The 471,535-nt window shown below is 37.4% G+C and overlaps 18 protein-coding genes across 39 annotated transcripts; 9 read left to right on the top strand and 9 right to left on the bottom strand.

Annotated features, from left to right (window-relative positions):
* Positions 1-18,352: 18,352 nt before the first annotated feature.
* On the bottom strand, positions 18,353-67,535 carry pth2ra (parathyroid hormone 2 receptor a). Its single transcript, XM_079882458.1, has 13 exons — positions 67,335-67,535; positions 64,093-64,192; positions 61,031-61,141; positions 60,151-60,266; positions 59,969-60,066; positions 56,084-56,270; positions 42,635-42,788; positions 34,830-34,890; positions 31,905-31,971; positions 28,290-28,384; positions 25,566-25,704; positions 23,384-23,425; positions 18,353-20,785 (listed from the first exon to the last, which is right to left on the bottom strand). The coding sequence occupies exons 1-13, from the start codon at positions 67,485-67,487 to the stop codon at positions 20,396-20,398; spliced, it is 1,713 nt and encodes a 570-aa protein (XP_079738584.1). The 5' UTR covers positions 67,488-67,535; the 3' UTR covers positions 18,353-20,395.
* Positions 67,536-88,917: 21,382 nt separating this feature from the next.
* On the top strand, positions 88,918-90,602 carry LOC307164928 (2-oxoglutarate receptor 1; the record flags this gene model as incomplete). Of its 2 annotated transcripts, none has more annotated exons than XM_079882147.1 (2): positions 88,918-88,980; positions 89,607-90,602. In XM_079882147.1, exons 1-2 carry the CDS (start codon positions 88,978-88,980, stop codon positions 90,600-90,602), a joined length of 999 nt encoding a protein of 332 aa, XP_079738273.1. In that variant the 5' UTR covers positions 88,918-88,977. The 2 variants fall into 2 exon arrangements, with proteins under 2 accessions (XP_079738273.1, XP_079738272.1); XM_079882146.1 differs by having other exon boundaries at positions 89,601-90,602.
* Positions 90,603-92,622: 2,020 nt separating this feature from the next.
* hs6st3b (heparan sulfate 6-O-sulfotransferase 3b) lies at positions 92,623-158,535 on the bottom strand. Of its 2 annotated transcripts, none has more exons than XR_013822279.1 (3): positions 157,497-158,535; positions 96,966-97,737; positions 92,623-94,588 (listed from the first exon to the last, which is right to left on the bottom strand). XR_013822279.1 is itself a non-coding variant. In XM_079881267.1 (3 exons), the coding sequence occupies exons 1-3, from the start codon at positions 158,039-158,041 to the stop codon at positions 94,514-94,516; spliced, it is 1,323 nt and encodes a 440-aa protein (XP_079737393.1). In that variant the 5' UTR covers positions 158,042-158,520; the 3' UTR covers positions 92,623-94,513. The 2 variants fall into 2 exon arrangements, 1 of the variants encoding a protein (XP_079737393.1); XM_079881267.1 differs by having other exon boundaries at positions 97,035-97,737; positions 157,497-158,520.
* A 2,063-nt stretch (positions 158,536-160,598) lies between these two features.
* On the top strand, positions 160,599-195,658 carry uggt2 (UDP-glucose glycoprotein glucosyltransferase 2). 3 transcript variants are annotated; one of them, XM_079881169.1, is made up of 41 exons: positions 160,599-160,682; positions 161,469-161,602; positions 162,757-162,839; positions 162,968-163,098; positions 163,296-163,408; positions 163,538-163,715; positions 163,887-163,983; positions 164,555-164,627; positions 164,778-164,878; positions 166,303-166,402; positions 167,606-167,666; positions 168,096-168,187; positions 168,330-168,483; positions 168,775-168,894; positions 169,117-169,202; positions 169,593-169,728; positions 170,031-170,162; positions 170,430-170,594; positions 170,756-170,879; positions 171,078-171,176; positions 171,499-171,590; positions 172,272-172,481; positions 174,789-174,920; positions 176,165-176,292; positions 176,394-176,489; positions 176,867-176,969; positions 178,537-178,616; positions 182,814-183,003; positions 183,318-183,476; positions 183,691-183,776; positions 186,410-186,494; positions 186,616-186,698; positions 187,604-187,627; positions 189,243-189,341; positions 189,430-189,514; positions 190,232-190,414; positions 191,182-191,342; positions 191,508-191,622; positions 191,719-191,835; positions 194,616-194,772; positions 194,863-195,658. In XM_079881169.1, the coding sequence occupies exons 2-41, from the start codon at positions 161,481-161,483 to the stop codon at positions 194,883-194,885; spliced, it is 4,575 nt and encodes a 1,524-aa protein (XP_079737295.1). In that variant the 5' UTR covers positions 160,599-160,682; positions 161,469-161,480; the 3' UTR covers positions 194,886-195,658. The 3 variants fall into 3 exon arrangements, with proteins under 3 accessions (XP_079737295.1, XP_079737297.1, XP_079737296.1); XM_079881170.1 differs by having other exon boundaries at positions 160,619-160,682; positions 161,472-161,602; XM_079881171.1 differs by lacking the exon at positions 187,604-187,627.
* On the bottom strand, positions 194,391-201,404 carry dnajc3a (DnaJ (Hsp40) homolog, subfamily C, member 3a). The gene is made up of 12 exons (XM_079881174.1): positions 201,196-201,404; positions 200,438-200,548; positions 200,165-200,289; positions 199,982-200,056; positions 199,106-199,258; positions 198,359-198,540; positions 197,999-198,118; positions 197,346-197,451; positions 197,117-197,237; positions 196,551-196,683; positions 196,296-196,444; positions 194,391-196,207 (listed from the first exon to the last, which is right to left on the bottom strand). Exons 1-12 carry the CDS (start codon positions 201,275-201,277, stop codon positions 196,047-196,049), a joined length of 1,518 nt encoding a protein of 505 aa, XP_079737300.1. The 5' UTR covers positions 201,278-201,404; the 3' UTR covers positions 194,391-196,046.
* A 9,673-nt stretch (positions 201,405-211,077) lies between these two features.
* Positions 211,078-218,322, top strand: fdx1 (ferredoxin 1). The gene is made up of 4 exons (XM_079882447.1): positions 211,078-211,367; positions 213,973-214,097; positions 216,911-217,040; positions 217,878-218,322. Exons 1-4 carry the CDS (start codon positions 211,213-211,215, stop codon positions 218,005-218,007), a joined length of 540 nt encoding a protein of 179 aa, XP_079738573.1. The 5' UTR covers positions 211,078-211,212; the 3' UTR covers positions 218,008-218,322.
* Positions 218,323-218,561: 239 nt separating this feature from the next.
* arhgap20 (Rho GTPase activating protein 20) lies at positions 218,562-228,054 on the bottom strand. Its single transcript, XM_079881534.1, has 15 exons — positions 227,527-228,054; positions 225,613-225,689; positions 224,849-225,016; positions 224,053-224,202; positions 223,880-223,921; positions 223,663-223,747; positions 223,499-223,576; positions 223,328-223,394; positions 223,054-223,212; positions 222,477-222,658; positions 221,983-222,147; positions 221,682-221,812; positions 221,310-221,490; positions 221,065-221,176; positions 218,562-220,341 (listed from the first exon to the last, which is right to left on the bottom strand). Exons 1-15 carry the CDS (start codon positions 227,599-227,601, stop codon positions 219,212-219,214), a joined length of 2,802 nt encoding a protein of 933 aa, XP_079737660.1. The 5' UTR covers positions 227,602-228,054; the 3' UTR covers positions 218,562-219,211.
* Positions 228,055-237,204: 9,150 nt separating this feature from the next.
* rnf17 (ring finger protein 17) lies at positions 237,205-278,877 on the top strand. 2 transcript variants are annotated; one of them, XM_079881591.1, is made up of 37 exons: positions 237,205-237,301; positions 237,529-237,644; positions 242,439-242,536; positions 242,714-242,798; positions 242,940-243,020; positions 243,309-243,412; positions 243,527-243,695; positions 245,470-245,546; positions 245,691-245,765; positions 247,406-247,590; positions 247,705-247,809; positions 247,931-248,089; positions 253,934-254,105; positions 260,453-260,579; positions 260,862-261,028; positions 266,537-266,669; positions 266,759-266,912; positions 267,022-267,137; positions 268,707-268,821; positions 270,307-270,418; positions 270,575-270,799; positions 270,885-271,029; positions 271,108-271,220; positions 271,741-271,831; positions 271,928-272,040; positions 272,127-272,365; positions 273,781-273,944; positions 274,088-274,207; positions 274,815-274,895; positions 275,033-275,155; positions 275,234-275,290; positions 275,419-275,526; positions 275,938-276,061; positions 276,284-276,422; positions 277,878-278,064; positions 278,407-278,504; positions 278,575-278,877. In XM_079881591.1, exons 1-36 carry the CDS (start codon positions 237,247-237,249, stop codon positions 278,500-278,502), a joined length of 4,530 nt encoding a protein of 1,509 aa, XP_079737717.1. In that variant the 5' UTR covers positions 237,205-237,246; the 3' UTR covers positions 278,503-278,504; positions 278,575-278,877. The 2 variants fall into 2 exon arrangements, with proteins under 2 accessions (XP_079737717.1, XP_079737716.1); XM_079881590.1 differs by having other exon boundaries at positions 242,711-242,798.
* A 2,249-nt stretch (positions 278,878-281,126) lies between these two features.
* Positions 281,127-289,541, bottom strand: cpap (centrosome assembly and centriole elongation protein). 2 transcript variants are annotated; one of them, XM_079881451.1, is made up of 15 exons: positions 289,369-289,541; positions 287,947-288,336; positions 287,521-287,635; positions 287,150-287,297; positions 286,971-287,052; positions 285,290-286,604; positions 284,671-284,794; positions 284,347-284,512; positions 283,977-284,231; positions 283,746-283,821; positions 282,592-282,773; positions 282,260-282,400; positions 281,995-282,079; positions 281,778-281,898; positions 281,127-281,682 (listed from the first exon to the last, which is right to left on the bottom strand). In XM_079881451.1, the coding sequence occupies exons 1-15, from the start codon at positions 289,504-289,506 to the stop codon at positions 281,490-281,492; spliced, it is 3,531 nt and encodes a 1,176-aa protein (XP_079737577.1). In that variant the 5' UTR covers positions 289,507-289,541; the 3' UTR covers positions 281,127-281,489. The 2 variants fall into 2 exon arrangements, with proteins under 2 accessions (XP_079737577.1, XP_079737578.1); XM_079881452.1 differs by lacking the exon at positions 289,369-289,541 and adding an exon at positions 288,596-288,671.
* Positions 289,542-290,713: 1,172 nt separating this feature from the next.
* On the top strand, positions 290,714-314,990 carry mcf2lb (mcf.2 cell line derived transforming sequence-like b). Of its 4 annotated transcripts, none has more exons than XM_079881454.1 (30): positions 290,737-290,909; positions 300,814-300,897; positions 303,046-303,160; positions 303,238-303,328; positions 303,530-303,643; positions 303,742-303,858; positions 304,541-304,690; positions 304,799-304,923; positions 305,927-306,041; positions 306,152-306,271; positions 306,424-306,615; positions 306,881-307,072; positions 307,271-307,415; positions 307,586-307,650; positions 308,841-308,920; positions 309,036-309,102; positions 309,383-309,498; positions 309,694-309,763; positions 309,884-309,976; positions 310,246-310,338; positions 311,084-311,209; positions 311,322-311,543; positions 312,017-312,109; positions 312,200-312,278; positions 312,380-312,437; positions 312,514-312,635; positions 312,753-312,818; positions 313,101-313,175; positions 313,797-313,906; positions 313,990-314,988. In XM_079881454.1, the coding sequence occupies exons 1-30, from the start codon at positions 290,828-290,830 to the stop codon at positions 314,065-314,067; spliced, it is 3,255 nt and encodes a 1,084-aa protein (XP_079737580.1). In that variant the 5' UTR covers positions 290,737-290,827; the 3' UTR covers positions 314,068-314,988. The 4 variants fall into 4 exon arrangements, with proteins under 4 accessions (XP_079737582.1, XP_079737580.1, XP_079737579.1 ...); XM_079881453.1 differs by having other exon boundaries at positions 313,101-313,196; positions 313,990-314,982; XM_079881456.1 differs by lacking the exon at positions 313,101-313,175 and having other exon boundaries at positions 290,714-290,909; positions 313,990-314,990.
* Positions 314,991-316,573: 1,583 nt separating this feature from the next.
* phf11 (PHD finger protein 11) lies at positions 316,574-326,668 on the top strand. 4 transcript variants are annotated; one of them, XM_079881322.1, is made up of 21 exons: positions 316,574-316,978; positions 317,121-317,225; positions 317,602-317,735; positions 317,817-317,857; positions 317,988-318,079; positions 318,275-318,297; positions 318,414-318,448; positions 318,675-318,748; positions 318,931-318,959; positions 319,087-319,121; positions 319,288-319,364; positions 321,223-321,245; positions 321,334-321,386; positions 321,511-321,596; positions 322,518-322,546; positions 322,730-322,761; positions 322,838-322,869; positions 324,420-324,510; positions 324,610-325,089; positions 325,635-325,706; positions 325,895-326,668. In XM_079881322.1, the coding sequence occupies exons 1-21, from the start codon at positions 316,826-316,828 to the stop codon at positions 325,972-325,974; spliced, it is 1,776 nt and encodes a 591-aa protein (XP_079737448.1). In that variant the 5' UTR covers positions 316,574-316,825; the 3' UTR covers positions 325,975-326,668. The 4 variants fall into 4 exon arrangements, with proteins under 4 accessions (XP_079737448.1, XP_079737449.1, XP_079737446.1 ...); XM_079881323.1 differs by having other exon boundaries at positions 316,766-316,978; positions 318,708-318,748; XM_079881320.1 differs by having other exon boundaries at positions 316,766-316,978; positions 319,090-319,121.
* A 2,576-nt stretch (positions 326,669-329,244) lies between these two features.
* On the bottom strand, positions 329,245-332,577 carry spryd7b (SPRY domain containing 7b). Its single transcript, XM_079880230.1, has 5 exons — positions 332,380-332,577; positions 331,858-331,974; positions 331,227-331,393; positions 330,999-331,101; positions 329,245-330,677 (listed from the first exon to the last, which is right to left on the bottom strand). The coding sequence occupies exons 1-5, from the start codon at positions 332,519-332,521 to the stop codon at positions 330,580-330,582; spliced, it is 627 nt and encodes a 208-aa protein (XP_079736356.1). The 5' UTR covers positions 332,522-332,577; the 3' UTR covers positions 329,245-330,579.
* On the top strand, positions 331,946-341,528 carry trim13 (tripartite motif containing 13). Of its 8 annotated transcripts, none has more exons than XR_013822170.1 (4): positions 331,946-332,025; positions 334,604-335,845; positions 340,247-340,538; positions 341,049-341,522. XR_013822170.1 is itself a non-coding variant. In XM_079880223.1 (3 exons), the coding sequence occupies exons 1-2, from the start codon at positions 332,002-332,004 to the stop codon at positions 335,822-335,824; spliced, it is 1,245 nt and encodes a 414-aa protein (XP_079736349.1). In that variant the 5' UTR covers positions 331,946-332,001; the 3' UTR covers positions 335,825-335,845; positions 340,247-341,526. The 8 variants fall into 8 exon arrangements, 6 of the variants coding, with proteins under 6 accessions (XP_079736349.1, XP_079736350.1, XP_079736352.1 ...); XR_013822171.1 differs by having other exon boundaries at positions 341,026-341,522; XM_079880223.1 differs by having other exon boundaries at positions 340,247-341,526.
* A 15,109-nt stretch (positions 341,529-356,637) lies between these two features.
* On the top strand, positions 356,638-361,022 carry rnaseh2b (ribonuclease H2, subunit B). Its single transcript, XM_079881586.1, has 11 exons — positions 356,638-357,028; positions 357,298-357,369; positions 357,505-357,612; positions 358,042-358,118; positions 358,215-358,329; positions 358,432-358,496; positions 359,370-359,472; positions 359,556-359,637; positions 359,780-359,825; positions 360,126-360,203; positions 360,424-361,022. Exons 1-11 carry the CDS (start codon positions 356,965-356,967, stop codon positions 360,532-360,534), a joined length of 921 nt encoding a protein of 306 aa, XP_079737712.1. The 5' UTR covers positions 356,638-356,964; the 3' UTR covers positions 360,535-361,022.
* Positions 360,473-370,042, top strand: LOC307164593 (TLR adapter interacting with SLC15A4 on the lysosome). Of its 2 annotated transcripts, none has more exons than XM_079881588.1 (2): positions 360,473-360,542; positions 368,373-370,036. In XM_079881588.1, exon 2 carries the CDS (start codon positions 368,373-368,375, stop codon positions 369,201-369,203), a length of 831 nt encoding a protein of 276 aa, XP_079737714.1. In that variant the 5' UTR covers positions 360,473-360,542; the 3' UTR covers positions 369,204-370,036. The 2 variants fall into 2 exon arrangements, with proteins under 2 accessions (XP_079737714.1, XP_079737713.1); XM_079881587.1 differs by lacking the exon at positions 360,473-360,542 and adding an exon at positions 367,465-367,586 and having other exon boundaries at positions 368,373-370,042.
* On the bottom strand, positions 362,008-363,756 carry c9h13orf42 (chromosome 9 C13orf42 homolog). Its single transcript, XM_079881589.1, has 3 exons — positions 363,295-363,756; positions 362,609-362,753; positions 362,008-362,329 (listed from the first exon to the last, which is right to left on the bottom strand). The coding sequence occupies exons 1-3, from the start codon at positions 363,706-363,708 to the stop codon at positions 362,079-362,081; spliced, it is 810 nt and encodes a 269-aa protein (XP_079737715.1). The 5' UTR covers positions 363,709-363,756; the 3' UTR covers positions 362,008-362,078.
* Positions 370,034-373,588, bottom strand: LOC307164591 (E3 ubiquitin-protein ligase TRIM35-like). The gene is made up of 6 exons (XM_079881585.1): positions 373,098-373,588; positions 371,640-371,735; positions 371,298-371,528; positions 371,182-371,204; positions 370,976-371,097; positions 370,034-370,888 (listed from the first exon to the last, which is right to left on the bottom strand). The coding sequence occupies exons 1-6, from the start codon at positions 373,548-373,550 to the stop codon at positions 370,347-370,349; spliced, it is 1,467 nt and encodes a 488-aa protein (XP_079737711.1). The 5' UTR covers positions 373,551-373,588; the 3' UTR covers positions 370,034-370,346.
* Positions 373,589-389,792: 16,204 nt separating this feature from the next.
* il1rapl1a (interleukin 1 receptor accessory protein-like 1a) lies at positions 389,793-469,300 on the bottom strand. Of its 2 annotated transcripts, XM_079881044.1 has the most exons (12): positions 468,821-469,300; positions 456,234-456,331; positions 429,950-430,235; positions 426,316-426,502; positions 425,504-425,657; positions 414,054-414,128; positions 397,459-397,591; positions 396,338-396,483; positions 393,353-393,499; positions 393,014-393,184; positions 392,325-392,369; positions 389,793-392,155 (listed from the first exon to the last, which is right to left on the bottom strand). In XM_079881044.1, the coding sequence occupies exons 2-12, from the start codon at positions 456,316-456,318 to the stop codon at positions 391,434-391,436; spliced, it is 2,151 nt and encodes a 716-aa protein (XP_079737170.1). In that variant the 5' UTR covers positions 456,319-456,331; positions 468,821-469,300; the 3' UTR covers positions 389,793-391,433. The 2 variants fall into 2 exon arrangements, with proteins under 2 accessions (XP_079737170.1, XP_079737171.1); XM_079881045.1 differs by lacking the exon at positions 392,325-392,369 and having other exon boundaries at positions 468,821-469,211.
* Positions 469,301-471,535: the final 2,235 nt, after the last annotated feature.

Raw genomic sequence — 471,535 nt, 5'->3', positions numbered from 1 at the left:
TGATGTCATAAACTGGTGTATTAGACACTAGATCAGAGTTCATACCAATGTTATGTATGATATGATAGATCCGGACAAGGTTTGTCAAGCATTAATCATTGTCTGCATGCACTGCTTGTAAATGAGTTGTTTTGCATCCAGAGGTCATCATGGGTCTAATGGGCTTTTCGTACTGTGAAAAAAAAAAAAAATTATTTGTGAATGAATGGAAAGATTGTTTATTGCATTACTTGATACTTGTTTTACAATGCCATAACTATTTAATCAGTTGTCATCTCTAAACATCTCTACCATAATGAACAGAACATTTGTTTAATCAGAGAAGCATGTCAGGTTTCATATTGTTGTGCAACAGCTCTTTTTTTTTTTTTTTTCTCACCCTGATAAGATTTGAAAGTGTTTCAATGTACAAGTCATTGTCAAAAAGCTGCTCAAAAGAAAATGACATTTTAATTTGCCTTGGATAAGAAAGTAAAGCTATTATGATGGATTGTTAGTGATGGGGTTTTAAATAAATAATTCTTTATACACAATGTAGCCAAGCATAGATTTTTACAAGAAGATGACTTGCTTTTAAATGTAAATATTTGTATTAGGTCAGTACGCTGTATCTTTACATCTGTAGTAAATGCTTAACGATTTCTTTTTTAATTTATGGATATTAGGCACTGAATGTATATCTGAAACAAAAAGACACCAGGATACGCTTGCATTTACCATTAGGTGGCAGTAAAGTACAGACATTTGTATTGATCTGATTGAAAGTTTCATTCGTATCCTACAACAGCGATCAAAATGATCAATTTCTTCTTGAAAAACTAAAAAGCTGAGGTCTGTAAGAACAATAATAACGTGATAATATACAACACAACCATAATAATATATTCTTTATTTTAATGCTGAATTGAAATCATTTATTTGACATTTGCCAGTGATAGACAGAACATGAAAATATAGATTTAGATCTATGATCTTATACCTATAAGAGGGGGGAACCCTCTTCAAATAGCCTATTGTGTAGCCTATATTTTAGCAGACTCGTTATTAGTATTTGACTATTTTATATGCTCTGTCTTTTTCCTGTGAATTACAAATGAGTCAGTTCTGCTTAATATTGAATTCTGCCTATTCATTTGAGTATTTTTAAGTTACAGTGAATTAATTTTGTATCTTATCTCATTCTCTCGCAGAAAAACGAGGCTTCAAAGCAACTCTCTCTTTTTTTTCTTTTTTTTAGCTTTTTAACACAGTTCCTTAGAGGATTCACTCTGTTCTCTGAGTCTGGCTCTAATATCCATCATAAAATGCTGAGTGCTAGCAAAATATAGATTATGCAATAAAATGTGGATTTTTAAAGAGCTCAGCATTTGATTATTGCTTAAATGAAGCTCTGAGATAACTCGATTCCGTAAGTTTGTAGACTCAACATGTACAATCACCAGAATCTGCTAATTAGGAAAAGGTTCAAATATAATTGGTTTGTCTGATGCTTTCCTTGCAAAGCTGCATGAACGATGCACTCAGCATTATTTTTTTTTATGTTGAACTAACTGCTAAGACTGTGACCTTAAGAGCCACGTGAAAGGAAATTCAGAATGTCTTAATGTCTTCTTCTATCCCTTTTTATTGCGTGGACCTTGAAAACTTACACAGACTAACGTTCACCTCCTACTGTTCTACAGATGCTTTGAGAGCAAATACAACCAATATGTCAGAGTCTTTCAGAAGCAGCTCCTTATGAGCGCTTTTTTTTTTCTCTCCATGAATTATCAAGAATTTTGAAGATTTTATAACCCTCACGTATAGTCCTCTTCTCATCTTGAATACCTTGACATCTGCTCCATTCAAAATTCATGCTGTGAATGGACACTAAATATTTATTTCCAGTAATGCTTGTAAAAGCCATTTACATTCACTTCTGCATATTTTATTTTTACAGAGCTGCTGACATTTGACTCTTATGTACTTGATAACAATACTTTTGAGTAGGACTATCAGTTAAATTCTAAGGAATAAAATATAGTCCATTCAAGGCCACAGTCATCCTGCGGAAGTATCCATCTACTAAATAAATAAATGGTATAATGTGTGCAGATGTGAATTTTTGGTATTGTGTTAGATCATGAAAAGGTTGGATATGACTTGAACTCACTAACAGTTAATAATTAGCTACTAGTCAATTCACTGTGACCTTAAGTTTTCTCAATGATCAAACACTGAGAAAGTTTGGTAGTGCCATCTAATTAAAAATCAATAACATTACTTTAAACCTTACTTCACTGCTGGTTGCGAAGGGGTTCGAGTGTAGAAATAGCGGTTGGCGCTCTAGGGCCCAAGATTCTGATGCTGCAAGATTTTACCTGGTGCCCCTTGAATCGAAGCCAATTCCACCACTGATCATTGTGTTCATATAATCACACTGCATTATTAAGCAAAATAATATGTAATTTACAAAAGGTTCTGACAAAATGTTGATTGCTGCAGTCTATTTCAAAAATATTGAATTAATTGGAATTTATTTTTTTAAATGATCTGTTTGAATGAATGATTCAACGACTCGCTTATAAAGACTTCACTTGTTCCATTACTGGAACTGAATCAGTGCTTTTGAACGAATCTCTTAAATGAAGGATTCTATGACAAATCATTTTTTTAAGTATCTTGTCGCCACCTACTGGTGTAACGATATAATTGATACAATCACAATTTGATGCTTTGTTACTTTCAAAAGATGATTTACTCTATTTTAATCCCTACTAGACATCAGTGTTTATATTTTCGAACTATAAACTTTTATCCCATGTATTCTGTGATAATTTTAATTATTGCTCTGCCTCTACAAAGCAGCAACGAACACCAAATGCACTGAATTGTTCTTCTTTAGACCGTTGACTTGTCACCATCTGAACAAGCCCGGCAAAGAAACTCCTTACCATAGAAAAGCACCTCTTCAGCAGAAGGCATCACAAGCTTGCTATTGTGAATGCGCCACTCCACTGCCGTCCGGCCAGAAGATATAAAAGCTGCTCGTGAGGTGCTGTACAAATAAATGTGAATTGAACTGAACTGAATTGAATGATTGAAACTATCAACGAGTGAAACTATTGCGGGTGTTTTTCTTTGCACGTTTTCCAATTTAAAAAATCTTTCCATTTTTATAATTTTTAGTGAAATTATTTGGTAGTCAGAGCAGAGGTAGGTGTGTGTGGGGGTTTGACATTCATCAGTTTGACAACACAGGTGCTGCAACGCAACCAAATACAGAAACACGCTTCAAGTACTCACTCACAATACACATACGATCTGGATGTTAAAATAAACAAAAAAACTAACTGTAATTGGCATCACATGACATATTAGTAGTCTACTCTAGGACACATATCCAGCTGTGACGGATGATTTTATGATTTTTTGTATACTCTAGTACTCTTGAGCTGTTGACATTGCAGGTTAAGCTGGATTGCCTCAAGGGACTGATAACGGACAGGATCTGCTGAAGAAAGGAGGGGACTGTTTTTCTCCTACTTGGCTTTCTGTGTGCATTGTCAAGCTCCCAAACAACACCATTACTATAGCGCTCTACACCACAAGCATTATTAATGACGTGTCAGTCAAGGCAAGTGTCAGTTCGCTACGAACATGAAAGTCACGTGCTTCCAAAGTCCCTGGTGGAAAAAAATCTGCTTACCTCTGCAGCAACTTTACCCCTTATCATATGAATTGGATCTAATCACAGAGAGCTACAGTGGGGAGAACAAGTATTTGATACACTGCCGATTTTGCAGGTTTTCCCACTTACAAAGCATGTAGAAGTCTGTAATTTTTAGGTACTCTTCAACTGTGAGTGATGGAATCTAAAACAAAAATCCAGAAAATCACATTGTATGATTTTTAAGTAATTAATTTGCATTTTATTGCATGACATAAATATTTGATACATCAGAAAAGCAGAACTTAATATTTGGTACAGAAACCTTTGTTTGCAATTACAGAGATCATACGTTTCCTGTAGTTCTTGACCAGGTTTGCACACACTGCAGCAGGGATTTTGGCCCACTCCTCCATACAGACCTTCTCCAGATCCTCCAGGTTTCGGGGCTGTCACTGGGCAATACGGACTTTCAGCTCCCTCCAAAGATTTTCTATTGGGTTCAGGTCTGGAGACTGGCTAGGCCACTCCGGACCTTGAGATGCTTCTTACGGAGCCACTCCTTAGTTGCCCTGGCTGTGTGTTTCGGGTCGTTGTCATTCTGGAAGACCCAGCCACGACCCATCTTCAGTGCTCTTACTGAGGGAAGGAGGTTGTTGGCCAAGATTTTCTTTGAGACTGTGGTCCCAGCGCTCTTCAGGTCATTGACCAGGTCCTGCCGTGTAGTTTTGGGCTGATCCCTCACCTTCCTCATGATCATTGATGCCCCACGAGGTGAGATCTTGCATGGTTCCCCAGACCGAGGGAGATTGACCGTCATCTTGAACTTCTTCCATTTTCTAATAATTGCGCCAACAGTTGTTGCCTTCTGACCAAGCTGCTTGCCTATTGTCCTGTAGCCCATCCCAGCCTTGTGCAGGTCTACAATTTTATCCCTGATGTCCTTACACAGCTCTCTGGTCTTGGCCATTGTGGAGAGGTTGGAGTCTGTTTGATTGAGTGTGTGGACAGGTGTCTTTTATACAGGTAACGAGTTCAAACAGGTGCAGTTAATACAGGTAATGAGTGGAGAACAGGAGGGCTTCTTAAAGAAAAACTAACAGGTCTGTGAGAGCCAGAATTCTTACTGGTTGGTAGGTGATCAAATACTTATGTCATGCAATAAAATGCAAATTAATTATTTAAAAATCATACAATGTGATTTTTGTTTTAGATTCCGTCTCTCACAGTTGAAGAGTACCTATGATAAAAATTACAGACCTCTACATGCTTTGTAAGCGGTGTATCAAATACTTGTTCTCCCCTCTGTAATTGATGCATCAGTTTTAAATTTTCTGGCATATTAATAGTGTCATGTGTTTAAAAAACAACATTTTCACTGAACAATTTTTTTTTTCTTGACAATCATGTGTGATAACTGTCTTCAAAACATTGTTAAGTAATGGAAGAAATGTTACATCTTCTGAAGAAACTAATGCTAGAGTGTTGTGGATGGTCGCCAGGACTCTGCTACAACATTGCCAATAATGTGTTTCTAAAGCATTCTGAGAGGTTTGAGTGAGTTACAATTGCAGACATCCCACCCTGCAAAAACTCATTTCCGGGAGATGGCACAACCCCACATCCATCACTTCATCACTAGTGACCGAATAACTGAAAATGCATCTTAATTCCAGGTGTAAACAGGCTTTCTCTCTCGCTCGCTCGGTTTCTGGGATATTGTATAGCCTATAATTTGCTGGCGTCAAGGAGACACTATTAATTTAAAGGAGACTCCTGGACCTTCTGGGAGAGTTGGGATGTCTGTAATGTGGTCGCTAGGGTGTTCTGTGTGGATTTCAGGACATTGCTAAGCCATTTCTAAGACTTTCTGAGGGGATTGTGTGAGATGCCATGCGGTCGCAAGGGTGTTCTGGGTGAAGAAGGACCATTGCTAGAGTTGCTAGGTGGTTGGTGGGGTGTTGTAGGTGATTTGTAAAGAGCTGTAATGGGTTTATAGGGTATTCAGGTTGGTTGCTGGGGAATTTAGATAGTTGCTAGGGTGTTCTGATAGAGTGTTCTGGGTGGGTTGCTTGAGTTGCTAAGTGGTAGGGTGTTGTGAAAGTGGTTCAATGCTGTATTAGTGAAATCATTTTTGAAATTATACATTAATGAACATCACTGTGTACATGCTAAATTGCCCTTTGAGAGTAGTGAAAGGCTTCCTGTGGAGACGGTTATGTCTGCCAAAGGCTCCATCTAAACCCATTCTCTAGTAATTGTCGGGCACATTCTTGTTTACTTTGCAGCTATGTGATTTATCAGGATTGCACTGCTAAATGTAAAATGAATCAGAGATGAGGGCTCAGTTCCAAATCTATTTCCATCTGAAAGCCTTTCAAACCCATTTAAACATAATTAAACTTGTGTACTCTTGAGTAGTAAAAGTACATTCACTTTTGTATAACAAGCAGCGATTGCTTAACTGCAATGGTATTGTGTCTGACACGCACTCTGCATAAAAAATCTCTTCCATGACCACTTAACCTCATAAAAAATTTAAAAAATATTTCCTTTTCCTTTAATCCTCTCTTGTCTGGCTTATGCTACTCTGAGCAATGCCTGAACTTTGTATTTTGAACACTTCTTGCATTGTGTTTGCCTCTTCACAATGACTCACTTAATTAAGTCCTCATTTGTAAGTCACTTTGGACAAAGGCTTCTGCTAAATGATTAAACGTAAATGTAAATATGATAACTCAGAATACTCTTGTGATGTGAGATATATACTGTATATATATATATAATATATTTCCTATTTTAGGAAGGTGTGCTTATTTATTTTTTGCTTAAAAAAAAAGAGAGATTCCAATAATGACAGGCTGAAACTGCTGTTTCGTGCTGTCCTTGTCACTTCCTGCCATTTTGGTCCATGCAGTTGTTCACAGCAGCTTATAAGATAACCAAAAAACAAAAGTACTTTGCATTAATACTAAAATCTAGAGTGCCACTTTATATTAGGTGTCTTTAACTGACATTTAAATCAATAATTTGATACAATACTCTTCTTGTGTTCATACATGTTTTACATTGTACATTATTATAATGACCTGTAATTACATTTATAATTCCACTGTTGATCCTTCCCTTCCCTTTTAACCCATCATCAACACAAGCACATTGTACTTATTTTTTTTATGTAAGTACATAGGGCCTAGTTAAAGTCACCTAATATAAAGTGTGACCAAATCTAGCTTTTGTTAGATAATTAACATGTTTGTGCTTGTGATAGAAATATTTTATGTAATGGGTATTTTCAACATTAAATGTACAGAGAAACGCAGACTAAGGATGCTCAGGTCAAAGGCCATTATATACTTAACCAAAAAGTGCTTAACACAGTAGAACTAACAGTCATATGACTAGAACAAATCACAGTGAAGAAGACTTGAGTGACATTGATTTTTACTCAACTGTATGATATAAATGTACATGTATCTTTCTATTCAGGAGACTCACTTGGTTGTTGTGGCCAGTGATCTCCCGGCCGTGAATAAAACTTTTCTACAAAGAGCAGCTTGGGAGTCGTGTCAGGTATATGCTGCGCAGCTGAGAAACAGATCCTAAGCTCAAAAGAAAACAAAAGAACATCTACAGGTATGTGTGATTGAGGTAGTATTAGAAGTACTAAAGATTAGAGACAGTGATAGTGTTGGAAGGCTATAGAGTCGCCCTCGGGGTGAGGCTGTAATACTCTGAGTTAGTATTAATGATCCTGTGTCGGACCAGCCTGAGAAGGACGGTGAGAGTGTATAGATGCTAAAGACCTGTGTACTCATGTGTGATTGAGGTAGTGATAGTAGCTTCTTGACGGGACGCCGTCACCTTACTTCAGGGAAGTATTGTATTGTACTGTAAGTATTCAGGGAATTACCTTGAGATGCTGTAGTTATTATTTTCAACAACTGCAAGTTGTTTAAATTGTCCGTGGTGAAGAAGTCAGATTAAGTAGGTTGTATTCGTATTAAGAATTTCCAGACATGCTCAACCAACTAACTTTTGGGCTTGTAATAAACTTTTAATAAAAGAAAACTTGCCCTGGCTTATATACCAGTCCATCTGAATATACTCGATACTGCTGAATGCACAGTCAGTTTAATCACCATTCTACATTAATGTGCTGTTTTCAGTATCCAGGTTTCCATCCAAGGAATTTACTTTTGCGAAAAAAGTTTTAGCGGATCAAAATATTTACTGACATAGCTGATAGAAATTCTTAATTATTGATCAAATTTTTCAAATGTCGACAATCTTTTTTCGTTTGACTTTAGAGCATAAATTCTTGATACTTAAAATGTCACGAAAAACTAGTTTGGAAACAATTGTCGAGAAAAAGGGCTTTAACCTGAACATTTCACTGAACCAATCTTTTTATGCACCCTAAAATACCGCATACTGTACACGAGCTGCCCTGTGTGCAAACCCATGGGCTTTGTCACATAAAGGCATTTACATGGACTGTCAAATAATGTCCCACTTCTCCAGGATCTTCTGATTTCCTAATATATCCTAATTTAATAATAGGCCTATAATTCATGAAAATTGTAAGCAGTAAACTGGCGAATTTCAATTGTCTCGTTACTTTCCGCATTTTACAAAAATTTGGGATGCAAAAAATGACAATATAATTTGCGATATACGAAATTATGTATGGAAACGACAAACGACTTGAGGACTTTTAGCCATACAACAAAACTTATGCAACAGTGCAGTTTATTTATTTAGGAATGACGTCATTATGCACAATTTTAACGGTAAAAGGCCAATTAGATGTAAACTAGCTGGAGACAGCAAATTTCACAAACTTTTTTTTTACGCATATTTACTTTGTAACAAAAAAGCATAAAAAGTGGATGGAAACTTGTCTATTGAAGCGCACACACATCACTCGCACACATGCAAGTGATGCAAGAGCAGAGAACATGCTGCACACACACATAAACATTCATCAGCACAGAAACTTATCAACGCTGCCCCATGACTTTTATTAATAGCTACTGAATCGCTTTATTATATTTCTCAGCAACGTGGGGGTAAAATTGCTGGTTTTGAAGTAATTAAACTCACAGCTTCACATACACAGAATGCTAGATTTAACGAGCCATAACTGACAAAAAATAACCGTTATTTTTAGCTTTCCGGTCCACTTCGCGTTGGGTGGTTCTTTGCCTCCACGTTGTGCATTCAAATCATCTAATGCACAGCTTGTCACGGGGTTGTGAGGTGAGAGACAAAACGCACAAAGAAGATAATGAAGGTTACACAGTATATATATATATATATATATATATATATGTGTGTGTGTGTGTGTGTGTGTGTGTGTGTGTGTCTGTAGAGGTATACAAGTACAACTACTCAAATAAATTACAAAGACTTCTTGTATTGAAACAAGAAACATTCAGAAGCTTAGAAATGCGCCTATAACCAATGCCATCATTATGTTTTGCAACAATTAGGTTGCGAAGGTCTTGAGACAGCTCTTTGCTTTTACCCATCATGAGATGTGTCTTGTGTGACACCTTGGCAATGAGACCTTTTTGTAGGCCATCAGTTGGGACTGAACCAGCTGATATTAATTTGCACTGACAGGGGGCTGGATTGCTTTTTAATTACTGATAGTTTTCAGCTGTTGTCTTGGCTTTCCATGCCTTTTTGCACCTCCCTTTCTTCATGTGTTCAATACTTTTTCCCTGTGTCATTTCACATTATTACACATATAGTAATTTCTGAACTTATTTGTATTGGTTTCTTTGTGTGTATGGATTACTTGGGTTGTTACCAACATCTGGTGAAAATTTCATGTCAATAGCACCTTTGGAAAATATATTTACTGAGAAAAATGGTGACGTGTTCAATACTTATTTCACCCGCTGTGTATATCAATATTGTTTTCCTGTGGTGTAAAAATGTCTCCCAGGATCGATCAAATTATCTGAAATTCCAAATAGATTCTTATTTGTGAAACATGAGGCTTTCGGTCTGTAAAGCATTGCACCATTGGTGATGCAATGTTGTTGTTTTTTTTAACAAAACAGGTCAACTTATTGCAGAATGTTTTTGAAAACTAATTGTAAGTCATTTTCGTTCCTCCAGTTTATATCACAAGAATGGCTTTAAGGCATGAAGTATTTTGTTCTGCTTGACTTCATAAATGTTGAGCACACACACTAGATCCTGCTGTTACTGCAGTGAGGACTCATTCATTCCCACAATAATTCTAGCAGGTTCACGCAATCAGTGGGCAGGATAAAGTCCTTAGGGAATAGAAGAGACACGTCTGATCGCTCGAAGTTAAACCCAGGAGAACCAATCCTGACAAGCTGTCTCTATGCTAGCAGAGGTTTCTTGAAAACCTGAAGACATTTCCTGAGAAATCCTTGATATGATGTGACTTCTTGTAATAAACACAATGAGGCCCAGACTAACAATTCATTGGTTCTATCCTTAAGATATTTCATTTTTATTTGATTGCTGATTTTTTTTTTTTTTCCTTTAATTGATATTTAAAGCATCTAGGCTATATTTACTGGCATAAAACATTCTTTTCTAGAAGTTACTGCTGAAAAGGTATTCACATAATTAGTACTGTAAACGCTTTCTAACAGTTTAAAGACTTTAAATGATGTCTAAAAACTCTGTCACTTTTGGCAATCTAGAGCGATAAGGATTCATATTACTCTGTCCCATGTAGATATGGTTTGTGCTACTTGTGGGAGTGAATCTAATACCCATTTCTTTCTGAGTAATCACTTATGTACTTCCTCATTAGCAAGTAATTTTTTTTTAAAATGTTCTAAATCAATCATTTTAATATTGCAATGCTTTTGTATTGTATTGTATTGTAATTCGATTGTAAATCCCCACAGAATCTTGTATTGGGAAATTTGTATCATTACAGTTTTTCTGCAGTCATTTTTGTTATCAAATTGATTTGCATTTCCTCTACATATGCCAGGCAATTTGAGGATTTGGAGTGATTTGCAATGGGCCAGTGGGGCGGCTGTTATGGAGACAAGCTACAGAAAAAAAAAGCAGCTTTTTACTGAAGAAAATGTGAGTGGTGCAAAAATACCATGATACTGTGGGTGATTGCTGAGGGGTTGCTTACATTTTCTTTGAATTGCATAAATGTTTCCTAGGGCATACTGATATTCTGGCTCCTTAAAAAATGTCTTGGTTTCCTCTATCAATTCAAGTCTATGGGATTTTTGGCAAAAAAAAATGAAGTGGTTTTAAAATATTTTTGGTTGCTAGGAGTTTGCTTGGCAGCTTGTTTGTTTGGATGTTGCAAGGATGCTTTTGAATGGTTGCTAGAGTGTTGCTATACAAATGATACAGGTTTTAATGCATTGCTAGTTTCATATAGTTAGTTTTTAGTGATAGATACTGTAAACAACATAATGAAGTTTAACTACCATCAATACATAATCAGCTATTTGTGTTCCACATTGCTACAAGCTGTAAATTTGTGCACTGGTGAGATTTTTGCAACACAAGAGGAAGAGATTATAGCTGTTCATAGCAAAGAAAAAATCATGCAACATTAACAGAAAACAAAAGTATGTCAAATATATCAAGTTGAAATATTAAAAGTTTTAATGGAAAAACTTGCCTTTGCCAACAAAACAATATTCACATGTAAATATAGGCTATATAGGAGTGATACTGATTTTAATCAGTGCTGCTACTCCACATTACTTTCCGCTGACTGAGCTACTCATTTGAGCAGATTAATCACATCCATAAATGCTTAAAGCTGGTCTGGAAGAACCAGTGCGCACACACGCACACACACACATGTACATGCTACTGTATATATAGCCTGTGGACAAGCATATAAAGTTCTCCAACTTGGGTGTCAGACTCAGAACCCATTCCAGTGTACATATGCAATCTGTTTAAGAGTACACCATAGTATAATGATTTTCAGCATTTCCAAAAAACGAATAAAATAAAATAAAAAATAACAACCCATGGCCTTCTTCAGATTACAGTGCACATGGTAGACCAAACAATGGCATTACCACATAACTAGGCTCAAGAGGGCTTGTTATATCATATCATAGTACACTGACAGTAATGGTATATATGCATACATTCATTTGTCTTGGGCTAAAGTATGCCAGAGGTTTAAATATTTATAAAGTGTTTCCAGCTTGTACAAGTGGTTTAGATCAGAATGCACATTTTTATATGGAGAAAACACACTTATATGATCTTTTTCTCCATGCCCATTTCTATAAGTAGAAACTAATGAAATGGGTCATTTTAAAACATTGACTCTCAGACTATCAATGAGACGTTTGTGCAAGGCATGCAAGGAGTATTTTGTCATAACTTGAGTTGTTTTCTATGTGAAGCTGTAGTAAAATGGTAAATCATTTCCTTTCATAAAAGCATGTTTCAGCTGACAAGGCAATTACTTGGCGTGTTCCTGCCACTGTTTTTCTATAATATATGATGAAATTAAACGAATATAGGCTGAAGTCTCTATCACTCAGTGGCGCATAAGCCAACACCGGGCCGTTATGCAGGATTATCAAGGTGGGCCCCCCTACCACAGCACGTGATGATGCAATGTCCACGAGTAGGCTACCATGAATAGGACCGTTTACACTGCAGGTCTTGATGCCCAATTCTGATTTGTTACCTTTATCCGTTTTTTTCGATCGTTCGTTTACACGTTCTTTCAATTGTGACCCATATCCGATTCATGTGTTTACACTTGCCACACATGCTTAAAGAGGGGTTCTTGCACAGATGGACGTGAAATGTGCTTGATGCAAGCTTTGCGATATAGCCTATGCGAAGTTCGGCAAACATCACCATGATTTTGAGGTGGAGGAGGACGAAAAGGGCCATGCGCATATGCTTCAGTTATTGTGTGCGAGAGAGATCTCAGGACTGGTGGGAGCATATTGTGGCGGGCTTTAAGAGCAGTGGGTCCTAAATTTTAGGATGAGCAAGCCAACCTTTGATATGTTGTGTCAACGTTTGTCCATGTTTCGTCGGGCCATCCGTCCCTTTGCAGATGCGCGTCGGGGTTGCTCTCGTCATTAAACCGTAGCCTATTAGACGTTGCCTAATGCCTCAGAAAATCCGATCTGCCTGTTTACATGACAGTCGCATTGGCACATATCTGAAACCGATCTTGAAATATCCGAATGCATGCGCTTTTTTCCTGTTTACGCTGTCATAGAACACATCCGATCTGTGTCACATGTGAGCGAAAAATCGGAATTGGGTCACATTTCACTGACAGGACACAGCATAGGCTGCGTTTACACTTGGCATTAACATGCGTCCTGTATCCGGATGTTGTCCACATACACATTGAAAAGACAAGTGTAAACGCACTTCTGATCGGAATGTTATCCAATCAGCGTGTCCAGGTTCAGAGGTAGTCGAGGACGCATTGTGATCAGATCTCAGTGTAGGCTAATGTAAACGCAATCCAGCATTCACAGGTGGACGTCACACAAAACCCCGCCCACTGTCATTATTCCCCCTCCTCTCTCCAGGAATTGCTGCACGTAGCTTTGTTGTTTTGCGATACGCAGTCGACTGCGAAGTAGGCCTACATCGCAAATATACTGAAATGTTTTCCTTCGCACCCGAAAGTTGCAGAACCATTCATTTTCTGTAAAGAACGCATTTTTCCCACCACAGCTGGCAACGTTCTCGGACCCATACGTTTCTCTGTACCGTTTCCATAACGGTATCCAGGGGACCAATGTTTTGGAAAAAACTGAAGCTTCCCCGGGCACCGCCATTGATTAGCAGATCATCACCTGCTGTTAGCATTCCATTGACTCCCATTCATTTTGGCGTCACTTTGACAGTGAATAACTTTACATCTGAGGTGTTTAAAGTAGAGATGCGCGGATGGGCTATTATTTCAACCGCAACCGCATCACAAAACTCATCATCCATCCGCCATCCATCCGCACCACGTTTTTGACCAATTTTCAAAACCGCACCCGCCCGCCATCCGCTGAATGTATACATATATTTTTCATTTGTTTGGTTCATTTGATTGGTTCAACCGCCCGCCACCCGTCCGAATTTAATTAAAATATTATGTTTCGTCACGTCATTCGCCCGATCCGCGGTTTATCCGCAGCTGTAACCGCCAACCGTGCATCTCTAGTTTAAAGACTCCATTTGTCCATTATTTATTTCTAAAGAAACACGAAAATGTATAAAAGGCTCCATTACCTTGTATATTACATTATGGCCCCGTAGAAGCAGTTTTTGTAAAAATAGGCTAATGATTGCGTCATACCCACGCGACTCTCTGTCGCACAGTAGAGAATTACCGTATGTACAGGAGGAGAAGCTCGCGGGCAATCGGGGGGACGTGGAGGCAAAATGACAAAATAATTAATCAGAATACTTGGCAAAAGTTTCTCCTGCTCCTATTTCATGGACACCTCCTACTCACACTCTCCGTCTCTTCAAGTTTTGGAAGGGAATGATTCAGATTTCTCTTGGCACAGCTACTAGAAGACAGACAGGTTGCTTACGTCACATCTACGTCGTCAAGCTCAGTTTGAGTCTGCGCAGTACGGTCAGCCATCAGGAAGTGAGTGCTTCCAATTGACTTCACTTTTCTCCGTTGAATCCAATGGGGTCGCTGTGTCCATTTCTTTTACTGTCTATGTATCTATCCACATTATTAGTACTTGCTAATTATTAATTACTTGCACATTATTAGTACGTCATCCTCCTCATTTTGCGGGATTTGTAAAATGTCCCCCGACTGAAAACTGTTTTTAAAACCATCAGGTCGACTTTGCACCGGAGCCGTCCTTTTTTTTTTTTCTTTTTTTTTTTTCCGCGGGAATGCGAGATCCGATCTGTTATCCAGATACAGAAGCCACTTAATGTAGACAGGTGTAAACGCACCGTGTCCTGATTGGCTTATGATCCGACATCTGCTTGATCAGATCAAGTTGATCGCATGTTAATGCCAAGTGTAAACGCAGCCTAAGAGATGAGATGACTGACAAAATCAGGAGTAGCTGACGTGCACCACAACAACAAAAAAACACTGGTGAATGCACACCATAACACATGAAAAAACACTGCTGGTGACAGCGCACCATAACACATTGTTACTGCTATGACTACACTTTTGTGTTTGTAATTTGACGACTCCATATCGATATTGTCCGTCTCAAGTTCAACGTTTTTACTGTTTTGTTCACTTACCATATCAGGGATTCGAATTGGGACCCGGGAATTCCCCAGTCCCAATTCGAAAAACAAATTATGCCAAAATCCATCAATGTTCATTTCAAACATGTATTTGATCAGTAAAATATGTTGTTGTCATTATTTATTCAAATAAATTTGCGATAAAGTAAAATGCGATCAGACTAAACGTAGTAAAATGCGATAGGGGGCCCCGGCTGTCAATCAATATCTTCCAGTCACGCGGGCCCGATTGGTCCGGCCCATAAGCAACCGCATACCCTGCTTACCGATAGTTACGCCTGTGCTATCACTGTTTTTAGCCTTGTAGATTTGGCTTGCAAAAATATTGTAATTTTCTGTTATGTTTATACTCCATATTTTGAAACATAAACATTTAAACAGTGTCTGTTAAGACAAGTGTTTCATCATGACAGATGAACAAATGTTCACAAATGTTTTAGTGAAGGTTTGTTTATGCATCAACAGAAATCAGCAGACAAGGATCGATCTTGGGATATCAGTTCATCAAAATTAAGATAGATTAAAGTCGATTGTCAAACCCAGGCCAAAATTTTATTGCTATTTGAAGAATTCTAAAAACAGCCTTTTTTTAATACCAATAAATTCTGTTGGAAAAAAAGGATATGAAAAAAAGTCACCCACTTTCCTGTTGCTAAAGGTGCATTCATGCCATACAATAATTACCGTAATTACAAGTAATTCCAACCTGTAAAAAGCACTCACTTCCTCATAGAACTCATAATTGCTTGTAAATTCTGAATTTTTCTGAACAGCAGTTTCCAGACGGATTCCGTTAAATTACAGCAAATGACCATTTCACAAAATTACATGCAAAAACTGTAAAAATACAGAATTGACTTAACAGTCAAAATTAATTAAATGACAGTATATTACTGTTGATAATGGCTCATTAAACTGTGGAAAAACGGATAAATTATGCAAATTACATTAAACTTTCAGGTTAAACTGTAAATTTATGGTTTTATAAAGTTATTTTATAATAATGCTGTCTATCTACAGTAATTTTCTTTTAATATAGTTTTTATGTGTAAAATAAAGTTATGTATAAAATGCAATATTTACAGTATTAGTCATTAAACAAACACTGAACATCAAGATATGTGAATGATAGGAAATACAAGCTTAGAATATAATTTAGAACATGTAAAAATATCCACAATAAAAGGCAATTGCTGTATACCTTTATACTCTCTCTCTCTCTCTCTCTCTCTCTCTCTCTCTCTCTCTCTCTCTCTCTCTCTCTCTCTCTATATATATATATATATATATATATATATACTGTAAAGATCTTTCTGAAGTTGTATAAGGCAAATCAGCAGGATCACACCGCAAGTATGGTTTGGCTGAAACCATAAACAGTTCTGTCTTGGCAAGGTTGAGTTGAAGGTGAAGGTCATTCATCCAGCAGGAATTTTCCATCAGGTAGGCTGATGCGAGCAGCAACCGTCAGATCCTCTGGCTGGAATGAAAGGTAGAGATGTGTCATTAAGATAGTAGTGATAGTAAAAGCCATGTTTCTAAATGACAGAGCCTAATTACAATACAAGAAAAAATAGATGGGTGGAATCAAACACAATCATGGTCTTACTGTAGCAAAATCAAACCTTGTGCAGCCACAAGGATCAAATGAACTTTCACATGGGTAAATATAGGCTACTGTATAAAACAAATAATTTTTTGCCACTTTTAGTGCAATCATATGGAATCAGAAGACTCGGCCATTACGATTTTTTTAAGTTACTTCTTCCAATACCTTGTTTGCCATTCTCATCTGCTTTCCACATAACCTGAAATCATAAAAAAAAAAGAAAAGAAAAAAAAGTTTTTTTAAAACTCTGTATTACACATGTCAGAATATGTTCCACTGGGACAATGCAAAACTGACTATGATCTGAAAGCTGAGCAGGAAAGGCTAACGGTGATGTTTTGAGCTGCCATGTGATTTTAGCTACATTAGAAAGTAAATGTAACGTTATATGATTTATTGTGACTTAGTTGCTTCAGTTACACCTAGTAACTGTCCGTTCATCTGGATCAATGCAATTTTCATAACCAATGATTAAGTAGGCTATCCTATGAAAAAGGCTGCCTATGATGACCCCCAGGCCATCCAAAATGTAGAAAACTTAATTTCTTGCAATTCATCAAGCTGTATTCATATTCTAGTTCATGTTCTAGGCTTTCCTGAATCATTATCAACAAGTAAGTTACAGTAGTTTACTGAATTCGATTTCTTAACGGTCTTGATAGAGTTAGCCACGTTAACCATTACGAAAATAAGCCAAGGTTTAACTACAAAGAAAAAAACAAACAAAAAACATGGTAGGCCTATTTGTAGTAAAACTGTGGTAATTAAAATGGTAATAAATCCGACAAAAACGTGGTCACTACAATTTTACCATAATAAAAACAAGGACATTTGTTAAGAGAAGAGTTTTCAGCTTCCAGTGTTTCAAAATGTCCCGCCGTTTAAGAGACTGATTTAGGCCTACTGACTATCATAACGAAGATTTTATACACAATTGAACGGACTTTGATATGAATAACAAGTAATTGTTTTAGGTCTTTGAGATCTTTCTTAAAACAGATTGAAAATTGAAAGACACATGCTGCACTTTTCAGTGTTTTGCCGTCTAACGTTAACTTAGCTCTTGACGCCAGTTATGACTGAACATCATTTAAGAATGCTAACGTTAGGGGAGAATAAGACAAATGATGAAAAATGAGCATCTATTTGCAAGACAAGATTAAAAGACTATAATAATTCAATAGGCCTTCCTAGCCTACTGTACAAATACTTTATTATTTAACCTAAACTCACTTTAACCCCCACATGCTTAGTGATCTTCAAGGAAAACATGTTGAATGACTTCTGATTTCTGCAGTTATCCCTTTGTTTCTTATTATTTCTTATTCTTATTCTTACGTTTGTCATACCTTTTTCTTTGATTTGTTTTCTAATTTCACAGAAAGAATCTGTAAAATATTACTTAATATTTTAAGTAAATTACACATAACTCTGTAAAAATACAAACAATTTTCTTTAAAAAAAAAGCATAACATTTATGTAAAACCAAAATTCAATCAATTACCTGCCAATTTAATAGTGGACCTTTAAATTACAGCAAATATCTGTCAAATAACATTCACTGTATAATGACAAAACGGTAAAATTCTGTAAAAAAAATACAGACCGTTACCTGTAAAATTACACCTTTTTTTACAGTGCAGAGTAGAACTACATGTAGAGGATGGGTTGCCATCCTGTAATTATGGTAATTATGTCATAACATGACCACAGCTAAAGTCCAGCCTGATCTCGAACTAACAGCTGATTGGTCCATATAGTGAAACTTCTGATAAAGTGAAAGTAACTTTTGCATAACATTCAAAAACAAACCCAAGACTGTCAGATTTTCTTTTGCATTTGAAAGCAATTTTATTAAATTATTAAAATGCATCCTCTGGAAAGGAATATAACAGGAAGTACGTAAGACTTACATTTTGTACCGTACAACCCCCACCCCCACCCATACCCATACCCATACCCATACCATAGACCTTAATACAATTATTTATCCTGAGCATTGCTCCACAGTCTACACAATTCATGCTTTTGAATTAAATAAATCATTTGATGACAAATGAAAACCAGTATTCAAAAATAAATTGTTGGTATAGTAATAGAAAATCTAAAAACTCCAACATTCACATTGTCCATTTGGCAGTTTCAGAATTGCATGAGGCAAGCAGAAAATTGTATCCACCAGCATTTCCGGGGCCGTGATGGGTGGAGCTGTCTTGCCATGAACATATCAGTCTATGGCTGTGTTTACACTTGGCATTAACATGCGATCACCATGGTCCGGTCAAGCAGATATCGGATCATAAGCCAATTAGGACATGGTGCGTTTACACCTGTCTACATCAAGTGGCTTCTGTATCTGGATAACAGATCGGATCTCGCATTCCTGCGAGAAAAAACAAAAAAAGGATGGCTCCGATGCAAAGTCGACCTGAAGTGGTGGGTTTTCTTTCAAAAACAGTTTTCAGTCGGGGTACATTTTACAAATCTCGCAAAATGGGGAGGATGAAGAGGCTGCAAGTACTAAAAATGTGGATAGATGCGTAATGGAAACGGTATAGAGTAGGCCTATCCGAGAACGTTGCCAGCTGTGGTGGGAAAAATGCGCGTTCTTTACAGAAAATGAATGGTTACAACTTTAGGGTGCGAAAGTAAACATTTATATCAGTATATTTGCGATGTACTTCGCACTCGACTGTATCGCAAAACCACGCAGCTACGTGCAGCAATTCCTGGAGAGAGGAGGGGGAATAATGACAGTGGGCGGGGTTTTGTGTGACGTCCACCTGTGAATGCAGACACGATGGCTGGATTGCGTTACATTACACTGAGATCCGATCACAATGCGTCCTCGACTACCTCCGAACCTGGACACGCTGATTGGATAACATTCCGATCAGAAGCGCGTTTGCACTTGTCTTTTCAATGTGTTTGTGGACAACATCCGGATACAGGTCGCATGTTAATGTCAAGTGTAAACGCAGCCAATGTCAAAAACTGTCAGTGAAATGTGACCCAATTCCGATTTTTTGCTTATATGTGACACAGATCGGATGTGTTCAATGACCGTGTAAACAGGAAAAAAACGCATGCATTCGGATATTTCGAGATCAGTTTCAGGCCTCATTCATAATGTGGATATTAATCAGATATAAATCAGATATGTGCCAATATGTGCTGTCATGTAAACAGGCAGATCGGATTTTCTGAGGCATTAGGCAACGACTCCGCGGTTTAATGATGAGAGAAACCCCGACGCGCATCTGCAAAGGGACGGATGACCCGGAGGAATGTGGACAAACGTTGAACATATCAAAGGTTGGCTTGCTCATCCTAAAATTTCGGACCCACTGCTCTTAAAGCCCGCCACAATATGCTCCCACCAGTCCTGAGATCTCTCTCGCACACAATAACTGAAGCATATGCGCAGACTGCAATGATTGCACTTTTCGTCCTCCTCCGCCTCAAATCATGGTGATGTTTGGCGAACTTCGCATATATCTCAGAGCTAGCATCAAGCATATTTCGCGTTCGTCCATCTGTGCAAGAGAAGTTAACCCTTTAAACATGCGTGATGTTTCAGATAGTATGGCAAATGTAAGCACATTAATCGGATATTGGTCACAGTTGAAAGAACGTGTAAGCGGACGGTCAAAAAAATCGGATAAAGGTAACAAATCAGAATTGGGCATTGGGCATCAAGACCTGCAGTGTAAACGAGGCCTATGTGTCACAGATTGAGCAGGAAGTGTCCATTGTAGAGGTGCTGTTGCCATTCACAGCAGAGTGTGCAGCAGGTGATGTACTGTCATTTTTTGTTCTTTAACAAATGCCATGTCTGCTATTACACCCAATTTAGCTGACTATCACCGCACCATTCTCTACAGAGTTTCCTCGTCATCCTCCAGGCCACTGCTGGGCCTTGTGGGCAGGGATTCCTTCAGCAGGATGTCATCGACCTGTTTTGCACTGTCCTCCGGCTCCTCAGGTATAGATGGTGGCAAGCTGTCAGCATCCGAATTGAGCACATAGCCTGGCAAGGAGGCGTGTGTGCTGATAGTTGGCCCCCCGTTGCTGCGGTAGACTCGGCTGGAGAAGAGTGTGGTGGAACGGGTGCTTGGGCCTCCGGCAGCAAGCTGGGATTGACTGCTGGTGCTATTGTTGAGGCCAGTTAATACAGAGCCATAGCGGTAGCTCCCGCACACCACCGGGCCCTTCCAGTCGAATGCTAGGTTCCACCGTGTCCATGTCTTCTTGATCTCAGTCTGGACCTGAGGATCAGAGTTAGATGATGAAGAACAGTTAAAGGGGTGTTTGAATATGATTTCACTTTTCTAACTTTAGTTCAAGACAGAATATGCTAATCAATGACTAGAAGATAACTACACATAAGCTTTCACCAACTAACCATTCAGAAATGTTGTCTATGTCACTTCTTCTTGAGTCACTCCATCTTTCTGACTTTGGTTTGAACATAAAAGGCTAAAAGTTTTTTTTAAATTTCCAGTGTATGTCTGTATGAGATAAAAGGACAGGAGCCCTTGTAGCTCCGCCCTCTCTGTGCTGGGAGCAGCAGCTCATTTGCATTTAAAGGAACAGACAAAAATGGTGCGTTTTTGCTCACCTCTCAAAAAGTGACAACTTTAACATGCTATAAAAATATATCTGTGGGGTATTTTGAGCTAAAACTTCACATACACACTCTGGGGACATCAAATGCCTATTTTACATCTTGTGAAAAGGGCATTATACCACCCCTTTAATTCTGAAATGCATGGTGACTTTAAAAAGCATGGCCAAGAGCCTTACTGCTTTATAGTTTTTCTCAGTTGCTTTGGCTCAATTATCGAATGAGAATTTATTTTTTACTCAAAACAGTTAGTTTCTTGTTCGCATCAGATTTTAATTTCTTATTGATTTATGCAAATTTCATATTTTTGGCATGTGTACGAAGAACAATTGTCTACAATTTGCACAATAACTAAACGCACATGGCTTGTTGATCAAAACTGATGAGTTGATTCTCAGTGAAATTATTAAACTCTTCACAACTTCTAAATATTCTTTCATCATGTGAGCCATCACATGCAAAATGATCCATTCAGTGATCAAAATCCTGTCAGACATGCATAAGTATTCCATAAATATCTAACATGGCAAATAGTCTGATATTTTAATGAAATAGGAATCATATATATGGAGTTTCGCCCAGCACAATCACTAACATTTTTGAACATAGAGGAATGTCACAACCCTAAACAGCTACATTTGTGTTATTTTTGTAGAAATGTGTTTCATGTAAACTGAAAATTCACAGTTGCTTGCCATGGAAGAGCAATTGGAATGGGAGGTGATGTTAGGGGAAGACTATAAGTGTGTGTAAAAATAAACAAGGAATTGTGAATTTTCAGTTTACATACACTGTAACAAATTTCTACAAAAATAAAATGTACTGTATAAATACAAAAGTTCATTTTCTTTTGTGTACTACAGTATTGACTTTTCCTAGTACATTTTTTACCTTCTGTTGAAATCCGTATCTAAAAAGCTCAGTGTGATACACAAGAGCATTTAGCTAGACAAAACTGACATTCTTGTGTAGTATAAAAGCAGTTAGTGTCAACAAAAAGTAGAAAAAACATGAAATTTGTATATAACAAATATTTCCATGGTGAAAAGAACATCTAAACATTTTGACCAGATGACATCACATGACATTTTTATTTTGGTTGCATTGGCCAATTTGCTGACACAATAACTAGGTTTTGAAGCATGTATTAAATGTTTTGGGTGAGTTACTACATTTTGCAGGCATGCAATAGAGTTCTGATGTTCCAGTAAAAAGTTGTTACAATTGCACTTACAGTTTAGAGAATATTAAGACTGTTTCGAAAAATGTCAAATTGAACTGAAAGTGCTTTTTAAATTTCAGTTAAATTCCCAAATTGACCTTACAGACAGAAAGAATGATAGAGAGAAGGATGGATGACATTTATTGTCATCTTTCATATGTAATAAATTCATTTTTGTGCAGGGTGAAATAATCTTAATTTCCCAGAATGCATTACCTACATTGAATTGATTTGAATTATAGTTCAGTAAATTCCTCTTCCTGCCATTCCACTGGGTGTGGCCAATTCATATCAAATTCCCACTCAGGAATTGAAAAGGAGATGCTTCTTCAATTATGAAATTTGCACACCACAATTCTGGCATTCAACAACTACTAGACAGAGCAAAACAGATTAAAGAACAATAACCTACCCTGACAGTGGGAATGGTCAACACTTAAAACTCCATGCTTGTTCCACCCACAGCTTTTTCTGACTGTTTAAAACTAACATTTGTTGTGCTAAAGCACTTAACAATTGTAACAGCAGTATGTTTAAATTAATAACAATATGTTACATTGAGAAGAGGCCAAGTGATGCAGCCAATCAGCTTAAAAGGCATGAGTAGGAGGCTATGATGGATGGATGCCAAAGAGCAAATTTGGCCAGGAGACCAGGGTTATACTCCTACTCTTTTTGAGAAGCACCCTGGGATTTCTGATGATCTCAGAGAGTCAAGACCAGTTTAACATCTGTACACTTGTCAGACACACTGCAATGAGTCGCAGGCACCTGGTTTACGATTATTTGTGTAACGTGCACAAAATCACCAGCACAAATCAAGAAACTGATTCTTTAAATGTGACAGGGCAACCATTTTCAGTCTTCAGTGTGCAACTGTCCTAAAAACAATGTTTGGCGCTACAAAAAAATGAGACTGCGTTGGCAAAATTGGCAAAATAGTACAGAATGCAATTGCACATTCTCTCTATATTCCCCTAATTATTGTGATTATAAAGCAGCTTTGCAATTCCTCACCTCTCCATTACAGTAGCAGTAGATGATAGACACAAAGAAGCCCTAAAAACAGAAACAGATGTTAGAAGGGCAACAGCAGGCAGTCTCAACACAGAGCAAATTTCTCAAACAGCTGACTGGGGTAAAAAATAAAAAAAAGTCACAAATTAATCTTACACCTACTTTTTTGTTGTTGAAGAACCTACACTTAATATTTAACTTTATAATTGCTTTATAAGCATATTTCTGCCCTCAGCCATTCGACACCCCCCATGGAAGAGAGGGGTGGGGTGAGCAAAGAGACATGCACTGAAACAGGTCACTGTGAACAAAGCTGTTTTTGAGGAGGTAAAAGGGGTGTTGTTTTACACAACCATTGAGGAATTTTAACCAAAGTATATTACAAACTTTACATGAACACCCTAAAGAATCATACCAACTTGTGGAAAATGGGCACCCGATGACCCCTTTAAACACTGATGAAAACACATCTATAAAGACATTCATTTGTAAGTTTGGTGGCCATTCAGAATCAGATGATATCTTAGGTATTTAATTAATTACAGTTGACACTGGCCACCTGTTTAGTTTATATAAAAATAAATTGCTTTTGCACTTTCCCAGTTCTATCGAAATTCAGTTCTGTGAATGTTTGTGGCTGTGTTTCTGAAGATACTGTGGGCCCTATTTTAACGATCTCTAAGCGCATAGTCTAAAGCGCAGGGCGCAAGTTCACTTAGGGCCTGTCCGAATCCACTTTTGCTACTTTAACGACGGAAAAATGGTCGCTTGTTCTAAAAGGGTTGTTCCGATTCTCATAATGAGTAATGGCTGTGTTTTGGGATTTATGTGCGTTAAACCTATCAGAGTCTCATCTCCCATTCCCTTTAAATGCCAGTTGCGCTCACGCCATGGCAGATTCGCTATTTACATGACGGAATTTGATAGTGGAAAGACCGAAGCCGGATTCCACCATATCTTTATGTACAAAATAATCTTTTACATTGTAATCCTTTTATTTTAAATATTTGGCATGTTTGTGTGCTGCTGTGCGTCCCTGTGTGTTTAATAAGCAGAGTGTAAGCGCATTGTGGACCCGCCTATAGGCGCACATTAGTTCTAACGCGCTCTTTAAATAACAAAAAAAATATGGCGCCATTGACTTTAGACCAGGTTTCAGTTGGTCAATGGCGCAGTCTATTTCTGTTGCCTCAAAATAGCAACACGCCAACAATGCGCCAGAACACACCTTGTTTTCAGACCAGCACGCCCATGGGCACATAAATGAGCGCAAATGCATTTGCTATTTAAACAACATGGAGCAGGACGTGAAAATGATAACTGCGTAGGACTAAAAACTAGCAAAAAACACTTATGTCGCGCTTGGCGCTGCATTGCGCCGGGTGTAAGATAGGGCCCTGTAAGTGGACATGGAAGTGATCTGTTCTTGATGTGAAGGACATGCCTTGAGTCTTGTCATCCAGATCCAGATAAAATACTCTTAACCTAACCAGCACCTGTCATTTAAGACAGCCGAACATCTCAGACAAAATCAATGTGGTGTGTCATGAGATGTCAAGCACATTTAGAGTGCTGTGAATTGGATTGACCTGTCAATTTATTTCTGTCTTAGACATTGCTTGAATGTTTTATTGCTTGCAGTTTGTGCAACAAGTATCTTCGTGTCAGCAAAATTCTCATCAATATCTGTGGGTCCTTGTTACTTTTTAATTATATTTAATAGTAAATTGGTTAAATATCCTTGGTTAAATATCTGAGATTTTCCCAAAGAAACCACCTTTTTCTCCTTTGCTTTGCAATGTGAAAAATTAACAGTTTTTAAGAGAACATTACCATTAATTTCATATTTCATTATATTATGAACATATTTCTTCCTCTGTGATAGTTGTATATTTTAACAGTACAATAAATTATTTAATGCAAAAATAAATAAATAATAAGTTTCATTGCCAGAGCAGTTTTCATCAGTGGCTTGTTTTTCCTTCTTATTTTTTAAGTCTTTCTTCCAAATCAATATGAAATCAAAGCAAAATACATGCACGTCATTTATATAAATTATGCTAAAATACAAATTTGAATTTATGATTTTTGGATTATCAAAAGAAAATCATATGAATCTTTACTTATAGAGATCACTGATTACATTAGCTATTCATGCAATGAAAGCATAGTTTCCAAGTACCTGGAAAGAATTGAAGAACAGCTCACAATACATCCGCACCTCCCAGCCCAGACCGTCGAAGGTGTGTGGCATTCCAACAAACACAATGTAGTGCACCCCAAACACCAACACCAACACAAGCGTGGATTTGGCAAGCTTCCTGGACAAATAGAAATGAAAATGTTCTGTCAGTTAAAGGGAAATATGTTATTTAATGACACCTTACAAACCTGTATGAATTTCTTCTCTCTGTGGAACACAAAAACAGATTTTAAGGTGCAATCACATTTACCTTTGCACTGCAAAATTCAGCGGGTGAAATACTCTCATCTCAATAGCAATCTCCATGATCTGGAATTTCACATTAGGGAAATGAGGCAAAAAAATTCCTCAAGCTAATTCCCATTGGATTCAAGTTTGAACATGCAAATTTGTTTCATTTACTAATATAAATCTGCTTGCTTTGGAAGTGACTCTCGTTCACCCAAAACATTTAATTCTGTCATTAATTACTCACCCTCATGTCGTTCCAAACCCATAAGACTTTCGTTCATCTTCGGAACACATCTTTTTAATGAAATCTGAGAGCTTTCTGTATTCTCCATTGACAGCATACCAAACCTCATTGGTCCTTGCCGAAACTCAAACGTGCTGCCTAACACACAAGAATGAACCTCATTAGTTCTTGCGGAAGCTCAAACGTGCTGTGTAACACAAGAATGAACCTCATTATTTCTTGCGGAAACTCAAACGTGCTGCGTAACACATGAGAATGAACCTCATTGGTTCTTGCAAAAAAAAAAAGCCTCAATTAAATCTGTTCATCATATAGAGCAATCAAGTCTAATTTGGACTAAACCGCTATGGATTATGGATTAGCTTGGATTATCTCTTTATGAACTTTTTGAAGCATCAAAGTGGTAGTTGCATAGCTGTCAATGGAGGAGCAGAAAGTTCTCAAAAAAAAAAAAAAAAAGATCTTCATTTGTGTTCCGAAGATGAACGAAAGTCTTGAGGGTGAGTAATTAATGACAGAATTTAATTTTTTGAGTGAACTATTCCTTTAATGCATCACTATACTATTGACAATGGATCTACTTTACTGCAAAGTTTCGCTAATGTGATCGCATCCTTAGGCAGAATTTTTAGGCTGCTATTTTCCATATTGCGAACGGGGACAGATGTTATTAAACTCCTCAAGACATAAAAGCACCATAAAATAGTCCATATGACTTGTGTGCTACATTTTTAAGTCTTCTGAAAGACGGTAGATTTGTGTCAGGAACCGACTGATACTGAAAACATAATTTGCTGAAAATCAACCAGCCACTGCAAAGTTATACAGCTTCAGATCACTAGGAATATAGGACACAATGGACTTTTATTGTGTGTGTGTTTTTTTTTTTGTCATTTGTGGAGATTGGCAGCATCTGTCCCCTACTCAATTTCATGCGAAAACAGTAAACAATCTAACATCTCCATTTGTGTTCAACAGAAGAAAGAAAGTCATACAGATTTGGAATGACATGAGGGTGAATGATGACAGATATATCGTTTTTGGCTAAACTGCCCTGTTATAAGCTATTAATGCACAGTTTCACTTAACACTTTTTGATCTCTGTGAGATATCTGTGTAGGTTGATGATGCCAAGTACAGCATGAGATGTAGTTGTGATATTATAAATTCAAAAAGTTTGTCTTTAATCCTATTTTATGAACGACACCCCACACGCCTCCGTGTGGCTTTAATCTGAACGAAGACAAGCGCGACATATTAATGGCTACGCCTTGCTTGTCCTGGAAGACAGGTAAAATGTCTTGCAAATAAATCATGAAAAGAATCATGAAAAATAATTGGAAAAGAGCAATGCTAGAAGACCACGAGGTGTAAATCCTCTTTTAATTTAAGCCCGGGTTAGTTTGATCAACCAAAGTGTTCCAGTAAAGGGATTGTCGTACCAAATAAGAGTCAAACGATGTAACATGCGAGCGTACAAGCCAAGGTCATTCGCATTACAGATTTATTTCTATTTCAAATTGTGACAAGGAATCAGCCAGGGCTCTCTTTGGCTTAGCATAACGCACTGTTTGCAAACACGACTTGTCTGTGTCTTCATGTCTGCCTTACCAGCTGTGCAAGCTGACACCTGGGGCTCAGCATACCACTAATTAGCAGGGATACAGCAATGATCAAATTGATTACTGTTATTAGCGGTGCAAAATGACATCCATTGGCATTGTTTTGCTACAAACTGGAATCTTTTAAGGCGCATCCAGAATAACATGTTGACATGCCAAAGCCCAAATGTGCATTTATAGGGTCTAAAAGCATCTATTCAAAGCCAGGTAAAAATGGAAGACAAAAATGTTTCCTTCCACATGTAAGATCAAATATATAATATCCAGTGGCCTTCAAATGCGACACTGATTTCAGTACATGATGGAATTATGGAAAACACAACCTGAATCAAACCGTATAATGAGTAGGCGTAGGAAGGAAAGCTTGTTATCGCATCTCTTAGCCACAGGCAATTCTGCCTCCAAGCTGTGAGATGAAAGATTTTGCCTAAATTACATAAGGAAATAAATAGTTGCTGCAGGGACAGCTTCCACTCACAGCAATCTGATACCAGAGACGATGCCACTGTAATGACACCGACAATTCAGGCAACACTGAATTCACAATTTCAAGGCACTTGAAAAATATGCGTAAAACCATTGCCCAGTGGAAATGGACGCACAAACCTGTACTGTTTCCGAGTATCGTATCTGCCTGCGTTGGTCTCGCGGATCTTGGTTGCGAGCACCCGCACGATATTCACGAACAGGATGAAGTTCAGCTGAAAAAGAGAGTGCAGAGAGAATGAACTGAGTAAAAGGTGACAGCTAATAAAATCCCTTCTGCCACATTAACACGATTCATGCAATTTGTGTAACTGAAAAACTGTAATAAGGACTGATGATGACAAAGGATTTTATGCATTATGGATAACTGGACAATAAAGGCTGTCGCAGGAGGTCACCAGCAGATGACCGTACAAGTGATTTGCATGGCTGGCTTTTCCCAACTGAGCTGGGATGTCATTTGAAAAATGCTCATTTCCGTCTGCTTAATCATAATGAGTGTGATGTCTGTGCATGAGATTTTGCGCTCAGTCCGAAATCAATAAGACAAACAAAAATGCATTCTGGGAGCAGAAAATAAGGTTTAGGGTATAATTCAAGTTATGGTATTTGTAATTCAGCATTTCACAAACAAAAATGACTCCGTTATGGATGCATTATTTGGTGTGTAAAGTTATTCTAATATTAATTTCTTTCGTTGTCTGTTTTGCATAAGCTAAAAATCAGCTAAAAAAAGTGTTTTGAAAGCAAATAAAGCTAAGACTGAGCATGAACAATTAATGAAGAAACATGAGTACACACAAGCATCGGTGTTATTGAACAACATGAATTATGATGCAAACTAATTGATTAATGAACGCTTAAATGCCTCCAAAAGGCTAAAGTACACAAAATTATTTAAAGCTATTACATTTCTTATAGCATTTTAAAATAACATTTCAGTAACCACAAAAGTCAGTCATTATATTGTAGATTTAAATATCAGAGGTAATAAAACTTGCTTATAAATGTTTTGCTGCAGGGGTGGCAAAAGACGATTTGTGCAAGTTAAAGCTCAACAGACTGTGCTGTGAATACCCGTATAAAAATTAAAACTGCACACACACTATACACAAAATAAAATTAAAATGTTCTTTACACAGAGAAAAAATGGTTCTTTTAAAAACTGTTCACTGGCAAACCAGAAACGGTTCTTCTATGGTATCGCTGCGAAAACCACCTTTTGGAACCTTTATTTTTAAGAGTGTAGCAAAAGCATTGAGTACACATATTTATATTCCTTAAAAAAAGATAAATGTTTGCAGAAATATCTCTTTTTGATGAAAACACCACATTCTTCTCGGAGATCTTCTCTGACATGCAACAGGAAAACAATGATGTTAATCCCAATCACGGCAATCACACATTTATCTGACCTCTTCTGCAGAATATTACCCCCATATGTACCATCTGTTCAGTGGGAGTATGGAAAAAAATGGAAATGTGCTTTAACAGTTTGCAACATATGAATCATCATTGGCCAGATTTTACTCTCATTATACATCTGACTTTCCCTTTTTAATTGTTATCCATCCATCCACAACGGCCACAATGGGATTGAATAATAGCGTTACAATATGTGTGTGTGTGTGTGTGTGTGTGTGTGTGTGTGTGTGTGTGTGTGTGTGTGTGTGTGTGTGTGTTGCATCAGAATATGTGTTATCTCAGTATTTTAGAACTGTAAATCAGCAATGAGGAGATTATTCAACGCTTAATTTTTGAGTGTGTGTAAATGTGTGAAATATCATCATCTCAATATCTGAGTAGATCAGCATGAAATGGGGCCAGTCACTGATTTTCGGTCTTATTTCAGGGGCAAAATTGATGTAATTTAAAGTTAGAATCATCTCTTTAAAACCACAAACACCAACTTGTATCGCCTTGTGTGTGAAACTTGTAAAGAGTCCAGCTGTGCTGCCTGGAGCAAGAAATCGTGCTGAGGCATCTTTATCATCCCCATGGAATAATACACTTGCTTGATGTGCACAAAGAGATAAGTGAACAGTTGGATATAGGCCTACACAATTAAATTTCTCTCCAGTATGGAGATTATTTACAACTTTAACCAATGCAAACGAGTCTATTTACATATGCTATTTACATATGTCTATTTATAAAATCCACACATAAACACAACCCTCAAATGTTTGATACTGTGATGCCATAAAAACTGCATGTATAATCCCATATAATACATTAAAATAAAAGATCTATTTAATTAACTTAAATTACATTTACAAATACAATGTTACAAAACCATATGGATATCAAAATGAAAAAAAAATTCACAATGTCAACTTGAGACCTACAACCACAAATTGGAATTCATGTACACAATTTAAGTGAAGAATGAGCGGAATGGTAGAGATGACCTAAAAGGTTCTGTAGCACAAGATTCTTTTTATTTTATTTATTAGTACGATGAGGAATAAAACAAAATTGTGTAATGTAATGTGTTCGATATCTATTCCACCGGCACCACAATTGCAATTACTGCAAGTAGCACTGTTTAATATTACAATAGCTATTTCCAGTAAGTGTAAAAGATGTAAATAGTGGTAGATACTATTTGCTCCAAGTAAAAAATAGTAAAGAAAAAAAAACTATTATTTAAACTATTTGACAGACACTATTCATACAAAGTGTTATCGTTGCCAACAAGGCTGACTATTTGCACTAAATGTTAATCAAGTTAACTACCACATTCACTCAGCTGAATGTGGTAGTTCACCATTAGCTAAACAGTACTGTTTTTGCATGCCTCCCAGAGAACTAAACTATATACAGTTTCAGAATTAATGTGAAACTATTCAATAACTAATGCAGGACAAATTAACGTTTTAAACACAACTTTCATTAACATTTAACCACTTACATAATCATTAAGTAATAATATGCTAATAATATACCTATTGTTAGAATAATGGTAACCCACTAGGTTAGGGTTGGGGAATAAAATGACATGTAGTTGCAAAGCTACTTATAGTCAACAGAATGTCTGGTAGGGACCATTGAAAAAAGTGTACCCTGATTTCAAACACCAACCAAAATCACCTTAAACAGCAAGACAGTAATTTCTGAGAAAAGGTCTCGAGTCGCCACTTGGTTTAATTTTTTTTTTTTTTAAATGACGTAAAAGCATTTATGAATACTTTTTTGGGGCCACTGCACATCACTTGTATGCATGGCTGATATGAACTTGGCAGTTGACTGCTTGAGAAGTTAAACCAGTAGCAGTAAACCATCACTTAAATTTAACAGTTATGAATAAAACCCCTAGTTTTTAAATAAAAAAAAAATCATTTTTAAATGAACAGAATGAACTAGAATGGAGAACTTAGGTTAACGTGGGAACCCCCGCTGAGACACTTCAGTCTCTCTGACTGTGCCCATGTCTGAATCATGTTATCGCCTGAATCCAATAATTGACAAATCTGGAAGAAACACACACGCACACTCACACTGTAATTATGGTAATGTTCTTGCCAGTTCCTCTGACATTTGCCTTCTTTGGCAAAGTTCTTTTCATCTTGCAGTGTTGAATAACAGAAAAGAGAAAAGTTAGGCTGAAGTTAGACAATTTCTCCCTCCTCAGAGTAAATTGCCTCAGTCTTTGAACTGTTTCCCAGGCTGCCGCTTCGTTCTCACGCCGTGTTTATTAAGGGACTGACAGTTTTTCACATCGCTTTTACTCACCCCAATGGCTGTCAGAATGGGGACCTGGTAGATCCATTTGATGTTTCCTGCACTCAGCTCCCAGCATCTGAGCAGATAAAGACAGATTGAATGATAAATGAACTGGCACACATGGATTATGATGCAATGGATATTTTAAAAGGCTTAGATCGAGTGGGAGAAAAGCAGATAGGTTTCCAGTCCCAGAGGCAGTGCTAACACAGTAATGATATACTGTACTTCACAGTACATACTGTATAGATCAGGAGGACATAGTTTAGTATCTAGCTCTTCTTGAAGTCACTGACCCCCTCCTTCGCTTTGAGTAAGCTCAGGCGCTTTATAAAACTCATTTCCATTTGTTTACCACCAATTTGTTACGCCATTCATAATCCAATTAGTAATGCTTACTATGATGTGCAGCTGAATGGATAATATGCCGTGCAGAGGATTTTGTCCATAAATAGGACATACAGTAAATACTCAGAGGGATGCTGAATACATGGCCAGTCTGGAGCAAAACTAAAGAGTCATAATGAACATTTGTTAATAATTATATTCATTATAACTTGAATTGATTTTTTATTATCCTCATTTAAATTACCTTTAGTGCCATAGACAGTTACTAAATATGGGCACTGCAGGCAGAGTATCATGTAATAGTCAACTCTACTTTCATGTAAAAGAACAAAGAAAGGAGTGAAAGGACTAATTAAAATGAGACTGAGTCAATGCTTTTTTATATAACAATAGTAAATAAAAGACTTTGATGCAGAAAGACATCAACAGGGAAACACTGGAGAACACACTTGGCTCTTAAGTTAAGTTTTTTTTCTGAGAATCAGTTATTACACATTGTTTAATGCATCAATTCAAAAAAGCAATTGTCTTGCATTTTACCTTCTTTAAAATGTTTTAGTGAAAAATATGCAGATAAATAACTTCTTATTAATTAGTATTGTTTACATAAATATTGTGTATTCATATAAATAATGAAACAAATTTGTACTGAATTTTACTTCTTGCATTAAACAAGTTTAATCTACTAGGTCAAAATTATGGTAAAAAAAAAAAAAACAGAAAAAAAAAAGAAAAGTACATAAATATTGAGACGCATGTGGAATATCAAACACCCAGACAACATTTGCATTTAATAATTTGGCAGCCAGTGTGTTATGATGCATTCAAGGTACACATTTTATCAGAATGTGTATTCCCTGATGACCTCAGCTTTGTAAGCGCAACCAGTTAAGCTACAGGAATGCAGATCAAGACTTGAGAGTACCTGTAATCTTCTTCACATTTGCTTTTCAGAGTGGAATAACTTATGGTTCTGCAGAAAGCCATTAACCCACCATCACTGAGAAGTGACAAATGTCAAGATGCTTTACAGAGCTCTCACTTCTTGCCTTGCCAAACTGAGCATTTCATTTTTATTTTACTCAAGTGGAATAAAAGATCAGTGAGTCATAAAATATAGCTATTTTTATCTTTAATAAGGAAGTTAATTCAAATAAATTAAAAGTTGGAAAATTCTAATTCATCATACAGTATTGTCAGTCTCAAAAACCATTTAGCATATTAAAAAGCAATCAGTATTATTGCTTTTATTATTGACACAATCTTGATTTACTGTATTTAGTTTATATTAGATTTCTGAAAATACTAGCAATTGTTTTTCAAACATTTGAACCTGACCTGTTGCCATATCCGCTTTACCCACCAAAGCTAATGATCTTCTGAGTGGCTTAGTGGGTGGCATCGGGGCCTTTAGGGACGATGTCGCACTACATACTCTTTCAACCCCCTCATATCAGAATATATGCTCATGTCTAAAGTTAATATCATTCCAATAAACCGTATTGCAAAATATCTATTTCAGAAACTGTGAAATTTTCTAATAATTTTAAATATTGATTTAATATTATACCATATGACCCCCTCTAAACATAACATGCAGTGCGACTTTTTTCTTTTCTTTTTTTTTTTTTTTTTTTAGATACAATAAAGATAAAGAGACAATCTGTGATAAGCTAAACTAGGCCACCTTAACAACACAAGTAACAAAAGAAACACCACAGCTAAAACAAAGCCTTATGTTTATAAAGAGTGTTCTCCCCAGAGAAGCAGCAAGTTGTTGCTTGAAGCCATTCGCTTTTGTACCATGACTAACAGCCTGTAAGCTGCAAGAATACAAATTGTGCTCTCGATGGTAGTGAGACAATGGCATTCAGCAAGTGTTTGAAAATAAAACAGGGAAAAGATCACTCCTCTAATACCCTTAATGGCATAGTCTTACATCAATCTGGCATGAAAACACTACTTCATTTAGATGATCTGGTGATAAATAGCTTGAACATAGAAGTGGCTATTTAACCTAAAAACACAAACATTTACAGATCGAAGAGAAGTACTAACTGATCAAGTTAGTTCACTATAACTAGAAAATGTGCCCTGCGTTGTCACGTCATTAATGAGCCATCAATAAGACCTGAACTAGTTAGGAATATTTATGATATATTCATTAGCCTATGTTGTTGATAATTTAAAACAAAACAATACCATGGCCATTTTAATGCACTTCTTTTACTTAGCTGGTTCAATTTTATTAGACTAGCTTTTTATTTGCTTAATTAAAAAAAAAAAAAAAAAAGATTAATACAATATTTTTTTCCCCTGGCATTAAACTTTTTGAATCTAGCAGGGCTGTTTCAAATGGTGGTAACTCTGATTAAAAAATAATAACTCTAGAGATTTCAAAAAGCTAAAAAAAAAAAGAGATATATAATATATTTTTAGCTCCCTCACCAAGCCTTTTATGTTTTTTACCCATAATATTTTTCATGAACAGTGCCATACGAAGGCCCTAGATGAAATCTGCCATCATTTCTACAAAGATGATTAGGACAAGAGGTCAAGTCTATGAGAAAGAACACATGAAATCACCTTGCATCCGCCAGCGTTGCCCTGACAACTGCCCATGCAGCAACAAAAAGAGCAGGAACACCTGAAATGAAACACAGGGGGGAGGGGGGGGGTGATTTCAAGGAAGGAACTGCTAGCAAACATTTTACTGTTAGTGAAAACGATGGTAAAGCTAGTGGTTATATTATATTTTTTTATAATATTATAAGGTCACAGTCAAAATTTTTCATTATTTGAAAAATATGCTTCTGTTCACCATTTTGCAAATAAATATCTAAAGAGAGTAAACTACGTAAAGTAATTTGAGAACTTATACTTGACTTACATTGCATGCCTTCATATTATGTGGACTATCCAAACAAGAATGCAACAGTACTTTGTTTTCCTAATTTAGCATGCATTGCAGTAAAACTCAATAAATGGCGTGAACAAAATCTAACATCATGTAAATAGATGTTAAAACGTCTTAAGATATTTGGGGAGGCACTGAAGCATGACCCTGATTTAATGCCTTCATTTAATGAGGTTCAGGAGCACCTGTGGAGGCTTGCACGCATAGATGGATATCCTGTAGAGTAATACTGATGAAAAATGCAGCTTGTTTACTTATTGCCAATTGAGTGTTTTTCATTCTGAACACTGGACGGGAAGAGCATCTGTTCTGTCTGGTACGTAGGAAACTTGATTGAATATTTGGTTTCTGACAAAATTGCTATTATTATTTTTTCACTTTGAATGTTTTTTCTCGATTCACAATCAGCCTTTGAAATTGAAAGCTAGTCAATATGTTGGAGGTTTCACACCTATACATGCGTGGCCTGGTGGCCAATCTTCATTGATTTTACATTCCATCAGTAAGAGCAGAGTGTGAAGGTTGAATTAGCAGAGCGATAGCACAGCTGCACATAAAATATTGCAATCCTCACAACATAATGGGAGACATATCAGAGTTGAAAAGAGAACAAATTGTTGGTGTCGCAGAGCTCCACAGGGTCAGTATTCATGGTCGGGCTGCTATAGCCAATCCTTTGGTCACTCGTGCCAATGCCAAATCTACGTTTCATTGGTGCCAACAGTGCAAATCTTGAGCTGTGGACTATGTGAAACATGTATAGTTCTCTGATGAGTCCACCTTCACTGTCTTTCCCACATGGGAGTTACGGTGTGGAGAAGACCCAAAGAGGCTTAACACCCCGGACTGTTTCGTCTAACAACCACGCTGCATGAATTTAAGTCTAAACTCAAAACCCATTTGTTTAAACAGTATTATTAGTCATAACTCTGTATTACAGTCATAATGTTTCCTTAGTCTTTTGCATCTGACCTTCACTTCAACTGCCCACCTTCTATGCTGTCTGTAAATAGTTTTGTTTTTTGTTTCTGTTCCAAATGTAATGCGATATGCAACTGCAGTCGCTCATTTCTTGGACTGGGCAAATGTCTATTGTCCATTTATGTATGAACTGATTGTTTGTTCTTTACTGTTATTGTGAAGCGTCCTTGAGCTTGGGAAAGGCGCTATATAAATTAAACATATTATTATTATTATAAGACAGTATGTAAAATTAAGTAAAAAAAAAAATATTTTATAGGTTACTCAATCAAAAAAGTAAACACACCTACAAGCCAAGTATACTTAATTATACTTTTAAGTATATCTCGAGTACAAGAATAGGCCAAATATACTTAGACTTTTCTGTCAGTATAAGTCAAGTATACTTACTAGCAATTTTAAGTATATTTCTGAAAAGTACATAAAGAATATTTCTGAGAAGTACATAAAACGTAGACTGAAAGTATACTTTCTTATTTTTAGTTTAAAAGAAGGAATGGCACACTTGAATAAACTTCTTTTTTGTAAGAGCAGAGAGAAGCACGGGGGTGGATCAGTGATTGTTTGGCCTGCAATATCGTGGCATTCCCTACGGAACCATTCTGGAGGACCGTGTGCAACTAATGGTTCAAACATTGTCCCAGCATGATAATGCACCGATACACAGCAAGACTTGTGACAGAATGGTTTGATGAACCTGAAAGTGAAGTTGAACATCTCCCATGGCCTGCACAGTCACCAGATCTAAATATTTTGAGCTACTTTCGGTTATTTTGGATGAGCAAGTCAGAAAATGTTTTCCTCCACCAGCATCATATAGTGACCCGGCCACTATTCTGAAAGAGGAATGGCTCAAAATCCCTCTGGCCACAGTGAAGGACTTATATCTGTCATTCCCAAGATTAATTGATGCTGTATTGGCTGCAAAAGGAGACCCTACGCCAAACTAATAAATGATTGTGGTCTAAAACCAAATGTTTCAGATTCATTGTCCAACCCCTGTATTTGTATGAACATAAGAAGATTCAACAACTGAGACATAAACAGAACAAATTTCACAGACATTTGACGAACAGAAATTGACTAATTGGTCCCTGAACAGAGATATCAAAGCTGGCAGTCAGTATGTGGTGTGGCCACCAGCTGCTACTACAGTCAGTGCTTAATTTGAGCCGGAAAATGTTCTTTTGAACATTGAAACACTTTTCAATAAAGATCTCTAAAGTTTATTTGGATTTGACAAAATTAACCTTTGCAGCTCATGTTTTCACATAATTTAATGTTTGAATGTGATGTGAAATAAACAGGAGATATCTAAGTAAGTTGTTTACTTTCTTTTTTATTGGTTTTCCCATTAACACAGACCAATTTGGGGATGCTGAACATGCATGAAAACAAAAGGCAGGATTTATCGTGTGAACAGCGCAATAGCCAATCATAGCGCAATAAAGGCATTACCTCCTCTCACATGACACCCCCCGCCCCGCCCCTCCCACCAACAAACCCACGGCACGCTTACACTTTACTTACTCAAAAAATGTAAGAATATCACAAACACTGTTGAATAAACAGTATAAGGTTAGGCTAATAGCAGTCTAAAATCAGTTTTTCATTGTAGTAAGTGTTTAAAAGTTAGTAAGTTGATATGAGCCACCACAGTCATCAAAAAAAAGTTTATAAAAGTGAAAATAAAGTGTTATTTTAGGTTAAGGTTACGGAAATACACAGTACTAACATAAATGTATCATAAAACATCCTGATGAATAATGAACATCATACCTGCATGCAATCCCTTCCCAGTTAAAAGATGGCAGTGAATTTGTTTGGCTCCGTTTTATGCAAACAATAACAATACAAAAATTAGTCTTTAAAACATTTTTCTGCTTTTGCAAAATCAATAATGATGATGTTATTCAACACATTTTATTTTGAATTTATCTTAACAGCTGTGGTTAATCTTGAGTGGCTCAGCCAATAATCTAAAAAAACGCTGCTTCCCACTGATGGTGAAACCTTGGTGAAACCAGGATCGTATCATGCATATCAAGAAGCAAAACTGCCTGGATCTGAGGGTGAACATGTCAATCGAGGGTGCTCTCCTCTCAGACAGCAGTTCCCATGGTGATGATGGGGTAACTGTGGGAGTCTGGGATTATTTAGTTGATATTATATGTGCCTTGACTCATACTACATTGTCTTTCACACCTTCATACATGACGACTTTGGATATGCTACACAACCTACTTTTCATTAGGACATTTCCTAGTAAATCTGGAAAAAGTAGGTGAGCAGTCAGTCTAAAATAAAACTGCATTTCTAATTGTATGAATATCTATCTATCTATCTATCTATCTATCTATCTATCTATCTATCTATCTATCTATCTATCTATCTATCTATCTATCTATCTATCTATCTATCTATCTATCTATCTATCTATCTATCTATCTATCTATCTATCTACTGAATCCATTCTTAAAGGTACAGTCCACCAAAAATGCAGTTACCATTTACTCACTCTTATGTTGTTTCAGTGATTTTTTTTCATCGGTGGATTTTTTTTGAAGAATATTCATGCAGTTCTTTTTATACATCCAAGCCAGATAGTGACCAGGCGATGTCTATGGGATCAAAATCCCGCCTAAAGTATTGCAGCCACGGATCAAAAAATAATAAGCGGGAATCAAAAATTTAAAAACACATGTAAAAATATATTGCACAAACTGAAAAAAATAATGCAAAATGATCAGAATAGCAAACAACGTGGTCACGGATCAAAATATAATAAGCGTGAATCAAGAAATAACAAGCATGAATAAAAACTTTAAACGCATTAAAAGTTATTTTGCACAAAACTCATATTTTACTCTTTTGTACGCTTGTGCTGTTTTTCTCTTCACTCTTCTTTCTATGTTCTGCGCTTGCTTTCCCAAATGTTGCAGTTCCAGTTTCATGTAAATTAGGGCGGGCTTCAGTGTCACCATTGGTCCACTAGTTCTAGATTGACAGCTACTCCTCTAGCGATTGATTGGCACAAAGTACAGAGTAATAAAACCAAGGAAAACATACTTTTTAAGAAAGCATGACCATAAGTTTAAGTTTTGTGCAAAATAACTTTTAATGTGTTTAAAGTTTTTATTTATGCTTGTTATTTCTTGATTCACGCTTATTATATTTTGATCCGTGACCACGTTGTTTGCTATTCTGATCATTTTGCATTATTTTTTTCAGTTTGTGCAATATATTTTTACATGTTTTTTTACATTTTTGATTCACGCTTATTATTTTTTGATCCGGGCTGCTTTAGGCGGGAAATTGATCCCATAGATGTCAAGCTAAAAAATAAAAAAAACTACATAAAAGTAGTTTTCCATGACTTTTTTAAATTTAATCAATAATAAAATTGATATTTTTATCCAAAAAAATGGCATTTATCTCAAAACTGAATTTATAGTGAATATAAAGTCTGTGATCTATTATTTTGTCAATATTTGACTATGATGTAAATTGTCTCTCTAATTATATTTATTTCATCAGCATATTTTGGAAATAATACAATAATCCAAATTAATCAAATAAATAATCCAAATACATTTAACTGGATCGAATAACCCAGCTTCAGATTCATGATGCATTGTATGGAAATGTGCACACAGCCAACCTGATAAACTCCTTTTCCGTGGGGAAAAAAACATGAACGTGGGTATAAGTAGGCTAATTGACAAAAATGTCCTTTTCTGGCTGAATTATTCCTTTAAATGATTTTGAGACTAAAAATGTCCTTTGCCACAATGAGTATGGCATCACACAGCATGGTTCAATTACCTTTCCTTAGTTTCAGTTTCCTTTCCATCAAATAAATATGAATCCGTTATGTAAGATATCATCATTATGCCATTAGGCATTACAAGATATTTAGGAGCTCAAATCCATTACATCACTCATCCTTTGAAGATTGAAAATTTCCCCTCATTAACATTATTTTAACAGTATCAACATGACATTATTGTGTAGTACTTTCAAAGACTTAACCCTTAGGTCATTAATAAGCCATGCCTAACGCATTCAAGAGAATGTAGTGAGCAGCCGCTCCTAGAACAGGGAATCTGCATATCAAAGGTACCTCAATCTCTGCCCTTCCACTAGGAACACATCAAACAGGAATGACAAATAAATAAAGAACACTTCAACTTGAAACCACTTGAAAAGGAAGCAACCTCTCAAAACAAACTGCAGTGAGCTATCATTGTGCCGTTTCTCCGTGTGGGAGCGGAGGAAAGGGTATGAATACCATTTGCTATAAATAATAGCTAAGTTATTGGTTTCCATGTAGAAATTTCTCAAAGGAGTACATAAGATATATATTCAAAGGCAGGGGCATCTGTATGTTTTATGATGTTGGAAAATAGCACTTCTTTCCTAGATAAACAAGACCTTCACATGAATATACAAATAACAGCCAAGATCCCTGTTGAATTGTCTGCTGCTTTGACCATCATAATGAACTGAATACAGAGAATGGTCCTGCTGTCAACAGTTAAGACAGTTGCTTCTTTAGTTCTTTATATGGTTAGTCATCACGTTCAAATCGGAAGGCTGATGAGAAATGACGTAATGAGACCTTGTTAACGTAGTTCTCAAATATCCCTGTAAGTTATTGCATCTGTGTGGTTTGATGGTGTGAAGGTTTAGCTGGCTGAAACAAGTGATATATTTAGAGCTCATTAAATCTCTCATAAAAAAATAAAAAAAATAAAAAACTTGGTTGATCATTTCTTTAACGTTTTTATCTTTTCAACAAAGGAATGTGTAATGAGAAACATAATTAATGACATAATGATATCAAGAAAATCAGCAGACTTGCCGTATATTTATTTCTACATGCATAAGAATATTTGAGGTCAAATATTTTAATATAAATATTTTAAAAAGGTAAAAGTATTATGAATATACTAATTATAATAAAATCTAAAATATTTTTAGATGCTGTGACTAGTCACAAGTTATTTTTTATTTTAACTTTCGCCACTTTTTATCAACTCTTTAGTTCGTTTGGTATGGTCCACTGTCACACTGCAGACCATAGTATTTCCAACAGTTAACCTCCCATATATATTATCCACTCAATTATAAAGTAGTATAAAGCATTTTTCTCTTATTAACACAAAGTATTTTAATATTATGTGGGGGCATCAGACTGCAGAACTAAATAAAATGAACTTTTAAGTAGCTCCAGATTACAAATTAAATTAGTTTTTCTCAGTCGATTTGATCAAAAGTAAGGTCAATGCCCTTGAAACAATTTACACAGCGATTTAAGCAGACTCTTCATTTAGCCAAACAGTTCAATTTCATTTTATAATGAAGTATTGCATTCTTGTCAGCTAACACATTTATCACCAGCCAGTACTCACATTATAGTGTTCTCTACTGATTACATATTTAGCTATGAACACACAGCTTTACTACTAAAAAAAAACACATTTATCTAAAGTCTATAATGAAGATACATGATTCTGTATACTTCTGAAGATGTACTTATATCAAGCCTCACAATTATGTTTGAGCAAAGAATTTCCTCCACATAATACAATGTTTTCTCAAGCTATAGGTTAAAGAAAAAAGCATTGAATATTGAGTGATGCTCAATATCTCTGCAGGCTATCTCTCGTGCATGGACAAAAATGACTAGCTACATGGAGAGGGAGTGAAGAACTCCATCACTGGATCCAGAAATAGAGAATATAGTAGAGGGAGCACCATGTGATACAAAATACATAATACTGCACAGATAATGATTTGTATGCTTAATTGAGCGGCTCTTTTGTTTTTTTTCCAGCTACTCTATTTACTTCCTCCCTGTGGTTTCCGTCCTCTCTATTAATCTCTTCTCAGTAAACACCTCTTCTTGTTCTACTCGCTCTTTCTCCAGGGTCCTCATTGTTGGTTTGCTCTGGGTTTTCACATGATGACATGTCCATTCATGGAAAAGTCAATTTGGTAAATTGCGTTTCCTGTGTGGTGCATATACTCTAACGTACAATGTGATTTCATTTGTCAACATGCTATAGATCAGAGTACATTTCGTGGAGGGAAATATATTTATTATAAATTCTAAATGTAGTTTTGGTAAGCATAAAACACACACACACACTATATATATATATATATATATATATATATATATATATATATATATATATATATATATATATATATATATATATATACTGTATAAACACATTAGTCATAAAACAGCCAGCTAAGGCAGCCAAAATGAAAATATAAGTGAAAAAAATGATTGGCCTTGTTCTTTAAGGAGAATACAATTACATGTCTGTCCATGAACAAAGCTATAAACCCAGCAGATCAAAACCAATAGCAGCAGCATTTATTTTACTAAGAAATGTTACAAACCCAACAGAAGCAAGAATATAAACAAATTGCCTCTTTTAGGAAATTTACTACCATGACATTCAGTAGACATACTCACCCCAACCAATCAAAGTGAAGCCCCACAGGTATTTCGAGTCAGACAAGAAGGCCATGAAGATGAGACTATGCAGGTACAAGCCCTCCACCAGGATCCAGTAATAGTTTGTAGCCAGGAAATATATGAACAGCAAGACTGTCACTTTACAACCCATCTGAAAAAGAAGAGCGTAGCAAAAAAAGTCAACACCCACACCAAAACATGGCAGTTTCGATTATATTCAGCCAAATGTTTAGTTAATCAGTAAACATACTGGCTGGGAAGCAATACTTCAGCTGTGACAAACTATTTCCTACTCGTGGTTGGAGGCCACCTCAAAAAAGAGTTGAAAATAGTTCTCTGTTGAGGAAAATAGTCCTAAGTTCAGACTGACATAAGAAAGAAGAGCAAAATGAAGTAAGATGCCTTTGTTCTGTTTCTGTTATGGTACAATCAGTATAATCACATGGGCTTCTTTAGATCAAAGCAAAATTCATCTATAAGACTCTCTAATGTGCTCTTATTTGTTTAAACACTGCATCAATCGTGAACACAATTAAAACTTAATTTAGAGTTTCTGCAGAACACTAAAGTAGATATTATGAAGAATGCTTCAAATTTTGAATGTCAAAACACATTTGGCTTTCACTGTATGCCCCCCAAAAAAATCTTTAGTGTTTCACAGAAGAAAGAAAGGGTGAACTGTCAGATTTAAGTCTTCTCTTTTACATTCCGCTGATCTTCATGAATCTTCTTTTAGAATAATTTGCTCACTAACTTCATTTAAGATGACATTGTCAGCGTCAAATGACAGAAACACTCTTTAGGACAGTAGAAGTGTGACAAAATGACAACCTTTCACTACAGTCAGGTGACTGGCTGATGCTGTAGATAGAGAGCTGCACTTTAATGAAGCTATTAGCTCACTGCCATGACAGATCTGTGTGGTTAATGGCCAAGAAGCATTTCCAGACCAATGAACTGAATTAAAAGGGATTTCACATCACAATCATTATCAAAGCTTACAGATGACGGATATTTCTCAGCCTAGACTCTTCCGCACAATCTTGGTATTGTCTCAGGCAACTTCTTGAAGTCATACCAGGAATCTTTTTCAAGGACTCTTGAAAGACTTTCTGTGTATGCTGGGAATAATGATAATTCTGTGGAGATTTTTGTGAGGGAAATCAAAAGAACTGACTCCATTTCTATGGATATTCTCTTTGAATTAACTGATCATGTGATGATTTGACTAGACAATCAGAGAAAAGAATTCTTCTGAACCTTCAAAGTCTTCTGATTTTGATAAAGTGTATAATGTGTTTCAAAAATGTTATATGGAAATTCTGTTATAATAAAATTAATGATTATAATAATAATAATAATTATCATTTTGTTTGTTTGTGGGTTTGTCATAAAGTATTTGAGTGTTCCGTTTTAACAAGAAAGTAAAGTGTCAAAAAATGTACCAAACTAAACTGAAAAACAAATTTTGATTTTACTGTTTTATAGGAATCTAAATATTTACCTTCTTAAAAGAAGAGCAACAGCTAGTCGTAAGATATCAAAGATTCACAAAATGTTCTTGTTGCTGTATTATTTTTGAAAAATATATCTTTATATGGAAACTACTGGCATGAAATAATAGTCTTTTTGTATGCGAGTTTGGCAAGTATTTGAGTGTTTCAGTTTTGGCAAAAAAGGAATGTCAAAAAATGGTTCCTCTGAACTAAAAAAATCTTTCTAATTTTCAAATCATTTTGATTTAAAGAATTCAAACAGTCTGTAATTGTCTCACTGCCATCAAAGATTAGAAATAAGTTTATGTAACGATTGTAAAAAAATCTGTGGTAAAAAAACGTATGAACACATTGGTATTCCAAATATCCCATAAATACATTTCCAGTAGCACCTATATCGTCATGTCCTGTCAGTCATCTCAGTCAAAAGGTGTTGACAATGATATAAGATTACTGTACAGTATCATTGGAAGTCTAATGTGAGCATCAATAAAGTTCAAAAGAGGCTCAGTTAGTAATCCCAGACACAATCAGTCTATTACATTAGCACACAAAAAAACACTGTTAAATGTCATCAATTTAAAGTTAGTAAATGTTGCACTGGGATAAACTGGATTTAGAATTTTTTTTTTTTTTTACAACTGTCTATAAGCTCTTTCATTAAGAGGAAGTGATTGAATCCCAATTGTTTTCTTTTTAAATAAAGCAAGTAGCTTCTGGATTCTAGGGGAGGACATATAACAGTGAAGGGAGCAAAGAGGGGAAAAGTAGCTATAGCACAGGGAGCATCTTAGAAAACATTACCTGTGCTGTGGCACAGTTCAATCTACACTTGAAAAAGATCAGGAGAAGGACTCTTGAACACTTCAAAATGTGAAAATAGATGATCAGTCAAGTTTAAGACTAGGCTCAGTTGGTTTGTCCGGTGTTGTATTTAACCTCAAACCTCTCTAACCTCTGCATCTGTATCTGCAAAAAAGTATGTGTCTGTAGGATTGTTTTGCCCCTTGACATATCACTAAGGATAGACAAATTCACCTGATAGTACAGTATATCTTGATTTGTATTTATGCACTTGAGTTTATACACACTACTGTTCAAAAGTTTAGGGTCAGTAAGAGTTTTTAGAAAGAAATACTTCTATTGTAACGCTGGATGGACAAGATTCAAAAGGTCCAAAACAAAGGTATTTATTAAATAAAACTCAGAAAAATCCACAGGATAAAGCAGAACAACACAGCGTGTAACACATAACAAAACTGAACAAAAGGAGGAACTAAAAAACGGGTATTTTTATAACCGTGACTTTTTTTACGCGGTTTGGCCGTTCGTCCACACGGAAACGCAGTATCAGGTAACTGAAACCGAACATTTTTGAAAACCCCTGCCAGGGTGAGGATTTTCAGAAACGCCGGTTGCAGTGTTGTCGTGTAGACAGTAAAACCGGGGTTTTTGCTTCTGATTCAGGCTTCTTGATTGGCCAACGTGGCTTTACGATTAGGGTTATATCGCCGCCTGCTGGTGTGGCATGCTCTTGACAGCGCTTGATAGCGTGTTTTTGCGTTTTCATGTAGGCGGAGATTTCTTTTAAACCAAGCATGTGTGGACGGGATTTTTTTTTTTAAACGCAGGAGGAAAAACTCCGTGTGTCCGTGTGGACTAGGCCTAAATTGCAGTGATAATGAACTCAAGGGAGAACAGGTGTGCTAACTGAATGAGTGTCCTTGGAAACTAATGACAGGCAGGAAATTAGAACAAAGGAAGCATGTGACTGAAGATAAACAAACTAAAAGCCCATGAAAATTAAACTATCTAAACATAACTGTGACATCTATTTAGGGAGTACACATTAAATTGATCAAAAGTGACAGTAAAGATTGTTATAATGTTACAAAAGATTTATATTTCAAATAAATGATGTTCTTTTCAACTTTCTATTCACCAAAGGATCATGAGAAAATTTACCACTGTTTTCACAAAAATATTAAGCAGCAAATAAGAAATGTTTCGTTTTTTTAGCACCAAATCAGCATATTAGAATGTGGACATGAAGATTGCTGTTTATTACACCCTTTAACAGTTGTGCTGTGAGAGAAATTTTGTTCATCCAGTGCCTTCTGGACATAATCAATAATAATGACTGAGAGGTCAAGATCTTTTGTTTAATGTTTCACATTACTGGGTGCAAAATACATTATATTGCCAAAAGCATTGGGACACCCCTCCAAATCACTGAATTCAGGTGTTCCAATCACTTCCATGGCCACAGATGTATAAAATCAAGCTCCTAGGCATGCAGACTACTACAAACATTTGTGAAAGAATGGGTCGCTCTCAGGAGCTCAGTGAATTCAAGCGTGGTCCCGTGATAGGTTGCCACCTGTGCAATAAGTCCATTCATGAAATTCCTTTACTACTAAATATTCCATAATGACATGAAATCACAGAGCGGGATCAGCGCAGGCTGATGCGCATAGTCAATAGCTACAGACCTCCAAACTTCGTGTGGCCTTCAGATTAGCTCAAGAACAGTGCGTAGAGAGCTTTAATGGAATGGGTTTCCATGGCCGAGTAGCTGCATCCAAGCCTTACATCACCAAGTGCAATGCAAAGTGTCGGATGCAGTGGTGTAAAGCATGCCGCCACTGAAGCAGTGGAGACGTGTTCTCTGGAGTGACGAATCACGCTTCTCTGTCTGGCAATCCGATGGACGAGTCTGGGTTTGGCAGTTGCCAGGAGAATGGTACGTGCCTGACTGCATTGTGCCATGTGTAAAGTTTGGTGGAGGGGGGATTATGGTGTGGGGTTGTTTTTCAGGGGTTGGGCTTGGCCCCTTAGTTCCAGTGAAATGAAACTCTTAATGCTTCAGCATGCCAAGACATTTTGGACAATTTCATGCTACCAGCTTTGTCGGAACAGTTTGGGGATGCCCCCTTCCTGTTCCAACATGACTGTGCACCAGTGCACAAAGCAAGGTCCATAAAGAAATGGATGAGCGAGTTTGGTGTGGAGGAACTTGACTGGCCTGCACAGTGTCCTGACCTCAACCTGATAGAACACCTTTGGGATGAATAAAAGCAGAGACTGCGAGCCAGGCAATTCTCGTCCAACATCAGTGCCTGACCTCACAAATGCGCTTCTACAAGAATGGTCAAAAATTCCCATAAACACACTCCTAAACCTTGTGGAAAGCTGAAGAGTTGAAGCTGTTATAGCTGCAAAGGGTGGGCCAACTCCATATTAAACCCTACGGATCAGGAATGGGATGTCATTAAAGTTCATGTGCATGTAAAGGCAGACATCCCAAAACTTTTGGCAATATAGTGTATATGATTATCATAATGACCCATGGGTTCTTTCTCACTTCGAAGCCCTCTAGGACACATTTTGAAGCAAAGTTTTTGAATCATCTTTAATTCTGTGCCAAAAAAGTGTGTCTGTCTCTTTTGAGAGTAGCATCTAGTTTTAATTGTCTTTTAGATGACTTTTCAATTACTCTCAGCCTTCACTAGCAATTGTATTATAGTTACTGTTAAATTCTCAGTTTGTAAAAAAGCAATTATATTTTGGAATACCGAAATCTGAAAACCTGAAAGAGATTATATTAACATTGGGTGAAGTTAACATTGTTAATGGTGTCAAATTTAAAATGGATTTAAGAGCAACTTTTGACATCATCAGTTAAAACAGTGCCATTTCACAAAAGAGTTGTGCCTCTCTGGTATGTTCTTAACTGGTTTAGATTTCAGTCAGGGATAAAAATTATTTTCTTTTTTTTGCATTTATGCATAGCTATAGCCTTACACAGTTTATGATTTAAAGACATAGGAAACATTGCATTTACAGTACATTTAATTATTTAGCAGAAGCATTTATCCAAAGAGACTTGAGGAGAACAATAGCAATTTTTTTAAATAAATAGAAAAAATAGATAGAATAGAAAGTGATAGTGTTAATGGGTCAAGTGCTGAAGAGAAATAATGTGTTTTTAGCGATTTCTTGAAAATGGACAAAGACTCAGCAGCTCGGGTTGAGTAGGCAGGTCATTCTGCCTGCAGGAAACAGTCAAAGTAAAAGTCTGTGAAAGTGATTTTGTACCTCTTTGGGATGGCGATCATGGCACCACATGTAAGTCTGTGGTGAGTAAGTCTGAAGTAGTAAGTTTAGGTACAGGGGTGCAGAGCAAGTGGTTTTTTCAAACATCAGTGCCTTAAATTTGATTAGCTACATCATTTGCTTTACACCATGTCTAGACACGTAATGTCATCATGTAATGTTACATTTACATTGCTTCAAAAATAATACAGCAACAAACATATTTTGTGTAGCTTTGATTTGTTACGACTGTTCCTCATCCTTTAATACTATTAGTCCAGAAAAAAAAAAACAGAATGTCATGAAGGTTGTAGACATAGAGGTGCAGCTTTAATTTAACAGACCTGAGTGGTCACTCAAAACCGGCTCACTCACAGATAAAACGTTAATTTCGATTCGAACGTGACCAAAAGTGGTGATGTGCGAGTGAATGAGTTGTTTACTTAGTAATTAGTCCATCCATTACCAAGTCTGACCCATTTAGGCTGATTTGAAGAACATCTACAACAGGTGAGCAGATGGACAGCGTAATCAGTCAATCACAGAAGCACTGCCTCCTCGTGACTTCTCTCCAATTTTATTCTGTACAAATCTGCAAAAGCAAATCACGCTTTAAAACATACATTCCCTATCCTCAACCACACGATCAATAAAACAAAAGATCAAACCTTGTCTGTGCTGTGAGCAGGTTTCAGATGCACATGAGAAAACCTCATTGGATTTTGAATCTTTAACCTCCCTGTCTTCTCAGCCACTCATAGACTTTGTGACGAGAATATCTGTCCATCCAAATGTCATTGTATATATAAGGTGGTTGCATACTGGTCCAAAAGAGTCAAAAGTGCCACCCACTATGACATTCTGGTCCCTAGATATGGCTTGGTCCCTTCATTGCAAGTCTATGGGATGTTTAAACTTGATTTATTGCCTAGCAGGTGATAATCATACGTCTGATCACGTAGAAAAGTAATAGAACACCTCTCCTCAACAAGCTGCATATTTTGAGGCATCATTGAACCCAAAAGCTGCAGGATGAGTTATGGACTATAGTTTAATAATATCAGGGATTAGGAGTTTGTTGAAATCCCTAACACCATGTATAATCAATAATAGTGAGGCTTGCAACAGCAACTACTGATCAAATCTTAAGATATGTTTTTAGCTGTGCTTTCACTCCACACTTCTAGTCTGGATATATTGTAGGGTTACAGATATGATTGTTTGATAGAATGTTGCTCTAAGTCCAACAAAGGGCGCTGATCCTGCAATACACTACCCTTGGGGTCCATAAGATTTCATTTTTAAAGCAGTTAATACTTTTATTCAGCAAAAGTGACAGTAAAACCTTTATGTTACAAAATATATATATTTTCAGAATCTGTTTGGACAAGTGTTTTCAACATTGATAATAATAAGAAATGTTTCTGCAAATGCAAATCAGAATATTAGAATGATTTCTGAAGGATCATGTGACACAGAAGACTGGAGTAATGGCTGCTGAAAATTCAGCTTTGCATCACAGGAATAAATTACATTTTAAAATATTTTAAAATAGAAAAAAGTTATTTTAAATTGTAATAACATTTCACATTATTTCTGTATTTACTGTAATTTTGATCAAATAAATGCAAATAAAAGAGACTTAAATTCTAAAACAAATCTTATTTCTGAAAATTTTAGCATAATTTGTGACTTGAGATTTCCTCCAAACTCTAAAAAAGACATACAGTATGCGAGATTAACAAGGTCTACACAGGATTTGTCAGGGAAAAAATGACAGTAACAGACGGATAAAAGTCTCCATTTGCTCTGCATTTAATCTCACGGTTTCTCCTTTAGGATTTTTCTATACAGTTTTATGATCCTCACTCTACTTAGTATTCTGAATACTGAATATTCATAACATAAAAAGGGTATTTAGCCTGATGTTTGAGTTTACATTTACCACAAATATCCATAAATGTAGCGCAACATTTCTTGTCTAATCAAAACACTATCTGTCATAAGTGATTTGAATAAACTATAATTACCGCATATAATGTGCAAAACTAGCTATAATTACAGTGCTTTTTCCAACATGGGCTCTATATTCTGTCCACAGAGAGAGAGAGAGAGAGAGAGAGAGAGAGGTAAACAGCTTATGAATGAGAATGAGATGTTGGGTTTAACCAGTGTTACATTTTTTTCAGTTCTCATTTATTCATCCATACGTCGTTCCAAACCTGTATGACTATCTTCACAAAAGGAAATTTTATAGAATATGATAGCTTTGTTTGAGGAACAAAAGTGAAGTCATTCAGTTTAATTCGTACTTATGCATATGGTGTGGTAACTTTAAATATGTGAATGCTCAAATGAGATTAGAGAGCTACGGTGGAAAGGAAGATATAGGAAGAAATATCGATCTGTTCCTCACAACGCTATTGTATGGCTTTAAAGATTTAGAATATTGAGCATGAGTCATACAGACTATTATGCATATTTACAGTAAGACGTCTTTGCAACTTGGCAACCCCTGTATGCTTTAAAGGTCTGCTTTGCTCAGTGTTTGGATGTACAAATGAACACAAAAGTCTTTTTTTTAGTTCATTCATGTAATAACGGCAGAGGTCTGACTAATATAGTGGCGCTGGTTAGTGTCTACAGCTGATATCATATATATACTGTATATACAGTAGAGATCAAAATTGGAAACACTTGATTATTTTCAGAAATAGTTAATCCTCATTGCTTGAAATTTGAAGGAATATTAGCTGTGGGTATACCATTGTTCTACTAGCATTTTTTACAAAATAACCAAGGTCCTTCAACAAAAACCTTTATTTTGTGGAAAACACAGCGATCAATATTATAGAACAATAACCATTGCAGCACAAAATAAAGCATTACAACTAACATTTGAGGATTACAGTAGTCAAAATTTAGTAGGAAGTGTAGAGGCTCTTGCTTTGAATGACCTGAGCACATCTGCGGCCACAGGACATCACTAGATTCTTACACTGCTCTGGTGTGATCTTGGTCCACTCTTCGTCCAGTCTCTTCCACAGTTCGGTAACTGTAGTGGGTTTCTTAGCCATACCTTTGTCGCCAAGGATTTTCCAAAGATTTTCAATCAGGTTTAGATCAGGACTCTGGGCTGGCCATTTCATTATTTAAATTTCAAGGAAGCTTCAAGGAACTACTTTACACGTTTTGCAGTGTGACAGGGGGCATTGTCTTGCATGAAAATTGCGGGATGATTGGGAGATGCTTGCAGGGAAGGAACCACATGTTGCCGAAGGAGGTTCTGATAAACATTTGCATTCACCATGCCATGTAACTGTATAATAGGCCCAACTCCTGCTGCAGAAAACATCCCCCAAACCATGTGTCACGATCACTGTCACTGTCTATGTCATCATCATCGTCATCGTCACTGTCATCTGTTAGTCTCCGTTTGCACTACAGTTCCCAGCATCCTCCTTGTCCCACACCTGCAAGTCTTTCATCATTACCCGCACCTGCCAGTCATCATCGTCTTCGTCATTGTCTTCAGCTGTTTTCTCTTATCTTCTGTGTATTTAGTTCCTGCTTGTTTTCAGTTCATGGTCAGTGATTGTTTGTGTTAGTTCACACCTTGTATATGAATCATTGTTTGGATTACAGCTTCTTGTTATTTTGTTAACCGTTGCCTCCATCGTCCTCATTTGAGAACCCAGCGTGACACCATGACACTTCCTCCTCCACCTCTGACTGACTTCTTTACGCACTTTGGGTTCAATCTTTCCCCAGTTTGACGCCGAACATAATGTTTCCCATTGGACCGAAATAAATTAAACTTACTTTCATCACTAAAGTGAACTTTTGACCAGTTTTCCTCTGTCCACACGACATGCTCCTCTGCAAAGGTTAGTCTAGCCTTTTGACATCGTCCTGTCCTCTCATGCATTTGTCTTACGTGGACGACCAGTCTTTTTGGAGGACTTGAATGAATGAGTGTCTTTGTAAAGCTTCAACATTCTAGAAATTACAGATTTGGAACGACCAATTTCTGTTGTAATAGCTGAAAGGGTCATCCCTTTGGCCTTCATCTGGACAACCTGGTGTTGTAGGGTTTCAGTCACCTTAGAGCGGCTTGCCATCTTGCAAAGTCAGTTAAAATTGGAAAGTTAGCTGCCAGTTAAATAGGGTGTGCCAGATAATTAAGGAAATTAGCACCAGGTGCCACATTATCACCAATAACTTGGAGCTATATGAAAGAGTTCTCTAATTTTGACCAGAGTTATTTTTTAATTGTCTCGTTTAAGTTTTATATACTGTAGTTCAAAATATATTTAACTTATAAAATATGCTAAAAAAACTGCCCTTCTGCTCCTGTTAGGTTAACTTTAATTAGGACAGTGACCTTGAAATTTAGGAAATTGTATGTTGTTCTTTAATTGTGATCTCTACTGTAAGTATATATGTATATGCTCTACAGAAGCAAGAAAGTAAGGTGGGTTTTGAATGACATGAGGGTGATTAAATGATCACAAACTTTTCATTTTTAGGTTAACTATCACTTTAATGTTCTCTACTGTTCTTACTTTCCCCCAAAGGAGTGCAACAACCCAGTGAAAGGAGCTGCTATTCTGAGTATGGACAATAACAGATGTTATTGTCAAGACACATGAAAGTGCCAGAAACTAAGGGTAACCTTGAGAGCTTCAGTGCTTCTGACAGATGATCAAAGAGGCGCTGGAGGAAAGCAAGGTGCAGATTATGTTGTCAATACACCTGGAGGATCTGAACAGCTCACCTGAATGCCTGAAACTTTTGTTCTGTCTTTTAAAATGTCCTAAAAATGTTTTACTGAAACAGCACTATTGACTGTGTAACTCTCTTCAGATCTCTTGATATCATCATCTTACATCACAAAAAAACTACTGTCCAATTTGGTTTAGAAGTAAATTGACTTCTATTCTTGTTGTATGACGCAGATTCCAATTATTATTAATAATGGAAAATACTGAATGCTACAAGTGCAGCCATTCCTTCAGTTCACACACTACTGAGAAAGGCAAAATGGGTTGAAAATAATCATATTAACCTTGGTCATACAGAGTTAAGTCAAGACAAATAAATGACAAAAATAACTGAAATTATAAAATGATAATGCAATATCCAAAGACTATATGAGTCACTCTAAATCCTCCCACAATACAGTATCATAATTTTGTACCAAGCATACACATTAGCTTGAATAGCGATGTGCGAGACTATTCGACTAGTATGGCAAGCAGTTTAGCTTGAAACGTACCCAGCTTTATTCATCGTAATTGCATTTTTACAAGTAAGAATTAAAGTAGAGAGCTCTCTAACTGTAATTGTTCCAAGTAAGAATTGAATTGAGCTCTCTAATGTAATTCTTACAAGTAAAAATGCAAGCACGACGAGTCAGTACTGCCAATAATAATAATAATAATAATAAATATTATTATTATTATTATTATGCCTTGCATACCTAAATAAAGCTGGCCTGAAAAAATATGAAAACCCAAATGTGAGCCTGGTGTTTACTTTGAGAAGTCCTCACAAAGATCCTTGATATGATGCAGAAAGCATATATACATGAATATCAGTCACGTGACCTCTTACATCATCCGCTCTTTTTCCAGTTGATTGCCGCCATCTTGAGAACCTACCGAGTACTGGTACTGACAAGCATTAACTAGCTAGCTTGCTACTATTTACAGCTTCGTACGGATACAGTAAATGGCTACAAAAGACAACATTTCGCACCTCGACTGACATGAAAAGAAAAGCTACTTTCAAAAAATAATATTGTTAGGGTGTGATCCCTATGCGATACCAGATGCGTACTTCCAGCCTCTGTCCGCTGCTATTTAAATAGTCCAGGGGCAGAAATTTTGCCAAACGTGTCAGAGGTTCTGGGTTCTAATCCACACTCATATAGTTGTTGTTTTTTTCTTATCAAAACCGATTATGTTTATCAGTGGTTGTATATCAGGCAGGGACACGTTTGTGTGCACAAAAATTGTAAGATACAAAAATTGTATCTTTTGTAATTAATTTTGTAAAGTCTCTCCACATTGAAGCGCACGTCCGAGTGAAGACTGTGCGCTAGCCACAAACAAACACAGTATCAGCACCACTGATCGCAGCGGCAACGGGCACTTTGATCACTTGATTTCAGAAACAACACATCTCAGCGCTAGATCGCCTCTTATTTAACAAACAAACGAAATGAATGCTCTGCTAGTTAACTGGAGATGTTTTGTTTATTTGTATTGGTACATTCAGACCGCGAGATGTTTCAAACGTGGTGGGGACATGTTCCACCCGCAAATTACGGCGTCTTTTTTCGTCCTGAGGTAGCCTGTAAAAGGCTTTTGGGGTCTCTTTTTTTGTTGTTGCACCCCACCGCACAACATATTGAAGGCATAGCTAGCTAGTTCCTTTGCGACTGACGTGAATCAGGTACTCAAGATGGCGGCAGACAAGTTTTAGAAGTGAGTGACGTCAGTGAGGAGACGTTGGTGACATCATCTGATATTCATCTATACAGAGCAAATCTTTGACAATAATTGGTTCTACTGCCATACTGGTCCAATAAAGAAAATGGAAGGGCAGGAAATTTCCTGCATGTTCCTTTAAATGAGAAATTTGCCAGAGTAATAGCCACATATTGATGTGAGCATTTTGGCTCACTGACCTATAGAAACACAACACATACAACAAAATGGATCAAAGCAAAGCAGTTGTGCCTTTTAATCTCTGAAGACAGAGTAGCTGCAACGCTTATGTTGTAAACAATGGATGCTAAACAACTGGTCGCAAAATCCTCCCTCAGATGTTGCCTCCATCGTACTTATCTCCTGCAATGCAGCTGTTTGAAGAAAAAGCTGAGGGCGCAGTCATTGAGTCTCCAGTATTGCCCGCAATGGGATACAGTTCGAGTCTGAGCGTAGGTGGGAATGAATAATCATTTCCCACCCAAAAGACAGCAAATGGGGACAAGTGAGTTTTTTTAACCTCTTTGCATGGATTGTTGAGGCTGGCCATGTGGTGGGCGTAGAGTATAATAAAACACTCAGACATGTTGTGTATGAGGTGGAGATTGGAGATAGAATAAAACAAAAGTCCTCTATTTGGAGTATGACACACTGCACAGGATGAGACTGAGCAATTACAGATTCTTGCAATCCAATTACATACTTCTAGCATTGGCATTTCTTCCAAAAAATTCAGTCAAGACAGGTCACAACCTTGCACTAGCATTAAAATATGTATTCTCCACCATAATCAGAATCGAAGTCAAACCTCACTAAGATGTCATTTCATTCAGACTCAACTTGACCCCTTTCAATTTCCGCTCTACTAGGCTTGTTTAACACTTCACTGTGCCTCTGTGCAGTGTTCAAGCTGTTATGGATTACATTCTACAATGATTTATGCTTCTGGTCATTCAAGAGTTACTAATTCAAATGGCACATTTTGCACACAGCATGATACTTACAGTATGTACCTGGAACAGACAGCAGATCATTTAGAAGAGTCCTATCTATCTATCCATCCATCCATCCATCCATCCATCTATATTCAAATTTGTCACAGCTCATGGAATATGTGAAAAGGTTAAATGAATATTCAGGGTTACTTATAAATTAATATTAGAATAAAATCTGAAACTATATATAATTTTAAATATAATTTAAATTTAATAACATAAAATATAATTTTAAACAATATCACCCAGCCCTAATATAATATAAATATTGATTACATAATCTAAAACCTAGCCACATGAGTTACTTGATAAATATTTACTAAAATACTCATGATGCATGAAAGAGTCAGATAGCGTTTGACTCACATACTGTGAAGTGTCCACTGGTGCCACATCCACAGCATTAGTGAAGTTATTCATGAGCACAGCGTCAAATTCCTGCAGCCCGGTACCAGTGTGCACCACGTGATCCTTCACAAAGATGCTGACGGCACGCAGCATGAAGGAAACAAACAGGTGCATGTGAATGTAGTTCCTAGTGCAGTGGAGACGTCTGAGGACACACAGAAATACATATGAGGTTTGTTAGGGCAGAGAATAGAAAATATGGTAGACCTCAGAGCTAATGTGCATTCAGGGAAATGAGGAAAAGGAAAGTTTACATCAAAGGGTTAGTTCACCCAAAAATTAAATTTCTGTCATTAATTACTCACCCTCATGTCATTCCAAACCCGTAAGACCTTCGTCCTAATTGTCCATATGACTAGTACAGTGGTTCAACCTTAAAGGATTAGTTCACTTTCAAAAAAAATTTTGCTGATAATTTACCCCGATGTCATCCAAGATATCCATGTCTTTCTTCAGTCGAAAAGAAAAGTTTTTTGAGGAAAACATTACAGGATTTTTTCTACACCGAATGGACTTCAATTGCAATCAACTATACCAATGTTCAAAGAAGGTTCAAATGTCCGTCTCAATGCAGCTTCAAAGTCTCTACACGATCCCAGCCAAGAAATAAGGGTCTTATCTAGCGAAACGATCGGTCATTTTCTAAAAAAAACACAGATACTTTTTAACCACAAATGCTCGTTGTGTCATCACGTGGGATCGTGTAGAGACTTTGAAGCTGCACTGAGACGGACATTTGAACCTTCTTTGAACATTGGTATAGTTGGTTGCCTTATTGATGTCCATTCTGTGTAGAAAAATCCTGGAATTTTTTCCTCAAAAACCTTCATTTCTTTTCGACTGAAGAAAGAAAGACATGGATATCTTGGATGACATCGGGGTGAGTAAATTATCAGCAAAACATTTTTTGAAAGTGAACTAATCCTTTAATGTTATGAAGCGACGAGAATACTTATTGTGCGCACCAAACTAAAATAACGGCTTTATTCAACAATTTCTTCTTTTCCATATCAGTCTCTGACACAGGTCATGTTGTAAACACAGTGCGGTGCTTCCATGTTCTTCGTCAGAACGCTGGCTTAGCATTGACCGGCTCCTGCGTCAGCATCAAACGCATGCATCGTGGTGCTCACGTGAACAGCGGAAGAGAAGAAATTGTTGAATACATTTTTTTTTTTCACACAAAAAGTATTTTCGTCGCTTCATAACATTAAGGTTGAACTACTGTAGTCACATGGACTATTTTAATCTTTTTAAAATAGATTTTAATCTTTTTAATCTTTACTATCTTTCTGGGCCTTGAAAGTGGCAATAACGTTGCTGTCTATATATATATATATATACAGTATATATATATATATATATATATATATATATATATATATATATATATATATATATATATATATAGTGACAGGGGCTATATATCACTATATACTACACTCTATCACTATATATTGAACCTTCTGTTTCCCAGAAAGACCTGATCCTGATGCAATTCTGTGAAAACTGCACACTGAGAGATACTTTATTACAACACTGGTCTAACAGTTTTTCTCCATTGGTTTGGCTCATTTCTTGAAACAGAAATGACATTCTCAAAACAACATGGACAAACCTCCGAACCACTTGGCAATTGTTCACAACAGAATTGAATTTCTCATTCATTTCATCAAATTGCAAATGTCTAAGTACATGTCTCAATGTCTCAGTACATCTTTGCAAATGATTAAGTACATATATATTACATAAGTACATATTAAGTATATATATATATATATATATATATATATATATATATATATATATATATATAATATACCATATAATATTATTGGCCACCGGGCCACGTTGGATGTCCCAGGCCAGCGAGGGTGCAATATAACTATGTGTGCTGCCATATCTGAGAATGGTGTGGCCACTCACATCCCCAGTCTTGGCCCATACAATACACAGAAGCTCCTCATCTTCTTGGGCCGCCTTCATTTTGATTTGATCCCTGAAAATGAGAGAGACCTCGTAGGGCCTCACCTACCACAATATGTCATTGTATGGGACAATGTGAATTTCCACCGTGGCCTGCTCATCAGGGCCTGGTTCACTACTCATTCAAGGATGGTCATGGTGTTCCTACCACCTTACTCTCCTTTCCTCAATCCTATTGAGGAGTATTTCTCCGCTTGGAGGTGGAGAGTGTATGAGCATCGGGCTCAAGATCAGAGGTCCCTGCTCCATGCAATGGACGCTGTGTTTGAGGATATTACAGGAGATCAGTGTAGGGGATGGTTGCGACATGCACGCCGTTTCTTCCCTCGTTGCATCGCAAGGGAGAATATATGCTGTGATGTGGACGAGAATCTGTGGCCAGACAGACAGCAGCGTGTGGATGGCCAGGAGGGTGAGAACGGTGGCCAGGAAAGGGAGGGTGAGGGCAGCGACCAGTGAAGAACTGTTAGTTGTGAAACTCCAGCTTTATTTACAGCACTGTAGGCTGCATTTCATTTTCATTGTTTTTTGTTTGTGTGTTTATATTACAGTATATTATGCTGTATACATTTTCTTTTTACTCTGATGTATGGAAGTTACTTTATGTGTGTGAATGATAATGGTTACAATTTCCTTGGCAGTATGAGTGCAATGTGTGATGTCAAACCTTGGAGGCTACTCTTACCCTAAAATCCTATTTCTTTTTTTCAGTTTTATACACAATTGTATTCTGTTAGCTAGACAAAAAACAGTACAGTAACCATTGTCAATGAAGGACTGGGCTAAGACTGAAAGGTGTACATGAGGGATATTTCAATGGTCCTCTGCCATAGTGACAAAACATCTAAACATTTTGACTTGCAGTGCTTACACAATGCCAAAGGGACAAAGCATTTTGGGGGCACTGACTGTTTAAATGAGAAGGGAATTTAGTTTTGACACATGAGTGAACTGGTTTGGGAGAGGTATGAACTTTTGCAGGTGAACCATGGTGTTGTGCCGAACAATCCACGTTATTTTGGCAAAAGCACCAAGAGTGTTGAGAACGTCCGGTCTGTTTCAAGAAATGAGCCAAAGCAATTGAGAAGGATCTTTGCCATTTTCGTGGCACTGACTCTTTATATGGGAAACAAATTTAGTTTTGAAGCATGAGTGAACAGTTTTGGGAGAGCTTTTGCAAGTGAGCTATAGTGTTGTGCTGAACTGTAAGACTGTAAAAATGATCTTAGAGTTTTGAGAATGTAATTTCTGTTTTAAGAAATGAGCCAAACCAATGGAGAAAAACTGTAATACACTGGAAATGGCAACAAATAAATGAATGAAAAGGATTATAATGGAGGTAGATAATAATCTACCTGTATAATAATCTCTATGTCATCATGCATATAAACAATCAAGCTAAAGCAAGACCGAGGGAAAAAAAATGCATTTCCCAGATCACACTACATTCATCATCAAAAGTGTAGCTGCAAGCTAGCACTGTCCAGCATAGTTTTGCAATGTTACATTGTGTTCGGAGTTTTGCCGAAAAGTTTAATCTATCAACTAGCTCCGCTGGTGGGAAATCACTCTGGTTGGTTGTAGCGCTATCCTATTGCGTGCAGAGGGAATCTGAAAGACAACCGTTAATCCCGCCCCTCGGATTGAGCCCTGCCAATAGTGTGTTCCCAGACCCAACATCTTGATGTGGGTCTGGCTTGTCAGGCTACTGATTCACATTTGTGCAATAACAGTCTGATAGAAATAGAAATACAGTATTAGGTATAAAAAAAAAACCTATTTAAAGCATCGGTTCAACTGTTTTTCATGCAGTTTATGAGATGAAGTACAAACACACACAGTCAGTCAGTTACTTACCTAAAGTATCCAATAATAAAGATGGCCACTAGAAGAGAGCTGAAGGAAACTGCATAGCCTACTGTGTACATGATGTGCAGCCGTTCAAAAAAGACCTGCTGTGGGGTCAAAGAGGTGGTGCGTCAAGCCACCTATAAAGTGATCTCGGTCCATTGAAGACAACTGATGGTAATGTAGCTTACTCTCTTTTTGTTGGGCTCTGGGGATTTGATGCACTCGGTGTAGTTCACCCAGGTCTTGTTTGAACTCTCTGCAAGCACCCAGGAACCATTAGAGTCACACCTCCTGTAGGCATGTCCTGAAAGATTGACAAAGACTTTACTGGCTATGTTATGTATGCTGCCTATTATTATTATTATTATTATTATTATTATTATTATTATTTAAACAGTATGCGAAACAGTACACATTATACACCAATAAAAATTTAAAACAGTGGTAAATGATAGTATATTAGAATGTCGGTAACCAAACAGTTCATGAGCTCCACTGACTTCCATAGCGTGGAAAAGAAATACTATGGAAGTCAATGGGGCCCATGATCTGTTTTTTCATACTAAGGAAGTCAATGGAGCCCCTCAACGGTTTGGTTACCCATATTCTACAAAATATCTTCTTTTGTGTTCAGCAAAAGACAGAAATTCATACAGATTTGGAACAACTTGATTTTTTTGGTCATATGCAGCGGAAATCTGTCATATAGGCTACATAAAATTATAATGAAAACACTATTGTAAAAGAATGTTGTGTATTATTTGTACACCCATGTTTCAGCACGTTGTTACATGATAAGCACATGGATACACCTTCATGACTATTAGTTCTTTTGTGCATTCGCTGCCTTTTGTTTTGTGCAATTTTAAGTTGTAATATTATGTTTATTTTGATTATATTTATATATCTGATTTATTTATCTTGTATAGGATGTGCTTGGTTAAGGTAATTAACGCGGTAGTAAAGCACTCATCTTTAACTTCAGCACACACGACTCAAACAGCAATGCACGACATTCGTAACTACAAAAAAAAAAACGAAGCAGAGAGAGAGAAAAATGTTTCAAACCTGCATGGTTGAAGTCATAGATGTAAGTTGGGCAGAGGGTCTTGGTCAGAGCTCCAGGGAAGCCTTGCGGCCAACAGACCAGACCATCCCACTCTGGGACACATACACCAACTGAGAATAGAACAGTTTCAGAGCAGAAATGTCAATTCACTGATGTCAGTTCAGATATGACCAGTGAAATTATCCAATCTTGCACCATAACGTGATACCGTATGAAAGTCTTGCACATTTTCATTCTTTCCAAACCATTAAAGTAAGACATTTTCACATATATAAACATGAAATGATCTGTAACACAGTCATACATCCTTTACTGTCACCAAATAAATTATATATGCTTTCCATTAAAAAAAAAAAAATCTGTAAGAAATATCACTCATGGTATCAACTAAATACCTATGGGTGATGTTTTGTGTTGTGTGGATATTGGATTATATCCAACTGGCATGACCTAACATGAGCGCCCACGGGGTAACCCACACTGACACATCATGAAGAGGCAACAAGTGTGCTTGTCCAAGAAATTATGTATGCGTGTATAATAAGTATGTATGTGTGTTTAATTAAATTGTAAATTCTGAACTTGGTCAATGTACTTATATTTTTTGCTAAAACAATTATACAATTTATAACCGTAAGAATGACTGTAATGCTTTCTGTTGAAATAAAAACATGCTGAAGAAAAACAATGCAATTAACGCCAGACAGTTGATGAGTAAAGACGTTCAATAAATCACCGGTGGATTCAACAGAGTCAGTCCAGCAACCACAGATTTCTTATAACATCAGACCACAGAAGCAATGAAGCTTTAAGTTTGAAAACATTAGACCATTGAAGTGCTTTCAAGTCTTGTGCTAGTCATGAAACACTGATTTACTATCCATTCTACTTTAATGTGACATTTCCAAGTGAAACAGGAAACGATGTAGGACTGGACTTAATTTCTCTGGTATTTTCAAACTTGTGTATTTATTTATTTATTTATTTTGTGCTGTTGTTACAGTATAAAGCTGGGATCACATTAGCAAAATTTAATTGCCAAAAAAGGTCTATTGTCAATAGTGTAGCAATGAACAGTATAAAGCACAGCTCACACAAAAGTCACTTTCAAACCAAGCAGCTTTCTCTTGGTCAGTGTACTGACATGGCCAACGTTCCGAAATATGCTTTGGGAAATATTTCGCCCTCAAACGAAATTAATGATCGCATGGATTCTTATTGAAATGATGCAAAAATTCCTACTGAAATTTTTCACCTAAGAAAACAACTGTAAATTTGACCGTACATTAAGCTAATATAATTTAATGAAAGAGATGACAGCTTTGAAACTTGGAAGGATGAGGAGCATGTTAAAACATTATTATTAACAACAAAGGTCTTTATTCATGCCAAAAAAAAAAGAAAAGAAATCCTAGTTTACTGTTTAATCATGTTAAAAATAATGTACTTCCACTCAAAATGGCATAAATTAAAAGATAGATTTTAATTTGTCCCTCTCTTTAGAAAACTGTAAACCAATGAATTGTACCAGACTATATTAAGTATATAAGGTCAGTTTGATTTTATGTTGACTTTTGTTGGCAAAAGTAAGTTCAGGAACCAAAAGAACAATATAAAATCGCAATTTGCTAAACACTTCTCCTACTGAAAATTGGCTGTAATCAACTTCTCGCATGCCAGTTGAAAACTAAATATGCTGCACCCACATCCTTTGCACACCATTTCCTTCTACATAACATAATTGCTTTTTTCTCCCCGAATTACGTAAAACACTATAACCCACGACGTTAACATGAAAGGGAAATGGGAGTGAGCCAAGTTGTATTATTGAGTTGCCAGGTCACTACGATAAAATGGCCAGGAAGGCCATTTTACAATGAGTCATCTCCAACAGAGCTTGTTTTTTCCTCTTCACATGTTCTGCCTTTTCACCTGTGTTAATAATGAAGCCAAATGAAACAGCAAACTGTGCAGTGAGTTTCGCCTAACAAATGTCTTGAAGGAGTCTAATTAGCTGTCTGATTCAGTTTATTTCATTTACCTTTTCATGCTTCATTTAAGTGAGTGAGCTGACTCAACAACTCATACAACATGTTTTGGCAGAAGTGATAATGGTCATTCTTTTGTTTAATTTGTTACTATTTCTAGGTGAAATTGTGTGGTGCACAACAACATTAATGTGGAGAACTGAAAAGGCCACTTAAAGTCACCCTAACATCAAAATTGACAATTCTTGTTTTTTTTTATGGAATATTGCAGTAAACTATTTATTAGTGCACGTCATTATTTTGTTTAAATTCATGTCCCCACGTAATCTTTAGTCAAAATGATTTCCAACAACATATATTCTCTGATGACGTGTTTACTGAAGCTTACTCACAGCAATAGCAAACAACAACCATCCTATCAATTCCCAATGAACAAAATCAAGTCCCGCCCTATATTTTTTCTTGTTTGTAGAGCCGTTTCACTCAGATATACGTCACAATATGGATTAAAAGTTTAACTTAGATATAAGTCACAATAGGGAAAAAAAGTTTCACTCAGATATACAGTACGTCACAATAGGGTGGAAAAAAAGACTATCGCAACTTATGCCATTTCATGCTGACTTAAAGGAGTAGTTCACTTTCAAATGAAAATTAACCCATGATTTACTCACCCTCAAGTCATCCTATAGGTGTATATGACTTTCTACTTTCAAGTTATTGTTTGTTTATCCGGAAGCTAGAATTTTACTTTGTACCGTGTTAAATATGAATATTTTTCTTACACAAACTCATCGTTTTGCTTCAGAAGGCCTTTATTAACCCACAGGAGCTGTTTGGAGTTCTTACATAATGGATGGATGCATGTTTTTGAGCTTCAATCTGTTGGTTGCAATTCACTGCCATTATAACATTTGGTAGAGCCAGGATATTTTATAATATAACTCAGATTGTATTCGTCTGAAAGAAGAAAGCCATATACACCTAGGTTGGCTTGAGGGTGAGTAAATCATGGGCTAATTTTCATAAATTTAAAACTGGGTAAAAAAACGTTCAGCGGGAACAGTGCCTACCTGCTGGGTAGTCTGTGGAGACCTTCAGTAGGCACTGCAGCTTTGCATCCAGTAGCATCTGTACCTGTTCTTCAGCTGTAATCTCACCATCTTCACCAGCCTGTCCAAAAAAGGGCTCATTTTGTTTCTCCATTATATACTAAATCTTCTGAAGCCATCAGATTTTTTGTGTGAGGATGTCATTTACAAATGTCATTTGTATTTTCTGTAACACTTTATTTAGTTGGTCCACTTTAGACATTTTAAACTTTGCAACTACATGTCAACTAACTCTCATTGAGATAAAGGGTTACACTTTATTTTAAGATGTCATTGTTACAGTGTAATTATATATGTACTGAGTAATATTAATTAACAACCTGTACTTACTATGAGGTTATTACTGTTATTACTTTACTATAATAAATAACATGTAACATATGTAACAAGGACACTGTAAAATAGAGTGTTACCAAATAAAGTGTATTTCAAGCATGGCCCATCAAGACACATTTGGGATCAATGATGCAAAATGTATTGATTCACTGTTCCTCTCTCAAAGTTATCGTATTATGCATTTTTGTCATTACCTTTCACTTTTACTACACTTTTAGTATGGAAAAGAAAAGCTCTGACCCTTCGAGATTTAAAAATATATATATATTCCTTATATGTTCCATGGAGGGAAAAAAAGTCATAAGGTTTAGAACGACATGAGAGTAAATGATGGCAGAATTTTAAGTTTAATTAAGTTTAAAGTTTAATTTCCTTTATTTTTCAAAAGAATGGTGCATTATGTAAAACTGAGTGTGTGTGTTGGTGTGATTATCAAAGGGTTAGTGGTGATATTCTCTCTCTGTCTCATTTCTGGTTTCTTATTGAGTCTGCGAGGGAGTGTGAAGAGTTTAACTTCTAAATACCCTGAAGAAATGAAAGAAATTAAAAGATTCACTATCTGTAATGATGAAAGAAACGTTTTCAATTAGTGTAAAAGTGTATCAGAAGGGTATTGGATCTGTCATTTCTGCCTGATATTCTGCCTTAATTAAAGACATTTTCTCAGTCATGCAAAGTACAGATACATGTACAGTTTTGAAAGCTGTAAATTGGGCTTTGTTCAGGAGGATATTAAAATGCAGCATGTAATTTATTATGAAAAATAACGGGGGGGGGGGGGGGGGTGGTACTGAATATAAATACATTTATGAATGTCTTACCTTCTAATTCTTTGCAATAAATACATTTGGAATTGACATTAGTCAAGGTAGATGTCGTATTTAATTTGAAATGCATGAAAGCAAAACTGGCTGTGAGGAAGTGCAGCCTGTTCACTTGGATTGGATTGTCATACATTTTTAGGTTACATCTAAATTCACAATCCAGAACTACAATAACCTTCATGTTTACAGAGTGAACACAACACATTTGCCTCTTACTCCCGATTTCTCTCAACATGGGGACAGGAGAGGTGTCAGTCAATCAATGAGAAAACAAATACTTATTTGAAAAAAGTAACTCAATTTTGTTTTTTGTAAATTTAAAAGTAATGCATTTCTTTACTCATTATTTCCAAAAAAAGTAATCAGATTATGTAACTTGACTTGTAATGCGTTACCACCAACACTGGAGATGACCACGATAACACTACTCCAAACTTTTCTAAGCAATTTCTAAAGTATCTCGTCCACCACTTCCTTCATATCTACTACTTTAAATACTGCACAGATATTATGACTGAAATTAGCATAAAAATTATAGTGGAAGACTTTTAATCATTTGGGCTCAATGTGACTCAATGTGTGGGGAATTATACATGACTACGTTCGTATATCCTATGGCAGCTTAATGAAGTATATGCAAGTGCACTCTCCGGTGGTAATAAAAATTAATAATAGTCATGCAGCACTCTTGACATCATCAGGCGACACTGTGAGACTACTGACAGTGTTCCAGTCAGATGGGCAAATATGCTTGTCCAATTCAAAATACCTAACAGATTCCAAACGTAGCAAAACATTTATGAAAAATGTATGAATGTATGTATGAAAAACATTCTGAGATTGATCCAGAGCCCCAGTTTCTGTAAATAAAAAAGACTGACACAAGCAGATTTGTCATAATTACAGCAGAAATACACAAAAAATATTGTAACATTTCAATATGAAATTTCAAAAGGAGGCATTTCAAAAGGATCAGAACCTCTGAATTAGATGTAATAAATTTAGATGTGCCACATGTAGCACATTTTTAGATGATTCTCACAGGACAAGCACATTTACTCATGCATTCATGATTTACTAATTTGTTATAGTAACTTGCTGACAATGCAGTGGGAATAAGTTTTAGGTATATGAAAGTAACAATTAACATGCAGCACACGACTCAAACCTGCAAGCTGACCCTCATGAAAAAATAAATCTCACAAAGCATTCCCAGTTTAACTGCGATTTGCTGCTTATTACAGAATTGTAAGGTTATACAGTCCATGAATGAGCATAATTTTTTGCTGTTGTGAAGAAAGTGGCAACATATGCATAACCAGGTTTGTATGATATTGTGTATTGTTTTGCTGGATGATTTCTGTTTCCTGCAAACAATTTATTTGGTTTATTAACGCATGAACAAAAGCACAAGCCACTCAAGTTTTATGTCATTTCACCAGCACAGGTAGATCAATGACCACCAATGACAGAACAAAAAGTGAACAATCCGTCAACAACATATAATGGAATGCTAAAAAAAACATGAATGCATATTATTCCTTACTCACATGAGCAATTGTTACCATAAAGGTCTATTTCCACCCAATATGGTCAATTCAGTCATGTTAAATAACATGATGAATGACAAATAAACTAATTGACTTGCTGACTAATACCAATTTAGAAAAAGAATAAAAAATGTTTTGATTTTACAGTGCATGCAGTAGCAACTCTTTATAGTTTAGGAGAGAGGAAAATGGCTGTGAAACATCCAAAGCTTTCATCAACACCTCTACTGTTGTATTTCACGTCTCAGAGGCTGATAATAGACATGGGGATTACAGAATTGATGAAAACACACACACACACACACACACAGCACAAATAAGGCGTTTGTATGAAATGTTGTGTTCGAAATCTCACATAGCCTACAGGTGCTCATTTTCAGGCAAATCGAGACGCAACATAAAGACGCCTAAGGTACCAAGTGAACCTGGACTACCCCAAGTGCCCCCACAAAAGAAAAAAACAAACAGAAGTCATGTAGACCTAAAGTCTTACCTGAGCATCAGCTAATGTCCAAAACAGAATCACTTTGGCGAAGTTCAATAGGAGACAATACCTCATGTTTCTGAGATGATGCTTTTGTCGAGATAACAGGCAGCCTTCTTCCTTTAAGACTTTGTGTATCTCCAGCGACCATGATCTAGTCATGTCGTAAGTGGAAAAACATAATGAAATCCTCCGAAATCTTTTCTTAAGTGTCTAATAAAAAAGCACAGAAGCACGTGACGTCGTTGTTCTACGAAGTTCAAATTCGTTCACATCTCCTTCGCATCGTAAAAACAGCTTGAAAGTTTGCAAGTCTACTCCATGAAGAAATCCCCTCGGCCAGTTCGGCTGACGGACTCAACGTGAGTGATATATGAGTGAGGCGCTTGAATGAATGAGAGACGCTCCTCCCGTGACAAACAGCAAGTGTCTCACTCTCACTATGGGCGGATCGATCTTGAAATATTGATAGTATAGTATTACTGACGGTTTATCGCGAGGAAAGATCCTCCTCACGTCAACAATATTAACACAATGCGTTTTAACTAGTGCTACTTCTACTTCTTCTTCTTCGAAAATGAATACGTATCACGAGCTTTGAAGCGAAGACAGTGAATCATGTTAGCAAATTGTTGTGTAGAATAGGAACTATTTCTTCTTCCGCTCATCTCTCAACGCACATGACTACGGAGGCAGTGATAAGCAGAGCTCACTCGCCTTGTCTTCAAAGAGTTAAGAGAGAAAAAGCAACAACTTCAACTTTCTTTCAAATAAGTTGTTAAATGATTCATCGCGTTCTGAAATGGTTGTTAATAAATGAAAGAAGTCTGATCATTTGCGATTTATTTAATGATAGCCTACTAATGGCCTTCAAATCATATTGTTAAACTGGTATAGCCTACTCAGTTTATCCTGCTAAACTCCATTTAATTTTAATAGTTCTCTCAGAAAAATGAAATATCTGTTATTCCAAACTTGTATGATTTTCTTTCCTCTGTGGAACACAAAAACAGATGTTAGGCAGAACGCTATAGTGACTGACAGCCTCACTTTCATTGCATTCTTTTGCATACAATGAAGGTCAGTTGCGCTCTACTGTAAGTCCTTCAGCCCTTCAGCCAGGGAACAGGTGAGACAAGATTTTGTTTTGTTATGATTTACATGTAAACCAAAGTATAGAATTATCACAATATGTTACTATTAAAAATGACCATAGTTATCCCTAATACTGAACATTTTCAGGGATAATTTATGAGTAAAGCCATTTACAAAAAGTGCTATGCTCAGCTACAGTACCAGATGGCAAGATTAATATAAGGTTCTTTTGAAGAGGCAGGGTACTTCAGAGAACGGCATCCATCTAGAGTCTCTTTTGAGGCACACTGTGGGCTTTACATATGATCAGAGATCTGTAGTAGCCTATAGTGTAATGGATCTGCTTTGGTATCAGAAAGATTGTTCAAACCCCAGGGAGGATAAGCTAAATGACTTGTAAACTATAAGTAAAATCAAAATAAGAGTAAGTTGTGCTGTGGATCTGTCCATGGTGCTGAAAAATCAACTAGCAACTGCAGTTCCTAATTTACTGGTTATCTTATTTTCTTTTAGGGGCCGTTTACACAACACCGTTTTCACCTAAAAACATGGAACTTTTGATGCGTTTTGGCCGTTCATTTACAAGACAACGGCATTTTGGGGGCCTGAAAAAGCAAACTTTTAAAAAACAGGTTTCAAAGTTCAAGTTTTAGAAAACTATACCGTTATTGTCTCCATGCAAACTACAAAAAAGCTAATTTGTGAAAACTGTGACATCATGAGCATGTGTATTACATGTTTAGTCTATAAGCACATAGTTTTTCTTTACAAAGTGACATCGCCCACTACTGGCCTGGCAGCAGAATACAGCATTTTTAATCGTTTTCGCAGACAACGTTGATATCGTTGGCGCTTTTGTGTGAAACACGCAAAGGAAAGACTTTTCGGTTTTTAGTGCATCATTGTTGTGTAAACGCACCCCTATTCAGTTCACTACTACTATTCCAAATTTCACTAAAATGAAGGTGAAAATATCAGCTAACCTCTTACAAGGGGAAAGTATTAATGCATTAAATAAAAGAAACCCTGTGTAGTAAAACATATAGTTAACCAATTAAAAAAAGGAATCCTGCAGAGCAAAACGCCAACACATTTTCTCACACATTACAGTTATTCAGAGGAACCCTGAGGATTCAGCATTACTCTTATCCCTTGGATTCGATCTGTTTAAAGAGGCAGCGACAGGCCACCGCTTAACCATTTCAGAGACTGAGCGAACACACATTCAGTTTTTCTCTTTGCTGTTAAACATGTATTTGACTTGATCCAAAGTTGGCTGAAAATACTTAACGAAAGACATGCAGCCTATCTGTGAAATGTTATGTGAATAAAAGCCACATTAGGGATGATGACAGCTAGGGAACAAATCAGCCTAATTTCTCTGTCAGGTTTGAGAAGACGTTCAATAAAACAATCTCAGTTCAATTACTTAGGGTCTCAGGTGGGGATCATTACTTTATATCATTCACAAACATAAAAAAGAAATATTTAATGCCCCCTGTATCTTGTATTCTTTTGTCCAAATTCATATCAGTCATATCACCATTAATCATCAACACTGTTACATAAACAATAAATGGAGAAAATAGTATTAAGACTCAAGTCAATTTACGTCAATGCTCTGTCCCTTTTTGTTAATAAAAGGCTGCTCAAAGAATGTATTGCTGAATATATTATGTTTTGCATTCATAAAAAATCTAGGAAGAATATCAAGGTCTGCATTTGTTTTACCTTAATTTAATACACACTCTGCTTTCAACTTTCTTTGTGACACTGACGCAATTTTACATTTATTTATTTTAATCTAAAGGATTTACATTTAAATTAGCACAGATAAACAACTCTAACAAATTAAATGACAATCTCATAACCATATTATGTTTCTAATTGAGTGTACATTGAACTATCATTTCCTTTCCATGCAAGTGGAGTAATGAGCTTCACGAGCTTCCCTTGAAATTGTTGGAGTGCAGTCTAGCATTCTTTAAAAATCATAAAAGGTGAGCTGATGCAATATATGTTTTCTGATGAAAACATATACAGAGGGGTAAAAGTCCAAGGGAATGCTGAAAATATGGGATTCAGAACCTAATTTAAACATATAATGTTTAAGGACTTAAAACCGAAGAAACCTTATGATGAAGAAGAAATCATAAAATCAAAAATAAATGTGTCAGACTCAAATCAAATTTTATTCACTTTGAACAAAAGGTTAGAGTTCATGCCTAAGTAAAATGTTAATCACCATTTTTCAATTCTTAAATGTAAATTTTCCAATTAAGCTTCTACTCAAATTGTTATAAAAAAAATATATACTATGCAATGAAAAAAGATTAAACTGGGGGAAAAAAATGGAAAGATTTTCACTAGTGGTCTCAGACTTTGGGCTCCCACTCTTTGAGGTGCAAATAGCTCCAATACAAACCTACTACCAGCAGCACTGCAGCATCTAATCTAACTGGCACAGCGCTACTTCTTACACAGAGTCTTATAAGTTGAAGACTTTGTGTTTGGCTGGTAAAGGCAGCAGTGTTGAGAGAGATTTATGTGTGGAAAATCTCAAGTAGGGGATATGTCATATCTGTCTCTATCCAACTAAATCAGTTTTTACCAAAAAAAAGCCCCACTAGTTTATAGTTGGTCCAATTAATCAAAACGGCTCAGTTTTGCTTGAATTGCTTGAAAATGTCACATACTGTGAAAGGAGTTCAACATTTTCCTTTATTTGCTTTCTGTAATGCTCTTAGTTTGTATTACTTCCTAGCTGAAGCATACATCCATTGCACAAGACAATACCTCATTAGTGCATGTCTTCACAGCAACCTTGCAGCTTCTTTTCCCAAACATTTGACACTGTCTTTTTTATTATATAACAATGTTCATATTCATATTTTCACAGGGTCATTTTGATCAAACGGTCGAGAAGAGGACAATAACAAGCTTGAAAGAACAGGCATTAATTTCATAAATGTTTCGTGCTTTTATAAATGCCGACATGTGTGGCTTTCAATATGCATACATACAAACAAGAACACAAACTGGAAAAAGCGTGCCAAGCAAGTGGGCCACCATCAAAAAAAAAAAAAAAATTCATGTAGCATCCTAAAGCACAAACAGAGACATGCTCCCACTTATAGGGTGAAAAATTAACTAACTAAATAAATATATTAATTAATAAATAAATTATTAATCAACATATGACATATTAATAACCATAATTATTAAAATATAAATATAAAATAATACAAAAAGTATAACTGTTTAGAAGCATAGTCAGACTGCCATTGACTACAGAGCTCTGTATATAAGTATATCTCTATCACAGGTTTATCTCATAGCTGAAAAAAAAGAAAAACATATATATTTCTCTTATTATGTGGAAACTGATATGATAGACTTGCCTTTTTCATTAAATATTGTCAGTATATTTACTCTGACTAGTTCGACATTTCTTAAAGGCTTTCTGATTGATTTATTACTATTTGTTTAGGAATACGGCAGCCCCATCAAATGCCCAGAGGATGTTGTCTCATTTTATTGGCATCATCGGTACAACAGCAATGAAGGAGCTCATTCTCAGATCCAGGGCTGCGTTTCCCAAAAGCATCGTAAGCCTAAGTAGATCGTAGAACCATTGCCACCAATGGTCTCTATGATCAACTTAGCTCGCAAAGCTTTTAGGAAACGCAGCCTGTGTCTAAAATTTAGCCCTGTTGAAATAACAGTCCACCCTTAAATTAAAGCTCTGTGATAATTTACTCACCCGGCCAAATTCCAAACCTCTGTCACACACAAGATTTTAAGAAATGTTGAGAATTCTTTTTTTTTTTTTCATATAATTTAAGTCAGAGGTGTCCAAAACAACACTTGACTCCACTGACTTTCTATGTAGGAAAAGTCAAAAATCCTTTTATTTTTGTGTTTGTTCTAAAAAAAAATAAGTCATACTGGTTTGGAAAGTTTCCATTTTAGCTGAATTATGATGCTGTAAGTGGTATGAATTATGAATAATTACATAAGTGATTTGATTAAAAGTCGTGTCCTCAAGTAAAACTCTATAATTGCTCTATAATGCTAACATATCAACTAAACACATATTTGGCAATAGTTCAGCTGAAATGTCAGTCATGCTCCAGGCTGATGTGTTTTAATGCTGAATTGTTATGTATGGAGGTGAATTGTTTTTGTTATAAGGAAACACTTTCAATCTGTTGAAACTCAATTAAGAACTTTTGCATGATATAAATATATGATAACTCTGGAACTCAATCCCTTTGAGTCTCTGCATCATCTCCTCCATCTGTGCTTTCAAATTACTTCAATAAAAAATAGTACTATTTCTACCACCGACTCTTCTCTCTCTGCTTCTCATGACTGTCAGTAATATCTGCCTCTTAAAAGTTGGCTGATAGCTGATATTGAGCTATAAAGGCATTTAATAAACAAAACATTTTCTATTATTAATGACAGATTATTCAAGACAGACATTAAATTAGCTATGCTGGGATACATTTCTTCATTGTGAGAAATGGTAATAACCTCCTAATTATAATAGCAATCACCTGCTCTAGGAAACTGTGTTGATCTCTTTCTACATGCAAAAGATGAAACATTTGATCTTGCTGGCAAACTCATGAAAGAAAGTGTAAATTCCTAATTTGTCAAATGTCAAAGTAATTGAAAAAGTCTTTATAGCAGTGTGCAAAGCTGCTAGATGCATCCAAATCTGCAATGCATGCTAATTGGTAACTGCAGGGGAGTATTATAATGTCTTTCTATAAATGGATTAGATTGATTGAGTTTCCTCACCAGATGTGATTGCTGTTACTCACGGCCGTGGCAGGGACACACTTCTAATTTACCCATAACCTTCAATGATGAGGGCCAGCCTTTCTGTCTTTGTTAGCATAATTGAATCTGTTCTCCTATGACCTCCAGAGGTTAAGATAGAAGTTTCATTTCAACTCAGAAGCTCCATACATTATTTTAGAATAAATAATATGGAATTAAATGTCAGATTCATCTTTCTCTGAAAGTTATGTTTCAAGATCTGGATACAGTAAAAGCCAATTCCACAAGTGTTAGCAAATGCATAAACTAAAAAAAAAATAAAAAAAACATATTTTGTCATGCTTATAAGTCATAAGTATTTTTATATGGAATCACTCACCCTCATGTCATTCCAAACCAGTCTTTTCGTTCACCTTCGGAACACAAATGAAGATATTTTTTGATGAAATCAGGCACCCGAGAGCTTTCTGTATTCTCCATTGACAGCTACGCAACTACCACTTTGATGCTTCAAAAAGTTCATAAAGAGATCGTAAAACTAATCCATTGAGTAGTCCAAATTTTCTGGAGGGAAAACACGATCGCTTTATATGATGAACAGAATTAATTTAGTCTTTTATTCAAATTTAAACACTGATCAGCGAAAATGGACAGAAACTCCCGAACCTGCTTGACGTGCATTGTTGAAGAAATCAACTAGCAAGTCAAGACTGTTTCCCGAAACCATACTGTCGCAGATTTGTCGTTCAACCACGTTGTTTGATGTCATGCAGGTGGTGGAGTAATAACTTCTTTTAATTAATACATTTTAGATTGATTTAATGCAGATTTTTGCTTTATTTCCAGAGTCAGTCATATGCTCCTCCTTACGCACTAGAGTAGCCTACGCACATGCACACTCTTCAAAAACGGCACTTTAAATCTCTTGAAGGAGTGAATGAAATCGAGTGAGATTCGGACAGCCGCGTGTTGATCGGCTGTATACACTCGTTATTGCGGTGCAATGTGGGATAGAATGAGTGCTCTCGATAATGTCCACTATGGCTTCGGACACCACTACAAATGGCTGTTCCCTCAAATAATGCCCTATTTGAAGGTATATGTGGCGATTTCGGATTCAGCCACTGTTTGAACTGCCCTGTTTCAGGAAACCATAGTGGACATTGTCGAGTGCACTCATTCTATCCCACATTGCACCGCAGTAACGAGTGTGTACAGCCGATCAACGCTCGGCTGTCCGAATATCACTAGTCTTTTCATCTTACTACTGGAGCTGCCAGTTTGCTAAGTTTCAAATGATTATTAACACAAACTAATGTATGCAAAAGTGGCAGCCTTTGAATGAGGGTATAGGGGAAGATTTCGAACACAGCCACAGACTCGTTGAACTAACGGAACTTGCAATCAAAGTTGGTTAACAATGCTTTTGGGAAACGCACCCCAGAGTGACAAGTATAAAGTGGCAAAGCATTTCAAGTTTTTTCACAGCATAATTCCTCTTGTTATTCAAAGCAAAACTATACTCCAAATTATAAATCAAGTCAGCGTTCTTGCACTTTTAACCAAGCTTTATTTTTTTCAACTTTGACATTCTCCCATAAAATAAGCTTGAGAGCTTTCTCAGCTACACTCTGTATTGAGTTATTTTAATCAGATGTGGCCTATCCCCTTCATTATCACACTGTTTTTCTGCTGTGTAGAATTTGTTTTCTTTCACAGTCTTTTAAAAGGCACCCTTGTTTACTTGTCCCATGAAACTTCTTTTTGTTGTCAGCTAGAAAATTATTCTTGGATGAGACTAGTTATTGCCTACCACAAAATATCATAAACTCTGTCCTGTACTTTAAAAAAAATTAACAAAGAAGGCTGGCTGAATAAAGCAAAGCAGATGTGAGAACAGTTTGCAAAGTTTGGCAAGAGGAAAAACAAAGTTTCTAATCTTGGAGAATAAAACAAGCCTTGTCTTCAAACTTCTAAAAAGTAATCCATTGAACACTCTCTTGCTCTCACTCTCTCTATACGCTTGACTAGAGTGAGCAATACTGTTATGACAATTGGACTGCTTCAGCAAGGCTGCATTTAATTGATCAGAAGTCAGAGTAAAGACATTTGATACAAAATCAACATTCATTCATATCAATTCTGTTCTTTTGTACTTTCAGTTTCCACAAAAATGGTCCTATAAGCAGAACAACCGATAATAAAAAATATTACTTAAGCAGCAAATCAGCGTATTAGAAAGATTTCTGAAGGATTATGTGACACTGAATACTGGAGTAACAGTTGCTGAAAATTCAGCTTATTAAAAGTTTATAAAAGGAAAAAAGTTTATTCTTTACATGGTGAAATATTTTTGTATATTTGCACTGCTAATGTGTGTGTGTGTGTGTGTGTGTGTGTGTGTGTGTGTGTGTGTGTGTGTGTGTGTGTGTGTGTGTGTGTGTGTGTGTGTGTGTGTGTGTGTGTGTGTGTGTGTGTGTGTGTGTGTGTGTGTGTGTGTGTGTGTGTGTATTGTATACTGTACGGTTAGGGATAGTGTAAGGGGAACGAATATACAGTTTGTACAGTATAAAAATCATTATGTCCAAAATAGAAAGTCCTCATTAAAAATTAAAACACAAGACATTGCTGCTAAATAATTGGTGAGCCTCAAGTGCTGCTTAACTCAAATATCAAAGCTTTTCTACTTCCTCCAAACGGCTTTGTGGCTTTTACTAAACCAAACAGTTCCTGTGAGCATTAGACCCCATAGTATAATTTGTGCTGACATATATGCTCATTTGTATTCAAATGAATGGGAATGAAACTTCAAAATAACTCAAAGCTTCTCTGAGAGGAAGCATTAACGATTAACACTTATATATGGTAAAGGACAATGTTTATGTTCTACTATTTATCAGAAACTATTTCTGATTTACATGTCTTTAAACTGCACATTCAAACAAAACATTTGTGGTTGGTCACTTAAAATGCCAGGCAGACACTTCCTGTCTTTCACGAGTTCACATCTACATATAATTATTACGGTAAAGGTTATGCGTATTTGGCGTGCTGTCCGGGTGGAGGGCTCCGAGCTCGGAATTTCTGCCCGAACCCAGAGTACTCCCCCCGTTGGTAAGAGTAGATGGAACTAGAAGTGAGGAGATGGAACTAAAAGTGAGGAGATGGGGTGGAGGTGGGATGCTGAATAAACTGTCAAGGAACAGAGGTGGGTTCTGCTGTTATTTATATTGTCCTGAGTTGATTACTGATTGATCTCCACTTGTGCTAATTGGGTTAATTATCTGCACCTGCTCCTCCCAAACCTTGTTAATAAAACATAATAAAGTGGCATTCAGATTGTAAGGACAAAGCAACCAGAAGTCATACATTTCCAATAAGAGTTGATATTTCCGGCATCATGACAATGCAAAGGTTAGTTATACACGATGTGAGAATGTCTGGGATACAACAAAGCTGTTGTATGCAAATGAGCAGCAGCGACCAATGGGAAGAGACAAGTGTGGGCAAGACAGAGAAATGAGTGTTACTGAGAGCCATTTTATTGTTCTATATGATTTGGCTCAGCCCACGTACAATGATATAATAAAAAATGCATGAAGAACATCTCAAACATTGTCAGCATGAGCAAGTTTGATTCTTGCATTGATAATCATTCATCTTGTTCATTACATGATTTGCATTATGTTCTGCTGTAATGTGTATGCAAAGAAATAAATGACAAAAATACAAACTTTAATCTTATTTTTACCTGCTATTTTATAGATTTTCAAAGCTATTGCCAGTTAAGCAACCTAAAAATATTGTTAGGGCTTCCAGCAGAAGGAATGCCTTCTCTAAAAATGCAGAAACCTGGTGACTTCCGATGATCAAATCACTGTGTGGATGTTCTCGGCCAGAATCAGCTGAAATCTGGACCAGGCTTCATGCTGATAGCCAAAAGTCTGGTTATGCAAGGCTACCTCTAATCCAAACATACACATATACAATCAAATGCTACAATGCATCTGGATTGCAGTGGTCATAGACATACTGAGATGTTTATTACTCCTTGCTTATCATCCAAAATTCTGTGCAAAATAATAATAAAAAATGAAATATATTACACACTCACGGACCTCTCTCTCTCTCTCTCTCTCTCTCTCTCTCATCCCCACTGGTGTTTTCAGAGGAAAACCAGTGACAGTCTGCCTTCAGATCAGCCAAGCAGGTAACTGTCAATCAAAGCAGCTAACACATCATGATGAAAGAAACCTTCCTTTTATCTGACTGATCTCGACTTTTCAAAGACTTCCAAAATTATTTTCCCATCCCTGACACACCTACTGAAAAAGAAGCCTGATCATAGCATACATCCATATTTTTGTAGATAGCCGAGATAAGACAAAAAGATTTGGAGAATGAGGAAATGATGTTGTAGATATGATCTGCCAATACTGTTCAGTCCTTTCGTCTTTGCTATGATCTACTGTGAATGTCTCTCTCAGGGTACCTCATTTTTTGTGCGTACGTGTGATTCAGAGAATGAACATATGCACAAAAAGCATGCGTACGCCTCTCTTCCAGATGTGAAATCTATAAATCGCAATTGATCTTGAAATTATGCTCAGCTGAATGGGTTGATCTTGCTGCCTAATTAATGTCATTAATAGAATCAGTCAATGTCCAAACCCTTACTTGAGAATGGCGAGCTGCAAGAATTGCTTAGATTTCCAAAAACCTGCAGTACACCGACTCTCTGCCAGAAGGAACAGTGTGTACGTCTCTGACGTAGCACTAAGCACTTTTCCATGTCAAGACCGTTTTTACATCTGAACGTTGGCGTGGATTTTAGCATACGCACACTCTAAGATCAAATCTGTCGTTTATGCACGTTTTATAAATGAGGCCCAATACGTAATAGGGGTTTTTCCATGACCCTCAAATAGGCCTATTAAAATCAATGCTTGAAATGCCACCTACATAATCTAGTATTTAATTATATAGGTCACACATATTTTAAATGATGTAATAAAGTATCTTTTTAGGTTTAAACATGCACAAACAGCTGAATCTGTGCAAGCTCTTTTCTTAACTGATTTTTATAACATATATAAGATCTCATTCATGATCTTAAAAAAACAGACTTGAGTTTGAGGTTATTTATCAATAATTAAATACCCCAAATAATCAAAAAAATCTGAACTGATTAATTAATTCAAGTGAATGCTGTTGATTAAACATAATTCATTCTCAGCTGGTCTATTTGAAATTGTGGTTGCATATTATACCTGTAAAACCCTACAGTCTATTTGACTGTGACTTTGAATTCAGTAAAAAAAACAAATCTTAATCATTTTTTTATTTTATTTTTTATTCCATAACATTCTCTTTTAAAAAAACATTTATGCATCAAGCTAGATCTATAGTTTTCAGTTGGACGTAACAGTGAGATCATTAGCTGTAGCCATATGGACCCAACTTGGCCTGACAAACATGTTGTGTTCTTGGCGGCTAGTCTCTGAAATTATATGATGTGCGTTTACACTGACAATGACAGAAGGAAAATCAGATAAGAAACAGTTACATAACTTCCTGTGTATTATGTAGGCCTACCTTCAAAAACATTCTCTGTGAGCAGTTTATCTTCCCATCTTAATACTATCATTCAGACACATTTATCAGCCTCTAAATTCTTACTCTTTCCTTAGCATTTTTCTTCTTTTTGAATTTTATTCAGCTGCTATGATGTTAATTTGCCTTCCAGGTACAAGAAATGCAAAATTATAAAGCATTAACTGAATAGGAGCATGTCTTTCACAGCATAAAAGAGAGTACAATACCACAGGATTCAATGTTGAACTATTATTATATTAAAGGGGACCTATTATGCCCCATTTCACAAGATGTAAAATAAGTCTCTGATGTCAGGACACTCTGAAAATGTAAAACTCCCAGTAGCAGTGTTCAGTTCAAACCGGAGTCTGACAATAATGCCTACCGAGCCAGAGAATATTATGCGAACAGGTGAGTAAAATGTGTTTTGATGAAAGTGGCAAGATGAAAACCACTATTTTCTGTTTCAAACTTTCACATAGCATCTTTAAGTTATAATAACATAAAAAATTCAAATCCAGATTTTGTTTTTCAAAGATTTATTATAAAAACTGATTATTTTTTCCCCAAAATTCAATAAATTCATGACACTTTTTTTCAAAATGCAATTAATCCATTGAATCAATATAAAATCAATATTATTTGTCATATTTTAACTGTTGAAAATACACAACAAAGTAAGTTGATCCACATGACAGCCTCTGAACTTGGTCAATACTAATCTCATATACAGGCAATGGACTAAAAATACATTTTTTTGTACAGTTTTTCAAAAGATCCCCTGGGGTCAATTTGTCAGCGTGACAGAAGTTTGATGCTGTCATGTGAGAACAAGCAACAGTAGGCATTTTTCCTCCATTTTCTTAATCTCCTCACGTAAATGATTACATTTCGATGACTTACGTTTCTTCCGCAGAAACCACCACAGGTTCATCAGTGCCGTCAAAATGATTCCGTTTTTTTGTTTGTTTGTTGATCACAAAGTACAAAGTAGATAAGGAAAACTAGGATGCCGGTACACAAAGAAAGAAAAGAAAGAAAGGGAGAAAACATGACAGAATAAAGGTCCTTGCCTTAACACGGCGGATCACATTTTACGTAAAATTAAAAATTGACTTTTCAATACCGACCAGATACAATGCTGATTTTTGCAGGAACTTTTAAAACTTTTAAATGGCATTTATCTAGCCTGACTACATCAGACTTCTTACTTCCGCTCAATTTCATTTCGCTTCTGTACTCAGTATGAGACAGCGTAATAGCTTTCCGTTTTCCTCCGGCCTGAAAACAGCCGGCCAATCAACGAACAGAGGGCGGGCTGAGAGCCGTGACGTAGACACTGATTGTACCGTGGATGCGTAGATTTACTTCACATAATCTGCAAAAGTCGTTCACAGCCATGTTCACTCCGGTATTTCGCTCGATGGTTTTGTTTTCGCATACATGTGTTTACAGTGAAAGTTAGATGCGGCTGAGCATGCGCATAACACACGCCATAACCAAACGTTATGTGATTGGCTTACGGGTAACCAATGATCTTAAACTTCAGACAAGCGCCCCCGCAAGAAAGAAAACGCTTTTCAATTATGCCATGCCAGACTCTGTCTACGAAGCAAAGCGAAGTAGCAGAGTTTGGTATTACCAGGCTAGCGTTTATCGCGTTTTGCAACCAAACTCTTCAGGTATAGTTTAGTTTAATTACAGTGAGCCTATAACTTATGCTGTCATCTTGTCAGTATGCTAATGCATATGGGAAAATACAAAACAGGTTTTGCTAAAAAGTTGTTACTCAGATGGATCAGTAACAACTTATGCTGTCATCCTGTTACATCCAACAACAGAACACGCCTTGCTTACGAGACATTGTTGTCACAACAGCTGATCAATCGCGGAGAAAATGGTGGATAGCGTTCAACTTGCTGAGGGCAGAAACTATGGTAATGCAGGACTGTCAGTCAGCGGCTGTGGGCGGGGCCTGAGCAGTATGATGTCACACTGCTCAGAAAATCAAAACGGAATGGCAACGTTCACACACTGCCAACACACATTTATTTCCAAACACCATGTAAAAGTGGATTTTGCATAATAGGTGCCCTTTAAGTTCATATATATATATATAAATCTATATAAAATTCATAAATATGTTTTGTCAGATAAATTAAAATGTGCTTCATAAAGTAGTAGACCTAATATATAAATTAACTGGTTATTATATCATTATGTTTTCATAATACATCACAAACTCTGTTATCACAAAATATCAAGGTAGAAAGATAACATCTGACTCATGCTCTATTCGATACTTTCAGTTCATTCATCCATAACAACATTTCATAACAGCTGGCACAGTTATTCTTTTATGGATTGAGGTACCTTTTCTTTTTTCCAAACCACTGAACCGAGTCAGGCTAATTTTTAATTCACAAAAACACATTTGGTAATGTATACTGTCGAATGTATGACGTGATAATCACAATTACAACAATTACCACTGGGGAATGTTAAGCTCACACAGCAATTACTGTCAGTGTCACAAAATGACAGCTCAATCACTGCACGGATACTTCAGCTGTACTGTAATTTAACAGGCATCGACTCCATGTATTTATTCATGGACTGAGAAAAAAAAAGCTATTATTTTTCTAATGTTAACAGAACAGTACACGACACGTCCAATACACTGACACAAGTGCAGAAGCCCTTAGAAAGGTAAACGTACTAAGAACAAAGAAATGGACAGAAGCGAAACCAAACAACTTCCTACAAGCAATTTAAAACTTCTAATCCTCATTATGCATCAGCATTCTAAGCAATAACACAAGTTCATACTTTAAACACCTAGTTTGATTTGAACTTTCCTCCTGACTACACAATAATTGCAAGCCACGCTGTGGTGACTCAGTTGCTGTAGCAACACTCCATTAATCGCATGTGCAAGAAGTTGTTTGTTGGTGGAGGAGCTGCCATCTCTCCTCTCTTTTGTGCTTGTTGTTTTTCATTGGTGTTGTTTCTCCTGTAATTAGTATAGAGCTGATTATGATGACATTGATAATGATATGTGGGCCTCGGATCAAGAACAAGGGAGTGGAGATGTTCTTTTGTAAGCACTGTAGTATGCTTTACTACAATTTAATTACAACTAAAATACTTAGTACAAAATGAATTGTTTCAAAATAGCACACTTCAAGTTAACTAATTTTCAGTCTGGATTCAGGCCGCACCATAGCACTGAAACTGCGCTCGTTAAAATCACAAATTATTTGCTTTTAGCTTCTGACCAAGGCTGTATCTCAATACTAGTTTTACTTGATCTTAGTGCTGCGTTCGATACTATAGATCACACAATACTCTTAGATTGACTACAAAATTATACTGGTGTTCAAGGACAAGCATTAAGCTGGTTCAGATCATACTTATCTGACCGCTACCATTTTGTCTATTTAAATGGAGAAAAAACGATCATAACTCCAGTAAACTATGCCGCAAGGATCTGTGTTAGGCCCTCTATTATTCTCAATATATATGCTGCCACTTGGAAATATTATAAGGAAACATGGAATTAGTTTCCATTGTTATGCTGATGACACTCAAATATATATTTCATCACGGCCGGATGAAAACGCTAAATTATCCAAATTGACAGAGTGTGTTAAAGATATAAAATATTGGATGACGTGTAATTTTCTTTTATTAAATCCAGACAAGACAGATGTAGGCTAGGGTGACCACCCGTCCCGCGTAGCGCGTGCGCGCACAGCGTTTGAAGCCCAATTCACGCGTCCCGCAAATTGAGACCGTGTCACGCATAATCTATGCTTGCTCAAAAAAAAGTTGGTCGCTCTATATCCTCGAGCCCCAAGCAGACAAACGAACATTATTTGACATTTCAGCACGCTATTGTTGCCACACAAACCCCTCAGTTGAACTGCTGACTAGGTTGTTGTCAACTTTTTCGTTGTTGTCATGACAGCGCACGCACGCGCATACCAGACACACTGGGAAGGAAGGAACTTTTAGATGCGCGCTTTCCAATTCGAAAAATTCGAGAAAGAGACAGTCTGAGAGGCAACGCCATCATCAATTAAAAAGAGAAGGTGTGGGTACAAGAAAGAATGGGGAAATGAATATTTGTGACTGAAAGGTGTTGAGGGGGATACCCGAGAGGGCTTTTTGTGACCTTTGCAAAACGTCCTTCTCAATCGGACCTGGAGGGGAATACGATGTCAATCGTATTTTTTTTTTTAAATACTTTATTTTTTTACTGTTCCTGTGGTGTTGAGCAACTACAATTCCTGGTAATCCCATAATTTTATATTATAATTTATTTCAAGTAAATAAATTGTAATGAAAAATAAATAAAATTAAATAGTAAATCTTAAGTGGAAGTACATCTGTCAATTCATTGAATGTTCAAAATATTATGAGTCTTTATTTAGAAAAAAAAATACACATTGGTTGGCCTATTCATGAGCATACATCAGCAATTACACATTTAGGGGAATAGGGCATTATTAATATACCATGTAAGGTGGTATGTGCTAGAAATGGGTAAACCACTATCAGTGAGTCTGCCAGTGGGGCACCGCCGCGCCAGGCAATGTCCCACATTGTTCCTCAGAAACATACCCCTTGTCCCCCCTTGGGCTTATTAGCAGGTGGTCACCCTAATGTAGGCTACTACTTATCGGTTCAAAAAAACGCCCACAAAACCTCTCACACTACAACTTTAATATAGTAGGATGTCCTGTTACTTTATCCTCTACAGTAAAAGACCTGGGTGTTATACTAGATTGCAACCTGTCTTTTGAAAATCATATTTCATATGTTACAAGAACAGCCTTTTTCCACCTTAGAAACATTGCTAAGCTACGTAATATGCTATCAGTTTCTGATGCAGAAAAGTTAGTTCATGCATTCATGACCTCGAGACTAGATTACTGTAATGCTTTATTAGCTGGTTGTCCTGCATCCTCAATAAACAAGCTACAGTTAGTCCAAAATGCAGCCGCTAGAGTTCTTACTAGATCAAGAAAATATGATCATATAACACCGATTTTAACATCACTACATTGGTTACCTATAAAGTCCCGTATTAATTACAAGGTATTGCTACTGACTTATAAAGCCCTAAACGGCTTAGCTCCAGTCTATTTAACGGATCTTCTATCGCCCTATAATCCATCGCGCTCTTTAAGATCACTAAATTCAAGGCTTTTGGTCATACCTAGGATATCCAGATCCACCAAAGGAGGGAGAGCATTTTCACATTTAGCTCCAAAACTCTGGAATAGTCTTCCGGATACTGTTCGTTGCTCAGACTCGCTCTCCCAGTTTAAAACTAGATTAAAGACGCATCTCTTTAGCCAGGCATTCATATAATATTTTTAATCTTACAGTCTCTTTAATCTTAAATCCGGTCTCTAGTTCATAAACGCCAGAGGAGAACTGGCCCCCGACTGAGCCTGGGTTCTCCCAAGGTTTTTTTTTCTCCATTAGGTCACCTGATGGAGTTTTTCGGTTCCTTGCCACTGTTGCCTTTGGCTTGCTCAGTTGGGGATATTTTGGGGATATTTAATTTAATTTTATCAATCAATAAATTCCACTAGAAACAAACCTTGTTGTATTATTTTAATTTAATACTGTGAAGCTGCTTTGATACAATCTGTATTGTGAAAAGCGCTATACAAATATACTTGACTTGACTTGACTTGACTTAATTATTAACACACTTAAAGTATACTGATAAGTATACTTAGCATATTTTGTTTTTCACCAGGGTTAAGACAACCAACCAACCTTCAACCAGGTGGTAGTAGCTACTAATAATTGATAACTTAAATGTTTAAAGAACCTATGGAATTATAAGTACAGTTGTTGCTGTTGTTTTACTTTCTACCCTTCTGAAAGAACACAAACATTTAACTGTTCAAGCTGGTCTCCCAGCTTGAACAGTTTAAAAGTGGCTAAAACCAGCCAACAGACCCACATAGCTTAGTTGGTTGGGAGATAATCGGCTTAGGCTGGTTTAAGATGTGTTTTAGTTTGTTTGCAAAGGCATCAATTGTGTGTGGCAACACAAACAAACACAAGCTAAACTATAATTCTTAAGGCGAAATGACTAGCTGGCATCACAACTCAGCTTTGATTGATTGATCCGTGATTTTTTTCTTCTAATATATTTTTTCTATGCATGAATAATGTGAACAGTTTTGTCGGTATTGAATTGTATTGGAAATGTCTGTGTTCTTTCATCTTGATGAAAAAGTGAAAATCATTTAATTATTAGCAACAAAGAACGCAAAAGCGTCTGCTTACGTCAGGGATGTGCAGCTTCGGTCCTGGAGGGCCACTGACACTGTCCTGCAGAGTTTAGCTCCAACCCTGAAAAAAACTCACCTGTCTGTAGCTTTCTAGTAATACCCTGATTAACATGTTCATGTGTGTTTCATTAAGGTTGAAGCTAAACTATGCAGGACAGTGGCCCTCCAAGACCAAAGTTGTACAGTTCATCCCTGGCTTGATCCAATTTGGTTCCTCCCCCTGACCGCAACTGTACATTCTCGTCGACAGACAAGACGACTTTCACCGCCAAGTCACAATGGTGCAAGCCATCAAAGACCCATGTAGACTAACCACCCGGACTAGAGTTGCTCTCCAATACTTCCCACTCCAGCAGCGATACCAAGAACCTGTGCTGCACAACATCTGAAGCATAGCCTACTGTACCTGATTTTCTTACATTATTCACTGTAATTTCTTTTGTCCGTTTTCCTGGAAAAGGACTGTAATTATCATTGTGTGCATATGCTAAATGGAAATGTGTCATTATTATCAGCTAAATGTCATAATTACTCAGCATTCTTTCCATCTATATGTGTATCTATGTCCATTACATTTTTTTTTTTGTAAAATTATTTATTTACTTATCCATTTGTTGTGTCCAAATGGCCTGAAAATGCATGACCATGATTTCCCATGCCATTAGCAGAGCTGCATGTTTGACTGTTCAGGTGATGCTGTGCCCTAAAACACTGCATCTCAGAGCCAGGCTCATGACATGTGCTCCTATGACAATGATGTACAACATCACCCTGGTGAAGAGAAGGGCCATGAAAATGTTTTAGGGAATGCATATATTTCCAGAGGCCTAAATCACCAAGACTTAATCATGCACATGCAGGCTCCCAAAGAGAGAAAAGAGGAAAGGGAAAAATGAACTACAAACAAACAATAAAATAGAAGTGAATGCCTTGACATTCAGTTTTCATCAAAGTAAATGTCGAAGCAACATGCGCAAGCTTATTTTTTGCCAAGGGTTTATTCATGATGTTTCACAATGAATTTCAGATTAATCTGTACACAAATCAGTCCATCCTTTACTTTTAAAAAATAAAAGTAACAAAAGCTTAAAAAAAAAAAAAACCATTGGGAATTTCAATATAAAGACAGTAAGGATAATTACTTAATAATTTAAGCACAGTTAACATCAAAGAACTGTTTTGAAAATATAGGTTGAATTTGGCAATGGTCAGAATAAAAATGTATTTGCTTTTACTTAGTGTATCCTTTAATTTATATTCTAGTCTTGGTCAAGACCCACTGGAGTGCCTCTCAGTGCTCTGATAAGAATCTCACATGAACACCACACTTCAGCATTTTCAGATAATTTGCTAACGGACTCCAGCTTTTGCCTGAGAGAGTGGACACAGAGTAGCTCAGAAACGCACTCTAATCTGTTATCACGTCAACCACACAGCAACTCCTGCTAATGAAGTGTCAGTCCGTTCAGAAAGACCTGACACCAGTCCAGTCAAAATAGACATTGAAAATGTAGTAAATCCTTCTCTACAAGATTTTACTACATAGGGACCAGTCTTGCAGTACCACTGATCAAAGAAGTGAACGGACCCTTTTCTTAGTATGTTTTGGAATAAAAACATCACTGGCTGAAATGAAATGGCTTCAATTTGTCATCCGGGTGCATGATTTCCATAGGAAAGAAAAACAAATGAGATTCCTTTTAAATTTAAATGATTTCTCCAACAGCAATATGATTAAAAAGAGAGCATTTTGCTGCTCACATTTTTTCCTCTGAGAAAAGGTCCCTGCACATCGCATAAGTCTCCTCTGATTCAATAATAAGTTACCAAGATGTCAAAAGTCCAAGAAAGCTAAAGTGTAGTCAGAATGTTGTTGAAATTCTAAAAAAAAATTTTTTCTAAAAACCTAACATATTGATGTATATGCACTGTGACTGGGTCACTGAAATGCAGATAAATAATTAATTAACAAGTCTCTTGAGTAAGAACATGCACACACCAACAGAGATCTTCTATCTATTGTTTTCGATAATTGTTGAATAATTGTATCTATTGTTTATTGTATAGTCTAAAACCCTTGTGCTGCCAAGTGCAAGACATATTACAAATATGGTGTAAGTATGGATGTGATAGGGCTGAAGAATTATGAGAGGAAAAAATCAAACTAGTTAATTAATCACTAATCAAAATCCATTGTATGCTGAGTCTGTATTGAGAGAGTAGACTAATGGACCTGGCTATGCTTTAGGACTGTTGAATAAAATGGAAGTAATCAAACCCCAATGTGCAGCAGATTTATTTTAACTGTATACAGATATACAGTAATTATATTTATTATTATTTTATTAGGCTATTATCCACATTTTGAGTTAAAGTCAGCCTCTCTCCAGGTATTAAGAACAAAATGTATAACTGCCAGATCAGGTACATGTAGGCCTAGTTCTTGAGAACGGATCATGGAAGAGTTGTCTGGAAGTTGGGTTCGGTATGATCTCAGTAATCAGAGTAGATTGCTGGAGTTATTTCACTGGTTCATCCAGAACTTATAAAATGGCATTTGATGGGAAAAGACAACCACATGATTTTTTTTATGTGTGTATGTGATATTTATACAGCTGGCTGGGTTTTCTTTTTTTAAAAATTAATACTGCACGCCATCTAGTGGTAACACTTGATTAGTTATTGGAGCACAGCAAATATTAATGCAAATGTTTGTGTTATTGATGGTCTGTTTGGATGGTCTGTTTGGTTGATGGTTTGTCTTATTAAGGCTATTACTTTTACAGAGGTTTACTTTGACTTGTTTTTACTTATTTTGAAAGGAATTGAAAGAATAAAATATAAAATGTATTTAGCAAGGATGCTTGGAAATGATTAAAAGTGACAGTAAAGGCATTTATAATCTTACAAAAAGATTTCTGTGCAAAAATGCATCACAGTTTATACATTTTGATGAAATAAATTACAAAAAGTCAGTTTGCACTTTTGATGAGCACAAAAACAAACCAATTACTCTCCATTGTAATCATTTTAATTTATCCAGATGGGCCGTGTGTCTAATTTATTTTATCCATTTACTTGATCTCAATACAAATGAGAAAACAAGAGACCTTGAGGAAGAACCTTTGGTTGACTACTGCAAACAGATTTTACAAGCAATGAACAGAAGTTGAAGTCCTTCTGGTTATTTCTTTGTCCTCCTGTTTCCTCATACCAAGGTGTGTTCAAGAACTTCCCGGTTCAATCCATAAAACTTAATCTAATGGTGCTTTATCAATACATGTAGACCTAATACGTATCTTACTTCGTTATTCAGTTTTACAAAGAAAAATACTGCTAGCTGCGAGCAGAAACTGTTAGCTGTATAGTCATCTCCGATCTGAACTTGTGACTTTTGGTATCAGATGTATGTCAAACTCATGCAATAGTAGTTCTTTTCAAACAAGGACTGCACATATTTGTTCACTGGACAAGACATGCAGGTGTATGTCTGTAAGAAATGTTGAGAACTGCAGTTTTGTGAAATGATTAATCACAGACCTTCCACTGCCAGTATATTTGTATGTGGGCTATAAAGACTTTTTCTAATAAAATGTTTCAGGGAATGTGTCTGTATCAGGAAATTATTACAGGAAATGTTAAATAGTAACTCAAGGGATAATGCCCACTGCTGTGGACAAGCTGACTCATTTCACGCGCATGTGTTTCTTGGAAGTGAAGCCAGACAATACAAAAACACAGATGACACTTTATAGACAACCACAAATCACTGAAACTCTGCTGATGACTGTGTGTATTCATGATACTGCATTAAAGATTGAACAACTTGAGGAGAAAGCGAGCATTTCATCATGGTGAGTGAATGCAACATGCCTTATGTTGAAAACATTCAAAATGTATAGGTTAACGGTTTAGACTTACAAAAAAGTACCAGGAAATTACTTTTTTTTTTTTTTTTTTTATGGTACAGTATACAATAATATCATGGTATAAGTTATAAGTTAAGTATCATAGTTTTTGGACAGCTCATCGGCTCGTCTTTCTGTTCGCTGCAAATTTGATTAGGCCTATATGCTAATATTCGGAGAATAGCCTAGTGATTTTGTCCACGACCGAATCTGTATTTAGAACGAATATTTACAAAATTGTTCTGATTCACTTGTAATGATGTTTTTCATTTAGTGTTAAACTTTTTTAAAGTGACTGTTTTCGTGAAAAATAGGCTATTGCAAATTTTGAAAATGTAACTATATATCTCGTTCATTAAGAAACATGTTGTTCAGTTCGTCACGTGAATCGGTTGTGTAAATGATTCACTGAGTAATTTTTAACAAGCAAAAGCCATTCAACTTCGTCGAGTAAGTGAATGAATCTGAACAAATCTTTTTGGTGAATGGATTCAAAAGATTATATCTATACATTTAATACAAGATAATAGAAAAACAGTCACCTCTGTGTATTTGTTTTTGAAAAGCAACAGAAAGCAATGGCAGGCCTGGAACAGAATTCAACTGACTGTCCTCCCATTGATGACTACATAAAGAGTTATTATCTGCCAGTGATGTATAGCATCATTTCTGTATTTGGATTTGTGGGAAACTTCCTGGCAGTCATCATTTACCTGGCAAAGCTCCGACCCTGGAAGAGCAGCAGCATTATAATGGTGAACCTGGCAGTAGCTGATCTGCTGTATGCTTTGAGTTTACCTATGCTGGTCCAATTTTACATTACCGGAAACTGGATCTTAGGGGAGTTCATGTGTCGTTTCATTCGCTTCTGCTTCTACTATAACCTCTACGGAAGCATCCTCTTCCTCACCTGCCTCAGCATCTTCCGTTACGTCGCAGTTGTGCATCCATTGAAGGCTGCTGAGATCCGGAGGAAAAGATGGGGCATCTTGGCTTGTCTGGCTGTCTGGGCCGTTTCGCTGGTAGAGATCGGCCCAATGTTGGAGATGATTACTTTACGGCAAAAAAACAACATGACGCAATGCGTTGACTTCGCCAGTAATGATCCATTGGTGGTATGGTGGTACGGTTGGATACTTACGATGCTTGGATATGTGTTGCCATTGCTGGTGGTGTGCTGGAGCTACATTCACATTGCAGGTGCTCTGGGAAGCAGCATATCCAGAAACAGGCCGAGTCGTTCCCGAGTTCGCATGCTTACCATTCTGATTCTGGTGGTGTTTGTGGTGTGCTTCTTGCCATATCATATCATGCGTGTACTGAGGGTGGATAGCCTGCGCAACGCTGGTGTGTCGTGCATGCAGAGAAGAGGCATCCATGCAGCCTACATCTTGTCACGACCCCTGGCGGGCCTCAACACCTTCTTCAACCTAGCGCTTTATACACTGGCAGGAGACAGGTTTCAACAGGCTCTCTGGAGTTTTGTGCACAGGGAAGGTACGAGCAGCACCATATCTGTGATCCACACACCAAACAACATGTCAAAGACAGACCTCTTGAGGATCTGATACACTGTGTCCTACATATTGTGTGCTATACATTAGGTGTGTATGTGGACTGTATTTACACACACTATACGTTTCAAAAGTTTGGGGTCAGTAATTTCCCATTACGTCTTCACTGTCACATGTTCCTTCAGAAATCATTTTTCTTGCTTAAAAACTCAAAAAAATTTGCTCAAATTTTTTTTGGGTGCTTAAAAACATTTCTTATCATTATCAATGTTGAAAACAGTTGTACGGATTAATATTTTTGTTAAAAGTGTAATGCATTTTTTTTTTCAAAATTCTTTGAAAAAATACAAAGTTCAAAACACCAGTATTTATTTGAAATATATTTTGTAACATAAATGTTTGTTTCTGTCACTTTTGATCAATTCCATCCTTCCTAAAAAAATATTTTTTTATCTTATTGACCCCAAACTTTTGAACAGTAAGTGTATATATGTTTATTAGCATCTTAGTACATAGACTTGAACAACATTTTAAATAGTGGGTAATAGTGTTATAACTGTATTACAGCTGCTTTGTGTATCTTGTGATGTAAATATTAAGAAATGTTTAAATGAACATATACACTGTATATATTACTGTCAAACAATAAGGTAACATGTATGCAAAAACCTATTTATTAAAATTTACACTTTTGGATTTTTTGATTTTTGGTATGAGGTGCAAACTCATCAATATAAGGACACAAAATATGTGAACTATAATACGATAGATACACATAATATAGAAATTATTCTGGGTCATTTGGGTCAGATGCTTTCTATTCATTAAAAAGGTTTCTCCACTCGTCCATGAGCATTCATCCACTCTTGCTGGGAAATCTCCACTGACAAACACCCACATAAACAAAACATCCTTTGAATACCTGAATGACTAATAATCTTCACAGACAAGGAAACACAACAGTATTTATGGGCAGCTATTTGGCTCCCAGAAGTATGTCATGTTCAGTAGGCATGAGATTTGCAATAAGGAACTCTAAGCCTAACATTTCTTTCAGTTCAATCAAAACATTGCTCTCTGTTCTTCAGTTGTGTTGCTCCATTGTGATGTCTATAAGGACTGTCAGAACCAACTCTTAAATTAGCTAAAAATTTTTTTTTCATTTGTCCAATGCCAAATACAGTAGACACCATCAGAACACAGACAGAAGACATCATACTGTAAAAGAACAACTAGTGTGCAGATGTCTAGTACTACTTTCTTTCATAAATAAACATTGTGAATTCGGACATTCTACTTTTTTTCTTACTATTTTTACTATTACTATTTTTTCTTAATAGTAGGAAAGTAAACATATTCGGAAGCAGCCTATCACTTGTAACCCATGCAGAAAGGGCCACTGAACTAAACTTTTATAAAAGATTTGAGTCACAAAGATGAAGAAAATTTGTTCCACTGTTATCACAGTAAATCAAACTAACAAAACAAACCTCTGCACCAAACCTACACACTTACACAAATGCCAGGTGTCATTAAAACTGTCACTAAAAAGACACTTAAAAACCAGTGTTCTGAAAATATATTTCTGACAGTTAGCCTACCTACCTAACAATTAGATGACACCATTTCTGTCTAACATTTTGAAGGCACACACAGGATATGTCACTGCAGATCATGAGAAGAAAAATGGTTTTCAGGTGACCGGTGGATGAATATTGTCTAATAATATGACATCTTTTAATTCTGCCAAATTACATGAAATACGTCATTTCCTAGTGCAGGTGAAAAATCAGGACCTTTCTCTAGGCCCAACTCTTTCTTTTAAAGGTCCACTAATGTTTCTCAGTTGCCGATTTCATTTTAAAAATAGGCCTAAAATTTGTATTGGTCAAAAAAGTTTGCATATTTTAAGTTTATGCAGTGTTAAATTAGATAAACCCACATTTTATGAGTAATCAATGCAGAAATGCACTTTTAAAGGGTTCAAGCACAGTATTCTTCATTATAACATTAGTGGAGCTTCTCTGCCCTCTAGTGGTTGAATCACAAAGACAGAGAATATGGCACCTTTGAGATTTTACACACAGTTGCCCCAACATGTATTTAAATGCCACACTTTCTATAAAACACATTTACATTACAATAGATACAAAATATCAAACAAAATGGCACCAAATTATGCCAGACCTTAAGCAGAGCTAAAACTTCACTGAAAATCTTATTGTGCTTCAGCCCCGGGTCAATATAATTATGCATTTGAGAGAAATATGATATATTTATCTGAGCATCACTGTTAAATAAGGGGTCATAAGGGGTTATTTTTAATATCATATTGCACTTAAGTGAACAAAGCAATTAAAATACATTGCAACACTGATATTTCAGAACACACACACATACACACAAAAACTTGCATTGGTATACAAACCTCTTTTGGCCACACAATAAAGGCTAAGATAATAAAACAAAAAATACAAATAGCAGCACAGATTCAAGTTTTTAAAAAAAATATGGAACAGCACATACAAAGAAAACAAAACATTCCACTTTACAGTCTTTTTCTCTCTTTTTTGGTCTAAAATCATATATTTCTGGTAATGCATTCCAAAACTTTAAATTGTAAATGTAGCATTCCTATGTTCTCCATAACCACAATGAGCAATACAGACAGTTTATTTGCTTTTATGTATAGAAAAATAAAAAAAAATGTGAATGTGTTTACATCTTTTATTCATTTGCACACAGCATCTGTGGATATATTTTTTTAAAGGTGCTACAAAGTACAGACCAGAAAAGGTTTTTTTTTTTTTTTTCTTACTGCCAGTGGTTCAAGGATTTAAAGAGCATTTCATTCCATGTGACTTGGAAGTTCTGGCTTCAGAAATATTCTCCCAGACAGTAAAAGTTTTAATGAGGACTACAGAAATGTGTGAAACAGCACCAGGGACGAAACAAATACTGACCCATTGATTTAATCTTCCTGAAACTCTTTTGCAGCATAATGCAGTTCCATACTGGATTTATCTATTGTACAAACATTCCTAAAATCTTTATATTGTTCCATTCCATGAGCTGAAGTATTATAACCATCATAATTAGACAAGCAATTGAAGTATGAACAAATGGGTGCAATTTTGTGACTTTTTTTTTTTGTGATGTGATTTTTATTTCACCATTAGAGGGCCTACAAATGTGATGTGTTTTCACATTTCATCTGTTCATTCATTATTTGCATGGCCTCTCCTGTTATTAGCATTGTGTTTTTAAGTTATTTTCCCTTTTAACACACAATCTCAATCTCAAAAAGAGTTTTAAAACAATTAATTAATCTGAAAATCATTAAGCTGAAGTCCACTTCTTACAGTTATGGCTTAGGGAACAGGATGGGTTTATTTTGTGCACACTTTTATTTGCAATTATAAAACATGGAGAATACCACTCTCACTGTCTTTTTTTGTATAAAAAAACAGTTGTGCAACTCATTCTCAAATAAATCATGTGACAAGAAAGAAAACAATGAAGGAAAGAATTTAAAAAAAAATATCTTACAGTAGCAACTGCAACATTTCTCTGCTCCTATGTCACAGATGAGGCTCTTGTTGTGGTGGTGTCTGCTAACCCTGAATTGCACAACATATCATTGAGAAACTACCAAAGACTACAGATTCTCAGTACAGACTGTCTCCGTGCTGTAAGTTTGATTCTTAAAAAAAAAGAAACGAACAAAAAAGAGAGCTCAGAGAGTGTCTTCTGAGAATATCTACTGGCAACAGGCCTGGGCATTAAAAAACTTGTCTGCATTTTTTTCCCATTTACTATCTCTAGCTGTTTTTGAATGCTAGAACACAGCTTGAGTGTACACCCCTCACACTGTAGTGTTGTACCTATAATACTCTGTGGTGTAGGGTTTGTTCCTTCACAACAATGTTGCTTGGCGAATAAGCACAGATCCACCTTTTTCAGCTTTAGGATTGCACTCTATACATTGCAGTCTTGATTTCAAATTGCAAAAGAATCTGCCGAAATCTTGAGAAACCACACTGTAAAAAAAAATTCTCAGTCAGTATTTTTGTCATGTTTTACAATAAAAATATTTAGACTCTCAAAACAAGACAAAAATGCAAAAAGTGTTTTGCTTACTGTAATGAATAAATGTAATGTGAAAATGTTAGTTGCTAACAAGCTGCTGCATTTCATTGGCTCTGGGCTTGTACTCTGCACAATGACAATAAGTTGAACCTATAACCTACACTACCGTTGAAAAGTTTGGGGGAAGTACGATTTTGAATTAATTTTTTTAAAGAAACAGACGTTCTGCATTCGTCATCAGAGGACGCGCAGCCGCGCACCGGAAGAGGATTTCGCGGAGACCTAACGGTCACTCTGGGCCGAGGAGTCGTTTGGCCTGGTATCATCGGGCGCGCAACCACGAACGCAAATGAGGACAATTTCCTGGGATTCCTCGTAGTGCAGCTGAGTCACTTATGGTTACCATCTGAATTCAGGTATCCTTTGTGTATATTGTTTTCCCGCTCAGGAGAGTGAAGCGGACAGTTTTATTGTTTCAAAGGCCACCACGTACCCCAGCAACGTCTCAGGCATGCAACCATGCAACGGTGTGTGTGTGGACTAACTGTATGTGTGTGGGCCCACAGTGTTTTGTTATCATCTTTGTCATTCAGTGCACTTAAAACTGTGATTTTTGATCATTTTCATATGCAGTGAAAGTGTGACGGACACATTCATTTAGGCTATTTTGTCATAATAATATATTGCCTTTGGGTGTAATATTGTGTCCTTGTGATTTGAGATAATAGTTGACTGTGAATTACTCGCATATTGTTTTATTTGTTATATTAACTTTTATTTATTTTTATTTTATACAAATTAAATTTGGTTACATTTTGTCACTTTCAAAGACTTTTATTCTTTCAAGAGAGGTTATAGCAGTCCTTTTAAGCACAATTGAGTATAGATAAATATTATAATTTTCTACAAGAGAATTAATTCATTTAGTGACATCAGAGGGGCCTAACTTCAACATCTGTAGGCATAGTTACTGAATCTGGAGCGCTATTGATCCTTCTTAATTACAGGAAAGGCAAGTAGGGGGCGCTACATACATATATATATATATATATATATATATATATATATATACAGTGCAATGCATAAGTGAATACACCCATGCTAAAGTTGACTAAAAAGAGGAATAAAAAATCATATTTTGGAAATTGAACTTAATGCCTTAATTAAAAAAAATAGGAAAAATCCAACCTTTAAGGACACCAATTTTCTTTGTGAATGAATAATGTATCGTAAATAAATAAATGTTCTTCCTTAAAATACATGGTGCATAAGTGAGTACACCCCTATGTTAAATTCCCATAGAGGCAGGCAGATTTTTATTTTTAAGTATTTTTAAAAAAAAATTTTTAGGATACTATGCATCCTGATAAAGTTCCCTTGGCCTCTGGAATTAAAATAGCCCCACATCATCACATAGCCTTCACCATACCTAGAGATTGGCATGGTGTACTTTCCATAAGATCATCTCTCAATGCAAATCAAACTAGCTTTTAGGCTAACTGAAATAAAACCATGCCAATCTCTAGGTATGGTGAAGGCTATGTGATGATGTGGGGCTATTTTAATTCCAGAGGCCAAGGGAACTTTATCAGGATGCATAGTATCCTAAAAAAATTTTTTTTTAAAAATACTTAAAAATAAAAATTTGCCTGCCTCTATGGGAATTTAACATAGGGGTGTACTACTCACTTATGCACCATGTATTTTAAGGAAGAACATTTATTTATTTACGATACATTATTCATTCACAAAGAAAATTGGTGTCCTTAAAGGTTGGATTTTTCCTAATTTTTAAAATTAAGGCATTAAGTTCAATTTCCAAAATATGATTTTTTATTCCTCTTTTTAGTCAACTTTAGCATGGGTGTATTCACTTATGCATTGCACTGTATATAGGCTATATATAAATAAATAAATAAAAGAGACTTCTTTCAAAAACATTAAAAATCTTACCAACCCCAAACTTTTGAATGGCAGATTTAGATTTTTTTTTTTTTTAATTCAGCTGTGCCATCACAGGAATAAATTACATTTTAAAATATATTAAAATAGACAACAATTGCAGGTATGTATCTTCAAATTAAAGTTCTCAACCAATTTTTGCTTTGTCGATTTAAGCATAAATTGTCACTCAATTTTATTTGATTCTATGCTAAAAACTAGAAAAGTGATTAATTCTAAATATATTCTTTAAAAAGAACTCTTTAGATAATATTTACTATATAACACAAGACAAAAATACTGCTCAAGGCAATGATTTTTTGCAGTGCAACAGGCTTCACGACAAAAGAAACTCATTAGAATGCTAATGTTCAAAATGTGACCTACTCTTCCTCAAGTGGTCCATTATGTATTAGCCTATGTAGTGCATGTTTCCAAGAGATATCACCAACGGACCACTTGGCTGGCATAGTCCTCAGTTGTGGTGACCTGAGGTTGGTTTTCCCCACTGGGCTGTTTGCTCTGGTTGACTCGGCGCTCCCTAAGCCAGCGTCTCTCTTCCCGCCTCTTCAATCTCTCCTCCTGCCGCTCACGTTGGCGGATGAACTGGTATCTCTGCAGGAAGAGGTCCTTGGCAAACTCGTACAACTGCATATCCAGGAAATTCAGTTGCTCTATGCGGCTGCGCATGTCGTCGCGCAGCTCCACGTTGGCGGCGCGTGTGCTGTTGATCTGTGTAAAGGCTGAAATGAACCGCAGACGGAAAGTGCGCTCGAACAGGTACTGCGTCTTGCGCTGGAACTCCGTCAGGCCATAGAAGGCCATGTTCTTCAGGTTACTCTTAGCGCTGGCCAAGAGAATGGGGTTCCGTTCGCTCTCGTTCATGGTGGAGAGGTTGTAGCAGCCCACCAGGCTGAGATCGGCCAGCATGCGCACCTGCCGGTTGTTGGCCAGGTTTGAAGGGCAGTCCATGAACTCGTTTAAAGTGACCCCCGACCAGTCGTCTCCGTTATAGCAGGTGGGCAGCTCGTCCTGTGTGGGAGAGCGGCCATCACACATGTGAAGGGAAGTCTTCCAGGTGGCACCTCGCTGCACGTGCTTCCATTCGCTCAGGTAACGTGACACAGGGTCTCGCAGCATGGTGATATAGTAGAAGTTCCTGGAATGATAATCACAACGTTACTTCAATAAAGTTATCATTTTATTTTCTCTTTTACAATTTAAATTTGTAAATAATGTTGTAGAAAATGGCATTAAAGTCTCTGAGTAATGTTAAAGGTGCAGTCTGTAACAATGTCGAAATAGGTACTGCAGTCCAAATTCAAAATATCGCAGATCATTGTTTCTCCCGCCACCTGCTCCTCAGACTCCTCAGACTGGACGGTGCTCACACAGGTTGCCAGTTTGACCACACACAACAGGAATGAGAGCAAATGACAATATCAATTGGCAAATTGGCAACGTGCAGTATCACACAGACCTAAACAAAAACAAACATTCCAGCCTGGAAACGCACATTTCAAAGTAAAATAACTGGCTGTAGAAGTGTTTTTCAGAGAAACGAGTATGTGAACTTATAGCATGTTTCCTCAATATATGTAAACATATTATGGTATTTGTATGCTTTAGAAGAGTGAAAAAAGTTACACACAGCACCTTTAACTTAAAGGGATAGTTCACTTTGAAATTAAATTTTGGTATGTTTTAGCTTACCTCAAGGGCATCCAAGATGTAGGTGTCTTAGTTTCAATTTTGATATGTTTAGGTCAAACCGTTCTTGTCTGTCAGTCATTTCATGCAGGTCTGTGGTCACTGTCTCAAAGAGCATGCACAGAGTCAAATTAAAACAATTCCCCATCGTCCAAATTAAACAATTCCCCATCGTAAGTACACATTGATGGCCTAAGACACAAAACGAGCGGTTTGTGTGAGAAAACGAACAGTATTTATATCGTTTTTACCTCTTGTAAGTTAACACAGCCACGTCCAAGTGATCTGGTGCAGACTGGTGCATAGATATATACACTAGATGTCGCCTTGGCTACGGCAGTTCTTAACGAATGCCGTAGCCAAGGCGACCTCTAGTGTACATATATCTATGCACCAGTCTGCGCACACGTCACACACCAGGATGCGCGCGCGCCCTCAGATCACTTGGACGTGGCTGTGTTACAAGAGGTAAAAACGATATAAATACTGTTCGTTTTCTCACACAAACCGCTCGTTTCGTGTCTTAAGCCATCAATGTGTACTTACGATGGGGAATTGTTTTAATTTCGACTCTGTGCATGCTCTTTGAGACAGTGACCACAGACCTGCATAATATGACTGACAGACAAGAACGGTTTGACCTAAAAATATCAAAATTGAAACTACTGCGGAAAAAAAGACACCTACATCTTGGATGCCCTTGAGGTAAGCTAAAACATACCAAAATTTAATTTCAAAGTGAACTATCCCTTTAACTACAGGTTAGGCCTGCAGGATTTGGAGACAAAATTTCTGATAAAAATTCTGATTGTAATAAAAAAATTAAAAAATCCATATGTGCTGTGCTTTTTTGTTGACCTGATAAACGCTTCTCATAACAAGTATGGGAAGGTTGGTGCATGTCGCATTCCCAAATGCGCGTTAAAGCAAATTTGTCATTTGTTATAGGACAAAACATGAACATCTCGTTGAGTAACATTAACCACAGGTTTCATTTTACTTATAAACTGAAAAGCATTTTAAGTCTGGGACTCAATGGACTAAATTGCTAAATGTAACATAAAAACATACTTTATTAATACATTGCTAAACTACAATTTGTCAGGCGTACACTTGGATCATTGTGGTATTTCAAGTCCTTTTAGCAACTTGCTAGCAATTTAATTAGCGATTTATGTTGTTGAACAAAAGTTTCTTCAAGTACCATAAAAAACAGACTTTGTGTTACTCATTACTGAAAACTAAAATAGAAAAATGAGTATTAAAAAAAACTACTCTAAAAACCCACAGGAAATTCCAGTGGTTATCAATAGAGAATTAGCCATTCTGGTAAGCAAATTAGCATAATGAATAAACAGCTCTATTCTGCAGAGCTTTGTGTGTTATTATTTTTAATGAAAATGATAAAACGTTATCAACCTGTCATCTAACCTCAACATTTCAGTCATGCAATGTAGGCTAATCCGATAGCACTTTCAGCACAGAGCGGCTGCAAAATGGAACATATTCTTTTTACACGCATCACTGCGTCTCTTACAGAGAAAGACCATCTTCTCAATCCTTGTAAGCCAGAGGACAGCCACAGAAGAGTGGAAAAAAATTAAACATGTCTCAATTAATTCATCTTCAGCAGTGCAGCGTGGAGGACATTTGTAGGTTAAATAGTGATATACAGAATAAATTACTTCAAATTTAAGAAAGAAAAACAATGTGAATACACTACTCACACTATTTATACAAAAAGGCATAAGTATGCAAATTAGGACATACATAATAGCTTATCCTACTATTTTAGTATAGCACAAAATATTCCATTCCCAACCCATTTTACGGGGACCACAATAGGCCAGATAGGCAACAACTTAACGGACGTACCCACAACTTATTAATTTGTACCCTTCATTTTAGGAAAATTGTGGCAACGTTGTACTCATTTTAGTTTAGTTAAATCATGGCCACAATTTAAATAAAATGAGGGAGCAAATTAGTACAATGTGGGCACAATTTAACAAGAACAAGGAAACAAATTAATAAAATGTAGCCATGAATACAAAAGTTGAGTGAACATTCTTAATTTGGTTTTCACAGACACATTCTGGGCACAATTGAGACTTATATTACATCTTGTAAAAAGTGGCATAACAGGTGCCCTTTAAAGATTATGAAGACAAATTTCTTTATTTGGAATAACATTCACAGTGAATCATTCACAATACAGCATGAAAGTGCATTAAAAAAGTAAATAGGGTCAATTTTTATTTGTTCGATTTATCTAAATGTAAAAATTTCTATTAAAGGGATACTCCACTTTAAAATGAAAATTCTGTCATCATATACTCACCCTCATGTTGTTTCAAACCTGTATGAATTTCTTTCTTCTGCTGAACAGAAAGGAAGATATTTAGAAGAATGTCAGTAACCAGACAGTTTCTAGTACCATTGACTTCCATAGTAGGAAAAAAAATATACTATGGAAGTCAATGGTACCAGAAACTGTCTGGTTACTGACATTCTTCTAAATATCTTCCTTTCTGTTCAGCAGAAGAAAGAAATTCATACAGGTTTGAAACAACATGAGGGTGAGTATATGATGACAGAATTTTCATTTTAAAGTGGAGTATCCCTTTAACAGAAGTTACAGCTGTATTTGATGCTGTAAAGAACAGACAAAGGTATAGCCAAAGATTCAGTAAATTAGATCACAACTGTTATATTTTGCGCTTACGTTTGAAAAACATGTGAGGGAACAGATGCCACCAAAGTGTTATTAGCAGCAGGCCGATGCGTTAATGAAGAGAGAGGAACTAGGCACAGTCATGGTCTGATGGAGAATGGGACTGAAGCAGGTGGCGACTGCCTCTGTGCTGGGAAGAATAGTGAATGAGGCAGTTCTGATGTTCCCCCAGAGATGACAGACGCCTGGGATAGAGAACGCAGCTTCTCTCTCACCTTCTCTGACTTCTCTGAGCTTTCAAGGGCTTTTGACTGAAGTGTACTTCTGACCAGATAGTTTTTGTTTTCTAGTAATCTGGAACTCATTTAATACCAGTCCATGCAGTCAATGATCTGCAAGATTTATATTACAGTTTAAAAGTGAACATTTGGCCCAATGTTGTTTTAGTATTACTGTATATAGCCTACTATAATACTATATGTACTATTATAGTATTTATAAATATTTTGAATTCACTCCTTATTTTTATATTTTCAGTTTTTGAAATTCTAAATGCTGAAAATGTGTGACAAAATGAGTTGCAATCAGCACATTTTCAAAAATGAGTTACTGTTATTTTCAAAATGATGTATGATTTGTTGGAATCAGACAAAAATGAGCTACACTCTTTTGAAGTCGATAGAGTCAGCAAGTCAATTTTAAGGAAAATCTAGTTTTCTGAAGGTTCCAAAACAAAATCGCAACCATACCTTAAAATCCCTGGTAATAGCACTAAATTTGGCACACATTTGGCACACCAAGTCAAAACCAAATATCTATAGGAAAAATATATTCAACTTTTTTTTCCCCATGATACCACAATTTTTTGATTAACATTAATGAAACAGACCGCCTATATATTAAGACCTACTGTTCCACACGTATATAATATAATGTTATACATCAGATGTTTTCCCCAACAGTTAACCAAACGTTCACTTAAGACATAAAAGATGATGTCTGTGTGAATACTCGCCAGGACAGATCTTTTGAAATACTGTAATTCTGTGTAGGCTGTATGTGTATATCTGGATCGTCAGTTCGGTCAGTCAATTTTGTTTACATCAGCATGAGTTTGAAAATCACATTTCATTGGTTCAGACTCATGCCATCAAGAATGCCACCGGAGCACCAGGTCCATGTGTTCGCAAACCTGGTCTCGAGAGTGAGCTAGGATCAGCCAGTCGTTGAGATAGTTCAGGATGCAAACCCTGTGTTGCCGTAGTGGCACAAGGGCTGCCTCGACGACTTTCGTGAAGACACGAGGAGACAGGGCTAACCCGAATGGGAGAACCGCATACTGATATGCCCGCCCCTCGAAGCAAACCAAAGGAACGGTCTGTGTCGAGGCAGAATGGAGACATGGAAGTAGGCGTCCTTCAGGTCGATCGCTGCAAACCAATCCAAGGGACGAATGCATTCGAAAAGGCGTTTCGCTGTCAACATCCCGAACGGAAGCCTGTGAAGGGATCGGTTCAGGATGCGCAGGTCCAGGGTGGCCGTAACCCACCAGTTTTCTTGGGTACAATGAAGTAGGGGCTGTAGAACCCAGACTTCATTTCGGCTGGAGGGACAGTCTCGATCGCACCCTTCGCCAGTAGGGTGGCGATCTCTGTACGCATGATCTGGCCGTTGGGATGCTCTAGCCAGGCTCCCAAGAACTATACCAGCGGGGTCACCCGAACCCTAACTCCAAGCTGCCCATCTCAGGAGTGCTGCTTAGCCTGGCGTTTGGCCGGCTTAGGGGCGGAGATGGGTGGTGCCACCCTCCTGTGACCTCCTCCTGCTCGGGGCCGGTGAAGGCTCGAGGGGAGGAGCCGCAGGGAGGCGGCCTTGGCGGGAAGCAGACTAAGGAAACCACACGTACGGATGACCGTCGGTGCAGAAGTGCCTCAGTATGCTTCTGGGGGTTCGAAGACTGTTCTTTGGCGCCACTCTATCCGATGCTTTCAGCTGCCCGGGAAAGCATGGCCATTAGCTCTGGATCTGACTCGGCTGACGCTGGCACTCCCGAGAGGAACCAGGCACACACGGAAGCTCCACGGTTTGCGATGTGGAGGGGGGGCGTGGCCCGAGGAATGACTTGTCGGTTATTGTGCCACACCGCCACACCGTGGCCACCAGCCAAAGTATCCCCTCTCGAGGAAGAGATAGATTGGGGTGTGGCAGAGGGGACTCTACCCACACGGAGATCGAGTCTCGATCTAAACACCGCGATGGTCATGTTCCCGGAATAAAAACATGACTCATCCACGAGCGCTGCCGAGCGTGATTAAGCCCAACACGCCAAACAGCGCTCGTGATCGTTAGGCAGATGGATCACGCGCCCACATCCAGAAAACACACGGGTGAACCGTCTTGAAAAAGATGTGCAGCACTTTTAGAGAGAGATAAAAGCTCAGAAGAGTGCTGAAGCTCCCAGGGAGAAGCACACACACTGTCGGCAGATCACTGCACAGATCAGCAGCAGGCAATGTGATCTCACTGGAACGCGCCGTTGCACCAACACAATGGAGAGCAGCTCGTCTCGTAGAGTAAAGATAATTCAGAATGGCTTGTGGGAGAGAAGAAAACTCTTGGCTCCGAAGCGAAAACATAACTACATGTTGCCAGCGTAATTCCTTATATACCCACGAGGTGGGGCGGAGTTACGCTCTGCAAATTCTGCAGACCCATGGCATTTTCTTGCCATTGACTTGTTTTGTATACTCGAAGATGAGAGGCTTTCTAAGCGAAACCCCATTCGTCGTCACGACGTAACTCGTATTGACCACGAAAGGGAACTAACGAACATGAACAAACAATGAACAGCTGTATTTTTATAAACTAATATTAACAAAGATTAATAAATACTGTAACAAATGTATTGCTCATTGTTAGTACATGTTAGGTAATACATTAATGTTAACTAATGAACCTTATTGTAAAGTGTTACCACGATAACAACTGATTTAGCCCATTTGAGGAGTTTAAATGTCTGTGTGAACTGGAAGTTGTGATTTTGCACGAGTATTGTGACGTATTTTAGAATGAAATGCTGAATAGAAGGCGAGCTTGATTTTATGTTCACAAATGTTTTATCGTCAAACTCACATCCAGAGAGGAGCAAATTTTTTGATTTTGACTAAATATTACGAAGACTGTTTTTTTTTCTGTGGATAGATTTTCATGTGGGCTAGTGTTGAAACCAATTTGATTTCATGCAGACTTTATTGGTGAAATATGTCATTTCTTAGCCACCCCTTCTTCCCTGTTTCTTCCTTTGTTCAGACAAACAGGAAAACTCACACCGTTGGCGGAACCAGTTGACATGCCGCACCATGCAAAAAATAAAAAAAGTTCTTATTTGTAAATTAATCTGGATTGGAGAAATTATACTTAAAAGAAAGATATTAGATGCATCAGTTTTAAATTCCTATGTGAGAATACTAAACTACAAAGAATGGTGAGGAAGTATACATAGAAGTGATGCTCGTATTTGTAACTGTATCAGTGGAAAATCAGTATCTAGCATTACATGACGATGATGTTGTTGTGTGGGAGAGATGTGAGATGTGTCAGGGTTTAGCACACACACATACAGTATAGAGAGGTGTCGGGCTTTAGGGAGTGATTAGAACCCTGCCGGCAGCAGCTGTATTCGGCTCGTCTTTCAGAGTGGGTGGAGTGCAGACACTCCCTCATTAGCCTGTCCCAGGGACACAAGCACATGCAGGAAGTGGTGTCAGAACAAGCCGACTGCAAAAAAGGTTATAGTGAGCGCCATCAGTGTCACAGTATATTAGCCTCAAACTGCTCCAGCCTGGCCCTTTACCTCAGCCAATCAAAGCCCAGGCGCAATTGTGGTGAGCCGTGCTTATTACTTTCTGCTCGATAATATGCATTTGAGTCATAGCCCACAAACATTCCACGAAGCACCCATTTCTGCCCACAAAATGTAACTGAATAACTGGGAAATGTATTAGAATATACTGCCTGTCTTTCTTGACTTATAGTAGGAATAATTGGAAAAAAAAAGTGATATTAATTTAAAATTAAATAAATAACTGACACTTATGTTGTCACTGTATTACAGCCAAACAAAATGATCATATTACAGAAATGTTAGGAAAATACTTGTTTAATTCAAATAATTATTAATCATTTAAATGTATATGTATAGCACTTTTCACATTAAACATTAATTAAAATTAAACATTAAAATTAAATCCCCTTGAGATCCTCGGAACCAAGTTTGACCCCCTGCACTAATAGTTTTTAAATCTCCTTTATGAATACATGTTGGATGCATATGGACTCTTTCATTATACACTATACTGTTCAAAAGTTTGTGGTCATTAAGATTGTTCTTTAAGTCCCTATGAAATCAAAATTGATTTTTCTTTTAGCTTTTAGTATGAATATGTTAGTTTTACTGTTATCTATAAGCTAGTGTGCTCAAAAACAATGATAAAATTCACATACTGTATAAAAGATATAAGCATTCAAAACCTACAGTCTCTCACTTCCGCTGATATGGATCAATGATTTTGATGACATCACTCTGCACTTCAGCTTCTCATCAGATTCTCTGTCCAATCAAATGCTCTCTAGATTCTAAAGCATCCCGCCCCCAAACAGACGCTGAAGCTACGGTTAAAATCGGTCACTTGTTCACACATTTACTATTTTCTACATGGTGAAGGGCATAGGGAACGATTCAGACAGTGTAAATGTTTTCTTTACTTTTAAGAAATAAAAGTTTTATTTCTTAAAAATATGTTTAAACAATATGTAAATGTAAAAACAAAAAAAAATCTTGACTTTTCTGGAAGAAACAAAAGTCATTCAGGTTTGGAATTAACATGAGGTTATATAGTTTTGAGTGAATTATTTCTTTAAGGAAAGTTTGCAGCAAACAAGTAAAAATAGCCCAGTCGTTCATCTAAAGTAGACCCAGGCAAATGTGTTTAGAGATTACTTGAGGTTTACCAAATGTCTGAAATCAGAAGCCGAGTGAAGCTCTTTAAATCCAGGGAGAGCAATCGTGGAGTGGAACAATGTGTCTCAATAACACTCGGTTGTCAATTGACTAGAGGCGACCTGCCAAACACATCTCAGCACAGCAGATTTCAGAGTGCAGTAACTACAGGAAGCATGACAACAGGTGAGACTGAAGAGATGAAATGTCACAGAGCATTAATGAGTGACTCCTATGAGGATCTGCAATGTTCAAACTAATGTGGACCCTTGGTTTCAAATGAAAACACCAAAAGTGCTACACATGGGGAAAAAATAACATCATTAATATCTCAATTGTCTCCTATACAGAACTGAGATTAAACCGAGAGCAAATGGAGTGTTTCGCTTACATCTTCTGCCTCTCAGATTGTTTTATGCACCACCATTTTAAAGCTTTATATTGTAATTAAATAACTCAATTAAATCTCCTGAACTATGAAAGAGCAAGTCTTATACTACTCAACTATGTGCAATCAACCGAATAATGTAGCACCAAACAGGAACAAAAAAGTACTTTCTAATAGTATTATGCTAACTGAAACAGTCCAGGGGCCACACAAAGCATTTTATCTTACCACTAGGAGTACTCCTAAATCGCACTAAAAGATTTTAGCTAGGAGTTTTCTCTTAAAAGTTATTCACAACGCCTTTCAGACCTACTCTTAGTAAAGAAAAATGACAACTCCTAAACTAAGAGTGAGTCTTCGTTGCTATGGATGACGTCGTTACTCATGCACGAGCTTGACTGAAGTGACCACCTTGATTGGCTGATGATTGTAACGCGGGAATGATTCCAAACACCTCCCCTACGATGATGAGTGACAGGTGACAGGTCTGAGAATGCGTGCGCTACACAAGTAGTGCGAAGGACGGAAGATGATGAATAACTGAATAAATAGCCTAAATGAATAAAGAGTGAGGCAAAACAAATAGCCTATAGCCTAGTAGCCTAATGAAACATATGGATTGATGCAATATCTTTGCAACATTATTGAATTAATCTGTCACTATATGCCTCTGCCTACGTTTGCAAAAAGAAGAACATTTTAATTTGATTCACAATGAAACGTTACAATTAGTTTACATGCAATGAGTAGCCTAGTTTTGGTTGTTGTTGGTGGCGTTATTGCATCCCTAGTTATGCCTACAATGCAAAATTGTTCCCTCGCGATTGGAAGCTGCAGCCGCATACGTATTTCAAAACATCGCAACGTGAAATTGCCACAAAAAGCGGTTTGTGAATAGGTCTTAGTGAGTTAGGAGTCCTCTCGACTTCTTTTAAGCTGTCCCTGTCACGTGAAACGGATATGAACCCAAATGCAGACAGTAATAAATGAAACATGGATTTATTAAACAGACAGAAAACAAAGACCCTCAAGGGGGCAAATGAACATTGACAGGACTAGACTAATAAACTTGACAACAACATAAGACTAGAACTAACAGGCAGGATACAAACTCTGATCACAGGAATAAACAGCTCACCAAACAGGAGGACAAGATACAAAACGAACAAGCACCGAGTAACAAACACAAGGACCTTAAATAAGAGACATTATCACCAGGGCACAGGTGACACAGATGAACAATCAAGACTAATGAGGAGAACAAGGGGGCGTGGTAAACAACACAAGACAACGCAATCACATGCCCAAAACACAGGCCATGTGTTTGCACACACACACACACCACATGAACAAATCTTGACATAACCCCCGTCTCACGGAGCGGCTACCAGACGCTCCACATGAGACATAACAGACTGTAACTCAAACACAAACCAACAAAACATAACTACTAACAACAATGGCAAACAAGAGTACATAACAGGATTGGGGTGACTCAATAAAAATAACACACAAGGGAGGGGGGTGGGGGAACAAAAGAGTTCATCGGCAGGGGTCCAGAATGGATCGGTGAAGCAACGGTCCAGTGAGTCTAGGACATGGCCGAGGGTTGAGGGCAAGAAAACCGAACAGGTCTGGGTGGAGACACATAAGGTACAGTCTTGGGGAGAACAGATCGGGGTAACACAGTAGCAGGGGTAACCAGGGGAACCACAGGGAACAAAACAGATGACTGTGACCCTGAGACAAACGGTGTAGCTGAAAGTTCTGAAGCTGGGACCGGACTGGGCTCCTTAGCTGGGACAGGGCTGGACATGTTCACCTTCCCATCTACCTCAGCGTGGACAAGCCTGGACTCCTTGGCTGGGACAGTGCTGGACTCAGTCCTTCTCCCATCTAACTCAGCGTAGACAGGACTGGCCACAGCGACCGGGAGAGTCGATATGGGTCCCGGAAAAAACTGGGATGGAGGACATGAAGCTTTCCTCCTTCTCCTCCTTGACCGCGGAGCAGAAACCATATCCGGATTTGTAATCGGTACTGGGACCGTTACAACAAGCGGAGAGACCACCACAGGCAATGCTGACTCAGTAGATGCGGCTTCCGATGCGGACTCCCTCGACACCCCTCCTTCTTGCTTTCCGCGAAGGTTTCCAGCTACAGCGGGTGCTTTGGGAGTCGAGATGAAGGAAACATGGTCCCCAAGCGCTGCGACGGCCAGGACGCGACCTTCCGGGACCACCGGCAATGATGAAGATGTCCTAGTAGGATCCTGTCGCTCTCCCCGACACACACAGTTCACCACTTCACTGAACGGGTGTCGGATCAGCCCCTCTCGTTCACACATAGGAGGAGGTGCATTGAGACCCGCGATGAAAAAGGAGTTTAAGAGGATCTCTGGCATGAATCCCCTCTTCTCATCCACCCTCTGGACATATCTCTCCAGGAACTCCTCTCCTTGGGGAGGAAACGGAGTCCTACCTCTCTTCATATCAGTGGTTAGCGTCAGCCACCATTCTTTGTGGTCCTCCGACTGGCCTCTTGCAGGAAAAGACATTGTCTGCTGGGTTCAAAAAATGGCTTGTTCGTTCTGTCACGTGAAACGGATATGAACCCAAATGCAGACAGTAATAAATGAAACATGGATTTATTAAACAGACAGAAAACAAAGACCCTCAAGGGGGCAAATGAACATTGACAGGACTAGACTAATAAACTTGACAATAACATAAGACTAGAACTAACAGGCAGGATACAAACTCTGATCACAGGAATAAACAGCTCACCAAACAGGAGGACAAGATACAAAACGAACAAGCACCGAGTAACAAACACAAGGACCTTAAATAAGAGACATTATCACCAGGGCACAGGTGACACAGATGAACAATCAAGACTAATGAGGAGAACAAGGGGGCGTGGTAAACAACACAAGACAACGCAATCACATGCCCAAAACACAGGCCATGTGTTTGCACACACACACACCACATGAACAAATCTTGACAGTCCCAGGCTTAGGTGCTACTTTTAGGGCTAAAATGCTTCGTGAATTACTCTTAGTCAAAAAAATTAGGAGTCTTAAAGTTAGGAGTGACACGCCCATTATTTTTAGGAGTTGCTCCTACATTCGCCAGTTAGGAGCTACTTTTAGCCTTAAAATTCTTTGTGAATACAGCCCCAGATAGAGATCTCCATTCTCTAGCTGTGTCAGTTTCAGAACTATGTGTTTTAAAAGCCTGTAATTAGCCACAATGGTGCAATCACGCTCTGCTATTGTCTATCCAATTACATGCCAAAGAGAGCCAAATATATGTAGCCAAACTATATGCTTAATACTAACAGAGGGTTTAACTTTCTCTTTTGACCTGGCAAACGCTTGCTGATGAGGGAAATGGATTGAAAAAGCCCAGTCTTTTGTCTGTTGCTTGAAGTGTTGTGACTTTTTAAGTGGCCATATCAGCTAAGAGAGAGAGAGAGAAACAGACCATTTTCTTTAGTATTCCTTACAGGAGGCATTTCGTAGCTTATTACTTTTTGTATGATACAGCAGTTTGATTCAGCTGCAAAGCACCTGTTTTTCTGCAGTAAAATCTCCTCAAACTCAGATGTGCACATCTTTTTATGTCTGGCCTTGCTGCATCAGATGCAGCAAAGTTCACAGCCGTCACACACATGAACACCAGCAGAACACAAAAATACACACACAAACATCTGTAGGGCCTAAATAGGGTGAGGCTTCAAAGAGCAATGTATCCTACCAAAAAACTCACTATTTTCACTTTTTGTACTGTTGAATTATTGAAAATGCATGTGCACAAAAGGTGGTAATAATATGGTCATGGCTTGGAGCAGACTGGTCATTACACTTTGGGTATAGGAAATTAGCTTAATAATTCAAGGGTCTGTCTTATTCTTTATTAATGTTATGATGAAAACTAATATGTTGGCCAATATCATAAATCAATGTAGTTTTTGTCTGTTTTTGTATAAACATATTCAATGTTTTACATGCTGCAAATCAGACATCAAAATAGTAAAGTACAATGGACAAACACAAAGTTCTGTCATGAAACTCTAGATGGCGCAGGCTGATAGGTCCTTAACTCAATCTGCTTTCAATCACATAATTCTCTATAGGGCACAGCTGATTGGTTCCTGCTGTATCAGTAGGCAATGAACTCATGTGCTCAACTTTCAAATATGGTCAGCGTTTGCTATAGCAGTTTGCAGCACGCTTTCAGAAGCCTTCCCCTGCTCCACCTGTATAGATCTGCTACAGGTATTCATGTATGCTATTGTGCAGCTACAGCATGTCTTGCTCAAAGCAGCGTGTCATGTAAGTCCTGTACTTGCTCAGCAGCAGCATAGCAGATCTATTCCACCAAGACCAAACATATTAACTGGTTATTACCTATTCCACCAAGACCAAACATATTAACTGGTTATTAAATGGAAACCTGCCATAAAAAAAAAATAGTATTAGTGTATATATATATATATATATATATATATATATATATATATATATATACAATGTTTCAAATATGCAGTATTTTGCACAGTCAAAACCTTTGAACACAGTTTGTCCAAAGACTTTTCAGTCGATTGTCTGTTGACAAAAGTATCTGACACATCCGTTGCAATTGTGACAGTAAAGATTTTTGCTTAGGGTGATGTGTCTTCTCCAGTCACCTAGGAAAGCTGATGTTTTTACAGTGCACAGAGACAGCATTATGATTGAGGCTGAGAATGCACTCAGCACCTCTGTTGACTTCTGCCCTTTCCTCATTCAGTTTTCTTCCTGTGTCTCACAGCCATCAGTTATCCCGTGGGACCTCAGACCTTTCCTCTAAAGGTTGCTGGATTAATCACGCCTCTGATTCTGCTGTATTACGCACAAATCTGAACCCCCCCCCCCCCCCCCCCCCCACACTTCTATCTCTTTTTCTCTGCTCTGCATCCATCTATCACTTATTCTGTCACTGTCCCCGTCTCCGGTTCTTTTGCCTTAATTATTGGTATCAGATATGACATTTTGTCTCAGTACAAGGATATTTTCTGTGAAATTATATTGGACCAGAGGATAAACCTACGGATAAGGAGGATCTTTCAGTGCTGTCTGAGGCAAAGAACAGTGGATAATAACTTTGCTGAAAATAAAAATGATTTTCCTTGTAAATAAACTTGAGCTCAGATCTGTATCAGTAATGAAGACAAGGTAGCAGAAAAAGATATGCATTTTCACGACAAAAAAAATAATAATCCGTGTATCCATTTTGTCAGTGATATCTTTCCTGTCTCCTTTTCAGGTTTGAAGACCAAAATCTTAATAGTTTCTGTATTATTGTGTTGGGTTTGTATTCAATAGATATTGAACAATCTATCAATTCTGCAGGTCAGTATGGAAACTCAACATGCAAAAAGTTCTGCAGACTGTTTCAAAATTGGAAGGCCTGCCATTAACAAAGTTCCCTTAAAAGTCTGCATGAAACAGAAATTGTGATAGTCTTTTATTCCCTATTGTGACATATCCGAGTGAAACAGCTTCTCGAACAAGAAAAAAATGTATAGGGCGTGACTTGATATTGTCCATTGAAAATTGATTGGATGGTTGAATGGTTGTGGTTTGTTATTGCTGTGATCTCATGTGACTGACAGGTTATCCCGCCCTCGCGCCAGTAAACATGTCATCAGAGAAGAGATGTCATTGCAAGAGGCTGGGGAAATTATTTTGATCAAAGATTACAAGGAATAAAATAATTTTTAAACATGTGCATGGATAAATTATTCATAATAAATAATGCATTAAAAACAATTCATGGTGACTTTAACCATTCTTTAATTCATATTTTAGCTCAGTTATGTTTTCAGATATCAATAGAGTGTACTGTATCTGTTTATCAAATCAAAGCAAAAAAAAGAGACAAAAAAATCGTTTTCTGTTATCTTTCATATTTCACTACCAACAAAATGGCCCAAAAGCATAAATAATGGGAAATGGGAACACTAAATTATCTTTAAATCATAATATAAACAAATATAGTAAAAATATTTAATAAAATAGTTCTTGTGCACCACCAAGCTACAAACATCCGAAATTTCCCAGGTAACTTAAGATAGCTTCCACAACTGCAAAAAAATTATAATTTCCAGTCCAGTTTGTCACCTATACATCTTTGTGCTTTGCCTTCGTCAAATGGTTTAAGGCTGTTGAATTTTCATTGTTCTTCTAAATGTTGTGTTAAGTAATCAAAAGGTTTTTATTCGGTAGATCTGTGCTTGCCTCTGGTGGATCCTCAGGCCGAACAACAGCTGTAATCCCAATACAGTTCCCTAGCACTCCTTCCCTCCGGCCAGAAACTGCATTACCATCTACAGTACATGCTCAGCGAAGTTCAAATGATGAAGAAAACACAGTCCGAAGCAAACAAGGGCATACAAGGTATAGAGTCAACATAACATGGCCATTGTAACCCATTTGACTTACACAATGTGACATATTTAGTGAAACACGATATACAACAACAAAAAATGACTGCATCATGAAAATTTATATACCGTGGTCAGAGGGGACTGATGACATCAGCCAAAACAGAAAATATTTTAAGAGGAAGAGCAAGTTATATCTAAATAAATATTTTTTACTACAAAACCAGATTTTTTTTCTTTAGCATAACATGCAGCACAATCGCCCTCAACAGAATCAAGACATGAAAATGATTTTTAGACTTAAGTGTAAGGATGATGGATACAAGGGGTAAGGCAAAAGTAATGCATATTAAAGAAGTCATTGCACTTAAGATTTCACATTCTGCAGTGACATTATAATAGACATGCTGCCCTAACAGCAGAAATGACATTCACAATCCTGTCTCAATATCATTAGTGCTCTTTCTGGAACGCAGATACAAAGGGAACCATATAAAAAAGAAAACTGACAGCATTTTTCCTTGCACAATAAAGTTTGTATATATTGTAATGTCTCCTAAAAGCTCCAATTAACAGTTTCAGATGAATGTTAAAGAGAAATCTTGACAAAACGGTTCTTCTTTTAGTGCATTTGAAGGTTATAATATATGGTTACTGCTGAGAGCTTCTGTCAGGTTTTACTGGGATAAAGTGAATATATATACTAAAAGTTTGGGGTAAGTAAGATTTTTTTTAAGAAATTAATCATTTAATTTATCAAGGATGCATTAAATTGGTCAAAAGTGATTTATATTTCAAATAAATGCAGTACTTTTAAACTTTCTATTCATCAAAGTATCCTGAAAAAAAGGCATCACGGATGTATCACAAAAATATTAAGCAGCATAACTGTTTTCAACATTAATAATAATAAGCAGGACCAGATACTGAAGTAATGGCTGCTGAAAAAGACCTGTTTTGCCATCGCAGGGGTAAACATTTAAAAATATATTACACTGTGTTGTTGGGTAAGTTATTCTAAATTACTTTCTCTAAAAAAGTATTGCATTACTTATTACTATATTACTTTCTAAATCCCATATCAACCTGGACCAGTTGAACATTACAAGGATAGACATGAAACTGCTCTTTTAATTCTTCCAAATAAATCATATAAAATTGCATAAATTATTCTTGAACTGATCAAAGTATTTAAAGGAAGAAGGCCACTTTAAAAACATCCATTTTAACATGAAATTACATTTTGATGTTAAATCCACTATTGTTCAAAAAAGAATTGTTCAATCTATACAGTATTTAATGCAATTACATCAGAAGTAACTATATTAAATAACAGAAAAATTAAGAAAATTCCTTACTTTGCTTTTTAACATAGAAAACAGTCATTTTAAATTGTAATATTGCATTAGAGACTTCTATCAAAAACATAAAAAGATAAATAAATAAAAAATCTTACCCCAAGACCCCAGACTTTTGAACATGTAATAATAAATATGTATGTTAGGCAATGATCATATTTTAATCTTTGTGCAAATAATTCTATGAAATCATCCAATTAAGTATGTGAGTTTATGATGAGAGGATCTAATATGAAGGATACCCCTCATCCATCATATTAGATCAGAACTGCATCATGTGTGCATATGTTGCCCAAGATATAGTTCTGGCAGGTCACATTAGTCAGGCTTGCATCAGCTGACTCTCAGCTGATCCACGTCTACATTAGGAATACGTATCACAGCATCCCCATATATATACTGTATATATATATATATATATATATGGTCCATTCAGTATTATCAGTAACAAGTACATTTATCAAAGAAATATTCTTTGTTTTTATTTGAAATATTGTTTTATTAGGCTGCCAACTCACCCCAGTTATCAGGGAATTGTTTATTACACTATTTCAAAAGCAATTTAGCCCTACCATTAAATTCTCATAAATGTCTTGAAAAACCGAATGGTATTTAATAACCAAAAGAGTTTTACATTTTGCTATTAAACTTTCAAACTGACTGAAGGTGTTTTATTTTCTACTCGTACTTATCCTCTTTATTGCAGTTTAAAAAGGCATAACAAATCTAATGAGCCATCTGGCAAACGGAAAATGACACAAACATGAGAAAATATGGAATCTGTGCCCATCTGCAAAATAATGGTTGATCCCATGATGCTGTCCCTAAGTAAAAGTTTCCCAAAATAAAAATATTCTGATAAACTACAGACACTTAAAATATTTTAAGTACAGTAACAAAGTAAAAAATACTTTGTAACTGTTCACCACTGCTAAATATTCAACATTTTAATTAGTCATCTGTACATATTTGCGACTTAAATCATGACACAAGTCAGATGGAACTAACCTGACACATTCAGATCGACTGAATTGTGGATACAAATGTACTCAACATGCGCTCATCAGTTTCTTCTCTATAGTCTTACACTGAAACAGTAATGCGCTGGTTTCTGCTGCTCTGCAATCTTCTCCCGTTGTCGCTCTTGACAGAATGGAGTGAGAGCCTGGAAACATGCATTATTTGTAACGGATATCATTCCCTAATGGTGCCTGTACTCCCTCTGGCAGACCATAATGGACCGTTTTCCAGACTCTCTGAATCTCCTTCTGTCTCTTTGATAGTGACGGAATGGGGACGGCATGCCACCTGGGAAGAAACAAGAGGAACGAGGGGTCCTTCATTTAATTGTCAGGAAGCTGGCATTAAGGTTAGTTGACATGGTGCGCATATTGAAAATGGCACTCGCTGGCAGTTACAATGCAGCAAGAAAAACCTGCCCTTCGGCCCAAGAGCATCATGACAACTGCATCACTGTTCAGAGCACATAAAGGTGGACTGGGTACTCTTCTCCGGCTGAAACAAAAACAACCTAAATATGTCTAAGCTTGCTATTCTTAGCGGATATCCTAGTCTGTTATGGTTTGATGGTTTTTGGGCACTAGACCAGCTGGTTGACCAACTTCCACCAGCCGGACCATCAAGACCACAGCAGGGCTGAAAGTCCATGTTCTTTGACTCATCCTGCCTATTTAAGTCATAATTAAAGAAATAGCTCCATTAAAACATTTAAATTGTGTCATTATTTACTCATCCATGTCATCCCAAACCTATATGACTTTCTTCTTACAAAAGTAGATATTAAAGTAAACAATAAAGTAATGCATACAATAAAAGTAAACAGGGCCCAATCAATGTTGTTTTGAACCCCTGTTTTCATATGTGGGTCATTGATGAATAAGGTTTTTAAAAGTGTAAAAAAATAGAATGGAGATATAACTATATTTGAAACCTTTTTTTTTTTGTTTACTTAGGTGTTAACAATAAGATTTTGTGGTTTGTACAATCAATTAACACTGTTTTTTGTCATTTTTTACAAGATGGAAAAAATGTCACCAAAAAAGTAATTCGGTTTAACCACTGATTTGAAAGTTAAAAACTGATTTGACATTGATGTTGAGATAGTATATAGTGTGAAATATTTTTTTTAAGAAATATTTTTTAAAAATTATCACTGATCTCATAAATGTAATCATTTATTGGACTACTCTAAACACTCCAACATATTCAAGTAAAACATTGCACAGGGAAAGGAGAAAAGGGGAAATGTAAAAAAGAGCCTTATCTGCTTTATATTTGTATTATTGTAGTTCCTTTACTTATTAAAAACAATATTATTCCATTTAAATATTTACTATATCGGTTTTACCGAATTACCTTTTGACACTTCAAAATCTTTCAAATACCTTTATATGTAGTAAAATATAATTAAAACCTTTTGGATTCAGTAAAAGAGATCAAGTTGTACTACCTTACATACTTTGGATGTTATATATTTGTTTTTTTATTATTATTAAGGCCTTTGGACAAAAAAAATGACCCGTCACGTCATTGACCCATGTACAAAAACCTTTGAAATCTTTTTGAGGGAATGACATGATGGTGAGCAAAAAATGCCGTTTTTTTTTATTTTTCGGTAAACTGTCACTTTAAAGTGTCTTTTAAAGCAATTAGGGCTGTACAATATATCGAAATATCGCAAATGCATATATCGCAATATGCATATCGCAACAGCTTGCAATAACTGGGGTCATGAACAAAAGACAAAGAGAAAATCACTCACTGCTCTTGGCTGAATAACTTTTGTAGCTTTAATAAGAATCAGTATATATTTAATTTATACGGCGAAAACTAAGAAGTGTTTTATTTTTACATTTGATTATTCAGTTTCTGTTGTTAAATAAACGTAATGTAGGCCTACCTGAAACCCTAAACCCCGTGGTTTACACTGATGTTAAAATAACACTTCTTATGCTTCAGTAAAACACTGCTGTTCACTTTCAGTTGTAGGGATGGTTTCTTGTCACAAAAATAATGTGAAACACGTATGTAGGTTATATAATTTTAAATACATTTTAAAGATTATTTAAAGGGTTAGTTCACCCAAAAAATGAAAATTCTGTCAGTAATTACTCACCCTCATGTTGTTCCAACCCCGTAAGACCTTCGTTCATCTTCGGAACACAAATTAAGATATTTTTGATGAAATCTGAGAGCTGATCACTCCTCCATAGGCTTCTAAGGGATTGAAACTCGCTGGCCCAGAAAAGTTATTAAAGAGATCGTTAATATAGTCCAAGTGACTCCAGTGGCTCAATCTTAAGTTTATCAAGCGACGAGAATACTTTTTGTCCGCAAAAACAAACAAAAATAACGACTTTATTCCACTATTCATTTCCTTCTCTCTGAGCCTCGAGTTAGTTTACGTAGTGTTTTTGCGTAGCGCGTCTGTGTTGCACGTCACCACGTAGGCTCACTATTGGCCGACGCTGATCATGTGTGTGATGCGTGATGACGTGCAACACAGACGCGCTACGCAAAAACACTACGAGGCTCAGAGAGAAGGAAATGAATAGTGGAATAAAGTCGTTATTTTTGTTTGTTTTTGCGCACAAAAAGTATTCTCGCCGCTTGATAAACTTAAGATTGAGCCACTGGAGTCACTTGGACTATATTAACGATCTCTTTAATAACTTTTCTGGGCCAGCGAGTTTCAATCCCTTAGAAGCCTATGGAGGAGTGATCAGCTCTCAGATTTCATCAAAAATATCTTAATTTGTGTTCCGAAGATGAACGAAGGTCTTACGGGGTTGGAACAACATGAGGGTGAGTAATTACTGACAGAATTTTCATTTTTGGGTGAACTAACCCTTTAAGTTGATTTTACACACTTTAAGCATTATCGTATCGCATATCGAATATCGCATTATTTAATGAGTTATCACATATCGCATTTTTCTTCAATATCGTGCAGGTTCAGGTTTGTATTCTCCAAATCGTAGGAGCACAGAGAAAATAAGACAATGTGAATGCCTTCAGTACATACAGTATTGTGCTCCCTTTGAGAGGAAATAACAAGTCTGCTTTTGTGTGAAACACAGGAAAGCACTCAATATGGTGATGACATACTTTTGGTTCTGGAGGCTCTCAACACCACCAATCCGTTTTTAGAGACTCAAATCATCTCAAGTTTTCAAAAGAACTGGAAATGGATCAGCCATAAATCAAGCCAAGTCAAGTGGGTCCTTGTTTATATTACCATTACCCAATTAGCACATTACATGTTAATCGTGAGGGGTGTCACACCCACTTCCAGTTGTAATAATCCACCAAATCAAGTTCCTTAATCTACTTTGATCCACCATGAATGAAAAACAGGCATTTTTGTCATCACTACTGAGTAGTATAAAATAATTTAGATACAAAAATACTGTGCATATTACTTATAAATGGCGGATTAAGTCCCGCCTTCAAACTAAAAGAGCCAAAGTCATCGCGTCACTGCAGCTGCCGTAAGTCAATGGGTGCTTCTCATTTCTAATGTGTGCATCCTCGTTTCCTTTCCTCGCTTCCTCTCTTTGCGTCTTAGCTCCACCCCCTTAGGATGCGAGGGAAGGCTGCAAGGAAAGAAAATGAAGATGTAGGAATCGAAGGAAAGCTTATTTGTATATTGGAATATTCTAGATCAATCGAGCGTCACTTCATAGCATCATCAGCTGTGCTCAGAGGATCTGCCCTTATGCTGTTACGGTTTGGATTTTTAAGAAATTCTTAATAAATAATAATAACGCAAAATGCCCTGTTGAAATATGGGAGATGTGTGGTTTATTTAAACTGCAAAGGAAAAGCATAAATTAAAATCATTGTGACAGATGTGAAGGGGGAGGAAATTTTATACGTGCATCAGGTTTGTATGTGCGACTTTGATCGGTTTCCGGGTCACAGGCTGGAGGACGGAGGAACAAGGAAGATCAATTTTAGTATTTAGAAGCACCCAGTGTTTTGAAATGCTAGCTTAGGCCTGCACATGCACATTTTGCAAATAGTTCAAATGTATTGTTTTACAATAAATTTTGACATGAATAAAACAAAACATAGTGAAAACACAAAATAAAACAAAAAATAATGCATGAAGCTTTTTTTAAAAGCAGAGGGTCTGTTCTTTCGTTTGATATTTTGCATGTTCAGATATTCATACAACAAAATATTCTGGTGGCCATGAAGTTTTTGTGAAAATGATCAAAAATGCTAGCGGTGGCTAAATTTTTAGGTCTCCCCATTGTTTAGGACATCATTATGACCTTAAATCACAGCTGATATTTGCACATTTTACCAGAAAAGACTGTCCGTTTTAAATGTGTAAATCTGATTAGGGTTGATTTTGTTGAATTTTAGACTAGCATATAGAAAGTAAATAAGCATATTTAGACACCTCAAAGCTAACAGACATGGAACATCCACAAGAATTACAATTTTAATTTCATAGGGTTCTTAATGATGTCTCAAACCCATTCTTTGTTGTGCGGAAACATGAATGTAATGACCTCACTGGTCATAGGTCCACTGAGGTCAAGGCAGGAAAATTAATTTGGCACATTTCACAGAGCAGCAGGTACTTCCTCTGATTAAGTTTAGCTTCTCTCAGCATCACCAAAAAGCCAAGTATTTGCAAGCAATGCATTTGAAGCATTCCTTCTGCGCGAGAATCAATATCTTTGCTTAGAGAGAGAGAGAGAGAGAGAGAGAGAGAGAGAGAGAGAGAGAGAGAGAGAAAAGGATTAAACAGGTTTAATCTGAGATCTGCGGCTCAGCCGCATGTCTCTGTTTCCTGCCAAATCTGTGGAACAGCAGAGCGCATGGAAGGGGCTAATCTCCATCCTACCGTTAGGGAGGGGGTGTCTGTGCGTGTGGCTTTATTATAGCTACAGTTTGGGATTCCTCAGAAGTTGGGTAAATCTGACCAAACCTCTATCTGGGGACATCTTTAAGTGAAAAAAAAATTAAGAAAGAAAGTATGTCACATTGGGTGGCTGTAATGAAAGCGCACGATGATGAAGATATTCAAATAGACTTTTAATCTAAGAATCAAAACAATAAACAGGGGTTGAATTACTCAACCCAACCACGTTCACATTGACATTAAACAATCCCATATAAAAAGAATGTCTAGGTTACCAATGGTGCTTTTCCACTACACAGTACCAGCTCGCCTCGGCTCGACTCGACTCGGCTTTGTTTGGTTTTCCACTGTGTAAAAGTTGTACCTGTACCTGCTTCCAGGTACTTATTTTCGTACCACCTCTGGCGAGGTTCTAAGCGAGCTGGGGCGAGCTGAGGCGATACTAAAATGTGACGTGAAAACACAGCAGACTGCTGATTGGTCAGAGAGAATAGTCACTATTCACTGCGTCATCATTGCACGCGCCAGACGGAGTATCCTGAATAAAAAACAGCAAAAACAAAAACAAAAACATTGAAAAACATCATAAACTCGATTTCCTCCATTGTCCTGTGTGTGTGGGTAGCGGGTGCCTCGCGTAGAAGATTAAGTCACGGCAGTTTCCTGCGGCGGCGCTATGACGACCAGGTACTATTGTGGAGGTACTATCTGCAATGGAAAACGGAGCGAAAAGCGAGCCGAGGCGAGTTGAGCTGGTACTGGAAATGGAAAAGCGCCATAATGTAACCACCGTTCCCTGAAGGAGGGAACAGAGATGTTACATCGGACTGATGTCATGGGGTCATGACACCTATAAGGGGTTACTAAACAAGCCAATGAACATTGGTCAGTGAGATTTGCATGCCGAGTCACACCCACCCGGACATACGGGTATAAATAAGACAGGCAATACTCACTTCATTCATGTTTTGCTGAGGAGCCGAGACAGGATCCCGGCCATTCAGCGGTGGTTCAGGGCTGTGGCAGGGGGGACGTAACGTCTCCGTTCCCTCCTTCATGGAACAGGGGTTACATTAACAACCTAGACCAGGGGTGCCCAATCCTGCTCAATGCCCAATGCAAGTCAATAAGACAGTATGTAAAATTATGTGAAAAAAGTATTTAATAGGCTGCTCAATCAAAAGAGTAAACACAACTTTATGCCAAGTATACTTAGGATACTTAATTATACTTTTAAGTATATCTCGATCAAAAGATTGAGTACAAGAATAGGCCAAATATACATAGACTTTTCTGTCAGTATAAGTCAAGTACTTAATTTTAAGTATATTTCTGAGAAGGACATAAAGTACAGTATATTTCTGAGAAGTACTGTAGACTGAAGTAGTAGTAGTAGAATGAAAGAATACTTTCTTAATTTTAGTTTAATTATACTAATAGCACACTTGAATAAACTTATTTTCCGTAAGGGTGAGCAAACAGATTGATTCCTGAATATAATTTCATTTTATTACACTTTATTCATTGGAAACAGCCTTTAGTGTTAGTGGTGATACTATTGATTACTCTTTGCATCTGATATGATAACCACATACAGTATTTATAATTCATAAGTGCCCATTCTCTGACATGCACACTTTCAGCATTTTATTATAGATGATATGCAGCTCATGTTCTCCAACAAACTCACATTTGTAGTCCAAAGAAAGGTTGAACTGTATGTCCTTCCCAGAAGGAAGCCTCAAGCAAATGTGGTAAAAACCCAACGTTCTCTGCTCATAATTTCAAGTTGCTACCCTCTCTCTGACCCTTATAATTAAATGGGCACTCAGGTAGTTACTTGCATAACCAAAATGTTCTGCACAAAAAATAACAACAACAACAAAAACCCAGGAAAAAACAAATCCACCCAACATAATAATAATTAGCAGAATATAACTTCAGGGCTATAAAAAGAGATGTTCACATGTAGCTGTCAAAACCATGCAGAAAAATAATGTTCCCAACAGTACACACCCACTTCCTCAACCTCCCTGCTGAAAATAACAGCTTAAACCAGCCTAAGATATAGTTAGCTGGTCTCCAAGCCAGGCAAAGCTGGTCTGGCTGGCCCCGTTGGTGGGTTTTAGAGAGGTTTTGAGCAATTGTCAGCTGATCAGGCAGACTATCTTAACCTATCGAACAGATAAACAGAAGAATAACCTTTAGTAGTTACAAAGTAAAAACAACATACATCTCCCATCTGGGCTTAGACTCAAAATTCCTATGGCTAGAAAAAAAATATATACAAAAAAAGAGTTTGTTCCAATGGAAACCATCTCTTTCAACCATTTCTTTTTCACTTAAGACTCTCAAACATCATTAAAAATGTATTAAAGGTTTTATTATATCCATGTGAGAACATTTCTGATGGCAGGACAAATGGATTTGGAATTTGGTATAAAAATTGGTGAGAAAAAATATTTCTGGTGTTTAAACTACAAACAACTAAACATATTTGTGTAGGATACGCCAAAAGTTAAAATGTGTAGTGCCTGTGTTAATGTTGCCGACCCAGCATGAGTGAATTCCAAAAGACCTCAAACAAGTAAAACATTCTCTCACAGATAAAGAGTCCTAGACTGTGGCCCACAACACAAGTCATTGATAATGAGATGCTATGTTAAACACTGCAGTTATTGATGTTGTGTGGAGCTGTTGGGATTCAGGGATAAGCGATTTGTCCCTGCGAGCTTGTCGCCCTGACTGCACAGAATACAAAAGGCATGAGTGGGGCCAAAAATCTGATTGTGACAAATGGAGGCGGTTTCAAGGTGTTCGCTGACATTCCCTTTGGAGCACTCAGATGTGCCCGGGCTGGCCCTTGCTGTATGCTCTCTGAATGGCGATCTGCATCTGTATGGCTGAATTCAAATGAAGAAACAACTTCTTAAATGGCTGAACGGATCTATGGTCACCCTGTTGATTAGATCTCTGTATTAGAGCTGCATGATTCATCTAAATAAGAACAAAACTTGATATGGCTTAGAGTTAGAAATCCCTGTGATTTAATAAATATATGCACTGCATGTTTTAAAGTAAAGCGCAGCACTGTGTTCTTTTACACGCAAGCAGCTCATGATACTGCATTTTCAGTGTCTCAGAGCGTTCACAGTAAATGCTGATTTCTTCATCTAGTTTGGGTTTGCTCAACATGCATTTGCGAACGCAACCGGCAATCATCTTCCCAAATCTGTAATGAGAAGAGCTTATAAATGAGCTGTTGTCTAAGAGAAGCCTTTAAGGGTTATGCGATTTTCCATCAAACTAAAACCTTGATGGTTTAATGTTTGAAAATGAAGAAATGAAGACAGCCATAGATATTAGTAGCATAATTTTACAGTATGTACTGTAAAGTTATATTATTATTTTTTAGTACTCAAATACTTTTTTTATTTTACAGTGAAATATTATTATAGTTATATTTCTTATTTTGTTCAATACTTCCATTTAGTAATAATAAATAATAATATTTTAACAATAATAATTGTAATATTATTTTATTTTACAGTACATTTATTATTATTATTAATATTGTTATTATTATATAGTCTTATTTGATATATAATCACAAAATCTCTGGCCAAATTGTGCAGTCATTGAGACGAGAAAAAAAAAAGTACTAATAAAAAAAAGTTTTTTAATAATACTTTTTTTTGGCAATCACAAATTTGATCAGAAAGCTGATAGCAGATTTTTCCCCAAATCATGCAGTCCTACACTGTATAATGATACATTACATTGTTACAGGATTGATTCATGGTTGAGATATGATTCGATTCTTTGTACAGATCAAATGTTAACAAAACAAAGGGGATTTACTGAATTACTGTAAAAAAAAAAAATCCTAAACCAAGTAATCTATATGCCTGCATCCCCCCCTCCACCCCCACCCACCCACCCACATGACACATGCCAACACACAACCCCTAAAATAAACACGTCTTCCTCACTGTCCTCTCCTCCGTGAGCAGAACTTTCAGTGGCAGCCTGCAGGAGGAAATGATGTCTGTGCTGCTCGACTGTGTCCTTGAGCCATACTGGATCTGACTCCTCTGAGCCTAATTACCTCAGAACATCCCATGCTGCAGAGCACTTCTTTAACCGCCCTCTCCTCTGTCTTTCTCCTATAGCACTCTCTGTTTTGCTTTGCTATTATTTTCTTGTCTTGACTAAGCTATTGTAATCTGTTCCTATGGGAGAGGTAAATGTTGTTTATCACCACTGCGCAAATCCACAGCCGCACAAATGAATGTTTTGTGAAAGGACTTATTTTGTGAAAGTTTACTTATTAATAACCTCCACATCTGAGCTGTCTGTTTATCTTTTGCTTTGTTTCTTTTTGTGTCGTGACTTGTGTGTGTTTCCCGTCTTTTTACTATTTTTAATTAAACAAATGTCCAGATTTCATCGTAGCCTTTCAAAATATGGACATATAAATTTGGCAAAATGTGCAGTATGGAGCAGAGCACATTGCAAGGAATACTGTCTCCCTTAATGCACTGCGCTTAACTTGACCATTTCCAGAGTGAAAAATAAACTAAAGTAACCCACCATGATTTTTACCATTATTCTTCAGGACACATTATGCGATCAGACTGCTAGTTGCAAAGTTTAACATTTATAAAATGTATTTTTTTTTTTAATCCACAATCAGCATCTTCATTTCTGAGATGATAACAGTGCCACTCACAGAAATAAACTAAACGAACAGCTTTTTAAGGTTTTTTTCTTTGTGCAAAACTTTTTTAATGAGAAAAACTTTACTGAGTGCACCTTTATTTAGGAAATGATTGTGTTAAATTAAGGCTCTGGAGACAAATCTTGTGATCCAGTAAACAAAACCCTAGCAGGAACAATGTATATACCCTATTCAGCTGTTAAGTATAATTAAAAACTTTATTAATAGTGGGATTACTGCGGAAGCTTCAGCAGACCTAATTACAATTCTTGTAACCCCAAATGAGTTTATCGTCCCTGACACAATTCAGTACACCGTCAACAGTTCATTCAGGGAGCCAAACATTTACTCCCTGATGCAATGGGAGTTGCTCCTTTTCTTCACAATGATGCAAAACTTCATACAAATTAGCAGCAATGCAGTAACTAACTACCATTTTTGGGTGAACTTTGAAATGGATGTATGACTTTTTTTCTATTTTAATATATTTTAAATGTAATTAATTCCTGCTAAGGCAAAGCTGAATTTTCAGCAGCCATTACTCTGGTCTTCAGTCACATGATTCTTCAGAAATCATTCTAAAATGCTGATTTGGAGCTCAAGAAAAATGTATTATTACTAACTATCAGTGGTTCAAAAGAATAGCATTTATTTGAAATAGACATCTTTTGTAACATTATAAATGTCTTTACTGTCACTTTTGACCAATTTAATGTGTCCTTGATGAATAAAAGTTTTCTTTTTTAAATATATATATATATATATAATTTTTTTAAACAACCCACAACTTTTCAAACAGTACATATAAAAGCTCAAAGCCAAGTGATGTGAGCATCAGACAAGACCAGTTATCTCAGGAAAACCCTACCTGAGCCACAGACACCAGTTTCAGCCCACGCTACCATGTATTAAGAATTAATACGGCTCATCTGTCTATTGATTTGCTGGCCGTGAATTACTGGTCCAGCTTTGATGTCATTCTAATGCCACTGTATGAAAGATTCCAGATAAAATTATGGAAGCTTTGGTACATAAGCTCGTTATTTCAGGGGATTACTGGGGCCGAAGCTGAACGATCGTTTTCATTCTCTGTTGCAAAAACTGGATTACCTCTCTACGATTCTCCCCCCTTCCCCGGCAAAATCTAGAACTCATATTTGATTTCCTATTGCGGTCGTGAACTCTCTTCAGTCTGCAAAAAAGAGAAAGCTGAAGCGTGCGTGTGAGTGAAACTAGGATTTCCCAACTAACAAATAACACTCCCCAAACAACTTCCACATCATAATTAAAAAGTCATGTCAGAATATTTATCACCTGTTCTCATATATCATAGATATGTACTTAGGAAGTGACATTGTTTTCTTGTGAATAATGAAACACCTTCCTCAATCAATGTTGTTGATTTACAAGACGTGGATTTAAAGAGGCTGTCATGAAATTTTTTGTATTCTGGAAAAGATATTGACATGCCCAATTCCACACAATCTAACTCACATTTTTCAGTCCTCTTCCTCTTTCAAAGATCAGCCTTAATGGTTGTCAAAGTATGAATCATTAACTCTAGCCGCCTCACATTTTAATAACTAGTTAGTTCCAATTAATGATGAAACAGCCCAGTCTCACAAGGGAAACTTTGCTGTAGGGATATTTAACTGCAAACCCGTCAAAACGACACTTGTATTTGGATGTATTGGATAAAATTTATTGTATACAAAACATCATTTTACTGTTAATTTCATTTTAGTGTAATAAAAAAAAGTATACTCAAAGTAGGACAAAGCACATAAACTTAGTTGCTCATCATAATTCCAAAACAAAAATCCCTTTTTTGGGAAAAGTTCCAACATTCCATCAAACTCTGAACGTTCACTTTTTAGGAGTCGTTAAAAGGATCAACTTTGCCACTCAGCCGATGTGTTGAAACGCATAAGTGTGAACGCAGAATGCATAAATATACATAATTTGCAGCTCATCTGTATATTTGTGTACAGTGATGACAGAGGATGGTGCGCTGCATGCAAGTAAGGTTTGACGGCCTTGGGCAGTGCAGAGAACTGTGACGCCGATCCCCTCTCCTGTGAGCGGGAGATAATCCTGATGCATGCTGGAGACCTGGATGATTCCACAGCCCTGCAGAGCTGGACCGCAGCCCAAACACAAACTCACGCTCAAACACACCATCAAGAATGCAAATAAATACACAGATAAACTGTACACACAGTTTTTCACCTGCATGCTCACACCAATAAAAAATAAATCACATAAACAAACAAACAAAATGGTCCCACATGCACACAATCTTGCACTTCACTAATCATGCCATAAGGGTAAAATACTCGCCATTTGAGTGGGAATATAACACCGCTGTCTGTGCATCTGCCATGTGTTTCCATTGCCGCCACATGAGGTGTGATTCTCATGAGAGAGATTTGTGTGTGTGGGAAGCCGAGAGCCAACAGTGATGGTTCCTCCTTACCTCATTACACAAAAAAACATCTCAGCTAACAGTCAGCAAGACAACAATGCCACTGCTGATATATTCTCCTATTTTCAGCTCTAACCTGCATCTCTTGTTCCTTCATATATTTATTTCCATTTTATGGCCTAGGTGACATTTACTTTCCAGCTCCTGCCTGGTATGATTGTGATTTGTGTGTAATTATAGAAAATATGTGGGCCGAAATTGGTCTTTTCCACAAAAGTAACTTAAAACGGGAGATCTTTCTCTGATATTAATAGTTTAATCTGATTACTTCCCTCGAATGTTCCGGTAATTGATTTGAAACGTAATATCTCGCATCAAATTGATCCGTGCTCAGTCCCATGATGATGCTCTCCAGAAATTGTGTGTCAGTGCTGTCCTCAAAAAACATAATCAATACCAGAGAGGAATTTAATCCATCGATCTATAAAACATCTTGAGCAGGGCTGGAATCGATAGTCCTTCAGTTGCGTTAGAGGTTATACCACAGAACGGTCCCAAACCGCTAAAATGAACGCCAGTGAACAAGGACCAGAACAATCAACTGCATCAATCAACCAATTAAGTAATCAATCAACCTGTTACATATCCGAGGCAAATGAAATTAAATCGTCACATTGCAACAACCAGGCAAACGATTCGCCAGTGGTCGTGAATGTGATTGTTTCCTCAGGACAAACGTGACTGGATGGATGCAATAAGAAACAGTAACCATAGAAACTGAAGAAATGCTCTGTAAAATGCTAATTACTAACTGGCACCTGGGTTTGGCTGATCTATGATTTATCTCTAATTAACATTGTTCAGAAGTCAAAAAAGTTGGGGCGTCCTATTCAGGAAGTGTCACACTAATTTTCAATTAATTTTCATTTACACGACAACGGCATTTTGGGGGCCTGAAAATGCAAGCTTTTGAAAACGGGTTTCAAAGTGCAAGTTTTAAAAACGATACCGTTATCGTCTGCACGTAAACAAAAACGCAAATTTGTGAAAACGGTGACATGCGCGTGTTTCTTGACAAAGTGACATCCAACTACTAGCCTGGCATGCATAACACTGCATTTTTAGTTGTTTTCGTGGATCCGTGTGAAGGGGGATCGTTTTGACAATGTTGTCGTCTGTACGCAAAAAAGCAGTTACTTTATCGGTGTCGTGTAAACTTACCCTTAGTGTCCCATTTGATAATTTTAGAAACAATCCTCTGGGGAGATTTATTTAAAAAAAATCACACCCACTATTATAGTGATGGGAATATATATTTATTCATGGTGATTGTTTGTAAACCATGTTTGGACTGTTTTTTCAGTTATTATATTTTATTTATTTAATGTATGATGTTTCTATGTATATTGTTATGTTACGTAAATTTACCCTTATAATAAAGTGTTTGAATTGAATTGAATTGGGAAGATCAGATAATTTTCCATGAACAAATCTTTATTCAATTCATTTCTTTAATCAGAATTAAATTACAATGTTACATTTTCAATAGCTCAAATTCCCCAAACAAGTCTATGCATGTCAGCTTTGATCATATTAGGAAATCATGATAATTCCAGCCAAAGACAAAAATATCAATAATTAATTCACGACTCAACTGTGTCTTCTTGTCTGAGTCGTTTGTTCATTTGTCATTTGACAGCCAGATGCATGTACAATGTAGTCAATCGTTCTTTTTATATGTGACAGGTGCATAGGCTCTGATAAGGAGAATGTATTATAAGTTGACCAGAATGTCTTGGAGCTTGTTTTCCTCAACGTGAACTTGCCTTAAAGGGTTAGTTCACCCAAAAATGAAAATTCTGTCAGTAATTACTCACCCTCTTGTTGTTCCAACCCCGTAAGACTTTCGTTCATCTTCGGAACACAAATTAAGATATTTTTGATGAAATCTGAGAGCTGGCTCACTCCATCATAGGCTGCTAGGGAATCGATATCTGCCATCCCAGAAAAGTTAGACATTGTTAAAATAGTCCAAGTGACTACAGTTACTCAACCTTAAGTTTATCAAGCGACGAGAATACTTTTTGTGCGAAAACCCCCCAAAAATAACGACTTTATTCAACTATTCAATTTCTTGGTTGAGCCACTGGTCACTTGGACTATTTTAACGATGTCTTTACTAACTTTTCTGGGCCAGCAGGTGCAATTACATAGCAGCCTATGAAGGAGTGAGACCCAGATTTCATGTGTTCCGAAGATGAACGAAAGTCTTACGGGGTTGGGACAACAAGAGGGTGAGTAATTACTGACAGAATTTTCATTTTTGGGTGAACTATCCCTTTAAAGCAGGACCTAAAAGGCCATAGACAGTAAAATATTATAGCCATCCTTATAATCATTTCTGTTTCCTGTACATAGCCTAATCAATGTTCTAATCAGTTAATTAGTTCACCTCTATTTCGATCAAGAACGAAAGAATGCTGCACATGCATGGTCACAAAAGCAATGACCGAATTGCTCTCTGAGATAATTTGAATAAGTCGTGTAAAATGAACGAATCATTCATGAGCCGCCCATTCCTACGCTATTACCCCTGCTATTCACCTGATTCCAAAGAGAAGTATGTAAATCAGTTAACTCAAATGTTTTGGGAGGTGTTTTATGAATAAGGTGCAGTCCATAAAGAGCTTCATTTTTACATATTAAAAAAGTATGACATGTATGACAGTTACTTTGCAAAACAGCTTTGAAAACACAAACGACCATTGTACTAAATATGTAAGCATGCAATTTGGAAGATAATCTGCTTTCTCTACAAATACAACCAAGTGCCCAATAAACCTAATACAGATGCAATACAATCTAAAATAAACCATGGCACAATATAACATTTTTAATGCTGAAATAGGTGAATTAAGACTTTTTAAAGATCGATTATGAAAGATTTTTGTTTTGCATGTCACTAACTCCTGTGTTTTGAAAGTTGAGTTTTATCTTTGTGTGTCCTTAATCATTAAATATTAAAGTTTTTGTTTTGAGCCAAATTAACCTGCCAAGTGTAAGCCATCACACCAGATGGACACAGACGGATCCTGCAGCGTTTGGTGCATCTGCTCAATTGAGCTTCAGACGGAACGTCACACTGAGGTCGTTCATTACTCACACTCGTCACTCATGTATCCAGAACCCAGATTTAGACTGCTTGTTTGGCCCGAGATGACAGATCTGACGTACATAGGCAGATGACTGGCCATAAAATTGGAGAAACTGGACAACTCTCCACATGTCTGTCCCTCAACATGGCTAGGACTTAACAAACGTTCTTCATGTTCATTTTCACAAGCTGTCAAGAACGCTGAGGGGAGCAACAGTACCTCTCTCATAGCAAAACGTTGATGTGAACCATGAGTCCCTGCTTGTCTGAAGCCGTGTTACACCTATCAGATGTGAAAACTTAAGTATGTGAAGAGCAGAACTTGCTCAAGCAGAACGTCTGCAGAACGACTCCTGTTAAAGCTGATGAGCTAGTGCTGATTAAAAAACTTTGCTATAGTGTTTAAAAATCATGAAATAAATTAGGGAGAGAACGAATCATCATCATCGCTTCCTTTCTCTTCCACTTATCATACCAGATTACATATACAGTAAGTAAGACATGACAAACGACACGAAAAAACAAAGCAACAAGTGATAAAAGCTTTCTGTTCCATGTTTCTGTTTCTTCATGTAATCCCAGATGGACTCGATGATGGTGAGATCAGATCATACCGGCTGTTTTCAGACTGGAGCTGTTTGGGGGGGAAAATCTCGCAACAAGCGATCTCATGTAATCATATGCATATGTAAAATAATGCGACCATCAACATTAACGGCATATAAATCAAAACTGCCTAATGTTACTGAATGAAATGTGTACAGCTGGCAACTTTTTGTTTTTTTAAACGCTGGCTGGGAAAGACTTAAAAAAAAAATGTGAACGTTATTTCACAAATAATATATATTGTTTAAATTGTTAATGCCTTTAGTTATAATTTTGGAATAAATAAAAAAATAATAATTTTAAAACACTAACTTGATTACATTTATATTTGGGTTTTTAGAAATACAACGTTCCATAGTGTAAAATACGAAATCCTCATTTTATAACAACACTGCACACCACTGAGGATTATAAATATAACACACATAACTGCTTGCAATTAAGTAATCCAAAGGGATAAATTATACATGGATAAATATATATGGGCAGGATAAATGAGCTGACTTGCGCTGAGAGGAACTGTCATAATTACTGTCCTCATCAGTGCAGGATATTGATCACAAGTTGTGAAGAGAAGCTTCAGCATTACATTCTGCAGATTAGTTAATTATATCTAATGCATTAAAGGGGCCATATCACACTTTTAAGGACCCATATAAGAGCAAAAAATAAATAAAATAGGACTGCATTCAATGAGACCATCAACTAATTGAGGTACTACTACTAACTCTGGCCTAATCAGACTTTGCATATTTCTAATAGTGCATGCTAACAATATACATGTGAGCTCCTGAAGCTTTACATTTTTCATATTAAGCAGGGCTAAGCATTAATGACATTTTAATTTTATGATTTTTCTTGATACATTACACTGAAGCAAACTTAAAAAAAGTGAGGTGGGGGAGCATCAATTCAAACACCGGAGATGCAATACAATTTTAATCTCCCATCAATTATCACCATCCAATTTTCATCTCTGACACTGTACAGATTCACAGTCTCAGCTGCTTTATGAAATGTTTTAATTATGTTGCATCTATGTATTTATGCTGTTATTTGTAACTCATATATTTTCAATTTCAGCTGTTTTATAATCATTTTCCCCTGCTATACGCAAGACTAAAGAGGAAATTGCATTTTTAATGCCTGTGAAGGCCAAGTCTTAATATTAATGTAGGAGAGAATAGACATATGAGATTGAAAATAAGGTCTTTGTGGAGATGCTGCTGTCGCAGAAGACATTAAAACTTCATCAAACACTCAAGTGGAGAGGATAGACTTCTTGCAGGTTTGTTGTGATGTCTTCTGAAAAATCAATGTCTCTAATGATCTTAACAGACATGACAGGTTGTGATATATAAATGCATGTGATGCTAAGCGTTTATCGGTAAGATAAACATTCCTCTGAAGGAATGTGTCACGGTTGATGGATTCATTGACCTCTCCCTGTGTGTGTGTGTGTGTGTGTGTGTGTGTGTGTGTGTGTGTGTGTGTGTGTGTGTGTGTGCTTGTGGGGGTGTCTGCTGATTGTGGCTGATCAGCTCATTAGCGCCAGCTGTGACTCTTCAGCTCGGCTATTTAATGTCTGTGTATTCCATCCTGTGTTGTCAGATCGTTTTTGGTTTTCCTGTGGTCAAATCCTGTCCCGTCTGTGTTCCTTGGATACTACTCTTCGTTCTCTACTGGTTCTCTACTAGTTCTCGGTTCCTGGCTTCCTGAGGAGGAACAGATGATGGCCACGGGTCGTGCGGTACAGGTCTTAGTATCGCAGGTGTCCGAGCTCACCGACCAACTCCTACAACTGAGAGCTCCCACTGCGCCAGCCCCGCAGCCAGTTCCCCCTACTCCCACGAACACCGGCCATCAGCATGAGCCGCGCCTTCCAACACCTGAATTCTACACGGGTGAGCCCAACAACTGTGGAACATTTTTGACAAAGTGTTCTCTATTTTTTTCTCTCCAGCCATTAACGTTTTCCACAGTTAGCATTGGAGGAATGGCGTCATTGGCAAGAGGGTTCAGAGGTACCTTTTATCGTTTGGACCGATCATAAGAATTTGAATATATCAGGTCAGCTACACGACTCAACTCCAGGCAGGCTCAGTGGGCACTTTTTTTCGGTCGTTTTGAGTTTTCCCTTTCTTATCGTCCGGGTTCCAAAAACATCAAACCCGAGTCTCGTGTTTTTGACCGTTCCAAACGACCTGTCCACTCCCGAGTGCATTATACCTGAGAGACTCATTGTCTCCACACTCACATGGGAGATCGAGTCGAAGGTCCGCACGGCCTTAGAAGGGGTAAGCCTCCGCCCGAGTGTCCACCAGGGTCGTTTTGACCGTAGTGGACCGGTTCGCAAAGGCGGCTCACTTTATTCCCTTGCCCAAATTACCTTCTGCCAAGGAGACAGCGGTTGCTGTCGTGGACCACGTCTTTCGTTTACATGGCCTCCCGATGGACGTGGTCTCTGACAGAGGGCCCCAATTTATTTCCAAATTTTGGAAGGAGTTTTGTCGCTTACTGGGGGTGAGTGTCAGTCTGTCTTCAGGGTTTCATCCCCAGAGCAACGGCCAGACTGCGCGGGCCAACCTAGACTTAGAGAGAGTGTTGCGATGTTTGGTTACCTAGAATCCTTCTTCATGTAGCCAGAAACTCTCATGGGTTGAGTACGCAAATAACTCGTTACCAGTGTCATCCACGGGCCTCTTTCCGTTTGAATGTAGTTTAGGGTACCAGCCACCTATTTTTCCCAGTCTGGAATCTGAAGTCGCGGCCCCCTCTGCCCACGCCTTCGTCCAGAGGTGCCGCCACACTTGAAGAAGAGCCCGTGTGACTCTCCTCCAGGTAGGAGCACGCACTAAGGCTCAGGCCGATCGCCACCGGTCGAAGCCTCCCGTCTGCGTCGTGGGTCAAAAAGTGTGGCTTTCTTCCAAGAACATTCCTCTCCGCTCCGTCTGTAACAAATTAGCTCCCAAATTCATCGGCCCATTCACTGTCACCAAGATTCTTAGTCCGGTGGCAGTCCGCTTTAACTCGTTCCTGCGGTAACTACAGAGGATCTGGTGTTTGCCCATTGCGTCCCTGCGCTGCTCTGAGTCTGTTACCTGCCATCCTACTGATCTGACTCTTTCTATCATTGTTTATTCAATGTTCACTCGCTACTGAATCTGCCTCTACTTCCTGACACAATGTTACAATTTCCCATCAGGTTTTCAGAGTACAATTTCAAAAGCCCTTTAAATTGCCTTTACTGGTGCTTGGCAGTATATTGTCTACATAATTATCGTCAGTGTTTTATTCCTCAAATATTTCACCAGAGAGCCACTCTATTCTACAAAACTGTCTTCAAGAAATGAACAGCAAATGGATGAAAAGTGTTAAAAAAGAAGATGGTTTTATTTCCTGAGAGAAAGATAGATTTGCTGAATTTGTCTGGTGGCTTGGTGGTCTTCGAGCAAGTGTTCTCGGCCAACAAAAATAGTGTCAGAGAAAGTTCATCCAGCCATGAAATTGATTCTGTAATAACAAACAAGGGGGATCTGTTTCTCTCTACTGTTAATCAAATCATTTCAGAGATGATGAAAGTAAAATCATTAGCTTCCAGCAATACATTTCATTCACTACCAACCTGTTGTCCCATTAACCCTGAAAACTGTTCAATAGCTAATTAAGGCAATTACTCTTGAGCATGACAGAGCATTTAATCATGAGTGACGGAACCATCTATATCGGTGGCTTCATTATCGTCGGCAGCTTTCAGTTGGAGCCATAATACAAAGACTATGAAAAAACGAAGAGAAATGAATCCTTCTTAGCTTTAGGCCAAACAAGCAGTAGATGAAATTTTGGAACGTATCTGAATATGCATCCAATAAGATGTAACCTAATTTTCTAGCTGCCAGTGTATAATCTGAACATAATTACTTTAAATTCCTCAACTGGGACATCAAGAGCTGGATTTGCAAAGAAAATGCATCTAAATCAAGTTCAAACATCCCTCTCCTTGGTCCTGAAGAATCTGATGCCGTCTTTGTATCTTTCTACTATCTTACTATCTAGTATGCCTGCTGTGGTCTGACACCTATATGGTCAGCACTTCCTCTGAGAGCACAGTGTGACAGACACCACTCAGGGAGGCCCTGTTACAAACCATTCACAGTAAGAGTATTGATTTTTTTCTTCTCTCCCTCTGTCTCATCAAGTCGTTCTCACCATGACTTGATCTCAGCATTGCCCTTTATACAACAGCCCAGTGCACAACAAACCAAATGTGTGCTACAATACCAGTGCAACATATTTTTTTAAATATCAGTGCTAACCAGCAAGTACGTTTGTTTTTTGGACATTTTAATGCTATAACTGGGTTGACAAATTTCTCGATTTTACACGATCTTCATTGGTTTTGACGAACCAATTGATCTTTCTGTTTATGGGTTTTTCAACTGAAGCGTAAACAAAACTTCACTAAACATTATTTGTACCGCACCTCCCATCCACTAATCGCAATTAGCTTTGTGCTTTGTATTTGAAAACCCTGCTGAAATATCATTGTCATTGTTCTGTTGTCATAGATTCCATGCTGTTCCAGATTATAGTGCTGGATATTGCTGGTCAAGCTGAAAGACCAGCATAGTCATGCAGGGTTTGATTGTGAGTAGGCCAGTTGTCTGTAAGCAGGCAGTGTTTTGGGGACAAATATTGTTTTTGCTAGCACATTTCTCTGTTTAACACATTAATGATGTAAAGGAAAAACAATATAAGATTAAAACATGATTTATCGTAATATGATTATAACTTTGTAATTTCTTTTGTCCCCCTCTTTTGAAAGTAGAACTGAATATTTTAATTGTTTTAGCTATGATTATATTAATAATCAATGTCATCTGAATTTTAAATAACAAAGAAAAAATTCAAACTGGTAAAATATTTCAAAGAATCAAAGGATTTGTCTCCTGTTTCAAAGGATCTGTACACAAATCAGGTAAAAAGAGTGTACATTGCACAACAAAAAAAAAACATTTAGAGATATAAAAAAAGCGATAGTCATATCATAAGCAGTTTGTTCAATAAAAGGGGTATGAGAAGAGCTCTTTCAATACATTTAATAACAACTTGATAATGAAAGTTCAAAATTTAAAGGTGTTTTTTAAAGACTTTGAGCTGATCAGCTGATTTAGACTTTTGACAACTCACATGTATCAAAATCCAGCTGTCATTCACAGATTCCAAAAAGTGCACATAGTAAAAGGTATAATTACAGTCAGGAGAATGACATGTCCACAGTGACAGCATGCACTTTCAACAATTGGTGAGATAATTAATTTAACCAATGTCAATGGCCAAGTGCCCAACTAAAGGGAACACTAATCACACTAATGGTGACTGACTAGAATTGTGCATGTACCATATGAAAGAAATCAAGACAAACTGGTTTGTAATAAGTGAACATATTATTTCAGTTTTTGGAGTTTTTTAAGCATCCTCTGGTGAGATATTGATTTTATTTGCAGTTGATTTCATCTAAGGCTATGTGGCTGTGTGAGTCAGCTGAAGTTGTTGAGTTTCTGCTCATCTCTTCTATTTTCTTTTCTCTGTTCTTGTTGTTCCTCTCATCTTCATTGATTCTGCTTCTTAACCACATGGGCCCGGTTCCCCAAAACGTTCTTATCGCTAAGTAGTACTTAACCTATTCCTTAACCTCTCTCTTAACGTTATGGCACGATTCCCGACACGTTCGTACGCTAAGTAAATCTTCTGTAAGTCACACTTTCGTACCTTTACCTTATCACTGTTGCAGGTCTATACGAATATAATTCTGAAGTTTTAATACACCCAGACAGTATTCAACTAGGCTAATTCAAGTGTTTTCATGCAAAGAATAAAATTGTCATTACACTGATTGTTGTTAGATTTTTAATTATATTATTATACAATATTATTAATTTAATTAAAAAGCGCTTTTAAAGGCCAGTGAAAGCATAGGCTACTGTCAGTTAAGTTCTATTCGGATGCTAATATTGTTTCTCATGGGCTTGTATGGTATTTTAAACATTTATAGGGGTAAGTCGGTGATTTTAGTGCCGTCCGAATCCATAATATCAGTGTTTTTCTCACCCAACCCGCGTAAAAATCCCTGTCCAAATTAGTACCTACTGTTTTTTGACAAACAGGTCGTGTGGTAATTGAATTGCCGTCTGAATCCACATCTCTGAGTTTACAAGAAGAGATTCAAAATTCACGGTTTAAATCCTTTTTGATCACTGCCGAGCACCGTACGTAAGATGTACACGTTTATTACTGAAATGCTGGAAAGTATTTACAAGAACAATATTTCATCGGAGCTCCACCTCAGCGAACACAAATGGGAAAGAGAAGAAAGCACGTAAAATTTTTGAAAAGGTTATTGCAAATTTTGGGGACAAAAACATCTATTTGTCATTTCAGTAGGCCTGAGTGACAGTGGACACAGACAATAAATATTTCCGACAGCTCCCAGACGAGCTGCATTAGCAGAAGGGAAGAAAGCCGTGCTGGACAGCTTTAACTTTGATCTGCCTTCATTAAACTGGAGCGCTGGACAGGTTTATTGCTGTGATTGCAAGTGCTGTGCAGTAATTAAACGCAGCAGTAGTGTTACCCTCCTCTGCATGTTGTTTGTTTTCTTTACATAGAGTAAGAAACCATTTATCAAAGTCAAATATAAACAAGTGTCTGTACTCTGTCTATGTTCATTTCGAGTTTCAAAACTCATAGGAACCATCTTACAATGCCAAAGTTGATGAAAGAAATTGTTAATGCTGGCGGAAATACAGACAACAGAGTGAAAACAAACTCATTTTCTTCATTTTAAAAGTAATGTTTATATGATGTTAAATTAAAATTCAAAGCCTAGAAAAACTGTCCATCAGAATAAACTATTTTAATATTCATCAGATAATGTATGACTTTGCATCACTTCTCTGGAAGTGGAAAAAATGTACATTGTTTATTAAATTAAAGGCACAATATGTTTTCACCAGCAGAGGTGCATTTTCAAAGCAATAACATAGGCGAAGCTTGATGACGCTATGAAGAAGAGTGGAACGATGTGAGATGTTGTTTTCACCATGAAATGTAATACTATATTGTGTGACTGACTATTTGTCAAATGATCGGTGGGTTAATGCAGTTTTACTGTACGTGTTTGAAACAATCATATAAAAAGTACATTTGAACAAACCCACAGTATTTGCAAGTAATGGCTAAATATGTTTGTGCAACACATACTGTTGACGCATACAAGTCCAAGTTTGTCGTGAAGCTCTCTACATCTCTACATTTCTGTACTTGCCAATGAATAATTGTGATCGTGCTAGATGCGGTATAACAAACATTCCGCATTTGTCTGCGGGTGTTGCCATGCATGGTTTCTACAAGTGGAAACCGAGGATAGCGAGGATATTACATCATTGATAGGTGACAATGACAAGGGACGAGCCATTATTTAAAACTGGAATTTCTCTGGATTTAAATATCTGTCACGCTTAGATCCAAGGAAGATGGAGATGATGGAAAGGTAACACGATTGTTTAATAACTAACTCAGAAACATAGCCAGCAGGCAAGACAGCGTGCAACACACAAACAATACCGGACACTAGACAGAACACAGGCAGTAACTTAAATACACAGTGGCAATTAACTAAATGATTTGCAGCTGTGATGAATGTGATTAGTGTCCATGATAACTGATCAGGAAACACATGTGAGGACTGAAAACAAACTAAAAGTCTATGAACTGAATAGACTATATAGAATATAACTGAATAGAATATAACTGAACATAATGGTGACAGCATCACACTGTGCAAGTGTCACGTTTTGGGTTTTGTTTCTTGTCATTGTCATGTTTCTGTGTCTTGTCATGTGATCCCCTGTTTGTCATGTGATCCTGCCATGTGTCTTGTCATTGGTTAATCGTCTGATAATTGTTCACAGGTGTTCCTTGTCTTGTAATTAGTCTGTGTATTTAAGCCCTCATGTTTGCACTGTGTCTTTGTTGAGTATTGATTGTTTCATGTACTGTTGGTAGCCCTGTCTTTGTTCTTGTTCTCATTTTTAGTTTTGAGTTCTATGCCTTTGTTTTATGTTTGATCAAGTTTTGGAATTAAAGTTGCACTTGGGTTCTCACATCAACTTGCCTCAGTAGAATTCATTACAGCAAGTGGTTTTTGATTATTTTATTACAAATATCTTACATATTTTGCCTTTAAAAATAAATCCTTTGTAACATTATAAATATATTTACTGTCACTTTTGATCAGTTTAATCCATCCTTGCTTAAATTCTTACTAACCCCAAATGTTTGAACAGTGTATACTACATCTGAAAAAAGAGAAAAAAACTGGTACTTAAACATGATTATGAATTCTCCCGAGCTATTAAAAAGCTGAAACACAGTATTAGAGATCTCCATAATAATTGCATAACCTGTTACACAGCTTCAAATCTAGTCACTTGCCCACTGAACACAAGCTCTGATATCTTAAAGTTATGATTTTTATTTTATGATAACAAAGCAATATTTGAAGGGCTTCTTTATTTTCATGCTACTTATAAAGAAAGCAGCCTAATTTTGACACCTCCTATATCAATGTGGCAAACCTCAGGTGGCCATCTGCAGTCTTTCATGTATACCTGCAAAGAAGTCTATCTGTATTTGAGTCAAACTGGAATTCTATGCACGTCTGCTGAGCTAAAGAATGAATTCATCACACAATTAAAAACTAAACACATTTTGCAAGACTGACCATGCAGCAGGAAAGTGGCTTTTAACCAGTTCCCTACAGGACCCTGACACTCCCTACTGAGATATAGAGCCACACACACACAAAATATTTTCTTATCAGGCTGAATGTCTGTACACCAGACTACACTTCCTTTGTGATTATTACACAACACTGATTAGTCCACAACACTGTATATTCCATGATAATGAGGAAGCTTTGCATTGCTCTGCAATGTTATAAATGAACTGGTACTTTTTAATCCATCAGGCTGTCGTTTTCTATGACATTAGCCTAGTTTCATTCTCAGATGCCACAGCCACACTGCTCATCTAGCATTTGATGTAAATTCCCAGATTAATGGTGGGAATTGTGGGAATCAGTTCACCAAAAAGATTTGCTCAGTGGCCCTTTCTGCAAGTTCAGATTCATTCCCAAATTAAACATTCCATTAATGGATTCAAATTGGCACAGATCCAGAAATACTCGGTCATTCATAATTTTACAAAATACTCAAACGATCTGTTCAAGCACATGATGAGGTTTCAAGCACACGATGATGAAGTTCAATTTGTCATATTCTCAAGTCCCAGAAGTACTATGATAAAAGTGTACCACTACTATTCATATAGTATGTATGTAAACTAGTGTCAACATAATTGAACACGGTTAACTGACATGCATCGCCATGTCTTTTAACTATACATAAGTTAAGCCACATAGCATGTTACACAGGAATTAGAAAAAAAAAACAGGAAAATAACTTTAATTTAGCAAAATTTATCAATTATATACAAATTCAATTTCAGCTGCAAAGCAGCTCTGCCGAAGACAATTGTGTTGAGCTCAGGGCTGAGTTTCCCAAAAGCATCGTAAGCCTAAGTTTATCATAGAGACCATTGGTGGCAATTGTTCAACGATCAACTTAGGCTTATGATGCTTTTGGGAAACGCAGCCCAGTTTAGTTCAGTTCAGTTCAGTTCAGTTTAATAATAGTGTCATTGTTGCATAGAGACAGTCAATAATTTTTATACAAACAGCAAGTCAAACTGTATTTGCAAGAACATATCATCTTTATGTCACAGAGTCAGACAATAAATTGATCACAAAAGTACTATATGACAATATTTTACAGTTGCTGGACATATAATGTCGTAAAACATTCAAACTTTTGATTTGGCATTATTTCACAAATAATTCACCGAATGCACTAAGCTGAAAGCCAAAAGTCTGTATCCGAGGTTTCATTTCTTGCCACAGCAAATTAGTCAACCAACGAAAGAATCACCAACCAAGCAGTACACCTTAGCAACTGCAAAGCAACATGCTTAAAAACACTTGATAACCACCCACAAACCTGGTCTCATCCTATTGGTGGTATACAGTTGGCCACACCGCAAATGTTGTCATCATTTTATTAAATAAAGTCTTATATTGTAGGCTAACTAAAATTCCAAGCAAACCTTTGAAGCTCCCAAATGAGGGCATACAGTATGTAGCCTTGATAAAAAGCTGGAAAAAAGAAAAACACACTTAATTCCAAAAATAAAAATGATCAAAAAGCTCATTTTATTTTTCAAATAGAACATTTCCACTAATTATTATTAGGCAGAGATAAAAGTAAACAGATCCCAGAATACCATGAGCAGGAATTTAGCTATTGATAGTGCCAGGATCTTATCCCCCTCCCCCTCTATTCTGGAATGTGCCATGTGGAGCAATTAGTGTAATGTTTGAACTTCTCAATAATCCTTCTTTGTCTTTATATGAACATGTTATTTTAACCACTGTTTAAACATTTTAAGCTTACTGTTGTCTTGATAAATTTCATAGTATATATAATAACACACACTGACCAACTACTGTCGAGATTCTGAAGTGCACATCTGATGCACACTTTACTTCGGAAGGGGAGTGGTGATTGGCAGTAAAGAGTAAAGTGTGTTTGACTCAGACCTATCGGTGTATGACATCAAAGTATATGGAGCCATCTGCTTTCTAATCACTCTCGCTGTACTTTGATGTCATACACTGATCAGTCTGCACAGCGCCCCTTCAAGTCAAACACACCTAAGCAATAAATACAACTAATAATAATAATTATTATTATTCCCATGGAAGGGGGAATCTCCTCAACCACCACCAATGTGCAGCATCCACCTGGATGATGCGACGGCAGCCATACTGCACCAGAACGCCCACCACACACCAGCTTATTGGTGGAGAGGAGACAGGGTGATGAAGCCAATCAGTATATGGGGATGATTAGGAGGCCATGATGGATAGAGGCCAATGGGCAAATTTGGCCAGGATGCTGGGGTTACACCCCTACTCTTTTTCGAAGGACGGTTCTTTTTAATAGTATAGTGTCCCCATCACTATACTGGGGCATGAGGACCCACACAGACCACAGGGTGAGCACCCCCTACTGGCCTCACTAACACCTCTTCCAGCAGCAACCAGGTTTTCTCAGGAGGTCTCCCATCCAGGTACTAACCAGGCTCAACCCTGCTTAGCTTCAGTGGGCAACCAGTCTTGGGCTACAGGGTGATATGGCTGCTGGCCATAATAATGCTGATAATGCTGAAGGTCACATGAGAATGACAACATTATTAATGTTGTATGTCCAGATTAATTCAAGTACATACTCAAATTAAGTACCTACTCAGAGACTATGCGATTTCGGGTGGATTTATGTTCTGCTGGCTCAAACTCATCTCAGTGGTTTTAGTCTTTATACTGACACCTATCGGCCTGGAGGCATCAAGTTTGTTTATTAACTGCTGCAACTTCACTAAAAAGCTGCTTGTTTATCTTTTGCTATGTTTTTCTCAGTCTCGACATTCAATAAAATGGATATTCATATGTTTATGATTAATTTAATTACTTAAATTCTATATGTGAGTGGGTTTACAATCAATATATACAAAATATCCTGGGGGATCGTGTTAACAATCACTGACTTTCTTTTTTTTGTACTCAGTTTGTGATATGGATGGTCATGTGATGTCAACATATCAATGCCAATGTGGGGACAACCCATTCCAGGGGTGCATTTCCCAAAAGCAACTATGGTCGCAAGTTCCGTCATTACCAATACAGTTCAACAGAACTTGCGACCACAGTTGGCTAAAGATGCTTTTGAGAAATACACTCCAGAATGATATATCATGTGATTGCTGATCTATTATGTAAGTGCTCTTACTTTTGTCACGTCTTGTTTTGGTTCATGTTTCATGTCTTGTCATGTGATTCCCTGTGTTAGTCATGTGATCCTGTCATGTGTTTCCCATGTGATTGTATCATGTCATTGGTTCATTGTTTCATTGTTCACAGGTGTCCCGTTGTCTTGTCATTAGTCTTGTGTATTTAAGCCCTCATGTTTGCCGCGTATCTTGGTCAAGTGTTCTGTAACGAGGAGTCCACTGGAGGCAAGTTGCAGAACCCAAGTGCAGTATTTATTTATTTTTTAAAAATAAGGTCAGACATTAAACAAAGGCATGGTGTGGCATGGTATGAAACTCAAGACTTAACATTAACATGGACTTTCCAACCGTGGTTACACAAACAATACTTGACTAGGACACGTGGCAAACATGAGGGCTTAAATACAAACCGATGACATGATACAATCACATGGGGAACACATGGCAGAATCACGACTAATACAGGGAATAACATAACATGACAAGACATGAAACACGACTGACATGAAACATGAACCAAAACAAGACGTGACAGCTTTCTCTATGTGAATTTTTTTTTTTATTTAGCAACAAATTTCTGAGTTGCCAAACAAAGTTATTCATAAAGTTATCCTATATAATCCAAATTGCATTTCCTTAAAGTTGTGAAAAACTCTAAAGTTGTGCATGAAAGTTTGTGGACTTCATTGATCAGACTATCAAACAACTGACACAAACTCAAAGATACAAACCAGATACATTTTAAGAAGTGCTGTGCTTAGTTCAGACAAACATATCAAAAAGTCATGCAAATGTAAACTGTCACATAAAGTTGCGTATTTATAAACATGCAAATTTAAGATGCAATCTGGATGGAAATCTGCTTACTGAGATCATACCCCGTTGTCAAGCTCTCAGCTTTTAACACCACTCAACGCACATCATGAAAATATTCAAACACACCAAAGATATTTTAGAACAACCTTGACGGTCCCACATTCAAGTGACAGAGCTTCCAGATGTGAATCAGAAAAGGTGAGAGTCCTATAAGAAACCAAAAAGGAGATCTCTTTAATATCTCATACATTTCTCCTAGACACCTAAGAGATTATATTGAAAGCAAATGGAGACTGAAAGCTTCTGCTCCTCACACTTCTCTATAAGGCCATTGTAAGACTTGAGAAATTATAAAATGCCGGGCAGTCTGGTTGAGGAATGACCACTCCACGATAAGACAAAGGACGTTTCAGGATATTAAAATTTGAACTCTCTCTTGTGAAATTAGCATCACCATTCGAGACGCAAGTCTCACCTCAGTATCATCCTAATCTACATCTCTTTCCCTAGTCTTCCACCGTTCCACCATTCCTTCTCTCTCTCATGCTGAGGTAACCTGAATTCACCCAAAAATCTATATGGTTTAATGTGAACAATTATCATACAGTATTATACATGTTTGGTATGATTTGAAATGTCTCAGTGCGACTTGTACAAAGGTCTCATTCCCACGGAAGTAAACCAAAAAGGTAATAAGGTGTGGAAAGTTTAAAGATATCTTGTTAATTGCTGTGGGTGTGCCCCCATGTAAATCAACTTCTGTTTCCAGTAAGTCTGGGACGGTGATTAATGCAAATTCCCATTGTGAACTCATTTTTACATTTGAAAAGAGGTTTCTGTCTTGGTCTGAGTATTTAGGGAGATGCTGAAGAGGGTTCAGTGCGCGATTTTTCTAGCTCAAATCAGCCCGTGATGCTCAAGACACTCAGCATCATGTATTTTCTAATGTCAGGTTCACATCATTTCTCTTCATTCCAGAGCATTGGATGTTTTGTATTAATTATCTTTGAACTGATTATGTAATTGGCATGATACATTTACCTGACATAATAAATTGTTACATTTGGAATTATTCTGACTTACTCTCAAATTATTAACTTTAGTAGACTTCATTGTATCCATTGCTACTGCAAATCTGCGTCAGATTAGTAACGGACTAATGTCCAGTTTTGAGTGGAGCATTGGGCACACCAACTGCAATTTTAGAGTTCCGGCTAATATTTGGCACTAATTCAAGAGTACTTGGGATGTAAAGACAAAAAGGGAATTTCCGTTTAGGACAGCAAAATGCTGCTCGACCAACCTAAATAGGGTGAGTTTTACCTCTGTTTAATGTAATGTTAGTTAAGTGTACGTGGGAAACCCTGGCTTGACCAAACCAAAGCTACTATCAGAGAAGTAATATTGGTCGGTAGTAGTGGCCATGACCTCTGTCTAAAGAAAACGTTACTTTAATTCAAGTGTATACAACCAAGGGGGCTATACAAAAATATCTTAGATAGAGTAAGCGTGAATGTGACCATCTAAGGCAGGGGTGCCCAATCCTGCTCCTGCCGATCGACTGTCCTGCACAGTTCATCTCCAACCCTAATCAAACACACCTGCCTTTAATTTTGTTTGATTAGGTTTGGAGATGAACTGTGCAGGACAGTCGATCGGCAGGAGCAGGATTGGGCACCCCTGGTCTAAGGTATTAGCCAATTACCTCTGTTTAGTGACCCAAAACTGATGAGTTTGTGATCGTGGGCCCACATAATATGAACGGCCGGTGTGAAGACCCTGTGCGACTTTGGCCCTCGAGTGAATGAGGATAATAAGAGTAAAGAGTTAAATAGAATAATCAAATGTGCTGCTAAACTATTATATAAATGACCAATAACTAATTGGCATTCTAACCTAAATTTGAGGTCGAGATAAAATGGAGTCAGATAAAAGCTTAATTGGAATCAAATTACTTTTCCACGCGGAAAAGACAGTAACATGCAGTAAACTTTCACCAGCCTATAGGAAACTGTCGTTGGACCGATTAGACAGGCCTTACACTATAAATTATAAAATGTCCCTACCATGCAAATATCAACAAAATAGGTTTCCTCCTGAGAAATCACACCTGTCTCTGTGACAGGGACGTTGATGTTTAGTCAATCAGAAGATGCTCTCGGTCTGTCAGTCATTTAAGGTGTCCTGCTTTTTTGACATATCTTTGGATAGCAGGATTTTGAAGAAAGGGTGGTCTAATTCATTGGCTCACTTAAGTTAGTGCAACAGCTAACATTCACTTTCAGCACCATTAAATGAAACCTAATGAGAATTAATCTTCTTGTTGTTTCAAATCTTTCCTTTTAAAGTATTATCAGTGTTTGTGTTTTTTTGTTTTTTTTATTAAAATAGGTTTTACACATAAATTAACAGACTGCACTTTTGAAAAATACTGTATGATTAAAAAAGTATGTTCACTCAGATTAAGTAAAAAAAATATTTCAGCCACCAAGTAATCACCTATCTAATAGAAGCTATTTTAATCAGTTTGGAGCAGGTTGCCACTTCATGGGAGCCACCATGTTGAGATCCCATGACTAATAGCTGCGTCTTGAAATTCGACTAAGTTACCTAATATTCTTTGCCAAAGTGTAATGCACATGAATAATATGATGTTCACATGAACCAAACAGCATTTCATAATAAGTACTAATAAAATGCTAATAAAAAACATAATAAATCTTTGGGACTGATCAGTAAGGTACATCCAAATTGTCAGATGAGCTGAACAGAACATGTCGGTCATCTATAATTCTGCTGATCAGATTAGGTGTTATGAAGGGGACTCTATTTTGGACCCTTCCCTACAGCCGCCCGCCCACTCGCCACATCATTTACCTGTCAGCGGGGCCCCGCCAAATAAGGAAATATGACATTTCACCGTGTGGCGGTGATTAACCACGCTTGTAGTGACTTACTTTGTACAGATACCTTTGGTCAGGCCTGACTGATCACAGTTGAAAAATAACACGCAGGAAGTCTCTGAGCTGGCATTTTCTCTGTCACAGTTTGATTTGTCAATCTGTCAAATAAATAGGGCTTCAGGAGAGCGGTGGAGAGTGAAACACTAAATTTGCACTACACTGGGGTCCATCCAAAATAAAAGAAGATAAAAATAAGACTGTCTTGTATAGATTTATGGTTACCACGCAAATTGAGTTATTATCGTCTGACTATACTGATTATACTGACTTGAAGAAAAGATTTTTCCTCTAGCATCAAGTCATAATCATCACTGAACGAGTACTGGTTCTTTACCATGTCTGAACTATTGCTAGAAAGATATCTCAGATCTTGTTTAAAACATTTGAGACTCTTGTAAGCAGTTCTGGTAGATCCCAGGAATAGACTCGGAATCTAATAACTAGACAGCTCTGAGAAATCTTTTGGCTTCAAAATACGCCTTTTAACACAGGAAATAATTTTAACCCACAAGGATACCAGAAAGGGACAGTTTCACAGAGAAAAATCCACCCACAAGATTTATGCTGGTAATACAAAACCAGACATTTATCCGCCTAGAATAGCAGTCCCAACACAAACAAACAAAATTGCATAAATATCACTTTTGAATGTTTTTCCCCATAGTCTTCCATTGTAAGTGTGTTTTACTGTTAACACAACTTTTGCTTGTTTTTAAAAAAGGAACAAGCCGCAAATAAATTTCAGTGGTAATCGGCAGCAGAATCTACAAAACCGTATAGGTATGACAAACCTGGGGAGTGCAGAACAGTAATTACTGGGGGTACATGGTCTTCTAACAAATAGCAGTAATTGCAGCTTACAGTATAAAGGCTGCCACAGTACAAATATACATATAGTCTATAATCCAAAGGGTTCAGATTCAGAAGTAAACAGTGTGATTCCCAGCAGGCTTCACCTTCATGTGTGACTCATCTGTTATCAAATGAATGTCTATCACTCTGTGCACAGCTTGATCCTGCAGAAAGCCTGCAATAAAACTTCAACTTCTGCTACATAATTATGAGAACAGTTAAACATTCACTTTTATTAAGCTAACATATAAACCATGGCTTATTCCAACTGATATGACCCACGCTAAGTTGTGAAACAAATAAATGATTGAACTTGCCACAATGCCGCCAAATTAACAGGTAGCTACAATCATTTAAGATTTCTATTTTAAAGGGGTCCTATTATGCCCTTTTACGAAGTCTTGATTTTGTTTTTGGGGCGTACTAGAATATGTTTTCATGCTTGATTTTACATTATTACAGCACCTCTCCCCCAGTCTGTCTCGAACGCTCTGTCTAGGTCATGTTTTGATGAAGCCCCTCCTTCCAAACATACGTAATGTGCAGTGATTGGTTAGCTGGCCCAGTGTGTCATGATTGGCAGGGAAATGACCCGCCCCTCTACAACTGCGAGTTCTGCTCTAGTGTAAATATTAAGGATGGCGTCATTTTCAAACCAATTCGAGCCCGATTCAGACCCTGACAATGTTAATGAACAAGAGGATCATGCAAAATGGATTTCTTTGCAAGCATGGATTTCACAGGACGTTTCAGAGTGATATGTTTTTTGAACGAGCCGTAACTGTAGTTCTTGAAAAGTGGATTCTGTTATAAATAAAATATCTCTCTTTGGAGTGGACTTTGAGCTTTGTAACCTTGCAGATCTTTGTTATATTTGTCTGAATCAATTTACAAATCATTCACAGTTCAGTCATGCAGTTTGAAGCAGTTTTTTCAGTATCAGTAAACAACAGGATATTTTGTAACACAGGAAATAAAATAGTGCTGGATGAATTTACCTAAAATCCATTTAAACAAAATCTGTCTGTCATTCTGTTATTTGATAGTGACGATGAAGGTATACTTTCAACACCTGCTCGTGCGATTGTAGGTAAAAAGACTTCACGACATAAAATATATCTAAGTGTACTCATTTTACGTGTCCAATAAACTATAATAATATTTCCTTGTTTCTTTATAGTCTCTCTAGACATCATTTATAAGTCGAGGCTGAAGTTATGACTGCAGCCAATAAAATGCCAAGACTAGACTATTGGAGAGTCATATTTGCTATAGCAGCATTTTTTTTGACAGCAGTGTCAAAAGAGCTAAGCGTCTGCTCTGGCAAGACCTGTCTCATTACACTGAGTAGTTTTCATAGTGCACGCCTCAGCCTCTCAAGATTTAGGCCTTTACAGATTTTTATCAACATTAGGAAATGCAGCTACACTTCCTGTCCTGAGGACTGGTGTCAGATCTGACTTAGGAGGTAACAAAACGGTAAACCTGTAGTTTGTTAACCTTTGTTTAACAGAAAGCACACAATGAAGTACACTTTTAAAATCATTCTCACCTGAGCTGCTTGACTAATGATGAAAATTTTGCAGATGGATCAATTACACTGTGCTAAAAAAAAAAAGTAAAGTAAAAATTTCCCAGATAATTACTGGTTGTATTATAATAATCATGATTACAGACTACATAAACCATTAATGTTAAAAAAAAAAAAAAAAAAACACACAGCATAGTCTTTCTCTACATGAATTAAATATACATTGATTCTTATTAAAGCTACTAAAAATATTCAGTTAAGAACAGTGGAGGATTTTCTCTTTGTCTTTTGCTGTTTGATTAATTAGTGACACAGACAGTATATTAGGCTACTATCACTTTAAGACCTAATGCACAGATTTTCTCCCTGCTGTTTGCATTCACTAAGAAATAACCGACTGTGTTTACGTAAATATTCGCCATGCCTGGCATTTTGACATAATTTTGTTAGTATTTGACAGTTTTGGCGCATACCTGATGCAGGATGCTTTCCTTGTCCATGTGTTCTGCTCCATCTCGGAGCGAGCGCACAGAAAGCCGCTTGGAGAACAGCGCATTCTCTTGCAGCACAATAATCGTTTTAGCAAGATTATTGCGTTTTCACAATAGTTGGAATTTTTTTAACTAAAAATCGATTTATCACACAGCCCTACTACAGTTTTTGGTAAAGGGATAGTATGGTCTGTCCTTTAGTGGTGGGGATTTTTCAGTAACTCTGAAAATCTGAAAAGTCTGAGTCATTAAATCATTGGCTAAATTAGAAATTGCATACTTCCCTACTATATAGTAAGCGAAAAACAATAGGCCTCTGTGGCAAATAATTCACAGTACTCATAAAAGAGTATGCAAAAAGTACCCGGATGACCTTCTACTTCCGACGAGATTCTGAAGTATGCATGCACCATGGACACTTTACTATCCCATGAGGCCATGGGAGAGGATTTGTCAACGGCAGTGAAGCGATATAGTAACTGACACTGGTAGGCCACATGATAATGACAGCATGGGAAATATAGTACGTCCAGATTACATTCATACTACACACACATTTCAAACTAGGTCATGAAGTACTTATTCAAAATAAGTACCTACACAGAGAGTATGTGATTTCGGACACAGCCATTAAATGAGCTGGTTTGTTCAAAAACACTAATTCGTTCAGAAGCGATACAAGTTGCTATTTATAGCTGTGTCCCAGTTCAGAGGCTGCATCCTTCGAAGGATGCGAAAAAAGCTGCACCTTTGAAGGCCATGAAGGAGTGTTGTTAAATTGGAAGGTCTAGCCTGTGGAGTGCTGTTCTTGTCACCTTGCAACTGTGACAGCTGCCGTTGATGAGTTGAAAGTTATATTAAACTAAAAAAACAGGGTTCACAAACTGTCTATAGATATTTGTTCACCATTGTCCATTTCTGTATATAATAAAATATAAACTATATATAATAATAATCACATCTTAGTAAGATATGTCAACATTTGAAATGCTTTAAAGTTTTTTTTTTTTTTGTTTTACATTTTACATTTGTATCATTAGATATTTGAGAAAGCGAAACTCAATACTTATGTTTAAAAGTGTAATTCGGCAATTTCTCTCAAAAAAAATCAGTTGTAACCGGAGAGCAATGAAGGCAAGGCTGCGAAGGATCCATCTGCCACATTTGAAGGAACTTTCAATATTGTGTCCAAAATGTGAGTTAACTCCTTTTTTTGTTATTGCACTTGTATGAAAACTATATCACACTAATAATCATGCTTGAAAACCCTAACCACAACTTAATAAACATTCAGGCGCACACGCAAATAGACTGTTTTAATATAGATGATGTGATGTGTTAATAGAAAATGCGACTCTGTTTCACCATATGCAGAGGACAATATTAGTAAAAACAAAAACAAAAATGTTACACAGAAAAAAAAGTCCCCCTGTGGTGAAAATCAAGTTTTTAATGTTGTTTATATGTCTATGTGGTGTTTTTAATATGCTTCAAGACAAACCATGTGCAAATTCATAAGTCAACACCATTGCTGAGTATTTTCTTTTTAAAACTGCAGTCAAGGCAAGGCTGCGAAGGATCCATCTGCCACATCTGAAGGAGCCTTCGAATTGGGGCAGCCTTCGTCACGCAATGGTGACACAATAGGCCTTCATATGCGTCACTCGAAGGATGCAGCCTCTGAATTGGGACACAACTAATTTGTGAGTCTTTTAATCGTTTCAAACAATTCATTCAAAACAACAATTAATTCCTGAATGAAACACCACGCGCTTTGCTTTTGCTTTTTGTTGACAGAGCAAACTTTCAATATTGTGTCCAAAATGTGAGTTACTCTATATTAACTCCTTTTTTTTTTTTGTTATTGCACTTGTATGAAAACTATATCACACTAATAATCATGCTGTTTATATCAACATGGATTTGAAATAGCAGCACTTTTGCTTGTGTGATTTAAATATGGCATAGTCTACTGTGTTTTTCCCCCCAAATACTTTTTTTTTAACAATATGCTGCTTCGAACACCACATTGTTTTTCAAAGGGCTTTTTTATTCACTTTTTAGACTCTAGCTCAAACAGAAGCAGTCAACTCAAAAGATGCACCAACTTTCCCTTCCCTGTTAGCACATAATTATCATAGCAACTGGATTACAGCTTTTGCTCCAGAGAATATGGCGACCTGGATTAATGACACGTGAAAGCAATCTCCAGACCCAACCGCGTCTAACCCACAAGGGCATGCTCAGCCCTGCACCTAATAAACATCCCATACCAATGAGGATGCACAGGGCTTGAGCAGGTCCCTTCAGGCTGTAAATCCAACAAATTTAGTTCCTGCAGTCCCATGCCTGCTCACAGAGAACCTGCAAGGGCTGACAAATCTAGCTGATAGGATCTGAACATGACAACAGAAGCCATCTAGCAAGTGCAGTGATGTTTGGAACATACAAGGAGGAATAGGAAGAAGAATTTCAAAGGTGACCAGAAAAAGCGCTTTACACTTTGCGAAAGATGGGCGATGGCATCTCAGTATTGATCTGAGCCCATGCAGATGCTGACAGTAATTGTATGTCTCTGTGTTGACTATAATGAATAAATATAATGCAAAAGGGTGTTATTGTGCCAAGAGGATGTCATCACTTTCTTCGTGTGAGTAATAATGGCCCATTAGTGCAGCTGCAGGTTACTCATTACTGTGATTGTCTGGGAAATGAGGAGCTTGTGAATCTATTTGTACTCTAATTGTTGAGGGGAAGTGGAGGACCTCGGCTGTTCCGAGCACTGAATGTTTGTCCTTCCATAAGAACAATTGGAGATTTTTCTAGGTCTCATTACATTAGCTTGAAAACCCTAACCACAACTTAACACACATTCAGGCGCACACGCAAATAGACTGTTTTAATATAGATGATGTGATGTGTTAATAGAAAATGCGACTCTGTTTCACCATATGCAGAGGACAATATTAGTAAAAACAAACAAAAAAATGTTACACAGAAAAAACGTTCTAGACGTATACCTAATTAGCGTTAGGTATATTACGATGTTATGATGAACTATATGCCTTTCTCCACTGACGTTCTCAGTTGTTCAAAGCGTTTCTAAGGATACTGAGGCAGCGGTCAGATATCTGAGATGGCAAACGGCAACATGGTTCTTGTAACATCAACACATTATTAGCTGTTTAATAACATAGTTAAGAAAAAACCTATATTAATTACTGTTATGTGTCCGACGTTGTAAAGATCTATACAGTAAAGAGTTTACCTCAGTAAGTTGGCCGAGTGGATCTCTGAGCTGGCGTGAGTGGGTGGAGGTGGGGCTAATTTGCATATTCATACTTCTGCATATACTGTGCAATACATTTGCAATACAATAAGTGCAAAACATTTGCATTGCACTTCTGCATATGGACTGCATTTATATAGCGCTTTCACAGACCTATGGCCACCAAAGCGCTTTAAATTAGCCTCACATTCACCCACTCATTCATACACTCATTCATACACCGACGGTGGTGTCAGCCATGCAAGGCGCCATCCAGCTCGTCGGGAGCAGCTGGGGTTAGGTGTCTTGCTCATCGACACTTGGTCAGGTGGAACCGGGGATTGAACCACCAACCTTTCGGATTGTAGACAACCTACATGAACCACTGAGCCACTGCCGCCCCAAATGAAGCATGAAGCATGAAGCATGAAGCATGAAGCAAATACTAAATGAAGCAAGGGGTGTAGAGTTACATTCAAGCTATTTTAAGGCATGAGGACATTTTTTCACAAGAAAAAACATTTAAATATGTAATTTTGGGGACAGAATGGGGGACTTTAAGTATTATACTTCTTTTTTTTAACTGTTCCCACAACATTTGTGCTACACTTAATATTCAACAATATTATTGATTTGACTGCACTGACACTATTGGATGAGAACTGAACTGAGATGGACAATGATGGCATCACTGTTGTCTGCAGAACTACTTTATAGATTAAATGAATTGATGATTTTTACAACGAAACTTAATCAACACTGAACAGACTTCAGCTGAACAATAACATTATTTTCTTTTAGAGCTGCTGTACAGCTGAAATTAACTCAGTTCAAATCATTGGATGATCTTCCCGTTGATCACTGCTGCTGAAACAATCTGTATTGTATAAAGCGCTATATAAATAAAGGTAACTTGACTTGACAGACCATGCAGGGCTGAGTGCTTTTCAGAACTGAATTGAGAAAGCCTTTTAAATTCCAGTTCACTTAGTGAATTTGTATTGAGATGGCAAATAGGGTTTGAATGTAAGGAAGTAGAATTACAATAAATTGAAATTTAAAGTAATTTATACAGTTTAACTAATTTAGAAAAGCATTTTTTACCAACATTACATCATGTTGGTTTGACAAAGCATTGTTTAAAAGTTCTGAAAAAAAAATTGGTTGGTTGGATGGATGGATGGAAGGATGGATGGTAGATTGGTAGATAGATCCTGAATTCTGCAAAACCTTGCTACAAACATGAATGTTACACTTCGATACTGTTGAAAACAATTAGATTTCAATTTTGGATCTTACAGTATGTAAGGAATATTACAATGCCAAAATAGACCCTTGACCATAATGTGCACTAAAACTTTGTAAAATGTCTTTTTACCTTTATGCCAGTAAGCGACAACACTATGAAATCAGTGTTGGGCAGAAAAACAGAAAATCGTTTTAATGCTTTTGTGTTCCTAATTATAAACTAGCTGTCTAGGTGTTTTTTTGTTTTCGCTTTTTTTTAAACTGCAAACTAAGAGTCTGTTTCTGTAAACATGTGCAGATCGTTTGCGGTGACTTTAATCTCAGAACCTGTGTGCAGTTGGCTTAGTTAATTGCATCTCATTTCACAGATTGCACATTCGTGACTGCCCAGAAACTCCATTTGGTTATAATGTCAGGGGACTTGGCAACTTTAATTAGTGCTAAAATAAAAAGAGGCAGAGAGAGGTCCTGTAGAGAGGCAGAGCAATGAAAGAACAAGGAAGGATGGTGAAAAGAACGAGTCAGGGTTTTTTTTCCATATAAGGGGGCTTCATCATCTGAACAACATCATTTAAATTTATGTGATGCCTTTGGGTATAAAATCCGTGAGGATTGCACCCAAATAAAACCCTGTTGAGTCTGAAATTGATCTTAATTGTGGAGTTTTATGGTTGGTCAGTTATCATAAGATTAGCATCTTTAATTAAAAACAACCCATTTTACTAACGCAATAGGTTGTTTTCCTGAGTGAAATAGCATATTCAGTGTGGAAAAATTGAGTGGGACTTGATTTAACTAATGGGGAATTGATTGGCTCTTGAAAAGTGGCCATACATACCATCTGGAATAAAGGTGCGTTCACACCATTACGAGATTGCGATTGACCGTTGAAGACAATCAATCCAGAGTGAGAGACAGAAGAAGAGAAGACTCTCTCTCCCCATCGACTCTTACAGTGTATGTTGTTCCACTCTGATATGATTGACCTTTCAGGCTCCTGCGATGTGCCCACACTGCTCCAAAAGGCCACACCATGCCTGAGAAACCAGGCTGCCATATTACCAACCAATATCAACTGCATGCTCACTATACAAAAATTGCACAATTTCTTTGCGTTACTGCACTAATCTGGATGATTAGATTATGGAATACTGTGAGTGCAGCAAGTTTCAAGTGTGAAGGTGGCATTTAAACACAGCAAAAAATGAGGATTGCTTGTCCGTGAAAAACCTCCTCCAAGCACACAGTGATCCATCTTAACTGAAATAAACAGAGCTGGGTATCAGGATGAAATTTTCATACAGTCACCACTTAGCACATGCGCTTCAGAGAGCAAAAGCGTCTGTTGTCAGAAGAGATTTATTTGCGTCTCATGGTGTATCTTTAGAGAAGAAATGCGAAGCAGCATTTTGAAAGCACAGAAAGAGCGAGCCAGCGATGGATTTATGTTTCATTTGGGCATTGGTTCTCTGTCAGATACAGACTGCGAACTCCCAGAATGAGCTGGCTGATTCTGCAGAGATGAATCATATAGGATGGTCTTGCAGGTTTGGGGTACAAGTCTGAATTTCTGAATGTTTCCTCTTTCAAAACTTTCCTCACATTCAGTATTAATTGTTTACTCAGAAATTGGCAATTTTCATTCATTACAATAGATTGAACCATATAAACAGGCCAAGCACCTAATTAACTTGATCTATTTGCTTGGCAACTGCTTAATGAATGACTGCCAAAACTGAGATTTTTATGATAACAGAGCAAAACAGATATGGACACAGTCAGTTGTGTTAAAGATAATTAATGGACTAACGTAAGATCAGCAAGTATAGCCGAAGGTGACGACAAAGCTGTTTTATATGCCATTTACAAGAACAGCATTCGCAGGCTCTAAAAAGACATGTGTCTTTTATTCACATGCACTTATAAAAGTGAAAGTCTGCATTTTTTCACTATATTAAGCCATAATTATACTTAGTAAACAACTAAAATAACTTTTTAATAGCTTGCTTGTCCAGACTGGCACTGTCAGATTTATAGATGGGAATGCTCGACGGCTCGGCTCGGCTTTATGATACCTCATTTAAAGTTCATTACAGCGCAGCTTCTACATCATTTAAACGGGAATACAGAATCTGAAAAAAGAGAGCTGTGGTCACAGAGTGGCATTTTAGGCTTGTCATTTTGTCATATTGACAATCTCTTTGTTGTGCATTTTAATGTGTATAAACCATAAACCATGTTGGGTGATGATAAGTTAATAATATCACTGTCACATTAATGATATCACTGAGTGACACGCAGAGGGGCCACAGGCAATGAAACCCAATTAGTGCATTTTCTGACAGAGTAAATATATCTATTTAAAATCGTATGTGAAGTATATTAATCTTTACAGGTATAGAGATGGCTAAAATACCTTCTAAAATATCCTAACGTCTATAAAAAAAACTGCATTTCAGACAGGAGTAAGGGCATAATGGATTTCTAGGAGTCTAGTAAATTACAAGGGACTTAGATTTAGTAAAGGCACCACAGAATTCATAATGCACAGATCTCTTTTCTAGACACTGTATTCTCACAGTGGACTATGATCATAACCATTGGAGTGATTGATTGTCCTCTGTGGTTAAAATAATGTCTCATTCAACTGGTCCAGAATTAGTAACACATCAGTATTATGTCAGAGGAAAAATATTACCTTTTAGTTTACCTTTAAGTATTGTTTTAGGGGTCCACAATTGGTTGGCACAAATGTCAGCTTGTATGTGAATGCTCCAATTGAACTCAAACCACTTTAAATCAAACCGGATTGAGAACCTGACTCTCTGAAGGGAGTCTGAGTGCATTGTGGACAAAAACTTTATCATGTCGCACTAATATTCACCTAATAATGATGATTGTAGATCCCCAAAGCAAGTTTTTTATAGAAAGTAAACTGAGAACTCATCAAAAAATGGACAAAAATATATAGGATTTGAGTCTAAGGGCAGTGACATTTTGAGTGCAAATAGAACTGGGTTCACGTTTTAGAGCTACTTAAAGGGGTCTCAGACTATATTGCTCAAAAACTTAAAGAAGTAAAGAAATAATATGTCTGAAAAAAAAATAATGTACTTTTTCGAAGTAAATAAAACAAACATTATTGGAGTATTTATTGGAATCAGCAGAAGCAGTATAGTATTATTAGTTAGATCTGAGCCCAATTTTTGAAGAGTGTGAAAACAATTTTGGTCTAGGCTACTTAAAGAGGTCTGAGTGGACTCAAGTGTGAAAACACCCTCAGACTACGTGTTACACTTCATCATTACCTTCATTAGAAGCAACAGAGCGTCAAATGAATTCCCCGAATTAGTTTATGTGAGAGAGAGAGAGAGAGAGAGAGAGAGAGAGAGAGAGAGAGAGAGAGAGGCGCGTTACCTCTTGCGCTTTGGAGACTGCCTTTTGTCCATAATCACCGGCACGCAGTTGGTCAGTTCAGTCCAGTCTGCGTGCAAACCGCAACTCCAGCCCGTGGAGAACCTTGAGAAGAGCCAGGACTCCTGCTTACCGGGCCGGTGGCACGTGCATTTCTTCTGTCCCGCTTTACAGTCGCACGGCTGCTCCAAGCGAATATTCCTGACCAGGTGCCTGCCAAAGGTGGTTCCTCCTGTCTTTTGAATGTGCAGAAACACTATCACATCATCTCCCCTGATGTTGAAATCGACATCGCGTGTCAGATCGCGCTCTGTGAAGTTGAATTTGGACGCACATTTAGGTGGGCTGTCTTCCTCCGGGTCCAACTCCCGGTACAGGTCATCGGTGGTCGGGTCTGGAGTGGGCAGGGCACCGATCCTCACGAGTTTCTCTCCTGTCCTGAAATGGCAAGCATGACCGCCTGCCGGACAAATATACTGGTACCCAATCATGACAAAAAGAATGGCTAAAATTGGGATGAAAATCCATTTGTTGGGTTTATCATTCATTTTAACACAAGGAAATTGTTCATGCAGTTAGTGTGAATCATGATCTTCTCTCCAGGTCTTCTCCCAGGACGTTCGCGTGGGATCCAGCCCAAAAGCCCCATGCCACATGTTGATATGGTAAAAAGATGCGCGAAAGTGTGTCATCCAAGTCTTCACATCAAACTCTCACAAAGTTGTGAAGATAGTGTAAGTCACCAAACATATGCTAATAAATTGCATAACCAAATGCTATTCAAGAACCGAACATCGTGGTATTAAGTATAAGACTAAACTAACGTCTGGTCGCTCTGTGCAGATGAAACGATTCGATGTGTCTCGTTGGTCTGTTTTATTCTGCGGAATCTCCACGCACTCGCGACGAGTCTGTGTATTCCATCCATCCCGCGACGCGCATCAGCGGGATGATGCGAATGATGTCAACGAGACGCGAGCGCCTGTCGCGCCAGTAGACTATAGCACGAGCTCTTTCGTAGCACGCGAACAATTTCATCTGCACCTGGTCCCACTCCAGTGCTCAGGTATATTCAGCAATAAAGTGCCACCAGTACTGAGAGATTTCACTGTGCACATTTTATTATTTTCTTCACAGTTCTTTGCACTGTGCAATCTTTGTGCCATCTTTGGGGAAAATAGGCTACTAACGGAATGCTACGGGAATTTAGTCATAATTTGAAGCCAATCCTATTTGATCGAGAAGCATGTATATAATCAAACAGATTCTACTGTCTATACTTACATTGTTTTTTATTATTTTATTTGAAATAATAATTTGATCTTGTTTTGAGCATGTTCTACCTCAATAGACTACATATAGTCTACATATTGTCCAGCGTTTATTGTTAATTTGTAGAATCTCTTGGTCTGTACATCCAGGAAGGAAAATTACAATGAACCAGCCCACTTTGCATGTGCATGTCTGTGAGTAATTGTCAAATTCGATTTTGGTCCTATATCTTTGCAGATTAATGTAATATTTAGATTTATCTACCAACATTTACTTCTGTCATTTCATTTTAAAATATTTTTTAAATATGTAAATGAATGAAATATAAATATTCATTTTTCAATAGGTATCATTCGGTAATAACTGGAGGACATTGATTCTTCATACATCACCTAGGCTATGTAATTTAAAACGTTTTTTTTTTTCTTCTTACAGCATATTTCACCTTTTTTTTCTACAAATTTGCTATAGGCAATATATAATTTATAGTCGATTTTTTTGGTTGGTTTAACCATTTACTTTTGCCAGGAATATATATCTGTACTTTTTTTTCTTATGCAGCGCCCCCCTTGGTTTATTAATGACAGTGCGAGCTGAATACTATTTTTGAGATCTGAAGAAGAAAATATTGCAAAATATGTTTGCACACAATGAATTTGTTTCGGAGAGAGAAGAAGCCTCCAGTACACAGAGACACCAACACAGATAGTAAAAATAAAGATAGGCCTATATGTGAATTATATTGTATTTTTTATAGACTATGTAAATGAACAATATAATTTTGTAGCCATTCTATTCTATTCTATTCTATTCTATTCTATTCTATTCTATTCTATTTGTATATAGCACACTGTGTATACACATTTGTCTATTTTGTTTATTCATATAGCATAAATAAACAAAATAGACAATTTTGTATACACAGTGTGCTATATACAAATAGAAGAATAGAATTAACAGGGAATGGAATCAGAAGAGGTATAGGGTATAAGTGATGTTCTCCATATTTTACCCTGATATTCTCCATATTTTACCCCAAATGTGCAACTACCACTTTCTATAAAGTAATTGTTTTTCATGAATATAGGCTTAAATGAGTAGCATATTGATATTAGGCTAAATTGGTATCTAATGCAATAGTCTAAAATGCAATAAAATGTATGTAATAGGCCTATATGCAGTAATTTAACATTAAAGCACTGTTTATGTTGTAGGCCTCTAGCAACATAAAAAAATATAATGATATCTATTATGTTGATCTAAAGTATCAATAATCTCTTCAATAAATGTTAACAACATTAAATGAACAAATTAAAAATTAACTATTCAAAAATATTTACCCATAGACTTCATGTAAATACTATTTATAATTTATATCTGCAATCCCAAGCAGTAGCCTAACTACTACAACTAAAATATAAACTGTAGGCTAATTCCAATCGAAACATATTTTTTTCTTAATCCTTACAATTAAGGCTATATCTGAAAGTTGTAGCCAAATGGGCTTTGTGATTTGTTTTAAGAGAAATGAATGAGATGTAACATGTAGCTATATCAATATTTTAGGTTAAATTAATCAAACTGGGGAAAAACATCAACATGAACTTCACATCCAGGAGCTCTGCCGTTACATCCCATTGCTAGTTGTCCATGAAAATGCCTGAACAACCAACTCCTGCATACAACTTCTAAAACATGCTAATGCTGTAAGATAATTTACTGCTATAATAACTAAGATTCACTTTTTTATATATATAATATTAAGCCTATCAGTCGCTGAAATGTTGACGCGTTTTTACTCAAGCGGAATGAATGTGTCGCTTTCCCATATGGGGAATTAAAGATGCAGGACCCCCTCAATGGCGGCGTCCTGTGAAACAGACGGGTAATACAGCGGCTCAGTGTCCGATGAATTAGGTGTGTTTTTAAAATATATTCATTGTGTATATCACAGAGGCATGGCGCGGTTTATTGTTGTTGAAAAATATGCTGTTTTTAGTCCAGAAAGAAACGCTAATAGTGGTTGAACAGTTTTTGATGCATGTCTTTATGCTTCCCCCTAATCTTTATTGTTTCTTCATTCGTAAGAATGACCAGTCACTATCAAAGTCTATTACATCTGATTTGCATAAATTGAATGAAACGGGCAGTGATGCTGATATCTGTGTAAGAATGCAACAATTATGCATCTAACTGACACATAACGTTACATTGTAGGTATACGTGGCGTTTTACTGGACAGATTAGACTTGCTGTGTCTTCTTTAACTGAAAAATGATATTATTTCCCATTTTTTGCTCCAGTGAATTATGGAATTTATTTTCTGTTGAGACATTTTATTGTCTGTTGTCACGTAATCTTGTCATGTTTAAGGGGGAAAAAAATATTTTGTTTAACCAACATTTACTCTAGTGAGGGTTTGTTGTCTTATTAGATATTATAGAGTTGTTAAAATTGGAACCTGCTGTTTATTGAACCTGCAGTGATTTGAAAATATCTGAAATTTAGAAATTTGAAGCACTAAATAATTAATTAATAGTAACTCTTATGACAATTTTTCCTTAATTTTATGATTTAGGCTATTGACATTTCTAGCTATTCTGAAATGTATGCAAATTATCCATCAATCATTGTGTAATGGACCAATGTATCTTAATGTTATTGATTAAAGTTATAATAGTGTTATCTTTAATGTACTTTTAGCAGTGTCTGATCATGAGGGTGGTCTTTATTGTGCTGGTCTTGCTGAGGTTCCAGCATGTGCACTCAGCATCTAAAGGAGTCATCGCCAGTCTTCAGGCCAAATGGGCCATGACCCCTCTCCTGCTGGAAACAAGGTGGGCTGGAATTGTAATTGTTATCCTGTAATTCAGTATCTCACTACTAGCTACTCTTCCTTTTTAAATGGCTGACTTCATGCATAAAAAACAATGTCTGTTTATTGAACTTTGTTCAGTGTCAAGATTTTAACTTAAAATTATGTTATGGAAAGTGAATATTTTAGCTCCTTTAACTAGTTACCAATTCCTCTTGTTTGACAAAATGTGACAAATGCATTTTCAATGTAAATATTCCATGTGGTCTCTAAATTATTAAAGGGATAGTTCACCCAAAAATGAAAATTCTGTCATCATTTACTCACTCTCAAGTTGTTCCAAACCTGTATGAGTTTCTTTGTTCTGCTGAACACAAAGGAAGATATTTGGAAGAATGTTTGTAACCAAACAGATCTCGGTCCCCATTCACTACCATAGTATATATTTTTTCCTACTATGGAAGTCAATGGGAACCGAGATCTGTTTGGTTACAAACATTCTTCCAAATATCTTCCTTTGTGTTCAGCAGAACAAAGAAACTCATACAGGTTTGGAACAACTTGAGGGTGAGTAAATGATGACAGAATTTTCATTTTTGGGTGAACTATCCCTTTAAGGAATTATAACGATTGTAGGTATAAGAATTATACAAAATTAGAATATATTTTTAAAAATTGTTTTAGATTGTGCTATAAGTCAGCATGAAACATAAGGTGTAATAGTCTTTTCTTCCCTATTGGGATGTATATACACGTAAAAATGGCTTCTCGAATAAGATAAAAGCTAAGGCAGGTCTTGATTTTGTCCATTGGGAATTGAATGGATGATGGATGGTTGTGATTTGCCATTGCTGTGATCTCATGTGAGTGACAGGTTGTCCCGCCCTCACGCTAGTAAACACGTGATTAAAGAATACGAGGCCTCATAAATTTAAACTAAATGATGTGCATGGATAAATCATTTATATTCTAAATGCTGAAACATTCCATAAAAAATAAGAATTGTCCATTTTGATTTCTTGATGACTTTAATAGGTTTGAATTAGATCAACACAGAGCATTTTTAATCTTGCTACGATCTCTTTGTCAGAAAACATTTATTTACTTTTAGTATGCATTATTGAGCTTCATGCTTGTCTTGTGTCTTAGTTGTTTTGTAAACCTAATTTTGTGCAGCGAGTTCATCCGAGAGGATGGTGACGAGAAGTTCTGGCAGTTTGTCGATACTGTGAAGGAGTTAACTGTTTACAAAAACGGAGGTAATGACTGACTTTTTATCTTCTCTGCAATGATTCATAATTCACTGAGTGGTTGGTATGCATGGTGGTGTTTTGTTGAATTACACATGGATTGGAAATAATGCAGATATTTACTTTTCTGTCTTTAGAGTCTGTCCGGTCATATTACAACCTGATCATCAAGAAAGCTGGACAATTTTTGACGGATCTTCAGGTCAACCTGCTGAAGCTGTCTCTGTCTCTCAGGACTTACTCACCAGCTGTACATGCTTTCCAACAAGTGAGTTCTTTTCTGGATATAATAATAATTTCAGACAAATACAATTGCTTGACACCGTGACACATCTGTTTTACCACCAACATATCTAATCGTTTTTTTATTTATTTTAATTAACATTTTTGGTACACTTGAAATGACTGTCACTATATGGTTTACATCATAAACAGTATTGTTAACTCTTTCTATTCATTCTATAGATCGCAAGTGATGAACCTCCTCCAGATGGATGCTCTGCTTTCATAGTTGTCCATGGTCAAAAAGCCTGTAGCACCAAGGATATGAAGAAGCTCTTGAAGACAGCAGCAAGCAGGTAACGTTAACCAACAATATGTTGTATTCAGAGATATTTGGTGATAATTTAAGTCCATACATGGTTTCATGAAAATAAACCAATTGGTTTCTCATAACATTTTTACACACTTTTGTGTGTCCTATGCAGGCCAAGACCTTACCTATACAAGTCTGACCACCAATACCCAGGACTCAATGAGACAGACCTGCCTGTAGCTGTTCTTTATGCTGAAATTGGCACCAAGGAGTTCAACACTTTTCATAAGGTTCTGTCAGAGCGGGCACAGGAGGGAAAACTCATCTATGTGCTACGACACTTTGTGTCTGTGAGTATTAGCAGTTTAGTGTGGCTTGTATACATCTCTTATTGTCAGCTGTGCAATGGAAAATTTTATCTTGATTTTATGTATTGTATAGTTTATATACTATTTATGAATTTATTAAAGTCTGTGCCATATTATCAATATTTGTTGCCCCACACTGATTTGTCACCACAGGAGCCGAAAAATGAAAGGATGCTGTTGTCTGGATATGGTGTTGAACTGGCAATTAAAAACACAGAGTACAAAGCCGTTGATGACACACAGGTTAAAGGTATTGTACTATGTCAAATTGCCTTTTTTGTAACAGAATGGATAGGTTAAGGTAATAAATGGCTGAACTCAGTAACAGTTTTATTATAATAACAATTGTCAGTGTCAGGAAATAGGCTTTAAATTATGAGTAGCTTGACAAACTATACTACGGTTCAAAACTTTGGGGTCAGTAAGAATTTTTTTTTTTTTTGGAAGAAATGAATGTACTTTTATTCAGCAAGGACACTTAAATCAAAAGTGACAGTAAAGACTTTTCATATGCTGTTCTTTTGAACTTTCTAATCATAAAAAGACCCTGAAAAAATCTATCACAGTTTACAAAAAATATTAAGCAGCACAACTGCTTTCAACATTGATAATAATAAGAAATGTTTCTTGAGCACCAAATCAGCATATTAGAATGATTTCTGATTTGATCATAAAATCAAGCCTTGGTGAACATTAGGAACTTCTTTCAATAACATTGAAAAATCGCTACTTAATTGAGAAAGCAGTTAGCTATAAACAAAAGTAGCTAGCAATATTGAAACGAATAAATTGAAACTGACGTGACCTGCATTTGTTTGCAGAATCCAAATCAGTCGCCACCGATAATGAGGATGAAAATGATGAAGTCCAAGGATTTCTGTTTGGGAAATTGAAGTAAGCACGCTGATGATTTTTTTCTCTCTCTCGTACCTATATCTAGCCATAGATTAAAACGAATATTGTGTTGCGTTGTGCTTACTCACAAAAAAGTACCATGGTGCTGTAGTGCACATTATGTGAAAAAGTGTCCTCCTTCACCTCCAGAAAGTCCCACCCAGAGCTTCAGGAGGAACTTGGAGAGCTGAGGAAGCATCTACTGGAGAGCACCAATGACATGACTCCTCTCAAAGTGTGGGAGCTCCAAGGTGGGCTGGCTTCTGTTATTGATGGTTTTCTCTTACGGTGTTCTGGACTCTGTGCTGCGTCACCCAGTGCGATTAAACCGATCCACATGGTTCCTGGAGAGAACTGTCTACTTGATGAATTGGGAAGCAGTGGAAAGGTTGCAGTTTGTACCCTTTGCTTGCTGCAGCGATCTGTCCTACTCCTGTTCGGACTTCTGAACAGATGCTCATGTCCACAGCCAAGTTCGATTTTGCCCTGTGAGATCTCGAGCAAAAATGGCTAAATAAGAGCTGTTTTAGTTTTGTGCTGATAGATAAATGAAGCAATTTATTTTACTTGATGTGAAGAGCTCTCCATGATGGCTATTGAAACGGTTGGTTGATTTTTGTAATAACTTTGGAGTGGAATTGTAAAAAAAAAAAATAGCTTTTTGTCCAGACTCTTTAGACTAGTTTAAAAATGATGCTGTGTGGCATAATACTTTCACTCATCAAACATACACCAAACACTTTCTTAAATGTCTCACCCAAAAATCTAAATGAACACATTTGTACTCATCAATGTGTTTCCAAACCTGTATGATGTTTGTTTTTTGTTGTAACACGAAAAGAAATGTGGAGTCTCTGTTTTCTATGCCATAGCAATGGATCTTAATTATTATAATTATTACAATTGTTATTAATTATAATGGAGCTCGATTATTATTAATTATTCAATGATAATCTCAGAATTTGAGATCCAGATTCATTCACAAATCAAGAATTGCTGCTGCAGGTAGGGCAAAGTTTTTTTAGGGCATCCCTTAAATTCGATACGTTTCTCACAAAAATTCATATGAGTCATATGAACTTCTTTTTTTATGATGCCTTTGCATTGTGAAGCTTGAAAGCTTCTGTCCCCATTCAGTGTAATTGAATGGAAGAGAACAACTTTAGATTCTTCACACAAAAAAAAGTGTAAGTAAATCACCATTTAGATTTAAATTTTATTTATAAATAGTTTTAACTTAAAGGGTAACTAAACCCTAAAACAACTTTTTTTAGTTAATGATCTGTAAGACTGGGGCTTTATTAATGCTGTTCATTGATTCAAGTCATTTTTTTGACATTTGGGTTTAAAGTGTTTTAATTCTACAATATATGGTGTAAAAACGTCTGAGTGCTGCCCACTTCAGGTTGAACGGTGGCTACTGCAGTTTAATTTTCCTATTGGAAGTTGTGGTACCTGCTAACCACGCCCTTGCCTACAGAGAGATGTCTCAGATGCACCCCCCCCCCCCCCCCCCCCCTCCTTCGCTGGGCATTTTTCAAATATTGCCAGTGGGTGGAGTCAGGCTCTGACCAGGGGTTTAGTTACGCTTTAATCTTATATTGCAGACATTCTTCATGGATAATTGGCTTCTTTAAAAAAAGATTTTGAAATGCCTTCTCTGTCTTTCCAATAGACCTCAGTTTCCAGGCAGCTTCTCGGATCATGACTGTGCCAAAGTTTGATTCTCTCAAATTGATGCAAGACCTCAGCCAAAATTTTCCCAGCAGAGCAAGGTAAAAAGTCTGAAATTCAGTCTTGGTGTCTTGGTCTTGGAATCCTAGGCAGAAACCATTACCTTTGTTACAGTACCTTATCCTTATCCAGTACCTTAAAAAGATATCCTGGCCCCTCCGAGCTTTATAATGGGAGTGAATGGTACCTCTTTTTTTTTAAGCCCAAAAAAGCGCATCCATCCATCATAAAATTAATCCATACGGCTCCAGGGGGTTAATAAAGGCCTTCTTAAAAGTGATGCGTTTTCGTAAGAAAAATATCCATATTTATAACTTTATAAACTATAATCACTGACTTACGGTAACAGCCGTACGCAAGTCTAGTTCCGGCGGAAGAGTGACCTCTAACCCGACGCATGACATATTGATGAACGCGCAAGTGCAGAGGTCAGAGTTCACTCTTCCGCCAGAACTCACCTTGTATACGGCCGTCACCGGAAGCCAGTGATTATAGTTTATAAAGAATTATTATTGTTTAATAATAAACAATAATCATAAATAGACATATAGAATAGACCTAATAATAAACAACAATTATCATTTGGATGATATATCCAAATAAAGTAATTGGGGGGCCTTTATTAACCCCATGGAGCCATATGGATTACTTTCGTGATGGATGGATGTGCTTAAAAAAAAAACAAGGTACCATTCACTCCCATTATAAAGCTGGGAAAAGCCAGCATATTTTGTAATATAACTCTGATTGTGTTTTGTTGAAAGAAGAATGTCATATACATCCAGGATGGCTTGAGAGTAAGTAAATTATGGGATAATTTTCAATTTTGGATGAACCCTTAAATGAGTCCAATAATTTAACATTTTTAAATCATTTTTTACAATGCTTCCATTTAGCCATATTAAAGAACCTTGGGAACAGGAGTATCTGTAACAGTTATTGCTGTAGAATATTCCACTATACATTTTTTGCATGTATAACGGCACAGAATGCATGCATATGCATTATGTCTAGGTCGTTTTTAATGTGTGACTGTGACTTTCGTTCACTGCTGCTCTAGACAGCTTTATGTGCAGTGTTCAGAATTTGCTGAGTCAGACTTACTGTGGTTTACTGTTTGTCAGCATAGCCGATATGGCATCTAAGAGAGAACAGGTTTTCTGAGATTAAAATGGGTTTTTATGACTGTTCTGGGATGTTGGCTAGGGCTGATACTCACTGTACATGTTTTACTGTCCCCACAGATCACTGACAAGAGTGGCCGTAAACCAGAACATGAAAAAGGAAATAGAAGATAACCAAAAGGTAAGGTTTTTTCAACAACTTTTCTGATGAGCACTGTAAAAACAGTTCCAAGCACAGCCAAATGGACCCCAAATTTTCTGATTTATTTTTAGAAAATGAAATGGGTCCACACTCAGGAGTGTCTTGAGTCTTTCAGATGATATATCCATTACAACAATTTTAGGAGAGTTTCAGCATATCATATGTCCATAATAAAAAATTGAAAATGAAGTCCATAAAGTGGTGGTGTAGGTTAAGGCTTGCTGATTCACATAAGATGCGATCCATGACCCTTGATCAAGACACCCAACCCCAGGTTACTTCAGAGGGACTGAACCTGTAATGTATAAACAGGAAGCTGCTTTGGATAAAAGCTAAATGCCACTAAAGCCCGCTGAATTCAAGGTCACGGTATAGCTGTCTTCATCTGACCTGATATTTGCTTTGCAGAGTCTGAGTGAGTCGATGGGGATCCATCCTGGAGATGCCAGTCTTTTCATAAATGGAATACATGTTGACCTGGACATTCATAACCCATTTAGGTATCATCCCAGCACAAGATTCTCTTACTGACTGGTTTCTGTCTGCTGTTCAAAGTAGTAGTGTGTAATTGGCACCACTAACATTCCCCAACATGTTTTATGTGTGTTAATCACATACTGTACATTCTCAACTGCTATGTAGCATCCTGGACATTCTCAGAGGTGAGGCTAAGATTCTTGAAGGTCTTCATAACCTTGGCATCAGAGGAAGCAGCATTAGTAAGTTCCTGCATTTACCAACATCAACCACTGTAGAAGACAGCTACGCTCTGGACATCCGCCACTCATCCATTATGGTGAGACGCTAATTATTTAAATGTAGTTGTAGAGCTCAAAAGTTGAGTTCTGGAAGTAAATGCTATTCCAAGTCTATATAGCGAAATTGGTTATAAAAGTAAAAACCAATTCAACAAAATTCAACTTTGAATCAAATGTCGTAATACATCTTGGTTGTTTTGTTTAATTTTTTTCTAATGCAGAAACTAGGTGGAAAAATACTTCTGGAACTCAATTTGCTGAAAAAATAAGCTTTTACTGTTCACATGATTTTATAATTTAACAAATGCCTGTTGTTGTCTGGTTTCTAGTGGGTTAATGATATTGAGAAGGACTCCATGTATCGTCACTGGCCCTCAAGTCTACAGGAGCTCCTCAGAGCAACATTTCCTGGTGTTATTCGACAAATACGCCGTAATTTCTTTAACCTGGTGAGTCAACTTGCCTGTGAGTTGATTATAGTCTAAGCTCAAACCTAGCTGTGTGCACAGGTTTATGCAGGGATGCTTTTTATCCTCTGATATCCCCCTTTTTTAGGACTGCAGCAGACTTATCTTAGTAAATAATGTTAATTAAATTGTATTTAGAATAAAAGTTTTTTTTTAAGTATATTATTTGAAAGATTGAAATATGTTTTTCTTTGCTGTTTGCAGGTTCTGTTACTTGACCCAACACAAGAAGAGAGCATTGAGCTGGTCAAATTAGCAGAACTCTTTTACAAACATAACATTCCCCTCAGGTATGTGTACTCAACAATAGCATTTAATACATTTTACCTGAGCCTTTATTTTTTTTTAATTATGTGGATTTCTGAACTATGTGATTCTGATATAATGAACTGCATAATGGACCATTGTCACAGGCAAGTCTTTACATAGCTGTGCTAGTTTCATATCTCTTCATGGTTTCTTACTTATCAAATACAATTTACTCAAATCAATATTTTGTCCATTTCTATTTGGTAAGTAACTGTGTAATAAGCAGCTGACATTATACCTACTTAACATTCAGCAAACAAACCATATTATCTTATCATGAGCCTACTGTTCATTTATGTTTGTTGATATGTTAATTGTAAATAAGAATGGATGTCAGTTTTGATATGCATTTATGTTTCTATGTCTCTTAGGATTGGGTTTGTACTGGTTGTCAGTGTAGATGATAAAGTGGATGGATATTTGGATGCAGGTGTTGCTCTCTTTAGGATGTTAAACTACATCTCAGAGGAGTATGACGAAGCACAGGCTTTCACGTCCATGGTGTCAGTGAGTATCTTTGTGTTTGCTGTGATGTTCTTTTAAATCAAAATGACTTAAATGTTACTTTAGGGTTCTCCTTCACTTTAAGTATAATATTTGAAAGCTTGGCCCCATATCATGTACTATAACAGATATATTCAGTTATAATGTACAGGTTTTTTTTTCAAGATATACATTTTATGGATGAGAAAAGAAGGATATCCAGAGAATTTAGATTCCTCTTGTTCTAAGACTGAATGACAGTGTTCTGTGAATGTAATGCACTATTTTTCCCATTATATACTTGTAAGCTTTTTTGTCACATGCAGATATATAACAGGGTGGAAGTTGGGGAGACTCTTTCTGTGGATACAATAACTGCATATCTGAAAAAGAAATTTCCAAAAGCAAATGCTGCCAGAATTCTTGGAGTGGACTCAAGCTATGATGACAACAGAAAGGTAATGCTAACACTATGTTTATGTGCTCCATAACAAAGATGTCCCAGTTTAATTAGCAGAGAATTATAAACAAAATAATTACAGTGCACATTGCATTTTTGTCATTTAAAATGGAAAAATATGGAAAATCACAGATGCTTTTCATAGCATTGATAAATATAAACTGCTGCTTATTGAATATTCCTAGGCACACATGGACAGAGACTTAATTTTGAAAAGCCAGATGTATGTGTCTTTATGAACATTTGATATTATGTGTTTTTTCAGGCTGGAGGAGTGTTTTACAGGAAGAGTGGATTAGGAGCCCTACCAGTGGGTTTGTTCAATGGTGTTCCACTCAGTAGTGAGGAGATGGACCCAGAGGAGCTCGAGACTGTTCTGCTGCAGAGAATCATGGAAGCTACCAACTTGTTCCAGAAATCTGTCTTTATGGTGCAGTATTATTTTTCCTTGCCAACTATTACTTTTTAAGGCTTTTCTTTAAGTTAATTGTTTTCAAATCTGGCACAAAGGCAGTGAAGGCCCTCCTGACTGTACATGTTTCTGTAATCTGGTTAGTTAGCAAATTCTAAGGAGATTCCTGTCATATACAGGGTCAAATCACTGAGAGTGGCGATGTGGTGGACTTCCTGATGGAGCAGGCCAATGTAGTTCCCCGTATCAACCCACTGATTCTTAGCTCTGAGAGACGATATCTGGATTTCACTGCCTCACCAGGTAGCCCTTTAATGATCACCTGACCCAAACCAGGGCCATTGTTAATCTTAGTCACCTCACCATCATCACTGTCACAATCACACTGCAATCTCCATCTCAATAACATTGTCACAATACTATCAACATTTCATTACCAATATCTTCTCAATGTTCCTTATTAACTGCCTTAATAAATTTCTGTTATAATTAAACAAATAGTTGCAGATGACTGGGACGACACAACTATGTTTGCATACTTGGACTCTAGAGACAAAACAGCAGTTGTCTCTAAGAGAATGAAGTATTTAACAAGAGATGGTGAGTCATATCTTTTTCATATAGATTCTTTGGTGGGGCGATTTTATAGTTTATAATGTGTGTTTTTTTAAATATAATTTTATAATGGATTTTCATTCAGATTTCTTTATTTTATAAAATAGAGTACGAGTGGCCATCAGTGAAGTGTTTGACAATGCACTGCCATTATTGTTAGTTAGTATAATTAACATCGCATGTTGGTTTAATAAATGGTACTTTCAATAATGTAAAGCACAAGTACACTTCTTAGCTCAAAAACTATCCAAATTGTGTTTTCCTAAAAAGCATTATTCTTAAGTAACATTTTTTTCTTCTCTCATAGAGGAGATGTTGTACGGAGTGACTGTGTGGATTGTAGCAGATATTGAACAGCCCTCTGGGAGGCAATTGCTCCGGAATGCCTTGAAACATATGGTGAACTACTGCAGTTTTTATTTCCAATTAGTTGTATCCACAGGAATCGCATCGTCAGAGAGCAGAGGCACACGAGCATGTTAGATATTAATCTGAGAACAATTAATCTTTGAAAGCATTCTTGTGGTCTTGGTTAATTAAAAAAATCCAGTGGGAATGGACCAATTATATTATATTTATATTTACATATATTAATATATTTGGGATAAAGGAGAGACCACCATTAAGAGCAAGCTGAAGGCAGAACATTATTTACACGTTATTTATATTTGACCTAAATCTAATCTCAGAATAATCTGAGAAAATAATTTTAAAGTACAATGCGGATTACATGTGTTATTGCAGTTTTAAATAACAATACATTTTACAAATTAGTGTTATTGTATCAAGACCCAGATATTGATCTAGTTTATCTCTCAGATCATTCTTTGAGTTCACAAATCTGTTCTTATGTTTTATATAGCTGAATAACTGTAATAACATACTAGTAACGTTAAGAATATCATAAACCTTACTCCCAAAATCTGTGTATGACGATCATTGCTTTTGATTATTATTTAATTTAGTAATCTGACCCAGGTCCTTTACAGAATTGAGAATGACATAATGTGATTTGCTATCATCTTATTTGCTATAATCTCCTGTTCAAGAGAGTCTCTGATCCACAGTGTTTGTTTGCAGAAATCCAGCAGCTCCAGCTGTCGTGTCGGGGTGATCAATAACCCCATTGGAAAGCCCACGGAGGACAACAGCGGTCTGTACCGAGCCGTCTGGGCTTCTCTCCTCACCCAAAGCAACAAGAACACGCTCGACTTCACCCTAAAACTCCTCAAAGAAGAAAATGTTGAGCTCTTCAAACAAGGCACCAAGATTAAACACCTACTTAAACAGGTCAGTGGAGTGTGAAATACTGTGTCTGGGTAATGGGGAATTGTGTGTACAGTTGGATTTATCTTTACAGACCTGTTATTTTCTCGCCTGTCTGTCTGTCTTTTTTTCTTTCTTTTTTTTTTCTTTTTTTCTGTTAATTTATGTCACTTGAGTTCAGTTGGCAGACAATGGCCACGTACACACTGCAGCTAAATTCGATTGTCAATTCACCTTTTAGTGCTTAATCCTGTTCTGTACATACACAGTTCAGTAATTTACAGGAGTGACAACTGAATTAACTCCCAAAAAATGCAGGTAGTGACAACCACATTTACAAAAGTTCTATGAAGTGTGTACGAAACCAAACTGAACAACTAGTGGTGAATGACATATTTTTACATGCATCAGAGATGATTCTCTATTCTATATGTGCGGTGCACTAAATCACAGGGAAAGTGGTGCAAGCCTGGACTCATTTGTGTTGCCAGATTTTGCTATAAAAAAAGAAAACAAGAACAAGCCCATAATAAACCAAAATAAATCCAAATGCTTTGCTGAAAAAAGACCAAAATATCACGACCCGCACCTACTCACTTTAATAACTCCATAAACTCAATCCCTTTATGAGCCAAGCTTAAACAACAAGCCCAAAAACACTTTAATAAGTGGACATGGCAACACTGCAAGAGCGCGCTCTGTGAAGCAGCCTTACAAACATATAAAAAACACGATGCCTCCTTTGACATAATTACAGCTGATCATAAGTCTTTTGTCGCTGTAATATTACTTCAGTCAGAATAGTGAATACCAAACATGTGAGATGCCCGACCGTTGCTATGGTGACCATTGCTATGGTTACCATTTTGTCAATCATCGCAGTTTCGGGAGCGAGTCGTTTTCTGTACACACTGAACAACAATTTAGGGGACTCACTCCCGCATTGAAATGCGGTTGTCACTCCTGAAACTTTACAGTGTGTTTGTGGCCAATATGTCTTCCGCTCCTGTCAGTATGTATGTTTATATAAAGCGTTAGCACCCTTTTATTGTTAACATCATAGTAATGCACTGGCCCTTGTGGCTTATTGCTTTCATTTAAAGAATTTTCTTACCATATAGTAGCTTGTCACTTGCAGTCTACCCACTACCATCTAGATCTTATCTCTATTAAAGCACCTGACATCAAATGCTACTTTTATTGTTTCCTCCTGTCATCACCATGATAAAATTGTACAAGCAAGGCCTCTCTTCTTTTCCATTGTGTCTTTACCCCATCGCCACATCCAATGGAAACCACTCAACCACATGTAATTTTATCAGACTTAGACAACTGCATTTCTATGAATGGCTGCCCTATACCTTGTAATAACCACAATTTTAGTCTAGGGTCTTATTGACAGAATATTCTCAGAAAGACTGATTGGTCTGTCAAGCACATGGAGGACACTTGTTTTTTTTGTTTTTTTTTCGTTTTTTCATTGTCTCTATCCCTCCTGCTCCCTCTATTTATTTCCATTGTAACGTATTAGATAAGACAAAGTGTTCCATCCTACCCAGTATTCCTGAGTTTTTTGGGGGGGTTTTGTTGAAAATGGTTGGAGAGAGAGGTTTTTTGGTTCCCTGAGAGCTTGTGCCTGAGACCTGTAATGGCTCTATTATTGGATGGAAAGGAGAGGTGTTGTGCTGATATTAGCATTTCCTTCCTTTTCATAACACTAATAATCTGACTCTATGCAGCTGAAACAGCCGAGATTTGTTATCGGCACTGAAGCCATTTTTTAATTGCATGTCGGATAAATGAAAATGTTTAATGATTGATTCGTGAGACATGGTCTCCAATGGCAGCACATTTTTCATTGATCTAGCCAATTTAATATTCCTCTCAAAATACTCTAATGACTGCACTTGCACAAATGTGCCCCCCTTAGCTGTCAATAACACGTTGATTAACTATTTCCTCCTTGCAGTGTAATCAAAAAAACGAAATGAGCCAATCAGTTTGTTCTTTCCACATTTTTTACTACTCTTAGTTCAAATAAGTATCGTAAATAAATATTTATGATGAAAAGAATAATTCCTTATTCTGTGACTATGAAGATTCTCTCTCTCTCTCTCTCTCTCTCTCTCTCTCTCTCACATATATCATATATATGTATATATATGTGTGTGTGTGTGTGTGCGCGTGTGTGTGTGTATATATGTATATGCACTATGTATATGTGTGTGTGTTTGTGTTATGAAATGTTTCTTAAGTATATTAGAATTAATTCTGAAGGATCATGTGAGACTGGAGTAATGACTGCTGAAAATTATACCTTTACTCCTGTAGGGTATGGATCATGATGCCTTTGAGAAGAAGTTCAACACAATGGAGGTGGGCTTCCTGCACAGCCAGCAGAAGTACTGTAAGGAAGTTCTGAAGCTGAAAGCTGGACAAGGAGCTGTGGTCAGCAACGGCAGGGTGAGATTCACAAACACCCCCTCCACCTTTAGACACCTCAAGACAAATTCCATAGGCATTATGAAATCATTTACATCCTAATGACCTACGGTACAGACTGCTGATTTGGATGATAAATAGTCTGAACCGTAAGGTCTCACCAGTTGGTCTCTCTGATGGGGCCGCTTTTTTTGTTGACTCAGTATTAAGCCGTTTGCTTGGCCTGTCCTAACCTGTGAGGAGAGGAGGAGAGAGATGAAGCCTGGCGTTAATTCACCAGCGTCCACTCAGCAACCTCTGCTGCAGGGGTCATGGGTTATATGGAACCGCCGAACTGTCATATTGCTGTGCTTTCTCAGCAGAGTCTTTGTTGACAGACAAGCACAAAATGGGCCACAGCCTGAAACAGCAGTGACACATCCCATCATTCTCCAACACACCAAAGTGATCCCCAGAATTTATTCTTGTCTTGAAAGAGCTATGGTTTCATAATTTCTGCTCTTTTGTTCCCTTTGGTTTTATAAGATAATACATGTATTATAAAACAAGACTAATATATATATATATTTGGAATTCATGCACTAAAATCAGAAGCGTGCAAATCAGTAATGTGCAAAGGCACATTAAATTGATAAAAAGGACATGTATGAAATATTACAAAAAAGTTGTAAAAGCTACAAAAGCACATAAGCATTGAACATATAAGTAATGTTCACCTTTTTTTATATAAGACAATATATTACAGTAGCATTTTATAAATAATATATTCATATTAGATTTTTATGATAATATAATGTATTTATATTCGCTTTTAACAAGAAGTATTTATAATTCATTTCTTTTAGCTGAGCTTAATTGGCTTTCAACTGCAAAAGGGTAAATGTAACTCTGAAAAATGACATGGTCTGCTAGCCAAATGAAAAATGAAAAGATGCAAAACAAAATTAGCAAGAAATGGAAAACTGGTTAAATACAGATTGTGTGTTAAAAAATCAAGAGTACTTTCAGGGTGATAACACATTGATATTAAAAGCCAGAATGACAGTCTGGCAGTCGGCCTTGTTTTGATTAGCTTTAAAAAGGGTTTGCCATTGGCATGCATATAAATGACTGTCTCTCTCATATGGATATGGGGGGTTTATAAGGATTCTGGGTGTAGAAGTTTGAGGTGGTAAGCACACATGAACTGACACTTTGGAGTTGTGGCCTGTGATGTGCCCCGAACGTACAATTGTAACTAACAATCTGGTTAACGTCTTTACTAGATCCTGGGCCTATCGGTTGAAGAAGACTTCAGTTTGGAAGATTTTCATCTGCTAGAGAAGATCACACTGCGAAGTTCAGCAGAAAAGATTAAATCTAAGATCAAGCAGATGAACTTGAATGCCCAGAAGTATGCCCTGATTTTGTTTGTTGTCCTAAGCTGATATGTCTGTAGATGTAAAATTATTTGTTTGTGAGAGGAAAACAGAATCCTGTTATTTCTCTTCACAGGGCCAGTGATCTAATCATGAAAGTAGATGCTCTTCTCACTGCATCACCTAAAGGAGAGTCCAGAAAAGATGTCAAATTTCTGAAGGACAAACATAGGTGCAGTACTGCTAACGCTAAAGATTTTCTTTACAGTGTTTTGATCGAAAAACAAAGGATACATTGCACCAGACCCTCTTGCTGCTTTTCTGACTGCAAACCATAGAAAATAAAACATTGCATAAATAAGCTGTATATAAGTATCTCAGTAATGGTGGTGTCTGCTATTGTACCTTTGAGTATTTTTTTTTTCCAATGAATCATTCTAACATGAATGGGTCTAAAATGAAATGGCATGTTGTCTGTCCAAATTGGTCCGACAACTCACTCAATGAAAGTGAGTCATCTGCATATCCAAACATCCCATCCATTCTCATTAATGCAACCCTTATTTTCACTACCAATGTATTAAGCTGACCACATGTGTCTTTCAACAGCGTTCTTCAACTGGCACAGCGTGAAGATGAGGTGTTCTATGACGTGGTTGCCATTGTGGATCCTCTCACCAGGGATGCACAGAAGCTGGCTCCTTTATTAGCTGTATGTACAACTTTGGTCACATCTAAGAGCTTATTGTACCTCAGGCATGTGTGTGCAGTGATTCAGCTGAGTGACTGTGTGCTTATGCTTTTAATACAGTCATAGTACGTCATTGCCAGGCCTTCCTGCATCTACACCAACATCAACTGGACAGCAAGAGTTACAAGCAAATAACCATTTCATATGAGAAAAAGTAGAGGCACTTGATGTCTCAGAAAGCTGATGTTCCATTGAGACTCTTTTAAATTACAATGTTTTTTTGTTGATTATTGAAATCTGCAGTGGCGGCTGGTAGCAAGACAATATAAATAAAAGTTCACTCATCTAGTCCTAGCCTATCATTCGAAGCAAAAATCCATCCTTCTGTCCTTTTAAATGTCCGAGTTAAAAGAGCACGTTCGGCCGTTTAGTGAAGCTGATTGCTGTAGCCTATATGCAACTTAGACATGGCATGTGAAATACTCGATGGTGATTGGCAAAAAAAAATGTTTTACCAACGGAGGCACAATTCTCCAGAAATTCTGATATGGCAATAGACTTACATACTACTACTACTACTACTACTACTACTACTACACAAGTCTCTGGCTATGGATTTATCCCCTCAGACTCGCGTTTCGCAGATTCGGCACATTCTGGGAAGCGGCGCGCAGTGGTTACATTTACAGTGGTGAAATTACAAACAAGAAATATACATTCTGAGATAACATGATAAAATGAATAACTGGGGATTTTATTAACATTAAATCGCCTTTCTCCCATTTTCACCTCAAAATTTTGGGTAGGTTGTGCCTCCCCTGACGAGAGCCACCACTCGAAATCTGTTAATTCCAATGATTAGTTCCTGGCATGAAAATGGAAATCTGCCCCTGGAATCACTATAAAAGGAGTTTCTAAGCCATGCCTATTTTTAGATATCTTTTGTTTTTATGTACAGTACTTTTCCACAGTCTCTGTTGTTATTGACTTCCTTGCACAGTCTCTGTTATTGACTTCTTGCTTTTTATGAAACCTTTGTGCAATCTATCTTTGAATCCACCAAATCCCAAATTTGTTCAATAGGATTCAAGTCCGGACTTTGACTTGGGCCAACTGTGACTAAAGAGCTTACACATACTGGTGGATTAATCATTACAGATGCATAAAAAAATATTTTGGTAATCACCAATACTGTTAGTTTAGGGCAGCTGTGGCACAAACCTTACATTGGGTGGTAGTCTAATAAATTTAAGCACTGTACATATTATCAGTTCAAGCATTCTCTGGGAATCAAACTCATGACTTTGGTGTTGCTGTCACCATGCTCTACTCATTAGGCTACAGGAATGCACAGGAATCTTTTCATGTAAACCCTCGTATTGGTTTCAATATTTTTATATGGTCTCTGGATCTTTAAAGAGTGTTTTTATATCCATAACCATTGTATTACGTCCTCTAAAGTCATAAAGAACTTGAAACGTGCTCATCTGTATGTGGTTCTGTAGAGCGTGACCTTGAACATTCCCTCCTGAATCCTGTTGTTTGTGAGTGGGTAATAACCTGGCCGTCTCCTCTGTGTGTGCTGCAGGTGCTTGGTCAAGTGGTCAATATGAAAGTGCAGGTGTTCATGAACTGTCGAGCCAAGCTGTCTGAGATGCCCCTGAAGAGGTGAGAGCAAAAGCTTAATTAAACTTCATCTCTGAGAGATGACACACACACATACTCATACAACAGCCTTGTGCTGTTCTGCTGATATCATCTTGTTTTGTTTTTCCTCAAACTTAAAGGAGATCTCCGGTCAATTTTAACATTGAGCTCATTTTTTTGTAAATTTTCTAGTGCTGTCAGTACAGAGAACAACGACAAAAATCGGTGTTGCCTACACCGAGTTATCATCTTTTTAAAATTTGCACCCTGTTGACTTCAATGGGGCAAGTACTAAACCTGCTTTTAGCCTCTTAACATCCTTGATGTGTCATTACAAGTGCCCAGCAAATGTGAGTGATTCCTTCAGAGTGAACACGGTGAATCTGACTGCAGTAGATGTGAAAGATATTATTATGACCGCCGCTAGCATAGCTAGCGAAAGCGGTCATATAGGGATTGTCAAAGTTTTTTTTTTTTTTTTTTTCGTCATTACTGAATTTTTCGTCAACGATACCAGGGACACCGAAACCCCGGGGAACATGAAATTTGGTGGGCATGTAGCCCCACTAGACTTTTACGGAAAAATTTCGTTTGGTCCACGGGGGCCACTCCCCCCCCGCGCTGGGCCCCCCCAAACCCAAAAAATGCAGTTTTTCCTAAATAACTACCTGAACCGTGGCACCAAGGATGAAGAAATTTTTATGGTATGTTGGTCTTAAGGGCCCACATCAACCTAGCCCATAATCGATTGTCAAAGTTTTGTTTTTTGTTTTTTTTCTGTCATCTACTGAATTTTTCATCAACGATACCAGGGACACCGAAACACCGGGGAACATGAAATTTGGTGGGCATGTAGCCCCACTAGACTTTTACGGAAAAATTTCGTTTGGTCCCCGGGGGCCACTCCCCCCCCCCGCGCTGGGCCCCCCCAAACCCAAAAAATGCAGTTTTTCCTAAATAACTACCTGAACCGTGGCACCGAGGATGAAGAAATTTTTATGGTATGTTGGTCTTAAGGGCCCACATCAACCTAGCCCATAATCACTCATTTGTGATTTGCACCCCTTCCCATAAAAAATGAAAATGCAATATTATTCTGCTTTAATCGCCCCTATCTTCAGTTGAGATGTTCAGAACTGCACCATATTTCATGTGTATGATTAACTTGACATCCTCTGGGGGTATGCTAAGTTTCGTAGAATTTCATCCATGGGGGGGTATAAAATAAATTAATTTATGTGCACATTTAGTGACTGTACACTCATCGGCCTGTAGATGGTGCTGTTGAGCGAAGGGTTGCTGGTTTAGGATGATACTGTCACACACACACATGCAGGAATACAAACAAACGCAAGCATGCACACACACTGACATCCACACGCACAGACACACACACACAAACACACACGCGCACACACATGTACGCACGCATACATACACACACAGACACACACACACACACAGACACACACATACACAAACACACACACATACACACACACACACAGACAGACATGCACATACTACTACTTTTTTTAGGTATCAGCCATATACCCGATTTACCAATACCCAATGTGTTATGCTTGGGCAGTATTAGGGGTGGGCGATATGACCTAAAATTAATATCACGGTATTTTTCATCTTTTGAACGGTGACGGTATAATATCACGGTATAACTTTTTTTGGGTACATTTTGGGAGGAGTAGCCTGTCCTGTCTCTCTTTAGTATGTGAATAAAGTTAATATTTTTATAATATAATAAGTAAATGGTAGGTATCCTTATCAAAAAGAGACATGGGAGAGTATTATGCATTCTCAACATTTATTTTGCAAAAAACCTAAAGATCTTACTTAACAGTGTACAACAAAACAAAAATTAGCAGTGTAATAACTAGGGCTGTTTTCGACTAAGGATTTTCATAGTCGAATCTGATTCGTTAGATTTTGCCGTAGTCGACTGATAGTCGAACCTTTTTTTTTTTCTTTTTTTTTAGATAGCAGCTAGATTTTTTCCATTTCAAACAAAAGAGCTAAAACACATATATCACACATATATTATAATATTTCATAAACATGAGGAGCAATATGAGAGAGAAATTTGGTGATCGTTGTTTAGGTACATTAAACCACGTAAAGCTTTTTAACGCACATGAGAACCGCGTGGAGTCAACTCGCACATGAGAACCGCGTGGAGTCAACTCACAGCCGCTCCGCAGCCCTGCTGAAAATGTGAAGCAGAAACGCTTAATATCAGATAACGTCCATAATAATTGGACTCCGGGTTCGATTTTTTTTACCATTTTCAGTGGTTATGAGGAGCAATATGAGAGGGAAATTTGGTAATCGTTGTTTACATTAAACCACGTAAAGCTTTTTAACGCACATGAGAACCGTGTGGAGTCAACCCACAGCTGCTCCGCAGCCCTGCTGAAAATGTGAAGCAGATTTTTGAATACATTTTTATTTATTTACATTAGTAAGCTACAGGACATCGTCTTTCAAAACATGACCTGCGCGAAAGCGAAAAAATAAATAAAAATGTACCCAGCCCTTCTGAAAATGCGAATGCGTCTCTGTCCCCAGCACATTTCAAACCAAACTGACGCCCATGTAATTCGACTATGAGGTTCATAGTCGAATCAGACCTCTCCGAATCGAATCGTCGAATCCATTAGAAGTCAGCCCTATTATTTAGAATTAGATATTATTGATGTAAATGCAGCCGTTCAAGGAACATAATTGATTTATTACGGTATTGACGGTATTAGAAAATCCATGTCGTGGCGCAATGTCACACCGGTGATGACTATGACACCGGTGTACCGCCCACCCCTAGGCAGTATACTAATGAGGTGGGTGGGACATGTTTCATGCCATGTTAGATCACATCCTGAGAGTCTACGCTTTCAGAAAATATATAGTTTATATAGTTGAATCAGTTTTCTCTTCATGGTACAGACCAAAATGTATTATGTGTACACTTTCTTCACCTAAATCCATAAAATCCCATTAATTTCAATGGGACATTTACTTAAGTGTTCTACTAGGTACAGTGGGAATGAGTTTAACTCTGGGACCAGGGCTACAAGATAAAACCACTTTTTTGGGGAAAAAATGTTTTTTATTTCAGTAAAACACAACAAACCCATGCCAAAGTCAGATAACTGACTTTTACCATCAACAGGCACCTCAACCGTTTGGTAGAGGTTTGTAGAAATTGAATGGGAGGGTCCTTTGAAAAAAAACACACAGATTTTTCATACTTAGTATGTATAAGTATATTTTTTGTGGAAAGCCAGTGCAGGCCTGAGCAGCGGTCATATTTTGTACCGCCATGCGGTACATCTAGTTAAAAGTGATGTTAATTCAGCCAGCGCACATACCTGTATTTTCTTCTTGTTTTCGGTCGAAGTCCACAGTAATCAATTGTCGAGTTCACGTGCGTGATCATAGGTAACTAAACCTTATGCGCGTGAACTTGACAATCGATTACTGTGGACTTCGACCGAAAACAGGAAGAAAATACAGGTATGTGCGCTGGCTGAATTAACATCATTTTAATTCATATCTTTCACATCTACTACAGTCAGATTCACCCGCGTTCACTCTGAAGGAATCACTCACATTTGCTGTGCACTTGTAATGACACATCAAGGATGTTAAGAGGCTAAAAGCAGGTTTAAAACCTGCCCCATTGAAGTCAACAGGGTGCAAATTTTAAAAAGAGGATAACACGGTGTAGGCAACACCGATTTTTGTTGTTGTTCTCTGTACTGACAGCACTCCAAATTTACAAAAATTTGAGCTCAATGTTATAATTGACCGGAGTTCTCCTTTAACAGAGTTTGATAGTAAAAAATGTCAGAATAGTGGAAAAAAACATGCTTTTTATATTGGCAGAAATGGGTGCAGTAATGTAAATAATAATCAATGACAGTAAATTTGTTAGCCTATACTTCAAAATCAGCATGTACATTTCATGTTCTGTTGTTTTATTTTATTTTATTTATTTTTTTTTGCTCTTTAGTAGTATATAAAATATTTCATTTTCAAAAATTATTTGATTTAATTTCCCCCCAAAAAGGGCAGGATTAGAAGTTTATTTAATTATTTTGTTATAGGATTCCTAGCTATTCCCACCTTAAAATGGCAAATTACAACAGACCACCAGTTTATTTTACAAGTGATTTATTTAACTTTTATTTTATTTTATGGCAGCTTTTATCAATATGTTTTGGAGCCGGATGTTTCCTTCTTTGGTAACAACTCCATTTCCCCCGGCCCTATGGCTCGATTTACGGAAATCCCAGAATCCCCTCTGCTCACTCTTAATATGATCACCCCAGAGAGCTGGATGGTAGAGGCGGTCAGGAGCCCATACGATCTAGACAACATCCACTTACAGGAGGTATGAGTTCTAACTCTGAGTTCAGTATTTATATATTTACCAAAGCTGAGTTGTGCACTTGATCAGTTTTTTCAGTATTTCATACAGCACAATAGCCACAGTAGTGCTTTGAAATGTTCACATTTTTATGATACATAGCTGCATTTGCTACACCAAGTATTTTGTTCGTTCATGTTTCACTAACAAACTTTATTTGTTACTTTTAATAGGTTGAGTTGTCATGCTCAGCCAGGCCTCTCTGGAAAGAGATGTTTAGCGTCAGTATTACGGATCTTGATGAATAAATGAGTCTTCTCTTACTGTATGTTTGTCAGGTCAGCGGTGTAGTGAATGCTGAGTATGAGCTTGAGTATCTACTGTTGGAGGGCCACTGTTTTGACCTGTCCACAGGTCAGCCTCCCCGAGGACTTCAGTTTACACTGGGCATGAGACAGAAACCTCTCATGCATGACACCATCGTCATGGCCAACCTGGTGAGTTTGTCCCTCTTCTTGGCTTTGTCCAAATATGTATTGTTTTTGTTATTTTTAAATCTCTTAAAGGAATTTTACTGGTATAGCAAGTGTTATATGGACCCAAAATGAGAATTCTTTTATTATTTACTCACCCTCGTGTCATTCCAAACCTGTATGACTTTCTTTCTTTTGTGGAATATTAAAGCAAAAACTAACCCACTGCATTGTACAGGGCTATTTCCAGTTGAAGGCCAACCCCGGCGCATGGATCCTGAGGCTGCGCGAGGGCCGCTCAGAGGATATCTATCAAATACAGGCGTGAGTGTTTTCACTTCACTGATTTACATTTACACACCACCATTCAAAAGTTTGGGGATGTTTTTGAATGAAGTCTCTCATGCTTGCCCAGGCTGCATTTGTTTGATCAAAAAATACTATCACAAAATATTATATCATATTATTAAAAATGTTATTTTAATATTGTTTTCCATTATAAAATGTAATTTATTCTTGTAATGGGAAAAGCTGAATTTTCAGCATCTTCACTCCAGTGTCTTCAGTGTCACATGATGCTTTAGAAATCATTCTAAAGGCTGGAATACACTACATGACTTTTGCCTAGATATATATATACACATATACACATATACATACACACACACACACACACACACACAGTATATATATTTAGGATTCTTTGTTATAAAGAACAGCATTTATTTGAAATAGATATCTTTTGTAATATTATAAATGTCTTTACTGTCACGTTAATGCATCATTGCTGAATAAAGGTATTAATTTCTTTTTTTTAAAAACATTGGACCCCAAACTTTTGAATGGTAGTAGTGTACACTTGTTTCCACAATGATGTAAAATCCTTTCAAGCTATGAATTTTATCAGTACATGCATTTCCCGGGAGTCAAACCTGCCATCGTGGATTTGTTAGCAATATGCTGCACCTGCACCAGGAATACAAATGCTATCCAAAAAAAGGGGCTAAAAGAAACAGCCACACTCAAATTAATGGTAGACATCAAACTCTCCCAAATGTTTGTCCTCAATTTTAATTCCTTTTTCAGATTGTGCATATTTTAGTTGTTCTTTAAGGAAACAGCTGTGGTTTCTTATAGAATTATGGGAGACAGTAAAATATATACCCCATTCATGCAGGTTAAAGTTAGATCGCAATGTAATTTTTCACACTGCTAGTGCGATTATTCATATAGTCTGGGGTCTGGCACACAAAGAAACCGAGAGAGAGAGAGAAAGAGAGTTTGTGTGAGAGAGAAAAGAAGTATCACACACACACTGCTGACTGCTAAATTAATGGGAAGGCAGTGTTCCTTCAGTGTGTAATTCATTGATATCCTGCTCTGAGGAAGTGCAGCCTAGTGGATCCAGGGTTTCATTTAGGATGCTGAAGCTAACAGCACTCTGTGTCCTGTATTGCTGGACATTTATTATGATTTTAATGTCATTACAACTTCCTACTGAGACAGGAGGAATTTGACAAAAGGAACACTCAAAATAATTTCAGTATTGAATTGTGAGAAATTTAATTTCTTCTTCTTCTTCCTCCTTCATCCTTCTTGTAGTCTATGGCAGCCCATAGAACCGCATGGTTAAAAGTTGTGAAATTTGACACACAGATAAAGGACAGTCTGAAAATGAACCACAATGTTTTGGGGTCTCTAACTCAATCCCTCTAGAGCCACCAACTTTCCAAAGTTTCACTTAGCGAATCAATCGCGATTCTAATAGTGATTCGATTGCATCCTTTGACGTCATTTTCCGATATTAAAATTGTTCCTCCATTTTGAATTTCTCATCCTAGACCAGGGGTGTCCAAACTCAGTCCTGGTCCTGGAGGGCCACTGTCCTGCAGAGTTTAGCTCTAGCCTGCCTCAACACACCTACCTGGAAGTTTCTAGAATGCCTAGTAATTATCTGGACAGTGGCCCTCCAGGAGCAGGATTGGACATCCCTGTCCTAGATCCGATTTCCTCCAAAATTGTCTCACATCATCTTCAGACCATGCTGGCAAAAAAAGTTAAAAGATGTTTGATAAATCAAACCATTCTCGAATAACACACGAACAAATTCAACAAAGTGTACATCAAAATGGATGTACAGCAATATCTACACAACGCAGTAGCGTATTGAGACCAAACATGGTAAATGTCATCACAAGCATGACCTGATGCTACATGTAGCATTTCATCACAGTGCCACCTACTGGTCAGGAGAAATGGAAAATGGCTATTTTTGGTTATAACTTCTGAATGGATTGCTCAAAAATCATAAAACACTTTTAATTCAGTGCAGCATACAGAGTCAAATGATACCCAATTTTCTCAATTTGGCCATTATGGGCTTCAGCCAATTAGATTTTATGAATGCATTAGCGTATTGCTACAAAACTTTGTTTGTGTCATCAGGACCATGCCACCATAACCAATTATAATGTAACTACTCATTGTTACAGTTGATCTGATGCTCTCAGCCATGCTTGCATAACTCTTTATGTCTTTTTTTGTGCTTGGCCCCATTAATTGCTGCTTGCTGCTATATTTTTGTCCTTGTTATTGTCAATGTTCTAGTCCTTCAGTTTATCTTGTTCTTATTGTTCTTTTGTTTATCTTGTCTTTGTTGTAGTTCTTATTATTTTTATTTCATCCTCTTTTTCTTGTCTTGTCTTGCTTATCACATTTTCCCCTTTAATCTTGTCCTTGTTGCTGTTTGTTGTCTTCATTATTTTCTGTAATTTAATTCAACTCGAACTGCAAAACCTATGGACTCTATTCACACTTTTTGTAGATAAAGTAAGCCTTATAGATCTATTGTTACAGGTCTTTAACTTTTAGCATGCTTCATTTGTTGTGTTGTGAGCACTGGTATTTCTTTCAGGGAGTGCAGAAATAGTGTTTATATAGTGTTGTGTATGTTTTAGGCATGATGGAACGGACTCGCCTGTCGATGCTGGTAATGTCATTGTGGTGCTCAACAGCTTCCACAGCAAGATCATCAAAGTTAGAGTAAGTGTTGAGATGTTACTGTAGTACTTGCAATGTAATTTACAGCATTTACAGACTGTGCCTCCATATAAAATATCAGCTGAAGGGACTAATGAAAAAGTAACATCTGTTCTAATATTAGGTCCAGAAAAAGGCTGACAAACTCAATGAGGATCTTTTAAGTGAAGAAACCGAATCAAAAGGCATTTGGGACTCAATAACCAGGTGAGTCTGATTTTTGAAGCACTCTCATTTTGGATCACATCTTGTAAAAACATTTTGTATTTCTAAAGACACAAAAATTTCACATCACAAGCAAGATCTTTGTGTACGGCTATACCTGCATAGAATCTGTGGCTGCAGATTTGTACAGAATTTGACCGTCCATCATCAATCGTCTATAAACATCTTGCATGTAAATATTTTTTGGCTAATTTGATAACGGACACATTCATCAAATCCACTTTGTGGATTTCAATCAGTGTGGAAAAAAAGGGCAGATCCTGGGTAGGCCTGCCTGTGACTATGTAAATACACACTCATCATTATTCAAAAGTTTGGGGTTGGTCAAATTTTTAAATGTTAAGTTTCTTATATTACCTAGGCTGCATTTATTTGATCAAGAATACATTAAAAATAGTCATATTGTGAAATATTATTACAAGTTAAAATAACTGTTTTCTATTTGAACATATTTTAAAATTTACTTTATCCCTGTGAGGGCAAAGTGATGCAAATAACTTTCAGTATCATTACCTCTGTTTTCAGTGTCACATGATCCTTCAGAAATCATTCTTCTGATATGCTGATTTGTTGTTCTTATTAATATCAATGTTGAAAACAGTTGTGCTGCATAATATTTTTGTGGAAACTGATGCATTTTATGCGGGGCTCTGATGAATATCAAGCATTTATTTGAAATGGAAATCTTTTGTAACATTATAAATGTCTTTGCTGTCACTTATGACCAATTTAATGTGCCATTGCTGAATAAAAATATTAATTTCTTAAATTGTACTGACCCCAAACTTTTGAATGAATATTTGTGTAGGGCGTTTGCATTTTAACTAACAGCTCTGTTGACTACGTTTTATGATCTGTCTCCTTTGCTCATTGCTGTCTTTGTGAAGTGCGTGGAGTTCTTTGGAGAAAAGGTAGGGAACTTAATCTCTACTTGTTTTCACTCTTCTTTTTATCTCAATTTTTCTTGCGTCAGTAAGTGATACAGCAGAATTTTGATTTGTAAGCGGTAATTTATCTTTTTCATTGAGTTTCTTAACTTAGTTTTCACACATATCATTCTCCATATTTAGAAATAGTTTGCCTGGTTGTTTTGAAATTCCACCTTGTCTCAGCAGTGTTACATCACCTCCACTCCATTTGATTTAACATTGCCTCACCTTTTTTTTTTTTTTTTTGTTGAAGTATGTGGTTTGGAAACGGGGGACTGAAATGTTCCTATGGTGTGATGCTTGCTTTTTATTTTTTTAAATGCTCTAATGTGAATATCTGTTCAGAGGCAGCAGTAGGTGAGATCTTGGCTAGGGAGGTTGTTGAAAGCTACAGATGGCACTTGTTTTATTTTGTGGCAATGATGGTAATTGAGATCTTCAGGAATCTCTTAACCTCGTCAGAACATACATACTGTGAGTTGCTTAAAAGATCAGCAAACTGTTTGTGAAATCTGTGTTCTTTCGTCATTAACTTATTAAAAGAATAACTTGTGCTGTCTCAAAACATTGTAGGCTGAACCAACAGAAGTTAGTGCTGAGAAAATATCTAGCATCATTTGCTTGCCGATGCCGCTTACTTTGGTTTGATGTTTTGTTACCTAATTCAGTGACATTCATACAGTAAATGGGGTTCAGCAATCAGTCAGCAATGAGAGGTATACTCAATAAGATTACCTTTTTTGGTCATTTATTTTAACTGAGCATGTTCTTTTTGTCTTTTTTAAGGATCAAGCTAATAACCTGCTTATTAATTTTATTTTATTTTTTTGCAGTATCCACAATTCTGCCATGTCCATGTTTACCAGTGGACTGTTAATACATTTTATTTTATTTTATTTTATTTTATTTTATTTTATTTTATTTTATTTTATTTTATTTTATTTTATTTTATTTTATTTTATTTTATTTTATTTTATTTTATTTTATTAAGCTAGGATGCATTCAATTGATCAAAAGTGACATTAAATACATAATGTTAGAAAAGATTTCCATTTTAAATAAATGCTGTTTTTTTAAACTTACTATTCATCAGAGAATCCTGAAGTATCACAGTTACCACAAAATATTAAGCAGCACAACTGTTTTTAACATTGATAATAAGAAAATTTTCTTGTGCACCAAATCAGCATATTAGAATGATTTCTGAAGGATCATGTGACACCAAAGACTGGATTAATGGCTGCTGAAAAATCAGCTTTGCCATAACAGGAATGAATTATATGGTAACACTTCAGGGTCCAATTCACACTATTAACTAGTTGCTTATTAGCATGCTGAAGATATTCTGTTTTTAATACTTCTAAAGCACATATTAATTCCTTATTCTGCTTGACCATATTCTACATCCTATCCAATGCCTAAGCTTAACACCTACCTCACTAACTATTAATAAGCAGTAATTAGGAGTTTATTGAGAATTGGACCCTGAACTGTGTGTGTGTGTATAAAATATATATATAAAATACAAGTTATTTAAACATTTTGAACAAATCAATTGATGCAGACTTTGATGACTTGGATTTTGGATGTCTTACAGTTTTGCTGGTGGACCAAGTGTGGATGATGGCGATAAGAAGAAAGACGTTCTCAACATATTCTCAGTGGCCTCTGGACATTTGTATGAGCGCTTCCTGAGGTAGGATCACCACTTATATGAACGCAACCACATCAGTGTTGTATTTAGCTCCTCATGTTTCTTCTGCTTCCCCTTTTTCCCTTTATAGAATAATGATGCTGTCTGTCCTTCAACACACATCAACCCCTGTTAAGTTCTGGTTCCTCAAAAACTACCTCTCCCCCTCATTTAAGGTAAGACTGCTACCATTCCCAGCTTGCTCTCACCTGGCCGTTCACTGACTGACTGATGCATTCTGTACACCATAAATAGCAAGAGCTGGCTCAAATGACTATTTCAAGTCTGATTGGCTGAACACTAGGTTATTTTTGTAAATATATATAAAAATTGTCAGTCAATTCAGTTGCAAATAAACATTTCTGAGGAATACCTTGTTGCTGGTTTGACCAACTTTACAAAGTTTATAGCATAGTTATGGCATCAGATTATTTTTTTTATTTTGTTACATTTTATAAGATATAACAATTTTGTGTGTGCTGCTTTGATCTTAGAGTGAGCTCAGATTTCAGATTTATTTATACATTTTTGAGCTGGTTTGTAGGGCCAATTTGGCTCAAATTTAAATAAATTAAATAAAGAAAATTGCTATTGTAATATTTCACTGTAGAATAAAAATTGATCAGTAAAGAAAATATAATAATAGTAATAATGATAATAATCATTTTATTTTATAGTATAACTGTAAAATACAATACAAATATTTCATTTCATTTTCAAATGTTAAACAATGAGCAGAGCAGAAGTCTATGTAATGCATGCTCCAACATGAATCATTACATTAATGTTTTTTCCTAATCTTTACCAAAGAAAATGAGAACAAATTATTGACAAATACATACTTCTATAGTGTATCCTCCTCTATAGTTTATCTTTCATGTTTGCGTGTACAGGACACAATCTCGCACATGGCGAAGGCATATGGTTTCCAGTATGAGCTGGTCCAGTATAAGTGGCCCCGCTGGCTTCACCAGCAGACAGAAAAGCAGCGAATCATCTGGGGTTATAAGATCCTCTTCCTGGATGTGCTTTTTCCCCTGGCCGTGGACAAGATCATCTTTGTTGATGCTGATCAGGTGACCTTACACATGAGATAAACAACAGTGGTTCTGAATTGAATGCTAGCCCGCTGCATATTTGTAAAAATAGCATGTGAAAATTACAGTTGTTTTGTAAATGTTTAGTTCACTCAAAAAATGTAATTCTTTCATCATTGACATATCCTCCTGTCGTTCCAAACCCTCAAGACTTTTGTTCATCTTCTTCTGAGTTTTTTTCTTGCACGTCATGCAAATTTCTTGCAAATATCTTCGATTTCATTAAAAATATCTTCATTTCGTGTATTAAAGATGAGCAAAAGTGTTATGGTTTAGAATGACGTGGATGAGTAAATAATGACAGAATCTTCTTTTTTCGGTGAATATTCACTTTAAAACGTCTTGACTCTTGGCAGTCTATGATATATAATATAGATATACTCACATAATAAGTCAAGAAAAAATATAAAAAATCATGGCTCATATTACTTCCAGTTTATCCATTGCACTTGAATGGCAAATTGAGCATTGCATTGTGAGATACAGTATTCTGCACTGTGTGCTCTGTTGTATACTGGACATTTTGACAGATTTAGTAGTAAAATAGTGGTATTATGTTAATGCATGGTGATGTGCATCAGTTTTTCAGACTGTGAATCTGATTTAACAACACGTCTTACAGTTTGGCATTTTGCACGTTACACCAGCCAAAAGAATTCACAGGCCAAAAATTCATTGTTAGCGCATTAGCAAATAGTGATATCTTCTAATTACAAAACATGGCCCTGTGAATGCTTTATATTTAGATTGTCAGGGCAGATTTGAAGGAGCTGAGAGATCTGGATCTAGAGGGCGCCCCGTACGGCTACACGCCATTCTGCGACAGCCGGAAAGAAATGGAAGGCTACCGTTTTTGGAAGACTGGCTACTGGGCCTCCCATCTTGGGCACCGGAGATACCATATCAGGTTAGACTTAGACAAATCACATTACTGTACATTGAAAATAGAGAATATCACTTTCGTCTTCAAAATTCTAGGTACATTCTAGAATGGTATAACATTTTAAAATTTAGTATTGAAAGAATATTATGAGAGATGTAATATTCAGTAAATGTGGCCCTTATCATCCAGTGCATTATATGTGGTGGACTTGAAGAAATTCAGAAAGATTGCAGCTGGAGACCGGCTCAGAGGGCAGTACCAAGCCTTGAGCCAAGATCCCAACAGTCTGTCCAACCTGGACCAGGTATTAGCTTGACATCGCTCAACAGCCATATGTTCACAACTAGGGAAGGACTTTCATGTGATTTGAATGTTTCTCTTTGGGGTTTGATGCTAACAGGACCTTCCCAACAACATGATCCATCAAGTAGCCATCAAGTCTTTACCTCAGGAGTGGATGTGGTGCGAGACGTGGTGTGATGACAATTCAAAAGCTACAGCCAAGACCATAGATCTGGTTAGTATGCATTCACACCACACTATCTTTTAGCACTAGCAACATGCTACAGTTAAACAAGAATGGGAGAGTAAATAAAAAAAACTGTCAAATACTGTCATGAGCATGTAAGTAAATCCTGGAAACTTTAGCTTGGTATGTAAAAGGAAACCAAAATAAGAACGGTTTATATAGCTATTTTAAATGTGAAGGTGCTGTCATATTGCCGACATTTTGTGGGCAAAAAATGGCAAGAACTCAAGCAGATGGTCGATGTGGTGAATTGACATGACCAACCTGAACACGAGTGATTGAGATTTAAATTGCATTTGTTATGGATTAAAAGGGTTAACAAGTTGATGAGTTTGCATGGGTTTTATATACATGTAACAATTCTTATTAGAACTTACAATAAGGTCTCATTTGTTAACATTAGTTAATGTGTTAGCAAACGTGAACTAACAATGAGCAGTATTTTTACAGCATTTAGTCATTGTTAATGTTAATAAATGTTCATGTTCACAGATACAACTTTGGTTACTTTAACTTTTAAGGTGACGTAGTTATATTGTACTTACTCAAATAAGTACGGAGTAATATTAATAAACTACATGTACTTACGAGTTACATTTACATTTACATTTATTCATTTAGCTGACGCTTTTATCCAAAGCGACTTACAATTGCTATATATGTCAGAGGTCGCACGCCTCTGGAGCAACTAGGGGTTAAGTGTCTTGCTCAGGGACACACTGGTGTCTCACAGTGGATTCGAACCCGGGTCTCTCACACCAAAGGCATGTGTCTTATCCATTGCGCCACACCACCCCCTTAGCGCATTAGAGTTAATGTTAGGGTTTGGTTTAAGGTTAGTTACTTGTAATTATGCATAATTTACTGTTATTACTATAGTAATTACATGTAGTAATGTGTAACTACGTCATCTTAAAATAAAGTGTTAACACACATCTTTTGATTTAAAAAATGTAAATGTTGGAATTAACTAAGATTAATAAATGCTGTAGAAGTATTGTACATTGTTAGTTCACGATAATGAATACAATTAATATAGATGACTAATGTTACCAAACATAACAAGACCTTATTGTAAAGTGTTACCAATATACATTACAGAGTTTAGATATTTTATATCTTCCCTCATAACCCCACGTTTTTTTGGCACCGATTATAATTTTAGCAGTATGGATCAAATTACTTTTCATTTCATTTTCAACGTTTCATTTTACGAAAATTGCATTGAAATCGACATGCAAGATGATATCATGTTGAAATGCCTGCAGTCTGATCATACCCAGATTTCTTCATTCACACCACGGCTAACGCGCACACACAGAGCGACAAAAATAGTAGTCTCATTTACACCCTCTTCCTCCCTGCCGGCTGCTCCTGGGAGGTGGAGAGGGAAATGTCTCATTAGAGATGGCAGTGAGGGGAATGTGTGTGAGGGCTGCAGCTCACAGCACAGGCTGGTCTCACTCGCTCAGCTTCAAGAGTGTTGACCACTGCATTCCATTCAGCGCTCTCACCTCATTATACCAAGTTTTGTTGTGAAAGTCTTTTGCTTCAGTGGCATGTGGGTTTATTTTTTACCATAGGTGTAATTTGCAGGTGGGAGGAGTTGGCTATTTTTTTGCCAGGGTCGATATTGTCCCCACCACTTTTTGAATCGTCTCATGGCACGGATGTACCCAATACAAATGAAACATCTCCAGTTGACCAGCAGAGTATTCATTTCCTTGGTTTGGTAAATGAGAGGCGATCTGGAAGGCAGCAGTGTTTTCTTGTGGCTGTGTGGCTTCACACAGACGAGCACTTCAATCTATCTTCGTATGGGGAAATCACAAAACAAAATGCACACAAAAGTGTCCCTGCTCTTGATATGCAATCATGGATGAATATCTTTGGTTTTAATGAGAAAAAACAATATACTTAGACAATATAATTAGAACACAGAACTTGGGACACGCTTAACAAACCATTAGGGCTCTCGAAATTTTTTTGCATCATTACTCCAGTTTTGAGTGTCACATGATCCTTCAGAAATCATTATAATATGGTGATTTGGTGCTTAAGAAAAGTTTCTTATTATCATCAATATTGAAAACTGTTGTGCTGCTGAATATTTTGGGGGAAACCATGATGATACATCTTTTTTCAGGATGAACCAGAGAAGCATTTATTTGAAATCGAAATCTGTTGCAACATTATAAATGTCTTTGTCAAATTATTCTATATAACGCGCACCTCAAACTTTTGAACAGTAGTGTACGGTTTTACATCAATTCACTGACAATAATTTACTAATATATTCTAATATACATACTATTATAATTAATAATATAATTTGCTGCAGAACTTTAAATAAAATTCAATAGCCCACAGCCCTACCAGTGAAAAATGTGGACACGTTTGACAATGTATGGTTCTCATAATCTTAACCATTTGAGGATTATGCTTATATGCTAAAAAGTTAAGTAACCAGTTTGAGCTCAGATGTGGTGTGCTTTTAATTGTGGCATCATTTCTTAGTTTATGTAATTTTTTTTTTTTTTTTTACTTTCCGTGCCAGTGGCACAACGAAAGTGCCGTTATGTTGTAAAAATGACTCAAAAGTCATGAAAGTGGTAATATCAAGCTATATTATAGATGAACGGCATTGGCAGTTTTCACTTGAAGTGATCAGGAAATGAAATAAGGCCACTCAAGGAACTGTTGAAAAAGGTGGAAGGGAGTGTTTTACCACCACAATTGACTGTTTTGTTTGGGTTGATTTATTGCAGTGCAATAACCCAAAGACCAAAGAGCCCAAGCTGAGTGCAGCCGTGAGGATTGTTCCAGAATGGTCTGAGTATGACAATAAGATAAAGCAGTTTCTGAAACAGGTGAAGGACCAGGAGGAGAAAATTACCCAGGGTAGACCATCACCACAGCACACAGGTAAGACTTAGTCATCACTAAAATTACGATATTTTTTTCAGTAAGCCTTGGGATTAAATAAATTCATGAACATCATTTGTATTTTAACAGGCACTCGACGTGATGAACTTTAGTACTTGGCGTTTGCACCAAAACTTCCTGTAAATCTTGAACTCTACCATACAGAGATGTTTTCCACAACAGGAACACTGAGGAAATATAATAATGGACTTAAGCATTTTTTTATGCATATAATTTTTTGAATTCTTTCTGACTTCAAGATGTAAACTGTATACATGACATACGTTTTTTATAAATTGTTGACAGTAGTAGTAAAGAAATTTCAGTGTTATCTGATATTTTTGGCCAGTCTACGAACTTATAATGGCACTGGTGTATATCTGTAGTATTTATAAGAGGAAAAACATGCCAATATTGTGTATATTCCTCCAGAGAAGACTGTATATGCCTTTTTTGTAAACATTTTCAGTAAATATTCCATCACCATAGTTTATCAGTCAGTGTTTGCAAATAAAGGGTACCTGAGATTTCAAATGGTTGCTTTATAACAAAGGTCTCATGATACATTTTTTTAATTACCTTGATATTTTGAAATACTGAATACTGCTAAGTAGAGCTCTTAGATATTTATTTCCTAAATAAACCATACACAATTGTAAACTATAATGGGAGATGTGAATTCAAATTACTGTATTCACTGCTGACAAAGTTTGCCAACTCTACAGATCCAATCCACAAAACAATCTCTGTATCCCAGGTAATGAGGCAGATCTTTCACATCCCCTATTTTATTTATTTTATCACATTGTCTCTGTACATGTTTGTTTCTATGCCTTGATATTCAAGGATGTGGATTTTCTCAGGAATAAAGTGATATTTTTATGTCAACTTGTCTTTTTTACATTGTGTCTAAAACCAGGCAAAAATAACCTATTCATTTAAATAAGCATTCATCTCTCTTTATTTAATTATTTACAGCATTATTCGATTCATAGAAAAATAGTATCATTTTCTATGTACATATTATACTCAAGAATGAAACGTTCAACACGTATAGACATTGCTTGGAGAATAACCTTGCGTTCTGGATTGTAAGATCCCTGAAAGTAGAGGAAGTGCTTCAAAGAACAACAGTTAGCAAGCGGGATCACTTGACAGCCTGTTTCAAGGCGCTTGTCATGTCAGAACCGTGCCTGTGGGAAGGTTCAGAAGGTGCCAGATCCTATTGGCTGATTCCAGCACATATTCAGGCCCTAGGTCCTTTTAGCCGAGCCTTAGTTGAAACCGAATTTGAAATTAAACGGCCCAGAACCGAAAGGATTGAATCCCTGGAAGTTGTCCCAGCCACCATGGAAGTGGTGATGGTGATGTCCCCCACCCTGCTGACTCTCTGGATCCATGGGATCCTCGCCCTGGTCAAACTTACTCCTCATCTCTGCAGAGAAACGGAAGAACAAGACGTAATTACCATAGAACCGAGCAACAACAGTGTAAAGTACACCACATGTGGTACTAAAACATACCAGGATTGGTGAGAACTTCTTTGGCTTGAGCGATGTCTATAAACTTCTTCTCTGCCTTTTTCTTTTCTTCTTCATCCTGGAAGTTGTCTGGATGCCACTGCTGCGCCAACTTTCTGTATGCTTTCAGGATCTCTTTCTTTTGGGCAGTTCTGCAACCACAGCAGTTTAATAAGAATGTTTACTCATTTTGAAATGAGTGTTAGGCCTCTGCATTGAAAATACATAGTAAAACTCTCCATTATCTGTTTATCTAACCTCTTCACACCCAGGATCTTGTAGTAATCCCTCTTCTTGGACTGTTTGAGGAGCCGGTGTGCTCTCTCCAGACCCTCCTTGATCTGCCGATCATTCTCACTATGTTCTTTAGCACTCTCAAAGTCCTTAATGGCTGCCAAAAGAACAAATCCGTCACCACACTTGATCATTTTAAGAGCAATCTTGAGAAAGAAGCCAATTTATTGATTCTTTAAACAGTAAAGTAAAAAAATACAATACTGCTGAGCATGAATATACAGCAACCGTAAAAATAAATGAGCTTTTCAAAAGCCTTTACAGTGCCATTATATCTCTGTCGGACAACATTTAAATTTTTATTGCCATACGTAAGGGCAATTCTTCAGATCTTAGTGAAATTATAATCACAGAAAATATTGGTAATTGCTGATAATATGAATGAGTAATGCATTTTATTGTATTTATTTTTATTTAATTAGCAATTTTTTTATATTCCATGACTAAGTTATTAATAATATATAATTACAATTATTCAACTTTTTTAAAGAAGTGGGTTTTTTTTTGTTTTTTTTAAGTAAACATGCTACCTTCTTCATATTGGTCATCCTGGAGGAGGGCCTCTGCTCTGTCTTTCAGAGCATTCACATTTTGAGGGTCTGCATTCAGAACTTCACTGCACACTGAGATGGCTCTAGCAGTTTGTTGGTCCTGTGCAATAAAACCAAAACATATTCACCTTAGTCTATCACTTACACACAGATGCATTGTATGCTTTGGTAGACGGCGACATCTTGTGGTCGTGGAGCTCAGTCTCACCTTTGACAAACAGTGGCACATGCGCTCTTTGGCATTATGTATGAACTGAGGAACATTTGGTTCAGTCTTCATAACGGACTCATATTTATTAACTGCATCACTGTACCTGTGGATTTAGAAAAACAACCATTTAGTTGCCTATTGATGAATGTGCATTCACAAGTTCAAATAAAGTAACTTTATTTTTAAATCAAGGAAGAAAAAAAACTTTTATTTAGCCAGGACACATTAAATCAAAAATTGACAGTAAAGACTATTCTCTTTCAAATAAATGCTATACAATATATAAAGTTGTCCACAAATATTAATCAGAACCCTTGATAATAAGAAATGTTTCTTGAGAGCCAAATCTGCATATTAGAATGATTTCTAAAGGATCATGTGACACGGAAGACTGGAGTGACTGGAGTGACTGGAGTTTTGCCATCACAGGACTAAATAACACTTTAAAATATATTACAATAAAAAAGTTACATGAAATTGTAATGATATTTCCCAATATTACTGTTTTTACTGTCTTTTTATTCAAATAAATGTAGCCTTGGTGAGCCAAAGAGACATATTTCAAAACATAAATATTACAGATCCCAGACATGTGTGCGTGTAATTAGTCTCATTATTGATGTTAGTTTTATAAATATTTTGAGACATACTTCTGCTCCTGGATCAGTTCTTCAGCACCCTGTATCTGTTTGTTGAGCTTCTTAACTTGCTTGTAGTGACTAAAGCACTGCTTATGATCCGGGTCCAGTTTCAGACACTCCCTCACCTCACTGCAGACAAAAAATAAACCCTTAAATCTGGATCCAAACATTTATTAGACATTCAAAATAACCAGGATGTCACTCACTTTGGACATAGTGTGGCAGCTACAGTATGTACATTCATCTTTGCATTTTGCAGTTACTATTATTAAAACAATAATGCTGGAAGTAGGTAGTTTACAGTGTAGGCCTATATTGTGCACTCCAAACTCCCAGACTTAATGCATTAATAACCACATGTTGACTTACTTGAGGGACATCTCATGGTCTCCCAGACTATAATAGATGGTGCTGAGCTTGTAGAAAGCCTGAGTGTTGTCACTTTTGAGTTTTGAAGCGGCCTTGAGGTCACTGATGGCTTTGCCCATTTCAGCCAACTGAATGAAACACTCAGCCCGCATCTCTCTGGAGTCCGCATCCCAAACACACGTCTGAGAGGAGGACAAGCAAATGTAATCCATTGTTAGCTTTGTATTTTAAATATGAATCCTTTGCTGTTGACATTTAATATTATATTTGTTCTGTTTTCAGTTCATGCAAAGCAAATTTTCTGAACAAATAGTGCTCTTATTGAGCACAAACAATCATTTTCTGCACCAGGACAAAACCAGGATGGATCACCTACAGGAACCTCTAGGGCCAATACAAACTATCATGTTTATAAAGGGAGGTACTTTCATACCTAAATAGTCACTGCTATTTTAGTATCATTGATATACTATATATCTTGAATATATAATATATTGAATGAGATTTTATGTTTATATATTACTTTAACTTTAAAGTTTTAGTAATTTTGTTCTGTTTTAGTCACTTACTTACTTTTACTTACTTAACTAACTTACTTAACTAACTTAACTTAACTTACTTACTATAAATTTATACTTTTTAATTTTTTATTTATTTCAGTTAACGTTTATTTTGTTTCAAGTGAAAGTTTTTTTTTTATGGTTTCAGTTTTAGTTACAGACAATAGCTTGATCCAGGTTAACTCACATCAATGATGATGTCGAGGTGTGATGTGGCAGAGCCGTAGTCTTTGCGGTTGAAATCGCTCTGTGCCTGGGCCACCAGTCTCTGAATTTCATCAGATTTCTTCAGCTGGCTCTGCGCCTCCTGCTCTTCCCTACTGCTTGGGTTTGATTTGAGCTGGATGAAAGAAAGAAAAAATATGTCATCCTTAAGAGCATGAACAGGTAGTAAGTATCCGAACAGCACAACAGTTCAGGTGTGCACTGTGCAGGTTAAATGAAGCCTTTGGAGTATTAGACTGGTTATATACCCCACTGACAGACTCAACTAAGAATACTCTGGAGAAGGATGAGGGCACATCAGGAAAGTTACATTAAATATTATGTTTCCTCATAGGTGATACAATTAATATATTAATATGTGATATAGAATGCACAGTAATTTTCAAAAAAAAAATTGCAAAGATGAACAAAGATTGATCTCAGAACTTATGTGGCCATGCTCGCTAACTAAACGTGCACTGATCAGAAAATGTTATGCCAAAACCAATAACCTGTATTTTAGCATTATGTTAAAAACTGACCTTATCTGCAATACTTATTTTCAAAGACCCACTTTTACCACAGTTTTACAAATATTAAACCATATGCTGTCTGCAGCAAAATACACCACGCTGTAAAATTACAGAAAACAATTAACATTTTGGTGAAATGTCAACACATATGGCATTATTAATAACATAGGTGTGACTTCCACAATGTGTGTGAATCCTTGCATGAAGCTATTTTAAATATACACCCTAAAGCACCAGCCTACCCTTCATCACAAGTTAAAGACGGCCAATAAGGATCAGTTTGTGTCTGATTGGTGCATCTCTAATGCTAACCAAACGTCACTCACCACTCTTTTGAAATCATTTTCTGCTTCATCAAGTTTGCCGTGTTTCAGCAGTAGATTTCCTCTCTGAAGCCTAGCCTGTGGATTAAGAAGAAACACTAGTTAATTTCTGGGTAACAAGTTTTGGTAAATAATTTAAAAATACTGTATATATTTTTACAGTGTGAAATGATTCTGAAAACCCACCGATGTGAAATCTGGTTTAAATTCAATGACTTTGCTGAGGTCTGGTAGTGCAGATTTGGACTTTCCCATTGCTAGGTAAACAGTTGCTCTCCTATAGTATGCCATGTAATTTTTGGGATCACCGTCTGATAATTAATCAAAATAAATAAATAAATGAAAAAATCTAGACACACTGCTTACATCAAAGTGGCATTTTGTGGAAAACAATGTGACATTGCATCATTACACACAAGATTTCATTTAGGTTGTCATGTAAAAAGATCCAGTACTCACCAACAGCAGCGTGGAAGTGAGATAGAGCATCAGCCAGCTGTCCTGCGGCCAGAAGCTTCTTCCCCATCTCCAGATGATTCTCAACACCACCATCCTTCCCACCATTAACTCCTGCAATACATGTGAAAAGAAAATATGTTGGAAGTCTAGAATGAACCATACAGTATAACAAGGTATACATGCAATACCTGCATCATGTATTTAGTAGTAGACAGTAGAGTACACTAAAGTAGTGTAGTGCACATTAAAGTTGGTATGGCATAGTATGTCCACTAGAATGGAGTTGATTCCACTTGAGTAAATTACAATAGAGTCAAGTAGACTAGATTAGTAAACATTTAGTTAAGTGCAACAGTGTCAACTTATTATTGCAGTGGAACCACAGTGTTTCAGCAACAGTTAAATAAAGATTTTAAAGCAGTAAAATAGAAAACACAGTAAAAAAAAGATATACTATAGAATGAATAACCCACAATAACCATTATTAAGGTTTTAAAAAATGCTTGACAGGTACGTTAACTGGATGCTCAGCTGCGTTTCTGGACTAATGTGACAGTTCTCCATATGTACTCTATGAATAACATCTAAACAGCTGGGATTTTTCATCTCTCACTGACTTTGTATTGAGTTTATTTTTAAGAACAACGAACAAAGTCACTTTCTCTAGACAACTGTCATGAAGACGAACGTATAGTTCACTACAAACCTGGTTAAAAACCATTTATTATCATTAACCAGAACTAGCATTGATCACTTACCTTCGTATCGAAGATCGATCAAAACTAGTAAAAAAGGAACGTAGCTTAGCAATTTGTGCGCCACTGGGCTTATGGCAACCATGTTTTCTTCTTTTCTCCGTCAAATCACTGATTTAATGTATAAAGTTCCTAAAGACACGCTGGACATTCGCATAGCTGTCAGGCCAGCAGACATCATGCCCACTGATCGTGGGTCCCTCTGATTGGCTGATATTTCCATAAACCCCGCCCATCAAGTACTGTTCAACGGAGACTAGCCACGGCATCATTAGTTTGATTCTGTTTGCGCATGCGCACCCGACAGTGAGTACGCAGATTGGTGTGTGGGAGGAATCAAGTTGTGTGATTATAATAAATGTAAACTTCTTATGTAGCACTGTATTTTTTTTTAGAGGATTCTAATTTTTTTTTTTTTTTATTAGGATTATTTGCGGTAACTAGATACAACTAGGCAAGTCTTCTCAGCACGATCATTGGAATAAACTGTGGTAGAAAAGGCCATAGTTTTGATATAAGCTTGTGATTTTATATAATTTTTCAGTCATAGCCTACATATTTATACCGCTCAACCAGTTGTACCTGTGTTTGCATGCCTGAGGTCACTATGAAAGGAATTTTACAACTCATATAGTGTCTCGCTCAATTTCTGACCTGGCAAGTAGAAACATAAACATGACACATAAGTTACTAGGTCAAATATTTTGTCTAAAAAAGAGAGACAATTTAAGACATTATCAAAATAATACAGTATAGTATGTGGGGATTTCTCTTTGTCTCACAAAACTTAGGAAAAGAAAAAAAAAGGAAAAATAGCCTACAAAGATTGAAACATATTATGTAATAAAGAAGACATTTTTGCCATTAGAAATAAATGTATCGACAGTGTTTAATCAGTCTCCTCATGCTTAGTAATGGCAGAGCGGTTTTCCTATCTGGAAAACCTACCACTTTTTAAGTGACATGATAGGCTAAAAAGAGGATGATAACCAACAACAGCTCATAATCACATATTGAGTCTTGTAAGAGGATCCAGAGGTAAGATTGTCACTTTATGAATGAATAAAATAATGCTATCTAAAGGCTGACTGCTTACACTTTGAAGTCTCTGGCTTTCGTTTTGTTTTTTAGAGCTTATCAAAACTTCTTGTTAAAAAATATTTCACTATCAAGTGAATAAACCATTTACACACACACACACACACACACACACACACACACACACACACACACACACACACACACACACACACACACACACACACACACACACACACGCACACACAGAGAGAGAGAGAGAGAGTATTATAATATTGTGTGTAATATTATTGTTCAGTGTATATTCTCTATAGAGAAAATAAAAAATGACTTGTAAAAATGACTAGTGTTTGCTAAAACTGAGAATTCACCAGATGTGGTTGATTACATTGTAATTCAAGGTTTTTTCCATATGGTAAAACAAAACTAAATTATTATTATTATTATTATTGATAACATAAGTGTTTACAGCTGAACATTTAACATGTAATGATTTGAAAATACTATTGTGTGGTTAAAGTAAAAAAAAACTGCTAGCCTATATTTATTTAAAAGGAATTTGGGGTATTTCTTTTAGGTCATTTTCTGAGATAACTCTCCAAAGTATTGTTTCACTAGTTCATTTTGACTGTTAAAGTATGTCAAGGATGTAATATCATCATCAACGGATGTGCATCATCTGCACTGGTGTAAGTAGATCTAAAGACTTCAGGTAAGATTATGTCCAGATCATGCAAATTGGCACTGAAACTGATAAGGCTTGTATTGGACACTAAGTGATAATTTCAGTCAGAAATGAGTTTTGTATGTAAATACCTGTTTGTTTTTTTCATAGTAAAACTAATGTCCCGTTTATTATTATTTCAGTGCCGATTGACAAGACTTGACACAATTCAACACCACCGGCTCTGTAGAGTGGAGCATGCATAATCAGTATCTGGATTTTATGTATCATTGTGATTGTTTGTATCATGTCCTCTTAACCCTGTTTGCATTGTTTTCTCATCAAGTCTCATCATGCTGCTTTTGTTAGTTGATTCTTTCAGATATTATATCACCCTGTTGCCCTAGACTGGTTGCCCACTGAAGCTAAGCAGGGTTGAGCCTGGATAGTGCCTGGATGGGAGACCTCCTGGGAAAGGTTGCTGCTGGAAGAGGTGTTAGTGAGGCCAGCAGGAGGTGTCTCTGGTATCAAATCAACTCTAACCCTAACCCTTTTGTTGATTGTTTATTGTACTTGTTCATGAGGAGAGATGTTGACATTGCTAATTTAATACATTTGTTACAAGCTTTTGCACTGTTATCGGGGAAATGGTTTAAAAGTCATTCGAATAGTTAAAATCATACACTAGGAAGATGCAAAGGAAAAGTGAAAATATTCAAAGGAGTAAACACCTTTCAGAGAGGTATGTGACCTTCTGACCTGGTGTTACTGTATAGGTATGCCTATTGCACCCATATTGACATCATACTCTAATACATCCATAGCCTTCTAATGTTCTGCGTTATAATGTGCCGTTTGGACTAACAGGTGTGCAATGTGTCCAAGTACAAAAAAAACAAACAAAAAAAAGCACTATATTTGGGAATGTCAGACAATAAATAAATGCAGACAATGCAGTGGACTAAAACATCAGGCTGCTAATGTACACTCTTAAGAAAAATGGTTCTAAACAGTACCAAATTAGGGTTCTTCGGCTTGTAACAATAGCAGAACCCTTTTTGGTGCTAAATAGAACCCTTTTTAAAAGGTTCCATAAAGAATCATGCTTTGAAAGTGCTATATAGAACCTTAATGGTGTTATAAATAACCTTGTCAATGATATTTTCATTAAGATTAGTATATTAATATCTTCATATTATTAATATTACTATTATCAATATTATTTTTAATAAATTATTTATTAATATTGTTTTTTTAGCCCTTTATCTGTCTGGTCTTGCCTTTATTTGGGTTTTACTTTTTTTATGTTAATTAGGTACTTTTTTTTTATTGACATGGCAGATTGTAGCAAAAATGACAGTGCTCTTACAACAGAGGTTAGCTGAATACATTAATAAGTAACAATTGACATTGAACACAATATAGTAATGAAGATCAAGTTCCAGTGAAAAATCTTCACACTCCCCTATTATTTATTTACGTCCTTCATCATGTGTGTATTTTGAGCAGTTTCTCTCTGCAGACGATGAGGTTATGATACGTGACACAGCATCTGAAATACACAATCGAGTTTAGAGTTACATTGTGTCTCTTCCATATGATTATGTAAAAACAATTATGTTCATGAATATCCCTGAACAGAGCTGCTCACACTTACATGTTCTGTTAAACTAAAAAGAGAAAAATGCATGATTGTTAGGAAATTATTGTTACAATTTTTAAAGTTATAATTTATAGACATTTTAATAAAGAAATAATTTACCTGTTGAGATATATGTTGACAGTCTGTAGCTGTAGCTGAGCTTCAGAAAATCAATAATGAGGAGGCTTTAAAAGTTACAGATTTGAAAAACGGGAAAAGCAGGAATAAAGAACCCTAAACTCTAACACAAAGAACCATTTCAGCATATAAAGGGTTCTTCAGGACGATACGGTACTAAATAGAACTGCATGTAAAGAACCATATTTTTTAGAGTGTATATAGGCAAAGAGAAAATGGCACTAGGGGCTGCACATTCTCATAATCCATATCAATTTATTTACAAAACACCCCATTCACACACACATAAAAAAACATTGCAGTCCACGCCAGGACACCCAAGGCGCAACCCTCCCCGCTCACATTCCCCAAATACAATAGCAGCATATGATATAACTGACAAACAATACACATAAAATCATAAAGAGCTATTTAAAAACACTTCCCTTGTCCCAGATCAACAAGACCCATCACGGGGTGTAAAACGAGGGAGAAGATTATACCTCACAATCAGTATCGATTGCTGACAAACACATAAAAGTCTGCATTGTCTTTGTCTCATGTTGGCGGAGCAAGCAGTCCTGTAAGCAGCAGGTTGAACAGAGAAATGAGCAGACAAAGGGCAGACAAAGGGCAGACAGCCCTACTACCTCACATTTACCACCCATGCTAACTATCTTTCTATATTCATCTACGGAGGGCCTATTCCTCCTAAGAGCTGTGAGATCACTTTAACCACATTAGTCGCCACCTCTCTGTGTCTTTTCAATGTCTCTCCCATCTGAAAACTTCTCCTCCCAATAACCACAGGAAAAAGCAATCAAGTCCGGCCAATTTACCACTCTACTCAGGAAGGATATTTTCCGCGCACCATAGGCTACTTTATTTGCTGTGGTTGTGAAATTATTGCAGTAATTTTTTTTTCTAATACTGATGCATTAATTATCTCTCTGAATAAATAATTTGTGGAGTATCTGAAATCCACTCAGTAAACACAGCCTCAGCTGTTTGCATATTCTCTTCATTAACTGATATATGTCTGGTAGAAACAAATTCCCAGTTTTATTATATTATTTCTCGATTTTGATTGCATATTAACGTCAACGAGTTCTAACGTCAACTGGATTTTCATTTCCAACCAAAATCCAACGTCTGTCCGACGTTCGATGTTGACGTCAATCTGACGTTGGGTTCTGACGACAACCCGATTTTCATTTCCAACCAAAATCTAACATCTGTCTGACGTTGGGGTCCAACGTCAATCTGACATCATATTGACGTCCGGTGCCTGCTGGGGGAGGAGTCCCGGGGCTCGAGATTCGCATAGTAGGAGGGGTAGTGACAAAAACGTAATAAAAAAAACTCAAAATGTTGCTTTTTAATGAAACGTTCCCACATTCAAGTGTTGACTAAAAAAAGAATACATATAGCGATAATAAAATGTTTTTTTGTTTAAAATCAGAGGGTCTGTTCATTCTTTTGATATATTTTGATATACTGTATCAGATATTCATTCAACAAAAATTCGGGGGGCCATGAAACTTGTGAAAATGGTCAAAAATGCTGGCGGTGCTGGCAACTTTTTTTTTTTTTTTTAAATGCTGGCAGGGAAAGAGTTAATAGTGTATCTAATGAACATGGACTGATGAGATCAGAAATGTGTATCCACAATGTAATCAATTGATTACATGCTTTTAAGAATTTTTAAGCAGGCTTTTAGGATGTAATGGGGGAAATGGATTATAATCACAGAGACCAAAGCAATTTGCCTGAGAAAGTGCAATTATACTCGAGGGATGTTAAGCAAAAACACTCTGTGGTTTAGAATGGAAAGTCTTATATTAATGCTAAATCTCTCGGACCTTCTTCTTTTTTATCATCAGCTGACGAGCAAAATCAACAGTGCTGTGTGGATTTACAGTCCCATTCCAGGTACGATAAAGTTTTAATGTATTGAAATTGTCTTGAATTTGTTCCTATGTGCTTCTACAAACACTGCCAGTTAACACATATTCCACTTGATTTTTGTAAAAATATTAAACATGTTATGGATAAGACTGCAACTGCTAAAATAAAAGTTATTTTGTATTTTAGAAAATAATTCTAAACATTGAGAATCTGTCTCAATCAGTCTTCTTAACCCTGTATGCAATGTGTTTTCTCATTAAGTATCATCATGATGTTTTAGTTTATAATACATTAGGTTCTCTCTTATCTGTTACAGATACTTATTAATTATATTACAAACTATCTAAAGGGAGGAAATTGCATTGGTTAGAGCATCTCAGTACTGTTTGCACGTACGTATCTATTTTATGAAATGCTTTGCTTTTGAAAGATACATTGGTAACACTTTACAATAGGGTTTCATTCGTTTCATTAGTATATTAGTTAACATGAACTAACAATGAACTTCTACAGCATTTATTTATGTTAAATTCAATATTAACTAAAACATTGTTAAAATCAAAAGTTGTATCTGTTGACGTTAGTTAATGCACTGTGAACTAATATGAGCATGAACATATTTATTAACTAACATTAACAAAGGTTGTAAATGTTGTGATAATATAATATGTAAACTCATACCTTAACTAATGTTAACAAATGAGACGGTCCTTATATTGTAAAGTGTTACCGATACATTTTGGTTTCAGGTTATTGTCTGATATAATGTGTTTTATTGGTTCTTTGTTTATTTAGATGTGTTTATAAAATATGATAACCATGAACAGCTTATAAGTAAATGGATCTACAGTCTGAGGTAAGACCATACTGTATGTGATCTGTCACTGAACTGTCTTGTTCATTTTGTTAGCTAGCTTTTTATTTTATGGCTTTTACAGTATGATTAAATGTGAAGGCATAAATCATGCTATAAACCATCTGTATTCAAATACAGATGTGCAAAAATACAGTTTTTAGTCAAGGTTATCTAAATTTGTTTGATTAGTGAATATGTTAAGTGAAAGCTGTTGAGTCCCTGAATTCAGCAATTTTTTTTAGTAAAAAGAGAAAATGAGAGAAAGTGTTTTATGATATTTATGCAAAATCACACAGCTTTGCTGATATTTATACCAAGAACATGATTGTGAGTGTGATTGTGCTTTTATACAACAGTGCATTAAACAAGAAGTTACTATTGAGTAACACATATTAGACACAGCATTTTCCGTTACTTTTTTGTATTTTTGCTCAGCCAACAAAAAAATAGTGCAGAATATATCATTATGTGTCTCCGAGCTACACACAGTGGCAATTCTGAATGAATCTGTGTTTTTGAATGAATCGATTCTGTTGAATAAATGATTTAATGACTCATTCTTCATTTCAGTCAGACATAAATGTGTGTGATTCTGTTTCAGACATTATAAACAGTAAAACTAATCTCAGGTTTGTTGTTATTTCAGTGCTGACTGCCAAGATTTTGTGAGACCATGACACAATTCAACATCACCAGCTTTGATGCACTAAACAAGTCAATGATCAATCTTAATAAAGTAGATCATGCAGAAGCAGTGTTTATCTGGATTTTATGTATCATTGAGATTCCAGTCGTCCTCTTAACCCTGTTTGCATTGTGTTTTCTCATCAAGTCTCATCGTGCTGCTTCGGTTTATGTGATAAATTTGATTCTTTCAGATCTGTTACAGATTGGGTTCATATTTGTTTTAACAACCAAGTTAGCGAATGCTGCATTATGGAGTGCATATAAGTATTGTTTGATTGTAGGCTTGTTTTTCATGGCATGTATTGCTATTGAAAGATTCATTTTAGTTTCTTATCCTCATTGGTACAGATCTCACCATTCATTAAAAATGTCCTGTTTTATTTCTTTCATCATCTGGTTAGTGCCTTTGACCTTTACAAACATTAAACAGCAAGACATTTTTACCATGTTTTCCCAGTGTCTAGCATGTTTTATCCCTTATTCAGTAATCCTCCTATGTTTTGTAGGTACTTGGAGGAGTCTTTCTCACGCAATATCACTTACTGCTCATAAGCGGAAATTAATTTTGGGTAGTCTGTCTCTTGTGCTGTTGAACTACACATTTCTTATCCTCCCCCTCTCAATTACAAGTATTTGTTTAGTGTTTTTGGAGCACCATCCACCTTTCGTTCTTAAGGTTTATCTGTTTTGTCACTGTCTCTTGTATCTCAACCCACTTGCTGACTGTTTATTGTACTTGTTCATGAGGAGTGATGCTGAAAACATAATGAAGTCTTTTTACTGTTGCAGCTCACCAGAATCCTTCACAGCCACTACCAACACTCAAACAATAGCAGTATTATATGCAGTACGCTAACAAATGTCTTCATATTTTTGTAGTAGTTTGGAAGGAGTTGTGAAATCCTTGTTTGCATTTTTCTGTTTTGATATTTCACAAAATAAATGTAGACTTTTTGTCCTTTCAGTCTTTTCATTTTCATTTGCATAGGCCTACTTATATTTAGATCAACTTCTCATGCATGATTGTTAAAGTCCATTTACAAGTGGATTCTTAGATTTCTCATTAAATGTAAGCATTAAAGTATGTAAACCAAGTACTGTAAATGCAACTCCACAGCTTCTCAAGTGTCCTCTTCCCTATACCCATGTATTTCCAGGGAATAATCTGAGATGAAAGCCTGGAAAGAAACAAGATGTATTTCTCTCAGTGGTTCTTATGTGCTACCAGCAATTTGGACCTTAACACCACAAAGACTGTAGAAATTTTTATGAACTTTAGAAAGCATGCTTTAGCATGGTCTATTGCTCAGTGAGTTAGTTTGTAACTTGATACTGTAATGGTTATGTTGTTTTTTTTTACCTTGTTTTTCCTGTTTCCTTTGTTCCCCATGCTCCAGCTCATCGTTTGTTTCCATAGCAACCCATTGTGTTCACCTGTGCTTGTTTAGCTCCATCGTTTAGTCTGTGTAAACCCTTGAGCCCCTGCCCCTTTAATCGTGAAACTGAAAGTGCCCCTTTTGGTCGAATGAGTTTCCCCTCCGGAATGCAATTTCTACTGAGGGGGAGACTAAAGGGAAGATGTGGTATTGACTTGCATACAAAACAGTCATCTATCTATTACTATTTCAGTCATATCTGACTCATTGTGATTTTTTGGCCATCTCTCACCAGTCACCATATCCATGAATTTGCTTGGCAATGTTTTTTTTCAGGGTATAGGTTGCCAAGCCTTTCCACAACCCTCCCCATTACTACATGGTGTGGGACTTACACACCTATGGCCAATTTGGCATGTCCAAACCACCTAAACTTCATTGCTTTGAACTGTGCAGAGGAGACAAGCCATGATGAACTTAACACAGATAGGACTCCTATGGGCTCAAACCAGGAACCTTCTTGCTGTGAGGCAACAGTGCTACCCACTGATCCACTGATCCATTATTTCCATCATGGGACTGTGAGTGAGAAGTGTCTTAATGGGTGCATTCATTGCTTATTGCTGGACGTACAATCTGAAATCTGATCGAGATGCATGGCTATCTTGAGTCTCAAAAGTCATGAAAATGTGATTAATGTGACTAAATACACATTCAACATGCAATTTGAGGAGAAATGAATATCTTGCTTTCTGATTCATTGCTGTGACAGTGAAAGCTTTAACTGTTGTAAAACATTCAATACAAACTGATTTAGAGAATTTATTTTACTTTAGAGAATAATGATACACAGAATATTAGCCAGTTAAATAAATGAAACATGCTGCATCATTCTTCAGGGGCCCTAATGGCACACACATCTCTGGTGTCTGAACAAAGCCATTACAATAATGTGAGCAACATTGAGCAATTACATTTTACAATCGCAGAACGTAAAATCTATCCTGTGAATTTGTAAGCATTGTATGGTGATGATGTTTGGAAAGTTCTATGTATCTTGTTATTTCTGGTGTCCAACAATGATATTTCTGGGGGAAATAAGGAAACCTTTATATAACTTAGCATATAACACATCTAAAATGATGTACAATCACCTGTAACTAGAGGACATGGCAAGTGCTAACTTTAGCTCAAATACTGCATGTTAACGTGTCCCATGATATTTTACTGTATATTTTTTATACGTTTTAATAGTTTAATTAAATAATTGTAATTAACTTTGTAGTCCAAAACAATGGTTCTATATTTCTGCAGGTTACTTTTGCAATGTTGCATTAATTGTTTATTAATTCATAATTATTTTACTGTTTAATTGCTGAAAATCCATCAAATAAAACACTTTATAAATGCGTATGATGTGGAAGATTACTTTATTTAGATAGCATTCCATATTTCAAATAAAAATGTGAAAATAACTAACACAGACTTTATTTTCCTAAAATTCAGAAACGCTATTCTTAAAAAAGAAAAAGAAAAACATAGGATAATTAGACATTCTCTGGGATAATCCAGCAGAAACACATGACGAATTATTTCCGGGTTGGCATACAAATTGACGTCACGGCTGAACAGCTATATTTCCGCCACATATAAAGAGTCGAAAGTTTCAGTCTATCACACATGCAACGGTGATAGTTAGTTATTCTGCGGTCTGTCAACAAAATATATTACAATGTCGGCATGTATTTTGAGAGTGTTTCTCCAGCGAGCGGCTGTTATGCGTAAAGCGGCACTACAAACATTCAGTCAAACGAGAATGTTTCCTCAATGCGTGACCGAGAGCAACACACAGAGTAGAGGAATAAACACATTCATCAGTTCACTAAGGTAAGAAACTGGCATTTGACACAGATATTGAGTCATAAAGACCAATCTTTGTTATTTTGTCAGCAATGACGTTTAGTGTAACCTAACGTTACATACATAGTGTCCCGAAAAGTGTGTGGCTTGCTTGCATAACGTGTGAACGTCCTTTACTTAATATTAAAACGAGTTGCACGTCTGTCAAGCAAAACATGTCACCAATCAGTTTCTTATGGTTCAGATCATAAAACAATTAATATAGTGTTGAAAATGCAAACGTGCACTGTTTTTTTAAATGTAATCGGACATGTCCATAGTTAATGTGATGAACTACAATGGTTACCAAATAGCAAACGTAGAAGATCAATTCATCTGGAAAGCATCTGCTGTTTACTAACATCTGATAGACGTCTTTAATATGTCAGTTTTACGTACATTCTAAATCATAAACATCTTAAATACATTTTCTAAACGTCTTTTTGACATCTGAAAGGCCTAGACGTATTGCAGATGAGCAAACAATGTCTTCCAGATGTAAACATGCACATCAAATAGACTTCTCCGTGATGTACGTGTGCTATCAGGACAGCTGTGTGAACGTGAGAAGGACTGATTACATACCTGTACTATCATTAAAATGACCTTGAGATCAGTTGGATAAAAGTCATTGAAAACATGGTTCAGATATGCTTTGAGTGGTCTAGAATAATCTGTTTGCATTGACACTTGGTTTGATATTTTATATCTTTATGATTTTTTATCTTATACAGCGACATTCATGTATTTTAAGTTCGGCTTAAGTGTTCAGATATTTTTGGGTTCACTGTATTTTCCAGTTTATGCAATAGGTTGAACATCAAGTTGTTTAGCTGTGTTTTTTTTTAGGTCAAGGCTATTGGGTCACTAGTATATTGAGCATGTGTGCCATGGTAGAAATAATAGTGTGTTCTTTATTTTACTGCATACTTACCTTTACTTTTTATGTTATCTATCCTTATCTCATTTTTATCTTTGGTTCTGGTGTCTTCAAGAATGTAGACTATTGTTGTGGCTTATGCATTGATAACTGAAGATTGCGAATGTTTTTAGTGGTCTCACCAATTGCCAGTTCCACAACTAATCATTCATTAGGTGTATTTTGGGGAAACAGGATATTGGATTCTGTTCAGTATATCTACATTCATATCTTTCTGATTTTACAACTCATTTTTATAAATGGTTCTCTGGAGTACGTGATTCTGGTTGGTCAGTTATGACATTCAGCTGTCAAATATTTCACAATATTGACCGTAGTTCAGGGCAATGCTATAAAACAGTCATTCATACCTAAACTACTGTGCAAAAGTTTCTACTGTGCAAAAACAAATGATTCCGCAGAATGTTTCCACAAAGCAGCTCAACTGTTTTCAACATTGATAATAATAATATGAAATGTTTCTTGAGCACTAAACTCCTTTTCAAAAGATCATGTGGCATTAAAGCCTGTAGAAATGATGCTGAAAATTCAGCTTTAACGTCACAGGAATTAATTCCATTTTAAAATCTATTAAAATTGAAAACAGTTATTTAAATTATAATAATATTGATCATAATTTTCATAATATAATTTTTTTTTCTGTGGTTTTGATAAATAAGATAAATAAAACAATTTTTAAAAAGAAAGAAAAAGAAAAAACGTACTGCCTCCAAACTTTTCAACAGTTTTTCATTATGTGGCCTAAACATTATGTGGCCTTGACTACTTGTCTATTGTGTGACTCTGGTTTCTCTCTCATTTCATAAAATCACAAGTTTTTCATCACAAATGAAAAGGACATTGTAACCTGCATGTCTGACATGTGATGTGTTAAGAAACATCAAGGTAAGTATTACAGAACATTTTAACTGCGAAAAATGTGTGTGAAAATATTATTTGACATTCTTAATGGAGAAATAAACTACGGAACGTGTGTGTGTGTGTGCTTGTTTATATGATTTATGAGGACACAAAGTGGTATAGTGGCTTCCATTGTATAAACGCTTCTGTATTACTTACTACAAAACAGAATTGTACTGTATATGGATAAAATAAACAGACATTTTTTTCAAAATATCTTCTTTTGCCTGCTGAAGACTAAATCAAACCCTATCCCCTCTTTTTGTTTAAGCCTCCATCCATAAATTGTCTTTTCTTAGGGGGATTAGGTGAATTCATGCTCAGGGTGGTGTTGTAGTTGTGTATTGAACCATAGATGACTATTCTTTATTCCATTCAGCTTAGAAACTATTGCTGAAATTTACTGAATATGAAGAACAGTGGTACGACAGAATGAAATGGAACTACAACAATGGTTTTTGTTTTTAATAGTTGTTCATTTAACAGAATAACTAAACCAATCCTAATGTAGGTTGTTCAAATCCAATTTTTATCCAAAAGTGTGCATTTTTCAGGGATCTACATTTCAAGGGAAATCCCTTGGCTTCTTTAACAATGGTCTGTTTAACTACAACAAAAGGTTTGGCCCAATTTTTCAGCGAAAGGTGCTTTAATTATACAATAAATCATTGTTGTAGGTTTTTCATATAGCACTTCTAATGGTGATGATGGTTTCATCTTTTCACTTTAAGGCATAAAAATGTCTCTGTGCAGGGCTGAAGAGAAGGTGACAATCCACTTCCTAAATCGTGATGGAAAAAGGATTTCGGTGAAAGCAGCAACTGGAGATTCACTACTTGATGTCGTTGTCAACCATGATCTAGATATTGATGGATTTGGTAAGTTATTAAAGAATATTGGACATAGTGTAAAAATATTTGTTCAGACAAATATGCATATCTCTTTCACACACTATAAAAAGTGAAAACATGCAGTTTTTACCTGCTCTGACCCTAAAATAACTTGGTGTAACCTATTTATAATTTAATAAGTAAATGTAAAGTTGGTTCAGTTATGTTAAAGGGCTATCAATTTCAAAAATGAAAATTCTGTCATTAATTTCTCACCCTCATGCCATTCCAAACCAGTAAGAATTGCGTTCGTCTTCGGAACACAAATGAAGATCTTTTTGATGAAATCTGAGAGCTTTCTGCATTCTCCACTGACAGCTACGCAACTACACCTTGACACTTCAAAAAGTTCATAAAGAGATCGTAAAACTAATCCATGTGAATTGAGCGGTCAAGTCCGAATTTTCAGAAAAAACTCGATCGCTTTATATGATGGACAGATTTAATTTAGGCTTTTATTCACATTTAAACATTGCTCAGCGAACTTAACACTAGAACTGCCATGGCGGTCATTTTGACCGTTTTGAATTTTATATCTGCAATAACTTTGTAGAAAAAATAAATACAATCCTGCTGGTACCTGACTTTTCCTAAAAGTGTCTGTATTTTCATTTAAAATGTTTTTAATATAAATTGCACATAAGGCAAAAAAACAAATGAACATATTTACCTATTTCGGCCATAGACGGTAATATTGACCGCACGGAATTTTGCGGTATTATTATAGGCTATACCAATATACACAACAATAAAATGTGGTTAAAAATACACTAAACATATTCAACAACAAATCATTTAAATGTAATGATATTCAGAACAGAACAAGAATGAAAAAATAACTATAAACAAGCCAAAATGAAATACTTTATAAGCGAAAGTGAAAGTAAGCGGCGTTAGGCTCACGTGCCTTTCTAATTAGAATCAAAATGTTTCAACATTTGCGATGTATTTGGATGGTAAACTATACTTTATTATAGGCTTTGTACTTCACTCACGTTCCAATATCGACGGAAAAAAATCATCCTCTTCACACACACAAAATGGTACGAATTGTACTAGGCTACAAACAGAGCAGTGGAATTTTTATATGTTAGGTTGACTATTTTATTATTATATTTTATTGTGGCTATAATGAACAGGCTGCAATGTCAAGATTGCAATGCTGGAATATTGTGTGTGTGTGTGTGTGTGTGTGTGTGTGTGTGTGTGTGTGTGTGTGTGTGTGTGTGTGTGTGTGTGTGTGTGTGTGTGTGTGTGTGTGTGTGTGTGTGTGTGTGTGTGTGTGTGTGTGTGTGTGTGTGTGTGTGTGTGTGTGTGTGTGTGTGTGTGTGTGTGTGTGTGTGTGTGTGTGTGTCGGCGGGCGCGATCGAACAGTGTAAACATGAAAACATATAGGCTACTCCGTCATTTTGTTCAGGACATCTACGGATATTATTTATTTATAAATGTATAATTAAACTTGTTTAAATGTACAGTTTGGTGTTGTTTTGTTTTTAAAAGACATATTAATACAATAAATGCATTAATCTCTCAATTGGGTATTTATCATTAAAGATATAGAGTTTGGAATCTAGCGGTCAAAATGACCGCTTGCGGCAGTTCTAGTAGTTATGGAATTCAGGCACTTCTAGTGTTAAACAGAAGCTCAACCGAACCTACTTGACTTGTGAGAACAAACCTCTTGAGGAAGCTCAAACGTGCTGCGTAACACACTAGAATGAACCTCATTGGTTCTTGCGGAAGCTCAAACGTGATGCGTAACACGAGAATGAACATCATTGGTTCTTATTGAACCTCAAACGTGCTGCGTAACACAAGAATGAACCTCATTGGTTCTTGAACCTCAAACGTGCTGCGTAACACAAGAATGAACCTCATTGGTTCTTGCGGAAGCTCAAACGTGATGCGTAACACGAGAATGAACATCATTGGTTCTTATTGAACCTCAAACGTGCTGCGTAACACAAGAATGAACCTCATTGGTTCTTGAAGCTCAAACGTGACGCGTAACACACGAAAATGAACCTCATTGGTTCTTGTTGCTCAAACGTGATGCGTAACACAAGAATGAACCTCATTGGTTCTTGCGGAAGCTCAAACGTGCTGCGTAACACACGAAAATGAACCTCATTGGTTCTTGCTGCTCAAACGTGATGCGTAACACACGAAAATGAACCTCATTGGTTCTCGCACTTCATGTGAACATGCTAGAGCTTCTGTTTACAACTGATGTGTGAGTTTATGAATGTTTATATGTGAATAAAAGCCTTAATTCAATCTTTTGATCATATAAAACAATTATGTTTTATGACGACCACATCAATTTGGACTAAACCACTCAATTCATATGGATTAGTTTTACGATCTCTTTATGATCTTTTTAAGCGTCAAAGTGGTAGTTGCGTAGCTGTCTGTGTAGAGTACAGAAAGCTCTCCGATTTCATCAATTACTATCTTCATTTGTGTTCCGAAGATGAACGGAAACGAAAGGTTCCGAAGATGAACGAAAATTCCTGATAATTTTTCTTTTTACAGTGCACATGTAATTACTGCAGAGTGACTGAAAAATAGTAACAGTAAACATATGTGAGTGCATAAAAACGTAAAAATGATTTGCTCAGTGTAAACAGGGCTGTTTTGGCTTTGTGCATGTCCAAATCCAAAGGTAAATGAGATCAACAGCTACTCCTTTAGCCTGGAAAAGTATTTTAATGCTTGTCACCTGATAACTAAGTAGACTGTGAGTGTTTCTAGCTTGTAGGCTAATATGTTTGTGTGTCTGTTTTGGGTTTTTGAACTAGGTGCATGTGAGGGAACTTTGGCCTGCTCTACATGCCACCTTATTTTTGAGGAAGCCGTTTATAAGAAGCTTGGACCTGTTTCTGATGAGGAAATGGACATGCTGGACTTGGCTTATGGGCTTACAGACACGTGAGTGAACCTCAGGCATTTCTGGTTTATGCTGTGAAACTTGAAATCGTTGAACAACAGGAGATATGTTTTAAAAATTATAGTTTTGTATTGAGAAATTTAATGAAGAAAGTGTCTGTTTTTGGTTTGTTTGAGTTTCAGGGCTGAGAAAGAATATTAAATGTAACATTGCTTGTTCTACATTACAGAGGATTAAACTATAATAATAAGCCTTTAAAATATAAACTAAGCGTTTAAGCGCATGCATTAAGCTTGCTGCAGCGACACCAGCAGAAGTAACGATTCTGAATTTGCCTGAAACAAAGGAGACTATGAACATTTTAATAATTTATCAATAAACTGTTTTCTGAGTCAGTGTCGGCTGCGAGGATGAAGTTGATGACGCAGACTCGTCATCTCCACAGTACAGTTATAGTTAAAAAAGTGCAACGCAAAATAAACCCTTCCTTCTAAATAATAGAGCCAGTAACGAATTGGTAAAGTCACTGCAGCTGCCTTTATAAGCTCTGGTAAAAACAGTCAGTGTTCTGAGACACGTGCTTAAAACTGCAGTTGTGCATTGGCTGGTCCAGCCTAAAAAAGGAGGGTTTATTTATTTATTTATTTATTTATTTATTTTTGTCATAATTTACGTGTTTAGAAACAAAATTTATGAGAGAGTTGTGGTAATGCACAAGAGAGAAATGCATGTTAGCAGCTAATGTTGGCTAGTATTTGCTTGTTTTAAATGATAAGCCATGCCGTCTGAATGATAGGCAAGCGTTTTGATTTCCTGCCCAACATAATAACAACATGGACCTTGTTGAAGAGATTCTGTTTTGCATGTATGTCTTTTAGATCTCGTCTGGGCTGCCAGGTGTGTTTGAGGAAGGAACTAGATGGGATGATTCTGCAGGTGCCAGACGTGATATCTGATGCTCGAGTTGACAGTGAAAAAGAGTCCTCCACAGCCCCACCCAAAGTATAATCTATTAAATAAAGCCCAGTATATCTCATAAACACTGCAATATGGAAATATCTTTAATAGCAGGTATTTTAATATGTACTATTTTAATAGAAACCTACAATTTAAATGATAACATTTATCGTTTAATGTTATTTACATTGCTGCCGTAAGTAGTTTTTATAATTTGGTGATTGTCATTTTTTAATTGTGCAGATTCTGCAATTCTTTGTGTGACAATGAGAGCTGGGAGCATCTTGTTGGAATACATTTTGAATGCAGATATAATTGTAACTGATTTGTTGCAATAAATTAGAAGTTTTAACTTTTTAAGTTGTCTTATTTGTTTTTGTCTTTTTGTCTTTGAAAGCTGCAACATCATCCTCAAGTACATGAGTTTTATTATATCTTTGAATTGACAAAACAGCAAAATAATTATATTATAATTATTAATAATTAATTATTAAGTTATATTTGTGTGTTAAAGAATGTTGACATGAGCACATTGAGAATGTGAATTATCACGCCAAAATATGTTGGAACACTCACGTTGAAAAATAAACAAGCTCACACTCAGATGGGATTACTAGTTTTAATAAGATTTACAGTCGTACTTATTCAAAAAAAAATTACAAAAATGAAAAGTACTTTAGCCCTATATGAAATAGCATTCTTTAAAGAACAATAAAATATTGTATTTACAATCTATTTTATTACAGTAAAAAAATATGGTTTTTACAACAAGGCATTACAATGCTCACAAATATCAACTTATATGAAATCATCTTGGACCTCAGAAATGTGGCATTCATCTTTGAGTAATTAATTGAGTTTTAGGATCAACAAGCAAAATGGCTTATACTTTATATCCCTAATTCTGAAAAGGGGATTCTGTGAATGTGTTGAGTGTTCTGTCTCTAAATCAGGTGAAAATGTAAAAAAAGAGATGTTATTTTAAGTAAATGTAACCTCATGCATATTGCTCTTATGCTCATGAATATTACTAAAATATGCTCATGAATATTTACAAAAAAGGCTAAAAAAAAACACTTTACTTAGGATTTAAATAACTGAAATTAGCAAAATAGCTCAACTATCCCTAAAAATGCTATAATTCTGTAATATGGAGCATGTTATTGTTGATTATAAAAAAAACTGCAGGTTATTATAATTAGTTGGTATCCCAGTGTTTATGTGCTGATTTGAAACATAACTGTTCCAATTGGCTTCACACAACCCACTGGCTGCTACTGCAACAGCTGAGCCTGCGGCCTCTCCCAATAGCCTGGTTGTCTGTCAGCCCCTCTCCGAGAGGGGAACTATCCATAAAGCAGTCCCCAACTATTTTCCCGGAGGAGGGGTGCAAATCAAGTGCTTTAAACCTCAACTGCTGCCCATTGATTTTGCTAGACTTCGAACCTGCATTCTGTCCCTTGACACTGTGCACCGTCAACTTGCTGCTCTGTCCATAAAACACACTCTGTGGTAGCTTGACCTCCTCTTCTGTCTTGGTTTGATCTGCAAACCTGAAGGTCTGAGGAGCAGGGGACACCTGGTGGTCTTCTAAAGGGCCGTGTGTTTGGCTCTCTGGCCCCTTGTAGAAAAGTCCTTTTCCTTTATGTAGCTGCCCTGTGGTTTTCACAGGCGTTCGAGTGGGAGTCTGTGAGAATAGTTTTCTATTCAGCTGTTGTAAGGCCTGCTGATAAGGAGGAGGATTTTTGGTCACTTTGGGCTGTAAACCCCCTTCAATTTCAGCAACATTCCTCTGATGATGTGCTTGACACGGTTTCTCATTCGGCGAGGTGATTGGGGGTTTGTAATCTGTGTTGTTTAGAGCAAGCCAATCAGACTGTCCCCTGGCTGGAGAGCTCTGAGGAGAAAAGGGATTGTCCATTGAACTCACAGATGAGACTGTTGGTGACGTTACTGGGGATGATACATTGGAGGTCGGTGAAGTTTGTTTTTCTCTCATGAAATTCAGTTGCTGGAGGTTGTGCCCCAAAAAAGTTGTGTTATCACTGACCTCATCAGGTCTCTCAAACTCTTGATATTTTCTACTTTCTGGGGTTTCTTTCTGCTCATGAGAAATCAAAGCAATGGTAGGCATGGAGTGCCTGTGTAATAAAAGGGATCGGGATTGACGCACAGCTGGTGTAATGTTCCTGATTTGTGCCAGTGGGTTGAAAGACGCCAGGTTGTTTTCTGGACATTCGCGGTCACAATCACTCAGTGACATGAGTGAGTCCATACTACGACTGTCTTTAAGAGGACGGGTCTTAGAAATATCCTCCGTGTCAGTATTTACCTCATTCTTGAGACTCTCATAACCTGAGTCTGACATCTGCTGCAGGGACCCAACTAGAGGCGGAAAGAGAAGAGATATGTAAAAAGTGACAATGTGCCATTCTTACTTTAAGAAGTTATTTTGAACTGATTTGACCCTTGTTCAGATCTTCAGGTCATTTTAGGTAAAGGTGTTGATAATGTTCACTAAAACGATTCTTAAATAAAATGTAAATATTAGATGAAAAACATCAAAGTTAAAAATAAATGTTATCTTGGCAGCTAACTGATGTTAGCACTAAAATCAAATAGTAAGTACTAAAATTACTAAATCTAAAAATAAATGAGAGCTAAATAGAAATATAAAAAAGTAAAACTAATTAAGATGTCAAAAGTACATAAAATTAAAACCTAAACTAAAATGAAAATATAAAAAAAGCTCATTCAAAATATTATGAATAAATAATACTAAAATAACCCTGGGTAAAGAATATGCTTTAAACACCACATTGTTTTTGGCACTGGAGCCAAGATTTGTAACATTGATGAAGAACATCTAAACAAATGCAACACATTTTTTAATAAATAATTGAATAAAGTTTGATATAGTTTTATTTTTTTAAACAAGTGTTAAATCCTTTTTCCAGGGTGATTTAGTCATATTAACTAATATTGTTGACTTAAAAAGCAGTTACTTTAGCTAAAACACTTTTTTAGGCTGACAAAATATTATAGTGTAGTTTTGAGTTTTGTATTGGTGTGTATGTGATTGTGAAGTATGATTGTATTTATAGTAACCTGATCCATAGTTGCTTCTATTATCTTCAGTCAAATCCTTTAAGAGGGTTATAATTTCATCCCCAAACAACGCACAGCAGTTGTCAATCAAGACACGCACAAGGTCACACACCTGTGTACAGATTCAATTTGCTATTACATTTACATTTTCCTATGTTCTTTGAAATGTAATAATGATGATTTAAGCGGATACTCCTGTACTCAGCAGATATTATAATAAATTGGTAATAATAAAGCATGCTCACCTTTTTGGCGTCTTTTTCCTGAGATTGTTGATTGCTGTTCCACAGACAGCTATGTGCTATACACACAGCCAGATTAAAAGAGTTCATCTGGTTGTGCTCAGCACTGAGCTGTATATGGTGCAGCATCGCTATAATGTTTCTCAGCAGCAGGACGTTCTCTTTAGGCAAGAGCTGAACAAGCCTGTGAAAGTGGGCAGAATCAAGACATCTAAAAAAAACCCATACATCTATTGGAAATTGGCTACTAAACCTTAATCTGCTTAAGGTGTGCAGTAATAATCATGGCCCTGATCCATCATTACCAAGGTTTTATCCTTATTAACTGAGTACACCAGCATTACAAAAACTAATCTAGTGTTACTAGAACACTACCTCTGAACTTCCTGAACCATGTTCCTCTCTGTCATGAGACCATCTCTTTCTTCATCTTGTTCCACTGCTTGAAGCCATTGTTCATAGAGATCCTCACACAACAGGCTGCCAGGTATATTGCGTAAGAAATCCTACCAATCAGATACACAGATATGAGAACACAGAGTTGCCATAAAATAAAATCAATGTTTTAATTGTATTTTTTTATTAAATAAATGCAGCCTTGGTGAGATAAAAAAAAATTGTACACACCCCAAATATTTGAACAGTGTACATACATTCACACCTTCCCCTTATTTACCTTAAACACTGCAGCGATAACCAGAACAGATTCTCCACTCAGTGGCTCTCCATAGTGACCAGAATCCAGTTTTTTCCTCAAATCTCGGCAGGCCTTCGCTCCGGCAGAGCGCCGGAATATACCATGAGTCAAGGCCCCCTCGCTGCACAAACACTTCAGCATGTCCTTTAAAAAGAGCAGGTGGTTTTATTACTGTTAATACTATTATTTTAATACTGTTATTATAAATTATTGTAATTATATGATATTTTAACATTGTTTTTAAAGATTTTTCATAAGCTAATAAGAACTTTTCAACATTATTTAATAATAATGGTATACAGCTTTTTAGTTATATACTGTAATATAACCATCTTAATGTTTAGTATTATACTGCTTCAGTCAATCATTCTCAATGTTAAGAAGTTTAAGAAATGGTAGAGGATTATTATAGCATATTACAATCAGATACACCCATCTCCTTTTTAACTGTTTTCAGTACACACAATACCTACCACAATGGGTGATGGCAGGGTATTGTCAATTATCACATCACTGAGCGGCCGACCAAAGAGATGACCAGAAGCCGGAGCAATGGTGTGGACGGGAGATTCTGACTGGACAGCCTGTTCAATAATGGAGCCTCGTTTAAATGCCCAGCTAATAAGAGACATCCTCCTCCTGCTGCTTTTCTGCTCTGCTAGGAGAAATGTATGCAAGAGAGGCCAGCAAGAAAAGAGGTAGTTATGTTTCAAGACATTATGTAGCCTATGTGTTAGTTATGGGGGTGAGGGATTGGTGAGTATCAAAACACATCTGATGGGAAACCAGCTGTTGATTTGAAGCCAAATCTATTCCATAAGGTCGGTATTTGTAGAATATATGGCTTAATGTTAATGGCCAGACTTTCTTTATTTTGACATAGATGTGTGGGCTGATGTAGACTGCCATTACTGCAGAGGGAAATCCTCACGGTAGTTTAAAATGCTGTTTTCAGTAAGTAAAATAGAGTTGGGTATTTAATTCATAAAAAAATAGCATACTATAGCATACTAAAAAAACAGAACAAGCAGTATGGTGGCCATATCTCACCTGTGTGGGTGTTTTTCATTTGACTACGACTAGGCCTCAGGAAGAACTGGCAGTGAGCATCAATAGGCACTAGCGCCATCTGGCTGTAGGATGATGTCACTGCATCTAGCTGCAGCAGGCGAATGTGGCTCATCTTTATGCTGTAAGGAAACTCGTGACCTGGAGGAACAAAAAGACCCTTACAAACAGGTAGGCTACTGTGCAGGAAAAGTATCACATTTAATCTAGTTAAAATGTTTGATTGCTTTGATAATATGAGAAAAAAAAATCTTACCAATTAAAGGGTATGGAGTTTCATCTTGTTTTGAACATACCCACAACTTATAATCTTTTATTCCACCCTGTGTACAAAGACAAAAGCAATCAATAAGTTAAATAATAAAACAATAATAATTAGACATTTATTTCTTATTATAATTGTAAATGTAGTGCAGTGTTAACTTACTGAAAGACCAAACTGTTGCAGTGCTGTGCTAATGACATCAGAGGTACAGTCTGTGTTGCTGATCAAAAGAGTCTTCGACTAGAGAGACAAAATCGAATTCTCGTTCATTTACACATTAAAGCTACAATACATAATTTTAAGAGCACAAGAATATCAGCACTTACATATGCACAGTTCCCAACATCCTTTGCAAATATCTTGAGTGGAATCGTCTTAGGATCGTCACACATTTTCTCTTCTTTTATGCAACTTTTATACAACAACAAAAAAGGGTGGAGAGAAATTTGGATAAAAGTGTTTTTTTTCTTCTTTTTTTAAATTATAATTAATTATTTTATAAAGTAAAGTAAAATAAGTAGGCTTAAAATAACAATAACTGACCTTTCAATGAGAGACAGCCACCTGTCTTTCTCTTCTGAAGTGCTACACACACATACAAAAACAATTTTAACCAGCAAAATCGTGTGTGTGTGTGTGTGTGTGTGTGTGTGTGTGTGTGTGTGTGTGTGTGTGTGTGTGTGTGTGTGTGTGTGTGTGTGTGTGTGTGTGTATACCTGAAAGTAGCCACACAGTTGTAAGTTGGCCAGCCCATGACGAAGCTCCTCTCTGAATCAGTAATGGCCTCACACACCTCATCCACACAGCTGGCTGTCCACATCTCACTCACACGCACACACGCCTTCTGCTTCACCTGCATTACTGACCTGAAAAAAAGCATGTCAAATTATTCCAAGACCAAATTATCAGAACTATACCATCCACATTCATTTTATAGCTCTCTGTACGCTCAAAAGTGTGGGGTCAGTACATTTTGTTGTTGTTGTTTAAGAAATGAATACTTTTATCCAGCAAAGATGCATTAAACTGATCAAAATAAACTAAAAAGTCACATTGAGTAAAGTCATCGTCCAATGTATTATTTCTATTTTCAAATAATGCTGTTATTTTGAACTTGTGAATTCTGGAAAAAAAATTATCACGGTTTCCACAAAAATATTACAAATATTAAGAAGTGTTTTCAGCATTATAAAAATAAGAAATGTTTCTTAATTGCCAAATCAGCATATTACAATGATTTCTGAGAGAAGGGTTAGGGTTAGGGTTAGGGTTAGGGTTAGGGTTCACACTGAAGACTGGAGTAATGATGCTGAGAATTCAGCTTTGCCATCACATGAATAAATTACATTTTAAAATGTACTTTTCAAATAGAAAACCTTTATTTCACAATATTATTGTGTTTACTGTAGTCCGATAATTGCATCCTTGTAAGTATATGACTTCTTAACTTACTGACCCCAAACTTGTGAAAAGATGTGCATTTCAACAAAAAATTATTTTCCTCCTTCATACTTTGCCTTGGTGATGATGAGGAGATCTGTGAAAAGGATGAGGCATCTGTCCTGGGTCTGAAGGCCTGTCTGCAGTAGAACATTGCTTTGGGAAATGAGCTTTCTCGTTGGGGTGAGCAGAGACTGGATCAGGGCGTAAGTGTCATGGCTAACCTGAGATACACAATCCCTGACACACACGAGAGAAAAAGAGACATTACTGACAACATCAGAAAATACACACAAAAAACTATTTCCCATGGCCAGACATCATCCCGTAAATGTTTGCAAAAGAAAACATGCTCGGTTTATCGATCCGTCTGTAATTAAACATGGCTTGATCGCTCTTTCACATGCTTGATTGATAAATTAGCTCTAGTGTTGCAGCTGAACATCAGACAAAAGTAGACTTCAGAAAGTACGCATACTCTTCTGACAGCCTGTCTGACGGTAGACAACTCTGTTTCTATGCGTCTCTCTTTCACACACTCACACACGTGCACATGCTGGTTGTGAGACCACACACAGTCTGGTTTTGGTAGCATCTCTTCATTTTGTTCTTTCAGTAAAATGCAAATATATTCAGAAGACTCTTGCATGCACACAAGCGCTGACTGTGACATTGTGCTAGAAGTGAGAAACAAACTGCTCACTGAGACTGAAACAGACTGTATTGGCCATGCAGTCTGATATTTATGTTTACTGGAATCATATGCGTTATATACGCATTTTTAGTTTTCAAAGATTGTGGAAAGAAGTTCAGGAGATGAACCGTTGGTATCATACCTGGAGACAGGTTTTGACTTTGTAAGGGCTTTGCTGAGAATAACAGAGGGAGCCGACTGTCTGCGCTGAGATAACTTCTAAAGAAAGAATAAGAGAGAGCAATGTAATACAAACAAAAGAAAAAGAGTGATAACCAGCATTACATAACACACGGGTAATCACACAGCCATGCTGAAATTCAGTTTTATGAGCCCAGTTGTAAAAAAAAAAAATGTGTTGATTATCAATTGTTGATTATATTTATATAATATTTTAATAAACAAGAAGCTAATATTGAGTATGAGTAACTAAAATGAAATATTGCCATTTGTTTATTTGCTTAGTTTTGTAGTGGAAGAAGATCGTGAAGCTTGATTATTTGTGTAGCACAATGCGTTGATGATATTGTATGTGTTGATGATATTGTATGTGTTGATGATATTGTATGTGTTGATGATATTGCATTTTTTTGTAAAACCTCAATTTCTTAATTAAGTAATTTACTTTTTATTGTTTTAATTATTATTATGTTTATAGTTATATATACTGTATACACAGTATTAGTTATGGTTATTGTTATTGATTTTTTTTTTGATCAGCTGTCGCCCAATGCACTGGTGGTTGAAGTACTGTATGTTGAAGCACTACAGGGCTATGGCTCTGATATTACTATAATGTAGTTAATGAAAATTAGACAATCTGGCTAAAACTTTCACATTGTAAAATTGTATCCATGTATTATTTATGTGTATTACCCCTGACTAAATAAACCAATAAACAAATATTTTAAATGATTTATATATATATATATATATATATATATATATATATATATATATATATATATATATATGGGTCATTGACGAATAAGGTTTTTAAAAGTGTAAAAAAATAGAATGGAGATATAACTATATTTGAAACCATTTTTTAGTTTACTTAGTTTTTTTAGTTTAAGATTTTGTGGTTTGTACAATCAATTAACACTGTTTTTTGTCATTTTTTACAAGATGGAAAAATTTTTTACAAGATGGTCATTCGGTTTAACCACTGATTTGAAAGTTAAAAACTGATTTGACATTGATGTTGAGATAGTGTGTACCACAGAAGAAATATTAAAACAAATTATCACTGATCTCATAAATGTAATCATTTATTGGACTACTCTAAACACTCCAACATATTCAAGTAAAACATTGCACAGGGAAAGGAGAAAAGGGGAAATGTAAAAAAAAGAGCCTTATCTGCTTTATATTTGTATTATTGTAGTTCCTTTAGTTATTAAAAACAATATTATTCCATTTAAATATTTACTATCGGTTTTACCGAATGACCTTTTGACACTTCAAAATCTTTAAAATACCTTTATATGTAGTAAAATATAATTAAAACCTTTTGGATTCAGTAAAAGAGATCAAGTTGTACTACCTTACATACTTTGGATGTTATATATTTGTTTTTTTATTATTATTAAGGCCTTTGGACAAAAAAAATGACCCGTCACGTCATTGACCCATATATATATATATTTTATTTTATTTTATTTATTTTTTTGGCTGTTTTATTAAGTTAATGGCACACTTAATTCTTCAAAATATGTTTTTAAGGAGGTGACAATATACACTTGTAATTAAAGGTAAAAAAAATGTGTTGCTGCATTACTTATTTATCAAAATCACAGATGTGTATGTGTTTTGTTAAACTTTACAATCATAGAAATCTGGAGATTCATCTGTGCATCAGACCTGGTGAATGGATCTGGCAAAACAATGTGATGGTAAAACAAATCAATGTCATTATGTATGCTACAATGTATGCTGCATTAACTATTAGTTTACCTTTATTTATAACTTCTCTCATTGCAGTATTGGTATAGGATTGTTGATGATTGTGTATACAGCCATCAAACACCAGCTTACAGTTTATTGCTTTACTTACGTTGGAGTGCTGGTATTCCCCACAACTTTTGGTTCGGCTTCTCTTCTGCCATCCTGGTTCATGCAGTGGTCCCATAGTCAAAATCCAAGTAGAAAGATTGTGGAGGTGATTTAGAGGACTGATCAGATCAATGCTTCCATATCATCACCTTCCCTATTGGGGTAATCCTCGCTTAATGCTCTCCTTTTAGTGAAGAAGAAATAGAAAATCCAGTGGTGTGTTCAGCTGTCCTGTTCTTCTGATTTATCAGAGCAATGTATTTGTCTTTCCTCTCTGAAAGATGGAAGATTATGTCTGTGTCTCTGAGCAGCAGGGGGAGGATTTAGGAGGCGGGATCTTGGAACATAATGAGATATAGGTCTGTCCATACAACATGCTGTAGTTTTGACAGAGGAGAGCATGTTTATACTTTGTTGACTTTCTGCAATTATAGCTGTTTGTTTTTAGGAAATTAGATATTCTGACAAATATTTTCAGAAGAATCTATTGAATATTTCTCTATAGTAATTCCTAAGCCAGTTTATCCCCATACCCCGCCCCCTCCTAATTTGGATGAGTAAATGGTCAGACAAACCTAAGCCTCTTTTCTCTTCTCACCAGATGTAGAGCCAGTTTGATTGACGGTTGCTCAAACTGTAATCGTCCTGTCCTCAGTGTACTCCATCAGACTGTCCATTATGTATTCTGATTTTTGTCTGATTTTGACCAGCTTATACTGCTGCATTTTGTAAGTGTGACTCTGGCAAAGAAAATAAAACAATAAAACAATGTCATAAAAGATAAATGAGGCCTTCATATACTGCTGACCTGTTTTACTGATTCTAAAGTAAAACACAATCCTCTGACCTATGAAGTCAAAAATGCAGTAACTATGCCAACATCAAAACTGAGAAAAAAATTATATTGATATACATTTTTTTTATTCATAATCTGAGAATATTTAAGATACACACATCTGTCACAAAATTGTATTTACTGCTTTGACTGTATAGAAACAGCTATATTAGAGTGTTTTCATCGGTCAGATCAATGAACAATATGAGTTAGCGACCTAGGATCATTGTTTTGAAAAATTCCCTTCCTGTTGGTGAAAATCATTAACATTTATCATCAAAAAATTCTTCTGAAATCAGTAGATATATAAACATGTCAGATATTTCAATCATTCCTAGAATGTATTAAAGCAAATATGTAATCAGACAGAAAGAACAAAGAACAGAGGGACTTGTCAGGAATTGTGTACAAAGATAAAGAAGAGATGGAGAAAGAATGTGTAGAGAATTTCACGTGTCTAAAAGGGTAGGTCCAGGATATAGTGTTCCCACTTGTACGTGACAGTTTACTGGGACAATTGCATTTTAACGCTATAACATTTATATCAGTTTATGTTGAAATGTATATGTATAGAGAATGCAACACAATGTTATCATCAAAATCCCTCAATTCACAGACAGATACACACAGAGAACATACACTAATAACTATATCAATCAATCAATTAATCAAACTTTTATTACAGACTCAGGGTCCAATTTTTAAAACACACCCAACATAACACAACAACAGTCAAAAAAAACATGAATGCGTTGCAAAAATACAAGAGTAGTGTTTCCACAATTTAGACTGATATCGTGTAGGGCTAAACCTTAGGCTACATTTAAAAGAGCCATCATAATCTCATTTTTAGAAGCATTAAGTCAGCAGATAAATTTGTATATACGATTCCGGAACACAGCTTTAAATGTGTTAACTCCCACACTTACAAACATTTCACTTGCACTATGCCATATAGGTCTCCTTAAAATTCTCATTGCGTCATTGTACGCCACTTGAAGCCTCTGTAAGCTAGATGTTCTATAATTTGTCCACAACTGTAAAGGGGTGTAATATGCTTTAAACAGTGATGTCTTCACTTTGTCTGAACAAGAGCTAAACTTCAGCAAAAGTATATTAGCCTGCATATACAACATGCGACATTGCCGTTCAATGTCCTCATCATATATGCTCAGTTATAAAATATTAGAGATATTTTACTTTCGCACACACAACAAGATCCTTATCAGAATGTAAACTCTTGTCCTCCTTCATTCTGCAATCACAACACTCTTATAGCATTATATAAAATATCATGCTCAAGACCATAAACAGAGCATGGTTAGAAGCTGTTGGAGACCGGCACTACTGTAGGGCTAAAAACCACAAGATCATCTGCATAATGTGATTCACTAAGATATTCCCAACCATACAACCAGTTTTACAGGCATTCGGGCATTTAAGTCATCCTTGTAAAGATTAAAAAGAACAGGGGACAAAATTCCTCCTTGTCGCACACCATTGCTAACCCTAAAAGGTGCAGAGAATTTATTGCCCCATTTTACTTGCATCATGTGGTGGGCATATAAACCAGAATTCTCATTATATATTATGGCTCCCCTCTTTGTCTCATTTAAAAAAAAAAAAAAAAATTAACTCGATCAAAAGCTTTAGATGCATCAATAAAACACATAAGAACTGATAAGTTTTTATCTCTATACTTATTTACAATTTCCTTTAAGGCATAAATGCACAGATCGGTACTGTGTTTAGCTTTAAAACCAAACTAGTTGTCTGTAGAGTTAATAAACACATTTATCATATCCAGCACAATCTTCTCTAGAACTTTAGACAAAATACTGGCTACCGCTATATGGGCCTGTAATTATCTAAGCTACCCACATACCAGCTTTGTCCTTAAAGGAGAACTCCGGTCAATTTTAACATTGAGCTCATTTTTTTGTACATTTGGAGTGCTGTCAATACAGAGAACAACGACAAAAATCGGTGTTGCCTACACCGAGTTATTCTATTTTTAAAATTTGCACCCTGTTGACTTCAATGGGGCAAGTACTAAACCTGCTTTTAGCCTCTTAACATCCTTGATGTGTCATTACAAGTGCACAGAAAATGTGAGTGATTCCTTCTGAGTGAACACGAGTGAGTCTGACTGCAGTAGATGTGAAGGAAATGTATAAAAATGATGTTATTTAAGCCAGCGCAAATACCTTTGTTTACATCCTGTTTTTCGGTTGAAGTCCAAAGTAGTCGATTGCCGAGTTCACGCGCGTGATCATAGGTATTAAACCTATGCGTGTGAACTTTGCAATCGACTACTTTGGACTTCAACCGAAAAACAGGATGTAAACAAAGGTATTTGCGCTGGCTTAAATAACATCATTTTTATACATTTCTTTCACATCTACTGCAGTCAGACTCACTCGTGTTCACTCAGGAGGAATCACTCACATTTTCTGTGCACTTGTAATGACACATCAAGGATGTTAAGAGGCTAAAAGCAGGTTTAGTACTTGCCCCATTGAAGTCAACAGGGTGCAAATTTTAAAAATAGAATAACTCGGTGTAGGCAACACCGATTTTTGTCGTTGTTCTCTGTATTGACAACACTCCAAATGTACAAAAAAATTATCTCAATGTTAAAATTGACCGGAGTTCTCCTTTAATACCTGGTACTAACAAAACAGACAACATTGAATCTGGTAAAACACCATGAATCATAAAACCAGAAAAACAAAGAGCTAAAAGGGGAGCTAACCTCTTACTTCCATATTTTAAGATGTTCAGCAGAGATGATCTAAACTTGCTTTTTTTGTCAGCCAATTTGCTTAAAGCTTGGTACACCTCATGTGTCATAATCATTATTGTATCAGTGTAGTCAACATTATAATTCATTTTGCACACAATTATTGTAAAAGATTACAATAATGCTGTCTCCACAACTCTGCAATATTATCTGCTCCAAAAACTCCATCTAGAGTACATAGATATCCTGCAATTATTAGAAGTTCTCACTTCTTTCCAAAAATCAGCAATATTATTATATAACAACTTCATGGCCATAGAATCAGCCCTCAGGGTTTGCTCATTTTTACAAATAAAGCGAATAGCATACTTATATCTTAGCAAGTTTCTTATACTCAAGCTCGGGCCCTTGTCTGGATCTGCCCGCCATAACCCATAATTTGGAGGCTTCCCATTCCCATTATATATATATAATGTGCACATGCAGTGTAAATATATTGCCCTTAATTGTGATGGTGATGGGGGATATACTGAGGAGAGTTACTGACCCATATATCAATTAAACAATATCCAGCCTCACTCTCAAAATCACTTTTATATTCACAAAATTCATGTTTTATGGGGATATCCCACAGACATAGCCTAATGATTTTTATGCTGTACAAACTGTAGGCCTATATTCTATCATCTAACCCTAAACCTATCCATCACAGAAAATGTTCTGCATTTTTGCATTAAAAAAAACACACACACACACACACACACACACACACACACACTTAAATGATTTATAAGGTGTTTTCTTTGTGGGGACCAAAAAAAAAAAAAAAAAAAAGTCCCCACAAGGACAAGGATTTTGGATATTATCATCTTTGTCCCAGTGAGGTACACTGCATGAAAATTGGGATTTCCGACCCCGTAAACGGCCGTAAATCTCCCTATTTTTCGGCAGTTAACGACAATTTACAGCCTGTGAACGTCGCGTTCGTCTGTGCCGAATATTGTCGGAAACGAACCATGACGTATGCAGAGCGCTCGCGCCGGAGGTGTGAATGGCTCTAATTACCATATGAATAGCAGCTCCCGCCAGAGAAAGGCTTGAATTTCCTCACTCACTATTGGTTGAACCCACGTGGTTTAAACAAGAAAAATCACTCGTGATTGGTTGGCAGATCTGTTACTATTGGTCACCCTCGCTCATTATAAATTCAAAAAATTATAATATTCATATAAATTATATATAAATTATTTTTTTATATTCATAATATGCTATTCTGTGGTATATTCATGTCATTGTTAACCTATCGACTACTACACTATTACCATCAAGGACATGAATTTATAAAGGAAAGGAAAATTTGCCAGGGACATGCTGTTTATTCAAAGAAAGAGCTTTATTAGCACAAACACAAAACAATACACCTATGTACAAAGCATAGATCATCTGCACACACAACATATTGGAAGCTCAGTGTCTGTTTTCATCTTCGGAGCTGTAGGTGACTAGCGGCGCTCTCTCTGAATTCGATCCACTTTGAAAACGTCTGTGGTGTGTTGCCCTGTATTTAGGAGTCGCCTCTAATCTCGACTGCAGCGTAGCACAGAGTTCTGTGAGCTCCTGGCTGGTGGTTGAACTTCATCGGACATCAGATCTATGGTGGCGCACTTCCAAATGCCCACGTCATCCTCACCTAGCACACCGTCTCGCTTCTAGCAGCTGTAAAAACAATACAGACAATCAGTACTGTGATGCACTGTGTATGGACACAAAACATCTATTAATGCACATGAAAAATAGTCACATTGACTAAAAATCTTACCCTCTTTCTTCTCGCCCGACTCCGAGCTGAACTCTTCACAGCTTCGGCCTGCAATGCCAGATCTGGTTGTTTGTACCTGAAGCTCCTGCGTGCTGTCTCGTAGTATGTCTTACAGGCAGCTGGAAAACAATTAAATGAGAGTGATATGAATAAAAACAACACAAGTCACAGTAAAATGAAACAAGGAGAAAACAGTAAAAGTTACTTACAATGTCGTCATGATCAGTGTCATGAAAATCTGGACTTGCAGACATGGCTCTGAGTAAATGTGAGGTTACGCCCTCGTTATGAGGCGAGGTTACTCTGTGGAAACATGTATGATTAAGATCGTAAACTATAACGGATCTATTTTCAAGAGAATGAAAGAATATTCTTTGAATCTTACCTTTAAAATGTTTGTAAGTTTATATGAAAGTAAAAAAATAAAAGAATGTAAGATTCTTTTTTTATTTTTTTACCTTGATCCAGTTCGTAGCGCCCACAATTTGTCTCAGAGTTGTGAAGATGGCATACTGCTTCCTGTAAATTACAGGATTATTTACAAGTCGCCTCTAATCTCGACTGCAGCGTGGTACAGAGCTCGGTGAGCTCCTGGCTGCGAAAGGACGGAGGTCGCACAATCCATCCAGACATCCCGCCGACGATGCCGTCTTCCTCATCAGACATCAGGTCTATGGTAGCACACTTCCGAAGGCCCACTTCATCCTCAGCTAGCACACTCTGTCTCGCTTCTAGCAGCTGTAAAAACCAATAAAGATAATCAATACTGCGCAATACACTGCGTATGGACAACACACATCTATTAATGCACCTGAAAAATAGTCACATTGAGCAAAAACTAATCTAATAAATCGTACCGTCTTTCTTATCGCTCGACTCCGAGCTGAATTCACCACAGCTTCCGCCTGCAATGCAAGATCTGGTTGTTTGTACCTGAAGCTCCTGCGCACTGTCGTGTAATATGTCTTATAGGCAGCTGGAAAACAATTAATTGAGAGTGATATTAATAAGAACAACATAAGTCACAGTAAAATTAATAAGAACAACATAAGTCACAGTAATATTAAACAATAAAGTTTACTAGTTTGTTGACCAGGAATCATTACCTTTACAATCTCCGCTCCGTTAACATTCTGTCTCTAAATATCCCACGTGTAACAACTGAATTTGGTAAGACAGCTTTTAGTTATGCTGCTCCTTGGTGTTGGAATTTACTCCAAAAGGTTTTGAAGCTTTCTGTTCTTATCCCACTTGAACATTTTAAACAATTACTTAAACAATCCAAATTTGAACAATGCACATGTTTTCAATGAGCCTTTTATGTTATTTTCTTTTATGTTTATTTATTCTGTTTTGTGATTCTGTGTAACCTGTGTAATTGTTGCCCCAGGGCTCCCTTGTAAAAGAGATTTGACTATCTCAATGGGACATCACCTGGTAAAATAAAGGATAAATAAAATAAAATAAAAAAAATAAAGGAGAAAAAATGCAACCGGGTGAAATTCAAGAAATACACACCGGAAGCAAACTATGCTTTTTGAAATTGGGGTTTTATTCTGACTGCTGTTTAAAATAAGTGACAGCGGTCAATGGAAGCACAATTAAACACATAAAAGTCTGATTAAGAAAAAAGTTTGCCTTGTTCGAAGAGATTTCACAAGAAAAAAAAATAGATTTCACTAGTTAAACAAAAAAACAACAACAAAAAAAGAAATTGTAGAAACAGTTTACAGTAAATTTGAAGATGACAATCAAATGTCACAAAAAGCTTAACCAGTGGATCAATGCCCAAATCCACAGAATACTTAACTCAATTCATACTGAAATACAGTGTAATACATTGCAACTGGTCAGATTTAAATTGATTTCTCCAAACCAAAATACGTTACAATTAAATATGATAACACAAACTGGAATACGGCAGTGGCTGAGGTAACGTTAGGCCTAAGTTACAAGAGAAATAAAAGCACTTTAACAAAGCCACAACCCACGTTTAATCATGCCATGCGGAACCAGAAATATGCATTTAACCATTAAGTTATACTGTATAATCACAGAATATAGATTCAACTAATTAACAGATTTATCAAATAAACATGCCATCAGAAAATTTCCCCCATAAACCATGAAACGTACATACCCAATCCTTTACCGTCCGATCACCACGAGGTTCACTCGTCACACATGCGCTCCAAATAAATCTATAAACAAAAATGTACACATCAAATGTTCTTTTAACTTCGCTTCACAACTTATTTGTGCATATTAAAGATATTGGAGTAATATTTACCAAGAAAGAAGAACGTATAACACAGAATCCGCTCGATGCACGCACCGTCATGGAGCTCTCCTGAACAGTGTAAAATGGCGTCTCTGGTCGCGCGCACGCGTCCAGCACAAGTGAATAGTAGCGCGAGAAGAGAAGGATTTCTTAAAGGGGCCACACACATTTTTAATGCAAAATAGAAACGAGGTATATTTACACTACTACTAGGCCAGAAAAGTAACAAAAAAGTTACTTACACACAATATTGTCATTATCAGCATCATGTCAATTGATCTAAGTAAAAATATATGCACAGAATTGAGAAAATAGTATTTAGCCTATAGAGATAAATTGTGGCCTATCACAGGGCAAACATGTGAATGTTCACGGTACATTTTATGCAAACAACTCTAATCGTAGTTGTAACTCTATATGTACAGTAGGCATAATTCTTGTCATTGCGTGTGTGTATGCAGCATGAGTCAAATACAATCTTCTGTTTGTGTTGTATTATGCACAGTGGTTGGGCTCTAAGAGATTGTGATGCTGTTTGCATGGAATGCACATTTTACCTTTGTGGCAAAGCCTGATTGAAATTACTTGTTGAAATAAATGGTTTTGTGTCTTTTTTACATAACATTGGCTATTGCTAATGACACATAGTAACTAATCTAGCTACTTTCATTAAATATATCAATTTAAGCTAAAGTCTATAATTAGGCTTTACTGAGCCTGATCTATTAATACCAGAGATTTTCTTAGAATTAAGTAAATACCTTTTAGAAAAATGTTACCTGGGGTCTCACCGGGACACGCAAATATGAGTCGATCACCCCTATTTTATTCAAACTCCACTGGCTACCTGTCACATTCAGGATTGATTTAAAAAATTTACTATTTGTGTATAAAGCTCTTAACAAACCGGCCCCCAATATCTGACCAATCTCCTCTGCCCGTACACTCCATCTCGTACTTTGAGATCCAGTGATCACTGTGTTCTCATCGTGCCCAGATCCAGACTTAAAAAATGAGGCGACTGCACTTTTGCGACTGCAGGCCCAAAACTTTGGAACAGTCTACCCCTCTATATCAGACTAGCTCCCTCAATTTCCATCTTCAAAACATCCTTGAAAACTTATTTATTTTCTCTTGCTTTTAATACCCCTTGACTATGATACAACTATTGGCTTTTTTTTTTTATTTTTATTTTTTTTTTATTGTCCTGTTTCTGCCCTGCATTTTATCTATTGCCCTGTACAGCACTTTGGTCAGCCTTGGCTGTTTTTAATTGTGCGTTATAAATAAATATTGTATTGTATTGTATTTTTTTTAGAATTAAGTTAATACCTTTTAGTCACCTGGGATAAAACTCCCCCTGCTACCCTCATTTGCATTTGTAAAGCTCACAGCAGTCTCATTTACATGTTAAAGCATTAGAGGGAGGGGTGTCATGGGGCAAGCAAGTCCCACGTCAATTTCCGACAGTTTGCAGTGTTGCCTGTAAATTGCCGTTTGCAGTCGTAAACCTGAACTTTCACGACAATCTACAGCGCCGGTAACTGTCGAAAATCCCACTTTTCATGCAGTGGTAGGGTATACCTGAACCACACACACATAACTTTTTTTTTGTTTTTTTACCTTTGTTCCATAGAATAATGGTTGTTGAAATTGACATTTGGATTAATTAAATAGTGTCTATGAATGGAAAAAATGGCGATTAACAATAACAAAATAGGATAACAATAGCAAAAATATTAACTTTAACATTTTTTATTTTACAGTAAATGATGCAATACACTTTTCATTTTTTATTTTTATTGAACAAGTGACATCTCAGATGTCGGCACCTTACAGAAAAAATAACACATCGAAACCAGAGACGTCATATTTAACGGCTCTGACTCTGACCGAAACAAGCAATGCAAAAGTAACGAAGGCTCTGATTGGACACACCCAGCGATGAGAAATTCTGATTGGACGATTGGCGAGCGAGCTCATCAGTTAATGACAGAGGTCAGAGTCAGATAGGTGGACTCTCTCACAAGTAGTTTGTGGAAAATGTTGGAGACGGCGGTTGCATGTAATTTCTGTGGCGCATCCTACACATTACCCGGTAACAAACAGTTAAACTTGAATGTTATGATAATTCGAAAGTGTATTTTACGTTACTAGACTTTTTTTTATTCTTTCTGATCCTACACGCGCATGTTTGAAAACAACGTGACTGAAAATTCCAGAAAAGCGTTATAATAAGCATTTATGTATTTGTCATGGTTTATGAAATCTTATGTAAATAGTGTGGGTTTATTAATCTGGTGGATTATGCTTTTTATTTTTCAGAGGATGAAGCTGGGGGTAATCTCCCGCACGTGCTGTTGTGCAGTCATATCTTTTGCAGCACATGTCTGCGTGCGCTCGAGTCACCTCAGAAAGTCATCACGTGTCCGGAATGTCAGGTAGTTTACATGGATGCAGGGGCGTAAATTTCATCTAAATGTTGGGGGGGACAATAAACATAACATTCCTCACAAGCAATTTTTTGAAGGGGACACCAATAATATAGGCAAAATTGTACTTTCTATGGATATGTGTGTACACAGAGGAAAGCCTTACTGCTATTATTAGTGTAGCTAGACCGTTCCATTATCCTTCTCTCAAAGTTTCTCTCTGGTTCATTGAAAAAGCTGACTAAATTGACCAAAATATTCTTCATTGGTGTGCGAAATTGACAACAAAATGATGGTTGATGATTAATTCAGGGATTTTATCGATAACGATAATTAGACAATATTTTGCTGAGTGTATTATTGTGCTGGTAACTTGGCATGTTTAGGACTGCTGAGGACAGCCGACTCCTAAAGTTTTTGATATTCTTCATTGGCATTTTTACCTTTATAAATGTATTTTTAAACCTAAATATATGCATGCATCATCTTTTGTGTCAATTTCATACATTAAATTAAATTATAATAATAAGACACAATAGGGCTGTTACCAATCAAATTAAATAATATCAACAAAATCTTTGCAATGGAGAGGAAACACAAAAGTTGCATTTGAAATGGCATTTAGATTTTACACAGACATAAATAATGTTTTGTTTAAAACATAAAACGTTGAATATTGATATGTAAAATGATTTAGAACATGAAAAGATACTTTAAATGTGAAATTAAAACCGCCAGTAGGTGGCAGCAATTCATTGTTAATGAGTGAGTCATTGCGATTCAACTGATTCGTTCAAAAAGCTGATTCATAATTCAGTAGGGAAATACCTCAGTGTTTCTCTGAGACGCAAATACAGTGCTTTGGCTTAGTTTTCAACTATTTTCGTTAGCGAAATAGAGTTAAAACAGGCAATATGGTGTCTAAAAGTAAACTTTTCAATTATCAATTTATTAAATCACATTTATTATCATGTTAATATCTGGAGAAAAACTGCACTCTTTGTGTGATATTATATTAGATTAACTATATTAAATGATATAAACTGACTAAATCACACAGTGAAAGTGTGAAAATCTAAATGCGCACACGCACTTGTCTAATCTACAAGACTACGCAAGGTGTATGCGTACACTCTATGGGTGTGTGTGTGAGGGAACGGTTTTAAACAATCTAAGTAACGTTTAATGCACAGACTGTATAAAACAAGGTTATAATCGCCAACATAGCGAGGCGGACTACATCGGTGACAAAAGTACATTGGTTAGCCTATCATAACATTTTATGTCAATGATTTTGTAAATGACGCAGACGCAGCATATTCTGTATTAAAGAGAAAATAATCGCTTCATCCGAGGTTTAAAGTAAATAAAATAGCCTTGACTTACTGGAGTTTATTGGAGTTGTTTGTGATGAGGTAAAAGGGGAGCGGGCAGTGGACCGAAGCACTGAGGCAAGGGAGGGGGGACTCAAAATTTTAAAACGTTAATTTGTATTTGCCCCGTTTGCATTTTTATTGTTTTACTACTTAAACAATTATTTTAAGTATATATCATTATATTATTTTCAATACACATATTTTAATTATATTTTTAGGAGGGGACAACCCTCAGATAGGGGGGGTCCTGACCCCCCCGACCCCCCCGCGATTTCCGCCTATGCATGGATGAGGAAAAAAGGCCAGGGGAAAATTATATTGTCAGTGAATAACGACTTAAATTTCAGTTTCTTCCTCTCCCAAAGTTGCATCCCTGCAGAAGACATGCATTTTTAGCGTTATACGGCCCCCTTGCATTTTATAATGTTTTTGTCTACATGGCTTGACAGTCCCTCGTCACTGACTATGCTTTTATCGTTTGTAAAACAGCAGTGTATCCACCTTTTTCCTAACGAGCCTACAATGGGAGTCACTTCCGGTTGGGGGAAGTTCCACTCAAAAAGAAGCAAATAATATCAAATCATAAAGTTGCACTGCAAATAATCCTTATCCATCGGTTTGACAGGATGAGCTGCAAATTTTCTTTAATGTTCTATTTTCAGAAGTGAGGAGAATAAGGTAATGCTTGGTATTTTAATGTGACACATTACAGACTTGGTCGAGTCATAGCTGGGGGCGTGGTGTGGGGGAAAACAATCCTTTCTCCCTCACTGAAAAGAATGGTGTTAACCCAGTATGGCCTACATAGAATCATTTCTGCCACTCGACAGAGCAAGATACATAGAAAAACTGAGCCGTATTGACTGGACAGCATCTGTGACTGTACAAACGAACCAACGGAATTACCAGATATGTCATTTTCTCGTCAAAATGCATGCTGTCTTTCGATGAAGTTCATTCAGTGTTCCTGAATTTAATGGAGTATGCATTACATTTAACATTTTAAAGCAACACCAAAGATTCTTTTGTACCTTAAAATAATGTTTCCAAAATCGTTTCAGTGGTTCATCAACTTGTAACAGGGTGAACAGCACTTCTGCATTCGCTTTGCGGCCCTTTATTGGCTATAACTGCACAAAGAAAGTTTGCCAGATCGGGTAGTGGATCTGTAGTTTGAATGAGACATAAGAAACTACAAATTTGACTTGCTTTACGGCAATTGTTATAATGTCATTATTTTGTTTTTCTTCGTTTCTGATGTCGCAATACATCATACTTTTATAAAATCATGCAACATACTCTACCTTGTCTGTGGACATTGTTATTTCCAAAGCCGATGCTGGATAAACAAATAGTGTGCGTGCGACAGTAGGGTGTGGTAGGCTAAATTATTTACGACAGCGGTAAAGGACAATTTAGCTTTCAACCTATAGGGGGACCGAAGAGTAAAAATGCTTTGGTGTTGTTTTAAAATGATCATAAAACAGTCTTGTGCTATGAAATGGATATTTTTTCTGAATATGCCATGTGCAATGCAAAGGGCGTTTAGGTATGTTTGTTTGGGCTAGAATATAAACATGACATGCGCAGTGTCTAATGTAAAATGTTAATTTACCGCAGTAGGTTACCACGTTTAACAAAAATTTGTTAAAAGACTAAAAGCCAGTTATTGATGAGCTGTTTGGCATCAATGACATAGGTTTAGATAAAGTTTAGATATCTGTCAGTTTTCTGTTGTCTTGCATGCATGTAGTTTTATTTGTTAAAATATTCATTTTTCTTTACAGCCATGCACAAATGAATTCCTAGTTTCTATGGGTTTCAGCATTTGCATTTTACAAAGCAAATTCGGAGTTGAGTTGTCTGTCCGTGTCGCAATATAATTAATTGCCTTGAAATTCCTCACAAAAATAATTTTATTAGCTTTTTTTATAGCAACCGTCTTCATCGAAAGACTGGGTGATTTATGAAGTAGGCTATTATGTAGTGTATAATATTTGAAGGAACAGCATGCATTTTGATAAGAAAATTTCATTCAAGTGTTGTATGTGACTATCAGCTTGTAAGCTTGAAGCAAAAACATGAGCCCAGCACTTAAAGACTTTTGAATGTTTTGTACATCAATAACCTCATATATTTTGTCATTATGTGATATAGCTCAACGTGAAAAACTACTTTATTGATAAAGCAGTTTTTTGACACAGTTCGAGTCCCGTGACAAGTATGACTTTATTGGTGTTTTTGTTAAACAAACTTTTGCCATTCAAAGTAATTAAATCCCTTGGTTTTCATCTTACAATAATACGAACATCACGTAGTAAAATGTTTAATTGTAATGGACGTATTTTCGGAATAGACGAATGGCTCTGTCTGTTTATTCTGCAATATAATAACTGCCAAAACTTACTTACTTTAACTTTGTTAGAGGTGCAGAAGGCCACACAGCAACTTTTCGGTATTGCACAAAGGATGTACTTAACTTTATACCCTTTATTATTAAAGAAGAGACATAAAAGAACAGGCTTGTAGTTGTTTTGTGTCGTTAAATAAACGTATCAATAATTGAAAGGGGGGAAAAAACATTCTCAGTCCTGGCAATTTTTTCATATAAATTTCAGTACCCCATCAGAAGCTATAAAAATAAGTTCCCAAGTAATTGTTCAAGTAAACAGTAATTTAAAAAAACAAAACAAAGAAGTTGCAAGCAACCGTACACATAAATTCAAATGAAAAAAAAGAAATTAAAGAGCTTGTTTTTCAGGCAGGCCTAGGTCTACCATTAGTATTCAAGTTAAAAAATACTAGAGAAATTGATGTCTAATGTTTAATTGTAAATCTTAAAAATAGTAATATGAAACAGTTGTAAGCCTAAATATGTCCAATTTAAGACATGTACAGTAGGTAGGAAATACAAAAGCCCTGACACGGAGCGGATAAGTACAGTATAAAGCAAGAGAGAGCAAACTTTGAAATGACCCCTCAAAAATGTCAGTAATTAAATTTTTCTTTCCTTATTTAAGTGGGGGTGTAATAATCTCCATATTTGTCAATGTAAATGGCATTCAGTTAAATTTCACATGTTAAGGAAACCACTAAAATTAGCCTCTCCGGAGCCAGTAGTGATGTCATGCACTTAGTAGTCTTTAGGTGTTGGGGATTACATTTTTAAAGAGCCATGAGAAGTAGCTTAAAATGATACTTCAATCACGTGAACTATTGTATATAATAAATTCACAAAATTGATCATATCCTGACTCTAAATTTAATTGGATTGGATCTTTACTAAAATAAAATATTTGGGATTCAACCCCTTGGTTTGCAGTACTACTGAAGCAGCAATATCTGTTTATTAAATGCTCCTATGGAATGGGATTATATGAAATTGGTGGTGTTAATTATGGAAGTCTTTTTGTTTGTTTTAATATAGATGGAAACCCTGATTGGTGAGAAAGGAGTTGATGGGTTAGAGATGGACAGCAGAATCATTGGCCTCATCTATACAGCACGGATGAACACAAAGAAAGAGTATTTAGCAAACTGAGATTAATGATATATTCTTAAAGTCCAATATCTGTATTTTTTTTTTTTTAAATGTATATTTTTCATAACTTTATGCAAAACATGAGCCATTTTTAGAACTATATTTTAATGAAACATTGGTTCAATAAGTTGCAATTGCAAAATAAACATTATTGTCAGCAGGCATTCTGGAGAACGGTGGAAATCTCAAAGGTTTCGGAGCCCACCCTCATATGCAGCCGTCCACACACAGGAGAATGCTGAAGGGGTACACACACTTTCCACTTGTATGATTTTGACCTGTAGTATATAGTCTCATCCTTTCATTGAGATCAGGTTCACATAATATTCTCAGCTCAAGGTTAGAGCTCAGTAATGTATGTGTGTTTGTGTATGTATGTTTGTATAGAGGCCAGATGTAGTTAAAGTTTTGGATGAAGCTCTCATTAAAGCAATGGAAAACCTGAATCAACTTGATACACTTCACGAGGTAAAATGAGAAACTGTACAAACAAACTTCTGTAACCTTATTTTGTAGGAATGTTTTCTTGTGTAGGAATCAGTTGACTGGGCAACTGATTTTTGTCAAGAGATGTTACGAGAGACATTAATGTTTTTGATTAAAGATTACATAGACACATTTTTTAATAATTAATGTGTAGAGATAAATTTATAATAAACATTCTTTTGCCATTCATGATTTCATGGTGATTTTAAACCTCTTGTATAATATATGCGATATTTCTGATTTGTTAAGCTTGTGTTTTGTGTATTTAAGACTCTTGCCAATGGTATTCATGCTCAGCTGAAAAAAGAAAGAACTCGAATTGTCAGAGAAATTGATGAGGCCATGACCAAAGTAAAGAGCATTCTGCTGAAAAGGTATGTGGAAAGAATTTTTAGAGGCACAAACTGAGATGAAACATTCTGTGGAGTTTTATAGGTCACAGACTTGGCAAATAAGGCTTCTCATCAAGAACTTTGTGGAATTTGTAGGCGGAGTACGTTGGTGTCAAAATTGAACGCTGTTGATCAACTCTTCTCGGATGGTTGGAAAGAGTGTAAGAGGATCGAAAAGCAGGTAAAAGATCTGCGCACAGCCATCCAGAAAGCTCGACACGTTCGTCAGGTTCCTTCTCTGGAGACCTATTGCAACCTAGACAAGGTAACGCTGTACTAGACGCCATACAGAGTTCTAATTAATGTTAAATGATCTCAATGACTTAATTTCTTAAGTTTAGTTTTAAATTCTAGGAACTAAGGCAAGTAAGATAGTAGCTAGTAGTTAGAAACTCTGAATTTTGTGAAAGCTCTAACTTCTCTTGTGTGGGTGAAGTGTAATTTTATTTGAATCCTTTTTACCTAGTGTGCTTTTCTTGTTCTTAAATGTTTTTTTTAGTTCATTCTACATTTATTCTACATTCCACCTCAAACAAACATTTTTATCAGATTTATTTCAGATTCATTCAATTCACATGACATCACTGTAGCTTTGCGCCGCCATCTTTGCGACCGCGGCGGTCTCAGTAATGCCTGCAATATGTTGTGCAGTTGGCTGCAACAACAGCCGAAAGAGGAACCCTGAACTGGTATTTTATTCTATACCAAAAGAAGAGAGAAGAGAGAATCATTTATTTAAAAGACTTGAAGTCTCATGTTGGTTTGTGGTTCATTATATTTCCATTATACTCTCAGTGGCCAACATTATAGACAGATATCGACAGATAATGTTTTGTCTTCATTTTATTGTTGGATCTGTTTAAATGCACTTTATCATGGTAAGTTAGTAAGATTTGGGGTTGTTTTGAATATATCTGTCTGTCTGTTAGTTAATACCTACCTAAATCTAATAAATATTTTAGATATTGTCTTCGTCACATGCGCTTTAGATGTTATTTTGTGTAAGTAACGTTAACGTTAGCTCTGCAGACGATGCATAATCTCAGCCTTGAAATGCATATTAAAGGACTAGTTCTTCCCAAAATGATCATTCTGCTGTCATTTACTCACCTTCATGTGCAAATCCTTAAGTTTACTTTCCGTGGAAGACAAAGGGACATTTTTGAATATGTAGCCTAATGGAGACTCTTCTTGTCGATGTAATGAAAGTGAATGAGTAACATTAGCCTACTGGGGGCTGTCACGCAAAAATAATAATAATAAAAGACAAAAAAAAAAACCTTCACAAAAGTATCATAAAAGTGATCTAATACGACTCGTCCGTTATGATAGCTTTATGTGACGAACAAACTGCAATTTAAGTCGTTATATTATAATCACTGAGCTTACCTCTTGATAGCTTTTAATCGCAGCCGAATCATTCAAAAAGATTCGACTCAAAAGATTCTTTCATTTCGATATTTGTGTGTATTAAACCTTCTCTCTGTAATTGAACATCTGTTCTTTCGGACAGATATGGCAGTCTTTTATGATATTCGGCTGATGTCTCTGGCTGTGCTGATGGATGGATTAGATAGATTCATTCATGCCAGCCGAACAGCTGCAGATTCATAGATTCATTCATGACATCGCCTCGACTCTCATGAACGCGCGCCATGAAGCTCTATGACTTAAGTATTTCTATATCATGAAAGGCCAATTGAGGCAAGCCTGGGGCAGATAATAATGGACTAAAGAAAACTGGGGGTAAAAAATAAGGATCGGAGCCTAAAATAGAAATTTTCTCCAGGTATCTCTGTCTCTCTCTCATTCAAATGGGCAGTTTGGGCGGCCATACCGGGCAAATCGGTCGCAAATATGGCGGCGTTCTATTTGTAGTGACGTAGGTGGCATCTATGAATACTGTATGTATATATAATATACATATATTTTTTTACTATACATCTTAAAATAAGACATATTCCGTTTCTAAGGCAACACAGTAGTATCTTAAACCTTCTCTCAAATTTGTTGCTATATGTATTTTTAATTGTTTTAAGATTTTGGAGACTCTACAAATTCCAGTGGATGTTGAGTCATATGACATGAGCTGTCTGTCATTGCGTTCAGGACTCAGGTAGATGACCATCGTACACAATTAGTTTCAGAGCTCCAGAATGCAATTAATAGTCACAAAATGAATGCACACAGCTCTGCTGTTTTTACATGCATACAAAAAGAAAGGGAATAATTTACTCTTAATTTTATTTTTTATTTATAGGTGCAGTCTTCAGATAGACAATCTTACTGAAAGTATGAGAAAATTTCTTAAAATCACAGATGTCGATGATGTTTGGTAAGTGTTTATAGAATGTGCTTTATTAAATGTGTGTAATACCTATTGACATGATTTTTGTAATTTTATTGACATGTCAGTAGGGATGAAACGATGACCGGTTTCACAATAAAATGTCCTGACGGTTAGTATTATGGGTTAAAATTTTATTATCATGAAAACCGTGTTTGATTATCGCAAATTTGAAAATGTGCGGTAAATCCTGTCTTGGCAGCATTAGTCTGACGCAGGCGCACAAATGAAACGTTGTTTTTTGTATGAGAAGACAGCGCTCAGGAGAATTTCAGCCTTCTAAGAAGACCAAATATGAGGTGTGGTCATATTTTGCCTTTTACAAAAGTCCTGTGGTAAACTTATGAGAGGATGGTCCCCCTGTCTGCAGAACATGTAAAAAGAAAGTCACTGCAAAAGGGGAAGCACTTCAAATCATATTCATGACCTCTTCTATATCAAACACAAGGTAAATTATCTTTTACCTCAATAGCAAAATTAAGTTGGGGAAATAATTGGACACAAAATATTGTTTTGAGTAGAAAGTTTATTATCTCACTTGTAATTAACGCAAAGCTTCTGCAAAAAAAAATGTTCGTTGCAAGTGGCTTTGAACCAAGCGAACAAACAATTTCAAACAAGACTATTAAAGGTGTAGTTCACTTTAAAATGAAAATTTGCCCATGATTTACTCACCCTAAAGCCATCCTAGGTGTATATGGCTTTCTTCTTTCAGACGAATACAATCGGAGTAAACACCCTGACGCTTCCGAGCTTTATAATGGCAGTGGATTGCAACCAACAGATTGAAGCTCAGAAATGTGCATCCATCCATTATATAAGAACTCCAAATGGCTCTGGGGGGTTAATAAAAGCCTTCTGAAGCCAAACGATGAGTTTGTGTAACTGAGATGTTTTAAAATCTTACCCATTTATAAATCCATTTTTTACAGTGTACAAAACAATCGTCAGGACAAGACGATCACTACAACAATATTATAGTAGTGTCAATACTACAGTCCTCTGATTTCATTTTCAAAACAATCAAAAACTGAGACGCAAGACTGCAAGTTGCAGAATGAAACGAGAGCTCATCCGCGGTGATACAAGAGACATGGATGTGCACGCTGTTATAATAATGCGTTGCTATTGACGACGGTCATATAATTTAAAGCTGCAGTATGTAACATTTGCATGCGTCTTGCGGAAGAACATTGTAGCCGGAGCTACGTCTCTGTTTATGTCTGATGAATCATGCAGGTACTGGGCTACTCCGCAGTTTTACAACCTGTACCAGCCTAAAATAGTCAGAATATAAACCCTTATTATATGTGTACCGTAGTATAATAATACAAAAACACGGTTTGGAAAATGGATTCATGATTTACTCGCTCATATACATTTTGTAAATTTGGAACAAAAAAAAGTTACATACTGCAGCTTTAATGTTTATGCTTAAAAGAAGTGCATAGTTGATCATTTTATTTGTTGTTTGTTGATTTTTCAAATATAAAATGTGTTAATGTTTTCAGTGTGTATCAGTTCTTTTGATACATTTTTAAAACCGTGATAATATTGATAATCGTTGTAACTTTGGTCACTATAATCATGATATGAAATTTTCATACCGTTTCATCTCTACATGCCAGTATCAAAGAAGTTACTGTGGAGCCTTTCCAACATGTGAAAAGCGCTGAGGAAGTCTGGGACAGCTCCAGTCAGTCTGTTCCGAGAAATGCAGACCTCATTCCCAAAAAACAAAAAGTCACACACAGCCCAAGTTTTATGGATGATACAGATACAGGAGATACAGGAACAGAGAAAGTGGAAATAGGTGTGTGTTTTCAGGGCTGGGTAAAAATATTGATAGTGATGGTTATTTTTATTTACTGAGCATTTTCTTACGTTTTTATAAAATGTTTCATATGTTGAGCTCATGTTTTTTTAGCACGCAGTTGCCCGGTTGCTGAACCAAGGTGCAATGAACGGAACAGAGCACTTAGAAAACATCGCAGACAGCATTTTGAAAAGTCCTCAACTCAACAACCTAAAAGTATGTGCCTCGTTTGTTGGTTAATCAAAAGAATGAAAAAACAAGACAACTCCCTTTTCCCTTGTGTTATTGAAGTGCATTTTGTGCCAACCGTTTGTTTGTTTGTTTTTTTCTTCTGTAGTGGTGCACTATGCACTGGTAACACACATTGTGAACCCTGGACATTTCTACGTACGATATTTGTTCGAACACAAGGCAGGCCAAAAGTTGGCCAAAAAGATCAACGAATTCTGCTCAGGAGAGAATTGCCACTTCACGTGCAGTGATGAAATCAAGACGGGTATGTGCATGTAATCCCTTAATGTTAATGATGGTTGTGTATTTATCGTTTTTTTGTTAGTATTGCTTACACAGTGCTTACTTCATAAGTAATCATAATTTTTCTGCTACAATATTTGGATTCACCGTTTAAAATTTGCATTTTAAAATTATTTTCAGAAGATTTTATGTTAAAATACATTCTCTGACCATGGCTGACGCGTTACATGGGAAAAGACATTCAGCTTTGGTTACAGAAGTGCAAGCCAAATTTCACCTCATTCAGACCTTTTACCCTTAGGGTTCTAAGGTGTTTTTGGGGTCCTTGAGATGTTTTGACATGCCCTGTCATTTGTGATTTTTTTTCAGTTGCTTATAAACATATTAATGGCAAAGGTGTCATTACACTATTCAGCACAAACAGGGCTACCATAATATGTGAGCAACATGTATGTACATTAGGGGTGTTGACGGTTAGTATATAACCGTGAGACCGAATGGTTATAGTTGAACACCGTCATTAGATCCCTATAACCGCCAAAACCGTGTTATTAAAATATTTTTACAAACATTTTTTATCATAGAGAATGTTTAAACACTAATTAAAAACAATTGTTAACAGTCTGTGTCATTAATGGTCTAGGTCGTTTCCAACTGTATTTGATTCTTTGCCAAGTACCAACTCAAGTTTTGTTTTGTAAATCGTCAGACATGATTTTTACCACTTCATTAAGTTTTTCTTTGTACAAAGCCTTTCTTGAAAGCGAAATTCGTTTTGTATAAATTGTATATTAATTTTAATAAATGCAAATATAGTAGACAATATAATAACCGTGACATTGAGGCGCCAGCGCGCTGCGTTCACTTGCATTGCATTGTTAAAAGCCTTTCTTTAAAGCGAGTTTCATTTTGTACAAATTGTATCTTAATTTTAATAAATGTTTCACCAACTAATTGCATGTATTTAATAAATAAAAAGCAAATGACAATATAATAACCGTGACATGGAGGCGCCGGTGCGCCGCGTTCACTTGCATTGCATTGTGAACTAGAGCGCATCTCATCGTAAATGAATGAAACTCAGCGTAGGCCTAAGCCTCATACATTAGCATTAAATATCTTTGCGGCATCCTTTCTAGAGCAGACAAGGGCTTTCTTGCGGCTCGCATCAGCAGAGCATTGCATCGTCCATAGACCACAAAACAATCAGCGGATGGTGGGCGGGTGCGGCTTTGAAATTTGTTCAAAAAACGTTGGTGCGGATGATGAGTTTTGTGATGCGGTTGCGGACGAAATAATACCCCATCCGCGTATCTCTATCGATAACAACATTGAACACTACACAAATATAACAAAATTTTATAAAAATTTTTATTTAGGCGATCAAATAGCTAATCAGTGTCTGCTCGTTTATTCAAACTAAGTTGTCCTATAACAGATGAACGTCGCAAAGTTGAAATATTGTATTGAGTTCTCTGGATTCGATGATCACATGGGAGTGATCGCATGGATTATCTTAATTATGAATACTCCGTTTTTCATGGCCCCTCAGATAAGACCACCTCATTCAGCCATGCAAATTATAAAATGCTTAAGTAATGCGGAACAATAAATCTAAATAAATTTGAAATCGCTATGGCTTAGTGATTATGAAAGTGCTGTGATTTGTGGATTACTGATAAGCGCGCGGGTCTGGAGAAACAGGCGTTTATTTATTCATTCTCAGTGTTGAGAAACGTAGCCTGCATATGTTACATTATTGTATTAATAACTAAAGTACCTAATTATGTTACATATTTATTTTTGTATGAAAATACATATTTATTTATGGATTAAAAAGTACCGTTGTATCAGTGCTGTGCGAGCTTTCTCTCACAAACACGGACGCGCACGCAGAGAGAGAAGATAATAGTAAAATGAAAATTGACAGGCTAAGTTTAAATTTTGTTCTTTGTTCTTAAATGACGGACGTTTTACTGTTAATACAGCCCTCATTATATGTCGGATTCATTTAACTTATACTTGATATTCTTTTTAGAATAAGTGATTTGTTTTGCTATTATTGGACTCCTGTCTATTCATTGTCAACTGTTTTCTATAAATATGTTTGTATTGGCTAACATAAAAAGATATTTTACAGTTTATTTTTTAATTTTTCTTAAGTCTGTAAATGACGTTTGTCGACCCCAGAGGGTTAAAAATTAAACCGGTTATGAACACGCCAAATCGAACGGGTCATTGCGATGATACGTGCTACAATGGATGCTTTAGTACCATACAGCATCAGCATGCACCTGTTCAGAAAGATAAATGTTCAAGTTTATAATGTTTGCTTTGTGTCCAGTGTAGACAGCTTTGAATAGTTACTGTTTTAGTATGTATCCAAAACTAGACTTGTTGGTTCTCACAGCTGTGATGCATCATGTCAAAATATGTGCCCAGTGCAGATACGTTGGATGGGTTTATATAGTGCTATAGTGCTGGGCGGTATACCGGTTCATACCGAATACCGGTGTTTATTTTTATGTTAGGAATTTTTAATATACTGCAATACCAGTACGTCGCTTAAACAACGTTCAGAATGCGGCACGACACTGTTTGAGAGGGTCCCTTTTCACTGTTGCACTGTGGTGAGGTCACAGCTGTATGTGTTACTAAGCGTGACGGTGAAGATGTAAGTTTGTTTATTTATTTATTTTATTTATTTATTTATTTAAAAACCACCGGCTGCATGTACATTATCACGCGCTTATTACACGGCTACTTGCAACTAGGGGTGTAACGGTACGCAAAAATCACGGTTCGGTACGTACCTCGGTTTTAAAGTCACGGTTCGGTTTATTTTCGGTACAGTAAGGGAAAGAAATGCAAACATTAAACTGCAGGTTGTTTATTACTATAAACTTTTTTAACAATTTGTTTACACTTTTTTTTTAAACACTTTTTAATATAATAAAATATATATAAAATAAAAAAAAGAATAAGAAATAAAATACTGCTGCAAAGTTCTCCACTAAATAAAATACTCTGTCTCAAACCAATATCACATAATAAATTTAATGAAAAATATAAATAAATAACTATGATTACAGTGCAGCATTACCAATCCCAGCTTGTAGGCCTGCTCATATTTAAAAATTAAGACTGGGGAAAAAAAATGAACTTTAATTGCACAATTTGCTGTAATTAATTGCAATTCCTCCAAGCTTGTAATCATCAATAATTAAACTTAGAATCACCTAATTAAATGAAACACCGGGGGAAAAAAGGAACAGAAAATAGCCCTATATTAAAATAATATTAAACATATATATCAATGTATTATTATTTTTCAACAATCAATCAACAATCAATTTAAGATTTTTTTTTCTTTTTTTTTTTTTTTACTAATTATCAAAATAAAATATATTCCTACAAAGCTATTATTACCAGAGCATGTGATCAGAGCAGGTCATTTTACCATTGTTGCCAGCATGACTATACCAGCTCAGCAAACAGAAGTCCACTACTGAGAAATTTCACCTTATTTGAGCGGACTTTGCTTTTCCAGTGCGTGATCGGTACATGATTGGAGTGTTTGGGCCGTTAACGACAGAGCAGAACGCGCAGCGCAAACACGGAGTCGAACATTGAACATTGAGCAGAGAGCGCAGCGCGCAGACCATGGCGCAGACACACACACATGCGCGCACGCGGAACGGAGAGTGCGGCGGCGCACACGGAGCGGAAAAGCTTTTTTTCGCCATGCAGTTGATTTCATTGGTTTAGGTTACAGTGACGACGGGTAAAACTGGTAAACCTTTAGAATCAGCTGCAGGGCGGGATTTGCGCTGAACGCGGAGACTTCCGCCACTTAATATGTTCGTGTGGAAACACGAAAATGTACCTATGTTCCGCACACAAAATATTGCATTTGGTCATTCGGTACACACGTGCACCGAACCGAAAGCCCTGTACCGAAACGGTTCGGTACGAATACACGTACCGTTACACCCCTACTTGCAACAGTAAATAAATAGACACAAAATATTGATCTGAGTTGAAATATAAAATCTTGTATTTTTGTAATTCAGTTTTTGCCATGAAGATAGCCACAGATGCTGATATGCATTAAATAAAACGATACTGAGTTGGAGGTGCGAAACGTGAAAAGGGGAGCATGCAAGATTGTTTGAAAAAAAGCTTTATTTTTGTAATTCTGCTAGTTGCCACTAGTATTGAAAAATGACTGAAAACAATTATTAATTTCTTCTTTTAAATTAATTTGTTTTGTATAATTGTATTATTATTAGATTGTTTAATTAAATTGAATAATTTTGCTGAATCTATCGGTACCGATATGTCGGCAAAACCATTGAATCGGTCGACCTCTAGTCTTAGCTGTTACTTTGTGTATTTTAGCCAAGCGTGCCGCACAAGCCCTGAAAAGTGAAGCCAAAACGTCTCGATCGCCCCCCGGTGACTGGTCCTAGTATAGGTCATAAGCCCCGCCTCCCCGTGTTATTCAATGGGACGTGAGACCAACTAAACAATTAAATTACACTTCAAATATATTTTTTCCAAAGGTGGTTTCTTTCATTTGCTGTCGTTTTTATCACGCTGATGTAAGTTCAAGTGTCTGTTTCAAAAATAAGTTGTTTTTTAGTTAGTTACGTGATGCGGTGGTGTAACGTCATGATTGACAGCTGTGATTGACAGGTTCTCCGAACGAAGTAGTCACTGAAGCACCAACGGACATTTTTTCGGGATCTTCGGAGGACTGAGGAGATTGTATTTACTTTATTTTAACAAGCCTCTTGTCGTACTGCAATCAATTTTTAAAAAAGTGTGCAGAATCCACTCTCCCTGAGTGCATTCGGCGAGAGTGAGGGCGGAGCGTTGATTTCGCGGCTTTACTTCCTGCTCACTACTGCGCAGGTCTGGTCCCGAGATCGCTACTGCGCAGACTCAAGTTCCAATATGTCAGCGCCATATCGGGACTCTGGCGGCTTCAGTTCTCATCAATGGAAGAGAGCGAAGGGGCGTCGTCCATCTTTTTTTACAGTCTATGATTTTAGCACATCTGAAATGCTGTATTGACCAATCAGCTATCAGTATCGTAACTGTGTGCTATATTATGGCATTATGATATAAGGCTGTCAAAATGCCTGATAAGCAAAATTCAAATTTCTTTCTTAAATATTAGAAAAATTCAAATTATATTCAAGTTAAGAGGAAAAAAGTACTATATTGTCTCCTATGCCCACAAGAGGGCACAAACGAGCTCAGTAAGCAAATATAAAACAAATCAGGCATTGCATATTTTATTGAAATCTTTTAAGTGACATTCACTTTTTAAAGTGCATTTACTTTTGAAACCATTGTTCTTAAATAAAATGTAATTTCCTTAATGTGCATGCAAGGAAAATTAGGTTACAATAGTGCATAAAACTGTGTAAATGCATCAACACATGAACACAAAATAGCAAACTGCCATTCAGAAACAATCCACTTCTACTCACTACACATCTACATATTGTTCATCAAAAACACCAGATGGTCAACTTGATTTGCTTGAACGCTTTTTGTTGACAATGTTTTCAGCTGATGAAAACACACACTCAGCTCTGACCAATGTGCAAGGTATGGTCAAGTATGTAGTTGCACAGTTTTTGCCACCAACTGAGAGGGTTTTTGTCAGCAGGTAGCCTTTTAAAAATTAAGCCTTATTATGATATGAACATTGTCTTAATGTATTTTTGCAAATGGAATGGAAAAAAATGTTATTTTTTTATGGATGACAAATGTCAACAACACACAGCTTCATAAAAAATGAAAACAAATGAATGCAAGTCACCTTGCATATGATGTGTGTGTGTGTTCACAGGCTCTCTGATCTTTGTCTATTGGAAGGAGGATGTGTGGTGTAGAGTAACAGTGACTGAGCTCTTTCATAAAGAGCGTTTCCAGAGTGTGACCAAATGCCTTGCTTTAGAAGTCTCCCGTCTATCTGTTTACTTTCAGGACTATGGCTTCTCCAAGGGCTTCTCAATCCCAAGGTGAGAATTAAATGGTGTGTATGTGTAAGCACTGTTAAAAAAAAATGAAAACAAAATTAGGTTGTCATTAGGGCTGTCGCGATAACCACAATATTATAATACTGCAACCCCCTACAATGCGAGTAAATCACTCGCATATGCGAGTAAATTTCACTCTGGGTGACTAAATAATGTCTATCATTAGCCATTGGCTAATAAATTCTTAGATTTTACTCGCCAGTGTGTATGTTAGATGCCAAGTACAAGTTTAACATAGATAGATTTCCACTCGCTGAACACTCTGACTGAGCTCTTCAGAGTTTCGCTCTCCATCAAGCAATCTGTACTAATATTTCAAATTCAGCTCAGCGTACCTGTATTTGACGTACCGTAAAGACGCAAAGAGAGAGAGCGAGAGTCTTACATACCACGCAAAATCGACGCGCTACATGTAAACCATATACTTGTTTGTATTTTCCTGTCAAAATTCCTGAGTTCATCTGGAATTATTCAGCTTTTAAGAACAAGCAGAAGATATGCCATTTTCTCCGGGAGTGGGTGGAACTAATGCGCAAATGGCAATCTCACTGGGTGGCACTCATCCCTGTTTTAATTTCAGCAAATCAGTTTGAGCGAACGCTGACAACGTGATTAACATTCATGAACCCAGCAGCTCATGTTATATATTGTCATTATCAGTAGTAGGATTATTATCTTTTAATAAAAACTTATGAATTACTATTATCTATTTTTTTTTTACAGAAACACTGAATGACCAGCAATATCTTAAGCACCACCACCAGTCCTAAGTTCAGTTAAAATTACAAATATGCATGCATGATTATCAAGTTTTAGTTCTAATCACTAAATTTCTATCATTAAATAATGCTTGATTATCATAATATAATGCTTGATTGACTGATTTTAAGAGTGTACATATAGATATTTAAAAAGCTGTGTCATTTTACAAAGATAAGCTGATTTGGTGGAATATAAACTATATAGCCTATTTAAAAAAAGATTTTATAATAGTATATAAGTCTGCCGAGTAACCAAAAAATTTTACTAGCCAATAGAGCGATTCTATTGCCAAGATGTGTGTAGAGGGTTGTACTGCAATACTGACAAGCCAACCGCAGAGGACTGCAAGTAACCACAGCAACTGCGATATTCGCGTGTTTTCTTTTTTCATAAGGCTATGCCCTTCATGTTTTGCACTTCGTGTATGATTATTTATTAAATAAGTTAATAATTATAAGACTGTACCATGGTGATTTGTACAGAGGCTCTGTGGATTTGCACTTAACAAGCCTAAATAGACAGTGAATGAAAGAGATCGACTGAGCGCGTGTGATTACCTGCGTCTGTCTTTGAGGTCAAGTCATATATATTTGTGAAAGGGTTGGGCTTTTTTTTTTTTTCAAATATTGTATTTGAATATTTGGGCTCATAAAAATCAAATATTATTTTGTTTAAATTGTTTAACAAGAAAGAGGTTATTTAAGTTAAAGTTTTTTTCACCATTTCTGAACAAGCTTACGATTAGGCAATATACACAACAAGCTTACGTTATATCTTGGGGTTTTCTTTTAGTTGAAAACATTAAAGGGGCTATATGCAACTTTTTCCCCAAAATAAACGTAACAATAGCCTTTTTATTTGACCATTTATGACTCAAACATCTCCTGATGAGCATACTGACACCTTGTCAGCTCACAGTGGGTGCACCTATAAGCCTGTATCCTATTTTTCCTATTTTCTGTCGGGTCGGATTTTTCGCGCGCTGTCTGCGGATGTGACGTCAAGCGCGTTCATGTTAAACGTTTCAGATCACTCTGCCACCACCGCTAGTCAGCAAACAAACTTAGTTTCTCAAACAATATATGTATTTGACTGTTCTTACCTCTGTAAACATAATGTTGACTTCTATGCAGGGGATGACTTGTGAAGTGTGCTTGTACGAGAGCGAGCAGAAAGGAAGAGCAGTTCCGTTTTTTGGCCACAGGTGTCAGTCGCGAGTTTAAATTTCAGAAAATCGCATGTAGCCTCTTTAAATGATATTTGTAAACAAAAAATATAAAGAACAAAAGCATTTAAGCTCAAGCATCGCAAACTGAAAAACGCTAATAAAGCAGACTGAGTCAATTATCATACAGAAAGTACATTACAGAAAGCCGTACAGAGTCGGCATAATGTTATCATGTTTATATTGTTTCACATGTTCATGTTGATAAAAAAATTATATCCACTAGAGATGCACCGATTACAATTTTCTAGGCCGATTCCGATTTTCCATTGAGTGTGACCTGCCTATGCCGATTTTAGCCAATTCCGATTTCATTTTTTCTAACCACTTTACAGCACACACAAATATTTATTTTCTATCTTTTCTTTAATAGAACATTTTACATTTTCTATTTCCGTAGTAGGCTAATTGATTTCTGTTTGAATTGGATTTCTTGAAAAAATGTATCAATAGTAGGATTATAAATAGCAGTTATGATATGACATTCTGTGACAGTCTGTACTTTTTATTAATTTAAATGCATTAAATTAACTTTATTAATTAAAAAACATGACATTGCCCTTTAGGATGAAATGCATAAAGAACTCCACAAAACACATCTGGATTATCATGCCCATAAATAATATTAGTCTGTTGATTATGGCTATATAGGTTATTTTTAGATGCACTGATATGATGATTGCATAACGAACTAACAATTCATTACTCCCACCCAACCCCACCATGTTTTAATAATTTGTTTTCACATTTTAATTAAAGCGAACACACAATTAGGTTTAGTCAGAGCCATAGAGAGAAAGAGTTGCGACACTCTTTGATGTCGCCGCTATGGCTGTCACGTGGTTCATGTAAGCCCCAATAGTTCCAAAACATACGCTGGCTGTCATGTTCTTCTATGGGACAGACAGCAGCGATTACATTATTGAACGGTAAATATAAAATAAAACACACACCCAAGTACTTTTTCAGCTGTTATTGCATTTTGTTAATGTTTGTTTTGCATTTGCAAGTTTTAGGCTATATTTTTGGAGGGAAAAGCTTAGTGTTCATGTTCGCATGGGTAGTAGCACTGGCTTTAGCGGCTCTAACTTAACTTTTCCATATCATTAATCTGATGATGGACGTCTCATGATATTTATTTTAGCACAACTGGGCTGTATTAGGCTATTGATTTCCGTGATTTTGCTTATAAATTCCGATTCAGCCATTAGTATACCTTCGTGATCACGCAAAGAGGTCTGCCGTGGCGGTCCGTTCAGAATTCGCTTAGAAGCTAGCTCACTTCTTCTGATGAAAGTGGCCATCCCCAGGACCACAACGTGAAACATGATCATGTTAAGACTAAGAATATAATTTTAAGATTAAGCCATACACATATCAAAACTATAACAGATTAAAAACGAATTTACACTTTTATGTTTGGGTCTATAGGTAAGTGCAGAGTGAAGATTTTTCTCTATGGCTCTGGGTTAGTGTACAGTCTAGGCTAAGAGTAAGGGTAGCTGTAACTCAATACAAGTAACTTAAGCAATTAACTAACAAAACACTTGTAACTTCTGTTACTGCTATTGAGATCAATTAAGCATGGCTGATACAAATGAAGGTTTTCAATTAAAATATTTTTATTAAACAATGACAGACAACAAAAATGTGTGCTTGTGTGAGTGTGTGTGAACAAGAAAAACAAAAACCACGGGCAGGTGATCCATGAAACAGACAGGACTGGTGATGGCCATAACAATCCTAGAGGTCCAGCATTTTTCTCACAAGCCGCTTCACTCAAGACAACAAAACAAACGGTGGGATAAAGTGGGGCAAAGAAACCATAAAGAAAGACATACAAAAATTAAATAAAATAAAAGTTACTATAAAGGTGGTAGCGATTCATTACCGAACTAATTATATGCTATACCTTCACAGCTGGCGAAGTCGCGCTAGCTAACTAGCAAGCAGGCAATGCTAGAAAATTTGTTGAAACAACCAAGATAAAATATAAATAATTACGCTGTGCATATACAAATGAAGATCAGTATAAGCATCGCAAAGGGCCTCTGATACAATATAGACAGTTGACAATTCAAAAGAGGTCGATATTTCAGCAGTTTACCTCTGGAACAACTCGACGCGCAGCAATGTAAGTGAATGGGGTCCAACGCCCAAATGACAGTGTTTGGAACTAATCCGATCTTCAAATCCCGGAAGTAGGCGGTTAAAAGCGCCGCCATTTTTTTACAACGGAGGTCTATGGGAGTGTTGCAACTCTTTCTCTCTATGGCTCTGGGTTTAGTAAATCGTGCATGGTCATGTTGTAATAATTCATTCCCTTGTTTTAATACCACAAGATAATTAATTACTTCAACAACGTGGCCATAATTTACTAAAACCAGAGAACAAATTTAATTTGTGGCCATGATTTAGCCTAAATGAGAGAAATCTTATTTCATGATGCAACCCGGTCACACTAAATGCATCTCTATGGCACACATTGTGTTTATCGTGCAATTTATAAGCGAAAATGAGTTTTTACGTGCATATGATACGCATGAGTAGGTTTAGTAGTGGTGTGGGGTACGTATGTATTATACATTTGGGTAGAATTAGTGTTGTGGGATGCGTGTGTATTACACGCAATAAAGTGCATATCATATGCACGCGAAAATTAGTTTTAAGATAAAGAGCAGGGTACAACACAATAGCTACCTTACATATTTATCGGATTTATTATCGTAGGCCTATAGCTCACCTTTTGCTGCACTTTCCTTGTGCTTTCTGCCAATGTGCCGCTTTAGATTCCAATATGAATCTTTGCTAACTTACACTGTCTCTCCACATTCCAATTTCTTCTCCCTGCTCGTTCTTAACTTTGATTTTTACTGTGCATTTATGTATAAGGCTTGCAACTTCACTAAAACAATATTTTAACTTCATGACCTATTGCTCCACTCGTGCTTAGCTATTTTACAGACTGTCTCAAACTAGCAAATCACCAAAGTGCATTCTGTGTTGAGCGAGCGGCGTGGAGCAGATTCTTCAGAAAGGTGCTTTCTCCGCTCCGCTCACATGCTCTGTTTCCTACATGTGCGTTCCGTCTGCACATGTGATGCTGATGTTGCGCGAAAGTAATCATGCAGTGCCCGAGTGCATTTGACCAGCATAAAAACGGCATATGTCAGACTGATCGGCAGGTCGTGGATCACGTGAAAATCGGCCTATTCCGGTCACCAACCGATCAATCGGTGCATCTCTAATATCCATATGCTCGAGTGAATACTGCGCTGACAGACATTGCTGAGACAAAGATAAAGGTGTGCTAAGCCAAGTTTCTAACAGCACTTTGTGTTTTCTGTTCTTAAACCTGTCTCCCTCAACGAAACTTAAAGCAAGCGTGTCTCAAAATCATTTTGCTATCTGATAAGGTATCATCTTGGCTCACTCGGGGTACAGCTGCGCTTACCTGTCGTGAATGCAGTAATGGACAGCTTTCTTTCCTCATTTGACTGGTGTTTGGATTTCATGAGATTTTTCTCATTGTGGTGGTGATATTATGATAACTCCGTTTCATAAATTAATTTGATTAAAAGTAATTCCATTTTGTAAGTAATTCCAAACTTCGCGAAGCAGACAACGACATTGTGATCAAATACAATAAACACGCTCCACCCATTGCATTTAATTATAACTGTGAGTTAGTGCTTGGGATTTATCATGGATTAACTGCATTTCCAGCCAGCAAAGCAACGTAATAATATTCAGATAGTATTTTAATTTTTAGAATAATAATTACACAGCGAATGCTGTGTAATTATTGCACACCTCGAATGCAGGAATGCACACCTCTAGTTGCTGTGTCCAAGGAAAGTGAAATCTTTGTTGTATCATCCTTTTAACGTTTAAGGGTATTTCCCAAGAATGACGTCAGCGCTGGTCAATGCATTGAGTCAATGGAGATTCAAGGATCGGAACTAACTGTTATATCCTTAAAACAATAGCCTAACAAGCTTATTGTCAGGTTTATGTTCTCTTATGTGGACCCTTATTTTGACATTCTCATGACATTTCACTTCCTGTTTCAACGCTGTTTAGTTAAATTGGTTACTGAATATGGCCTAATTTTTGTTCCTGCTGACCACATTGTAACACTTGGGTACATTCCTTCACCACGACAGCCTTTTGTTGTCATTTTTAAAGGCTTAAAATCTCCTTTATTTGTGAGTTAGTTGTGTGCATTTTTGGATCTGGACCTGAATGTTGCTGTATCTTCAAATAGTGAATCTGCTCATGGCATTAGAGTTGACTGAGATTGATCTGTTTGCAAATCATGTTTTCTTATTGTGTGTCTTAGTGATGGAGATTTAAGCTCGTTGAATGAGTGTCTGCGGAGACCTGATGCAGCTGCTCTGTTGGAAATAAATGGCTGGGCTCCTCTGGCCATCAAATGTTCCCTTCAAGATATTATTCCTTCAGACCTGGTAAGAGCTGTGGAGCTGTATTTACTCTAACAACAAAAGCAATTATTAGTGTTGTAATTAAGTGCACAAAATGCATGTTCAAATGAGTTTTCTCACATTTCAACCACAGAAAGTTATTCATATGGGTGCCATCTAGTGGTGGAAAACTTCTGTTTCATATCTATTTCTGTTTTATGGATGCTATTAGAGAATATTAATTGTTTGAGCGTGGCTTGTCTCCAGGCACAATTGATAACTGAGAAGACATGGAAAGTGATGTGTTTGTGTTTTTATGTGTATCAGGTGAAAGGGTGGACTTCAGAGGCAAGTGACGAGATGAGAAGACTGCTAGGCTCTGAGGCTGTGGAGATGCAGGTGTTCGGTCAGGACGGAGACACACTGTTAGTGGATATGAGGAAAACGGCAATGGTGTCTCTGCGGGAGCATCTGGTGTTCATGGAACTGGCCAGGTGTGTAATAGTCACATCTGGGGCTGTTAACTTCATCCTTACAGCACACTAAAGGTGGGAATTTTTAGGCACCTCGCAATCCGATTCTGAGAGTCACAATCTTCTATTGTGTATGTTTATTCTCTTATAAGACTCTTGGTGCTTGTCTGTTTCTTTTGGTCTATGACTCCCCCTTGTACTGTATAAAAGAGTGCAATAATTAATTAGTTATTTAATTATCATGACAGGACAAATGACAAGCAATAAACAAAGAGTGCTTTGAGTATCTGAATGTTTTCAAGTCAAGAGCAGTGAGTGATTTATTTAATTTTTCTTAGCTTTGCTGCTGTTTTATTATTACTGATGACATCTTAGGCAGCGGGAGATCTAATAGGCCACATCATAGACTGTTGGCCACGTTCACACTAATATACAGCTCTATTTTGACACATCATATGTTTGTCCTGTCTGTCTAATCCCTGAAGACGACTGTTTACATTTAATTCATAAAAGATTTTTGAGGTGCAAGTCCATAAACCGTTTACATGGAGTCGCACACAGTCGCACGCCGCGAGCGCTCTTCGCAAAGTGCACGTGAGCATTTGAAAGCAGCGGTTTGTCAGTAAGCGAGTTTCTTTTATTGAATATATATAGACCTACTACATTTCAAACTGCAAATATTTCAACCGACAGCTTGAGGCATTTAAGTGGCACTGAAATCTGCGTTTTGATTTGGTCCGGTTACATGGGTACCGGTTCCATATCGGTACCGGGTTTCGGTACCCAACCCTATCTATAATATTTTTATCTAGAGCCAAAAGTCTATGCTTTTCCAGCACATGAAGAGCATTTCATAATAGACAGTGTTACTACAAACTATTAAGAGATGGCAAGGAAAGACAAAAAATCTTTTAAATTACTTTTTGTTCTCATGATGAGAGTTATGATTATTAGATTATGTGCATTGTTTGTTTTTAGTGTTTATTGCTTTCAGCAAAGTATAAAAATGGTCCATACTTTTTTTAAGAGGTAAACCCTGTAGCCCCAGTATGTTTTTTCTGTCCCAAGGCCTTCTATGTTCCATGCTGGTAGATATCTAAATTAGCCTGTTAAAACATCTGATCTTACCTTTTTATAATCCTATCCAGTTGGGAGAAATACATTTACTTTTTTGATACATTTTTGGTAAAAATTCTTTGACATCACTGTTTTGGCTCTATGGGCCCAAGATTCTCATCTTTGACTATTTTGAGTGTTTAGGTTTTTTTCTTTTCTTTTACAAAGTACTACAGCTGCCTCGATGGAAATGTATAACTGTTCCAAAACAGTATTGTCCGGACCTCCGCTGGGAAGGAAATATAGAGACCGTACATCTTGTAACTTTAATTGAATACCCCTGCTATACAATGAAGCCCACGATTGCCCTTTTCGAACTTTATAGAATATCGGAGTAGGGGTGGGCGATATGGCAAAAATATCATATCACGATTTTTTTCAGAAAAATTACGATTCACGATTTTATCACCATTCTTTTTCATGTTGGTTTAACTATTTTGCAAGTGACTGAGCATTACAGCCAAACTAATATCCCAATTTTAAAAAACCAAGCCTTACAAGGAAACAAAAAAAGAATGGCAGACATTTAGGCCAAAGTGGCATAGATAAAAATGTTTTTCATTATTTTCTTTATTAAAAAATAAGAACAAAGATAAACATTACACCACATAATATACAAATGAAGTAAACAGTGCTTTATTTTTTCAGCTACAGTAGGTGTTTTTAACAGTAGCATTCAAGAAAGAAATGAAATGAACAAATATAAAAATAAAACACTACATAGACTTCACTGTATAAATTATACATTGATTCTTTTTAAAGCTTCTATTAAAGTTCTCAGAGCAGCGAGTGATTTTCTCTGTGTTTAGTTTTTTTATTAACATTAAAGGTATAGTTTCCCCAAAAAATGAAAATTGTCATCATTTACTCTCTCAAGTTTTAAAACTGAATACGTTTTTCTTCTGTTGAAAATAAAAGTTATTTTGAGGAATGTGTCTAAACAAACAGTTGCTGGTCCCCACAGACTTCCATAGTATATTTTCCTAGTATATTTTGGGGACCAGCAACTGTTTGGTTACCCACATACTGATGCAGAAAACAAAATGGCAATCTTATTTTGTGTTCAGCACAAGAAAGAATTTAATACAGGTTTGGAACAACATTAGAGGGAGTAAATTACAGACTTTTCATTTTTGGGTGAACTTTCCCTTTAACCCTCTGGGGTCTGAGCTGTTTTCTGGGCCCTGGAGGTGTTCTGACATGCTCTGACATTTGTGGTTATTTCTGTTACTTGTGACATTTTCATGGCTAAAGTCTAATTACACTGTATTCAGCACAAACTCTGCTACAATAATATAACAGCAGCATGTATGTAAAAGTTTGTAGTTTTGAGATAATGACATTTATGCGTGGTTTGTGAAAATACAAAAAAAAATTCTCACTGAAATAAGGCCATGAAACCCATACTGATTATTTCTTCACAAGACTTTTGAAAATTGTATGACGTAGCCTAGAATATTTGCTCTAAAACTATGTGAAAATCACCCTGACTGCTCATTCAGAGAAGAAAATATATTGATTTAAAAATTTTACGACGTGTTTTGTGTGAGAAAGCTTTATGCGGAGGTCATTAATATGTAAGCTTTTCACACCTGAGAAAGACAAAGACCCTCCCCTAACGGCCCTATTAGGAGCTATCAGGCCCTGTCATTCTGAGCAACCTTTCACAAAGAATGAGGAGATTTAAAAAAGAATGGCTTTTAGATTGTTTGGATTTATTTACAACACAACATAATCCAAAGATACACAACAAATGACAAAAAAGCACTTATTGAAAACAATGATCCAAAGATACACAACAAATGACAAAAAAGCACTTATTGAAAACAATGATCCAAAGACAGAGACCTTTCTGCCATTCCTAAAAACATTGTACATACCTTTCATTTCCAAGGTGTTTGATTTTCACTTTACCATGTTCATGTACAGAGACTCATGTGAATGTTGAAGTCAGCAGGACTCAGTGACATCTGGGCCCTGAAAGAAAGAAAAAGTGAACATACTGATATCAAGAGAAAGGCCTGCACGATTTTTGGGAATAAATTTTAGATTTTTCTGGTTAAAATTGCTTTTTAAAATTCACAGAATACACACACACACACACACACACACACACACACACACACACACACACACACACACACACACACACACACACACAAATGTTTCCAACAATATATAATATAATGAACACCAGGTTTGTTGTGCCTTGTAGGCATAGGCTATGCGCAGTGCTGCATAAAATAATAACAATAACCTATAGCAGCCTATAAATCTTCCAAAAGATTCCAGTAACAACTAAGCTAGAGAAAAATATATTGATTATCATGTTACTTCAAATGTTTCCATTCGTTGTTATGATATGAAATTAGATAATAGTAAAACCATGAAGCCGTTTGGTGCGTTTTGCTTTTCAAACGCGATCGCGATCCAAAATATGATACAGTCAAACGCGATCACGCTCAAATATAAAACATTATGGTTACCATATAGCCTACATATCTACGTTTGAGCAGATATCCACAAACACAGTAACAGTAAACACGGGTCTAAATATTATAATATTCACCATATATCTAGCAACAGTTCAACTGCAATGTGAAATTTATGCAACAATAACAAACTAATATGTAAGAATTTCTTACCTTACATCTTTCTTGTCTTCAAATCGTGTTCTTCTTCTGATGTAAATCCAACGGAAGCTCATGGCGCGTCTTTCAAACTCGACGAAAAGCAGAGACTTGTGAAGTGTTTTGGTGTTTTGTTTTTGAGGTAATGAGCGCGTTCGCGTTCCATGTGGAAATTTGCATGTGAATCTCTTTTGCGCGAGTGGGCGTGGACAAATTAAAAATAATTAGGAAGTGTTTGAGAAGCTGGACATCTTGTTGGTTTTATACAAATTACTTAAACAGAGAATATTTGTTTTCAGTTTGAATCCGATCATTTAAAAGTATAAACACTTAAATGTTTATAAAGGTATATGGCTCATAAATGTGTGACAAGTATTCGCTGAGTTTTGTTTCAGTTTATAGACGTGCTCAAGAAAAAAAAGTTCACCGCGACGGAGAGGCAGAACGCACACCCTGTTTATTTTCTTTATTTTACAAAAGCACAATGTTTTGATTTGATTGTAAGTGGACACATACAAAAGTAGAAATATCACAGATTCTTTTTTTATATTTCTTTTTTCTGTATGACCATAAATGACAGAGAAATTTAAGTTTATATTGCTACAATGTGAAGAAAATCCAGCAAAATGCGCCGGCGCGTTTGCCGACCTCAGAGGGTTAAGGACAAGCGGCAGCATGTTTACTCTAGGCTACTGTCACTTTAAAACCGGCACGCAAAGCGTCTAATATACACGCACCAGATTTCCCCTCAAATGTTTGCTTTCACTTTAGACACATAACCAACTGTGTTTACGTAAACCACGTGTATTTGACAGTTTTAGCGCTATAAGATCCGAAAGATAAATTAGTCCAGTTATCAGGCACTGTTTGACAGGCTTTTTATTGCCTGTGAGCTACGGGTGAACACGCTCAGAAAAGCGCATGTTAGGACAGCGCATCAGCCCACGAATGAAATGTTTAACCGGCAATGCTTAAAGCACATGCAAATAATAAACTTTTGTGAATTGCAGTGTCCCGTGAGTGTAACTCGACCTCTGTATTAACATCTGATGTGAATGTACATCGCGTCGTGAGACGCAAGAACTGCAACTGATCCACGATCAAAAACCATGATATCGCACACCCCTAGATTGGAGGGTTTTTATGTCTGTGGATTTGGAAGCAAGCAGAATACATCTGTTTCTAGACGGCACTCAGTTCTATGGTGAAATTTGGGTTAAAAGCGAATCAATTCTGTTGAAGAAAGAATTGTGCTGCATCTGAGAATTTTTTTTTTTCTCCCTCCCCTGCAGCACACATGCATTTCGTTCCATCCAGATTTCATCTGCTATTATTGGTATATTGAACAATGAAATCTTTAACTGAGATCATTTTTGTCAGTCATGCATTACTTAGGCATAATTTTATATATATAAAATTATAAATCTGTAGTAAATTGTTTTGTTAATAAATATAAAATAATGTAGTTCAAAAAGTGAGAAGATTTGAATTCCAGGAAACGCGTGCCCTGATAAATGTATACCTTGAGTAGTATTTTTGGCAAAGCATCAGCAAATTAATAAAGTAAATGCTAGTGAAAATGAGAAATACCTGAACGTCCAAACAGAAAAAAATGCTTATTGGTGAACCATTACACAAAGCTTAATGAAATGTTTTCAAAAATAACACATTAACTTTGCCAACCCTAGTAAACACAATTAGATTGTCAGCTCTTTTTTGTTATCGTTTTGCTAATATTGTTAATATGAACAATGCTGATCTGAAACTTGTGTGCTGTGTACAGATTCTACTCTCCTATAGTAGCTCCTGGCAGTGTGCCCCTGCTCTTCTACCCTCCAGTTCTCCCTAAAATCAATGTTGAGTTCAACGCTATGGTTGCTCATGTAAACTCACCATCAGACTTCTATGTACAACAAGTGGGTGTAAAAGCACACATTATTATAAATTCCTAATGAAATTAAATGAATGATTGAAAATGTGATTTACTCACCCTTGGTGAATGCAGGTTGAAAATATGGAGTACCTGCTGTTGCATTCGAAGCTTCAAGACTGTTACAGTCATCCCAATGCAGACCAGGAGTTCCAGATCTACTGCCCTTCTATCTCACAGGCCTGCGTCGCTAGCTATGACCAAGAATGGTGCAGGGTTCAGGTCACAGGTGTGTGTGTGTGTGTGCATACACCATATCAAACATATAAACATTCAGTAAAGGAAGACTGTCGCTCTGGTAAAATGTACGAAGGTTAAGGCCTCTGTTTATATCTCAGGTTTCCCTGGTGGTCGGATGGTCGAGGTTCGGTATGTGGACTTTGGCTACAGAAAGACTCTCTCCGTGAAAGATCTGAGACAGATAAAGGACGAGTTCTTTGCTTTGCCAGAAATGGTAAGATTTAGCCTGTAATTCCGGTTATGAGGGACAATACGGGTATAAAATTTTATACTTGTTTAAAGGGAGTTTAAATATGAATGAAACTTACTTGACAACTATGGTTCCCCAATGTCCATGTGAATAGAAAAATCTTAAATAATAATTACTTGCCGGTGCATGGCAAGATTTCTTGTGATCGTGCTGCCTCTCATATGTACAAGTACTTTTCATATTCACATACTTTTCATTTTAATGCCATGGTAACAAACATACCTGAGAGTGCAAATATCCTGTATCTTAGGGTGTACTCACACTAGGCACTGTTGCCTTGTACCTTGTACCTGGTTGTACCTCTGGCCTGCACTTAACATTCCCGGCCGGAGCAAGCTTACTTAATTTACGATGAAACTGAAAGAAAACAGGAAGAAAAGCACTTTTGCTAATAGACTGCCTAATAGATTTATAATTTATGGGGCGCAGCAATTTTCACTTGATTGTGCTACATGTATCAGAAGATTAAAATCTAAAATTGGTTACAGCTCTGACATTATGAATTATAAATGTAAGTAGCCTGCACTAGTCAATAAGGAAGATTATGCAGACACTCAATATCTGCAAGTATGAAAACGGATGTCACATAGGGCAAAATGTGTTAACATTTTAAGAAGAACGCTATGCAAACATACTATTTTTATATTATTTGAAACCGCTACAGCAGCGGGGAAGATGCATGGACATTAATCTGCGTTACTTTAACGTTATGTTTAGTTTTTACCTAAAACCTACCCTGTAATACAAATATGGACATGTCCACATTCAAGAATTTCTTACAATGGGCTTAAACAGCTCTCCCTTTTACAGTATATTTAGTTCATAAACAACTGACTGTCATGACCTAAAAATATGATTTTCATTTACAACAATAAACATTCATGATTTGGACACTGTTCTCATGTCTCTATGCAGGTGAGGATTTCTTCAGTTCAAAATAAAGAGGGACTACATGTTTTTATGAAATGTAGTGGAGTAAAAAGTATGATATTATGCTTTGGAATGTAGTGAAATAAAAGTTAAAGTTTCCAAAAATATACTCTGAAGTACAGATATTTGAAAATGTACTTAAGTACAGTAACAAAATACTTTGTTACTGTCCACCACTGCTAAATATTGAAAATCCAGATCATGCATGCTCCAGTTTTTTCTGTTAAAGGACCCAAGTAGATGATATATCGGCTGTTCCTCAATCTTTCCTCACCGAAACTCTACTCTGACACCCTACTGCAAATGATTCTGTCAATTTTGGTTGAACTTATCTACATCTATGAAACTAATCCTTCAAGTGTGTAAATTTAATAATTTCATTCCCCTTGAATTCTGTTTGTTTTATTTTGATTGTCAACATAAAAATTAAATTCAATATTTAAAATCAAATGTGCAGTGAAAATGACCCTGCAGCACTAGATAGCATCCTACTAGTAAGAATGATCCCGTCAAAGCAGGTCTTACAAGCACACTTCAGTCATCGGCATGAGACCTCTGATAAATAACCAACTTAACGAAGCCTATCTGTCCATCTATTTTCAGGCCTTGTGGTGCAGTCTGAATGATGTGGTCAGTTTGCAGAAAACATGGAGTGATGAAGCCTGTGATATGTTTAAGGAACTCGTGGAGCGTAAACTTATCACTGTTGTGCCAAAACGTAACTTTACACCTACAGACATAAACACAAGGGGTGTAACGGTTCAAATTACAAAAGGTTTGGTTTTTATTTCTTAGGTTCATGGTTTCGGTACGGTTCGGTAAGTGCTATGTTTAGGGAAAAAGGACTACTGTCAAATAAAAATAAAGAAAATATGAACTAATAATCGAACTACAAGCAATAGATTTAGTCCACTACATATACACATACACTGATACTGATATACATGTTGTCTTTCTTGACTGTTTACAGTATTTTTGTGAATTTGTCCATTCAAGCACATAACTTGAAATAGAACTCAATATTTGCGCACTGTCTGAGATGCGGCTTTCCGTGTGTGCGTTCTTCAGATGATTGCACACACAAATCTTCTCACAATGTGTGCAAGTTCTTTCACCTCTACTTGGGCTTGAATGTTTAAATGAGTTTAGTTTGAACACAGATAGCAATGTGTGCTGTTCAGGTCTCACCTGCGCTCACGTGTTATCAACACCTGGGTGATGACGGCATAAACGACTGGTCATATTAGAGCATATGGCACTCCTATTGAACTAAAGGGGGTCACACACCGGACGCGCAGCGCCACGTCTTTTAAATTCGAACACATTATTCTCTGAGTGTACACACCAGCGGCGTCTGTCCGCGGCGCCCAGCAACGGCTCAAGACCTTGTTCAAAATCCTGCTGCGCCACAGAGCGCCATTTACATAGTTTTACATTAAATGTACATTTATTTGTCTCAAATCGTCATTAATGTATATACTGACTTCACCCTGTGCAGCAATATACATTTAGTTTTACATTAATTTACAGAAATCAGCTGCTTGAATGAAAATGGCTGATGTTATCGGATTTTCAGGTGAGATTCTCAATTCATTCAGTTAACGGACGCTCTGAGGTAAAGTGTTCAGACTGCAGACTCCGCAACGATTCTATTTAATTGTACAGTACAATCATAACATAGTACACACATTATCTTAATTCCATAATGTCCTTAAACATAACAATATTGTTGGCCATAAATTGAGAGTGCGCGTCCGGTGTGCGTATCGCACGAGTTGTCCTAGACGCGGCGCTGTGCGTCAGGTGTGCAACCCCCTTAAGTTTAGGGGAAGATAGAATGTGTATTCATCGACAGAAACCTACATTATCCTACAACCTACATTATCTACATTATTCTAATGTAGAAACCTACATTATCTCAACAAACCATATTATAGATGTGTCTGCGTCGTCAGATTTGAGAAACCGCGGTGCAAGTGCGTGCCGAGCCTGAACCGTGGGTGGATTTTTTTTTTTTTTTTTTTTTTTTTTAGATATATAAACAGAACTGTTACACCCTTTATAAACACACACAGATATACATCAATGCTTTTAAGCAAGTTTAAGGTTTACATTTCTGTAGTTTTTATATTAATTTTCCATAATGAGATTGAGGGTAATGTGGTATACTGTACATTTTTGCTTGTCACTCACGTTTATTCAGAGTCCAACACTAGACCTGTGCCTGTGTGTCTGTATGAGATTGGGGACGATTTTCCAGGAACCAGTATTGAGGACATACTGGTCAGAAATGGCCTTGCTGTTTCCAGTAAACAGTAAGTTGTAAAAAGACCAAAGAAACATCTGGACCATCTTTCTTTCTGTTTTTTGTTCTTTCTGTCCCTTTTTCTTTTTTTCCCCTCTTGCTCGCTCATTCAAGCTAAGCTGTAAAATTAATTCTTTTCCATGTTCATTTTCTCCTGCTTTATCAGGATCCAGGTTAAAGACACCCAGCCCTTGGAGACGACCGTTTGGGACCCTCCATTTGAAGAGGAAGTTCGGTCTGTTGTGCCGACTCCCCCTCCTGCTTCTGAAGAGCTGAAGCCCAGCCTGAGTCTGCCTACCTGTCTCAAAGACATCAGAGTTCGTGTGACGCACGTCACCTCCCCTGGAAACATCTTTGTGCAGCTGCTGCAGTTTGACAGCCAGCTGAAGAGGTGCCTGATTTCCTCAGTCCATATTCTATAGTCATCAGATGCATTTGAAGTTGTAACACTGCCATTTTGCTCGCAATGTTTGCAGAATCCACGACACGCTGAAGAGTCTCTTTTCTAAGTCTGAGCCGCAGGAGATTCACTGGGAAGCAGAGATGTTCTGTGCTGCTAATAACACTGGGGTTTGGGAAAGAGGAAAAGTGTGCAGCGTGTCCACTAGTGGTGTTGCAGAGGTATTCGTGCACACACTTATTGAATAAAATGGAAAGAGTGGGAATCTGCTGTTTAATTAAACTGGTGTGTGTTTATAGGTTTTGCGTTGTGACTTTGGTAATAAAGTGAATCTCCATGTGAACAATCTCAGACCCCTCTGTGCGGATCTGATTGGATCTTTCCTACTGGAATGTAACCTCAGTGGTATAAGGTAAATGATCTTTTTCCCATAGTTGTGCATATACAGTTGCAGTCATATGTTTACTTGCGCTTTGCAGAAACAATAATTGCTGATAGAGTAAATTGTACCCATTTTCTCTTCAGGGAATCATGGAAGTATCATATTTAGCTTCTAAAGGGCAGTATTAAATGGAAAAATAAGATCTTTAAAAAAAAATGAACAAACCCCAGCTTTTATTTTTTTTATTTTTTTAATATATTTTGTTGGTCTTGAGCATCAGTGAATGTTTGCACCTTTTGTAATAGTTGTTTGAGTCCCTCAATTGTCCTTAGTGAGAAAAGATGTATCTCAAAACCATACAATCACTGTTGGAGGGTTCAAATATGCAGAAGATGCTGGAAAACCAATGAATGTGCAGGACCTGGAGGATATTTGGAGGGACTCTATCACAAAACAAACAACTTTTTCATTGATCATTTGGCATATGTAACAGGGAAATATATTTTTTTTAATTCAGCAATTTATGTTCTCTTCCTCTTCTAACTCTCAGGCCAGCTGGTGGTCGCTCTACGTGGACAGCCACAGCGTGTGACTTTATCTCTCTCTACTTGACTGGTGCCATGGCTGTAATGAACATAAAGGTTAGGATGAGTGTAAAGAAATGAAAAAGCCATAGAAGTTAACTCTATTACAGCCAGTTCCTGTCTCTGATTCTGTGTGTGTAATTTCCCTCTCAGGAGCCAACCGCCAGCCCAGTGCTTGTGTCTCTGTTCTGTTCGAACCGGGCCGGTCAAAACGTCAATTTTGCTGATTTTCTCATTAGTGAAGGGCTTGCACTAAAGGAGAGAAAGTAAGAAAAATGTCACTGAAGGAAAGTAGTAATTCAGATGAACATAAATGTCAAGCCCTGCATATACTGAAGTAAACTGTTCCTAGGGCTGCTTCCACAATCTTTTCAGAAGAGTGTGTGTTGAGTGAGGAGGTTCCTGAGCCACAGAGAATAGTGAGTCCATCTCAGACTCCGCCCACACCCACCCCTCGCTTTAGCCCACCACCAGAGAGAGTGCAGACACGCTCTTACCCCCCTCCAGAGCTGCCTCCCTGCGGAAACGCGCTCATGAGCATCTCGGCCATCTCTGAACAAGGTGTCATTTACGCAATGACACACCAAGCAGGTGTGTGCAGTTTTTATTGGTAGCTAAAACAAATACAACTTTTCAGCATCTCTCTCAGCCTTAAATTTTATGTAAATGATTTCTGTTATGATTTGCTATCCTGATATTTGTAATGAGATTGCCACTGGCCACAATATAAATGTGCGTTATGATTTAAAAATTTGCATGTAATGCCTTTTTACCTGCGTGTTCTGTGATGAGTAGCCTATCAAATCTTTTGTTGTTTCCGTTATAAAAATTTGACTGTGCACCAGTTTCACTCACTGAGTTTGGGGTGCAAAATATGCACGGGGAAAGGAAGGGTTAGCTTCATGCGACAGAAAAATGTCAAAACAAAAAATATCAGACTTTTTCAAATAGTCCTCATCTCTGTTGAACAATTTGTAGGGCTTTGTAACTTTTAATGTTGCTTTTAATATGTTTGTTCCTTTTAATAAACAAATTCTCAGCTTTCAAATTCTGCCAATTTTACCTCGGAATACAAACAATAAATATGTTTTTTGTGCTCTTTAATGCGGCGTGACCGATCACTGTAGTGCTTCAGTTTAAGCGGCATGTGAACCGATCATCTCTTCTGCTTTATTAGTAGTTATAGGATGAAATAAGCGTGAATGAACATCAGAAGGTATGTTAAAAGAAACGGTACAACTTTCTGAAATGTATTGTCTTATGTAATCGCTTAATCTGTGTTACAAATGGGGAAAGACCTCAATAAAACAGTTTGTAAACTGTCACATACCATTACATTTGCCTCAGAGGAGCCATTCAATGTCCATAAACTTGTTAGTCAGCTAGAAAAGAATTCTAGAGAGGAGCATTTTGCTAAATGTATGCACTATATTACATGTTCATTCAAATTTTACTTAACCCGTTGTCTACATGATGAGAAGGAAAAGGAGCTAAAAATAAAATCCAACACTGCCTATATGATTGCATGTGTAGAGCTACCATTCACCAAATTTACCTCTCACATGGACTGTGGGCTGGATGTGTGCAAAGACACATGACAACATTTATAGGATGCATTGAGGTGGCGGCCAAACTATACAAAACAGCCAAGTGATGTGACACCCAGTTATGGGTGTGTTCACACTAGTTCAGTTCGTTTGGTCCGAACTAAACGTTTACATGTCTTTGGTCCGTGTTGCGTTTATATTTCATTCGAACCACACCAGAGTTCGTCTCGGTTCACTTGTTTGGTGCGCACCAGGGTTCGGATGGCAGCACTAACAGAGCAATCGCACTAGGGTCCATTTTAATTGAGAAACACAGGGCGTGTGAACACACCTTATGACATAATTCTCAAGTTGAAAAAGATGACCATGGTCATATGTTTTTAAACATGGGCAAGGAACATTTGTTTCTCATTATATGTCCTCTTCCAGTACTAATTTTTCTTTTTTTCTGCTGTTTAGTGTGCGAGTTTGATCGCTTGCGGGAGCGGCTGCAACAGCACATTAAAACTCTTCCGAGACAGAAGAACTACAACTGGAAAGGAGTTTTGGGCTGTGCTGTCATGGGAACCGACATGTTCTGGTACAGAGGTCAGGTGCAGGAGGTCATTGGAGGACACGTGAAGGTCAGTGTGCTTTCATTGCATTGCATTACTTCTGTGTGAAAGTGAATTTATTTATAAATCCCAAATTCTCTGATCAAATATAATTGGCTTAACACTATGGGTTGTATTGTTTTGTTTACCAGTTTGTGATGTAATTGTTACAGGTCCGATATGTGGATCAGGGACTTATGGAGAGCATCCCGGTTTGTCACGTGTACCCAGTGGTTCTCTGTGAGGATGTGCCGCAACTCTGTGTGCCTTGTCAGATAAATGGAGTCATACCGGTACGTGTGTGTGGTCATTTGAATTTGATCACTTGGAATGTAAACTTGGCAATGTGATCATCCACAGCAGTGCATCCTTTAAAGCTGCAGTCCGTAGCTTTTTAGTTTTTTCTTTTTACATTGTTTTTTCTTTTTACATTGATGCATGATATTTACATTGATTTTTTTATTTATTAGTTTATCAACTCACAAACCCCAGGAAACCCTGTTTTAACCTCTTAGCTGTGAGATTTCTACAATTATTTTGTGTATGATCATATTTCATCCCAAAAACAATATAAATAAAATGTTTAAAATGTACTACAAAATGTAATTTTGCATAAAGAAAATAAAGCATATTTTATAGCCATTTAAAGTGGGTTTGCAATCTGACATTATTTTAATAAATATTCTCACAATGCAAAAAATATATAAATCCTGTAAACAGGATGTGTTTTATGTATTATACAAATATTTTGTTTTAATGGTGTTAAATAAGACCAAGACATTTCTTTCTGAGATTAATCCTTTCATTAGTTCATTAATTTATTTAAAATTCAAAGTAATTATTTGAATGTGATTTAAGTAGTCTGGTTTTCAGCAAATCATCAGGCTTTAACTGTTACAGATCGGGAAGGGATGGCAGTGGGATGCTGTGGTGCTTTTGAAGGAGTTGCTACTTGGGCGTTCAGTCAATGTCTACATTATGGTAAAGTAAATTTGCATGTACTTATTTACATCTACACCACTTCATGTATCAGCAGAACTGTATTAATCACTTATAGGTCAAATCATCATGTGTTGACAAGCAGTCAACTCTCTCCCAGTAAACCTGTTGTTTTGCAGGAACACCCAGAAGATCCATGTGACTGTGTTACGGTAGAGATAATGGTGGATGGCATGGCTCTTAGCAAGATAATGGTGCACCACCAATATGCCACTTTTGACCCTGCCATCAGCAGCAAAGAGGTCTGATCAATGGAGATTAGTGGGAGGGGGTTTGTTTTGCTTGTGTGAGGTGTAGGTATTGACAGTGTTTCTTTCCAGGATTATGTGGTTAAGCCTCCTGCCCTTGATTTGGATGACTGGGATCTAAACACAGAGGTAGAAGTTTCATTTCTGTTGACGTTGTACAATTCCTTAATTTCTGGTGAAATAAATTTCATAGCAATCACTCAGTTTGCTTACTAAAATTTCAGAGCTGGTTTAGTAGCAGGGTGTTGTGTTTTTAGGGATTGGAGGAGCCCCAACCTGTTTTAGGGATCTATAAAGAACTCCAGATTCCTAAAGAAAGAAAACATTTCCCTGCCAGGGTCAAGCATATCCGCACCCCTAATGAGGTATGTGAGCTGATGGGTCTGCGTTCAAACCTTCCGTCACATGTTTATATCTGGCTTTGTTCATCAGACATTCATGTAGAAAAATACACCTTATGAATTTGTCGTCTCAAAGAGTTGGTCTTAAATTTGAAGTGCAGCACCAGTATTAGAAGAACCAGTAACATTAGAGAAAATTCACTGGCAAAAATTGTCCCGCACATCTTACATAGAGGGTGCTTTCTGTTTTTAACGTGGCAAATCTGTGACCAACTTGAACCTGTTGTGAAATTGGCATGGGAAAATCTTTCACCCTCACATGAAATTCCAGATCGAATAGATTCCTATTGAGCTGCAGTACAGCTGTAAATATGACTGCTCATTTACAGCCAATTACTGTACATTGCTTTCATTGAATCTGATGTGTGCTTGCAGGTGTTCCTGTGTGTGTTGGAAAAGACTCGGAGAAAACTGGAGCAGGGAGAGAGTTTGGAGGAAGCTCTCGAGCGTGTGAATGACAGTGTTGGAAACCTGAGCCTGCTGACAGACTTCCCCATTGGTGCTTATGTTTGATCACATTGAAATGAACCATAACCTATTGACAAAGACCTCAGTGGCACTGTGTGTGTTTGCATACATGCCTTTTGTATACGTTTATTTAAGAAACTAAAATCTGAGACCATACGTTTTTCATTCCTCGCCTGTGGCCCGTTAGAATTGGCTCCAGCAGAAAACAAGCGATTTGTTGAATGGATGTTTTTCATTGTGTGTTTGTGTGCAGAGTGTCCCTGTCTTGCCGAATACAGTGATGGTAAATATTATCGTGCGAAGCTACTGGGATTTTCTGAAGTCACTCCTTCTCTCAAGCTCCTTGTGAGACATGTGGATTTTGGCTCGGATGACATTTTATCTGTAAACAAGTAAGACTGTAGATTATACAACTATTGACATTGCAAGACTTTGTGCAGGCCATTTTTGTAATTGCATTAAGGCCTCGTTCTTGTTTAAATTCTTTTATAGGTTTTTCACTCTTAAAAATGTAGAGTTTTAGTAAATTTAGCTATTTTTGTTTTGTCTTGTTAAATCATTGACTACGTTTACAAGCAGCCAATAACCCGTTCAAAACCGAAATATTAGCAATAACCCGGTCGCGCACGGCCATGTAAACACCGGCAAAAACCCGAATATGCTCATATTCCGGTTTTTAAAAACCCGAATATGATCCCTGGGTTACCCCTTTTCTAACCCAAATATTTGGTCATGTAAACACGTATCGGCATATCCCCATCAAAAGGAACATTGATTTGTGTTCTGCGCATGTTCTATTCGCAAGGAATCTTGGTCTTTCGGCGCATACAAAAAACCCACGTGCAGTATACCGGAAGTAAACAAGAAGTAGAGGTAAACATGGCGAGACGCAGCACAGCACCACACCTTTGGAGCGAGGAGGAAACCAATTTTTTTATTAGTGTGGTGAAAACCATGAATATAATGTCTTTTGTTGACGGCAGAAAGTACAGAGATAGTGAGATTTACAAGAAGGTGACTGAAAAGTTATGCGAAGCAGGGTTTGTACGGATGCCAGACCAAATCAAGTACCGCTGGAAGACGCTGAAAAAGGCATACTACAAGGCGAAGAAACAAAACGGTACTAGCGGGTCCGACCCGTCTTCTTTCCCCCAGTTCGATATAATGGATGAGATTTTGGGGAATAGGCCCATCACTACTGCCGAAAACAGCGGGGTAGATGTCGGCTTTGAGGACGAACAGGAGCAGTTACCTGATGACCAAGGTAGGTTAGCTCGCCTTATCTGAGCAAAATAGCTACGTAACTAAGGTCAATTGTTATAATAAATGGTAATGCTACTCATTAGTACCACAACTGCTGCCTAACATGCACTGTCCCTGATAAATAAGTAAAATAAACGTCATATTAATGTAATGGCAGTGCAAGGCAGTGCCTATTACTATTTTGCGGTCTCCTCATGATGATGTGTAAAAAGACGTCTCTTGTTTTTTGTTAATTTTATGCACACAGTATTTATGCTAACCGTGCGTCGCCGTTTACATCGGGATATTGCCAATTGATTACAAATTCCACGTATACAGGAGTAACTCTCTGCTCACGCATGTAAACAGGTTATTCCGAATGTTTCAGGTTATTCCGAATGTTTCAGAAACCCGAATAGTGACCTTAACCCGACCATAACCCGAATATTGACAGCTTGTAAACGTAGTCATTGTCAGCTTGAGGCCCCCTAAAGGGTCCTAGCCCCCGGTTGAGAACCACTGCATTAAAAGAAGTAATTTATTACAACCCTATTCAAAATCAAATAACATGTCAAAAAACATATGCATGTGTGTTGTCACTGCAGATTGCGGCAGCTCCCTGCATCCCTCCATCATTATCCCTGTGCAGCTGTTTACGTCAAGTTAGCAGGCTTCAAACCAGCAAACGTGAGCTTGGAGATGGAGCGGATACCTTATCGGCCTGAGTGGACTATGAAAGCCATGCTGGAGATGATCGACCTGTTGAACGGAGAGCTCACTGCGGTGGTCACTGTACGCCTTATTCATAGTTGCAGGAATGTGTCCCCTTTTACACCTGGCATGGCATAACATGCATTTTTGGTGACTGGATCATGATCTGATCACTCTTGACCATGTTTAAATGTTGGAGTTCACATTCAGTGGAGGTGTAAATGAAAAGCTAAAGTTGAATTTCACTTGAGACATTTTAATGCAACTGTGTATTCTCATACTAATCAGAGACAACCAAAGGTGTAAAAGGGAACAGAATTTTCATGTAACATTAAGGCTGTTTACACCTGGTATTAAGATGCGTTTTGGTCAATTGGAAAACAGTTGCATGAATGTTTAAATCTATCCAAATGTGCAATTCAGGCAACGGAACCACAGCTGACTGTGTTGCTGTATAATGCGGATGGAACACTTGTCCACACACGTCTGGTGGAGAAAGGCCTTGCTGATTATGAATAAAGGTAAGTGTGAGATTAAATAAATAAATAAATAAATAAAAACATTTGTGTATCTATCATGTTTTATTTTCAGTTTCTGTAGGTTGTGGCAGTGACGCTGAGGATTTTCAGCATTCATAGCTTTTGAAGGCAAAACTTTTTATGTTGGTGTAGTAGTTTCATTTTATGTTAAAGCATTAGGGGGTTTATGCTACTTTATTTGTGCAGTTGTTAATATATTTGGCCAGTTTTATGTTTGTACAGCTATGCCTAATTTTGTTAAATATTTTTATTAAAATTTAAGGCTGCTTCAGAATTTGGTTTTGAAAGATTCCGAAAGATTTTGTTGATGTTTAAGATATCTCTTCTGCAGAGCTGAATAAAAACTCTTATTGACTTTTGCCGGCTCACAAGTCTTGTGACTTATTGGCTCAAGTGTTTGTACTAAATCATAACTGACAATTTTTGCTAATTTTGTAAATCCTTGCTCATCATTTGTGGTCAACAAATGGCTAAATTGACCTGTTGATGCACTTTTATCTTAAGACCACTACAAGAAATTTTCACTTTACGTTATCTTAAATCATTGTCCTTTAAAGGTACACTGTAACTTTTTCTTCAAAATTACTTGAAATGAATACATCAATCCTTCCAAAATGTGTTTTTGTCTTACCCTGATTCATCCCTAGTGGGATGGTTTTTGTGGGAAATTGTTTACATAAGACTCTTGTCTGTGAGTGTCTCGTCATATATGTAAATGGAGAGTTGCTCCGGCTACGTTGATGCATGTATGGTGTGGGAGTAGACTAGTTTAGTTTAGTTGTGACAACGACCGAGAAAGGTTGACATGGAGCAGCTAAATCGCAAACCTCCAGGGAGTCACTCATTTAAAAAAAATGGCGAACAGAGAAGAGTCGGCTTGCAAAAAGAACATGACAGAGCTCTTAATAAAATTTTGAAAAAATGGCTTTAGTTTGGGAAATTTTGTACAAGTGAAGTGCCGTTTTTTATCACTCAACAGGGGAGTAAGGTATTTTATTGAACAGATAATTTGTCATGTAGCTTTCTAACACCATACTGTCTATTAATAGTTACGGTACTCTGTGTTCAGCTAGTCGGCTTGAGATCTAAACTGGTTATATCTCTTAAGCCTATTAATGAATGTTTTATAAGCAGTAGGACAACCATATTCACGCAGAGCCAAAGCACAACCAAAACAATGTTCTTCTGCAAAATGCATGGTTTTTTTTGTTTTTTTTTATTGCTAGAGGGCCAAAAGTTACATAGTGAGCCTTAAATTATCTTAAAAAAGGTTATGAACCAAATATATGTCCATATTCTTTCTGAGGAATTGCATAGAATGATGCTAGTCTAGTAAAAGGTACCAGTACAGTTAATCTAATTTCTTTATCCTCTTAGTCATAAGGAATTATTTAAAACTCTGATTTATCATAGAATCATCTCATTCTAATTTACAGCTGTGGCCAAAAGTATTAGCAGTGACAATTTGTTTCGCAAAGCTTCTGCTTCAGTTAATGTGTTTATTCCCATTGTTTCTGGGGAATTGTTTCTGTTTCTTTTTTTTACTTTGACTAAAACCCAATTTCTTTGGGCATGACACAAAACTGACCAGCTAACATTTCACTAATAATGTTATCAGCACATGGGAAAGTGTGAAAAAGTACTACTCTGGTGAAATCATTCTGATTGGGTAAGAGCAGACTAATTGCTGTTAAAGGAGGGAAGAAGTGCTTCCAGTCATTGTGTTCTTGTATTAGTAATAATGGTTACCTCCAAAGAAAGACATGCAGCCATCGTCGCTTTGCCTCAAAATGGCCTTGCGCACGCACCTGAAAGAACCTTTTACTGGATCATCAAGAGCTTCAAGGAGAGAAGTTCAACTGCAGTAAAGGCTTCAGGACATCCCAGGAGTGTCCGCAAGGAAAAGTCAACTACAGAATCATGTCACCACCAGTGCAGAACTTGCTTATTATTGGCAGCAGGTGGGTGTGAGTGCAACTGCACGCACAATGAGGTGAAGTCTTTTAGACATGGCCTGTTGTAAAGAAGCCACTTCTCTCCAAGAAAAAATAATGACAGACTGAAATTCTGCAGGAAATACAAGGATTAGATGGCACGTACAAATATATTTTTACTGATGAAGCCCTCTTTCAACTGTTTGGGACATCTGGAAAATTGTCATAAGAAGGTAAAAGCTACCATGATTCCTGTGTCATGCCAACAGTGAAGCATCCTGAGACCATCCATGTGTGGTGCTTTTCATCCAAGGGAATGGGCTCTCTCACAATTCAGCCCCAAAACACTGCCATGAATAAAGGATGTTATCAAAATGATCCAGGAGCAATTTGGTGATGATCTGCATTTTCCAGCATGATGGAGCTCTGTCACAAGGCAAGTGGATAATGAAAGTGGCTCTAAGATCATTACATTGAAATTTGACCTGTGGCCAGGCAACTCCTAAAATCCAAGCTCTAAATCTTAATCCCATAGAAAACCTGTGGTCAATCAACAGAAATGGGTAGCCTTCAGTCAGGATTTGGCCCAGAAGATGATATCCAGCATGTAAGTGTGAATTGCAGAGTGAGGTTATGAAGAAGAAAAAGGATCAACACTGTAAATGTTTTTGCCAATAAAAGCCTTTAAACACTTGTTAAATGATCAGTTACACTGAAAGCAGCAAACTTTGCAAAACAAAATGTATGTCACTGCCAATACTTTTGGCCAAGGCTGTAGTGACCTATTCTACTGATACCAACATTGACTAGGCAATTTATCATTTATCACTGAATGGCATCAAGCCTATTTTATTTCCCAAAAAAGTATCATTTAGAACTATACCTTTCGCACACAAAACTAAACTCAACATCATAAGATTTATTTTTTACAGAAATAAATACTTGACACATTTACAAAATGCACACATATTCTTTCACTTAAATTCATTCAAGGCCATGTTTTCCTTCCTTAAAACAGAGCATTGTGGATCATTCATGTCTTAGTGTCCATAATGACATTACCCTGTGCATCTTTTAACCGCACACGTCCTGTTGGGTATTGTGTCTCCTGCCGTCCATCTGAGTAAACGGTTTTAACCGTACCATCTGGATATTCCCGTCTTTTAAAATCTAAAGTGTGGATCTCCCGCTGGCCAGTGTTAAACTGGATCACCTTACTACCATCTCTGAAAGAAAGCAGAATAAAAATGCTCTGACTTCAATACGTTATGTGTCTCTTTATTATAACACAGTGAGGTGGAGGGCCATGAGTTGTACTCACGGATTCAGCTGTATTATTGTTCCATCTGACAGTACACTTTCCTCTCTTCCATCAGGGTAAAGAGTCTTGACTGTCTGATCAGGGAAAGTGATTTCCTTACGACCATCTGGAAAGTGTTTCTCTAAAATAGGCATGGGGGGAAGATTAAGACTTAAAATGTAGTCTGGACATAATACTGGACCTCTAAATATTAATTTTGAAAGAAATTCAGGCCCACCTGTTTGATTGTTAGGAAACTGAAGCACTTCCATCCCATCAGGGTAGGTGATGTGTGTGGTCTGAGCTTCAGCGTAGTAATAAATCTGAAAGAGAATGGCATTACTAATTGAAACGCTTTCCTGATTTTAAATTCACTTAGTTTTAATTGTTAACCGTCAAAACGCCATTACACCAAAAAACAGCACAAATACAGCGCATAAATTACATGGTGTAAACTTCCTAATAAGAGATGGAAACAACACTCTTCAGAGTCCATGCCTCACCACTCTTTGATCGGGCATTGTATGTTTTACATCCCCGTTGAAAAACATGACTTTGACAGTCTGTCCATCGGCAGAGAGCTCTTTCCTTGTGCCATTAGGAAAAACGACAAGTCGACCTCCATCAGGAAGAACCTTCTCAATCTGAAACATACATGAATATGAGTTAGACCCCGAATTCCATTAGAAATTGGGCATTTTGATAACTTTAGTAATGTGACCATCATTTCTACACTTCCCTTATGGAAGGGTGTGGTTCAGTTTTGTTTGAAATGGCATTCCCTCAATGTCAGCACTATATGAGCTTTGAATTGGAGCTAAACAAGACATATTACCTTGTTGTCAGACTGCGTGATCTCTTCCTGTTCCTCCTCTGACTGTCCGATGACAGCTGTGTTAATCAGTGGAGCATCATGGTTCCTCTGAGTCATAACCAGTCCATCTGTACACTGAGTTCCCACTGGACTGTGCTCCCTTTTGAAGCTGATAGCCTCTTTCATTTGTTCAGGGAAAAAAGCTGTGGCAAAATGTGATTGATTATTTGTGAGTCATGCTACAATGTAATCACACAAGGGTTGGGAATCAAAAATCGATTCCAATTCTAGAATCGGATACTTGTTATACAATTTAAATTTAGATTCCTCTTATCGATTCCTTTGTGTGCATTTTAATATGACTTTAAACCATTCAAGCGCAAGAATTCTCGCATGGTGTTTTCTGTGCTACACACACATCCAAAACATGTGCACAGAAAGCTGTTTAATAGTGCACGATACTGAACTCTTCTACGTCTTTTTGAACGGACAAATACACAAAAATATGTAGAAATATTCATATACAGTCGGTTATGTTTTAAGTGAATGCAAACAGCTGACAAAGAAAACGCATGTGTAACAATATTGGATCCGTGTAGCTTTTAAAATGACAGCAGCCTAAAATTTCTGCTGCTGTCTCTATAATAACATTGATCAAACAACAAAATTGACTCGCTGTTGACTGAATAACTTTTGTAACAATATTTGTAATGTACATTTTATTTATAAAGTCCAGTATTATTTTACATTTGATTAGTTTCTGTACCTAAATGCCTGAAAATCTTAAAACACGGTTTATTTCAATCGTATCTTTGTTCAGTTGTATTTATTTGTGTGATTGCTAATTTGTTTATTTGTCTTTTTTATTGTTTATTTGTCTTTAATAATGCTTGAAATTTATATTAGTTAGGCTAGTTGTTTTTGCTATGGTATTTTTAAACCATAGTCAAAAGTTCCTTCTGTAAGTGTTCTTTAGCCTGCTGATTTTTGTTCATGGTATTCAGCTGCAATGAAATGTTTTGTAATAAGACTTGAATGATATCTACTTAAAAAAAAAAAGCAAAATCAGGAATCGATAAGCAAAATCGGATTCATTCAAATTAAAAAGATACCCAAACCTAAAGCACACTAAAAAGCACAAATACGCACTAGTGATGTTGATAAATAATACCTACCCGAGTCTGTGAGAGGAATCTGTGTTTCTGGACTTCCCTTATTGCTGCTGTTGCTTTTTGCACTCAGGGAGGGACTCTAGACACACAAAAACAGACATACTAGTAAGAATGTGAAAACTTACACAAATGAACATGTTTATAGGTATATTTAAGTTATTTAAATAAGCAATCATTATTGTTTAGTGTTATGCATGAAGGGAAGGACCTTCAGACCTGCCAATCCACACTTACCCTAGAATCTGTACTTTTGGATCCAGTACTAGCTCTATTACTAGACGCAGAGAGCCTTCCTTTTTCCTTCTCTTTCTCAGCACTCTTCCACACACTGAGACGCAGTTTCTCCAGTGTCCGCACTTGGTCTCTGAGGGACGCGTTCTCTGCACTCAAAGCGTCTACCTGCTGCCGAAGACGGCTCTGTGTGTTGCTCCAACGAGCCTCTCGTTTGCGCAGATCCTCTTGCAGCGCGTTTAATTGCTGCTTTAGAGCCTGATACAGACATAAACCAAAGGCCAAATTTAAAACACATCAAACAATTCATTATAATAACAAATAGTGTAGTGTCCAAATGATATTTTTTCAATAGACGATAATTAAACCAGACCTGGATCTCATCTCGTTCTTGTTTGTCAGGTCTTGCTCTCACAGTTGCTGCATGCTTTTCAAAAAGCTTCTTTTCACGCTGCAGTTTCTTATTTTCCTCCCTTTTAAACTCCTCCCACTTTGCAATTTCCTCCATCCTCTTCTTTTCAAATTCAGCCCTATCTTTCCTGTATTGGAAAGTTATTTAAGTTTTCAGTTATATTTGTTTTAGGCATGACAAATAACTATATATTCATATTGCCAAGGCATTTGCAATTTAGAAATATTTATCAAATTACACATTTAGTATTTTGAGTATTTAAAGAAGAAAGGTAAAGAGCCATACTTGAGATTATCTCTTGTTTCCTGGTTCTCCTGCTTTAGTTTGACGAGTGACACATTCTCAGATTTGAACCTTTCAATCTCTGTTTCCAGCTCCACCAAACGCTCACGAAGAAGTCTCGATTGAGCTAAAAAAAAAAAAAAATTGTTTCAGGATTTAGTAGGATCATGCAAGTACTGTATGTAACCACTGCATTACATATGTGCACATTTAGAAAAAAAGTTTAGATGTTTTTCCTGAAATGTAATCATGCATGTATCCTCCAGTTTACAACTTTGGGGTTAGTAAGATGTTTAGTAAATAAATTAATACATTTATTCAGAAAGGATGCATTATATTGATCAAACTTTTCCAAATTTAATCAAACTGTTTTCAACATTGATAATAAGAAATGTTTCTTGAGCACCATATCAGCATGTTAGAATAATTGCTGGAGGATCATATGACACTGAAGACATCCATTTTGTTTTAGTTTTACACAGCATTGATTATGATAATTTCTTCATTAGGAAGCAGGTCTGAAGATCTTGCAATGATAATGATTTAAAATATAAAAACATTTCAGTAAGCAAATAAGCACATTCAGTAGCTGTATGCAGACCGTCAAAACTTCTACCGTTACCTGTTCCTTCTTCACTGGGCATGTTCTGTGGTTCCTGCACAGTTACTGGAGGAGAAGGTTTATCCTTTAGCACTGGAAACAGTTTTAATACCAACTGGCATGTTGATGGAGCTTCTTTGTGATTTCCAACTGCATGTGGACTACTACCTACTGGTTTTACCCCCTTGGAGAAGGCAACCTTCCTTTTCAGCGCCCTCTCTGATAAGGATTCCTCTGCAGGACAGCTGGACTCATCCTCAGGTTCATTCCAGGTATCATCGTCATCAAACTCTAACTGGCCCCTTGATTCTACAAGAGTAGAGTCTCCATTGTTACTTAAATTCCTTTCATCTCCCTCTGGACTGCTGGCTCCGTCCCTGTCTTGATAGGTGCTTTTATCATAAGGCAGAGTGGTGGGCACTTGAAAGCAGTGGCTTATGGGTGGATTGGACATGATGGGAAGGGGTTGCAAATCTGAGTTACTGCACAATTTGTTATCCAACTTTTCATCAGTTTCCTTTTCAGAGAACCCTCTCATTAGTTCGTTCGGCCTTGTGCCAATGACGTCTCTCTGTATCGCTGTGTTTATAGGAGGCACTGGTACACTATGGCCCAACGTGGGACCAGGAGCAACTGTGGGCCCTTGTGCAGATTGATAGGTTGATTTGATGGGTGTGGAGGAGAGACGTCTACGATCTTTGTGAAGAAGGGTGCTGATGAAGGACGAGTTGCTGGAAAAGGATATTTCATCTGCTGCTCTTTCTAGCAACTCAAACTCTCCGAGTTCGGCACATTCAAGCTGGTGATCTTGTTCCCAGCGCTCCCTCCGCTCCGTAAACCACACCTCAAATGAGTTTTCTGCAACACAGGCATTATCCTCTACACGATTACATGCTCTTCCTTTATTGTCGTCTGTTGTAGTGACACTGTTGATCTTCTGCTTGGATAAGGGATAAGGTTTTCGCTTGAACATAGCTGAGATGGAGCCCATATTCTGACCCTGGTGTGCAACAAGAACATGAGGTTGAACTGTCATCTTGGTGAATGGTGCTGTAGTTTTATTCTGAGGAAAATTTTCTTTGTTGAGCACAGCAGTCTTGCGTTGTATCACATGGTGTGCCGATTTTGAGCCTTCGGTTTTGTTTACTATGGACTTCTTCTTGGACTTCATGCCTGGGCCTTGGGAAACTTTTGGATTTGGGCACAAGGAGGGATTGGGGTTAGGTGGACTGTTTCTGTGTGATTGTACAGCGGCTTTTCCCCCGATAAACCTGGCCAGACCTTCTCCTCGTTTAAGAAAGGGTCTCTTTACCTTCATACTTTCAGCTGGAGCATTCTACATAAGTGAAGAAGATGAGACATGGATATGAAGATAAATAAGGCCAATTCACATTACATAAGAAAAAAATGCAACATATATGCTTTGTACTGCACAGAGGATACTTATATAGACTTAATAGTTATAACTTTTTATAACTTTTAAGAACTTTTCTTAAAAGTTATATACAAACTCTGTTTGGTCACATCTACTGAAAAACTGCTTATAAAGATATTGAGAAAAACATTGTATTTATTACTGATTCCAAATATCATTGACATCATCTCCTCAGTCTTCAGCTGCACACATCATTCTCAACATGAACATTAATTTGTATGTCGTCTAAGGTTTGTACACTAAGTAACCTCATGTTCTGTAACTGACCTTGCCCTTCAGTCTCTGGTCTTCCATCTTGAGCTGTTCTTCCAGGATTTCCTCAAATGTTCTCAAACCTGATTTGATAGGTCTAAAACAAATACACACATAACACGTTAACCAAACTGACACAATACATTTGTCAATTGTCAAAGCAATGTATTCCATCTTGCATTTTTGAAGTTTACCTGTCCCGTGGCTCTGAGTTACACTCTTTTCTATATAGAGTTTGATCTTCTATCGTTGACTGAAAGGATTCTTCAGAATCAGGATCATTGTCATTATGTCCAGTGTTCAACTCCACCACACTTTGTTCCTGGTTCAACATACTGGTCTCTAGAGCAGCATATGGAGAAAGTTAGTCAAAGCTCATCCTGTCTTGATGGTTAGCAACCATATAAAGTGAAGTTTAGACCAAACAGTGTTATGTATATTCAAAGTGTGATGCAATGCCTTAACAGCTTGGAGGGCTCAATTTTGTTGTTCAACCAAGGTTAAATGTACTAAATAAGAGCTCTTAGCATACAGGCGAATGACACATGCACCATAAATCATGTACCTGCAGTATTCTGTAGATTTCCCAGAAGTCTTTGTGGTTCATGCTGTAATCTAAACAGCTGTTCCTGCTGATGGGTTTTTAGCTGCTCCTGCATGCGATGTTGCATTTGCTTCAGCTGAGTAAACAAACAAGTCATTAAATAATTTACAAAACTAAACCTGAAACATTTAAAATACTATTGCTTTAAATGCTTTGACTAAGCAACACACTCTAAATAAGAAATCTAAATTATTAGACTTGTAAATTATTTCACATAATTGTGAATTAAACGTAACATACCATCAAGCAATTCTAACAGATCATCCCTTTATCTTGACATATGGGATGAAATTAACTAATTCAAAATACCCAAGAAGAAAAGAAGCAGACAAATTTATTAAAGCAAGATCTCTGCAAAATTCACATTAATTGTGGACCTTAACTCACCTGTTCAAGCTTAGCTATTAATGGGAGATCCCGTGTGTTTCTTAAAACATCTTGCATACTTTGCATCTCACTATTTAAAGATGCATCAAACAACTCAGTTTCACCGAGTGTCTTGCCACTTCCACCTGGACTGCACACATCCACGCTGGCACAGCTGCTGCGTCGGGAGATCGGCAGCGGGGCAAACTGGCAGATAAAGGAGTCATCTGGATCCTGAACCACCAGACTGCCGCTACTCCGGACTGACCCAGAACTGGCTTCTCCTGGGGAACCTTTTAATATCACCCCAGCACGGGAGCTATCCGGGATCCACTGAGAGAGGAAGTGAAACTGCCCTTGCTGGAGTCCAGCTGGAGATGGTAACATGATGATGTTGGCCTGATTCAAACCCTAAAAAGGTGGGTTCACAAATTCATATTTAAACTGTTGGTCATGTTAACTCCACTGAGTGCAATTATTCAGACAGAGAGATAAGAAGATGAGAGAGTAGAGTACTTTATTTCTATGGCCTGGTTTCACATACAGGCCTTAGATTAAGTTAGGATTAAGCCTTTAATCAGGACATTTAAGTCGATTTTTATTTTATTTTTACATTTTCCTTAGAAAAGAATTACTGGTGTGCATCTTGTGACGAAACAATGGCACTTACATATTTTAAGATGTCAGTGCAAGTTGCTTTCAGTTAAAACAGCTCAAACGTTCATTTTAGTCTGGGACTAGGCTTAAACCTTGTCTGTCAAACCGGGGGTATTTGTAGTGGGGTAAGCTGTGCCACCTTTTGCTTAAGTTGTGGTCTAAAGAAAGACAAATGGAAAATACAATTTAATAATGCATAGTCCAATTATAGTGTTATTTTGCTGCACACTTTTCACATTTTCATAAACCAGCATGGAAATAGGATATTTTAACTAGGATAATTGAACGTTTTCGAAGAGTATTTATAACAGTAATATTATTTCCTGCAATTGAATGGAAAGCTCATCACTATCAGTTGAGTAAATGGCTCACTTCAACTCACATTTACGTTTTTTGGGGGGGAAATGCTTTTACTACTTTAACTACTGGGCATGACCAATTGTTAGAGATGAAAATTAAAATCCATAGCATCTCACTTTTATCCAATTCTGTAATAACATAAGCTCTCTATTTCACACACAGATAAACAACACATCAAACAATGTCTCAGTGCCTCTTGACATAAACGGAAAATAACGAACTGAAATAAACTGCCAGCGACGACCAAAATCCTGTCTAACGTTAGGTAAGCAGCGCATTTAAGTTTTAACACTGGTTGTGTTCGGCAATTATAAAACAGTATTTTAAGGCACAGAAAGATTGTAAGCATTTTTTAATATAAATCCAGTTTTCGATACAATATCACTTTTAAAAATCGTTAAAGAGCTGTGAATGAATATGTCATACCTTGGTCTGGGGGTTGCCAAGGCGGGTATTTAAAGATTTCAGCAGTTGACGTCTGAACTTTGGTGAGTTTCGAACGATACCGCCATAACAAAGCAAAGCCCGCGAGACAGACGAATGAAAACGAAAGCACCGGTGCATGATGGGAGCTGCAGTTTTCCTATGCTCCTCCCCTCCGTCGTGTATTTCCGCCACGGAATAATAAGAATAATAAATAAAAAAGGTAATTGCTACTTTTTGTCCCACAATTCCACCTTTAATTTATAACTATCACTCAGAATTGCAAGTTTATCTCGATTTTTCTGAGTCAATTATCTGAGTCAATTCTCTGGTTTAGGCTTGTAACTTTTTTTTCAGTCTCAGAATCGCGAGATATTATAAGGGAAAAAGTCAGAATTGAAAAAAACTTTTTATTTCGTTGAGGAAACAATTCCATACTGTTATTATTCATGAGCATTGAGCAAAATAACCAAGCAAATTATAATTATTATTATAGATAATTATTTTTAATTAAGTAAAACTATTAGCCTACAAGAAGAAGATGAAAGTTCATGAGCTATACCTTCAATATCCGATACCACATTTTGGCCTACTTCGTGTAACATCGATGATTCATGACTTGTCTTCTTCCAATAGTATTTGATCAGGCTTCGCCTGGTGGACGATTAAAACATCCACGAAGGATGCATTCAAATATTAACAGCATAGCAATGAGTAGCCTATATTCAACCTCAAGACATTAACCCCACAGCAACACCTTGGCAACCAACCGCCGCCAACATGCATAGGTAAGCAGCATCACACACACATTTCTCTCAGAAAATGTAAAAATGCATTTTATATTGTATGCAGTATAGTAGTGCTATGATAACGATCATGCTCACTTATAGAATCTAGAACAGATTGTATAGGCAACAGACAAATGCAAATATATAAATTTCGAACTTAAGGTTTAATCATTATCTCTATATTTCTGCTGAAATACTGCTATGAAAAGTTTATTTCCTGTAAAGTTCTAAACCCAAACCCATAGCATGCCTCCTAAGTTCTGATCAATGTGACAAAATATATAAACATCTTTTTTGTTCTCTTATACTGTTATTCTGTATATGAAATTCAAGTCAATCACAGTGAATTAAATTATTTCTTTTAATCTTGCCCTCTTGCTTCCACTCCAGTCTCCAGGTGCATTGTGCTGTGCTGTAATAGCAGAAACAGTACAAGTGATGGCGCCAAAGTCCAAACAGCAGCAGGTCATGCCATTCTGTGTGCACATGCGTGTGAGGTTTCCACTGGTTATATTCATAGACTGTCTGACTGTGTGTGTCATCAGAGAGCCCCTTCCCCCGTCTCTCTCTGTGATGCTGATGCTGATGCTGAATTGCCCATCACTGAAGGACAGAGGGTGATATTCTTCTCATAACGTCCACTCTGTTCGTCCTCCTTCCCTCTGGAGTGAAGGATGGCGATGATCTGGATGCAGACAGAGAAGGCAGTCGTGCAAGACCTACAGCGCAGATTGAGCAATGTCTCTCACAGCATTGGTAAGAACTGTAGCCTAAATGAGTATGTTTGTCACTCAGCTTGTTTTTATTAAAGAGCTACTTGGTGAAATGCCTCTACACACTGAGTGGCTTATTGATAGCTTCGGTAATGTTTTTAAGAGGTAAGAATTACTCACCTTTGGAAAATTACAGCAGTACTGTCTACATTATAATTTTATATGTGGCCACAAATTTTGGTCACTTAATGGTCAAAGTATTGGCCAAATTATAGCTGAGTTGATTTTCGGAACAACAGCACTCTTTCTTGTGTGATATTGTTTAATTAAAATATTTACCCTGACGTGTTAAATAATAGTTTATTTAATTATTATTATTATTTTAATGGATCAGTTTATTGAACCTTTAGACTAAATATAAATGAAAACCTTAAAGTTTGCATGTATGTTTTGTTTTGTATTTGATATGCATCAGGCTTTTATGGCCCACGCAGTGAGAATATGGAGCTCACACTCAAGGAGAAAAAAAAACACCTTTTTTTTTTTTTTTTTTTTTTTTAAAGGCCCAAACTGAGCAAAAATATCCAACTGGTGCATTTGTTGTTATTTAAATGGCCAAAAAGTAAGATGAAATTCTGATTGCTTGTTATGTAAATCAATGAGATTTTTGTATCTATCAATAATATGTCATTGGAAGATGATATTTAAATGCTGTAGTTTTGATTGTAGGGGGCAAAACATATAATGCAATGCAACACGATGACTGAGAGATGTATAAATAAACATTCTTCAAAAGCCTTTTGTATCTTTGATACATACTTTTTAACAAAAATATGTTTTTTGATTAAATATAAAAAAAAAAAAAAATAATCAAGTAAATATAAGTTACTTAAGTCCAGTAAATGTTCATCTTGAAATATTAATTACATTATAAAAGTAATTATTATGTTTACTTTATAAAAATGCAAGATTTCATTTTACGGCAGACATTTTTAGGATGATACTAGAAGGTATTTTACTTTAGCCTGACAAGCCAGACCTACATCAAGATGTTAGGTCTGGCAACTCACCATTGGCACAGCTCAATCCAAGGGGCGGGATAAACGGTTGTCTCTCAAAATCCCTCTGCACGCAATAGGATAGCGCTACAATCAATCAGAGCAACGAAGAAGGCTAGTTGGTATTAAACTTTTGCCGTATCCAGTCGGCAAAACTCCGAACACATCTTCCTTTTTTAAAAATGACTTAAGTGCTGTTCTTTGCTCTTTTCTCAAAGAAAAGCTTAACTCCAAGTCTTCCAGAGTCGCGGCCAAAGCCGTTTCGAAAGACCGCTGTTCGCCAGCAGCAGCAGCCATTCTTTGTTTTCAAGTAGCAGGGAACGTCGCAACTCTGTCGTCATTATGTTAAGCCTGCCCCGCCTACTCTATACACGATGTGATTGGCCTGACCTGAGTTTGGTTTTTCCAGCTCGAAAGTCAGCGGAGAGTTGCTAGACCACACTGGCTGCAAAATAAATTTTGGTGCCGCTAGGGTGCGTCTAGATTTCTAGGCTAATTTTACTTGCTAAAAAAGTATTAACTATTTATCTGAGGGCAGAAGGCATGTAGAAGATTGTGTACAACAGGTTTTTCAGCAAAGTTTTGATCATGTTGATAATTTAGAGGCCGTAGAAATTAATGTATCAAATATGATACAGTAGTGATTTAGAACGTATTCAGAAGCTCAAGGCTGGAAGAGAATTCCAAAAACTGTCCTGTGAGATTCATTCTGGGGGTGACTTGACCAAAGTGTGTGAGTGTGTGTGTGTGTGTGTGTGTGTGTGTGTGTGTGTGTGTGTGTGTGTGTGTGTGTGTGTGTGTGTGTGTGTGTGTGTGTGTGTGTGTGTGTGTGTGTGTGTGTGTGTGTGTTGGCAGTTACTGCTGAGTACAAAAACGGATACCATAAAACACAGTTTTCCACAGTAGCAGCACGGCTTGCTGCAGTAGTTCTAAAGTACACAGGCTTTAGGGAAGCATGTAGGTCGTTTAACTATAGCTGTTCTGAAATTAAGTTTAGCTGAGGCTTTAACAATTGCAGTCAACTGTTTGAGTTTAGTACCATGTACTGTAGTATTGTAAAGCATAACTTAAAGAACACTGTGAGGTCAGGTATCAGACTGCAATAAAGGGGAAAGTTATGCTGAGGAAATCCAGGAAAACGCATCCCAAACAAGGCAGTGATTGTGGACAGCTTCCTCTGGTCCCGCTGGCACAAGGACAGAGTGAGTGAAAGCATGCTAACACTGGCAAAAATTCATCACTTTTATATGTTCAAAAGGTCTTTAGATGATTGTACAGAACAATACCGTTCAGAATATGAAATATTTAAAAATATTTTGAAAGAAGTATCTTATGCTTACCAAGCCTGTATTTATTTGATCAACTATACAGGAACATTTTTTAATAATATTTATCATAAAAGTAATCCTTTGTTTAAAAAGAAAATCTGACTGAACCTAAACTTTTGAACAGTATGTACAGTGGGGTTAAAAAAAGTCAGATTTTCTAATTTAATGTAGTTTTATTTATTACAAATGATATTATCAGCATAATAAAACTGAGTTTGTGTAAAACCTTATGATCATGTTCTCCAGTATAATTTGAGAATGATCCAAAGAGCATATTGAGCTTCAAGAACATCTAACTATCTGTACAAAGACTTCACATGATCAGTGTCACAAATTTGCTTATTTGATTAGTAACCTATAGAAATAGTGCCAAATCTTAGACTTTCCATAATACTACAACTTTGTTTATTTACAGGTTTAAATTAAGATTTAGAATCCTATATTTTCAAAATAGCCTCTGATTTTTGGACCCCACTTGTTATGTATTCCCTGGCTTTGTGTTTCGTGTGTTTTGTTAATTGGACTTTTAGTTTGCATTTTACCCCGTTTCTGTTCCTGTTTCCTGTCCTGTGTTCCATTTTTGTAGTCCTTTTGCAGTTTTTCTTGTTGATTAGTTCTGTGATCACTCCCAGGTGTGTCTTGTTCCCTGGTTCCGTTGTTTATTTTGTTATTAAACTGTTATTGAGTTCACCCAGCGTTACAGAAGACTCGACCAAGATGGATCCAGCAAATAGTTTAATTTGGCTCCAGCAAGGCCACCATTCCTTCAAGGACCACACCAATGATTTTTTGGATATCACCTACCTTACAGACTTCCCAGACTTTGCCTTTATTGACTTTTACTGCCACAGACTCAATAACCACAACCAACACATACTCATTCGTGATGGTCCTCGAGGGTCACTGAGTGAATTTCTAGACTATACACTTTTGCTAAGTGGTTCCCACTTCACTGTGGGCTGCTGTGGAACTTGACCCACCACGGATTCCTGTGCTTTCAAGTCTGGTGATTTCAAGTCCAGAGCTTTCTGTGCTTCCGAATCTGTTGGTCCCAAGTCCAGAGTCTCCAGCTGTCAAGACCACCATGCCAGAGTTTCGGGCCGCCGTACCTGAAGCTACATAGGCTGTTCCAAGGCGTTCAAGATGCCTTCTGCTAGTGCGAGCAGCCGGGATCCAAGTGGTTCCATTGCACCCAAGTTCAGTGGTCCCCAGAGCGGTCATCTTAGCACCCTTTAGACCAGTGGTCCCAGATCTTTCAAGTCCAGTGATCCTGAGTCCGGGGGTCTCCAAGGCCTTTCTACCATTGAGTGCGTTTCCTGTGATGACGGTGGCTATCTTGTGTGTTTGGGCCACACACATCTCTCCTGGTTCTCCCGAGGCGGCGGCGACCTCTACAGCTTCTCCTGAAGCAGCAGTGACCGCTAAGGATCCTCTCGAGGTGGCGGTGATTGCTCCCGAACTTCCTGTCTGCCCTGGCACGACCACGAAGGTCATCAATGAACTCACTGTCTGCCGAGATAAGACCACAAAGGTCATCCCAGCTTCCTGTCTGTTCTGACACTACCCTGGAGTTTGTCCTTGAACTTCCTATCTGCCCTGACACTAACACAAAGGTCTTCTATGAACTCTCTGTGCTCCGCTGTGGTGGTCTGTAGTCCCCCTGCTCCGCTGTGGTGGTCTGTAGTTCCACCTGCTCCGCTGTGGTGGTCTGTAGTGGTCTGTAGTTCCGCCTGCTCCGCTGTGGTGGTCTGTAGTTCTGCCTGCTCTGCTGTGGTGGTCTGTAGTTCCGTCTGCTCCGCTGTGGTGGTCTGTAGTTCCGCCTGCTCCGCTGTGGTGGTCTGTAGTTCCGCCTGCTCCGCTGTGGTGGTCTGTAGTTCCGCCTGCAGCTCCACTGTGGTGGTCTTTAGTTCCGCCTGCTCCGCTGTGGTGGTCTGTAGTTCCGCCTGCAGCTCCACTGTGGTGGTCTGTAGTTCCGCCTGCTCCGCTGTGGTGGTCTGTAGTTCCGCCTGCTCCGCTGTGGTGGTCTGTAGTTCCGCCTGCAGCTCCACTGTGGTGGTCTTTAGTTCCGCCTGCTCCGCTGTGGTGGTCTGTAGTTCCGCCTGCAGCTCCACTTTGGTGGTCTGTAGTTCCGCCTGCTCCGCTGTGGTGGTCTGTAGTTCCGCCTGCTCCGCTGTGGTGGTCTGTAGTTCCGCCTGCAGCTCCACTGTGGTGGTCTGTAGTTCCGCCTGCTCCGCTGTGGTGGTCTGTAGTTCCGCCTGCTCCGCTGTGGTGGTCTGTAGTTCCGCCTGCTCCGCTGTGGTGGTCTGTAGTGGTCTGTAGTTCCGCCTGCTCCGCTGTGGTGGTCTGTAGTTCCACCTGCTCCACTGTGGTGGTCTGTAGTACCGCCTGCTCCACTGTGGTGGTCTGTAGTACCGCCTGCTCCACTGTGGTGGTCTGTAGTTCCGCCTGCTCCGCTGTGATGGTCTTTAGTTCCGCCTGCTCCGCTGTGGTGGTCTGTAGTTCCGCCTGCTCCGCTGTGGTGGTCTGTAGTACCGCTTGCTCCGCTGTGGTGGTCTGTAGTTCTGCCTGCTCCTCTGTGATGGTCTGTAGTTCAGCCTGCTCCGCTGTGATGGTCTGTAGTTCAGCCTGCTCCGCTGTGATGGTCTGTAGTTCCGCCTGCTCCGCTGTGGTGGTCTGTAGTACCGCTTGCTCCGCTGTGGTGGTCTGTAGTTCTGCCTGCTCCTCTGTGATGGTCTGTAGTTCAGCCTGCTCCGCTGTGATGGTCTGTTGTTCAGCCTGCTCCGCTGTGATGGTCTGTAGTTCCGCCTGCTCCGCTGTGATGATCTGTAGTTCCGCCTGCAGCTCCACTGTGGTGGTCTTTAGTTCCGCCTGCTCTGCTGTGGTGGTCTGTAGTTCTGCTTGCTCCGCTGTGGTGGTCTTTAGTTCCGTCTGCAGCTCCGCTGTGATGGTCTTTAGTTCCGCCTGCTCCGCTGTGGTGGTCTGTAGTTCCACCTGCTCTGCTGTGTGGTGGTCTGTATTTCAGCCTGCTCCGCTGTGGTGGTCTGTAGTTCCACCTGCTCCGCTGTGGTGGTCTGTACTTCCGCCTGCTCCGCTGTGGTGGTCTGCAGTTCCGCCTGCTCCGCTGTGATGATCTGTAGTTCCGCCTGCAGCTCCACTGTGGTGGTCTTTAGTTGCGCCTGCTCCGCTGTGGGGGTCTGTAGTTCCACTTGCTCCGCTGTGATGGCCTGTAGTTCAGCCTGCTCCGCTGTGGTGGCCTGTAGTTCCGCCTGCTCCGCTGTGGTGGTCTGTAGTTCAGCCTGCTCCGCTGTGGTGGTCTGTAGTTCAGCCTGCTCCGCTGTGGTGGTCTGTGGTGGTCTGTAGTTCAGCCTGCTCCGCTGTGGTGGTCTGTAGTTCCACCTGCTCCACTGTGTGGTGGTCTGTAGTTCAGCCTGCTCCGCTGTGGTGGTCTGTAGTTCAGCCTGCTCCGCTGTGGTGGTCTGTGGTGGCCTGTAGTTCAGCCTGCTCCGCTGTGGTGGTCTGTAGTTCCACCTGCTCCACTGTGTGGTGGTCTGTAGTTCAGCCTGCTCCGCTGTGGTGGTCTGTAGTTCAGCCTGCAGCTCCACTGTGGTGGTCTTTAGTTCCGCCTGCTCCACTGTGGTGGTCTTTAGTTCCGTCTGCAGCTCCGCTGTGGTGGTCTGTAGTTCCGCTTGCTCCGCTGGGGTGGCCTGTAGTTCCGCCTGCTCCGCTGTGGTGGTCTGTAGTTCAGCCTGCTCCGCTGTGGTGGTCTGTAGTTCAGCCTGCTCCGCTGTGGTGGTCTGTAGTTCAGCCTGCTCCGCTGTGGTGGTCTGTAGTTCCACCTGCTCCACTGTGTGGTGGTCTGTAGTTCAGCCTGCTCCGCTGTGGTGGTCTGTAGTTCAGCCTGCTCCGCTGTGGTGGCCTGTAGTTCCGCCTGCTCCGCTGTGGTGGTCTGTAGTTCAGCCTGCTCCGCTGTGGTGATCTGTAGTTCCGCCTGCTCTGCTGTGGTGGTCTGTAGTTCAGCCTGCTCCGCTGTAGTGGTCTGTAGTTCATCCGCTGTGGTGGTCTGTAGTTCCACCTGCTCCTCTGTGGTGGTCTGTTGTTCCACCTGCTCCTCTGTGGTGGTCTGTTGTTCCGCCTGCTCCTCTGTGGTGGTCTGTTGTTCCGCCTGCTCCGCTGTGGTGATCTGTAGTTCCACCTGCTCCTCTGTGGTGGTCTGTTGTTCCGCCTGCTCCTCTGTAGTGGTCTGTAGTTCATCCGCTGTGGTGGTCTGTAGTTCCGCCTGCTCCTCTGTGGTGGTCTGTTGTTCCGCCTGCTCCGCTGTGGTGATCTGTTGTTCCACCTGCTCCTCTGTGGTGGTCTGTTGTTCCGCCTGCTCCTCTGTGGTGGTCTGTTGTTCCGCCTGCTCCGCTGTGGTGGTCTGTAGTTCAGCCTGCTCCGCTGTGGTGGTCTGTAGTTCCACCTGCTCCACTGTGTGGTGGTCTGTAGTTCAGCCTGCTCCGCTGTGGTGGTCTGTAGTTCAGCCTGCTCCGCTGTGGTGGTCTGTAGTTCCACCTGCTCCACTGTGTGGTGGTCTGTAGTTCAGCCTGCTCCGCTGTGGTGGTCTGTAGTTCCGCCTGCTCCGCTGTGGTGGTCTGTAGTTCAGCCTGCTCCGCTGTAGTGGTCTGTAGTTCATCCGCTGTGGTGGTCTGTAGTTCCACCTGCTCCTCTGTGGTGGTCTGTTGTTCCGCCTGCTCCGCTGTGATGGTCTGTAGTTCCACCTGCTCCGCTGTGGTGGTCTGTAGTTCCGCCTGCTCCGTTGTGGTGGTCTGTAGTTCAGCCTGCTCCGCTGTAGTGGTCTGTAGTTCATCCGCTGTGGTGGTCTGTAGTTCCACCTGCTCCACTGTGGTGGTCTGTAGTTCCGCCTGCTCCCCTGTGATGGTTTTTAGTTCCGCCTGCTCCGCTGTGATGGTCTGTAGTTCCACCTGCACCACTGTGGTGGTCTGTAGTTCCGCCTGCTCCGCTGTGATGGTTTTTAGTTCCGCCTGCTCCTCTGTGGTGGTCTGTTGTTCCGCCTACTCCACTGTGGTGGTCTGTAGTTCCGCCTGCTCCGCTGTGATGGTATTTAGTTCCGCCTGCTCCTCTGTGATGATCTGTAGTTCCGCCTGCTCCGCTGTGATGGTCTGTAGTTCATCCGCTGTGGTGGTCTGTAGTTCCACCTGCTCCGCTGTGATGGTCTGCAGTTCCGCCTGCTCCGCTGTGATGGTCTGCAGTTCCGCCTGCTCCGCTGTGATGGTCTGCAGTTCCGCCTGCTCCGTTGTGATGGTCTGCAGTTCCGCCTGCTCCGCTGTGGTGGTCTGTTGTTCCGCCTGCTCCGCTGTGGTGGTCACCTGCTCTGCCGGAACTGCCCTGGCTCTCTGATCCTCTGATCCTGATTCCATTTTTGTAGTCCTTCATAGTTTTTCTAGTTATGTGTTCATTCCTAGGTGTCTTGTTTGCCTATTACCCCTCTAGTATTTAAACCCCATGTTTTTTTGTGTTCCTTGTCGAGTCTTGTGCTGCATGGATGTACATTTGGTGCTACTCATTCTGTTATCTGTTCCCTGGTTCTCTGGTCTCTGTTGTGGTTATGTTTATTTTGTTATTAAACTCTTTTGCGAATGGATCCAGCTCTCACTTTGTTTTTGTGTTCACCCATGTGTTACACCACTATACAGTATGTGCAATGATAATCCTAATATTGTGTGCTAGAACGTTACAGTGATAGTTAAGCTCCAATAGTTAATTTTTTTACTTGGAGCCATTTATTGTGAAACATTATGTGTTTTCGTATGAACTTTAGTTTGACTCAGTCTGGACTGGAGCAATATTTTTGCCCACAGAGACTCCTAAGGAAAGTGTGTATTTACATTTGTATGTGTCTGAAAGAGAGAGAGGTTTACCAGTGCTACTGAGTAACTTGGTTTGAATTCAGCTTTTATCTTTCCCTCCTCAGCAAGATCAGATGGCACTCTGAGATTCCTCTTATACTGTGGAGAAACCAACCAAACACAGACACACACAGGGTCTCATTCATCCACCAATCTGATGGGGGAAGGGACTCCTGGGGCTGGGGGTGGAGGTGGGGGTGGTCAGTTATGGGTGTCAGGAGACTCTTTTTGGGGTGATTGTGCCGACTCAGACAGACATAGAGAGAGTGTAAACAAAGGAAGTACAGTGCTTTACAGTCAGTGATCCATCACTGTTATCAGTTATACTGTAAAAATGTTGCAGGTGAAGGGAACTTTTGTATGTGCGTCAGGAGACCAGTTCATTCCAGGAAGTCTGGAAATGAGGAGAGAGAGAGAGAGAGAGAGAGAGAGAGAGAACAGGAAGTCATTAACTGGTGCACCTGTCTCAGGTAGCTCATTCTGAGATAACTGCTTATGGTTACAAGGCGGCCGAGGATTTAGAGAGACATTAGAGGAAGAGAGAAACAGAGGGATGGATGTACAGAACAGAGGGAAAACTATGTGCATTCCTCTGGCTGAGGTTGAGAAATATTACAATTTTTCCAGATGTTGCCACTGGCTCCAAAGTAAGGCCTTATCATTTTATCTTATTTTAAAATGTAAAATTATTTAAATACATTTCATACAATTAATTATGTTAATTTGTTATTTACTCCATTTGCATTATTGTTATTTTACTTTATTATACTTATTTCTGACAAATTTGGCAATGCAGTTTTGCAGTTTTTGTCATACAAATGAAGCTTACTAAATATAATTGATTAGAACTGAGAGCAGGAGAGAGAGAACAGGTGAGCGCTGCCATAAAAGCCCATTTGAAATGTGACAGATTATTTTCTGTCCAGTGTGTGTGAATATCCTAAGGGGGTAAATCTGACTCCAATGGGACAACACACTCTTATTTTAGAAGAACAAAAGAATGCAATGGATATATTCTCCCTCTTTTCAGGCCTCTTCTTTCATTTCCTTTTAAGTACTGCTTAAATATTTGATTGCTGTGTAGGTTTAAAAAAGATGCATTTCTTAATCCTGCAGTTAAAAAAAACTTTGAGGCCATGATATACAATAGAAGGTGTGGACATGCAGATAATTAGTTGTACACACTTTGAGGCACTATATCCAGAGGTGGTTTTGGTTGAGATAGATAGGAAATCACCTACTCTTTCTTTCTAAACATGTCTGATGTGCCATTGACCAGAGCATGGGAATTGCTTTGGGCAAGATTCACCTCCCTCAGATGGTAATATACACCAGCCAAAGACACAATACATTCAAGACAGCCAGTAATATATTAGTGTGTGTGTAGGCTCTACTTACCTGTGGTTAACTTCTTCACCTGTGGTTTATTTCATCTTATCATCAATAACAACAATAAGATAAGTGCTGTTTTTCATTTTGTTATTTGCTATTGTGAAAGTAAGGCACTTCAAAAGATTTTCAGAAGAGTTTTAAACTTAATTTAAAGGGTAATACTGCAGGATTGTCTTGCCCTGGTTACAGGGAGTTGTTATAATGAACGATGTTGTCAGCGTCGACTGTAGACGTGATGTTAGTGTGTCTCTGTGTGTTTGTTACAGATGAGATCATGCAGAAGGAGACCAGTCCCCTCTGTGCTGCTGACATCATAACTGAGCTCAAGAGACAGTTTTCATTCTTGTCAGGTAAATATTCTTTATATTTGCATTTCTTTCTTTATCCATGAAACTGAAACATTGTCCAGGGACCAACTGTAAGGATCCACAGGGAAATAGAAAAACAAATGAGATCTCTTTGGATTTCTCAAATGAGATCTCAGTTGTGTCTCATAGAAAGCAGATGGATATTTTTGCTTATGGGTTTTAATTCTTGGATATATTTTCTAAAAAAAACAACAACAAAAACAGTAATCATATTCATACGTGTCTCCTTAAGAGTTTCACATCAAATCTCAACAAGGTCTCCATGGTTGCCAACATACTAAAATCTGGAGTCTGAGATTTCAATAAAAACTCGAACATTTCTTATCAAATTCCTCCAAGACTAAAGTTATGCCATCCACATTTTACAGGAATTTTACTCATACAACACATTTCTAGTATATTGCAATAGAAACACTTTCCTTTATCTCAATGAGGGTAATCAATTTTTTTACATAAAATATATTGTAGTAATAAAGAGTTCTTCAATTAGAGCACAAAAAAACGATCTATTTGAATACGTAACATTACGTTAGGGCACATGTGCGTATGTGTAGATTTGTTAGTCAAAATTCACTTCCCATCATTTCCTGCTTCTCTCCATAATGGGTGGTTGGTGTTTAGAAACACTTCTGTGAAATACAGGCATGTACATACACTGCAGCTTTAAGGATTTAATCTGAATATGTGTTGTTTTTGCTGACAGGTTGTTACCGTTAAACTGAACTGAGTAAACGATGCTTGCACAATCTCTGTCCTGTTGTCATGGAGACAGGGAGAAGAAGGCATGACTTGCCAAATTTATATTTTTGTCACATTGGGATCTTCACCCAGTCTCTCTCTCTCTCTCTCTCTCTCTCTCTCTCTCTCTCTCTCTCTCTCTCTCTCTCTCTCTCTCTCTCTCTCTCTCTCTCTCTTTTTCCATTCCATCACCACTGTATTCTCTCTGTTTTACCACTGATGTTTCACCTTGTATTTTCATCCTGATTTAAAGGAGCAAAATAGATAGGAAGAATAAAGTGACATTTTTGAATCTCGCTTTATACATTGGGGAAATCATAGTTTCTATCCTGAGGGAATACTGACAACACTTGTGTCTTTATCTCTTCATTTTTTCTTTTTTATGATTAGCCTATATTTATTAATGATAATTGGTGAGGACCAACGGAAACCAAGGACCTACCAGGATTTTAATGAGACTTGGTCTCTTTTGACAATATAGTAACAAATAGATTATGACTAACAATATGACAATTTAGTAACAATATACACTACTGTTCAAAAGTTTGGGGTCCTTAAGATTTTATTTTATTTTTAAGAAATTAATTCTTTTATTCAGCAAAAATGCATTAAATTGGTCAAATGTGACAGTAAAGTCTATTACATTGTTGCAAAAAAAACCCCCACAAAAAACTATTAATTAAAAAAAAAATTAAGTAGCATTGATAATAATAAGAAATGTTTCTTGAGCAGCAAATCAGAATATTCAAATTATTTCTGAAGGATCATGTGACACTGAATAATAAAATATAATATAATATAATTAACCAAATTCTTGGTGAGCATTCAGAAACAAACTTTTGAACGGAAGTGTAGCTACATGCAAAATACCACTCAGAACACCTTAGTAACTACATAGCAACAGCCTGGTTTCCTCCCATAACAAGCTAGCATCATTATGGTTTTGCACAGGCAAGTGGTTTGGTGTGTATAAGGTTCAGGGATGGTACACTTTTCTGTTCTTGCTTTGCTTGTACAATTTTTATTGGTATTGTGGCGCAGTCTTGTCAATGGTGCAGCAGGGATAAATTGTGGTTGTAAAACCAAAATTCTTGACGCTAGCTGCCAAGATGATAAAAACACTAACAAGCTGATCTGGTATTATGTCACAGTTTGGCTGTTGTTCAATAGCAACAGCACACAATATGAAAACTGTAACATAGCATACAGGTGGTGTGAGCAGGTTTTTTATTGGTTTGCCTGTGTGCTAATTTAAGATCTTTGATGCATGCCAACACAGACAACAGGACAGCACGGTTTCTATTGGCCCCTGCTGTTTGCCTGTGTAAAAGATTATAGGAGCAGGATTTTTCTCTTTGATTCTTCATATTTCTGTCTATCTGTCTATTTTAGGGGGGAGGGGACAGGATGGAAGCCCTATCATTATCTTCCCAGAATTCCCTTCGTTTAGTGAAATTGGAGACCAAGAGTTTCGTAATGTTCTCACCTACCTGACAAGTATTCCCAGGTAAATTCACAAATTAACACACATTTGAATGTCATACATACTGACCACAGTAACACATGTGCATGTGTCTTCATCAGTCTGAGTGCAGCAGGTGTGGGCTTTATCGTAGTGATTGATAGGCGTCAAGATCGGTGGGCGTGTTTAAAGGCAACATTACTGCGTATCTCAGTAAGTCTAACAGTACCTGTGGCTTCTGAATCTCTCCTATATAAATGCACATAAATTTTGTCTTCAATAATATTTTTGCAGATACTTCACACACATCTGGATATTTTGTTTTATTGTCTATAATATATTTAAAAATATCCATTTGATATATTTATTATGTATAATATGAATTTGAGTGCTTTCTTGTGTGTTTGTGTGTAGGGCTGGTTTCCCGCTAATCTTCGGCTTGTTCTTGTGCTGAGACCCAGTGCTATCCTGCAGCGAACGTTATCTGATGTGTTCTTCAAACTCCACAGAGATGACTTTAAAGTACCGGTACGAAACCTGAATGTGTGTTGTTGTTGTTTTATACAGGCCACATCTGTTTGTGTGTGTCATGTCGTTGTAAATAATGAAGCCTGTGTGTATTGAAGGTCATCATGCTAAGCTCAGTGGCTGATCTGCACTCTTATATTGAGCGGAGTCAACTGACACAAGACCTGGGTGGCTCTCAATACTACTGCCACAGGACCTGGATTTCTCATCGCACCGTAAGAACAAATACACATCTTGAAGTTGTACTCTGTATTTTTTATTCTGACAGTGGTGTGGATGCAGCATCAAGTGAATTCAAATTGTTTATTAATTCACTTGTAGAAATGTATAATTTGCTGTCAGCCATGATTAATTTATTTCATGAGTGACATTGCCCAATAATCGGGTGGATAAAGTAAAATTTTTCATTCATAATATTAATAATACACAGCTTTTCATGTGATTGCAACATTGCGGCCTTAATGAGACGACCTGCTTCATTATAGTGTAAAGGTGGGCTAACATTAATGTAATCACAGCAAAAATAGGGTAGCAAAGAAACACAACTCTCACACAAGTCACTTTCAAACCAAGCAGCTTTCTGTTGGTCAATGTGGTGAATTCACATGGACAACTTAAAGCTGTTGGGAAAAAGTGGATTCCTTCTGAAATGACTGGATTTTTTTGCTGAACAATCTTAAAACATCTTTCATTGGGCTATTGATAAAACTTTCTGGCATTTAATTGAAAATGATTGAAACATATTGTCAAAGTGATTTTAATTACATTTCTGTGTAATGTTTTTAATTGGAGAAAAATTATTGAGTGCGCATTAAAAACCTATGCATAAACGAAATGAAACAAGCTGTACCAGTGATATACATCATATATGAAATTATGAATTCTTTGTGCCGGTAGGATCTTGAAAGCTTCTCTGCATTACTGAAGAGGATGGCTCAGAGACTGCAAATGTTCGGCAGAGAGCTGGCAGAAACAGAGCTGCCTAACAACCACCTAACAGCCGGCAATCTGCTCAACACACACACCAGCAGAAAAGACAGTTTGAAAGTATGAAAAAAAAGCATTCAATATGTTCAGTAGTATTCAGTATGTGCCACCTCACACATTCCTTTGGTTTTTACAAAATTATTCTTTGCTTCATTGTTTTCTCTTTAGGAAGAGATGGCAGAAGCTCTCAGCCAAGGACGTAAACTCTTGGAGAACATCAGGGAACCGGTCCGCAGAGATCCGGACAGCAGTCTAAACCCCGATCAGCTTGAGAATCTTGCTACAGTGCACAGGTAAATCTCAGACTCTTTCTTAGTAGAAATCCTCTAGAACTTTTCCTCTGTTGTTTTTCTGCATCTTAATCTGAAAGAATACATAAATAAATAAACATATGTATATATATATAAAATACTAAATTTATTTAAATATAGAAAAAAGAAAATCCAAGGCACTCTTCTTCAAAACCCTGGAGAAGGCTGTTTGCGCCGCTAAGCGTGGGTTGCTTCTCCCCATGTCTTTTAATTTTAATTTTCTATTATGAAATAGCCAGTAAAATAAAGGCTTTTTAAATAATTTTGTAGAAGAGTGCCTTGGATTTTCTTTTTTCTATATTTATTTGAATTCCAGACCCCAAAGAGCACCTGACTAAACTCCCCGAGCACCCTGGACACTTTTTTGTCTTAATAAAATGTATTTAATTTATATATATTATATAAGAATTCTAAAATAACACTGTAATGTAATTTATGCTGTCCAACTGTCTATTGAGGTCCTAAAGCATGAGCTAACAATGAGATACAAGTGCGAAGTCATGTGAATCACTCTGCCAATGTTATAATGCTCATCCATAAATTTTCTGAATGGGTCAAAACATTAAACAAAAATAATTTATATATATATAGTATTTATTCATATTTTGAACTGACTTTTATTTTTTGTTTTCTTTATTATTTTCAGTATTTTAAAAATGATATAGATTTAATAAATTATTATTTTAGTTTGAGTAATATTAGTATTTCAACTTAAACTTGTTTAGGCTATTTCATTTAGTTGCCAAAGCAACATTTTTCATTAAATATTTATATTTAATTTCATTTCAGTTTTATTTCAAATACCGACAACAATTTTAATAGTTTTAGTTAGCAATAACAATACTAGTGGTTTATACACTATTTCATATTTCATCTAATATTGATGTAATATTTGTTTTGTTTAATGTATGCACTGTCAATTACTTAGTCATTCAGATTTCATTCATATATCCCTCTCTCTCTCTTGTTCCCTGCTAACTTGCAGGCTATTATCCCAGTTGAATGAGAGCTCTACAGCATTTGATGAGTTCTGGATTCAGCATCAAAATAAACTGGAGCTATGTTTGAAACTCTGCCAGTTTGAGCACAGCTTTCAACAGGTCTTGCTTTTAAAAGACACTCATATTTTTACAGCTTATTCTTATTACTGAATAACATTAGCATTTACTAATAATATTTGCTCTCTGTTTTATTTGCTATGGTCCTGTAGTTGCAAACAGAGCTGGAGCAGGCAACAGAAACGCTGAATGCCTTCTCAGATACTGGAATAAGCCCCGCCCAAACAGAACACCTCCTTCAAGAGCTGACCAATCACGAAAGGAAAGTCTGTGTGAGTCTCCGCCATCTGAATAATCTTGTTGTGTTATCATGCATCCACAGACATACAGTATATGCATAGATGTGTCAGTCTAATTGATATGAAAGCTTTCAATAACCCTTGTGATGAATACCTCCTCTCTAACACAATTCCTTTTTCTGCAGGAAATGCTGGACAGAGTAAGATCTCTAGTTGCCGAGGGCCAAGGATTGATTGACAGCTCTCAGAATGGTGATGACAGTGTCGCAGTAAAATGCAGTGAGCTACAGAAAGCAACAGACAATCTCATCCAAGAGCTAAAAGACAAGAAGACCATGCTGACACAGGCTATAGAGCTACACAGAAGACTAGACACGGTGATTTTCAATTTTAATAAATATATTATATAAATCTTTCAGTTACCAGCCCAGGTATTTAACCATTACCTTACACCAGCCATAAAGCTTTTAAGACAGAACTAGTTTAGCAAGGGAGACCTGGAGTGATGGTGCATAAAGTCTTCACCTTCACTCAGCTACATGCAAATTCTCTACACGCACGCACAGACATGTAACCACACTTTCATACTGTATATGCAAATCTGTTTCCACCACGTTCTCTTCTGTACTTTTTCTCTTTCAGGTGTGTAAATGGTGTGATGATGGGATTTACATGCTAGCATCACAGCCTCTTGACAAGTGCCAATCACAGGAGGGGGCAGAGTCAGCACTGTCAGAGCTGGAGTTTTACCTGGAGACAGCCAATGAGAAACAGCAGTGGGAGATCAGCACAGTTTGGCTGGAATATGAGAGCATACTGAACAATGAGATCAGGGTGAGGCAATATGAATTCATAACTATACATGCAACTCACTTATAATTCAAATTCGATTCAGTTTAATTTTGAAATGGAAAAAAAAACATTGTTTGCCAATTAGTTTTTATTTAGTAATAAAAATATAAAAAAGAAATAAAATAAAGACATCTTTTTTATATTGTGTTATATTATATTACATAATGTTTAATGATACAGGAGCAGGTGAAGCGTGCATTTGAGAAGAAAGCCTCTCTACAGGAGATGTTTGAGAGGAGGAGGGTTAGCCTGAAAAAACTAGCAGCCAAACAAACACGCCCTGTCCAGCCTGTGGCCCCTCGACCAGAGTCACTCTCATCTCCTGGTATCTATCTATCTATCTATCTATCTATCTATCTATCTATCTATCTATCTATCTATCTATTAATCTATCTATCTATCTATCTATCTATCTATCTATCTATCTATCTATCTATCTGTCTGTAACTTTTTTAAGTGTAAAATGGAGGCAATTGGTGTATTTCTCTCTTTCAGCTCACAGGGATCACGAGAACATCTGTATTAGTGAGGACTTAGACAGCAGTGCGTCCTGTAAACAAGTATGTATAATTCATCTACAATGCCCACAGTGTATTTTCCTCCCTTTTTAATAATTTTACAGTTTTTCTCAATCGCTTTGGCACATTTTTTTGAAACAGTCTTAACATTCTCTAAACTGTAAGTTCAATTTTCACAACTGTTTGCTGGAACATCAGAACTCTATTACATGCCTGCAAAACATGTACTCATCCAAAACGTTGAATACATGCTTCAAAATGTAGTTATTGTGTCAGTAAATTGGCCAATGCCACCAAAATAAAAAGTGTTTTTGTCATCGTGTGAGCCACTCTGGTCAAAATGTTTAGATGCTTTTTCACCATGGAAATATTTGTTATATACAATTTTTTTTTGGACAATTTGTTGATAATTTGTTGATTTTCTACAGCCTACTATACAAGATTGTCAGTTCAGTCTATAGCTTCCTATTGCTCTTCCATGGCAAGCAACCGAATTTTCAGTTGATGTGTAACACATTTATATATACATGTATAAATACAAAAATAAATGTACTGTGTGAATACAAATATATTTATCCAGTACTACTTTAGCTGCTGCTGTTTAGGATTATGATTTGTGACGTTCTTCTATGTTCAAAAATAGTAGTGATTTTGCTTGGCAAATTCCATATATTCTTTCAAACTTGATTGGTTGATTAGTAAGATTGTGATTACAATATGTCAGGCTATTTGCCAATTTAACAGACATTACAAACATTCCATGTTAGATATTTATGGAATATACACACTGTACATGTCTGATAGATTTTGATAACTAAATACATAATTTTGCATGTGATGGCTCACATGATGAAAGAATGTTTAGAAGTTGTGAAGAGTTTGACAGTTTCACTGAGAATCAACTCATCAGTTTTGATAAACAAACCATGTGCATTTTTTGCAATTATTGTGCAAATTGTAAACATTTGTACTTACTCTTTGCACACGTGCCAAAACACATGCAATTTGCTTAAATCAATAAGAAATTCAAATCTAATGTGAACAAAAAACTAATTGTTCAGAGATCTGAATTTGAGAATTTCGAGATTTCGAGAATTGAACCAAAGCGATTGAGATAAACTGTAAATCACTCTCTTTGTATAAGCAAATGAAATAAACCTCTCTCTCATGTAGGGAACTCTATGTAAGTTAAGGGCCTTGACTATTACTCAATAATGATTCTCTCTGTGTAGGTAAGTTTTGATCAGGTTGACAGGAGCAGTCGCAATGCTTCTGTATCTGAGGAGGAGGAAACCCTGGCTGTGCTGCGCAGGTCAGTCCAGGGTCAAAGGTCAAAGGGGAAAGGGGGAAACATGTGCCTTACTAGACCATCAACACCCCTCTACAGTGTGTTCCTCATTGTCTGTGTGTTCTGTGTTTGTTCACAGGCATGTAATGAATGAGTTACTGGAAACAGAGAGAGCATATGTGGAAGAGCTTTTGTGTGTTTTGCAGGTGAGTGAATCTGTCAAGTTCTTTCATAAATAAAATTCATCTTCACATCAAGGAACTACTTCATTTTATTATGTGGGAGGATATATTCCTGAAATGTTGTTAAAGTGGCCTTATCCTGTTTTTGCCGTTTTTGCCCCATGAAGTCCTCTTGAACCTGGGAGGTAGATTATTGTTGTGAAAGTTGAAGCAGGTCTACACCAAACTCTTTATTATAGTGCCATGAAAATCCTGTTTTTTTGTGATATGCCCCCATTAAATGTGTCATGTGTGTGTGCTGTAGGGATATGCTGCTGAGATGGACAACCCCTCCATGGCTCCTCTCATTCCTGCAGCTCTGCAGAACAAGAAGGATGTGTTATTTGGGAACATGCAGGAGATTTATAATTTCCACAAAAGGTGAGCGCCATCTAGTGGAGTGGATAAACAGCATTCAAATGTAAAAGATTATTTGGAGAATAGTTAGTAGCATCATTAGTTAGGATGTAAAGTTTGATTCATTTTAGCGAATTATTTGTTCGCAGACATCACTGATTAAATGAATGAATCACAGCTCAAATAAATGTTTCACAATTCATTTTAAATTCCTTTCAGAATATTCCTCAAAGAGCTGGAGACTTACACTGACTGTCCTGAGCTTGTGGGCAGCTGCTTTTTAGACTGGGTGAGTTTTTTATAACTAGCAAGAAAACAAAGCATTTTTTGAAGTATGAAGTAAAAGTGAACTTTTAGGAGTTTATTTTTCTCAGTGTTGCTCAGACCTTTGGTCATTGTGGTTGTTTAGATGAGGGAGCTGCAGATTTATGAGAAATACTGTCACAACAAGCCTCGTTCTGAGAGCCTCTGGAGGCAGTGCTCAGACTGTGCCTTCTTCCAGGTATGTACACATACATATTTAAAACAGCATACTACTACATACTATATTTGCAGTATGTACTGTAAATATACATATACAATGTTCTGTTTGCATGTAATATTTGGATGACCTACTACATTTGCCTTAAAGTTCACTGTGTGTGAAGTACTCTAGTATTCTATTCCAAACACACACTCTCAGACACACATACACACTTAACACAATCTGTTGATGACGTCAGGCCCTCCCTGTGAAAGAAAGCTGTTTACCACATTGTGTTTGTGCATCAGGAGTGTCAGAAGAAACTAGAGCACAAGCTGGGGCTGGACTCATACTTACTAAAGCCTGTGCAGAGGATCACTAAATACCAGCTCCTGCTGAAGGTAATTCACTCTATATTCTAAATGCATCTTATTCTGAATGATTCCTCCTTGCATTTAATAAAAAAATAATAATAGTTTTGACCTCGTAATCTTCAGTAAAAATTTATTATCTCGATCTTCTGGTAAAAACAACTTCTCTCTGGTGACGTATGCTGGAATTCTCCAATCATTTAGTCTGTTTAAACCCTGCTCCTTTCTTACAATCTACTTTTAACTCACAGTCAGATCTGCCTCTGCCACCAGCCAATCAACAACCGAGTCCCCGCCCTTCATTTATAAATAAAAAAAATCGATAATCTGTTTAACTTTAACTATACATCACAATGGGCCATTTCCACATTTTGCTCTAATAGCAAAAGTAAAAACAATCTGTGATAGAGTTTCCATGACTTTCCAAAGAAGGGAAAAATATAGAGAGATTGATTATTTTGGTCAGAAGAGAGAAACATGTGAAATTTTTCTTCAATCCCTCAGCCGTTGTATTTGAAACACCTACGCCGTAGCAGTGTTAATGTTTTTTTGTTTTTTTTTGTAAAACAACACAAAGTATAGCATTATAAATTTGCACAGCATTTTTTTTTTTTAAATAAAAATATGAAAAACTTTACTAGATTTGCAATGCTAATAACTGTGGAAATGTGCCATCACAGTCTGTGAAAAGAGTCCAAAAGAAAAGATCTGTCAATATTTCCATTTCAGGGGTCATGTAATAGAAACCAGAATTTTTCTTTGAAATGTGTTTTAGGAGATGATTAAGTACAGTAAAGGCTGCGAGGGCTCAGTGGAGCTGCAGGCAGCTCTTTCCTCCATACTAGGGATCCTGAAGGCTGTAAATGACTCAATGCATCTCATTGCCATCACAGGATATGAGGTAAAAGGCATGCACACGCTTTAATCTCATCCTCTCCATTAATATTCATAAATGTTTTCTGTCACTTCTATTTATTCCACATCTGCAAGCAATATTTATTGATTCTATGCAGGGTAACCTTGGAGACCTGGGTCGCCTGCTGATGCAGGGGTCGTTCAGTGTGTGGGCGGAGCATAAGAGAGGTCATGTGAAGGTGATCGATTTGGCTAGGTTTAAGCCCATGCAGAGACACCTGTTCCTGCACGAGAAAGCCCTGCTCTTCTGCAAGAGACGAGAGGAGAGCGGAGAGGGATATGAGAAAGCCCCCTCATATAGCTTCAAACAGGAGCTTAGTGTGAGTATAATAACATAGAGTGTAATAATGCTTAGCTAAAGATGTTATAAAATTCCCATCTCTTCTGCTATGTTCAATTAACCATAGCATTTCCCCCAGACTGAGGAAAATTTTGTAACTTCCAGAGTTGCATCTTTAAAAGGCAATTTTCCTGATCTGACTTTTTTCTAAAATAGCAAATGCAACATTTTAGATATATTTAATGGATCATATTAAATTGTATTTATTTATATATTTAAAAAAATGCAAGAAGCACAAACTCAAATATTTAAACTTTTGGGTTAAATGCCTTGCAGAATTTATTGTATTTTATTTTTTTTGGAGTCTAGTGCTTTTTATATAATTCATTTTGTGCATAAGAGTATGCCTAATTTGCATGCTTAAATGAGCAAGCTCACACATTTTTTACATTTTTTTTATTTTCATACTTCAATAGCCTATTTACCTGATGGTCTCTGTTCTGTCTTCATTAGATGGCTGCTTTTGGAATAACAGAGCATGCTAAAGGGGACAGCAAGAAGTTTGAGATCTGGTCCAGTTCAAGGGATGAGGTCTACACAGTACAGGTGAGCACAAGAGTGTGTCTTAGTTCATATTCCTATTAAAAAGATTATGTTATCAGACATGTGTTAAGTCTGGTATATGTTATCCTGTAGGCTGTGTCTGAGGAGGTTAAGACTATCTGGGTGACAGAAATCCGGAAACTTCTAACAGGACAGTTGGAGGCCTGCAGAGGTATTGGTCTGGTTTTATGTTTGTTTGGAAAGAAATATGTGACACATTCAGATGACCGATTTAACACAAAGATGCATTAAATGCATGCTCTTGTTATGTAGAGGCAAGTCAACAGAGGGCACCTGATCAGTTCACCTCAGATACCAGCTCAACTAACAGGTACGATTACACACGAGCACATTTGCACATTTATATTGGAGCTAATTTTAAAACATGAAATTAATCACATCTTAAGACTGGGGAAAAATGAACGCAGTAACCTCAGGAGTGGAGGAGTGGAGAAACAGAAGACAGAAGAGGAAAGAGGCAAAGAACTTGAGAACATTCTAGAACCTGGAACATCACAGAGAGTGAAAGGTGAGTGAAAAAATCCAACTCTACGACATGCATACATACATAATGTCATTAGAGACTTTTCATTTTTTGTTTGAACTTCCTCTTTAACTTCTTTCTGTTTCTTTTGGTGGTTTACAGGGTCTTCATTCAGCTTTGAGACAAAACCAAAACGACAGGACATCCGAAGTGACCCTACACCTCTAGGTGACCTATTTTAGCAGACTGAAAACCAAACATGAAGTTCACATGTTCTTGATATCTTCTCTTCAAGAGATTTAAAAAAATAAAAATAGAAAATGGCTGATGCTAAAAACAGATAATTCATTACCACCAAGCCACCAAGCTCTCTAAAGATTAAAGTCAGAAAATGAGCTGATCCTCAAAGGATTAGCTCACTCAAAACTCTGTCAGGTGTACTTCAGTTCAGGCAATGTGCCATACTAAGAAGATGCAGAGATGCCGTCTGATTGGTTATTTTCCTCCCAGAAACAGGGCCACACCCTAACTTGGGCGGAGTCAGGTGGTTCAGTACATCAAGCCTGTTTCAAAATCGTAGGAGAGGTACACATACTGAGTACACACGTATGTGCACACTCATGCATACTCCACTGAGGTCTTACTAGGGCAACATGTGCTTGTAGGTTATATGTGTGTCTCATCTGATGCTTTCTGAGTCGTTCTGACCACGTCTTCGTCTATACAATATTGTTTCGGGTTAAGCTCTATCGACAGCATCGGTTACACCAAAAAATGTTTTGACTAGTCCCACAGTTTGTAAAAACAAACAAAAACGTGTTCATGGTAATAGATTTACCACGGAAGTTAATGGAGCAAGACATTACAGAGGGTTTCAAAGCAAAAATGTGCAGCAAATATTTTTGTCAAAGCGCTTTTGTGAATTCTTCTGTTCAAAAATGTGTTATCTGTGGACAGATTGTCCTTTTATTCATGCTGTTGATAGACATTAACGTGTATTGAACCTGGAACATACCACTGACACACACTCACGCATGCTCTTTGTGTGATTTTGGAAATGTTCACTGGTTTGTCCTCTGTCTATCACATCACGATGAGGCTTCAGTGGTACTTTCTGTCATCTCTACATGGCCCTCATACAAACTCTGTTCCCCATCCTTTTAACTTTTATCTATGTTTTCTCTAACTTCTTTCATTTTGTCTCAGGTTGGTCTAAAGGATCCCTTTCGCTGGATGCCTCTGTGGAGCATGATGGTTACTTTAGTGCAGAGGAGCAGATGACCTCTGACCCCGAGGAGGAGAAGGAGGATAAACTGGTGCATGACCATGTCTGTTTTTTACTGTTTGACTTAAAGCAAAAGAGTGTCATGTCTTAAACATTTCTTCATCTTTATTTCAGTGTGAAGATGAGCTGCAGTCTATGAGGATAGAGGAAAAGATTAAGCTTTCTGGAGAGACTAAGGACCCTGAGGAATGAGAGTTGAGTGTGAATGTGTCCGTTATGCCATCAATGTACAGCATATACACTATGTGTCATGCACAACTCTGGAAAAGAGGAAAATGAGACATATAAAATGTTTTGCATACTCTTAAAAATAAAGGTTCATGGGTGAACCATGTGGTTTAGAGTACCTGGAGAAAGCTGTCCATTAGCATTCACATTCATTTAAATGTCAATGTGACGACAAGTGCTTTTTATGAGAATACGCAGCTAATTTTAAATAGTTGTCAATGGAGAAAAATGCTTTTTAGAACCATACATCTACCAGCAGGGGTGATACTAACCAGCCAAAAACCAAAAGGTTAGTCCCAAAAATAGGTTATCAGCCTCCACATGGACCTTTTTATTATTTAAATATAAGAAACCATCTCTAGACCATAATGTAAAAAACTATAATGTAACATCAAGAACTTTAATGTAACATTCCAAAGAAATGTATACAGTGGAAAATGACGCTTGTTCTCATAACTCAGAGTTCTTTGCAAAGACCCATTGAAGAAGCTTTATTTTTAAGAGTGTAGTCTTAGAATGCACCAAAATAATGCATTTCGCAGAGACACCTGAGCTGGCTCTTTACGCACTGTCTTATAGTATGTTGTGATACATGTTTCATATCCCTTAAAACTTAGTAGTAATTTGTGCCACAGTAATTGTGTCTATAATGGGATATGGCATGTCTGTTGTCAAGCCCTGTAATCTCCAATGTGAATGCATGTGACAGTTGTTATATCACAGGAAACTAGGACCTACTGTACATGTAAAACAAGCATATCATATATGCAGATGTTGTTTCTCAAAGTGACTGTGATCACCCTGTGCCATTTGTATGTAAAGTATGTTTACAAATCAATATTGTTTTATATATACATAAAAATAAAATCATATAGTTGGCTAATGACTTTTGCCTATCGAAGAGAGTTTCAATCTTAAATCGATCTCTATGCACAGTCTGTGTCTATATTTGTTCTTCATGCTAGTAAGTGCTAAATCCCCAATTTTACAAAGGTAGGCTACATGGTCGAGAACGGCAGTAGGCTATAGCCCGATTAGCCAAGGCAACATTGTTGAGTGAATAGTTTTGACTGCAAAATATGAATAATTTGATCGGATGTCATGTATTTACAGCATTTTACCAGCTAGAAATACATGCTCAGTTTTTATGTTATTTTAAGGTGGGGTAGAATTAATTGAACGCAAAACTCAGCATTTTGTTCGTTTACCCCCTTCTGTCACCTCACATACCCCCAGGGATAGGAGAGAGCGTGGCACAACCTAACACGGGGCTAGTTGTAACACCCTTGTTTTAAATACTTCCACACATGCTTAGCATTACGAAACTTAGTGTATTTACTAGATGCCATAACAACACTCTATAGAGAAAAATTTGCGCCAAAATTAAAATCTTTGGAAGATACCAAAGTCTCTGGCACGGACACCACCGTCTCCTGAACGGACACCACCGTGTACGGCACGGACACCACCGTCTCCGGAAAGGACACCACCGGATATTGCCAGGGTTTTCCGTGCTTGACACCAACACCTCCGGAACGGACACCACCGTCTCCGGCACGGACACCAACGTCTCCGGAATGGACACCACCATCTCCGGAATGGACACCACCGTCTCCGGCACGGACACCACCGTCTCCCGAATGGACACCACCGTCTCCGGCATGGACACCAACATCTCTGGAATGGACACCACTGTCTGCGGCACGGACACCAATGTCTCTGGCAGGTCTCCGGACAAGTGCATGGACACCACCGTCTCCAGCACAGACACCAACGTCTCCGGCACGGACACCGGCAGAGACACCAGCACGGACACCACCATCTCCGCCATGGACACCACAGTGTCCGACACGGACACCAACGTCTCCGGAATGGACAACAACGTCTCCGGCACGGACACCACCCATCGTCTCTGGCACGGACACCAACGTCTCCGAAATGGACTCCACCATCTCCGGCACGGACACCACCGTCTCAGGAACGGACACCAACGTCTCCAGAACAGACACCAACGACTCCGGCATGGACACCACCGTCTCCGGCACAGACACCAACGTCTCCGGCAAGGACACTACCATCTCCGGCACGGACACCAACATCTCCGGCACGGACACCAACGTCTCCGGCAATGTCTCCGTAACAGACACCACCGTCTCCGGCACGGACACCAACACCACAGTGACACTCTTGTCCCAAAAAGTATTGCTATACCACAATACTCAATTTGTTGTCATACAGTGAGTAATTTTTCCCTGTTACACCTACACAAAATTTGAGGGCTCCCCCCACCTGCCAAATCCCACTTTATCAACTGTATATATATATATATATATTGCTACTTTAGTTTTTTTCTATTCGTTAGTTAATTACCAGTTAATAGATTTTAAAAAGAAAAAGTTCAAAAAAGAAAGTTACGTGATTTGACTAAGGCCCAAAGGAGACCTCAGCTGAGAATCCGGGCGCCCCCTTCAGGGAGACTATGACAACAACAAATCAAAGCTTTTCTATAGTCAAATTAGAATAGGTTTCAAATTGGTCTAGTTTGGAGATGTGTTTGATGGAATGTAGAAATAGTCGAGATTTCTGTCTGTTCGAGAAGTCGAGTGGTTTCAAGCTTACCGAAGATGACGACGATGTGACCCGCCTTCGACGCAGAGAACCGAAACCGAAACTTAAGGCTTACTGGAGGAAACAGTCCGATAAAACCACGAGTCGTCTTTGAATGTCAACACGTCCTGCAGAGCTCAAGATGGGATCGGATCAATATCGATCACCGTGCAAAATTATTTGTGTATTGTGCGAGAAGTCAGACGAAAACGAAATCACCGGTCCTCTCTCATCAAAAGAGAACATCTCTGCACACCAGAACTGTTTGGTAAGTAGTCTTTGTTTTCATATTGTAAACCGTACAGAAATGTATTATTAATGCTGTTCGGTAAGGCTTATCGTCGGTCATATTTTGTGTTAAGGGGTTTTCCAAAAGACTGGGTGCGTGCATGTGTTTATTGTGTCCTCAGTTGTTTGCATCAGGTATCTACTGCCAGCACTCGCCCACCTATGACGACCTGTTTGGATTTGCAGTAGAAGATGTAAGAAATGAGCGGCGGAGAGGAAATAAACTAGTGCGTATACCTGCAGAAACAAATGCACAAGCACGAACACACTTCCGCTACCTCTAAAATTTCATCATTTATCTTAACAGGATGACATTTTTCTCAAAACTTTGTGCAGACATTTTTCTCAAAACTTTGTGTAGACATTTTTCTCAAAACTTTGTGCAACACTTTACAGCTTAAAATGATTGTAGTTAGGAGCATTTTATGTTATATCCCAAAAGTAATTAAACATGACAAGATTATGTACAGTACATGTAATTTGTATTGTTCTGCATATTTTATGTTTTAAAATGTGCTTTTAAAAAAAAAGATTTATAATGTGACTATCATATCCTGGTGTTGTTTCTCTGTTGATGCATCATTTCTGTGTCATTATTTTTAGTTTTGCCACCACTGCAAGAAAAGGGGAGCTACAGCAGGATGTTGTGTAAAGCGTTGTAAGCACTCGTACCATTATCCCTGCGCCATAGAGGCCCGTGCCAGAGCCATTGAAGACGATACTAAAGGCATATATGAGTAAGACAAAAGAATATGTTGTTTTAGATGTCTTCATAATGACAATGTTGTAAAATTAGATGAACCAATCTTTCCTTTTAGACTGTTCTGTGAATTACATGATCCAGACCTGAAAGAAACAAGTAAGTGTTTAATTTTTTTTGTAATTCTATTTGTATCTGATGCAAATATGTAAGCAGCAACTTTATTTAGTGAAATACTCATATTTTCTGTTTATTAGGTTCATATTTTCTGTTTATTTTTGTTTATTAGGTTCAGTAAGTTTGCAAGAGGCCTCAACGTCTGGTCTCTGTGGCACTAAGAGACGAAGATCGGCAGACAGTCATGGACCAAGGTCTAACAGGGTCAGCACACACACACACACTTACAGCACATATTTCCTCTTTATAAACTCGCACATTGACTTTTGCCTAACCACATTACTGTCCAACTTAAACCTTCACTGCACAATACTAAAATAAAGACATGAGTGGCACATTCATTTTGGCTACAATGTGAAAGTGTAAGTGTGATTTTTCTTTTTCTTCATTTAATAACAGAGTGGATCTAATTCATCTACAGGGTAAGTGTGCATTGTGTTATGCTCCTCATCTGAACTGGTTTAATCACTGAACATTGTCAAATTAATAATCACAATGTAAATATACTACTGATGATCTTGTGCTTGCGCTCTATCAGGTCGTCAGAAGCGAGTTTGTCCCGAAAGAAGAAAAGTAAGTCAGTGGTTTTTTTAGAGTCTGGTATTTGTAATTACAATTTACTAGTACTCAATAACCCAATTCAGTTCAGAGTAGTAGAGTGTTTATTCACAGTTCATCACATCTGTTTATTCATCAACATGAGAATAATAACTTGTTTTTGGCATGTTAATGACAGATATTGTAATTTAAATGTAAAACATTAATAAAATTGGACTATTATGATGTTTATTTATCATAGAGGATGACGTTGATCACATGTTTGCTCCTGTAGAGTCAGATGTAGAAGAGTGTACACCTCCAAAACAGCACAATGTGAGTTTTCATGATATAATTTGGCTGTTTAATCTGTGTCTGTGTGCATCATGTGAATATCTCTAAATACACATCATCTTGTAAACATTTAATTCAGACTGCAAATTCACAACTCTTGTTTCCAGCACTGAAATGGTTCAGTAGTAATGTTGTAGTAATTGCTCTCTGTTCTCTTTCAATAGCAGTCAACTCCTGACCCTAAAAGTAAAGGGTATGTTGACCTCTATTCACCCATTAATCTACATAAATAAATAATTATATGTGATTAGTACTATCATCTATTGTACTGACAAATTTCTCGTTTATATGTTTCTTTAACAAGTTTCTCTGTCTATTAGTAGGCCAAGTGAAGAACTCTGTCCATCGGTTACAGGTACAATTTAATACTATGTGTGAAAGTAAAGGATACTTTTTCATTTCTTACTGTAAATAAACATAATCTCACTATTTTCATGATCTGATTGTTATGATGCTGATATCACAGTGGCTTATCTGTACAGTTGATGTTCTAGTATTAAATGCTTCTATGTGTTTGTTAGGTTTATTAAACGGGGGCTTAACGTCTGATCAGAAGGCTTGTGGATCAGCAGACAATCCAGGAGAATTGCATGGCGGGGTCAGCTCTCTCTCTCTCTCTCTCTCTCACACACACACACACACACACACACATTTTCGTGTTTTATGGGGACAAGCATAGATATAATGCTTTTTATACAGTACAAACAATATATTATATCCCTTAACCTTACTCCTAAACCCACCCATCACTTAAAACTTGCATTTTTAATTCACTTAGTCTGATTTATTAGCTGTTTTCCTCGTGTCCCGCACAACAATTTTGGATACTGCCATCTTTGTGGGGACATTTTGTCTCCATAACATAGAGTTTACCTGAACCACACAAACACTTCATATTCTTATGATCGTTGCTTGATTGTTCACAGGTGTTTCTTGTTAGTCATTAGTCTTGGTGTATATATAGCCCTCATGTTTCCATTGTATCTTGTCTAGTTTTGTTTGTGTAACCACTGTTGGTGAGTCTTATGTAATCGAGTCAAATTCACGTTTTTTGGTCTGTGTCCGTGCCGGTGTCCATGCCAGTGTCCGTGTCAGTGTCCATTTCAGTGTCCGTGCCAATGTCGGTGTCCGTGTCCGTGCCGGTGCCCGTTTCGGTGCCGATGTCCGTTTTGGTGCCTGTTCCGGTGTCCTTGCGCATGTCGGTGTCCGTTCCGGTGCGGTGCCCGTGCCGGTGCTGATATGTCCGTGTTGGTGTCTGTTCCGGTGCGGTGTCCATGCCGGTGTCCGTTCTGGTGCAGTGTCTGTTCCAGTGTCTGTTCCAGTGTCCGTGCCGGTTTCCGTGTCCGTGCCGATGTCTGTGTCGGTGTCCATTCCAGTGCAGTGTCCATGTCGGAGTCCGTGCTGATGTCTGTGTTGGTGTCTGTTCCGGTGTCCGTGCCGGTGTCCATGCCGTTGTCTGTGTCCGTGCTGGTGTTCGTTCCGGTGCCGGTGTCCTTGTCTGTGCCGGTATCCGTGTTCATGCCGGTGTCCGTTCCCGTGCCGATGTCCGTTCTGTTGTCGGTGCCAGTGTCGGTGTCCGTGTTCATGCTGGTTTCCGTGTCCGTGCCAGTGTCTGTACCGGTGTCCTAAACCCACTCATCACTGAAAACCTTGAATTTTTAATTCACTTAGTCTGATTTATTAGCTGTTTTCCTTGTGTCCCACTCAACGATTTTGGATATTGCCATCTTTGTGGACCACATACACACTTCATATTCTTATTGTTTGATCGTCTTGATTGTCAGGTGTTTCTTGTTAGTCATTAGTCTTGGTGTATATATAGCCCTCATGTTTCCATTGTATCTTGTCTAGTTTTGTTTGTGTAACCGCTGTTGGCGAGTCTCATGTAACCGAGTCAAATTCACATTTTTTTTGTCTGTGCTGGTGCTGGTGTCAGTGTCCGTGCCGTTGTCCGTTTCAGTGTCCGTGGCGGTGTCCGTTCCGGTGGTGTCCGTGCCGGTGTCGTGTCCTTTTCCGTTCCGCTGTGCGTGTCCGTGCCGGTGTCCGTTCCGGTGGTCGTTCTCATGCCGGTGTCCGTTCTGGTGCTGGTGTCCGTTCCAGTGTCATGTCCTTGTCCGTGCTGGTGTCCGTGCCGGTGTCCTTGTCCGTGCCGGTGTCCTTGTCCGTGTTGGTGTCCGTGCCAGTGTCCTTCTCCATGTCCATGCCTGTCCCAGTATCCGTGCTGGTGTCTGTGTCGTGTCCATGCCGGTGTCCGTGCCAGTGTCCATGCCTGTGCCGGTGTCCGTGTCGGTGTCAGTGCTGGTGTCCGTGTCCGTGCCCGTGCCGACACAACAAAAAACGTGAATTTGATTTGAGTTACATTAGTCACAAATAGACAAACTCAGCTGATTAACATAAATGTATAGCTTATTCTTATTTTCTGTCATTTTCTTTTCTTTTCTTTTATTTAATAACAGAGCGAATCTGATTCACCAACATGGTAAGTAGTATAAACTTTTAATTACAGAATAATGTCCAGTTAGTAATCACAGAGTTGTTGTGATTATCTTGTGTTTGGTTTCTTTTAGGTTTCCAGAAGTGTCCTTCACGCCCAGAATAGTGAAATTCCTTGAATACTCAGGTGTTTAAGGTTTATTTTATTTTATTTCTCTGTGTTGAGAGAATACAAATTATAGATATTTATTGGCCTGAATAAACAAGTTATTAAAATCATAACAATTTGAATAATATGTCTCTCTATTTAGATGATGAAAGTCCCACCGGCACTGACCCTGTAGTAGTTCCTGTAGTGTCAGATCTGGAGGAGTCTGTGCTTCCAAAACAGCCCAATGTGAGTCTTGAATCATAAAATCTCACTGTTTGATATGTGTCTATATTTAAAGTTTCATATTAAACTTCACTGGAACTGCTAGACCAAATTTAAAGAGACCGTTCATCAAAAGATGAAAATTCTGTCATGTACTCATCCCTATGTTGTTCAAATCCTGTATGACTGGACCCCATTGACTTTTGTTATGAGTGGACCACAATCTGTTAAAAGCGCTATATAAATGAAGGGGACTTGACTTTTAATATGGACAAAATTTTGTTACATTTTTCAAAGTATTTTCATTTTTACAAGAGAAGAATGTCATATAGAATTTTCATTTTTGGGTGAACAATCCCTTTAAAGAGGTCATCGGATGCCCATTTTCCACAAGTTGGTATGATTCTTTAGGGTGTTCATGTAAAGTTTGTAATATACTTTGGTTAAAATTCCTCAATGTTTGTGTAAAACAACACCCTTTTAACATCCTCAAAAACAGCTTTGTTCACAGTGAGCTGTTTCAGTGCATGTCTTTTTAAATGATAATGAGCAACTGCTCACCCCACCCCTCTCTTCCATGGGGGGTGTCGAATGGCTGAGGGCGGAAATATGCTAATACGGGACAGTCCGTCAGTGGTCGTGGGCAGAGCATAAGCATTATGACATCATAGTGCTCAGAAAATCCAAACGGCCTGATTATTGAGTGTTTAGACTTTTTGAGGATTTAAAAAAAAAAAGGAGTGAATTAATTTTTTTCATTGTATGGTGGTTGTGTCCACACACTGCAAAGACACATTTATGTGCAAACACCATATGAAAGTGAATTTTGCATCCGATGACCCCTTTAAGATATTATTTGCATCACACCATGATGAGTGCATACAAATCAGTTTCAGTATCAATAACATTGTAGCAATAAATTTTTTCTCTGTTCACTTTTAATAGCAGTCCCCTCCTGTGCCTGAAAATACAAGGTATTTGTGTTTTGTATTCAGAATTTACAATAGGCAACATGCTTCTCAAACCTATAACCAGTTTGTATTTGTTTGAAAGCGGGACAAATGCAAGGTTACCACAGTTTACCATGGTATTTTAGCAAAAACTTAATATAGTAAAGTTATGTAGGGGAAACCTCCAAAAATTCACTTTGTCTGCAGGCCCTGTAAAAAAATCAACCCATCAACCACAGGTACAACTGCTTCTGTTTTTAATTAAAAATATTATTTATCATTCCTTATTGTAAAGAAACATCTCATTTTTTTCAGGAGCGGACGACGATGACACTGACATTGACTCGGTGAGTCCATCTGTACACAATACATCATACTCGCATCACACAGTAAACAAGTCCGCGTTTTGCAGTTGTATTTAATGATATTTTCATGTCCAACACATGTCCTCATACCTTTTTGGAAAACTTCTCCATAGTCCTGGGTTGTAACAAACCCATCAGGCCAGCACTGAACATTGAGTGCAAAGTAACATATTGACCTGAGTTTTCAGGCAAAATTGCCACCAAAAGTAACAAAAATATTTTTTTATATTTGCCCCCACAATTAATTTTTCACTGTGAAATGAAAAGCTCAGAACAATAACTCCCACACTTTAAACATACATCCAATAATGCCATATAAAATGTAGTATGTTCGATATGGCAAATCCATCATACTGCGGTACAGTTATACTACTGTTCAGTTTGGGGTTGGTAAGATTTTTTTAATGTCTCTTATGCTCATTGGCTGCATTTATTTGATCAAAAATACAGTAAAAACTGCATTATTGCAAATTATTATTACAAAATAACTATTTGCTATTAATTGTAAATTTAATTCTTTGCATTTTCAGCAGCCATTACTCCAGTCTTCAGTGTCACATGATCCTTTCAGAAATTATTCTAATATGCTGATTGGGTGCTTGATAAACAAGTGTTGAAAACACTTGTGCTGCTTAATATTTTTGTGGAAACCATGATACATTTTTTCAGGATTTTAGGAATAGAATGTTCAAAAGAACAGCATGTTTTTGAAATAGAAATCTTTTGTAACATTATGTCTTTACTGTCACTTTTGATCAGTTTAAATAAATCCTTGCTGAAAGTATTCATTTCTTTAAAAATATCTCTTACTGACCACAAACTTATGAACAGCGTATCATACTCACCACTATACTCAGTCACTCTTCTCATAGCCTGCATTAGTTAAAGGAACACCCCACCGTTTTTTCATATTAAACTATGTTATTCCCTTAACTAAGACGAGTTGATACATACCTCTCTCGTCTCAGTGCGTGCACTCAATCGCTCTGGCGCGCGGCGACACTTTGATAGCACTTAGCTTAGCCCAGTTCATTCATTAGGATCCAAACAGAGATGAAGCTAGAAGCGACCAAACACCTCCACACCTGCACGAGTAGTTACACGACCAAGTATGGTGACACAAATTAAAACGTGGCGCTTTTCTAAGCGGGTAAAAAGGATAACTATAATGTATGGCGGAATAGCACTTGGGAGCACTTCGACTCGGCGCAGTAATATTATTACTCCTTAAAAATCCTCTCCCTCTCACTTCTGTCATTAGAACCAACGTGACTTTTTACTGCGCCGAGTCGAAGTGCTCCCAAGTGCTATTCCGCCATACATTATAGTTATCCTTTTTACAGACGAGAGAGGTATGTATCAACTCGTCTTAGTTAAGGGAATAACATAGTTTAATATGAAAAAACGGTGGAGTGTTCCTTTAACAGTGTGATTGCTTACAGTGTTACTCACACTCTCTCTCTCTCTCTCTCTCTCTCTCTCTCTCTCTCTCTCTCTCTCTCTCTCTCTCTCTCTCTCTCTCTCTCTCTCAGGAAGATTCTCAGAGTTTGTTATCATCACAAATGTATCATACCACTGTTCCATTTAACGTTATTGTAGACTCGGGACGCTCAGCAGAATCAGGTGCGTTTATCTCTCTTCTGTTGTCTTCTATCTCTCATTGCTGCTGTCGTTTCAATGAGGTGCGAGTCTGTATGGCAATAGATTCTCTCTGGATTTCAGAGTACAGTCTAGAACTTGGTTCACCTGTCAGTGCTGCCCCAGAGGCTGTTTGCACCTCACCTGGGTTTGTCGCAGCCCCTGAACATGAGGAAACACCATCCACAAGTAGAACCTCTCCGGCGCCCAGAGCTCCAACCACTGACACAGTCTCACCAGGTACTGCTGACTCCACACCAGAACGGCACCATGACAGTGAAGGTCCCTCGAGTCAACCAGGGTCACCTCAGCATTCAAGGTCAGACTTCAACATTGAGGAGCTACCAGAACCTTCTTCTCCGGCTGGGGTGTCTACATCACTAGATCGGGCCACTGCATCAGATGCTTGTGAAGTAAAAAGCACAGGAAGCACACAGTCCAATGCCGTCATATTCTGGACTAGATGCAATCAGGCCGGGTGGACTGAAGAAATCTTCTCAGAGCTTGTGTCTCAGCTGGGAAGCTTGGGAGAAAGAGTACAATCACAGGAAGCCAGCCACCAGGGTGAGAACAGCCTTGATTCAGACCGGTTTTGTGGAATATTAGTTAAGTTAAACTCAGTCGACAGTATTTATGCCATACTATCACACGCATTCAGTTTCACTTGTAACTCCTTTTAAAAGAAAGTAAACATCTGCAAGTGAACATGGTCATTTCACAGACATTAAAACATTCATTTCAATAGTTTAGCCACAAGTTTTTGCTGCGATCTCATGTGAGCGACAGGTTGAAATGAAAACAACTTTACAGCTCAATTAATAAACAAGTTTTAACAGAAGAATTAAGTGCTTTTTTTACAATTAAGCTCCACTTTTTTGCTTTGAGATTTTCCAAAAATCAGTCACATTCACTTCCAGGTGTCTCATCTTAGCCATGATGGGTTTTTTTTAGTTTTTATTTTTAGAAAAGGAGGGACAATTCAAATTTTGTGTGTGGATCAACATTATGTCTCAGCTTGAACCTAAAATACCCCTGTATGTTTTTAACCCTTTATAAAACTGATAAAATGTTGATTTTTTTTCCTTTTTCTTTATACAACTGTTTCGCAGACTATGATGTTGCTCTCAAAGTACTGGAGGCATCTGGACATCTACCTTGCATTATTACTCAGCTGGAACAAGGTACGGCATTTCATTCATAACCACTTAAATCTAAAGTTTTATATTATTGAAAGTGTGTAATAGCAAGTTTGAATGTAATTATAATCTCATTGAGTGCCTTGTAATGAATCACACATTATAAAGGAAAATGATTGTGGGGACTCAAATAGCATTGCTTCATGAGATGGCATTGTCTTTTGTGTTTCCAGACTTGAAGGAGCAGGAACGGGATTTGCAGAGGAAAAAAGCAGCACTGAGGGATGCCAGAGCTGTACTGGGTTTAATATAATAGTATTAATGTCTTATTCAGATGTTGGTTTTTTTGGTCTACTTTTAAATGATAATATGATATAATACAACAAAGCTGCTTCAAGCAGTCTTTTATACCTTTTTTTTATACTCAAGTGATGCCACTGTTCATACAGTATGTTTACAAAAATCTAATCTTTGGTTTAGTTTGTTTTTAAATGTTTACATCAATGGCAGAAATCTCATGAAATATAACTGATATATCATTTTGATGTTATCGCTTTTTGGTGAAATTCAGCGTTTTGAATCAGAATTTATGTGAATGTATGTTTGTTTGTTTTTGCAAGAACAATAAACCTCACTATAATTGAAAATGCGCTAATTTCCCATAGACTGGAGTGAGACTGTACACTCATCAAAATAAAGGTTTCAAAAAGAGTAGCCACCATTTAAATGTTTATATTAAAAAAACAAAATTATGTCATTAAAAATATATTATATGATGTACCAACTGGGGTTCCCTGTATAGTTTTCAGAATTAGTTGAGAGATATTTTTTCTTTTAGTAAATTTGCCATGTACTGTACCTGATAGACCCCCAAATTAATCAATATTGAATTGAAGTTAAGCGAATCGAAATTGAATCGCAAGCTTGTGAAACGAAAGCATATCCAATGGTGAAATTTGTGTCAATTCCCTGTCTGTCAATAAATGATACATTTTTTTACTTAAAGCAAACAATGTCTTTTCCCATTATTTTGTTGTCAGTGCACAAGAATGCTTCGTTTGCATGTTAAAATCACAAAAATGTGAACCTTTTTCACCTCTTGTGAGTTTGCAGGTCTGTAAATAAACAAAGAAGGTGCATACAGTAAGCAGAGGTGGACTAAGAACACAACTTCCTTGAGTGAAAGTACAGATACTACTAGTCAAATATTACTTTGTTACTAGTAAAAGTTGTAAAGACCGATTTTTACTCAAGTAAAAGTACAGAAGTACTCGTTTTTAAAAGAACTTGAGTATCAAAAGTAAAAATAAATGTTTATGCATTGTTTTATTATTGTTGTATAATACTTACAGTAGCCTACCTTATGCCTCTGAATCTATGCCTGCCTACCTGCCAAATCATATCCATATCAAATTTATTTCTAGAACACAGTTCTAGCAGTGGGACTGAATGTGAGATTGAATAAGTGCACTCAATAATGTCCACAATGGTTTCGGACACCCGAACGGCTGTTCCCGCAAATAGTCCCGTATTTAAAGTTTTTTGGCTTTTAGTATGAATATGTTAGCCTTATGCTGCCTTCACGTGCTCTGGAAAAGATGATATTTTCCACTTGTGAACTGGTATTTACCAGTGTGTTGTGTTCAAGTGCTTTTGTTGTCGTAATGTAGTACCCGCAAGGTCTGTGTCAGTAGAGTAGGCTATCTTTTTTATCTTTACAAAAAAAAAAAAAAAAAAAAAAAAAAAACGTAAATGTGGTGCTATTCTGATTATTAAAACATAATTAATAATTAAAAAAAAATAAAACATGACATAAAATGATTAAATATGAACCAAGGAAATTGCGGCGAAGTTGAAAATTGAGTGTTAACGCATTATATTACAATCGTTAATGACACAACATTGTATAGGCTACAAAAACTATCCGCTAACAGTATTCACGACTCTTGCGTTGCTCTCCGCCATTTTGAAAAGGTCAAAGGTTATCTCATCTCGGCAACTCGTGCATCAAAATATTCTACGAGTTGCCCAGTGGAAAATACCACATGAGGGGGTGTTCATGTGCATTTTCCATGTCGGCTTTTGGTATTTACCATAATTACCATAGCACGTGAAGGCACCATTACTGTTATCTATTAGCTAGTGTGCTCCAAAACAATGACACAATTTAGAAGACCAAACCCAACGTTGAAAATTAAAATCAGGTTGACGTCAGAAACCAACATCAGTCGGGTTCTGACATCAACCCAAATCCAACGTCTATCCGATGTTGAATGTTGACGTCAACCCGACTTTCATTTTCAACCAAAATGCAACCCCTGCAACCAAGATCATCCCCTGACTAATGTTACTACTTTCTACTCAAGGACCTTGAATGAAATGTAGTGGAGTAAAAAGTAGCCTACGATATTTGTCTTTCAAATGTAGGCTACACTCTAAAAAATGCTTGGTTGTTTTAACCCAACTTTGGGTCAAATATGGACAAACCCAGCCGTTGGGTTAAATTTTTACATTACATTTTTAACCCAACATTTGGGTTTGTCCATATTTGACCCAAAGTTGGGTTAAAAACAACCCAGCATTTTTAGAGTGTAGTGAAGTTAAATTAAAAAGTTTCCAGAAAAAAATAATAGGCCTGCTCAAGTACAGTAGCCTACAGATAGCCTACTCAAAAAGTGTACTTAAGTACAGTAGCCTACTCAAGTACATGTACCTTGTTACTGTCCACCTCTGACAGTAAGAAACGTTCTTCACAGTTCCTGCATTGTATTTTAAAACATGGCTTTTGACCTTGACACTTTTAAAGAGGAGTGTGCAGTATTTGTCTGTTGTACACAGATACGCTGTTTCTATTTTGTCTTGAGTGTTTTGACTTTGGAAGTGAGACTTTACCTGCGTCTGCTCGTCTGTAGCTTTATAAGAGGAACACTTCATTCCCAAAAAATCCATATAGACACTAGGTGGCAGCAGACACTCATCTCAACAGCTTTAAAAGGCTTGCCAAAAAAACAAAAAAAAAAACAGCTCATTAATCTTTCAACAGCATTTTGCCAGTTTAATCCAAACTTTGTCTAAACGTTTTTTTAGCTAATTAACTTTAACAAATATTTTGGTCTAAAAATAACACTTGTGTAAAAAATAACACATATACTGTATGTTTATGTACATTCAAATATGAACAGTTCAATATTGAGATATTTAAAGTAGTTTCATGACTTTTATTTTAATGTTATGTATGAATGTATATATGTAGATTACATATATAATGTAATGTGTTATTTATTCATGACAGTTATTATAAAATGCTGCCTTTACCTCTAATTTTATTACATTTTTGAACCATCAAAGCAGTACCCACTTGAAAATAGTAGGATGCTTTTTTTGTATGTGTTTTTCAAAATGTTCACTGAACCCCCTCCTGTCTGTCATTACTAATGTCTAGACCAGCTGAGAAATCAAGACAATAGGAACAATAAAAAGCATCTGCTCTGTGGGGTTTACAAAGAGTTACTCACTCATCCCTGTTAGTATAATATTACCGGATGATGCTAAATGGCAGTGTGGCATATGAGTAAAACACATCAAACTTAAAGGGCTATTTTTTATTATACACACACACACACACACACATAATGTTACAACTAACCCACATTATTCCTACAGTTAATGAAAGATCTAGAGACGCATTTTCAATTTTAGCTAAATAGAACACTTTATTTTAGCAGACGTGCTTGGTATGTTGACATTTTACATGGTCATAGGTGACTGTCCTCATTTCACACTATGACACAGACACAGAATACTTAATTTTATTAAATACAGCACTTGTGGAATGTACCATAAGACACAGTGTACAGAGAGAATTCAAGCTTTGTTTGGGACCAAAAAAGATTATTACAGGACACAACGTTTTCAGAGAACCATTTTCTGAAAAGCACATTGCCTTTGGGTAACTGCATGGCCATTTTGTTCACGTTCATTTTTTGAATAACATTAATGTGTGATTAAGAGTGGTTTAGTGTTATGAGTAGATAACATTCTCTGGTAGAATAACATTTCTGCTGTAACCAGAGGCAAAAATAAATGTTTTGGTGAATCTTCAGTCTTAACACATTTGAAGGGTTTTTGGTAAGATATATGCTAATGCATCAAAACTGGCCATGTTAAACAGATTCATGCAAGTCTTAAACATTTTAGAGGTTATTTAGCACTCTGGAGCCTGTCCAGCCAAAGTCACTTATTTAATATTAAGTGCAATAGAGATCATAGAGGTAAAGTGATAAAATACACTGTGGAAAATATTGAAAATTGCTATTGTTAGCAATCTATCAATATGAAGAAAACACACACGTGCCTAGTTCAGATGAAAGGCAAATGACAGTAACAGACACTTCAAAAACCTATCAAACTGTTTCTAATCATATATTTTAACAAGAGAGGTTTGTTTTGATTTTCAACCACACATAACTAGTGCAAATACAATTGGTTCATTCAAGAAAGCTGATATGTGTAGATAGAGAAAGTCAATTTCTACATAAATCAAATTAAATAAACATACAAAATAAGAACAAAAAGCTGTTCAGCTGCTAATTAATTTGCATTGTCATTAAATAAAAGTATAAGCTCAGTTTATCAATATCGCCCACTACAGAAAGTAGATATCAGTAAGTGTCTTCAGTGCTTATGTAAAGCGTTGTCTGGGTTGTAGATTCGCTCTCATTTGTGCGTGTACACACACACACACATACATACACGCACACGCACACACACAGAAATAAAGTGGTTTGACTTCCAAATGGACAAGAGCAGCAGTAGTAACAGCAAAGGCAGAAGCAACATTGAAAGAGAACATAAGCACGTACTGCCACACACACAGTTCAACTTCACACTGTGTGTGTCTGCACACGTAGCTGACGATTCAAAAGATCTGCTGTTCAAACAGAATCTTTTCAAAGCCTTCAGGTGGAGTATGGTAGAAATCACTGAACTGGCAGTCTATGATGGCACTGTCATCCACTGAGAGAGAACAGATTACAAACAATATGATGTTAGTTCATCGTATGAATGGCAAAAACATTTCATGACAGCTCGTCTCTGCAAACAGCAGATCATAAATCATGAAAAATCTATTTTTCTCATGCCTTGAAAACATAAGCTACTATGGCAGTTTTAAAATCTGAGGGTGGTAGGTGACATCTTTCAATCCCTCTCCAAAATGGCCACCAAATAAATCAACTTGCTCCAATAATGACCATGAAATTCCTATATCTAAAAAAATCATGCAAAAATCATGATGTCCTGTATCTGTCATTGATAAAGAAACAATACACAACTCACCATAAACTATGGGGAACACGGTCCCTCGAATACCTGAGGCCGGACAGTGCATGCTCTTTCCATTTAAGTACAGGTTCAGTTCCACATGATCATAGGTCAGGCCCTAAAAACAGACACACACACTTACGACCACGAGCAATATGTCTTCTACAGTAGTAGCATTCCACAATTTAGCTATTTATCACAATCTAGAATGTAACCAACACACAAAAAGAAGTAAAAAAGTACCACTATATCCCCCTCCTGAGGCAGGCTGTTGGCAGGTAAACGGTTCTTCTCCTCGTTGTTGTGGTATATGGAGCCATCATGTCTAAGTACCAAACTGTGGCTGTCTTGACCCAGTGGCACCTGGTTCAAATTCACCTTCTGAGTGGCCACACCGATCCCCCAAACACCTGCATCGCAAACGCAAACATCAGCGAAAGTTCATAGCCCACAGATATCTTAAGCTATACATACCCATATAAAGATCAATAATACAGAGATTTTTGAGGTAAAACTGTACTAAAATTAATGTCTCAATGCAAAACAAATCTAAGGGTCCCAGACAGTAATAGGTTAGTTTTAGTTTTATTTATGCAAATGTGTTTTTCTTTTGAATTTGATGGCATTTTTTGACATGTGTGGTATTACATAAATTAACTTTTATATTAAGGTGAAATCTTGCTCACTTATAAAGGTAAACTATTTTTTTTTTTCAGAATCCACTTCATAGCTACACACTCAACAACATTCGACTTTAAAACAAATACATCTGTCTGACAGCTACAAGTTATTACCGTATTTGCACAATAATTAGCAAAATATGAAAAACCTGATTATCTGAAACATGCTTCATTCCTCACAAAAGGGCACTCACCCGTGGACTGGATCTTGAACTCAAAATAGCTCTTGTTCTGGTGTAGAGGGGCGTTGGCGAGGCAGGCTCCAGTTCCACAGATCCGCCTCCCACTTTTCACTATGACCACATCCGTCCCTGGGAAAAAAGGCCGAGCAAACTCTCATGCCCACACTGCTACAGTACAAGGTATGTATTTCAAACGTTTTCAGTGATATCGTCAAAAAACGAGTCTGAATTGAACCTCACTTCCTGGATTCACTCAATTGAAATCCAATCAAAATAGACACTGGATCTGTCAGCTGTATACTAGCAACTAACATCTGATCCAGAGTAGTTAGGACTACTTGACATAATTGATTAGATATTATTACGGACGAAAACACACTGTTTGTTTAAAAACAGTGATGGCAATAGTTATTTTGTGTTCTAACCTTTGTTTTTAAGATATAGCATTATCTGTTAGCTTGACACATCTCTTCGTGTTAAAATGAATTTGGTGACTTTTTGTGACCCCGCTGAGCATTGGAAATGACCTCTTACCCATGTGATGCGTGTCTAGTTGTACGGTGGGCATATCTTTGAGGGGAGCGTGACCCGGCCCGCCATCCCCGCAGCAGCCCAAACAACACGTAAAAACTGCAGCCATTCTAGCGCTGAGATCACCGGAAGTGCAGTTACACATGTCAAACTGAAGAGCGCACGAGCTCTCAGGATAGAATGGATCTCATGGAAAAATCATTGTCGACGGCTGGTGTTTTTCTCGTTAACTACCTCAAGGGGGCGCTTACCGACTCAGAAAGCAGAGTCCTTCAGTGGACCACATTCAAAACAGTTTTATTATTAAATCATTTTACACTAATAACAATATTTAAATATGAGTTATAGCAGATGCATGGAAATATATATATTATTTTTATTATTATCATTATCATTATTATTATTTATTTTTTTACAAATTCTTGTGCAGTAAACATTAACTACAGAAAATGCCCCATCCTGACCAGCGCAGAGAAAAGTATCAGATAGCTCGTGACGCTTTACCGTCGGTCTGGAAAATAATTTACATCCACTGAGGCAAATTGGATAATTATTATTTTGACCGCTAAACCCCACCAGATTAAATCCCACATTCTACCTAACAAAGAGTTAGATAATACTTAATTTGTTAGAATACTTAAATTATTTGTTTGATAGGTAAATATCACAATCAAGGCAATGTGCAACCAAAACAGCCAACTGACCAGAAAAGCTTTGAGAACACGTCATGTCATATTATTGAAATGGATTGGGATAAATGGTTTGCTTTTTTAAGTGTATGTGTCCCCCTTGTGGATTTTGGTTTATTTTATTACCGAATTAATATACAATAAATGAAAACCATTTTAAAAGCCTTTCTAGCGTTATCCTATTTCTTTGACAAATCTGCGGTTCTCTGAGACTCTCGCCCTCTCGTGGCCAATTACGTCACTGCACTGCACGCGCTTTCATCCCTGATTCGACCAATGAGCGCTGCGCCTCGGACGCCGTTCTCTTCCTGATGGCATGGAAACAGGGGAAGAAAAATCGAGGTCAAAATATTTTGACACGTGACTCGGTAGCGATTGGTTATCGATGCGTCAAGACCCTGACACATGGCACGGGCACATGCGACCGAAGTGGCGTGAAGAATCATCCTTGTGGCAGGAAATACGGACGTGCTTTTTGGTTGTCTGTGTCTGTATCTTTGTCTAACCATGACTAGTTGTAAATGAAAACCACGTAGTTATTGTAGTTCACTGAATAGATGAATTATGCGTCTATGCGGGTAGATGATGGGGAACGCAAGTATTGACGTAATCTGTATAAAAACGCTGATCTAGGAGAGAGAGTGAGCGCTCCCCCGCAACAACACCATCCAAGAATGAAGGGATCCTCTGCATTTATTTCTCACCGCACGAAACGTGTGTTCAACTACCTGAGTCTGCAAATACACTGCTACGCGGATATTATGCTGAATGTGGCATTGGAATGTTTAGCTTTAGATTCACTGTTCAATAACTGTCTGTGCGCATTAGTTTTAATTGCCTGGCCATACTGACTTGACCTGAACTAGTTAAAATTTCCCAATTGGAAAGGGCGAAGTCTGCACAGCAACAAGAGCCCTGATTGCGTTACACTGCCTATGCAGCTAGTGCACTTCTGGTCCAATTGCTGGTGCTTTCTGCCTGCAAAATCTGCCTCAACAACAGCAATACCTTGACAACCGGACCCGGGCATACCGAGAAACATTTTGACAACTCGACGGCGGGAATATTTTGTTTTCCAAATCAATTCCTTGAAGTTTGTTGGACAGGTCCTCGGATATTCCTGCACGAAAGTTCTCACGCGGGCAATTAAAATGAAGTACTGGTGCACTCAGGAGTCTTCATCATCAGGCAATCTGAACTACTATATTTGGTTAACCTGCTGTGCCTCTTCACAGAATCGCACTGTAAAATATTGACTTAAGCTAGTTCTGTTCCATTGTTTATTCACTGTAGACTCATAACGCATTCTCGCAATATAAAAACATTTTTCGATGCAAAAAAAAAAAAAAAAGCCTACTCGTGTGTGTGTGTAAGCTATATCTTTGCTTATTGCGCATAATGTAGATGGTGTCAAAAATGACACTGGACAGCACTAAGTGCTCTAGAGATGCACGAGAGAGCAGCTTGCTATGATGAGAGTTGTATTGATGTGTCATGCCCCCGACAAGCTTTCATATTGATGTCTCTTTCCTCTTTAGGATACGATGGAGCTCTTAGAGGAGGACCTCACATGCCCAATATGCTGCTGTCTTTTCGAGGACCCGCGTGTTCTACCGTGCTCTCACAGCTTCTGCAAGAAGTGTCTCGAGGGCATCCTGGACGGTAACCGGAGCCCTGCTTGGAGACCCCCGTTCAAATGTCCGACCTGTCGAAAGGAAACAGTGCACAACGGCATCGCGAGCTTGCAAGTCAATTACTCATTGCGTGGCATCGTGGAGAAGTACAACAGGATTCGAGTGATGCCAAGGATGTCTCTCTGCCGAGCTCACAGCGGACAGCCGCTCAATATCTTCTGCGCCACGGATCTGAAGCTCATCTGTGGGTTTTGCGCCACGACAGGTGATCATAAAGGACACAAGTTTTGCGCGCTGGAGGAGGCGTACGAACGCGAGAAGCTCGCGTTTGAGGACTTGTTTCGCGTCGTGGAGGGCTGGAGGGGCGCGGAGGTGCATTCGTGCCTGGAATCGTTAGAGGGAGCTAAGAAGAAAGCGCTGGAGAGGGTCTCGCGGGACGCGGATCGAGTCTCAGAGTACTTTGACAAACTTCTGCGCACGCTGGACCACAAACGGAGCGAGATTCTCTCGGACTTGGAGACTCTGAAGCTCGCGGTCATGCAGACCTTTGACCCCGAGATCAACCAGCTGCGGTCGGCGCTCGAGGAGCAGCGGCGCGCGCTCAACATCGCCGAATCCTTCCGTTCGCTCTCCGACCCGCTCACTTTCCTCCAGCAGATGCAGGACTTCAGAGAAAAGCTGCGCGTCATTCGGGGAACGCCACTGCCATCGCGGACTGACGTGGACGTGGGTTTGCTTGGCCTGCAGAGCTTCGATTTGAAAGAATGGGACCGGGTGCGTCTTGGGGAAGTGGACAAGCTGTGCGCCCCCTACGAGAGCAGCGCGTACCTATCTTCGCTGCCCCCTGCTGCCGCTCCGCGCTTCTCCCGTGTGATGTGGAGAGTTGTTCTGGTTGTATGTGCGTGTCTCCCCGCGCTGAACTTTCTCCCATCGGACTGTCTCGCTTTGAGCTTCCAGGATAAGGTGGTCGCACTCAGTGGCTTTTCTCTGCCCGGTCCTGGAGAGATCGTGCGCTGGCTCGGGTTCTGCTGGACAGAAGCGGCTGAGATCTGCACACTAATAACTGAGATGTGTCGGAACTGTATCTTGGACCTGATAAACACGACATCTGATTTCATCAGCTGATTTTATAACTCCATTCCTTAGGTACTTTTTTTTATGTACTACATTGTGCCAACCTAGAGTAGGCCTATATCCCGTAGATTTGAAGCATTGGAAAAATTTAGTTCGTGTCTGTTTTTGAATTTGTAAAAAAACATAATAGCATTTGTGTGCTATAAAATTGCACTTATTTTGTCTGTTGGTTTTAAATGGAAAAACAAGTGTGGATGGATCGTGGTATAGGGTACTAACAATATTCCCAAATCTTACATTTAAAAAAAAATCCCTATTCACTTCATTTATATAGAGCTGAATAGTTAATCTCCACAAGTTCACCTCGAATACAAGCAGACAGATTGATTGCATAAATTATACCGTTTTGGAAGTAAACTAAAGAAGAGGAACACTTATTCCGAAAGTGCATTGAAATCATTTATCTTCTCTGTGCGAGTTATTTGGATACTCAAGGTTAAACGTTACGTAACAATGTCAGACTCACACCAGGACAGGATTTCAGTTCTTCAGCGATTCATTTACAATGTTTACTTAGAATGAACTTGTATCCTGCTATATGTTTGTTTAACTCATTATTGCAATAGCATTTGGCATCAAGAGAACAATTTGAAATTACTATAGTGTTGAAACAAAAGTCTACTTGAACATATAGCTAATGGAATGTACACGTTTTTTGGTTGCTTTTGGTTTTCTTTTTCCTTTTATATACTATTTTATATTTTTATTCAAAGACCAGAGCTCATCAATGTCTTTAATGTTTACAATTTCACCCAAGAGAGGCATGAGATGTGCAAAATTTAACACAAAGTCAGGACTGTTTAGGGGAAAAAATTTGAAGGCATCCCCTTTTCCCCACTGTTTAAGGAGGAATCCTGAGAGATTCTCGGACGACTGTTCTGATATGACGTCACCGCTGGAGCCCTTCGCACGTCACCGAACATATATTTAGCCGACTGTTGCCAGGCGAATTGGGGATGAAAAGTGAAATTACCTACTTTAACCTACTTTACCAAATACAACCTTACATAACTAAGAGCAAATTAAATAACAACGAATTTATGAATAAATATAATCTACATTTTCTGAAGCCATGCAGAATGCATTGCCGACAAATAGGAAGCTCATTCTGAAATGGCGCCATGTGTTATATAATTTCAATTCTTATTTTCTTTCTCTTTTTTAGCGAATGAACCATTGTGTCTTAATAATAATGACACCATCCTCACTCTATCGCATAGCCTACCCTATCTTGCACCAGTAACTTCAATATTAGCCTACAATACAAGTGCCATTTCTTTTTGCTTTAAACGTTTTGTCTTCCTGTGTTTAATGTTTCTAATGATTCAATTGTTAAATTCGATCAATACTCGTCTCTTTAAGGAACTGACTCTGCACTGAAAAATACTTTGTATGTTGCTGTTTTTCTTTGTAAAGTTGAAAATTGTTATAGGGATATATCCAAATAAATTTCCCGTCATATGTATATACACTATTTAGTTCTAGCATTATGCTTATTTCTCTATAAATTTTGTCAAATGAAATGAATGGCAAAGCCTACGTCGGCAATGACTAGGCTATTTGAAGCATAACTGTGTCCTTAGCCTATAGCAAAATGCGAACTATATCAGTTTTGTAACTTTCTTTGCAGCAAGTAACAACTTTCTTTCTACGCACATACGTCTCCGTTTACAAAAAGACCTGAAATACACCAGATACACGAATTCATATATTCACCGATTAAATGACATTATGAAATAAAGCAACCTTGTATGATGAAAAAATGATATAGCAACAGGGAACATCACCAATTAGATTACAGTTTGTTAGGCTATGTTATGTCTCAAAACTCCAGAGAAGTGGCATGGTTGTCGGGAAAGCAACATAAAGAAATTTAATACATGCTGTATTTTTATTAAAATTCCTTATTTTAATCCCCCCAAAAAATAAAAAAATTACTGCATCTAACATTTAAGGCACTCGAAAGGACCGTAATAGGATTTGAGACTTCAGTCTCATTCATTTGTCTATAGAATTAAAGCGTGACGATCTGCATTGTATGCACAGAACATTTTGAGCTATAAATTATTTATCTGAAGTCGCTCCGACATAAACACACTCACATAGCCTACTTGAAAAATAGACGGACTTTTTTTTCCTTGGTCCTTCTAAACACACGTTGACCAGTAACTGTAATCTATTCAGGTCATGTAAAACCAGTCTAATCACAATTAAAATTAAGCAAAAAAAAACAAAAAAAAAAAACATATGTAGCCTATTCTTTGGCGGAGAAATTAAATAAAAGATCCAAATTAAATATAATTTCTAACGGCCATGCTATATGAGAACATCTTATAAGAGGACTTCTCCGTGCATAAAACATAGGCCTAAATAATAAGTAAAAAATAAATAGGTATAGGCTACACGCGGGAAACCGCAAATAGGAAATTTGGATCTGATTCAAAAACGTAGAAAATTTCATAAAATCCGTCGCTTACAAATCAAATCGTGAGTGTTTTAACAAAAAAACAAAAACAAAAACAACAACAACAAAAAATCAAGACAATTCTAGGCTACGTCCAGACTGTAAAAAAAAAGCTGCAAAAGATGCATTTTTTTTTACTTTTCCATTAAATTGTTAAAATGTGTGTTTTGCCATAGATTAAAATCAGCTCTATGAAACTGTGCACTGTTCCTATTATCACATCACAGCTGTGCTGACCATCTTTAGTTAAGATCTAAAAGCATCATATGACTAAAACGAAGCGTCAGAAGATTAAATCGACATGTGTCAGAAGTGGTCGTGTTACTAGTTAAAGGCAACAACGGTTTAAGTGCTGGTCAATTGAACAAACCCCCCCCCCCCCCTCCACGTCAGGAAAAACCACGTCATTTCTTTATTGCCAAGGATACAAGATGTGATAAAATCAGAGGAAAAAGCAGCATTCAGACATCAAAAAAGACGAATCTCTGCGTATAAAGGGGTTCCTTATAAAACTCCCCAAAGTTATCCTATAGGCTACTTTCACCCCGGCAAAATAATTAATAAATATAAATAGATGATCATTAACCAAAATTCAAGGATATGGTAAGGATACGATCAAACCGTGGTTAGGGCCTACATAATTTATCCTGCTCATAGTTTGTTTTTTGATTTTTTTTTTTTCATAAAATGGCGGAAATTATTTCAGTGACATATTGAGAGCTGCGTTGCGAGATATTACCTTTTACATTCTTATTTGTTTCAGGGTGACATGCCTTTCTACAATATTTTACAAAAGTCATAAACATTTTGTATTGTTTTATAGCCTATAGGCACAGTCACGTGAGGTTACATAATCAACGACCTGTACTGTTAACATCACGAAATAAAACATGTCATTTTCAGATGTCGGGAATACTGAAAAATGACTTGCCCACAACAAAATTTCGTTGGGCGTTAAGCTTTTTAATATTAATGTTATATAAGAATGATGCGCACGCGTAAACTCTCCAGCACGAAACTGTAGACATTTGCCTCCATGTTAATATCTCGTACATTGCAACTTCCGGAATAATCCACATAAATGAGTAAAACTGGCTTATTGGTTATTATCGGGGGGAAAAGGCTATTGGAGTCAGTTTTGTTAGCTCAATGTAGTCGCCGGAAATGAAGAATAGGCTACTTTAAAAGAAACATGAATACACGTCACGCCTAGGGTTCATCCACCAGAAACATAAAACACATTTCTACACAGTATTGAAACACATCAGAGCAGAAAAGCGACCACAAAAAAAAAAGTTGCGTTCCCTGTGAAAAAGTTAAAAACAAAAGCTAAACAGATATATCGACAAACGGTGCCCTATCTACGTCAAAATGAGTATTCACAGGTCAGTTTTTTCCTTTTTTTAATTTTAATATTTGTTTGCATTAATACAAAAAAAAATGCAACCACGTTTAATAAAATTGGAATATTTAATGAAGAAAAAACAGACGATTGAAACAAAACAAAAAGTATACATATTTTACATAAAGGAAAACAAACAATGTAAACATTAAAACACGTTTTTGCATGAACATTATAAAGGGGAAAAAAGCAACATTGATTAAAAAAAGCTACTTAACTCGCTTTCCAAAGAAAACTAAACTCTGCATCTATCTTTACCTTTGACCATTCGGCCGAGTGTCCTCCTCACTTCTCTATGTTGGATTGATGATTCAGTCCATGATGGTATTTCTGTACCTGTGAGTCAGCCATACCTGCACCGGCTAGGCCCTGGTAGCTGTGATAAAAAGATGACGTGCATATGCTGCTTGGTGACTTCTTGCTTCAGCAGCACGAGCAATATTGGAGGCATTGGCCAAAGAGTAACTCCAATATTTACATGCTGCTAAAGCAAGACAACACACGCACACGCATTCACACACATGTAATCTCTCCTTCTGCTGCGTAGGTCCCAGGAATTGATGCTGCAGCACATCACGGCCTGCATCTCTGTATCACCACAAACCATTCTGTGCTGCTACACCATCACCTAGAGAGGGTTCCTCTCTCAATCACGCACTCACACCCTCACACCCTCGGCAACATGACCAAGCACTGCCAGAATCAGAGCGAGTGACTCCTCTCCTCCCTCTCTCTCTTTCTCTCAGCAGGGCTTGAGGTATTCCAGGACTCCATCTGAAACACAGAAGAGAGGAGGACGCTTGAGTGAGAACATACACACAGCAGCTGGACGTGATGCTGTCAGTTTGCAGTAAAATATTTCAGTGTCTCCTTACTGTGTTTGACTGCAATCCATTTGCATACAATAAAAAAAGTGGCATTGCTACATCTGTGTGCAGGACTTGGTAATGAAATACATACTTGAGACTTTTTTTTATTTTATTTTATTTAATATGCCTGTTATGTACATTTCTATTTTTATTTATACAAAAAAAAAAAACTTAACACAATAGCAGACAAAGTTTAATGTATACTTTTCATAGATGGATGCACACTGAATCTGAATTGTTGCACTTCAGTAAAATAGCACCTATAAACGTATACTAATGTCATGGGACAATTATGGGTATTTTAAAATCATCATCATTCCCAGTGGATTGTCGTCGTGTATTGTTGTTTTAGCATATTTACATTTTATTATATTTTTGGGACAAGGCACAAGAGATGACTGAAAATAAAGCATTACAAGAGTTTTAAATGATAATCAAAATTTTATATATTTTGCAGCACTTCATTCTGATTTTCTACAGGCTGGACTCTATGGAGATCATTGCGGACACACCTCTCAGCAACTTTCCTGCATTATACTAAAACCTGTCCTCTGGCAACTCCGTCAAAAAATAATTATATCAAAAGAAACAAGCAACTAGTAATATTGTCTTCTAGACCAGACTGGATTTAACCTTCAAGATAGCGATTCAGCACTGCCAACATCCTGCCTCGTAGTCATCTTCAACAGTGGGAGCTGACCTGCCACCAGCTTCCCAAAGTGCTGTCCCACAACAGAAAACATCTCTTATGCCTCCACTATGCTAAATAAGATATCTCTACTTTATGAATCAATCACTGTGGTCTGTATACAGTTGTGTTAAAAAAAAAAAAAAATGTAATGCTCACCAAGTCAGAGTTAACGTGAGACATCATTAACCTCTGAATTTTAAATTTTAGTACTGATAGTATTATTAGATTTATTCAACCAGAAACACAATGGCGAACACAGAATCTTAATAACCAAGTATTTTCTTTAACACACAAGCTTTCTAAAGACTTAGAATTTATTAAAAGTTAAATATAATTGTTTTGAATGAAATTCTACTTTAATTAGAAATTGGAGAATTGTAGCATAACACTATAAATAACACACCATTTTAGAGCAAACAACTTGTAATGTAATTGTAATGAACCGATCACATATATATATATAAAAAAAAAAAACGAACAGTTTGTTATTATATTAAAATATATTAATTATAACAAATATCAACTGAAGCATCTGTTCATTATGAGCATTGACTTGTAACACTGACACCAAGGTTACGACCTGACTAACATATCTATGGAATTTGGGTCAATGATCCAACATGGATTCACAGCCAAGAAATAGCCATTGTGATAATGCTACAATATTTTTTTATATAATGTTTAGCTCCTGATGAAGTCACTGATTTTTTTTTTTTTTAATTAGCTTTTGTAAAAAAATAGTGTAGGAGATTTTGAAAACAAACAAGAATTTTCTAAAATTATCCAGTGTTTTTTTTTTTTTTTTTCACTCCAACAAAACCTAATGCCTAGAAGTGATCTCAAAGACTGACAGGAAGACATCTAGACCCTTTCTCACACTATACGGCCAACGCTACAGTAGCCTATAAGAGCCTATGTCCTGATATTGACAACAAACTTGTAATTACTTCTAAACAAGAGTTGGCATCTGAAAGCTAAAGCCAACCCATCACTGCCTGAAAAACTGAGTGAATTCAATACCATAAGAGACAAATGTAAGTAATACTAAATAAAATAAAAAGCTTTACACTTCGCTTGAAGTGTATTGCTTGAAGAGGATTTTTAAGCCTTAATACCATAATGGCTTAATGGCATGAATTAAACTACATAAATGGCAAATGCTAAAAGTGTCCTGTACTGGGTGTAAATAACACCTAAACTGCCTAGTTGCTGTAAAATGTGTTTTAGCCCATGATCTCTTAAAACAATTAACACACAACACATAAATTAAATTGCAAATAGATGTTATTACCTTGATTTGTTGTCTGGTTTCTGACATCACAACTAGGCAAATACTGGGGGAAAAAAAGAAGAAGAGAAATTCATCAAAATACAGACATTACGTTAGAAGCTGCAGTTCTAAAAATCTGATGTAATAGACAGCATCAAACCATAAAACCAGATGCTTAAATAGTTTTAAAAACATACACCTAGTTTTAAAAAATAAAATAAAATTGATACACCCATAGTTAATGTTGCAGTGTGTCTGTGAGAAAGTTGCTGTCAACTATGTGAGTGGATGTGTCTTCTCTGAGATCACTGCAGTGTGTGAGGTGTGAAATATTATTATGTGTATATTATTCAAGTCAGTTAAACTTCAAATGCACCCTTAAAAATGCATACCCTTCACAGCAACAAATGATTGAAACTATTATTGGCCTACGAATTATAAGACAGAAACTTTCTGAAATTTACATCTAAAACCTCACCTAAGTTTCTGTCTCAAAAAGCTTTTTCAAATTCACAAGATATTTTTTAGTAAAATAAAAACAAATTATGCATGCATCTCAGATGTGAATCAGAGATGTGTAGCACAAAAACAGAGAGTGGTGAGAAAACGTTTTCCCCACTCCTTTCACTAACTCCCACATTTCTCTTCCCCCACTCTCTCTCTTTCTCTCTCACACATACACACACACACACAGCAAGCCTTATGCTAAGATATTATAAATGAGTATCTTCACAGGAAGCATCTGACCACATTAATTTTTATCACGGAGAAAAAAAAAAAAAAAAAAAGGATCAGTCACAAGTTATCAGACAACTATCAGAGCTGAAAAGGACAAGCAAATGGAAGGACTGAGTAACAGAGCAGGTCAAACAAAATACAGCCTGGTTAGACAACTCAAACTCCATAAATCAAACCATTTCAAAAATATGTTGGGTAATTTTTTTAGGCTTAAAAAATATTTTTAAGTGTTGCCATCAAAAGAATATTAAAAGTTCTTCAACTCAATAATGTGTGTAGTTGGCCTAGCCTCCATTTTGGTGTTTAATCTTGTGCACTAGCAACATCGTAATCCCACAAGATAAGTGCGCATTATGTGCACCATATTACACTATAATTTTAAATCATGCAGCAAAGATATAATTTGATTATATACAAGCAGAGCATCAGCACATAACTCTTTGATAACCTAGAGAGTGGTCATGCACGTGTGAGTGTGTGTGTGCGCGAGGAGGACCGTCAGAGCCCCTGAACAAGTCTGTGTGAGTGAGAGGGGGTGTGAATGAATATATAACATTTAACCTCTCTCTGCTTGTATTTTACTGAGCTCACATGACCTCAGGGTCAAAGGGTATCACCTTCCACTCCTCCATCAACATCAGCATGTGACACGCTCACACACTCCGAGACTCTGCCTTATGCAGGAAACCCTCCCACGTAATTATTTTGCCAGTTAAATGGTCAAAAGAAAATTTAGCAAAACAACAAGTTTTATTTTATAGGTATAACTTAAGATCACTGAAATAGGAAACTTTGGAAGAAAAAAAATATATATGTATGTATGTATAATTATAACATTTTAAAAATAATAAAAAACACAAATATTTAATTACTTCTCATGAGGGCAAATAATCCACACTATATTCCAATTCAGACCCTGTAAATTAGCTACACCTCTGCACTTGTAGTAATGAGGTGTGTGTGTGTGTGTGTCTCTCTCAAACATTTTCTTTAATCTAATAAAAAAAACTCTGTGTAAATAAGTAAATCTGTGCAAATATTTCGTCAAAGAAAGAATGACAGCAGGCAAGCCTGCACACCTGTACGGTACCGCTGCACCTGAGTACGGATAGAACTACATACAGCAACACACACCTGTGCCCTGACTGCAACCTCTCACTGTTACACACATGCACTGATCAAAGAATGCTCTGGAACACTGCAACAGCCTGTATTCACAACTTGCATCCAACCCAAACTTAAAACTATCATTAGTTAGAGGGATGCTTTAAACAGTCAAAATCAGAGCTGTACGTCTCAGAGTAAGGGCTGGCTGGCTTATAAAAAATTTTTTTTTTTAAAACCATAACATCTTTCACATCCACACACACACACTACTATAATCATTAAAAGAGCGTGGGTGATGTCCCAGAGACATTCTGTGTGCCTGTGAATACACGTTTGCTGCTGCACATCACAATGGGTCAAAACAAGTACAACATGGGTTTCTATTTATTCAAAACAAATAATAAATTAAAAAAAACAGTCTTGTCATGTCACCACTATTGCACTGTTATTACAGTCATATTACTACACTCAATTTTGTGAACTCAGAAGGGTCCTGGCATGGTGTATGATAAAATTAACATGTTGTATCTCATAAAATTACCCGCACAATTAACTGATAAATAAGCCCCATATTAAAACTGAGTGTGTATGCTACAGCCTCTGGTCAGGAGATCTGAAGTGCAAGTCTTCATTTCCTGCAGGTTCACGTTTACACACTCTCAGTCATGAGCATACAAAGCATGACTGACTTAATGTATTCTTGCTTTTTTAACTAGTTGTTTATTTGTGTACACTGCACAATTTAACTTCTTTAGTGTGGTGACTTTTGTTTTCAAAACTCTCAGTAGAGCTGACAGTATAAAAATTCAGCTTCTCCCCAAATCCAGCCCTGGACACACCAGAGAAACAATGTCTTAACATGCAACAAATTTAAACTGTTTCATAAAAGTTTCAACTGCCCACACACACACAAAAATAATAATCTCATTATTATCTCCATTAAATTTTTTTTTTTTTTAATTGCAAACAGTATTACAAGTGAATAGCCACATAAGTATAAAAACAACTGTAGGTGGAGAACTGCTAGATTATATCTATGAGCAAAAATAGATCTCACAATATATTTGGGTGTAGATGATAGATGCATATAAACTTCAAGTGTAAAGAGTAAACTGCCTAAAATAACCTGCAAGTTAATTGATTACGTATTTAGATGGCAATAGATCATGGGTATTTGATCAGTTATGGAGTGCATTAATTTTAACTGTGTGTGGGGTTAAGTTTTAAAGTGTTTCGAATAGTGAACTTCTTTGAAAATATAGATCATACAGTAATTTACAGAACCTAGAGTAGTAAGTTATATTTTTAAAATATAACTACAATAGTTATGACTAAAATGTTTCTGTGCACTGTACAAAACCAAGCAAAAATAAATATTGTAGTATCAGCACTGTCACTGAAACTGTGGGGCGTTTGAGTGGGTGCATGATGTGTCTGTTGATTATACTGCAATGTTGCGAACATGATAAAGAGATCGTTGTGGTTTACTTGTGGGGGTTTCCCTACGGTCCCAGGCAGGATCAACTCATGGGAAGAAAAACTGCCAGGAAATTTATTTTAAAAAACACACACACACACACACTAAGGAACTGATGTGAAAAGACACTCTGACCAACAATGCTTGGTATTGGGCTATAGAGTTGACTACATTAATACAAAACAAATAGAATAAAAAAATAAATAAATAAAAACCTGATCAAAATGGGAACCATCTCCATATGTAGGAAGAAGCAGACTAAGAATTTTGACTCTTACACTGACCTACACTGCTATTTTTTTGGCCAAGTGAATGTGCAATAATTAATTACGGTGGCACCTCAAATGTAAATTCTCAGTCAAATTAACATTTAGACTAATATTTTGTGCCTAGTCAGTCTATGCTGCAATGGGTCTTTTTCATAATATAAGATTTCTGTCATAGGAGTAATACTGGTGTATGGTGTAATTTGTGTCACTTATTTTTTGTGAATGGCCATTAAACAACTCACTCCAAAATAACAAACTATGTTATTTAGGCAAAACCAGACATCATTTAGACCTGTACAACACAGAACTAAGAAAAAAAAAAAAAAAAGGTTACCATATTTTTAACACTCTCTGCCACATTTATATAGGAGTGAGAAAAGTGAATAATCAGAAATATAAAAAATAAAAAAAATAATACAAAATCTTGTAACTATAAAACAAATGCTACACAAAATGGCACAAAAAAACTAAGATTAGGTTGACATTTTGTATTAAAAAGATTAAAACTGGATTCTCTGAACTCACTTGACCTGTTTGGGCTCAAAGTGAGCCTGGGTCGCTGCTGGGTTAACCTTTCATGACATCACATGACATGGACAGGCCTTTACATCAATCAACAAAATTAGGAGGTCAAAGCATCACGGTAATGACTTCATGACCTTTCTGCATGTGACCTCTACATTAGACAGAACAAAACAACCCGAAGTGACACTTTCCTTGAGGTACAGAAGATTAGCGATGGAGTCGTGTTCAATGCAAGAAAAGCGTCACCAAAACAACTTTAAGAACAGAGACTGAAAAAAGATGGAAAAATAATACGGCGCTATTATAAGCACTGAGGTGCACACGCTGACAAAAAGGCCGACTGCTGACCCAAGATCCCTCTAAAGATGATTAGATTTCGCTCTCTTTGCAATAGACATAAAAGTTTATTTTCCTCTAACCCCTAACACAATTAATATAACGAATAATCGCATTTTAACATTACACAACCAGGCCTTAAATTATCTGACAATGCAACCTGGTTATGTAATTTCAATTTATAGGCCCGCTCGTATAAAAAGTACGAATACGTGTCCATAACATTTACGTTAGTGTGATAACAAGGGGTTCAAATTGGTAAGGGGAATGAAACGGAGTTCAGTTGCAATAGCGTGGTACAGTAGATCAAACACATTACGACGTGTTTTTTCGATCGAGAGATGATATTGTTCTACTAACTGATCAAATCACTTTAATCTCGTCTCCAACTCCTATTTACTTTTGTGAGAGAGTTTGCGCTTTTTACACTTTGGATAGCAAATGTTTGCTATTTTAAAACATTTGTCATACACTCACACACGCACAAAACATAAATAGTCATTTTCATGGTAACTAAACAAAAAGACGCTTTTATGAAAAATGTTACTTACCGAAAACACACGAACGTTCATAATATTTGTAAATCCACAAAAAAAGAAGTTTGCAATTGAAAATTATGACGGCGCACTGTTTTTATATAGTTTGTGCAAAAAACCGAGAGAAAAAAAGGCACTCTGGTCATCGTCGCTTTTTTTCCGCTGAAAGAGGAACAAAAACTGTAGTAAAGAATAGGACAGTGTTGGTCGGTGTGGCATCCCGGTGTATCGCTCGCTGATAGGCTGTCGGGCTCGCCGGCCGTCTCGCTCACATCACCAATCCCGCTCAAACTTAACGTTTAAAAAATGCACAAAACCACCTCGCTCCACCAAACAACCCACGTCATTTTATTCGTCGTCGCCTGCGATAATTTTCCGAATTTTTTATTGATTTTTCAAATCATCCACGTAATTGTTGGATTTTTTCGAAAAATAATACAAAATATATCGTTTCCACAGCGCGGCTCCAATCTGACGCCCCTTCTTGGCTGGAGATGCTAGCCGGATTAGCCTGCTAGCTCACTTCAGACTCCACTTCACTATTTGTTGTCACTACACATCGTCTTTTGTGTCCGCTGCATCCATCCGCCGGGAAACAGACGCCTAAAATTTGTGGTAGATTTCAGAAAAAAAATCTCTCTTTGTTCTCTGGAAACAAAAAGAAAAAAGTGTCCCCTCGCTCAAATTACTGGACTACAGTACGGAGCCTCTCTAGGCAGCTGCTGTTGATGTAGCTGCTCACTCGAAAATGGCGCCGAAAGCTCCAGTCTTCATTCAAATTGGCCGGAGCCTCCCCCTGCCCGCATTGGGCATGCCGGGACCTAGAGCACCGCGCAGGATTGGTCGAGACAAAATGCACCCTCAAACCGGCTAGCAACCCAAAACCCACGCACAATATCCTTACACGGCCAACAGAGCACGGTTTAACTGTAGCTCTGCCAGTGTGTGTTTGAAAAAGCGATTGTTACCAGTGCATTCGCGTTCACACCATTGATAGTTTTAGGCGTACGTATATGGTTATATGCAATATATAACGTTAGCTTAGGGATTTCAATTGCTTCCAAAATCAGATAGCTTTCAACGCTGTCAAGGATAAATTCACCCTATAAAACGTGATTTAACCCTAAAATGAACATGAAATGTATCGTCTGCTGAAGTGTCGGTTTTCTAGTAACTATAGTGAGCGTTTTACCAAGCGAACAATCTTTATTTATTATTTTCCATCATGCGTGATTTTAAGAGGGAATAAAACGCTATTGCGGTTCAGATTTATTTTCTTTTTTTTACGGCCAGTTTTGAAGGTGCGTGTACTGTTTCTATAAGAAGATGAAAGCATGCATTAAATGACCGGAACGTTAGTCGTGAAGACCAAGCGAACGACCACAACACTGACTGCAAGTAGCTTGACAACAGACCCTGCGCTGCTTTACTACAGCAGACAGCCAGAGTCACAGCAGCGAGAGCAACAGCGAGCTGCGTCACTCACACCACCAGCAGCGTGAAGGTTGATTGGGAGAAGAAAGAAACTGCGCTCCATCTGTCAAATCCGCCCCTTTCTGATGACTGCCGACTGCATCATTCGGATAATGACTTAAAATTTGGCACCGCTTTGTGACTATTTGACCAGCAAACCCCGATGATTCATTTAGGAATATCTGGTGGCTATGTTCTAAACCTTAGCCTTATTTTGCAGGCATTAACTGCAACTGTAAACCAAGACAAAAGCTATCTACCACGTAATACTTTTTCTATAGGCAAGGGCTTTATTCCACAGTTATAATCTGCCCACCTTTTTAGCTATCTTGGGTGGCATCATTGCATCATGAATTTTTCTTATTTGTTGACACACCCACATAAACTCACATGCCACTGCTGACATAAACAAGCATGAAATAGGCTATCTGCCAGTGAGTGTTCCTACATATGTGAGAAAGTGTAAGGTGTTATAAATGGAGATAGACAGTGGGGAAAGGAAGTGACTCCTCATTTTATTTAAAGATACACTGTAAAAGACAGGAAGTGTGTCAGCAGCAAAAGAAAATAACATAAACTGTTCTATACTTATCCGACATGGATGACTAGGCCGAACGCTTCAACTCCGATCTGTGAACCCTTATGTTCCTCTTTTTAAAGTAAAAACCTTTATGGACAATTTTATGCTCTTTGCATGATGTCTCTTGTAAATGTAACTTTATTTGAACATTTCTGCATCTTGAATTTAATGTTAGATACACCTTGAACTTGATTGGACATTATTATTGTTATGGTCTATTTACTATTTACCCATGCATATAACACATCCCTTGTTTTAATTTTCTTTCTTTTTTTGCACACACAACTTTAGACCATTCCTGTTATTTCCACCCCACCACTTTTAACTGCAACAAAACCTCTGCGTATAAGTGGAAGCATGTCATAAGCTACTATTTTCCTCCCACCATCACAATAGGAGACTAAATATCTGAACATCACCACCACCCAGAACATTCGTGTTCTCACCAAAGTTTCAGTCAAGACTTCGTCTTCTCCTTTCTTTTCATTCATCCACCAGACTTGAAATTATTTAGTAGCATACTTTAGGCTATTTAATAAAATCATATAGCCTAACTTTTCTCCTTCCACACAACTGTCAGAGTAACCAACTTTACATTTATTAACCACAACAGATCATTCATTAACCTTTCATTGTAAGAAAAAAAAAAAAGAAGAAAAAGAAAAAAAAGAAGTCTATTGTTCCTATGCTTTTAAAATGCTGAAAGAACATGTTTCGTGTTTTTATCCGTGACAGTTTTTTTTTATATATATATAGGCTAGCCTACTGTATATATTTTATCAGCAGTGAAACTAATAACAAAGCGCACTGCAGGCAAGTCCAGACAAGCGCGTCAATCCTTACGGATGTCCCGCCCCTCAAAGGCAGTCCTCCGATGATGTAACTCTTTCCAAATATAGCGTGTTGCCGAAGCAACCGCGCCACGCCATTGGTGCAGCGCTCTGTCAGTATTTGCAACGTCACGAAGCTAGTGTTATTATTGTAAACAGGCAGGGTGCTTACTTTCCACGGGCTCTCGGGTCCCGAGCCTTTGCTACGCGCTTCTTTGTTCACTACATGAGAAGATCAACACGACAATAGACTACTTACGAAAAGACGTTGTAAACGTTATGGAGCTCCTGTAATCGTTAATGAACAAAACAAATAAAAACTGAGTAGTTTCATACGGTTTTTAATCAAACCTGTTAGACAATTTAAAATGACACGACGTAGCCTATCTTCGAAGACAGCCGGTAACCCTTGCGGATACGAAAATGTTGCTGAAGTTTTGACAAGCAGCGCGTTTTTTAGAATGAATCTAACGTTGTTCAGTGTGCAGTAACGTTCTTAATTCACGGAACGCTAGAACTGAACAACTTTTTAGAACATCCACATCATGTAAAAGCAACAATCCGGTTGAGTCAAAAACTTTTCGACAGTAGTTCGACGCCGATAGCTTGTTGTCGAATGTTGCCACTCCTGCGCATAAAGAGCTTGTGTCATTGTTTCAACAAAAACACATGTTAGTTTCCCCTTTTAGTCTTGCTATGCCACTGAAATTCTACCTCACAAAATGCTCAAAAATCGATCAAAAGAGCCAAGTTACGCCAATTCCCAATGCGACGAGACTGATCAGAAGATAGGCTACATCAAAGTCGATCTGAATGGCACTTACCCAAAGCTCTGGGGGGAAATTGAGGATGTGTATGAAGACATCACTTGACTCTAGTGGGATGTTAATAAGTAGCATAGCACGTTAACGGGTTAATTTCAGTTCGCACAACAGTTTCACCTTATTTACTAGTACCGTTTCACAAGGTATCGAGGAAGTTCTTTTGTTCCAGTATTTATGCACAGCGTCAAAGTTGCGCGTTGAGGAGGCGGAGCGGTAGCGCTGCGCGAGAGGAAGAAAAAAAGACCAAGCGCCAGCGCTCGACCTTAGATAGCCTACTCAAGACTCAAACCCTACGACCCACACTGGATCAGATTAGGTCACGTGCTGGCTGCAGAGCGGCGACCGAGTTGTGTGTCATAACTGCAAACTATCCTGATCTCGACAACATGATGAGACCGGTGTTCCACAGCATGGCGCGCGAACGAGGCTTTACCTTTAGCTGCGAGATGATGCCAAGTGTCTTACTATGATCCGCTCAAGTGCACGTTCACAGATGACTCTTATTGCTAAGTCTCCTTCCAATGTGATATTTGATTGAATTTATGATAGAGGTAAGAAACTCCCATCATGAACAGATTTGAGATTTCTTCGAACTGATACGATAACAAAAACAACACCAACAAAAATGAACAAAGTCATTTGTTACAACAAAGTAGCCTAAGTATTTTGGTGCATTTTATTTCAGTAGCCTAATAAAGAAAATTGCATTGTTTAATTTCAAAGTGTGAGGTGGCTCTGAATGTTTTTCCCCACCTTTCTTTCTTTGCAGTAGCCTACCTGCGTAAGAGAATTTGCGGATATATTTGTGTTTTATGGGGAAACAAAGTATAAAGAGAGAACTTACTGTGATTTGAAACAGCTGCCTTCTGCTATTGGCTGTGTGTTCAACTGTATTAGAGCATCTAAAGCCTGTCAAATATCATCTGCTGAGTCCCACTTTGGTTTGGATGCGTGGCACGAACGTTCAACAGTAAACAAAACTGCTTAAGCACATGTGTTTTCTGTTTTAACAATTTCATTTTAAACCTATAATGGAATAAATAGGTCATATTAAGGATTACATGTTTTTTTCTGAGGCAAATAAGCACTTTTCACCTTTAAGTATTTTTTGTTTTGTGTCAAAATGCACGTATTAAGACACAACTTTATGGTTATACAAATACATTGACTTTAGGGTTAAAAGTAATCCAGCTGCTGTAAACTAACATGGGATTCGTACAACTAATTCATACAAAATTTTGCTTACAATGTGAATATTTTATTTGAATAGTTTTATTTTGGATGGCACGTGGCGTTTAGGAAGTTAATTTGAAAGTGGGGCTATTTATAACAAGGAAAAACACACGGCCTGTTGACACAGCTGAGGTGAGGTTTTCAGCATTTTCCAGCCTTCCTCTCACTCTAAACGAGCAAATAGCTATACAGGCGGACGATTATCACGTGGCTGTAAAGTGATTTTAGGATTAAGAAAAATATATAAACAGGTATCCATCCAAATAGCATGTAATCTAATAAAATAACAATCACCTAAACAATTTAGGCTAATGGATTTAATATATATGCCGTTCATCAGTGAAAACAGTCAGATATTGCCTGATTTCGTTATTATTATCGTTCTTTTAGTGATGAATCAAAGCATCTTGACCAATTCCAAACACAATCAATCAATCTGCTGGTATTTCACCACGACTCGAGACGTAAAGTAATGAAAGTAAACATGAAAAATTGCGAAAAAAAGTTTAAAGCAATAAAATAATCTCTCTGCTAAAGAAAAGCATAATTCTCGGATTTCAACAACACAAATGAACAAATGAAAATGTAGAACAACGAATTAATTCATTCGACTAATTCATTTAGACTATTAACCAAACAAGCTGCATGTATGAATGGCTAACGAATTTCTTCGTATCCTTTCAGTTACTACTATAGTTTCAAAATGTGAAACTTAAATTTTTTAGCAAACAATTTTCATGTATGAAAATACATAAATCCACCATCCCATCCATATCGTAAAGCTGCTTATTTAAAAATGCGGATTATGTGATTTAAATAGGCTATAGGCTACATTTTGTAAAATGGCACACGGTTTATATATAACAGCTTTGTTACTTTTACAGAAATGTTACTATTTCATAATAAGCCTAAGATTATAATTGACAAAATTACTTAGATTTTATTATCACGGACGCCTCCGACTTTTTCATCAAGCGTGATAGGCTATATCATATAGTCTAGGCTACCTTCACGATTACATTTTACACGTAAACTAAAACGCTAGTTCGTATTATAATCGCGAAAAAAAAATTTTTTACGACCAATTAGTGAAAATTATATGTTACCTGATAGATTGCGCTCTGTCTGACTCATCAAACATCCTAATGTCAAAACACGATATTTTCATCGTTTGCATCGAAAATGAAAATTAACGACGATTGGTGGTTATTTTATGAAACGCATCTTTATAGGTTGCCCATCGTACTAAAATAGCTATAAATTCAGATGGACCTCACGTAGTTTACATAATCCACACATTAGAACAAGACAAGTTAGCGTGTGACTTTTAGTTGATGATGACCGATAAGTTGCACGGCTCAACCCAGTTTGATGTGCTGGTGTAGGCTATATGTGCATTTCCCTCCTAAATGTGTGTTCATGTGTATGCAAGAATAAAGCTAAAAACAAGTCCCCTGTAAAATGCCACTATTTTCTTTCCAGCTATGTTAATGTGCAAGATGGGTTTGCTGTTTGCTTAATTTTGCATGTGTGTGGGAGGAGGTAAGGCTCAGATGCAAAATAAGAATCGTTATTCTGATCTGCGCCTCCATCAACCAGTTTATAAAACAGAGCAACAAGTCAGATGTGGAGAACGAGTCTGAGCTGGAAATGTCACTGTGTGTGCAATGCATGCCTTGAAGTTTTTTTCCAACCAGATTTCGTTGTCTGCCTCTTACAACACAAATGAAGTTTCTCAATAGGCTAATGGTGTCTGTGGAAGAAAGATAAATGAGCAGTGGATGAGAGGGAACAATCTACCTTCACTATTAGAGTATTTTATAGACAGATTATTGTTGTTAAATACATGTTAATCAGCATAATATTTTAGAATATTAAGAAATTATATGGTGTTAAAATTGTAATATATTTTTTCAAAACTAAACTGTGATGGGCCTTTTGATTGAAAATGATTGGAGCATTACATATATGACAACTGACTTTGCTATATAAAATAAACTTCTCTTTTCTTCTCCGATGGTTAATTTCTTGTACAGCTGGGATGTCCTGGAGTCCCTGCTCCCCCTCCACCATGTCCTTGCTCAGCAGACCTTGCTGACCTGAATACCACAGACTTATGGCAGAACAGGGGGGTCCCTGATTCTCAACCAGCAACACATGAATGCACATCCATAGATTGTGTCAATGCATGTCTTGGTTAGTTATTTTAATTAGTGACAAAAGTGTAAAAAGACACATTTCCTTTGCTCTCACAATATAAACTGAGACATGAGAAAAGAGGGAATCGTTAGAAATGGTAAGCTGAGTCACATTCTGACCAAGTACGAATAGCCTAGTTGTTCTAAAGAAAAGAGAGGAGAATCTGTAGCATATTTAGTCTCATGGACAGTTCTCAAACACATACTGTAACACACTCACACTATTTATTGACATTATGTAAACCATATCACTGTTCTATTTTTTAGCATTTGGTCTATTCATTGTAAATTATTTTACTTTAACCATTTTCATTTAATTCCATTTTAAAATTAATTTTAATTTCATTTAGTGTCTAAAATATTGTATAGGCTATGTTTGAGTTCTTTGATATTTTATTGAAATATGAAGCCAGTAAAGCTTTGTTCAATGTGATTGAGAAGACGTGAGAATAAGATAATTATGATTTCTTCAAACGATGTCTAGAACTTTCCAGCAGATAATCAGCAGTGCTATTGGTGAATTCTGCCTGAGGGAGTTACATTATGCATTTTCAAGATACTGGCGCCATCTTGAGGTAACTTATGGAAACATCAATTTTGTATAGAGGTTGGCAGGCCTATGTTTAGTTTGAGTTTTGATCTTTTGTGCTGACATTTGTTGATTATATTAAAAGTGTTGTCTATTGGCCAAACATTTTTGAAACATGGATTAACCCTCATGTTGTTTTCAGGTCATTTTGATCCAGGGATGATTTTCTTTCCCCCCGAAAACTTAGGCCACTGGCTTTACTCACCCAGCGTATCACTGCTTCCCCAATTTTTGTGGAAGCAACATTTTTGCTCTTTTTTTTTTTTTTGCTCTGACTGATTAGGCCTCACTGATCTGAGTTTATATTGGTCAAAAATGACCATCCATTGGGGGAGACTGAAAATAAGAGAATCATTTAGTGTTAAGCATGTTCATGTACACAGAAAACTATTTTGATCCTCAGATCAATGAGGCCTATACAAATCAGTAAAAAAAAAAAAAGTCCTAATTGAAAGAAAACAAGTAAAAAATAAATAAATAACTAAATAATATATATATTATTTTGTAGGCATTTTGCCTGGAAACACCACAAGTGTGACTTTGCCATTTTGTACAAAATAAAAGCATTTTAAAACAAACTTCCTGGTTTAACATTAAAGCACACTAGTGTGATAAACAGTGCAATCTTATCCAGATTTTGATGAATATTGACAAAAGTATCCACATATAAAACGTTTTTTCACTCAAAAACTGAGGTGCAAAAGCTATGATCAATTAGTTCCAAAAATAAATACAAAACCTAGTTGTCCTAACTGAAACAAAACATGTTGACGAAAAAGATTGAATCCAATATTTGGTGAAAATATTGCATAACGAGCGATTTACAAGCAATTTTTATAAGGCCGGTCATTTTTGACTGGGGAATACAAAAGGTGGTAGGCTAAAGGGTTTTCACACAGGGTTAACATGTCACACCTCCTAACCTGCCTTTAAACAATGTAGAAACAAAATGTTTTCACTTTTTTGTTATTTTTTTAGTTGATTTTGTTAAAATCATGACATTATATTGTCACTAATTTCTTTATTTATTAATTTAGTTGAAGTTTTCTCAACATTTATAAGACATTATAAATTATAATAGTTTACACAGAAAAAAACAGAAGGCTGTACCCAAAGTTAAACAGATTAATTTATGTTATTTATACATAAACTATTTTTGTCTTCTGTTTTGTTTTGTTACCAGTACAAACGGTAAAATTATCCATACTATAATTTAGTCATTTTAAGGCTATAGATTACATAGATTGTAAATCAGTAGTTATGCGACTTTTAAATAAATAGCATATTACAAATTACATATACAAAATATGTGAAGAATATCGAGAAATATCTTACAACTGTATTTTTAATAATGCGTAAAAATGTGCTACTATGTCTTTAAGGAATTCTGGAAGACTGTACCATTTTGAGAGAGGGGTGGCTGTGTTGACACATTTTCAAATGAGGTGTTGTTCTGTCTTCACATTCGTTAGACTTTTTGAAAAATATTTATTTTTTACTTAATTTTGAGAAATCTATTATGTTGCAGAGCCAGGCTATTATGTTATATTTATGAAACATAAATCTTGTATGTTTCACACACCTATTTGAACGGTACACAAATATTTGCCGCCATTTTTCTAGAGGCAGAACATCTACTCACTCACCGACCATGCGCGTTTACATTATACACATCAGAAAACCGTTTGTTACAGTTTAACGTTTTAACTCAGTCCTTGAAATGACCACTAAAAAGAAACGCTCTGCGCACACCGACAACGACAGCTGGGTTGTCATTGCTCCAGGTACATTTACTAAATTTACACTGTGTTCCATGCTACACACTTGTACTTTGAGAAAAGTTGTTTACATAGTTTTCAGTGCACATCTTTTTTTTCTGTGGCTTTATTATTATAAAAAATGTTTTTAAGTGTGCATTATTAATGTAAACGTTGGCGAGAGTGCAAGTTACCTTTTTAGCCCACCTAAATGTACATGCAATTCTGTTATGCAGTTGATAAATCCATATTTAATTGAGTTTTGTGGCATGTGCTGACCCTTCCTTCACTTTCAGATTCAGCACTGGACACAGGCAGATCCGAAGACAGTGATCCATCCTTCATCAAACTAAAGAATCCTGCTACAGGTGGCTTTTAGTGTTACAATAACAATTTAATCAACTGCAACTGACAGTTTAGTGGATATAAACCTTTATTTAGTCATCCTGTCTATCAGCTAAATAAACTGAAACTGACTGACAGTTCTGTCATTGTGAGTGCAGGAAGTTCTTCGCTGTACCTATTTAGCTGTGGTGATATCAGTGTTTATGAAGTTAAAGCCTTTTCTGAAGACTTTCGATCTTGGTTTATTGGACAGACAGTGCAAAGAGGTAAGCTCACCTTACAGAAAGTGAACTATCCATTCAACATGTGATTGTACTAGTTGTCTAGTAAATTGCTGATGCCATTTAAAGGGATACTCCACTTTTTTTGGAAATAGGCTCATTTTACAACTCCCCCAGAGTTAAACAGTTGAGTTTTACCGTTTTCGGATATTTAGAAGAATATCAGTAACCAGACAGTTTCTGGTCTCATTGACTTCCATAGTAGGAAAAAAAATATACTATGGAAGTCAATGAGACCAGAAACTGTCTGGTTACTGATATTCTTCTAAATATCAGAAACTCGGCTGAATGGATTCGAAAACGGTAAAACTCAACTGTTTAACTCTGGGGGAGTTGTAAAATGAGCCTATTTCCAAAAAAGTGGAGTATCCCTTTAAGTGAACTAACAGCTCTTCTATTCCTGTGTGTCCTCAGATGGTAGACTGCTGTACGTGACTTCCATTGATCCTTTATTTCTGCTTTTGCCATACATTAGCAGTGTCGCCACCGAGGTAAACGATTAGTTGAAATGCAAATATGATAGGCTAGTAAAAGTCAGTCTGTTGTTCACATGAGCTTCACGAGTAATGCTAGCACTCTTCTCGTAGGGAAAGTTCCAACCGGTGAAGCAGATGGTGATGGATGAGGATTACCCTGAATGCACAAGACTTCTGCAATGCAAACAGGGAGTGGACTCCCTTCATCATGTGGCTGATGAGAAAGGTGTGTGAGTCTGTAGGCATGTATATAGTGCCAGATCATGTACAGATACAGTATGATGTCAAAATTTTGTGCCACATATATCAATTGAATCCTGTTTTTCAGAGGGTGGTGGTCAGAAGTTTCACAGATATAACCATGAGAAGACCTTGGAGTGGCTTAAGAAAAAGGTTCAAGCAATTTTGAACTTTTATGATATAAAACCCCATTTTGATTAGGGTTGTCACGGTTCCTCGATTAAATTCGAGTACTCGATTTAAAAAAATGTACCTATGTTGAGTATCCCGCAAAATACCGTAAGTGGCGCATTTCACAGACGAGAATCCATAAACCGCATTATTAGACCGTTTTCTTAGGCTACACAATGTAAAAACCATACTATAGCATAGTGCTAATTTTGAATTCACAAAGACTGTGATTCGGTTAAATAAATATATTTTAATATAGTATATATATATATATATATATATATATATATATATATATATATATATATATATATATATATATATATATATGCTGTGAGTTTGGGTTGCTTATAACGTTCATCTGAGAACGCAATGTGAGAGCGCCATTTCATCAGATTTGTAAGTTTAGCTAACACAGGAGAATACATCAATATGTTTCTAAATATGCAAACTCTCCATCGCTATTTCAAAATAAATGTTTAAACCCTCGCTCTGAGTTTGCATGTTTTGATGTCCACATTCTTTTTCATGAAATTACAGTGGCTGTAGCGTTTATAAGATGATTATTTTGTTCTATAAAACCATATGTTCACTTGCTTTTGATACTTTATTTGAACCAAATATTATTGCTTCATTGTTATTATATATGTATTTTAAGTCATTTTAAAGGCTTAGGTCTTTGCTTAGGTCTATTTTTATTACCACAAAAATATCTGATACTCGATTACTCGACAAAATTATCGACTGATTACTCGGTTACCAAAATAATAATTTGGGACAGCCCTAATTTCAATAATAAGAATTTTCATCCTAACCTTAACCCTATTTGAAAAGAATTTTGAAAAATTCTTTCAGGTTCAGCGGACAGTAAGCACACTCAAAAAGAGCAACATATCTGTGGGTGGAGGAGTGAAGTCCAGCACATTTGTCAGAGTCAAACAGGAAGATGCTACTGAAGGTAAAAAAAGGATGAATAAATAGAGACGGATCATGCTTGTATGCATTGTGTTGCTAATATAATGGTATTTGTTATCCTTTTAGAGGACTACCTCCGTTATGCACATGGTCTCATATCAGAGTACATTAGTGAAGACCTGAGCAAAGATCTCCTCAAGTATTTGCAGTATGTACACATACATGTGTTTTCATGCACTCATCGTTCACATAACCTTACAAACTTGTCCTCACAAACAGGTTATTGCCAGACTATCATTCACATTTTTACCTTGTTATCCATAGTCACATTTAGTCTCTCATGTTACAAGGTTGCCAGAGATATCCAGCCCTAAAGAGACAGAGCCACCTTCTAAGGTAATCTTACTGCTTGAAATACCAAATATTTGCATGTTACCGCCATGCTTGAATTTTTATATTTAAATTATGTATGGTCTCGCTTTACTTGATTTTATGCAATGTTAACCATATCTGCTTGTAATTGTGTTGTGATTTCCATTTCTTCTCAAACTCAGTCAGCTTTTGTCAGTGCTTCAAGAAGCATCATAAATGCTTTGTTTCTGAATGCAGTTAGTGGAATGGGTGTAGCAGTTCACTTTGATTCAAAAAGATCTTTTGGTGGCCTGGTTTTTCTGACTGCTGTCTTGCATTTGATAGAAACGGAAACTGTCAGATAAACCAGTAGAGGCCGGAGAAGATTACACCAAGTTCAACAGTGGCGATTTTGCACGAAAAGTGAGTTAGAAAAACAAACAATGTGGTGATGGGATTAATGATGCAAATGACGCACTACTGCTAAACTATCTTTTTCTCTCTGTCTATGCCTAAAAAAATCATTCAGCAATTCATGCTTCAAATATTATTGGTTGTAAATGTATGTTTTCTGATTAATTTTAGCTACTGTACTACAGTTTTGATAATTGTAATATTTTATATATGGTCTATGTTATCTCAGCCACCAAAGAAGATGACTGCAGCTCAGAAGAGTCTTGCCAAAGTAGACAAAACTGGGATGAAGAGCATGGCAGCGTTCTTCAGTCCCAAAGTCAAACAAGAGAAGAACTGAGTGTTAGTGTGAGTGTCAAAACATTTTTGTTATTAAAGTTATTAGAAAATAAATTCTGCTCCATTTCATTTTTTTTTTGCTTCTCACCTGCTGTGATATACAATATGATATATGATAATGATATACAATACAGTTCAAAAGTTTGTGGTCTGTAAGATTTGTTTATGTATTTGAAAGTCTCTTATCCTCACCAAGACTGTTTATTTGATTGGAAAAAAATAAAGTTAACCGTAATATAGCGAAAAAAGTATTACAATTTAAAACAACTGTTTTACATTTTAATATATTTTAAAATGTAATTTATTCCTGTAATGCAAATCTGAATTTTTAGCAGCCATAAGTCCAGTCTTCAGTGTCACATGATCCTTATAATATGCTGATTTGCTGGCAAAGAAACATTTTTTTCATATTCTCAGTGTTGAAAACAGTTGTGCTGCTAAATATTTTTGTGGTTTTTCAGGATTTTTTTTTTAATGAATAAAAAGTTCAAAATAACAGCATTTATTTGAAATGGCAATTTGTTGTAATAATGTAACCTTTATTGTCACTTTTGATCAATTTAATACAATTCTAAATATAGCATTAAATGCAAAAAATCTTACTAACCCCAGATATTTAAACAGTAATGTAATATAACACATTCTTCTTTGGCCCATAATGTAGGATAACTTCAGTTGTATGTTGTTAACTTCCTTCAACTTTATTCTCTATTATTGATAAACACTCATTGCACCTGGTGTGGTGTTGGTATTTTGAGCTTAGTTTTTAGTCTGAAAGGGTAATACCCGATTCCTGCTTCCTTTTTTCAAAAAAAGAAACCTGACCTATTTAGCCCTGGATTCAAACATGTGTGTCTAGTTCCTCTTTATAGGTTTTAATGCTAAAAAAAAGAGTCTCAATAGTAGAAATACATAACTTAAACTAGTTTTTTTTCCAGGTAATTGATATACTTGCAGATAATCACAAATCATCATAAACAGTCATAAAAAAAACGTACAAACCTACCAACGAAAAGCACCTACTACTAGTTTGAGGGATGTCATACAAAGAAAGACTGCAGTAAAAAAGTTTTACTGTTAATGTTGTCGTAGTTGTCAAATTGTTTTAGTTTTGCGTTTGGCTAATAAAGTCTCCTCACCTATCGTAACTAGGCAGTAAATAGCTGGCCCCCTGGCCTTGATGTGTTTTGGATCATTCATACGTCTGGTTATCTGACTGGTTCATCAGATAGGTGATCCTCAGATCTGAGATAAAGTGATAAGGAAATTCCAGTTGCTCTGTCTGGAATCAGTGCGTAGGATGATTGTTCCACGTCAAGCAGAATGCTTATGCTCTGCTGATTGCCTTAAGCATTTGCTATGGAGAGCAACTGAAAAAGAGATTCTAATCTGCTGTGGATTATTTATGAAGCTTGGGCAGTGAGTAAGCACTGACATGTCACAGAGCTCACGTCCTCTACCAGGCCCAACTTCTTGATCACACAACAGTGAGCATTCAGTTGTCCTCTGGGCACAAACAATGGAATAACAGTGTTGATTAAGCAGCTAGTCTTTCTTCTTGAGCTTGGGTTTGAAGCGCAGAGTCTGAAAGGCACTCTCTACCACTTTTGGCAGGTGGATAGGGTTTCGTTGCAGACATCTCCTGCTGCCTGTGCTTCCCATGTGTCCCTTCCGCTGGGCTGCTTGCCCGTGACTGATATCTGAATTCTTGGGCTGTGACTCCGTCATGGAGATTCGACGAGGGTCCCGAAGCACCCAGTTTGAGTGAAGGTCATGCTCACTGGTACTGGTTGCCACTAGAAAACATTAAAATTGGAGGAGGGATAGAATCAAACATGAAACAATAATAAAAAAAAAAAAACATTGGCTGAACCATTAAGGGAAAAAACAAAACGTTCATTTTTTGATGTTTCCTGAAGGTTCACAAAGTACAATATAAAAGTAAAATATACTTTCTATTAAGATCTATAAAGTACAACATCCCGCAACTCCATCTTCCATGCTGCCTTTAGAGTACTTTGGAGTATTCTAGAATTTGAATGTAAAGACAGTCGTATGTAAAGTTCCATACACACCTATGAAGTCCACATCTGCATGTCCGTTGTCCACATGTGGTTTTCGACTGGGTTCTTGGTCACAGCTTGCAATGACTGCATCAAAGAACTGGAGAGTGTCTTCCTCATTTGGGATTGGTGGAGCAGAAGGTTCAGGCCGTGAAGTCTTTGAAATACAAAAGATGATGTGTGTATTATGATAAGTTGCATTGCTGATTCAAACAGTATTTCCTTAGCATAGGTTTCATCAAGGTTGTTGTTACTCTTAGAACTACTGATAAAGGATCAAACTAAAACTACTGTACCTCCTTAAAATTAAAAGCCTGTTCACACAATCCCACTTTTCAAACTGAATTATCAAAGATTTTCCTTACAAAATTAAACCTATAGCATTCACAAAAAATTTAGGGAACTGCAAAGCAGGAGCAACATTCTCCTAATCCCTATTGAAATATTCGGAATATTAAACCTTCTCATGGTTATATTATGAATATCTTTAACTAAATAATGCAAACTAAGATTGAACTTTAAAAAAAAAAAATGCATCTTCATATTTTAACGCAGATGAAAAAATGAAGAACACGTTTATGGCCCTTTATAGGCTATAGATTTCACAACTTACCTTACTTTGCCCTTTAATAATGTTCACTACTTCTCCCGTAAGGCTTAAACATACTCAACATAAACCGTGCCATGTTGCATCTCACCTGTGCAGCTCTGTTTTGCGGTGGCCGAGGTGCAGGGTTCTTCTTGCGGGACACGGTCTCTTTCCGCTCGCTGTTGTTGAGGTCATTGATGCTCTTGGTGTACTGACGCCTGAGCGCGACCAGTTCCTGTAAGTACTCTAAGCAGTTCTGGTTCTGGGAATAGAGCCATACTCGGTCCTCTCGACTCTGGTAGTAGTACAGGGCCGTGCTGGAATGGACACTCACGGCGCTCACGCTCCTCTTCAGAGTGGAGTCCTGCTGCGCGCGACTGCTCTCCCCGACCACGAGCATCGACGTGCTCCGGACCAGTTTCACGGTGCACGCGCTGTGGTAATCCTCATTAGACCTGAACCTGTCCCGTGAGCGAGGCCCAAGATGGTTCGGACGGAAAACTGCGTTGATTTTCTTAAACATCACAGTCGGTGTCCGTGTGCTGTCGTTTAGTGGTTAAATATCCGGGCTGACGACTGAAAGGATGCTGGTTCAAACCACACGAGGGTTCTATCATCATTGTGCCCCTGATCAAGACACTTTATACTGTTAGTAGCGTAAAATTAGTAAAACAAATGACTTATCTTGCTTTAGTAATCGGGTTCTATATAATGATTTTACTGATGACAGTCAGCTGTTCTGTTTCTCCACATCCCTCTCCACTTTGCACCATGCGCGAAAACTTACTTTATATCTTCTTCATGAAATTCAGATCCAAGAGTTTGTTGGTTGATCTTGTCCATGGTGCTGAACTCCTGTTTTGAGCCAAACGCGTAAAGGACACATTACAGGCGATGGTGATGACCATTTCTCAGCCGTAAAGAAGACATGGTAGGTTTCTAACACAGCCATGGCAACGGCGCGCTTGTAACTCTACACTAACAAATTAATAATGAACCAAGCTTGGACATATTGGGCTACACACATGTGCTGGCCATCACAGTTAGCCCTATGATGCGTTGGATAACATTAGATACATTTTCTTATGCATAAATTATTTAATCACGTATGCGTGTTCACTTAATTTTTAGGACGTTGCGGGTGAAGTGTTATCATAATGTAAATGGCCAATAAAAGATCTACTAAATTACAGTTTGATATTATTTTCTATTTACTTTCCTACTAAATATCATATAAATCGGAACATTTAACATTGAACTGAATATATATTTTAAATTTTAAATATATATATTATAGCCTATATAAATTGAAAAATAAACTTGTATTTGACCCACATAAGGAAAGGCAGTAGCAGGGAGGAGTCGGATCTTGTATAAGGGGTGGAGATGGGTAGGTTTAGGGGTGGGTTTAGGGATCAGGGGGTGGAGATTGGTAGGTTTAGGTATGTAAGGTGGGAGGAGTTGGATTTTATCCGACTCCTCCCCCCGGATTTTATGCTCTGCAGTGAGGACCATCTCAAAGTAGGGGTATTAATACAAACTTCTTTTTAATATAAAAAAAGAACCCAATTCGTATACCCAATTCAAGGTTCCCATGCTGAATATGTCAGTTTTAGGTTGATATGATGGAAACAACAAAAGAATGTGTCCTGTTTCCTGACAATCTGCAAAAAAGAAAAAAGAAAAAGATTTGGCAATACCATCACATTTTTGCACAATGACCATGTGGATAGATCTGAGATAGTCTATATGTCTCAGATAAATGATCAAAACTTGTTTTAAAAAAATATTAAAATATATTCAATTGTAAAAAAAACTAAAACAAAATCAAGTTATGACAACATGTGTTTTTGAATTACTTTAACTCATCAATATAAGTTAAACAATTTTCAACTTTTTTTATAAGTTAGTTATACAAGATTCAACTCATTTGTTTTAAGTCATTTTAATGTAATTTTAAGTTGAAATGACTTAAACATCCAAGGTGACTGTACTTTAAAACTTAAAGCTACACTGTGTGATTTTTACCCCCATCTAGCGGTGAAATTGTATATGACTACCCAGTGAATATTAGTTTCTGTTCCTCTCAATTCCGAGGGCGTTTTAACTCCTACGGTGGCCGCATTATTCCAAGATTAACATGGCTTCCAGTTATCGACTTCGTCCATGACAATAATAAACAATACGTCTAAAATGAATAAAACTACAGGACAGATGTCAGGAGGTAAACGTCACCCTTGGAATCGGCTATCCCAGCATAATCAGATTAGGCTAACGTTACAATGTGTACAAAGTAAAAGCAATTAAAAATAACTAAAATTTACAGTGTCCTTTTTTTTTTATATAGCTTAAAAAATTGCGCCTTTAAAACTATTCATTACCTGTGATACGTCGCAGCACAGATTTATGTTACAAGGTAAACAATACTTTTTCACCATTGAGGCGAGGATGAAGTTATACTAGAGGTCGTTCTGGCGTTATGCACAACCATGCTATGGTTAGACAAGCAACTATAAAACTTAGAATTTACACAAATGAATTACAACAGGCTGAATTACCTGTCGAGAAGAAAGCAGGCAACCTCGGCGTCCGTTTTAAAATCTTTTCTCCTCATGAGCTCTTTCCATCTGGGAAAAGTTACTCCAATATTGACTATGGTCTTGCTGATTTGTCTGTCGCGTTGACGTTTTAATTCTCTTTCAAATGTGAGTACGCACGCGCACACACACACACACCACACTATCTTTCAAATCTGCCGGCACTCGCGAGCTCGCGAGTAATCTCCCCCTCGCATTCGTCACGGTGTCACTGAGTGAAAAACGCAAAAGGCGAAGCTTGAATTTACAGGTATGCCCCTCTTTGGCTAATGTAGTTTCAAGATGGAGGGGCAACATGGCGACCGGCATTCGAACCCCTCACCCGTATGTACTTTCAATGGCAGATTATAAACTTAAGAGAATACTTTATTACTTGAAAGAAGTAAATATACATTAATGAGCACATACATTTTTGAAATAACTAAGTGTTTTTTGCTAAGAATCAACTAAAAAAGTTACACAGTGTAGCTTTAAGGCAGCAACTTTTTTTTTTTTTTTTACAGTGTGGTGCTTGGGAAGATCCATGTGTTCATATTCAACTAATAAGTCAAACACTTGAGCTAGAGCCACTTCAACGGGGCGGCTAAAGTTTCTGGTGAGGTATTGGGTGGATTCTGGGAGCTGTCTGGTCACCATAGAGAGAGTTTATTATTTTTTCCCCTAGGTTATATATTATATAGTCATCATTTTAATTGTTTATTTTTTAGCCCTTTCTCTGACCCTTTTAATTAAATGGGTTGTTTAAAAAAATATTAACACCTTAGCATACAGTTGGTATGTATTGCACCTTATTCTGGACAAGAACCACTCACTAAGACTGGAAACAACATGTACAGCTACCAGGTTTTTTTTTTTTTTTTTTTTTTTTTGCTTTTTACTTTTTACATGCTGTTTTTGGGTGGGTTGTTTGAAATAGATATTTTTTATAGATATTTTTTTAAATTAGTTATTCATACTGTGAGAATATTGTGAGAAATAGCCGAATACATAAAACCTAAACACAGTATAGAAATGTGTTGAGTTTGTTCTTGTTCATTTGTTTGTTGGTTGATCAGGTAATCTTTCTTTTTACCACAGATAGATAGATGATCACATGAATAATGAATGTAGGTGATGCAGCATTTTGTCACCAACCCTTTTGCAGATTAACTAGTGCTAGAGGTGTGCTCAATCTACACATGACACGTCTACAAGTGGTTTCAATTACACTGGAATTGGATTATTTGGTTTCAATGAGGAAATGAAGATTAACTGTTACATAAGAATCCAAATAGCTGCAGGTGCAAACACTGATGTTAGAAGAAATAGACATTAGTTTTCATTCTAATGAAACTGCAACATATAACAGCTGCATGAAGTGTGAGAGTTTAAGAGAAAAAAATGACAGATTACAGCAATGTGCCAATAAATATCCACAACAGGACCATGGTCATCTCTTATTAGCACAGAGTTTTTTTTATTCACCAGAAAAAATATATATAACTGCTATAGCTTTTATGTTTATATATATTTAAAGTTAATATACTCTCCATTAGGGAAATTACCCACGACCCCCTCTTCCTAAAATAGGAAAATCTAGGGGGAACACAGCAAAGACAATTGGGTGTGCTCGTCTGAGATGCTGTGGCACTTTCACTTCCTCCCTTACTGGAGCATAAAACTGAAGAACTAATACGACTTTCACTTACTATGAAATAAAACCCTATACAGCACAGCAGTGCTTAAATACTGCAGAGACTCGGAGACAGAACCACACAGAACCACTTCAGCTCAACAGCCAGAGATTCTTCAGTAGAAAAAAAAGGTAAGCTTTAAGGAACTTTCTGTCTAGGGTAATCTGGGTGATGTGAGGAGGACAATAATATTACATTGTTGGGGTCTCAAACTACTGGCCCATGGGCCACATTTGACTTTGATATTTCAAATGGCCCCTCAAGTGTTAATAGTTTATCCTTAAATATATTTATATAAAGTCATTTATTTAGTTTTAGTTTATAATGTGTTTTAATTACATTTATTTGTATTCTTTTTAAGTATGCACTACTAGTCAAAAGTTTGGGATCTGTAAGATTTTTTAAATATTTTAGAAACAAATATCTTGCTCACCAAGGCAGCATTTATTTGATCGTATAAATACAATTTATACAATACAATTTATAATAACTGTTTTCTATTTTAATATGTTTTAAAATGCATTTCATTTCTGTGATGTCAAAACTGAACTTTCAGCATCATTACTCCAGTCTTCAGTGTCACATGATCCTTCCGAAATCATTCTAATATGAAACATTTTGACAAAAGTTGTGCTTGTGGTGCTTAATATTTTTGTGGAAACAGTGATACATTTTTTTTTTCATGAATCATCGATAAATAGAAAGCTCAAAAGAACAGCATTTATTTAAGAAAATATTTTTTTGTAACAATGTAAAAGTTTACTGCAATTTAATGCATACTTGCTCAATAAAAATATGAATTCATTTATTTCTTTACTGGCCCCAAACAACTCTAGATCATTTGAGTTTGAACTCCCTTTCTAAACGGTTTAGTGTGAACTGATGTCCACTTTAACTTCTGTGTACGTGTACTGTAGATGCTGTGTGAAGGTAAGCTGTGGTGTTTGGTGTTCGAAGCTGAACCTGAGTGTGTAAATCCTCCTACATGTGACACGATCACAGCACCATCATCGTCTCCGCTGACTTATCCCCTCTCAGCACAAACCCCTGTCCTCTCACCTCTAGAGACTCACGCTAATACGACCCGGACAAAGACCCAGCAGAGCGAAGCTCACCTTTCGTCTACCGCCCCTGCGGCAGGACGGCAACCCGCCCTAAGTGTGGACATCCCCAGGCAGGCAGACACCATAGAAGCAGAGGCATTTTTAGTGCCTTCCAGCTGCCACAGCATCTGTCAGCATTACAACGATTTACACATTGCTGGTGGCCAGGTGCTGCCGCTCAGCCCCAGTGCAGGGGACGTACAGGGCAATCACATTCAGGACCCCCAGGCTGGGCCCTTTCTTCTGTCTGGAGATGTCCCCTCACCCTCCCTCCTGCCTCCTCTTGTCCATGAGCACAGGAGCTCGAGGCGCTGGAGGGAAGAAAGCGGGCGTGAACGGCCCTCTCTTCTGCAGTTCGGCCGGCCCCTCTCTAACTCACAGCTCAACGGCTACCTGGAACAGAAGCTTCTGGAGCTGTACAGGGAGTACCTGACTGAGGGACCCACGGCGACAAGGCCGGTCATGGCCTCTGAGCTACTGCAGACCAGCCTGGACCAAATGACCCTCCAGCTGAGCCGTGAACAGAACATGGAGACGGCACGGGCCAAAGACATGCTGCTCAGCTGCCTGCTGAAAGTCACCAGCAGTTATCAGTCCAGCGAGATCAGCACCCCTCTACTGCAGATCTCCACTGAGACAAAGTGAGTTGGATACGAGGCAGTAAGACCAAGGAGATGGACTTTCATACAACGTGCAACAAGTTATAGCTATAGTAATCCTAAATTACGACCCCAGTTGATGGACCCACTGACTGTAATCAAGCTGTGAAGCATAATGTAAACGCATTGTGAAACTTGCTGTTTGTTTGATAAACCAAAACATGCAATGGGTAATAGAATATATTGAGAAACTCTCTACTGCCACCTACTGCACAAATTTGGCTTTGAAATAATTATATTTCCATGCCTTGATTGTATCAGCATTTTGGGGGACAAGTGCACCTAGTTACACAAAATACCACCATTTACACTCTTGCATTTAAAAGGTCAAAGTAATTTTAAATATATAAATGCCTTTTAATAGTCTTAGAATCAAGAGGTCACTGAGCATTTCTTTTTATGTAAGGAATAATTGACTCTGGGCTGTTGAATTATTAGAAAAAGCGGAGTAGCCGTTAAACATCGGGTGTGCATTATTTTTCTAATAATTCAACTGCCCGGAGTCAATTATTCTGCGTATACTATGGTTACCACACCTCAAAACTTTGCTCAGATGATGTATTTCAAGACATTTGTCAGGTTTTTGTCAATTTCGGTGTAATAGCGCCGTTATTACACCGTTCGTGAGAAATATCGTGCAACTTTTAAGTTGTTAAACTATTTTACTACTAAAATTGCCAGAGCAGCACTGACAACATTTCTGTGCGAGTGTGTGTCCGTACTGAATGTGTGTGCGTTTGAGAGGAAGAGAGAGCAGGAGTATGTGCATTTCCATAATAAATAATAATAAATGCATAATAAAATGAGATTATGTTTACAATGTTTATTTGCTTGGTCAGTGTCCTTGTATTTTTATTTTTTTGTTGCTTTTATAGGCTGAAAAACCTTTGAAATAACTAAAATCATCTGGCAAGGTGATATAGACATGTAATGCATGGAACTACTTTAGCCTTGCGTCTCCTTAATTGCACACCTTAGAACGTTCAAGAATCTCTCGCTCTCTGAATCAGATTCAAGCATTCACCAGCCCCGTAGTTTAATCATTTCTATATGACATACATCATCAGCGCAGTCAATTCAATGAAAAAATAAATAAATAAAATTAAGCATTACATAAAACTTCTAAGATCTAAAGCGAGTCTTTTTTTACTGCGAAATTTACTGGTAAGATGAGCAGAGGAGAGATATTACAGCCAAGACCGAAAAATGGAAATAATCTTTCAGTAAATGTGTGTGTAAAAGAGTATATGTGTGTGTCAGTAAGAGGGTCAGAGAATGACAGTTTTCCACTGTCCCAGTCTAGATGAACTCTGATCCTCTGCAGTTTCTCTTTCACCGGGAGGAGAGTTGGTGATTGTGGTGGTACATGTGCTTTATATTCACCACAGAAATGCCCCACCAGCCAAATTCCACTCCTTGAGAATATTTTATCCCTCCTTTGAGCGGATTCACTCATCACTCCGAGGAACCAGCCCGTACTGTCTCCGACCTCAACATCCCAGCAGTGAGATCCTGAGTCAAAGCCCTCTGAGCCAAGAACACACGCAAACATGTCGAATCTCTCTGGGTTATCAGGAAGTGTCTGTTCCTCATCGCTGTATGTCACACTGGTCAGATCATCAGATAGGATGAGATTACAGTGAGCAGTGTTGGGGTCAAAGGTCACAGGAGCTGGAGCAAGAGAAAGACACACAAACATGAATCAAGACAAATTACTCTTATGATGGGGCTGAATTCATTGTTGTGTTCTGTACTCACTGTATTCAACACTTTTCTGCATCTTCTGTAACACAGTGAACTTCAGGTTACTCAGGTGTTTTGGCACATTGATCAGCACTCCAGAAATTTTCTCTGGATCCGGCAGTCTACACTGGGAAACTCTGGAAAAACGTTCAGGAGTCAGTGATGCTGTAGGTTTGAGTTCAGAACAACAGAGAAACAGGAAAAAAAAAAATAGTACAAACCTTTTCATAGTGGCCTCATAGTTCTGTAATAACAGAAATACAGATTAAATAAATGAACACTTTTTTAAAAAGGGCATATTTGCCTTTTCCGTAAAGTACATAAACATGCTTCATACTTGTAGGAATAAAGCATCTTCAGCGTTCATCTCCTCCTCTATAGCTGTGATTGTGGCAGAAAGAGATGACAACTCTCTGCTCATCTTCTCAATCTTCTTCCTCAACATCTGACTCTTTTGCTCTTCTTCCTCTTTCAGTGCTTTTTTCCTGGCCGCCTCTTCATTACATAAACTTTGGCGAAGTTTCACAAACTCATCCTTGATCCATTTCTCTGTGTATTGAGCCTGAAACTGAAACCATTGACATTTCGGATGAATGAATGACTATATTCTAACATAAACATACAGTATATTTTACACAGATGGGGTGCTTCACAACTTTATACCATAGTAAATACTTACCTTAATATGTTCTGCAGTTTGAAGTGAAGTCTTTTGAAACTCCTGAAATATTCTCAGCCTTACCTGCAGTGGTTTTAATGCAGTTTTGAGTTTCTCCTGAAAAAAAAAAAAAAAAAAAAATCAACAGAACAGATTAATATGAAAATGTCTGTTTTCAGCTACTGTATATCGAATAAATTAAACTTATATTTGGGTCAAAGAACCTGATCAAAACAGATTCAGCAATTGTTTTATATCATAGGGTAATTGCCATCTCAGTCAACACGTGAGATCATGCGATGATCACAGTGTGATTAATATGTGAGCTCATTGTGAATTCAAAATGTTGAGGAGGTTGAGAGGAGGCAGTTCAAATGTCGGTCACCGGGGGACATTATACTTCCTGTTTCTCAACACTGAAAAAACATAGATACGCAGGATTTGTTCATATGATCATATGATATTATAATGCCAATATGCACTGTGGCCTGGCCCTGTGTTAACAGAGCACTGGCACATGGCCAGGTACAACGTTTTTCCAGCTCAGGTGTGGAATCACCTGGCTTCAGTAACCACACCAGCTGATTTTACAACTGATTGCATTGATATATTGCTCTCTGTGTTTCAAGATGCGTCAAGTCTTTTCAAGGGGAAAAATAAATAGAGTTTAAGTGAAAAGGAGTCACCAAAACAACACCTGAATCTGAATGCATCCGTCAAATAGAAATATTTGTCTCAAATGCCAACAGACTGAAAAGAATATAAATTAAACAAGGAAACTGAATTGTTGATGGAAATAAAATATGAACTTCTACATGACGCTTGTGATATAACTGACCAATATCAGATACATTTGAGATCACAGTGAACTCACACTAAACGAACAGAATGAGAGTTTAACACAATGATATCACAGTGGTCTTACATGGCGAGCTCACAGTATGAGTGCGCTGTGAAGTTACACTTTTAGCTCGCTTTGACCTCACACTGTGACCACATCATGCAGAGTATCCTGGGAGCTCATGGTAAGATCACTGAGAGATCAAATTGTTGACTAGGATCACATGGTCCCTTGACATCCCGACGTGCGATATTATCAGTTTAAGTTTTATTTCATCGCAGATTTTTTAAGGGTATTTATTGTAATGATATATGTCCCAGTTCAGTTTGTTGCAAACACGAATCACGCAATTCAGAACATAATTTACATTAAACAATACAAAACGTTTTTTTCACGTAATACATTACCACAACGTTTTGTAGGAATATTTCCAGAAAGTTTTCTTTCTTAGCATTTTTTATATGGCGTTTTGGTTTTATATAGAGTCAGAAAAAAACCAGAAAAAAAACAAAAAAAAACCAGAAAAAAAAAAACCAGTAGATTCAAAATAGTCTTATTTAAAGCAGACAGATTTTTTTCCCTAAAATTCAAGTCATCATTGGTCGTAGTGTTTCCAGAGATCAGATAAAGAACGTTACCTTTGCTGCTGAAGCGGTGTCAGTGGAATGTAACGTTAACGTTAGTGGGATGGATGCAATGTTGCTGTCTTCATCATAAGCTGCTGTGTCCATCAGTTCTCGTCGTCTCTTCACTTCCAGTGAAGGAGTTGACTCCGCACATCGTTTCTCTCTCATCTTATTCCACGTATCCTTAATAAGCCATTTTATTCTCTCTGCGTCTTTGGACACGCGATCGTACCTCAATAGCAGAGTTCTGCATATGCCGCAGACGGCCAGAGTCGTGTCCTGAAGTTTGCCAACTAAGTCCTCCAACACAACCGTATATTCCGCTTTGTTTTCAGACTTGTGTCCGTGATAGAGTCGATGCTTGTTACATTTGCTTGGATAGAAGTCCCTACCACAAAGCAAACAGCCATTTTCCACTTTCTTCGGTTTGGCCTGTACAACGTTTCGCGGAGACTCCTGAGCCATTATTATCAGCGATTTCAGATTTACCCGCCCCTAAAAACGAACCCGTTTTAAAAGCGAACCGTGATTGGTCGCTTTACATGTCGGTCACATGATTTCTTCCGGTCTAAGTGGGCGGTTGTTGGTCCTTTTTGTCCCCGAGTTAAAATATATCGTATTTTTCGTATCGATATGGAAAATGCCATCAAAATTAATTTAACGTTTAGTTTTATTTTAACACAACAAATGAAAGGAGAAAGCTTTGTCCCTGCACACACGCATAGAGATAATAGCCTACAGGGATAGTTCACCTAGAAATAAAAAAAAATGGCATCGTTTAGCTACCTTTACAAAAGACTACTGCAGTTTTTGTTACATGTAGAAAAATGCATTTTTTTTTGGGACACGAAAAAACGTCAATATTTGAGTAGCCTATAATAATATTTAGTTTTACTGTAGTACAACTGCAGTTTTATTGCAATACATATTAACTATTCAACTGCAACACAACTGCATTACAGCTCAAGTATTACTGCAATACAGCTGATAATGCTGCAATATAACTGCGGTAGTAGGCCTACTGCAATACATAATACAACTAAAGTGTAATTACAGTACTACTGAAGTGCAATACTAATAAAATGCTGTATAATACCATTGAAATACAACCAGAATATCCAGAATAAGTTTTATTTTCACACATCTGCAATATAACCAGGGGCGTAGTTTGTGGGGGGGTTGGGGGGGAGATAACCCCCCCAATATTTAAATCTATGCATTACAACCCCCCCAATATTTATACCATGATCACATGAAAAATATACAGACCCAAATTTCAACCCCCCCAATGTTCAAACCAAATCTACACCCTTGAATATAACGAATGAAGGTACTAACAACAGTGGGTGTCTCAAACTGAAATGCAACAATAAATGTTATTTTACTTTTTTTTTTTTTTTTTACTTAAAATAACAGGCTGAGAGTTACAATGCATTTAAAGTGTTTATTTACAACTCATACAATCATGTGTATTTCTTCCCCCTCATTATTCAGAGAGGTTTCGTTTTTTGAAGAGTTATTCCACTTGGTTCTTATAACTGCTTTCATCTCAGATGTGGAAACTATTTTGGATGTAGTCTGAAAAAACAAACAAACAAAAAGAATCAGAGAAACTCTCAATTTTCAGTTACACGCTTCACCACATGCATATAGTATGCTTAAAATTAATCTACAAGTTAATCTCTTAAAATGAACTTGGTGTCACCAAGTATTTGTGGAAAGTATTCATACTATTTACAGTTCATTTATTGTGGCAAATTGGTTAGCATTATTAATGGCTTTGAACACTCCAGGTAAAAGAAGTTAGTTCATCCAAAAATGAAATTCTGTCATTAATTACTCGCTCTTATGTCGTTCCAACCCTATAAGACTTTCGTTCATCTTTGGAACACAAATGAAGATCATTTTTGATGAAATCTGAGAGCTTTCTGTCCCTCCATTGACAGTCTACGCAACTTGCACAATAACATGCATTTCTGAAAAAAAAAACAGAAAGGCACAATAATTTTTAAATACTGTACATGGACAAAGCTTTCATATGCACATGAAATATGCACGTGCACCTGTACACGTTTTGCTGTATTCACATTGGATTCGATTCACATTGGATTCGATTCACATTGGATTCACATTGGATTCGATTCACATTCGATTCTCATTGGATTCGATTCACATTGGATTCACATTGGATTCGATTCACATTCGATTCTCATTGGATTCGATTCACATTGGATTCGATTCGATTCACATTAGATTCTCATTGGATTCACATTGGATTCGATTCACATTGGATTCACATTCGATTCACATTGGATTTGATTCACATTAGTTTGATTCACAATTATTTGATTCAATTCTAAGCTTCCGACAACTCTTTCAGTTTATATCTAAAAACATTTTCCCAGAAAGTTTGAGTTAGAATAGTTTATAAGAGCACAATTATACGTGATGACGTTTAATGTGCACGACAGCCTCTGTAGTCCCATTTAGCCACTTGTTAGCAGCTGCCTTTTTCAAGACACGAAACAACTTTTAAAAAACCCCAGAGGGGGATAATACTGATGTATTTTAATATCGTAGAATAAAACATGAAAGTGTCTTGAGCTTGTGTTCACCACAGACCGTATTTCAACCAAAATCCCATAAGAAAAACCATTGGCTTGTGGAAGATGGAACAGTAAGTGCGTTTACTGTTTCTGCATTTTGGTCAACAAAATGATGTCATACCTGTACCACTCTATTCAAAGTCAAAAATGACTGCCAAAGAAATGAATGGCAAATCCGAAAATTCAAAGCGATTTTCTGGGGTATAATATACAAATCAGCCATGATAAACTATTATTTCATACTGTCTCTAAATATATAGAATATGCGACTGGAAAACCTATTAAAAGTAACTATATCTGAAACCTATGCATATGGCTATACAGTGGTATTAGACAAGATTTTCTTTATTTCCTCCACCAGATGACACAAATCCCTCTTAAATGCATTGGTTTAAAAAAAAACTTGCATTAATTGATAATAATATGAAAAAGATTTTTCTAATATTTGTATTATTTTATATAGAAATAAATGGTGAATAATTTAGAGAATGATGTAGAGTACCACGAAATTCAATCAAAATACAATTTATTAAAGAAAAAAATATTATAGAAAGATAAAATAGTACATTCCTTATTTTTTATTTAATAAATGTATGCTTATTGTCTTTGGTCCGTTTTGACCACCTTAGATCACAATTGTGACCCCTAAATGAGGAATACCTGACAGTTGATGAGGATGAGAGAGCTCCAATAGAAGAGGGCAACATTTTAGCAAAATTAATTTATAGGTAAGATAACCAAAGGTGAAATGTTACAGCCAACACCAAAAAGTGGAAATAATCTTTCAGTAAATGTGAAGTAGGACAGTTTTCCACTGTCCCAGATGAACTCTGATCCTCTGCAGTTTCTCTTTCACCGGGAGGAGAGTAGGTGATTTTGGTGCACATGTACTTTATATTCACCACTCAGTTTAGCTATCCTTACTGATTATTTCACAAACTTTGAAAGTTTGTTTTTAAAAGTTTCACAAACTCCTCCTTAATCTGCCTCTCTGTGTTGGGCCTGAAACTAAAAAACTGTATACTTCAGACAAATATATAATGGTAATGGTCTATCCACCTTTTTTTAACACAAATGCGTGCACAGACATTTTTAACTTGAATGTGCAAGGCTTCAGGTGTCATCTGCTTCCAGTTATTTTAGCTGTACAAAAAAAAAAAAAAAAAAAAGTCCATAATCAAACAAACTAGTTTGTGAATCAAATAGTTTTACCTTCTACTGCACTTTGTTATTATTTGGCAAAAAAAAAAAAAAAAAAAAAATTCCAGGCAGGATCACGATACACAATCTTATCACAATTCTTTCTCAAGTTGGTTTTTAAGACTATTTTTTATGAAATGAATGACAGACCATTTAGTTATGTGCCTATAGCAGATAATGAAGTCTTGCACATTCAAAAATAGAATATATTAATAAACATTTTCACATGGTGGAGTAACCTGAAAACATGGTTTAATTCTGACCATAATATGTTTTGCAGTTTGATGCAAAGTCTGTTGAAACTCCTCAAATGTTCTTAGTTTCCCCAGTAAAGGTTTTGATGCAGTTTTTCCTGGAAGAAATCAACAGCTCATAATAAACTTCTAGTCACAATTCAAACAATTTTAATAAATGCGATCTACCAAAGTTCCACTGTCTCACTCCCCTATTACATTGCTCCCTCTATGGAGATAGATTTGTGTCTTTATTACATGCGAGTAAATAAATGATCTGAGAGAAAAAAAAAAGTTTGAGAAAAAAAGTTATCACACTGATAGCAAAAAAGCATTTCATGAGAGAAAAAATAATATTTGAGAGAAAAAGTTTCCATACCAATAGCAAAAAAGAATCATATTTGAGACTAAAAAAAGTTTTGAGAGAAAGTGTTTTCTCATAGAACATAAAAAATAAAAAAAATCATATTTTAAAAATTATTTCTGAGAAAAAAAAAATCTCTCTCAAAATACTATATTTTTTTGCTATCAGTGTGAAAATATTTTCTCTAAAAAAAAAAAGTTTCTCTCAAAACGCTTTTCTTTGCTCTCCATGCAATTTTTTGCTCTCGTGTCAGGATTTTGCTTTAGCTGTGAAAATTGTGTCATGGGCGGGGCCACGTTCCTATTGGCCAGTCGGGTGAGCATTGTCTTGTCTTGGGAGTCGAACTGAATCATTACACCATTGTTCGGTTCAATGGGATGCGTGGGATTTCCCCCTTTCAGGTCAATGTATCCCTGCCTCTGCTTAATTATTTTTATCCCCGGTGGGGATAAATTTAACCTCCCTCAAAGTGATCAGTGCTACTACACTAGTGGCGAGACGGATCACAAAACGTATCACAGATCCGTGGTTTGATTAAAGTCGATTTTATTTTAAAATGCGCTACTTTGCCTCTCTGTAATCACCACTCTGCAGACTTGCTCAATGTCCCGCCCACGGCGCTATCTGATTGGTTACACCTCACGAGTAATAGCCTATCAACACGTGTGTGTCGAAAGGAAGGCTGCCTTCAGCATATTACTGAAGCGGGAATAAACATCACAATCTGATTATGATTCTATGATGACAAGCAGAGTTAGTGTCCCAGTCACACCACTGAGAATGGCCGAAGTTACACATACGGTGTTTCACTCAATTGAAGGGCATTTCTCAGATTAAGGGCCAAATTGGGTTGCTGCAATTTTGAAAATTAAAATTCCAAATTTGACTAATTGGTATACATCAAATTATCAGTCCTTAAAGGGACACTTCACCCATTTGCATTAAGCTTTGCATTGTTAGAAACCCAGTCATACTATTGAATGGTCATGCAACATTTTTTCATTTTCCCCCGAGACGAGAGAAATCTGTATTTACCTCTTTACACTTCCTCCTACAATGACGCAAAAATCGTCATTTTGCGTCATTGTAGGAGGAAGTGTAAGAGGGGGGGATTTCTGTTAAGACTACAAGCACTAGATCCACCCTTTCAAACCCGCCCATAGGGGGTTGGACCTAATGCGCTAACAGACCTATCACAGATCAGTGCGAGTGCGTTTGATTTCAACGGCAGAAACCTGCAGAAAACAGGGACGAAAAAAGCTGAGTAGTAGGGGTTACCATACTCTATTTCCCGGACATGTCCGGCCGTCGAGATCGACAAAAATGTCCGGGATTCAGCTTTTGCTTTCTGCAGTCGCCATCCATTGTTTACATGCTCACCTTTTGTTTCAATCTAACTGAATTCACCCCGATTGGTGAATCTGAATGTAATGTTTACATGAATGCTAAACAAGTGATCGGTTGATTTGCGTTTTAACATTGCTAAGAAAATACCCGCACCTCCGTGAGAGATAGCCCATGAGACCGGTGCATCTCACAGGCGCGCTCATCAGTAATCACAGTAATACAGGGAGCAGGACGAGGCTAGCGCCGCGGGAGAAAGACGCGAGGCCGGTGGCGTGATCGGTTGAAAGACGCGAGGCCGGTGGCGTGATCGGTTGAAAGACGCGAGGCCGGTGGCGTGATCGGTTGATGTGTGTTTTACCATTGCTAAGAAAATACCTGCTCCTCCGTGCGAGATACGAGAACAGTGCCTCACAGGTGTCGGTCGTCAGTAATCACGCCACCGGCCTCGCGCCGTTCTCCCGCGCCCCTCAGCCTCGTCCTGCTCGCCACAGTAAACATGATGAATGGCGACTGTAGAACGCAAAACTCGTCACGGAGACTCACTCGTAGCCTAGCCTTGCCTTGATGTTTTTGTTTTCAACTGTACTGTGCTGTCTTACCGGTAGGCGTGGCTTGGGAGTGGCCTTGTAGGGCAGCGAAGCAAGTGCATTCTGGGAGTTGTTGTCTTTCATCCACATAAGCCAAAAATACATTTTCTGGCTTTTCTCAGTCTAGAAAGCTCCAAATTCAAAAATAATTTCACATTTCTTCTACATAAATGACCCACTTTCAATACACATTCATGTCTCCACGGGTGAAATGACCCTTTAAGTCAGGAGCGACGTTATGAGCTTGGTTGAGACCATAAGATAAGGGAATTTATGATTTTTTGCCATTTTCTTAACTATGTCAAGTAAATGTGTCATTACCATCACATCATCGAATATATGTAAAAAATAAAACTTAAATGATAAATCAGTGCTTTTAAACCATTTTGTGGTTTCACATAACAATCTATTTTATCTTGAACTTAATGGGATTGTTGATTTTTACTTGCTAGATGAATTATAGTCATTTAAGTATCTAAATTTCTGATTCATCAATCTACCCTGGCTTGGAATATAAGCTTATTTTAAAGCTACACTGTGTAACTTTTTTAGTTGATTCTTAGCAAAAAACACTTAGTTCTTTCAAAAATATATGTGCTCATTAATGTATATTTACTTCTTTCAAGTAATAAAGTATTCTCTTAAGTTTATAATCTGCCATTGAAAGTACATACGGGTGAGGGGTTCGAATGCCGGTCGCCATGTTGCCCCTCCATCTTGAAACTACATTAGCCAAAGAGGGACATACCTGTAAATTCAAGCTTCGCCTTTTGCGTTTTTTACTCAGTGACGAATGCGAGGGGGAGATTACTCGCGAGCTCGCGAGTGCCGGCAGATTTGAAAGTGTGTGTGTGTGTGTGTGTGCGCGCGTGCGTGCGTGCGTACTCACATTTGAAAGAGAGAATTAAAACGTCAACGCGACAGACAAATCAGCAAGACCATAGTCAATATTGGAGTAACTTTTCCCAGATGGAAAGAGCTCATGAGGAGAAAAGATTTTAAAACGGACGCCGAGGTTGCCTGCTTTCTTCTCGACAGGTAATTCAGCCTGATGTAATTCATTTGTGTAAATTCGAAGTTTTATAGTTGCTTGTCTAACCATAGCATGGTTGTGCATAACGCCAGAGCGACCTCTAGTATAGAGAGCCTAAGTCCCGCCCCTCCGCTTCCGGCTCATGGGACGTCAATGGCGAGAGATAACTTATCTTTTTATTCCGTCTGAACTGTGCCCTGAACTACACATATGATGTTTGTCAATTTAAAAGGTAATTATGAAAGTCAAGAAAGTCGCAGTTTGTCATAAAACAGAAGAGTAACGTTTAGTTTTATGTGAAACTCGCTCAATGAACTACATCTCTCGTCTCGCACTATGTACGTCACAAGATCCGTTGCTCGTATGTGTGTATTCTGGCTCAAAACACTCGGGCATGACGGCGTAACGTTACGATTATAATGTAAGACTATAGAAAAAATGACAGACGTTAGCTTCAGTAAAGTTAGCTTCATTCATTGAGAGAAAAGGGATGACGTCGCATGTGCGCCTTCTGGGTTTGTAGTCTTTGTAATTGACTACCATACAATATTTTTCCGAAATACGGTCCCATGGTGGTCGACCGGAAGGGGAGGGACTTAGGCTCTCTGTCTATAGAGCTGGTAAGTCCCGCCCCTTCCGCAAAACCCCGCTGGACCTCAAAGTTGAAAAACCGTCAATGCAAGTGAATGGGAGAAAATAATCATTTTCTGGTCCCGTTTGAATTGTGCCATGAATTTGTTACGTTACAGCTTTCCTGTAGCTCAAACAGTAGAGCGTTGGCGCTTGCAACGCCAAGGTCATGGGTTTGATTCCCAGGGAAAGCAAGAACTGATAAGAATGTAAATGTGTACCTTGAAATGCAATGTAAGTCGCTTTGGATAAAAGCGTCTGCCAAATGCAGAAATGAAATGAATGTGAACATATGTTGTCTGTGAATTTTTTATATAACTTTTCATGTTACGAGTTTGACAGTATATGGTATGATTCTTCGGCCAGCAGTTGTGGAAAAGACATAACGAGAAAGACTACATGTCGCTAGGGTGACCACCTGCTAATAAGCCCAAGGGGGGACAAGGGGTATGTTTCTGAGGGACAATGTGGGACACTGCCTGGCGCAGCGGTGCCCCACTGGCAGACTCACTGATAGTGGTTTACTCATTTCTAGCACCCACCTTACATGGTATATTAATAATGCCCTATTCTCCTAAACGTGTAATTGCTGATGTATGCTCATGAATAGGCCAGCCAATGTGTATTTTTTTTCTAAATAAAGACTCATAATATTTTGAACATTCAATGAATTGACAGATGTACTTCCACTTAAGATTTACTATTTAAAAAAAGAAAGTAAAAAAAAAAAAAAAAAAATACTATTTAATTTTATTTATTTTTCATTACAATTTATTTGCTTTAAATACATTATAATAAAAAAGTTATAGGATTAACAGGAATTGTAGTTGCTCAACACCACAGGAACAGTAAAAAAAAAATAAAAAAAAAATAAAATACGATTGACATCGTTTTGCAAAGGTCACATAAAGCCCTCTCGGTATCCCCCTCAACACCTTTCAGCCACAAATATTAATTTCCCCATTCTTTCTTGTACCCACACCTTCTCTTTTTAATTGATGATGGCGTTGCCTCTCAGACTCAGTCTCTTTCTCGAATTTTTCGAATTGGAAAGCGCGCATCTAAAAGTTCCTTCCTTCCCAGTGTGTCTGGTATGCGCGTGCGTGCGCTGTCATGACAACAACGAAAAAGTTGACAACAACCTAGTCAGCAGTTCAACTGAGGGGTTTGTGTGGCAACAATAGCGTGCTGAACTGTCAAGTAATGTTCGTTTGTCTGCTTGGGGCTCGAGGATATAGAACGACCAAATTTTTTTTGAGCAAGCATAGATTATGCGTGACACGGTCTCAATTTGCGGGACGCGTGAATTGGGCTTCAAACGCTGTGCGCGCACGCGCTACGCGGGACGGGTGGTCACCCTACATGTCGCCTATGTGACGTCACCCCATAAAGTTGACTTACCCGTGGTTTTCGCCAACCTCAACGATTTTGTCCTCTCCCTGAAAGAAGGCGGTGAAGTGCACCAAAGACACAGCCATGTTTAGCGGGATCCGTGAGCTAGTGTCCGTGTGCTAGTGCTGGTGACGTTTCAAACGCGTCGAGAGTTGTAGTCCACAAAGTGCTCTCACACAAAGTCTAACTGTATCAAACTTCTACCCACTAAATTTTATCATTCTTTACACGAAAAGTTCTATAAAAAATTCACAGACAACATATGTTCACATTCATGGCACAATTCAAGCGGGACCAGAAAATAATTATTTTCTCCCATTCACTTGCATTGAGGGTTTTTCAACTTTGAGGTCCAGCGGGGTTATGCGGAAGGGGCGGGACTTACCAGCTCTATAACTTCATCCTCGCGTCAATGGTGAAAAATTATTGTTTACCTTGTAACATAAATCTGTGCTGCGACGGATCACAGGTGATGAATAGTTTTAAAGGCGCAATTTTTTAAGCTATATAAAAAAAAGGACACTGTAAATTTTAGTTATTTTTAATTGCTTTTACTTTGTATACATTGTGACGTTAGCCTAATCTGATTATGCTGGGATAGCCGATTCCAAGGGTGACGTTTACCTCCTGACATCTGTCCTGTAGTTTTATTCATTTTAGACGTATTGTTTATTATTGTCATGGACGAAGTGATAACTGGAAGCCATGTTAATCTTGGAATAATACGGCCACCGTAGGAGTTAAAACGCCCTCGGAATTGAGAGGAACAGAAACTAATATTCACTGGGTAGTCATATACAATTTCACCGCTAGATGGGGGTAAAAATCACACAGTGTAGCTTTAAAGCTACACTGTGTAACTTTTTTAGTTGATTCTTAGCAAAAAACACTTAGTTCTTTCAAAAATATATGTGCTCATTAATGTATATTTACTTCTTTCAAGTAATAAAGTATTCTCTTAAGTTTATAATCTGCCATTGAAAGTACATACGGGTGAGGGGTTCGAATGCCAGTCGCCATGTTGCCCCTCCATCTTGAAACTACATTAGCCAAAGAGGGACATGCCTGTAAATTCAAACTTCGCCTTTTGCGTTTTTCACTCAGTGACACCGTGACGAATGCGAGGGGGAGATTACTCGCGAGCTCGCGAGTGCCGGCAGATTTGAAAGATAGTGTGGTGTGTGTGTGTGTGTGCGTGTGTGCTCACACTTGAAAGAGAGAATTAAAACGTCAACGCGACAGACAAATCAGCAAGACCATAGTCAATATTGGAGTAACTTTTCCCAGATGGAAAGAGTTCATGAGGAGAAAAGATTTTAAAACGGACGCCGAGGTTGCCTGCTTTCTTCTCGACAGGTAATTCAGCCTGTTGTAATTCATTTGTGTAAATTCGAAGTTTTATAGTTGCTTGTCTAACCATAGCATGGTTGTGCATAACGCCAGAACGACCTCTAGTATAACTTCATCCTCGCGTCAATGGTGAAAAAGTATTGTTTACCTTGTAACATAAATCTGTGCTGCATAAAAAATCATTTTTTTACAGTCTATGGCTGCGACGGATCACAGGTGATGAATAGTTTTAAAGGCGCAATTTTTTAAGCTATATAAAAAAAGGACAAGGTAAATTTTAGTTATTTTTAATTGCTTTTACTTTGTACACATTGTAACGTTAGCCTAATCTGAATATGCTGGGATAGCCGATTCCAAGGGTGACGTTTACCTCCTGACATCTGTCCTGTAGTTTTATTCATTTTAGACGTATTGTTTATTATTGTCATGGACGAAGTCGATAACTGGAAGCCATGTTAATCTTGAAATAATGCGGCCACCGTAGGAGTTAAAACGCCCTCGGAATTGAGAGGAACAGAAACAAATATTCACTGGGTAGTCATATACAATTTCACCGCTAGATGGGGGTAAAAATCACACAGTGTAGCTTTAAAGGAGAAGTTCACTTTTAAAATGAAAATTCTGTCATTATATACTCACCCTCATGTTGTTTCAAAGCTGTATGAATTTCTTTCATATGCTGGAACAGAAAGGAAGATATTTAGAAGAATGTCAGTAACCAGACAGTTTTTGGGTCCCAATGACTTCCATAGTAGGAAAAAAATATACTATGGAAGTCATTGGGACCCAAAAACTGTCTGGTTACTGATATTCTTCTAAATATCTTCCTTTCTGTTCAGCAGAAGAAAGAAATTCATACAGCTTTGAAACAACATGAGGGTGAGTATATAATGACAGAATTTTCATTTTAAAAGTGAACTTCTCCTTTAACTTAGTTGAAAGTTGTACAGGAGGTTGATGAACAAGCAGTTACTCTTCAGGTGCTTTGAGGCTAGCAAGTGCAAATGTAGAAACTAGCTCACTACTCACTAAATAAGGAGTGAAACTATCTAAATCAAAACATTAAGTTGGCATTTGATTTAAAAATAGTATAAACCAGGTGAGTTTGCAAGTTTACCTAGCATGATGGCCAATTAGCAAGCTAAATAATATAATACACATTCATTCATGAATATGAGTGCTATTTTTTTATGTTTAATCTTCAGTGATGCAGAACTTGCTCAGCCAGCTATCCATCGAGTTGTGTGTGTCATCATCTTACCCAAACATTGGAGTGTCCGTGCTCAACTAAGGCAGAGGCGACATCTATGCTGGTGAACCGAACAATGGTGTAATGATTCAGTTCGACTCCCAAGACAAGACGATGCTCACCCGACTGGCCAATAGGAACGTGGCCCCGCCCATGACACAAATTTCACAGCTAAAGCAAAATCCTGACACAAGAGCAAGAAATTGCATGGAGAGCAAAGAAAAGCGTTTTGAGAGAAACACTTTTTTTAAAGAGAAAATATTTTCACACTGATAGCAAAAAATATATATTTGAGAGTTTTTTTCAAAGTATTTTGAGAGAGATTTTTTTTCTCAGAAATAATTTTTTAAATTTAAAATGTATATTTTTTATGTTCTATGAGAAAATACTTTCTCTCAAAACTTTTTTTAGTCTCAAATATGATTATTTTTTGCTATTGGTATGAAAACTTTTTCTCTCAAATATTATTTTTTCTCTCATGAAATGCTTTTTTGCTATCAGTGTGATAACTTTTTTTCTCAAACTTTTTTTTTTTCTCTCAGATCATTTATTTACTCGCATGTAATAAAGACACAAATCTATCTCCATATCCCTCTTTCCCATGTGTAAACATGAGTCTCAATATCCTAGAAAAAAGCAGTGCGCTATTCCAAACACAGCCACACAGAGACAACGGTGTATACAGTCTGAAACATTCATCGAGGAGTAATGCCAACTGTTCACTTACTGTTTAAAACATTGCTGGCACGTAATGTGTAAGGTAGCATTTTATTCTGAACATAGCAGAATATTTTTATCACAATTCTAATTCATTTATAGGCTATACTCTGCCTGCATAATCTAGCTTTGTGCACAAAAATTTGCCAGGCAGTTTATCGTGTAGGCCTACTTGTCGCCTGCAGGATTTTACCAAAGTACGCACAGAACTTGGTATAAGTGTTATTATAATTATTGTAGTTGTTACATTTAATTTATTGCCACACTTCAATATGTAAATTATATTATCAGAAAACTACACACATTTAGCGTAGTCGGGCTTTTATTTGTGCTTAATGGATCACACAAATGAAGCTGCATGCATTGCGCACTCGGGTTTAAATTTGACTCCACACGATGGCGCTGTTCGACACTTAAAAGATTTAAGAGGCTTCATTTCTCCATCCCTCAATAGGTTTTTTTTTTTGTTTTGACCTTTTTTTTAAATCAAGTTTAGCTGTTTAAGAGAGCGTTTACTTATTTCTAGACTAGTTTTATTTTTCTCTAATCTGGTCTATCTGTAATGTCATTACATTTTGTGTGTGTGTGAAAAATCGCCAATTAAACAAAAGTAAACTATTCAATCAGATTTCTTGGTAACACTTTACAATAAGGTTAATTAGTTAACTACTTTAGTTAACACGAACTAATAAACAAGAATCTTTGATTATTTAATCAAAGAATGAAATTAATTATATTTCAACATTTTCTAATTCAAATCAAATGTTGTATTTGTTAACATTAATGCACTATGAACTTACACGAACAAACAATTCCTCCAGTACCACCGTATAATCCGCATGTTCGCAAGCTTATGTCCGTGAAACAGTCTGTATTTATTACATCTGGATGGATTAAAACTCTGATAACACAGCCTATGCACTTGCATCTTTCGGCGGAGATTCATGTGCGATGATTTAAACCAAGGGGGTAATCTTTCAGCCAAAACTGAAGCTTCCCCGTGGGCCGCCATTGATTAGCAGATCATCACCTGCTGTTAGCATTCCATTGACTCCCATTCATTTTGGCGTCACTTTGACAGTGAATAACTTTACATCTGAGGCGTTTAAAGACTCCATTTGTCCATTATTTATTTCTAAAGAAACACGACAATGTACAAAAGGCTCCATTACCTTGTATCTTACGTTATGGCCCGTAGAAGCAGTTTTTGTAAAAATAGGCTAACGATTGCGTTATAACCACGCGACTCTCTGTCGCACAGTAGAGAAATTACCATATGGACAGGAGGAGAAGTTCGCGGGCAATCGGGGGTACGTGGAGGCAAAATGACAAAATAATTAATCCGAATACTTAGCAAAAGTTTCTCCTGCTCCTAGCTCATGGACAGCTCCTACTCACACTCTCCATCTCTGCAAGTTTCGGAAGGGAATGATTCAGATTTCTCTTGGCACAGCTACTAGAAGACAGACAGGTTGCTCACGTCACATCTACGTCGTCAAGCTCAGTTTGAGTCTGCGCAGTACGGTCAGCCATCAGGAAGTGAGTGCTTCTAATTGACTTCACTTTTCTCCGTTGAATCCAATGGGGTCGCTGTGTCCACTTCTTTTACTGTCTATGATTTAAACGGGTCAGCCTCCTCTTCTCCTTTGTTTCACGGAGGTTCATTACAGAAGTTGTGCATTGTCGCCGTCTACTGTAGATCGTATGAATCACACATGTCGTCCACAAAGCCAAGTGTGAGTATCTGCAGGTTGGAGTTATGGTCGTGACCAAAGGGGTTAGTTTCTGTTGTAGCGATTCACCTTTCGGCACGCCCATTACTCTGACCTGCTATCCCGTCTCCTCGAAGGGGTGCTTTAAAGGGATAGTTCACCCAAAAATGAAACTTATGTCATTTAATTACTTACTCACCCTTAATTATGTCATTCCAAACCCGTAAGACCTTTGTTCACCTTAAGAACACAAATGAAGATATGGTTGATGAAATCTGAGAGCTTTCTCTCCCTCCATTGACAGCAAGTTTAAGAACGACATTTTGGAATAAGAACAACACAATGCAATTAGCCTATTTATTTTATTAAGAAAATATCATATACATAAGAACAAATGGGCTCTTTGCAAAACAAATGTCTCAAATTTTATGTGACATCAAATTATTCATAAACCTTTTGGAACAAACTAAAAACAAAAAAGCATTGAAATGTATTAACTTTATTGTAGGTATTGGCTGGTAGCTATGTTGTTAATAGTGACCATGTAATACCTATTGTTCTTGTGCCTTTGAATAAAAAAATACCAAAACCTAAAATAGCGAAACATTTATTTTTTCTCTTTACTGACATTTCTAATGTGTTTATAAGTTATTAAACTAGAAAAAGTTGAGTACACCAAGACAAACTTTTAATATTGGGTTGACAGGCCTTGCCTGAAAGTTTGAAGTAGATTTAAAAGCTTAGCTTTGAAAGTTTTAGGATCAGGATGGACTGAAAGGGAAGGTTTTAAAGGTGTACTGCACAACTGGGATCTATGTTTACTCAAAATGTAAAAAAAAAAAAAAAAGTTATAACCCTGACCTGGAAGGACATCCCTCATTTCGCTGTACCAAAAACTCCATGAGCAAAAATCCTTTAATGCCGTTTGGCACATTGATGGTACATCTCAAATGGATAGACCATCTACATGTAAAGAATTTTCATTTATGGGCACCAGGCAATTTGCTTATCGAGCTAACATGTTATCGAGTTAGCATTTGTACAAAACTAAAGCTCTTCTGGCTTTAATACAGGCACACCCAGATGTACCTACTGCGTGATGTAAATGTCAACAGCAGGCTGGTCCTTGCATCAAAGCGCTGCTTCAGCAAATCCGTATGAACAGCACTTCATCCGACTGGCGTTCCTCAGGGATGTATGCAACTGTATCTCCCCTGTTATATCATATTAATAGCAGTGAAGTTCAATGTAACAACAGTGACCTGCTCCTTTCAAGTAAGCTGATGATACAGCTTTGCTCGCTTGCCAGAAGGATGTAAATAGTCTATTTCCAGTATGGTGACAGCCGTGTCTTCTGGTTTGATAACAGCTCTTTACACATTAATATCACCAAGATGAAGGAGCCATGATTAGAAAGTTGCGCTCAAGCTGGCAGCACAGGATGTGAAGCAGGTCACCGTGTACTATAATAGACTTTCAGAGCAACACTGACTACATCCACATGAAGCCAAAGCAACAAACACCATTTAATGGTGAAAAATGTTTAGAAATCCTGGTTAAACATTACAGTAAGGTTCAATTAGTTAATTCATTAGATATCAGAAACTGCTATAATGTTAATTTATATATACTAATACATTTCTAATATATAAATATGAACTACTATGTATTAACAGTGAACAACAGTATGTTTATAAATGAACTTTAACCTAGACAACAAATGCTATAAATGTTTTGTTCATAGTTCGTTGAATTGAATGTCACTTTTACCATTGGCAGTAATCAAGTGATCCTGTTTAATTTTGCTGTTGTGATGTAACTTTACTATTTTAAGGATCGTTTTTACTTTGGTCCATACTGCATGTCTGCTTATGTTCAATGATTAATTAAAGTCTATATTAAATATTTATAAATGGTATCTGTCTGCATGCTTTCAGCCAGTTTCAAAGACCATTCTATGACAATAAAATAAAATGTTTTCAGATATGTCAGTCTGTTTGTAGTAATACATAAATAAGTGCATATATTAGATCTCATTTTCTCTTTTATTTAAAGAGGTGCATTCATATGCATATATGTTTCATATTTTTTTGCCTATTCGACTGTAGTATCCAGTATTTAGCATTTTGCTCATAGTTGTGATATTCAGTTTTAGCAACTCACCTAGAACCTTGAGTTTGGTTCTCAAAATTGTCTGTGTTATTCAGACAATACACTGAGGCCTAACACTCGTCTCCAACCATACACACGCACACACACACACACAAAATTTCACCGACCAGCTTATAGTGGTTTGTGACTTTACTGTACACAGTGAGAAACAATATAAAAAGAAAAATGATTGTGCCTCTAGAGAGATCACACATCTCTCTGTGATAGCTTTTGTTCATAATACAGTAAATATTCAAATCAGGATACACAACTAGTCTCTATGCATACTCAAGAGGTGAACATTCATACATAATTCTAATTATTTTTATAAACAATTTTTTTTTTGCAACTGAATTAAAAAAAAAAAATCAAAGGAAAAATAGGAGAAAAGAAATTACAGGAATAGTTTCAGATTTTTTTTTTCTTTTTTTTGTTTTTACAGTTAGACCTCTGTTTACTTTCAAACCAGTTGATTCTGATTCTAGCTTTGTGTTTTTCCCCCTTAGAGTCATCAGTACATGCTGCCATAAGTGAAAACCCCTAGATCAGTAAAACCTCTAGACGAGATACAACAAACATATGTTGACTTTGGGCATTTATTAAATCGTATGGTATGTGTTCAAGCGGAGATTATTTGATACCCTATTCTAGAATGCGAGTATACAGGCCCGTGTCCCTCTGTGAAACATGCCAGCATGTATCTGAGTTACACAGCAGCTAGAGGAGAAAAAGACAAGCATGTAACCAGTGAGTTAGACGTCAGACTGAGAGTTAAACGGATTAGAAATGTGAAAGAAAGGTGAAAAGGTCTGTATGTGGATCAAAAGTCCTAGACTATGAACATAAATAAAAAAATACAAACAGATATGCAGCTGATTATTGTTTCAGAAGTTAACATAAAACATTTACTTTTCTCCACAGATGAGAACAATGTAGCAAACTGTATAAAATACCCAAATTCACAAATAAGAGAGTCTTCAGTCCCATTGTCCCAATGACCCTGTGGTATTAGAGAGAAACAGCACTCTTCAGATATAAAAATAGATTTCTCGTCTTTTAAAATCCACTTAATATTTGAGAAATAATGCTGTTCCTCTTGTAAGAGAAGACAGCACCGCTCTCTGATCACCTCCGTCGACCCCTTTAGGCTTTCGTATATTTTGCATAATTTGTAATATATTTCCTTCTTGAAAATTTTGCAATTAAAACCATAAATACATACCTTACATTGGACAACAGAAAGAGGGACGGAACAAAACGCAGTAGCTTCCGAGCAGAACGACAGTAGCTAAAATCAAACGAGGAATATTTCAGTCCATTTCAAAAGAAGGTAAAAAAACCAAAAACAAAATCTCAATCAAATGTCCTTGTCCAACCTAAAAAAGAAGAAAAAGGGACAAAACAAAAGCATCGAGCATTAACGAGTAAAAATAGATGGCGTGATCAAACCAAACATGGAGACAGGAAGACAGCGTTGCTACAAATATAACGCTAACATCTACACGAGACCCTGTATACCTCCGTGTGGTGTGACTTTATTTTAGTCTTCACTTTATATGCTCAGTTCACGCCTACAGATATGGCACTACGTCGTCCCTCGCAGCTGGAGCAATGCCCAAAAGAAGACTCACATCCTCAGACCCACTTAGCGTGGACAGAACGATCATTTTGCTCACAGGAACCCACTAACCTCATTGTGTCCTGTGCTGTATGCCAGCTTATCTAGTCCCCCGTGTGCCAGGTGGCCCATACTGAGTGCGTTTCACTTCCTCTGTCTTTACCAGATGACGCTGGAGATGCTCGTCTCTCTGGGCAGCAGCGGGAGCATGGCGTTGTTGGCGTGGTGCTCGTCCAGGCTGTGTTGGCGCAGGGTCTTGTTGTTGACGGGCCGCTGGCCGTTCAGGAGGGTGAGGGGCAGGTTGCAGTAGGTGTGCTGGGGTGGCAGAGTGCCTCCGGCCGTGAAGGGCAGCTCGTAGTCGTAGCTGCGGTAGTGCGAGTGTTTCTGCCGTGCCAGCGAGTGCGAGCGGTACGAGCTCCGCAGGGACGGGCGCAGCTCGGGGTGAGCCGGAGCCAAGGCGGCGGACGTGGCCGTTGCCATGGAGATGGCCGAGACGGTCTGCAGGTCGACGAAGGGGCCGGGCTCGCCGGCGTCCAGCGCGTGATTGGTGAGGGTTTGCTGGGGGCGGCGGTACGGCATGGTGTAGCGGAGCTGCTTCCAGAAGCGCGAGCCGGGCTTGTTGCTCTGCGGGCCGTTCCAGTGCACAACGCTCAGGCATTTAATGGACTGTTTCAACTCCTCCACCTCCTGGTAGTTAATGACTCCTCGCAGATCGGCACACTCAATTAGGATCACTTTAATGTCCCCTGAAACCAGAGAGTTGCGCAGACGGGACTCCAGCTCAAATATACTCCACCCGCGGCGCAGCACGTAGCTCGGGGTCAGCACGATGATCAGACGTTTACTCATGTCTACGCAGCGGGACACGTCCTCTATGTAAGCTACATGACAGACAAAGAAAAAAGAAACTGTAATTCCAAAATCACTGGTATGAGGGCTGAAAATAATGCACATTTGAAGACAAACACACATTTAAGACACAACAACCACAGTCACTCATGAACAACAATCTGTGTGTGCGCGTGTTTTTGCATTCAAACAAAGCTGTACCTCTAAGAAGATGTGTGTCATCCTGGTAATGTTGACTGCTCATACCTGGACATAAACATTCAGCTTTCAGACAAAGCACACATACAGGGCAAAAACACCTGACATATGACCAAAACAAACACAGCGTTACATAAACGGTCTCTGATGGCTAATAAAACATATATATCATTATTACTTTGGTACTTGCCCACATTTGGAATATTAATAATAGTTAAATTGTTGTTTGGTTCTACAGAAAGTTTTCACAGAAAGTTTTAAGACTAAAAGTTATTTTGTTTTTTAACTTTTTTTCTAGTCAACATAAGGCTTTCTGATCATATTAATGCTGATGAGGGAGTTTAATTACAAATGATTCAATTACTCTGCAGTATTAGGAAGCAAGGTAAATCCAGTGCTGCTACCATGTTTATGAGATGAAAATGTCACACTTCATTATGAATGAGTTTTCATTAGCTCTGTACAATAAGTGCTGTTTGTCAAATCTGTCCATACAACTTTTTTATGATTGTTGTGGGTTTCTGAATACACTCCTAAAACTTCACAGAAGTTAATTTCTCTGATTATTTCAGAAATATCTGTGAACATCTGGTTTGTGCAAATGAAAATGTTTTACACATTTAAGACAACATTTACAAACACACTAACAAAGACATACATGCATTCACACAAAACACACATTCTGCACATACTGCTGGTAGGAATGAGATCTCGGTCAGGGATGAAGAGTTTGTATCCATAATGTTTCTCCAGGACATCAGGGAGAATCTCCAGAGCAAAGCGTTCCTCCTCCTGTAATTCCTGACCCCACTGATCCAGCTCCACCTTACTGTAGGACAGGTACGCATCATACTCCTTATTTTCTGAGGAGAAAAGAAAGAAAGAAAGAAAGAAATTAGAGGGTTTAACAAAATATTATTCTGATGAAAAAAAGAGTCCTAATTACATCCAGTAACAATCAGGATCAACAAATATGTAATTGCTGCAGTGTTGTGCTCAGTTACTCCTGTAGGGGGAGTGTGTGGCTTTACCTCCATCTGTATCCTCCCCACCAAAGTGATGCCTGTAGCAGAGCAGCAGCTCAATCCTGTAGCATTTATACACAGACAATAACAACGCCAACAGCAGAAGAATCGCACCCAGACCACCAGCCAACTCAACAGTGTACATCAGCTCCACTGAGAGACACAAAATGAAAAGAGAGACAAAATAAAATGATATAAGCTGACAATTCATCTTAGAACACATTAACATTAGCATATCATGCATTTAAACTCTTCAGCCTGTAAAACTACTGTGCCGGTAGAATGAGTGCTGGGATAAGCAGCAATTCCACATACTACAAATCAAAGAATACCATGGTATTGCCATCATATTTGTGTCCAATAAACATGGTATTGTTACATAGTCATCTCATATAATGGCCTCTCTGTTTTTTTTTTAAATAAATGCTGTAGCTGTATAGAGCAGTGCCCATACACTTTTTCAGCAGCCTTGGTTCCGGAAGTATTTTTCCCATATATATATATATCTCATCACCAATCATCACTCGACATCTAGACTACATAAGTCCGGTTCACACCCATTGCTACGTTGGCAGATACTGACACCAGCGTTCACCCCCCTCCTCCCCACCACCTCCAGGTTGGTCCCTGTCCATCCATTGGGTGAAGGCTCCGCCCCTGCCTTCATCTCCAGGCAGGAACTGCAAGTTTCCGTTACCCTCCGGATTTGGACTACGGATGGGGCCTATCATTTCTATGATCTATTTGATACTAATTTGCATACAACTGTTAAATAAATCTTATTCATATGTTCTCTTGCCTCCTGAGTCTTTCTGGTAGAACTACAATTCCATGAAGCATTGTGAATGAAAATCGAATTAAACATTAGATTGGTGGAGATTCTCTGCAGAATCATGGGTAAGTTCACTAGGACTTTTTTCCCTAGGAATTCCGCTGTTAGTTGAATGCTGGCTGGTGGCTCAAACAAAAACATATACCATCAATTAACAACCTCGCATCTTACAGTAGGTCTGTCTTTGAAGGTTTAAGTTATGTTAAAAACAATTCCCCAGTGGTGAAAATGAATGGGAGTTTTACCTACAGAACCCAACTGTTGCAGTCTATTACAGAAACATTACAAGTCTAGAATACTATTTCATCTGTTTTGTAACCATGGCAATATCAGTTGGAAGATTCAAATCTAATTTAAGACTTAAGTAATTTTGAGCAATATGGTTCCTGATCCCTAGCATAGGATTCTAGGTTTGCTGGCATCAGGCTTCTTGGCGAGGTAAACCAGCAAAAATTCCTTTGTCAATTAGCTTCTCAAGCAAATCTACCAGTCAGATCAGCACCAAACCAGCCTGGACCAGCATGGAAATTCATGCTGCGCTAAGGACATACACAAGGGGTGAGAAATGCAAAATGACTTCAGAATGATTAAGTGCTAATGATGTTCATATTGTTCAAAGCTCCTCTGCGCTACAGCTAATGGAGGAAAATACGCAAGATATACTCAGATGCTTCAGAGAAGCTGAAAGATTGTGAAAGCATGTTTGTTTGTGTGCTCAGCAATGAGCTGAAGGAGAGAGGGGGGTGCATATGGAAGATTTGGTTTGTGTGTGTGTGGCTTTGAGATTATCTGCAGAAATGTGTGTGTACAGCTAAGACGAGTTGAAAGAGAGAGAGAGAGTGTGTGTTTTTTTCATTTGTGTGTGTGTGAGAACAGTTGAATGAGTTTTGAGTTGGGCTGAGAGGGAGAGAATGTGTGTGAACTGCTGAAGCCGTCTCCTCCTCTGAACTGCCATTAAAAGAGAAGATAGGATGCCTTCAAAGCAGCTCTCTTTAAAAAAGAGTGAATTTTAGATGCTGATGTATTTCCCTAAAGGAGAGAAAGAAAGAGACAAACAGAGAAGAGGAGGGAGACACAGGAACATGCTGTGCTGTTTATGTAAAGAAATCCCACAGCACATTAAAGGGATAGTTTACCCAAAAATGAAAATCCTGTCATCATTTACTCACCCTCATGTCATTCCAAACCTGTGTGACTTTGACTTCTATTGGACAAAAAAGGCGTGGCTTTGAAGAACGCCCAAGCTGCTCTTTTCCATACAACGAAAATACATGCACAAAAGTATGGTCACAGTAGGTGACTAGGGTCTGTCAAAATACTGATTTTATTTGATAGAACAAATATGTAATAATTTTCAATAATATGTTATTATTGTTCAATATTCATTCATTCATTCATATGACTCTTTAGGTCGTATTGTGGTGCCCCCCGGAATGTGATTTTTAATCCTCACCACTCAGGGGACTCGCAGAATTTGGTAACTTTACTGATGATCACCTGCAATTTAGCTGGATACCGAATAACATTCTGGGCTCCCATCTACTGTAGCTTTTGCCGTACTGTGTAGAACTCGTTGAATGGCGGCAGAGAAATCTTGATAAAACGAGATTCTGCTGGGGTTTTTTTGCATCGCACGTCTACTGGCAACCAACACTAACTTTTTTCCCCGAAAGTTGGAAAGTTGTAACCGAACACAGAGTCGACCCATGCCATTAGTGTTCGGTATAGAGATTTGATGAGCTCCCTCCAATTTAAACAGACCCAATTTGGTTTCAAACCGAGGAACTCTTGAAAGAAACAAGTTTGGGTAGATAACAGCATTTTCAGGCAGACCAACTGTTTTGATAATAAGAAATCTTTCTTGTGCACCAAATCAGCATATTAGAATAAGTTCTGAAGGAGCATGTGACACTCAAGACCGGAGTAAATTTCATTTATTTTATTATGTTTTTTTTTTTTTATATGACAGCCCCTGGTCAATGTCTGCTGAAGAAGATCAGCCTTGGCATTCTTCAAAACATCTCTTGAAAGTCATACAAACAACATTAAAGTGAGTAAATGACAGAATGTTCATTAGGGAGTGAACTGTTCCTTTAACCGAGAAGCAGCTGGTATGACTCAGTCGATTGAGTTCATGCGTGTTCAGTTGAATGTGTTACCTCGCTTCCCAATCTGTACGTTGGCTTGTCGTCTCCCATTGCCGTTTTCCGCATAACAGGAATAATTACCCAGATCTACCTCCTCCAGTGAGTCTATGGTCAGAGTAATGGACACTTCCTGTTCACCCAGGTGTTCTCTGACGGTCCTGGTGGAGAGAACGAAACAATGAGCCATTGTTCACCATGGGCTGTGGAATCAAAGTTTTTTAATTAGCCCCTTTTAACAGGATTTTGGGGATAAATTTTAGACTGAGCAGCTTGTAGAGATTAGACATTTTGGGAGGAAGGGCTTTGAGTTTGGTCAGCACACAACAAATGGGGCTCTCATTTAATTATAACAAAACATTCAGTCTGGTTTGTCCTGGCTGAATCATTTGAAACTGAAATTTCATTTAAAAGATGCTGACATCGCTGCTCCTTAACTGCATGTAAATGCAAATGCATTCGGTGCATGGTGCGCGATACATTTTGCTGTGTTATTAGGATGTATTCAGAGCCGCTCTGATCCAGCTCTCTTTCAGACAGGGGAATTAATAATAGAGTGTCATCACAGCGACCACCCCTGCTAGATATAAATAGGCTCATATACAAGCTTGTGATATCAGTAATTGAAAATGTACTGTCGACATCTCAGTGAACATTTAAAGTGTGCTTTATGGTGCACCATCTATCGTATTGAATAAGCGATTTCACAGTGGAAGCTAGTTTTAAAAGCAACTGTTTCTTGAATTCCATTAAAAATCAGTGAGGTGGAACAGTAATAGTAATACATTCGAACTTTGATATATACCATGGTACTGAATTATAACTTTATTCTTTTACCATGGTATTTTACACTGAACTCAAAAGTATGGCCAACATTTTATTTTTGTTAATAAATAGCCAGATTAAAATGATCCACCAGCTAAACCATCACAAACTGTAAATATAAATCTTAAAATATTTTATATTGATAAAAAAAATATATCAGTCTTAGCTGCTTCTATACACCTAATGCGCAATGTTCTTGCAATTCTCCTGTTTGCACATGTTTTTCAGCCAGACATCCTTAATTTAGCACATGGGCTATTTTTTTTGCAGCAAAACAAGTTTACTCTCGCTTCCATTGTGTTCCTCCTTACTTGATTTCACTCTCTCGAATGCGACTCTGGTCCATGTCCTCAATGAACTTCTCTCCTTTCATCCAGTAAACAAGTGGACTGATGTCCCCACTGTACCCGAAGAAGGCTCGGCACGTCAGGTTCAGCATGCTTCCTGCAAGGGGGAAGGGAGGTTTGTGATTACACATTGATATCAATCTTCTGTTTTCTGTATTCACTCGTTTCTCTGCCCAGGGATTGTTGTCTTATGTAAGAAAATGTAGGGCCCATACTGTGTTTGTGAATCCAGAGACAATTTCCCTGCACCGGCCACTAGGGGGTCTCCATGTAATCAATGGCAGCTGACAAGCTCACAATGGCATATTGTAGGTTAATGAGACTCACCAGTGTGCTTAGAAAAAGGAAGAAAATCATGTTTTTCTTGACAATACACTATAGTAGTATACTATTTCCTACTGAGAGCATATAAAATGCACTTTATTTTCATTTCTTCGAATTTAATTTCTATAACATTTCTTTTAAACACACTGAAAGGGATAGTTCACCCAAAAATGAAACTTCTGTCATCATTTACTCACAATTATGATGTTGTTCCAAACCTGCATGCATTTCTTTCTTTTGAAGAAAAGAAAGAAAGCATGCAAATGAAGAATGTCGGCAATCAAACAGTTTCAGTTCCAATTGACCTTCATTGTATTTTTTTGTCCATACAAATTGACACATGAGAACCAAACTGTTTGGTTTCTCAGAATATCTTTTTTTTATTTTCCACAGAAGAAAGTAAGTCATACAGGTTTGGAATGACATGATGATGAGTAAATAATGATGGAATTTCCATTTTTGGTTGAACTAAGCTTTTAAAGCATTGGATTTATTCTGCTAAAGCAAGACTCTTTAAAGGAGAACTCTGGTCAATTTTAACATTGAGTTCATTTTTTTGTCAATTTGGAGTGCTGTCAATACAGAGAACAACGACAAAAATCGGTGTTGCCTACACCTTGTTATCCTCTTTTTAAAATTTGCACCCTGTTGACTTCAATGGGGCAATATTTAAACCTGCTTTTAGCCTCTTAACATCCTTGATGTGTCATTACAAGTGCACAGGTCATGTGAGTGATTCCTTCTGAGTGAACACGAGTGAATCTGACTGCAGTAGATGTGAAAGAAATGGATAAAAATGATGTTATTTAAGCCAGCGCAAATACCTGTATTTACATCCTGTTTTCGGTTGAAGTCCAAAGTAGTCGATTGTCGAGTTCACGCGCATAGGTTTAGTTCTCAATGTTAAAATTGACCGGAGTTCTCCTTTAACAGGGGGTCCATGAACCTTAGGAGTGTGCCAATTATTGATCACACACACTTTTTTTTCTGTGTGAAAAAGTGTTATACAAAATATGCTTCAAACTTATAATTTATAACTTTAAATGATCATAAGCCAGTTAAAATGCTACACTACAATGTGTAACAGTAGGTTCCTGTTCTGTCTCTATCCATCCTTGGTCTTAAAAAGGTTGAAGATCCCTGTTTTAAAGTATTTACATAGTGTACAAATGTTTGATATACAGTATTTCCTTCAGATAGCATATAAGATGTACTTATTCCCCCTTTCACTTTTAATTGAATTTCTTTAAGTTTACTTTTAAACACTTTCAAAGCTTCAGTATCAGTGAGATCTACACTTGTAAAGTAAGAGTCTTTAATGGGGGTCTGCGAACCCTAAGGGATTGGGAAATTATTATTTGATCTCAAGCTAATTTGTGTGTGTGTGTGTGTGTGTGTGTGTGTGTGTGTGGGGGGGGGTTATAGAAAAAAATATATCAGCATTGCATTAAAAATTAAAACACAAAACTGAGAACTACAATCCTCCAAAACAGTGAGTTTATTTATTACTTTATGAACATGTTTATCCTCAGTGGTTTGAAGTGCTATTTCTATCTTTCTTTAGTTGCGGTTGAGGTGGTATTTCCGCCTTAAGGTTGTGATGTTTGTCAGTTGTATGACATTAATTAGGCATGTCTTTAGAGTAGACTACCAACGAATAAGGCCCAGCACCAGGGAAAATCTTGCTCCAGGCCCCCAAAACAACCCAGAAATAGTGTCTGTCTCTCACCAGGATGTGATGTACATGCAGAGCATCTGATCAAAGAGATACTGACACCATGAGTGTGTAAAACAGCACCATTCACGCACACTGTGAATGACATCACGTCACAGAAATTTAACTGATACTGGGTTTGATGTGTTGTTGACATATAATAATAAACACAAATTACAGAATGCTAATGTTTAGACATTCACAGTTTCAGACCTTTGAATCAATTACATTTACATTTAATCATTTAGCAGAGACGCTTTTATCCAAAGCGACTTTCAAATAAGGGAAAACACAAGCTATTTATCATTCAGGAGCCCGCAACATTAGCAGTGCCACAATGCTGAATTGCAAGAGTAAACAAAAGCTAGAGCAGAAGTATAACTGCAAAAGAGCAGAGAAAAGAGATTTGAATTTGATTAGGATGTCAGTGGAGCAAGACCGAGAGGGGTGAGACGTCGGCCTGTTAAGCACATTGGTGTGTTCTTAAATTGTGCAGGCTTAATTGCACTAGATTGAAGGCTGGCCAAAACAGCACTGCAATACTCAAAATGACAAGATCCTGGATTAGGAGCAGCCCCTGTATGGGACTGTACACACTAAAACACCCAAGCAACCACCTCCAACCACAAAGAAACAAACTAACAACCACTCAGAACACCAGCAACTGCATACAATTAAAATACTGTTATTGTACAAACCTTAGTTCGTTTTTTTAATGACTTAAATCAGTCCTTCAGTATGTCTGTCTGACTGTACTATCTTTTAGTCTAACTGATCAACCTTTTTTTTTTTTTCCATAGTGGATGCTGAATAATCTGACAGACATCCATTGAAACTTTCTGAATCATCAACCTTTAAGGTCTCTCAAGGTTTCTGGTTTTGTATCTTTCTCTCAAACCCTTAATGATCTATAAATGCTTAATGCTCTATAACCTTGAAATTGCAAAGATTTTTTAAAGCTTTTTTTTTTTTTTTTTTACTCTCAGGAAACAACTTTTCTAGGTATTACAATGCTTGTAAGGCAGTACAGATATTCCTCAAATGCTATGTTTTGTTATTTTTCTTCTTTCTCTATTTATTTTTTTTTTGCCATAACTTTAGCCCAAACTGTTATGTAGACAGTTATCTACACTATCGTTCAAAGTAATGGGGTTGGTAAGATTTTCTAATGTTTTTGACTCTTATGCTCACCAAGGCTGCATTTATTTGATCAAAAATACAGTAAAAACAGCAATATTGTGAAATATGATTACAGCTTAAAATAAATGTTTTCTATTTAAATATATTCTAAAATGTAATGTATTCCTGTGATGCCAAAGCTGAATTTTCAGCATCATTACTATAGTCTTCAGAGTCACATGATCCTTCAGAAATCACTGTAATATGCAGATTTGGTGCTCAATAAATATTTCCTACTATATTCAATGCTGAAAACAGTTGTGCTGCTGAAACTGAGATACACAATTTTCAGGATTTCTTTCTTACATCTATTTGCATGGAGAATTCTGATTGGTCTAATCATGCGTTGTGTGTTTATTCTCGTGAACAGCAGTGTATGTGCTGATTGCCATGACAACAGCAAAGCGGCTCTTGATGCGGCATAACTATGTATGTGTAAACCCAAGCTTAACTAATACTTTAACAATATTAATTTGCAAGCTCTGGTATTTCCTTTAAAAATGGTTGTCTCCTCTGTTATCGCCACAATCTCGTCTGCCTCCAAATCAGGGGATAACGCACAACAGATATGGAATAATAGAGCAATTTCAATACATCATTTAGGAAGCAGCTAGAAAAAGCTGATGTTTAATAAGGTCTGCCACCAGAGAGAGCTCTAAGCTCTATCCAGGGCCATTGTGCTGTTTTGAGTATGTTTGAATGAAAAGGCAAGTGTACTGAGTTGTTAGCTTGCGGTGTTTCGCTCCATTTACCAACACAGCCGAAACACTTACCAAGCATTCCTTTGCAAACACACACACACACACACAGCCATGAATGAACGAATAGAGACCTACGTCAACATTATGACCTTCACTGAGATTTCACTTCACTTAAAGAATAAATCTCACAGCACTGCTGCTTTAGCAGACTGAATGCACAGATTTCTTTGTATCCATATTTTTTCTCCCCTCCTCCAATTCTTCAGCTGAGTTGTTCCTCAGCAGTGCAACCCAACGGGGACATGTAAGACTTTAATTATCTGTATAGAATAGGGCTTTGTGAACAGGTACTCCTCCGCAGATCCTTTCATACTCCCTGTCCTCCCCTCATCCTTTCTTTCTGATGTCATAATAGAGACCCTGCCTCAGCACCTCTCTCACCGATGTTACAGCGTGTGTGTCTGACACTGAAAGAGTGTGCAAATGAGAGAAAAGACAATTATTGCAGTTTAATCCACTTTTTCGAGCTGTGAGCACATTTGAATTGTAAAGGGAGATTCGTGAACAAAGAGAAAGTTTTCTATTATAAATCACAGACTCACACACACATTCAATTTAAGCACTAACTATTCTAGAGGTTTTAAAATGGTCCAAAAGCACACACACTGACACATATGTGTCCCCTCCCCCACACACAGGCGGCATTTCTCCAGAGGATCTGTTTCAATCTCCAAAATAAATCTAAATCCAGATATATCAACACGTCAGCAGGCCCTTACGTATTCAACCCACTGCTTCTATTCTTCTCTCTCAGCATTCTCTCTCTCTCTCTCTCTCTCTCTCTCTCTGTACGGCTTTCTTCCGCTGACAGTGGGATCAAACTCCATCAGACCCCTGGGAGATCATGTGTGGAAATCGCAAGCGTCACATGACTTCCTGTTGGTATGTGACTATAGCACAAGGCTGATTAACTGTGGTAGGCAGTTTTGGAGATTAAATCACATTAGGATGGACTGACGAGTCAATAGGATAGTCAATTCAATACATTTAAATGTGAGAACCAATTCAGTTTGCCTTTAAACAAAGTTCAAGGTTTGGCTGGTTAGCAAAAGTGGCCATATATTCTGACAGATTTATTTATTTATTTTTTATATATATTATACACATATATACCATTCATAAGTGGGTAATTATTTTTTTTATGTTTTGGAAAGAAGTGTCTTATGCTCATCAGGGCTGCATTGAAAAAACAATACAGTAAAATCAACAATCTAAAATAACTGTTTTCTAGTTTAAAATGTAATTTATTCCTATAATGGCAAAGCCATTACTGCAGTCTTCAGTGTCACATGATCTTTCAGAAATAGATATAGAGGGGTTTGGAATGACATGAGGGTGAGTAAGTGATTTTTGGGTCAACTATTCTTTTAAAGATATCTTTTTATATTTGTATTTAATAGGACTCACATTCTCTTCAGTTTCATTCCAGCAATGAGGACTGTGCACTCAAATCCCCAAAGGAAAGATAATAAACTCTGGATATCTGACAAACTGCCAGGATGGACACAAATGAGGTGTTTTTTGGGCTGCAAATATGATTTGATCTGATTATTCTTCGAGCTCAGGCTGGGAAAATAAATAAAAATGACAGTTTGTTCAAGTATGTGTAACTCCTAACAGTTTGTAGATGACTGACTGTGAAATGCTCTGTGTTTGACACATGCAAGTGTGTGTGAATGTGTTTGTGTTTAATACTCCTCTTTTCTGAATGCAGGTGAGTAAGAGTCTGTTAACAGACTGACAGGAGGTTTATGTATGGTTTAAGCTACGCCTGGAACTAAACCTCAGCAGAAGGGAGGCTGGTTGTTGTGGAATGTCAGATGAAAGGATTTCTTCTTATTAAAGTGAAGGACAGAGATCAAACAATATAGAGAGACGCAGAGGATATAGTGTCAAGGGTTAAGAATCAAAGAGAGGTGCAGAGACCGATTCAAGTAGAAAGTGAAATGACACTGTATTTGTTGTGTCTCTATGCAAGAACAGATGATTGGTTATAAATGCCTTACAACACCCATGCCATTTTCTCCTCAGCCACATGAGAGACTTTTGACTATCTACATAAAACCTGTGTCCATTTTGCTGTTATTCTGGCCAGGACCAGCCCACTTAGAAAGTAAGATATTGTCTGGATGACACATATGACCAACCAGCATTTATTTTTGTCCGTCAGACCAGAATGATTCTGAAACTGGAAATTACCCAAACACAAAGTGAAATATACAGGGTTGGTTCAATGCTATGAACCTCACAAACGTTGGCAAATTCAATTATTAGTTATTACTAACAAACAAACAAATAGATAAATAAAACAAAATAACCAATTAAAACCAACACAAGACTATAACTTGTCAGACTAAGTCTGAAATTTCTCTTGCTTATCAGTATCTATGCTCACAGTTATAAAAAAAAAATCAACAAACCATTAAAGTGCCCCATTTATACTTTTTTCGAATATTACCTTTCATGCAGTGTGCAATATAGCTGTTTGTGAATGTAAAAGGTCTGCAAAGTTTTAAAGACCAAAGTGCACTACAAATAAAGTTATTGTCTCCTATAAGAAAGAATCGTCAACCATTCAAGTCTCTCTTCTGTAACTTATCTATGTAGGTTAGGTTTGTAATAACTTCGCATAATATCATCATATGGTTTTTCAATATTCAATATCATCAAATACCACATTATACATTACACTTAAATAAAAGACAATTATTCATTACATTCCTATAACAACGTGATTTCAGTTAGTAAAAGCCCTGCTTATTAGCCAACTGACATGGATCACATTGGGGCCAACTTTGCAAAATTCCTTGCAAACAGACTTGCATTACATCCTTCAGTGCAGTACATCCTTCAGTATATCCAACAGATTTCTTCCTAATTGCAGTTTGAAACATTTTTCTCAAATATTAAGCTAAATTCTCGGAATGAAAGTCAGGTTTGGAATGACATGGAGGGTCAGTTAATGATCACAGAATTTTGGGTGAACTTTCCTTTTAAAGGGCATACCAAAAATTGCTAGTGCATGAAAGGTCATGGCGGCTCTATCAGGGTCATACGCATGATTAGAAACCATGGCCTTGTGGGCCAAAAATGTGTGACAAAGGACTCTGGATTGGACTGAACACTTCAGAATAGAGATAACGCGACTTCTCTGTCAAGTCATTCCTCTTTTGTGCTCTCTCTCTCTCTCTCTCTCTCTTTCTCAAATTAAGCTGAAAATGTATGTGCTCAAAAATGTGAAGCGGATAACTAAGCTGCTGCTCATTGGCTGTTACGATCCCTCATTTGCCTACTGCGCATAACATACAAATGTTTATTAAACAAAGATTAGATTTAAATTAACAAGAAATGGCACAAAAATAATCATTTAATTCATCATTTAATCCACAGCTGTGGCCAGATAGATGAAAATGGGCTTGTAAACCACAAATATCTGGTTCCAGGCTATTAAGGCCAACATCCTAACAGCAGAAACACAGCTTTTGCACATATCAACTGCTTTTGTACTGTTCCTTTAAGGATATCAGTGGCCAATCTTACCCAATAATAAATTTAGATGTTTATTTAGAGAAATGCCCTCATCTCCCGATGGTTGCTTAGCAACAACTGTATTATTTTGGGCAAGGGTGATTAATATTAAGAAGAGTTCTCTGAATACCTCTGCACAAATCCTCCCCACTTCTGCGTTAAAGTATGTCTGTGTTTCTCTGTGTGTGTTTTGTGCCATCTGTGAGGAAGCAAAGCAAAGGCACACAGCGAATACATTTAAATCAAGTTAAATTATGTTTAGTAAACCCCCATGTTCATTTGAGATTGACTTGTTTTTTTTCTTTTTACATAAAAAACCCAATGACTCACATAAATAAGGGTCAATGACAAATAAATCTTAAAAAAGGGTAGATTTTAAAAATCCTTTCAAAATTGATGTAATGCATATTTCTGAGTCAGGAACAATGTTTTTGAACAAAGATTTTATTTTTTAAATATATACATTCTATATAATTGTATTGTGAAATGTTAGTAAAGTAACCATTAGAGTGTCTACAGTGCTTAACACATTTTTATTTTATTCATATTAATTCATAGTTATTGAATTCTAGAGGCTAGGGAATTAGTATATTTATTTTACTTCTAAATACAGAAAAATAATCATACAATTATACCAGTAAATGCATTCAATACAATAACTATTCACAATCTTTTTCAGCCATTTGTTCACTTTTACCTATTATTTGTTAGTTTAAATCAAGAATGCACATGGTTGACAGGGAATATGCTGAATACTGGATTTTTTTTCTTCATTTCAATTACATATGAAAATAATATAAGTGTACCAACCTACCCATTCTTGAAAGTAATTATTTTGATCAGAATTTGAGAGAGATCTACAAACTTGTCAATTCATAAAAAAGACACGTTTGCAGTTGTGCCACCCTAACATTTAGGAATATACAAATTCCCAGATAAACGTTTTTTTTTTTTTTTTTCAACAGCTTTAGAACTATTGATATTTATAAAAAAATAAGTTTTCAAACATAAATTTTTATTTTATTTTTTAAATGTCCTATTATTAAATAGTCTTTTTAGTCGGTTCATGCATGGTTGCTCCACCTGGCATTTTGGGGGTTTAAGATAACAAAAAATATTTATTATTTAAATGTACTGAAAATGAATTCAAACTAAATAGGTTTTATAGAATAAGTGATACGTCATTCATTTATCAAATTATATTAAAAGGAAATCATGAACTTGGACACAAAAATATGCATGTCATGTCATTGACCCATAAACATCAATAATAGTGGTAGTTATAAAATTAACAATTAAATAAGTTAATCTACCCTAATCTCAACCCAGTATACACATAATAAAAAGTTTTTTTCCCTACACTTTTTCCAGAAATCTATTTAGCATCCATTACAGTAACTTCACAGCAGTTCAATGTTGATTTGGCCTCTTTAAAAACATTTTTGAAAAAAATAGAATGAAAGAATTAAAATAAAAAACTGACAGGAGTGTACATCAGTCAAAAAAATAAAATAAAAAAATAATAATGTTAGCATGTGAAAATTCATTGCATTTATTACTGTTTTGTATCTGGGTTCTCTGAGACTCCAAACAAAAGTAATGAAGCAATTTTTCATAAAGGACGGTTGATGCATGTTATCAAGCTGAAATTTTGTTTATAATCAGATCTCATAAGATTAGAACAAGCAATGGTGTTTCACCCTGATACTTCAATGTTTATTGGTACATTTTTCGAGCCCTTGGGGGCTCTAAGACCCCAAACAGAACATGAGGGTTAAGATATACTCTCATCAGTCCAATGCAATGTATAAAATATAGATAGATAGTCAAATCTTTCCTGTATTTGTTCCTTTATATCTGTTCAGCTTGGCTAGTGACTGCAAAGAGACAGAGTAACTGCAAAGAGACAGAGAAAGGTCACCTTTTTTTCCCTCTTTCCATGTTAAATGTGAATCAGCCCAGTCTCTTTCGGTCTCGTTTTTTCCCCTTTCCGATTTTTGAGTTGTGCTTTTGCGTGTGTGTGCACACATAGGTGTGTGTGAGTACCCCTGTTGTCATTAATAATGTTTGGATGTGATTGTTTCACACACAGCACACTCTATCCGTCTCTCTCTCTCCTTCACTCATCATCCCATCATCTCACATCATCATCTGTTCCGCGTCTATGGCAGGGAGCATGAAAAATGATTTCGATAGCTCATCTCTCATAATAAGCATGTTTATAGCAAAGTAATGGCCATATACATCATACATATCCCATAGTATTACACAGTGGCATCAACAAATGCTGGAAATAACTAGTATTAGACCAGCAATATCCTCTTACCTGCAATATACTTATAAAACTGTGTGTGTAAGTTTGCGTGTGTGTGTGTGTGTGTCTGTATTTGTGCGTGTCCAATAAGATTTCTGCAGGAAGTGCTCAGCGAGGAGTGATTCCCTCATGAAACGTTCTAAAAGCATTAAATATTCTTCCACCAGCTCAGAATTCTGTCTCCATCTCCCAGAACCTCCGCACTCGCTCTTTAATACTCTTCTTTCCTTGAAAATCGCTCTCTCTCATTTCCATCTGTCACTAAATTTCTTTCATTAGATGTCACCTGCAACTTACATCTGTACGCCTCACGTTTGAGATTCTGAGTACGTAATTACTGGTTCATTTTAAAGGGGTAATGAATTGAAAAATCTAATTTTCCTTGATCTTTTGACATGAAAGAGGTCATTGTACTGTAAAAACATCCTGTAAGTTTCAGAAATCAAAACCTACTTTTTCGTCCAAAATAGCTTTTATTGAAAACAAGCTCTGAAAACGACTTGTTTCGGATTATGATGTAATAGTGCGACGAAAGACCGCCTCTGCAGAAGAAAACCAATGCCTACTTCATCTGCGTCATCACATCTTTGGCCCCGCCCACTGGCACGTTAATGTCAATGAGAGGCGAGATACTGGATCACTGGACTAAAAATAACATTACTTTCCAAAGGATCCTAATGCTAGGAAAGTGCTTATTTATTTTCAAATGTGAATGTCTCAGTGCATTATAATTTTTTTGTTTAGTACATTTCACTGTGGTATTTTGGCGCAGGCTTTGCTAACTAGGGTTGGGTACCGAAACCCGGTTCCAATAGGGAACCGGTTCCGACGTAAACGGTAGTAACCAGACCGAATAAGAACGAAACTTTCGGTGCCTGATTTCGGTGCCTGACGTTTTTTACCGCCCCCTATAAAACATCTCGCGGCACGAATGATCCAATAATAAAACATCTCCAGTTAACCAGCAGAGCGTTCATTTAGTTCGTTTGTTAAATAAGAGATCTAGCGCTGAAATGTGTTTTTTAAATCAAGTGATCAAAGACAAAGTGCTCGTTGCCGCTGCGATCAGGACGCGCTCGGATTCTTCACTCGGACGCGCGCTTCAATACGTTGCGGAGATCGATCTATTTATGAGGCGCCGTCTATATGATTATGTGCGCGGAGAGTTTGTGTGTGTGTGCTCGCGTCTCAGATGAGTATGTGCGCGGAGAGTGTGTGTGTGTGTGTGTGTGTGTGTGTGTGTGTGTGTGCTCGCGTCTCAGATGAGTATGTGCGCGGAGAGTTTGTGTGTGTGTGTGTGTGTGTGTGCTCGCGTCGCGTCTCAAGAGTATGTGCGTGGAGAGTTCCGCGCGTCTCGTGTGTTTAGAGTTTGCGTGTGTGTGCGTGAGCGACTTTAGAAGTTGTGCATTTCATATGTATTAGTCTGAGCATTCAGCAGTATACATGTATGTGTGACTACCTAGTATATGTGTATGCAAGGGTTTCATATGTGCGTGAATGAAGTTTGATTTAAGCCCTAGATGGCGCCTTATATCTATTCGCTCTGGTGAAATCTCAAAATATAATGGACACAAAGTGTCCCTGCTTGATATACAACCACTGATGAGCATAATCGGTTTAAAATAATAATAATTATATATATAAAAAAAAATATATACGAATGCGGATTAGAACCCAAAACCTCTGACACGCTTGACTAAAGTTCAAGTTCAGCTGCCAGTGTTCCTCTTCGGGTAAGTCTAGTATTTTAATGCCAACTGCAAATCTTGCATATCAAGTATGAAGTATATCAATATCAAGTATATTTATATGAGGCTATACTGTGTGTGTTAAATATTTCTGCTCAGTGTCAGATATTTCTCTGTTTTGTAAAAGTCATAATATGAGAAGACAAAATTTTGATATTAACTCAAGTGTTTCGTGCTACATTAGTAGCCTTTAAAAGGGCACAATTTTTCATTTAATCAGAAATCAGAAAATCTTTTTCAGAAAATCTCTCTCTCACACACACACACACACACACACACACACACACACACACACACACACACACACAGAGGTATTATTTTTTTGATAAAGTGTGTGCGGTTTAGTTTTCTTAAGTACCGTTTCAAGAACCGTTTAAGCACCGGAACCGTTTGAAAAATACCGAGTAGGTACTGGTATCGGATAAAACCCAACCAATACCCAACTCTATTGCTAACAGACTTTTACTGTAAGCTATGGACTCGACAGTAATGCCACAACATAAGTTACCGTGTTACGTCTAATGCCTAGTCTGTGTAGTGTTTTCTGATATGTAATGGTTCAAGTAAGACGTTCTTTGTCTCAAATTGTTTTATTGCCATTTATGTGTCAGTAAATCTCTGGCTAAAACTCCTGTTATAATCAATGATGCTATCTACACTCTTATTTACATTATGTTTGAACTGTTAGTTATGATGAAAGCATTTGTGAGAGTGCAGAAATCAATCACTGTATTCATGCGCTCAGACAGTCGGTCATCGTGTACAATGCTCATCGCTGCAACCTTTCATGCAACAGGAGTAGTTCGAAATATAATGCTGTAATCAACACTTTTCACCATTAGTTAATCTCGACAGCTGTAATAGTAAAAAAAAAATAATAGGAAAAGTGTTCGAGAGAGTTCGACATGTAATACTTATTTTTATATGCAAGATGTTAGACAATCACAGCAGTGGGCGTTTACATTGAAGTCTCACAGCAGACACGCCCCTTCAAACAGAGAGTACAAATCAGAGGGCTAAAATCATAATTCTAAATTAGGAAAAAATGTTATGCAAAAATAATACTAACATTATAAAGTGGACCTCAGGAAACATTATAAAATGATAAAAGAAAAATGCAACTCATGACCCCTTTAAAAAATGTTTTGGGAATACTTAATATTTTTCTTTACATTATTCTAAATGTCTAGTTCAGTTAATGTTGCCTTAATTTAGTTTGATTAAATTATTTGTTAAATTAATAGATACTTTATTCATTACCAATTATTTTTTACAAATATTTTGTACTAGCTCTTACTGGAGAAATATTTTATTCAATTTGTTAAAGGTACACTGTGTAGTTTTTTATTAGCTAAAATCAATGTCTTTATTCATTAATATGTCCTCATTGGTGTAAAATTACCTCTGCCAATGATTTGACTTATCCTCATAAGCGAAGAATTTCTTATCTTTATTTACATTGGACGAGTGAGAGGCGTCTGTCACTGGCCCGACAAATTTGAAAGGCTGCACTGCACGGTAATTCATAATGCAGGATCATACTTATGCCGAGCCACAGGAGAAGGAATCCTCGTCGCCAAAAAAGCAAAAAATAGGATTTAAATGGAAATGTGAATGCGAAATGCGAATTCAAAAAACGAGGGTAAATATCGGGATAGCTTTTCCCAGGTGGAAAGAGCTAATGAAGGAGAAAGACTTTGAAAGGGACGCTGATTCAAGTTGCCTGCTTTCTTCTCGACAGGTAAGTCAATGTTACGGTCTAAATTACAAGCTTTTTTTCATTGCTTGGTTGTGTAATTCATTATATAGGCAGCATAACAGTAGAACATGTAGTTAAACTCGATGAAGTGCTATTGGAAGACATGTTGTCATAGCTTCTTGGTACATAACGGCTACCGTAGTTGCAACACGCATTTGAAAAAGCGAGGCGCTAGAGAGCACTATTCGTTTGAATGCAAAATACAATTTCACCACTAGATGGGAGAAATTCCTACACAGTGCACCTTTAAAGGTGAAATAAGAAATTTGCAACATTACAAAAGTTTTATACATAAACAAATTAATATACTTTTACAAATTAATCATGGCTGACTGAAAAAAGTGCATTACAACGGTAACTGAAAACCTTTGCGTGATGCTACATCCTCACCACTAGGTGTCATTACAAGTCCAAGACGACATTAAAATTGACTGAACAATGATTTTAGTTAACTGTAACTATTTCAATAAAAATTCTAAAAGTTCCCATGATGCAGAAAAATGTAGATTTCAATTGAATTGAAATTGAACTGAGAAAAGAGAGAGATGAAACTGAACAGTTACTTTCAACAACAACATTCACAATCACAATACGACAAAGTTCGACTCAAATGGTTTCTATTATACTGCTAAGCTGCCCACAATGCACACATGTCTAAGCCTCAAAATTACTCATCATGTGGTCACTCTTCAGTGTGTCTCCAGTCGATGAGTGGTGTCCTGCTCTCTCTATGCTCATTCTGAAGGCAGAACATGGTCAGCGCTGCCACAATATGTTCCAATCTGCTCCTGTTTCCAACATGCCTGGATCCAGAGCCTACGCCAAACAAACAGACGCGGCTCCATCCACCACATACACACACACACGGTTCAGTTCAATGCACACGCTAACAGACTAGCGCACATGCGCGTACAAGCACATCTCCATCCATTACATATATTAAAACGGATGGTATGCGTGTGTTAACATGCACAAGGAGCTCGGATCAACACACACACATACAGTGAAATCCAAAAGAAGGCCCAGTGAATGTTTCGGCACCATATGGAGCGGCTATTGTTGGGAGACAACAGCAGATAATTAGCATAGAGGATTTGCATTTATGAGAACGACTTCCATTCAGAGCGTAAACAACATAGCATCATAATGCTGACTATAGCAGCTATCTGTCTAGCAGGGGAACTCCTTTTTCAAACGTTAACAACACACACACACACACACACACACACACACACACACACACACACACAAATGCTGCTACTGCTGAGTTAGTGCATAACTGTGCATGGCATGAGTTTAAACATTCTCGATGAGTCTCCTTTAGTAACAGTTTGACGTCTTTTCAATAACAGAAACATATCACACATTTGTTGAAATTGTTTTGCTTGTGTTTTTGTGAGTAAATCCATTACAATCTCTCTCGTTTTACTTACACAATTGCTTGCACAAACACAATGCAAATACAAAAACCACTCCGGCTGTGTTGGGAATGGAATTCTACTGTACGGCTTACTCCGCAGTATATTGCACAGTAGCCTATTTAAAAATGATAGTATGTGGAAATAGCACACCACATTAAGAGGAAAATTCATGGATTAAAAATGAATTGTGCCCACTATTTGCATGCACTTTCTGCTATTGCTTTAGCACCTGATTCAGTAATAGCACTCCAATTGTCCTGTGCACATTTCCATCAGCAAAAATTGAGTTTAAGTTGTGAAGGGTGCAGCAGAGAACCGCAATTAAGGGTTATTTTGCTGGGACTGTAGAGCAACTCGGCTTTTTTTTTAAATGCCAAAAATGCACTCAACTGCACCAAACACCTGGATATATGCCTGGTTATAACGCTCTTCTAGATAATTCCATACTTATTTAATTAATTAACTGCTGCCATGATCAGTAGAAAGTGTTCACAAACATTTTTAAAGTAGCCTAGTATTCAATATACTGCCAGCTTTCTGTAAGTGATAATGTGCTAAACAAAACATTATTTGATGCTAACTTTAATTTCATCAAATTCTGATGATTTTGTAAAAATAGTATATATCAAACTATGCATTATATACACTACCATTTAAATGTTTGGGGTCCTTGAGTTTTTTTTGTGAAAGAAATTAATACTTTAATTTAGCAAGGATGCTTAAAAGTGACAGAAAATACATTTATAATGTTACAAAAGATTTATATTTAAAATAAATGCTGTTCTTTTAATCTTTACATTCATCAAAAAATCCTAAAAAGAATTGTAACACTGTTTCCACAAAACCTTTCAGCAGCACAAATGTTTTTAACATGTAATAATAAGAAATGTTAATAATAATTTGAAAAATAAGAAATGTTTCTTGAGTATTGAATCAGCATATTAGAAAGATTTCTGAAGGATCATGTGACACTGACAACTGAAGGAATGATGCTGAAAATTCCATTACAGGAATAAATTACGTTTTAAAACCGTTATTTAACACTTTAATTGCAATATTACCATTTTTACTGTATATTTGATCAAATAAATGCAGCCATGGTGAGCATATGAGACTTCTTTCCAAAATATAAAAAAAATATTACAGACCCCAAACATTTGAATGGTAGAGTACACTGATAAAGTGTATAGCACTTGACAGAAGCAGAAGCACCATGCGTCACTGGTGCCCCCTCAAGATGCCCTGGTTATTCTGAGAAGTGGGTGATGTGACAAGCAGACGAAGCATTTCATTCAGAAACACTTTGGCTAAAATGGCGCAACTGTTTGAATTTGGTTAAATGTTTAATTCAGCAAGCATTCCAGTCAGCATCTCGGAAACAAATAGTTATTTTTGTTCATTTTTAAACATCATTACCCATCAAAAAAATGAATCAACCAGACAAATCGTGAAAAACCATGATTGATATCGCCTCCAGTTCTTTTGTCACCCTGGAAATAAAAGGTCAAGTCAAGTGCAATGCATCATGGGATACAATATTCCACGCAATGTGCTCTGGTTCTATACTGCATATTTTTACAAATGTAGCAGGTCATTCGGGTTACCATGCATTCAGAATATTTGCATACTGTGCACAGTGTACATATTACATACTATGTTCTTTCAAAAATAGCACATGCCTTTGCGAACAAACCCATCCCCCCCACCCACACACACACACACACACACACACACACACACACACACACACACACACACACACACACACACACACACACACACACACAAACACAAACGGAAGCAGTTCTTACCGAGCTGCACATCCATGGCGAGAAGCTTGTTTTCAGATGGAAACAGAATCCTGGGGGGCTCTTCAGTCAGAGGAGCTGAAACAGACACAGAGCGTTATTTTTACTAAGTGACATCAAGCACCTCTGATGAAGCACACACTCTCTCCCTCTCTCAGCCCACACGTTCGTGATTGGATGAGTAAACTCCAGCATCTTGCCATCAACATCTCAGTGAGAATTGTCTTGGTCTCCCCAGTTCTCTCGTTTCTGTTCTGTCCCCCCCCCCTCCAGATCTTCCTCTCCCCATGTGGGCATGATGCTCCAAATTCCAGCTCATTTCCTTCGAGTCAGAGGTGTGTATGTGTCTTTCTCTCTGGTGATTATGCTGACTGTGTTTGTTCAGTTGGCTTTTCCCAAGCACAGGATTGCTGTAGGTTATACTACACGCACCATGCCACTGCATACATGTGCGTTTGCATTAGGCTTTATGTAACTCTTAAAACTCGAGGATGTATATTTGTGTTTTTGTCGCAGCTCCAGATTGGTTCTGGGCTGTGAGTGTGTGTGTGTGCGTGACGTGGGGGGTGCACTTAATAGACAGCGAGCTGGTGGAAGTTTAAGCCGCGCGATCGCTCATCCAAAATCCAATTTTCACTCGGTGGAGGAAAGAGCACTGGCCCCCCCCGACGGATTATTCCGGGTGACTGACGGATAGCAAACAGCAAATTAATGAATTATGCTTCCAGAATATACACATCTCACTGTTGACCCATGCAGCACATTTCCCTGTTAAAGTTATAAGGGAAATGGAAACATTAGAACAGTAAGATAGTGTGACTTAAATCACATTATGAGAAAACCAGTATCATAGCAACGGTGCACATCACAATTTAGTTTTATGCTGAAAAAATAAAATAAAAAAAAACATTAAATAACAAATTGTCATCTGGTAATGCTTAATTTTAATTTTTAATATATTAAAGAGAGTTCACCCAAAACATGAATTTTTTTTTACTTCAGGGCTCAACGCTAAGGATTTTTTCTACTGGCCCGGCCGGGCCAGTGGTTCAAATTTTTACTTGCCCTGCCAAAATTTTCACTGGCCCCACAACTAAAAAAAAAGGAGTAAAATAAAATAAAATGGGCCTATAAAACAAGCCTAGTATTGTTCTCATTATTTTTGATACATGTAGCCATAATAAATAAGGTTATGACACCAAAAGCTACTAGATTAACTCATTTAAACAGTAAGAAAAACAATGGGAACAAATAATCAAATTACGAGCAAAGGCACAAATAAATACAACAGAACAAACATATAAATTAAATAAACAGTGCTTTTCAGGTTTTTTATGTAGGTTTAAACAGGAGATTTTCAGGTGGAGAAATTGTAATCTAATGTAACTATATAACTTTTATGTTGAACATATAAAACGTTAAATACTGTTATTTTAAATTATTTAAAAAATGAAAAGATCCTTTAAATGTGAAATTAAATCCGCCAGGAGGTGGCAGCAAGTCACTGTTAATGAGTGAGCCATTGAGATTCAACCGATTCATTCAAACGGCTGATTCATTCGTTAAGGAAGCTTTTTAGTGTCTTAATCATAGACTGTAAAAAAATATGGACGTAGTGTCCGTGACGTCACCCGTAGGTTTCTGAAGACTGTTTTTGAAGCCTAAAGTGGGCGTGGCCGACCGTCGCCATCTTGGTAGCGCGTCACTCCCAAATTTATTTATTTTTATAGTCAGACAATTAGCTGAGGTAACTTGACGGCTAACAAACAGCAGACAAACGGCTAATGATGACTAATGACCACTGCAGCGGGAATCCACCTGTCACTCAAAAGTGGACACCCTTAATTATGCAGAACTTTAAGGCTTAATATAATGTAAACGGGTGAGTTATAAAAAAATTCACCCCCCTCACAGTTGTCATGAAGGGAAAAATAAGCTATATAGACCAAAGCCACTTTTTGCACCAGGCTGTAAATGTGTTTTTTTTTCTGCTGTAAAGTTGGGTATTTTAACATGGTGGAGATACAGATTTGACTCACTTCTGCACCCAGCCTCAAGCGGCCAGTCGATGAATTGCCATTGAATTCACTTCCATGTTGGTTTCAAGAGAGAGACAGGGAGGTTGCCGCTTGGTCTTAATGAGTGAGTCATTGAATCATTGATTCAGCTGATTCGTTTGAAAAGCTGATTCATTCAGTAAAAATACACCGTCGTTTTTCGTTGGCGGAATAGAGCGAAACGGGCGATCTGATGTCTAAAATGTAAGTCACTTAATATTAACTTGTTTATTAAACTGTACTCTGTATAAAATCAGTCACATTTGTAATCATGCTGATATTTGGAAAAAACGGCGCTCTTCGTGTAATATTGGTTAACTATATTAAATTATATAAAAATACAAGACATACAGAGGCATTTTTGCCCCTTATCTTGAATCTGGGGGCATTTTAAATGCATTTTAATTGATTAAATCACGCCGTAAAAGCATACACTCTATGTGCACGCGCTCTAGTCTAATCTACCAGACTACATCACGTAGTGTGTGCGTGCACTCAATAGGTGTGATAACGTCAGATCGTTAAATCAACAAAAACAATATCATTGACGATATACAGGTGCTGGTCATAAAATTAGAATATCATCAAAAACTTGATTTATTTCAAGAATTCAACTTAACAGGTGAAACTAATATATTATATAGACTCATTACATGCAAAGTGAGATATTTCAAGCCTTTACTTGTTATAATTTTGATGATTATGGCTTACAGCTTATGAAACCCACGAAATCAAAATCCCAGAAAATTAGAATATTACATCAAATCACACAGTAATTACACAGTGATACCATGGTCATTGAACCAGGTTTTGGTTATTTTGGCAGTGTGGGCAGGTGCAAATCCTGCTGGAAAATGAAGGAAGCATCTCCATAAAGCTTGTCTGCTGAAGGAAGCATGAAGTGCTCTGGAAATGTCCTGGTAGACGGCTGCGTTGACTCTGGATTTAATAAAGCACAGTGGACCTCTTTTCTGATGAGAGCAAATTTTGCATCTCATTTGGAAACCACTGTCCCAGAGTCTGGAGGAAGAATGGAGAGGCACACAATCCAAGATGCTTGAAGTCCAGTGTGAAGTTTCCACAGTCTGTGTTGGTTTGGGGAGCCATGTCATCGGCTGGTGTTGGTCCACTGTGCTGTCCACTCAACGCAGCCGTCTACCAGGACATTTCCAGAGCACTTCATGCTTCCTTCAGCAGACAAGCTTTATGGAGATGCTGACTTCATTTTCCAGCAGGATTTGCACCTGCCCACACTGCCAAAAGAACCAAAACCTGGTTCAATGACCATGGTATCACTTTGAAATTACTGTGTGATTTCATGTAATATTCTAATTTTCTGAGATTTTGATTTCGTGGGTTTCATAAACTGTAAGCCATAATCATCAAAATTATAACAAATAAAGGCTTGAAATATCTCACTTTGCATGTAATGAGTCTATATAATATACCCTCAAGTTGTTTAAGTAATGACAAAATTGACACCCATTTTTGGGTGAACTATCCCTTAAACACATTTAGATTTGTTGTAAAGGGATAATAGATGCAATTTTAAAAATATGTAATTAATTAGCAGAAATAAGTTAATGCATCCCTTAGTTTTGACCCATCTACTGGGTTGACTAGTAAAATAAATTCCGAAATAAAAGTACTTTTAACACGCAGTAGTCATCATTTATTTCTTTTAGTAAAGGCAGAGATGTGGCTTTCGGACAGCAAATAAATTACCACACAACCTTGGTATTTGTCAAGAAACGTTCGGTAATTCAGCTGGGGATTTTTATGTGGGTGGTGGGGGTAAACTATTACCGTCTGAATAAAGCTTATGACCGGTTTCAGTGGTTTATAAGGTGAAGTGAATTACAACGTCGATTTTGGCTTGTTTCTTCTTCACAAAGCCAACAAATGACTTCAGAAGAGTTGTAATACAGCTCACGAGTCTTATAGACCACTTTTATGGTACTTTATTTAAGCTTGTGACCTTCATTGTAACTGCATGGAAAATAGAGCCAGCACAACCTTCAGAATAATCCTTTTGTGTTCCATGGAAGAAAGTCAGTCATATGAGTTTGAAACAAAATGGGGGTGAGAAAATGATTAAAACTCATTTTTAATTTTAGGGTGAACTATTCCTTTAAAATAATTTGTTTTTGAGAATATGAGAGTCTTTAATGAGCCTGTCAAGACTGTAACTATCATAACATGCTTTAAACGCAGCTTGAGGACATGCAGAGATTGAGAGGACGAGAGAAAAGGGAGAAGGCGAGAAAGAGAGAGAGGATGAGTCACCATACAAATTGCTTGCTGTCTGGTAGAACAATTACACAGCTAATCTAAGCAATGAGCAATGTAGTGTCACCACGACTCGAACCCACAACCATGACAAACACCCTCAATATGAAGATGCTATCGTCTCCATGTCTAAAAGTAAAAAGACAGAGAGGAGAATTCACTAAGATTGAATTGCGGCCACTGATAGCACCATTTATTTGCGAACACTGTCTGCATTGTTTGAGCGCCCAATTCACTAACGTCCACAAATTCGGTGCTGAATTTAGATATAAAGGAGGTCTTTGCACTAAAAAGAATCAAAATAGTTAAACCTGATTGTGATAGTTAGTTAATAGCTGAATAAGCAGCTATTTTTTGCATTAAAATACTGGATGCAAAAAAGGCGCAACTGTTTAGTGAATCCGTCCCTGAGAGAGGAGAACACAGAGAGAGAGATGAAAAGAGAGAGATAGAGTGGAAATGTGGGTTGGCTTAGAAGCAAGGGATGAGTGTGATGGAAGGATAGCGTGATGCAGAAGAGGAGAGAAATAAAAACACTCAAGCCAGCACGGTGGGGAGACTGGTTACACTCAGCAGGGGGGAAGCTACAACCCAGAAAAAACTACAAGAATCCGTCCGCTTTTAAATTCCTTCATGCTCTGTTTGTGTGTTATTGTTCTCTTTCACACACACTCACACACATCCGTAGAGTAGCTTCTGTGTGTGAGATGAGTTCACGGAGTTTGAGACTGATATATTGACAGACTGCGAGTAGGAGAGGTGTGATAGCGCAGGATCCCTCTGAGGTTCACAACTCCTTTTCACCAACACGCGCGCACACACACACACACACACACACACACACAAACACACACACACACGTAAGCACATTCAAACTCTCGCAAAACACTCGCATGCACGTACATAGCCTCAAAAGGTAACTGGACATGCTTAAAAATGTATAAACGTCTATGCATTAGAGTAGATGCACGTTTCCAAGTTGGAAGTCTGAATTCGAGTGCAGCTCTATTGCACTTTTCCAGGCACATTCTGGACATTCTGATTTTATGAATTATGAATTGAATGGGACACAGCATCACTAGAGGCACCTGTGTGAAATTGATGGGAACTGACTCTAAGCTCCATTAAAATGATCTTGCAATCAGCTAATTGAAAGTAATAGCAAAAATATATGCAATAGATGGCTTTAAGTGTCGAACTAGTTTTGAGGGCCACTGTACACTCACACACGCACACTTAAATTGTATACTTTTTTAGATAATTGGAATGAGGCAATATTAATATGAATGATTATCATTATGATTAAATTAATAAATTATTACTATTATTAAATAAAAAAAGATAATAAATTATTTGATAATATTATTGATATACACTCCGGTTCAAAATTAAAAAAATTACTATACTTATAAAATATTCTGTTCTATTTCATAAAAATGCTGTTCTTTTGAACTTTCTATTTTGTTACTTCTAAATGTTGTTTGGCTATTATTATTAACGGCCATATTCTTTTTGGATCATCAGTCAACATATTCTCTGTAAACACCGAAGGTTTCATAATGATCGCACAGGGAGGTGCAGCTTTAATTTAACAGAGGTAAGTGCCCTAAAACAGTCTCATTCATAGATCGTCATTTTAAGTCTATTTTGATGTTAACCTGACAGAAAGGGATGACGTCCGAATGGGCGAATAATTCACTTTGTAATTAGTCGGCCCATTTTCTCCAGTTTGAACCATTCATGCAGATTTGTGGAGCACTAGCCTATACAATAAATACTATTTCAGTCAATATTAAGAAATAATTATTTTGTGCCAAATTTTTTTTTTCCCACCTCCTCAGAAAAAAACACCTCTGATTCTGATGTAGGACCCAGACAGTTATTTTTAATCTCTCTCTGTCATAGTTCATATTGCATAACTATTTGTGCAGTGCAGGGTAAATAATTCACATGCCCCTCTGACTGCTGAAACACAATTTTTCCATTACATATAAACCCAAAACAAGGGAACAGCTAATCAAAAACACGCAACTTAAACGGTCTGAGAACCTTTTCTAGAACACAGATGTAACCCACACCTAACAGCCTTAGCTGCGGCTTAAACTACAAGATAAACCTTGTGTGAACTTTAGCCTGCAAAAGTGTCCTAGCATTAGCCAGAGAGCACGGTTCGCTGGCGAAACTAGGGCAGATTTGATGCTTGGGAGAACACGAGAACGTATTCATTGCGATCACTGCAGCACACTGCGCTGGATACGATTCACTTTTGTAGAGCATTCAAAATATCTGACTCTGTTTTCAGTGATGACAGAGATTTTCATGCTATGCATTATTCCTGTTCAGATGTCCTTGAGAAATAAACTGTGAGATAAAAGGAAGCTCTGAGGGGAAGAACTACTGGAGTGGAATGTAAAAAAGGTGGAATGTGTGTTACTGCCGTGTGTGTGTGCAGGGACGTAAGCTAATTGGGTGAGAGAATTCTACGGTTTTACGTATAAGGACATAATAAAAATTTTAAAAATCATCTGGTGGTTAGCAGGTCTTAAAATGAGCTAAATACAACCTCAGATGAACAACATCACATGACACTGTGGACCTGCAACCTAAATTAAAAATAAATAAAATATGTTCCTATTAGGATGAAATAAAGTGGATTCATACTTAGAAATACTAGCTATGGCCCTGTGTGTAAATAACATAACATAAAATAAAAACAATAACAGTGTCGGAAATTCCCCAACATGCAGAAAAATGAGAGTGTGTGTGTGCATTATTGGGTGACTAAGAGAGAGTTAAGTTGTCGCACTCTCACTTAGCGGCATCTGTAATTATTCCTTAATTAAATATGATTACATAACTCTCTACTGATTACGGGCACATGTGCACACACACACACACACACACACACACACACACACCGACACTTACACAAAAACACACACACACTTATCTTGTCCTGATTAGACTTGACAGATGCAAGGTGTTGGGAGCATGTGTAAAGAACGTGCTATCACAGCCCCACTGCACTATAGGGGATTTCAAGACAACGGGGCTCCAATCAACATGGAGATCAATGGATAAACAAACAAACACTCTCTTACTCGTGTATCATTTTGTAACCATTTAATACCTACCCTGCCACTCAGCAACGCTTCCCCTGCAGGCTACAGTACCCACAAACCCTTCTGTCATATATGGGCGACTGGATCGAATCTGAGCGACTGTCCTCGCCTGACCGTTGGTAAAGGTGGGAGGGGTAAAGAAAGGTTGGCATTGTCCCTGGAACACTCTGTCGCAAGTCCCTCCTGGGCACACACGCTTACACTGCTCCAAACCTGCCGTTGGCATGGACACCACGCAAGTGTCCATGGAAACCACATTGTCTGTACTAAAATAGCAATAGGAAATGCAAGCTACTTTTGGAAACTGTTTTCCAGCAAGCGCAAAAACACACAGCTCTGCATCCGGAAGCTGGACGCCTCTTCTAAAATTCCTTGGCAAGATAAAAATATAAAAATTGACAAATTAGAGATAACTAGGGGTTTTATTTTTTCTCTGCAGAAAAAATAAAAAAATCTGAGAAGCAGGTAACTTGTGTAAAAGCCTCAATTTGATCTCCATTTTAATCACATTGCTCTCTAGGGCAAATAATCAAAATATTAAAGATTTGTGATTTCTAGAAGAAATGACTGATAGTTTCAAGGACATTCCTGTTCTTTTAAAAGTATTCATTTATTGAGACATGATACCAACTTTAATATGTAAAAACAGCATTTTATATGACCTGTGGTTACTAAGGCATGCTCAAAGCAAAAGCCCAAAGTAAAATACAATAATAATGAATAACCAGAATTATGAATAATTAATTTTCAGGGTAGTTATGATAAACTGAAAGGTGCTAGAAAATAAAATGGGCTGGGGAAAATTAAATGGGATGGAAAGTTAATGTCTGACACTGAAAAAAAATATTTTATAAAATAAAATATTTATTATATATATTGTAAGGGAAATTACACACACACACACACACACACACACACACACACACACACATACATATATACTGTATATATGTATAAATAAGTTCCCTCACAAACTGCTGGTTTCAGAGACATTTCCCCCCACACGATTTGATAGCCTTACATAATGAAGTGATATAAAAAAATAAATATGATTTGTCCCATTAAGTGTTCCTTATTGCAAAAAAATCTGACGCTTGTATTCATTACTGAGCACCTCAACCATTTCTAATGATTTTATATTCTCTGCTGCCATTTATCTAATATAAAAACATATTCAGACTTTTTTCTTTTTTTGTCTGTCTTTGTAACAATATCTTGTTTTCTCCAACTACAGGCAAAGCATGATGAATCACTGGGTGAGAAAGAGGGCAGCAGACCAGCCAGGTCAATGTGCAGGACATCAGACTCTACAAGAGCATGACGCTCCTGTGTCCTGCAGATATATCATAGGACAACGGTAGTGTACTGAAAGGAAACTTATTCACTGTTAAAAACCAGCCTGAATTATTTCTCTCTCCTATTACTATAATAACCAGTTTCTATGACTGATATGGAGTTCACACCCAAATACACACATACAGCTCACACAGGAAGTCATTTTTTCTCTGTTTGTGTGTGCAACGTGCATGATTAACTGTTTAAACACATTTTTGGCTTTCTGCCTCGAGTGAGGATGTACAATAGCACTGATTCACATCATTGGGCGTGTATTTTTGTAGGTCAGTTTCACGCTTCAGATTTTCAGAAATCCACGCATACAAAAAGGCACAAAAAGACCCACCGCTCCAATCGTTGTTGTCGAAAACCATGTCCGCAGTAATAGACTGTCTGTAAGTACTCAAAAACAAGAAAATGATTCTGTGTTCTTCCGCTAACTTCCTCCCTCGGGCACACAGGCAGCTCCACCAGATAACCCGCTGCAGAGATGTACCATCGAGGCAAGTTTCTGTAGCAATTATAGAGACGTACTGCTGTAACCAGCTCAAAACAAATTGAGCTATAGTGCTTTGATTCTGCTGTAACTGCTATACGACTCCTAACATCAAAACTCCGTCTCCGTGATGAGGGTTAAATCAAGCTACGGACTAACTTTTACTGTTAATGGTGGTTTTTCCGTTGAGAATCATTTGCTGTCCTGGACTATAAGTTCCATCCAGGAAATCGTCCCTGAGAGTCTAATGCCATCCTAAAATAGGCTTTAAATGAGCACGGGAAAAGCAGCGCAAAGTGTTTTAATAGGTTTCAACTGAATGAGGGTTTAGGAAGGAAGAGAGAATAACATCTGACCTCTTTTCACCTGTATGTGCCGTTTTATTGACCTGCTATAGTGGCAGAAAGGACAGAATCCACAAGGGGCCAATAAAAATATGTTTAATCGTAGACAGAGATGTTTAAACGTAAAAATATAGGTGAAAATGACCTTTCCACTGCCGGCTTAGTGTTGTGTCTGTATAAATGTCATTCTATATCTCTCTCTATCTCTATTATTGTGAGTGTAGAGTAGTACATCAAATGTGTGTAGTGGGAAGAGCACATGCTCACGACACATATGAGCAGTTGTGCTCACGGGAAAGCAGGTCTGGCCTTGTGTCAAAACTCAATCGTCATTCTTCCTCATTGCCTCTCTTGGCTATCCTAAAGGCCAAAAGCCTATGAAAAATAATTTAAAAAAAATGGCTGTGTTTTCATTAACCACTTCATCACAGCATTTTATATTAAAAGACCCTGGTTACTGTATTCACATTATTTAAAGCTGCAGTGTATAATTTCAGTGGCACTAAATGCTATTTTACATGCCTGGTGCAAGTCTGCACAAAATACTTTTAGCCTATTTTATCTATACACTGTAATAAATGTCGGTAATTTTTACAGAAAAACACTGTAAAGATATCTTACCATTAACAGTGAAATTGTAATTGGTTTAACATCACATTATAAGCAATTTTACTGTAAAATAGTCAAATGCATGGTTTTTGCATATAAAAACTATGAATTGCCATATAATTTACAGTGAAAAACAGTGAAAGGACAGTTTCAGATGTTCAACAGTACAGTTTATGCCAATAATGTGCATTAGGTTGTTTTGTGTAACACTTTGTTATTTAGTTAATTATTGAATTTTTTTAGTGTCATGTGTGTGTATGTGTAATGTTTTTTATGGCTGTCCATATTTTATGGACAAGCCATTTACGATGAACCCTGTTTCCTCATGTGGCTTTCTAATGTACAACCTGTATCATTATGGTGGTTATCAGTAAATATTGCAGTACAAAGCAGATTCTAATATATTAATACAGTTATAAGTTGTAAAATATACAGGCACCTATAAGCCATCCTGTAATACCTGAAACATTTTCACTGTTACACTGTATATTATATGGTGAATTTCTTGCAATCACAGCTGCTGTTTTTAACTGTAAATTTAATAGAATATGTTTTAAAGTGTAGATCATAAAATGCGGGACGAGGCACATACTGAAGTTTAATAATTAGTGTTTGTGTTTTTATTGACTTTTTTTTGTTGAATAGTGAATAACTACACTAATGAACACTAACAAAAGAAAAAGATCTTACACTGTCCTGTTATTTTCTGTATTCGGTCTGTGTTGCAAAAATACATCAACAATACATTCAATTACAGAAAATGTCTTTAAAAAATAAATAAAAAAATAAAAAAAAATGAAAGAAATGGTTCAAGCACTCTCATTCTAAACTGTATGATATATATATATTTTTTTATCCGTGAAACATAAAAGGATATAAATGAGGAATGATGACTTTGACTATCAAGCTCAAAAAAGCAGTCCATATGACTCACATACAATATTCTGAGTCTTCTGAAATCATATGATAGCTTTGCGTGAAGAATAGACTGAAAACTTGTATTGACTGAAAACTTGTGCATTAATGATACATACACCAAAGTCATTGTTAACAAAAGCATGACACAGTGAGTGTGCCTGAAACCAAACAAGAAGCAAAAAAAAAGAATAATACCACACGCTCCAAAAAACTCCCGACCCCTCTCAGCAAGACTATTACAGCAAGTGCTCTCACACACTGAAGAGACGTCACGCGGTACTACCTGTCACGCTCAAATAGGTCGTCCTCCGCACCAGGAAGCCTCCGAAAACCAGCTCACAGGTGTAGTTGCCGATGTCATCCTCCCTCACTTCCTGTATGGAGAGCAAGTCTGCGGTCTGTAGCACGCTACTCCTCCACTGCTGCACATTACACTCCTGCACACCCGCAGGCAAAGAGAAATAGAGAAAAACTATAAAGAAACAAAGAGACTGCACAATATTGCATGTGTATACACATTTGTATATTTTCATAATGAAGAAACTCATAGGGGAATTCAATAAGAATAACTGTGCTTGCCGACAGCATGCAAATCAAGTAATGGCACAAACACGCCCCACAAAAATCAGTGCTAAACACAATTTCTTGATCTTGCGGGTCGCAACGCAGCGATCCAGACACCCGAGTTGGCTCTTTAAAATGCAGAAAGTGCACTCGACTGTATTTTATAACGCTCTTATGCTAATTTGATCATCATTTGATGAATTACTGCTACCATGATCGATAGAAAATGTACACAAACACTCTCTTTTAAATAATTTTCTGTTTATGGCTTTGAATGTGTGGCAAAAGCACATTGTTAATTGCCCTAGGCAAATAGCGCTAACTTTTGTGAATAAGATAAAGTATAATAACCCTAATTTACATAAAAAGGAGGTGTGTTTGCACTGAAAAGAATGACAATGGCTTAATTAAAATTCTCAGGGGACAGGTGCCATGACGCTGGATTGCAGGTGGTTTGTTATTAAGATGCTGTTTGTGCACTGAATGGCGCAACCGTTTAGTGAATTCACCACAGAGTATCTCACACCGTACCTTGTACCACGTTATCTGCGGTTTTTCCCCAGGCTGAACGTAATCCTGTATATCAGGACAGGAGATGTCTTTACTCTTTCCCAGTTCTCCTTTCTCAGTGTAGCGCAGTTTTGAGTTATAACATCCTGCTGTGTCATTATCGGCAACCAATAGAGTCATAGACACCTTCATACAAAACGTGGAATTCCTGTAACACACACACACACACACACACACACACACACACACACACACACACACACACACACACACAGACAGAGTATAAAAACTGTGCTTTCTGCAATCAGATTAACACATACTCACCCAGAGACATTAAATGTGTTATCTCACAGATCCTATACACTAACAAATTAAATCAGGCTTTATTCTAGGTTTGACCATGATGGAACACAAATAATTAGCGTTTTACTGACAGAATATGAGAAGCAAATGAATAGAAAATGTTTTCTCAAAGGTTTTAAAGGGTCATTTCATAAATTTTTTATCACTTTACATTTTCCCTGAGGTCCACTTATAATGTTCGTTAATGTTTTTCACCAGAAAAACACGTCAAAATTAATATTCCACCCTCTCTTTGACCCTTAGAATTAAACTAGATGTGTTTTTTTTTTTTTTTTTGCTGAAGACTTCTATCAAAGATGTGAAAGTATGGAATGAGACAAAATTCAGTTATAAAAATTACAGTATGTTTTCATAGTACAATGAGCATTTATTTATTCATTTAAAAAAAAGATTTCTCATTATATGACCCTGCATTTTGTTTGCATTAAATTCAAAGTCAAACTAAATTACACAGCTCCAAACGCATATTCGGATGCACACACACCTATACACACACTCTGTAACTCAGAAGCATTGCATGTCAACACACACTTCTCTACATTGATGTGTGTCTCCATTAAAAGTGCATTAGTGTTTGTTTTGTCCAAGGGCTTTGAGTTTAATAGCTGCTGATAAGATTTGTTGAAATTTGACCTTTTCAGTGTAATGACCTCAAACCTCCTACCGGGTTACCATGGTTACAGTGTGCTTGGGGCGGCAACCTGCAATGCACTTGTCTTTCGTAAAATGCATAAACAAATTATCTAAAAAAAATACCTATAAGCTCTCTTTATGGCCTATTAACCGTATAGCAAAGACTATTTTTACACGCTCACTATTTTCAGACACTCACATATGTCAACAGAGTCTTGTTTTATCACCCTATAAACCTAAAAAGAATACTAAAATATCTGCTCTCTCCTGTCGGTGTGTTGCTGAAAACTATTGTTTATGGTTTAATCAGCTCAAAGACAGTCTCAGAGGAAAGAAACACAACAACAACAACTCTATTTCCTGTTGTTAACTGGGTTCTTAATAAAAAAGCCTACACAGGCAGCCTCCTTCTTAGGCAGCATCCTAACTGGACTGGAATCTCATAAGTGACAACTAGTGGCAATTAATTGGTTTCTAGGGGATCAATGTTTGGCTAGTTAATTTAGGCTGTTATTCATTGCTGGTAAATGCTGTAATCTCAAAAATATGCTGACAAAAATTGTTTTTTCTCCATTGTCACTCATTCTAAAGTAGCTGTGCATACTGACTAAATCATACCGACTAACATAAATCATCAAAATTTCATTACCTATGTGAAAAGGCAGTAAGAAGAAATTCTAAGATTCAAACATTAAAGCTAACATACAAGGGCGTTTACACCAAGGGCGATAACTATTACAATGACTACAACTATAACGTTTGAATACTTGTTCTAATACTGTGAAAATAGGGAAGTCCACACCCCAACGAGGAAAAATATTGTTGGAATCACTTTCAGAAAGATATTTCTAGCTGATTAAAACAGCCGAACAGGATTCATCGGACTTTTTAAAGAGGCAGACGTCATAACTGCAGCGAGCACTTGATAAACAGAGCATTAATGTCTGTTGCTGTGGCTATAGTTATCATTATAGTTATATTTATAGTTATCGGTCTCGCTGTGAACGGGTATACAAATACAAAAAAAAAACGCTATTTCAAATTAGATTGGATTTATTCAAGTATTGAATGCAATGTATATATTCTGTCATCCTTTACTCAACCTCATGTTGCTCTAAGGGCATGTTTACACGACAATGATGTACTAAAAACGGATTTTTGCATTGCATTTTCACATATTTTCACACGGATCCACGTAAACTACTAAAAACGCTGTATTATGCATGCCAGGCCAGTCAAGTCACCTTTATTTATATAGCGCTTTTAACAATACAAATTAACAGTGATAACAGGAAAATAATGTACAGCAGATCTAGAAGAAAATAGTGTCATAGTCCAGCTTAAGTAAGTTCAGTGATGGTTCATTTTTTTTGTTATAAAGTGTTAATTTTGCTGTATTAATTTAGTTTTTCTATACAGCCGCTCTGGAGAATACATTGATGTCATCATCCAGCTCAGTTCAGTTTTTATATAATGGTGTCAATGCAGGCAGATCAATAATATTGTTGAATATTAAGTGTCCCCAACTAAGCAAGCCAAAAGCCAAAGGCGACAGTGGCAAGGAACCAAAACTCCATCAGGTGACAGAATGGAGAAAAAAAAACCCTTGGGAGAAACCAGGCTCAGTGGGAGTGCCAGTTCTCCTCTGGTCAACGAACGAACAGTGTATGATTCTGATTCAGGCAGCATTACAGGTCAGAAGTCAGATTGGATCGATTCGGAACATTCAGAATATTTATCCAGTTCCATCTGGCTGAAAATAAGAGTCATCACGCCGGTATGGCCGGCATGGTCAGAAGTTGGCGATGTCACTTTGTTAGGAAACACTACTCACCTATAGACTGAACATGAAATACGCATGTGCATGACATCTCTGTTTTCCCAAATTCACATTTTTGTTGTTTACACGGAGACGATAACAGAATCGTTTTTAAAAACTTGAACTTTGAATCCCATTTTCTAAGTTTGTGTTTTCAGGCCGCCAAAATGCCATTGCCAAGTAAAAGTTTTCCGTTTTTAGTTGAAAACAATCAACGTAAATGTAAACGGCCCCTTAATCTGTATGATGTTTAGTTCTTCTTTTTCTCTCTTTCTGTTTTTTTTTGTTTTCTGTACACTCACACATATACAATGAGAGTGACATTTTGTGATGCAAAAGTGAATATGATGAGTATATTATTTGCTTTGACCTCAAGTCAGTTGGAACCTGAGCAAATGAGGACCCTGGAGAGTTGCCTGACTGTTTAATATGTGTGACAGTGGCCTGCGGCATTATAGGAGAGTGCCGGAGTGTCAGTGTTTGATTGATGGATGACAGAACGTCTCACTGTCCTCTGCCGTCGCTCACTTACTTCACTTCCAGTTTTGCTGTCCCTGAGAAGATTCAAATACAGACACACAACCCTAACACACACACACACACACACACACACACAATACACGCATACAGTAATACACATAAGCTAATTTTCTCAGCATGACGCTTTTCTTGAAGGCTTTGAGAGACAATCAAAAAACATCAAAGGAGGAAGTTAAGCATATTCCCAGAACCGGCTAATGTCCGAAAGGCAGAGTGTGTGCGTGTGTCTCCCTGTGGATTTGCATATTTAAGCATATGAGTGTTCACGCATACACATGTGCGCACGTTTCACTCTCTCACCTCAGAACGCAGGAGTACAGACCGGCGTCCTGCAGCTCAGCAGGCCGAAACCAGATGGCATCTTCCTCTTTGCTCATGCGTACCCCGTCAAAGGAGATGGGCTCCTCAAAATCGCCATGTCCCAACCCAGAACTCCGGTACCACATCAGACTAAGTCCAATGCTCTGTGCCTGGGTGTAGTTGGCTCTGATGTAACCATAAAACAGAGCACACTTTATCCGCACCGGCTCTCCGTGTAACACCCGGTACTTCAGATAGTCCACGGACCAATCAGTGCAGCCGTCCACTGCAGAAAGACAGGAGGACAGAAATATAAGTCTCCGCACCTTTAGAATTTTGCAAAGTTTCATTAAAGTGCCCCTAATATGGTTTTTTGAATATTCTCTTTCATGCAGTGTGTAACATAGCTGTTTGTGAATGTAAACATTCTGCAAAGTTGTAAAGTGGAGTAATTTTTCGTCCGAATCCTACTGTCACTAGAAGATACATTTGCGTAATGCAAATGCCTATGTTGTACGTTGTCTGCCCGCGAACAACTTAAAGGATTAGTACGATAAGTAAAATGAAAATTAGCCCATGATTTACTCACCCTCAAGCCATGCTAGGTGTATATGACTTTCTTCTTTCAGACGAATACAATCGGAGTTATATTATAAAATATCCTGACTCTTCCCAGTTTTATAATGGCAGTGGATTGCAACCAACAGATTGAAGCTCAAAAACGTGCATCCGTCTGTCATAAACGAACTCCAAATGGCTCCTGTGGGTTAATAAAGGCCTTCTGAAGCAAAACAATGAGTTTGTGTAAGAAAACTATTCATATTTAACACGTTACAAAATAAAATAACTAGCTTCCGGCCAAACGCAGTCTACTTGTCCCTAATGCGCAACTAACGAAATTTATGATGGCAGAAGTAGTGTATTGCGTCAGGGCGTAGCGTAAATATCAGCAGTAGGCCTATGTCGCATTACTCGCATAAGTTGCGTTTTACACTTAAGTGGAATCCATATGTTCGTTTGGCCGGAAACTAGTTATTTTACTTTATAAAGTTATAAATATTATTATTTTTCTTACACAAATTCATCGTTTTGATTGAGAAGGCCATTATTAACCCACAGGAGACGTTTGGAGTTCTTATATAATGGATGGATGCACGTTTTTGAGTTTCAATCTGTCGGTTGCAATCCACTGCCATTATAAAATTTGGTAGAGCCAGGATATTTTATAATATAACTCAGATTGTATTCGTCTGAAAGAAGAAGTCATATACACCTAGGATGACTTGAGGGTGAGTAAATCATGGGCTAATTTTCATTTGAAAGTGAACTACTCCTTTAACCAACCCACAACACGTTGTTTTACTGACGAATGCTTCTCAAATCTCGAAGTTCAACGTGGGATTCACAAAACGCTTGCCCTTGAGAGATGGGTCAGTACCCAGTACAGTATATTTGGACCAACTTGCTCCTCAGAATCACAACCTGTAAGTATGAATAATTATTGATGTATATATTTTCTACCAGGTGTTCAAAATACCTCTTTTGTGCTTTATATTGTGTAAGTTTCCGGCTAATCGGCTCGCGTTATTACTGTACTGAAATACTTCTGCTAACAAGCTGTGGGCCACTATTACCCAAAACTGTGTCTATTAATGCAGATTGTCTGTTGTTCTTACTACTTTGAGAAAAGATAAAGGATGAAGCAAGATTTATTTTTACAAACGTTTATGTTACATCAGTCATTCACGTTAGTGTTGGGCGATCATATGCACTTTAATTGATACAGTTAATAGTTCCCGCATGTGCACCGCAATAAATTAGAAATATACACATCGGTTTGTTGATGGACATACCCTTGTTAATGCTGATGGCGAGGAATTACAGTTGAAACATCTCATAATGTACCTCAAACTGAGTAGCGTGGTAAAATTTACGTCATCGTTACTGTCTTTACAGTTTAATCGCTGAGCTGTAGGAAGCCTCCGGACAGAGCTGACGTTCAGTTATGGTAATAAGCGTGTAGATTGATTCTCATCAGAAAGTCATGAAAGTCAGGCGCAGGAGACCAATCACAACAGACTGGGCCATTTGGCCAATCAGAGCAGAGTAATCTCTCTGAAAGAAGGGATGTAGAGAGACTGATTCATCCGATGAGTCGTTTGAGAATCATTAAACAATGTGTTGTTGTGCAATGTATATTATGAGAAAAAGTTTTTTTTTTTTTTTTTTTACTTTTGATGCATGTAAACCTGTTGTAGGAGACTTGCAAAACACAATTAGGAACCTTTAAAATAGCATAATAGGGGCACTTTAAACACCATTTGATGTCACTTTAAACACCATTTGATGGCCATCCAGCAAAACATAAGACATGCAATGTAAGTAAAACATGACAGAATTGTCTTTATCAGGTGCAATATCTCTTTAAGTTACCGTACATTATATTTCATTGAGCTAAATTATTTAATCCATAAACACACATAGGATCCTGTAGGTTGAAAACAAACAAACAAACAAAAAAAACATTAACTTTTGCAGATAAAGCTTTAGATACAAACACACACACATATGCCACTGTGATAAAAGTCGAATCTTTGAGCTATTGAAATGCAGATTTTGACAGAAAATCTTATAATTGACGAGATGTTAAATCAATATGAATCAGAGTTCATTTTAAAGCTTGGATGCTATAGAGAAGTTAACTCGTGCAAGTAATTATACTCTAACTAATTATGTTTCATTGTTGTAATTAACTGCTGTGTTTTATAATGTTTGCATATGCAAGTGTGTGTGTGTGTGCTGGAGGATCGCTGTGCGCATGTGTGCGTGTACACACAGGAGATGGCATGAGCTTGTAATAAAAGCAGTTAATTGCTTTTTTTAAACTCTGGAGATGAAGAAAATAGAGCTATTAAAATCTGATAGGACAGTCAAATAATCTACTGTAGCGTTAATATCCAAGACCTAAACGGCCCCACATTTTACATAATGTGATTTTGCAAAGTGACCCTAACAAGACCAACATTTTTATTTATGTGCATTACATCATTTGAGATGGCACTGGTGGCCTTGAACAGTGATGATTGATCTGCCTCTGTCTGATTTTCTTTCCAAGTAAAATAAGCCCAAATTGTGACAAATACTACTGCTATTGCAATTCAAAAGCAATACACGTTATATATTGGGTATATGAGTATTAAATCTTTCAAGCCCTATATTGATGTCGAGATTAATTAATAATTGAACAGGTTAAAACACGCAGGAAAATCACTAAACCGTAAAAAGGTTTTCTATTTCCATTTCTATTTGACCAGACCCTAAGGTTTTTATTTATTTATTTTTATTATGTTAAAATTAGCCAAATACCAGTGTGATGTATACATACAATTGTGCAAATATACTTCACAATTCAAAGGATTTAGCATTAGGAGAGGATAAATGAGTCTTGAAAATAATCTCCCAATGCAAAAAATCTGAATTCTCTTAAAATGGGCTATATTTTCTTTATGCATAATACAACATCTTTTTTTTTTTTACTTTTGACTATGGGTGAAATTTGTCCAGGATATATTTTTTAGTGTTCATGAGAATCAGCAAACAAAAGGCAAATATCACAGGCTCTTCATAAACACACACACAAATGTTCTTTTACTTGTTGTGAGAGCATTAAAAACACAAAGGCGTATTATAGAGCCTTGCACCCCCAAAATGATTATATTTTTCAAGAAAAGAAAAGCACTTGTCATTGAGCAAAGTCCTCTGTGTTCCTGCTTGACTGCATTGCCCTTGACCAAATTCACAAATGGCTAAATCCGTCTCTGTAATAACTTCCCAATTGTGTTCAAATTAAGTGAAACCCATTACAGAACATTTCCTCCCGATGCGGAGGACAGAACTTCCACTCATTATTTTGTGTTCCGTCTATGCTGAAAGGTATGAAAATAAACAGCATAAACTGTGCGGAAATGCTTAGTGACACACTGCTCATGTACAAAACGCACCCCTCAAGACGTTTTCCTTCATGCCGAACTTGGATGCTCGTCACTTATGAAAATGCTGAGGCAATAGATGGCAGTTTGCTGAATCTTTTAAATGAATAAGATAGTGAATAAAATTATTTGATGACGTGCATTCTGCCAAATCAATTACATTTATTATGACAATTACATCACCCTTCTCTCCCACAACACTCTCCTTCTTCCTCCATCTCTCACTGTCTTGTCTTACATCTGTCTTGCATCAGTATGCTGTAACTGTACTGTCTGATATGACTCTACTAAACACGGTTAACCTCTTCAGGTGTCATCATACCCTGCTCTCCATTAATCCCTTTTCTCCAGTTCAGCCACTCTCCATGGTGCTGAAGTCTAGCTGTTTCATTTTATTTTCATGTTCTACTGATATCAACTTTAATTTTTTATGTTTGGGGTCACAGAGCCTTGAATTATGTTTGTGTAAAATAATAATAGCAATTTTGATATTTACAACTTATTTTACTTGTCTAAAATTGAAATCTAAAATTGTTTAAATCAGTTCATCTGATCTTAAAGGGAAAGTTCACCCAAAATTCTGTCATTACTTACCCTTATGTTGTTCTAAATCTGAATGAAGTTCTTTCTTCTGCTGAATACAAAGAAAGATATTTTGAAGAACATGGGCCTGTTTGGTTACTGACATTATTCAAAATATCTTCTTTTGTGTTCAGCAGAAGAAAGAAATTCATACAGGTTTGGAACAACACGAGGGTGAGTAAATGATGACAATTTTTTCCCTTTAAACTATCCCTTTAATCAAATCCCAACAGAGAGATATCACTGAAGCTTTATCTTTCTGTGTCTTACCCCAAAGTAGACATACTTTTTTTTTCTTTTTTAAGAAAAGTGCATGCCTATCCATTTTAGTAACATTGGTTCAATTTGGGGCCAATTTGTCCTCTGTAGAAACAACTACCAGTGAATTGATACAGTGTGTACAGTACACCAATCAGAGAATCTAATCATACATAATTTATTCCTATTTTATATATCTCTAACATCCCAAACACAAGCAAAATACTGTACACTAAACAACAGTTCTGTCAGGACCACTTTCTTTTAAGATGATAGACAATTAGCATACAGTTAGGATTTGCGGTATGGTTTTGTTCTAAGAACTCCAAGCCCATCCATGCAGCCTAGAATGGATAAAAGCTGGGAGAGCAGCAGTAACCCCCCCTTAGGGTAAACAAAACAGAACCAACATAAATGTATTGCAGATATAATTAATGTTTAATGATTTAATGTACAACTTGATTCAAGAAAAATTAGTCTGATTCGAAGAGAAATATCAGAGGACTAAGTCCTGACTGGATGAGAAGAGGAGCTGGGGATGGAGGAGGGCGATTAGCTCCTGAGCAACATGATGCTGAAGATAATACCGAATGGACCTTGTATACAGGGATGCTGTGATAGGCATCGTATTCCGATAGGTAGACGTGGATCAGCTGAGAGTCAGCTGATGTGAGCTTGACTGACGTGACCTGCCATAACTAATGCTACGCTTGATTATTATAAAACAATATAATATATATTTAGTTTGGGGATATGATTTTTGAAAATAAATTATTCATTTTATTCAGCAAGGAATCCTTAAATTAATCAATGAATTAATTAAATTAATCAGTGACAATAAAGTCATTGATAATGTTACATAAGATTTCTATTTCAAATAAATGTTTCTATTCCTCAAATTATTCAGAAAAAATGTATACAGTTTAGGATAAGTATGATTTTTTAAAAAGAAATTATTAATTCTATTCAGCAAGGAATGTATCACCTTTTCACAAAAAAATGGGTAACGCTTAGTATACAGTAATAAAGTACTTACAAATCATTAAACTATTAGTTTATACTTAATTCATAGTATGTCTCTACATTGTTAATATATTTATAGGCTAAATACAAATAGTGAGTTATTCATTCATTGTCACTGTAGTTAACACAATTATTATTGTTTAATTAGCTCATTTAAAGGAATTGTTAATTGGCTATAAGGAGTAAATAGTTCTCAATTTAGATTCCCACCAAAACTGGGAAAATGTCATTAAGTGCCTTAAACCAACTTTTCTTAGACATTCATTGCATTCATATTCAGTGTTCCTTAAAATATTCACACACCCATGCACACGTTGGCATATGTTGTTTACGGGAACTCTCCATAGGTGTAATGGTTAATATACTGCACATTCTATCCCCTTACACTAACTCTACCCCTAAACCTGCCCATCACAGAAAACTACATATTTACAGTTAAGCCCAAAATTACTCATACCAAGGCCAAATGTTTAATTATGGTGAATTTTTATTTGACAAATAGGCATATTCTGGCTGGAAATTACACAAATGGTGACAACAGAAAGTAAGACCTTGTGTTAGAGATATTAATGAAGAAAATTAGCTTATCTTTTTTTAACATTTTGACAAAACATTTCATGTGTATTCATTTCATCATGTGTATTCATACCGTTTCTCAATAACCAATGGCAAAGCCTTTCTTTTTTCATCACAGATGTCAAACGCTTTTTGGACCATTCCTTTCTTGCATAGATCTCCAGGTACTTGAGGTTGGAAGGCTTCCTTACATCACTCTGGTCTTCAGTTCCCTCCACAAATTCTCAATTGGATTCAGGTCTCGACTATGGCTTGGCCACTCCAAAACATTGATATTGTTCTCTGCCAACAATTTCTTGACCACTTTTGCTGTGTGTTTTGGATCGTTATCTTGTTGGAAGATCCACTGCGTTCCCAGGCCAAGTTTTTCTGCAGACTGTCCGATGTTTTGCTCCAGAATCTTAATGTAGTCTTCTTTTTTCATGATGCCATTTACATTTACAAGGTTGCCACACCCATTGGCTGAAAAACACTCCTAAAGCAATGTTCCCACCACCATGCTTGATCATGGGGATGGTGGTCTTGGGGTTGAATGCTTCTTTTTTCTCCAAACAAAAGCCACATCCCTACATCCAAACAACAACATTTTTGTCTCGTTAGACCACAGAATAGATGATCAAAAGGCTTTTTCTTTGTCCAGGTGAGCTTTTGCAAAGGTTAGGCGATCTTTTCTGTGCCTGTCTTGAAGAAGTAGAGTCCTCCTTGGTCAGTGTCCATGGAAGCCAGCCTTGTACAGTGTCCGCTGGAGTGTCTGCCTAGAAATGTTGGCACCAGCATTATTCCGCTTATTCAGGATGGCTTTGCTGGTGATCCTTGGATACTTCTTAGCCTCCCGCACTACCAGTCTTGCCAGCGCAGGGGTCACTTTTGGCTTCCTAGACTTACCATGTCCTTTTACATTTTTTACAGTGTGGAACCCTGGAAAGTTGAACTTTCTAATAATGCTTTGCACAGTGGCCACTGGAACTTGAAAACATTTGGAAATACCTTTGTGCCTTTCATTTTCTTGTGAGCATCCACAATGCGCAACCAGAGGTCCTCACTAAACTCCTTGGTTTTAACCATGACTTGCAATTGACCAGAAACTGACAAGCAAACAGGTGTATCAGGTGTATCAATTTATAGTTGTTTAGAATGCTCTAGCATGCTAGAAGTTACCAGGAGCATTTAGAAAGGTGCAGAAGATTGCATTTCCTGAGAACTTTGCGATAAGATCTGGGATATGAATAATTTTGAACATAGAAAATTTTGCCAAAATGTAAAATAATAATAATAATAATAATATTTTAAATTAATCTCTCACACAATGTCTTACAGTCTTTGCCCTCTTACTTGTGTCATTTCCAGTCAGAAGATACCCATTGAATGAATATTTTTTAAAGGAACACTTAATACTAATGCTATTAATGTCTAATAAAGGTTGGTTTAATTAATGACATTTTCCCATTGTCCATGACTTTATTACTTTATACTTATAAAGTGTTACCAAAAAAGCCAATTTTCAACATTGATAATAATTAGAATTGTTTCTTGAGCACCAAATAATCATATTAGAATGATTTCTGAAGGATCATGTGACACTGAAGACTGGAGTAATGGAAGCTGAAATTTTAGCTTTTTAAATTGTATTTATTTATTTAGTTAGTGGGCTATGAAAAGTGGGCATTACATACCATAATGGAGCCATAACAAATACATGTTATGTATATAAGCTAAATGTGATTATTGGTTAACAATATCAATTACTTCACATCGCATAAGTGAAGTGAGAAGAAAAATGAGAAAACATTTTTTTTTTTTTTTTGGAATGATGTTCACGGATAAATTGTTAACAATAATACCAGGAACTTGCATTAAGTAAAAAGTAGACAGGGTCAATTTATGTTAAATTAAAGTGTATTTTTCATGCTATTAAAATATTATAGTATATTTCTGTATGGCCTTGAGGTCTCTGAGACCCCAAGCAGAACATGAGGGTTAAATCTAAGGGGCTGTGACACATCACGCTAATAACACACTCAAAGAGAGATGAGGCAATTACATAGTCATATTAAACCTGAACGCACTGACCCAATAAACTGCGGGGTACGTACCCATACACCACAGGCCTGTGGCTCTCAAATGCACACATGCAAACACACAGTTAGCTTTGGTCGGCTGCACATTACGCAACGATTTCCAGATGTATGAAGGCTGAGATATATAGAGACAAGCTTCCACTCTAATATCAGGTGTGCTTTAAACGGCTCCCCAACGCTATAAGAAACTCTGACCTTTTTATGCAAGCAAAGGGGGAAAGCAAGAGAAGCAATTAGAAAGAGAGATGTTTCATCCTGCAAAGATCCCTATATTTCTTTGCCCAAGTGATGCTAACAAGCCAACCTTCCCTGAGGCACACTGGGTAACAGATAAAAGAAAAGAAATGGAATCAAACTGGAATCAACTGCATTATTTTCTCCTTTCCACCCTTTTCTCTCTCTCCGAAAGCTCATATCACTCGCACACCTGAAACCTGGTTCTTTCCCCCAATGCTTCTTTCTCCAACATTCACTTGTATCACAAATGTATCCCATCATGCTCGGTTCCTCTGCATGTACATGCTTTTCTCTCCCCTCTCCCTCTGCATTCCCCATTCTCGTTTCATCCTCTCATCTACCCCCACCCCATCTATCTATCTTGTTTTTCACTGCTAAATGAACGATAACGAGGTCGGTTGTCTCTGGGGTGAGGTCCCTTATGTAAGCCTATAAAACATTCACATGTTCTCAATCCTGCGCAACCTACTGCACTAAAATAGTCAGAGAAAAACAGGAGGTTGAGAAAACGAATGAGAAGTTGATTGAACTCTCCCTCTCTTTCTCACTCTACACTCCCCTTCCTTTCCATTGTGTAAGATAAAACAACCAGCTTGCAAATCATTAAGATTTTGGATGCATTTCATGCAAATTACATCTGAATCCCTCCATGCACACTCACACAATCCTATCTCAGGTCTCTGTAGCAGTGCACTTTCATCTCTCTCAAGCTCCGTGTGACAGGGCTGCATTCACATTGCTGCTGAATGTGGCCCAAATATGATTTTTCTTCTCACATGTGACACAAATGTCTTTTTTGGGGGGGATGACAGTGTAAAAAACAACAACATTTAAAATGATATTTTTAATTTTGATCTGTAATACACATCTGATCTTTTGAAATGTGACTTCAGTATCTACAGCAAGTATATACCATATTGCCAAAAGTTTTGGGACATCTGCCTTAATAAACATGCACATGAACTTCAATGACATCCCATTCTTAATCCATAGGGTTTAATATGGAGTTGGCCCACCCTTTACTGATATAACAGCTTCAATTCTTCTGGGAAGGCTTTCCAAAAGGTTTAGGAGTGTGTTTATGGAAATTTTTGACCATTATTCTAGAAGCACAGTGAGGTCAGGCACTGATGTTGGATGAGAAGGCCTGGCTCGCAGTCTCTGCTTTTATTCATCCCAAAGGTGTTCTATCAGGTTGAGGTCAGGACACTGTGCAGGCCAGTCAAGTTCCTCGAATCACTCGCTCATCCATTTCTTTATGGACCTTGCTTTGTGCACTGGTGCACAGTCATGTTGGAACAGGAAGGGGGCATCCCCAAACTGTTCCCACAAAGTTGGTAGCATGAAATTGTCCAAAATGTCTTGGTATGCTGAAGCATTAAGAGTTTCATTTCACTGGGACTAAGGGGCCAAGCCCAACCCCTGAAGAACAACCCCACACCATAATCCCCTCTCCACCAAACTTTACACATGGCACAATGCAGTCAGGCACGTACCATTCTCCTGGCAACTGCCAAACCCAGACTCGTCCATCGGATTGCCAGACAGAGAAGCGTGATTCGTCACTCCAGAGAACTTGGTGATGTAAGGCTGGGATGCAGCTGCTCAGCCATTGAAACCCATTCCATGAAGCTCTCTACGCACTGTTCTTAAGCTAATCTGAAGGCCACACAAAGTTAGGAGGTCTGTAGCTACTGACTCTGCAGAAAGTTGGTGACTTCTGCACTCTGTAATTTTACGAGTTGCTGTTGTTCCCAATTGCTTCCACTTTGTTATAATACCACTAACAGTTGACATGGAATATTTAGTAGTGAGGAAATTTCACAAATGGACTTATTGCACAGGTGGCAACCTATCACGATACCACACTTGAATTCACTGAGCTCCTGAGAGCGACCCATTCTTTCACAAATGTTTGTAGTAGTCTGCATGCCTAGGAGCTTGATTTTTATACAACTGTGGCCATGAAAGTGATTGGAACACCTGAATTCAATGATTTGGAGGGGTGTCCCAATTTTTTTGGCAATATAGTGTATATAGATTCACCGGCCACTTTATTAGGTACACCTGTTCAACTGCGCATTAACACAAATATCTAATCAGCCAATCACATGGAAGCAACTCAATGCATTTAGGCTTGTAGACATGGTAAAGACGATCTGATGTTCAAGTTCAAGCTGAGCATCAGAATGGAAAAGAAAGGTAATTTAAGTGACTTGGTTGTTTGTGCCAGACAGGCTACTCTGGGTATTTCAGAAACTGCTGATCTACTGGGATTTTCACGCACAACCATCTCTAGGGTTTACAGAGAATGATCTGAAAAAGAGAAAATATCCAGTGAGCGGCAGTTCTGTGGGCAAAAATGCCTTGTTGATACTAGAGGTCAGAGGAGAATGGCCAGACTGGATCGAGCTGATAGAAAGGCAACAGTAACTCAAATAACCAATCGTTACTACTAAATGCACAACACATCGAACCTTGAAGCAGAAGCAGCAGCAGAAGACCACAATGAGTACCACTTCTGTCAGCTAAGAACAGGAAACTGAGGCTACAATTCACACAGGCTCACCAAAATTGGACAATAGATGATTGGAAAAATGTTGCCTGGTCTGATGAGTCTTGATTTCTGCTGCAACATTCAGGTGGTTGGGTCAGAATTTTGGAGTAAACAACATAAAAGCATGGATCCATCCTGCCTTGTGTTAATGGTTCAGGCTGGTTGTGGTGGTGTAATGGTGTGGGGGGTATTTTATTGGCACACTTTGGGGCCCTTAGTATCAACTGAGCTTTAACTTTAAACACCACAGCCTTCCTGAGTATCGCTGCTGACCATGTCCATCCCTTTATGATCTTTATTTAAGAAAACAGTTATTTAGCAAAATTACTGGTCAATCTGTAAAGGTTTTGTTTGTAACCCGGCTAGTTATCCCGGCTAAATATACATATTTCTCTGATTGTGTGACATCGATTGTGTGATGATGCTGTTATTTGTACTGAGGATTTGAGGATAATGAGGATTTATTACATTTTGGATTATTTTGGTGATAACTCTCAAACTCACTGTGCTGACTGCTTGTTGCATTTCTTGTCAAAGGTAACTTATGCATGACTAGAAGAGGACATGGTAAATTGGCTGATTTTAGGCTGATTTTACTTTTTCCTGGCGAGGGAAGTGGGTGAGAGGGCCAAGGTTCAAGAGTCACGGTTCACTTCAATATAATTGAATCATAATAATATTAATGACCAAATTCTATTGTTTGCAGGGGTGTTTAAATTGTTTGTAGAATAAAATGTTCTCTAGATTGATGTCTCCTTTCCCTAATACCACCTGTCATCGTCTAGCTACAGCGAGTAGTAAATCATGGTTTTGGTAGGCTGTGATATTCTACTTAAAAGCAGTTGGCTATTTGAAAAAGTATAAGCCTTTCGCTTTGTTCGGCCTCAGCTACCCGTTTCAATAGGAAATACTGTATGTCAAAACAACAAAGAAAATTGTGTTTCTTAAACTATTTCATGGAGTCATTAATGGCAGTATAAGTAAAGGGCTCCTTTGAAACTTGAAAACATTTTAGGGAGGTTGAATCTCCCTGGCCTTGAGACAGATATTCGATTTTTAGTCCACTTGAGTTTTTGTTCTTCTGAAGGGTCATTAGAAAAAATTAGCCATTTGTGATGAGGAATTTAAACATTAAAATGCTTTGTATATTAAAATGAAATGGAATACAAAGAGATTAGTGTTCCCTCACTGTGTGCTTACTCTAAGAGGTTTTTATTTGTTTGTGTGTGTCCCCCAAGTAAGGTACTAATGATCACTTGACAGTTTAAGACGCCAACTGTCTTGAGCAATCCCATGACTGTGTGCATACAAATGTGAGTCAATCACCCAAACCTCAATGAGTTTAAAGCTTGTAGCTGCTGCAAAAAGGTTGTTTGGCTTCTTTCTGTGTGAGATGTGTTCAGCAGAAAGACTGAGAGGCTGTGTGCTTAGTGATCCGACCACCGGGGAGTGTCACTGGCCAAGATTACTGCTAATCCACCATGATCCAATGCCTCGACACACACACCAACAATAACCTCTCTATGCATACACACCAACAACAATCAACTCGCTCTGCAAAAGACCCTTGAACACTTACACATTAGCCCCTTTCACACATGTAATCTTAAATTACCGGTAAATACATGTTAAAATATCATGTGTGAACAGGACTTTTTTAAAAATTGGTTCTGGCAATTTACCAGCATGAGAGGTTGTAACATAACCAGTAAATTACCGGCATGATGCTGTGTGTGAACAAAGAATGAAAATTACCGGTATGAGCACGTACAAGGTCCAAACGTAAGAAGTTTGCTTTGGGCCAATCATAAAGTTATTATGGAGATGACGCGATTACTCAGCGCTGTTTACAGTAAGCACCACTGCTTTTTAATATTTTTTCTATGTAAATATGCGCTAGATGGACATCTTTGACCATTGCGCTGCGGCTCTGCAGTTGGATACTATCTCTGTGTGTCTCGTGTTTTTAAGAGCAAAAACGCGTGTGATTACCTTCTTACGCCTGTCACTCAAAAAATTGGGGTAAATTTTAGGTCTACTATTTGAGTATGAATTATCAAATGCATTGAAAGAAAATAATAAGCTAACACTGTAAAAGGTTTTTACTGACTGGCTTTTCTCCTGTATGATTTCACATGAGTCTCTTCAGACCTTACTGTACATTTATGAGCTTTCAGAACTTCTGATTGAGGCTGTGTGTGATCTCCTTACTGAACTCCCTTACACAAATTGACAATATAAATAAAAATATATAAATACGAAAATAAATAACAGTTTTCTCTTAGTCTTACTAAGTGCAAACAATAAGTGCAAGTGCAACCATAATCAAAGTACTTTAGCGCACAGGCTCTTTATAAATTGTTGTGAAATTGCTGTTTTATTTTGCACCGGCAGTTATAGGGTGGTTAATGCAGTGAGTTTGGATTTCGGAAAAGGTCGGGTAGAGAGAAACGAGGCTGGTGCGTTTGTCTTTAGAGTTGTTCTTGCGTTCCGATTTTAAGTTCAGAAACTTTGCCTCCCTTGTCTGTTGTCAAGATGTTACAGTACTCTCTCAATATTCGAAGTGCAAACAGAGACCATAGCCACAACTAAACAGTCCAGGGATGGGTATTGGGAGACTATTGAATGTAACGTTATGCAGCCTAATTTGCGTGCATCAGGGAGCTTGTGTTTTACTTTCACTTTCAAATTCGTGATCGCACGTACTCTGTGTATAAGATGCAGTGGTGCTGAACGCGCATTCTACAAGATAAGACATTTATGCTCTGACGTTTAAGACGTTTAGGCTCTGCTGTGCAACGAAACCTCCACCATCGTCACGCGATCAGTGAACTGTGATTCTTACTGCACTAACGGCTACTCGTGCTGGATGAGCAGAGCAGACTTTTACATTAGTTTATAATGGTTTTTATTTTTTATAAAAACAGCAAAATGACAGTTGAGATGAATGAGAGTGTAGCGGTGGAATATGTTATGCTTATTTCACTCTCACGCTCCGTCATGGCGATATCGCGAGACAGCTTTTCACTCGACGCGAAATCTTATGAAGGTAAAAGAGTAGCAAAGCTCGAAAGCACGTAGATGTGAATTTGAGAACTTGAACAATAAATATTCGTACTTGTACGTGAACATTTACACTGAAAACTTGTAAAATAAAAATCTGAAGTTGAATGTTGAAATTTGCACTCGCAGACAATAGTCACAAATCTGTATTCTGAATTTGAAGCTGCAGACAAGTAGTCACAAATGTGGAAAATGCCATTCACAGAAATACAATGACGGACACAAACTTGTAATATTTAATCTTACATTCACATTCGCAGTACAACCTCAATTAGGCACTTGCAACTTCTCAAATCTGTCACTGCAATTTCAAATTTCGCGCCTTGACTTTTGCTACTCTTTTCGCGATATTAGGTGTTGCAAAACTAACTTGTGCACTTGAAACTCAGTGGCGGCGAGAGAAAGGGGGGCGGGAGCGGGGGTGTTCAAAGGAGCCGTTTCATTGGTTGGCGCCTAGCCAATGAAATGGGATTTCTATTGTACGCGATGATGTCACGAAACCCGTGTCCTCGGGGACGCTCTGAAACGCTAACATGGCTTAATGCATTAGACTGATATTAAACTAAATAAAAGATATTATCAAACTCAGAATAAATAAGCTTTCCATTGATGTATGGTTTGTTATGATAGTTATGACAATAACTATTTGAAAATCTGGAATCTGAGAAAATCGCCTTTAAAGTTGTCCATTTATGTTCAGGATTGTGCTGCATTCACTCACAAAAATAAACTTTTTATATATTTACGGTAGGAAATTTACAAAATATCTTCATGGAACATGATCTTTACTTAATATCCTAATGATTTTTGGCATAAAATCCAAAAATGATTTTGGGGGGAAAAAAAATAATATTTTTGACCCATACAATGTATTGTTGGCTATTGCCACAAATATAGACTAAAATATTTTGTGATCCAGGGTCAAATTTTAGTCTCGAGATCTCGTCACACCCCTAATGACTGACATCATAGAATTTACCGGTATTTTGGTGTAGATACCGGTAGAATGGCCAGAACGCCGTTGCTTGTGTGAACAGCATATTTGTGCTTTTATTATTTGTATTTACCAGTAAAGTCATTATGGTAATCGGCTATTACGGTAAAGGATTACTGAGTGAAAGGGGGTATTGTGAAATATAAAGTTATGAAATGTGCAAACAATGCACTTACAACTGAAGTCTACGATGTAAGGCACTTCACCAGAACAAAATGCTAAATACAGGCTACAGTGTTTTAAAATATAGCCACAATAATTAAATATGAAATATGTTAACACGTCCAACAATAAAAGAAAGAGACTGTTTGCATAGAAAACAATCCACCCACAGGCCTTACATCAGCAGACCATAACCAGAAGTTCATCTCCTAAAACAGGGTGAAAAGGCTGATTTAAACACATTTAAAGCTCAAATAACAAACATTATTGCATGTAAAATAAATAAATAATATAAAGCACTTTAACATTCAGATTTTGACTATTAAACAATTGTTTCCAGGTGTTTGTACAATAAAATCCTTTCTAGATTGATGTTTCTCTGTCAATGACTAGCTATAGCGAGTAGTAAATCATTGTGAAAAGGCTGATTTAAACTATTTTAAAACTCAAATAACAAAATTATTGTAAAGACAATGCATAGAAGCACTACATATTTTGACTGTTAGACTTTCTAAAATATCCTTCTCCATAGAATTGCATTGTAATGCATTACTACATTTTTTTATCTAAATGTCTGTGGTATCCAACAGCCTTTCAGAGATTCTGTCAAAAGCGCTTAACTTCTATTGAATCCGTAAGATTCCCCTTTCCTTAAAAAAAAAAGAACTGCTGACATTTCCATTAATTAAATCATGATGATGTACAGCATGTACTGTGCAAACATCTAGTCAGTTCAAATTGCAGTTCTAGGGCTGACCCGTGCATGTACATTCATGTGTGTGCGCACGTGTATCTCCGAGGGCGAGTGAGAGATTTTAAAGAAAGGGGAGGATTTGAAAATGTGTGGCTTGCAGACTTGTGTGTAATTTAACGCAGTATTGATCATGCTACAGGACTGTCAGGTCAAGGAATTCCGCCTCCACACACACCACAAATGCACAAGACACAAAACACAAAACAAAGCACATGGGCCTCTAGTGAGATGTGTGTGGTTTAATGTTTTAAATGCTGCCCAGATGCTTTGCGCATAAAGGAAGGATATTAAATAAATAAAAGGGAAAGAGGATGAATAATCCTGTTAAAGATCAAACAACTCCCTCTCCTTCTCTCCCCTCTACAGTCCCCATGGGAAATATAATGCGCACACACGCACATACACACACACACACACACACACACAAATGAAAGCGCATATAGAACCCAATGACAGTGGCATTCCCTGGTCACAACAATGCATGACTGCATTTACCTGTGAGGAAAGATTAAAGGGGGAAAATGACAACAAATGTGAAGGGGAAAATAAAACATGTTGATGTTGCTGTTACTGATAATGCTAGTTGTAATGGCTTAAGCTTGAATCGCTGTTAATATTGCTCATACTTAGCATTAGCACTATTAAACTTCATAACCATTCAACTTTGGCACGCAACTCATCCTGCACCATCTTTGCTGCATGAATTGTGCAGATTATTGAGATGTGCTATTACCTAATATTTTTTCTAAGCAACTAGACTTAGACTATGAATATGAATACATGTATTAATAAAAAATAAAAAAAACATAGATTTAGAATAAAGGAAGACTCTAAGTTATATTTAGAGACCATAATGTTATAGAAACTTTTGACTAAACACCTAGCAAATTATCCAGAACCAACTGAATAGTGATGTCCTGGCATATGTTTCCAGCATGGATGGAAAAATCTAGTTCTTTATATTATTACATCTGTTGTTGAGAAGATGCATGAGAGCAAATGAATTAAATGCACTGAAAATATAATATAGGAGTAGATAAAAAGAGATAATCTTACTTGATAATCATACTTGCAATTTTCTCTGTGCACTTGTTTCTTAAATTTGAGGGAATCACTCATCTTCAAGGGAGCTGTGTGTGTGTGTGTGTGTGTGTGTGTGTGTGTGTGTGGTTGGGTGGATGGAGGTGGAGAATTAGTTTAAGTGGGTTTCTGTTGCTTAGATAAGAACCTTGTTAAAATGCTTCACAACAGAGTTTCCATAACTACAGACACATTTCCAAGCAGAGAGGTCATAATTAGCACATCATATTGGTGTTTCACACTAGAATAAAATGGCTACATGTAAGAAAAAGAAAATCGAATGCAACAAAATGTATTCTTAAAGGAATATTTCACATAAAAAGAATAATTCTGTCATAATTTACTCACCATCATGTCGTTCCAAACCTATATGATTATTACCTATATGACACAAAAAAGTGGTTTAGGATAATATTTGTGCTGCTATAATTATATTCAAAATATTGATATTGAGAATAAAAAGTAAACTTTTTGAGCCTTTGAGCTCCATCTATTTGAAATGTCACGGGAAGAAAAAAATGTAGAGAGATGTATTTGTATAAATAAGACATACATGTATGACAAAAGTTCTTTTTTCTACTATCATAAGAGTTAAGAATAAGAACAATCATCAAACTGGACTGAACAAATCTCCTCCATCATGGTGATTTGGAATTAATATTTGTTATGGAATTTGTTTTCCTCTGCAGCCATCATCCTTGAATTTACATAATTGCATATCAACATCTAACAGAAAAGAAAGAGAAAGCACAGGTCTAGTCTTAAGCCTCATTTCCTCATTAATTCACCCCCAAATTGGCCCTAACTAGGTCTGAGTCAATATTCGTCCTCCGAAGATATTCTGTAATCAATTATGAAATATGCTAATCGATTGCTGTTGGCCTTGAGTTATCATGTTACTCTCACTAATTGTAGGTCACCTCATCCCTGGAGGTCTCCTAACATTCACTCATAGTCTTTGTCACTCTTACTCTCTCCTCCCGTCTCTCTCACTCTCTTTCAACCAGAAGGCAGTCCTCCTCTGTGATATTAGCATGGAATGCCCGACCACTCGAGTCAATTACAGTAATATTAAATTAACCATTGTATCTCATTTAATTCAAATGTTCTCCTTTAACAAAGAGCCATTTAAGAATACGGAGTATATCTTGCGCTTACTTAAACTGGAACATCTTAATAAGACTTGGCAAAGGCCTCTGATCAAACGCAATAAAGCAGAAGTACGCTACACGCTGTCATCCTGCCACAGGTGGGCTAGCGCTGAATCGACAGACTCGTGCAGGATTCCAAAGGCTCTTATGCACAATCAAAAGAAACCTCGAAATGAGTCTAAAGCCAGTTTGGAGTGCCGCAGTAAAACAGAAAGAGCTTCTGAACATGACAGACTTCTGTAAAAATGGCTTTTCAGCCTTAATTATGATCAATTCACTGCATTCAGAAATAAATACAAGAGTTCGGATGGAAAAACCAAGAGGTCTGAACAAAAGTCCTGTTTTCCATTAAAAGAGAGAATGAGAATTTCAAAGATGAAACAGTTATTTGCAATTGAGAGATAGGGTATATAATCATGCTTGGAGGGATCTAAAATTCATTTTGACAATCTCGATTGGCTCTTTCCACGCAAAGGCCCATTAACAGCCATTCTTTTAAGAGGAAACTCGAATGTTGGTGTCTAATTTCCCATTCCCTGCTTGAATTTGAGCTGGTAATTTCTCTCTCTGATATTGAGGGCAAATGCAAGTCGGTATTTAGTGCAACAGTAAATGGCTGTTTGCTTTAGACACTGAGAGCAACTGCACCCCAGTAAAACTGTCATGTTGACTTTGAGTTACCACTGCTCTCTCAGACACTTTGTGTCTTAGTGTGTGAGTGTTTGCGTGTGTGTGTTTGTGCTGGCTTGACGCCATGCAAATCCAATCACCCAGACCCATAAAGTGTGCATTTCCATTTCCTACTGCTCTCTGTAGAGACAGAAAGAGAGAGAGAGAGCGAGAGGAAGAGGTGGAACGGGGCTCCTTTGCTTCACGTGCTTTATGGTTATAGCTGTTTTGAGTAGGTATATTCATATAAACTCATTATGTACCCCATATTTCTAAGCTGATGTGTTTTGGGCCAAACAAGTGATTTTAATCTCCCACAATGCACTGCAGCTCTTATTTACTGTTCCCATGGAGTCTTACCACTCTCTCGGATCAACGATCGCAAAAAAACGCTTTGTCCGCCTCTAATTTGTCTTAGTCAGAATGCAACAGGCAAATTGAGGACATTTCCATGACGACGCACCGTGCCGACCGGGCGTCTTCCTCCCCGCCCCTTGTTTTGACCTTTCCTCGACCGTGTACTGACCTTTCTGAGTTTCCGCTAACCTCGAGCAGGTCTCTGTTGGACAATAGCACGACTGTTCGTCCCTGATCTTTTCCCATACCTCTCATCTCACCTCCGCCTCTGGCTTGGCATGGCGACGGAGGTCGAGCAGGTTCGCTGGGCGAGCAGGTGGCCTGTTAACCAATGGGAGAGAGCGATTTTCTCACAGCTCGGAGGGGAATAATGGAAAAATTCAGTCGACTAAGATGGAGAAAAGAGGGATTGAAGTCTTTTCTGTCGTTAGAACCCTTTCATTTGGGCCTCTCATTATGAGAGAGGGTCCATGGGTCGCAGTAACATGACAGCAGGAGAAAAGAGACCTGAGAGAGAGAACTGAAACAAACATGGGAATAAAGAGAGAAAATCCTGAGGCCAGAGCACGGGCTAATCCATCATTAGCATTTAAAAAACAGACATAGATTGAGAGAGAGCAAAGGGAACTAGTGTGCTTAATGAGACAGGACGAACTGACACTTTGAGTGTGCTTGCATGTGTTTGTGCATACTATACACATGCTATATCACCTCATAACCCTTAAAGTTCCCTTGTACATGTGCAAGATGTACATATCAAAATAACTACCTCAAGCAGGGTTGCCAATTATTGAGTTTAGCTAGGAGTGAGAATTACGGAAGGTGAGAGGAGGGGTTGTAAAAAAAAAAAAGCAGCTGTTACGGCCCTGACGAGAACGTCGGTCTCCTCGGCTGTGAACCGCTCCTGGCGCGCGCCTGGCAAATCCGCCATTATAATAGCAATCCGCCATGGAACAAACGCGCCTGCTCTTAAAGGGAATGTGAGATGATGCTCTGATTGGTTTATTTCACGTTACGCCCAAACCACACCTATGAGTAATGTAGCTACTTCGGACCAACCCATTTTAGATTTGCGTCGGGCGCAAGAGTCATTTATCCCGCCGGTATAATAGCAACAGTGCCCACAAAGTTCCGCCCACAAAGTTACTTGCGTTTCGCGTTTGATACTTGCGTTTCAGATCGTTAAAATAGGGCCCATAATGTTTACACATATATTGACTGGTAGCCTACTGTTTTTGTTAGTGCTTGACACAAATTTTGCGATTTCAATTCATAAGCTTGCAATACAATTCATTTGATTTTGTGCGCACAAATACTATGCTTCACAATGCCGCCTGAACATCTTCGGTGATTGTTGCGCAGGTGGGGGTTAGCAGCTTATATAAAGTGACCTTGTGATTGGTACAGACTGGTCCAATCAAGATTGCAGGTCTTCATTGGTTAAATTAAAACCCATACCTTGTAAATACTTGTCTTCAGCTTCATGCGGCACTGCGCAGACTGAATGGCGCATGACATCAAAATACCGTGAGAGCGTCTCAAAAGCACAGCTTTCAAATTGATGTCATACGCCAAAGGAGAGACATTGGCGCAGCACGTTAGCTTCTCGTGAGATTTACTTGGGCAGCGTGAGAGCGTGAGACAGAGAAGCCTGAAAAGTGTGTGTCTCACACCGAATGCGTGAGAGTTGGCAACCCTGATCAAGTCTTATCATTAGCTTAATAAAAGCTGTTTTATTCTACATGGCGCAGGTCACCTCATGGGGGATGCCATGCTGAGATACAACAAGCCTCATCTCGGTAGTCTCCATAATAGGCTGATTTTGAATGTATTTATACACTAGCATCAGTAACTGACAACATTTGCATTTTGTGTGATGCTGCATCCACACCACTAGATGTCAGTATAAGGTGAGGATGACTGGCGCAACAAACCAAAGAGGCAGCAAAGTTATGAAAATTACCTTTTGGTAGCATTCAAGTCATGTTGGAAAGATTGTAATTCAGCTGGGAAACCAGTATTCTTTATTAAATGTTTATATTTTACCAATAAATTAGAATAGAAACGTCAGGTGCGTTCAAATCACTTTGGTCAGAGTACCTTTTCTACAAAAAATACAGCAAGGTTATTAACTCTACTTCTATTAAATTAAGAATAAACAATGTGAATCAGGTGCTTTGTTTTTATTCAATATATGAAGGTGCTGTAAACTGAATCATTTATTCTATTGTAATTGTACAATATCGTTTTTTTTTTTACATGCAACTTAGCTAGATTTACTAGTCAACAACAGATGCTGCATCCATTGTGTCCGCCTTGTTTTCTCAATGACACACCCCCAACTTGAGAACTCGACGATCAAAGAAAATTAAGTGTAATAACGAAGACATCACCAACAGGTTAAGTAAAAATAGAATGAATATGTAAATGTAATACAGTGCATATTTATCAAAATACTCCTCTCAAGTTTTTTTTTGTTAACTAACAAGTTTATGGTTATTAAATGGCTTTGAGGTAAATGTAACATTAGTGACATTGTTTACAAGCTGTTTTATTGACATCTTTCCCTGGTTGATACACTGCCTGAGCGATTACATGAGACATGATACATTTTGGTAAGTTGTAGTTTCTTTCAAAATGCCTGTGAAGTTCATTTATGTTTATTTCTTACTATGATTAATAGTAACGAGAAAAAGATGATCAGTTACTGTGTGCTTTATCCGTTCTGTCGCTTGAACTGAGGCACTACAATTAAAAAGAACCAAAAAGACATTTATTTTTTTAATTTTTGATAAAATAAGACGAATTTGAAAGCAGAGAATTTAAATGTTTAGTGAAAATCAAGAAATCGATATTGTCAATCTAGCGTCCATACAGTTCACAGCAGTTTTAGTTAGTTTATCCACGTTGTGTGCACGAAATTGACGCTGACACAGTCGAAACGTGCCATCGGAGCTGTGCTAATAAAACAGCATTGCTATTTCGGTCACAAATTTTGAGTGGCTGAATTTATGACTTCCCAACTTTTCAGGAGGACTTGAACACACCATTTAATCTTCTACATTTCACGGATAACTACAACAAAGCATTTGTGACTAGGGAACTAGTAAGGACAGATGCAATATTTATTTTTATTCTAATCCAAAAAAGGCTGTGAGGAATTCATTTACAGTCTGTGATGAGTTGTATTGCTGTTAGTCAATGAAATATGGCTTTTTAAAAATTCTAGTGTACAAAAAAAAAAACTCCAAAATTGTTATGTTATGGGTTGGTTTGTGAAAATTTTATATCACTTAAGACAGTACAACCCATTAAACAGACTGCACTTTTGGCCCTCACAGCCTTGGTTTTATTCACGTCAAATTTGCCATGATGTCTTCCCTGACTAAAGTCCATTTGCAAGGTATGTTTGTTTGATAAGGTCTTGCCCTTCCTTGAAATTACCAAATGTTTTTTTCACAAGCCTAATATGAATAATATACGCAAATATCTTATAAAAAATGCACCATTGAATTGGTTTCAAATCAACTTAAATAATTTCTTTAGAGAAGAAGCATCCCTCCTCTTATCTAAGGATGACATTTTCCCCCTCATTTCTCAAATCTCTTTTCATGAATCTGCACTCAAATCTTCATAATCCATAATGCAAGACAATTAGAGTTTGAAATTTCATAACCAATCAGAACATGGCCCTGTTCAATTACAGCTGTGAAGTCCTTTAAAACACATCAAGAGGAATGCACGCTGAGCTGATGAGATGTGTGTTTGTGTCGCTCAAAGTCACGAACACACACACACACACACACACACACACACACACACACATACTGATGTTTGGGCCATGCCTTGGGCCTCTGCTGAGATGATCAGATGGAAAAGAAAAGAGTTATTATTTCATCTTCAGCATGGAGAGTGATGTTGATGCGTCTGACATTTAATAGTGTCTTTGAAGCGTTGATTCTGCCACAATACAGTCAGAAGCATCACTGAGAACACAAAAATTCCAATAAAACTCTCTTGTTGGTTTCAACAAACTTCCTGATTTCATTAAAGGAATATTCCAGGCTACTTTCGGCCTTGGTCCTTGGACAAAAATATAAAGTTTGTGCTTTTATTAAAACTGTTATTTGAATTCTGTGCGTTACCTAAGTTGTAAAGTTGTCTGAATCATCCTGTTGAGGTGGGACTACTTTTCCGGGTGGACGAACTTCTGGTCATGCATAAGTAATGAAACTCCTGTGAGTGCAGTTTCTAACAGTTGCTCAGAATGGATTTACTGCATACTGCATAGAGTATTATGTACTGTATACTGCATACTAATCTTTTTAAGTATGTGAAACAGCATGCTGTATGCAACTGTCACATGACCTCACTTCGGTGTATGTGTACTTCAGGGAGTGGATTCACTTTTGCGATCAAATAATGAGCCAATATTTTTCACAATGGAAGGACAATGAAAGGCAAATAAAAGTTGAGCACATTGCATTGTGGGATACCAAGCGAAAGTAACCATGTTTAATTTAAATTAAGAATCAAAAGTTTGTATAGAACATACTCAATTATGTAAATATAGTGTGATTTCAAATGTTTGTTCCCTGGGCTGCTGTTTGCCCGGTTTCTACTGTCAGTGTATTATTTATTTTACATTCTTTATTTTTTTCACGGAGGAGCGCTGCAAAATTATTTGTGGTAATCAACAGCAAGCCACAGATGTTGTCCTCAGACATTCCGAAAAGAGGAAAGCCAGCACGTACACATTTGAGTACATCTTTGTACTAGACATTACATCCAGCATGCTTTCATCGCACAGCGGTCGGTGGCAGTCCAGCACCACTGTAATTCTAGATTTGCCTTCAAAAAAACCTTTAAGTACTGTACCTTCAACACCCCCATGGTCAAAAGTCTCTGTAAGGCTGTGCTTTAAGTGATCTCAGATGTGTGCATTTCAAGTGTCTTTTCAAGGCTGCATTGAAGTGCGTTCTCTTAAGATGACTGTGCTCTGAAACATGCTTTTTAAATTCACCATGAAATCAAATAGACACTCTTAAAGTTGCATTCGGTAATATTGTGCTCATTAAAAAAAGTTTTACACCGGCAGAAATGAATAGTACTTGCGAAACATGTTTTAAATGTACACTCGCATGAGATGTCATTAGCCTAACAAAACAGTTTTATTCTACATATGGTGGCCAAATACGGCTCATTATCTCGGTAGCCCTTTTATTATCAGATAACCTTAATGGAACAAATGAATCATGGCTGGCTGCGAATAACACGTTTTAAAAATGCAATCGGTAACCGGAACTTGTTTTAGGGTACAGTGATGTGCCAATTTAAGGCCAAGACAACCACTTGCAACATAAATAAAAACTTAAAAGGATGTAACGGAAAATGATTTTATATTGTGACTTATATCTTATAGAGTGAAATGGATTACTGAAAAAAAAAAAAAAGAAAGAAATATGGAGCAGGGACATTTAAGCGGACGAAATAACTAGAAAGGTCCAGCATATACGTCACCAGAGAAGAAGATCGAGCTATGACATTTTAAATAAAAATTATGAGGTCAAAAAAAATGAAAAGAAACATTCATGGACAAATTGTTCTTAATAATATCATTAACATGCAGTTAGGAATTATAGGGTGTTACAGGGATTTCCATTTTATGCCGACTGTGCAGGCTTTTGTATAATGTTGGATTGAATTGGATAACCCAACCAATAACCAAATAGCTATTTAAGTACTGTTTTAGCATACAAGCATTCTTAAGAGCTGGCTCTATTCTGGTATGTAACGTCCACTTTTCACAATCCAATCAAGTCCTTACAAATAACATCAACTCCCATTCTACATTTTTTTCCGCTTGAATATCCTATTTCAATCGGAAATACGGATACTTACTAAAGTATAATGGGTTGCGAATGTCATTTCATGCTGACTTTATGCCAAGGTACTGAAGTTGTCCTCAAAAGACTTCAGCCAGTTTCCATCAGACTGTATATAATAACTGTTCCTTTAGCCAACACTGAAATAGGGTTCATATTTTTTGATTATTTTCAGTGAACGCATTGAGTTTCAGTAATTGAGTAACTCTTTTTTGTGTTGTCATTATGCTCCAGGAGAAAAATTAGGTATCTGGAAATACAAATTTTGGTCCTGGGGAACATCAAACTGCAGCTGAACTCATAACACCTCCCTGCACCTAATTATCTGGAGAACATGGTGGTCTTGGCTCTCATTTTGTGCTCTTTTTCCCAGTCAGTCATATACACACACACACACACACACACACACATTTTCTCGCTCCCTTAAACACCCACACCCACACACCCTCCCTCACACACACACACATTAGAGTATCACCTCTGACAGATGGGCTGGCACTGCTCTCTTCCCAACCTGTTCCCTGTTGCAAATTGTGTGTGTGTTTACACGTGTTCCCATTTGTGTGTGTGTGTGTGTGTGTCTGTGTGTGTGCAGTTTGGTGATTATGTACATGCCTACTTGCGCGTAAAGGAAAGCGCACACACACACACACACACACACACATTGTCTCAGCACACAAAAATGACCTTCACCATCAATGCTGCATTAAATTATGCTTTAATATGTACAGTCACATGGCCCGTGAGAGCGGTTTAGCATAGCAGCTTTCATTATGCCATGAAATAATATTTGATGTTACACGTTAATGCGAAGAGCAAGCCCTCTGTGTGAGTAATGAGAGAGATAGAGAGACAGAAATTGGACATACCTGAGCCTCTCTTTGACACCACCTTCAGAGTCAGAGACACAGAGACACCGCAGAGAAGGAACAGCACTGGGTTGAGGGCTGTCATCTTCCTCTCCAGCCTGACGGAGACACAGAGAGAAACCTCACATGTCATACTGGCAACATACAACCATCAGCTACCCATGTACAGACCTGCATTTGCTTTTCCGCCAAGCACAGGATTTAAAGGTGAAGTGTGTAATTTTGTCAATGTTAAAACCCAGTAGGCTGACTTCCTGAAGAGGGTAAACACGGTGATGCTGTCAAACATTGCTCCGTTAGTTTGAGTGGCACGACATTAACTTCTGAATTTGGGGCAGGACTACGAATAAGGTCTGCTCTGAATAAGGTCTATAAAGGGTGAGTTTGAAAAACCGGTTTAAAAATTTTAAACGACTGAACAATTTTGGGGTGACAAATCTGATGGAAAAAAATACAGACTTACATTAAACAATACTACAGACATTTTAGTTTGTCCTGGACTAGTCCACCTAGCAACCGCACAGCAACACACTAAAAACAAGAATACCTTAGTAAGTGATTAACAACATTTATTATGCTAATGATTTTTAACATACTTTATAAAATGGATAGTTTCAGTCCTTGTTTATGATTGGCTGAGCATTGTAAAATACTCTATAAACACACCTGAGATCTCATTACTTAAGTATTACTGTGCCACTGCATTTTTGTGTTGCTTGTCAATCGTTCTGCTGAATATTGCAAAAGAACTACATAGCTTGAATTATTATTATATATCAATAAATATTTACATTTTTGTCACTTGCTGTGTGTTTATTGTATGAAACCTCGCCAGGTATAACTGTTTCCGCTCTTCATCGTGCCTAACAATGTCTCTAATTCCAAAAGCACTGTAAACCAAACCAAATTCTTGGGGCTTAATGCTTTAAAACACCACTCAGAATACCTTGGCAACCACATAGCAACATATCAAAAGAACACTCAGAATAGCAACCACCCACAACCCATTTTATTCAGAAATGTACAAATCTAGTTGTTCATACTGACCACATAGTATCACTCAGATACCTCAGTAACATAATAACTTTTTAATAATATGATTGATTTTAACACACTCAGAACACCTTAACAACTATCCACCACCTGCCCATACTGTATTCAATAAATGTAAAAATGTTTATTCTGACAGATGACAATTTTTGCTAGTTGTGAAATTTATGAAACTAGTTGTTGTCACAATATTGGAATTTCTAACTTTGTTACAGCACAATTTTTTATACCACACGGCGGAAAAATTGCCACAACATTTAGGGCATTCAATTTGAACAGTATTTATTTACTAATCTAAGGTTGTTTACTAATCTAACTGAAACTCTTTCGTAGTCCTGATAGCTCTGAGGGGATTATGCTATATATATATATATATATATATAAAATAGGCTATATAATAATATCTTTATTATTATTTATAAGACATAAATGTATTCATAATCATAATTACTATTGTAATACAACTGCACTGTAAAATAAAATTGAAAAATGTATATTTCATGAATGTATATATTAATAATTTATACAAAATTAAATATCAGAATTTCTGAACATAATGAAAATGGCAAATGGCTTCCATGCATTTACACTTTTACATTCTACTCTCTTTCTACTCTCCAGCAAAAATGTGGAAAATTGAATTTCCCTGGAATCCAGACATTTTTGCTTTTTATTTCCTCCATGTATATGTATATGCATGAGACAAAGCTAAGAGAGATGCAATCTTTAAGCATTTCTTTCATGGTCAAATCATATTAAAGTATGACTTTTTCATATTTTATCTGATTTCTGTGCCTTCCCACGAAGCCACTCAATCACCTGAGTTCTGTGTTCATATCTGAAATCTATTTTAATCTCCGTTTGCTGTCTGTGCACAACGTCCTCACAATTCCCCCATCTGAGCGGTTATAGAAGCCTGAAAACGGAGGGGAACCCAAACCATTTCCATAATGGAATAAACACACATATATCTGTCTGCATGAGTATTTCTAAACCTTAAATGTTTGAGCAATGTAGGACATACACAATTATTAAAAAGAACTCTGGGTGCGAAACATTTTAAGATAATTAATTAAACGTGTTAACAAATGTCAGAAATAAAAAAAAGAGCAAAAAAGTAATGATTTAGTGTATTCATTCTGTCTTTAAAGTGTAAGAACAAATGATGTGACCGATCAGAGAGGCCAACAAGAAATCTGAACACTATGTGCAAGCTTCTGAAGTAGCCTATATTGAACCCAAATTGGACTGAAATATTCATTAATAAAGAGGCACAGGGTTTACTGCTTGGATTCTAATGCATTTATATATATATCACCATTTAGCTTTTTGAAATTAATAGCCTGACAAATACATTTTTCAAAGCACAAGTACTACAAGTATATGTCAACCACCCATAATCACCTCAGTTTACAGTTTTATTTGAGGTCTCCTGCTGACAAAGCACCTTAATATCATTTCAGGTTCGTATTTTATTTCACAACCCTGTCACATGACTCCCCCATAATGCACTGCTCCTGTCACTTTAACGCAGACCTCTAAATTACTCCCTGCAGCTATATGGTATTCTTGGATTTCCATCCAAGGCTTGTTATATCAAATCGAATAACACCTATATTCCCTTTTTCCTCAAATAATTAATGTAAACTTAATAAGTGTGTGCAAACCCTTCCTCTTCATCCGTAATTATCTTACAATAACATTCTACTGATGATGAATTGCATGCCAAATTCAGACACTGGAAGGTCTAAATCCCATCAGGAACAGTAGCATTTGAGAGGTTAATAGACTTTATTTTGTGTGTGTGTGGGAGTGTTTGTGTTTCTGTGTGTGTCTGCCTTAAAAAGGCAAAGGGGCGACAGAGAGAGAGTGCTCTTGTGATCTCTTTAAAGGGCTTATCATCCCTCTCCCACACATAATCTCAGGGTTTTGAAAGAGGAAAGAGAGGGAGAAAGAAGAAAAATGAGAAAAGGTAGAATATAAAGATTTCACATTTTCATAGCCACCAGTTAATGTGTATGAGATCACTTACTACTGCTTTAATTAAAGGGATAGTTCACCCAAAAATAAAACATTCTCTCATCATTTACTCATTCTAATTCTGTTCCAAACCCAAATGACTTTCTTTCCTCTGTGGAACAAAGGGTACATTTTATAGGACTAGTTTGGAACAGACCCATTTCGGCAATTATTCACTGAAAATCTTTGACATCCGCCCTTGGCGTGTCCATGAGAAAAGTAGCGATGTCTAAATCATGAATGAATTGTTCTTTTCAATGAATTGGTTGATCCAGTTAAAAAAAATCAATCTGAATAATTCATTCACAAATCTGACTATGTTTTTTGAGTTCAACTCACTGACTTAATGAATCAATCACAGGAGAAAATAATCAGTGAACTATGACTTAAATTTCATGGTGTTCCTTAAAGTTATTGTATGATTTTGAATTTTCTGATATTTTTCTGATGCTTTATCAATTTTAAAGCTTAAAAGTTCCAGCTAAATTTAATAGGAAGGTTATAATTTCATGGAAAATTCCTTTAAATGATATGAAATCAAATATGACCAACCCAATCTCATGGGATAATGTAAATATTTTGTATGTGTCGATTTTGTATGTGAAAATGTAAGATTTTTAGAAAAATAAAGCATAAAAGTCCACCCATCACCCCACCCCTAAACATAAGGTCTAAGATCTTTAAAAAAAAAGAGCCAGAAAAAAGGTTTGGTTGTTGTGGGTGGTTGCCAGGGCGTTGCTATGAGACATATTGGGATGTGGGAAGTTAATCTACCCCAAAATCTAAGTATATAGATTTAGCAAGATTTTGTTCACCCATTTTAGCACAAAAAAGAAATAAGCAAATAAGAAAATAATAAGCAAATTATATAGGAATTGTATTTAGTATGTATTATATAAAATATATAATTTGTGTAACTTGCTATTTTGCCTATATATTTCAAGTTTAGTTGCTTAGAAATGTAACAGCATGCCTTTTCTCAACAAGCCACATGATTCGAGGTACAAACAAACAGTGTGGGATGAGTTATGTGTCATATTTTAAGCCTTAGGGTTAAGGCTTTTTTAAAAAGTACTTGAGATGCTTGATTTAGAAAATAACTCTAATCACCTGCATTCATACACCTGTTAATCACGGAAACATAATCATTTTCTAGACTGAACACTTTTAAGATCAAATCAGTCCATATGAGCAGTGCTTTTTTTCCAGTCACAATTGGCAATTGGCAATTCAATCACCGTCCAGTTAGAGGCAACATAGAAGGTCTTCCTCATTTCTCATTGGACCTAATATCCACATACACATGTACGGTCGCTCACAGGACAGGCGTGTGGCGGCGGGCCCAGCTGTGAATGATTGATGTGGTGATTTTATGATTTAATCCAATTTAAACTCTCCACATCTCCAGGCCTGACAGTCAACACATTTACCATGCGGTAAATATAACAGTGCCCCTGGAGGAAGAGTGCTGCGCTATGAACAGAGATACACACCGTTAAAAACCTGCACACACACACACACTTACGAGACAGTAGAACGAATGATTCAAGGACAACCTGAGCCGCATTTATTTTCAGACATTACATATATGACAGTTCACAAGAGAGCAAAATGGACATGTATGCATGTGTGTAATTGCGTTACTGTAGGTGTGGGCTTGAGTTTGTAAAAGAATGGGGGGGGGGGGGGGGGGACAAAGACCACATCAGTCTTTGTGGACTCCATTATTTATTGTGGCAGTTCCAGCTTTCTTGTGCCAGGCAAATATCAGAGTAGAATTCGAACATGCTCAGGGGCATCAAGCGTGTGTGTGTGTGTGTGTGTTTGTGTGTGAGTGAGTGCAAAAGCAGGAAATGAGAAACAATAAATATAGACTCAAATATAGACTCCTGAAATATATTTTTTTTATGACATGGACTTGTTAGTGCACATGCAACCTTGACTACAGGTGCTCTATCCTGACCATACATCACAGTCATGAAAAAGTCACACACATGTAACAGTCTTTCTGTGCCCTTAACATGAAATGAAATTCAGAATATTGATCATGTGTGTGTGTGTGTGTGTGGTTAAAGCAGCTTGCAGACTGTTCACACTTCACTGATCGGCCCCGGCTAACAAGGGACCCCTGAGTACTCTTCCATGCTCTGCGCTGCTGATGGTGATTAATTATTGAGTATTACTGCTCTCCTACACCACCTCCAGACACAGCACCACTAATCCCCTTACCAGACACACTCGTTCTCAGTCAGGAGTCAAAACAAAAGACAAGATAATAGGTGGTCAAAGGGCTAGCAAAGATAATGGATAGCAATGGCAGAGAAGAAAAGAGCTATGTGCAGGAAACTTGAGGTTTTCAATTTAAATGACGTCTGACATGACTTTACATGATGAAAGGTTTAGATGTCTTAAGGGCTCCCATTTCTACTGACTATTTCACTTTTTTGACGCTTGAAAAACATTGCCGATTCGACTTATTTGAGCAAAAGCATTGTGAGATTTGAAGGCCGTTACTCTCACGTTGGCTACACAAGAAAATAATGATATTTATAGAATGTTTTTTATTCTCACTTTTGAGATTTAATTGACTTCCATGAGATTTCCAGGCCTGGAAATCACCAATTTCCAATTCTCTGGCTTTCCAAACCTGCCACTGGCACATCATGAATGGATAAATTAGTCAAATTAGCTATTTATGCAAGAGCCAAACTATCTTCCAATGCATGAAAAACTATATACACATGTGCATGAATATATATTAGTTCACAACATGGATGATACTACAAAAAAATATTCAACATGTACAAGCCAGGGATTAGAAACATTGTTTTTCATTTCAGAGCAGAAACAGTATTTTTATATAATGGCTCCGGCAATCCACTGCTTTATTTCTGAATGCTGAAGTGGTTAGAATTATATTAAAGAATAGTATCTAAGAATGTTAACATTCTGGCATTGCTAAAAAAAAACTTCAGCAGTAATAATGATACCAAATAAACAACAACTGAATTTATTTAAAAACAGATGCTATGACCTAAACATGTTATTTGTGCATTTAATTATGTAGGCCTAATTTAAAAAAAAATTGGGGTGGGAAAATTGCTGATGATAGATATAGCACAATTGTTTTTATTTTAATTCACTGGACTGTTTCTAATCACTTGTGCACATAAACAAAAAAGGACTGAGACAAGTTGTGTCACAAAAACAATGAGTTTTTGTAACAAAAATGTTCTCCTACTTTAGAAGCGAGCCATGGGGCCATTGCAATTTGTATATTATCAGTTTCAATCAATACATTCTGGTTTACTGTTTGTCTTAATATTATTGGCTGAACCGTTTCAGACTCCTGCTTCTCAGACTTGTCAGCTGAAAAAGACCCTAGTAATCTCACAAGTATTCCCTCTTGAGTTTCAGAAAAGGCATTCAACAGCGTCTCAAACAGCGCTCCAATCTGCTGAGTGAATGAAACATCAGAGATTTCAATACAAACTCAAACTTTCACATTAAATTCCGGCCAAATTATCTGAGTTATGTCATCCATTTTAATACTAAATCTCTGTACTATTACAGTATGTTAACAATTGTCTCACTTGTCTGGTTTTTATTTTCCTTCATCTGAGATTAAGTTTTCAGTTATTTTTCATTAAGTTTCCAGAGTTCTAAAAAAAACAGATAAATGTTATAATATAGTGATACTCATAAAGCCTTTTTGAATGTACCTCATGTGAAAACAATGCAATTGAAAGAGAAAAGGAGACAATTACTTCTGAAATCATTTAGGGTATCATTAACAGGAAAGCCTCACAAGTGCAGAAAATCCAATAATGTTGAGCAGTACACTTTTAAAAATGATACTAGAATGTACAGATCATTGTCAGAGGCATTACTCATCAAATGATACTCCAGTGCCCAAACCAATTCAATTTCAAAAGGCCTATAACAGTATGTTACATTTTTAATACAATTCCCAATCCCTAATCAAATCTTAGCATAATAACGCAACTCCAAATCATACCCTACACCCGCGTTTTTAATTAGCTATGTATACAACGTACTGGAATGATTTCTGTTACAGGAGTACATATTTGAATCTCAGTAGTTAAAAGATGTTACCTATTCATAAAAGACTGTGGTTTAATGTGAGTTTAATGTGGTCATATGCAACTTCCTACAATTGCCTTGTTCAAAAGTTACAGCAATTACAGCCTATCAATATAAAAGACTGTCATTGATTTACTTAAAAAAATTATATATATATATATATATATATATATATATATATATATATATAAAGTAAATCAATGATAGTAATAATATATTACACATACATACACACTGAGGGGTCTGAGACCACATTGGAAATCTATGATTTTTAAAAGATTGAATAATAAATGTAAGATTCTGCACTATTTCTTGGTCGCTAATGAGCAAATTTGTCAAATTAACTATGTGAATTCTTTTCTACAAAAGGTAAAATGTTCTTGCATTTAAGCACAAGATGTTCTTTGGATCATTCTCATATCATGCTGGAGAACATGATCATCAGGTTTTAGACAATCTTGTGGAGTTCATGCCAGCTCAAGTGCTGCTGTCATTAAAGCAAAAGGAGGACAGACCAAACACTAAGACATTCTGCATGTCATTAATTTTTCAATTAAAATTTTCCATCAAAATGCTATTCTAATATAATTTGAAATGAAAAGTTTTTCATTGAATTATCACTAGTGGTCTAAGACTTCAGAACCCCACTGTACAGTGTTTAAATGTGTCTTTTTCACTGTTTTCCTTGGGGAAATTAGTATTCTAGCTCATTCCTGACCAATGCTTTCAGAATTACCGTGACTGTCATTATGGGACTACTTTTCTAACTGATGACTAGGTTCCTGACTCACTTTTGCCAATGTAAATGACTGCACCATCTCATTTACAAGGAGAGAACTGAAAATCGAGGCAGATTCTCAATTCCATCAAAGGTTGTCAGCCCTAGAATCCATTGCATTTGTCATGAGCTTATACTTCAAGGTTAAATGGCAAGAGAGAAGCAAAAATGAGGCTTCTCTCAAATTGCGGCCACCATAAGTCATATGAATAAAATCGAGAAACTTTGAAGCCATAAACATCAGGTGTTGAATTTTACTGTCTGTCTGAAATCAATAATGAATAAATGAACATCTAGAGCTATTTTATGAGTAAAATCAGTGTAGGAAGTGCTGTAAAAGCCGAATACTCTCGTTGTACTGCAAACGCCCTGTTACCATCATATAATATGAGACTAAATTGAGTCTACACAAACACACACTCATAGGGATTCACACACTGCAGGTTTCAGTACTATTCTGAGGGAATCAGTGAGGATTCTGACAGTTTGACAGTCCTAAGGGAGAGAGAAAGTGACAGTAATAGAGAGGGAGAGAGCAAGAGAAAAAAAGAAACAAGGAAAGATTACATGTCAGACTTCATCAGCAACAGGAAAACCAGCAGTAAATGAGCTTGTGTGCATGCATCAATGTGAGTCGACTTGCATATTCTCAACCACACAAATATACAAATAAATGAACTCATTGTACTTATTTATTTGTGTGCATGTGTCGTTTGTACGTCCTTCAAATTGAAATTCCCTACATGAGTTATGTAAATATGGGATACGAAAGCTCTGATGCGTGACGCATCACCTCCACAGGTGCACTCCAAATGGAAAGCACACCATCAAGGTCAGGAAACCACAATGGAAGTCCCAAAAACCCAACAACTTCTCATCAACCCAAATCAATGCATTCTCTTCTCGTATTACTAATCGATTGCTATTCTTTTGAGACCCGATGAATAAGCATGGACAGCAGGTCAAAAAACATCACCAGGACAAGAGCTGACAAGAGCCCTCAACCCAAAGGATTCCAATAGAAGCCATAACCGACAAGACAATATAGAATGGGCTTATTGTTTCAATCATCTAGCAATCCACCAGAGTATCCTTTACTTGCTTCCTCACTCGCTGTGCTTGACTTTAATGGCCTGAGAGCTCAAACTGTTTTATAATGAGGGCTTTCCCACAGCATACTCTCCTCATTATGCACACATACACACACAGAGAGATAGCGAGAGGCTTCTTATTGATATTGTGCCCAGTAAAGTGGTCCCTAAGAAACTGGAAGGGGGGTCTCAAGAGTTTGTTTTATTTGCTGGGAAAACAATACAACTATATTTCATACATGTAAACACTCACACGCACAAAGGAAACCTACGAACTTCCAAAGTTAACCCCATCCAAGAATTTTAGCCATTTAATGGCAACGATTGGCTCTGCAAATATTCTCCAATCCTAATTGCATTTAAAAGCGCAACAGTATCAGAACTGCAATACGGAGTTCAATTTGAGTGCGTTCAGCGAAGCATGCTTTAAATGACATATGCATGCTTTTATCAGAATGCCACAGACGTGACTTTTAGCTTCCCACAGATCAGGGGCATCAGTCAGTGTTTTTGTCATTTTAGTGGTACGCGAGTTGACCTGCTGATGTATCAAGGCAGAGAAGGTTCTGACAGATGTGTTGTAGTTCATTGAAAGAGGGAGCTGTTCTTTCAGCACCACTCACAGTCAAATGGCCACATCACATCAAAGTGCATTTTAACATATTGGATCTTGTGCAGATTCTTCTTCACAGATTTTATCGACAAGTGGCTAACCGATGCCCCTGGCCATTCAGTATAAGCCCATGACAGAACATGCCTTGTTTATTAATAGGCCATCCAAACGCCGCTGGTGATGGCATGCTCTATAGCCAGATCTCTTTGGAAACTTAAGTAGGGAAGTGTGTGTGGGTCCATCTACAAACTCACCCTAGGCAATAAGAGCTCCACCATGGGACTATATGCATTCTTTATAACCACATATACTGACACAATAAACCCAGGCTGTGCCCCATGCCGCATTCAAACCTGAGTGACAGTTCCTTTAAGAGGAGTCAATGGCGCTGTCAAAGACAATTTTCCCTAGCATTTCATCTGTGTATTCTAGGCACACATTTGCAAAAATAACCTAAAGTAATCATTAGCATTAGGAGATTGGCTTGTTTATACTGATAATGCATCAAACGGAGGAAATCTACATGTTCGATTGAGAATTTTTCCGGCTGCACGAGGTAAAAGAGGCCAATGTGAGTTTATGAATATGCATCCATGACAGCATAATGCACACGCCTTGGGTGTGTTCTCACATGATTCTTGGATTGTAACAGCAACACTAGGCCAGCCAAAAGGGTTTTCACGCTACGCTTAACTGGGTTAAGGCCACTTTTAACCCTGGATTAAGTCTTAACTTTCACACTTATTTCCAAAGAGGGTTAGCAAGGCTTTTAACCCTGGGTTTTGAAGCCCTGCTTTAGGCTTTTGCAGTGCTAACATGTAATAAACTGGTATACAGTGAGAAATGATGCAGAAATATTACAGTGAGTTGTTTAGCAACAGAGAACTAATTATAAACGAACAGAGCTTATCTCATTAAGTATTCATGAGCTTTGTGTCACACGAACTTTCACGTTGTTTTTCCCCCTCAGAGAGACTAATGAAGAACTGTGACAAAACGCGTTAACAGGAGATAAGAATATTAAAGTATCGTTTTTGCTGTTTTATAAGGCTTAAGACAACCAGAGCCGAATCTACGTGGCGACATTTACAAATTTAGACGAGCAGTTATCAATACTGGGTGCGTGTATTTGTCCAATCGATGTCATAAAAATGCAAATACGTTAACTCGTCGTTTACAAATGTGCAGTGTGAAATAACCCCAGATTAAGTTACCCAATGTTAAGATTTACCCTGGGTTAAAAAATTCAAGCATGGGAAGCTCGATAATGCGGTATTAGACCGCTCCAGCGAGTTTAAAATAAGTCAACCAATCATAAGATAAACAATTGCTTGCCTCATTAAATATTAATATCACAAACTCTCACGCGTTGTTTCAGCGTGCAAGGGAATTGTTGAAAATGTTAAAAACAGGGACTCGTAACGCGTTAACCAGAGTGAGGAAGAGACTAATATTTCATTGGTCCGAAAAGTTCATACACGACAGGTCGCGTGCAGTAGACCTGGCCTATTTGTCCATTTCATCTTATGGATCTCATAAAAGTGTGAAACCACGTAACCACAATACCCAGAGTTAAATATTAACCCAGGGCAGTGATTGAGCTGTGGAAAACCGTAAACAAGGTAACCCAGCAGGGATTAAGTTAACCCAAGAATAAAAAATGACCCTGGGTTTGCAATTTCAAGTGTGAAAAGCCCACGAGAGGTCTAATGTGTACCAGCCGGCGTCGGCACAGATTCTCATGCGCACGCTCACTCTCTTGCAGACTGTGATCAGACGCCACTGCAGTGTGTGTGAGAGAGTGAATGTGTGTGTGTGCGTGTGTTCTGTCCGTACCATCGCAGGAGGGTGCAAATACTCCCGCAAACACCGCCTTTAAACAAGCCATCTCAAACGCTGCCGCACATCACGTTGCGTTTTCTACATTTATTTTGAGTTAATCTAAACTAAAACGAGATCATTTATCTATATAGCCTATATATATATGCGTGTATGTAACAGTGGTTTGCCACAAGCCGCACAACTGGAATAAAATGTTAAACCTTAGTTTAGTCAGTAGCTAATGAAAAAACCGATTCAAATCTCGTCTTTTATGCGCGTATAAAGACCGCGGCTCACATTGAGATTTTAACTGATTTCCCACCTGAAATTCTGCTTTAGGTAGGCTATGAGTAAATGCGAAGAACAAATGTGCAGGTTATATTTTAGGCTACTCTAAAAAAAAGTAGCTAGAACTTGTAGAACAATTAAAATGGTTTTTTTTTCTTTTCTTTTTTTTTTCTCCATTTTTTTCATGTCAGGGCAACATATTTCTGCCCTCAATTCGAAAGTTTTACTTAAATTTGTTTATAATTCTCATTTGATCTCAATATAGATTCTTAATAAAGTCGCATTACTGTAATACAGTAGCCTAATAAGAAACATCCTGTCCATCCATTGATTTAGAAAATAAGTAAATTAAAAGCAGGGCAGCAAAAGCTACTTTACTTTTATATAATTACAGCTAGGCTATATACATAATCATGTTTTCACAATTATTCTAATAATGGAGGGGGGGGGGGGAGGGGGGGGGGGGGGGCGATTGAATGCTGAATAGTCGTGAAATACCGTCACAATCACATCCTAATGATGCAAAACACGGCTTAGCCTACTGTCTTTCACAAAACATTATTTTCCATTTATTTTTTAAATCAAGTCAAAATATGATCCGGACGTGTTGTTGACAGGTTTCATTCCACAATTTAACCTCAATGAAACTGAGTTATTATTTAAGCGTCAAACTCCACATTTACATGATTCCGATTTTTTCTAAAGGTTACATTACATAGGCATCTTCACGAGCCGGAGCAAATCAACTAGCCACCCCCGCATCACCATGAAACCTCTCCACTTCAAACTTCGCATGGGTAACTAAAACAGACCGCGAGCTTACCGTCAGCCAACGTCCAAAAATTGATCCGCGGTCAGTCAATAAGACACTTGTAAACGGAATGAACGCGCATCACGATGAATGAGGAATCTGACCAAATCATCCATCCGAACAGAGAAATTCACCAGCTGATAGTTTATTCCAATATAGACGCTGCCTTAAGGATAATTTTAAGGATTTCCAGAGGTCTCTATGACTTCATAATGCATTAAGAACTCAAAGGTGCTGAAGAGGGACCCATGACCGCGCGCCCTCGTCCAGCGGACAGTCGGTCACTCCTGCGCATTCCGTGGCGCGCCGTGCGCTTGTCGGTCAGAGGGATGATTTGAGATGTCTCAGGTATCCGGCAGCGAGAGCTCCTGTGGGGGTTTCCTCTTCAAGACGCGCTGTGTGCGCCCGCTGCTGTGGGAGACCTCTCCATGGTCCTAAAGTCCACCTCAAAACCAAGCATGCATGCGTGCGCCAACGACTGTGGTGGGCTGCATGTATTTAGGAACATCTTCAGTTAAAGGAATAGCTCATCCCTAAAAATAAAACATTCTGTCATCGTTTACTTACCCTCGTGTCGCTCCAAAACTTCATGACTTACTTTCTACTGCGGAAAACAAAAGGCAGAATTGTTACTGCTTTCTTCAGGCACAATGAAAGCATGTCGCTATATTCGACCAGTGAATTTCCAGCTGACAAAAAAGCTGACCAAAAGCACCACAAGTTCCATAAAAATAGCCCATATGACTCGTGCATTATAAGTCTTCTGAAGTCATATTATAGTTTTGTGCGAAGGATACTTAAAGGTACAATATGTAAGAATTTTGTCATAAAATATCCAAAAATCACTTGCACAGTGTGATATATTTTCCTGAGGTTGTGTACTTACAATATCCCAAAAGTTCCCAAAGATTTTTAATTTCAGAGAAATTCCAAATTTAAAAAAATGGGTCATCCCTGGTTATTGTCGCCTGTCAATGACGTAATATCCGCGTTATCCCTGGTTTCCGCTCATACAGCCATAGTAACCATGGAGACAGACCTGGACAACTGCGTTGCGTCTAGCGGCACGCTCACGCTGTTGTTTCGTTCAAACATTATGGACCATGGCAAGCAGACTTTGGGACAAAAGGAGAACTAAAACGAGGATCAATATCAGCGTGACGTTTTCGAGATCCCAAGAGCTCCACGTCCGCAACTAACTTCAACTTGACAGAGTCGAAGTTGCAACGCCGCTCTTGCATGTACTTCCTTAGACAGGTGAGCAAATGTACATAAAACTAATCAATGTTATATAGCTCAACATGATGAAATGTTAGAATATGATCTGTATGCTATTCTAATGTTGATCTAGCTTACAGCTAGTCTCATACAGCCAACAAACTAACACACTGAATAACATTATAACTTTCAACACACTCAAATGCAGTTTAGTGTGATATTGTAGATCAAGTGAAACAGTGCTGCGTCACAAGTTTCATTCATTCGTCTAATAAACTGACCTTTATGAGTAGTAATACAGCACTTGCGGGTTGTTCGGTAGAATGAATGACTTGCGTGACTTGCGTGTATAATTATAACCATAATCATAGTTAAATGTGCAGTACACAGGCATGCTTATTGCATTTATTCCACTCTGACCAAAGTGTGCATGTTGTTGTATGTATGCTGTTACACTCATGAACAGGTCAGAAAACAGTGTAATCGAAGAAGCCACTTGGTAATCAGCAACCGAGAAAACGGTTCTGGGCTTTGTGATGAGGGGGGCCCCACTAAGGTCCTTTATGGTACAACCTACTCATTTGGCCCAAGGAAAAGGGGCATACAAATAAAAATGTTGTCCCAGGTCGTGAGAGTTTTAGTGACGGCCCTTAAATGCTGCTCTTTTAGGAAGAAAAATAATTTATTCTTACAGCTTTACGTGACATGTTTTAATGATGGTTGGAAACACCATCAGTGTTCAAACACATTTTGGATTTGTTTAAAAAAAACAAACATTTGAAGCAAGCAAATGAAAACAGTATCAACAAACAGACCTACTCCTTTTGAATATAACATTTTGTGTTTTGGTGAATAACGACAAAAAGGCAGTATAACCACCACATTTCATAGCAAATAATCAAAGTAATGCAAGAAGTAAGTAACCAGCATTGAAGATGTTGTCATGTAAAATCTTATTCTGCTTATTCTTTTCTCTGATTATTGGCAATATTCAGACCATTGGTGTACTTGTAAACACAGGCACTGGTCATAACTGAATGCACATGCAAATGAGATTTGACAGCTACTGCAAAAGAAAATCTGTTCGGAGAATAAACTCAAGTTGTTACATGACTTCAGAAAACTTAATATAACCAGAAGTCTACTACACTTACAGTACTTTTTTTGGTGCCTTTTTAGAGAATTGCAGGAGTCTGTTCTGGAAGGGAACAGAAAAAGAATTTATTATTTAATAATATAATTACACACACACACACAGTATATATCTAACACGATGTCAATGACCATATATGGTACAAATGTCAAAAAAAGAGGAGAAACCGCAAATAACAATAACACAATAACAATAAATCTACATCCAGTAAATCATGATTTATTTATGACTGGCCTAAATCTTAGCATAAAGAGTGAATTTACATTAATTGAATGTTAAAGAGTAGCCGGGCCATTATGCAACTTTTAAAAAGGGAAGTCAGGTTTGGAACAATATGAAGGTAAGTAAATGATGAC

Source organism: Squalius cephalus (genome assembly GCF_949319135.1).
Source record: "Squalius cephalus genome assembly, chromosome: 9".
Taxonomy (NCBI): domain Eukaryota; kingdom Metazoa; phylum Chordata; class Actinopteri; order Cypriniformes; family Leuciscidae; genus Squalius; species Squalius cephalus.
This window is presented reverse-complemented; position numbering and strand designations above follow the sequence as displayed.

Excerpts from the sequence above, each read along its gene's own strand:
- trim13 (XM_079880223.1), top strand. The coding sequence starts at position 332,002 with ATGCCCACACTGCTACAGTACAAG. Across the intron at positions 332,026-334,603 it reads CCACACTGCTACAGTACAAG|GATACGATGGAGCTCTTAGA; the intron begins GTATGTATTTCA and ends TTTCCTCTTTAG.
- rnaseh2b (XM_079881586.1), top strand. The coding sequence starts at position 356,965 with ATGACCACTAAAAAGAAACGCTCTGCGCACACCGACAACGACAGCTGG. Across the intron at positions 357,029-357,297 it reads CTGGGTTGTCATTGCTCCAG|ATTCAGCACTGGACACAGGC; the intron begins GTACATTTACTA and ends CTTCACTTTCAG. Across the intron at positions 359,826-360,125 it reads AGACAGAGCCACCTTCTAAG|AAACGGAAACTGTCAGATAA; the intron begins GTAATCTTACTG and ends TGCATTTGATAG.
- arhgap20 (XM_079881534.1), bottom strand. The coding sequence starts at position 227,601 with ATGGGACCACTGCATGAACCAGGATGGCAGAAGAGAAGCCGAACCAAA. Across the intron at positions 225,017-225,612 it reads AAGTCAAAACCTGTCTCCAG|GGATTGTGTATCTCAGGTTA; the intron begins GTATGATACCAA and ends CGTGTGTGTCAG. Across the intron at positions 223,213-223,327 it reads AACTCCATACCCTTTAATTG|GTCACGAGTTTCCTTACAGC; the intron begins GTAAGATTTTTT and ends TTGTTCCTCCAG.
- rnf17 (XM_079881590.1), top strand. The coding sequence starts at position 237,247 with ATGTTGGAGACGGCGGTTGCATGTAATTTCTGTGGCGCATCCTACACA. Across the intron at positions 243,021-243,308 it reads AACTTGATACACTTCACGAG|ACTCTTGCCAATGGTATTCA; the intron begins GTAAAATGAGAA and ends TGTGTATTTAAG. Across the intron at positions 278,065-278,406 it reads AGCTCACTGCGGTGGTCACT|GCAACGGAACCACAGCTGAC; the intron begins GTACGCCTTATT and ends TGTGCAATTCAG.
- pth2ra (XM_079882458.1), bottom strand. The coding sequence starts at position 67,487 with ATGACTAGATCATGGTCGCTGGAGATACACAAAGTCTTAAAGGAAGAA. Across the intron at positions 34,891-42,634 it reads CTTCACTTTGATTGGTTGGG|GTGTTCCTGCTCTTTTTGTT; the intron begins GTGAGTATGTCT and ends GTTTCATTTCAG. Across the intron at positions 28,385-31,904 it reads CCATTCTGACAGCCATTGGG|CTGAACTTCATCCTGTTCGT; the intron begins GTGAGTAAAAGC and ends TCTCTTTTTCAG.
- mcf2lb (XM_079881453.1), top strand. The coding sequence starts at position 290,828 with ATGGCGATGATCTGGATGCAGACAGAGAAGGCAGTCGTGCAAGACCTA. Across the intron at positions 300,898-303,045 it reads ACAGTTTTCATTCTTGTCAG|GGGGGAGGGGACAGGATGGA; the intron begins GTAAATATTCTT and ends TGTCTATTTTAG. Across the intron at positions 303,644-303,741 it reads GAGATGACTTTAAAGTACCG|GTCATCATGCTAAGCTCAGT; the intron begins GTACGAAACCTG and ends TGTGTATTGAAG.
- hs6st3b (XM_079881267.1), bottom strand. The coding sequence starts at position 158,041 with ATGAATGATAAACCCAACAAATGGATTTTCATCCCAATTTTAGCCATT. Across the intron at positions 97,738-157,496 it reads CAGTCTCCAAAGCGCAAGAG|GAACTTCTACTATATCACCA; the intron begins GTAACGCGCCTC and ends TTATCATTCCAG. Across the intron at positions 94,589-97,034 it reads AGGACTATGCCAGCCAAGTG|TGTGGTTTCTCAAGATTTCG; the intron begins GTCCGTTGGTGA and ends TTTTTTTTACAG.
- il1rapl1a (XM_079881044.1), bottom strand. The coding sequence starts at position 456,318 with ATGACAGCCCTCAACCCAGTGCTGTTCCTTCTCTGCGGTGTCTCTGTG. Across the intron at positions 397,592-414,053 it reads CGCCATGGATGTGCAGCTCG|GAAGCATGCTGAACCTGACG; the intron begins GTAAGAACTGCT and ends TCCCCCTTGCAG. Across the intron at positions 396,484-397,458 it reads ATTCGAGAGAGTGAAATCAA|GACCGTCAGAGAACACCTGG; the intron begins GTAAGGAGGAAC and ends TCTCTCCACCAG.
- LOC307164593 (XM_079881587.1), top strand. The coding sequence starts at position 368,373 with ATGCTGTGTGAAGGTAAGCTGTGGTGTTTGGTGTTCGAAGCTGAACCT.
- phf11 (XM_079881322.1), top strand. The coding sequence starts at position 316,826 with ATGTCAACACGTCCTGCAGAGCTCAAGATGGGATCGGATCAATATCGA. Across the intron at positions 317,226-317,601 it reads GGCGGAGAGGAAATAAACTA|TTTTGCCACCACTGCAAGAA; the intron begins GTGCGTATACCT and ends CATTATTTTTAG. Across the intron at positions 325,090-325,634 it reads ACAGGAAGCCAGCCACCAGG|ACTATGATGTTGCTCTCAAA; the intron begins GTGAGAACAGCC and ends ACTGTTTCGCAG.
- LOC307164591 (XM_079881585.1), bottom strand. The coding sequence starts at position 373,550 with ATGGCTCAGGAGTCTCCGCGAAACGTTGTACAGGCCAAACCGAAGAAA. Across the intron at positions 371,736-373,097 it reads ACACCGCTTCAGCAGCAAAG|GAGAAACTCAAAACTGCATT; the intron begins GTAACGTTCTTT and ends TTTTTTTTTCAG. Across the intron at positions 371,529-371,639 it reads AAACTGCAGAACATATTAAG|TTTCAGGCTCAATACACAGA; the intron begins GTAAGTATTTAC and ends CAATGGTTTCAG.
- cpap (XM_079881451.1), bottom strand. The coding sequence starts at position 289,506 with ATGCACCGGTGCTTTCGTTTTCATTCGTCTGTCTCGCGGGCTTTGCTT. Across the intron at positions 287,053-287,149 it reads AACTCAGAGCCACGGGACAG|ACCTATCAAATCAGGTTTGA; the intron begins GTAAACTTCAAA and ends TATTTGTTTTAG. Across the intron at positions 282,080-282,259 it reads CAATGCCCGATCAAAGAGTG|ATTTATTACTACGCTGAAGC; the intron begins GTGAGGCATGGA and ends ATTCTCTTTCAG.
- c9h13orf42 (XM_079881589.1), bottom strand. The coding sequence starts at position 363,708 with ATGTTTAAGAAAATCAACGCAGTTTTCCGTCCGAACCATCTTGGGCCT. Across the intron at positions 362,754-363,294 it reads CGCAAAACAGAGCTGCACAG|ACTTCACGGCCTGAACCTTC; the intron begins GTGAGATGCAAC and ends TGTATTTCAAAG. Across the intron at positions 362,330-362,608 it reads TGCAGATGTGGACTTCATAG|TGGCAACCAGTACCAGTGAG; the intron begins GTGTGTATGGAA and ends AATGTTTTCTAG.
- dnajc3a (XM_079881174.1), bottom strand. The coding sequence starts at position 201,277 with ATGGTTGCCATAAGCCCAGTGGCGCACAAATTGCTAAGCTACGTTCCT. Across the intron at positions 197,238-197,345 it reads TGTGCCACTGTTTGTCAAAG|GACCAACAAACTGCTAGAGC; the intron begins GTGAGACTGAGC and ends TTTATTGCACAG. Across the intron at positions 196,208-196,295 it reads AGAAGTTCTCACCAATCCTG|AGATGAGGAGTAAGTTTGAC; the intron begins GTATGTTTTAGT and ends GTTTCTCTGCAG.
- uggt2 (XM_079881169.1), top strand. The coding sequence starts at position 161,481 with ATGAGGGTGGTCTTTATTGTGCTGGTCTTGCTGAGGTTCCAGCATGTG. Across the intron at positions 169,729-170,030 it reads CTTTCACGTCCATGGTGTCA|ATATATAACAGGGTGGAAGT; the intron begins GTGAGTATCTTT and ends TGTCACATGCAG. Across the intron at positions 174,921-176,164 it reads CTGTGGTCAGCAACGGCAGG|ATCCTGGGCCTATCGGTTGA; the intron begins GTGAGATTCACA and ends CGTCTTTACTAG.
- spryd7b (XM_079880230.1), bottom strand. The coding sequence starts at position 332,521 with ATGTGTAACTGCACTTCCGGTGATCTCAGCGCTAGAATGGCTGCAGTT. Across the intron at positions 331,394-331,857 it reads GTTCAAGATCCAGTCCACGG|GTGTTTGGGGGATCGGTGTG; the intron begins GTGAGTGCCCTT and ends TTTGCGATGCAG. Across the intron at positions 331,102-331,226 it reads CTCAGGAGGGGGATATAGTG|GGCCTGACCTATGATCATGT; the intron begins GTACTTTTTTAC and ends GTCTGTTTTTAG.
- fdx1 (XM_079882447.1), top strand. The coding sequence starts at position 211,213 with ATGTCGGCATGTATTTTGAGAGTGTTTCTCCAGCGAGCGGCTGTTATG. Across the intron at positions 211,368-213,972 it reads ACATTCATCAGTTCACTAAG|GGCTGAAGAGAAGGTGACAA; the intron begins GTAAGAAACTGG and ends GTCTCTGTGCAG. Across the intron at positions 214,098-216,910 it reads TCTAGATATTGATGGATTTG|GTGCATGTGAGGGAACTTTG; the intron begins GTAAGTTATTAA and ends TTTTTGAACTAG.